This window comes from Lontra canadensis, unplaced genomic scaffold (assembly GCF_010015895.1).
Source record: "Lontra canadensis isolate GAN:19392208 unplaced genomic scaffold, GSC_riverotter_1.0 scaffold89, whole genome shotgun sequence".
Lineage (NCBI taxonomy): Eukaryota > Metazoa > Chordata > Mammalia > Carnivora > Mustelidae > Lontra > Lontra canadensis.
Genome location: NW_022631083.1, coordinates 6083150 through 6653572, shown reverse-complemented (window position 1 = coordinate 6653572; position 570423 = coordinate 6083150). Strand labels below are relative to the sequence as shown.

At 45.9% G+C, this 570423-nt stretch overlaps 3 protein-coding genes across 4 annotated transcripts; 1 reads left to right on the top strand and 2 right to left on the bottom strand.

The window, feature by feature from the left end:
• Positions 1–88156: 88156 nt before the first annotated feature.
• Positions 88157–171715, bottom strand: FAM169B (family with sequence similarity 169 member B). 2 transcript variants are annotated; one of them, XM_032836040.1, is made up of 9 exons: positions 171641–171715; positions 152368–152498; positions 148752–148851; positions 125571–125656; positions 119282–119459; positions 98653–98835; positions 94802–94933; positions 90029–90117; positions 88157–88737 (listed from the first exon to the last, which is right to left on the bottom strand). In XM_032836040.1, exons 1-9 carry the CDS (start codon positions 171669–171671, stop codon positions 88552–88554), a joined length of 1116 nt encoding a protein of 371 aa, XP_032691931.1. In that variant the 5' UTR covers positions 171672–171715; the 3' UTR covers positions 88157–88551. The 2 variants fall into 2 exon arrangements, with proteins under 2 accessions (XP_032691931.1, XP_032691932.1); XM_032836041.1 differs by lacking the exons at positions 94802–94933; positions 171641–171715 and adding an exon at positions 154207–154391.
• Positions 171716–214186: 42471 nt separating this feature from the next.
• PGPEP1L (pyroglutamyl-peptidase I like) lies at positions 214187–215824 on the top strand. The gene is made up of 2 exons (XM_032835935.1): positions 214187–214455; positions 215208–215824. Exons 1-2 carry the CDS (start codon positions 214223–214225, stop codon positions 215455–215457), a joined length of 483 nt encoding a protein of 160 aa, XP_032691826.1. The 5' UTR covers positions 214187–214222; the 3' UTR covers positions 215458–215824.
• A 9260-nt stretch (positions 215825–225084) lies between these two features.
• IGF1R (insulin like growth factor 1 receptor) lies at positions 225085–518363 on the bottom strand. The gene is made up of 21 exons (XM_032836038.1): positions 518219–518363; positions 464591–465136; positions 287569–287881; positions 283823–283971; positions 281046–281190; positions 271462–271676; positions 269101–269227; positions 267349–267587; positions 264566–264733; positions 264122–264326; positions 258628–258911; positions 257201–257337; positions 256535–256694; positions 252714–252816; positions 252091–252161; positions 248005–248234; positions 247624–247734; positions 243789–243948; positions 239687–239816; positions 234815–234949; positions 225085–226843 (listed from the first exon to the last, which is right to left on the bottom strand). Exons 1-21 carry the CDS (start codon positions 518310–518312, stop codon positions 226462–226464), a joined length of 4104 nt encoding a protein of 1367 aa, XP_032691929.1. The 5' UTR covers positions 518313–518363; the 3' UTR covers positions 225085–226461.
• Between the last annotated feature and the right edge of the window lie 52060 nt (positions 518364–570423).

Below are 570423 nucleotides of genomic sequence, written 5' to 3'. Positions count from 1 at the left end.
GATGGATGGATGGATGGATGGATGGATGGATGGATGGATGGATGGATTTAAGAAGATTTAAGAACAAGAGAGAGTGAGGACAGAAGAATTTCTTGCTGCTAAAATCTGCTCCAAAATCTTTTGTAAGCCCAGGCTCCAGATTTCAGCCATCTTCAGCAAGACTTACATCACCCCAAATGAACCCCAGTTTTGGGAGATACCATCTTTCTACCAGGACCAAAAGTCACTGAGGTTGTTTTGTGATTGTCTGCCTCGATTAAACCCTCCTTAGAGAAAATGACTGTTCAATTCTATAGGGGTCAAGCACATCGACTTTGCCAATCATTTTTAAGTGAAGAACAACACAGAGGGGAAAGAGTATGATACCCTGGAATTTGATTAAATTAGCATATGCTGAATGAGTTCAAGCATCCTTTTAAAGTAGCTCCATCTAAGGGATAAACTATAAATTGGCAAATGATGGCTGTTTGATAAGTCCCAGAGTCCCACATAAAAGATCACTACGTACCTACTGCCAGAGCCCAGCTGTGGCAACGTGTTGAAGCTGTGACATAAAATAACAGGAATATTTACTGAGCATTTCCTCTCCACACAAACAACTTACAATCTCACAAATCCCTGTAGTAGTAGTAGTAGTATTATTATTCCCATTTCTCAGATGAGGAAACTGAGGCCAGCAACGTTAATTGACTTGTCCAAGAACACACAGGCCAGTAAGAGATGGAGTCAGGATCCAAAGCTGTCACCTGGGTCCCCACCCCACCTCATGAACAAGAAAGCTGTGCACCAGAAGACACATAAGCAATCCACAGACAGACAAGGGGGCAACAAAGAGGGGCTTGGCAACATCCATGGAGCACTGACTCGGGGCAGCTCTCCTGGGCAAGGAAATACCCCTGGTGCCCCCAATTATTGCTGAAACGTTCAGTCATCAGCCACTTCCAGCCTCCTGGTTCCCCCTACACAAATCCACCCAAATCCCAACATACCTTCTCATCAAGTCACTCCCTTGTTCTGGAACTAAGAATGGGCCTAAAATGTACCAAACTCACCGTCCTCATCCTGATGCTTAAGGACCTGCAAGCTGTGCTCCCTCCCAGCACCTGCTGCCTCACCCCACTTGTTCTCCCCACTTCTACCTGCATGTCCGCCTCCCTCCCCTTGGCACAGCTGATACTCTGGGCCCCTCAGCCCTCCCAGCCTGCCTCAACTCCAACTCCCTCCTGGTGCCTTGCCCCTTTCTGATCTCTCCTGACGCTGACTTTGGTTTCTGGACACGTAGTTTCTCTTGTTACATTCCAACTGCTTCCTTTGTGTGTTTTCTCCTCCCAACAGATCCCAGGCTCCCTGAGGACACTTACCCACCGCTTCCTTGGCGGAATTTTCGGTATGCAATAACACCCTACAAATACTGTTTGGTTGAGTCTCTTCACTTACTTTGTTCAGTTTGACAATATTTACAGAGTGGAAAGCATCATGGGAAGAGTCGGAGATTTGGAAAATATTCCTCCTGCCTTGAGAGAGGTCACTTCAAGGACAGACAGATTGCTGCTCCATCTCTGTTGATTCAATAGTGAATGCCTTCTGACTGGAAAACTTCTAAGTCAGGTGGATTAAAGTTACAGGGGCTGTTTTGGCTCTTAGCACAGAGTAACAAGCTACCCCAGAACTTAGTAGCTTAAAACCACAACAATTACTTATTTTGCTCACAGATCTGCAATTTAGGAAGAACTCAGCTGAGCTATTTTGTCTCTGCTCCAGAAGGCAATCTGGACAATGCCTGAAGGGTGGACCTTCAAGATGGCTCACCCTCAGGGCTGGTATGTTAATACCGGAAATCACCTGAGGGCCCAGCTAGGGCTGCAGGCCAGGGGCCCCCATTTCCTCCTCACGTGGGCCTATTCATGGAGGTCCAGGCTTGGACTTCCTCACAGCGTGGAGACTGTATTGTGAGGTGTGTCACCATCTATGTCCCAGCCTCCGAAGTCACTTGGCATCACTCCCATTGTAGGTATGAGCCCACTTACCTTCAAAGGGAAGGAACATATGCTCCACCTCCCACTGGGAAGAGTGTCAGAGTCAGGTTGCAGCCATCTGGGGAGAATACAGTCTGCCCAGTAATCAAGAGTGACAACTAAGAAACAATTCTTGTCTTCAAGGTGCTCACAGATTTAGAGAGAAAGTTCTAAATAAAGCCAGAGTGAAGGTATATCTAACTTTTTGACCTATTAGTATGCCTCGGGTATTGTGCTAAAGCCTTTTTCCTACATTTTCTCATTGACCTTTCAACAACCATATCAAGTAAGGATTCTTAGAAGATTTGCTTTGTAGACTAGAAAACTGAGCCACGAGAGGCAAAGCAACTTGCATAAAGTTTCAGAGCCAGCCATCGAAAGAGAGAGAGAGAGAGCATACTGGGGTCTGGCAGAGCTCTGCGGGGAAGGCACACTTATGTTGTGCTGTGGAGAGCACCTGAGAGCTGGCCAAGAGGCAGGGAAGGTTCCAGAAGGGGGTGGAAACAGACTCTGCAGAGGATGGAAGTGAGAGGGAGAGGTCAGGCACACCCCTGGCAACACAGAGGGTTCCCAACAGCTGGAACGTTGGGTACAGTGACTGAGGGGACAGGAGGAAATGGCAGACAGCCGTGAGGAGGGTCAGCTCACCGAGCACAGTCACATGTGATGCAACAGAGAACGTGACACTAACACACACTAAAGAGGACGAGCAGTGTGTGTGAGCAGTGTACGAGCAGGGGACTCAGAAGGAACAATAAGCTGCTCATTTGAGAGAAAATATCACCAAGGATCCCTTTCCAGGAAGATTGTTTTACTGCCCAGGGGACCACACAAGACTCATGGAAGGGCCTCCCGATCTGAGAGTCCACGCCAGGGAGTTCTGGCCCCAGCTCTCCTAATCTCGTGACCAGATTAAACTTGTGTGTCCCCCAAGGCAGAGCTCTTGTCTGAAAACAGTCTCAGGACTCCCAACGTTGTCCTAGTTTTGTCTCCTGAACTAAGTCAAGACAGAGGAGAGTCCCAGAAGGTAGGGATAATAAAAAGTCTTGACATCGACAGATAACAAGAGGCAACATTATCCGCAGGGAACTAATTTATTGCCATGAGTGAGAAGGCAATTGTCAGGCAGGCTTCTGGCACCTTCGGGCTGGCTCAGCTCAGTCCTGGACAAGAGCAGCCATGAATCCTGTGCTCCTCCCCCCACCCTCACCACGACACCCAGCTCACTTCTTTCCTGCCTGGTCTGCACCAGTGTCCATCAAAGGCCATGCATGGGTGCAAAGAAGGATCAATTCAGACAATGTTTAAATCCTTCATTCCTAATTAAGAACTCCCCTGGCATTTTAAGGTTACCCTTGAAGGGAGTCTGGAGACTCTCCTGGCTCCTAGACACACAGTGATGCAGCTTCCAGGAGTCCTTCTCAGGTGAAAAAAAGACAGTTAAATCTCAACGGCTGGACTTTGTTTACATTTGCACAATGGAACTTTCTCTTTGTCCTCACCATTTCACAGAGCTCATTATCTGGTCTGGTCTCCCACACTTAACTGAGGAGAGATGTGGGTGTGGGCTGGAAAATGCTTGACTTGGGAGTCCCAGCTGTGCTCAGAAGTAGCTCTGACATGGCCAGCTTTTTGACTTTGTGGACCCCCCGGCCATCTAGCATTGACCCCTACCTGGAGCATTAGTGCAGGGTGCACACAATGTCCTGTATTAGCTTGCTCTTACTACGTAACAAATAGCGCATAATTTATTGCCTCACAGCTTCTATGGGTCAAGAAATCACATGGCTCAGTAGAGCCCTCCACACTGGGGCTGCAATCAAGGCTCAGGATGGGGTCCCATCTGAAACTCAGGGCCCCCTTCCAAGCTCACATGGTTGTTGGCAGAAGTCAATTCCTTGCAGTTGGAGGACTGAGCCCTCAGCTCCTAGAAACTACCCACAAGTCCCTGACACAGGAGGTTCTTCATGATCAGACCACAGCAGGGCCACTTGCGTCTTCCAGGCCAACAGGAGAGCTGCTCACTCCAGTCAGCTAACACAGTGTTATACAGCGTAATGCAGTCGCAGGAGATACATCCCATTACCTTTGCCATATTCTATTGATTAGAGGCAAAACGTTTGTCCTGCCCTCACTCACAGGGAGAAGATCACAGAGAAGCACAGATACCCGAGGCCAGAGTTCCTGGGATTCACACTAGGGTCTGTCTGCCACAATGCCTAACATGATGCCCAGTCTACTGAGTGTCCAAAAGCAGGTTTTACTTTTATGTGTGTGATGCTTGATTTCTACGAGTCACCTTGGCCAGGCTACAGAGTCCAGCTGTTTGGTCGAACACCATTATAGATGTTGCTGGGAAGCTTCGCTTTTTTTTTAATACAATGAGTCAACAATCAGCAGATTTTTAGTAAAGCAGATCATAATGCGGGCCACATTCAATCAGTTGAAGGCCCTAGGAACAAAGACTGAGGGACCATGAAGAAGAAGTTATTGTGTCTCAAGTCTGCAACACAGAAAGCCTGCATGGGTTCTCAGCCTGCTACCCTGAGGACTTCGGACTCAAGACGGCACATGAGTTCCTACCTACACTTCCAGCACGCAGGCCTGCCCTATAGACTTTGTCCTTGCCAGACCCCCAAATCGTGTGTTCCAACTCCTTCAAGATCTACATATAGATACATAGGTATAGACAATTGGTTCTGTTTCTCTGGAGAATCCTAACACAACGTCATTACTTTCTTATTTTCTACAAATCCAGTCAATGACTAAAGACTTATTCAGTCATTTCAAAGTATATGTACATATTACATATTACATATATATACATATTATATATATATGCACACATACATATCACATGTAATATACGTATACATATATCACATACATATACACATGTAATATTAAACCCCACTATGTTCTATGTGTTATGTCACGCTAGATGTTGTGTCAGTGGAAATTTATATAGAGATATATAGATGTAGATATAGATATAGATATAAAGATCACCCAAATAAAAGTAGAATTGCACTTGAGTGCAGTGAAGGGTGAAGTATTTGGTGGGACAGAGAATGTAATCGGGCATCAGCTGGGTGGTGAGATAAGGAGAGGGGCAAGGCAGGGAGCATCCTTCTAAGAAAATCAGGAGAATGAGCCACATCTCTAGTATTAATGACTAAGCAACTACCAATTACTGACTAGTTCATGTCAACAAGACCAGTCCAGGATAAATAGAAGAATGAAATCTTCCTACCAGTCCAGGATAAATAGAAGAATGAAATCCCCAAAAATCAAACAGGAAGAAAGGGCCCATGTGACAGTATTGTCCTCAAATGAGAGACATGATCCAGAAGTTGCAATGGATCTTGAAGGGCCTCCAGTCCAAGCCTCCAGCAGCTTCTCCCCTCCTCCCTACTTCTGGCCAAGTGACCCAAGGGTGTGTTTCAGCCCGATCCATGTTGATCGTTTCTCACTCTTGGAAAGCTCTTCATTAGCTGAACTGAGCTCTGCCTTCCTCCAACATGCTTCCTCATCCGTCCCAGCACAAACATCGGGGGCTATGCAGGGACTGTCTCCTCTGCTAGCAGTCCTTGCACATAGTAGAAGCTCAAAAGGAACTGTGTTGGATGAATGAGTGAGGGATGGAGAGACCAAATTAATTCAAAGTAAAATTAAAGGAGAGATTTCTGGAGAAAACTATTTTTAACACAGAAATTAAGCTAATAAAAGCAATGAGGGGAATTCTCTGACCATTTTCTGTCTAAATTGGGTTAGGTGTTGAGGTCGCCTGAAGGCAAGGAGCTGAACCAGAGGACCTCTCCAAGTCTTTTCTGCTTCATAATTCTATTCACACTAATTATATAACCTTTTTCTTGAACACCCACACGTTTCTTCAACACAGTTCCATAAGAATAGAGCTGACCTATACCAAAAATGGCTAGAATAAAAATCACAGTACAGACTCTATGAATGGAGAGATCCAAAGAAAGGAATTTATTCAATCATTTAACCTGCTCTGTGTAAATGAAGCTTCCAAATAAATCCTTCTTCTTTTGGGTTTTTGCTTAGCTAACAAACATTGCCAAGCAGAAGTCATACTTATAATGAACGATGATTCAGAATTCTTCTGTATGTGTATAATGCACCCCCATCTTTCTACCAGCAACTCTGACTAAAGGAACCAATTCTAGATACTTCAAGCTAACCAGTTGGCAAATGTGCCCCCATTCTCTTCATAGAAATGTGAGGAAATTCAAGAGATGGGAAAGGAATGGATACGAGGAGAGAGAAAGAGAACTCAAGTGAAGAAATGTTTTTTTTTTTTTTTTAAGCACTGTCAGAAATCAATCCCTCTCTGAGGGGATTTGTGCCCCGTGGAGAGCACTGAGAATGGACAGACGGTAGAGCTGCTGGGTCTGAGGTCCAGCCAGGAAAACAGAAACCACGCCAGTTCTATTTAACAGAGAGAATTGATGTAAAGAATTGGTTAAACACCAGTGGTACAGAACAAAGGTGCAGGTTTCCCAGAAGACAGGACATGGAGCCCACAGAAGCAAGCTAGCCTAGTCAGTCAAAAGGTTATTGCCCAAAACCTACTCAGTCAAAAAGGTTATTGCCCTCCAGTACCATGTGGAGGACACTGAGACCTCAGAAGAGCCCGGGGCTAAAATGGAACCCAAAGCAGTCAAAAGTAGTAAGACATGGTGTTTTTACTATTATTTGTAAAACCCGACAGCTGATAGGTATTTCTTCCATGTGTGTCTGCACTTTCTATATCAGTTATGAAATCAGGGGCACCTGGGTGGCTCGGTCAGTTAAGCATTTGCCTTTGGCTCAGGTCATGATCCCAGGGTCCTGGGATTGAGCCCCACATCAGGCTCCCTGCTCAATAGGGAGCCTGCTTCTCTCTCTCCTGCTGCTTCCCCCTGCTTGTGCTCTCTCTCTCTCTCTCTTTTAAAATCTTTTAAAAATCTTTTTAAAAAATCTTTTAAAATCCTTTTAAAAAATATAAAATATTTCTTAAAAAAATAAAGTGAAATCAAAATATCATAAACAAGTTTACACAATGTAAGGATTGCTTCATACTCCATAGCACTAACTTGAGAAATACTTTCATTCATGAATTAGCCAAGGGAAAGAGCATTCCAATTAAGAAATTTGACACTGTGGGGCACCTGGGTGGCTCAGTCGGTTAAGCGGCTGCCTTTGGCTTTGGTCATGATCCCAGGGTCCTGGGATTAAGCCCCACATTAGGCCCCCCACTTAGCGGATAGCCTGTTTCTCCCCCTTCCTCTGCCTGCTGCTCTGCCTACTTGTGCTCTCTCTCCATCTCTCAAATAAATAAAATCTTTAAAAAAAAAAAAAACTTTACACTGAGGTGCTTAATATGTACAAGTATATACCATTTCTATTATAAGCCTTGATCCATTACGGCCTTGAAAAACTTAACCCATAATATACAAATCATGTATTTTTTATCTTTTTAATTAAATTTAGTTGGCACAATGTTACATTAGTTTCAGGTGTACAATGTCATGATTCAACAAGTTTACACATTATACTGTGCTCACTGCAAGTGAACTACCATCTGTCACCAGACAAAGCTACGATAACACCATTGACCATACTGCCTATGCTGGAGCTTTTAGTCCCGTGATTTATTTAATCCATAATGGGATGCCTGTATCTCCCACTTCCCTTCACCCATTTTGCCCATCCCCTTGCTACTCTCCCCCTGGAAACCAACAGTTTGTTCTCTGTATTTATAGATCTGATTTTTCTTTTTATTTATTTGTTTTGTTTTTTAGTTCCACATGTAAGTGAAATCAAAGGGTATTTGTCTTTCTCTGTCTAAATTATTTCACTCGGCATAATACTCTCTAGGTCCATCCATGTTGTCACAAATGACATGGTCTCATCCTTTCTTGAGGCTACAGAATATTTCACATCTTCTTTATCCATTCATCTATCAGTGGATACTTGGATTGCTTCCATATTGGGCTATCATAAACAATGCTGCTTTAACAAACAGGGAGAGATGTCTCTTTTCAAATTACTGTTTTCATGTTCTTTAGGTAAATATCCAGTAGTGGAATTACTCAATCATGTCGTATTTCTTTTTTTTTTTTTTAAGATTTTATTTATTTGACAGAGAGAGACACAGCGAGAGAGGGAACACAAGCAGGGGCAGTGGGAGAGGGAGAAGTACGCTTCCCGCTGAGCAAGGAGCCCGATGTAGGGCTCGATCCCAGAACCCTGGGATCATGACCTGAGCCGAAGGCAGATACCCAATGACTGATCCATCCAGGCGCCCTCATGTCGTATTTCTGCTTTTAATTGAGAAACCTCCATACTGTTTACCATGCTGCTGCATCAGTTTTCATTCCTCCCAATGTGTATATTTTAAATTCCATCATTTAAAAAATAAACAGTTTTTTAGCAACTGACTAAATAAATCTCAAATGTATGCTGCCAGACAAACACATAACCTACCTAAAGACATATAAGTTGTAACAATAGACCAGTTCTTCAGAAAAGAACAATAAACTCATAGAAATTAGATGAAGAAAAAAAAAAAAAAAAAGCTGCTGAATTGCAGGTAGAGATCCCAGAGAGGACCCAGAGAAGGGTCAGCTCAGCTGGGGACACCAACATCAGCCGGTTCCCAGCTATTCCGGCTGCACTGGACCAGTCCACATTGCTGACTTGATGGGGCCAACATAGCCAGGAGAGGGGAAGCAGCCAGCCCACCAGCCTCCTCGGCCAAGAGCAGACTCCTCACCAAGACGCACAAGTGGCCTGAGGAGAAGGTGGAAGCCATGTGATTACCAGACTGAAGAGTGCTTCTTCTTTTCCAGATGCACCAAGAGTCATCCAGAGACAAGAAAGAATGCCCCCAGGAAGGAATTTGAATGGGGAAGAATTATGCATGTAACTACTTTACAAATCGCCCCCCTCTACATACGGCTTGTTCAATAAACCAGTCTATCAGATCTTACTTAAGGAAAACTGGAACACAAGGTCTAATAGGCATCCACACCAGGACCCATGATGGGGAGTGACAGAAGCGGTGGGGACAGGGACAAAAGGGCCAGAGGATGCCACGGCTAGTTCTAACGTGCCTGTGGAGTTCAGATGCATCTACATAGAATAATGTCATGCTCTCCAGGAGCCAGATGCCCCCGTGGGCTATTTTAGGGGCTGTCAGAAGGGTACCTCCCTGTCATTTAAAGGTATAAACCGCCCCAGTTCTGAGGTATTGTTGCCTCACAAGAATCACAGACTCAGTGTGGTCAAGTCTGCTGACTTTTCCCAAAAAAGCTGGAATTCTGGAAGATTATGTAAACTCCCTGAGTTTCCCAACACCGCCAACTACTTCAAAATATTTTAGGACACTGTGTGCGTCCCCAGTGTCTGCAGAGAGACTGGCCCACCAGGCTGCTGCTGAGATGTCGGGCCAGAATCGACTTCATGCCTTGGTCCAAGCAGAGGCCAAGCAGACCTCGATTCAAGTTCTGATTCTTATTTCTTACTTGTCTTGGGCTTCAGTTCCTTCCTCCATAACATGCGGATGGTGCCCCTTGTTTCCCAGGTAGTTCTGACAATTGAGATTATGCCTGTCACGTGTCCAGCATGGTGTCTGACCCTGACAATACACTTTGGAAAAGTTACCTCTGAAGCTGACACAAGTGGTCAGATCTAGAGGGAAGCTACAGCCCTGGAGGTTTTGCTGTGTTGTCTGCCCCGACAGTCCCCAGCCTGTAAGTGAGAAGGCTCTCGGGGTCCTCCAACTCGCCAAGCTCAGGTGAAGCAGAAACCTCTCTCCTTAGCCACTTTGCCCCCTGCCCTACCTTGCCCCTCAGTTCCCAGGCTCCACCCAACATCTCCTCCCAGGTTCAACATCCGGAGAAGTCACAAGCTGAACGGTGAGACCACCTGTTTCAAGATGTATGTCGGGGTCCAGTATGACTTCTCCCTCCCTCTCCAGGAGCCAGGACCTACACGAGCTATCGGGCCCTCATCCCTGCTCTTCTTAAGCTCTATCCAGTTTCAGTGCCTGAAAGTCCTTTGAAAATAACAGTGAGTTTTCACAGTGAAGCATACACTAAGGGTCGGGACCCCAGGAGCGCCCAAGTCAATGCCAAAGCAAAAAGTATTCTTCTGCCAGTAGAATTATCGTCCTTCCTTTCAAATTTTCTTTATTTGAGTTTTCAATTATCAAAAGACAGTAAGTGATTGAGGAAATGTCTGTCTCCATTCTACCTGAAACCCCATGGAAATTATAACGAAGGGGAGAAATGTGTAGCCCAGAAAGCAAGGCAACAATGTCAAGTACATCTGCAGAAGAGAGATTTTGACACCGTTTTAGGAAACAGAAGGCAGACGGGTCAGTGGTGCCTGATTCCACGGAGTGCAGGAAATGACAGCCCAGACGGTCTGCAGAGAGGCACACGGACAAGAAGAGCCCACTTGCCTCCCAAAATGCATCTGGAGTCCGAGGGTTGAATATAACGGTTAAAAGTCACATACAGAAAGGCTGGCCCCTATCCTCTCCAGGGCTCTACTCTAACGCAGCAGATGGCTTGCTCCATGCAGGAAAATGGAAGTCCACACCCTGGAGAAACTGAAAGGGAATGAAAGTTACAGGACCCAAGAAACCTTATGCCTGAACTTGGGATGGGGCAGTGTCACTGGGGAACCAACTATGGAGTGATCTTGACTCTCAGCTCCAATTTCACACCCCACATACAAAAAGCGAGAAGCCAAGGAAATATTCCTCCAGGAGAAAGATTCCAATATTCACTTGGGAAAACTGAACAAACCAGAGAAAAGGCCACCAGAGTCTCACATTTGGGAACCACACAGGGAACTGCCAGGCACCCACTGAAACCACCTAAAGTTAAGGAAACCATCAGATATTGCAGCAAGCAATCTGATGTGAAAAAGAGAGAAAAAACAAACAAACAAACAAACAAACAAACAAAAGAATGAACCCAGAGGAAAAGAGAAGTCTATTCAGGGAACAGAGAGAAAAAAGAACTTTTTTAATTCTATTTTGAGACAAGAATATATTTTGTTTTCGCCAAACTAAACATAAATTTTTATAAAATAATGCTCTTAGAAATTAAAAATATCTGGGGTGCCTGCGTGGCTCAGTGGGTTAAGCCGCTGCCTTCAGCTCAGGTCATGATCTCAGGGTCCTGGGGTCGAGCCCCGCATGGGGCTCTCTGCTCAGTGGGGAGCCTGCTTCTTCCTCTCTCTTTGCCTGCCTCTCTGCCTACTTGTGATCTCTCTCTGTCAAATAAATAAATAAAATCTTTAAAAAACAGAAATTAAAAATATCATTTCAAAGACAAAAAATTAATGTAAATGTTCATAAATAATATTGGGAAATTTTCCCAGGAAATTTTTTTGTTCTACAAAAAAACAAAAAAATTTTTGTTCTACAAATTTTGTTCCACAAAATAACATATAATTGAGACACAGAAGAAAAAGGTAAGAAATCTCAAGGATGGGGAGCACCTGGATGACTCAGTCCTTTAAGTGCCTGCCTTTGGCTCAGGTCATGATCTCAGGGGGATCAAGTCCCTCATCAGGCTCCCTGCTCAGTGGGGCGTCTGCCTGGTCCCTTTCCCTCTGCCTCTGCCCCCTACTCCTGCTCATTCTCTCTCTCTCTCAAATAAATAAATAAAATCTTTAGAAAATAAAAAATAAAACAGAAATTTCAAGGCTCATGCGGAGGGTCCAAAATCTAATGAACAGTACAGAGAGCAGAAGATTAAGGTGAAGAAACTCAAAAAATACAACAAGAAAATTTTGCCAGGACTGAAAAATACGGGTATCTACACTATGTGCTTAGTAAAATGAGAAAATACACATGCTCCTAAATAACACCACATTATCCTGACATTATAAAACTTCAGAAATAAAGAGAAAATCCTAAAAGCTTCCAGAGAGAAAACAGAGTCGCAAGCGAAGACTCAGGAACCGAAAATACATCAAGCTTCCAGCACCAGACACTAGAAGACGGCGGGGCCGTAAAATGCTGACAGAATAATTCTCCAGCTAGAATTGTATATCCCGTCTGACTAAGACTCAAACATAGGGAAAGAATGAGGGAATTTTTAGACACACAAAGACATGGAGTGTTTCCTTCTGGAGCGCTCTTAAAAAACTACGATGCGATGTGCTCCAAGCAGAGTTAAAGAGTAAACAGAAAAGCAAAGGAAAACAAGCAGAATAGAGAACAGGATCTAACAAAGGGGAGCTGGTCACCTTGCTCCCACCTGTGTGCTCTCCACAAAACAGCCAGAGTGACCCTTCGAAATACATATTCTCTCTGCGAAACCCTCCATTGGTTTCTCATCCCACAAGGAAGAAGGACCAAAGGGGGCCAGCGGGCATATGGGAAATCTCTGTACCTTCTGCTCAATTTTTCCTAAAACTACTCTACAAAATATTGCTCTTAAAAGAAGAAAAAGCAGTATGAAAGCCTACATCTAAAAACCTTCAGACTTTCTTTAAACAACCCTTGAGTCCGAGGAACACAACATTGTAACTGCAGAGTTAGAAAAAACAATATTACAAACAATATTACAAACTATATTACAGAACCCATGGGTTACAGCTAAAGTGGTCCCATGAGAAAAATCACAGCTTTAATACTAAGAGAAATAAATAACAAAGAATTAAAATAAATGATTTAATACTCCAACTCAAGAAATTAGAAATATAACCAGAAAATTAAATTAAGTAAATCAGAAGAAGGAATCAATAAAGAACAGAAATAAATGATTTGGGATATAGAAAGTGGTAGAAATCAATCTAGAGACTTTTTTTAGAAAACATAATCTTTAACAGTTGTCACTAACAAGCCAAGAAAAAAAAAAAAGAAAAAGCACACACATACACAAAAAACCTTTTTGAGTAACTATAGTTACAGAGGAAATTTAGAGAACCATAGATTAGCTTGGATAATATGGATATATTGGATAATATATGGATAATACATATATATTCTGATAAAATAGATGATTTTCTAGGAAAATACAAGTTACATAAACTCATCAACTTTGGATAGGAAAAATCTAAAGAGACAAATTTCCATTTAAAAAAATGGAGCAAGTAGGGGCACCTGGATGGCTCAGTGGGTTAAAGCCTTTGCCTTCAGCTCAGGTCATGATCCCAGAGTCCTGGGATCGAGCCCCGCATTGGGCTTTCTGCTCAGCAGGGAGCCTGCTTTCCTTCCTCTCTCTCTGCTTGCCTCTCTGCCTACTTGCGATCTCTGTCAAATAAGTAACTAAAATATTTTTTAAAAAATGGACCAAGTTGTGGGGCACCTAGGTGGTTCAGTCAGTTAAGCATCTGCCTTCGGCTCAGGTCATAATCTCAGGGTCCTGGGTTTGAGTCCCACATCGGGCTCCTTGCTCAGCAGGAAGCCTGCTTCTCCTCTCCCTCTGCCTGCCCCTCTGTCTGATGCTCTGCTGACTTGTGCGCTCTCTCTCTCTCAAATAAATACATAAATTCTTTTAAAAAATGGAACAAGTTGTCAAAAAGAGACATGCATGCATACAAAGGACCAGTTTACCAAATTTTACCAACCACTAAAGAAACTGGTAACATAAATGCTATTTAAACTGTTAGCACAGCACAAAAAAAAAAAAAAAAGAAGCATAGCTTTCAAATTCTTCTTATGAAGCCAGCATAATATTGACAGAAAATTAAACAGAGATAAAATACCCAAACTGTAGAATAATCTCCCCCATGAATATCAATGCAAAAATCCTAAATAAAATATGAGCAAACAGAATCCAGTAGCACAGTAAAAAAAAAAAATACAGTGACTCAGTTCTCATATCAGTACTGCAAAAATTATGCGACCATTGGATATGTATTAAAATATTTATTACCACCATATCATAAGGAAAAAAGTCATATAATCATTTCTTTAAATACCACAAGGCTCCTAATATAATATTCAACATCAATCTTGAATTTTGAAAAGATCTTCTTTATTTATTTATTTATTTATTTATTTATTTGAAAGAGAGAGAGAGAGAGAGAAAGAGAGCACAAGCAGAGGGAGGGGCAGAGGGAGAAGCAGACTCCCCACTGAGCAAGGAGCTCAACACAGGGCTCGATCCCAGGACCCTGGGATTATGACCTGACCCAAAGGTAGACGCTTAACTGAATGAGCCACCTAAGTGCCCCAGAATTTTTTTAATTAGAAAAAGAAACTGATGCTTACTTATTCATTATGGTTTCTTATACACATATACAGATGGATAAAACATACATATACACATACCTATATGTAGCTATGTAGCTATATACACATACATACATACATACATACATATATGCTTAATGGTACATACTAGAGGCTTTCCTCACTAACATCAGGAACGAGACAAGGATATCCCTGTACTCATTCTCTTTGCCCCTCCAGATCTACTCTATCCCTCCTGACCTTGACCTTGCTAGGGAAACTCACCTATGTAGAGCATCAAGAGGATATCTTATCTCTGGCTGGGTTCTACCACTGGGTTCTACTCACTGGGTTCTACCAACGGGGCGCACTAGCAGACAGGAGGACAGGTGATCGGTCATCTGTCTCCCATTCTCTTCTGTCATAGAAGGTTGGCTGTGATTCTCAACTAAAGGCCACCACTCCTGTCTGAGCACCCTCCCATACAGCTCTCTCCGGCTCCAGTCTCCAAGAGATTCTCCTGCCCTTCACCCCTTCAGGCCTAGAAGGATTTAGAGTTTCCCACTGTTACTGGCCAGAGTACTGCACCACACCCCATTTCCCCGCACTTTGTTCACACTTGGGAAGCAACTTGTTTATTAAACTTCTCTGCTATTACCCAATTTGAATGGGCCACCTGTGTTATAGTAGAACTCTGACTTCCTCCCCACTCTCAGACGCAATTAGACATGAGGACGAAATTTGAGTATAAAAAGAACGGAGTAAAAGGATCATTATAAGCAGGGTACACGATTATAGAGTGGAAAAACCTAAAAAGGAATCCACTGAAAACATTATGAAAATGTATTAAGTTGTCTAATTACAAATATACAAAATTATTATATTCCCTACATGCAACTTAGAAAACATAGTGAAAAACTCTCTTAAAATAACAGTGGGGGAAAAATGAATATGTGAGAAGAAAATTAAAAAGAAATGTGTAAGACCTATCTAAATAAAATGTCATAATGCTTCTAAAGAATATCCTTAAATAAATTGAAAGGCATATGGTATCTTTTGAGATAGGGAGACTCAATATTAAAAGGATATCACACTTCCCTAAATTAATACATAAACTTAATACAATCTCAATATAAATACCAACCAAAAAAGTTTAGAATACAATCTGATTCTGAAGTTTATATGGAAATACATAAAAAGAAAAAAAAAAAAAGGCACCTGACCAGCTCAGTAGGAGAGCATGGGACTCTTGGTCTCGATCTCAGGGCTGTGAGGGCAAGTCCCACACTGGAGGTAGAGTTCATTTTAAAAATAAATAAATTAGGGGTGCCTGGGTGGCTCAGTCAGTTAAGCATCTGCCTTCAGCTACCCAGGATCTTGGGGTCAAGCCCTGCATTGGGCTCCCTGCTCAGCAAGAAGCCTGCTTCTCCCTCTCCCACTCTCCCTGCTTGTGCTCTCTCTGTCTCTCTCTCAAATAAAATAAGTAAAATCTGAAGAAGAAATGAAAAGAACTAAAAATAAATTTAATTTTAAAAAAGAGCAAAAAATGTTTGAAAAAAAAGGAGACACTTGCCCTGATAAATATTAAAATATATTATAAAATTAGCATTAAGGTATTATGAAAGTGGCATATGAATAATTAGATCAAGGCAACCAGATAGAAATCCCAGAAATAGACCAAAATATCTATTAAAATCTAGTATATTATGAAAATGACATTGAGTATCAGGAGGGGGAAATTCAGTACATTAATGGTATTAGGCAACTAAGTAGGTATTTGGGGGAAAAATTAAGCTAGATCCCTCAATCCTCAGACCAAATGAAATTAATTCCAGATGGATGAACACTTTTAATATAAAAATGAAACCAAAGTCATACTAGAAGAAAACTGGAGTCTTTCTTTTTTTTTTTTAGGTTTTTGAAGTAAGAAAGGCCAGGAGCCATGCTGCTATCTGTTAAAAATTACATTCTAGGTATATAGAAACTGAATCACAAAAGGATAAACCATTGCTACTGATGGTTCAGGATATCCCTGATGCCAAGCATAAGGTCTCTGCAATTCTTTTGCTCCTTCCTTCATGAACCAAAGATGGCTGCTGAAGCTCCAGCCATGTTTTCTGCTTCCCAGGCAACTGGGAAGAGAAAGGCAAACTGGCATCACAGAAGCCCCACTTGACAAATTTGGCTTTCTTCTTATTGCCCACCCTTACCTGCAAAGAAGCAGGAACACTGCCCTGCATTTTGTTGATAAGGAAGGATGACAGGGGTCCCTGGGTGGCTCAGTCGATTAAGCATCTGCCTTTGGCTTAGGTCATGACCTCAGGGTCCAAGGGATCAAGCCCTGCATTGGGCTCCCTACTCAGTAGGGAGTCTGCTTCTCCCTCTATCCCTCCCCTGCCCATGATCTATCTCTCTCTCTCATGTACTCTCGCTCTCTCAAATAAATAAATAAAATCTTAAAAGGAAAAAAAAAAGGAAAGATGATAAATATTGGGTAGACAATTGGCACCTTCTGCCAAAACTGCAGACTTTTTGAACTTTTTTTTTTTAAGATTTTATTTACCCATTTGACAGACAGAGATCACAAGTAAGCAGAGAGGCAGGCAGAGAGAGAGGGAGAAGTAGGCTCCCTGCTGAGCAGAGAGCCCGATGTGGGACTCGATCCCAGGACCCTGGGATCATGACCTGAGCCGAAGGCAGAGGCTTTAACCCACTGAACCACTCAGGTGCCCCCATTTTGAACTTTTTAAAACCAATTTTGGACCTACAAAAAAGTGGTAAAATAGAACAGATAACTTTTACATACCACATACCACTACCCCACCCCACCAGCTTCCACTAATGTTAACATCTTACATAACCATAATATAATCATCAGAACTAAAAAAAAATCCATACTGGCATGATACTGAAGACTTTTTACTGTGATCTCATCAGTTTTCCACCCATGTCCTTTTTCAGTTCCAGGAGCCTATCCAGATACTATGTTGCACTTAGTTGTCATTTCTCCTTACTCTGCTGCAGTCTCTAACAGATCCTAACTCTTTGGTGACCTTGACATTTTTGAAAAGCATTAAGTTATTTTGTTGAATGCTCCTCAATCTGGATTTGTCTGATGTTTTCACAAAGGTGGACCAAGGTTACTACACAATCGCAAAATTTGGTTAGATAAAAACTGAAATTTTTGGCATGAAAGAAACATTATAAGCAAATTCAAAAGATAAACCCCAAATCGAAGAAACAATCCACAAGAAAGAACACAACAAAAAGCCAATCCCCTTAATATATAAATAGTTTCAACAAATCAAAAGGATGTAGAATCCAACTAAAAATTGGCAAAATACACTATTAATTCACATAAAAAGAATTATAAATGGTTCCAAAATTTATGAAAATACACTCAAACTTAATCATAATGACAGAAATGCAAAATAAAGCTGTAATTATATCTCATTGTAGTTCCCTGTCACTCTGGCAAAGAGGAAATTATTTAACGATATTCTCTGCTGGCGAAAGTCTAGAGAAACAAATTATGTTGGTGGAAATGTAAATTGATACCACCTCTCTGAAAAACAGCTTCACTGTGTCATCCAAACTTAAAATGGCTTTACTGTTTCACCAGAAATTCCTCATATAGGAACTCATCCGTTTAGGTAGATAATAAACACGCATATGAAATGATGTGTGTAAAGAATATTCATTGCAGAGCTGATGATAATCTAAATTTCCATCAATAGAGCCCCAGTTAAATAAATGTGGGTGTGTGCTTACAACAGAATACGATGCAACCACCTGCTATAAAGAATAAGGTATGCTTACATGCGTAAATAGAGAACAATACCTTGGACGCATTATTTAAAAAATAAAAAAGTTAGGGATATTGTGTATAGTGTGCTACTATTTCAGAGGGGAAGGAAATTGTATATATATGTATACGTATGTGTGTGTGTGTATATATGTATGTATGTGTACATGTGTACATTATATATACACACATACATATATATATAAAATGCTTGAATGTGCATAAATTTAACATAAAATAATGTCACATAAGAAAGGCCCACTGGGGTCTCAGTGGGTTAAGCCTCTGCCTTCGGCTCAGGTCATGGTCTCTGGGTCCTGGGATCCAGCCCCACATCAGGATCTCTGCTCAGCGGGGAGCCTGCTTCCCCCTCACTCTCTGCCTGCCTCTCTGCCTCCTTGTGGTCTCTCTCTGTCAAATAAATGAATAAAATTAAAAATAAATAAATAAATAAATAAATAAATAAATAAATATCTTAAAAAAAAAAAAAAAGAAAGAAAGGCACACTGCTCTGAAGAGGGATTCTGCCTCGCAGGACATATCAACGGTAGAGGAAAAATTTTTACTAGAAACACACAGAATACCCGATTAGTAAAAGAAACGCATTTATAGCAAGATACTGGGCTTCAGCTCTCCAGGAAACCACAGTCAGTGATGATACACTTCTCATTGATTTAACTAATGGTTGTTAAACAAGGAAAACAAAGGAGAAGAGGGGTCAGGTGGGATGGGGTGGTGCCAGGGAGATAAATTCTCCCCCATAACATCAGGAAGACAGGGACAAAGTCTAAATGGGAGAAATCAAGAAAGAGAGGCATGAGTGTATGATTTAGAAATATGGAAGTAACCATGGAAAGAGAGAGTGGAGATAATTAAAAGTGATTGCCTGTGGGAAAAAGCAGGGCAGGGTCTCTTCCACCAAAATTTTTGTTGGTACCATTAGATTTTTAACACTGAGCACATTTTACTTCAATAAAAAGTAAAATTTTAATGCACGAATAATTTGTTGCAACAGGTGTAACCGAAAGTTGTAGAAGAAAATAACTGATGTGCACAAAAACCCCTGCTTTGTTCTTTGCCTCTGAAATAACCACACTCTTATGTGTGTACTTACCTTCATGTACATTTCTCTAGACCTATACAAATAGAAATATTACCTATATACAAACAAACAATTTATAACATATATATGTCTCTATCTGGGTGTATATATATATTTTTTTGTATATGTATGTATGGGAAATATATTTGTGTATTTGTGTATGTACATATATTTATATATATCATACAAATATTATTATATATGCATATAAATATAAAAATTTTTTGATATTGAAAAGTTTTGGGGCACCTGGGCGGCTCAGTTGGTTAAGTCTGCCTCCAGCTCAGTTTATGATCCTGAAGTCATAGGATCAGGCCCTGAGTCAGGCTCCCTACTCAGCAGGGAGTCTGCTTCTCCCTCTCACTCTGCCCCTCCACCTGCTGCTTCTTTCTCTCTCTCTCTCTCTCAAATAAATAAATAAATTCTTTAAAGAAAAAGAAGATGAAGAAGAGGAGGAGGAGGGGCACCTGGGTGGCTCCATCTGTTAAGCATCTGCCTTCAGCTCAGATCATGATCTAGGGGTACTGGGATTGAGCCCCTCATTGGGTTCTGCACTCAGCAGGGAGCCTGCTTGAGATTCTCTCCCTCTGTCCCTCCAGCTTGTGCTTGCTCTCTCTCTCGCTCTCTTTCTCTCTCTCAGATAAGTAAATCTTTTTTAAAAAGAAGAAAAAAAGTTTTGTTTTAAATTCTAGAAAACCTCCTTCTGCTCTAGGGCATACCACTGAAGTTATCCATATAGATACAGATGTACATACAGATATGAGAGCAAAGATACGCAGAGATACAGCTAGAGATACAGATATAAATACAAAAATATTCTCCACATCTCTTTCTCTTTACCTCCAGTCTCCGTTCATGTGTTCAAGATTCTTCAGCAAGTATCTTCCACCAGGATCATAAATGGCTGACCGCCTTCAGCCACAACGCCTTTGGGACCTGCTGCGGAGCTCAAGCTGAGGCCATATGCTCCTCAGGCCACTCCCAGCCAGTGGCTAAACCCAGTGTGGGCACAAGGACTGGCCATTTTGTCCCATCCAGACACCACAGGCAGTCTCTGGGCTGAAGAGCCACAGGGGGATGGCTGACTCTCACAGCTGCGTCTCAATGCTTCTCCCCTGTCTTCTGGCACAGAAAGAAGACCCTCATCATGTCTGAAGGCTTTCCCTGACTAGTCCTGCTCCTTCTCTTTGTCTTTCACAAGCATTAATCCCAAATGCCTTGTACTTCTAAGTGTGTCTTGGCAACTGCCTCCTAGACGACCTATGTGACTCACTTTGCAGCTGAGGAACACCAAAGGAACCTCCCTACTCTTGGGTGTAGTCATTTGACCAACAGGTTGTCCCAACCCCAAAGCCCATAGATGGTTAGTTCTCCAGCCCCTGCATGGGGCCCCTCCCACTCTCTGGTATCAACACTATGGGCAGCCTCGGAGGAGAAGTTTCAGAAGGACTCCTCAGGAGAGCCCAAGCTTCTGCTGGCTGGAACTCCTCGGAAGCACAATGTCTGCAGTCTTCCCTCTGGGGTGCTGGGAGAGGTGGGTATTGTCCCCTGCACTGCTCCCTCCCAGTTAACCCAATGCCTTAGAGAATTCTGCCCCTCTCCCATGCCCTTTCCACTAGTCTTTCTCAGACAGCTCAAATTCACAGCCGTGCCTGTATTGGCCATTGGTCCTTACTGGTTGTTGTGTTCCTCCAAAGAGGAAGAGGGCCTCAGAGAGGCACATGTATGCTGCCATCTTCCCAGAGTTCGCTGGGAGTAATGACAGAAGTGAACTAGGAGGGTCCCAGATGCCAAATGGACAATGAGCAGGAAGGGGTATGAAGAGATGATCAGGGGCCACCCAGGACAAACGGGACCCACCACGCAACATGCCAACAGACTGGCTATCTGGACAGACCTCAAGCTGCCCTTCATGCCAAACAGTACAATGCAGACCTTGGTCTAACAAGATAAACCTCACTGACTGATTACTTTCACTTTGTGGATCTCTACATTTCCAAATCACCACAAGAGAATCAAGACTAGGCAGGATTTCCAAATTGGCCTCCACTCTCCCAGAAGTTCTGAGTCCTTCAAATTAGCATCTGTCAATGAGTCTTGTCAGATAATAGGGGGAAAAAAGAAGTGGAGAGGGAATAAAGAAATAAAAGAAGCCCAACAACACTTATGTTCCTTCTAGTCAGTATTGATTGTATGTCATTAACTGTTGGATTGTTTTCCACCTTTTCACTTCAAAATTATTCCAGGAAGAAATGAATATTTTTCAGCCGCTGACAGAGATCATCAAATGTACTTCTGAACTCTTCTAATGAAAGACAATTACTTTATGTTGCCTTAGGCTCTTTCCAACCAACAGAATGTCGATGTCAAATTCTCCAATTAAAAGGGACATTTATGAAGAGACTAATAAAAACTTTAAAGAATAAAGTTGCACTTGCAGCCGTGCTAGCAATCATAACTTTCTATCAAGTAGCACAGCAGCTCCTGCTGTGTGCTGGAAAATGAACCAGAAAGTCCCATGGCCCCGGATCTGAATCTGAAATCCACCACATAAGCTGTACCACTTGAGCAAAAAACGCACCAGGCCTTCATTTCCTCAGCTTTCATGTAATGGATTTGCAAAATATTTAACAATTGACTTCTTTTCCCAACAAATCTTCCCCAGAGCTTCAATCTACTATAAATATATGTGATGGGTTCAGCTCCCCCCAGCTCCTGACCAAAAAAATATGTGGAGTCCTAACCCCCAGTACCTCAGAGTGTGACCTTATTTAGAGACGGGGTCTTATAAAGATCATCAAGTTAAAATGAGGCCATTGAAGTGGGCCATCATCCAGTATGTCTGTTGTCCTTATATAAAGGGACATCTGGACACAGAGGGAAGGCGATGTGGAGAGACACAGGGAGAAGATGGCTGCCTACAAGGCTGAGGCTGCCAGAGGGACGGGGAGAAGCAGGAACAGGTCCTCCTCCTCTGACCCACACCTTCAGAGAGCCCGTGGCCCTCCCTACACCTTGATTTCAGTTGCTGGCCTCTGGAACGAGAAGACAGTAAATTTCTATTGTTCTAAGACATCCAACGGTGGTGTTTCACTATGGCAGCCCTAGCAGACTAATACACCATGAATGCCAGGTTTAAACCTTCCATTGTTTTTTGTTGGTTGGTTGGTTTTTATTATTATGTTCGGTTGGCCAACATATAGCACCACTAGTTTTTGATGTAGTGTTTGTGAGATGCCACAGAGCACAACCCAAACCCCCGAAACCACATGATGGTTAAGAGACTCTGTGACTCTTTTAGTCCACAGTAGCAAGTGTCCTTTCATGATCCTAAGGCACTAAAACTCCCGAGTCCTCATCCACAGAAGGGCATTTTGCTCTGTGATGCTGGAACGTGAAGTGTGTGCTCATGAGGCCCACGTCCGTAAGAACTAGTCAAGTGTGTATAGTTTATCTGCTACTCTTAATTGTAAAATTTAATTGACCTCAATATGCTATGCCCTACTCATGCCAGATAACAGAGAAACCAATTCGGATCCTTTTTCTTTTCCTAAATAATTGGCGACAGCGAGATAGATATTAAGATTGCATTTATAACCTCTTAGTTATGTGAGCCATGCCCAAAAGTGCTGGAGGGTACAACCCACTGCTGCCAGAAAGAAATCCTAGACTGAAAGAAACCACTAGGTGATGGTGGTCAGTCACAACGTTCAGTTCTTTGCCTTTCCAGTCCCTGGCCAGACGGGTGTCCTAGAGTCTCCTTATGTGGCCCTTTTCCCACCCCTTCCCTCCTGGCAGACCGCCAGCTTGCAATCCACTAGACTGGAAAGCCCCTGAGAGCTTCTTCAGAACCATCCTCTAGGTCCTCCGGAGTGAAACAGCTACAAGACCCGCAACCATATCCCCTGACAACTGCAGCTCTTACAACACAGCTTGGATAAACTATAGTGTTAATAGTCTCTTTTTAACTCTTACCAAAAATGTGTGTGTGTGTGTGTGTGTGTGTGTGTGTGTGTGTGTATATAATATAGAATATATATATATAGAGAGAGAATATTTTATTTATGTTTTATATATAACATGTTACATTATATATATATAGAATATTTTATTTATGTTTTATATATAACATGTTACATTATTATATATAACATAATATATAACTGATAACATATTTCATTTAAATTTTATGTATATTTTATTACATATATTATTTTAATTTGTAGTTACATGTTTAATTGTATCATATATTATACATATATATTTTTTAGGAGAGGACACAAGGCACAGAAAAGAAGGGGCATGGCTGGCAAAAAAAGCCCTCCTACCATCTATTTTATCTGCATTCTATCCACACAGATCTCAATCTAGATAAATAGTTTCACATTTACACTCATGTCAGTACGAAGATAGGATATAAGGGGTACCTGGGTGGCTCAGTCGGTTGAGCTTCCAACTTGGTTTTGGCTCAGGTCATGATCTCAGGGTGCTGGGATCAAACCCCATGTTGGGCTCTCTGCTCAGCTGGGAGTTTGCTTGAAGATTCTCTCTCTCTCTATCCCTTTCCCCCCAAGTGCAAGAGCATGTTCGCTTTCTCTCTTTCTCTCTAAAATAAATAAATAAATCTTTAAAAACAAGAACAACAACAACAGAACAAAGGATATAAAATCCCAAGTGGGGAAAAAAAGTTGCTCAGTTCAAAACCCAATTTAATTGACTAAAAGAGAGAGACCATTTCAGATGACAATACCTCCAAGTCATGGTTTCAAAACACACACAGGGACAGGAAATTTAAGCCATTGGACACTATCACAGAGACACCTCCCTTGCTCCCAGGTTCCTCTCTGGAAGAGCTTCTCCACTGAAATGAGGCCCAGGGGGCTACACGCTCTTGGCTCAGACTGAGAGCCACCAACTGAATGGACACACAGCCGGACCACCGCCCTGTTCTTATAGTCTCCATTTACGGGGCTTTGACATTCATCATTTTGTTCAGCCCCACAGCACCCCCAAGGAAGGCCCTGTTAATCCTCCTTTGTGGTCAGGAGGGAAACTGAGACCCAGATTAAACAAGTGTCCCAACTTGCCTCAGCAGAAGGACACTCCAGATCTTGGAGTGACAAGGGACAAAGGCCATCCTCTGTTTTCCTCGAGACACAGGACACCCCTCTGTGTGGCTGTATGTTCCTCAGGTCCAGGCCTGGCTCATTCTCAAACCCAGAGCCTCTGCCCTCAAGCTGCCCTCAGACTTCTCCCCTAAGAGGCCCTGGGAAAGTACAGCGCTCTGTGGGACGAGTTTCCCAGCCCTTCTGGAATCCCGTCAGCCACTTCCTTTCTGGGAAGTTTTCTGCACCCTTCTGAGCCTCAGTTCCCTCATCTGGAAGGCAAATGTAAGCCATGCTCACCGCGCAGCGCATTCTCAGAACACTAGGGGCTAACAGACTCAGCACACACAAGACAGCGGCACAGGCGACACAGCAAAGAGCAGTGGGTTTGGGTCTGTATTTCCTCCATGGGGATCTTTATCCAACTAAAAGGTCCATGTCCCACAGGTTCCACTTCAGTGTAGAGCCTTTCCAAGGAAGGACAGCCAGGGCCGTCTGCAAGATGCTCTTTGAAAACTGTGCAACCCCAGAACCTCCGAGTTCCTCTGAGTATCATGCAAACCTTGACTCTGGGCAGTATTATCCAATGAAAGAGGAGGCCCTCTCCTTCGTCAGTTACCAAGTTCAAATCCCTTAGTATCTATTGAGGCTTTATTCTTTCTTTCCTTTTTCTGGAATTTTCTGAACCTATTTTTTTTAATGAATTTTGTTTTTTAAAGATTTTTATTTATTTATTTATTTGAGAGAGAGAGAGAAGGAGAACACAAGCGGTGGGGAGGGACAGAAGGAGAGGAAGCAGACTCCCTGCTGATCTGGGAGCCCGATGTTCCTGGGGTTGGATCCCAGGATCCCGAGATTATGACCTGAGCCAAAGGCAGACCCTTAACTGATCAAGCCACCCAGGCGCCCCCTGAACCGAATTTGGTTTTGGCATCTTCCTGCCCAGCATCCTGACTCTAAAACAAAACAGAAATCCCACTTGGTATATATGACTTAGAAACTTATTTTAACCATGCGAAGAGATTGTCTGCAATTCTTTAGCGATGCCCTGTGGTATAGAACTAGAACAGAAAAATATAATACTTTGTTTTAAAGATTGATTGATTGATTGACTGATTTCTATATCTGAGAGACAGAGAGCGCAGGAACATTCTCAAACAGGCTCCCCACTGATGAAGTGCCTGATGCGGGGCTCAATCTTAGGATGCTGAGACCACGACCTAAGCTGAAACCAAAAGTCCCTCGCTTAACTGACTGCACCACTGGGGCGCCCCCAGAAAATTATAATTCTAAACTGTTCTCCTCTATCCCATCTTTCTTAAAGGACAGAGAGAGAGAGAGAGTGTGTGTGTGTGTGTGTGTGTGTGTGTGTGTGTCTGTGTATGTGTGTGTGCCTGGCTGTCTGTCTGTCTATGAAGTAAGAGGCTGTCAGTGCAGACAGGCAAGAAGATACAAGAGAGATGAAGTTACATTTTTACATTTGGAAACTGCCTGTTGAGCACAGACTTGTAGCCAGGGCAGCAGGGAAGAGAAAACAGTGGCACCTGTCTCTGCTAGCTCACAGTCTAGCTGCAGAAGCAGCTAAAGACAGAAGCTTCTAAAGAAAGAAGAGTGTGGGAGATACTAAGATGCAGGGAATCCCGAAAGGGTATGGGAAGTCAAGGGAAGCGCATTTAAATCTAAGGGTGAGGAGGGAAAGGCGCTTCCCATCCATCTGCAGCAGGGCTTACACACATAGCTTTGTATTTTGCATGCTTATTTCCTGCCTTGGGTTTGTGGTCAGTCTAATTACTTTAAAGATTTATTCTAAGCTCTAATTCCTCTGCAGACGCCATCAAAAAAGAGAACAGAGAGGGAACCTTCCGTGCTCAGAGAGCATTTCTCATGCAGGACAGTCTCCAACAGGCACTCTGATAATCCTCTTTGTTCCAGTTAATCTGGATGGTGTGTGACCTAGCGATCACACTACTGGGTATTTACCCTAAAGATACAAATGTAGTGATCTGAAGGGGCATGTGCTTCCCAATGTTTGTAGCAGCAATGTCCACAATAGCCAAACTATGGAAAGAGCCTAGATGTCCATCAACAGGTAAATGGATAAAGATGTGGAATATATATACCATGGAATACTATGCAACCATAAAAAAATGAAATCTTTCCATTTGCAACAACATGGATGGAACCAGAGGGTATTGTGCTGAGCCAAGTAAGTCAATCAGAGAAAGACAATTATCATATGATCTCTCTGATATGCGGAATTTGACAAGCAGGTCAGGGGATCTAGGGGGGAAGGGAGGGAAAAATGAATCAAGATGGGACCGGGGAGGGAGACAAACCATATGAGACTCTTAAACTCAGGAAACAAACTGACAGTTGCTGGTGGGTGGAGGGGTAGGGATAGGGTGCCGGGGTGATGTACATTGGGGAGGGTATGTGCTATGGTGAGTGCTGTGAATTGTGTAAGACTGATGATTCACAGACCTGTACCCCTGAAACAAATAATGCATTTTATGTTAACTTTTAAAAAGTTTAAAAAATAAAAATAAAGAAGTCTCAAAAAAAAAAAAAAAGGTATGCCACTGAGCCCTGCCTAACTATGAAAAGCTTTGACCAAGTGACCTGCAAGCTGAGACTTCCCAGGGTTGTTCTGGAATCGTGTGTCATAAAAAGAAGCCCCACACACCTGACTCCCGAGCACCCAGCACTGGGATGCTGTCTTGAGAAGCAACTTGATCTCGAACCAGAGCCTGGAATTCAGACGCGCTGTACGAGGCCCAATATGGAGAAGCACTGTTCCGTCTTACCACGTATGGTCCATGAACACACAGCTGTGCATATGTGCCTGCACTCAGCAGACTTCCCCGTACCTGGTGTTCAAAGCTGCCTACCTTAGTGGCCTGCCCCTGGTCCCTAAAGTAAATGTTGTGCCTTCTGTACCGCCCATCTCTGCCCTTCAGCCATCTCAAGGACGCCTTCTGATTCTGAAGAAAGTCTCTCCAGCCAGTTTCACATGATGCATTAACAACACAGAGAACTGTCATTTTGTTTACTCAGGTAAGAGCTGTATTCTTTTTATTTTTAATTTTTGAAGACTTCTCGTGAACTCTAAGCCACTGTGTCCATCAGGTGTAATCTGGCCCTGTCAGGTACACACGGGCATCTGACTGCCTTTGCAAACACATCCAGGGTAAAAGCAGACTTCTCTGGGCAAGAGCCACACTCAGCAGCAAGGACGGCGTCGATGGGCTCCAAAATAAAGATGCCACATCAGGGGCAATGGCTGCAACCGATATCAATAACTCGCTTAAGGACAGGATCGTTCACACTCCTCCAGGATCTACCCCCCCGCCCCGCCCCCTGCGCCAGCCACAAAGGTCAGCTACAGGGGACTGTAGCAAGTTCAGGGCCAGTACCACTTACCTCTTCTTATCTCTCTGTGGTGGCCCTTCTGTCCATTCAGAGCCAGGACTGTAGTAGAGCATCTGGGTTACTACTGAGGTGGGGGAAGAGAAGCTCCATGGACTTCCCACCATAAAGAACTCGGTTAGGAACTCTGCCCACTGCCAAGTACATATATCCTCATTTTATATCCCCTAACTAGAGAGATAACTGTAGGATGCGTTCACAGACATACTGAGACCCCTGAGGTTTGAGCTCAGCTCAGTTCCCCGTTTATAACCTGAGCACCAGAAGCTCCCATTTCAACAGATGTTCCCGGGGCATTTGGGGTCTCCAGGAATCCAGGAATTAGTATCAGTTCAGAGTCAGAAAATCCTGAAGAGTCTCTGGATATCTTCTTCCCCAGTGTGGCATCACCATCTTCCTTTGGGGAAGGCTTGGAGGAAGGTTGAGGGTCTGTACTTGTGACAGCCCAGCAGTCTGCAGGGGAACCCTGGCTTCCCAGTCAAGGGGTTCTAGATCTGAGAACCAGCCTGGGGCCTGGGATTGGAGCACAAGGCCAGACTCTCCACAGTGGAAAGTTTTCCATAATACAGATACATTTTTTTTTTTTTTAAGATTTCATTCATTCATTTGAGAGAGAGAGAACATGCATGAGTGGGGAGAGGGGCAGAGTAAGAGGAAGAGAGAAGCAGACTCCCCACTGAGCAGGGAGCCTGACATGGGGCTCGATCCCTGGACCCTGAGATCATGAACTGAGCTGAAGGCAGGAGCTTAACCAGCTGAGCCACCCAGGTGCCCCCAAAAAAATATGTTTTAGTAGGCTGCCCATCTATCTCATTCCTAAGGACACCATGATCATTAGCCACTGCCACAGATGCTGGTGGGCACAGCCCTCCATCCCCACCGAAGCCAGAGAGCCCAGCAGGGGCAGCGGCACCTCCAATCATTGGGGAAGAGCAACCAGTGGAGCTTTTCAAGAATGTTAGCATCCCCCCTCGCCCTTGCATTTCTTAGCTCCTTAACAAGGGGAAGGTGCTCTGGGCCCTCTTGAGGGATGTGGTGGGCAGAGGAGAGTAAAGGTTTCACAAAATAAATCCACTTCCCCATTCCCAATCCCCCCAACCCTTTGGATCCCTTTCTCCATATTATGCCAAAGATATTCTGGCATTTCACCATCATGAAGTGTGGGTCCCCACGGGGTCCTAGCTGTAGCCATCCAACCAAATAAACCAGTAGACCAATCTGCAGCTGCACATGACCACCTGGTTCTCTGGTAAGAGCAACCATACAGAGAAATATGGTCCCCCAGTGTAGTATCCTGTCTTCTCTGTCTAGCATCCTTAAAATACATGACTACACGTAGTTCCCAGGGTTCTGGTAATGTAAGTCATCAAAATCTTGCAATTATTTTGTAATCCAGGCTATTTTCTCCTGTGAAGACTTTGTACTTATTTCTTGGAGTGTGCTGAGCCATGAGAGGTGGTTGGTTGGGTTTTGGTTAAGGTAGGCCTACCTCGCAAGACCACTTCCCCGCGCGAGATTTCAGTGTCTTCACACAACAAAAGCCTGGTCTCCTCAGGCACTGAAGGAAAGCTGCTCCCACAGTCAAAAAGGATCAAAGTGTCTCCGGGCTTCCAAATTACCAGCTTCACCTGAGTCCATCCAGATGTCCCCATCCCAGGACTCAGGGTCCCACTCCTTCCCAAAGAACACCCTAAATTTCATGTTAGAGACTTGCCATAGCTCTGATTTCACTTTTTAATTCAAAAAAAGGCTTTAAGAGGCACCTGGGTGTCTCAGTTGGCTAAGTGTCTGACCTTGGCTCAGGTCATGATCCCAGGTTCCTGGGATCGAGCCCCGAGTCAGGCTCCACACTCAGCGGGGAGTCTGCTTGAGATTCTCTCCCTCTGCCTTTTTCCCTACTTTGCCCTCTCTTTCTCAAATAAATAAATAAATGGTTAAAAAGAAAAGAAACAAGGTGGACACATAGTTACTGTAGTGGTAGCATCTAAAATATCTCCCAAGTGAGCTTCCTAAGCAACTCCTCCAATCTACAATGTTTGGTAATAAAATGTTAATGACACTAAGAACCATAACGGGTCCTGATACCACTTAATAATCTTAGCTAATAGTAAGTTTTAAGTGTTTCCCACAGAAAGCAGTTATCTGTAGGCAGCAATGACTGACCCTGAGGCTACAGGAACAAAGGGAAGAGGGTGGAATCATTAAAATTTAGAGGCTTGAAGGAGAGATCCTGCAGCGCTGGAAATCAGACCTACCAGGACAGGCCGCCGCTCCATGTGGACTGGGTGCCATGCTGACTGGTAGTGTGTTTCCTGGAAAAGGGCAACCGGACTGGTTCTAAGAGCCTAAGAAGGCTGCAACAGGATCCATGGGGGTGAAAGAGAGCAGCTGCAGTGACATCAGAAGGACAACATCCCTCCATCATCTCCCAGACCTCCAGCCTCTCCCCAGATGCCCCGACTAGTAATGCATAACTGAGCCATTTGGCAAAAGAGAATGTGGCTTCCAGAGTGCCATCCCCCACATTGAGAAAGATGTAGGAAAGGGTAGGTTTGGAGCTCAAAGACAATAGGTTAATAACTAGCAGACCCACCAACAAAGAAATGCATAAAATCTCGGTATATACAAGTTAAACACTGATAATTCCAAGAAGCCCCTTCAAAACCTGTCCGCTCACAGTCCTCCCCACCCCATCCCACAAAGGCAATCACGGCCCTGTTAAGGTATCACCTCCATGTTTCTCTTTATATTTTTATCACCCATGTCTGCATTCCTAAACACTGTGGTTGATTTGTTTCCGGGTTGAAACTTACAAGATGTATTCTTTTGTGCCTGGGTTCTTGTACTCAACATGTAATTGTGCAGAGCTATAGTGCATTCTCTTTTTTTTTGCCATATAATAGTCCATTGTATAAATAGTGTATAAATATATCGTATAAATATATCATCATTTATTAGCCATGACAGTTGATGGGACATTTAGGGTGCTTCCAAACAACCAATAATTTTAAGGCACCAAAGATATTTTGAATACCTAAGATACTATTTTGGATAATTAGGATTTTTATTCTCAAACTTGCTAGTCTTGAGATCCCTTTATACACTTAAAACTTACTGAGGACACCAGAGGTTTATATAGGCCTTATTTATCTATCAATATTTACTGTATTATAAATTTAAAATGAAAAAGTGAATATATTTATTAACTAATAAAAATAACAATAATAAACTGTCACATGTTAACATAAATGACATATTTTTACTTTTAAAAACTGTATATCCTGGGGCACCTGTGTGGCTCAGTCGGTTAAGGGTCCAACTCTTGATTTCAGCTCAGGACATGATCTCAGGGTTATGAGATCGAGCCCTGAATCATGCTCTATGCTGAGTGAGGGGACCCCTTAAGATTCTCTCTCTCTTTACCTCTCTCTCTCTCTCTCTCTACCTCTGCCCCCTTCCCCAGCTCACATGCACTCTCACTCTCTCTCGGGGTAAAAAAAAAATGTATTTCCCAAAACAAAACAAAACTTAGTGATAAGAGTGGCATATTTTACATCTTGCAAGTCTCTTGAACATCTGGCTTGATGGAAGACAGCTGTATCACTGGATGTGCTGCTGCATTCAATCTGTTGTAATATCTGTTTGGTGGAAATACATGAAGAAAAACCAGCCTCACACAGATATGTGTTTGGAAAAAGGGGGATTTGCAGACTCTAAGAGTCTTGAGGACCCCCCCAGAACACCGTTCCCGAACTTGAGAAAGATGGTCTAGGAAAAGTAGATGCAATTCCTGAACAGAATTGTATGGAGAAAGGCCAGGTGGGTTTTGCCAGTTCTTGTGACCCAAATGCTCTGGTTTAAAGCATTCCCCCTCTGTGAGCCTCCTACTGTGCGCCGTGCAAAAAGAAAATTAACATTAAATTCATACAAATAGATGGGCAGAGGCACGGGCAGAGGGAGGCAGAACGGAGCTGGGGGAGGGAGGTATGTCATCCCACCTGTTGACCAGGCAGTGCCACATCTGAATTGCAGTTTAAACTCAGCTAGAGCTTGCCCTCCAAGAGCATTGTGAGCAATTTCTATAGGAAACACATAATGCATTCATGATAAGAAAATAAAACCAATTTCCTAGAAGAAAACCTAAAACAAGGGGGAGAGACAGAACATCTAGAAGCTTTCCCCCACTTCTCTTCTTGACAATGGGAGCCCCAGGGCAGAGAACAGGATGGTGGCTGAGAGGAAAGAGAGGAGGAAAAGGAATGTCCTGGTAGCTAAGAAGCCCAAGGTTCTGCTCACAGACAAGAAATTCACATGACACACATCAGAATGCAATTTCCTATTCTGCAAGAAAAGACAAAGGTATTTTTCTAAGTTCGTATATCCCCCTTGATGAGACTGAAATGCAAACCTTAAGAGTCAGGAACAGAAACAAGGAGCAAGGACAATATACCAAACCCCGTCCGCCAAGACCCCCGTACCCCCTCACCCCGGCACTCCCTCCCCCCTTATGCATTACTCAGTGTCTCTTGAGTTCCCACTTGAGCGAGTAGAGTAATAACCCCCAAGATCCCAAAGCAGACTGCTAAGTCAGATAAAGAAACTGTCCACAAAGTAGAACTGCATCAGAGCACACAAGGTGGGGCCTCACTAATGAACAGCAGCCTGGGTTGACAGCCCGGGCTGCTCGCCAGACTCATTTGTTTCCAGACCTTCCGCCTGCCAACTGAAGTGGTTGAGAATTAATAGGTCCCCAAAATATTTCTCCGGATGCACACTGTAAGAGCCACCAACTCTGGCCAGTCTCACTGATGTCAGAAGAGGCAGCAATGAAATTAAGTGAAAAGGGAGGGTGGAGATAGGGTAAATCTCACTCCAAAGGGAAGGCACCGGGGACGGACAGCTCAGGAGAGGCACGGCATTGGAGGGCACCGTCCCTCCTAAATTCAGCGTCTGCTCTCAGGTGTCGGCAGGCTAAGGGGAGAATGTGAGAAGGGAAGCCTGCCTCTGCTACCATAAATAAAAATAAGAGTTTAAATTTATGGGCATTTTTACTTAAAATAAGCCACGTAGTATACACTAATCTGCCTTGGGGGTAAACGACAGAAGGAGCTTTAACTGGAACAGAGAATAAAAGGTGAAGCGAAAGGACAGGAGAAGAGTTCTGGGGTCCTGATAAGGTTAAAATGTTAACCCTTTGATGCATATTAAAATCTCTTTTTTAAAAAGTAGGTGAATTGGAGCAGACCGTTGGCTGCAAAGTGTCTCAGAGTATATGTGTTCTCATCACACATGTTCTTATCAAACTGCTTTCAAGCCATTTCTGAATCTGGGGATTTGCCCCACCTTCTGCTTCAACCCTGGAGATGAGTCTACGTGGTCCACGAGCATCGGGTCTCCCACTGGTTAGCTTACTGGGCTCCCAGCACAGTGCTCAGTGTTCTCACCTACATTACCATACGTGAACCGTACATTCGGTTCTTGAGACAACCCAGATGGGTGGTCATATTTATCTCCATTTTCCACACGAAGAAACTGAATTTCAGAAGTGAAACAACTTGCTCTCTGATATTTAAACAGCCTTCAGTGCACCACTATTGGGATCAAAACCAAACAATAAGCAACTTTAAACTCTGTGTGTATATTTGTGTGTGTGTGTGTGTGTGTGCATGCATGCGTGCGTCTGTGCAGGAGATGGGGAGTGTGGCAGAAGGTGATAAAGTTGCCTAGAGCTATTTGCACAACTTGAGAATCATCTTCTATGAACTAGATTCCAGAAGTGGCTATAAGACATTCATCTTTATGTGTATGGAAAAACCCAAGGAGGAATTCAGTTTGGCATTTCAAGGTACCACTAAGGAAAAACTCTAAGAGACCGAAGACAGACAAAACTGACAACTAGGAGCTATGAGCTATTTTCAACCGTTAGTGGCCTCCTCAAAAGCACAGCCCATGTCAGCCATCTTCTAAGACATGTCACCAAAGGAATCTCTAACTGCAAGAGAATGTCTCCACAAAACAACTTATGCACCCATCTCAGACTACCCGGGACATGGTTTCTCCCCACTAGCCAGTCAAGACTTACAAGGTTCAATACACATGGTTGTCAACATCCCAAGCAGTCTGTATCAGTCAGGGCTATCAACACTAGCTGCTGTGACAAACATCCCCCAAATGTCCCACTGATAGAACAGACCAATGTGAGCTGCTTGACTTTATTCTAAGCATGTCTTAGACGTATCTCGTGGCTCTGCCACTGGGCCTTCTTAAAGTCCCTCTGAACCCTCCCCATTCAGAGTCTGCATCCCACGTGAAAAGTCATTTCTGTCCATATCCCTGGCCCGAGCTCACTATGCCATCTGATGTGAGGCCTGGAAAAAACAATTCGTTTGTGTGTCCAGGAAGGAGGGGGAAACCAGCTATTGTGAAGGCAAGTAGCTCAGTCAACAGTCCCTGTGATTCCCAGGGGGCCATCATATGAGGGAATGTCTATGGAGGAGGGGAGAGCAGTGTGGAGGCAGCGCGGGGAGAAGGCCTCACTGGATTCAGTCCCAGCTCTGCCAAGGACTAAGGCTGTATCTTGGCCCAGATACTGAACCTCATGTAGCCTCAGTTTCCCCTATATGTGATATGATGCTTAAAATAACTGGTTCCAGGGTTGTTATGAGGACTGATTAGAGCAATGCATAGAAGCGTGGACTTTAAATGATTAAAGACCAAATACGGGACCCTTTGCCAAGGAAGGGTCCTTCCAAGAGGAAGCAGGAGAGAGCTGCTGATTCCTGCTGGTGGGAGGTGTGCTGCTCAGGAAGTCCCCAGCCTGAAAGCTGTTCTTTGCCCCAATCCAGGAAAGCCTGCCCGGCACATGGCCCCTGCACTCCGGCCCCACCTTCTGATGCCACAGAGTCTGCCCTTCTCCCAGAGAGGCAAAGCAGAGGCGTGGTGCCCTGAGTAGGAAGCATGACCCCAAATAACAAGCAAGTAAAGCAAGTATGAAGAGGTTTTAGCAGAAGGTACCACAAAGGAGGGAAACATCCCCTGGCTCATCTTTGCCTGGATCCAATAGCATCATGTAGGATCAGAGAGAACCGCCAGTGTGTAAATCCACTCTGTCTTAGACAGTGACCTTTGGGCATTAGCAGGGAGAGGGACCGAAGGTTTTTTCCCAGTAGTCCTACCAGCCTTGATACAAGGATGTCCCTGTTCACTTCAGAACCAAGAGTGAAAGGAACTGATCAGGACCCTACAAGTGGACATGTGATACACCAAGGGGATTGAGAAGACCCAGTGAAGACCAAAAGAACCACATCCCTCAGCCACACACCAGAGGAAGCCAAAGGCACCTCCTCCTCCAGCCCCCCAAGCCCAGAGAACACACCACTGCTCACCTCTTGGGAAAGGCTTATGATGAGCCATCCCAAATGACATCATGCTGCCCATGATGGGATTTTCTTTTGGCTCTATGCCTGAAGTCAGGAAAAGGCTTTTATTCTAAATCTCAACTTCATGGCTTGGGGCTTGATCACTTAAGATGCCTAATGGCAGGGCTCTCTCTTTCCCACTTGTCCTCAGAAACCACAAAAGGGCCGAGCTCCTTCTAGCTGTCAACACTACAACCTGAGGACAGAAATTTCATCCCCGTGGTTACAAAATGGCTGCCTAACCTCCAGCCCTTCCACTGCTGTTCCAGACCTGAAAAAGAGCAGAAAGGGAAGGCAAAAGGCAAAGAACAAAGGGCAAAAGGCCCATGCCAACTGACCCTGCCCCTTTTAATCAGGAAAACCAAAAAATTCCTCAGAAGCTCCGCCTAGTAGACTTCCATGACTTTGGCCAACACTATATCCCATAGCCACCCCAACTGCAAGACTTCATGGGAAGTTACATTCTTTGGCCTATACATTGTTCCCCTAGGGGAAAAAAAAAATCTGTTCAAAAAGAAGAAGGGAAAACACGTATTAGGCAGACAGCCAGCAGTATTGGCCACAGAGTATATCCAAAAGGCCCAGAGAACTTCACTTTGGGACTAAAAATTAAATCTGGAATCGGGACTGTGGCAGGTAGAATGCCCTTTTTAGCATCCACTCTGACAGTTCATTTCCACCAAGGCCCAAATGCCTGGGACAAGACTATCAGTACATCATCCCCTTGACTCACTCAAACAGCTCAAAATGTGTGCATTTCCACATAATTACTGATTTCCTCAACAGATTTAATGTCTAAGTTTATCTTCACTTTAATCCAATTTCATGCTTGGAGCAGAGGGATTTCGGCAGAAGGTCTTCCTTAACCTTCTGATATCATTAATTATTGCTACACTGGGAGTTAGTGCATGGAACAAGCAGGTTTTTAAATAGAAATCATTTGTCTCTCAGCAGGGAGACTAACGGCTTTATTTCCGAACACTCAAACTGCTGTGCTTGAGTAATCGGTTCATGGTGATCTCCCTGTGCTCACCTCTGTGTGGGATCAGTCCTTCCTCCTTGGTTCCCAGATCGGCCCAATTTGCCACCTGTAGCGGGAGGAGTCCATTTCCTCCTTTAATTGTGAACAGGGTTTTCAAGAAGGAAAGGCCAGCCTTTCCCTGAGCTCTGGGCATTTGGTCATGGTTCCTGGTGATTTTCTGCTAAAGGAAATCCCCTAACTCATTAAAAAACAAAAAAGAAAAAAAATAGATTAATTGACCAGTTCAGTAACAAGTCGCTCCAGGACCCAATAAACTTTGCAAAAAGTACATTCCAATTACAACTGTGCTCAGCGGGAACCCAGTGGGTAGACCAGCACAGTCTTTCTCCAGCGTGCAGGAATTTTTACATTTTCGTTTAGATTCCTATCACTCGTTTCCTTCAGTGTGGGCCATGGGTCCGGTGACGGTTCCCCCACCCTGTCACTCTACCTGCTGCTATGGCCCACATGGTCAGCAAATGACTCTGTGACACCAGGGCGGGGGGTGGGGGTCTCAGAGAGGGTGGCTGCAGGCTTGAGTTGGCAGGAGCCCTTGCATGAGCCATTTTGGCCACGGACGGACCATCGTCCCTAGAGCACAAACATCTGGAAAGCTGTCGGAGCTCCCGGCTGCTGGTGCAGCTGCAGCCTGCCCTCCACAGCAGGAGAAGGTCAGCAGGAAGAAGGGATTTGGGTAACTAGCCTGATTGCAAAAGCAGGCCAAGGGAGTATGAGATAAGGCACTTGCTGAAAGCCTCAGTGGGGACACTTCTGAATGGCTCTGCTCCCTTTAGGGTGAGCTACACCAGCATATGGAAGCCTCAGACACCAAAAAACATCCCCCCTGAAAGGACACCAAGTAGAGAGAGTAGAAGAGATTTTGTGCAGGTACGGATTCCACATCAACTCCATAGATGTTCAAGCAGGACCCCGTGTGTCAGCTCTCATCTAGAACTCAGGGGTTGCAAAACCCGTTAAGTCAAGGTCTTTCCCTGCCTCTCAAATAAAACACAATTTAGAGGTAAAATTAAAGCTACTAAAGCGTTCTAAATTCAGCATCTCTTTTCTCAGCTGTCTTCCCCTCAACATTTTTTTCCCACCCCAACTTCCTTGCACCAGTGTCTCTTCCAATGCAGGCCAAAGGAGCTCCTGCCACCAAACATGGAAGGACAGGACTTGTGGCACAGGAGAAAAGGCCAAGTCAACACCTGGGTCTGTGTGGGGACTCAAGGGGAGGGGCTCTTGCTTCCAGAAACCCTCGGCTCCCAGCCCTTTGGTGACCTCTGGCTGCATGCCTCAAAGTGTGTCCTCGCCATAGCCGACAAGCTCAAGGTCACCAATCAAGGCTGATTTATCTCAACACTCCCAGTCATTGGCACAGTGTCCAGAAGCTAGTAGGTACTCAATCAGGGTTTCTCAACCTCGACACTATTAACATTTTGGACCAGGTAATTTGTCATGGCTGTCCTGTGCCCTGAAGGATGTTTAGCCCTGTCCCTGATTCCACCCTGTACATGCCATTCCAGTAGCATCCCCCACTCTGGTTATGACAACCAAAAATGTCTCCCGACATTTTGCCTCTTTGGAAAACCCTGAAAGACACAAATGTTTGCTAACACAGAGTTAGAAGGAGAAGCAGGCTCTCCGCTGAGCAGGGAGCCAGACGTGGGGCTCCATCCCCAGGACCCCAGGATCATGACCTGAGTGGCAGGCAGATGCTTAACAAACTGAGCCCCAGCCAATACTGCTTTTGAATTCTTATTTTTCATAGTGTTTCTCATGACCTTTGTGGAAGACCCCACGGTTGGGGAACAGGAGGATCACATAGATTCACCAGGCTCTTGGAGTTTGCGACGTTTTCCCTGAGTGTTGGTGCTCTTGGAGTTTGCGACGTTTTCCCTGAGTGTTGGTGCTGTTGCCCATGAGATGTTTATCTCAGAGATGGAGGAGTCGTGGTCATGGTCAGAGAGCATGGCCCCTGCTGAAAATCCCTCAGGCTAAAACATCCACAGCCCTTGGTGCAACTTGCAAGTTTTCCCATGATCTCAAATCCCCATGTCCTCACCAGCCTCATTCCCCACCACCTGCTATGGGCCCCTTACGTGCCAGACACCATGCCAACCTGCCAGCATTCTCCAAGCCTGCTCTGTCCTTCTTCCTTCTGCCTGGACCATCTTGGCCCCTTGGCACTCTCCAGGACGCCTCCCGATGGCTCAGCCCTGGGCTCTGAGCTCACCACCCCTCCTGGAGCAGAGGAAACACCTCCCCCAAACCCCCACCTGCCACATTGCTGCAAATGCCAGCAGGGCTCTGCTCTAACACAGGGCCAAATGCACATGTTCCAGGATGGGTACCATTACTGGGTTAAGGCCTGAAACACAGCTGCTGTGCCCTCATCCACACGACGTCATGCTGAGTGACCAACTCTGTCCATGCTCCGCCCAAAGCAGTAACACAATGGTAACTCAGTTTTGTTTTTTTTTTTTAACGTCATTTAGAAAAAATAAATAAATAAATAACAAGCAGTTGATTAACTAAATTTGGAGTTGGATTTTTTTTTTCCTACTGGTTATTTGGGCACTGTGAATATACAATCAGAATTCTTGGTTCGCCAGACCTTACAACAGTATTCTAAGCATGCTACAGATATTCAAAAATTACACACTGCGGTGGGAGGTGTTTTAAAAAACACATTAGTAAAATTGGATCTACAGCACCAAGTGTTAGCGACGGTTTAAAATATTAATGCATGTTGGATGCCAAGTTATTCTGAAGGCTCAACCAGACTTCTAATTTGGCAGGGATAATTTCATATAGGCAATTAGATACACGTGCAAATATTTAACTCTAAGTTGCTGCTTATACCATTGGAATACAGTGGTTTGTCAACTAGCTGCCTGGTTGGCAGGGCCAATTAAGGGTGTGCCCATATGACAACAAAATCCTCTCCACCTTTTAAAATTCTCCCACCTTTTCAGCATTCTGGGAATACATACAATTTGGGCCAGTTTTAGGCAGAAAGTAAGAAAGGTTCAAAGATACCTCTGAATTCTCAATTGTCAATGGAGTTGAAAGGGCTGGAAATATGCCAGCTATAGACAGTCACCCATACTTCCCATCACATGTCTCCTAGGAGATCATGAATCGCTGAGTTGGCTAAACACACTCAAACTCATCCTTCAGTTTGGATGGATTTTCAACAATTGCACATTTCATGTAAGAAATGAACATTTTCGAAAAATCAATTAGCATATGAAAGATCAAGTTTCACCCTATATATTAAATAGTAAGTGCTATATATTAAATAGTAAGTGCTAATAAACACATACACACCCGAATGGGAAAGATATGCCAATGGAAATGCGTAAGGAAGCCAGAATTTTCCAATGTCCAGCTTCACCACTTGTCCTGAAGAGCCAAATGACAGGAAATCCAGCATAACATACAGGAGCAAGAACCACACTTGGGATCAGAAGGTAGGATCCAGCCTGGCTTTTTGGTTCACACGTATGTGACCCTCGGGAGGCTAACCTCTTTGAGCCTCCATTTCCTCAATGGCAAAGTGGGAAAACTATTCCAACCTTGGAAGGATGTGGAAAGAATTGCAACCAAAGAAGTCAAATGATCACTTTCTTCCTTTCTTCCTTCCAGAATAAGGGAAGCCAGCCCTCCAAACCACCCTTGCCCAGGGCCCATGGTCTTCTGAGGGGCTTATGGTGCAGGGAGCTTTCTCAGTGCTCCTAGAGCACGCTGTGGGAGGGCTCCTTCAATAGCCACATGTCTCCTGAGACACATTTCTAAATTAATACAACACTGTATTCCAAATGAGCCTGACATTGGACAAGCGCTGTGGGGCTAGATTCAATAACATGAACTACCCCAGTGTTTAAGTTATAGGCTTTCCAACAATTCCAAGAAGCAACAATCTTTCAAGACAGCTATGGCACATTTTAGCCATGACACCAATATTTCAGGCTTCTGGCTTTTAAATATAGCAAGCCCTTCAAATTCCCTTAACAACTTAACTCACCAAGTCCATCCAAAATATTCCCAGATACACATATTCTTTCTTATGTAGCCCAAAGCAGAGAGCTTATATGGCATTTTGTCATTTATTGAAATGCTTCTGTGCCTTGCAAAGATTAATCCTAATAATAAATATATCTTATCTTTTTATCGGTTGGTCAGCCATTTTGCAAATGGCTGATCTGATCCTCAAAATTCTCAACAGGGACACCTATTAGTATCTTCAAGCTGAGAGCCCACAAGAGTTCACATCATTTTATGTCACAGTCAACAGCAGACCACGCAAACACTGTTCCCGTTCCTTACACCCTTGTTTCCGTAGGACAGCAGAGCAGCATGTGTGAAAGGACAGAGATGGAACCATCGGACAGAGAGGCCCTATCGGGCTTACTAACTGTGTGACTCTGGACTATTACCTACCCCTTTATAGCCTCAATGTCCTCATCCATAGAATGCAGTAAGAAGGACAGAGGACCAGAACAGATGTTGTCCCAAAGAAGACACACAGGTGTCCCACAGACACATGAGAAGGTGATCAATATCACTCATCATCATGGAAATGCAAATCAAATCCAACAATTGTTAGGATGCCGTGTATCAAAAAGACAAGAACAAACAAGCATGGGTGAGGGTGTGGAGGAAAGGTGAACCCTCGTGCACTGTTGGTGGAAATATAAATTGGTGTGGCCACTCTGGGAAACAGGAGGGAGGTTCCTCAAAAAACTAAAACTAGAACTACCATTTGATCCAGTAATTCCACTTCTGGGTATTTATCTGAAGAAAATGAAAGCACTTATTTGAGAAGAAATATACAGCCCCATGTATATTGCAGTGTTATTTACAATAACCAATTCATGGAGGCAGCCCAAGTGTCTGCTGATGGGTGAATGGACAAAGAAGATGTGGTACACAGGTACAATGGAGTATTACTCAGCCGTAAGAAAGAATGAAATCTTGCCATTTGCAGCAACATGGGTGGATCTAAGAAGGTATTATGCTAAGTAAAATAAGCCAGACATAAAAAGATGAACAGTGCATGATTTCACTTATATGTGGAATCTAAAAAACAAATGCTCAAACCAACAGCAACAACAACAACAACAACAACAAAAAGAGAGAGTCTCATAAATGTAGAGAACAAACTGGTGGTTGCTACATGGGAAGGGGCTGGGGATGGGCAAAATGGATGAAGGAGAGTAAAGGGAGTAAGAGGTACAAACTTCCAGTTATAAGATAAATAAGTGACAGAAATGAAAAGTACAGTAAAGGGAAAACAGTCAGTAATATTGTAATACACTTGTCACAGTGAGCATTTCATAATGTATATAATTGAAGAACTATGCTGTACCCCTGAAACTAACTTAATATTATATGTCAATTATAATTCAATTAAAGTAAAAAGGATGCAATAATTACACCAATGACTTGGTTTCACTGTGCGCCACTGTGTTCCAGGTGCTGTTGAACAGAGCCCGAGAAGGTCCAGTGCCTCAAAAGAACAAAGTGCTAAACCCTTCTTTCTGCACAAACAGAACACCACACTCCTGTGCTCACCTCACTGCCCTCAAAGCCATTACCGGTAATGGCACAGATTAGTGGTGAACAAAAATCCACTCTGGAATTTTCTCTTCAAAAAGTTATTTCTAGAACTTTTTTCTTTGGAAAAATAATATTGTTTTTCAGACAACAGACTTTATTCTGTTTTCATCAGTTTATACAGGCATTCAGCGTGTGTGTGTGTGTGTGTGTGTGTGTGTGTGTCCTGGCAGTCTGATCCCATGAACAGCTTCTTGTAGCCACCACTACCATCTGAACACGGGAATTCCTCTTGTAACCCCTTTACAGGTGTCTGTTACAGGTGACTGTTTTCCCTTTACTGTACTTTTCATTTCTGTCACTTATTTATCTTATAACTGGAAGTTTGTACCTCTTACTCCCTTTACTCTCCTTCATACCTTAATACCAACTTTTTAAAATGGATTGGGGTGCATAGCAGCATAAGTCACAACAGAGAAAAGGTGGAAGGCATCTAAATGTCCACTATGGATATACAAAATGTGGTCTATCCATACAACAGAGTATCATTCAATCCTTTTTTTTAAATTTTTTTTTCAGTGTTCCAAGATTCACTGTTTATGCACCACACCCAGTGCTCCATGCAATACGTGACCTCCCTAATACCCACAACCAGGCTCACCCATCCCTCCAACCCTCTCCCCTCCAAAACCCTCAGTTTGTTTCTCTGAGTCCACAGTCTCTCATGGTTTGTCTCCCTCCCATTTCCCCCAACTCACTTTCCCTCTTAAAAAGGAAGGAAATCCTGACACCTGCTACCACCTGGATGAGACTTGAGGACATTCTGCCAAGTGAAATACGCCAGTGACCAAAGGACAGATACTATATAACTCTGCGCATATGAGGCACCTAGAGTAGCCAAATTCATAGACACAGAAATTAGAACGATGGTGGCCGGGAATGGAGGAGGGGAAGAGTTGGTGTTTAATGGAAACAGAGTTTCCTTTTACAGGATGGAAAGAGTTCAGGAGGTTGCTGTCCAATAACGGGAACATACTTAGCATGACTGAACCATACCCCGAAAAATGGTCATGATGGCAAATGTTACGTTATGTATTTTACCATGATTAAAAATAAAAATAAACTAGAAATAAAACTGATTATGATTATGTGGACTTCCAGCACTTCCAGGCCAACTTCGGAGTCATCCTGAGGAGGAGAAAGCGTCACATTGCAGTTACACATGCCACCCCTGGAAGCAGGAGGCCCCAGGCTCAAATCCCAGCCTGGGATGTTTACTATCTACGTGGCTCCCTCCAGGAAGTTACCTATTCCAACCCCATTCCTACTCCTTCCCCATCTGAAAATGTCAATGGCAAGAGAACTTACTTCACAGGGTTCTGATGAAGATTAAATAAGGTATTGCTTCTGAAAGGTCCATGGCCTGTGTTTCATGCTCAGTGAATCCAAGACATGGGCCTAGAAGGCCACTACCCTCCTGATGGGTTTTCCAATCCTCTCCTGCAAGACGGGAGCTGGGGGCTGGTTCAGAAAGGAGCCTAGATAACAAAGTAGATCACCAAGCAGAGCAGGCCCCCTGTTCCCAGGTCGCCGTCTGCCCACGGAAGGACCTAGGAGCCCCAACTCACCCCAAGAGCGCTCCAACTCCTCGCACACCCCCTTTGCAGTTTTTATCACATTTCTATTGATCTTCAGTCACAACAGTTTTGTGGGTTTTTAAAATTTCAGTCCTAAATCCCACTTGCCCCGCATTGGTAGCTTAAAAATGTGAGAGGTCACAGAAAATATAGGCCAATGAAAATAACATTGCAGCAAGAAATTAATTGCTAAGCTTGTTTAATATGACAGGGGACTCCCTAAAATCCTATTATATCATTCCCTGCTTCCTTTCGTCGTGTGCACTGATTCTGTGCACAAAGGCCAGGGCAGGCTCCCCAGTGCATTGCTGCATTAATTTGACATTTCTGGCTCCAATTAACCTTACATTTAGCTATTTTCTAAAGATTGTTCTTTTAATTTGCGATAAGGTTATTTTTTTTTTTCTGTTGGTGCTCACTGGCTTGTGCACAAAGGCCTGTTGTAGAAAATCCAGCCCAGTTTCTGCATGCTTCAAGGTAACATACTGTTGTCTATACTGGTAAGCAGAAAGGTTGGGTCAAAGACCGTCTCACACCATGTGTGTTAGCATGGGACAGGCCCAATTCCAGAGCTGGGTGGAGTGACCTACACAGGTATAGTGGGCATGTTGAGCTAGCAGCCCTACTCAAGGCAAGATCAAGAAAATCAGATATAAAAAGAACACTGGATTCTGACTCAGTGGATATGGATTCAAGTCCAGTCCCACTGGCATCTCTTACCAGCTCTGTTATCACAGGCAACCTGGTTCATTCTGTGGAGCCTCAGTGTTCTCACCCACCAAATGGGGCAAAGCCATCTCCCTCCTTAGAATATTAAATGAGAGATCACTAGGACACTGCCCTTCTCAGAAGAAACCTTCGGGAATCGGTTCCCTACCTGCCTCTCCTAATGTCACACACAGTTCAAGAACAGCAGTCAACAAACACAGACTGTGTGCCAAACCCAGCCCACCACTTGATTTTGTAAATAAAGTTTTATTGGAACACAGCCATGCTCATTTATGTTTCTTATTATTAACAAAGGCAGAGTTGAGAAGTTGTGACAGAGACTTTATAGCCTCAAAACCTAAAATATTTACTATCTGGCCCTTCATAGACAAAGTGTGCCAACTTCTAGAGGAATGAAAGAAAGCAAGGAGGTCATGGGACTTGGCACCATGGTACGCCTCCTTTACTGCTGCCTGGCTTTGCCTCGCGGCTGGATCCTAGAGGCTAGGTGAAGGGAATCATCATCCTAGGGAAGATGCCAGTGAGTGTCCCCCACCTCCGCCAAGCACAGCCGCACAACAGAGCTTCAGCTGATACTGTGGGTGATGCCTGCCTCTCAACTGGGGACCCTGGGATTGAGAATTCTCAGTTTCAATCGTTTATCTCCAATCATCTTCGGAATTGAAGCCCACTGTGGGATCAGATTTGACCTCTGCAAACACAGAATCGATTTCCCGTAAGGTATTTTGAACAAGGGACCCTTCCCCAACTTCCTTCTCTAAACTGTCACCTTACAGCTCCTTCCATTGGAAGGGCACTGTGCTATGAATGACACTTGGAGGGGAACATAAATGAACCAGACAGCAGTCCTTATCGCCTTGATATCTATACTCCAATAAGTATAGAGTAATGGGTATATCTATACTCTAACAGGGAACATACACATAAAACGAAATGTGTGACACAAAGTGCCACCCAGGCAGCAAATGAATGTCTCACTCTTACTCAGTGTGTGGTCCAGGGACCAGCAACAACAGGGTCACCTGGAGCTGGTGAGAAACTGGGAGTCACAGGCAGGAGACTGATAAACATATGTGTCAACAGGGTCCGCTGGGCATTAGAAATACAAGAGATTATAAAGGGAAAGGGGTTCCGGAGCAGGAGGGGGAGCCTTCAGTTCCGATGTGATGGCTGGGAGAGCAGGCAGGCAGGCAGGCAGAAAACAGGCAGCCTCCCTGATAGATGCAGCCCCGAGAAAGCTCTGGCCAGACCAGGAGCAGGTGGCAAATGATCTGGAGTGGACAGTGACCATTTCAGTGACATAACCAACCCCCCTCTTTATCATCCTGCCCTTACTTCCCTTAGTCCTGTTTTTGTTTCTGTAAGCCTCAAAACCTATGCGTAAAATCACATAATTTAAAAAAAAAAATTCAGATAAACCTGTTTTTATTTCTTGAGTTTGAGTAACCTTTTCTCAAAAGATGACACTTCTCGTTGAATGTTGATATCACTTTTCTGCCAAACCAGTATTTAATGAAACTGTTTTATGGCTGAAATGTCAGGGATCATTTTTAAGTGCTTCGTGGACCATCAGATATATTCGCAGCCCCCCCCACCCCCGCAAGCCCCAACACGATCTTCCTCTGTCAAAGCTTTATGTTCTCCGGTAAGCTAAGAAAAAACTTTTCCAGCTTTCGGTATGCACAGAAAGGATTAGAAAGATATTTTTTCACACTTCAGGCATCAGATGCTGGGTTTTAAAATACCCTGCATGGTGTGAACTTAGCTTTCAACATCAAATGCAGCTTTAATCCAAGTATGAAACCAAGTGGCTGAGAAATGAAGATGTTGAGCAGCAAAACACACGCCGCAGAGCGAGTGTCGTGCCGTGAAATTGACATAAGTGTGGGCAAGTGTAGCCATTCACACCCAAATAGACATCTGGAGATCCAAACGTGATTCTGGATCCTCCACCTCCATCCCTGGTGGGAGGGTGGGGGGGGAGTGTGCATGCACAAACACACACACACACACGCACGCCAGTTACTAGACATGCCAACTGAAATGTCGTGTGTCCTTTGTATTAACGTCCATTCCATACGTGCACTCGACATCTGTACTAGGGGAAAGCTGGGGAGATGCCCAATGAAACACAGTTGCTACTCTTCCCATTTTATTTTATTTTTTTTAAAGATTTTATTTATTTGACAGAGAGAGATCACAAGTAGGCAGAGAGGCAAGCAGAGAGAGAGAGAGAGAGGAGGAAGCAGGCTCCCTGCCGAGCAGAGAGCCCGATGCAGGACTCGATCCCAGAACCCTGAGATCATGACCTGAGCTGAAGGCAGAGGCTTAACACACTGAGCCACCCAGGTGCCCCATCTACTCTTCCCATTTTAAAAAGAAATAGCCCCTCACACCCTGGAAATCACTGTGTTCTGTATCATCGAGATTTGCTCTGCTTCAACAACTCAGATGATTGAAGAACAGAAAATACTAGTTGAGCCTCTGTAGGACTGGGGGTTTGCTGCCTGCAGGTGCACCCAGGGGTGACACTGCTGGTGATATGCGCCCCTGGCCCCGGTGCTTGTCCCACATTTCCAAGTCTAGCCTTTGTGATGTGTGTTCTTGTGGCTGTTCTGTGGGCCGAACCTCAAAGGCAGGTGATCAGTGCAACAGGAGAAACCCAGCTTCAGATTGTAAGATCTGGCCCCAGTCCTAGCTCGACGGCCTGGCTCCCTCTGTTTAGCAAGTGAGCCTCGATATGCTCCTCTGGAAAATGGGCCCATGTTGTTTCCTTGCACAGCTTAAGTAAAGATTCAAGGAGTGGAGGTAAATGGGCTTCATATACAATACGGGGGCCCCCAAAGCAAGACCACCTTCCTGAGCACATGGCTGTCACCAAGGAAAGGGCAGACTGGGGCCTAGGTAGATCCAAGAAACTACAAGGTGTCAAAAAGCGTTTCCTATGCTCACCCTCCAAAGTGCTTCTTTCCAGGGAAAAGCCCCTTTAATATTTAACAAAGTATGACGAAATCCTTTCAACATTAGCACTTCTTCCAACCCAACCACGCCCCTGCGAGTCTCTTTGGAGAAGTCAGACTCTTAGTTTTTATTGCTTTGAAGCCTGATTAAAGTCATCCTTTTCAAGCATTTCATAAAAGCATCTTTAATAGCCACACTATGTACAAGAAAGCACTAATAATAAATGTTTTATCTTTAGCCCTCGTAGCAGTCCCTACTTCACAGATGAGGAAAATCGAGGCACATGAGGTGCAGTAAGTCGCCTTAGGCCACAGAGCTCGTAAGCCGCGATGCTAAGATCCAAACTGAGGGCTGTAACTGGCCAGCACGAGTTCCCTTCACCACCGAGCTCTCCTGCCTTTCCAGCACTCCTCAGAACACACCCCGCCCCCAACTGATACTTTAGGTATTTTAGGTCCACAGGAATATTTAGGGAGCACCTGAAGGGAACACTGGGAAGGTGAAGGTAGAAACAAAGAAAAGGCCGTGATGACATTGGTGTCTAGCTCCCAAAGGGACCACCCTGACTGTCCCGGCTGAAGCCTGTGTCCCTGCTTTATTTAGAGCTTCCTCCTTCATGCTCAGAAGTGGCCAGGCCAGGTCAATAAACTTTATGGTCACCGTAGGGTTAAATCTTTTGCAAAGATATATAGACAGTAAATGAATAATAAAAGGAATTTGCAAGAGGCTGTTCTTATGGAAAAACTAGCCACTGTTTCTCTGCAAAAATCCTGGGCAGACTTTATCTCATGCTTTACAATTTTTAGGACCAAGTCCTTAAAGCTAATCTGGATCACAGATTATAACATTGCTCTATAAATTAAATATCCAACACCTTAGTATGCAATACCACAAATCTAGGGGTCCTGGAGAATAAAGATCATTCCCAAACTCTGTTTTAAAACCTTGTCACTTCCTGTTTTAAAGTACGCATTTGTGTGTGTGGCTCTGTTTTTCTTTGCTTTGTGAATTACATTCCAACTTCAGTTTACCTTTTCTTTCTAATTTATTCCATGACTGTGGCTAGTAAATAAAGGAGACAATTATTTAAATCTTATTCTAATTACATAGTTTAAGACGATGTTTACCCGAAAATTGATAAATGTTTATGTTCAACTGAGTTAATAAAAAGTTCCATTTTATAGAAGTCTTTTTGGTTAGTTAACTCTAGACACCATAGCTAAGTCCATAAGGAAAGTTGAACAGAACCGTGTAATTCCCCAAATCTTAGCTATTTAAATGAGGTATTTGGGTTAATAATAATTAAGGCATACTGGCGCATCGGTGTGAAGATTTCTCTCTGTGCTGAAAGGTGTAATTTTGTGAGAAGAACCCGCTGCTGGTCCCCACCCCCACCACTGCAGGATCTCTGCTGGGGGATCAGAGTCCATGCTACCACCTGAGGGGTACCAGAGGAGGAATAAAGGATCTTCTGGATTCAAACCTGCCAACACCAACAGCTGGTGTCCCGAGAGGCCACAGTTCTCTCCAGGAACCCATGGGTTTGCTCCCTGAGACCTGGAAACCAAACCAATGCCCACCCACTACCGGCAATTAGCACAGGATACAGGGAAGCTCTCCGTGGCTCTGTAGGGTTCCTATGCCAGAATGTTCCCCTGACTAACTCGGGGAAACTGCAGACAGACAAAAGTTTGGGGGCAAGAGCTCCAACTTAATCAACCTTAAATAAAGCAACTATTTTCCAGGAACAAAGCTTCTTCTAAGCTGCCTTTTACATAATGCAATTACCCACATTTCCAATTCTTTTCTCAGAGCCCCAGAGCTGGAACATTCGTTTCCTGTAAAATTGGGACCTCTGACCCCCTTCAACGTTGAAGTGTATCCCAGGTTGGGGCTACTGATTATCTCCTTTTTATTTTAGCTGGTTTCACTCAAAGGACAAAACATAGGGTCCTTGAGCGTTTGACCCTCCTGAAAATATTTAACATCTGAATTAAACCGACAGGCTTTGCCGGAGTGCTCTTCACATTTTATGTCTGAGGCTATTTTCCCCCAGCACTGAATCACTAAAACATAAGTAGATAAAGACAGCCCTGATAAATTGTGTTCCCTGAACTAAACACCATCAAGCAAATTCTTGAATTTTCCCTTTTCTGCAGCAAGTGTTATAAACCGTTCTACACCCTCCGTGTCCCCGCTGGATTCAATTATTCTGGAAACAAACATTATTGTTCAAAATGAAGATCCAGGGGCTATTAGCATGATCCAACAGCTGTACTAGGGGTGAACCCAGAAGCAATGAGGCAGAGATGCGGATAGAGGCGAGAAAGGCTGCTTTGATGGAGGATGAGAGACAATAAAATTATACAGCCATCTTGTTTACTGCCCTTTCGGGATTAACGCCAAAAGACCCATTCCATGACAATGGACTGCAAAGAGGAATAATGGGGCTTATTGGACATTTCCAGAAGGCATGTCTGGACTACCTTTTTCCCAGTGAATCAGTCAACAATATTTATTAAGCACCTCTGTCACATAAAACATGCTGCAAGGTGCTACGGGGATATGGAAAAGAAAGCAAGCACGGTGCCTTTCTCAAGAAAGACAGGCATTCTTCTGCCTGGTAAACTAAGTACCTATTTCATGCAAAGTAATAGGCGAGACACGGGGACTAAGAGGAGAGACACACTCTAGCCCGAGGCTGTGCGTGCCCAGCAACCATGCAGCCTGTGGCTTCGGTGACCGTGTCAAGGCTAGTGGTCTTGTGGTCCTGGCCACAGCTGGACTCAACAGGGCAAAACCCCAGATCCTGGGTATGAAATGAACGCTCCTGATGTCTGATGGAAACCAGCGGGAGTCTTTTTTGAGAAGCTGAGCCACAAAACAGAGCAGGTAAATGCAGTGCCAAAAAGGCCACACAGACTTGGGCTTAGAGAAGGGGCCAGAACACAGGAGGAGATAGCAGCAGAGATGACCAAGGTCACATGCAGCCGATGTGGCCAGAGCTATAGGTGACTGTGTGACCCCTGAGAAAAGGGACAGGAACTCAGGCACTGACCTCTAGGCTTCAGCGTACACGGCTCTCTCAAAGTGGGGCTCCAAGCAGATCCCTGGAGTGGGGGGGAAGGTGGGTAGAGTGGCCTGTATCTGGCCCATCCTTGAGGGATCTAACGGAGAGGGGCAAAGGGTCTCACCTCTACAGATGAGCTGGGGACTCAGAGAGGAATCCACAGGTGGGAGCTTGTCCTGGAAACGTTTTTAAAGGGATGAGCCCATGGGGCATGTGGGTGGCTTGGTCAACTGAGCATCCGACTCTTTGATTTCCACTCAGGTCATGATCTCAGGGTGGTGAGACGGAGCCCCAGGTCAGGCTCCATGCTCCCTGGGATTCTCTTTCTCTCCCTCTGTCCTTCCCCCTGTTCATGCTCTCTTTCTCTCTCTCTCTCAAATAAATAAATTCTCTAAAGGGATCAGACCACAGAGAGGTATGTGCAGATAGACGGATGGAGAAGCTGAGCCTGAGGAGGGGGCAAGAGCTACCAGCTGGAGGCGAGCCCCACTCTCCTCCTGAGGGCCAGAACCTCTGAAGGACCGACAGACACAGATGCATGATAACAATGGAGAGGTGGCTCTGGAGATTAGCTAGGCCCAGAGTAATAATTGCATCAAACAGGGGCACTGATCAAGTGCTACCAAATGATTTGTGTCCCCACCCCCACCCCAGCCAGAATCCATGTGTTGAAGCCTTGACCCCATGGTGATGGTACTTGGGGGTGGGGCCTCTATGAGAGAATCAGGTTTAGATGAGATCATGATGGTGAAGCCCCATGATGGGATTAGTGCCCTTTAGAACAGACACCAAATGGCTTGCTTCCTTTCTCTCTTTCTGCCAAGTGAGGACACAGTGAGAAGGCAGCCAGCTGTCTACAAGTCAGGAAAGAGGGCCCTCACCAGAAACCAACCATGATGGCACCTTGAACTTGGACTTCCAGCCTCCAGAACTGAGGAAACAGATTTCTGATGTTTAAGCCCCCTAGTCTAGGTTTTTTGTTTTATAGCCCACACTAAGATATCCATGAAGTGGTCCTTACCTTCTCTTCCATTCTCCGTCCCCAGGCTCCAGTCTTGAGGGGTCAGTAGCCAGAACTACAAGCTGAGGGAAGGACAGCAATGGAGATGACCCCATACCCTCCCATGGGGGAGGCCGCCAACCCCCGGCCTAGATGTTTTAACTTCTTCTGAATCAGATACAGAGCATTAAATACTATGCAGGACTGGTATCTTCATTCCTGGAAGGAAACTCCATTTGCTGTAGATGCTACAGGACCTCCTATTCCTTTAGAGTGACAGGTAAGGTCATAGAGTCCAGGGGTGGCAGGAAAGTGGGGAGAAAATTGAGTTGCATTTTGATCACATCCCAAGATATGAATGTTTAAGAAAACAATAAGGAGTGACTGAAAAAACCCTCCACCATGGAGGTGGCTTCAAGTGAGGCATGTGGAATGGGCAAGTTCAAGTAAGTCAGGGCAGGGAAGGGAGAAGGTCAGGACAAGAAACTGGGAGGGTTACTGGTGACCAGAAATTTGACCTGGTCTAAGCAGGAAAAGTGGCATGAAGTAAGCCATGTTTGGGGATGATAGCAGAAGCAAGACCAGTTAGCAGCTTTATAAATTCCTTAGCCAAGAACATTATTAAGTCCTGCGGGTCAGACGCACAAACAGAAGAGAATGGGCACAGTGGAGGCATTCAAAGGTAGACTCCACGGGACCTGGTCACAGGCTGGCTACAGGTAGGAGGTGATGGATGAGAACAGTCCCAAGAGGATGGGATACCACTGACCTGGGAAGAGCAGAGCAGCTTCAGGAGAAAGATTTGCATTAGTCAGCGCTCTCCAGAGACACAGAACCAACGCGAGACATGTAGATACAGAGATTTATTCTAAGAAATTGGCTTAGTACCTGGATGGGAGAAATTGGCTCACACAATTATGGAGGCTGGGAAGTTCAAAGCTGCACCGTGGCTTGTAGGCTCAAGACCTAGGAGAGCCAGTGGTGCAGTTCCAGTTCAAAGGAAGTCAGCTAGAGAATCTTCTCTCGCTGGGGGAGGCCAGTCAATTTGTTCTATTCGGGCCTTCAACTATTGGATGAGGCCCACCCACATTGTGGAAGCCATCAATCTGCTTTACCCAAAAACCTACCAATTTAAATGTTCATCTCAACCTCAAACAACCTCCATGTTGACACATAAAATTAACCACCACAAAGAGCACTAAAACACCCATCTTGCTCAGTTGTCCACGAGCACAGTGGGAGCTGATTGCTCTCCTCAGTACAGAAATGTCAAAGTTCCCAGCCTCCAAGGATGGGTACACATCTCCTTGAAGAACCATGTGAGGACTTCTACTGATACCAACAGAAGCAAGTCCCCAGCCCTGCTGTGTCCAACCTGCAGCACAGAAGTCATGGCTGTTAGGTGGAGCCTTTGGAAACTTCCCAGCTGTGCCCATGAGCCAACCGGGGACATCATTACCAATTTAAGACAGAACTTTCCAGAGTTCACCCACATAGTCACTATGGTGAAGGAGGGGGAATATGAAAAGTTTTATCGATTTGTGCAGATGATAAGGATTTTCCCAAACAAGGAACAATGTCTTACCAAGCAAATATAGAATCTATTTTGTACTCTGTGTTCTCCAAGTTCTGGCTGGTCTAAAGACTACAGGGTGGGTACCCAGTATCACCTTGTATCTGTTGGATTTTTTTTTTTAAGATTTTATTTATTTATTTAACAGACAGAGATTACAAGTAGGCAGAGAGGCAGGCAGAGAGAGAGAGGAAGGGAAGCAGGCTCCCTGCTGAGCAGAGAGCCTGATGCGGGGCTCGATCCCAGGACCTGAGCTGAAGGCAGAGGCTTTAACCCGCTGAGCCACCCAGATGCCCTGTTGGATGTTTTATAATGTGTTCATGCAAATGTGTTCTTGCACCTCTCATTTAAACCTTAAGACAGCTTTGAAAGTTGGGTCATTATTCTCCATTTACAAGTTAGGAAAGAACACCAGGTGTCCTCACCAGCCTACAGCCTCTAACTCTGAGCCCAGTGCATCTCAGGCAACACAGCCTCTTCTAGAATGGAAGCCAGATGAATAACCAAACCGTGGGGCACTGGGATGGATCCTAGTGTAGATTGTTGCTGATCATGTTGCATTAACCCTTAAAAGGAGGAAGGGGTGATATAATCAACAGGGGGGAAAGGTGCTGGGAATAAAAAATGGAGACCCTGCTCCCAGTAGGTCAGCAGAAAGCACATAAAAATGACGCAAGAAAATAAACCCTTCTTCATGTCACTGCAGCCTCTGCACACGGGGACATATTCAGAGGCAAGCAAACCAGAGTGCCTTCAGGGAGGTGAGCTACCCAAGGAGATGCTGGAAGGATGTACTTTCAGTAACAAGAATTATTATGGTGTTCCCCCTCTCTCTCCACCTGCCTCTCTGCCTATTTGTGATCTCTGTCATATAAATAAATAAAATATTTAAAAAATGAAATAAAAAGAATTACTATGGCAGGCAAATTCTGAGATGGTCCCTGAGCTTCCCTCCGCCAGTATTCCCAGTATACCCCTACCTTCTCCCAAATAGTCCATCATCAAAAACAAATCTGTGTTCTGCCATGAAGGGATTTTACAGACACAACTAAGCTTCCAAGTCAGCTGACTTTAACTTAACAAAGGGAGAGTGTTCTGGGACTTCTGACACCGAACTAACTACCTGAGCCCTTAGATGGGACTGGGCTCCTCTTGGCCAAAGAGCCTCAAAGCATAAAAGGAATTTGATGTAGGGCACCTGGGTGGCTCCCTTGGTTAAGCATCTGACTCTTAATTTCGGTTCAGGTCATGATCTCACAGTGGTGAGGTCGAGCCCTGAGTTGGGCTCCCCACTCACTGGGGAATCTGTTTGAGAGTCTCTCTCTCCCTCTCTCCCTTTGCCCCTCCCCCTGCATGTGTGCCCACGTGCTCTCTCTCTCTCTAAATAAATAAATAAATCTTTCAAAAATAAAAAGTGATTCAAAGCAAGGGTGGAGCTCTGTGACTGACTTTGAAGATGGAGGAGACCATGTGGCGAGGCACATGGGTGTCCTCTAGGAACTGAGAGCAGTCCCCCACTGAAGGTCCGATTAAAGGAACAGGGACCTCATCCCCACAGTGGCAAAGAAATGAACCTGACCAGCTCCGTGACTGAGCTTGGGAGCAGATTCTTGCCCAGATCCCCCATGAAGGAACACAGCCCGACCCACACCCTGATTCAGCCTGTCAGACCCTGAGCAGAGAGTCCAGCCCTGCCACATCAGGACCTTTGACCTACAGAACTAGGAGCTAACACAGGGGCAACCCGTTAAGCCACTAAGTATGTGGTAAAATGTTACACAGCAGTAAAAAATAACTAATATAAATGCGAATACTCAGAGCTTCCTCTTTGCCAGACAGGACAAGTTTAATTAATTCAACTCATTCCCGGGACCCGGGAGGTACATACCAATCCCCATTTTACAGGTGAAAAAATCAGGGCCCAGAGCATTTAGCCAATTCTTAACCATTTATTTTTTTAAATAAAGATTGTGTATGTGTAAGACTTGCAACAGGTTTTGATATACAAACACGTAGTGGAAGGACTACAACAGTGCCCATCCCATACTTACCGCATCGTGGCTGCTGTTGTGACAGCACCTGAGGTCTCTCAGCAAACATCCAGGCCACAATTCAGTATTATTAACTCTAGTCACCACGGTGCACTTAGATCTCTAGAATGTATGCAGCCTACGTAACTGAAACTTTGTACACTCTGACCAGCATCTCCCCATTTCCCTGACCCTCCGGTAGCTGCTGTCCTTTGATTTTTCCAGATTCCACGTATAAATGAGATTCTACAGTATTTCCCTGTATCTGGCTTACTTCACTCGGCATAAGGTCCTCCAGGTTCAACCGCGTTGTTGAAATGGCAGGATTTGCTTTTTTAAGGCTGAATAATATTTTGTATTCAATATTTCATATATATATGACCCAGATATCATATTTTCTCTGTCCACTCATCCATCTATGGACACTTGGGTTGTTTCCATGTCTTGGCTATTATGAATAATGCTACAATGACACCAATAACGTTGCAAGATACCAATTGCAGGCACATAGGTGGCTAGCTTGGTCGAGCGACAGACTCAGTTTCGGTTCAGGTCATCATCTCAGGGTCTTCAGATCAAGCCCTGTGTCAGGCTCCATGCTCAGTGGAGAGTCTGCTTGTCCCTCTCCCTCCCCCTGCTTGCATTCTCTCTTTCTTAAATAAATAAATGAGTAAATAAATAAATTAAATAAATAATAAAATAAATAAAATATGTTTAAAAATAAAAGATATTAAAAAAAATAATAAAAATAAAAAATAAAAAGAAAAGATATTGATTTCATTTCCTTTAAATATATGCCTGGAAGTGAGATTCGTGGATCATACGAATTTTTTAAGACATTCCATATTGTTTTCTGCACTGGCTACACCAGTGCCCATCCCCATCAACAGTTCACAGGGTTACTTTTGCTCTACATCCTCACCAGGAATTATTAGCTCACACCTTCTTGACAACAGCCATTCTGACATGTGTGAGGTGATATCTCATTGTGGTTTTGATTTGCATTTCCCTGATAATGGGTGAGATTGAGCCCATTTTCGTGTACCACTAGTGTCTTATCTACTTCTTCTAACATTTAGTCAGCACTGAAATTCCACGTGGCTGCTGGCCTCCCCCACTTAGAGCCCTGGATCCCTTCCGCAAGCCCTCATCTTTCTACTCAGAATTAGTCTGAGGAGTACCTGCCTCCTGCCTCTGCCACTGGGGTTCTAGTCTTACCTTCTTCAAGGCTGAAGGGGTGCCTCCTTGAGGGAGGTGACTCGGGGGCCCCCAAAATGGTGCTGAGTAGCAAAGAGGTCACCAAATCCAGCAGAGGGTGAAAGGCAGTGTGTTGCTTTGGTAGGTTATCATAACAAAGTACCATCGATGGGGCGGCTTAGAAGACAGAAACTTAGGTCTCACAGTTCTGGAAGCCATGGGGCCAAGACTGTGGTGGTAGCAAGGTAGGTGTCTTCTGAGGCCTCTCTCCTTGTAGACGGCCGCCTTCTCCTCTCTGGGGCTTCACATGTCTTCCCCCCGCACATGTCTGTGTCCTAACCTCCTCTTCTTATAAGGACACCAGTCCAGTTGGGTTAGCTCCCACCCTCATGCCAACCTAATTATCTCTTAAAAGACCCTACCTGGGGCGCCTGGGTGGCTCAGTGGGTTGGGCCGCTGCCTTCGGCTCAGGTCACAATCTCAGGGTCCTGGGATCGAGTCCCGCATCGGGCTCTCTGCTCAGCGGGGAGCCTGCTTCCCTCTCTCTCTCTCTCTGCCTGCCTCTCTGCCTACTTGTGATCTCTGTCAAATACATGAATAAAATCTTAAAAAAATAAAATAAAATAAAAAAATAAAAGACCCTACCTATCTCCAAATCCAGTCACGTTCTGAGGTACTGGGTCAGGACTCCCGCATAGGAATTTGGGGGGTGAGGGGGCAGGGGAAAGGCTGGGAAGGAGACACAATTCACTCTATAAGAGGCACCACGTCCAAAACCAAAGGTTCGAACAAACTTTGTCAGAGCCCAGGTGAAAGGCTCCTCAGGGGTCCGTGCCAGCATTTCACGGTCTGATGCGCAGCAGAGTTGCTGTCCCCCTGATTCTATCTCCTCTGTCTCCCCAACCGTCCCTCCACCTGCACCCAGGACCCCCGGGCCTGGCACCCTTTCCTGCCCTGCCCCCCCACCCAGAGACACAGTCGGTGCCCCACAGAGCACCGGTACCACAGCACAATCAGCTCTTCTCAGAATTTCAAAGGCGAGCAATATTTTGCAGTTCAAGTGGGGCCAAGGGCTGACATTAAACAAATTTCAAGGGTTATTTGAAGTTAATTGAGTTTAATCATATAATGATTTTATAATTAGTCATAGTGCTCTTGTTTCTATGTGAGTGGACCCAGGCTCTGAAGAAACGACCGTAGCAGCCAGGGCAGCATTGGGGGAAGGCAGCAGGGCCAGGGAGAAGGGGGCAGCTTGTGGAAGAGATGCTTTCATGCCCCTGCTGGGTCCCCAACGGCAGCAGGCTCGAGCCGGGATATCCCAACTGGTGCTCTGACACCCCACCGGGCTTGCTGGTGGTTCCTGCATGTCTGTCCAGCTGACCTGGGGTGGAAACCTTCCCCCACCCTCATCTGGGCTGAAATGGAGCCTTAGCACCAGGAGCACAGCATAAGGGAAACTTCTGAGGTGAGCAGACTCGTCTCCGGCTCCACAAATATGGCGCCAGACCAGACCATGAAATTAGCAAGGCTTTCAGGCCAAAACACTGACTGAACGTAATCGAGCAATAGGCCTGAACTCCAGAGCAGGAATCAGCGATAGCTGGCGGCCAGGCTCCGATCGCTGCAGGTCTTCCAAGTGGCCGTGGCGTGGGTCCAGTGTCCCTCCCCGCGGCCACACTTGGGTTGCTGGTTGGCTTCCAATACCACAACATGCAGCGCTCAGGACCTCACCGTGCCCTTGACTGACTAGATTATGAGAGCCTGGCGGAGACTCCACGGACTGCTCCGGGAAGCTGGGCCTCTCGGAGACAACCTGACTATCTCGGGTGGGTCAGGGGGAGGCTGAACAGCCCCGCGGGACAGAGCACAAAGTATCCTCCTATGTGTGAGTTCCCGAACAATCAGGTAATATTTTCCTTATGGCCACAAAAGGAATGGAGAAGGAAACTCCCGTTTATGCAGCACTCGCTCATGGTCAGACCCTGCATTGTCTCATTTGTTTCTCGGGGCCACCTTCTGGAGTCCCAATGGAACAGAGGCTCAAACAGGTAAAGTCACCTGCAGAGGTCACACGTACAGGGCCAGGTCTATCTAACCACGGCACCTAGGACCACGCATCTATCACAACACACCAGCTGGTGGATGGAAAGAAGGCATGGTAGGAAATCTGGGTGGGTTAGGGCAGAAGCCCCCCCACATTGGGCAAGGGCACCAGGAAGTGGCTCCAGCCCACTGCCCTTGCCAAGGGAAGTCCTAGGTTCTGGCTTACAAGGAATGTCAACGAGAGGAACACTGAGGCTTATCTTTGCCTCCCCAATGCCTCCCCCACAGAGGTCACATCAACCATAAGGATAAGATTCCAGGGAAATGATTCAAGGAGAATAAGGCATGGGCAATTGAAAGTATAGACTTCAGCCTTGTGGTTTTATTTGATGACAGAAACACTTTTAAAAGACAGTGTATGGGGGCACCTGGGTGGCTCAGTGGGTTAAGCCTCTGCCTTTGGCTCAGGTCATGATCTCAGAGTCCTGGGATGGAGCCCCGCATCGGGCTCTCTGCTCAGTAGAGAGCCTGCTATCTCCTCGCTCTCTGCCTGCCTCTCTTCCTACTTGTTATATCTCTCTCTCTCTAATAAATAAAATCTTAAAAAAAATATATTTAGAAAAGAAAAGACAGTGTGCAGTCTACATGCCCATCGGCAGATGAGTGGACGAGCAAAATGTGGTCTATTCATACAACAGACCCGAAAAGGAAAGAGATTCTAACACACGCTACAGCATGCATGGACTTGGGAGTCCGTCATGCTAAGTGAAGCAAACATATCACGAAGAACCAAACCCACATGACTGCACTTCCCTGAGATCCCTGGAGTCATCAAGTTCATAGAGACGGAAAGTAGGATGGTGGTGGCCGGGGGCTGCGGGGGGAGGCAACGGGTGTTGGTGTTTAATGGGGGACAGAGATTTGATTTTGCAAGATGAGAAGAATTCTCGAGATGTGTAGTAGGGACAGGCAACAACGTGAATGCACTTAACACCATTGGACTGCGGACCTAAAAACTATTAAGATAGTACATTTAATGTTGCGTCTATTTTACCACAATAAAAAGAATTAGGAAAAAAGGTGCCATGAAGTCAGGGCCTGTGCTACTTCCCGGAGCTCCTGGGTGGGCACCCCCCACAAGCCACCTCTAGTGGAGCTTCCATTTCTAGAACAAGTAAGGTGAGGCTATAGAGGCGAAGCCGGAGCCCAGCCTGACTGAGCCTCTTCCTCACCCTATAGAACTTTGTCCCTAATAAATACTTGACTGGGGCTACACCTAGGATGGTTGACTTTATACAAGGTCAGGATCCAGACACATCCCCAGCTGGCGGTACCGCTGCACTTGGCTGCCCCGTGCTGGCATTGCCTCCCATCCCCCAGGCACCTGTGGCTGCGGCTCCTTAACCTTCCCCATTCACAGGCAACCCCAAGTTTGATGGAACTGTGACATGCAGTGCCACATTCTAGATGGTGCCGTGACGACACAGATCACATATGGATGACACACCATGGGTGACATATGCTGCCTCTCTTACACACGATCATGCACACAAATGCTACATGATCTGCAGGAGCCCACACCAACGGCACCGCAGGGAAGGGTATCTGCGTGCCTCCCCGGCTCCAGCCTACAATTCGCATGCTCAGCTCCTACTGACAAGGCCACCAGACAACAGTGACTGTTCTTCAGGATGTCGCCTCCTGAAAGGCCCAGCAGGAAAGGGAATGGCAATACAAGGCAATGGGGCAAGGACAGAGGGAAGCCCCGATGCTCCTGAGCACAGACGGAGGCCCCAACCTGGAGGTGGGATGGAGCAGAAAGGGGTTCCCCGAGGGAGCCACTGATTTGAGTCTTAAAGGACAAGGAAATCTGGTCACCAAAGGAGAAGAGTGGCCCAGAAGAGGGCCACAGCCCGTGTGGAGAAAGGTGGATGAGAAAGGCTAGCCTTGCTGTGCCCAGTCTCCCCTTCTCATCGCTCACTCGCTGACGGGACTTGCTCACTAAACTAGAAAATGGAAACTAGAAGTTTCCATTTTCTCGTCCCCAGAAGGGGAGCTAGTGCGTGGAGCTGTTAGGCTGCTTCTCCAGAGAAGGTCTTCTCCCTGGCCCAGCTGTCTGCCCACCTGAGGCTCTTTCTTCCTCAGCAGATAATGCTGTCCTCACTGCCCCTTCAACCTCCGGGCTCCTGTCGGTTTCTTCCTTAGGCCTGGCCTCCAGTCACTTCTCTCCCTCTCTCCCTCTCTCTCTCTCACACACTCTCACACACTCTCATACAAGCACATACACTCACACTCACACAGGCAATATACACTCACACACAGACACACACTCACACACCCTCACATCTTATACACTCACACTCTCACACACATTCATATATCACCCATACACACTCACTCACACATATGCTCTCACACCTTGTACACTCATACACTTACAATCACACCTGTTCTCACAACACTCACATATACTCTCACATTCACAACCTACAATCTTTCATACACATACCTCACACACATACTCTCCCAAAAGCATGTACATTCGCACACACTCACACAGGCATATACACTCACATACCGACCTTCATATTCCCACACATCTCACATACACACACTCATACATCTTGCACTCTCATACAGTCCACACACAGTGCTCTCACAACTCACATACTTTCACACACATATCCACACTCACACATCCCACACACATATATACCCACATACATGTTGTATGCGCATACATACTCTCATACTCACACTTCTCACACACTCACACATTCACACCAAGGCACACTCTTCCACACTCATCACTCACATGTTCTTGCACACACGCACACACCACCCTTCGACACACTATCATCCACACACTAATACACACTCTCTCACCTACATACACACTCCCACACACATTCACGCTCTCATATACATACTCTCACACACTCACAAATACACACACTCACACACACGCAGTTAATCTCTCAGTCAATTCCGTTCATCACTTCCTTCCCGAGGGGATCCTGTCACCTTCAGCTTCCCTGCTGCTCCTATCACTGCTGAGCCCTTAAAGCAAGTCTACAACTCTGGCTACCTCCCCAAAAAGTGTTTCCCAGAACATTTGTTGAAAATGCAGACGCCTGAACCCCATGCTGGGAGATTCTACTTTGGGTAGGCCTGGGCCCAGAATCTGTGATCTTAACTGGTGATTTGGAGGTGTGAGGATGAGCTGAACTGGTATAACCCCTTGCTTGCCCCCTGAGAGACTTCTCTTCTCTCCATGTGCTTCCAGGTCTGGAGTTCTCCTGGAGAGCTGAAGGCACGGGAAGGTTGGTCTCTGACCCTCTGAGGTTCAACTGTTCTTTAGGGAAAGCACCATTTTAAAGCAACACTAAATGCAATTTCCATCACTCATGGAAAGACAAACCATGAATGAGGGTCCCTACCATGGAACTGGTACTGTTGGTGACATCTGATCATCTTAACAACTCACCAGGCCAGGTCTGTGGCTTCCAACATCCATGCCTCCTCCATATGGGATACCACCACTAAGACCTTCCATCAAGAGATCTGTTATTAACCCCACTGACTTCCCATGCCATTTCTTTCAGACATTCTGAAATTCAAACCCTCTTTCCATACTCAGCAGCTCAAACTGTGGGTTTTTAGAAAGTTAACTAGCATTATTGAGCCAAAATTCAGGAACACAACTAAACCCACAATATCTGCCAGTTCCTGGTTTAGATGATTTCAATTCTAAGTGACACACCACCCAGATTGAAACTGGTTTTTAAAATATGGACTTTGGGGTGCCTGGGTGGCTCAGTTGGTTAAGCGACTGACTTTGGTTCAGGTCATGATCCCCGGGTCCCGGGATCAAGTCCTGCATCGGGCTCCCTGCTCAGTGGGGAGTCTGGGTCTCCCTTTCCCATTCCCCCTGCTTGTGTTCCTGCTCTGTCTCTCTCGTTGTCAAATAAGTAAATAAAATCTTACAAAATAAAATAAAATCAAATAAGGACTTTGATGACTTCCTATAACAGGGTGTCCAGGTGGGGCATTAATCTGTCCCTCAGTGGTGTCTTCAAGGATTGTACTCTGCTATTCCCAGTCAACTTCCTCTTAACACTGCTCCTTTCAAGGTTCAAAGTGGCTACCACCAGCAGCCCTCCATCCAAGCAGATGGGCTAGAAGGCAGATTGTTCTTATCCTGCACCAGAGAGAGCTCCCCCTCCACCAGTCCATCAGTAGGCTCTGGAACTTTTCTTATGGGGCTAAAATAGGTACAATGCGCACCCTTTGACTCAGCTCAGCTGCCAGAAGACTGCTACAGGCTGATTCCCGAGCCACATCTCCTGCTTCCTATAGCTATACTGAAAGAGGGGGGCCGAACAAAATTGGGGTCCCCTTAGGAAGGGGAATTGAATGCTAAGTAAATGGCCCCAAGAACCCCTACAGTCCCCATAATGTTAGCTCTTCTCACGGCAAGCCTGGATCAAACGCCCTTGGCCAATACATGTTCAGAAACCAGCAGACGCTCTGTGCAGCACATCTCTCCAGAAAGAAACTCATCCAAGTGGGAAGCTTCACGAGCCAGTCCTGGCAAAGCCAGACGCCTCCATCACAGAGCCCTTCGTTGCGCTTACGGATTTGAAGGAGTTCTTTCAGTGCTTTGCTGTAAGCCCGATTAAACATTAATAAAAGGTCAAGGTTATGGTCCTAGGGACCCCCTGACAAAAATCACTCTTTGTCTCTCTCCCCAGGAACCCTCCTTTTGCAACATTGGGCTCTTCTCTACCTCCCTGCATGTCCCGTGGCAGATTAAGGGCTGAGAGACCATGAGAACAAACTGTCTTTGGCACACACAGAGGGAGACATTTCCAAAGCTTTGGCATTTAGGAATGCTGCCCCGGATCCCGGGCCTTTGGGGCTCTGGCTGAAAGAGTTTGGGCTTCCCCACAAAGTACTTCCAGGCCATGAGGAACGGGTGGTCAGCATACTAGAATCTCTGCATTCAAGGCCACCTTTCCTGTAGGTTAGTGTTATTGATTACCTACACCTCAGGCCCTGACAGGTAATCAATAGGCCCTCTGACCCAGAGATGTGACTTGGCCTGTGGGGGCTTTAAAAACAAGAAGTGAACATGGCAAGTCTGGTTTGCACTTTTCATACACGGGAATTACATTTTTTTTTTCCCCCAGAGCTGCAAAGCTGTTTCTGCTCAAATTACCCCAGCCATCCGAGGAGAGCATAATCAGAAGGTTCTGTTCATTTTTCCTGCTGGTTAGTTCCACAACCAACTCAAGCCATTAAGAACAAGTGACAGGCCAAACTTTGGGAAAATCTGTGGATGCCCCCAAAGAGTCAGGGCTCTCTAACATCATTGTTTAGGGGGGCTCACCCAAGCTTCTCAGGAAGGGATGCGGGAAAGGAGGATGCCGAGGTGGAGGGAGGAGAGAACACGAAGGGGACTGAGCGTCTGCCAGGGAAAGAGGAGAGAATATAGAAGCCATCTGACATTGTGACCTTCAAAAATGGAAGGTTCATGGCCAGTGATAATGACACTGACCCTGAGAATACTGATGTAGTGGGATGGGGTGAGGAGTGGAGCTGCGAAAAGTAAAAGACTCTCAAAGAGAAACAGAAGCCCAGTACCTCTGGAATGATTTCTGATGTCACCTCCTCCAGGAAGGCAGTCCTAATACAACTCAACACCCTATATAGACCAGGAGCCATCTTCTCAGTGTGCCCCTATTCCCTGGGCACATCTGTCATGCTTTCTGTGGGTCTCTGTATGTATGTATATATTGCTGCCCCCTCAAGGGTAAGTGCACTGAGGTTGAGGGTAGGATCAAACCAGGTCACGTTGAAATCTCAGCCCCAAATAAAACCCAGCACCTAAAAGACTCCCAACAAAGCGGAATGAGTGAATGAATGAATGAGTAATTTACAAGTGAATGAATTTATGAATGAGTAAAATAATTTAGGAGGAAGTTAAGTGAGTGAATGAAAGTATAGCATCCAAAAAAACACAGCTGACAAGTTGCTAATATCCCCAAGGATTATAACCTGAAGGAAATGGGGCATCTTTCATCTCTGGCCCAGAAACTGGCAAAGAATTGGCTGGATGCCATATAAAGAACACAGACTTTCACATCAAGGTCCAAATCTTGGTTCCACAAGCAAAGGGAGTTTAGGCAAACTATTTCGCCTGTCCCTCAGTGCTATCGTCTAAGAAATGGGAACACTATAAGGCCCACCTTATCGAGGTGTACTGAGAATTAGAGATAGGGTACGCTCAGGGCCTGGTGCACGGTTGGCACTCAGTAAGTTGTAGTTACTTTGGGGCAAGAGAGCGGCGTGGGCAAAGCTGGGGTATCTGTTACCATACAGGAAAAGTTAACCTCACAATGAATGCCAGGGTCATTCTGAGATATCAGATGGCTGAGCTGAGTAACAAAAATATTAAGACCATGACTTCTTTCTCCCCAGTCTTAAAAATAATAACCAGGTCTAGACATCCAATAGGTCATCCGAGGAAACTTCCTCCAGGAATGTGAATGGCTGAACCAGGGAAGGCAGATGCACCGCCTCTGTGTAAATGAAGTTATGGCAAATATTAAGCTGTCAAGAACACCAACGCCACGTGTCAGCCAGGATATGCTAGGTCGTGCTGCTGTAACAAACGACAGCGAAATCTCAGTGGGTTACAAGTCATGTCATACGTCCTTTGCCAGTCTGCAGAGGGACTCGCTTTGGAGGTCTGAGCATACTGAACAATTACCATGAATGAGTGAATTAATTTAGGAGTGAGCGAGTGAAGGCAACCACAGATTCCAACCAAACCTGGCATTATCACGGTGCTCATATCCCCAAGGAAAATAACCTGAAGCACAGGGGCATCTCTCATCTCTTTCTCCCAGTGCCAGGGGGAGAGGGAGTTCTAGAGGGTCTCACATTGGCAATTAAATGTCCAGTTTGTGGGACACGGTCCATGTACAATCCCTGGGGCCCACCCAACCACAAAGGGCCCAGGAAGTATAATCACAGAAGTGCCTAGAGTAGAAGTTAAGGGATACGGTTGGTGAAGAGCAGTCCTGAGCCCCCCATACCACAAGAGAAGGAACATACAGTAAGCGCCATCCAAACCAGCCCCAGACAGCGGCCCATGAGGATGACTGGAAGGAAAAGGCATCAAACTCCTCCAGGAATCCAGCAACTCAGAGAAGGGGGTCGTGGCAGAAGATGGCTTTACTTTGCCTTTAGCAAAGGGTGGGGGGACTCAGAATTTCCTCGCTGCTCTCTTAAAAAAAAAAAAAAAAAGTCAGCTGTGTTCCTACCAACTGAGCATGCACGTCCTCTCACAATACTGCCTGTGTTGGGCAAGAACAAGACAGAATGCCTCCAAGAATTCAGATTCTTGCACAGGGTGAGAAAGGGCTTCTTTCCCTAATTTGGAAGTGAGTTTTAAAATGTGCAAAGCAGTAGAAATTCCTCTGGGCACATTACTCTGCCAGGTACGGCTGTGAGTTATTAGCAGCAGCTCCCCCTGGCTCTGCCAAGGCTTACAGGAGACTCAGAAAAGGACCTCATTTTCCAGGTCAAGATCATTAGGGAGTTTAATTAGCACCTTGGCTTCAGAATCTTTATGTAAGCCCGTCCTCTGAGGCGTATATAAAATCGACTGGGGATCCCCATTCCTTGCCAGATGGAAAGTTCAGTGCTCCCTAAGATATCTTTGGACTCTTGGGGCTTACATTCACAGGGTTCCTATGGTGCTGCTTCCCTTTTACCGCTGTCCGTCATCCCACCTGCGGAAGGGAACCATGAGCAAGATACAGACATGGGGAACTATCTTGTGTGACTCTACCAGCAAGGGCTCTGGTGCTGCGTGAACAAAAAGAGGACATGACAGCGGGCTGGCAGATGGGGCACCGGGGGGTCTTGGGTATCAGGGACAGAAGCTGGCCTCTAGCCAGCCCTAGGTTGAATGGCAGGGGAAGATTTTAAGCAAGGAGTGAACAGAGTCAGAGACGTACTTTGGATGGATCTCTGGCTATTGGTGAGCAAGTCAACAGAAACGGAGAGAGGGCAGAGGGGAGGCTCCCACAGGACTGCTGGTGCAAGGCCAGGTGTCTGAGCTGGGGTCGGGGAGGGGAGGGAGTGAGTGAGGCAGGGACCGGATTTTGAAACAGATTGAGAAAGCAAAGTCAGCAGTGCTTAATAACTGAAAACAGGGATGAGGGAGAAACAGAGATTTGGAGGGTGATGGGAATCAGTGGATGAAGAGGATGGGGAAGCCAGAATGTGTCCAGAAAAGAGCAAGTCATCCAGCCGAGCTGGCAGGTGTGATGTTCTTAGGAACAAGATATGGTGGGGGGCTTTGAAGCCCGGAATGGGGGGCGACTTTGTGCTGAATCTTGTAGGAAAAAGGCAGCCCCTGGAGAGTGTTAAGCAAAGAACTAGCAGGTCTGGCTACCTTTGCTGGCAGCTTGTCTGTCTTGGCTGGGATAAACCAACATGGAAGAGCCTTAGAGACTCACTTCCTTAGAAAAACAGAGAGCGACATTTCTATGAGGGATATGGTGATTCTGAAATAGCTCCCCAAATTCTTCAGAACTGCTCCCTTCAAAGGTGGGACCTAAGTCCCCTCCCTTAAAGTTGGGGCTGGCTTCTGACAAATAGAATTTGGGGGAAGAAACGGGATCTGACTCCAAGACTAGGTCTTAAGACGCATTGCATCCTACCCATTGCTCTCTCTCATGGACCTGTGCTCTGGGAGAAGGCAGCAGCCAGGTGGTGAGAACACTCAAGCAGCACCGTGGAGAGGCCCACCGGGTGAGAAACTGAGGCCTCCCGCCAACAGTCATGGGAGCGCACTATCCTGGAAGTCCATCCTCTGGCCCCAGTCAACCGGTCAGATGACTGGGACTCTGGCGTCTTGGTGCTGCCTCACCAGAGGCCCCGAGCCAGAACCACCTGGCTAAGACGCTGGCAAACTCCTGACTCTCAGAAGTGTGTGAGATAATAAATATTTGTTGGTTTTAACCACTACATGTGGGGGTGGGGTAATTTATCACACAGCAGTAGACGGCTATAGTGGGCTGCTCAGAATATCACTGGAAGCTGAGTGATAAAGTAAAGGGAGAAAGGAGACCCGTTAGACAGCTCTTGACAAAGTTTAGAAAAGACACGTGAGGGGCTGAAGGAGAGTGATGGGAACAGAAAGGACTGGACCACCCAGGACTGACGGAAGACAGAAACGCTAGGGATCTCAGTAACTGGCTGACCACGAGAGGTGTAAGACAGACAGATCGCAAAGATTACTGAAAGGTTTAGAGGCTGAGGGGTTTGAGAGGGACCTAAAAGCCTTTTGGAAATGGAAATTGCGTGCATATGTCCTTGTCATAAACATCATTCCCACCATTGTTAGTTTGAGTGCTTAGAACAGTTTTCCCCTCTTTTTTGAAAGACTTATGGACGTATTTATTTTAGAGTGGGGGAAGGGCAGAGGGAGAGAATCTTCAAGCAGGCCCGCTGCTGAGCGAGGAGCCCCAGGCAGGGGTCTCCATCTCACAACCCTGAGATCATGACCTGAGCCGAAACCAAGATTCGGACGCTCAGCCGACTGAGCCACGCAGGCGCCCCAAGAACAGTTTGCCTTTTAAAGAATACATTCCCAAAGATGGCTTCTTCGAAAACTATTTCACTTAGAGGGGTTTCCAACACACCAACTCAGTTCCTGAAATGACCAACGCGGGTCCTCTTCCACAAAAGAATCCCCATGTTGGTGTCGTGCTTTCTGAAATGTTTGTGATTGTCCTTGAGTATTTGAGGAACTTGGGAGCCGGCCGGGCCTCTTTCAGCGGTCAAGTGAGCAAGAGAAAAACCCTTTCCAGCAGCATCTCGGAGCACGTGGAATGCATGCGTGTGGACCACGGAGCTGGCTCGCATGCAAGTGTGTACACGGGCTCACGGCCGCCCCATCAGTCCCCAGGGGAGAGAACATCGCAGGCACCACGCTGATTGACCCATCAACACTCTGGAGCCGAGCGGGGAGCAAAGCGCTCAGCTGGCCCCCGGCCGAGCGTTGACAGCGTCTTCTGGAGAGGACTCGCGCATCAGACGGGACTCTTCTGTTGGACAGCACAGGCAGCAGATGTAGATATGCCTCTGCCAAGCGCCAGATACAGCCCAACATTTGGCAAAAGCTGAGGCTGGCCCCCTGGAAGCTGGCACATTTGCACGCTCCTAGCCGCGGCTCCCTGAAGGGGCCCCAGACACGCTGCGGGGATTCAAGGTTGAACGTGGAACGGGGAAGCAGCGCAGGTGCCCGCCTGCCACCAAATGAACTTACGCTCCTCCCCCGAGGTCATGCCAAGGTGAAGGGAAGGTCAAAGCAGAGTAACAGGGAAGGTCATTTTATTCTTTATCTTATTCACAGGCACCTCCACCTCCTTCATTCGGGCACCCAGCACGATCCTCCCATGATGGCCATACAGGCTGACCCTCCAGGCTGGGGTTTTAGGGGCCTGTGCTAGGGCACCTGCTCTACAGGCAGGTACTTCGAACTGACTGCCAGCTCCAGGGCCGGGCCTCTAGAAAGAGCCCCAGCGGAGGCCCTGCCCGCCTCCGCAGAGGCTCAGGGAGTGCTCTGTCTCTGCCATCGGATCAGCGGGTTTCAACCACTGTGTGCTCCGTGTCACCCAAGGGGGGCTGAGTGATGTCTGGAGATGCTGTTTGATCGTCCCAACTCTGGGGGGAAGGGAGGCGCTCCTGGCCTCAAGCGTGTGGAGAGATGCGGCTAAGGTCCTTACAGAGCCCAGGACAGCACCCACAGCACACAGTCCTCCAGCCCAAAGGCTAGTACTGCCCGGGGTGAGAAGCCCTGGTCTGGAGGGTCAACTCCACCCAGGCAGGTGTGGGGTCTTTTCTTGGTCACTGCTTTGTCCCCAGTGCCTAGGACACCGAGACTGGCTCACAGGAGGTCCGGGGGCGGGGAAGTTGGGAGCGGAGGCACACTGTCTGGAAAAAACTAAAGGCTGGATGAAGGAGCATTACTAATCTTGGCTTCACCTATGTATCAGAGTTTTAACACCCTCCAAAACCGCACCCATCCAAGCCCAGCTGTCGATGTGAAGCCAGATGTCCCTCCTGGCCCATCGGGCAGCATCACTCTTGGTCAGAACACTTACTGTGCACACTCTGGGACCCACACGTGGCCTTACGCATCGTCCTTCACCCTCATCCCTAGAACCCACAAAGTCTGAGCCTGTGCGCACACACGTGCACACGTGGGTATGCACACACGGGAAGTAACGTGCGGGGCCACGTGACTCTTGCCCAGTGCTGGAGCTCTTTGCCCAGAGCCCAAAGACGTTCCCATTCCCACTGCAGACAAAACCCTGAGTTCTAAACTCGGCCATTACAGAGTGGTCCGGACAACGTTTCCCTTCCCCTTCCAAGCTGCCCCCTAAAAGAGCAGGAACCCCAGTCAGCGTGCCAGCCTCTTCCAGAAGGGTCACTGCTCTCCTGGACACCTCCAGCCCACCCCAGGCCAGCGTCCCTGGTGACTGCCCTGGCTGACCGAGCAAGAAACAAAGTAAAGAGAAGCTGCTGACCCGGTGTCCGCACCTGGCCTGCCGGCCGAGCTTTACATAATATTGGTGGCAGCTTCATTTGAATGAAAAGTTCAGCCTTTCTGCAGCCACCTGGGAAGAAGTCATCTGCGACAGGGAACCATGCAGTCTAGAATACCAGAAAAACAAGCCGAGACCTTAAGGGACCCGAGCACAGCCTCGATGGGTGGAGTCCCTGAAGTTTGACCTACCTCCTTAGCGGGGACTGAAGGTGTCTCTACTGATCGCATCTCTTACGGTCTGTATGCTGCTGCTTTGACATCTGAGGCCTGGCGGACCCTGGAGGGACTGCCCCCTCCAGGGCTAGCCAACTCCTAAACAATTCCATGATGCGGAGTTTCATAGGCAAACCCGCCCCTCCAGCGCACCACCCCCAGTGCCTCCTCTCTCAGGCTGGTACACTCAGAGCAGCTAAGCCTCTGCCCCAATCACCTAGGACCAAAGCACCTGACAACTAGGGACAGACCCTATACCCCGGAGCCCTGAAGCTATTCAACCCAGCCAATCCCGAGCTGTGCAACCTGCCTCGCTCATCCCTCCCACGGAAACCACAAAAACACTCTTAACCCCCATTTTCCCTTGCTCCCTGTGCCTTCTGATTGGCTGGGGCAGGCCCCCCGCGGCCCCAGGGGGAGTCCTGGGCCCCTGGCCCTAGAGAACTGTGAATATGATAAACTTCTTTAGGACAATCATCATTTCTGCTTCTGGTCAAAACAAAACAAATCCCAGGGGCCCTGAAAACAATGCCAAACCAGCAGTCGTCCGGAATGCCCATGCTGTCAGCATTTCTAGATGCCGGGGCCCACCCAGGCCTGGGTCGTGGCAGCCTGTCCAACACCTTCTCCAGTCTCAGTGCTGGAGGAGTTAAGGGAAAAGGCAGCCAGGATGTGAGAGCAGGAGAAAGGACACCTCGTTTTGGAAGCACCAACTGTGTGCAAATATGATGCCCATTAGGGACATTCTGCCTTTTCTCATGGTTACAAACTCTGAACACAGGAGGGACCCTGAGGCACTTGGCCTCACACTCATCAGATCTGGAACCAAGAATTGAACCTGAGACTCAAATTCGGACACCCCATCCCCATGGACACTTTAAAGCATCAAAAACGATGTGTCGTTTTTCTTTGCTGGGACTGGTAAGGATCATGCAGACAAAGCCACCGACAGGGTGTCCTTGCTACGGTCATAGCACGTCCCCTGCGGTCTGGTTCTCCACCGTCCCCTCCCTGGTGACAACTGGTTGTCCGGTAGCCCATGGCCAATCACCACTTCCAGGGTCCCTTCTTCTTGGGACAGCAGCATTTTAAAGCTCCAAGGGGGAGGAAGCCTTCTAAGTGTTTTCTCAAAACCCCTACTGTTTGTACCCATAACATATGCTGAAGTGTTTTAAAAACTATGCAGCAACACTGCCAAAAAGGTAAAAGGTAGATTGTTCCCAGGCCAGAGCTGCTCCTTGGGGAGGACTGAACGGAGCAGCCCTGCCAGTAAGTCCAGAGAACGGGACGTCTGCAAAGCATGGGAACCTCTAGCATCGCTCATGCCTGAAGTCGGGACTTCCTGCCAGAAGCCAGGAGTCCCATTCAGCTCTTGCAACCACAGCAGAGAAGAAAGACATTTTTTTTTTTCCAGAACCCACATTGAAAAAGAGCCACCTTTTGACATGACAGCGTGTGCACAGATCCTGCAGAAGCAAAGAGAAACAGAACCAGCTCGAACTAGGAGGAGGCACTCGGGGAAGGTTCTGACTTTAAATCTGCCTCCAGATGTCACACTCAAGAAGGAACAACATCCCCTGCACTGTGTCTCCCAGCACGATCGTGCAGTAACACCAGACATGGGCAAAAGAAGGAATGTCCCACTTAAAAAAAAAAAAAAAAAAAAAAGGCAGAGGTACTGTATGCTTTAGAAATGTCAATGTCATAAAAGAAACAACTGTTGGGGCAACACTCCAGATGAAGGGGTCTAAAGAGACATGACTAATAAATGTAATCTCTGTTCCTCAACGGGATCTCATAGTACTGAGGGGGAGGGGGGAATGTGAAAAAGGACATTATTAGACCAAGTGACAGAACTAGAGTACAGATAGATTAGATGAAACTACCATATTGATAAAAATCGATAATCACTATGATCCCACAAGCGAGCATCTCCATTCTTAGGAAATGGAGACTACATTAAAAATTTAAAAAAAAAAGAGAGAGAAATATGCATTGAAATATTCAGGTTTGGGAGCACCTGGGTGGCTCAGTCATTAAGCATCTGCCTTCAGCTCAGGTCATGATCTTGGGGTGCTGGGATCTAGCCCTGCATTGGGCTCCCTGCTCAGCAGGAAGCCTGCTTCTCCCTTTCCCACTCTGCCTGCTTGTGTTCCCTCTGTGTGTGTGTGTGTGTCTCTCTCTGTCAAATAAATAAATAAAATCTTTTTAAAAAATTATGAAATATTCCAGTTTGTTAGGCCATGACAGACATAAAGACCGGGGCAGAAGAAAATATTACACACAGAGCAAATCCGGGTCAGGGGTGTGACGATGCCCCTTGTACTAGCTGCGATTTTACAGCTCCTGTCCATTTAAAATTAATTCCAAATAAAAACTTGGTTTTTAAATCTGATCTTGAGTGGCTACTGGCAGAGGGGAGAACGTTCCACCATCAGAGCATTAGCCGTTGACAAAGCAAGATCGGGCAGGGGCGGCACCAGCACAGGTCCAGGAGAGAACTGTTCTGATCTTCTCCAGTACCTGCTATGTTCCAGAAGCTTCCCTAGGTCTAGATATATAGTAGGGATTGAAACAGAAACTGACAGTCTTGTGGAGTTTATAGATCAGACAAGTAAATTCCTCCCCAGAAACTGCTGGAAACTCTAAGGGAGAAGTTTGAAAAGGTATCAAAAGTAGTAAAATGGTAACGCGAAATTACAGAGGAGTTAGCCCAGAACAGGAAGCAAAGGGGGGGGCCAGGCAGAGCAGTGAGGAGAAGGGGCCCCCTCCCTGACACGAGACCACCTCAAGGGCACCATTCACTCTGCTGTTTCTTGCACTTGGACATCTTGCTCCCTCCAAGTTCATCTCCCTTAGGCTCTCTTGGACGCACCTGGCTCTGGCTGGCTGGCTTCTCGCCCTCACCTGGTCTTGCCCCCTACACCTGGGGCCCGGCTTCTCTTCTCTAGAAGAGCCTCATTCTAAAACCAGAGCCTCGCCCATGCCTCCTGGGAGCCTTCTCAGACTGAGCACTTTCTTGTCAGCCTCTCCAATGGACTTAGAACTGTGCCCTGTGGGGGCTGCCCTGATTTTCTCAGGCAGCCCTGGGGCTTGGGGAGCTGATCTGGTGGGGAGGAGGTAGGGATGCCAGTGGAGCAATGTATTCTCAGAGCAGCAGAGCCACCTGCCTCCTCTAATGCCCAGGAGAAGAGACAGATCTCAAGACGTCCCAGCAGGGGCAGCCCCCTCAGTCCGGACATGGCTTCCAGGGATGGCTCCTAGAGACCACCCTTCTTCAGGTGTGGCCGCACTCAGACCTTTTGTGCCTCTGTTTCCTCACCTGTAAACTGCTACACCACAGGCCCTCCCTCGTGGGGTGTGGGAGGATCCCACCAGTTCCTTCTTCTAGAACAGTGCCCAGCACACAGAAGGCATCTTATTGTCTCTGCTGCTGTTGTGCTTAGGGCTGGGCCAGCCTCATCTTCCAAGAGACAGCCAAGTCCGGGGGTGTACCTAGACGTGGCCCTGTGCCACCCAGAACTCCACAGAGTCGCCACGCCATGGTGTCTAGCACACGGGGAGGCTCTTGGATTGGCCCTGCCTCGACCTTTGACTGGCCCTAAACCCAGGGCCCGCCCTGTGCCGCCTGCTGTCCTGCGGCCCCCAACACCCACAGGCCCCCTCCTTCATGTGCCCTGGCCTGAAAGCCTCAAACCCAGCAGAAAGCTCTGTCCCTCTGGAGGCCTTCTGCATGTCCCCTGCCAATCGGTGCTGCTTTTCCTTTTACTTCTGTCGCTGCTAAATTGATGCACAGATAGATACACGAAAGAACAAGGGGGATGCAACCACATTAGAGGCTTTTCCGGGGAAGAAAAGAGCTTGTGGCCACTTTCATGAGCACTCCTCCACCGACCGATATTAGGGCCTGTGACCTGACCTATGCCACCCCACAGGGATAGGGCAGGGAGCAGGAGGGAAGGCATGCAGTGTATGGGCAGGGAGACTTGCAAAGTCCTAAAGAGTTTTCCAGCTAGTCCCGCAGTCAGCGTTCCCCCTGGCCAAAGCCTCCTGGATGCATATCATTTCCTGAACATCTTAGTCAAACAGGCCTCGGCTCACAATGGCACGTTGTTATTTCACTTCGGGAAGCTGGTGGAACCCAGGGAAGCTGGGAGGCGGTGCCCGCGCCACGCACGGCCCGCAGGAAAGTGCAACAGCGCCATCTAATGGTCGCGTCTGGCAGCTGCGAGGTCCGCGCGCAGAGACCCAGCTTTCATTCTAGGGAAAACGTGATCCTGCCCCATCCATGCTCCCAGCGTGGTGACAGGGCCTCCCTAGCTGCGAAGATACAGCAAAATCGGCTACGCGGCCACATCATTAAGAGACGAAATAGCCAAAACGTGTACAGGAGGCTGACTTGTTTTGCTTGGGCGTTGATGAAGAACCCAAAAGGGCAACAGCGCAGGATTCCTGGAACTCCCAGTGCATGAAACCTGGTGCAGGGCCTCTGGGGTCTCAGGGCCTCTTGCCACAGTGAAAGCCAGCCAGCCCAGTGCCCATCTGCCTGGCCTGCCTGTTAGCAAAGCTGTCACGGAAAGGCCTCCTCCAAAGGGAGGAAGGCTGTGTTCTTTGGAAAAGAGAGACCTCAAAGGGGCACAGGTTCTCAGACCTGAGTGTGCATCCGTGTCACCTAGAGGTTTTGTTAAAATAAGGATTCCTGAGCCACAGCCAAGGCTCTCTGACTTGTGGGTCTGGGGTGGGGCCTGAGAATCTGCATTTCTATCACATTCTTGGTTACATTGATGATGCTTATCCAGGGCCCCACTCTGAGACCCCCTGCTTAAGCCTAACAGTTATTTAAAAAAAAAAAAAAAAGTCTCATAGTTATTTAGCTGGACCGCTTCTCCCTAAACATTGCTCCCGTGGTCGGCACTTATCTTACTCCAGTTACACTGGCAGAATTCCAGTACCTCGGTCTGGCAACTCTCTTAGGAAAAGCCGGGGAGGGACCTAGAGGACGGGTCTCTCCCATTTCACACCATCACAGGTTGGACTCCACCAGGAGACAAAGTCAGACCCAGTGCCAGGCCTGCTGACACTGCAAAGACCCTTGGTTCCAACCACAGCATCGAGCAGGACAATGAGCTCAGGATACCTACCATCCACATTCACAAGGGGACAGCTGTACATCATCTCTGCAAAGTTAATGCCTGTGTGCTTTCCACAACCTTCCCAAAAAGACTCGTACTGAGGTCATTCCATGCTTGAGATTTATGAATACAAATGGGAAACTTTTGCACTGGTACAACCAGCATTATTCCTTGACAGGATCGTATTCTTAGCCTACAATTTTGAGCTTGCAGGCTTTGCCTGACACCCTGACCAGTAAACCAGCACATGTGTTCAGCCAATCAGAAGTGTGCCGTGCTCTTAGTACTAACCTATCACATTCTGTCCGATCAGACCACAAGGGTATTTAGCCAATCAGAAGTAAGCATTGTCCAGCGCCCCATTCCCCCATTGTGTACAAGCCAATCACACCATAAATGTTTCCAACCAATCAGAAGTGAGAGCAATGCTTTGCGTCCACCATCACAGCCAGTCAGACCACAGATAAATTTACCCAATCAGAAGTGATTAATAGGTTGAACTCTGCCCACAGAAATCTACAACACCGTTTATACCCGTTCTGTTAAGAACTGTTTCTCAGTTGATATGGCTCTTAATTGCATCAAAGATCAATTGAAAAGGTGATTTGCTTTTGACTGGGAACTATGGATTCGTTACAAATGTTTGCCTGTGACAAAAATGTATAAAAGCTGGAGAAAAGCTAACCCCCTCAGAGTTGACTTAACCATTAGCACAGCAGGTACTCTGCCTAGGGCTCAAGGAAATTATTTTATTTTAAAATAAGAAACAAAGAAAAGAAAGGAATACACTTTGTCCTGGGTTAGATTCATCTTTATACTAACAGAGTAGCAAAATGTAATTTTTTCTTTAGTGGAGAAAGGGGCCCACAGAGGCAAAAGCGCAAAAGCCCATGGAAGTCACACATCAAGCAAATGGGCAGAATTAGATTGTCCTGAAGGCCAGTAACAGCTGTAACCATCTGTAGTTGTGTATAACTGCTTTGCCTTCTATAACCCTTTGCCTTCTTTCTCTTCTACGAAGACAGAGTAAACTGGAGTAAAAAGCATATCCGTCTGGACTCTCGGTTGCAAGTAAAAAATAAACCAAAAAAATTCAAACTGGCTTAAGCAAAAGAGAGACTACTATCTCTTGAAAAACCTAGAGGGATGCTGGTTTCAGGTGCAACTGGATCCAGGGACTCCATCAAAGCCACCAGGATTTGGCATGTCCCCATCTCTCTGCTCCAGTTCCATTTTCAGGCCCTCCCCTGTAGTCACAGGATGACACAGTCTCTCCATATTCACTTCCCACCAGCTTCTTCTTAGGCAGCTTAGACTCATTCTGTCTTGACTAATACATGCTCTGACTGGCCTCGGTCAGGGTCACCTGCCCCACTCAGACCTCAAGGCAGAAGAGCCACCATGACAACCCAATGGCACATGCCTAACAGGTTAGAAGTCTCTGCATACATCTCAGTACAGGATCACCCAACAATCCTGGGGCGGGGGGGGGGGGGGGGGGGGGGGGAGACAGGATCTTATTATCCCCATTTCACAGATGAGGAGACTGAGGCCCTGACAGGTTAAATGGCTCATCCAAGATCACCTGGCCAGAAAGTGGCAGAACCAGAACACTAAGCCAAATCTCCAGACTCCGGGTATGCACTTGGCCACTTCACTACTATCTCCTCGTAGTCTAAGAATCAAGGAGAGAAAAGTATCACAGACCCAAAAGAGGTACAGGGGGGAGAAAACAAGAAAACATGACAAACTTTTACCAACACCCTTGCTGGTCAGTTCACTGCTGTAAGTCCAAGAGACAGCCTTCCAGGTCAAGTCCTTGTGTTGTTTTCCAACCTCTGTCATACCCACATCACTCCTGCAATGTTGCCACATACACAACTGCATTGTTGCCAAGTACTATTCCTTGTTTTCCTTAAGACAACTTGCCTATTCTATTTACAAAAATGGTTTTTAAACATCCTGTCATAACAGTAAATCACAACAGTAGCCTCTTTCCTCAAACGAAGACTCCTTTCAAAATCAACCCAGAATGATTCAAAGTGGTCACCTGTACCCCATTCAACATCACCCCACATCCCAGGCAGGGTAGGGTCCATGGGCTCTGTTTGGGGAATCAGAGCTAGTTGGTCACACCAGAACACAGGCAATCACTATGCTGTCCCACTAAGGTCCTCTCCGGTGTGCCCACCACATCCCCCACACACTGGGGTCCAGGGGAAGAAAGTCAGAGCCCTCTGGAGCAGAAGGCGTAGATGGCAGGCCCCAAGTGTGGCCAAAGCACCGCTCGCTTAGGGCTCATAAGGGCTCATTCCTCCCTCATAAGGCAGCTGGGACTGCCACGGCATCCGTGATAGCTAATTTTATGTGTCAACTTGACTGGCTCACAGGGTGCCCAGATATTAGGCTATTATTTTGGGGTGTGTCTGTGAGGGTGTTTCCAGATGAGATCAGCAATCCAATCAGTAGAGTGAGTTAAGAAGATGGACGATGGCCCTCCCTAATTGTTGGGCATCATTCCAATCCACCAAGGGCCTGAATAGAACAAAAAGGTGGAGAAAGAGCTCTCATTCATTCACTCTCTCTCTCTCTCCTTCCCTCCCTCCCTGCCTGACTGCATGAGCTGAGACATCAGTCTTTTCCCCTTAGACGGGGACTGACATCCTCATCACCCCTGGTTCTCAACCCTTCAGACCCAGACTGCAATTCACACCAACTTTCCTGGACCTCCAGCTTGAACATGGCAGATCCTGGGACTTCTCGGCCTCTATAATTGCAGGAGCCAATCCTTATAATCAAGCTCTTCTTGGAGATGGACAAGTTGGCAGGTAGGTGGATGGAGAGGTAGATGAACACTTTAGTAGTTCTGTCTCTGGAGAGCCCTGACGAAAACAGCACCCTTGGCCTCCTACCCTCACTAAGGTAAGACGTTATTCAGGAGCCACAAGACCCTCGGTGGCTTCCAGAACATTCTTGGCTGGCCTGTTAGTCATCTCAGGTCCCCACCTTACTTCCTCCATGATTATTTCCGTGATTCTCTGGGTGGAGTTGTCCAAGGCAGCCCTGGAGTAAGCCGTGGCCATACCCACATCTTCACCTACAGTTACTCAGACCAGCTAGCCAGATGTATGGTAGTGTAAGTCTCTGCGGAGTTGAGAGAGAGCCTTCAGAGCACCCACAAGGAGCACCTCACTGTATGGAGATGGAAACCTGCCCAGGGGTCTGTGGCTTCCCACCCCAGGGTCAGGGGGCAGAGATGGGCTAGGTCACAGTCCCCTGACTCTTGATACAATTTTCTTTCTTACTCGATCAAGAATATTCCCATTCCCGGGGCGCCTGGGTGGCTCAGTGGGTTAAAGCCTCTGCCTTCAGCTCAGGTCATGATCCCAGGGTCCTGGGATCGAGCCCCACATCGGGCTCTCTGCTAGGCAGGGAGCCTGCTTCCCTTCCTCTCTCTCTGCCTATTTGTAATCTCTCTCTCTCTCTGTCAAATAAATAAATAAAATATTTATTTTAGAATACTTATATAGATAGAATATTTATATAGAATACTATATAGAATATTTATATAGAATACTATCACTTTCTTAAAAAAAAAAAAGAATATTCCCATTCCCAAATTAAACTGGGTCAATTGGGTTCCTAGCTCCAAATCCCCCAGAGGAACAATCTAGAAAATGGGCCAGAGTGATGAAAGAGAAGGAGAGAAGGGAATCCAAATCACAGCTGCATAGTGATCTGTCTCTAGGTACATGGTCCCCAGGGTTTTCTAAATCCCCTCTCCCAGGGGAGATTACGGAGGGGCTGGCAATGCTGAGAGGGAGCATGGGGTCTGGGGCAAGGATGGAGGAACCAGCCTGGACTTGTGTTCCTCCCCTGCAAGATTTGCTCCTTAGTCAGTCAGTCAACGCACCCTCCCTTGGGAAGCTGGGTTGGGGCCTCCTGGGACCCCCTGCAGTGGAGCGCAGAAGGGAGGAAATGTGCTGAGTAAGAAAAATAAAATGCCATCAAATGTCAAAAACGAGTCAAGCTTAAAGAGTCCTGCCCTGGGGTGGGTGGGGGGGCGCACCTTTAAAGAGACAGAATTGAAATCAGGATCCTGAAGAGGCATCTGCACCCCCTTGTTCACTGCAGCGTTATTGATAAGAACAATGACACGGAAACAAAGAGCCTGTCCACAGATGAACAGGGAAAGGACACAGGGAATATGCATGCCATGGAATATTATTCAGCCTTAAAAAGGGAAATCCTGTGACCAGCAGCAGCATGGCTAAAACGGGAGAACATTCTGCTGAGTGAAAGCAGCTGGACATGGATAAATACCGCAGGATTCCACGTATATGCGGCACCTAAAATAATCAGACCCCTAGAAGCAAAGAACTGAATGCTGTTTACCAGGGGCTGGGGGAGGGGCCGGTGACAGTCCGTGAGTGAGTTCTAGAGATCTAACGTACAGCAGAGCGCCTCCAGCGAGCCACACCAGGTATTATACACCTGAAACTGGTGAAGGGGTTGGATCTCATGTCAGGTGTTTTTACACCTTATGGGGCACAGGAAACTCCTGGAGGTGATAGGCCAGACCATTACCCTGATAATGTGGTGATGGTTGCACAGCTGTGTGCATATGGACAAACGCACCCAACTGTACGCACTAAATATGTGTAGTTTCATGTGTGTCAGTTACACCTCAATGAAGCGGTTTTTAAAAGAGAACTGGGGCGCCTGTGTGGCTCAGTGGATTAAGCATCTGCCTTCGGCTCAGATCATGATCCCGGGGTCCTGGGATCAAGCCCCACATCGGGCTCCTTGCTCAGCAGAACGTCAACTTCTCCCTCTCCCTCTCCCTCCCCACCCTTCGTGCTCTGTCTCTCTTGCAAATAAATAAAGTCTTTAATAAGAGAGAGAGGGAGAACCAAAGGGAACGACCTCCCCACTTCCCTGCATGGGAAGGATGTGGGCCACACGAACAGGTGTACGAAAACCAAGAAGGCAGGGTTCCCTTAACCAGCAGCACGCCCGCTTCCCTTTCGAGACCGCATCTTCAAAGCTCTCAACCCATGGGGGGTCTGGGGAGGAAGCAAGGGCTCCCACTTTCCCCAGCAGCAAAGGGAGGCAGGGTGCACTGCGGTGCATCTTTATTTTTGCATTGGAAAGCCCATAGGGTTAATGAGGAAATGGGGAAATCTGGAAACTGTCTGCAACCCCAGGACTCCCAATGAAAGCTAAACATCTTTTCCTTTAAAGCACATCAACGAAACAGATTCACAGAGGCAGGTATGTGCAGTCTACACTCCCGTTTCTTTCATTTACAAAGCTCAGTGTTCCCAATGACAACTAAAGACACCCCTCCCCACCAACAGCCAGGCCGGGCCTCTTTGGTTTCTGCAGGAAAGCCAGCGGGTGTCCACTGCCCTGGGACACCTCCTTGGGGCTGCAGTCCTTGGCGAAGCAGGCTTTGGTTTGTGCAAGGCTGCCATCGTGTGGCCGCCGCAGGTATTCTCCGAAAACTGCCCAGAGGGAGAGGGGGCGTGCTCTTTGCAAACCGAGATTGAGATCACCCTTGTTCTGCCACCAGCTGGAATGGGGGCTGCAGACATAGATTAAGAGGAAAATCAAGTTCTAATGTTGCCATCCAGGGCTGAGTCTTCCCCAGGGCACTCCCCGGGCCCTACGATGGAACTCAACTCTAGGCACACAGTGATTCCTCCAGTAAGTGCAGAAGAATGGTCTCACCAGTCAGGGCAGTAGGGAGGACCAAGATGTGAAGCAGCCCCAAGCACTGGCGTGGTCTCCGCTGGGTCGTCCTGCGAGCCCCACCCCAGCCTCAGAGCTATACACCCTCCCCGGGGCTCCTTGAACGCTCCTTGTGCAGTAACTGGGCCAGTACAAAACAAGCACTTGGTCAATAGCTCTTCAAGGTCTTCACCCATCTCCTCAAGGTCTGACCTCTTGGCTCCCTCCAAAGCCCCATCCCAGCGTGGAAGTTCCCAGAGAAGGAAAGGTCCCAAAGAGCAGCCTGAGTCCCGGGTTATGCAAGTGTCATGGGGACGCCTGAGCCTACCCCACATCAAAGCCACAATGTCCCCAGTGGAAAGCCAATGATTTCCCTTGTGGCCAGGAGCAGCAAGACATGGGTCGTGAGGCCATCGCAGGTGTTGGCATCACCCACCGGCTGGGACCAGGGGAAGCACCAGCGGATGCCAGTGGGACTGCAGGGCCAGAGTCCAGGTGTCCAGGTCCAATGAGGCCCTTCGTGGCCACGTGGTTGGGTCCCTGAGACCAGAGACACTGACAGGACAACTGAACACGTGAGCTGGTGCCAGTGTAAGCAGGACAGATCCAGGCCAAGAGGTGATGTCCCCTCCTTGCCAAGGCCCCTGTCCCAGGCAGCCCCAGAAATGAATACTCACTGAGGGAGGCCGCAAACGGCCCGAGTTCCACCTACAGGGTTACGTTTAAGCACGTTCCTTAAAGCGCTTCCTTGTGTAGTTTGTGTGGATTTAATTTATACAGATTTCTTTTTTTTTTTTTAAGATGTGATTTATTCAACAGAGAGAGACACAGCGAGAGAGGGAACACAAGCAAGGGGAGTGGGAGAGGGAGAAGCAGGCTTCCCACAGAGCAGGGAGCCCGATGCGGGGCTCGATCCCAGGAACCTGGGATCATGACCCGAGCCAAAGGCAGATGCTTAACAACTGAGCTACCCAGGAGCCCCCCAATTTTTTCTTTTTAAAAAAAGATCTTATTTATTTTAGAGAGAAATAGAGGACAAGCAGGGGGAAGGGCAGGAGGGGAGGGTGAAGAAGAGTCCCCGCTGAGCAGGGAGCCCTATGTGTGGCTGAATCCCAGGACCCTGGGATCATGACCTGAGCCAAAAGCAAGACTCTTAACCAACGGAGCCACCCAGGTGCCCTAATTTATACAAATTTTCTAAAGTTACTTTACAAATATAATATACACATTTATATGTGTATGTGTGTATATATTCAATGACATGCTTTTTACCTGCTGTTGGTACCCTGAGAATCCAGCAAACATTCCCCAAATCAAGCAAGTGTAGAACCAAGAAGGAATAATAACCATCCAAGCCTATTCCTGCAAATCACACTGAGCCAGGAAGACTGCACCACATTCCACCCAAGGACATGCCTTCTAATCCCATGAAGTTTGAACAGAGTCCGCTAAGACCAAAGGAGCCATCTGCTCAGTGCACACCTCACACAACCTCCATGAGCTGCCCACCAGTGAGCAGGTGCCACAAGTCGGGGGCAATGATGGCCCCGAGAGTCTGCAAGCTCTAGAGCTCATCTGCACACTGCCAAGGGTTACTGCTAGAGAGGTAATCTTCTAGAAAGCCTGAGGAACACATTCAGGGAAGTCTTTCAGTTGCTGGGCCATTTGTAGGATTTTTCTTACAGGAAATTCCGCTTTCTGAGACGGTCTCATCTGATGCTGCGAATGACAGAAAGTCCCATTGCCTGGATGCTTGGTTGGGTGCTGGACTTGCAGACCCTCCATGGGCATTGCTGCGGTTTCCAGGTCCTTTTTCTTGCTTGGCCACGGTGACATATTGTGCCCTGTGTAAAATGGTGGGAGGTGGAGGGGGAAGAGGAAGGTGGCCAAGGAATTTCATGGCTTCTCAACATGGAAACCTAGATACCTAACATCAAAACTTCCAGATGCTGACCATCTCTCCCTAGAAAGAGAACTAAATCAAAATCAACTTTTAGAATGTTTCTTGCAGAAAATGGGGGTGTTAGAAATTGTTTCATAATCTGTTGGGTCCCTAAGGTTTCTGCAAGTAGCTGACCAGTTGGATTTCTTTCTTCCTCATCCCAAAGGGCATGTTCTGAAAGCCTTCCTGAACAAAATATGATGCTAAGAATGCCTAAAACCCCAGTCCCTGAAAGGAAATCTGTCTGAGGCCCCAGTAGGAAACAGTGAAGTCCATCACTACTGCCAGACCCCAAATCCATAAGGCAAGCTTCTGCAGGACCACGGACTCCCAACATCCTCTGCCCGCCTTGTATCTGGTTTTTCCCACTTAGCATAATGTGTTTAAGGGTTTTCCATGGTATAGCGTATATCAGTACTTCATTCATTTTTATAGCTAAATACTATTCCACTGTACAGATATAGTACATTTTGTTTATCCCTTTTATCAGGCTTTGGGTCTGATTTCAGTTTGGCTGTTATCAATTATGCTGCTTTAAACACCTGTGTGTGAGTTTTTGTGGCCACAGTTCTTCGGTTCTCTTGCGTATGCATCCAGAAGTAAATTTCTGGGTCATATGGTAAGTTTGGGGTGCAGCGACGCACAAGGCACTGCACCTCTCACAGGACATGGGCCTGGGATCCAGAGATGGCTTTCTTCTAAGTATTGACTGCTTTGTAGATTTTTCTGTTATCATCGTATAATCAAACAACTTTCTCCCTAATAACACCCTTTAGATGGACGGCATTTACAAGACACAATCATTATTGCTTCCACACCAAATGCACAAGCCACCAAAGAAAAGTAGATACACTGTGCGTCAAGAATTCAAATGGCTGTGCACCTCAGAGGATGCCATCAAGAACGTGAAGACACAACCCGCAGAATTGGAGAAATTATGTGCGAACGATATATGCGATGAGAGACTTGGTTCTGAAATATACAAAGAACTGTTACAACTCAATAATACAACAACCCAATGAAGAATGAAAAGAGCCAGCAGACGTCATCAGCCGTCAGGGAAGTGCACGTGAAAACCACAGGGAGAAACGAGCTCTCTAGCACTGGGATGGCGGCTCGGCAAAAAGATAAAGAGCATCAAGCACTGGCTGGGGTCGGGAGACAGTGGAACCCTCGTGCACTGCTGGAGGGAACGGAAAACCGTGTCATCCCTTCAAAAGAGAATTCGGCAGTTCCTCAAAAAGTTAAACGCAGAGTCACCCTATGCCCCAGAAACTCCATCTCGGGTATGTACCCAAGAGAACTAAACATGTCCACATAAAGACTTGTGCACGAACGTTCACAGCAGCATTGCTGGTAATGCCAAATCTATCTAAAAGCCCACTAACAGGAGGTACCTGGGGGGGTTAGTCGGTGAAGCAACTGACTCTTGATTTTGGCTCAGGTCATGATCTCAGGGTCGTGAGACGGAGCCCCATGTCAGGCTCTGCGCTCGGCGGGGAGTCTGCTGGCGATTCTCTCTCCCTCTGCCTCGGCCCCTCGCCAAGCTCACTCACACACTCTCTCTCTAAAATACATAAATAAACCTTTTTAAAAAATAAAAAGTCCTCGGGGCGACTGGGTGGCTCAGTGAGTTAAAACCTCTGCCTTCAGCTCGGGTCATGATCCCGGGGTCCTTGGGTGGAGCCCCGCGTCAGGCTCTCTGCTTGGTGGGGAACCTGCTTACCCCTCTCTCTCTGCGCCTGCCTCTCTGCCTGCTTGTGATCTCTGTCTGTTAAATAAATAAATAAATATATTTAAAGAAAAAGAAAAAGAAATACAAAGTCCATTTAAATTAAATTTAAAAGTTCATTTAAAAAATGAAAGCCCATTAATTGATAAAAAGGTAAGTGAGCAAACGCGGTATATATCCCTACAATGGAGTATTATTCAGCTATAAAAAGAGGGAGGGGAAAATAAAATAAGATGAAATCAGAGATGGAAACAAACCATAAGAGACTTTTTTTTTTAAGATTTTATTTATTTATTTGACAGACAAAGATCACAAATAGGCAGAGAGGCAGGCAGAGTGAGAGGAGGAAGCAGGCTCCCTGCTGAGCAGAGAGCCCGATGCGGGGCTCGATCCCAGGACCCTGGGATCATGACCTGAGCCGAAGGCAGAGGCTTTAACCCACTAAGCCACCCAGGTGCCCCACCATAAGAGACTCTTAACTACAGGAAACAAACCCAGGGTTGCTGGAGGGAGGTGGGGGGGGAGGGTAACTGGGTGATGGGCGTTAAGGAGGGCACGTGATGGAATGAGCACTGGGAGTTACACACAACTGATGAATCACTAAACTGCACCACGGAAACTAATAATAGCCTGTATGTCAATTAATTGAATTTAAAGTTTAAAAAACGAACAAAGAACTGATACAAGCTATAAGGTGAATGAACCTTAAAAACATGACACCAGGTATGCGGGGGTGGCTCAGTCGGTTAAGCATCCAACTCTTGGTTTCGGCTCAGGTCATCATCTCAGGGTCCCGAGATCAAGCCCCATGTCGAGCTCCATGCTCAGTACAGAGTTGACCTGTCCCTCTGCTCCTCCCCCACTTTCTCCCTCTCATGAATAAAAAATGTTTTTTAAAAGAAAATTCTTAAAAGGGGCACCTGGGCGGCTCAGATGGTTAAAGCTTGCCTTTGGCTCAGGTCATGATCTCCAGGTCTTGGGATCAAGCCCCGTGGTTGGCTCCCAGCTCAGCAGGGAGTCTGCTTCTCCCTCTCCTTCTGCCTCTCCCCCTGTTTGTGCTCTATCTCTGTGTCTCTATCTCAAATAAATGAATGAATAAATTAAATAAATAAATACATCCTTAAAAAACATTATGCCAAGTGAAAGAACCCAGATGGAAATGACCACACACAGTATAATTCTACTTGTAGGACATGTCCAGAACAGACAAATCTATATATAGAGAAAGTAGGTTTGTGGTTGCCTTGGGCGGAGGGTGGGTGTAAAGGGAGAGACTACTAATAGGTACAGGGTTTCTTTTGCAGGTACGGATTGTGGTGTTGATTGTACAACTCTGTTAATATACTAAAAACCATGGAATTGTATACTTCAAATGAAATTAACTTTATGGTTTGTAAATTACTGATTTAACAAAAACAACACAACACACATGCATACACACGCTTTATGGGCATTCCCCACACAAGCTACATGGAAAAGAGCGCTGCACATGGCCCCAGACCCAACCCAACTGTGTCACTGGCTGGAGTGACACTCAGAGCTCCAGTGTTTCCTTCTAACTCTGCAGGGTTTGTCTTTACATCTTTAAATGAACTACACCAACGCCATCAGTTCTTCTCCCTTGGGAGGATGCTTTTATTGAACAGTGACTTCATCAAACCCCTGAGACATTTTCATCAGTTCATTTCCATATAAACACAAAGCACCAGCCATTCACCTGGAACAGTGCCAAGTTCACAGCAGACACCGAGTCACATATTGAAGATCGTGTCTGTCGTAGAGCGCCCCTTGGTTACAGAGTCCACTTTTGTGGTCTGTGCCTCCTTCACAAGGGGCCCACATGCACTGGGGGACTTCATGAGGTCTCCCTATGGAGCTCTAAACTCTACTTCTTTCCGCTGGACTCTTCCCTCTTTCTAATGGGTGAAAGACAGACAACAACTCCAGAAGAACACTCTAGAAGAGACCTTTCAGAGAGAAGAGTTTGAATCCAGTAAACACCTTTCACTTACCTATATAACCCCCATGCCCAGCACAGAGATCAATCCTGAGCAAGCATGCTGAATATTTATTATACATCAGGATGGATGGATGGAGAGAGGGATGGATGGAGAAATAAACGGGCCAATGTGGGCAGATGGATGGACAGACATGTAGGTAGGTGGATGTGATGGATGGACGGATGGATGGATAGATGTCAGGATGGATGAAAAGACAGGTGGGTAGATGGACAAATGAATGGAAGAACGAACCGATGATCAGAGGGGTGGATGGAGAGATGTGGAGAGATGGACAGTTGAGTCCATCAAATGAATGGATGGGCAGGTGAATGGACAAATGTGGACTGATGGATGGAGAGACAAGCAGGTAGATAGAAGGAGGGATGGCCTGACAGCTGGGTAGATGGGTGGATGGACAGATGGCTGGGTGGACAGATAGATGGAGGAGTGAATAAGTAACAGGTCCCATCCAATGTGCCCTCTGACCACTCAGGGAAACATCAGTACCTTGTCAGCACAGGGTGCTGGTGGTCTCCTCTCCATCCCCAGGCTCCAGGATGGGCTTTACTATACCCCCAAAGAGCTGAAACTGTTCTCCATCCATCTCTAGGGTCGAACCACAGAGGAACAGAAGTAAGGTGTCACCCCTGACCCCCGGGGTGATCTGTTATCATTCATTCCCCACAGTTACTGAGGACCGGCTCTACACTGGCACTGAGGACACGAGGGGCGACTGAGATGGCCCAGGGCGGACCCTGTGGGTGGCTCATGGAAATCAGAGCTGAGTGCCCAGTTCTTTGAGGTCACATGGGAAGGGGAGGAGGAGGTATTCAGGAAGGGACACCTAAGCTGAGACTAGATGTAGCCCGACTGACAAGCTGTGTGTGTGTCTGTGTGTGTGTGTGTGCAAGTGCACATTCAAAGGTGGGGTGGGGGAAGGAGGGAGAGACAGAGAAGGAGGACGGAAAGAAAAACAGGACAGGAGGAGGGAGGGAGGGAAAGGCACACACCCAGGGCAGAGCAAGTGTGTGAGTGCTGACCCCGAAGCAAGAGCACAGGTGTGTCTAAGACGGAAAGCCCAGGCAGCCAGAAGGCAAGGCAGGCACGCCAAGAGATGGGAGCAGTCGTCAGCGCCCCAGGTGCTCCAGACAGTGATCAAGCCTCAGAGGGGTGTGCCCAGTGAGGAGGTCAGACTTCCATTCACCCGCAAGTAGGGGCTGGGACTGGGCTGACCCAGTCTGGTTAGAAGGTTAAGAATCCTACTGAGCATCAGTGAGACTCGGCCAACATGCAGAGAACAGCAACTTCTGGGGAGCAGGCCCCAGGCCTCAGGAAGCAGCCCACACTGCGCCTGACCCTGTGGAAGGCCTACCTGTCCTGTCCTCACCAGGGCCTTACAGGCAGGGTCCTTGGCTCAGCTTCAAATCCCCAAGTGCATGCCTCGAGCAGGGGGCGCAGGCAGCTGAGGCCAATGTCACAGCGGGGGCGGCCACTAGCTGCACAGTCACCTTGACCTCACGGAACTGAATGCTGTCTAAAGGCCAGCAGCACAATATCTGCTCCAGTGGCTTCCCCTCTGAATGAGGTGATGGCTAAGATCCTGATGCCCGCCTGGAGCCAACTATGAGCGCCTCCTGTATCCTAGGCCAGACATGGGCGGGGCGCTAAGAAACGGTGTGCACCAGGCAGTCCCCACCACCGTCCTCGGGGAGCTTCCGCTCCAGCTGAAGCGTCTCTGGAAAAGAAACGAGTCTCCCTAGAAACCCGTCTGGTGTCTGTGGTCTCACAGTGACGTCTGGGGCAGGGCGGGTTGGGGGGAAGGGGGTAAACCTGAGACAGATTTCTGTAGCACAGATCAGAACAGGCTCAGCCCTTCTCAGAGCTTCACTGCGCTTAAGAAAGAGGCATATCCGCGTGGTTCTAGTACAGTCTCTACCAATTCACCCCAGGTAACAGAAACCATATTAGGTTTAACAAACACACTTCTGAGATCTGAGCCCAGGAAAACGGCTGCTTGTACCTGCTTATTAGATCTCTGTACTTGAGGAATAAAGCACTTTTATAGGCTTTCTATCACCTGAGCCCACAAAACAAGCCCCAGGTGGGCAGGGTCTGTGCCGTCCCTTTCTCCTCAAAGTACAATGCAGCAAGGGCAGAGGCCAGCTGCTGGGTGTGCGAGCACGGAGTGACGGAGGCAGCGCTCACGCCCGTGCCCCCCAGAGCCCAGACAGGCCCCTCGAGGAGGCTCGGGTTTGCCCCCAGGAGTCAGGAGCTGGGCCGCAGGTGCTTCTCCTGGGACTCCCAGGCCAGCCCCGCCTCCACCGCTGTCCTCTTGGCCGCCTTCCCCTCCGGCTGGGCCCCACAGGCTCCTCCAAGCCACCCCGCTGCTGTTTCTTCCACTCCGCAGTCTTGATCGCTCTTTCTCTCCTCCCATTCTCCACGGGTCCTCTCCTGAATCAGAAAACAATCAACACAGCTTTCCGATGCTGCCGTAAGGGGCCTGTCGGTGTCCTGGCTGGGCCCTTGCACACGCTGTGTGCGCAGATTCAGGCCAGATGAGCCGGGCTCCAGCGCCCCAGCCAGCCAGGGGGACCCCGTATTTTGTTCATCAGATGCTCTGAGGACCTTTTTACTGGTGGGAATATATTTCCTGGCAGGAACTGAAGAGCCCATCCATGGAGATCAGAGAAAGAGCAAAGCAAGGAAGCACTACTTTAAAAGGTGGCACTCTTACGCCTGAGTCTGTGGACCTCCCTGGACCCCTGGCCGTGGCTGTGACATCACACCGAACACCTCCTGCTTCCTCTAATGGCCTTCAAGGCTTACGAGAGAAGTTGGGGACCAACAAAGAGGTAAAGCACAATACTCTCACTTCAGTGGTCTGGAAAGGCCGTCAATGAGCCCCTTTCTCCATTGCAAACCAAGGGAAAGGAGAGCCCTCCTCTGCCAGTTTTTCTAAAGCAATCCAGCACTCACTGGGATAGCTTATGCCTTTGATGTTGAGTCCTCTATCCCTGTACCATCTACTTTCCAAAATAAGCAGTACTGCTCACAAGCTGCAACTGGAAGTTCTGGAGTTTGAAATTATTAACAACTTTTTCGGACTTCAAGAGCAAAGACCCTTCCGTAGCAGAAAATGGACGTTACCAGAATTGCCTTGTATGGGCAAAGGTCTGTCTCGGCTTCAGGAAAACACTTAATGGAATACATCGCTTCAAAGTCTTATAAAACACTGAACAACAGATAATGGGCCACGAATTAATACTTAGTCTCCGTCCTTATTCCCAGTTCTCTTCTCCTACCACTCTGTGTTCTACAATAATCTAATGCCATATTCCATTTTCTAGCATCGGGGCTCGAGGGACAGAGGAGGAAAGAGAGACATCTGTCCACACATCTGCTCTGCTTAAAAGATGCCGGTCCATGGCAGAATGTGAAATTCAGGTTTTTCAATATTTCCTTACCAATGCAAGGTTACAGCTGATTCCCCTGTGCTCTGTTCAGTTCTGGCTTCATGAGAGCTTGTCAAGCTTAGAGAAGAGGACCGTGAAAAGTCTAATTACAAAGGCCTCTCCTCCTACCACAGGACAGAGCCCTGAGTATGAATCAACAACCCACTGCCATGGAGAAGCCCAAAGCCAAGGTGATTAGGAAGGGGCCCTGCTGGTTTAGAGCTCCCCTGAACAAGCACGACATGATCGCTGGGAAAACCGTTCCTAGAATGACACATTCACAACCATACCTTCTTGCCTTCTTCGGACTGTCCGGGTCCCTCATCTGGAGTAGTCTGCCGTTGACTGCTCACACGGTCCTTGGCATCTCCTGGGTGAGCTGCCCTCCCCAAGCAAGAGAGCAGGATGAGCAAATGGGGGTGGTTCCAAAGGAGTAGACAATCAAAAGATTCATAATACACCGGGGAACCATCTAAAAGCACTGATCACCACGACCCAATTTCATCCTCTTGACTTACAATATGATACCTGCTACGGTGTCCTCCAGAGGACAGGGAAACCTGCCAGGTTTGGGGAGACGGGAATGGACAGTTCTACTCAATCACTTCTGAGCTGGAATATGATCTTTTCTTCCATTATTCAGACATTAAATGGAGTCCGTCTCTAGTGCTACTTTTGGTCCTTCTCCATGCTCACTGGCATTTTTATTCACAAGAGAGCCCATAATCACACTTTTTAATTCAGCTCCCCTAACCCTCTTACCAAATCAGTCCCAACTTAGAAAGGGATGACTTTCTTATCCCACTGTGTACTTTCCTATACCCCATAATCTCTATGTGGAGGTATGTGTGTGTTAAGACGGCATTCAGATCCTTTAGAAAAAAAAAATAATCGGTTCCCCATTTGAGCTGAAAATGCAAATGAAACACATTTTGCACAGCACCTGGGGGGATCAGTCAGTTAGGCATCTGACTCTTGATCTCAGCTCAGGACTTGATCTCAGGGTCGTGAGTTCAAGCCTCACACTGGGCTCCACGATGGGCATGGAACTGACTTAAAAAAAAAAAAGGCGGGGTGCCTCGGTGGCTCAGTCATTAAGCGTCTGCCTTCAGTTCAGGTCATGATCCCAGGGTCCTGGGATCCAGTCCCACATCCCGCTTGGCAGGAAACCTGCTTCTCCCTCTCTCACTGTCTCTCTCACTCTGTCAATTAAATAAATAAATAAAATCTTTAAATTAAAAAAAAAAAACACTTTTCAAATAAGAATATATTGTTTAGTTGTTACCTATATACATAAATTATAAAGTTTATTTACAGACTTTATGAATTAGCCAACTTTGGTTTGGCAAAACTGAGTAAGAAGTATTTAAAAATACCCACATACTTTAGTGCTGTCTTGGAGTTTCTATATAATGCAGTAATGGATGCCCACGTACTTCTCTTTGCAAAAATGTAAGCTCATAAATGAGTTCAGAGACTCAGCCAGCCTTATTCACCACTGTATCCTTATTACCTCTACCAGTGGCCTGTCATTGATAGGTCCTCCATCACAGTAATCCACGGAATGAATGAGAAAATACATGAACGAATGAATGAGGCAATGAAGTAGACAATCCATTATTTTCTACACTTTCTGGTGTGTGAAACTACATTTTTATGTGGTAAGGACTAAAGCATGCTAGAAACTACAAAATGTTAACTTGTATTTTATCCCTAACCAATAAAGGTCCGATAATCTTTAAAAATGAATGCTCTAACTTGGAAGCGTCAGGATGAGAATCTGAGAAGCAACCACACAGGTAGGTCAAGGTAAGGTACCACCCATGAATGACCACACAGGACGCAATAGATGAAAATGGCCACTAGAGGGAGCCACATGACCTTTCAAAGAGCAGCATTAGGAAAAACCCATCCAGTATGGTGGTTCTGCTCTCAGCACTTCCCACCATAGTTCACCACCATAACATTGCACTATATAATGTCCGACTCACCAGAACAAGCTGAGATAAAGTTAGAGTTGCAGTTTGCTAGGATTCAGACTTTTAGAAAAATGCCTCCAACTCCCAGCTCAAATATTTCACATCCTTTTGTGTACACTCCAGTATTAAAAATTAAATATAAATAGAGGAAAACTATTTCCCCTGTGGATGACAATTGAATCTATTAAAAAATGCACCTGGAAAGAAGGCAAAACTATAATCTAAAGAATGAAAAAATTTATTTTTAAAGCTGTGTGCAATTACTTCCTGTCTCCAGCCACATTTTTGTAAAGCAACTTTCAACTGCTGGAGCATTCAATTTCATCTCCTCCAGTAAAGAAACTTAAGGCATGTGCAAGCTGAGAAGTCATACCAGATAGAATTATGATCCTATTGGTCAAGTTTCAAAGGCTTCAAATGTCACTGAGTGTAGGAAGAAAAACATTTCCCACAAACGCCTTCTCTCAAAAGTTCTGAAAACCCTGTAAATATTTTCAGGGCCATTAAAAGCCACAGATGTTATCAACAGGCAAGATCCATGCAAACTTTAAAAGACCTAGTCCATAAAGGTCGTTGCTTCAAAAATAGATTTTGAAACATTTAAAAGGAGCACAAGTTAACTTCCCTTTGGAACCATGTAAAATGTCCATGCCTTACTTAGAACGTAAAAAGCAATTGGCTCCACTGGGCTTTTTGCTTATAGTTCCATCTACACCACATGAAATTGTAGGAAACCTCCAAAATAACAGCCAGAAATAAAGGAAGATAGAACTTGAAAAACAGAACAATTTAAGAAAGCGACTCTGAGAATCACTGATTAAAAACTAAAATTATATTAAATGGCTCTGTGAGATTTCCAAGGCAAGAGAAGATTCCAGAACCTGCATTGTTTGGTGACCTGTGGGAAAACCTAATGGGCTAACACTCACAGAGTTCCATGAAGGCAGATAGACTAGAAACTGAGAAACTGCAGAGCATCTGGGCTAGTCTGTGATTGCATATGCAGCCCCCACTCACCAACCCGGAAAAAAACCTGAAATGTCAGTGCTGACAAAATTGTTACAAGATGAAGCTGGCTGGCTGAAAACCCTCTTGAGTGAATTAAAATCCTGACTGCTGGCCCTGGGGGAGACAGAAGTTGTGGGTGAAACTGGGAACTAGCCATGATTTATACAGCCAATGAAAAGATCGTAATTTTGAATTTTATAAAAATTATAGTTTTAAGTAATCTAATTATATCCCAATTATAATGATGACCCTTCTTCCTTCAAAGAACTCAAAGCATGCTTCTGGAACATTCTCTGTGAAAGTTCCCTCATTTGCTGTTTTAAAGAGAGAGTTGGCAAATCTCACAGTGAGTTAAAGTGACAAGTCTGGCATCTGACTTCCAGCTCAGTTTCCTGTGACCAGACCACACCAACTCTCAGCTCTGGAAACAACCCCCAGAGGAATTCTCTTCGGAGGAAAGCGATCTCCCCAATTATGAGAAAACGTCCTCCCCCTGCCTAGCCCCCTCTGGCCTGTGCAATTTCCACATTATTTCCACATTCTGATATGCAAACTTTTTTTTCATTCCCAGCCAAGGAACGTCCAAGATACAAAGGCCTCATCCACGTGGGAGCTGCAGACTCATTTGTGAAGCTCCTCGATAAACCCGCTTGGCTGTTCAGCTTAGTGCATGGGGATCCTGGCCAGCTCCCCCTTCATTTCTAGCTGTGGATGCCACAGGGCAAGTCACTTAACCGCCTCATTAGGATCCCAGTCACTGTCCTGCCATGGCCTTCTTCCCAGGTGCCTGGTCACCCCATTAATATCTGTAAAGATCCATTAAGCCTCCTAGCTGAAAGGCACCATAAAAGCAAAACCTATCGGGGCGCCTGGGTGGCTCAGTGGGTTAAGCCGCTGCCTTCGGCACAGGTCATGATCTCGGAGTCCTGGGATCGAGCCCCGCGTCGGGCTCTCTGCTCAGCGGGGAGCCTACTTCCTCCTCTCTCTCTGCCTGCCTCTCTGCCTGCTTGTGATCTCTCTGTCGAATAAATAAATAAAATCTTAAAAAAAAAAAAACATTAAAAAAAAGCAAAACCTATCACTGTTATCATCAATAAACTCTAAGACGCTCTTCCCTGTCACCTCCTAGGGTAAATCAGTTACCCACTGCCCCCTAATGAGCTACCTGCAGCCTGGTATATGGCATTTGATACTGACAAGAGCTTTCTTTCCCAGGAGGGAAGAAAAGCCAGTACTTTCACTTTGGCCAGTGAACTTAAAACTGTGAGAACCTCCAGCAACTCCCAACCATACGTTGCACCTGTAGCCTAATGCGCTCTGCGTGGATCCAGCCCTGCCCCCAGGGACCCTCACCTTGAGCACTGAGCTAAGAACCACCAGCAGTGTGCAATCCATGCTCGACGTGGGAGAGGTGTTAGACGCGCTGTTAAAAAGCACCTCGGAGAACCAGACACCAGTATGTCTGGTATTCCCATCCGCTGCCTCCCTTTGCCTCTTCTCATTGCTCGGAAACACCCTCCATCAAAACCCCGCCGGCAACACACCGTGGAGCTCTAACACACCAAACGGAGGGCAGTGTCTGTCTGTACGGGGCTGCCCAAATAAACAACATCGCCACCCAGCACCCTACTATGCTGCCAGTAAGAAGGACAGGAAGGACAAGGTACTCCTTTGCAGAATGCGGTCTATGCAACACTACCACTTACACACGCGTGTCATCTCCCACAAGGGGAAAGGGGAAGGGGCATGGAAGGCTGGCTCCTCACAGCAAACCCTCGTGTGGCTTTCCAGATGGTCGAACCGGGTGCGCACACTCATCTTCTAGGTTTCTGGGATCCCTTCTAGTTATAAACGGGGATCCCCTCCGTCCCAGGGAGCTTCTGATTTAGCTAAATTGGGGGAGATCTCGCACGAGGTTTAGAAGCTGTCACTCATTCGGGAAAGGAAGGTGGGCCAAGGGCAAGAAGCCACCACTCTGGTCTCCCTCTCTCCTCTGTTCTTGCAACCTGGACGGGCCTGACTTCATGGGTAGCATTAACCTGTGCTTCCAAGCGCACAGCGCTCACTGCGACTCACAGTCTGGAGGTCTTGACTGCTGCAGTCGAACCTTCAACCAGATGCTGCCTCGCTGGCCCCAGGCTCCTGGGGGTTCCACCTCCCACAGGCGTCCGCGCTCCTCGGGATGGGCCAACAGGAACTTCCTGCAGACTGAGGATGCGCACGTGTGAGCCAGGAAGGCCCGCCCCCTCTGTCCACATGGGAAGACACTTCCGGTTCCTGTTGAGGCCCCACCCACCCTGTTCTGGCTCTGTTCTCTGATCGCGCTCTGCGCAAGCTACCGTTTTATCGTCTCACCTCGTGCTCCCACTTGCACCCACCCCATCTTAGCTTGGGGCCGCCATAACAAAGGTTCACGCACTGAGTGGGGACTTCAACAACAGACTGGCTGTCTCCTAGTCGGGGAAGGAAGTCCCACATCCAGAGTTGGGAAGACGCTTGCAGTGGGCCTCCGTGTCGCTGTGCCTTTACGAGGTCTTCCCTCTGTACCTGTGACCCAGGCCCCTCTCATAAATAAGAACCTCTTCCTACCACTCCACTGAATCAGGGCCTCACGCACATGACCTCACTTAATCACCTCTTCAATGGCTCCTCCTCCTAGTACAGTCACTTGGGGAGCTAAAGCTTCAACATAAGACTTGGGGGTACCCAGTTGAGCCCGTAACATAACCCCACACTGTCCTCTCCTTAGGCACTGTCCTTCCTCCGCCCGAAACCTCCCCAGCTCTCCTCTCCCACAGAACCTTCCAGTGCATCCTCCACGAATGCCTTGATTCCAGAGTCACCTCAAGGCTTCTATGTCCACGTTCACAGGGCGAGCACTTTCCATGGGGCAGTGCCCCAATCCTGCCAAATGGGAAGCTGCTCCTGGTCCTTCGGGTGCCCATGGGGACACCTTCAGGCCCTCTCCTAATATTTCCCGGCCCAGGGCAACAGCACAGATGGAAACCTCCAGAACCTGACACTAAGTATTCAGAAAGTGTAAGCCGAGCTAGCAGAGTGCTAGATAGAATGTTCTGCTCTCCTATCTTGACAAATATAGCTTCGTAACAACAGGGAAAGCCAGTTTCAATTTTAGAATTTCTTGGACTCCTTGGAGTTCTGAACCAGAATGTGGCAACACCAAGAGAGCTGGCCCCCAGCAGTCAGCCCACTTGCTTCTCCTCCTACCTCTGCCCCACACACATACACCACAGGGGGCCTGTGCATACAAATGTGGACAGCACGCCCACACTCCATCCACATCCCACCAATGGCTGCCCCTGGGATGTAAAGATATGCAAATTGGTGGCATGGTCCACCCTGAGATGCACAGATCCAGGGATGGAGTCTACTTGGGCCCTGAGCACCACTGGTAGGAATCCTAGGGTCCTAGTACCTTGAGCTGGCTTAGAAGGAGTGATCTGGACCCAGATAGGGTCCAGATAGGAATATTCTCTTGGGCCCACAGATTCCTCACACCATGGAGAGAGACAGAGCTGCCAAGGGGCTCTAAAGCATAGGGCTGTGGACAGGAGTCCCTCTTGTCCATTCAAAGGGCAGGACTGTACTCAATAAAGGCCAGTCAGTGAAGGATGTGGTCAGTGCACCTGGACCCGGCCTTGAGCGTCCAGCAGCTTCTTTCTCCACATTCTACCTGGTTTCCCTACATGCCCATATACAGCCAGGGGTGCTGTAAAAGACTGAGGCCCCAGCATCCTTGGCTAGGCAGCTGAAACTCCTAAGACAAGTAGCATGCTTCAGAATAAGAGCCTTCATATCTTCTTTCTCTAAAAGGCAGAGACAGAGAAGGGAGAACAGAGATCTGCAGAACGCTGCAAGGGTCTTAGTAGCACTGTCCCTGGGGCAGCCTCCCCCCTGGAAGCTTCTATTACCCTGGGAAACCTGAGGTGGCTGCCCTGGGAGGCCAGTGCACTCAAGCAAAAGTCTCAGAGGCATAGCAAAATTAGGGCTGGGGGAGGAGCCCCTGGGTGGCTCTATCAGTTAAGCAGACACCTTCAGCTCAGGTCATGATCTCGGGGTCCTGAGATCAAGTCCCACGTCTGACTCCCTGCTCAGCAGAGTCCACTTCTCCCTCTCCCTCTGCCTGCCACTCCTCCTACTTGTGCTCTCTCTCTCAAATAAATAAAATCTTAATAAATAAATAAGGAGAGGGACAAAAAGGACAGGTATGTGGACAGAGAACCAGTTGCCTAGGTTCTGAAACTTTCCAGCACCTCAAAGTGAGCAACACGGTGCAGAAAGCCTGGAATGCTCTTTGCAGAAATTTAAGGATCTTCAGAGTTTAATTATAGACAACTACTTTGGAAATACAAAGAAATGACTAAACCTACTTGAAATACGTTTCACCTGCTTTTCTTAGGACTTCAGAGTAACGGAAATGTCCTTATCTTTCCTGCCTTTTCTCTTATTTGTTGTCCCCATATGATAGCGGCACTGGAAACTCAATACTAAGGGCTCAAAATCACCTGTGGTTTTGACAATAAGTGAAACAGAACCCAATGTGGGGTGGGTGGGGTGCAAAGGGACCCTGAGTAAATACCCATCAGAATCTGCTGCCCTTACTGACTTGGAATGTGATGTTTAGCATCAGAGCTTTTTTCATTTCCTCTGACGAATATATATAAAGCTTTCTCTTCCAGAATGTGGAAAGGAACTAAAACAGTTCATTTTAAGTCTCAGCTTGACTGAGCCAAGGGTGACCAGATATTTGGTCTAACATTATTCTGGGTGTGTCTGTGAAGGTGTTTTGGATGAGATCAGCATTTGAATCAGTAGACTGTATAAAGCAGATTGCTATCCCTCATGTGGGTGGGCCTCACCCAATCAGTTGAAGCCCTGAGTATGGAACAAAAAGGCTGACATCCCACAAGTAAGAGGGAATTCCTCCTGTCTGTTGAGCTGAGACATCAATTTTTTTAATGTAGATTTTATTTATTTATTTATTTATTTATTTATTTATTTGAGAGAACATGAGAGGGGAAAAGTTCAGAGGGAGAAGCAAACTCCCCATGGAGCTAGGAGCCCAATGCGGGACTTGATCCTGGGACTCCGGGACCATGACCCGAGCTGAAAGCAGTGGCTTAACCAACTGAGCCACCCAGGCACCCCAAGGACATCGATCTTCTATTGCCTTTGGATTTGAACCAAAATCTTGTTTGCTTTTCTTGGGTCTGGCACCTGTAGGCATTTGGACCCTTAGGACACCATTGGCTCTCCTGAGTCTCCAATTTGCTAACAGCTACAGATCTTGGGAATCTCAGTCTCTACACCATGTGAGTCAATTCCTCATAATAAATCTCTTCTCTCTATATATCTACATCCTACTGGTTCTGTTTCTCTGGAGAACCCTGATCAACAGAGGGACTCAGTAGGTCAAGAATGGAAGATGGGACTGTCTTCTGCAATAGGAGCTACAGAGGCACTTGGGGGCTCATGCTGTCAGAGCTCGCTTTTTGTACTCCAGCTGCCCTCCCAGCTGAAGCTCCTGGGGATCCCTTGCAGCTTCTAGTGGAAAGGACAAAGTCATGGGCTCTAAGCTTCAAGTTTAGGAGCAAAGGCTCTCTGAGAGCCAGCAGCAGTTAGCAGCACAGGTGCACTTCTCTGGATTCTGCCTCTCTCTGAGGTCATGCAACTTCTTTTTTATTATCTCTAAATCCAATTATTTCTCAGGCTGGGAAGGGCTCGCCCCCTGTAATGCAGCATAAAGCCTCATCTATGCAGAAGCAATGGGAGAGTTCTAAGGAAGAAGAGAAAACCCAGACACCGAAAGTGCCAAGGAACCTCCCTACCCCACAATCACCTAGAACGCACATGCATTATCCATCACCATTACCTCAACACTTCCTCCTGATACAAAGTGGGTTTACCTTGGTACATAGCAGGAGAAATCGGCCAACTGACGCCCAGGGCTTCATCCTCTCGGAACGTCTCACAGAAGTCCTGCAGCATGGCCATGCCCAGGCCTTGGCGACGGTACTTCCTCCTGACAAACACGGTGTCGAAGACAGGTAGCAGGTAGCATGCACCCATACCATCACCACACAGGCTGCCTGTAGGGAAAGGAAGTGATATGGACTGGCCGCAGACTTGCACCAAGCCACCAGGACCCTAACGAATGTTTGCACAGCCAGGTCATTGGCACCACCTGGAAGAAGGGCTCACATCACTAACTAAACAACCTGCGACAAAACAGCAGTTCCTCCCAAACCACCAGTGCTCCAGCTGGCCGATCAGCCCATATGTGATTGATCACTGGGAGTACAGCCACCAGACTATTGTACTGAAATGAAAAACAAACCCAGATGAATGCACCATTCATGCGCCCAAGACCCTCAGATGCTGCCCTCTCCGCACGCAGGTCACGGAGACACTCAAAGCCAATGATGAGCATCTGGGTGACATCAAAGTTCCCCATGAACCCAGGGAATCCGGGCTAGGAGACCCACCCCACACATCTCTAGGACATGGACTTGTTTTGGTAACTCTAGCAAGCAGTCATCGCATCTTATTAAGGTGACGTACCTTTACCCTGAGTAGACTAAGCTGTATTTCTCCTACAACATCAATGACCTTGCTATAGCAGAGCAAGAGAAGAAACAGCTGACATCCTTCCCACGTTTCCACCCTGAATTGAACTTCACTTCACTGCAACCAGCCCCGGTTACCAGCACGGTTGCTGTTTCTGCAGCGGGAACTTAAGAGTCACAACCAGTCACCTCTGTCATCACCCTAACCAGAAAATCAATGCTACATGGAGCCTACTACAGCATCTTTCTCACTTCCAAACTGCACAGGTGCCTGTGCCCTAAATGCACTAGAGTCCAGGAAAAGAAGTATGTAGCATATTCAGTTCCTATCAGAAAAAGAGACATTCATCCCTGCCAAGATTCAGAAGGTGGGTAATTTCCCAAACAAAAAAACTGATTCCAGTTCTAATTGGCCAGACTGAGTTGCAGAGACATATGCTGCTGTAGTTAACTGCAAAAATGGCCACAGTTATCTCCCTTCCTGTATCCACATCCCTTCACATGTGGTTCTGAAGCACCTGCCATCAAGAGAAGGGGTCTGGCCTCATAGGGTCCAGTGCCCATCTGTTCCCTCTCATATCTCTGCCACTCGCCCCAAGAACAAACCTGGACTAGCCTGTCACCATGAGAGAAACATGACCTGGGCACCCCTGTGGTCTCAGCAGACATCAAGCCACCCCCAAATAGCAGTCACCTACTGAACAGGTTAAAACCCCATGGAAACTGTCAATCAAAAGAATGGGGAACTAAATGGTTGGTTTTGTGGAAAAATGAATGAATGAATAAATAATCTGTGGCCAGCGATCAATACCACCTAATTCACTTAAGATGGTAACAACAGAGTATTTGAATTTCACCTTCAGTGTTCTTGAAATGATAGTACAAACTTGGGCTGGAATTTTATAACTACCAACTTTTATAGATGATGACAACAACATTCCCCAAATGATAAAGACTTCCAAAGCTGAAAAGGTTTAAAATTAAATAAAAATATAATTCCATTCACAATAATCTTTTAAAAGAGTCAGTATTTAGCAATACAGTTAACAAAAGAAACACAAGCTGTGAATACTGAAAAACTACAAAACAATGTTGAAGGAAATTAAAGAAAATCTAAATAAATAGAGACATTCCATGTTCATGGATTGGATGGTTCAATACTGTTGAGATGGCAATTCTTCTCAAACTGGTCTGTAATTTCAATGCCAGCCCTACCAAATCCTAGCAGGCATTTTCTCTTTTTAAAAGAGAGAGTGAGAGAGAGGACAGAATGGGGGCAGGTGGAGGTGGCGGGGGGGAAGAAACTTAAGCAGGCTCCATGCCCAGCACAGAGTCCAATATGGGGCTTGATCTCAACACCCTGAGATCATGACCTGAGCTGAAATCAAGAGTCAGACACTTAACCAACTGAGCCACCCAGGCACCCCACCAGCAGGCATTTTTGTAGACAATGAGAAGCGGATACTAAAATTGATATGAAATGCAAAATCTTTATAATAAGCAACCCAGTTCTGAAAAAGAAGAGTACAACTGGAAGTTTTACACTACCCAATTTCAAGGTTTCTTGTAAAATCAAGGCAGGCAAGTCAGTGGGATACTGGTGCAAGGATAGGCATGCATATCAGTGAAACAGAAATGAGTCCAGAAATAAACTTATACTTTGAACTTCAAAACAGTGCCCTTTTCAAATGAGGAAAAGACAATCTTTTCAAGAAATGGTGGTAGGATGACTAGATATTGAAAAATTAAAAAAAAAAGTTTTAAGGAAAGAAGCTGGAACAGAACAGAAAGCCCAGAATTAGACCCGCACCGATACAGTCAAATGATCTTTGACAAATGAGCAAAGTCAAGTCAGTGGAGAAAGGACCGTCCCCATAAGTAATACGGGACAACTGGATATCCACATGAAAAATAATAATAATAATAATCATCTAGACCTTAAACCCTTCAAAAACCTTACATTAAAATGAGTCACAGGCATAATAATTAAATTATATAAATAATAATTAAGAAACATTAATTTTGCATAAAAACTTTACCTTAAAATGAGTCACAGGCATAATAATTAAATTATATAAATAATAATTAAAAAAATTAATTTTGCATAAAATGCAAAACTACAAAACTCCTAGAAAATAGCATGAGAGAATATCTAGATGACCTTGGTTTTAGCAATAAATTTTTTACATACAATACCAAAGGCATGACCCATGGAAGGAAAAAATGACAGGCTGAATTTCATTAACATTAAAATTTGCTGCTCTGTGAAAGACCATGTCAAAAGAATGAAAAGGCAAGGCATGAACTGGGAAAAAACAGTTGAAAAAGACACATTTGTCTGATAAAGGACTGTTATCTGAAATATGCAAAGAACTTTTAAAACTCAATGGTAAGAAAACAAACAACTTGATTAAAAAGCGGACCAAAAGGGGCATCTGGGTGGCTCAGTGGGTTAAGTAAGCCTCTGCCTTCAGCTTGGGTCATGATCCCAGGGCCCTAGAATCGAGCCCCACATCGGGCTCTCTGCTCAGCGGGGAGCCTTCTTCCCCCTCTCTCTCTGCCTGCTTCTCTGCCTACTTGTGATCTCTCTCTCTGTCAAATAAATAAAAATCCTTAAAAAAAAAGTGGACCAAAGATTTTAATAGAAACCTCATCCAAGAAGCTATACATACAACAGATGAGCATATCAAAAGATGCTCCACATCATATGTCATCAGGGAAATGCCAATTTAACCAAGAAGATATCACTGCCCACCTAAAACAGTGGCCAAATTCCAGAACACTGTCAACACCAAATGCTGGTGAGGATGTGGAGCAACATTCCTTGTTGGGGGAAATGCAAAATGGTACAGCAACTCTGGATGACAGCTTGGTGGTTTTTACAAAAGTAAACATACTCATACCATATGATTCATCAATTGTGCTCCTTGATATTTATCAAAAGGAGTTGAGAACTTATGTCTACACAAATGTTCATGGCACCTGTATTCATAATTGTTACAACCTAGAAGCAACCAAGATACCCTTCCATACCTGAAAGGATGAATAAACTACAGTACACCCAGATAACAGAATATTTAGTGCCAAAAAGAAATAAGTTATCAAGCCACAAAGACATAGAGAAATGTTAAGGCATATTGCTTAGTGAAAAAAGTCAATCTGAAAAGTCTACAATTACACCCATGATAAAACATTCTGGAAAAGGCAAAACTAGGAAGGCAGCGAAAAGATCAGTGGTTGTCAAGGGGTCATGAGGAGGGAGGGACGCATGGGTGGGGTCCAGGAATTTTTAGGGCAGTGAAGCTATTGTGTATGATGCTACAAGGGTAGCTACATGTCATTATACATTTGTTAAAATCCATAGAATATACAACACAAAGAATAGACCCTGATGTAAACTATGGGATTTAGTTAATAAAAATGTATCCTTCTGGAATGAATTGTGTCTCCCCAAAGTCTTACATTGAAGCCCAACTGCCAGTACCTTGGATTGCGACTATATTTGGAGACAGGCACTTTAAGTGGTGATGGAGTTAAATAGAAGTCTTTTGAATAAGCTCTCATCCAATCTGATGGGTGTCTTTATGAGAAAAGGAAATTTGGACACACAGAGAGATGTGCACACACAGAAGAAAGACTGTATCAGGACACAGTGAGAAGCGGCCATCTACAAGTTAAGGAGAGAGACCTCGGAAGAAACCAAACCTGCCAACACCTTGATCTTGGACTTCCAGCCTCAGGAACTGTGAGAAAATTACTTTCTGTTGTTTGAGCCACCCAGTCTGTTGTATTTTGTTATGGCAGTCCCAACTGATTAATAGGTGTATCAATTTTGGTTTACAAATAGTAACAAATGTGTCACACTACTGTAATGCATTAATAATACAGGAAAGTGTGTATGCATGGAGGAGGGTGGGGGGATGTTGGGGAACTCTCTGTACTTTGTCCTCAAATTTTCTATAACCTAAAACTGCTCTAAAAAACAAAGCCTACTAATTTTTTAATGTACTAGGTGTTTTTAAAAATTAAGTTGAACACTCACCTCACGTCATATATAAAAACTTAATTCAAAGATGGATCTAGGCATAAATAAAAGCTAAAACTACAAAGCTTTTGGGAGAAAACATAGAGGAAAATCTTCACAACCTTGGATTAGTCAGAGAGTTCTTAAATTCAATACCAGAAGCATAATCAATTGACAAATCTGACTTCATTAAAGTTAACTTCTGTACTTCGAAGTTAGACTATAAGAAAATGTTTATGAATCACATTTCTGATAAAGGACATATCCAGACTATATGAAGAACTCTTATAATACAATAAAAAGAAAACAAACAACCAATTAAAAATGGACAGATGATCTAAATAGAAACTTCTTCAAAGAAAACATACAGGGGCACCTGGGTGGCTCAGTGGGTTAAAGCCTCTGCCTTCGGCTTGGGTCATGATCTCAGGGTCCTGGGATTGAGCCCCACATCGGGCTCTCTGCTCAGCGGAGAGCCTACTTACCCCTCTCTCTCAGCCTACGTCTCTGCCTACCTGTGATCTCTGTCTGTCAAATAAATAAATAAAATCTTAAAAAAAAAAGAAGACATACAAATTGTTAATCAATGAAAAGATACTCAACATCATTAGGAAAATGAAAATCAAAACCACAGTGCAAAGCTACTTTTGACCTACTAAAAAATGGCTATAGTCAAGGCAACCAGCAGTCATAAGTGTTGACAAGATATGGAGAAATTGAAACCATCACATAGTGCTGATGGGAATTTGTAATGGTAAAGCTACTTTGTCAAATAATTTGACAGTTTCTTAAAGTTAAACATGTGTTTATCCGATGATCCACCAATTCTATTCCTAGGAAACTAATATTTGCTACAATTGGGATGAACCTCAAAAAATATTAAGAAAAACAATTCAGGCACAAAAGACCACATATTGTATCATTCCATTTAGATGAGCTGTCCCAGAAAGGCAAATTGATAGGGACAGAGAGCAGACTGGGGTTGCCTAGAGCTGGGGTGGAAACAGATTGATAGCCAACAGGCATCTTTTTCAGGTGATGAAAATATCCAAAATCTATATAGTGGTGATGGTTACACACTCTAAATTTTTCAGAAATCACTTACCCTTGGCAAATTTTATGCAGTGTAAAATTATACCTCAACAAAATCGATTTTTAAAAGATTCAGTGGGGGCACCTGGGTGGCTCAGTGGGTTAAGCCTCTGCCTTCAGCTCAGGTCATGAACTTAGGGTCCTGGGATTGAGCCCCGAATCAGGCTCTCTGCTCAGCAGGGAGCCTGCTTCTCTCTCTCTCTCTCTGCCTGCCTCTCTGCCTACTTGTGATCTCTGTCTGTCAAATAAATAAATAAATAAATAAAATCTTTAAAAGATTCAATGAATTATATTATATTGGGGTGCCTGGGTGACTCAATGGGTTAGGCATACAACTTTTGGTTTCAGCTCAGGTCATATGAGATCTTTCAGTCATGAGATTGAGCCCCACGTCCAGCCCCCCACTCATGTTCTACTTCATGTTCTTTCTCCCTCTCTCTCCCCTTTTGCCCCTGTCTACTCACATGTTCTCTCTCTCCCTCTCTCTCAAATAAATAAATAACATCTTTAAATAAATAATAAAAATAAAATTATTATATTGAAATTATATGAAAAAAATACAATCAAGAGTAAAAGAGGGGAAACAGTAACTTTAGGGTGGAGAAACCTGTCAGACACCCCCGTGAGTGATCAGGGTGAGCATGGCTAATAGTAGTGCTGGGATCATGTACTTTCACGTGTGATGGAAGCATGTGAGGACCAGGACATTTACTTCCCTTTCCCCCAAACCCATATCCCAGTCTAATCATGAGAAAATATCAGACAGACCTAAATTAAGTGACAGTCCGCAAATCTCCTGACCAGTACTCTTCAAAAGTATCCAGGTCATGAAGGACAAGGAGAACAAAGAAATGGTCACAGATCAGGCAAGGGAACTAAAAAGATCTGAAATATGTGCAAGGTGGTATCCTGGATCAAACCCTATAAGAGAAAAAGGACAATGCTGAAAAATTAACCAATGTTAATTTCTTAGGTTTGATCCTCATACCATGATCCTGTCCTATGTTACCAGTGGAGGGAGGGAGGTGAAGGGTATAACAGGAACTCTGAACTATTTTGCAGCTGTTCTGTAAATCTAAAATTATTTCAAAATAAAAAGCTGGGGAAGGGGAAGAGGCAGAAGAAACAAAAGCACTCCACCAGCCCTTTCTAATGGCTAATCATACTATCAGGTTGGTCAAATAAAATCTGTCCTCTAAAATCAATTCCTGGGGCACTTGGGTGGCTCAATGGATTAAGCATCTGCCTTCCACTCAGGTCATGATCCCAGGGTCCTGGAACTGATCCACCAATCAATGGGGGATCCATTGATCCCCTGCTCAACGGGGAGTCTGCTTCTCCCTCTCCGTCTACCCCACCCCCAGCTCCTGCTTTCTCTCTCTCTCTCTCTCAAAAAAAAAAAAAAAAAAAACCTTTAAAATCAATTCCCAAAACCAAAGAATTGCCTTTTTAAGAAGGATACTAATTAACTGTAATAAGAATATTATGTGATTATGAACAGGGGCAGAGATAATGAGCTGGCTGCATGCCAATGGACTCTCCACTCATAATCAGAACCTCAAGTCCAAGGAATTCGTATCACATGGCATGAAATGGTTGGGAAGAACCTCAGCGATGATCTCAGTCATTCTACCCATTATACAGACATGACAGCTGACAGTGTCAAGAAAGGTTCAAGAACAAACAACACAAAACACACAGAGAATAAAGGGCTTGGCTCTCTTCTGTCAGTAACATCTGCCCAACGGGGTCTCATCAGCTCACAGAGAGTCTGGTGAACCCAGAGCAAACTCAGACCAGCCATGCCACCAAGGTAGCTGCGGGCAGAACTAAGCCAAGAACCAAGACCTCCTGGTGCCCTTTCTTCTTTCTGGCTGCTTCATGTCCAAAATTACCTTCAGTGATTACATAGGTTGTCTCTGCCTAACAACACTTAGAAGATTAAAGCATATTCCAGATGGGCACTGTTCAAAATCAGAACAAAGATGCTGTCTCTCAGGCAAATTTAAATATCCAGAAAGGTTTTTTACCTGAGGACAATGGATCATGGAAAGAAAGTTCATGGGAACAGATCCATATAGATCACAATTCATAGTAAATGGTGGGGATAAAACAAAATAAAACAAACAAACAAAAGTCTGGTAAAGCACAAACCAGTCAGAACTGGCTAAATGAGCAGCAGGATGAGATCATTTTTACCATAAATGCTGGTAGGAAATAAACAAGTAAAACTGAAAATTAACAAACCAAGCATCAGAATTCAAAAGACTGAAAAAGAATAGAAAAGAGACCTGAAGAAAATAAAGGGAAGGAGACAAGGACAATAGAAATTAATAAAATAGGGGTGCCTGGGTGGCTCAGTGGGATAAAGCCTCTGACATCGGCTCAGGTCATGGTCTCAGGGTCCTGGGATCAAGCTCCGCATTGGGCTCTCTGCTCAGCGGGGAGCCTGCTTCCTCCTCTCTCTGCCTGCCTTTCTGCCTACTTGTGATCTCTGTCAAATAAATAAATAAAATCCTTTTTTTTTAAAAAAGAACTTAATAAAATAGAAAACAAAAATACAATATAAAGGATTTTTTTTAATTTCAAGAGTTATTAAAGGAAGATTGAATACACCATACATAAAGCACATTGGGAATTAAAATAAAGATATCACTATAGACATGCAGAAATTTCAAAGGTAAGAGAATATAATAAATATCTCTACACCAATAAACTGGAAAAACAGATGAAAAGGACAAATTCCTAGGACAATACAAACCACCAAAACTGACTTATAAAAAAAACAGAAAGACCAGCCTGTCCTATGAGCATCAAAACATGAACTCCGTAGTTTAAACCTCTCCCACACTGAACACAATCAGGCCAGGGGGGGTTTAAGTTCTACCAACCTTCCAAGGAAAGCCTTCCAGAGTACAGAAAAAGGGAGAATATTCTCCAACTTAGTCTCTGAGTCTCACCTTTTAAGGAAAAAGAAAAAGAAATAGCCAAGGAGGGGCACCTGGGTGGCTCAGTGGGTTAAGGTCTCTGCCTTCAGCTCAGGTCATGATCCCAGGGTCCTGGGATCGAGCCCCAAGTCGGGCTCTCTGCCCAGTGGGGAGCTTGCTTCCCTCTCTCTCTGCCTGCCTCTCTGCCTACTTGTGATCTGTCTGTCAAATAAATAAAATCTTAAAAAAAAAAGGAAAAGAAATAGCTAAGGATCAGAAAAATAGGTAAATAACAGTAATTCATAAGCATAAGACAAAAAATTTACACCCATATTAACAAACTGCATTCAACAGGGTGTACAAAGTTAACTTCAATCACGGTAAGGGGCTGGTTTTCTGCTCACCACTCTGGCTCTTCTGGGGGAGACGCAGAATCAGTAAGGGGCATGAGCTAAGACTACACATAATGAAGACTTTTCCTTCAACAGCCTGGAAGGACCTGAAGAAGGAACTTCTGAAAGAAGGAAACAAAACTTACCAAAGAGTAGGCAGGCAACATGGTACCAACAGGCTGTCCATTAAAAATAGGCACCCCAACAAAACACAGAAAAAGACAAGGAGGGTTACTTCACGAAGACATTGAGTGAATTCTTGGAATACCTAAGACAGCATTCACAGATGGTGCACCATGGGGGAAATGATAGCAACAGGCAGCCAGAAAGTAAGGGAAGAAATGGAATCTGCTTCAAAGAGAGAGATTTGCTGGGAGGAAGATAAAACAGGCAGGGGGCGAGACGATGGTCACAGTGTGTTCCCCCCGCCGGCTGCTTTTGAGAACTAAGACCTGGGCACCAGGGAAGTTTTTGGTGGGAGGCCCCAAGGCACAAAACAGCCAAGCGCCTGGCGAAACGTAGCCCAGCTCTTGGTACGTTTCCTTTTGCAAAGTAGCATTTGTGTGGGCTGGGAAGCACCTGTCCAGGTTTGTCCAGCTGATCCCAAAGACAGTTTGCTGTCCGTGGCTGCTGTAGAAACTTGGCCCTGCGAAGCATTTTAAGCATAACTGCTCTAAAAATCCAAATTCAGGCCACAGTTGCTAGTCCAAGAGATTCAGTTCAGCATGGGATACTCTTAACCCATGGACATAGAAATAGCTGAAAGCGTTAACTTTCGCTAGCCATTAGCACTATCCTTTTGTTACAATCATATTAGATTTGGGTGGTGAACCCACTGTACAAGGTCAGAGCCAAACATCCCTCAGAACCGGGGTCAGAGTCAGACTTCCTGGGTACCCACTGCACAAGGTCAGAGCCAGACTGCCTTGGAACCTGGGGTAGCTAAGGATGTACTGACGATTCTAGTAAATGACCTGGATGTTTCTGAATTCTTCCCACCAAAGAGCGTTGCTAACACCTAGCCACATAAAATCTTTTTTTTTTTTTTAAGTATGAGACATTTAAGTTGTATTTGCTGTACTAGGCACTGGCAAACTTTTTCTGTAAATTCCAAACAGAAAATACGTTTAGGCTTTAGGGGAAACTGTTTATCTCTGCAGTTGTGCAAAATCAGCTGTGGACATTATAAACGGGCATGGCTATGTTCCAATCGATTTCTATTTACAAAAAGAGGCGATGAGCAGAACTGGGCCAACAGGCCATAGTTGTTAATGCCTGCTCCAGAAAAAAACATCACCTTTACAGGTAGGACTAAGTGTTTATAATACCTATTTGTAATAATCATCTTTTCTCAAGAACAACTGAAAACAATGCATTAATGTCAACCACTCCTAAACAAGATACATTTATTTTTAATTTTTTCTTAAGACTTTATTTATTTATCTGACAGAGAGAGAGACAGTGAGAGCAGGAACACAAGCAGGGGGAGTGGGAGAGGGAGAAGCAGGGTTCCTGACGAACAGGGAGCCCGATGTGGGGCTCAATCCCAGGACCCCAGGATCATGACCCGAGCTGAAGGTAGACACTTAATAATTGAGCCACCCAGGTGCTCCAAAACAAGATACATTTAGAGATAAGAATTAATTATATCATTTTTTTCTTCTAACATTTCTTTGTATGTATTTTACTATTATAAGAGGAATTTATTTATTTACTAAGATGCCATGAAATTCTCTCTTAAATATTGGGAGAAGAAAGTTTATCTGCTTAAAGAAATAACTTTGGCCAAGTTGACTTTATCTCAGATTGTTAGATGAAAATCTGTGTCAGTAAGTCATCTCCTTTTCAGATTACAGGAGAAAGAACTGTCCCAGTTCAACTCTGTGCTAGAGGACCCTGCATGAAATCCAGTCCATGTGGCATAGAACAAAGGAAAATTATAAAAGCAGGTGGTGGGTATTGGAGAGGGCATGGATTGCATGGAGCACTGGGTGTGGTGCAAAAACAATGAATACTGTTATGCTGAAAATAAATTTAAAAATAAAAAAAAGGGAAAAAAAGCCAAAAAAACTACCAGTTCCTCCTTTTTTTTCCTTTTTTTTCTTTTTTTAAAGATTTTATTTATTTATTTGAGAGAGAGAGCGAGAAAACAAGAGCAGGGTGAAGGGCAGAGGGAGAGTCAGGCTCCTTGCTGAACAGAGAGCCCAATGCGGGACTCCATCCCAGGACTCTGGGATCATGACTTGAGCTAAAGGCAGACGCTTCACAGACTGAGCCAGCAGGCACCCCTAGCACTTCCTCTTCTAAGTATACACTAAAGTGGTGTTGCCCAAATTTTTTCTCATTATCACCAACCTAAGGAGCCATTTTTTCCTAATCGTGCACCCCCCCGACTAGATACTAAGGAATAAGGCTTTGTTGGATAGGGCTGACATTTGGAGAGCCAGAGGCCATTGTATTATCTATGATTCCTTTGCTCCCCAAAGGTTTGACTATCAGGGGCAACGCCACCCCACTGAGAATGCATGCCTTGGGTGAGTGGGTCTCCAACTTCAGAGTTCTCGGGAGTCACCTGGAGTGCTAAGACAGATCACAGGGGCCTAATCCACTGCCAGGGTTTTGGAAGCAGCGGGTCTTGGATGGAGCTTGAGAACTCCTGTAGCCCATAATACGTGAGCAGCACGAACTGCCTGCTGAGCACTCCATCCATTACACACCAGCCACTGTGCAACCAAGGAAGGGCTGCCTGGTGGTGGTGACCACAAGTATTCCAGGCCAGACTGAGACTACTTTATGAACAGGATTCTTCCATGGATTATGATGGGCTGTCTATCCAGCCCACAGTCCTTTAAAATTGCCCCTACCACAGCCAAGAATGAAGGCTAGGTGGCCATACCTGGACCACAAAAGCCAGCCCCCCCCCCAATCCACAGTCAGTTGAGATCAAAGTGAACCCATCATGCACAAGAAAACCAATCCACGAGCCAGCTGGACCAATCTGATTCTTTCAAGAGACTTTAAATGATGTGAAAAAGGAATCACAAATGATCTTGGCCCTTTAAGGCAGGTACAAGGAGAGGCCAGGGGACATGACGGCAAATGAAAGTCAAGGTTACAAGGAGGCAGGAGATACAAGTGGGTAATGTTAGCAGCTTTGCAAAGCTGAGAATGTAACAGCTGCTGGTGCACATCCCAACAGAAGAAGACTGGCTGCATCCCGTGCATTTCCCCCTGCACCTTCCAATGCCGCATCTCCACGGGGACCTCCATTCCTTGTCAACAGCAACCCCTTTCTCAACAGACAGCACAGTAGGTACCTGAACCAACACCGCACTCCCCACTCACGCCACCTTTGCTACTGATGTTTCTGCTGAAGTCCAGAAGATGGCCTGAGGGGGGCCTTCCTGATGAGACAACCCAGCAGGAGGGACCTGTGGCACTGGACTTCTGGGGGAGGGGAGAGCAGAAAACCCTCCCCACCCCCCACTTCAAAGAGCAGGACCGCCAAGGCCACTTCGAAACATCACTGCTGTCCCGAAGGTCCCGTGCTTGTCTGAATGGCAGGTCACCTAATTTAATACTTTTCAGTGCCACTCCTGTTTTTATGATTTGCATTAGTGTTGGAGCTTTCAGGCAGCTGAAACAGGAAGCTGTTCTTTCTAGATTTTTATACAAAAGCAACATACGTCTTAGCTCTGCCTCACATTGGCCAAACTCGCCACTTACCAGTCCAGTATTTTCTTCCCTTGAAAGCTAACCGTCAGTGGACTAGTGCTCTGAGAACAAAAGGTCAAGTAAAACCTCATTAGTTTTGATTATCTAGGGAGAATTTCAACACAAAATAGTGATCTGGCTGAAGTGTCAATCAGTATTACTGAGCAGTCAAATGAAGGCAGAAATTCAAACCAGCCCATTAAGAATATGTCCCCAAAGAGAGGTCTACCTGAAGAGCTCTCATTCAGCCCATACAAAAGCACCCACTTGTTGTAAACTGAATGTGCACATCAGCAATGAAGAGGCACAAACTACTAATCTACACATTGACTTGGATGAATAAAGGCATTATACTGAGTGAAAAGAGTCAGTCTGTTGGGGCGCCTGGGTGGCTCAGTTGTTTGAGCGGCTGAGTCTCAATTTCGGCGCACGTCACAATCTTGGAGTCCTGGGATCGAGCCCCGAGTCAGGCTCCATACTCAGCCTGCAATTGCTTGAGAGTCTTTCCCTGTCCCTCTGCCCCTGCCCTCTGCTCATGTTCTCTCAATATATATAACATAAATATACAAAATCTTTAAAAAAAAAAAAAAAGAAAGAAAGAAAAGAGTCAGTCTCAAAGGGTTATAAACTATATGATTCCATTACACGACACTTTAGAAAAGACAAAACGATAGTGATGGAAAACAAATCAGTGGTTTCCAGGGCTTTCAGGTGGCAGGAAGGGGGCAAGGAATGACAAAGGATAACATGAAGGAGGTTTTGGGGGTGGTGGATTTTATTCCTTATTTTAATTATGGTTGTAGTTACATGAATGTATACATAGGTCAAAATCCACAGAAGTGTAAAGCAAAAAAAAAAAAAGGTCAATTTTACTGTCTAATAAATTTTTAAAATACTTAAAAGTATATGCCAAGGAAGTGTTTAGAAACAATGTGTACTCTTTTTTTTTAAGATTTTATTTATTTATTTGACAGAGAGAGATCACAGGTAGGCAGAGAGAGAGAGGAGGAAGCAGGCTCCCTGTGGAGCAGAGAGCCAGATGCGGGGCTTGATCCCAGGACCCTGGGATCATGACCTGAGCCAAAGGCAGAGGCTTTAACCCACTGAGCCACCCAGGTGCCCCAACAATGTATACTCTTAAATAGGTGGCCCCTGACCCCTGTGATCCAATTTATGCAATGAATCTGCACATTTTCTTTTCCTCTCAGAATGAAATTATACACTGCAGCCCAGCTTAGGCTAAATTAAGATATTTTAAATCAAAAGGACCTAATCTCATGAAGAAAAATCGTAATGCTGCAAAGTTGAGAAGCATGCCATGTGCTACACCAGTATCCTCAGCATCAACACAAAAACACTACATAATGTCATGACAAACACTGAGGACAGAGCCGAGACTAAAGAAATGTTAACTGTTCTGAACTTGTGAACTACAAACTCCTGCTGTAGGCCATTAAATTATATGTATCCACCAGTGATTTTTTTGGTAAATTCTGTGTGCAAATAATGAAACATAATAAAACATATTTATCCACTAACTAAATTATGTTTTGTTTAATCTACTTATATGCTGCTCTATCAACCATTTCCTTTTTTCATTTTTAGATTTCATTTATTTATTTGACACAGAGAGAGAGCACAAGCAGGGGAAGCTGCAGGCAGAGGGAGAGGGAGAAACAGGCCTCCCACCAAGCAGGGAGCTCCATGTGGGACTCAACCCCAAGATCCCAGGATCATGACCCAAGCTGAAGGCAGACATCTAACAACTGAGCCACCTATGTGCCCTGCTATATCAACCATTTCTTAATTCATCAACATAAATATCTTTCTCTGATTATAGAAAAAGATGAGAAGGAAAGGAATAAAATTCTCTGATCCACACCTAACAGGATCCCTATCAGAAAATGGTGGTGGAAGGAAATGTTTGGTTTTGGTTCCTGCTGTTTAGGGGTTCTGTACTTGCATTATGCAAATCATATTGTGCAAATCCCACATATAATAACTACTTAATAAATAAATAAAGGTGAGAAATCATTTAAAGTTACCACTGGGTAGAGGAAAATTTAATTTCAGAAATTTGCAACTGGAAATGGTGCCTCAGTGGCCTCAGTGGTTACACATCCAACTCTTGATGTCAGCCCAGGTCTTGATCTTGTCATGAGTTGAAGCCTGGCAGTGGTCTCCACATTGGGCATGGAGCCTACAAGGAAGGAAAGAAGGAAGGGAGGGAGGGAGGGAGAGAGGGGAGGAAGGGAGGAAAGAAAGAAAGAGAGAGAGAGAGAACGAAGATAAAATTGCAACTGGACCAGGTAAAACCTATGAGTTTGCAGCTTACTGGCCATAGGGTATAATTCAACCCCCAAAGCTACAGAAAACACTCATGGGAAAAACTGAAACATTACCCATTAAATGTGTCACAGATCAGATTTACAATTAGGAAAGCAGCTAGAAATGTAAAGCAGCATGAGATCCACAGAATGAACCAAACTCAAATGCAAAGCAACTGCCACAGCTAGCCAACACATGAGTGAAGGAGACCCCATGGAACCCAACAAGAAAAAAGTCAAAGACCAGAGAGACAATTTGAAAAATGGCACCACACAGGATCAAATGTGACAGTTTGATGCTTTTCTCAAAAATAGACCTTCCTCAAAGATGTCAGCCGCTATAGATCACAAAGGAGACAGAGTCTACCCTTTGAAGCTAGGCAGGTTGAACAGCTACTAGATCAAAAATCTAAAAATCCTCAGAAAACACACACCAAAAAAAAAAAAAAAATTGAGCTGTTACACTCTATCTGCAATATCTAATTTTCAACCAAAAATTATTCAACACACACACACACACACACACACACACACACAAAGCCAGGCATGTGTGACCCATACTCAGGGGGGGAAAAAAGTTGCCAATATAACGGATTTTAAACAGACCCAGATGTTGGACTTTGCAAAGGCCTCAAAACAACTTTACAAATATATTCGAAATATTAAAATAATTCAAAAAATTAAAGGGAAATACATGGAAAATCTCAACTGAGAAATAGCAACTACAAAAAATAATATAAATTCTAGAGCTAAAAAGTACAATAACTAAAAATTTTCAATGAGCTCAACAACAGATTGGAGACGGCAGATGAACTTGAATAGGTGCCAGTAGAAATTACCCAACAAAGAGAGAAAAACATTTGAAGAAAAATGAATAAAACCTCCGAGACAAAACTTAAAGACATTATGAAGCACCCCAGCACACACACAACTGGAATCCCAGATAGAGAACAATGAAGGCAGCATTTTTTTTTAAGATTTTATTTATTTATTTGAGGGAGAGAGAGAGAGAGAGAGAGAGAGTGAGAGAGAATATGAGAGGGGAGAAGGTCAGAGGGAAAAGCAGACTCCCCACAGAGCTCGGAACCCAATGCAAGACTCAATCCCAGAACTCTGGGATCATGACCTGAGCCGAAACAGTGGCTTAACCAACTGAGCCATTCAGGTGCCCTGAAAGCAGCATTTTTAAAAAACTGAAGAAATAATGGCCCAAAACTTCCAAAATATGGCAGAAAACATAAAGATTCAAGAAGTTCACCAAAGCCCAAGAAAGATAAACAGAACTAAAATCATTTCTAGACACACTATAGTCAAACACAAAAAAAGCTAAAGTTAAAGGGAAAACTTTGAAAGCAATCAGAGAAACCTATGTGTTATGTATGAGGGAATAGCAATAAATAACTGGTTAACTTCTCACCAGAAACTATGAAAGACAGAAGCCTGGAAAAACATATTCAAAGCACCGAAGGAAGTGGGAGAATTATCAGTAATAATTCTATAGCCAGCTAAACTATCCTTCAAATATGACTATAAAGTAAATACATTTCAGTAAACAAAACCTGAGATATTTGTCGCCAGCAGAACCACACTACAGCAAATTCTAAAGGAAGTATTTTAGCCTAAAGGAAAAATGACACTGGATGGCAAGTGGGACCTATATTAAAATTTTTTTAAAGGTAAGTATGTGAGAAAGATTTTAGCTATATTTATTTTATTTATTTTAAAAGATATGACTACTAAATTAAAAATTATAAATCAATAAAGATAGGTGTATAACATGAACAGATATAATATATAACAATAGCACTATGTAAATAAGGGATAAACAAAAATACACTGTTAAAAGATTTCTATATTTCACCTGAGGTAATTCAATATTAACTGTAAGTAAATCAGGAAAAGTTTAAGAAGCATACATGATCCGCAGAGTAAAAACTAAAAATGCAAAAATATAGAACTAGAAAGCCAATAGAGAAATTAAAATGAAATACTAAAAAATATCTGATTCAAATAAAAGAAGATATGAAGGAGGGACAGAGGAACAAAAAAAAACAGAAGACACAAAACAAATTGCAAATGAGAAGACCTCAATGTAATCATATCAATAATTAAATGTAAGTGGACTAACACTCCATTCAAAAGACAGACATCTTTAAGACTAGGTTTAAAATCCAAGACCCAGGGATGCTTGTATGGTTCAGTCAGTTAAGTGTCTGTCTTCGGCTCAGGTCCCAGATTCCTGGGATTGAGTCCTGCATCGGGCTCCTTGTTCAGTGGGGAGCCTGATTCTCTCACTCCCTGCACTTCCCCTGCTTGTGTGCACACTCTTTCTCTTTCTCTCTCTGACAAATAAATAAATAAAATCCAAAAGTAAATAAATAAATAAATAAATAGGATCCCATACCCAGTTGTATGCTGTCAACAAAATATATGCTTCAGATAATAAAGAAATGAACAGACTAAAAGTAAAAGGCTACAAGCTACAATACAAGAATGTATTCCATACAAATCATAAGCATAAGAAAGATGATGGGTCTATATATATTAATATCAAACAAAACAGACCTCATAATAAGAAATATTACTGAAGACAACTGGGGACTTCATAATGATAAAATGACCAATATATCAGGTAGGTATAACAATCATAAATATAGATGTGACTGATAACAAAGCTTCAAAACACATAAAGTAAAAACTAACAAAACTAAAATGAGAGATGAATGCACAATCATAGACTTTCACAAACTCTCAGAAATTGATAGAACTAGACAAAAATAATCAGTAAGAATGTAGAAAATCTAAACAACATTATTAATTACCTTATCCCAAATGATATTTCCAGAACACTAAACACAATACCTGCAGAATATACACATTCCTTCAAGTCTACAGGGAATGTCTATCAATACAGACCATATAATGGGCCATCAACAATTCTCAATAATTCTTAAAATATTAAAAAATTCAAAATATTTTAAACTGTTAAACTTATATTTATATTAATTATATTTATATAAATATAAATTTAAATTGATATTATAAATTATAATATCTATTTATATATGAAATAATTATTTATATTATAAATATTAATTAACCTTATAATAATAAAATTAATGTTTAGAATATTTAACAATTTAAATATTAATATTTAAAATAGTAAAACAGACTACATTCTTTTACTGCAAAGGAATTAAGTTAGAAATAAAAAATAAGGGGCACCTGGGTGGCTCACTGGGTTGAGCCTCTGCCTTCAGCTCAGGTCATGATCCTAGGGTCCTGGGATCAAGCCCCACATCAGGCTCTCTGCTCAGCAGGGAACCTGCTTCCCCCTCTCTCTGCCTGCCTCTCTGCCTACGTGTAATCTCTCTCTGTCAAATAAATAAATACAATCTTAAAAAAAAAAAGAAATCAAAGGTAAATCAATAAGTAAAACATCTGGAATACCTGGAAATTTAAAACTCACTTTAAAACACTCATAAAAATCACAAAGTAAATTTAGAAAATATTCTGACAAAATAATAATGAAAATTGGTAAACTGATAAAATAGATTCCATCAAAATTTCAAATGTTTGCTCTCTGAAAAATACTGTCATGCCAACATGAAAATGTTTTCCAAATATATATCTGATAAAGAACTGACACCTAGGGGTGCCTGGGTGGCTCAGTGGGTTAAAGCCTCTGCCTTTGGCTCAGGTCATGATCCCAGGATCCTGGGATGAAGCCCTGCATCTCATAGGGCTCTCTGCTCAGCAGGGAGCCTGCTTTTCCCCTCTCTCTGTCTCTGCCTGCCTCTCTGCCTACTTGTGATCTCTGTCAAATAAATAAATAAAATCTTAAAAAAAAAAAAAAAAGAACTGACACCTATAACATATGAAGAAAATGCAATAAGCAAAAACCCAATAAAATATGGGCCAAAATATTTAAGTGTTAACACTTAAGTGTTAAGAAATAAGTGACCATCAACAAAGCACGCGAAAACATAATCAATATCATTTGCAATTAGGGAAATGCAAATTAAAACCAAAATTAAATACTACTTCCCACCTTGTAGAATAAGTAAACTTAAAAAGACTCACAATACCAAGTACTGGCAAGGATGTAGAGTGGCTACAACTCTCACACTTTCCTGGTGGCAATATGTATGCAATTATTCTAACAGAAATATTTTTATTCTGTCTCTCCAAAAATAAGCTAATCCAGCAAAAGGCAGTAAAAAAAAAAATTTCATTGGCAACATATACCTGAAGCATATATTTTCAATAATTTTATACTGGTTTGGTACTTCTTAAATGAAATAAACTGTTGAGTAACAAAAAGTCAATTGCCCCTTAAAAAAAAAAATCAGTTCATGGATGAAACGACGTAACCCAATAAGCAGCTTCAGAGAACTTTCCACCACGTTCGTGGAATTCATCAAAAATGAAGAAGAAACAGAAATCCAAGCACCAAGTCTGGTCTACCTTAGCTTGACAATCTTTTAAGGTCCTCCTTCCACTTTGAGTTCTGGGTCAGCCTCGGGAAAAAGAAGGAGGCCGCAACCAACCTCTCTACTTGAGTGTCCAGACTGACCTTGGCAAGTAGTTAACTAATGGAGTTACTTGCATGGGAAACTGGTCATCTCACATGGCAGGGGACGGGGCGGCGGGGGGGGGGGTTGACCAGGAGTGGGGAGGGAGAGAAGTGGATTTGTTCCATCCTGGACAGGTGGAACAAACACATAGTATGAACAACGTTCAACAGTGCAATCAGCCTTCTGAGCCCCAAGAAAAACACGTAACCCAGGAGAAGGCATGTCCATGGTGGTTCGCTGGGAGACTATTCTTGCTAAAATTTAGGACTTCGTAAGAACTGAAGGACAGGGCTGGGTCCGCTTGGCGTACAGATGTTGACAGCCTTTAAAAAATTCAATAAAGCATTAAAGAAAACGACTTTAAAGAAACAGACCAATCCCCGAGGGAAAATGGTCCTAGGATCACACTCACTTCTCCTCAGAGGCCCTAAAAATAAGTCCCAGTGTTTCACCCCGACCTCGTTATCATGGCCGACCTCCCCCTCCTCTGAGGTAATGTCTATAAATCTTGGCATCCCATGTGCTTTTGCGCCACATGTCAGCTATTAGCGATGGTATTTTTCCTGACAGCTAATGGGTAGCCTTAAAGAAAAGAAATGAAGAGTGTCGTGCTTTGCAGAGTCACTTTACACCATTAGCAGAAATAAGCCTTTATGAGGGACATGGCTCTGCCTGGGAATCAAAAGGACACGTTTTTCACCCTATTTGCCAGTACAATGAGAAACGAGAAAATGAAATCCATACCTTGGGTTTACTTGGGTTTATTTACAGGACGGCTGAATTAGTGACACTTTCTGTGCTAGAAGACTCTCTCCAAGGAACACATGTGCTGAGGGAGTCCTCCGACGCAGGCAGACATCTACGGGGCCTCCCCACCCCATCCTCTGCCTCCTCCCCAGGGCTGTGTGTCCCTTACCTTTCCTTTTGGTCGTGTAAAATCCAACTGCTGACCCATCCCGCCACAGAATCTTTGCTTGCTCCTTCACAGAGTGAGGTAAAAAAAACATGTCTCGGTCATCCAAATTTCTCTCCAGTCTTCCAAAAATAACAACATTTAGAATGAAAAGCACAATCCTTTCCCCAAATGACTGAACCTTTGAAGGGGGGAAAAAAAAGAAGAAGAAGAAACAAAGGAAGAACAAGCAAGTGAGAGAGGAAAATCACACACGATAAATTTTGCACTTGGAATCAACCCACACATCAGGGCCAGGTGTGTGTGCCACCATCACACAATTCCCCTTGTGCTCAAGAGCCAAAATGTGACTCATAGTTTCTCACCAAGGTTTTCACAACCCTGACCTTTCACACCCATCGGCCTCCAGGAGTGAGGGGCAGTTCCAGAGGGGCATCCCTGGTCCCCAAGGCTACCTATGTGTAATGAATATAAGTAGACAGAAAAAAGTCCTTTGCAGGTCAACAAAACAGGAAGTAACCTCCAGGGGGCTCAGGCAAGACATTTCAGCGGATCCCCTGAATGTGTCTAGAAATAAACCCAATCCACCTTTTTTTTTTAAGATTTTATTTATTTATTTGAGAGACAGAGATCACAAGAAGGCAGAGAGGCAGACAGAGAGGGGGGGAAACAGGCCCCTGCTGACCAGAGAGCCCCATGAGGGGCTCGATCCCAGGACCCTGGGATCATGACCTGAGCCAAAGGCAGAGGCTTAACCCACTGAGCCACCCAGGCGCCCCCGTCATTTTTAATAACAGACCCAGAATTCTGGCCTTCAGAAGGAGGGCAAGGAATTGTGGGGAATTTAAAAAAAAAAAAAAAAAAAAGAACTGGAGGATCAATGGCTACATCAGAAACATGATTTTTCGGTGGCTTGTGACACAGTAGATTTGGAGCACATGCTACAGTCCCAATCCCAGAGAACTACCAAGAATCAAGGGCCATCTTGTTCTAAGGCCATCAAATGAAACCACTTCTTGCCCACCACAATGTCATGGCAGGTGAAGAAAGAATGTGGTCAAGGTCAGGCCCACACAGAGTTTTAGCATTAACAAGTCGAAATGAGGGGCGCCTAGGTGGCTCAGTGGGTTAAAGTTTCTGCCTTCGGCTCCAGTCATGATCCCAGAGTCCCGGGATTGAGCCCCGCATTGGGCTCTCTGCTCAGCAGGGAGCCTGCTTCCTCCTCCGTCTCTCTCTGCCTGCCTCTCTGCCTGCTTGTGATCTTTATCTGTCAAATAAATAAGTAAATAATCTTAAAAAAAAAAAAAAGTCGAAATGACATCATGGTCCTGTCTGTTAAGATTTTCTGCATTTGGGGGCACCTGGATGGCTCAGTGGGTTAAAGCCTCTGCCTTCAGCTCAGGTCATGATCCCAGGGTCCTGGGATCAAGCCCCGCATTGGGCTCTCTGCCCAGCGGGGAGCCTGCTTCCCTTCCTCTCTCTCTGCCTGTCTCTCTGCCTACTTGTGATCTCTGACTATCAAATAAATAAATAAAATCTTTAAAAAAAAAAAAATTCTGCATTTGGAGAGCCCCCGGGTGGCAAATACATAGCAAAAACGGAGGCCTCCAGCTTCTGCACCCACAGCAGACATAACTAATCAATCCCACTCTATGTGGCTCAGCTTGGATAAGGTCACAGAGTCCTTCTACATGCACTCCTCTGGACAACCACAAGCCAGCACTAAATGTGATTCTTGACATGAACCCAATCAGCTATTGATCAAGGGACAGCATTGTTTAGTTAGATTTTACTCTGGCAAGACATGTGTGACATGACAAGATTTTACTCTGACAAGACTACGTGACAGCCTACGTGTGGGGGTGTTTGTCCCCCATCCTATGCAGCACCATGGGATCAGCAATGCCATTGAATGGGCTGTGACTCCCACCCACAAGCTAGCATTCAATTCTCCCACCTGCGGGAGGTCCTGATTTATAGGTAAGGAAAGAGAAACCCAAGGAGGGTAAGTGATCGCATTTATTGATTTCCCTGTCTCATTCCAAAGAGGACTTAGGACACCTGGACAAGGGCTCTGTCTGAGGCATCAGGCTCAAAACAACAGACCAGGGCTTTCCCAGGTCCCAGGCTGGTCCCAACCCATGGTTGCCGCAAGCATCTTTATCCATTACAACTAAGGCTTTGGAAAAGGGAACCTTAATATAAATATCTACACTTCGTTTTATATTGAATACTTAATTCTTACATTTTTATCATCATCATCGTCATCATTTGTGACCGTGACTTCTCAGCCTAGCTTTGCTGGGAGATCTTTAGCAATGCCCAACTTTCTGAGCCTCCGTTTCTCCCACTGATCAAGGGAGATGATTGTCTGAAGCATCCTTAAACCACTTGTTTTGGGGAAGGATGGGTTAAAAAAAAAATAGATTTGTTTTCAAATGCTCCAATAACAAAAAATAAGGCAGCTTGTTGCCCCCCCCCTACAAATGGCACAAAGTGTTCAGTGCCAATAAATCTATTAATTGGTCCACAATGTAAAATAGTTCACCTTCATCTGGAGCCAAATCTTAAATGAGGAAAAGATTTGTGAAAACCACACCAGCTCAGCTCTGAGAAGCTGCCTCAATTTTGCATCTCAGACAGTAGCAGCCAAATCCAGTTCAGACTTTGAAGAATCACTAGCTGGTCACAAAACCTGAGTGGGGTGATGTGGGAGGTTATATTTTTCAACTTATAAAACCAAAAAGTTCAGAGGAAAGCCAGAAGAGAAAAGCAGATTGCATCTGGCAGAAGGGAAATATCCAATCAAAAACTGGCAGGAGAAAAAGGAGAAAAGAAAATGCACTGAATTTATCCAATTTCATTATGGGGGGCGGGGGGAGAAATGTGTGTGATTCTGACTTAGAAACATTTCTGGAAACACAAAGCCGAGATCCAGTTCTAATCCCTCAATTAGGACCACTAATTATGTTAACAGAAAGAACATTAAGCATTTTTTTTGGTAATTTATGAAGAATAGTTGGCTAAGAAACAAAATATAATTAAAAGGAAAAAAAAAGTCAAGACCCCAAAATCTTGGGGGATGGTTGGGGTAGATCGATCATTACACACGGTTCATTAAGAGCAGGTAACATCCAAGTTTCTTTCTGTTCACAACATAGGCCACATTTTTTCAGAAAATGTGGGGTTTCCCTCATCTAAACACAGAGGAATTGAAACATGAAACAAGTGAATACTCTTGTTCTGCAAAAAAATAAAATAAATAAAATAAAATATGAAAGAATTATTTAAAGAGCACGTTAGACTTCTCCTGGCATTCAAAACACCCAACCAGTAAATATCTCTGGCCCACCTGTGGGAAGGGTCCAGCACAGCAAGACAAATGGGCCAGGCCACCCCACTGGGTACCTCACACTCATTGGCTGAATCTCAAGCCATAGTTAAATCCCCTGGCGTCGGGGTGGGGAGGGGGAAACTTTTCAAAACAGTATCTACCGAGTCAATTAAAACCAGACCTGAAAATATCCTGCTGTTTGCAACAATATGGATGTAACTAGAGGGCATTATACAAAGTGAAGTAAGTCAAAGACAAATCCTGCGTGATCTCACGTGCACGTGAAATCTTAACAAAGCCCAATTCATCGCAACAGAGAATAGAATGGTGGTTACCAGGGGCTGTGGGTGGGAGAAGAGAGATGTCGGTCAAAAGGTACAAACTTCCAATTAAAAGATGAATAAGTTCTGGGAATCTAATATACAGCAGGGTAATTATAGCTAATAATACTGTATTATATTAAAGTTGCTAAGACAGTAGATCTTAAATGTTCTCATCACACACACAAAAAATGGTATTTATGTAATACAAAGCTGGTGTCAGCCAACACCACAGTGTCCATCATTTGGCAATATGTAAGTATACCAGATCAACACCTCCTGTGCCTCAAATTCACACAATGTTTATGTCAGATATATCTCAGTAAAGCTGGGGAGCGGGAACAGGCATGCAAAATACAACCCACAGATGGGAAAACAATATTTGCCAATCAAAAAAGGCAATGTGCTCAATAAGGACTTGCATCCAGAATATATGAAAAATGTTTGTAACTCAATGGTCAGACATCAAGTAACCCAATTAAAAAGTGGGCCAAGGATTTTAATAGATATTTTCCCAAAGGGGATGTGTGAATGGCCAATAAGTACATGGAAAAATGTGTCACAGCTTTGGCCATCAGAGCAATGCGGCTCAAGACTGCAGTGAGATACCACTTCCCACCCAGTCAGATGGAGAGCATACAAAAACAGACAATAAACAAGTGACAGGATGGACATGGAGAGATGGAAGCCATCAGAGGTTACCAATGGGACTATCTGTAGTACACCTGCCGTGGAAAATAGTTCAGTGGTTCCTCAACAAGTTATATAGAGAATTACCACGTGACCAGCAACTCCGCTCCTGGGTATATACCCAAGAGAACTGAAAATACATGTGCTCCCAAAAACTTGTACACAAATGTTCATGGTGCCGTTATTCGTAATGGCCAAAAGGTAGAAACAACACGTGTCCATCAACAGATACACGGATAAACACACATGCTCGAGCCATGCAGTGGGAAATGATCCAGCCATAGGAAGGAATGTGGCTCTAACACACACTACAGTGTGGGTGAACGTGGAAGACATTACACTCAGTGAGAGAAGCTGGACACAAAAGGCTACATATTATATGATTCTAGAGATCTCAATGTCCAGGAGAAACAAATCCACAGAGGCAGACTCCTTGCCAGGGGCTGGGGAAAAAGAGAAATGAAGGGTGACTGCTGATGGGTAAGGGGTTTCTTTTGGGGGCAATGAAAACATTCTAGAATTCAAGAGCGGTGACTGGGGCACAACTCTGTGCAAATACTGAAAATCACTGAACTGTACACTTTGAAAGGGTGAAATTTATAGGACATGAATCGTATCTCAATGAAGTTGTTGTTTGAAGGAAAATAAAACTGAATTTTGTTTTTCTTTTTTAATTCATTCAAGCGAGGGGGAAAAAACTGTATTATCAATTCCTTCTCTAAACCAGACCCAAAAGAATACTGGTCATTCATTATTTGTAGGTCCCAATGAGGGAGGTCAAGTGGAATTCCAGACCACTACAGACAGATCCACCATTTTAAGACTGCCAAGAAGCACCTATGGAATTAAGGTAAATATGCCAATCAAATGAAAATGGGCAGACATGAGGCAAATAGTCTAAATTCTACACTAGTTACTGCCTTTCTCATCAGATCTCCAGTGGAGCAGATGCCACAGGGACACTGAGGAGCTGCTGGGGCACCTGTCCTCACCCCTACCATCCTAGGTTTTGGCTTTACAACTGCTCCATAAAGCCACAGCCCAACCAAGACCTTCAGGCCTGACATCACAGAGACTGGAGTTTGTGTCCAACCCAATCACTCACTAGCTGTGTGGTTGAGCCTCAATTTCTTCTGCAAAACAGTACCTTGAGGATTCTAAAATTAGATAATCCCTGTAAAGAGTCTGAGGACATAGGCAAGTACCTAACACAATGTCTGACTCAGAGTGAGTACCAAAAAAATAATATTTGGACACAATAAGCAAAAATTTTCCTATACACTAGAGAGACGACAGGGATTTAAGTTTTAAAATGAAGACACAAGAGGCCACTCAGGAAGGTAAGAGAGATCTGCCAATAGCCAGATGTCTGCAGCATACAGCCTTTTATTACTATTTTCCTTACTGGCAGGGCATTCTAGATTGAATCGCATCCCCTGGAAAGATGTTCCAAGACCTAATATCCAGTACTTGGGGATCTGACTTATTTAGAAATAGTCTCTACAGACAATCAAGTGAAGATGAGGTCATGGGGGGTTCCTAATCCAAAATGACTGGTGTCCATATAGAAAGGGGGGGATCTGGACAGAGGGAGACCCACACTGAGGGAAGATGATGTGAAGACACGGGGAGAAGGCCATCTCCAGGCCAAGGAACTCCTGAGGACACCAGCAGCCAGGAGAGAGGCCTGGAACAGAGTCTCCCTCGTGGCCCTCAGAAGGAACCCTGATTTCAGGCTTATAGTCTCAGAGGCTGGGAGACAACACCTTTCTGTTGTTTCAGCGCTGCTCCCCCCCACCGCGCCCCACCCCATCTGTGAAAGTTTGTTTCTTGCAACCCTGGAAGATGAGTCCACAAAGGCCAAGTGCTTTCGATCATTAACATGATAATCAACACACTGACTTTAAAACCTGTTTCGCAATATCTGTTCTGGTCTATACCACCTCACCTTCATGAGACCTTCTCTGGCAGGATCAGAGGTTCGTAGGACGTCTTCGGTGGGCCACCAGGACTCCTTTATGTAAACAGCCACCACTAGAGAGAAAACCAAGTGAAAATGAAGAGGAGCGCATAGCCAGCCGGCCACAGCCACCGCAGGGGTGGGTTCAATGGAGCACAGCCGCTGTCAAGGTGCAAAGGACAAGTACATGTGGGCAAAGAAGGTGATGTTTCTAGAGCTTAGTTCTCTGAGAGCACCGACCAGGACCGAGTGGCCACTCTCACCCAAAGAGGACTTCACTGAGGTCTTCACAGATGGCCTGCTGCCACCTCCAAAACTACAAGTGCGTCTCCGGATGAGAATGGGCAAAAAGTGCTACACACCAACACGGACAAATTCGATGGAAAAGAGGGATGCCTGCAGGGCTCAGTCGTTAAGCGTGTCTGTCTTTGGCTTGGGTCATGGTCCCAGGGTCCTGGGATTAAGCCCCCATCAGGCTCCTTGCTCAGTGGGAAGCTTGCTTCTCCCTCTCCCCCTCCCCCCACTTGTGTTCCTGCCCTCGCTGTCTCTCTATCAAATAAATAAACAAAATCTTTTTTAAAAAATTGATGGAAAAGAATCACATTTTCTTTTCAAAGTCCAGTTACATGCCACAACTCAGAACTCCCCATGCAGTCAAATCCAACATTATCAAAGGGCATTGAGCACAGAATCTTCTAATTTTTTTTAAGATTTTATTTATTTGATTGAGAGAAAGCATGAGCAGGGGGAGGGGCAGAGGGAGAGAGAGAAGCAGACTCCCCTGCTGAGCAGGGAGCCTGACATGGGGCTCGATCCCACGACCCTGAAATCATAAGAGGAGCTGAAGGCAGACTCTTAACCAACCGAGCCACCCAGGCGCCCCGTGAGCACAAAATCTTATCGCTCTCCGCATTAGGCCTGGCACTGTCTTCTTTTCCATGATTTTTTTTTCCTTTTCACAGTGAAACTGCCACCTGTGTTTTTCTGAGGAGGACACTGACACTCTGAGCAGTAAGTAGCTTGAAGGCAGCCAGCAAGGGGGGCCTGAGATGGGTCCACCCCCAAGCCATGGACTCCAAGTGCAGTGCTCTCTCACAGAGGCCAGAAATGAGTCAGGGGTTAGGAAATGGGGTGAACCATGCAGGAGTTGGGGGTGCCTTTGAATAAGGAGGCTCTCCTGCAGAAGGAAGAGAGATACCTTCTCCTCCCACTCCTGCCCCATCCCAGTCTAGACAGTCCCTGAAGCTTCTGGATTCTGCCCATTCCATGTTTGGGCGTCAGTCCTGCTATGGTAGAGGGGACCTTGGAAAAACCACAACCTCACAAAGCCCCAGGCTCCTCCTCAGAGTTGCCCAAACTGATCACCCAAGATGGCTGACAAGTTCCGATGAAGATGGGGTGTGAAACACCCGCCACAGAGCCCGGTGTGCCAAACGCGCTCGGTGACAGCTGATAAATGTCAGCTCTCCCCTCTTTCCCCCAGCCCCACCCACACCGCTGCCACCAAATCAACCAGCTCCACCTGCCGCCTCATGATGAGCTCTGTCCCCTCCTCCCCAGCCCCAGATGCCAGCAGGGTCCTGCCACCATCCACAGAAGACTGGGATAGTACCTCACCTGGTCCCCTGCCTCAGTCTCCCCTCTCTGATCCATCCTTACCGAGTGGTCGCTGCAAAGGCAAATCCAGTCATAGCCTCTGCCTCTTGCCTCTCAGCTGAGCAGCCTTCCTTTCCTTGCTTAGGGATTCCATTTAAACAGCAAAGTTATTTTGGTTGTTTTCTTGTATGTTTGTTTTTATTTAATTAAGATCATTTTTTACAGCAGTTTTAGGTTCACTGAAAGGAAGGTACAGAGACTTCCCACGTGCCCGTACATATCGCGTTCCCCAGTGTCAGCATCTGCCCCAGAGTGGGGACATTTGTTACAAGATGAACCTACACGGACACATCAGAGTCAAAGCCCATAATCTGCATTGCAGTCCACTCTTGTTCTACATTCTATGGGTTTGGGCAAATATGTAATGACATGCATCTATCATTATGGATAGATTATCATATGCATCATAATTTTCACTGCCCTAAAAGTCCTCTGGTCTTTATCTATTAAACCCCTGCTCTCACCCCCCACTCCACCCCTGGGAACCACTGACTTTTTTTTTTTTTTTGGTCTCTATACTTTTGCCTTTTCCAAAATGTCATTTAATTGGAATCATACAGTCTGTAGCCCTTTTCAGATTGTCTTCTTTCACTTAGTAATATACCATTAAGTTTCCTCCCTGTCTTTGCCTGGCTAGAGATCTCAAAAATCTTTTTAGCACTGAAAAATATTCCATTGTCTGGATGTACCACAATTTCTCTTCTGGTATCTTTTTTCCACCCGCTCTTATAAAAATTGCCATTTTTACACCAACTTCTCAAGCCACTCGTCTGTGCCTGATCCACGTGATGAAAAGATGCACCTTCCCAGTCAAATCATTTTAGCTGAGGATGTGTAGGAAAACAACATGGAACAGAAAACAAGAGTTACTTGAATACTTATATAAGGCTCAAGACTTTTCAACTAATTTTGTGGGCCAATGAGGCAAAGTTTGCTACCACTTTCTTCCCTATTTCTGTCTGCTCCTTGAGGAACTTTAGTAGAAAATTCTGTGAAGACCAGGTTACAACGACATCAGTCAGTGATTAAGCGTGAACTCTGCCCAGCCAGCCTCTCTTCCCCAAAGACATGTCAGTTTCATCTCACTGGTAAATTACATCATCAACAATAGTTCCAAAGCTGATTGAGCTGGCTGAGAGAGAAGGGCCAATTAAATGCTTGACACCTGCCTTCATTTATTCAATTAAATTCATGTTCGAAATGGCACCTACTAGAACTTACAGAAGGTTTATAAAGCCATAAGGATTATTTTCCTGCTTAACAAGGTGAATCAATAAAAGATGGTCCATTTACTAATAAAGTCTATTACTATAATACAGATGTTCAATTTGCTAAGACAGTTTCAAACAGGACACGTGTTACGATTTGGCATTTGTGCGGTGCCTTGCAAGTTTCATGGTGTTCTGCAGAGCATTAATTAGTCACACAAGTTGTCACAAAATAGATTGAACTGGTTTTTGGGTTTTTTTTGTTGTTTTTTTTTTTTTTTTTCAAAACGTATCTGAAGCTGTTAAGGATATATAACAGCAAAGGGGAAGTCAAATCAAATTTAACAGGCCTAAAATAAATTGTCCTCCAAACCAAGTCTTAAAAAAAAAAAAAAAAAAAACCAGAATCAGCCTTCTGGAAACCAGCAGCTTTTGATTGGAGAAGCATAATACCCAGTCAAGAGGAAATGGTAGGAAAGAACGGTGGCAGAGTCCTGGGAGAGAGGCTGTATCCAGCTCAGTGAGGACAAAGGACAGATTCTGGGGACTCTGACAGGCACTGTAGGACCAGCCTCAGGGCACCACTGAGACCCTGAAGTCAGCTAGTTCCAAGAGTTAGAAAGTAGAAGCCACGCATCTGTGGTTTTAAAAGAAAAAAAAAAAAATGATCAGTCTCCTCTAGGCTCTCTCCCATCTAGGGCCAGAGCAGAGATTGGATGCTCACAGAAGGCTGTCCAGTGGTAACAACAGTCAACAGGGCACTAAGAGTTAAAAGCCAGCCTCGCCGCATGAATTTAATTTCCCTACCCCCCTGAGTGACAGGCGATGTGGATGACAGAGAAATGTCAGTGATGGAGTCTCTTCTGTGACACTCCAATGTTTCCCAAACAAGTTAAGACAGTGAGGTTGCCTAAGGCTAAGTCCCAGTGGTCTGGCTTCTCTGAAGCTCAGTATGATCAACTCTATCCAGCTACCCGTGGCCGAGTCCCTGAACGTGTGAACAGTGCTATCTGTCCCAGGGCCCCAGCAGCGGATGAGTCAGTCCCCATCCTTGCCCCTGAGGGGTGGCGAGCTGCAGAGGAAGAGAACAAGCAACACTCAGGTTGCTCCAGTACAGTCTGGGGACATGAAAGGTGATGAACTCGAGATGGGAACCAATGTGTCACCAGGACCCAGAGGACACGCAATTCTGTGGAAGGGTATTGGAAAAGCATCCCCAGGGATTTCAGACAGCTTGGGTTCTAGATCGATGGGTAAGGTTTCAACAGGCAGAGACAACAGACAAGGGTGATACCAGCAGGGTAACCTGTGAGCAGAGGCACAGAGCCCTACAAGTCCAAGGCCACACTCAGGACATCGCAACAACGGGGATAGCTAGAATGAGGCCTACACAATGGAAAGATGGGGTTGCAAACTTTGATTACAAGGAGGTTTCAGAGTACAAAGCTAATATACAAAAGCCAACTGCTTTCTTATATACCAGTCATGAACAAGCGTAATTTGAAATTAACACACACAACACTATTCACATTAGCACCCCCCAAAATGAAATACTTTGGTATAAATCTAACAAAATGTGTGCAAGATCTACAAGAAAAATTACAAAACACTGAAAAACAAAGTCAAAGAACAAATAAAGAGATAGCCTATGTTCATGGATATGATGACTCAATATTGTCAAGATGTCAGTTCTTTCCAATTGGTTCTATGGATTCAATGCCATCCCAATCAAAATCCCAGCAAGTTATTTTGTGGATATCAACACACTGATCCTAAAGTTTATATGGAGAGGCAAAAGACCCAGGATAGCCAACATGAGATTGAAAGAGAACAAATTTGGCAGAATGACACTACCCAACTTCAAGACTTACTATAAAGCTACAATAATCAAGACAGTGTGGTTTGGTGAAAGAAGAGACAAAAAGATCAATGGAACAGAATGAAGAGCCCACGAAAATGAACTATTGGGACTTCATCAAGATCAAAAGCTTTTGCACAGCAAAGGAAACAGTTAACAAAACCAAAAGAAAACTGACAGAATGGGAGAAGATATTTGCAAATGACATATCAGATAAAGGGCTGGTATCCAAAATCTATAAAGAACTTATCAGACTCATCACCCAAAGAACAAATAATCCAATCAAGAAATGGGCAGAGGACATGAACAGACATTTCTGCAAAGAAGACATCCAGATGACCAACAGACACATGAAAAAGTGCTCCACATCACTCGGCATCAGGGAAATACAAATCAAAACCACAATGAGATACCACCTCACACCCAGTCAAGAATGGCTAAAATTAACAAGTCAGGGAATGACAGATGCCAGCCAGGATGCAGAGAAAGGGGAACCCTTCTACACTGTTGGTGGGAATGCAAGTTGGTGCAACCACTCTGGAAAACAGCATGGAGGTTCCTCAAAAAGTTGAAAATATGACCCAGCAATCACACTACTGAGCATTTACCCTAAAGATGCAAATGTAGTGATCCAAAGGGGCACGTGCACCCAAATGTTTATAGCAGCAATGTCCACAATAGCCAAACTATGGAAAGAACCTAGATGTCCATCAACAGATGAATGGATAAAGAAGATGTGGTATATATACAATGGAATACAATGCAGCCATCAAAAGAAATGAAATCTTGCCATTTGCGACGTTGTGGATGGAACTAGAGGGTATTATGCTGAGCGAAATAAGTCAATCAGGGAAAGACAATTATCATATGATCTCCCTGATATGAGGAAGTTGAGAGGCAACATTAGGGGTTTGGGGGGTAGGAAAGGAATAAAGAAAACACGATGGGATCAGGAGGGAAACAAACCGTAAGAGACTCGTAATCTCACAAAACAAACTGAGCGTTGCCTCGGGGAGGGGGTAGGGAGAGGGTGATTGAGTTATGGACATTAGGGAAGGTATGTGCTATGGTGAGTGCTGTGAAGTGTAAACCTGGCGATTCACAGACCTGTACCCATGGGGCTAATAATACATTATATATTAACAAAAAATAAATATTGTAAACTGACTTTTATATAGTCAGTTTTATATAGTAAATATTGTCAACTGACTTTTGACAAAGGAGCAAAGGCAATACAATGGAACAAAGAAAGTCTTTCCAACCTATGGTGCTGGAACAACTGGATACCCACACACATAAAAATGAAGCTAGACACAGACCTCTTACCCTTCACAAACACCACCTCAAAAAATGTAATCATCATGCATTCCCTGATCTCTAATGGACTTCACTGCCAGCAAATAAGATGACACAAAGCATTTAGATGTGGCCCCATCCACCTGTGTAGGGAAAAGATTACAGACTTCAGAACCAGATGGGGCTCAAATTCCAGCTTCTTCCACTACTGATTATGTGACCTTGACCCCCTCCCTAAGCCTAAATTCCCCCACCTGTCAAGTGGAGACCAGAACATCCTCTCAGCTGGTCATTATACAGGTTAGGTGAAAGAGCTCACTTCCTCAAACTGCTTTTCCTAACGTGTCTGAAGCTTGTCAGTGGTTTCCAGAAACTTCCTCCACTTGCTTCAAGTGCTGCTCTGGGGTTTGGAAGAAGGATGAAAAGCCTTTTGTTATTTGTTGGCTTTTGTCAGCGAGACAATGGAAACTTGCTTCATAACATTCCCATCTCTTCCTGGGAACTCCCATTCCAAACTTTCTGTTCTGGTTTGCACAGAAATGTCTGTCTTTCTCCCCTCCAGCTTGACTACTGTGGTCCTGCCTCCTCCTTCAAGAGGATATAGGTTTTTACCCACCACATCTTCTCATGCCAGCTCCTTTTTCTGTTAGGGAGTGTGAAGCTGACAGCAGCATCCTTCCCCTTCCATCATGCTTAAGACATACACTTAAACCCACTGGGTACCTCCCAACAAAACTTTTAAACCTTTCATCTTGCCTACTAAGAATTCTTAAAAGACCTATCAGAAGAGACCCCGAATTGCTAAGGAAATGTTGGAAAAGAAAAACAAAACTGCCTGATTTCAAGCTTTACTACAAAGCTGTGATCACCAAGACAGCATGGTACTGGCATGAAAACAGACACATAGATCAGTGGAACAGAGTAGAGAGCCCAGATATGGACCCTCAACTCTATGGTCAAATAATCTTCAACAAAGCAGGAAAAAATATACAGTGGAAAAAAGACAGTCTCTTCAATAAATGGTGCTGGGAAAATTGGACAGCTATATGTAGAGGAATGAAACTTGACCATTCTCTTAAACTGTACACAAAGATAAACTCGAAATGGATAAAAGACCTCAATGTGAGACAGGAATCCATCAGAATCCTAGAGGAGAACAGAGGCAATAACCTCTTCGATATCAGCCACAGCCACTTCTTTCAAGATATGTCTCCAAAGGCAAAGGAAACAAAAGCGAAAGTGAACTTTTGGTACTTCATCAAGATCAAAAGCTTTGGGGTGCCTGGGTGGCTCAGTGGGTTAAGCCTCTGCCTTCGGCTCAGGAAATGATCCCAGGGTCCTGGGATCGAGCCCTACATCAGGCTCTCTGCTCAGCAGGGAGCCTGTTTCCTCCTCTCTCTCTGCCTATCTCTCTGCCTACTTGTGATCTCTGTCAAATAAATAAATAAAATCTTTTAAAAAAAAAAGATCAAAAGCTTCTGCACAGCAAAGGAAACAGTCAACAAAACAAAGAGGCAACCCACGGAATGGGTGAAGATATTTGCAAATGACAGTACAGACACAAGGCTGATATCCAGGATCTATAAAGAACTTCTCAAACTCAACACACACAAAACAGATAATCATATCAAAAAGTGGGCAGAAGATATGAACAGACACTTCTCCAATGAAGACATACAAATGGTTATCACACACATGAAAAAATGTTCATCATCACTAGCGATCAGGGAGATTCAAATTAAAACCACATTGAGATATCACCTTACACCAGTTAGAATGGCCAAAATTAGTAGGACAGTAAACAACAAGTGTTGGAGAGGATGTGGAGAAAAGGGAACCCTCTTCCACTATTGGTGGGAATGCAAGCTGGTGCAGTCACTTTGGAGAACAGTGTGGAGATTCCTTAAGAAACTAAAAATAGAACTTCCCTATGACCCTGCAATTGCACTACTGGGTATTTACTCCAAAGATACGGGTGTAGTGAAAAGAAGGGCCATCTGTACCCCAATGTTCATAGCAGCCATGGCCACGGTCGCCAAACTGTGGAAAGAACCAAGATGCCCTTCAATGGACGAATGGATAAGGAAGATGTGGTCCATATACACTATGGAGTGTTATGTCTCCATCAGAAAGGATGAATACCCAACTTTTGTAGCAACACGGACGGGACTGGAGGAGATTATGCTGAGTGAAATAAGTCAAGCAGAAAGAGTCAATTATCATATGGTTTCACTTATTTGTAGAGCATAAGGAATAACATGGAGGACATGGGGAGATGGGAGAGGAGAAGGGAGTTGAGGAAAATTGGAAGGGGAGATGAACCATGAGAGACTATGGACTCTGAAAAACAATCTGAGGGTTTTGAAGGGGCTGGGGGTGGGAGGTTGGGGGAGCTAGGTGGTGGGTATTAAGGAGGGCACGGATTGCATGGAGCACTGGGTGTGGTCCATAAACAATGAATTCTGTTACACTGAAAAGAAATTAAATAAATTAAAAAAGAGCTAACTCCTTTTTTTATCTAAACATGCTCTTCATAATGAATCAATAAACAAAGAAATCGTTGTTGGGAGGCTGATATGATGTTTCCATAGCACGGGGCAAGGAGAGCTGATTGTCACCTGTCTCCTTGAAGGATGGGCCATGTCAGAGGGGAGCTTTCCTGAGGAAGATTCTGAGGCCACATTCCAAGTCGGCAAGGAGGAAGGAGCACTGGGACGGATTAGCAATGTCCGGGAGGACAACTGAGGCACCCTGTGGTTATGGGTGTCATCCCTCCTCATCTGCTCCAGCACAGGGGACAGCGGTAGGTGGCACCCTAGTTGTACACAGACCCTGCGAAGGTCACAACTCTGAAGCATTTGTTCCCCATTGAACCCACATGTTGAGTCACTAGGATGTGCAAAGGACATAATAAACCCACTCGAGGAATTAAATTCAGACTCAGGCTTAAGACACTGACAGCTCAGAGGAGGACGCAGTGCCTGGGACATGAAGCAGAAAGAAACCAAAATCCGCTCAGGACCTCAGAGAGGAAGAAGCAGGCATCCCCACCGAGGGGCCGGGAGTCCTTGGTGGAAGGTGCCTGTAGCAGACCTCAAGAAGGAGACAGGAAAGGGGGCTCCGGCTGGGGTAGGGGAGAGAGCCTCAGACATATGAGGCACACAGCATGCCCGGTAAGGACAGGAAGGCGCAGGGAGGAGGCCAGTCAGGGAAGACTCCAAGACCCTACTCTAGAGACCACCGCCACCGGTGGAGGAAATAAAGGGACATGACCCAGCTGCAGGTTTAAAACAGTAATGCGTCCCACAACCACAGGTGCAGGTCCTCACCACATGTCTGGCACGATGCCAAGGGTGGGAATCTCAGTTCCTGCTTGCCACAGCTGATTCTTGTGTTCTAGGTGAGGCTCAGAGGGGCTAGGAAACCGGCTCAAGGTCATGTGCCTACAAACAGCAGCACTAGGACCAGATGCAAACGGGGTCTGCTGGTTCCAGAGCCCCCGTGCTCCAGGTAAAGGAATGGACAGACAGCCAAGAGGACCCCATGAAAGCTCACAGAGTCGGAAAGAGAGAAATGAAGGCTGAGGAAGAGCCAAGCCAAGACAAGTGACAAGAAAGGAGAGATCAGCACGGAAAGACCTTACCTGGATGGATGCCTGAGGATTTCATTTTGCACTTCCGGAGGGGGCAGGGTCTGCCATTTACTTAGCACTAACAAGTGTCAGGCACTGTACTTGGCACCAGGGGCGGGGTAAGATAGGTGACCAGGCCATGACCACGAATACACCATGACCTCCGAGACATGAGCGGCAGTCACGCCCCCTCCCAAGGGCTATATGTTCATCCATTTCAGCTGCCACGAGAAAATACCATAGACATTTATAGGTTTATCAACAGCAGAAACATAGTTCTCACATTTCTGGAAGTCTGAGATCGGGACGCCAGCATGAGCAGGTTCTGGCGGGAACCCACCCTCCTCCAGGTTCCAGGCTGCTAAACTCTGGCAGGGTTCTTGCATGATGGAAGGGGAAGGGGAGCCCTCTGGGGTCTCCTGGGTAAGGACATGATTCCCATTCATGAGGGTGGGGCACCTCCCCAAAACCCCTCATCCTAACGCCATCACCAGGGTTTGGATTTCAACATATGAATTTGTGGGGAGACGCAAACCTTCGGACCACAGCAGTCTTTCTGGAGGGCGGGGGGAGAGAGCCAGTATGGGCCAGAGCCAGAATGGGCTTCACACCTGGGGGCTGCAGGGACCAGGCTGAGGGAGGACCTTCATAGGAAGCCTCTGGAAGGGTCTGACCAATGAAAGACATAATCAGAGTGATGTTTTTGAAAAAGAAGACTTGGATTATGCCCTGGTCGGAGGAATTAGCCCTTTGGGGGTTTTTTTGTTTTGTTTTTTGTTTTGTTTTAAGATTTTATTTATTCATTTGTCAGTAAGAGAGAGACAGCACAGGCAGGCAGAGGGGGAAGGAGGCTCCCTGCTGAACAATGAGCCCGATGCGGGACTCGATCCTATGACGCTGGGGTCATGACTTGAGCAGAAGGCAGACGCTTAACGACTGAGCCACCCGGGCGTCCCGGAAGTAGCCCTTTTGAAGTTTAAAAAAAAGGGGGGGAGCGCCTGGGTGGCTCGGTGGGTTAAGGCCTCTGACAGGGTTGCCAGGGAAGAGTACACATTCCCTGGGAATCGGACTGGTCTAAGGCAGAAAAGAGGAAGGCTGGGGTGGCAGGTGGCTCTGGAGCCTGAGTGAAAGACACAGGTGCCTTGACCAGGAAAAAGGCAAGACAAAAAGATGGAGACATGAATTTTCAGGTTTGAAATGCCTGTTAGAGAGAGGTCAGGGCAGCCAGGAGGCAGCTGGATACACAGCCCAGAGCCGAGCAGGGCCACAGAGAAGGTCCCTGCCCCTGTACCATCCTGGGAACCAAAGACAGAAGGGTTGACACAAAATATATCTCACCTCCTCACACTAACTTCAAGTTCACATACTGGTCCCTCATCTATACGTGTTTGATCACAACCGAAAGGCCTTTAAGTCCCCTGCTGCCCATCCCTCACCCCACCTTGAGGGCTCCCTCGTTACAAATCGAAGAAATATGTAGTTGGACCAAAAAAAAAAAAAAAAGAGCACAGTTAAACCAAAGTGACAGGCCATCTTCTCAAAAGCAAAATACACGTGGGGGGGGGGGGGAAACACTGAAAAGTTCTGGCAGAGGACAGCACATAAACACATTCCAAGGCATTGCATGACTTTTATGCAACATTGAGCGAGCAGGTCAATAATTTAAGGGGAGGGGAAAAATACGCAAGTTGACATAGCAACTGTCACATCGCATTACTCGGGCAACCGTTTCCATACAGATGTCTTCCTTAAAGGAAAACACTTCCCCAGATGCCCCGTGAACTCGGGCGCCTCTCTGCCACGGAGGAAGAAACATCTGGTTTGCGGTATGTTTGCAACAGGCTTCCCTGTGGTTCTCGGGCCTTTCTTGCCTTAAGCAATTTTTGTTTTCATGAGTCTAGATTTTAACTCAGGGAAGAAGGACAAGAAGGGGTGCCTGGACCCTGAGCGTCAGCTGGGCTGCAAGGTGTTGGAGCAGAGAGAAGCCCACGCCAAAGCTAGCGCATCGAGGAAAGGAATCTTAAAATCACCAAGCTGGACCGAGGCAAGGGGAGGCAGAGAGAGAGGGCAGACAGCTCAAAGTGCACTGGTAAAACCGTCAGATGCCTCCCAGACGCACCCCCCAGATGCACCCCCAGCCCCAGACAATGGCTCCATCCCTGGCACTAGAAATATTTTCCTTGGACCTTCCCTGTTTTGCAAATACCATTAGTCCCTTGGTAAGAATGACATGTCTTTGTTTGCGGGATGCTGTTTTCCCCTACGTTGAAATCCAACTCACAGTAAGTGCTATAAATTAACAGGGAATCAAGAAGAAAATCCCAAACAATAGCCAACATGTGTTCCCAAAACACGATGCTGTCACTGCGCATAGTTCTTCAATCTGCATCCGTCACTGCCCAAGGGAAACAAAGCCCTCCATTTCAGGCACGGAGCTCCTCTGTCTCAAGTGAACTCGGGTCCTCCCAAACCTGGGGGGTCGCCTTCGTGGCAAGAAAGAGCAGGTTTCTAAACTGAAGCTGCCTCCCTGGCCAGAACTCTTTTCCCCCTCACTGTCAAACCCACTTAAGTGGGACTCTACCAGTGTGGAAGATGGGACGAGGGACCCGTCCTGGGCTGACGTTGATCTTTGCTTTACCCAAAAGGCAGGCACAGACTCCAAACACACCGATCCAGGGCCCCTGGGTGGCTCAGTTGGTTAAGCGTCTGCCTTTGGCTCAGGTCATGATCCCAAGGTCCTGGGATGGAGCCCCATGTCGGGTTCCCTGCTCAGAGGGGAGTCTGCTTCTCCCTCTCCCTCTGCTGCTCCCCCATTTGTACTCTCTCTGTGTGTGTGTCAAATAAATAACTAAAACCATTAGGGAAAAAAAAAAAAAGATCCAATGTCCACACGGCCATGGGAAGCTACCCCAGTGGAGTGTCAAATAACCGGGTGGTCCCTGGACACTAGGATTCGTGAATGTGTGGGGTCCTCATGCTTCAAAGCAGAAAAAGTGAAATTACTTCTCATGCTAAAAATCAGATTTCGCCAGGCCTGCAAGCCTCGCCTCCATCCAACCCCCATAGTAGCTTGCTTCTTACCGCACATACAGAAGCCCCCATTTCATTGGGTCAGATTGACAGGCCCATCCTGCTAAGCAGAGCTGTGTTTAAGCCCCATCCGTGCCCCCCGTCAGGAAGCCAGGCCTCTCTCTCTAAGGCACACTCAGGACAAGGAGCTGCCCTAGTGGTTCCCCTTCTGGGTGTCAGAAGTTCACGGAACCCTTCTACCGCCACCTTCGGACCTTCCATCCTTGCCCCGCCCCCCAAAGTCTGGACAGCACACTCAAAAGTGAGGAGCGTCCCAGGCAGGGTTCCCCAATTCTGAAGGCCCCTGGGCAGCTCAGGGACACAACTCCCATCCCCGACCCCTCACCCCCAACCCACCACCCACCTGCCCTAAACGCAGCCCCAAGTCGGCCTGGACTCGGGCCCAGCGTGTCGCAATCTCACCAGGCCCATGACAGCCACTGGGAAGGCAGGCTCCGCAACGTTTCCAGTTTCCTTTGAATGTTTGCCTTGGCTCTTGCTGTCACTGAAGGCCTAGCATGGGCATGCTTTTCCAGGAAAAAATCATCATTTTTTGATTCCCTGCTTGTTTTTCTCAGGGTGCGCATGACATGCAATCACCAAAAACTGTAAATAAATTAGCAGCAATTTGAAGGATGAGTGTTATGCTTGGTCACAAAACGTCCTGGAAGCAAGCTAGGGGGAGAGATGTTCTAATCAGAGAAGTCAACATGTGGTAAAGACAGCAAACAGTCGCTCCCCCGGCTGCCTTCTCCGGAAGGATCCTGCTTTCTGTTTGTCAGCCTCGCCGCCTCCCCGGCTCACGTCTGTCTGCCCTGCACTGGGACTGATGAGAATTTAGCCAACACCCTCTGGGAAGAGCACCCCCCGCTCATAGAACTGACCGTCCACCTAAGAAGATCAGCCACAGGAAATGACCAGAGACATGAACAGCCACCGACGACCAACTCCAAAGTGATGGGTCCCACCCCGATGGTGCACCCAGGGCACAGGGCCCCACCCAGAACCCTCCCTCCAATCTGAGGTCCCACAGGCCTTTCGGACTGAGCTCAACTTACCCTCACCCCAAATTTTTCCTTCCAAATCACCTAGCACTGTTGACAGCACCACCAAGCCCAGCTACAATCCAAGCTACTCCCAGCCCTTTGTCCCCTCACCTGCCATCCACCCCCAATCCTGTGATCCCCACTGTTTCTCCAACCCGGGCCCTGCCCGCCAGGCAAGGCCTCAGCATTGGACGCTAAGCACCTCCAGAGGATCTATTGGCTTCTCCTCCCATCTGGTCATGCATGGCGCATTCTGCTCAGGGTTGAAGATCCAAACAGGACCCATGTCTCAAGCCCCAGAAGCCCCCCCGTCCTCCAGAGCATCACCTGGCATCGCCTTCCGTGCCCTCAGCATGGCCTCCCTGCAGCCAAGGGCTGGGAACATAAGGAGAAGGTTCTGCGAAAGGAAACCTCAAAATATTCAAAGAAGGAACTGATGTGAGTCATGGCCAGACCCTCCAAGATGGAGAGATGCTGGGAGGGGGGAGGGGGCACCTTCCGGGTCCCCTGTGCCTCTGCAGGCACTCCTTCAGGTCCAGAAGCCCCAGCCCTGGCAGAGGAAAAGCCTCTGTGACCATCATGTGACCACCGGTGAGCTCAAATGCCCGGAGAGAGAACCAGAGGTCCCAGGAGATAGACAGTGGACAATTCCTGCCCCTTATTTTGACCAGATCACCACTTCCCTACCAAGAACTAAGGTTGGCCCCTCCCTACACCCAGCAAGACCCAAATGACCCTTTATTCTGGAAACTTCTGTAGCACTGTGGCATTAGTTCTCCTTTATTTGGCTTAATTATAAATTATAATTTTTTAAGACTTTATTTATTTGACAGAGAGAGATCACAAGCAGGCAGAGAGGCAGGCAAAGAGAGAGGGGGAAGCAGGCTCCCTGCTGAGCAGAGACCCTGATGCAGGACTTGATCCCAGGACTCTGGGATCATGACCTGAGCCGAAGGCAGAGGCTTTAACCCACCGATCCACCCAGGTGCCCCTAAATTGCCATTTTTAATCAGCCTCTGGACATTCTTCGTCATCCCCTCCAATCATCTGACTACTAGGTTTTATATGAAAAACAAACAAACACACACACAAAAAAATGCTGAACAGATACTTGTCAGAAACATGCTGGAGGTAAAAAAAAATCTGGCAAGTTTCCTAACAAGGAAAACAGGTAGGGATCATCTAGGAAAATGATACATGTGGCCCAGAACCTTGCAGAAAGACCTTCCAACAGAAAGGGTCAGAGGTTAAAAGAGTAAGTATAGAGGATGGGCGGCCCCTCATAACCAAGGACAGGTCCCCAGGCCTGGCACAATCCTTTGAGATCACAGGGGAAAGGCTGGAGCACTGAGTAAGTCTAGGCAGGCTGGGAAAATACTCAGGAAAATAGAGTGCGCAGCCTGGGGAGGCTGGCTCGAGTCTGAGGGGAGAACGCGGAGGGAGGAATGTACCCTAGCCAGATGCGTTAATGATCACAGAGGACCAGCTTCACTGGGAAGGTGGAGGGTCTCCAAATGAGGAGCAAGGTTGGCAACTGGAAATAGTGGAAAGGCAAGAGGGCTGCATTGGCTGCTTTCAGAGCTCAAGTCTCTAGACACAGTGAACTGATGTCCCAGGGGCCAAAAAAATCCTACAAATGTGATCCTAGAGCTGTAACCCTTAATCTCAGGGAGCATGGGAGGCCAGAGAACCCCAGAATGAACCAGTGCTTATCCTAGTGGGTCAGGGAAGATAGAGATCTTGGAACCAATGCCTGGTTCCCTGAACATCTCCTCCTGATGACAGTCTAGAGTGAATGATAAAAGATGGTCCGTAATGACCCCAGAAAAAGGAAGACAGGATTTAAACTCAGCAGGAATTCACCACGACCAAAGAAGACACACTGGCCTCACTCTCTCTTCTGACAAGTGTTCCAGGCTAGCATTAGGAAAATAATTAAACATAAGTAATCTTAATTTCACTGGCCAGATTTCTCGCCATTCTTAACTTCAGACATACATTTCATAAAAGCTCCTTAAATGTCCTTGTGGATGAACGAGAGATGTATGTTAAATAATGGCTTGTGTGTGTAATAACTGCATGAATTAAAAAAAAAAAAAAAGCATTTTCGGGGAGTGCCTGGATGGCTCAGTCGTTAAGCCGCTGACTCTTGATCTCAACTCCTATCTTGATCTCAAGATTTTGAGTTCAAGCCCTATGAGGGGTTCTACGCTGGGTGTGAAGCCTACTTAAAAAAATAAAATAAAATAAAAACCAGCATTTAAAAAAAATTACTTGGATTTAGAAATAAAGAATGCACACCTTCAGGGGCACCTGGCCGGCTCAGGCAGTGGAGCACAAGATTCTTGATCTCAGGATCATGATTTCGAGCGCCACGTGGGGTGTAGAGATTATTCAAAAATAAAATAAATAAATAAACCTAAAATTTAAAAAAAAAAGAACGCACACCTTCAGAAGGTTAAATGACATTAACTAAATGGCCAGAAGGAGGAGTTCATCTAACTGGATAGAGGGACTTACTCTTCTAACAAGCAAGGTATTCTTAGATATGACACCAAAAGTATAAGCCACCAAACACAGATAAACTGAGCCTAATGAAAATTTTAAACTTTTGTGCTTCTAAGGACACTATCAAGAAAGTAAAAAGACAACCCACAGAACAGGAGAAAATTTTTGCAAATCATATATACAGTAAGGATCTTATATCCAGAATACATAAAGAACTCCTACAACTGAAAAACAAGAACACAAAGAATCCAATGTAAAAAGAGGCAAAGAGGGGCACCTGGGTGGCTCAGTCATTAAGCCTCTCCCTTCGACTCAGGTCATGATCCCAGGGTCCTGGGATCGAGCCCCACATCGAGCTCCCTGCTCAGAGGGAAGCCTACTTCTCCCTCACCCACTCCCCCTGCTTGTGTTCCCTCTCTCGCTGTGTCTCTCTCACTGTCAAATAAATAAATAAAATCTTAAAAAAAAAAAAAAGCAAAAGCAGGCACAGAGTCTGAATAGATAGTTCTCCAGAGAAGATATAAAAATGTTCAGTAAACACTTGAAAAGATGTTCAACATCACTAGTCATGAGGGAAATGCAAATCAAAACCACAGTGACTCTAAAAAATAAAAATAAACATAAAATAAATAAAATTTTTTAAAAACCACAATGACTCCTTGACATTGGTCTTGGCAATGACCTTTTTGGATCTGACACCAAAAGCAAAGGCAACAAAAACAAAATAAACAAGTGGGACTACATCATACTGAAAAGCCTCTACACAGCAAAGAAAACCATCAGCAAAATGAAAAGGCAACCCACCAAATAGGAGAAAACATTTGCAAATCATGTATGTGACCAAGGGTTAGCATTCAAAATATATAAAGAACTCCTACAATTCCACAGCCAAAAAAAAAAAAAAAAAAAAAAAAAAAAAAAATCCGATTACAAAATGGGCAGAGGATCTATGGGATACCGTAATTTACAATTTATATACATAGTTGATCTTCATCCCCGGTTTCTGGCAGAGCTCCTAAAACTCTTGTAATTTCTTAAGGGACAAAAGTGTCTGTTGTTATGTTAACAAGGCGACTTTTGGAGCTCCTAAGAATAGAGGCTGGTTGTCAGGAGAACCAAACATGTGATTTGTCCTGCGGACTTTCAATCCCATCAACTTGACCTCTGAGAAGAGGGGGCTAGAGGTCGAATCAACTGCCAGTGGCCAATGATTTAATCTCTCATGTCCATACCATGAAGGAGAGGGTTCAGAGAGCCTCCAGGCTGGTGAAAATGAGGAGCCCCTCACCCTCTCTCCATACTTTGCCCTACGCGATTCTTCCATCTGGCTGTTCTGAGTTGTATCCCTTGGTATAAACCAGTAATGTCGTACGTCAAATGTTTCTCTGAGTTCTGTGAGCTTCATTAGCAAACAAATCAAACTAAAGAAGTGGGAAACTCTGATTTCTGAAGCACAGCTAACAACCTAGTTGTTCAACTGGGATCTGAAGTTCAAAGAGAAGGTTGTGGGAACCTCCAATTTGTAGCCAGTTGGTCAGAAATCAAAGGAGCAATCTGGGCTTGCAACTCGTGTCTGAAGGGGGTGGGAAAGTCTTGTAGGACTAAACCCTTACCCCATGGGATCTGATGCAAGGAAGAGTTCATCTAACTGGTTAGAAAGACTTACTCTTCCAACAAGCAAAGTTTTCTTAGATAGGACACCAGAAGCATATGCAACCAAACATAGATAAACTGAGTGTAATAAAAATTTTAAACTTTTATGCTTCTAAGGACACATCTACCTCTACCCTGTCCCATCTACCTGTGGGTAGACAGCATCAGAATTGAGTTGAATGGTGTAACCCCATTCACCATTACAACTGAATTACACCATTCAACTCAATTCTGAATGGGTGGATAGTGTCAGAATTGAGTTGAATAGTGTTAACACCCAGCTGGTATAAAGAGAATTACATGGTGTTGTGTGGGAAAACACCCCCTCCACCCATTGGAAACGGAGTCTCAGAACACACATAACATGAATAGACATTTTTCCAAAGAAGACACACACACGGCCAACAGGTGCATGACAAAGTGTTCAGTATCACCAACCATCAGGGCACTGCAGACCAAAATAATGAGACATCACCTCCTTATCTGTTAGAATGGCTAGTATCAAAAAGACAAGAAATATCAGCTACTGGTGAGGATGTAGAGAAAAGGAACACTTGTGCCCAATTGGTGGGAACATACATTGGGGCAGCCACTGTGGAAAACAAGTCTGGGGGGTCCTCACTAAATTTAAAATAGAACTGTCATGTCATCCAGCAGCAGCACTTTCTGAACAAAATAAAAACACCGACTAAAAAAGAGAGAGGCACATTTACCCACCTAAAACCTTGCACATGAATTTCCACAGCTGTCTCATTCGTAAGAGCCAAAAGGCAGAAATGACCCAAATGCCCATGCACAGTAATGAGCTAACTGTAAGCTGCACGCAAGTCAACCTTGGGTTGGTTCTACTGAAATGCCAAGGCACACTGAGGCTAAGTTGGCAGAAGAAGAATGTCCGAGGAGAGTGGGGAAAGCTCTCCGCCACCACGAGCGTCTTGCTGCTCCTGAGCAAGCATTTCTTAGGTGGTAATAATGTGTACCAGTTACCCGGGGATCTTGTTAAAGTATAAATTCTAACTCAGCAGGTCTGAGTGGGACCCAAGCTCCTGCATTTCTTTTTTTTTTTTTAAAGATTTTATTTATTTATGTGACAGACAGAGATCACAAGTAGGCAGAGAGGCAGGCAGAGAGAGAGGAGGAAGCAGGCTCCCCACTGAGCAGAGAGCCCGATGTGGGGCTCGATCCCAGGAACCTGGGATCAAGATCTGAGCTGAAGGCAGAAGCTTTAATCCACTGAGCCACCCAGGCGCCCCAAGCTCCTGCATTTCTAACAGGCTTCCTGGTGATGCCTTGCTGCTGGGCCACGGGCCAGACCACTGAGTAAAAAGACAGCATCTCTGAAGCTCAGAGATGCTCAGTAACTGAACCCAGGGCCACCCCTCTCACCAGGCACAGAGGACTTGAAGTCCAGTCTAACTGACTCCAAAAACCCAGGCTCTTTCCACAGCAGCACCCATGACGTGGGTCCTGGATGCCATGTTCCGGGAGAAGCCCAGATCTGAGTGAAGGAAGAATCCAGGATAAAATGAGCTCTGGAGCCCACGTGATGGGAGGAACAGTGGAAGAATGAGAAATGTGTGACAGCCTCAGCAGTTGGTCCAAGCCTGGGGAGGAGTCATACCTAAAGGCTGGGATGGCCCCAGGGTGGGCACCAAGCCAGGGAGGAGACATACGGGCATATCAGTTTGGACTCCTTAAGAATGTTCTCCTAGAGCTGTCCCAGAATAAAACGAGCCATCCCAGACTAGAAGCCAGCGCTCCCCAGACACCACCTTCCTCATTCCAACAGAATCATACACCGACCCTATTAGCCCTACCACAAAGGAGGCATCATTAGCTGTGACAAAAATAAATCTTAGACAAATCTTTCAATTCTAGCCACGGGCTCTCAGCTGGGAGACCTATTTTCTTTTTTGCCTTTGTTTTTAAGATGAACAAGGGTTAGAGAAGCATCAAGCATGTTCGTGGGAAAGGAAAACTTTTTCCTTGATACATTTAGGATTGAACTGAAACTCAAAAGATCACCTATCCTTTTTCTCCTTCTGGAATTCAATCGCACCGAAAATCATCTTGGAAAATACTGAACCTAATGATTGAAACAGCCTTTTGATCATGAGTCTCCGGACCCCCGCATCCCTCCTCCAAAGCCGAACAGCCCTGGGTTCCGCAAACCTTGTTCAAATGGTCTTCAAGCCCTCTCATCACCTGGGTCTTCTCCATGGATAAGAGCCAATCTGTTTCCTGGGGGGCCTGACCAGCACCAAAGAGAACGGAGCTGTAATTGCACTGGGGGTTCATCCTTCCATCAATGCAGTCCCAGGTCATGTCTGATTTCCAGCAGCCCCCCCTTTAGTGCCAGGGCTCACTGTGCTTTCTGAGGATGAGAACTGCCATCAGTGCCTTTCTCTATGTAGAGACACAGCCTCCTTGATCATTGGTTGTTTGTGGAGGGACTGCATGACCTTCATCCAATGAGGCAGTCTGGGATCAGTAGAAGGAACAACCCTTTTACAGTTAGGGTTGTTCAAAAACAGACTAACCCGGCCTATCGTGGTACTGTCTTCCTACCCATAAGGTATGCAAGCAGAATTCACCAGAGAGGGAATTCAGCGGCCAACGTTTGGCCCGCAGTGGACAAGAAGGCCTCGCACACTAAAATCCCAGGCTTCTATCACACAACACCGTAAGATGGAGGAAAAGCAACCAGAGGCACGCCACGATGGAAGAATTCTGCTAGGGTCATGCCTGCTCTCTGCCCGGGGCCGGGGCGGGGGGAGGTCTGGATTATCACACATCACTTCATTCCCCCAAGCACCCTATAAGCAGGATGTCCCATTTTGCAAATGACAAAATTGGCTCGGACCAAATCACTCCTCTGGGTCCCCTGTCAGGTGGCAGAGCCAGGACACCAAGTTTGTTGTCTCTGACACCGCCGCCCAGGTTCATCTGATTCTAGTCTGCAAATCGCAGGAAATGAGAAAGGCAAAAGGCCATCGGCTGATGGGACTCTGGCATGCTAGGGTAAGCAGTTTTGATTTAATGCAGGAAATAGGAAAAAGACCACAGCTTTTTTTGATAAGGAGTCTTTTTTTTTTTTTTCATCTCTGTAAACAGTTGACATCAGTTAATAATTTAAAAATAGGAGGAATAACAAAACAAGGGGAAGATGTGAAAGAAAAGGCCCTTGAGAGATACAGAGGTAACTAAACAATGTGGGGGGTCCTCAGCAGCCTTGGTGACAGACCAGCCTCTGACCGAGAAACAGTCCAGACTGAACCCCACGGGGACGAAGGCACATGCTTCCCAAACCACCTTTCTGGAACATGCCTCCCCAGCTTCTTCAACGGGGGAGCTAGAGACTTATTACTTACATCCTAACAACAGCGGGTCATGAGCATTAACTGCTTGTCCCCCCGCCCAGGAATTCAGAACTCCAGGGTGGTTTTCCTTTGCTTGCGGGCTTGTCCCAAATGGCTGTGATGGCTTCAATCAACTTCTCCATAGTTAACGCATGCACAGACAGGGCTTATCAAACAGCGCGAGATCCATCTAACCGCACGCACACACACACACACACACACACACACACACACCCGGTCTTTCCAGACACAACCCTTCCAACAGAATTACAAAGGAACCAAGGACCATAGGACCAATGGTCACCCTTGAGCCCAGGAGGGAAATGGCAAACAGGTCAAAGCTGGGAAGAGGGTCTAGGGATACCATCGGCTGCTTTGAGTCCGTTTGCTTCAAGCTATAGGAAGTGCATTTATGCAATCGTGCTGGCTTCTCAATACTAGATTGAAGAGCATGAGGTATGGATTACACCTGTACGGTTTTTGGAACTCGTGCAAAATTTCAGCGAGCGCCATAGAGACCCAGCCAGTGGGAAGACATTAGAAAACGTTGTTTCAGGCACTATGATATATAAGGAAAGGTCCGGAGTGAGATTGCTCGGAGCTTATGAATATTTATTATAATGCATTCTTGAAAACAACCAAAATATTAAGTACAGTATAAATAGAAAACAGATTTAGGAGTCAGTCATAGGTTTACATTATGCAAATGATCGTTAAAGACCTACAACCAGGATGTTGTTAAATGCTGGAAAAAAGGGGGGGGGGCTGCTGCTATTTGGACATTTTCTTAGAATCGACAAATGATATTTTGAGTTTTTTGACAATCTGTTTGCCGAGGAGTGCCTGTGGGCACATCTTGTCACTTTCGCTAACCTGGTGGGGGAGTCCCAAATTCAGAGCAAAGGCGCAGGCCTGGGGTTTTCACAGCCCCCCTTGTTCATGGCAGGCAAGGCTTTGGGGGACAGAAGGGGTCCTGAACCTCAACCCAAAAGCTCTCACACACAGCTCAGCCAACCCTCAGCCTCGGAGCAATGAAGAGGCTTTGCCAACATTCAAAAACTCCCAGACAGCTAGCTGAGCGCATTTGCCCACAGCCAACAGCCCCAGCTCCCTGCCTCATACCCAACTCAGCACTCACTCCAAGGAGCTGAAACCAGTCACCAATGGTCTCTTCATGATGCAGAGGGAGAATAAATGAGTTATAGATTCCATAAACTTCCCCACCAGAAATACAACCCCACCCGACCATCACCTGGCAAAAATTCCCTCCCAGGCCCCGGCTGCATGGCCCCAGGCAACTCACTAGACCATCAGATGCCTCCCAAGGCCCAGGGCAGTGAGACAGGCGCACAAACGGGCGCCACCCTGTGCATGCACCCCTGCATGTTACTAAGGAGACCAGCAAGGGCTCCCCTCCAAAGCAGCTCGGAATATAGTCATCGTGGCTGAGAGGGAGTCCAGTGTCAATACAAAAATCCACATGAGCGTCAGTAAACACGAATAATGCGCCAGCTGTCAGCGGTCTAAACGCCGAGAACCCAGCCCTCGGGCTTTGATACTCCTCTAGGTCCAGCCTCGGAGTCCAGCCCTTATTTCCGACATAGTTCCTCCCGTCAGTTGTAAACGATAAAATCAGAATCCCCGTGTTTGGTTTTGTTTTTTTAAGATTTTATTTATTTATTTGATAGGCAGAGATCACAAGTAGGCAGAGAGGCAGGCAGAGAGAGAGGAGGAAGCAGACTCCCTGCTGAGCAGAGAGCCCGATGCGGGACTCGATCCTAGTACCCTGAGATCATGACCTGAGCTGAAGGCAAAGGCTTTAACCCACTGAGCCCCCCGGGCGCCCCAGAAACCCCGTGTTTTAAATCCATTAGTAACTACCAACCTGTCTTCGTGTCCTGGGGATTAACCAAGACTAATATTTTATGTTGAGGTTCGTCACGGTGCACAGTGCAAAAGCAAACAGACGAGGCTTCAAGTTTAACCTGAAAAAAAAATAACAAAATCGCCATTTTGTTCTGTCATCAAAGTAAGGGCACGGGAAATTACTTACCAATTAATTAGCACCGTATTCACTGAAAGAACACTGCTGCACAGAGGTTAATTTGACAGGATGGAAGCAAGGTAAAAATGGAAACCTTACCCACTCTGAGCTAAACACAAGTGGGATGTGACAAAGGCCCTTCCTCCGTCTCCCACCAGCCAGCCCTCCCCATGCCTCATGTACCTGTCCATCCATCCCAGCACTGATTAAACACCCACTCAGCGGATACCCTCCAGCATCTCCCTTCCAAATGCTTTGGGCCCCAATGCCTTCCCCACCCTGGTCCCCTTCCGGCCTCAGCCCACAAAAGCTGGTGACCACACCCCCACCTCAGGCTTCTACCTGCCATGCCAGCCTCAACGTTCCTCCTGGGGCCACTCCACAGAAACAGCCCGAACAAGCCTGTGTCCACCCCCGCTGCCTCTCAGGCTGCCGGCTGCACAGCCTCGGATCCCGGCAAGGAGTCTCAGCAAACCCTTACCCCTTCCGGGCCCTGCAGGCTCGGCTCTGACTTTGAGGCACTCCAAGGGCAGAGAAACTCTGCTGTGAGAGACAGAGAACAGTGCTGGTGCCTGTTTGCTTATGAGCAAGGGCAACACCAAGCAGCGTCTGGGGGCCTCCAACACTGGGACCCTCCCACCCAGAGCCTTCTCGCAAGGGCTGGTAGCCTCTCTGTGGCCATCAGACGTAATTCCCAGCTCCAAAGCAAAAGGTCAACACGTTCAATTGCCAAGTCTGTTTGGAAAACGGAGGAGAGCAGAAGAAAATGAAAAGAGGATGTGTCGTCTAAGCTAGGCGGGCAGGTCGCCTGTATAAGTTTATAGCAGGCCTCCGTGGTTTGAGAGAAACGTTTCCTGACAAATTCTGAGAGCCGCAAACATCTGGGTGGCTCCCTGTCTTCAAGTCCCCTGCGGAGAGCGTCCCCGAGCCGGCTGTCTCACGAGGGGGCTATTAGAGGCCATTAAAAATACGCACAGGGGTGCCCGGCTGGCTCAGCGGTGGGGGGAGCATGGAACACTTAATCTCAGGGTTGTGAGTTCGAGCCGTATGTTGGGTACAGAGATTCCTAAAAAATAAAATCCTTTAAAAAAATGTACAAAGCATTATATCGACATGGAAATTTATTTCCATTATATTGACATGGTATTTATTACACCTGGGAGTGTATTCTGAGAGTGACCTAAATGTTTAAAAAGTATATGCAGAAATAAAAGTCAAATGGAAACATATCAAAATGTTCACAGCATCAACTGTGATGCTTTTTTCATTTTCTCTGTCTCTGGAGATAGTTCCCAAATATTATACAAGGAGCATACACCGGCTTATTACCAGAAAAATCAGTAAGTATTACTGTATTGTATTTTTTTTATTGTATTTTTAAATGTGATAGGGCAGTTTCAAGACTGGAAACAGTTAACTGGGACTTTCCGGAGAACCAGAGCAATGTGGCATGATGTATCCTCAAATCATTTTCTCATCTTTCTCTCCGTTTGGAAAAATTTCTCTGGACTCCAAAAGAAAAACTAAATTTGCTAAAAGCCATGAGGAAGTCTGATACCACCCCAAATGAGACTATTTCAACTGCTAAGTGATAGGGAATGCCTACTATTTCTTAAGTAACTGTTAAAATGGTAGGAAAACAACTGAAAAATCTTCTCATGAAAATTTATTTTCCTCTAAAGGGGGGAGAAGCAGATAGCTATAAAGTCCTTTCAGCATTTCTATCACATAAAAACAACTTAATTTTAAGAGCTGTCTTATTTTATTATGTTTTTGCTAATCACACTAAAATTATTCACTCGCTGCACAGACTCACATAATAGGTTTATGTAATGCAGTCTCGTAAGTAAGGGTGAAATGAAAGCTGAGGACTGAAACTGCTTTGTAGAGCCTTCCAGAGCTAGCTTTCAGATTTCACCCGCTTCTCAGGTTGCCCTCCCCACACTCCAGCCCACCCTGCAGCCCACAGCCAGTGTCTCCCCAGAGAATTAGCAACCCTAACCCCAATGGAGAGCGGGCTTCCGTTTTCGGCTTCACTGCCACTAGGGGGCGCTGAAAGCGTGCGCGTGCAGGGACCTCGGTCCGCAGCTCAGCACTGTAGAATCAATCCGGGGATTCTCGTAGCACTTGATCTTGAACTAGCATGATCTCCAAGATCTCAAGAAAGCCACAACTGTGTAAGCTGCGCAAGCCACTGTTCTAATGAACTCTGGAACAGCTTCAGTACAGTGAACTAAAACTCGGCAGTACTGGATACAAGCCAACGGTATCAGTAGGTACGAGCAAAGTCTACGTATAACCAAGAAAATCTCGTCTCTTGGAACAGATCGGACTTAACTCTGAAAGAAGTGTTACAGACTGAGGTACAGCCCAAGATTCACATTTCTTTTCTTTTCTTTTCTTTTCTTTTTTTACTTACTGCATGGGAAAAAATTTTATTCACAGTAACACAATTTAAAAGTTTTACCCACAGTCCCTCCATCCTAACGAACAAAAGGTTTTCATTTCTCTCTGTTCTCTCCCAGCCCTAATCCAAAAGGCTATCTTATCAGTGCCTAAAATCATATGGATATAACTAAATTTTAAATATAACTATTTTAAATAGTTTGAAATTTTAAATATATCTAAATTTTAAAGCTGAGCCAGACCACAGAGACCAAAGAGCAACCAAGCCCCTCATTTGACACATGGGGAAACTGAGGCCCAACCAGGCCTTATGTAAACACAGTCTCAATTAGTTCTCCTTAAGGACAATTCAAGGTAAGTTCCAGCAGGAGAAGGGGTTGGTTTTTTTGCTTGTTTGTTTGCTTTTTTTTGTTTGTTTGTTTTCCAAATAGGCTCCACGCCCAATGTGGGGCTTGAACACAGGACCCTGAGATCAAGAGTCTGATGCTCTACTGAAGAAGCCACCCAGGCACCCCAGTAAGCTCTGTTATTGTCCCAATTTTTTTTTAAAGATTTTATTTATTTATTTGACAGAGAGAGACACTGCAAGAGAGGGAACACAAGCAAGGGGAGTGGGAGAGGGAGAAGCGGGCTTCCCGCCGAGCAGGGAGCCTGATGCAGGGCTCGATCCCAGGACCCTGGCATCATGACCTGAGCTGAAGGCAGATGCTTAACTGACTGATCAGCCAGGAGGTCCCCTTTCTTTTTAAAGATTTTTATTGTCCCAATTTTAGATATGAGAACATCAAAACCAGAAAAGTTAAGACACTTGCTCAAGGTCACACAGCTAGTAAGCAGTAGGTGTGGGATGCACAGCAGGCATATCCTGCACAGCAGGATAACCGGACTCATCCTCAAGACTCCAGAATCCCATTCTAGAATTCCTCTGCTTCTCAAAGTGGAATTATTCTAGTATTCACTCCAGAAGTTGTTGTTGTTTTTAAATCTATAATACTCTCTCTAGTACTAACATGCTACTCTCTAGTAAGTTAGATTTTACAATCACACGTACCTGCTCCCCCGTGGGAAGACAGAAAAGCTCTTTTGAGGGCTGCATCCCTTCCTTAAGCATGGCGTAGTAAGCCAGGGCTGCTTCCAGATGCCTTTCAGGGTCATCTTCCAAAATATCCACGGGGTAAACACCTTCCAGGAGAAAAAAGACAGTAAGAAATGACATTAGTTTTATTCTTTTGTTAAAGGGGAGGTCCCTTATTTCTTGAAGATTTTGTTTTTTGTAAGCAAACAAGTAACATTTGCCATAAAAATTATGTTCCCATATTTTTTTAAATTTTTTTTAAAGATTTTAATTATTTATTTGGGAAAGAGAGAGACAGTGAGTGAGAGACGAGCCCGGGGAGTGGGGGTAGAGAGAGAGGGAGAAGCAGACTCCCCTGCCGAGCAGGTAGCCCCATGTGGGGTCTCCATCCCTGGTCTCTGGGATCATGACTTGAGCCGAAGGCAGACACTTAACCAAATGAGCTACCCAGCTACCCCGTTTCGTTAATTTTTCTTTTAATGAAAAAATAGTTCCATATCAGGTGCTAAAAGAAAATAGAAGACATTCCCAATGGCGGGGTTGGCAGGGACACGGGGGAGATAGGAAATTCTACCTGGGGGAGTCTGGGTGGCTCAGTCCTTAAGCAGCTGCCTTCGGCTCAGGTCATGATCCCAGGGTCCTGGGATCAAGCCCCCATCAGGCTCCCTGTTTGGCGGGAAGCCTGCTTCTCCCTCTCCCACTCCCCTTGCTTGTGTTCCTTTTCTCGCTGGGTCTCTCTCTGTCAAACAAATAAATAAAACCTTAAAAATAAAAAAAAAAAAAAAAAAGGAAGCTGCACCTGACCTCCGCCTTAGAATGCTACAGAAACTTCCTTGCATACACCCAAACCACCAAATTGTTTCCCAAGGAGGGAAGCCACAGCAGCCACAGGACAAGCAGGAACATGGAGAGCCCACACTAGCTGGTGAGAACCTTGATAATGGACAAAATTGAGCTCGAGTTACTATTTTGCCGGCCTCCGTATTCGCTGAGCGGTTGATGAGATTTGCCAGCCCGTCTCCTTGCGCTCGGCCACTGTTACGTAGAGAGTTGAAATGTACAAGTTGGTGGGAACTGCAAACGTGTCCATACACAAGGAGACTCCTGCATACATTCCTGTGCAAGTTTCCCACAGGATCCTCCTCAGCATCTCTTTCTTGTCCTCACACTTTCGAGGAAACTTATACCCTTGAAGAATTATCCAAATTGATAGCATCCAATTCAGCTCGGAAGCAGTGGTCAGTTTTCCCGGGATGCTGGCCAGCCTCGGCTGGTCATGTCCCCAAGTGGGAGGGGGCTCTGCAATCCCCTCCCCTCTGTGAATCCTGGATTCGGCTCTGAGCATCCTATGTGGAGGGGAGGATGTCCAGAGCACCTGTGGACCAGACCACCACCTATGCGGAAGCCCACCTCCTGCCCTGGGCTTGACATGCTGAACGTGTCCTGGGCACACGCAAAGAGTGGCAAATACGTTCTCCCACTATTCAATTTTTTTAAAATATTTGAGGAGAACATGGGTCCCAAGAAATTACAACTGTAAATGCACGGATACAAATGTTTCAAATAAAGACAAAGAATTAACAGTCCTCTTGGTGACAATGAGTAAGTCAGTGAGGAACTCTGGGATCTCACCCTCTCTAAAAAGGGCTGTACCCCCCAGCCAACCTATTCTGCTGTGAAAGGCACATGCTTGTGGACACACATATACGTGCAAAAAGCCAAGGAGCCCAGACTCCCCACCATGAGCCCCAAAGCCCCCCGCAACTGACAAGACAGAGCGCTGGGGCTGAACCTGTAGGCGCCCCTACTCCTTACTGGGCCTTTCAAGCCTAGAGCCCAGGAGCCGGATGGATCCAGGCTGGAATCCCGGCTTCACCCCCATTTACAGACGAAGAAACCGAGGCCAAGAGGAGAATGCTTGGCTAGTCAGCAGCAGGTCTGACTGTGCTCAGGATCTGCACAAAACACTCAGATTACGTTAGTGACCCAGCCCAGAAGGCCCTTTAGAATTCCACACCCCCGCCAAGAGCACCCAACAGGTTCCTAGGCCCCCGTTCCCCACTCCTTCTAACTTGACATCCTTAAGGCCCATCTCAGACACCAGCACGCCCAGAAGCCTTCCTGGAACCCCAAACAGCAAAAGCCCAGGGGGGCCCTGAGTCCTATGTTCCAATCCCAGCTCAGCTTAGGATGGGAATGAATCCACCTTTGTCGCCTCCCTGGTCCCTCAGGACACCACACACATACACACACACACACACACACACACACACACAGGAACTCGGTGGGCAAGACAGAGTGCGTAGCCTCTCCTGACCTGGGAACACAGAGCACTCCTTGGAGCACCCTGTGTGCACCCCTCTCCTCTCCCGCCCTGCACAAAGACACCCCCATCCCCCAAGGCCTTTCTCACACTGAGCACTTGGGAAATTCGGGTAGGCAGTCGGCTGCGCTCTTCCTTCAAACTGCTGGCCATCCTTCTAGAAAGTCAGGTGGCTTCCCACAGGGATGAAAAAAGACTGTGCACATTGAAATAAATCAAGAAGATCAAACAGGACAGAGGGTTGTTTCGACCCTGAAGTAGCCATCTCAGGCGGCACGTTGCCCCATGAAAGCAGCTTGAACAACCACATTTCCCTATAACTGCCCCCAGGAGGGAGTAAAGATCCGCCTCCCTCCACCTCCCTGCTGCCTGGGGCTTCTCAGGAGAGACGCTTATCAGCCCCAGGCCTCGAGAGCTCTCCAATGAGGTCTGAGGCTCCCAGGACAGTGGCATCCCCCAACTACACTGAGAAGCCCAACTGGGCCCCTTGGGTCAGGGGTCAGGGAGGACACTGTGGTCTTCCGGGCTTTGGGAGAGGGGCGCCTCACCATGGCCACAAGGCGCAGAAGCCTGGGTGCTCCCGGGAGGGCCTGGGGAGCCTCCTGCCTCACTCCCTCACAGGCTGTCAAGGGTTACCTGGCCTCAGTTCTGGTCGCCTGTGGTCAGGAGAAATGCAATGAATGTGTTTTGCTCCTCACACACCATGAAATCATTTCCCCTGCTGGTTCTGCCGGCTGACGCTGTGAGACCCCCCTCAGAGAACTCCGTGGGCAGTAACCCCAGGCCACCCTTGGCTCTCCTTGTTGGGGGGAATGTTGGGGGGGGGAAGCTCACAAGAAGAATCAGGCCTGCCTCTGTGGAGCAGGGCCCTGAAAGGCAGAGATTAACCCTCTGGGAAGTGGAGGGCAGCTGCAAACACCTCAACACTCACAGAAGAACCCGGCAGCCATGCTCTGTTCCCGCCTTTAAATCCTCCAAGCTGAGCACAGACCCCAAACTCCTAAGAAGTGTCCTGGGGCGGGCAAACCAGCCTAGGGGAGGGAAGCTCAATTTTCAGCCCTTTGGGTTTTAATTAGTTCTCCTCTGTCTGGGTGTGGGGGGTGTAGGGGTGGAGATGGGCAGGGAAATCCCCCATTAGAAAAGCTCCAGCAGCTGAGCTCTGACACACAAAATGTTTGGGTTTGTTTTCTGGAAATCTGGGTGGGAATGAAAAAAGGAGATGCTTACAGCAGGAGGGGAAGCATTCAGTGCTCAATGGGAAAGGGAACCCCTGCCCTTCTGGAGGAAGAAAGACCCCTCCCCAAATCGGTGGGAAGACAGACTCCCTCGCCAGCCCAGGAGGCATACACACACACACACACACACACACACACACACACACACACATGACCCCCAGAGGAAGGAAGCCTCCCACCCACCCAAACCGCAAGGGCACACTTGGGCAGTGCCCAGGGGCCTCCAGGAAGTAAACAAGTCTGGGGTGTTTCACACATGCGCCCTGGAGCCAAGCTGGGCGGCCACGGCTGACTCTGGGCAGGGGCTTCCAGATGTGAAATGCTAACAGGCTTTAATGGCTTGAACTGAACAGGAAATATTTTTCCAAAGCCAAAAAATGTAATCTTTTCAGTACAACGTAAAATGCTTTTATGAAAAAGGCACACAGTTGAAATGATAATTCATTGCAGACCATAAAGAAAATGAAATCCCCAAACGAGCCCCCAATTTAAGAATTCACTTTAAGCATATGTTTGCTGTAGTCACCAGAACAACAACAAAGTGGAACCTCTTAAAGCATACTTCTGGGGAAAATACTTGAATCTTTCAGGATCTTTGTCCCAAAGCTCCAGTTCCCAGGGCGGGATGAATGCTGTCCCACTGAGCCACTACCTGTCACCCACTGCCCATCAGCCACAGCCACTACTGGGTCAACACTGCTGTTCAGGCCAGCAAAGCCTAATGCTCTAGGGCATTCCCAGCACTTTTGGGTCCTCGTGATATAAACAGCAATGCCAATTAATGAAAAACCTGAAAGAGGTCAATGCTCTGCACTTAACCATTTATTCAGTATCACTTGAAGAATATTCTTCCAAGTACTACCTCACCACAATGATGAGAAAAGTTCTTTCATTTTAGCAAAGTGAGATTTTTCTCATATGGGACTATTATTATGAGAAACATTAACAGATATTTTAAGTTTTACTAGCCCTGCTCTTGAGAATTTTGACCTCCGTGAAAGCCTCTATCCATCCATCATTTAACTATAAGGCATTATGTCACTGGAAAAGCTGACTGTAATCACTTGATTTTTTTGTAGTCATGTGGGTTGTCATTCTTGAATTAAAGTTAAGAACAACTCTTGCTCATAACATGTGAAAAAAATTTCAGGGACACAAAATTATAAGGTAGTAATCTACTTTTATTTTTCAAAAATGGTTTAAGTGTGGATATTCCTGATACAGAATTTTTTTTTTTGCCTTTCTTTATTTTTCTCACCAGTGTCCTGCTTTTCCCTCACAAATCAATTTTCTTCTGAAAAGAACTTATAAGAAGGAATCTTTATTATAGAAGAAATTGCCAATGGGGATTAAACGACTAATTTGGGACTTAGCAGGAAATATGGAGACTAGTTTGTAACAGAGAGAGGAGGGCACCAAGAGATCCCAAGGCATGTTGCAAGAAGGGACTGTGGAGTTCTGAATGCAGGTGTTCTGCACACCCAAGGCTGTGAGGGCAGCACCTAAGGGAGAAGAGGTTCCCCAGTGCTGCCTCAGGAGCTCAGAATTCAGGACCAGGAATTCATCAGTTTCCCCGATTTCTAGTGAAACGTGTGTTACCACACAGCGCAATCCCAGAGCTGTGTGTCGAACTGTATGCTTTAAATCTCCATAGGCACGGGGCACCTGGGTGGCTCAGGTGGTTGGACATCTGCCTTCAGCTCAGGTCATGATTTCGGGGTCCTGGGATCGAGCCCCGAGTCGGGCTCCCTGCTCGGTAAGGAGTCTGCTTCTCCCTCTCCCTCTGCCCCTCCCACCCCTTTTGGTGTGCCCTCCCCCTCTCTTTCAAATAAATAAATAAAATCATTAAAAAATAAAGATTTTATTTATTTATTTGACAGAGGGAGAGAGAGATCACAATAGGCAGAGAGGCAGGCAGAGAGAGAGGGGGAAGCAGGATCCCTGCTGAGCAGAGCGCCCGATGTGGAGCTCGATCCCACTGAGCCATGAGACCATGACCTGAGCCAAAGGCAGAGGCTTAACCCACTGAGCCACCCAGGTGCCCCAATAAATAAAATCTATTTTAAAAATTCCATATTCACAAACTTCATCTTGGGTCTCCAAAGCTTTCACCACAGGATGCCTTCAAACTGAGAACTACTTTTAACTTAAACGATGATTACATTTAAGCAAAAAATTTTTAAAATACGGGGAGGGGGGTGCTGTTGCATATACAGGTATCCCCGGCTTTCCCAAACTTCACATGACGCTACTTTGCTTTTATGAAAGAGCTCCCTTTTTTCACTAACTGAAGAAATCCAAAGAGGACTTCTGCTTTAATGATCAAAAGTGAAAAGCAAAAATAGTGTTCAGCATCCCTTCTGCAGTGAGCCCTTACAGACACACCACACTGAGCCGTGACCATGGTCCTGACAAGCTCCTTCCCCAGGAACAACATCATGTATCAAGCTAAGCTCCCAGAACTCCACACAGTGTCCGTGTGCCTCTGTCCTTTATCTCGATTTATTTTATGTATCCTTTAGCAAGATGCATCCTAAGGAATCAGAAAAGTCCCAGACAGGTCAGTTGTGGGTCTAGGCATGCTAAACCTTTTGCATATACGTTAATGGTAACTGATTCTTCTCTTTACCCGGTTCCAGCTTACGAGAGGTTTCATGGGAACGCTCCACTTCCAAACAGTCTGGGAAGCCGGTGCTGAGAAAACCCACAGTTGTGCAAATCGTGGCCTGGCATTTACTTTCTATCAAAGAATCCCAGTCCCTCCAGCCAGCACGATGACTCTCCTCGGGCCATTCCAGCCTTTTCCCAGGCATAGCCTGCGGAGCTCCCTAAGATAGACTGTGAATGGGGCTCCCACGGCCAGCACGTTTCAAAAAAGGAGGTCTGCCGTGGCTCTTAGGGGCGCCTGGGTGGCTCCATCAGTTAAGCACCCAACTCTGATTCTGCTTCAGGTCATGATCTCAGAGTTTTGGGATCGAGCCCCGTATCAGGCTCCGCAGTCAAGCAGGGAGCCTGCTTGAGACTGTCTCCCTCTCCCTCTGTCCCACCCCGGCCCCGCACGTTCGCACTCTCTCCCTAAAATAAATAAAATCTTAAAAACAAAGGAAAAAGAAAAACGGAGGTCTGTTGTGGCATCTAGAACTCACTGCTGGGAGTTCCATAGGCCTATCAGCAAATGGAACATTTAGAAATCCTAAAGCAAAAAGAAGAAGGAGGAGGAGGAGGAGGGGGAGGAGGGGGAGGGGGAGGGGGAGGGAAAGAAAGAAATTCTGAAGTAGTGGAATTTGCTTAATCCAGCATTTATTTCCCAGATTTATTGAACCAAGGACCTCTTGTCCCAAAACACTAACCGAGAGATGACAAGCATACCTTAGAGAAGAGTGTTTTGTTGTTGTTGTTGTTGTTGTTGTGATTTTATTTATTTGACAGAGAAAGACACAGCAAGAAAGGGAACACAAGCAAGGGGAGTGGGAGAGGGAGAAGCAGGCTTCCTGCTGAGCAGGGAGCCTGATCCGGGGTTCGATCCCAGGACCCTGGGATCATGATCTGAGCCCAAGGCAGATGCTTAACGACTGAGCCTCCCAGGCACCCAAGAACAGTGTTTCGAAATAGCATCAGGGCAGAAGCAAGCATCACTCTCAGACAGGCAGGAAAGGTGCAAATGCCTGGGGCCAATGGCCCGCCGGGCAAGAGGCCACCCTGTCAGCAGAGTGCCTATCTACAGAAAGGAGCAGAAAACAGAAGGTGAAGCAAACACACACTTGGATATTTTTGTTGGTTTTGAAGAGCATCTGATTGCCAAAATAGTCTTAGCAAAGAATTGAAAAAAAAAAAGTTGGAAGACAAAATGTAGAATCTGTTAGAATTTTTCAAGCAGATGAGCAAAATTGTCAGGGAACGGAGGCACGCTGGGGAAAGGTCTGCAGGTGGTGGCGGGAAGGTTCCGTTCCCCAGTAATTGACAGGGTGCCTGTCGCTGTGTTATCACATATTTAGTACTGGCCCACTTGCAGCTTGTCATTGCCTTGGCTGAGAATAAATCACTTGTCCCAAATCTAAGATAGTAAAATATGCAGATGACTTTATGTACCTCCCCCACAAAGGTTTATGTAATCCTAATTGCTTCTAATATGAAGGTCTCGTAATCTGAGCATTGGTGCATCTTACTTTCAGGCAAAGGATACAAAGATAAAACTATCTTTTCCCCCTGCATCATTCAAAAGGATTTGAGGTGGGAATGAAAAGACTCTTCCTTTTACATATAAAGGAGGACAAATGTGAAGCCCTGTTTGGGGTAGACGGGACGAAACAGCATCTCACATATATGCTTCCTGATGAATGGTAACAAAAGAGGGGCCCTTGCTCCCACAATTGCAGGAAGCTCAGCCTTCCCTCACCCCCGAACCAAGCCGCTCTACGCCATGTGGTCATCAGCATGGTGCCAGATTTGTTTAACCTTTACTGAGAAGGAAGAAGCCTTTTGCACATGCCCAGGAGAACACAGAAAGCCTGACTCTTTGTATCCTGCGTGTAATTGACCAAGAACTTGAAGAAAAGCAAAAATGGTACCCAGCCCCAGTGTCAATAACACCACCATTAACACATGCTGGCTCTAGAGCTGGTGGGGTAATGATGTGGGGAGCCACCATCCAGAGTGGAACTAGAGCCCTAAACCACATAGCACGCGACGAGAGGAAGAAAAATAACTCTTTGCCAACGTAATGCTTTTACCCATTACTCACAGAATAACATTTCTCAGAACTTACCCCAAAATCATGGCTATTAATGGATTTCACAAACCTTCATCCAGAAATCAGATCTCTATATGTTCATCTATTACACTGCAAACGATAATACCTCTGAAGAGGGGGGGAAAAAATCACTTCTATTTGACATGCCCAGCCCCATGCCAAGAAACAAAGGGAGCTGAAAATAGACCAGTGCTTAGTCTCCGGAACCCAGTCCTAGACGAAGTTGTGCACACGTAATAGTACTTACAGTCATCACCCAGAGTACCACGCAAGGAGAATGGATGGAAAAGAATTGGTTTACCTTAAACCTCAAAAGTTACTTACTTAGGAAGAAGGCTGTTACTCTGCAGTAACTGGAAATGTATTGAGATAGCTACTTTTTTATAAGGGCACTGGACTCTTGTGTAAAACTAAAAAGTAGATGAAGAAATACACCTCAAGTAACAATTACTTGCATCAAAGTTAATACCAGCACAGTTTTAAATGGAAGAAATTAAAAAAAAAAAAAAAAGAACATTCTGCCTTCTGTGGATAAAGTTTCTAAAGTACTGGCAAAGTGGGGCACGCTGGCTCAATCGCAAGGACATGCAACTCTTGACCTTGGGATCGTGAGTTCGAGCCCCACATTGGGCATAGAGATACTTAAAGGAATAAAAAATAGAATTTTTTTAAGTGTTAGCAGGGAGAAAAAGTATTAGGAGATTGATGATAAGTTCTCACATTAGAGTGAACCCTTTTACATCTTATATTCGTAGAGTGTTTTTGCAATTTACAAAGAGCTCTTGCAATTTACAAAGAGCTCCCACACAAGTCCTTGCTGGTTTGAAACTTACATCAACCCCTCCAAGTCAACAAAGCGCTCACCCCTATTTTTCAGCTGTGGAGGCAGAAGTTCAAAAACAGAAAATCAGTAGTAGGGCTGGACTCAAACTCAGATCTGAAGATTTCCAGCACAGCCTTTACCAACGCCCCTGCTTACTAATTTATATCATGTCAAGAGCCACACATTATCTACCAGCACCAAATGACAGCTAGTCCTCAGCACAGCACTGCTTAAAATACCTTTTTAAGGCTGAATAATATTACATTATATAATACGTGTATGTGTGTGTGGGTATGCATGTGCGTGTGTGTAAAAATACCATTTTGTTTACCCATTCGCCCGTTGTTGGACACTTGGGCTGTTATCATCTTTTGGTTATTGCAAAGAATGCTGCAATGAACATGGATTTAAAATATTTCTTTCAGTCCCTGCTTTCCCCTCTTTTGGGAACTAGAACTGTTGGATCTTATGGTAATTCTATGCTTAATTGTTTAAGGAAATACCATACTGTTTTCCACGATGGCTGAACCATTTTACATCCCCACCAAAAGTGTGCAAGAGTTCTAATTTCCCCACATTCTCACCAATACTTGTTATTTTCTGGGTTTTGTGGGGGTTTGGGTTGTTTTTGTTTTGTTTTGTTTTTTTCCCTATAACAGCCATTCTAATGGGTGCAAAGTGGTATTTGTTATGGTTTTAATTTGCATTTCCCTAATAATTAGTGATATTTAGCATCTTTTAAAGGGTTGCTGGCATCTGTATGTCTTCTTTGGAGAAAGGTCTATTTGAGTCTTTAGAAAATTATGGTCATACTTTCAACATGTGCTTTGAAAACCTTGTGAGAAGTAAAGGGACATGAATTCACAAGGGGTCAAATGACAAGGCTGATGTGTCCTAAGTGGGCTACCTGCAGAGGATACGTTCACACGACCTGCATCACAGGGCAATGATGCCCACCTCTGCCCCCTGTCCAGCTCAGACGCACTCCAAACAAAGATAGCAGTGGCTGGGAGGTGGCTAAAGTCAAGAGTGTACAGACTGAGTGTGCACTGTCATTTGATAAGTCATTTTAAAGCTTGGAAGGGGGGAGCGCCTGGGTGGCTCAGTCAGTTAGGCGTCTGCCTTTGGCTTGGGTCATGATCTCAGAGTCCCGGGATCGAGCCCTGGGACTCCCTACTCAGTGGGGAGTCTGCTTCTCCTTCTCCCACTCTCCCTGCTCGTGATTGCTCACTCTCTGTCTCTCTCTCTCAATAAATGAAATTTAAATTTAAAAAAAGAACTTCTACCAGTTTAAATAATAATAATAGTAATATAGTAATGCCCTAAAGCTTCTATGATACCCGCTCCTAGGGTCCCTACCCAAGGGTGACACCAGCTTAGATCAAGGTCTTCGTGATACCCCAGGGTCCTAGGAAGAGTTCTAATCAGACCCTGGTCACATTCAATACTAACCCCACAGCCAAGGTTTGCAAAATTTTCTTCTATAAGGCTATGTTAAAATGTGCAACATAAAACATCATGGCCATCATTTAGGGTGCCAGACATTATTACACTGGCGAAAAAAGCAGAAACAGTCTCTACACTTATAGGACTTAGAGGCTGGTCAGGGAGACACAAAAACAGTTGAACACCCCCATGGTATGGCAGGAGAAGGGAAGGGGAGAGAGGAGACAGGATGACTAAGGAAGTCTGATGTGGAGGCAACCATTCAGCAGAGGGCCGAAGAATAAAATGTCAGCCCTGTGCAGAGCAGGGGCAAGGGCCCCCCAGACATACAGGAGGAAGAAAGGAGCGGAGGGACTTCAAGAGCTACAGGTCAGCCAGTGTGGCTGCAGCATGGCTGGCCTAGGGAAGAAGGGCAGGAATCATGGGAAGCAGGTGGGTAGAAGCCAAAGTTACAGGACCCTGGCCTTGTTCCTGACTTCAAGGTTCAAGGACAATGCAAGAGAAGGCTGCTGAAAGGTCCCCGACAGGGCGTGATAGCTGGAAGGCATGTTTACTGCTTCTTCCAGAACACAGCGCAGCAGGAAACCAAAGAGACGATACAGGTTAAGGCAGCCAACGACAATGGCTTGGATCAGTGATGGCAGTGGAGTTGACAAGAAAGAGATGGCAGGCATGAGCCAGATGTGCGGTAGACATGCCAGAACTGACTGCTACTTAGACGTGTGGGGTGAGGGGCCAAGGTGACCTTCTACTCTAACCCTCCCCTCCACATAAGTCAATGAAATTCTACGGGGAGCTTTCAACTTGTGACAGATTTATAAACTAACATTGGAAGCAGTCTCAGTCTGCTAAGATCCTAGTTCTTTCCGAAGGGGAAAATCGATGAACCTGCCAACAGAAAGAATAAGATGTACATTATTCTAAAATATTAAGAATTTTCCTTAAGGTATTATGAAATGAGCCCATCTTGAAAGATAGATGAAGCAGCCATAAAAGGAGCTCCCCAATACTGAGCCACACAGGTCATGATGTTTGAGCACAAGCACTGGGGTCATTCAGACCTGATTTCAAAAACCTCTGAACATGGGCAACACTCTCAGATCCCCTCCCTCTTTGGGAGATTTGTGCTATCACTCAAAAAACTTTATTGTCTCTCAAAAAAAAAAAAAAAAAATCTCTGAACATATGATGAAATAAACAGCCACAACAGGGGCAGCACAAATCCGACCCACAGAGACTATAGATGTTGAAATTATCCAGTATAGAAGATAAGGAGAGTAAATACGGCTAAAGAAATTTAAATTTAAATTTAGGATATGTAAAGAGCCAAAATTATTGTTTGAGCAGTAAGATTCTAGGGGAAAAGAAAGTAGATCTAGATATGAACGTCTTAAGTAGCCGATGAACTGGAAAATATGTCTGGAGAAATTACCCAGAATGCAGCCCAGAAAGACACTGATGTCAGACATGATAGGCAGGTTAAGAAAGAAGGTAAATAGGATAACCACGTCCAGTAACAATCTTTTTTCTTTTTTAAAAGATTTTATTTATGTGACAGATAGAGATCACAAGTAGGAGGAGAGGCAGACGGCGGGGGGGGAGGGACAGGCTCCCTGCCAAGCAGAAAGCCCAATGTGGGGCTCGATCCCAGGACCCTGGGATCATGACCTGAGCCAAAGGCAGAGGCTTTAACCCACTGAGCCACCCAGGCGCCCCTGGTCCAGTAACAATCTTAACTGAGGTTCTAGAAAGAGAAAATAGGATGAACAAGAGTCAGGATTTGAAGAAATGATTGAAATTTTTCCATAATTGATGAAAAATACCTATCCTCAGATATTAGAATCCCAACCAATCCCCAAAGCAGGAAAAAGAGAAATCCTCACCTAGACACACTGTGGTCAATCTGCAAAACAAAAAACACAAAAATAGGACCATAAAAGCAGCCAGAAGACAAAGAGCCTCCAAGGCCAAGTAGACTGACAGCGGCCTTCTCCACCACAACTATGGCAGCCAGAGGACAATAGAAGAACATTTTTAAAGGACTTTTGTCCTCTCCCTAGCAAAAGTAACTTCCAAGAACATGGGCTAATAAAGACATGTTTAGAAAAGCAAACTCTGTGGGAGTTTGCTACCAGAAAATCCTCACTAAAGTTATTTCTAAAGGATATACATCAGGAGAAAGGAAAATAACTTCAAGAGAAAGTTAATCAAGAAGGCATGAGAGACAGCCCCTGGCTGGCTCGGTAGGTTGAGCGTCTGCCTTCGGCTCAGGTCATGATCTTACTGTCCTGAGATCAAGCCTCTGTGGGGCTCCCTGCTCATCAGGAAGTCTGCTTCTCCGTCTCCCTCTGCCCCCTCCCCGCAACCCCCCACCTCATGCTTGCTCTCTTTCTCTCTCTCAAATAAATAAAATCTTAAAGCGGGGCGGGGGGGGGAGGAACGGGAGCAAAGAAAATAATAAACACATGATAAAATCCAAGCCTGTGCAGACCATACGAAACAAAACATCTAACTGGAGGAAATTAAAAATCATCATAGAACAAGTTGCTATGTAACAACAGCACAAAAACTGGGAAGGGGATCTGTGGAATGAAAGTACTATAAGGCTTTTTAGATGCCTCCAGAGAAGGTTTAAAATTCATTAATTTCAGAATTAGAATTAACATGCATATTAAAATTTCTAAGTTAGCCCCCCAAAGAATAGAAACATAGGTATCCTCTTTCAAAGTAGGAGAGAAAAAAAAATAGAATTAAGGCAAGGATTGGTTGGGGTGGGGGATCTCAATATAAAAGGCATAAAAACAAGATGATTTGTTTACATTCACATTTTATTGTTATGATTAACAACAGATATTCCTCAACAAGTAACTAGACGATCCTTTAGCAGGAGGACATATTTTATTACCCCAAATATTTCTAAGTATTTTAGTATTTCTATTCAGTGTTCATGTAGTACGGGAAAACACAAAGCCATACCTTTCTTTCTGGATAGCTTAAAATACTTTTTTCCCCAAGATGTTCTAAGAGCCCAAATGTAGGCAATACACTCACCTTACAGAAATCACTTGTTGAAAAAAAAAAAAAAAAGGTCAAAACGAACACCAACTATAATTCACTGTTTGGGCATTATACCACTCTACCTGCTACATACACTGGGTAAAAATAATTCACGAAGTTGGGGCACCTGAGTGGCTCAGTTGGCTAAGTGTCTGCCTTTGGCTCAGGTTGTGATCCCAGGGTCCTGGCATGGAGCCCCACATAGGGCTCCCAGCTCAAGAGGGAGTGTTCTCCTCCCTCTCCTTCTCTCCAACCCCCCTGCTGCTTGTGTGATCTCTCTCTCCCTCTCTCTAGAACATAAATAAAATCTTTAAAAATAATAATAATAATAGTCCATGAAGTAGCAGTCTAAGAGAAGAGATCTGGACAGGGACAGTACCACAAGAAGAAGGTTTATGCAATGGGGAAGTCTCCATAACATCGACTTCTCAAGCTCTTACCACTGAGTGAAATATTCAGGGACTCTGATTAGGGTTTATTTCAGCAAAATGCAACGAAGACATGAACACAGCTTTCTCCCTCTCTTAATGGAATTCAAGAGTAGTGGTTAGAAACTTGGTTTCCAGGAAAAACACATTTATCTTAATTTCTACAAGTCTAGGAAACCGAGCAGTCTAGAAGAGATTTTGGGCCTTGGGAGCCCCCAAAACATGCAGGGGTGGGAGCTCCCCCTCGGCCCTCCCTTTGGTCCCCCAGCCCTCTCCTCAGCTGGGTCCCAGTGGTCCTGTAGCTGCCCTGGTTTGGAGGAGCAAAGAAGCACAGGGAAAGGTTTCTATGGCTGGACAGACAATAGGTACTGGGTTAAGTAGGAAATGGGGCCACAGCCCGGGCCTGGGGAATGCAAAGGGTCTGATGGGAGAGAGCTCCCAGGGGGCCAGAGTCAGGTGGGAACAGCATGCCTGGATGTCAACAGACATGCCTTTGGGGTCACACACGCTATGTGTCCCACCCTCCGACCCAAGCTTGCTGATCGCAGGCCTTGGGGAAGAAAACCCACAACAGAAGGTGAGCTAAAAGGCATGGAATTTCCAAGCCAAAGCTGTTACATCCTAATGAGCCTTATTCAAAGGCCCCAACCCTCCGCTGCTACTGACAGTCTTAACTGCCACCCCCCCAAATCCCCCTCACCCCCCTGCAACCCAGCAACCCTGACTTTAAAAGTCACAGGACACCGGGGGCATCTGACCAACAAATATGCCTGAATTTTGTCCTGACTTATCTTTCTGTATCACACGACACAGCAGAAAACATGGTCGTTTTCTACAGTCCTCTGTTTGGAATTTCCCAATGCTGAGCTACAAATAAGAATGTCATCAGAGAGGCCAGGAGCCAACTGCCATCAGGAGCCCAGTGAAGGCCAGTCAGCAGGTCAGCAGACTAGGGTTTCAAAGGTCAGAAAGACAACACCTCAGTGCCCACTGCCCTCCCACCATCCAGCCTGAGTCTTGGCCCCTCGATCACTCACTCCATCCTGCCAGACATGGCAGGAGGTCAGAACACCAGCCATTTCTGGTCTGGCTTCATGCAATGGAGATCACCACTGATCAAGGACATAATACAGCCCTTGTTTAGAATTGGAGGCGAGCGAGAACCATCTCTAGCATGGAGAGCATTCTAGGGCAGGGAATCACAGCCAAGGGGTAGGGAGGTAACATGAAATGCCCAAGCCTGTAGGAGGGCCTGCTCAGGACCGGATCTCCCAGGACAAGAAGGACCCTGGAAAGATATTCCAAGGGGTGCACAGACCTCAGTACTGTTCAGGGGCCCCTCTGCCCCAGGGATGGCAGGCCAGCCTGTATCATCACCCCATATCCTGATACTCCCAATCTGCAGAAAATTTCCCAGTAATCCTACAACCACACAACCCACAAAAGCTTTCACCAGCTCCTAGGGGAAATGATTTCTCCATTCAAAGCCCAGGTAGCTCTTGCTATGTGCCAGGTAAGGGCAAGGTACTCAAGAAGAAAGATCACTGGAGGTCCTACCCTCAGTCTGGTTGGGTGGGAAGTAACTGACCAACCTCACAGCCAAAAGGATTTTTAGAGACCATCCCACCCAGCCTTTCCCTTCCTCCCTGATGAAGGGACAGAGACTCGCCAAGGGTCATCAATGCTCTTTGTGACAATGACACGAGTCCCAGTGGCCAGCCCAGCCCACTGCTCCCAGTGACACCCTGCTTCCAGAAACTCACTTGGCCACATGCGTCTATGGGAAGGCTTCTATACCTTGAACTAGAGAAGATCCAAAACATCTGATTGATATTTGATTTTTTTTTTTTAAGTTTTATGATCATAAGAAGTCCTCCCTGAGGAGGGAGGCCTCTTCGGGACTGGCTCATGGAGTGCTTCCTTCCAGAGCCTACACTCTTTTGGGGTGGGGTGGGGGGCGGTGGCAGTGTCACCATAACAACAGGCTCCTTTCTGTGGGGACTCAGACCACTACCACCCCGGCCATGTGACTCCCAACCCTGCCACTTCCTAGCAAGTGACCTTAGGGTAAGTTACTTCTCCCTTGCCCTGACCCACTTCCAAACAGACCCCACTCTGCACCCGCCTCAGCCTCTCTCGGTACCAGGCCCTGCCAAGGGCTTCTTTGCTTCCTGGTCTCTCCTCCTCTGGGTGTAGGTCTCATAATCTCAGAACTCCATCCTCTCTGAGCCCTCGGGCTGTGCCCTCACTCCTCTCCTCCTCCCACATCCCAGGGCACACCTCAGCAGGCCTTCCGGGGTCCCCAACAGGGCTCACGGCAGGCACTACTGGCCTTTCTAGATTCTTCCCACACACCGGCGTTAGTGTTTCTGACTAACTCTTCAGTTATCTCCAACGAAAGCCATGTTCTGGAACATTCTGAAATCACTGTGTCTAGATTGCTTCATGTTTGCCCCCTCCAAAAGTTGGTTCCTTCCCTGGCATCACCACTCTCCCTGTTCCCCTGACACAAGCTTCGGAGTCAACCCATCTTTTACAGTCTTCCTTGCTCGCTAGCTTTCCTATAAAGCTCGGCTTGATAACTAGTGCAAATTGTCCAACACCAAACTTTTCTTAACCGGAACACTAAGCTGACTTTCTAAATGGAGATCATCAAACCAGCAAGTCTCACAAATGCTTCAATTTGGGTATAAACAGAAGGGATGAGGGCAAACCAAACGGCCCTCTCAGAAGGGACCCCAAATTTTACTCTGGGCCCAGCCCTCGGCTGTGATGAGCACAGGGTCTTATGGAACCCTTCCGAGGTAGATCAAGTCCTTATCTCACCGAGGAGGGAAATTCAAGGTGAAGGATGAGGGGAGTACAGAACTAGAACACGTGTGACTTTCCTTCTCTTCTCCAGGATGCTCTAAGCTAAAATGACAGCAGCAGAAGGGCTGCTGGAACCTAAGAAGGTCTTCAGCATCAGAGAAATAAAAAACACATACAAACTCTGAGAGAGAGAAAGAGAAAGAGAGAGAGTATGTGTGTGCATGTGTATGTGTATGTGTGTGTGTGTGTGTGTGTGTGTGTATGTCTCCCTGGGGCATGTCTTGAATTACTGGGGGTAGCTCCAGAGCCCCACTAGATAGTGCCCCCCAACTGGACACCCCAATATTGAGAAAATTTATCTAGATATAGAACATGACTCCCACAGAAATGTCACCTGCCCTTTCCCTATATGTTAGGGCTAAAGTAGTGACCGAGACACAGCCTTGTCTGAAAGCGTGTCTTAGTTTAATGCTTTCTTGTGAAAGGAAAATGGACTCCGACATAGACACAATTTGTTCAAGCCCTTTTTGGAAACGGGCTATCAAAGTTCAGGCATTGGTTCGGCTAACGTAAAAAGTCCAACCCATTAAGCTCTAACACACATGGAAATGATTAACGTGGAACCGCCATGGGTCCTCTGGTCCATCAGCAACCATGAAAGCCAGAGCCAACGCTGAAAGAAATACAGAAAAACCCTGAAACCAGTTAGGCCAACTATACTTTTCCAGAAGGTGAAGTTACCATGACTTTTCCCATGAAACACAGAAAGACTGGGTAGGATAAGCACAACATCAAGGCCATAGCTGGGAGAACTCTTGGACCCATGGGACCACTCAGAGGAGGAGGGGAAGGGAGAAGGTATGGATTGAGCAACTCTGTGCCCACCAAGTGTTGAGGGTAAGGGAGATAGCTCTGAACAGTAAGTCCCTAAGTGGCCAAATCCTCTCCATCTAGCAGAGGTGTTGGATGAGATCAGAACAGCCAGTCAGTCACTTGTGTTTCTTGACTCAGTTCTCAAGCAAACCGGCAGCACCACTCCCACAACTATGGCGACCAACTTTCCAAAAAGAACGAGGGAGTTGGTGGGGGGGGATTAAAAAAATGAAACAGTATCCTCTCCCTCTCTAAAAACAGAGAGAAACCATGTCTCAATCTCTAGACCAATGAAAACTTTCCCAATGAATGGAAAATTCATACAATTGGCTAGTGGCCCCTTTCTCTTAACTCACTGGAAATCTGGGGAAAACAACTCAAAGTCACAGCTTTTAAAGGCAGGCCATAAAAATCAGTTATCTGTCGCTGTTGGCTTCCAATAAAAGGCAGAGGAGCTTCCATAAGATTGATTTTTTTTTTTTTTTTCCTTACACAAATGTGTGGCGGGAGAAAGCGCCCAGTCTGGGGTTGGAGTGCACTTGGGGGCAGGGCTGGTCAACCGTGGCTGTGCGCCTCCTGGCTGGCCTGATGTGCAGGGGACCAGAGGTCAAGAGGTACTGGCCCCGGGGGGCCCTTCCAGCCGCCTGTCCCCGAAGGAGGAAGAAGATGCAGGGTTGCCAAGGAGGCATTTCCACAGCACTTAGTACCCAGCATCCAGTACCAGGACGCCAGCTCCCTTGCAAACACTCCTTTGGCGGAACTGGCAGCCACCCCGCTAGGGATTTGTTCCACGTGCTTTCAAAGTCAGAAGTGGCACTGTTTTTGCCTGATTCTCCGGAGACAAAACGGGCAGGGCCCCTCCCGGGGCTAGCGAGAGGAGGGGGTTGGGGGAAAGGAAGGGGCGCGCCCTCAAATCCAGAGTCTCCAGCTGGCCTGCTGGGCTGGGGGCCGGGTGTCCTTCGCCCAAGGTGCCTGGGGGCACAACAGGCTGTCCCAGAGGCCCGGAAGGGGGTGGCGCGGGGGCAGAAGTGCCCGCTGTAACCCGAGCTTTGTACTGATTTCTCCCCCACCGAGCGGTTCCCATTTCACAGACAGGGCCACCAAGGCTATGGGAAGGCGGGAAGCTCGCCAAGCCCGGGTCAGCGGTCAGGACGCCGGGTGTCCCCGGAGACGCGCTGGAGAGCCGTGGCCGTGGCCGTGACCCTTCCAGGACTGCCCCTCCTGGGGGTGAGCGCCGCAGCCCCCCGCAGCCGACGTCCGGGGTCTCCGCGTCCTCCTCGTTCCCCGGCGGCGACAGGTGCGCGGCCTGTGGCGCCCTGGCGCCGACTCCGGGGAAAGTTTCCTGGCCGCCGCGCGCTGTTTACGGTCTCGTTTTGCAGCGCTGGGGCCCCGAGCTCTCGGGCCAGCCCAGCCATTGAAACCCGACACGCGGGGAGGGGCCATCGCGGCGGCCAGCGGGGAGGCGAGCGGGCTCGGGGCCCGGCCGGCCGCGGCTCCCCTTACCTGCAGCTCTGCGAGCGGCCTCTGCCTCCATGCTCGGCTCCCGCGGCGCTGTGTCCCTCCCCGGGGGCTGCCCCATTTCCCCTCTCCGCCTCCGCCCCTCCCCGCTCCAGGGCTGCCCCCGCCCCCCCCCTCCCCCGGGGCTGCCCTGGCTCCTGGCTCCTGGCTCCTGGCTCCCTAACCCCGAGCTGGCCCTGCCCCCGGTCCCCACCCCCTGCCTGGGGCCTTCGCAGCCAGCCAGCGACCTTGACTCCCCAGTTTGCAAAGCCAGTCCTAAACCTCCGAGGAGTTTCTTAATTCTTTGGACGAGAAAACTATTAGCACCGCACCCCATAGCCAGTGGCCCTCTTCGGAGCTCCTTCTCAGTTCCTTCTGCTATTTCTGTTTCCAGGAACAAGAATCATTTGCGTTATCCCTTTTAGAAAATGTACACAGTTTGAAAATAACAGAAAGACCATGAGTGGCACACTTCGGGCAGAAGAGCCAATAACCTGTTCTGTCCCTTTCCAGATTTTTTCTGATGACTGTAACGTGCCTGGTTTTGCTGATAACTAATACTTTCATCGATTAAATGTTCAGGCTTGTGAGCAACTTGAGCTAGCGTGATTCAATGACAGCCAGCTGTTTCTCCAGTATTTCAAAGTGTTTTTTACAGGAAAGGTATGGAGTAGGGCTGCTTTTGAAAATGCTGATGGCCTTGGAACCCAAGGTCTGTGGTCAGTCAACTAGTGCTTGTTCTCCTGTTGGCAGCTCTGAAATTGGCCCTTGTGGACAGCCACCCAAGCTGCATCCTGGGTCCTTATGGACTCAAGGGTCTAGCCTTCATCTGCCTCCCTATCCCTCCACCCCACAACCAGCTGCTCAGAGAATTCCCCCCAACTGCTCCCCACTGTGCGCCCCCAACTTCAGACCAATGGACTTGCCATAGCCCAGGGTATCTTCATGCATGGGATGAAAAATGGCCCCAGTTCCACTTCCACTGCTCGTTGTAGCAGTGTGCAGTTTAATAGAGACTAAAGCTGGGGACCCTCCTTAGATCCAGCCTGAGTCACTTCCTGAAGTCTGAGATTTCATTTTTCTACAGCAATAAAATGCAGAGCTCCTGGGCAATAACTTTAACTTCTCCAATCACCTGTTCTCATTAAACACAGGTTTATTAGGCTCCTACTATGTGCCCTATCCTGTTCCAGATTCTAGTGATTCAGCAGTGAACAAAATTAATAAAACCTTGCCTTTGGAGGCTAATTTCTAGTGGGTAAAAGTGAGCAGGAGATAGAACATAATAGTATGGTAAATAAGGGCTAGAGGGAAAAAATAATATAACAAAGAAAGGGAAGCAAAAACATGAAGGGAGGGAGATAAGTATGTGGGAAGAGGAAATGGCGAAGGTGGCAACAAGTGCAAAGGCCCTGAGGTTAGGGTTAGGAACAAGTCTCATTTTGGGAGCCATGCACCTTTGTTGAACCCCTCATATTTGTGGGTGTTACTTAAGCTATTGACACACACAGCTAAAGGCTTATTAATCTCTTCTCTAAAGTATACTTCTTCAAGGCCTTGTACATTTTTTTAAGTTTTTGCATTGTTTTTTTTCAATTACTCAGAGTTCCAGGGCTGAAGAGTGAGGTTCTTTTCTCATAGAGTCCAAGAATGAATCTCGAGGACAATGGAGAGTGAGTAAAGCCACAGAGTTTTATTGAAAAAGGATCCAGAAAAAGCTCTCACGAGAGAGAGGGCTCCCAATAGGGTGGCCAGTGGGGACCTCCACGGACAGTCTCTTATTTAGAAGTAACAAGGGAGCCTGTGGCCTTATCATTCTTGTGATGTCTTGGTTTCAGTAAGGCCTGGTGAAAACATCTTTAATGCCTTACTTCTTCTTTGGAGTCTGGTTATTGTTTGTTGGACACCATATGACTGCCATTAAAAAAAAAAACCACCACCGCCACCAAAAACAAACCCACCCTCTACCCTCCTACTCCCCCACCCTCCCATCCCTCACCCCACTCTGCTCCCCAGGGCAGGGTGGTCTGGTTTGTTCCCTTGTCTCTGATGTCCTTATACCTCAGCATTTCTGGGATTTCCTTGAGCCTGATCCATAGCCCCCTACCTATCCCTGCCTAACTAGCTTGGCCTGTCCCTTACTCAGTTACCTGAATACACGTTCCTTCAGAAAAAAAATTTTTTTTTAGATGGAAAAGTTCCCTGTTTCTCATTAAACACCTGTTCCCGAAGTTGGTATTTAGTCAAATACTCCCTCTTTTCCGTAATAGTTTCCGGGTTTTCTGTCTCACTTGGGTAGGCTAAAACTACCCCAAAATTAGAAAACAAATTCTTCTACATTTGCTTCCAATATTTTTATTGTTTTGGTCTTTAGATCTGATCCCACACCATCAAATGGGCCATTCTTTGCCCCATTACTATAAATTACTTCCTAAATCATATATTAAATTCCTATATACATTATAGCTCTTCTTTTTTTTTTAAGATTTTATTTATTTATTTGACAGATAGAGATCAAAAGTAGGCAGAGAGGCAGGCAGAGAGAGAGAGAGAGAGGAGAAAGCAGGCTCCCTGCTGAGCAGAGAGCCCGACGTGGGGCTCAATCCCAGGACCCTGAGACCATAACCCGAGCCAGAGGCAGAGGCTAAACCCACTGAGGCACCCAAGCGCACCCCATTATGGCTCTTTTTTTATTGACCATCTTTCCTATTTCTACTACAATACCACACCATCTTAATGACCACAGCTTTATCATGTGTTTGGACATCCAGGAGGACAAGCCCTTCTTAATCAAATATTCAAACAAGGTAGTTCAGGATACTGAGAGTTGGCATAGATTACTTCTTACCTTGAACATTAATCTGCATAGCATTCATATCTTTAAAGTTTTGAGTGTTCCAATCAAAGAACAGAAGCACACCTAGGTTTATTTGGGTGTTTTTGGGGGGCAGGGGATGGCTGAAGCCCCATTCTTACAGACGGACCTCAGACATTTCTTTTTTTTTTTTTTAAGATTTTATTTATTTATGTGACAGAGAGAGAGAAATCACAAGCAAGCAGAGAGGCCGGCAGAGAGAGAGAGGGGGAAGCAGGCTCCCCGCTGAGTAGAGAGCTCAATCCAGGGACCCTGAGATCATGACCTGAGCAGAAGGCCAGAGGCTTAACCCACTGAGCCACCCCAGCGCCCCCGGATCTCAGACATTTCTTATTCTGGGTTTATTCCTATACATTTCTGATACTTGTTGGCCATTATGAATGGGCTTTTTCTTTTTTCTGGTTATACTTGCTAATTGGGTATTGAGGGTACATAAGAAAACTATTGGCTTGAATATATGCCTGTCGTATCCTGCCACTCTTTTGAGGTCTAATAGTTTTTAAAGTCAATTATCATAGATTTTCTAAGTAGCCCCTCAGATTGTCTATAAATTAAGTTGTTGGGTGTCTAAACCTTCCTCAAACCTCAGTGACTCAGCATTCACTACTGACACTAAAATTGCCCTTAATCCTAACCAAGAACAGAGAAAAATATTATTTATATACATACACCAGAAAATAGGGGCCCCATAAAGTCCTAGAGCATGTTTTCAGTATGGCTCTGTCTAATATCCGGGAGGTAGTCTTGTCTCCCTCATTTATCTACGTGGGAATTTCTTCAGTGTTAAGAACACAACTATTCTGGGGTGGCTCAGTCAGTTAAGTCTCTGCCTTTGGCTCTGGTCATGATCCCAGGGTCCTGGGATCAAGCCCCACACCGGGCTCCCTGCTCAGCAGGGTGTCTGCCTGTCCCTCTTCCTCTGCCTCTTCCCCTTCTCTATCTCTCCAATAAATAAAAATCTTTACATTAAAACACACACACACACACACACACACAAACACACACACACACACACAACTCTTCTAGCCATTCCCAAGGTATTTGTGAAATTTGAAAGAAAAATTCAGTATTTAAACAAAAGGGCTAGCAAGCTACTAGATTTTGTTTAATAAGTAAACAAATTCCTCTTGTAGCTGTTGTTACTTTTTGGCCAAGGAGCCGTAGTCCTGAACAAAGGAGAAAGAAAAAGCCAGATCAAGGCTTTTAGCAAAATGGGAGGAAAGATATATAAGACAGAAGAAAAATATAGACAAACCTTTCTCCTATAAAATTCAGGGGAAATAGTACTTTGTGATGTATCAGAGCAAATTGCTTGAAATTTTAAAACACGAATCTTCTATTAATTCACAATTCTTCAGTGACATTATACAGACTAGTATCTTTCTATACCAGCTTCCCATGGAATATGGAACATAATCCCAACATTGTCATATGGTTTCTAACATATCAATTCTGATTGTTTTAAAACAGTTTCAAATGGTTATTTCTGAATACTGTAAGTCTAAAGCTTTCCTTTTTTAAACACTTTTTTAATATTTTATTTATTTATTTAACAGACAGAGATCACAAGTAGGCAGAGAGGCAGGCAGAGAGAGAAGGAAGCAGGTTTCCCCATGCAGCAGAGAGTCTGACGTGGGGCTCAATCCCAGGACCCTGGGATCATGACCCGAGCCAAAGGCAAAGGCTTTAACCCACTGAGCCACCCAGGCACCCCTAAAGTTTTCCTTTTTTAAGAAAAGTTTTTTTTTTTTTTTTAAATTTGAGAGAGAACACAAGCAGGGAGAGTGGCAGAGAGAAGGAGAAACAGACTCCCCGCTGAGCCGGGAGCCCAATGCGGGGCTCCATCCCAGTACCCCAGAATCATGACCTGGACCAAAGGCACTTAAACAACTGAGCCACCCAGGCACCCCTAAAATTTTCTACTTTTAAATCAGTAAATGTCGTGAGCATTTGAAAGCTATTCTTTTTTAAAAAGATTTTATTTATTTACTTGACACGGAGAGAGAGCACACAAGTAGGCAGGGCAGCAGGCAGAGAGAGAGGAGGAAGCAGGCATCCCAGTGAGCAGGGAGCCAGATGCGGGACTCGATTCCAGGACACTGGGATCATGACCTGAGCCGAAGGCAGTTACTTAACCAACTGAGCCACCCAGGCGCCCTTGAAAGTTGTTCTTTAGTGGGAAAGTTAAAAGCATGAACACGTGGTGTCAGAAACCTGCAAAAAGGTGAAGTACAGCTTTAGGTCCTTCCTCACATGGGTGTTGGAGCCAAATCTCACCTAGGAAACCAGCAATAGCACGAGGAAAAAATATGTTGCTAATTCCTTCAGTGAGCAATTCCACAGTAGTAAAAACCATAAATATTATAATTTTGAACACAAAACTGTTTGCAACATTCATTCAGAATGCTCTTCCAATTTAACGTGGTTAGGAATTAGTTGGACAGTTAGGTAGTGAGGGAGTCAGAACCACGGTCCCCAATAAGAAAATACGGAGCCAGGACAGCTAAGATACAACGGCCCGGCCGTCCTGTTTTGCAGCTCAGACGGGACCGCACTGACATTCTGCTTTGCAGCCTTTGCAGAAATGACTTCTGCAAAATGTCCCAAAATAAAACAATGAACCACAAAGCGTTTGTCAATATCGGGGGCAAGGGGCAGTGAAGACCTAAGCCTCCAGATGTCAGCCAAAAAAGAAAAAAAGACCATCAGCACATGGACATTAACCTAATAGGTAGACAGATACATGACCAAAGCCCTGATTGGCAGGACACAGCACACCCTGATTGCTTAAGAAAGTTCTGCAAAAGGGCTCATAAAAACCCCCAACTTAGAAAGGGGGGGCAACCCATTTGGGTACCCCCTCCCTCTCCAGGAGCTTTATACTTTTGCTCAATAAACTTTGCTTTGCTGTCCACCACTCTTCGTTTGGTCTACCTCTTCTTTCTTCAAAGCAGCATCACCAAGAACCATGGGCGCTAAGGGAACACAAAATCCTGGAACACCAGCCCAATCTAACACAAAAGGGAAAGCCAAAAAAAAAAAAAAAAAAAAAAAAAGCAGAGGCGGTTGTGTGGAATATGGAATATTCTGAATCGCTCAAACCTCACTTTGTTTTTAACTAAATCTAGTACTCCTTTAACTGCAAATTTGTTCGTGTATCCCATAAGGTCACTTTATCATCAACCATATCCCTTCCCTACAGAAGAAACATAGTATCCTAGCGCGCAGGGTCTGGCAAATGACTGTCCACAGCCCCAGCCCAGCCCTCCGTCTATTTTTTGTACAGCCTGTGAGCTAAAAATAGTTTTTACATTTGTAAATAGTTAAAAAAAAAAATCAAAAGAGGAATAATGGTTTGTGACACATGGGCATTGTATGTACTCAAAATTCATAGTTGTTGGAACAACCACGCCCCCTCGTTTGCATGTTATCTGCGCTGCTTTGAAAGCTACAAGTTGGAGTGGAACGGTTGCAACAGAGACCCGGTGGCCCAGGGTCTTTACAGAGACTGTGTTTTGGCCCATTTTGAGCTATTAAGCTGGAAAAGCAAAGGAATTGGGTGAGGGAGTCCCAAAGGCTATCTTGGAAGAGTGACATTTTTCAAGATTCAGTCAAGGCTTTGACAAGAGACAGTTTGGGTGTGAGTTTATATATATATACATATCTATATGTATATATATTTTTTTTCTTTTTTTTGAGTTTTGTATTTTATTGTAGACATTAATAGCTGAGCTGGAAGCAGAGATGTGAAGTAGGTATGGAAGAAGATGTGAAGTAGGAGAGACCTATTACTATTATTATTATTTAATTGCAAGTGCATCTTGATGATTGATTTATTCTCCCCACCTCCCAAGAGGAATTTGACCAGGTTGATTAAATTTCATTTATGTCAAGTGTACAAAATGTGTTGTAAGAGCTGTTCATGGTCAGAGACAAATAAACAAACCCTTTTAATCCTTTTTCTTGCTTAAGCAGGAAGTCACAACCTGCCAATGAGAAATTTAAAACAAATCCCACAAAGTTGTATGTTTGGTTCAAAACTCGAAATATTTAGGTCTTGGGATATCACAGTCTTGGCAGCCAGCATCTGTCGTCCCTGGTGAGAACATATGTGTCCTGTTGCTTGCTTTTCAGTTCACTGGGAGAGGGTCGCACCTTGCCCTCTTAATCCCAGAGTCAAACACAATTACAAATATTTTCCTCTCGGGAAACTAACTCATAAGGAAGATCACTGTGCTTGTTTGTTAAATAAAACATCTCTCTTTAGTTGCCTTATTCGTTCTCAGGCTTACTGTGTTTCATGGGCCTAAAGATTGTGTTTGACATCAACAATTGTTAGAGACCATTTGTTTTTACAATGGAAAAAGAAATGAAAGTGCAGATGTCAGACTTCAAAATCCATACTTCTCTGAATTGTTTTCATTTTAGAGAATGAGAATGTGTGGAGTTTTTTGTCTTTTTTTTTTTCTGGGTGGGGATGGATGCAATCAGAGACAGGTCACTGCTGCTACGTAAAAATATTTTACATCTCTCCCTTTCTTTTTTATTAATTGCAAAGTGAAAGGAAAGTTTAGAACATAAGAAAAAATAAGTGAATTATGGGAACGTGAAACTTCCAGGACACATTCCAGTTTAAGTTAAAATAAGAAAGGTTTACATCAAACCCTGAAAAAAATAAAGATAAAAATTGCGATGTCATTATCAGAAAAGTAGCATCGATAACAACTGGCAGTCTTAAAAACAGTTGAGTCTGTTTTGAGGTATGATAGGTTAACAACACTCTAAGCTACCCAGATCTCATTAGTGTTGATATCAGAGCTTGACCACTGGCATTTCTGGTAGCCTAATTTGTTTATGACTGTGATGGGCAAGCAAAACCCTCCGGACACAAGAAGTAGGTAAATGACAAGAACTTGAACCAGGGGAGCCATTCACCAAGGTAGGGAGTTGACGTTACATCCACAATGCCCGAGGGAGTATGAGAAACTGGGTAATTACTTTCAAACTTGGATTTCTGTATTATCTACTCTAATCTCAAAAGAAGGTGTAAAGCAACGCCTTCTGTGTCCCTGAAAAAACAAGGTGGCCCCAGCCTCCCAGAGCTGGTAGGGGAAGGCCACTCGGGGGAAAATACCACTTCCCACCTGCTCTCTGCTGTAAATAAGCCTGCAGTCCACACCAGGGGCCAATTAAAAGGAATGGCCTTTGGTTCAGCATCCCAGGAAGGCATCAGGTGAAATCGAGTCCTTGGCAGTGATCCCAGTTAAAGGGGGTGGTATAGTTTTTCTATCGGGGGCCCAATTAAGAAGATGGAACCACATGGTCACACCCTCTAATACAGGGCACTCTGAACTTGGGAAAGCACTATGACCCTAGAGGAGCTCTGGCCGTCTCCCTGGGATGGAGCTTCACATGGCCATGCCTAGATGGGGAAAGAGAATGTTTTTTTGTATCTCCTATTAGACAGCTTTCTTTCCTTTTCTTTTTTTTTTTTTTAAGATTTTATTTACTTATTTGAGAGAGAGAGCAGCAGAAGAGGTAGAGAGGGAGAGAGAGAATCTCAAGCAGACTCCCCACTGAGTGGGGAACCCCACATGGGGGCTCGATTCCAGGACCGTGAGATCATGACCTGAGCCAAAATTAAGAGTCAGATGCTTAGGGATGCCTAGGTGAACTCAGTCTGCCTTCAGCTCAGATCTGGACCATGTTCCCTGCTCAATGGGCCAACTGCTTCTCCCTCTACCCCTCCCCACTGCTTGTGTGCACTCTCTCCCTCTCTCTCTCTCTCAAATAAATTAATTAATTAAAAAACGAAAAAGGAGTTGAATGCTTAACCAATGGAGCCACCCAGGCTCCCCACCTCCTAGTAGACGGCTTTCTAAAAAAAAGTATTTTTAGCTAAAAAACTATATACATATACAAATATATATAAAACTTGTATATAGTCATAGATATATAAAAGTTATAAAAGTTACGTAAAATATAGAAGTTTTATATACATAAAAGTTTAAATATAAAAAGACATAAAACTTTATATACAAAGCTGTATAAACATATATATAAAAAAGTGTATAGCTGTAATATATATAATATATTCTGAAAGGTCAAGATGTTGCATAACATGGCTTCTTCCCTAGAAAAACTAGCCCCAAATGTGAGCTTCAGTGACTCTGACACAATTAAGAAGGCGGAGGCATGTGAACAGAGCCAGGTGGAAGGTCACCACGGGGTGGCGGCTGACATTCCGTGTAGTTAGTCCAGCACTGCGTTACCGGCTGGTGGCAGGCGGGATGCGGTGTGGGGAGGGCACAGTCCGAGAAGCCAGCGAAGACTTTGCTGGCGGGGTGAGCCTCTGCCCCTGCCAGGCTGGGCTTCCGGGACTGAGGACAATGCCCCTAGGGGTCCCCCATTTAGGAAGAGGGTGTTGTGATCCTCTCCATTTCACACAAAGAGGAGACAGGGCACAGAAAGGTGAACTTGTCTGAGGACCCACAGCTTTATAGGTGACTGGTGCTTTCAACTAATACTTTTTTTTTTTTTTGAGATTTTATTTATTTATTTGACAGACAGAGATCAAAAGTAGGCAGAGAAGCAGTCAGAGAGAGGGGGAGGCAGGCCCCCCGCCGAGCAGAGAGCACGACGACGTTGGGCTCAATCTCAGGACCCCGGGACCACGACGGGAGCCGAATGCAGAGGCTTTAACCCACTGAGCCACCCAGGTGCCCCTCAATCAACACTTTTACCATAAGCTTTATCCCTGGGTTTGGTTTTCTTCTTCCCTTTTTTTTTTTTAACATATTTTGCATAGTCAGTTTCAAGAGCAACCAAATTTCACAAAGCCATCATGGCCAAACATAACTCAGGACTGCAGGGTAGGGAAGGGGGGGAACATTACTGAAGAGAGGAAACAAGATCTAAACAGATGGTAAGGGAACCCATCAACCTGATTTGCCTGGGACTCTACGGGTTACAGCACATTTCAGTACCTCCCCCCGCCAGCCCCTACCAACCTCCCCAGTCCCAGAAAACCCTTAGTCCCAGGCAGACAGGGACAGTGGGTCACCAAACTCATGGTTCACCTTTGACTCATACCCAGCAACAAACGGAAACAAACTGACCCAGACCCCAAGGGTCCAGAAAGTCCCTGATAGTGCTCCGACCCTTTATTTGTCTGATATCCAAAGCCTCTGAGCCCTGAACTGGCTGCTTCTGCTTTCAAGGGGTGTCATCTTACCACCCTACCCCCACCCCAGAGTCCTCAGCCTTTCACAGGGGTGCCTCCTGGCCAGACAAGGCTGGGCACCACCCCCCCACGCCCACACACACACACGCCAGGAGCCTGAGGCTGCCAGCAGCCAGGCGGGAGGGGTGCCCGGTGTTCTGAGTGCCCAGTGCCCTGGGCGGAGCCTTGGCCGCCTGACCCCCAGAGACACAGAGACACAGAGACACGATCCCCACTTGGGTTTCATGGATTCCCAGCCCAGCTGCGTGGTGGTGACTGGTAAGACTGTTCTTCTGCTTTCCCATTTGCTGCTGCTTTTAGCCTGATCATGGAATGTGCACTTGCCTGATCTGCTCATAAACAGCTCCCTCTCGGAGGAAAAAAGAGTGGCAACCGGTGGGTGCCAATAATTCCAGATGGAAGCTCGCGTCTTGCCATGCCTTAATTGAAAAACAGTCCAGGGGACAGAGTGGCTTTCGGCTCTTGTCCTATCCTTCATTTCAAAGGTGCCTACGGGTGGCTCGGGCTCAGACCTTGTCCATTCGCCCACCAGGGAGGAATCGAGGTTGGCACCTGCTGTCCCTGAACCGTATGGCACCCACTGGGGAGTCAGCTCCATAGCAAGGCAGTGGGAGCTGGGGATCCAGAAAGGATGGGATCAGCTGGGACAGCGGTCCTTCTACAAGAACCTCCCCCAGAGGAGCACACAGCCCCCAACACCCAGACTGAAGAGCTTTCAGCCACTCAGAAAACCCTGAACACCACCTGAGAACCTTCAAGGGGAGACTCTGAACCCCAAAAGATCAACTTGGAGAGAACAGTAGCCACGTACCCCTACCTTCCGCCAGCTCATCCCAAATCCCCCGCAGCCACCCTCAATCATTGTCAAAACTGGTCCCCGAAAGGCTCGATTTCTTCACAAAGTTCCTTCTTTCTAGTTAGACACTTTTGACATATTTAAAGTTTTTCGACTCATGTGTGATGAAGGGAACGGGACACAAGGATTCCTATGAACATGGACAACCGAAACTTAACTATCTTAATATTTTCAGACTATAATCAAACTCCTGTTAACCTTCCGAGGAAAAGAACATTCTTTGGAAAAACTTTTCTCTCCTCTGTTCTCATTTGTGTTATTTGGGGGTAGAGAGACTGAGTGGTTCAAAATATTCTGGAATTGCTAAGGAAACTGTATCCCTGATAAATGCAATGCTTGTCACAAATGAATTATGAATATTGAGGCCCAGTTGGCATGTCTTTGACTCACACTGACCCCTGCCTCTGGCCTGTCAGCTTGTGGTTTGCTGGCAAACACTAGGTTTTTTGATGAAATACCTGATTATCCGCCACGATGTGGGAATGCCCACTGGCTTCTATGAGTGTGGCCTGCCTTTATTAAAAGTGCTTTGGACTGCCAAGGGTAGTCTCTTCTTGTAATTGGATTTGCGTGGAAATCTGGCCAAGACAGTTGGCACAGAGATTGATGCGGGTGGGAGAGAACAGGGCTCTGACTAACAGGCCTCAAGTTCAAGGCATTCTGACTGGCACCAGGAAGAACAGGGGGGAGTGGAGAAAACCTGCATCCCTCCCTCGAGAGGGCCTCCCGTGATTTCAAGAGAAGATTCCCCAGCCTTATGCAAATTTCACCCCCCCCAAGAGCCTGCCAAGTTTAAAGTGTAAGGTTTGACCCTATAGAACAAGAACTTCAAACCTGTACTTGCTGAGTTGTTTTTCCTAATTAAAAACAGACAAGAGATGATCTGACCATGCTGATCTGAATATGATTCTAAAGCCGAATGTGATTTTTTTTGGGGGGGGGGTGCTCTGCATTTTTATAATGTCTGCAATCATCCCAGGAGGTACCTGGTTTCTCAGTGATTTTTTTTCTGAATCTCAATATTTTCTAAAACTTTTTTTGTTTGTTTTTCCAGGCTGCCTCCAGTGGCAGCCACAGTCTTATTTACTGCCTAGGAGTCAGTCCGTGTCAAGAGGACGCACCATGGTCTTCCTGGGGTCAGGACATCCTATCCAGAATTTTTGCATTGCCTGAGAAAGAGGGAGGGATCCCTTGTGAGCCACGCTTGTTAGCGGTTCTCGACTCAGAGGCTTGGGAACTTCAAAGGCACCATCCTCTCCGGGACTGGCTCCTATTCTGAAAGCCTGAGTTCTGTGCAGCCACTGGCCTCCCCTGCAGGGGCAGGGGTGGGGTGTGACCCAGGAGCTCTGAGCAAGGGCCACTCTGAAGGAGAGAGAAAATAAGCGAGCGGTCTCCTGGGTGTGGTCACTCCTGCATCATCTTTTAGACCCTGTGATGGTTAATTTTAGGTCTCAACTTGACTTGGCCGCAGGGTATCTAGATACTTGGGCTGAAAACTGCTTCCCCCACCTCTAGCTCCTCACTGCCATTAAGCTGTTCTGCATCTGTACAATTATGTTATTTTACAAATATTGTATAAATGCATCGTGAAGTATGTATCCTTTTGAGATTGGCTTGTTTTCACTCAGCATATTTCCTTTGAGGTTCATCCAAGCTGTTGTCAGTATCAGTGGTTCCTTTTTTTTTTTTTTTTAATGGCTTTATGGAGATGAAATTCAAATGCTATACAATTCACTTAAAATGAACAGTTGTCATGTGCAGCTCAGTCAGTGGAATGTGTGACTCTTGATCTCGGGTTTGTGAGCTTGAGCTGCATGTTGGGTACAGAGATTATTTAAAAATAAAATCTTTAAGGGTGCCTGGGTTGCTCAGTGGGTTAAAGCCTCTGCTTCCGGCTCAGGTCATGATCTCAGGGTCCTGGGATAGAGCCCCACATCAGATTCTCTGCTCAGCAGTGAGCCTGTTTCCCCCTCTCTCTCTCTGCCTGCCTCTCTGCCTACTTGTGATCTCTGTCAAATAAATAAATAAAATATTTTAAAAACAATAATAAAAATATAATAAAAAATAAAGTCTTTAAAAAAATAAAAATAAATAAAATAGACAGTTCGATGGTTTTTAGTATTCATAGTTATGTATTCATCACACAACCAATTTTAGAACATTTGAATTACCCCGAAGGCAAATCCCAAACCCCTTAGCTATCACTCCCTAATCCTCCCTGATGTAGGAAAGATGTTAGGGTTCAAAGCTGAAGGCCAAGAAAGAATTCTTGAGACATCTTTGGTGCAAAAAGATGGTTGGTTTTGTTAAAGCAGGGCATCTGTGGGCAGAAAGAGCTGGAATGGGGCATGAGGAGTAGCCCATCATATACTTTCAAGTTGAGAGAGGCTTAGGGATAACATAATTCTCTAAGGAATTTTGGTAGCAAGGTTTCCAGGACCTTGAGGGAACTAGCTAGTTGGGAAAAGGTTGTTTTATTACTGTCCAAGAAAATCTTAGTCCTGAAACCCTTCTGATGTATATCGGTGAGCCATATGCTTGAGGGATGACTGCCATCATGTATCTTGGGGAGCAAAGATAAATGAAATTTCTAAAGGAATTTTTATGTTAAAGACTTACAGGCTAAGATTGCCTTTCACCCTTAGCAAAGTGTTCACATTGAGGCAGCTGAGCTCCTAGAGGAATATCACTCTGCCTGTTTTAAGGACTGGTCAGTGGGCTGTAAGTAGGGAGAAATTTTAATTTTTCTTTTGTCTTTTCTTCCCCGCGCCACCCCCCAGCCCACCCCCCACTCCAAATCTACTAACCACTAACCTATTTTCTGTCTCTCTAGATCGCCAATTCTGGATGTATCATATAAACGCGGCCATATGCTGTGTGGTCCTTTGTGGCAGGCTTCTTTTACTTGGCATAATATTTTCAAGGTTAAGCCATGCTGTACCATGCATTAGTACTTCATTTCCTCTTCTATGAATCCCACATTTTATTTACCCATTCGTCAGTGGATGCACACATTTGTGTGGTTTCAACTTTTTTCTTTTCACTGCTGAGTCATATTCCACGATCCGGAATTCTTGCTTTATTGTCACCTCTTGAGGGACATTTGAGTAGTTTCGAGCTTTGGGTTATTACAAATAAAGCTGCTATGAACATGTGTGTACAAGTTTCTGTGTGAAAACAAGTCTTCACGTCTCTGAGATAAACATCCGGGAGTGCGTACGCTGGGAAGTCCATTTTCAGTTTTAAAAGTATCTGGCAAACTATTTCCCAGAGTGGCAGTACCATGTTGCATTCCCACTAAGCAAGGTGTATGGGCCAGTTTCTCCTCAGCTCTGTCAGCTTTTGGTGTTATCAGCATTTCTATTTTAGCTGCTCTTCTAGAAATGTGATAATATCTCATTGTGGTTTTAGTTCGTGTCTCCCTGATGGCAAGTGAGTCAGACAGTCCCCATTCTGCTTGTTTGTTTGTACATAGATCTTCTTCAGTGAAATATCCCTCTGTGTATTTTGCCAACCTTTTAATTGGGTTGTTTCTTTAACATTATGTTTTGAGAGTTCTTTATATAGTCTACCTACAAGGCCTTCCTCAGATGTGTGATCTGCAGCTGTTTTTTTGTTTTTGTTTTTCCTGTCCATGCCTTTCTTTTCATTCTCTCAAAAGGCGTTTCATACAGCAGAAGTTTTCATTTGGTTGCGGTCCAGTTTATTAATGTTTACTTTCATAGATCATGGTGTGCTCTTGGCGTCAAGAATTTGCCTAAGCCTAGGGCTCAAGACTTTCTCCCTTTTTCCCCCATAAAAGTTTTATAGTTTTCCCTTTTTTGTTGAAGGCCATGATCCACTTTGAGTTAATTTTTGTGCAAGGTGCCAGACTGAGGTTGGGGATTCGTGTTTTTGCCTCCGGGTATCCTGTTGTTCCAGCCCCGTTTGTTGGAAAGGCCATCCTCCCCCACTTCCCCCGAACTGACTCCACACTTCTCCTAGCAAACAACGGGGCATATTCCCATGGGTGTGCTTCTAGGCTCTTAACAAAACATGCATTTTAACTGGACACTTGTGCACTTTCTCAAGCCTTGCTAGCTTGGGGGTGGGCCGGCAGCACGTTCCTTTTTGGCTCCCCCACAATGCCTGACACAGAGAACTCTGAAAATGCTCCCAGACTGGCAAGGTGGCAGGCCTCCTGAAGAGGGGGGTGTATGGAGTACCCCAGGCCCACCATGGCCCTGGGAGCAGCAGGAAGCTCCCCTGGGAATTTGGGGAGCAGCCCAGGTGTAGAGGCCTAATAAACCCGACCTGAGCTAACCAGGGTCTCTTTGGCTTCAGGTTTTGGGCCCTTCCGGCAGCACCTGGTGAATTCCAGCTGGGAAGCAGTGAAGGTAAACAAACGCCCACCAGGCCCGGACCTCACAGCTCAGGGCCCCACTGATTCCTTTTGTGGCCAAGAAACCCCATGTACAAGGCCCCTTGGTAGCCAGATCCACATCAGAGGGGAGAAGACAAATCCTCAGGACCCTGACAGAAGGACTAACCTTTGGTCCTTGGATTGAGATTCACCTGCCCCCAGCTGGCCCTTCTGGCTAATGTGGTAAAGAAGAGACGTGGGGACACTCCTGGGAGGGACAGGGAGTGCCCAAAAGCAGGCTCTGCTGCCCCGAGAGCTAGGTTCTCATGACCCCTGCCCCCTTTTGGCCCTGGGGCCGCGGGAAAGTCACTTCCCCCAGGCTTAGTTTCCTTATGCATGAAATGAGTGGGTAATAGTGCAGGTCTTACAGAGGAGGAGGAAAAGGGACAAGCACGTAAAGCAAGTAAGCATGAAAGTCTGTAAAAACAGCTTTTTATAGTGCCTGGCACAAGGTAAGTAAGTGCTTAACAGTTGTCCTTATTATAAAGGACACACATTTTTTATTATTTAAATTCAATTTAATTAACATATCGTGTATTATTAGCTTCAGAGATGGAATCCAGTGATTCATCAGTTGCATGTAACATCCAGTGCTCATTCCATTAAGGACCCTCCTTAATGCCCGTCCCCCTGTTACCCCATCCATCCCCCACACACATCCCCTTCCTTGAACCCTCCCTTTGTTCCCTAGAGTTAAGAGTCTCTTATGGTTTGTCTCCCTCTCTGTTCTCATCTTATTTTCTTTTTCCTTCCCTTCCCCTATGTTCATTTGTTTTGTTTCTTAAAGTCTACATATGAGTAATAAAGGTGTGTCCTAATAGTGTATGATTTCACTCATAGGAGAACACACCTTTATTTTGAAGGAGGTAGCCAACCAGTGGAAAGCACGTCCTGGGACAGGGTGAGGGGCGGGTCAGGGTCTCATCACTAGAGGGGACCACCTCTACTCCTTGAAGCAAATGCCTCCTATCAGTCCCACGTGGGTGTCACTTAGCGACTTGGAACACAGCTGGCTTTTGACTCATACTTGACCGTCAATTTCATGCCTCTGTTGGATCAAGTCAAAGGTATGGGCTTGAGTCTATTCTCAGGTCTTCCCAGTGGAGCTGAAAATGTCACAAAGCTACGTGCATCACGAGTTCTAAGCCACTGTACCATTGCTTTTCTAGACTATCCACACAGATGCAGTCACGGAGCTCTTGAGTGAGAATTTATGTTGTTTTATTGTTGCTGCGTTGTTTGTCGTTGTTGTTGTTTTTCCCAGCCAGAAAAAAAGCCCAGAGAACCCCAGACCCACTGCCAAACCTCACTGCTATTCACATTGTACCAGAAAGGCCAGGTCACGGCTTTCATGAGCAACCGGGTGTCTGTAGCCTTTTCCTCAAAAAACAGGGCTTTTTCTGCTGAACGCTGGATGGCCCTGAGCCCTGGTATTTCTTTTTGCCCATCATGAAAAAAGAAAAAAAAGAAAAAAGAAAAGATGGATCTGCCTGCGTTTGCCCCCCAGCTCCAACAACTGCAATCTCTGGGACCCAAAACAAGTCCCCTAGCTTTTCTCTGCTTCAGTTTCCTTATCTGCAAAGTGGGATGGTTGTCATGACTATGGGAGTTAACACATGTAAAACCCTTGGAACAGGGGTAGCTGGGTGGCTCAGTCGGTTAAGCATCTGCCTTCATCTCAGGTCCTGATCTCAGGGTCCTGGGGTCGAGCCCCACATTGGACTCCCCACTCAGTGGGGAGTCTGCTACTCTCTCTTTCTCCCTCTGCACCTCTCCCCCACTCATGCTCTGTTTCTCAAATAAATAAAATCTTAAAAAAAAAAAACGATACCCAAAACAAAAACCAAACCCTTGGAATGGGGCAGGGAGTACTGCTGGTGTTCACAGATATTATCCTTATTACTAGGAAGCTATTCTGTTGGTCGGTTTTCTCAGCTGCGGGTCAACAGATTCTGAGTTTGAAAAGTCACGCAGGAAATGGAAGGATGGAGAGGGTTCCTTGAGAGACTCAAGATTGACTGATAAAGCCAGAGAAGCAGGGCAGAAACAGAAGCAGGCTAGTGGCTTCCAGGCAGCGGAATAGGATGGCAAATTAGGTGCTCTGAGGGGCCCTTCCACTGTAGATATACTAGAAAGGACAGAACTTCTGTGTATTGTTGGACATGATGTATGATGTTTTCCAGGAAAGCTTGTATACATGACTTCGTGTGCCTATACCCATCACACATAGGAAGGGCTGTCACCTGAAGGAGAGATGTAAGAGGCACGTGTGGGCAAACACCATTATCGGTAGTCAGCAGCGAAGGGGCTCGAGATGAAACCAAGACTTGAACTGTAAACTAGACCCTTGGAAGGGGGTCCTGTGGTTTCTAGGGCCCCAGTTCCCAGCAGAAGCCTATGCAACTTCTCTGGAATATTTAAAACCCCAGATTCTCCACAAACCAAGACCAACTAAACAGTAGTTTCCATTCAGATATCACCAAATACCTAAAGAAACAAACAGCTTTGAGGAAAAACCAGCAGACTTAGAATCTCAAGAATGTGAGATGCTTAATCATTCTCCTAGACATCATCATAAAATAGCATAAGTGTGAAATATTTAGAGAAGTAAAGATGGGATGACAGAAATGAGACCATCAGGGGGGAAAAAGACTATTAAAAGATCAGGTAACTTGAAAAAGGAAGTAAAAGAACTTACAGAAATTTTAAAAAATCATTGAGGTGAAGAATTTAACAGATGGCTTATAAGGCAGTTTAGCATTATGCTAAGTGAAAGATACCAGTTGCAAAAGGTGACAGGGTAGGATTCCATTTAGATGAATGTCGAGATGAGGCAAATCTGTTGAGACAAAAGTAGGTTTGCAGTTGCCGAAGGCAGGGCAGGGAAAATAGGAGGAAATAGGGAATGACTGTTGATGGGTACAGTGTTACTTTAGGGGTGATGAAAAGATTCTAAGTTTGATCGTTGCACCATTCTGTGAATATACTAAAAATCACTGAATTATAGGCTTCATTTTTTAAAATATAGACCTTAAATGGGTGAATTGTGAAATATACACACAAATTTACATACATATGGCAGTTTAGAGAGTGATGAAGAGAAAATTAGTGAACTAGAAGATGGATCTGAAGATATTATTAAAAGGGCAGATTTTAAAAAGGTGGACAAAGAAGCGACAAAAGAAATTAAAAGGTATGGATAATAAAATGAGATATTCTAACATATGGCTAATAAGAGTTCCATGAGGAGAGACTAATGAGAATGGAAGAGAAGCAATATTCAAAGACAATGAGATGATTCCAGAAGTGACGAAAGACATGAATTCACAGAGATAAGAGGTACAAAATGTACCAAGCAAAGACTAACAAAATCCACACTTAGGCACACAATAAAACCACACAAAACCAAAGACAAAGAGATCTAAAAACTTGCCCGAGAGAAAAGATAGCCAGTTGCAGAAATTTGTCATATAGTGAGACCAAGAGTAAATTTCTCTAAAACAATAGTAAAAGCCAGAAAACAGTGGAGTAATATCTTCAAAGGGCTGGGGGTGAAAATATCAACCTGAAACTGTTTTTCAAAAAATTATTTTTCAAGAACAAGAATGAAATGAAGACATTTTATAAAAATAAGCACCAGGAGGGGCACCCAGCATCCTGCAGGGTGGAGCCCTACCCAACCTGGTCGCCTCATTAGCATAACAAAGACACTCCAGTCCCTCAGGAAATCCAAGGGTTTTAAAGCTCTGTGCCTGGAACTAGGGGCAAAAACCAGATCCACTCTTTCTTATACCACAGTTCCTTCCATGGGTTTTCGGTCTAGGAAGAGGAGGTGACCTTTAAGTAAAATCATTATAACTCAAAGCATATTCTGAGAAGCATGATGCTGTGAGATACTCTGAAGAGGAAGAGATTCACTTCATTCTGGAGAACATATAGAGGAAAGGAACCTAAAGCAAAATGAGAGGAAACTGCTCCCCAACCCCACTCCAGAGGTCCACTGGGATGGCCATCTAGTGGATGCAGGATGAAGTACAGGCTGATTTCTGCCAAGTGGGAACAAATTCTCAAACCACCGTGTGCTGGGTACCACACGGGACACTTCAAGCAGAAGAGCTTATGGAGTTCTTCCTGCAGTCCAGAGAAATTGATATTTATTCCCATTGTGGAGATGGGGAAATGGATGCACGGGGAGGTTGAGTATCTGGCCCAAAGACATATGCCGTCGAGATTTCAGTCTTAGATGGTCCTGGTGAGCGAAGTCCAGGTTCATCCCACTTGCTTCTGTCTTCCCTTGCAGGAAAATAACATCAATAATGGCTTATAAATTTCCTAGAACTCAAGAAACATCCAAAACCGCACTATCCAATGACCCTCAGGTGAGCAAAGTAAGGAGACTCACCCAAATGCCTTAGCCCTATGGCCATGTCAACATGACTGACCGTCCACTGTGATCTGATCTCCGAGCCCTTCCCAGCTCTCCCGCCAGCATCCGAGACACGGACAAGGCAACAGGCTGCTCAGTCTCCTAGCTCACGAGGAACCACGGTGGTGATGACCAGAACAGAAGCCACCCTAAAAGCCAATGAAGAAGGGACCCCAAGTCCTGCCACCCCCCATATGCCTCCTCTACTGGTCCCTGCTCTGGGTCTCTGGTTTCTGCTCTGCTCTTCTTTCTGGCTTTTTTTCTCCAGGGCACAGTCGCCTGTGATGAATTTAGAGGCTCTTTTCACTCTGAATCCGCAGGACCGTTCTCACTTCCTGGGCCACCCTGGGTCATTCTGTGGCCTCCACTAACATGTCTGCAGACTATACTCAGTGTTAGACTTCCCCCTTCGGGCTTGGGACCACACTGGGAGCATCCACTGAAAGTTGCCAGCAGACTGTCAACAGAACATCCTTTGCAAGGCTAATCGTCTAAGTGGCCGTACTAAGGCAAAAGTCCAACCTAGTTTGACCCATTATGCAAATATGGAGACTCAGATGGGCAAAATAATGCAAAAAGAACCCCACAGAGGGCCTAGCCTGAAGCATGTGTTCCAATGGCTAGATGCATGAATGAATGCTTTGCCTTGCTTTCTCTTTCTTTCTTCCTTCCTTCCTTTCTTTTCTTCTTTTCCCTTCTTTTCTTTTTTCTTTTCTTCCTTCCTCCCTCTCCCTCCTTCCCTTCCTTCCTTTCTTTTAAAAAATATTTCATTTATATAGTTGAGAGAGAGTGAGAGAGCACAAGCCAGGGGAAGAGGCAGAGGGAGAAGGAGAAGCAGGCTTCCCACTGAGCAGGGAGTCTGATGCGGGGCTTGATCCCAGGACCCTGGGATCATGACCTGAGCCAAAGGCAGACGCTTAACCAACTGAGCCACCCAGGCGCCCCAGTGCCATTCTTTTCTATCCCCACGTTCTCTCCTAGCAACGTCAGCCTTGTCAATATCATGGGCAATGTTTAATGAGCACTTACTCCATGGCAGTCCTCATAAGTGGGCATTATGGAATCAAAAGGAAGAAAAGAGTCTTATTGCACACTTACAGCATCTCACCTCTAAGAAAGGTGAGCTATTAATAAATAGTAACTTGAATGCGGTTCTGGTGGAGTTGCCCTTAAAAGTTTTTATTCACGTAATCTCTACACCCCATGGGGCTTGAGCTCATGAGGTCAAGTGTCGCACGCTCCTCAGACAGAGCCAGCCAGGCGCTCCTTGTCATAGCTGTTCTTGAAGGGGAGAAGAATGTTTTTAAAAAGAAGGAAAATACAGAAGAATAATATAAATGCTAGAAGTCCACAAGGAAAAGAGGCATTTGCTACAAGCTCCCAGAAGGGTGATTTAATGCTGTTTACCACTAGCATGTGCCAAAGTATTTAACATTGCGCTGGCCCTTGGTGGGCGCCCCTCCCTCCCTGCCCATAAGCTTTATCTAGTGACTTATGAATGCAACGGCTGCATCATTATCTCCTGGGCTTTGGACACTTTAATTTTGGAGCCTGGACCACTTCACATTCTTTCAAAAGGAATGATGTCCTTAGCTCTTCTACAAGTGCCTGAGCCTGGAAAGGCAGCAAATAAAACAAAAGTTTGTAAATCACACCATGGATCAGTTGGGCCAAGACATTATGTAACCGCATAGAAGATAAACCCAGCCTGGGTGGCCAGAGGGTCAAGGCTCTTGCCAGATTTCATAAACTTGATACAGAATAATTTCTCTTTACTCCAACGATGAAAGGGCATCGTGCCTTTATTACATGTTGCTTTAAAAAATCATCATAATAAAAAGTAAAGGGCAGTGCATCAGAAGATCTCAAAAAGCACCTTGCCTAAGGGCACTTTACAGCAAAGGGTGAGTCTTGGGGACAAGCAGGGCACTGTCCGCCTTTCTGAGTAGAAGTGAATTGCTTCTTTGATTCATCTTTATCTTCTCTTGTAGGAAGGCCTCAATTCACTTGTTAGACTGCTGCTTCATGGATTACTATTATTATTATTTTTAAATATTTTATTTTTTTATTTGAGAGAGAGAGAGCAAGTGTGCAAGTGAGGGGGAGGGGCAGAAGGAGAGGGAGAAGCAGGCTCCCTGCAGAGCAGGGAGCCTAATGCGGGGCTCCATCCCAGGAGCCTGATGTGGGGCTCCATCCCAGGATCCTGGGATCATGACCCGAGCCAAAGGCAGCTGCTTAACCGACTGAGCCACCCAGGTGCCCCTTTTCTCATTATTTCTTACACCTCCTCTCTCCAGTCTGATGACTAGAGTGTGAGCCCATTTTATTGGTAGGAAGAGTAGTAGCTGTGTTCCTCCACGCACTGGCCCCAGGACCTCATGGAACAGGTTGTCCCCACCATCCCATTTTGCAGTGGCACAAGAAGTCACCCGAATAGGGGGCATATGTGAGCACCTGGCAAGGAGCCTGGGTCCTGGACAGAAGGCTTATGGCAGTGAGAGCCTCCACAGGAAGCTGGGCTGCAGAGAATCGGCTAGATAAAGGCGAGTAGAGAGAAACCCCAACTGTTGGTGGGTTTTCCATGTTCATGAAGAGTGTCTTCTGTGGTTTCACACATACCTCCCCCCCTCCATAAAAACCAGCTTTTATTAAACATCCAGGGAAATGCATTTAGTTGGCTTACTTGGGGGAGAACTTGCCATTTGCAGGCAAGCGAGTCAAAGGTTTAGTTCTTGCTAAACCCTAAATCTCTTCCCACGTGGACGGGAAGACAAACCCGAGGAACCAGAGTAAGATCTTTCCAAATCACAGCAGCATTTTCCCAGGGCCTGTCTAAGGGGTTCCCGCCCCTGCCCTCCAGCCAATGCAGAGTCTTCAACCGTCTCCCAGGACTAAAGCAGGGCAGATTTTCCGACTTCTCACCTGTTTAAATAAACTTTTTACTTAAAAACACATTGAGATGAGGGGTACCCGGGTGGCTCTGTCAGTTAAGCATCTGACTTGATCTCAACTCAGGTCTTGATCTCAGGGTCGTGAGTTCAAGCCCCGGGATGAGCTCCATGCTAGGCATGGAGCTGATTTAAAAAAAAAAAAAAAAAGAAAGAAAGAAAAAAAAGGCTGCCTGGGTGGCTCAGTAGCTTAAGCCTCTGCCTTCTGATCAGGTCATGACCCCAGGGTCCCAGGATTGGGTGCCCTGTTGGGCTCCCTTCTTAGTGGGGAGCCTGTTTCTTCCTCTCCTTCTGCCTCCTGCTCGTGCTCTCTCTTGTTCTCTATCCCAAATAAATAAATAAAATCTTAAAAAATAAAATGAGAGAGGAAAAAACAGTTTCCATATATTCCACACCTACTTCCCCTCTTTTTTTTTTTTTTTTAATTTATATATTTGACAGACAGAGATCACAAGTAGGCAGAGCGGCAAAGAGAGAAAGAGGAGGAAGCAGGCTCTCTGCCGAGCAGAGAGCCCGACTTGGGGCTGGATCCCAGCACCCTGGGACCATGACCCAAGCCAAAGGCAGAGGCCCTAACCCACTGAGCCACCCAGGCGCCCCCTACTTTCCCGTCTTATTAACGTCTAACATCTATATGGTACTTTTGTCACAAGGAATGAACCAACATTAATAACATACCAAGGGCCCATCAATATGGCAGATCACCACTGATGACCTGGCTTGTCAGGTTTCTCACTGTAAAGTTGCTCCCTGCCCCATCACCCCCTTTCCCTATCATGCTCTTGGGAAGGACAGCACTAAGCCCCGCCCACCAGTGGGGAGTAGGAGTGACGCCCCCTTGAGGGCAGAGTATCTGCAGAAATTACTCGGAAGGCACCTGCAAGAAAAGATTTGGTTCTTCCACCCCCCCCCCCCCCACTTAAGTACACATTTACTTCATCACGTCTTCACATCGGTACGGACTCCTGGATATTTATTTTATACTTTGGATTATGGCCTGTATTCACCTCCCTTACAATCCCTGGTCGCAGAGGCCCCTTTCCTCCAAAGGAAACGCATGGCTCCATATTTCGTTTTCCACCGTGTGCTCGGCTGTACTGGGTTCCACTCAGGCGGACGCTTTTGAAATAACTGCGCTTGTTTTCTGCAGAAGTCCGAGCGTGTTCTCCTGTCCCCTTTCACATGCACCCATCATCTTTTATTGATGCAAAAAGCCACTTAAAAAAAAAAAAAAAAAAAGCACTGGGGCATCCTCAAATTAGATGAATCTTCCAGTCATTTGCATCTCATGCTTTGCCATAGTTGAGCAGAACTTTTTGCTTTCGTGGTGCTTCACCCAATAATGCTTGGCGTTCCGTCTCTGAGGCTGAGATTGGATGAAATTCATCATGTCCTTTCTGGATTACACATTCTCTCGGCATGGAAAGCACTCTGGCCTGTTTATCTTGCTTCGTAGAGTCTAGACCAGAACTTTGAGGGGATTAACGCTGTATTTGTGCTGCCTTAGATACGGTGAAACTGTATCCTGCAACACACACAGTCCAACACCAGGGGAAAGTGCGCAAACAAGCCTGACCTTGGAATCATGCCGCTTACTCAGCACTCCCCACCACCCCCACCTCACCCGGCCTCGGATTTGAGGCGCCTTTTCATTCTGGGGAGGGACAGAATTTGGGGAAAAACTAACAAAAAGCTCTTGGACCTACTTTTTTTCTTTTCCATCCTCACAGCCAGTCACATTAGAAAGCACATTACAATTTTTTTTTTAAGATTGTATTTATTTATTTGAGAGAAAAAGAGAGGGCACGAGGGGCATAGGGAGAAACAGCCTCCTCCTTGAGCAGGGAGCCCGATGTGGGACTCGATCCCAGGACTCTGGGATCATGACCTGAGCCAAAAGCAGACGCATAGCGTCTTAGTCACCCAGGCGTCCGGCACACTCCAAATCTTAAAAGTAATGTCAGCATTACCCGGGATTCCAAAACCCATCCAAACTTTGTGGGCTTGCAGGCTGAGAGGCAGCTTGAGACGCCCTTAGATCCCGGCTTCTGCACTGACGTTCATAATCATGGAGAAATATACCCTTCCCCTTCCAGCCTCAGTAAGGCTCATACCTCTCCAGGGTGCTCCCCGCTCTCCCACCCTTGGCCTGGGTGCTCACGTGCACACTGCACCTTCTCTCTGGGCAGGAAGCTGTGCTCGGGCCGTGTTTCTTCTCTTGGAGGCACTTGCAAACCAGACAGAGACTAATGAATCCAAAGGCTCTATGGCAGTCAAATTTCAGGCACTGGGTCCCCCCAACAGTGGGGAAATGTTTGGGGAGCCACAAGATGCATTTTGGGTGTCGGTCCTCAGGCTGCTGGGATCACATTCTTTTTGGCCACTTGTAAAATTATTCCTATCCTTTAGCTGTCTTGGTGACTGTGTTCCAAGACGTCAAATTTGGAGTCAGAGAGCCAGTGAGCAATTATGGAAGAAGCAGCCATTTAATGGAGGTCAGGTAATCCAGAAGACATAACAGCCCTAAACATTGATGTCCTTAATGACAGCACTTCCAAAATATATGAAGCAAAAATGAATGAAAGTATAAGGAAAATAGAAAACCCCACAATTTTGTCAGTGCTTTTATTTATTTTAAAGATTCTATTTATTTACTTGACAAAGAGACAGAGCACAAATAGGGCAAACGGCAGGCAGAGGGAGAGGGAGATCAGGACACCTGACTGAATCGATCCCAGGACCCCGGTCTCATGACCTGAGCTATAGGCAGACGCTTAACTGACTGAGCCACCCAGGCACCCCTTAGTCAGAGATTTTATTACCCCTCTCTCAATAAGTGATAGAACACAGAAAATCATCAAATGTATATAAGACTTGAACAGACCATCAACCAACTTGACCTAAGTGACATTTATAGAACACTCCACCAGGATCAGCAGAATACACACTCTTTCAAGTGTGTATAGAACATTTTTCATATGTTTAAGATAGACCGTATCCTGGGCCACAAAACAAGTCTGAACAAATTCAAAAGGATCCAAGTCATGCAAAGTATGTTCCCTGGGCACAGTGGATTTAAATTAGAAATCAACAACAGAGTGATGTCTGGAAAATCCCCAAATATTTGGAAACTAAATGCATATCTAAATGAGCCATGGCCCAAATAAATCAAAAACGATGTTAGAAAGTCTTTGGAAATGAATGAGAATTAAAAGAGAGCATATTAAAATGCGTGGTGTGCTGCTAACGCAGAACTCAGGAGGAAATGTGTAGCACTGAACAATACTAGTAAAGAAGAAAGGTCTCAAATCAGTGACCACAGTTTCTACTGTAAGAAATTAGAAGAAGAGCACATTAACCCCTAACTAAAGAGAAGAAAGGAAATAATAAGATCAGAGTAGAAATCAGTGAAACAGAGAACAGAATCCTAACAATGAAAATCAAAGAAACCAAAAACTGGTTCTTTGAGAAAAATCAATAAAACTGATAAATCTGTAGAGAGACTGACCACGGAAAAAGAGAGTAAAGAGAGAAGGAGGGAGGAAGAGACAGATAATGATTTCTATATTAATTTTCAAGTTCATTTATCACTGCCAGGAGCATCAGTCACCAAGGCCTTTTTTTTTTTTTTCTTTTGCCAGTTTGCTTGAGCATTCTGGGATCCTAATAATCTTTGTGGTGGATACCATATGGCTATTATTCCCATTGTCAGGTCGAAGACTGAGGCCCAGGTTGACCAGGTCCTTTTGTCTCCCTGTCTTGGCTTGAAAGACAGCCGTGAGCATTCAACCAAATACAATAATAACCTGTAAAGTCTTAGTTCAGTTCACATACATCAAATAAACATTGAATCATGAGCTTTCCTTAGCAAGACCCTCTTCCAACTGGCTCGCCATCCTCCAACCTCCAACTCCAGATAAACCCAGGAGTCACCCTTGTCCCTGCCTCTTCCCTTGTTCCTGGGGAGACATCCAGATTTTGATGGCCCTGGGTTTGCAATACAGCCTTTATATGGGAATAATTGCCGTCCATAATGACTCCTCTTTAGGATCCCTCAAATTCTGAGACACTTTCAGTAAGCAAACAGCTCAGACACTGTTCCCTTTCGGACTCTCCTGCCCTCATTTGAGAAGATGACTTCTAGATCTTGATGCCATAAAACTCTAGAAGACTTTCAGATGTGGAAAAGAGTAGGCTTTGTTAAAATCCCCACATAACAGGGGCACCTGGGTGGCTCAGTTGGCTGAGTGGCTGTCTGTTGATTTGGGCTTAGGTCATGATCTTAGGGTGCTGGGATCAAACCCCATGTTGGGCTCAATGCTCAGCTGGGAGTCTGCTTGAGGATTCTCTCTCTCTCTCTCTCCTTCTACCCTTCATCTCACTTGCTCACAGTCTCTCTCCCTCAGATAAATAAATATTTTTTTAAAGCCCCACATAATTGGGGCGCCTGGGTGGCTCAGTGGGTTAAAGCCTCTGCCTTCAGCTCAGGTCATGATCCCAGGGTCCTGGAATTGAGCCCTGCATTGGCTCTCTGCCCAGCAGGGAGCCTGCTTCCTCTTCTCACTGCCTGCCTCTCTGCCTACTTGTGATCTGTCTGTCAAATAAATAAATAAAATCTTAAAAAAAAAAAAGCCCCACATAATTATTAGCCCTGTCTAAAAGATGGAGGCATCAACCTGAGCCTAGTCACTGGCAATTCAGTCTTTCTTCGCATCACACTTCTATCCAGGCTAAACAATGTTGGTGGCCAAGCATGACGGTGAGGTCCATAAATTTTTTTTATTAAACTATGACAAAATACACATAATAGTAGATTTATCATTTACTCCTTTGAAGTGTACAGGTTGATGGCATTAAATAATTCACATCATTATGCGACCATCACCAGCGTCCGTCTCCAGAACTTTCCATCATCCTAAACAGAAACTCTGTCACCGTTAAACTGTAACTCCCCATCTCCCCCTGGTAACCATCATTCCATTTCCCTTCTCTATGAATTTGACTATTCTGGTTTACCTCATATAAGTAGAATCATACAGTATCTGTTCATTTGTGTCTGGCTTCTTTCTCTATAAATCTTTATTTCTGCTCACATTTGCTACTAGACTTGGCCACTCCTCCCACCCCCATTACACTGTTCTCGGTATTTGCCTGTCTTCTCCCTTGTCCATCCTGGTCTCCAGTTTGTCATGAGTACCTAGCACAGGCCTAGAACATGGTAGAAGCAAAATTAATATATTTGGAGGAATATCATTTTTAAAGAAATGCTACTTCCTCAAGGAAACAAGAAACATACACTTAACTTTTAACACATGTTGTTCTTTTTTCCAATTCCAAATGAGTGGTTAGGTAAGACCTTCAAAGACCACCAGGAAGCACGAAGGAAAACAGATTGTAACACACCAACACCACCTAACAAACTAGTATAGTGTGTGCCCTCCTAATCTTTATTGTCATGCTCTGTGTTGGGTACATATAGCTGGGACTTACTGGTGTCAAACAACCAGCCCTGTGATCTCTCCCCGCACTGTGGGACCACTGGGCTCAGCTGGGCAGTTCTTCTGCTGATCTTGCTTGAGTCTCTCATTGGTTGTGTTGAGATGGAGCCTAGGGCAGGATCAGGAAGTGTGACCGGGGAGCTGGGACAACAAAGCCTTTGTCCTCCCTACATGAGGTCTCCTCAGACTCCGAAGGTGTAGGTCAGGCCCTGACCCAGCTGAATTCTCAGTTAAAATGAGTCACAAGTCAATTCAGACTCAGCAGCGGGGCAGGGGGTGGAACACAGAATTACACCAGCGTGTGAATATTAGAAAATGTGTTTCATTAGAAACCGTTTTTAGTTGGCTCAGGCTACTATGATGAGATACCATGGACTGGGAGCTTAAACAATACACATTTATTCATCATGGTTCTGGAGGCTGGAAGTGTGAGATCAGGGTGCCAGCAAGGTTGGGTTTTTGATGGAGCCCCGCCTCCTGGTTATAACCTCACACAGACTTTCTTTCTTGCCCTCAGAGAGTTCTAGTTTCATCCTGCCTTTTTAAGGGCCACTAGTCCCATCATGGGGGTCCCACCATCATGACCTTGTCTAAACCTAATTGTCTCCCCAAGGCCCCACCTCTAAATATTGTCACATTGGGGATTAGGGTTTCAACATATGCATTTTGAGGGACACAAACATTCAGTCCATAGTGGGGGCCTTTCTAGAGCTACTGTGTCACATGAAACAATATTCCCCCTCAGAAGAGATGTACCAGTTCCCCCTTCCAGCAACAGGGAATGTGAGTGTGGTTGTTCCATACATACCCCAACCCAGGGGGCGGGGAGGGGGGAGATTTTAAAACTTTTGCAAGTCTGATTAGTGTCTCATTGTTCATATAAATCCTGTTAAACCAGCACTCTTAAATGAAGAGTCAAGCATCAAGGTCAATGAAAGAAGTGAAGAGGTATCATGAACTCAATCCCTATGAGTTTCTTGACTGGTCAGTTTGTAGATGCTGAAAATAATCCCGATAATAATAAATAGCATCTGTATGTTTGGAAAAATGTCCCAAGTTTTTTACAGTTGTGGATCTCAAGTGGTATGGCTTGTCGCTCGTCATGACCAGTAGATGGGCACAGGTCAAAATATCTCCCACATTGGATTTAGGAAAATAAACTGAAAATAAAATTAAATGTAAACACCCTCCTTGCTCATCGAGATGACAGAAACTTCTGGTTCCTTCTTCAGGGTGTGTCCCACAAGGGGCTGGTCATTCAAACCTTCAGATTTCCATGATTAGAAACATTGCTTGATAAAATTCTAGAAGTGTTAAGTAGGCAGAATTATTATCATGTTTTTTTGGATTAATCCTAGAATCCCAGTGAAGAACCCCACCATGGGGATCTGTGGGGAAACTATTCAGGGACAGGCCAGTCACTCCCTTCTTGATTCCAGGACACGTGGGACACACCTGCATGCCAGGTGTTTAGAGCCTCAGCCTCCGTCCCTGTGGCGCTGGCCTTCTGCGGCAGGAAACAGCCTTGAAAGAACTCAGATCTAAGCAAGACGACGTCAGTGAATGTGAAGGACCAGCAAGCATGAAGCCAAGGTGACCCAGTGGGTGGTGTCCAGTGAGCTCCCTCGCAGACATGAGCCAGAAGAGCTCTCTGAGTAGGTGACATTTCATCCGGGTCCTGAGTGATGAGGAGAAGCCACTCGGGGACATGTTCCAGGCAGAGGGGCACCTGCTGGAAATCCAGGGGGCATCATCATGGAACCACAGTACCAGAGCCGGGAAAAGAGGCGGAGGGGAAGTCAAGTCAGCCTTCTCTTCACGGACCCAAGTTCCTTTGACTACGAGCTTCCAGCTAAGTAGAAACCAGATGTGCCAGAGGAACGTTCTTCTGAGATGAGATTACTTGGAGTTAGTTGTTAAGTGAGGGTGCGTTTCCATTCTCTTGCTGAGACAAAGTTCCCATTGAGCAGCCTCAGGGAGTCTGAAAGCCGACTGATACTCAGGGAGCAATTCGTCCTGTAAAATGGCTCTCTTGCCCGGACTATGTGACTGAAGAAGTACACCCCTCCCGGCTCTGGCCCCCACAGCGCCCCCCACGGGCATCTAGAGTGGGAACTGCTGCCCTTCCAGCCTGAACAGCTTTCTCAAACACCCTTGAGTTTACTGTTATGAGGCATGTTGATGGTCTGGGTAAGCCTTGCCTCCTGGTTACTGAGAACACCTGGAGTCTCCATGTCCCCAGAGGGGGTGGTACCCAGAAGCCTCAATCTACCCAGACTCCAGGATGGGGACTGAGACCTCCCAGGAGCTGAGGGGCACGGTTGACAGACCAGGAAGGTGTGGCGTTATTCTTGGTACCAAACCACTGGAGATGCATTCAGCCAAGTCTAATGGCAGTCTCCACTGACCTTCCCTTCTGGCCAACTTCCCACTGCTATTCTTCGGCTAGACGGAGGGGATGATTGCCTCTTGTCCTTTCTCTTCCCCATTCAGTCCTGTCTGGTCATCATGGGCCAAATGTAGCTGAGAAACTTGTAATTTCAAATGCATTATCCCTAATATGTAAAGAGCTTCTATGAATAGAAAAAAAAAATTGGTGAATAACGCTATAGAAAAATGGGCCAGAGATGTGAAAGGATGCTTTACAGAGAAAGGAATACAAATGCCTCTCCCCCATGTGATATTATGTTCCAACTTGTTCATATGAGAAACGCAAATTAAAACTATACTAAGATCAGATTGGCAAAAATCCAAATGTGTGACAACTTCTCTGCAAGGCTGTGAGGCTGATGGGTATTGTCAAGCCTTGCCAGTGGGAATGCAACATGGTACAATCTCAATGGAAGGGAATTTGGCAATACATGACAAAGGGGCATATGCTTATAGCCTAGAATCGAGCAAATTCCTAGGAAGCTCTCCCAAAGATACTCTGGCAAATATAAGAAAAGACATATGCACAATGATGGAGAAATTATATAATAAGAATGGAGGGGTACTGAATAAATGTTCCATATTTGTTTATGATAATAAAAAGATGGAAGGATAAATCATAAAACTGAAAAATGATTTCCTATGGAGGGGAAGGGAAGAGACTAGATTTCCCTGAGTCAAGCTTGTTTTGTGGATTTAACTTTGGACCCATGTGGGGTATTTTGCATACTAATAAAACAAAATTACATTTTTAAAAAAAAAAGCAATCCATAGAAATTAAAAGTAAATTGAGTTAATAAGCCTCAAAGTGTATCCCATTCATGACATAATCACACGTGGTTTTGAAACATAACAATTTCATTTAAGGATAGAAACAAAAACAAAACAGGGACACCTCGGTGGCTCAGTGGGTTAAGCTGCTGCCTTTGGCTCAGGTCATGATCCCGGGATCTTGGGATCCAGTCCCTCATCAGGCTCCTTGCTCAGTGGGGAGCCTGCTTCTCTCCCTGCCTCTGCCTGCCACTCTGCCTGCTTGTGCTCTCTCTCTCTCTGACAAATAAATAAATACAATCTTTAAAAAATAAATAAAACAAAATAAAAATATCTTCAACTTTATCAGTATTTATATTGTTGGAAGTGGAGTTAGTATTATTACTCTGAGATCACTGTAGATAGACTGTGGGATAAAGTAAAATATGCATTCGGGGATATTCGAGCTGTTGACCTCCTAGACATGGCCAGCCAGTAGGTTTCCCCAAAATACCGAAAATACCCCACATAAGTCAAATACCCCCTCAGGGACAGCATCACTATGAAGAGCCAATGCAAAGACAGAAGTCATGTCTCAGGTTTACAGGTAAGGCCTGTGAAGCTCCTAGAGCCTAAGTCATTTGTCCAAGGTCAAGAGCCTGAGCTGGTGTCCTAGGGTGCACGTCTGGAATTGAACCTGCCTCCACCAGGCTCCAAGCCGCTTCTCTCAAATCCTACAATGTACAATGTCCTCCAATTTGTACCTACCTGGTCTCTCCTGGCCCACCCTCTACTTGCTCTGAGGACATTTACCCTCCGTGGGCATTTCCCATTCATGGTAGAAAAAGGGCAGCACAATGGTTAGTGGAAGGAAGGGCTCAAAAAATACTGAAAAAGTGAATGAATGAATGAATGAATGAATGAATACAGAGAAAATTGTCTTCTTTCCTACTTGAACCAAAAGCTAGAAGGAAAAAAGACAAGAGAAATGATTTTTTTTTTTTGAGATTTTTAAAAATTTATTTGACAGAGAAAACGAGAGAGCACAAACAGGAGTTGTGGCAGAGGCAGAGGGAGAATCAGGCTCCGCACTGAGCAGGGAGCCTGATGTGGGGCTCGATCCCCAGACCCCGGGACCATGACCTGAGCCGAAAGCAGACGCTTACTTAACCGACTGAGCCCCGAGATGCCCCAGGAGAAATGATTCTAAAGGAAGAACCAGGACCCAAGAGATGCTGAGAGGCCTGTGTCAGCTGGTCCCAAGACCATCCTCAGACTCTACAATACACCTGACTCAAGACTCCAAAAATCTGCTGAAAGACTAAAACTGACAAAGGGAAAAGGGCATGAGCAAAGACTAGGAGAGACCAGGCACGAGCTTCTGAACATCATTTCCCAGGGGAGTTCTGGGGGTCCATGTTACTCTCCCAGCAGTGACCTATGACAACAAGTGTGCAGTGGTTTCAATCCGGGAAACATCTGAGTCTTGGTTTTTATTGAGGGTCGGGCCTATACGCAGGCAGTGCCCTCCTGGTTGGCCTCAGCTACTCAGACTCCAGAGCAGAAACAAATCACCCTGTTAGCAGAAACTAATCAAGTTAATATGATGTGACCCACAGCCTCAAAGATACAAAACCACTCCTACCGGGGGGAACATCCCAAGGGCTCAGAGATTTTCTCCCAGGAGCTAGCCCAGGGCCAGTCCCGAGGACAGGTCTTTCTTGGGAATGTGTAGGGTTTGAGCAGTCCGGACCTCCTGAGGCAACCCTTTCCTTTACTTTCCAGTCCCACAGAGGTGTGTGGCCCCCCACCCCTCATCCTGAGGTCTTTCCAATACTTCCTGCATCAGCACCAACTCAAGGATCCAAACTCATTTCCACAGTGGGGTTCACTGGGCTATGAATGAAGACGTTAGGCTCTCCATTTCTACGTTTTTTAAAAAATTGTGATGGAAAACATGAAATTTACCATCTGTGCCATTTTTAAGCGTACGGTTCAATAGTTTTAAGTATATTCATATTGTTTTGCAACAGAGCTCAAGTCCTCTTGCAAGAGTGAAACTCAATACCTGCTGAAAACAACTGCCCATTGCCTCTACCCCCCGCCCCAGGGGACCGCCATCTTCCTTTCTGTCTCTACCAGTTTGGCTACTTTGGGTCCCATGTATAAGTGGAGTCACACAAGATTTGTCCTTTTTTTTTTTTTAAGAGATTTTTAAAATTTATTTGACGCAGAGAGAGATCACAAGCAGGCAGAGCAGTAGGCAGAGAGAGAGCGGGAAGCAGGCTCCCCAGTGAGCAGAAAGCCCAATGCGGGGCTCGATCCCAGGACCCTGAGATCATGACCTGAGCCAAAGGCAGAGGCCCAACCCACTGAGCCACCCAGGCGCCCCGAGATTTGTCTTTTTGTGACCGGTTTATTTCACAGAGCATCGTGCCTTCAAGGTTCATCTAGGTTTGTGGCACGTGTCAGAAGTTTCTTCCTTCTTAAGGCCAATTAATATTCCATTGCTGGTATAGGCCATACTTTTGTTCATCCGTTCACCCATTGATGGACATCTGAGTTACTTCCGCCTCTCAGCCCTGGTGAAAATGCTGCATTGAACCTGGGTGTGCCAATATCTCTTCGAGATCACACTTTCCGTTCTTTTGGATGTATACCCAGAAATAGGATTGCTGGAGCTTAATGCTGACTCTATTTTTCAAATATGGAGGGACCGCCATACTGTTGTCCACAGCGGCCACACCATTTTGCATGCCGACCAGCAGTGCAAAGGGTTACAGTTTCTGCACACATTCACCGACACCTGTTTTTTTCTTCCCTTTCTTCTTTTTTTCCCCCACAGTGGCCATCCTAACAGGTGTGAATTTTTATGTTTTTAGTCTATGAAAATAATCAAGAAATTAACCTTGACCGATATCTCATAGTTGGACTGCTGCTGGCCTTGGTGGGTATGTGCGCAGGGACGTGAATTGTAACACTGCACGACACTGTATAAAATGTAAAACAACACGTTTTTCAGAGGGCTAAAGGAACCTGTCACTCTTGGGGTGAGGGATGCTTTTGGTGCTGGAGAAGCCCTCCTTCTCTGATTCACTTTAATTTATTACAATTATTTCAGCCAAGTTAATGGGTTTCAGGATGATATTATCCAGTTTTAATTAAACTAATCTTTAAATTATGATCAAAGAACCTTCACAAATATAATCTGCAAAAACCCACAGATAAAAGATAATATGATTCATGCGAACCCAAGCAACAATGTGAAAGTAACTGGTACTCCTGCTAGGCACTCCAAGGAGCTCTGTGCCTGCCAAGGTGTTTACATAAAAACAATGACCAGCTGATAAGAAGTTGCCCTTTCCCCCAAAAGAGGAGGAATTAAGAACCATTGAAATTATAGATTTATATCTGCTTAGGAATAATGAAGCCTATTGAAGGGTTTATCATCTCTTGAGATATCAAGACATCAACGAAAGGGAGTGTGTGTGTGTGTGTGTGTGTGTGTGTGCATGTACACATCTGTGTACACACTAAAATCTTTTATTAATAGGGGCACATGATCAAAATGTTTGGAAACAACTGCTCCATAGAGAGGTTTGGGAATTACGGGGGTCTCTGTTTTTTATTAGTGGCTTTTTCACACCATGACCCGCAAGTGTGAAGGAATGAGTTGGAGGAGTATGCTAGGACAGTCATCACATATGGAGAAGGGAATGTGGCATTGTTAAGGAAGAGAGAGTGACCTTTTTTTAAAAATTTAAATATTTTTTAAAAATTTATTTGAAAGAGAGAGTGTAGGAGAATAGGGGAGCGGCAGAGGGAGAAGGAGAATCAGGCTCCCTACTCAGCAGGGAGTGGGACACAGGGCTTCAGCCCAGGACCCTGATATCATGACCCGAGCTGAAGACAGACATTTAACTGCTTAACCCACTGAGCCACCCCGGTGCCCGGAGAGTGACCTTTAAACAGAATCCCAAGATTTCCCAAATCACTTATGATTTCCCAAATTAGTTAAACAGTTGACCCCACTGTTGTGCTAACATCACCTTGGTGGCTTCTTCCTGGAATACCTCCCTTCTTGTAATCAGATCCTCTCTGGGCCTCAGTTCCTTCATCTGTAAAATGGGTGCATTGTTAGCATTTCATCAGGAAGGTTCTGAAGAGGTGGGCATTGTACACTACACAGCAAGCATTCTCCAGGAGCAGCTAGTCTGATTAGTGAGCCATTTTTGTTTTCAAGATTTTAGAACCAGAAAAATAGTATATGCATACCCATTGTAAAAGTCCTAAGCAGACTATACAAAGTCTAACTCTCCCCTCAAGGGATACTCATTTTAGTACGTTTCCATTTCCATTAATGGCTACAGGAAATAGCCCGAGATCTGGCTTTGTTTTGTTTTTTTTTTTTTACTTATTTCTTCTCAGGGGTTTTCCGGTGTCAATAAATTCATTGTAAAGGGAGGGAAAGAGGGAAGAAGAAAGGGAGGGAGAGAGAGAAAGAAAAAGAGAGAGAGAGAGGGGAGTGTCTGCATACATCTCCAAGCTTCACTCTTGCTTTCCCTAGCAATATCCTGCTAAGCCTCCAAGTCCTGCTCAAAGCCCCCTCCTCCCTGCAGCCCTCTCAGACTGCAACTCCGCGTGTACAGCTTAAACTTTACAGCAACCCATATGAAGTTGGTGCCGTTTTACTGTGGTTTACAGATGTGGAAACTGAGGCTCAGCAAGTTTCAATGACTTGCCCAAACTCACACAATTGGGAGTGGGAGAGGCAAGGTGTGGGCTCCTTCTCTCTTACCTCCCCCCACCCCCCGAGGCTTCTGCAGCTCAGGGAGGGCCCAACCCAGCCGTTCCTGCCAGGATCCTGTCATCACCTCCTGTTTCTAGTCTGTGTCTCCTCTAAGAATGTGACCCACCAGGACGCACTAAGCCTGGAGCTGAGGACAGCCCTGGAGGCTCCCGGGAGTTTTGCTCGAATGATTGAATGAAGAGACGCATCCTTGCTTGCCGGTCCTAGCCGGGAACTCACATCTGATAGGGGAAGCAATCACATTTTGGAAAAAACAGCAACTGTTTTTCCAACACCAGTTGGTGTCCCAGCCTCGGTGGATTTGAAAAAATTCGGAGAGCAACTGGTGTCTTTTTCCCTCTTTTCGGTTCCCTTTGTTAAACTACCATGTGTTCCTGGTGACCAGATTTCTGGCGACACAGAGACAGGAAGAAGTGGGAGAAGGAGGCAGAAGGCAGTCTCCCTGCTTCCCCAGGACCTTAGCACCTGGTGGGGTTTGGGCTTCTTTGAGGGACTATGGGCCCTGCGTGGGCACTCGGCGTCCTGCTGGGCCTTGTCATTCCTCTGGCTGGCACAGCCCTCAGGATTCCGCTGTGGCAAACGTGGTTATGCCAGGCTCGCTCTCTCCCCCCTCCTTGAGCACGAAGCATTGTGCCAATCCGGGAAGCACAAACCCCTGGTTCCCTCCAGGTCTGCACAGAACCTACATTCTCGTTGCTAAAACAACCAGCCCTGCTCAGCAGAGGGAAGGCCTACCTTCTGCTTAGGCAGAATGTTCGACTCACTGCTTCTGACAGGCCCCAGGCTCATCAAATTCTACTAAATGTCACTTTCAATAAATCCTTGCCTGACTTTCCCAATTATAATGATTAATTATAAGCACTGATCCCTTATATAAATCCCTGTGTGCCAGGCACTGTGCTAGGCACTTTTTCTGGTGAATCCTCTTATTTAATATTCGTGAAAACTGTTCAGACCTTTCATTCTCCCCATTTCACAGATGAGAAAATGGAGTCACACCCAGGCTTGTAACATGCCTGAGTTCGCCTGCTGGAAGGTGGCAGAGACAAGTCTCAAACCAGCGTCTTCCTGACCCCAAAGCCCACGCCTTTCGCTGTGGCCCTATAGCTGGGGTCTGGCCCTGTCCGTGTCCCCCTTCTGCCCTGCGCCCTCCTCGTTCTAGACTGAGGCTGGTGAGGAGCACTAGCTTGCCCTTCTTTTTTGTAAAATGCCTTTGTCTGCCATGGGCCCTGGTAGGTGGCCCAGGACACCAAGTGTGTGTGTGTGAGTGGGAGAGAGAGAATGAGAGAACGAGCAGACTGTCCCCATGAGGTAGTGCCTGGAGACTCTCTTCATAATGTCAAGTTAGAAAAGTTTCCTCAATATCCCGAGTCAGGACTACAGTCGCAGGCTGAGTGTGAGACGAAGGCCCAGCAGGTTCCGTTTCTGGTGAGAACCCTCTCCCTAGCTGGCAGAGGGCCACCTTCTGGCTGTGTCCTCATGTAGCAAGGAAAGAAAGGCTCTGGTTGTCTCCTCCTCTTCTTATCAGACTCTAATTCCATCCTGGGGCCCCCACCCTCCTGACCTCATCTGTCACCTCCCAAGGGCCTCGTCTGCAAATACCATCACACTGGGAGGGGTAGGGCCTTAGTCTATGAATGTTGGGGGGGGGACATATTTCAGTTCATAGGACCCTCTCTTATACCTCTACGGTCCCTTACCAGTCCTGGTGACCTTGGGATGGCCGCAGACTTCCCATGGTCGCCCAGGCGGCTTGGCCAGGGTCCAGGCGAGGCCTGCAGCCTATGAAGGTATGGACGCTCTCCCGGCTGTCCTTGAGTTGTCATCCACACCCCCCGCCCCCGCCCCCGCCCCCAGGTCGAAAGGCTCCAGGGGACCCAGCTCAGGCCCCCGGACTTGCAGCCGTACAGTGTGGGTGGCCGCAGTCACCTCCTCCCTGGGGAGGCTCTGCAGCTTGAGAAGAGTCTGGTGACCGGGCAGACCCACCAAGCTGCAGGCTCTTCCCTTGTCAGAACAACAGTGGAGAGAGAGAGAAGAAGAGGGTGACATTCTTGTTAGAAAGAGCATACACCAGGAAGACACTGAAGGCAACGCCTGAACAAGTTCAAGTCGACACAGGTCCACAAGCCCTTATGTGCAAATCTCATATCCAAGGGTCTCTAGACACGAAGCTTTTCGCCATTGACTGGATGGCCACACACGGCCAAGCTGATGGAACGCAGCATGTGGCACCTGTCCTTATCCAACCCGGAGTCCGTGACCACATGACCTCTACCGCAGTTTCCATGGGGCTGGCCATGGGGCTGGGCCGTGGCCGCGGACTTCTGCTGGAACCCACGGGGAGGGGGGTACACGAGCACCAGCCTGCGGTCAAGTGCATCTGGGCATCAGGTTGGCCGCTTAAAAGGAAATGCGTGATGAGCAGAAGCAGGATGCTTTAATCTCCTGGGAATTATTTCCTAGATACAGAAAAAAAACACAAAGCGGTCAAATTGGACGTCGAACACCGTCCATCCCACAGCGACTCTGTGGATTCCCGGGACGGCGACAGTTCAGCGTCCTGGCACTTCCTACTTTGGCGAGGGTGATGCCATCGCCTTCTGGGAAGCACAGCCTCAGACGGAGCCAGGGACTGGGCGTCCTTATAAAACGGGGGGACCTGGACTCGAGGCAGCTGTGCACGGAGGGAAGATGGGAAGCCCGCAGAGATGGGGCCCATCATCCCAGGGCTGCCTGGGACTCCCGGAAGCTGGAGGAAGCAGGCGGGGTCCCCCTCCTACAGGTTCATGGTCCTGCCGACACCTGGATTTGGGGCTCCTTTCTTACAGGTTTGGGTGATAAAATTTGCGACTGAGCCACCCACTTTGTCATGACACCACAGGAAACTCATGCAAAGAGCTCCCCAAAGCCAGCCAACAGAACCCCAGCTGCAGCTGTGGGACCTGCAACATGTCCAGGGGCTTGCTTCCTCTCTCCTCTCCCCTCAGCTGGCGTGGCGTGGGGTGGCAAGAAAAAGCAGAGGTAGGGAAAAAAGAAAAAGGGAGGGGGGCTCCTTCCGCAGCCTGTTTTGGTCTGGGCTTCTGTGTGCCAACCCAGAACCAGAGCCTCATTCCTCTGCGAAGAGGGGGCGCTGACCAGTCACCACTGGACAGCTGGTGCTGGGCCTGACTGGGCCTGCCTGGCTCAGTGTGGATGTCCCTATCCCTGGGGCACCGCGTCTTTATAGGCTTAGTGAGCGTAATTACTTGACATTTCCACTGACGGCTGGGCTACAGCAGCTTCTTGGGGGGTCAGCTTTGAGGGCAGATTCCCTGGTAATTCTCTCTGGTTCTGGGGCTCCCCTGCAGGCTTTGCTCAGAGCCAGACCCCGTAAGAATGCCACCGAGTAGAAGAAACTAGTTCTTCACAGATGACTAGGGTCTGAGAAGCAGCCGGGAGCCAAGCCACGGCCTCTTCACCCTCCTCACATCAAAGGCAAAGGCCTGAGTGTTGCCTGTCTCCCATGAGAGCTTCTAGAGGGGTCCAGCCTCCCTGTTCTTGTCTCACTCACGCCCCACAGGACAGGTCAAGACAGGGACACAGGAGTTGGAACCCCCTTGGTCTGTCTGGCCCTTGGAATGTCCATCTGGAAGCTCAGCCTCCAGGCCCCCGTCCCAGGTGACCCGGCCCTCCTTCCTGCCTCCCCCCACCGGAGTCAGGCAAATGAAGTCCCCCTTCAGGTCCCAAATGGGAATGTGATCTTGGCACTTACTTTTGGAAGAGGAAAAAGCTTGAGCCGGCGGGAGGAACTGGGCTTCTGAGTGGGTGTCTGGTGGGCCAAGCTGAGCCCTTCAGGACCGCCGAGCTTGTCAAGGCCAGACCTGAGACATCGAAAGTCAGCCAGAAGTGCTCTCCTCCATGAGAGCAGCAGAGGCCGATCTGCACTGGGGCCCATCATCCCAGCCTGTCTCCTCTGAAGCCCAGGGCAGGGCCCCAGAATGTCCCGTCGCTGAACTTTGGGCAGGCCTGACAAGCCCAACAGCAACCTCTCTCCAAGAAGACACGCTCCTGGATATCCTAAATTGCCAGCGAAGGGAGGCAGGAAAAAAGAGAGGTGCTAATCCGAAACCATCCTGGTGACAAGCCCAGCTCCTGGAGTGGGGAAAGGATACCGGCCTGCAGGTTTCTGATTTAACGTTTCCCAACAGTGCACAGCACAGGCCTAAGATCTCACTCCCTGACTTTCTTCCTTCCAAACTCCTGCCTGTGAAGGAGGGTGCTCCCTGACCTTGGGTTTTTCTCCACAGGACTTCTTTCCTATCTCTGCCCCCCGCCCCACCCCATCCAGATCTCATCTAAACCCATGTTTTTGCAGCCTTGACATGCTACTGTCTTCCCAGAATCCTCTCTGTGAGCTCCAAACGCACAGAGCCAAGAAGCCAGCTCCCTCCCCTTCAAACTCAGCAGGTCCAAAGCCAACCTCATGATCCCCACCCCCACCCCCAACCCCCTTCTACCGCCATCCTCTTAGGAAGAGGCTCTGACCCATTAGCTCCTTGCACACAATCCTTGAATGGCTCTCTTTTGCTCTAGCTAAAGTCCAAACTCTAATGGAGCACCCAGTCTGGATTCCATAGACTTTTCTAGCTTCTGTTCCCACCCTTACCCACGTGCAGTGCCTCCTGTTACACCATTGATGGTGCTGGCTTATTTGTCAGAATGCCCAGGGGTGCCACAGGCAGTTAATGCTCAGCTCAGAGTCCAGGGGTGCTAAACATCCTGTCCTTGGAGATGCAGGACACCCAGAGGAAGGCTTTCCCTGCCCCACACCCTCTGCCCAGCGCCAAGTCCCACTAGCTTTCCCAGCGGCTCTGGTCCTCATTCTTCCCCATGCCTCTGAAGCCCCCTGCCTGGCCCGCTCGTCCCCAGTTTCTTCATCTGGTTCGGTCCCATTTGTTCTCGACATCTACCCTCCATCGCTTTTGCGGACCATCGTTCTAACCGGCAGGCTGGGTCAGATATGCCGTGGGGGTACCCCTTTTTTGGGGCCTTGAGGGGCAGGAACTGTGACTCTCCTGCTGGCCCCTCACCAGCACATGAGCTCCTTGAGGGCAGGGTCCAGGCCCACAGAAGACCCTGGGAATAGAGTGAGTGACCCAAGTGTTAGCTTTTCAGGGTCGTCCCATTAGGGTGAGTCTACCTGCTTCTTCCTGCAGGAGCTGTCCAAGCTGGGCCTGAACGGTGACAAGGACGTAGAGCTGCGGATTCTCCAGCTGCCTGTAGATTACAGGGAGGTGAAGCAGAAGGTCACCAGAATCTGGGAAGATCTTAAACCGCAAGTAAACGATGGCTGGGGAGGCAGTGAAGCTGGGGGAATGGGGTCAGAGATGATGACGTGGTGGAGTCCCAGAGCCTGTAAACACCTGGACCCTGGTTCTAGGGTTGTCCCACCAGTAAGGTCCCAGCCAATTTTCTAAGGTTCTGAGTCTGTTCATAAAAGTTTAAGCTGAAATAAAGAGTGGATCTTGGAAGAAGATTCTGGAGACAGGGAAGGAGGAAAATAAATGGAATCTTTATTCTTTGCCGGGACTCAGAGATAGTTTCCACCCAACCAATAAGCCCTTGGGTTAGGTCCCAGCCATGGCCATGCAGGGCAGGTTGGCTGTGAGGTGAAGCGAGAGACAAGGACCTCTTACGCCTGGAAGGGAGGTTGGCAGGTGGCTCATCTGGGGAGGTCCCATCTTCATCACACCCAGCCTTTTTTTATCTGAACAGTCATTATATAAAAAAAATTGGTACAAATGTCCAAAAAATAGAAAGTCCTGATGATGAGGTTAACACAACACACACCACCAAACCATTAAGACAACTGCCCCAGGTGTTTTGATAAAACACAACACGGCTATTTTTTCAAAGAGGAAAAATAATCAGCTCAAAAAATCCCAACAGTATTTTATCACACTGTTACTTCCTTTATTAGAGTTTCATAAAAGAGAGGGGAGAGGGGAGTTTCCCCGGAAATGGTAAGCTTCCCCTGTGCTAGTCTTAGCTACGGGGGGGGGACCCCTCCCCGGGGAGGGACCCCTCCCCAGGGAAAAGAAGGGGAAATACATCACCCGTCAAGAATATTTGCCCCATAAAAGTAGTTAAATTAAATGTCACATGGGTTTCTATCCAGTTGTTTTGCATTCCCGCACATTCATGGTGGGGGGAGGGGAGGGAAGAGTCAGCGGGGAAGCCCGGAGGTGAGTCCAGATCTGGGCTTTGTGATGCTTTGCACCCTGTGCTCTTGCTGGGCTTGGCCCTTCAGCCATAACCGGGGAGCAGAGCAGGTCTCAGTTTCCCTAATCTCTTGGCCGCCGCATGTATGCATGCAGCTCGTTGTGCACATCGGCATGGACACCTCCGCCCAGGCCATCATTCTGGAGCAGTGCGCCAAGAACCGGAGCTACCAGGACGCCGACATCCGGGGCTTCCGGCCGGCGCGCGGCGAGTGCCTTCCGGATGGCCCGGAAGTGATCGCTTCGGAGGTCAGCATGAAGGCGGTGTGCAAGCGCTTCGCAGTGGAGGGTGTGGAGGTGATCTTTTCTCGAGATGCCGGCAGGTACCTACTGGGGGTGTTGGGTCCCTGAAGGGGTAGAGGAGGGGAAATGACCGCAGCGCGTCCTCCGACCAGGGTCTCTCCCCGGGAAGGCCATCCTGCGGGGTCCGGCTGGGCACTTGCTCACGCGGTGCCACCCCGGGACGGGCTGGGGGGGCTCCTGCAGACCACCAAGTTGTCGTCCCCGCCCCGGGTCTCGGGTCCAAAGCCCCCGACCCCAACCCCGGCCTTTGTTGCTTGGATAGAGAAGAGCTGGGAAGGCATATTTTGAGAGCCACTGACGTTTGTGGGTGCTTTTTCTCTATGGCCGCCCAGGTTGTGAGTTAACTGTTGTGATTTAGCCCCACATAGAGATGAATTTACCTTGGTTCCTCCAAACTCTGACCCACCGGTAGATAGTTTCTCCCCTCCCCTCCCCCACCGCTCCCCAAGAATGAATAAACAAATGACTCAGTAGACATGAATGAGAGGGGTTCGGGTGTAAAAGTGTTTTGAACTAGTTGCTTGAAAATCTGGTCCCTTCCCAGGCTCTGCTGCTTGCTGACTGTGGGACCGTGAGACCAAGAATCAGTCTCTCCCGGGTTCATTTCCAGCAACTCTTCTTTCTAAGGCAGAAGAACAAATCCTAAAACTCCCTAGGTGGCAGTCCGAGGTCTTCGTGCTTTGGGGATGCTGCACTGTCCCTTATGCTTACACTTCGCTGGGATTAGAGGCTGGCTCAGGGAGTAGTAACACAGCATTTCATGTGGTTGCAGATACGTCTGTGATTACACCTACTACCTGTCTTTGCATCATGGAAATGGGTACGCGGCCCTCATCCACGTGCCTCGGTTATCCCGTTGGTTCCCAGCCAGGCTGCTGGGCAAAGCCCTGCAAGTCATCATCCAGGACATGCTGGAGGAGCTGAGAAAGCCTGAGCTTGAAGCCTCGTTCGCAGAAAACTCAACCGCGGCGATTCCAGCCCAGGGGAACCAATTGGGGGACTGCTCCTTTAGAGAAAATTAAATGTTTCAATCCTCTGTGCAGAGTTCAGCTGTGCTTTGAGAGACTTTTAAAAAATGGCTTGTAAAACAGTTTACACGAGGAAAAAAAGCTCTGAATTAGCCCAACGAAATCACAAAGGGTTATTTTATTGTCAGAAGAAAGAAGAACACTCTGAAAGGCAGACATTTCACAAGGGATTAACTAGCTTCAGTTATGGTTTTCATGACAATAAAATGAAATCCTAGTAATTTTTTTTTCTCTTAAAAAGACTGCGCAGGGGCCTGTGGAATCCTGCCCAGATTGCTAAAACCGCAGACCTGTTGGGCAGAGCTGCATGTGGTGGGTTGATCTGTGACCAGCTGGCCAGGGGGAAACACGGGGGTGGGGAGCAGCCACTTGTTACCCCTCCCTGGCTTCCACCCTCATGCATCAGGTGCCGTGTGCTGCTTCTGACCCTCGAATCTCTACTGTTTGGTTTTTCTTTTTCTACTCTTTTTAGTAGTAAAATTGTATTTAATATACAACATAAAATTTACCCTTTTAACCGTTTTTCAGTGTTTATGGATATTCACTTGCACAGACATCACCACTGTCTATCTCTAGAACTTTCTCAGCATCCCAAACTGAAACTATCTCTATTAAACAACATCCCTCCCACTCCCCCTGGCCGTTGGCAACCATTATTCCATCCTCCATCTCTGAATTTGGCTACTCCAAGGACCTTGTATACATGAATCATACTCTTTTGTGACTGGTTTAGTTCACGGAGCACAGCGTCTTTGAGGTTCATCCATGTTGTAGCATGTGTCAGAGTTTCCTTTTTTTTTTTTAATATTTTATTTATTTATTTGACAGAGAGATCTCAAGTAGGCAGAGAGGCAGGCAGAGAGAGAGGAGGAAGCAGGCTCCCCGCCAAGCAGAGAGCCCAATGTGGGGCTCAATCCCAGAATCCCGGGATCATGACCTGAGCCGAAGGCAGAGGCTTTAACCCACTGAGCCACCCAGGCGCCCCCCAGAATTTCCTTTTTTAGACTGAGTAATATTTCATTTTTGTGCAGACCACATTTTGTTTATCCAGTCATCCTTTGGTGGACACTGGGTTGCTTCCACCTTTTGGTTATTATGAGTACTACTACTGTGTACACTGGTGTGCAAAAAAAAAATATGTTAGAGTCCCTAATTTCGGTTGTTTTGTTTATATACTTAGAAGGGGAATTGCTGGATCATAAGGTGTTCCTATATTTACGGTTTTGAGGGTCCGCCATGTTGTTTCCCATGGTGGCTGCGCTATTTTATATTCCTAGCAGTCGTGTTTGGTCTTAAAGCAAAGGATAATAGCCAGGTTTGGCTTCTCTGCCAGGTTGGGTGTTATCCTTACCTTTTAGAACCAGAATCTCTCCTTTCCAGCCACCATGTTGCCTTTGGGCAACGCTGCCCTGGCTCTGAGTGCCAAGCTGCTCAAAGCAAGGTTTTGCTTGTCTAAGGTTTTCTGGGGGCAAATATCCATTGAGATACATTGGTTTTTGGAGGAAGGGGTTGATGATGAGGTTGATGCCACCCTTTGGAGGAAGGTGGCAGTGGCTAAGCTCTGGGAAATTTCTTACGGTGTTGTGCTCACAACTATCACTTTCACTTCATTACTTTTTTTTTTTTAAAGCATTGTTTATTCTGTGTCCAGATTTTTTCACTATAAGGAAAAGCATGTGCCGGTTAACAACAAAGGAACTAGGCAGACTGTGCTTGTTTTATCATTAGCTCTCTAGCATACTTGAGCCTTTGGTACAGACTATACAGGACCCCTTTTGCAAATGAAACTGGCTTAGTTGACATGAAACAGATCAGAGTCCCCTGGAGCAGATCAGAGCCGGCCAAGTGGGCTGGGATGGCATGGCCAGCACGTGCAGGTCCGGCTGCATGGTTTTAAATGCAGAGATGCTTCTAGATTTGGAGGCAAACACCTGGCACCGAGAGCCCTGTTCCCCTTCCCCACTGTAGCTTCCCTCTCAGGCCAGGGGCAAGCAGGGGGCCTCAGGACCCTGCTTCGGAGTTATTTCAGATTGCTTGGCACCAAACCATACACATTTTATAGACTTTTAGATGTCATCTGGTGAGGAGGCCCAGAGCTCCCTCTTGATGCACGTCTCCGTCGTCTCTCCCTGTGTGACCTCCGGTGTTCATGAGGAAGATTCCCAGAGGGCCCGGGTCCCTCTGAGGCTCAGCGGCCGTCCATCCACCCCTGTGGATATGTCCTGGGGCCTGTTTACCTGTGGCTGGGCTGCGGTCGCTCAGAGTCCCTTTGAAAGCTGACCCCGTGTAAACAGGTTGAACTCTGGGTTGGTCACATACTAGTTGGTGGGTCTTGGGCAGGTCTGTGTGTTTGCTCATCTATTTAAAAAAAAAAAAAAAACCCTTTCTTTGCCAAGTTGTGAGCATCTGCTGAGAGAAGGGATGTGCGAGGCGGCCAGCGATGAGTGCATGCTCTACACACACGCGCCATACCGAGTATGGGCTCCTAGCCGGATTACGGAAACGGCCCTGGGGGCTCTGTGGTCTCGGAGCGGCACGCTGGGGGGAGGCGCTGCGCTGCTCCCGGCAGAGCACGGGTGCAGAGCGCACCGCGGCTGGCAGGAAGCACAGCGTGTACCCACACAGGACACTCCTAGTGCCCACCTCCCCAGCAGCCCACATGCCCATCGGAAAGGAGCCTGGAGACTGCCTGGAGCCACCTGTCACCTAGGGCCAGTCGGTCGAGGTCGAGGGCCAGACACTCTGTGACAAGCAGAAACCCCGGGGCCACCCCGAGAACTTGAGAGAGTCCTTGCTCTTAGAAAGGCCTTTTGTTTTTAGGTCCAAATATGTGTGTGACTGACCAGATCTGAAATAACTATGGCCTTTGATTTACTTTAACTGCCTACACCTTGCTGTTTAGCCCTTTATACAGTGGCCTGACTTTGTTTCTGGAGTTTCCTGCGATCAAAATTCAGTGAAATGGTCAGCTTGCATCCTCCCCGCTCCCCCATGTGTCTGTGTGTCTCTGGTCTGATTCCAGAACACTTCCAGCCTGTTTCCTTTGAATATACATTCATACTTCTTACTGTGGCCATTTCTCCCAGCAGTAAAACAATGCCTGGATTGTAGAGGCCTTGGGACAGGCCAAGATCCTCAGTTAGAAAGGAACGTTCCGAACACCTCCCGTGAGCCACAGCCTGTGCACGCTTGCTTGCTTCTGACCTGCATCCCGAGCAGGTGTGCTGGCTGCAAGGTACCAACAAGGACAGGGAAATGGGAAGTGTGAGTCCTTTGTCCCAGAGTCACCTACAGCAAACCTGCCCGGGCCTGACTCCTGTCAGTGGAAGATATAGCAGAAGTCTACAGATCAGTCAAAAATGAAGTACAGATTTCTGTATCTTATGTATTCAAATTTTCTTCGAGCTGATTTAATGGAGTGAGAAAGCGAATAGCTTCCCTGTCTTCACCAGCAATTTGCATGCTGAGAAGGTTCAGCTGTCAGAAAGCAAGCAAAGCCTTTCCGCAGAACACCTCCGAGCGACATGTGTGAACACACGGGCCACACGTGGCTCGGCTTCCCTGCCTCAGAAGCCTCCGATTCTTCCAGAAGGGAGGGGAACCAAATCAGACAGCAAAAATGCATACAGAATTCTTTTATTTAACTTAAACCATGTAGTACTTTAACTACTAGAAAAAAGCAGAGTAAGAGAAACTAAAGTTGCCTTAGCTTCAGCCATTCAAAATAGACAAAGTATTTTTTTTTCATAATGTAAAGAATCCAGAGTATATCGCAGTAACAGGAATAAATTCTTACAACAGAATATACAAAAACATTTTGAAATTTTTTTCATCTACTGATTTTTTTTATAAACAGAAGAATTTTTTTTTTTAGGAATAATTTGTACACAGAAAGTCATTTATGTAACAAATTGGCCATGTTATTACCTTTTTTTTTTTTACTTTTTTAAAAAACTTTTTTTTAAACAAGGAAACTCAGAAAATGCATTATTTGTGATGCATCCATTCCATTGCGCCTTCTGGTTTAATTCTCTTTTTTTGTCCCAGAGGTAGACATACTCTGGCAAACCTCTCACCTCAACCTCACTGGCTTAGAAAGCAGACAGGTGTTTTTGCCAAGCATCTGTCCCACCTGTGGATGCGTATATGCAACGCCAAACATCTCAATGAACAGTTGAACAAAAAAAAACCCCTAATTGTTTCTGGACCTTTCTCCCATGTAGTGCAAAACATCCAGATGTTTCTACTGATGGAGATTTTGTGGAGAAGTGTAGACATGGCCAATAACCCACTGGGGGCTAGAGGAAATGGAGCCCGACTGAAACACATTTGTGTGTGTGTGTGTCGTTTTTACTTAAATGGACTTGGTTTGGACTGGAAAAATGTGTCTTCAATGTTCTGCCTTAAATAAAATAAATAGGGTCTCTTCCTTGTTATAACAAAGCACAAATCACGGTATGAGGCATGTAAGCAAAGGGCCTGTGTGCACCAGAATTGCCATCGTTCGCATGCTAAGTCTGTATGCTGTGATCACTGTGAAACCATCAGCTGTGCCATCCGGGCTTTCCCTCCCCAGGCACTGCCGGACAATGGTTGACAACCAGCCCCACCCGCCAGCTGCTCACGAGCGCCATGGCTGCTGCCGGGCTGCAACACCTCTGCTGTGTCCTTGGCCAATGAGGTTCTTTCAGTCTGTTAAAGTAGCTACACTCCAAAGGGAAATGACCAGTAAAAGATGATCCCCTTCCCAACCAGAGGGTTCTGGAAGACCAAGATACTGAAGATACAGAACTACTTCTTAAGTCATCATCTTTCCTTTGTTACAAGCTAGGGCACAAAGCATGGAGGAAAAGAGGGTGAACCATGGCCTGGGTCAGGGAGAATCTTTTTTTTTTTTTTTTTTTTTTTTGGCATATTGTAAAGCTAGCTAGGAAACAGGTGTCCTAAAAAAAATGATCACAAACACACATTTGCACACACAGAGGAAAAAAGTGTCTTTAAATTATTTTCGGCAATTATAAACTACAAACATTTTATAAAATTATTCTATGTTCTTACAAAAATGCAATGAAACATTTAATTAGTTCTTGTAAACCAGATCTTCGTCAACTGACTACCCGTAATCTACTGGACTTGAGAGCCCTATTGAGAACGCTAATGAGTGACTAATTAGAACAATGTTTACCAGAAGGATGTGGACACACACAAACGTGGACATACAGATGAGCGATCATTATGTTCTTGCATAAACAAAATAAAACAAACCCTAAAGTCATGCCCCAGAACTGACAACTGACGGATGCGGTGCAGTTCCATTCTGGACCGATTTCACTGAACTCTGCGACAACAGTGTCCAAAGGAGGATGTTCGGTTTCTTTGCCAAAACCCAATGCCCACGGGGGACTGTTGAGCCTTGATGTGGTCTGATACCTTCAGAAACCATCAGGTTCAAAACATGGCCCATCCTTCTTCCCAGCCCCATACCCTTCTGCTCGCCAGTCTTTGCTTGGCTTCACATCACGTCCCCATTACAGTGGTTCCTTACTGCCCCATCATCCCACCGTCAAGGATTGTCCAGTCTGCTTTTTCTCTAAGTGATCAACGAGTCATCTAAGCTGGAGGCCCGAGATGAAACCCTCTGGCCTGTCCAAGGTCTGTATCTTCAGCATCTCTGGCAACAGAGGTTCAATCTAGACAACATCCTCTCTTGAAATTCTCATTTGTACCACCGACTAGTCAGAGGGGAGTAAAAAAGGTTGACTTTCATCACAGGTGCTTAGAGGTTGGATCTGGTCCATATCTCCCAATGCTGCTTAGCCCAGGAAATTAAAAAAAAAAAACAAAAAAAACAAAAACAAAACCAGCTGACAAACACAAAAGTAATAGTAACAAAAGAACAAACCCCAAACCTTAAATGTACTAGTGGGACTGTTGGGATGGGCCAGGGTGTACGGTGGAGCATTACTGCCAACTGAAGGGTGCCTATGTTTTGGAAGGGAGTTGCTTTTGACACAGGCCTCCCTAGGGGGACCCAGCAGTGACAGCCGTGGACCTTGGACCAAGCACCCTAGGCTCCTCACCCATCTGAGCTCATGTGACCTTGCCACGACAGCAGCCTGCATCACGCCCCGCCACCTGCCAGCAGAGGTGAGCTGCTGACAAGAGGCTTTGGTGGAACAAACTGGCCTAGAGTCCGGCATCATACTTGGCTCGTACATATGTTATCCCAACCGGAGCTCATCACCTCCTGCCAAGCATTTTGCCGTCGGGTAGTTCCACAATAAGCACTTATTTATTTATTTATTATTATTTTTTTTTTTTTCAGATTTTACCAAGCCACGTTTCCTCCCATCGAAATGTCCCAAGTCCTAAGGAACAGGCTGGAAGGAGAGGCCAGCGTTGGCCACGAACACGTCTTCTGTCTTCCACGGAGGAAGCGCATTCCAATTGTGTGTCAAACATCATGACATCCCATAAAGGAGAGCTGGGTGGTCTGGGTCTTGCACAGCTGAAGTTCCACAGTGTCTCCAGAATGCACCAGCTCCTGCTGCCTCGGGGAAGGGCTGTGTGTGCTAATGTTTTAATGCTCACATCAATTCAATGATGTGCCTCAGTGGTTCACGTCACTTCAAGCAGTGTGAGCTGCTGTCAGAAGGAGGTTGCATGGAAAATGCCACAACTCAGCTTGATTAGATTATTTGGAGCATACAAAAGAGAAAAATCAAGAAGAGGCGGGAAAATCAGCATAAAATTAGGCGAGAACTGTGGATAGATGATGCCTTGGGATAGTCAAGGTGGGTGGTTTGGTCCAGTAAAATGACTGCACCATCACACAAGCAAAATTTTCTTTTATTTAAGTGTTTCTGAAGCATTTGTTATGATGGGCACTACACTATTAGTGTTTTCTTTCTACTTAAAGAAAAACCACCTACGTAAAACAAAAACAAAAGGACACCAACAACTCGGACAGTTGAAACAAAACCCTTATAACCAGTTGAATGATCTGTAGAAATCCAGTTGTGGAAACCGGTAGGTATGTGCAAAAGAGGAGCGGCCACTATTCCAAGGGGTCACCTACAGTGTGGAAGAAGAAAACCCTGATCCAACAGTATTTCTCAGTGACCTTACGATGCCAGGGGCCTTGGGAAAAGAGGGTAGTGTTCTCGCAGTGGAAAGAGCGCTCCCGAGCCTAGCCACAGCGCTAGAACTGAAAGGAACCATCCCTGCTTCGGGAAAACCCCCACCACCTTTCCCAGATCGAGTCACCAGTGCCTGTGAGAGCAGCTGCTGGAATCGGGACACGCGCCCTCCACCCGTGTGAGCAGCAGGAGGACGGGATGAAGGCGCAGCCCTGGCAGGAGGTGCGCCACCCCAGAAGGAGGCTGGGCGCTGACCACCGGCCCTTTCCAGCCCGAAGGTTTGGTCTCTGTTTTCGCCTGGGGGCAGAGGAGATGAGGGCGAAGCTGCGCAACAGTCTGGGGTGGGGCGGGGGGACTCCCGTCCTCTGTACTTCCTGAATGGGACTGGCTGGCAGGTCAGGAACCTCTGCATTCCCGCACAGCTGGCACACCGAGCTCTCAATAGGGCTGTTGTGGCTGCACCACTGAACTTGACCCAGCGCCGTGAGAGCACGTCCCCACCTCGGGCAGGCCTGCCCATGGCGGCCGGAGCCGTGACCCAAATCCAAACATCACACCTTTCTGGGTGGGACTCTAACCCAGAGACTGCCGGCCTGCCCTCCCCACCACCCCACTCCCTGGGTCCTGCCTGCCCTTCAAACCTAGAAGACGGGCGCTCTCCCAATGACAGAATCTGTCTGTTGCTGGAGCTGCGCGAAGTCCCTTTCAAAGCCAGAGAGCCAGGGGCAGCCCAGGGGCCTCCCCGCGGCTCGGTGTGCTCGCCTCCCAGCAGAGTGCGGGCGCCGTGGGCCGGCAGGAAGGAAATCCTAACACCTCACAACCTCTTAGGAAACCAAGCTGGGAGAAGAAGAACGAAGGCAACACAAAACGAGACATCTCAGGAAAAGGCAAGCTGTCTGACATGGGAGGAGAGGTGTATTAGTGTTGCTTTGACCCCGGGATACAGCCTGACCTCCCCCTGCCTCGCCTGGTATGTGCGGCCTGTGGTGTGGATAGAGGTTACTGGTATCAACGGCATATTGTCAGGTGCTGAGAAATGTGAGATGTATTGTTTTGTATATATACACATATAAAAAATAAGAGTGAGGTAGATAAATGTTTGAAAACCAAAACCAAGAAAAAAAAAAAAAACAACAAAAGCAAAAAAAAAAAAAAAACCCAAAAACTGTCCTGTCTTACACACACACACACACACACACACACACACACACACACAACCATTTTCTCAGTATTTAAATTCATAATGGGGCTTCTCTACAGTGATTGAAACTGGTATCACAAAATAAATTAAAACTCCTACATATAATACCTTCTTAATTAACTTTTTTCTTTTTTCTCATTTTTTTTTTTAAGGGAAAAAACTATGGGACAGAGGCTAGAGAAAATTGTAGGACTGAAGCTACCGACAAGCAGGAAAGCACTACACACTTGCTTTCTCGTGTTTAATCTCCAGTCACAACTAGCAATCATCATATTCGAGCTTTGTTCCTACTCATAATTTAAACATTTCCATCCCAGAAGCAACTCGTATGCTGTCATCACTCTGGTGAGAAGTGCTAAAAACTAAACAAAACAAGACCCCCCGGGCCCCGAGGATTTGGATTCCCGGCCAAGGAAAAGCATGCCAGTGCCAGGGCTCCCGTCCCCCGGGAGCGAGCATGGGGCTCCCCGGCCACCGTGGCGGTGCTCGCCCCGACCGGGCCCTCCAGCTGCCAGACCTGGTAGAGGGCTCACCGCCAACCCGAGGAGGCTGACCCTGTGGCCCCTTCCCCGCCGGTGCCAAGGAGGGACCTGGGGATTTTCGGGTTCTAGAGACAGGGAGGTCAGTCTGGAGGGTGGCGGCGGGAGCCGCAGAGGGGCCCACTGGACCACGCCCGCTGCACCCTGGGACTCAGCAGCTGTTTCTCGTGGGATGGAAGGATTAAATATCCATTAAAAAAGATAGTAATCCAAATGCCTAGTGTCTGCAGTTAAAACTGCTGTTGTACCCAAGAATTAAAAAAATAGATATATGTGTGTCACAACCAAAACAAAGGTGCGGGGAAAGAGAAGGTGAGACTTTCCAACAAGGGCGACTAGAAACACTGAACAAGGATGTGTGAAGTATTTAACCTCTTTTTTTTTTTTTTTTCTGACCTGAGTTTGTATCGTGTCTTGCACTGAAACAGACCCCAGCGCCGTGTGGGAGCAGGCCGAGGAGTGGGGTGCCGCCCGCTGCCCGCCTGCGTCCCTCGCCAGCCTCGTGCCCACAGAGCCTCCGGGTTAGAACATAACTAACGGGTGGGGGGGAGCGGGGAGGGGAGGGTGTATTTATAAAAAGGCATCAAACAGTTCATGGCAAATTATGTTATAGAAGTATCAGTTACTGGGAAGAGAGGAAGAAAGTCACGCACGCTAGTACAAAGCATAAGAAGTTTCTTGGAGTGAGCAGAAAGGGAAGAAGGGTAGACCTGAAGGTTTTCATAGATTAAATCCACAAAGATAAAGGACAAAAAAAATAGCAGCTTTTTTTTTTCTGTACAGACGTATAGATGAATATCTGAACCGTAAAAAAGTTATAAAAGTGACATTAAAGACGATGTGTATGCAAATGTTTCATGGTCTAACATAGAACTGTAAGACCCATGAAGAAGTCCTAGTAACAGAGAAAATGTCAACAAAGCTTAGAATGCTTGAATCCATTTACTGCTTTTCTTCTTACTGTTGTGGTGGTGTTTGAATTCCTTTCCTTGCAAACCTGCATAACAGTTGGGCTGAGTCCCTGGAAACCCCTTCCCATCTGCATCCTGGGGGGCCGGGAACCGGTGGGGGGTGGTGGCCGAGGTGGGGGGACAGGAGACTGGCACGTGGACGACCTTTCCTCAAAGCCTGCCAGGCTCTCGACAGGGCCTATTTTCTCCAGAATTCCTGGGGGCTAGCAAGTGGGGTGGGGGGGTGGGGAAGAGGGGTTTCAACCTCTCCCAGTCTCCACTGAGAGAAAAATCCCATTCTGTCCACTTCCCCCAAATAATAACCTAGTCAAAAAGCAACTGGACCTGTGTGAACGTAGGACTGGAAAAGAACACCAGGGGCGATCAGATGGAGTGTGTCCTCAACGTGGCTCCTAAATGGTGTGACTAGCTACCGTGCTCGCCCCATGCCTCTGGAAACAAGGAAACAGGTGCCGGGATCGGGAGGGAGGAAGTCGAGGGTTTTGGCAGAATTTGGCAGCATTAAAATGGTAACAACCTTGAACGCATGATGGCCCTTTGTCAATTTCGTATGTCCCTAAAAAGGTGAAAGATACAGTTAAAAAAATTCTGTCTCAACGTGTTTTTTGTTTTTGTTTTTTTATAAAGACCTACGGTGACAGGCAGGTGTGTAGGGGGGGGCAATGTGGGGCCACAGGGAGGGACGGCCAGTTCCTCAATCTGATCGAAAGGGCGTCCCAGCTGGGCTTGTGGCAAAGGTTTTTCCATTATGAAGCAGAGAGAAAGAGAAAGGGGAGAGAGAGAGAAGGGAGAGAGGGAGGGAGGAAGGGCGGGAGACAGGTCTGAGAGAAGTGAGGAGTGACCGGGAAAGCGTGAGGAGACTCGATTCTCGAGTGTTCTGTTGCTATTAAGTGTTGTCATTAAGGTTCTTAAAGGCCCATGTCAGTTAAGGGTTTGGGTAGGGAAATAAAAAGCTGCTTGCATATTGAAAAAAGGAACATCCCAAACGTGTTTACTGCAGAGAAGCCGTCTCCCGTGGGCAGCACTGGCAGTTCTGAAGATCCACTGAGGTACAAGAGGCTGTGAATAGATTGTTCGAACTCTCTCCCCCCACCCGCCGCCCGGCGTGCGCACACGTTACTGTTTGCACGGGATCCGGGATCCCAGGATCAGCAGGTCGAAGACTGGGGCAGAGGCAAGGCCCTCTCGTTCTTGCGTCCCCCGTTCATGTGCGCGTAAGGCTGTCTCTCGTCGAAGCTGGCTCGGAGCACCAGCACGCCAGGGCCTGGGCCGTTCTCGGCCTTGTGTCCTGAGTGTCTGTCAGGCAGCGGCAGGGAGGACGAGGAGGCGGAGGGGTCCAGGGGGACGCTCTCCATGTTCTCGGGCTCCAGGTCCAGCTCCTCCGGCTCGGGCGGCTTGTTGTCCTCGCTGTAGTAGAAGGACACCTCCCGGAAGCCGGGCTCCATCTCGTCCTTGACGCTGCTGATGATCTCCAGGAAGGAGGGCCTCATCTTGGGGTTGTACTGCCAGCACATGCGCATCAGCTCGAACCTGAGGTGAGGACACACGGCACATGGGCCCCGCCGCCTCCCCGGGCCCCTCGCCATAGTCCCCCGGCCACACGCAGAGACCCCAGGGCGCTGCCGCCTCTCTGAGCCTCTGCTTTTCTCTCTCGATGGCCCGAGGAGCCTTCAGCTTCCCCTGTCCCATGTCCTACCATGGCTTTCGCTTCACCCAGGACCCAGGACCCTTCTTGGGGCAAAACCTAAGAGCTCATTCCCCGAGGAGGACAGATCTAGGTGTTATGGTGACAGTGCTAAGACATAAAAACAGGGGCGCCTGGGTGGCACAGCGTGTGAAGCGTGTAAGACTCGGTTTCAGCTCAGGTCATGATCTCAGGGCCAGGGGCTAGAGCCCCGAGTCGGGCTCTACTGTTAGCAGGGAGTGGGCCTCAGATTCTCTTTCCCTCTGGCCCTCCCCCACTCCCTCTCTAAAATAAACAAATATTTAAGAAAGAAATAAAAATAAAAAACCTATACAGGATTCTGTTTAAAGCATCTCTTATAGCCACGGATGGAACATTATTTCTGGAATCAGGGTGCAGGAAACCTCTGGTGTCTCGGTAACAAGGGTTAGAAGCGATCGCAACTATCCCGACAGTGAGCTCTCTCTTAATCCCACCTCTGCTATTTCTAGGTTTCCCTCAGGGGCTGGGACAGCCAGCAGGGGGCCTGCAGAACAGGCAGCGGGGCGGTGCGGCGACAAAACGGAAGGAGCACGTGTTCCAAGTCGCCCGGGGGTCCTGTCCAGCGCCGCCCAGGCTGCCTGCGGCGCGCCCCACCACGCAGAGCCTGCTCTCGGATCCAGGCTGCTCCAAACTGAGTGACAGTCCCAGCAAAGACCTGCATCCAGAGCCCAACAAGGCAGGAGGTGCCGGTAGAGGCAGGCAGCAGACACAGCGTGACGCCCGTGTGGGGCCTCACCAGCTGGACCACGACGGCGTTTGGGTCGCAAACCTCTGCAAAACCCTCAGCACCACGTGACCACCGGGAGTCATCCTGGCAATGGGACGGGGCGCCCGGAGAGCCAGAGCCTGCGCCCGGAAGGAGATAGGAGGAACGGGGTGGTGGGGCCAGCCGACCTAGGGGAGGCCTGGGCTTTGACGGTTCAGGATGGCCGGGGGAGGAGGGAATGCTTCTGATGAACCCACAACCCAGACAGACCCAGCTTAGTAGACCTTGGGAGTGGAAAGGAAGGTGACGGAGCAAACAACCAGGCCGGCCCCAGAGCCGGAGGAGGCCACGGTTCCGAGAAGGGATTGTCCAGTGGCCCTTTCTGGCATGAGCTGGAAGCAAAAGAACCTTCCCTTCCCACTGTTGTTCTTGCCAGAAAATTCTATTCTCTGTAAAACTTCTAGCTAAAGAGATGCTTTTCAATAAAGATGGCACCATGGAACTCCCCATATCTGGGAAGCACAGAGGCTCCCAGATTGGCTTCTGGCCTTCCTTCGGGCTGACCATTTGACAGAGCACTTGCTTGTGTCTGGTCCCAGGGGAAGAAGCCGGGGGAGAAGCCCGTGGGACCCAGAACCCAGTCTGCCAAGAGAACGATCCTAAGCTAATGGCCCCAGCTACCTTGAAAGAACTGGGGAAAAGATGTCAAGTAGTTGGGAGGGAAAAGGATGTGACTTTGAGGGTGGACATAGGAGAGAGGCTTTCCACCCATGTTGCTACCTGTTTTTGTAAACCATGTTTTATTGGACCAGCCACACCCATTTGTTTACATGTGTCTGTGGCTGCTTTCAAGGGACAACTTCTAGTTGAGTAGCTGGAAGAGAGACTGGCCTAGAAGCCCAAAATATTCACCGTGTGGCCCTATACAGAAAATGTCTGCCACCCGTCCTCCGGCAGAAAAAGATCTGGACAAAATGTGAAGCCTGACCTGATTGCTCCCCTCCTCACACTACCCCTGACCCCTTGGCCATGCCACTCACCGCATGGCAGGACCGACCCCCCAGTTCATGCGCTCAGTGACACACAGGGTGGCAGGCAGGGTTTGACACACGTGAGCTGCCTTCCTCCTCCCGAGCCTGGGAAGCAGGCGCCTTAGAATATGTGCCCATTTCGTAGCTGAAGAAGTGGAGGCACCAAGAGATTCCATGATCTGTGTGAGCAGTGAGGGTGAGCGGGGTGGGGCGCTCCCCTGGAGAGGAGGGCTGGGCTTTGAGCAACACCTACCTCAGGAAAAGGGGCATTTTCTCAGCCTCAACAAAAGCAACCCTGGTCCTCCGAGGAGACCGGGTGCCTTTCCTCTGGTCACAAGTGCTCTGGGGGATTTGCACTGATAAACAGGGAGCTCCTGCCTTGGGTCCCCTGGCAAGCACGCCCACCTTCCCTGACCGGAGGAAAAGGACTCCCCTCCCCCCTAACCCCCCAAATAAGTCAGGCCATAAATACACAGGACCCCTCTCTGTGGCCCGGCTGCAATTTCCTCTCTGGCTGACTGACTTGTCCCTGAATAGAAGCGTGGCCGGCCAGGAACACGTGATGAGCGCTGGCTCAGGGCTGCTGGGGTAGGGGCTGGGGGGGGGGGGGTGAGGAGGTGCCACTGGCAGGGGAGTGACTGGAGTGACATCAGCACAAACAAGCCATGTGATGCCTCTCTTAACCCATCCCCGAGTCACAGCCCTTCCAGGGCTGCCCATAAAAGGAAGTCTTTTTCACTCTGTAGGATCCAAGACCTTGTTTACACTATCTCCACAAGAAAACTTTCCAGTAGGCTCTAGAAGGATTTATGGGCTGATAAACCTCTTCTTTAAAAAAGCACATGTTTTACAACTAGTCGGCTCTGGTGAGGCCGAGCTGTCCTCTCCCGGATGCCCTCTTCTGGGGGCCGGGGAGGGGTACGCCCGACCCTTCACCCGGGGCGGGAGGAGATCAAACGGGGCTGAACACCACACACCCTGCCTGGCAGTGAAGGGTAAAGCCGCTTGCAGGAGCCCAGTGTGGCCCCGGGGTGGGGGGGCAGTGTGAGGGAAGAGCGACGACTGGCCCGCTCCCTCCCATCCCGCACACTGAGGGCCCCTGGGTCGCACCCTACTCTCGGCCCTGCTGTGCGCGCACGCAGCTTGTGAGCATAAGCCAAGAAGTGAGGTGCGGCGTGGCCTCTGTACATGCGGCCACTGTCGCAACAAAGACCAGATTCCAGAGGGGCGCCTGAGTGGCTCAGTGGGTTAAAGCCGCTGCCTTCGGCTCGGGTCATGATCCCAGGTCCTGGGATCGAGCCCCGCATCGGGCTCTCTGCTCAGCAGGGAGCCTGCTTCCTCCTCTCTCCCTGCCTGCCTCTCTGTCTACTTGTGATCTCTGTCAAATAAATAAATAAAATCTTAAAAAAAAAAAAAAAAAAAAGACCAGATTCCAGAAAGGCCCGGAAGGGCTTGGTGTGCCCCTCCTTCACCTCCTCCTGGCAGCCTGGAACAGCCAGGATTGTCTCGTGAGCCTCTTCTCAGCTGGGGCCAGCAGTGGGACAGCAGGACCGCTGGACTCCCCCACCCCACACACCACTCTGTCTTCAGGCCGAGATCAGATGCAGGGCCCCGGTACCATGAGACAGCCCACGGTCGGAAGGCTGCGCAGGCGAGGACGGCCATTCCTCACTGTCCTGATTCTACTCCAGTGCCCGAGTCCCACCAAACCAGCATGGCTCACCGGCGCCGAGGGTGCCTTAATCAGCAAAGCCTACTGAACCGGTTTCAGATGGGCTCAAAAGTTCAAATTCTGTCCCGTGTGCTGTAGACCGTCCCTGACAACTGTCCGGACGTGTGACACTGCGGAAGTTTTACCGAAGATCAAACAGCTTCTTGGCCCAGGGCTTATGACTCCAAGCGCCCCTCTGCTCGAGCTCTAGCCTGCGGCGTGAGAACCCGGTCCCGCCGCCCCGCTTCTGAGAGCTAGGACCCGGCCTTGCCACCGTCTCTGGGGTGTCAGCAGTCAGCATGTAGCCAGCGGGACGCAAGGACATTCGTGGTGTAAGTACAGAGCCGTGAGATGGGCTGTGGCATCGATTTAAAATGCGAACCACCAGCGAACCATGAGCCAGAGCTGATCTCGTGCCCCTTTTGAAATTAATTCAAACCAAGTCTCGGCATTAAGACTCCCAAGCTTGGATGGGACTCTGTGTGGCTTGGACCACTCCGCCTTTCCTCGAAGCTGCGGGGCACCTGGCCACCGGGGTACTGGCGTACCGGCCACTGCGGAGGAGTCCACCTCACCTGCCTGCGTGGACGCTGAGCTGAGGGCCCCCGGGAGCCTCTGCTCCTTCCCCCCACCCCACGTTATCACACTGGGGCCCGTTCAGACCCCTGGAGCCACATCATCGAAGGGTTCCTCTCCCACATGGAGGCCCAGAGGGGCTTTGGGGCAATTCCCAAGAGCTCAGTGACTCGACTCTCCTCTCCTCTGGGAGAAACAGGAGTCTGTTCTTGCCGTGCCGGTAACCAAAGATGTCCTCTCCCAGGACCCTCCTTCACCCAGGCTCATCGATATGTTCAAGCCAACCCAGATGTTCCCTATACAACCAACTCGCCTCCTTTCCTTTTGTTATTTTCTTAGAAGGGAGAACAATTGGCCAAGGGGGGGTTCTGGATGGCAAAGCCGGAAATGCCTCATGAATTAAACATCTAATATCCACCGGTAACCTCTCCGTGCGAGTTTCCTGGTCACTCTGTGCTGGGAACAGGAAGTGCGCTCCCTTTCCCGTGGCAGGTGGGCTGCTTCCCATGCCTATTAAATTAGTATCAAAACTCCAGTCACCGGGAGGTAGCTCAACTCTAGGAGTCCTACAAGTTTCTCAGCGGCCAACATTTATCCCGAAGAGGAAGCTCGAAAACAATACCTCTCCTCCCACCACCTCCAAACCACATGAATGCAATGCACACGTGCTTTCCTGGACTGCCTCCAAGCTTGCAACCATGCCGCGGGTTCTAGCCACCGCCTCTGCTCTGCACCAGACACCCGGATGCGAATTCAGTGCACATCACTCCTTGTGCTCCATGACTTAGATTTCCGCTCTGAAGGAAGACCTTTCTTATAATGCGCTGACAAGAATACGGCAGCCACACTGTTCGGAGAGAACAGCCCCCAGTGACAGCCCCCCACCCCCCGGCCGAGCAGGCCCTCTGTAATCTCTAGCCACGTCACGGAGGGCTGCCCCCCGATGTTAGGCGGGAAAGGCCACCATGGTTTCTGCTCTGCTCTGGGGCAGGGGAGGCAAGCTACAGGCGCTTGTGGCCAGGCGGCCGATTTTGTAAGGCCTAGGAGCTAAGAATGGTTTTTTATACTTTTAAGTGGTTAAAAAAAATCAAAATAAGAATAATATTTTGTGATGTGAGGAGTACGGGAAATTCAAACTTCAGTATCCCCAAACCAAGCTGTCCGGGAGCATAGCCGTGCCCTGTCACGTGGCACGTGTGACGGCTTTGGCTCTGTGACAGAGGTGACTGGCTGTCACTGCAACCGTGTGGGCCCCTGGAGCTGGAAAATACTTCCTCTCTGTCCTTCCAGAGGAAGCGTTTGCTGAGCCTGCTCGGGGAGAAGCCAGCTGCCTGGCACCTGGCCCCATGGGCATGCCACCTTGCAAGTGGGTCCCAGCCCTGGTCAAGCCCACTGCGGACAGCGGCCCTGGGCGGGAGACTCAGGCTGCAGCCGGCAGGCTTCCGCCTTCAGACACTCTGTGGGATGGCAAATGCTGATCGTTGTTTTCAACTCTTAAGTTTGGGATACTGTCCTGCAGTGGAAAACTGGTACAGGTACAGGTTGGGAGAGGGAGTGTTTCTATGCTAGGCAAGAAAATGCACTAAGTGATTTTTTTTTTTTTTTTAAACTAAATGACCTTTGAGTCTCTTCTAACTTTGGGTCCTGAAGTCTAAGAGGCTAATTGGGAAGGTTCTTGAGGGACCTGGGAAACCCCGTTGCCTCCCACTCTGTCTCTGCCACACTTTCCCCACCCTCCACCATTCACACTGCCCACTGAAGAGAGGAGCCTCCCGTCACTGGTGGGCCTACTCTGTGCCCCACGTCGAGGACCATGCAAAGTTCCCATGCTGGGCCCAGGCTCAGATGATCAGTGGGTTCCGCCGTCCCACCACACACACACATACACACACACACACACACACAAGAGCAATGCAAGGATGCTGCTTTCCCTATGGCAGTGGTAGGTCCTCTCTCATACTTCCATGCAAACTGTCCATGGGCTAGAATGGGCTTCAGCTGAACAAACATTCACAAACAGCAGCTACAGGGCCCAGGGCCCAGCTAATGTGCTCCCCAGCACAGGGGTGCCACACTGAGTCACCCCCCAGCCCACAGGCGCTGCAGCTGCGCAGTCAGGGCCATGGGAACAAGGCTTCCCACATCTCCATGGAGCTGGGGAGTCAGTCTTGGTAGCAACCCAGTCCTTCAGAAAAAAACACAAAAGCTTGGTTTGTTGATGGACAATGGTTTCTGTTTCCCAAGCCGTGGCAGCCGGACCCTAAGACGCTCCCCGAGATTTCTGCCCCTGTAACCCCTCACCTGAATGCGGGTCAGACCGCGGATGATGACAGGACTTCCCTTGGCTATTTTAGTTTTCTCATCAGCTGACTCGGAGTTAACCACAAGGGAGATTATCTGGGGTAGATGTGGCTTAATCAGGTAAAACAAAAGGTAAAAGCAGTGGAGAGAGGGTCTTTCTGGGTCTGAAGAAGTAAGCTGCTCAGGTAGGAGAAGACCCAGTCTCTGGGAGGGCGACAGTCCCGCAGCCACAGGACTGAATCCTGTGGACAACCTGAGGGGCGTGGAAGAGGGAGGCCCAGAGCCTGGGACGAAGGTGGCCCCAGATTTCAGTCTGCTGAGACTGAGCAGAGGGGCCAGCCCACCTGCATCTGGATTCCTGCCCCAAGGAAACTGCTGAGAGACTCAAATGACTCAAACGACTCATGGCTGTTGAGGCCAGTTTCCCTGGTATCCGCCTGACAGGGTATCTGCCTCATGTTTGTAAACCATCCCGCCGCTCGGAGGTGGCCTGAGGCAGTGCTCGCATGAGGCAGATCTAGCGGGTCTTCCACATAGACACAGACGTAGCCCCACAGTCCCTCTGGGATCTTTCCTCACGAGAAGCCAAACAGGTCCTGAAAAGCATTTCTGGAAAATTCCTGAATTGGTCCCCAGGTCCGAGGTCCTAGTGGTGGTAGCCTACCTTCCACCCATTGGGATCCAGAAGAATCTCTGGACCCCACCTTCACGTGCGTGTTGAAACCAAGTGCACCACTCTCTACCTGTCCCTGTCCTGCACCCGACGACCCCGCCCCAGGCCACCTTCACACCCTCCTCTGACTTGTTCCTCCTCCGCCAGACAGTGAGGCCCAGCCACCTTCCGCAGCCCTGGCCTCCGGCAGCTTCTCCTAAGGGCCGAGCAGCGAGGCCCAGGAGGCTCGCGGACACTCTGCGTTAGGCTCCCCGGGGGTCACTGCCTGAAGCTCCAGGGAGCACGTCCCTTGCATGGTTTACGACTTCTGTCCACGCTCAGCAGGGAGGACACTTGAGGGCAGCCCCGCGGCGGAGGCAAGTGCAGGTGCCAGTTCTTGCAGGCCTGCCCACCGCTGCGGGAGGCTCTGGAACGGGGTCAAGAGCGCTCACCGTCATGCAGGTGTCCCCCACGACCCCCCCCTTTTAACTTTGCAGGGAGAAGATGGGTAAGGATTGCTTCGGGCAAATACTCCACAGAGACGTGTGGCCTGAGAAGACCAGTGCAAACCGGTCCATCAGAACCCTAAGGGAGACGGAGCGAAACTGAGGCAGCCCCACGAAGGCGCGGGTTCCCACCATCAAGAAGACCCTCTTTGAAACTGCAACCACCCCCCCCCCCCGGCCATCATGGTGTCCCGCCGGCCTGAGAGACTGGCTCCCAGAACCGCGCCGCCCACCCCAGGTCACGGGTCAGGGAACGTGGAGGGGGCGCGGCGGGGGCCCAGGGAGGACGTACAGCATGTCGGGACAGTTGTCCGGCTTGTCCAGAAGGCCGCCTTCCATAACGAAGCGAAGGACCTGCTCGTTGGACAAGCCCTGGTAGGGCTGCTCAGCCAGCGTGGCGATCTCCCAGAGCACGACCCCGAAGGACCTGTGGGAGAGAGGGGGCAACATGAGGGCTCAGAAAGGGGACCGCTGACCGCGCTGGCCCTGCCCGCCCCGGGGGGCAGCCACCCACGCGTCCTGCTGTGGGCCCGGCACTGGCGGGCTGTGCACGTCCACCTCCCTCGGTTGCTACTCATGTCTCCTGCACAGGAGACACGGCCCTGGGGCCCAGTGGAGGAAGCCAAAGTGGACGGGGTTTGCAGGGGCCCCCGAAGGACTGGGAAGTGCCGGAGCACCCCCGCGAAGCCTGGACAACCAGAGGTCAGGGCCCCAGCTGTGCAGCGGGCAGGACAGTCTCCCAAATGCACGGTATCCTGTAATCAAAAGCAGATCCCCGGGCCCTGCCAGGACCGCGGTGCAGCGGGTTCGAATGCAGCCTAGGACAGCCACGCCGGTGAACGAGCTCCCCCAATTTGGGAAGCTGTACCCAAGTAGCTCTCAAGCCTGCCTGCAGAGCAGAGTCTCCTGGCGAGTTTTTAAAACACACGATGCCTCGGGTCCCTGCCCACAGTTCGGATCCCATCGGTACGGAGTGTTGGAAAGCTCACTGGGGATCTCCCAGGGCCAGTGGGGGCAGTGGGGAGAGAAGCCCTGGGGGGCTGCGGGAGCTGCCGGCCTGTGGGGGGCTCAGTCTCATGGCAGGGGTCGGGGGAGGGAGCAAGGAGGGCGGGACTGGCTGGTTTTGGGGCTCCCTGGGCGTCCTTAGGCAGACTTCAGCCAAGTGGCAAAGGGGCCGAGAAGTCAATTCAGCAAGGGGAGCAGTGAGCGACTGTGCCAAGCCGTCTGTCTGTTGGTTTAGAAGATCCAACAACCGGGAAACAAATTAAAATACATAGACACGCACACCGAAAGGTCAGGTGGGTAGTGTTTAAAGAGGCGACGCTGTAGTCTGCAGAGTAAAGGTGCCTTCCCAACACACACGGCCGGCTTGCACAGCTTTTCCTCTGTTTGCCTTTACATCCGGTTCATTTCGGTGGAATAAAGCAGGCTCGCCAGCAGCCCATGGCCCGAGGGGCTTCCGATGGGACTCTGCGAGGCCAGGGGTGCCGGCAGAGCCGCATGGAACATTCTGGGGCCCGGCGCTTCCCGCCGAGAGCTCTTGGGATCCTGAGCCAGGAGGGGCTCGGACTCTACCACCATCGTGAGCGGAAGGCTTCTGGGCAAATTGCTGCTGAGAGCAGACGTGGGACACAAAGACAGAATCTTAGCAGAGGACGCACCCACCCAAGGTCCTTTTTAATTTCCAGTGGCCAAGAAAGAGTCTTTAATGTTGCGTAAGAGACCTAGAAAAGCCAGAGACCGCAGAGGCCCCGGTGCGGTGTTCAGAGGCTCAGGCTGGGGCGGCCAGCTTCTCCATCAGCTCCGGCGGTGCGATCTCCTACCGCAGGGCGCCTGGTCCCAGCAGCACATGCCCCAGAGGCCACCGCTGCCACACAGGGCAGCCCAAGAAATGGCCAGCTTGCCGTGTTTACTGACTGCAGGCCAGGGAAGGATTGGGAGCTCGGCTCCCTCCCGAGCCACCTGTGCTCCGCAGGCCGAAGCAGCCGGGCTCACTTACCAGCTCCCGCCTGGACCCTTCCAGCTGCTCTGGCTCAAGCTCCCGGTCACAGTCACCTGGCCGTCCGTAAACTTCACGTGTCGCAACCACAGTCTATCCCACAGCCCTGCTCTTCTGGCCTCACTGGGGCAGTCCACCCTGGGTCCCCTGTCCCTACACCTCCTTGGAGCCCAGCACCGTGCCCCAGGATCCCGTTGGAGCGCCAGCACCTGACTCCACGCAGCCTCAGGCTTCAGCTGATGGGAACATCTTAAACCACAGCGCCGGGTCCCACTCCTGGGTCCCTCTGCCTTCAGCGGCTCTGCGGGTCTTTGCAGAACCTGAAGGATCAGGCCCAAGCCCCTGACACAGCGCTGGTCTCTCTCCCCTAACCCCCTCAGGGGAGTCCCACCGTCCTCCAGAAGCAGCAAGCGTGTCCTGCCACCATGGCTTCCCCTGCATTCCCGCTGCCAGGAACCCACACCCTCATGGCTCCGGCTGGGACAATTTATACTTTAGGGTGCCGCACAACCCCATCTCTCCTGGCCAGGCTTCCATGACTCTAGTCCCTCAGGACTGCTTCCTCTTCTCCATAAGACTTCACCCCTCAAGGACAGGAGACCTCCCCGCCACCGAGCCTTTCCTGGGCCTCACCAGGCCCTCGTGATCACACGCGTGAAGTAACACGGCAGGTAAGAGGCCCGGCTCTCCCCCGGAGGCCTCCCCCGAGTAACTCCTGTGTGATGTCAGTGTCGCTCGTCAGGGAGGGCCACTTAATCCTGGAGTCTGGTCATCCTTCGTGGGACGTGACCAGCTGCAGGGAGTCTATGGATGGAGGCTGAACCGACTCTACCCAACACTGAGACGCCTCCCTGGCATCCCGGGTTGTCACAGGAGCCATTTAAACATCAGTCAAGCTCCTGCAGGCCTCACAGGGCGCGTAGACATTCCCAAACAGACCTCACCCACAGACGGAGCAACCAAAGCCCCACGATGTCCCACGGTTTGACCAAAGCCACACAGCCAGTCAGGGAAGCTGAGAAAGAGGCAAAACCCATGTGTTTCTCGAAGCAGGTACTTAGCAATGTGGCACATTTTATGTGAACATAAAACCAAGTCATGAATTCCGTGGACACGGCTCTTCCTGAAACATCGGATAAATGCCTTTGTGTGCTGTCTTTTTGAATTATGAGCACTGCTTTCCCCAGAGACGGTGCAGCTTGCTGTGAATCTCGCAGGTCAGTGCTGGCGCTGCCTGGGGTCAGCGTTCAGGGACCGCGCCTCTGCATACCAAGATGGGATTGTGTCGCTGTCCCACCCGCCAGCAGCTCAAGACCTACAGAGAGATCCATGTTCCCCTCTCTCATATTTGAGCCACTAGAGAAGCAGATGATTGTAAGTGGGTGCAACCAGCCCTGGATATTTGTGGCTGTTTGGAAACCTTAGTGAGTCAAGAAATGAAGACTATTGGAGACCAGTCTGCATACCCAGGGAGGGAACACACTTGTGTCTCCTGACCCGAAGGAAATGCTGGCAGGGACACAGGGCTAGAGAGGAGCCAACACCAGGTCCAAGGGCCTGGGAATAAAATCTCAAAGGGGCACAGAAAAATGTGGAAATGTCCAAACTGCAGAAAAGAGACCCCTTCCTGTGACTCCGAGGCCCGTCTTATCAGAAACACAGCACGGTATGCAGCTCTGCCTCAGAGGAGGGCCAACAGGTATCACCAAGGGACCGATGTGAGCCCTACCTACCTGTGTTACTCTCAAAGACTGTGTTTAAAAAAAAAAAAAATCTAATGCCTGGACATTGAATGGAACAAATACCAAATACCCACTCTTGTTTATATAAATATATTGGTTCATGATCAATGCCATCAAGTGGGAGAACACTAGCATCAAACACTCTCTATGTCCCTCTGTTGCAGTTTGTCCCAATCATTGCTAACCTGAGTTTGGGCAAAATTAGCCTGGAGATATTAATAACTCCAGTTTTATCGTCCTATTCTGCCCCTTGTTTTCCCTGGCTCTCACAGTTTTCTCTATTTTATCGTACTGTAAGCTGACCTTGGAGCTTTTGGAGGCACAGGGGCTAGAATAATGAGATGCGTGAACAGACCCAGGCCTGTCCCCTCCCCATCATCTCTACATCTAAAAATGACGGTGAGCACTTTGATTTGACAGCAAAGAGATAACTACCCTGGACAGGCTGATTGCAAAACAGATCTCCTATGTGAACTCGAGAAGCAACTGCGCTTTGCCGGGTCATATTCAAATGCTATTTCCAATTTGCACCTGTCTTCAAAGGAAGATCCAAGGCCCTTGAACTGTGAAAGGTTCATGAGGTTAAAAAAAAAAAAATGATGTTGGTAACTATTTAAATAGCTCTTGTGTGTGGTCGTCCAGACAAGTGGAGCGAACAACTACCATTTCTATAACACATCAGCATTGGGATCTCCGGAGGGGACAGCCAAGAAACGAGCTGACGTGCTAGAAGGCAGATGTGCCAGGACCTCAGCCTGCCAAGGACCCCAGTTGTATTTTAGAACATGACCTCCTCTCTACAAGGTTGCTGATGAATCACAATAGTACAACTAAGAGTCCTCCGCACTCCGCAGGTGGTAAGCTTTCTACCCCGAGACACATTTATCTTTAAGGGAGACATTCTGCTTTCCACACCATCCCTGGGTCAACGATGATGGTGCCCATGGAAAAAGGACAGATAGCAGACAGGACCAACAAGAAAACACATCCGGACTCATAAGCTTTTCGTCTGAATAAAGTAATGTCTGCAATCTCAAGTTTGAATCAGGTAAGGCAGTCACGCACATGCAAAGTATCTGTTGGGAAAGATAAAATGAGAGCAGGCAGACAGGGGAGAGGGTGAAGTTTTCTGACTCCTGGTGTTCTGTCACTAGGGCTCCTGGCCGCTTAGCGAGCAGCTACAGATCGGAAGAAAGGTTGGTCCTATAAATTTTTCAAATCCCACAAATGCCCTTAGCGAGGCTGCCCACAACAGAAACCTTAAACGCAGGAGTGTGGCCCACATGACACTTCTGGGCTGAAGCTGGAAATGGGGTAAGAGTGAACAGAAAACAGAAGAAAATAAAGCCCTTGAGACTGAGCCAATGGGATCTGTGGAGGCTGGAGGATGCCGGGCTTGTGTTATAGGAAAAGTCTCTCATACCAGACGTCAGAGTGAGTGGTGAAGACTCCATCCTTGAGAGACTCGGGGGACATCCAGCGCACAGGCAGCAGCCCCTTTCCTCCTTTCCGGTAATAGTCTGTCTCGTAGATGTCTCTCGTCATACCAAAATCTGTAAGGTGGAGAGAAGGTGCCAGAGTGATGTGCTTTGAGCAGCTCTCGGGACAGTAGCAAAGATGTCCCATCCCTGCTGCAGGTGAGGGTCCCATACCCACATCCAAGGGGGAGTGCACTTTAAGGAGGCTGAACCTCAGTGTTCACAATTGTATAAGGCAGACTCGGCAAGGGATAATTGATTAATCACATGACATGGAAATACCAAGAAATCTCGGCTTTCAAATAGGTTTCTAGTTGGAGTCTCCAAAAAAGTTAATTCCAGAAGTGCCGTGGTGGCTGAGTCGGTTAAGCGACTGACTTGATTTCAGCTCAGGTCGTGATCTCAGGGTTGTGAGATCGAGCCCCGAGTTGGGCTCCACACTCAGCCGGAAGTCTGCTTGAGATTCTCTCTCTCTCCTTTTGCCCCTCCCCCTGTTCTCTCTCCTTCTCTTTCAAATAATCATTTTTAAAAAGTTAATTCCAAATAAATAAATAGTTAATTTCTTCATTTACTTAAAAATGAGAAGCATTTACAAATTATCGAGCCATACAATTTATTAAGAAAATACATACTGTGTAGACCCAAAGGTCACTTTTATGTGTTTTTAAAACCTGGTGAAATAAACAAGGGCATGTTGATCTTATTGCCTTGGTAGCACTGCCCACTGCCAGAGGAAATAGGGTAGTTTTGCTGCTTAATATGGGGGAAAATATTGAAAGTACAAATTCACGGGGGAAAAAAGTACCCTAAGATGCCGGGGAGAGGCTATTTACTAGGCCCCTGGAGCTATTACTCAATAATGTTTTTCAACATAATACTCCACTCATTTTTGAAAACTTCTTCCATTTTCCAGTCTCCAGAAGATGTCACGTAATTATGTTTGATGGCAGGCTTGCTTTATAATCCTAAATTATTGCTTCTTTGTCAGATTTTGATTTTCCACTCAATCGTACAACCTTTTCTTACAGGGACTCTTCCGTTCTCCTTCCCAGGAGAAAGGGCTGCTCTCCTTTCTAAAATGTTCATTCATGTTTCTAACTATGCCACAAAGCCATCAGGCTACAAAGCAAACAACACGGGGAATAAAGTTCCTTGGACGTTAACCAACACAATTTACTTGTACGGAGCTGAGGGCCATCAAATTGCCTCTGGTGAAATTACTTGTCATGTTTGTAATCCAGGAGACACTGGGCATTGGGGTTTTGAACCCTAGTGAAGAATAAAAATGAATGCTGAAGTCTTATCTTGGAATTAATCCAGTGACATGCAAATGAGAGGACTTGCCTTTATTTGCACAGAAAGGGGAAAAAAAAATAAAGGAAATCCCAGAAAAAGAACACAAACTATTTTTTAACACAAAAGAAAAATTTCAAATTTTAGTGAGAAAAACCACAAGTACCAAGAAAATGTCACTATAAATGTGCCACCTAGTTAAACGGCAAATATGGTCCTTGCTGATTTGGACTTCCAACGGCAAGAGGCACAATACTAGCTCTCCCACCGTGATGTGAAGCCAGGAAGAAAGGAGTGTGAACCGAGCTCCTGCATGTGCCGGGAAGGGGGTGGGACGCACGATGCCAAAGGCTGGAGGACATAACATCTACAGAGGCCCAGGCATGTGCTTATAGCCTCCCTGAACCCACTTCTTCCCACCATCTCATCTGCTGTATCAGCATGCCCATTTCAGAGGGACAGATACTGAGGCTCACAGAACTTAAGGCACTTGCCCCAAGTCTTATCTGTTACTGGCAGAACCAGGATTTAAGCTCAGGCCTTCTACGTTCCCTGGTGCTGGGGAAGGGGAGCTGGTTGGCATCTCTGTGGGAACAATCTGAGTCCTCATGGAGAAGGGAGGGCAATGCAAAAGCAAGGGCAAGTGAGCAGGAAGCGCAAAGAAAGCCCAGACAGCAGCCAGAGAGGCTCTTCCTTGGAAACCCAGGAGCATGACAGCCTCTCAAGCTTCAAGGCACACCAGATATGCGGAAGCTTCAAAGGGCCAAATCCAGGGACCGGTGGCTCCTGAATGAGTAATTCTGAGGACCAAGGGATGTTTATTCTATGATACCGTTCCACTCATCACCTCTGTCTCCTACAGAGGGAAAATCTCATTTGGTAACTATTCTAGAGTCGATACTCACTGTTCACAATTGAAGGGCCCAAACAGTTCATTCAAAATCATTGCTAAAGAAAAAAATTATTGCTAAGAGTACATTTCCAGAATAGACAGTTCAAGAGCTAGACAAAGAGGTTAGTTTTATTTCACTTTATTATCTTTTCGGTACTTTGAATGCATCATGCCATTCCCTTTGGGCCTGCAAAGTTTCTGCCGAAAAATCAGCTTATAGTTTTATGCGGTTTCCCTTGTATATAACAGTTTTCTTTTTTCTTGCTGCTTTTAAAATTCTCTTCATCACTACTTTTAGCCATTTTAATTATTATGTATCTTGGCGTGGACCTCCTTGGGTTGATTTTACTGGGGGCTCACTCTGCTTCCTGGGTCTGTTTCCTTCCCCAGATTGGGGACGTTTTCAGCTATTATTTCTTTATTTTATAAATTTTCTTTCTCTTCTCTTTCTGGCATCCCTAAAATGTGAATGCTATTATGTTTGATGGTGTCGGTGACTTCCTTTAACTTATCATCTAACTTCCTTTAACCTATCTTTTGTTCCCGTTCCCTTTGGTTGCTTTTCATGACTCTCCCTTCCAGCTCATGGATCTGCTCTTCTGTCTCCTCTACTACTTATTCCCTCTAGTGTATTTTTAATTTCAGTTACTGAGTTCTTCATCTCTGATTGATTCTTTGGTATATTTTCTATCGCTTTGTTGAAGGTCTCAAATGAGGTCCTCCAATCTTTTCTCAAGTCCAGTGAGTATCATTATGACCATTACTTTGCATTCTCTATCAGGCATATTGCTTTTCTCTGATTTGTTTAGCTCTGTTGTTGTGATTTTGCCCAGTGCTTTCATTTGGGACATATTCCTCTGTCCCCTCACTCTCTGTGTCTGTTTTTATGTGTTGGGACAGTCAGCAAAATCAAAGAGGTTAATTTTAAATAGATTTTGGATGTAAAGTGTCCTCTGCAGTTTCTCAGGATAAATATTTGATGTTTTTCTGAACCATCATCATCTCATAGTAGGAAGATAAGGGTCCTGGTAAGAGCAGGTGTCTTCCTGGGCAGCCCTGAGGTTGTATGTGGTTTTTGTTTTGTTTTGTTTAGTTTTGTTTTTAGATCAGGATTAAGAGATCAAGGCAGAGCCTACACCTAAAGGTTGAAATAAATTTCTAACTTACACCAGAAATGCAATCCAATCCAATTCCCACCCCCCTTTTTTTTTGGTGTTTGAGTGGGTGGTGGCAACAAGAGGTCTAACCAGCAGGTTGGTTAGCTAAGTATTACAACAGGTCACAAGTTTAGAAGTTGATCAACCTGGGCATGAACCCCAATGAGCAGTGATCTTCCCTTACCTGAGGGTTTGCCACTGTCCTGCCACTGCTCCTATTCTATGTAGGGCCTTCACCATCAGGCGATCTCACCTCTTAGAAAACTCCATGGACCACTGGAAGACAAAGCTCCTTTCGAGCTTGGAATATTAGGGGAAATACTGATAGTTTGGATGGCAACTTTTATTCCCAAGTCAAAATCACCAGAGGATGTCACCTCAATTATTTCTGTAACTAATGCTTAGAACTGTTCTGCCAAGAAATGCCTCAAGTGTCAGGAGAGGCTACCTCAGGGACCACGGCCTCAGTCCATCCTTGCCCACTACTTGTTCTGCTGTGTCCACATGTGCGGTAGGGATCTGAGCCAACCCGGCCAGATTTTCGATCGACTATCAACTGGAGACAACCACGTTAGTCCCAAGAGCAAGACTCTGTACTCATGGGATGCGTTGGAAAACCTCTTTGCACACAGGCTAATGCCAGCTCAGTTCCTAAAACATGAGTGAGTTTAGTTCTTGCTCGGCTCTGGAGAGCTAAGAACACACCTCCGATTTTGACCGTGAAATCTTCGGCCACCATGCAGTTCCGGGCAGCCAGGTCTCTGTGGACAAACTTGTTGGCGTTGAGGTATGCCATGCCATCTGCAATCTCCCCAGCCATCTGGATCATCTTGCTTAGGCTTGGAGGTGCTAGGACTGGATTATTCTGTTGGAGATTAGGAAAAAAAAATTTCACATGAGAATTTAGGAGTTCTTCCCACCCTACATTCTTTCAGGGTGTGCAAATCCATCTTGGTTCAATCTGAGCGTCACAGGTCATTCTGCTAAGAAACAGGACTTGCTCAGAAGGAACATATTATTATGGAGACCAGAGCATCTGCTTCGTGGTAAAGTCATGCGCTTGCTCACTGACCACATCACACAAAGCTGCAGCGAGAAACACCAATTAGCACAACTTGGGACCAGCATTTTCTATTTTGGGTAGCACAAAAATTATTTAAAGTGAAACTAACAATTTCTGATATTATGAATTCTTGGTTATTCAATTTTTTTAAATCTTTTTTTTTTAGATTTTATTTATTTATGTGAGAGAGAGAGACACAGTGAGAGAGAGAACACAAGCAGGGGGAGAGGGAGAGGGGAGAAGCAGGCTTCCCGCTTAGCAGGGAGCCTGATGTGGGGCTTGATCCCAGGACCCTGGGATCACGACCTGAGCCGAAGGCAGACACTTAACGACTGAGCCACCCAGGCGCCCCTTGGTTACTCAATTTTTATCAGTTCCTCTGTTCCTTTATTTCTATAATGAAAGTCCAGGTAAAAGGATGGAGAAGATATTAAAAAGGCTATGCAGAAATAAGCAGGTGTTGTGTTACCCAAATGGACACCATATGCTTTATTTCCCCATAAGCACTGTTATAAATTACTCGATCTTTTTCTTTCTCTTCAACTTTCTTCTAAAGTACAAAAATATCGAGATTAATGTTTTCACCTTACAATATGGCATTCCTTGGCTTATCATTTTCCGTGGGCACCAAGGAAAACAGGCACTTGCCAATTCATTTAAGTCCAGGTGAAGCTTATTTCAGAGGGGATGAATACAAAACAGTGACAAGCAAATGGATAAGAATTTCCTTTTTGCAGAGGAGGGGAACACTGGCTTTAGAGTTCAAGAGCAAATAATAATAATAATAAATCCATTTGGAACAAAAGTTTATATTAAAGACATGTGGCCAAATCTCTCCATCCTCAAAAACAAAATACAAAGCCAATCAGCTTGCGACAGTTTAGAAGCTAACCACCTCTTGCTCATGCTGGTACAGTAGATTTTACCTCGGTTTCCCTGACTACAGAGAATCTGTTACAACACTGCAAAGCCACATTGCTCCGACAGGTCCCACACGTCACCTCCCCAGCTCAAACCCTGTGGAGCGTGGGCACAGCATGCCTGGCTGGGGTCACTGCTGGGAGGACGAGCTGGGACCATGCATGGAAAGTGCCTGACAGTGCCTGGACCCTGGACAGGGTCCATGCTTGGCAGCAGTGGGCTTCGTCAGGGACGTGCTAGTTTCTGTTGAAATGTGCCTTCTAGAAGCAGGGTGACAACCCTCCAAGTACTTCCCCGTGAGTTCCCTACGCTTGACGTACATTTACCTCCTGAAGAGACTATCAACACGGTCTCTGGTGATTTAAAATACTTATCACTGAGTTTCCCGGGGAAGTGACATGATGTCCCCACGGGTAACCCCGAGCCACCACTTTCTTTTATACAGGAACCTCGTTTAGACAAGCTGTTTTTCCCCCTGGACCCAACAGTGCCTTTTTAACCTTTTCGGGGCTCTAGAAATGCATGGTATGCTAGAAAATGTGAAGCTTATGTTCACGATCCTTCAGCTGAGGAGTATTAAGTATGTGTGTTTACTAGACGTGGTCATTCATAATTAATCCGAAGAACAGACTCAATGAAAGGAAGCTGGTTGTAAGTATCAGAAGAGAGGGCTGACACTTTGTCGGCTCATGGTGCCGCAGTGCCGTTCGTTCAGACGTTTTAGAGAGCGGAAATCTTTCATTTGCTTGGAGCTACTGAAGACATGTATACACAAACACCCACATTTAGCTAAGTAAATGAGCAAATCTTCGCTTGGGGAGAAGATGCCAAGGAAAATATAATGAGCTTGCAGGACAAACAGACGTATTTTTATACTTGACATGACTTAGGAAGAACAAGTTTAAATCCGACAAATCTTAGAGTGAATTCTAGATCTGAAAAGGACTCGGGTAATCATCTTGTCCAACCCTCTTATTTTACACGTGCGGACGCCGCGGTGCAGGGGCCCGGAGAGGCTGCCTGAGGACGGCAGACAGCTAAGCAGCCGAGCTGGGACTGAGACAACGTGTTCCAAATGTTGATTCTGGGCCTGAAGCCGGGGAGGCAGGGAGTGAGGCTTCTGCACTTTTCAGAGGTGCCTCGAAATGAATCTGGTAAGAACTCTGGTGCCGGGCCTCCCTAGCCGCCCATCCCAGGAAGTGGTTCTCATTCATGCCGGCTTGTGAATGAGCAAAGTGAGCCGGGGAAAGGCATTAAGATCCAGGGAGCTGGGGACCCACATCAGCAGAGCGGGGGAGGATGGGGTGTGCTGTCCATCCCTCAGCCTGCGGGGCCCCGGGCCACACTCGGCCTCGTGACTCTCCCAGAACCACAAGCATCATCTGCTGTGGATAAAGGAAGCCACACGTGAACAGGTGTTCAGAGCTCAAATTAAAGAAGTACTACGACGTGGGGGATAATGAAGCTTCAGATTAAAAGAAAACAGATTAAACTCAGGCAGAGAAAGGATGTAGGCATTCAAAAGGGGTAGAGAAAGGGAAGGACCCTGGCAGAGGCAAGCAGGCGCAAAGCCTACCCGACACTGAGAAAAGTCAGGGTGAAGGTTAGGACTTTAAACCCACGGAGGCAGCCCAATGAAAGGCGGATGTTGTCAGTATTATTTGTAAGTGTTTATCTACCGGGTTACTCTCAGAATTCCTCCCTTTACAGGTCATGCTTCCATATGCTAAAAAGATGGCCTGTGGGTTCCTGCCATAGAAGAGGTGACTAATGAAAAATTGCCCAGGATTTCTGCCAGTGTAGACTATGAAGCTCGTAATGCAAATGGATCTTTTTGCCTAGACGAAGAGATGGTCCCGCTGAGGCGATTATCACTCTGCCTCAGGATCCGGCCTGACCTGCGGGTGCAGTGTGAGAAACAGGGCTTCCCAGCCTGGAAGGCGCAGACCAGGCTGGCATCGGAGGGGGCTCGTCAATGAGCCGACCGCTTGGGCACGGAGCTGAGTGGGAAACCATCCTGGCAGGAGAATCGCATCCACCTGACACAGAACTCTGATAAGCGTTGACTCAGACACTGCTTGCCACCACCACTGACCCTGAACCAGGCGTGGCTGGACCCGGGGTGGACGGCCAACGCCAGGGTGGAAGGGGGATCCACTCAAAGGACCGGTGAGCAGAGAGGTCAGGGGAGGAGACGGTTCCTCCTAGCCAAGGTCAGGGGGACAGGAAAGGCTTCAGGGAGGCAGCAGCCCTGACATGGGTCTGCGGGGTGGGAATCAGGGGGCGCCGGCGGTGCGGGGGGTAACAAGCGGTGGAAGGAAAGCAGGAGCAGATACACAGAGGGGTTAGGTAAGGTGGTATCTGAGGAAGTCCAAGTGCCTCCCACCAAAGCTCACGGTCTCCCTCTAGTCAGGGAAATCGTTCTCACTAAGGACCAAGCGTGCAGCAAGAAACATTGGATGCTGAAAGTCAGTAGATCTAAAGACACCGTGTCTCCTGGGGGAAGGTGTTCAAGAGAGGACGGGTAATGTCGAAGTCGGTAAAACCAAAACTGACCTCTATTTCTGGCCTCAGAGACCTGAGATAGCTTTTGAGATCCCCCCGCGTCATCAGTTCCATGATGACCAGCGTCGGCTGGCCCTGGGACACCACGCCCAGCAACCGCACCTGGGAGGAAGGACAAAAGAGAAGGGCTCAGAGGGTGAGGGTGGCCCACCACGGTCCCCACCCATGCCGCCGGCACTGCAGAGCCCAGATGAGCAGGCCCCGGGGTCCGCCTCCCATGCACAGACGTCTAAGGGCCACCGTGAGGTGATGGGGGACTCTGGAAGGTGGTGGGGGAGGAGACACCAAACCCCCTAAGGGAGTCCAGGGGCAGGGGACTCTCGGGGAGGTTTTCCCTGTGTCAGGTTCTGGCTCCTCAGGGCTGTCTCTTACCACGTGGTGACAGTTGAACTCCTTCATCACTGAAGCCTCATTGAGAAATTCAATCCTTTCGCGCATGCTGGCGGCCTCGTTCACTGTTTTAATGGCCACCCTGGTTTCGGGCTCATCTTTAACCACGCCTTTGGCGACTCCTTCGTACACCATCCCAAAGGAGCCCTGCCCCAGCTCGCGGCTCATGGTGATCTTCTCTCGAGCGACCTCCCACTCGTCAGGCACATACACTAGAGAAGAAGAAACCAGAACCGAGCCAGGTCAGGCGAGGGGCCCCGGAGCAGAACGTGCTTTTGGGGGGAAACCGAAGGACGCCAGATGCCATTCCCTAAAGCCCACAGAGGACATCAGGGAACCACGACGCGGCTCATCCTGAAATCTCTGTGAGGCAGCTATATGGTCAAATACAGGTATTTCAAGTCTTCAAGGAGCCCAGAAGAACCACAGAGGAGTCCAATTTGAGATGTGCCAACTGCGGGATTCACAACAGGTACAAAGACTTGGGGGTGCCCCGCGGGCTTAGCGGGGGGAGCGTGTGACTCCTGATCTCGGGGTCGTGAATGTGAGCCCCGCGTTGGGTGGAGAGATGACTTAAATAAGTAAAACTTGAAAAAAACAGAAAAGCCCACAAAGACTTAGCACAAAAAATCATGTAAATATTTCAATAGTTTTGGGGCTGATTACATATTAAAATTGATAATATTTTGCATACATTGGGTTAAAGAAAGCCTATTGTTAATACTTATTTCATCTGTTTCTTTTACATTTTTTAAATTAATTAATTAATTTTTTTTAAAAAGATTTTATTTATTTGACAGACAGAGATCACAAGTAGGCAGAGGCAGGCGGGGGCGGGGGGAGTGGGCTCCATGCTGAGCAGAGAAACCCCATGTGGGGCTTGATCCCAGGACCCTGAGATCATAACCTGAGCTGAAGGCAGAGGCTTAACCCACTGAGTCACCCAGGTGCCCCTACTTTTTATTTTAAATGGCCATTAGAAAAACTTGAGGTTACACGTGGGACTGACATTATATTTCCACTGGTAGCACTGTTCTTGTCTAGGTAAGTGTGTCCAGCCTCACCAAAGACCCTGGGGGCTCTGTCTATAGGGGTACAGAAGTGGCTGAGCTCTGGCACCAGGGAGTCATGAGTGGTGAGTTGGGGGGCAGTGGTGAGTTGGGAGAGCAGCTGATGAGCAGTGGGGTCTCATCAGGGCTCTGGCCTGAGCTCCGTGAACTCAGGGACCTCCCGTAACTGGAGAGGGGGTGGTGAAGGGCTGGGAGGTGGGACATGCTAAGACTGAGCCCGACTAGGACTTCTCCAGCCCAGGCTTTCGGTCAGTCTGGTGTAAGGAATTAAATAAGTAATTCCAGGCAGGCAGCAAGGAAGGAGAAAGAAAGAGGAGAAGGGAGGTAAGACAGAAAAGAAAACAAAACAGAAGCTCCATCCTGCAACTGGAATGGGCAGGATAAAAACTAAATTGGACACCTCGGAGGAGGGTCCCACTGAGCCTATGTTAGTCTAGAATTTTCTCTCATACACACTTTTGGTGAATTTCATACTACATGTGCGTTCTGGAATTTCAGAAGCTGAAGTCTACCCTCTGTACGGCTTCGGTGCCACACAGACCCCAGAAGGGGCTGATGCCTCCTTAGGAGAGTAAGTCCGCCAGACGAGCAGGTAGGGAAGACTCGTCACAACATCCCTCCAGAAGTATAAAGAGACACTTTGTCCTAAGCCCCGCCAGCCCCCCAACCTGCCAGCCGCTGGTTCTGTGCACAATGTTATCAGCATTTCCCTTGAGGGGATTTTCGGTGTCCTCAGGAGAACGGTGACATGCAGATTAGCTTTTGGAGAAAGGAGTTTTGAAAGCCCTTGCGAAGGGCAATGTCCTTTTGTCGCCCCTTGAGGAAAGGAGCTATGAGGTGCTTGGGAAAGGCCAAAGAAATTAAGTTCAAATGAGGTGACGGTGTTCCTACCTGTTGGCCAGGGCGACAGGGAGTTTGGGTTTTGTTTATTTTTAAAGAAGAATCAAGGCCTATTATGAAAGTAGTTGTGGGAAGACACACATTTTGAATTCCAATCACCGGTACTGTCTGATATTGATGTATTAATGCTCTTTCCAAACTTCCCGAATGCTTTGTAGTCAAAGCTACAAATGCCAGTCTCCTGAGCTTTATTTCAAAGCAGAGCAAAGTCTCTGGAAGAGTCTTAGTCCACCTTTACAGAGAGGGAAAATGGCTTCCCCCATCAATTCCATTAAGGGTGTGATGACAATTCCATTAAGGGTGTGATGACAATTCCATTAAGGGTATGATTAAGGGTGTGATGACTCCTTATCTGATATATTTTTTATAAAGCTATCATTCATACAAAAACAAACAATGCATAAAAATCCTTTTTTTTTTTAATGAAGAAAAAGATCCTCTCCACAAGTAACTACTATTTTAAGTTTGGTGCGTATCCTTCCAGAATGTTCTCTATGCATTATATACATGAGTACAGAGGTGTGTGTATGAATATGTACACACAAATATACATATATATGCCTATTAAAAATAAAACTTTGTGAGATCTTTATAGATTCAGGAATTATTCAGCACTTAATTCCTACTCTGGGAGGCTGCTTGTTTTTTGTTTTTCGTTTTTTTTTTTTTTAAGATTTTATTTATTTATTTATTTGACAGAGATCACAAGTGGGCAGAGAGGCAGGCAGAGAAAGAGGGGGAAGCAGTCTCCCTGCTGAGCAGAGAGCCCGATGTGGGGTTCGATTCCGGGACCCTGAGATCATGACCTGAGCCGAAGGCAGAGGCTTAGTCCACTGAGCCATCCAGGTGCCCCTGGGAAGGCTGCTTTTGACTGGCTTTACTATAAGCAGAACTGAATTAGAAGTTATTAAAGAAATCACAGTGAGACTTTATATAGTGCTTTAGAGTGTCTAAGTGTTTTTCTTATGTTTTCCATTTGATCAGGACAATCAATCAGCATAACCATGAATCTGTGTCCTATCTCCCCCACATCTACATCTGCTTTCACTTCAACTGAAGCCAAGAGGCAAATGGTTTTTCGAAATGCATCTACCTGGTTTCACGCACTTACTCCATAAACCCAACCCGGCTTCTCCTGCTGGTCAGCTTCCCCGCCCGCCCCGAGGACCTCACTGTCCTTTTCCACGGTGACTGCATCACGCTGTTGACAAGACCCCAGGGGCTGCGTCACCCTGACTTCTCAACTGCCTCTCGACGTGACCCGGGCAAGCCTCTGCCCCGAACCTCTCTGCCTCACCTCCACACAGGTGGGCCCAAGAACAGCCACCTAACGCAGATGTAGGGACCAAATGGGGCGGCATTCATAAAAGCCCCCTGCAAAGTGCCAGGTCACGGTGCTACTGTCGCTGGACCCCCGGACCAATGCCCCGCACTGACTGACTTTGAAAGGTCTGGGTTCAAGCCCCCGAGGGAGAAGAGAGAGCAAACAAGGAAGAGAAATACGCATGGGGGACAACCCAGCTTCCAAGTCAAACCTTCTCACTCGCTGGACTAAATGGCCCTCATGATCTATGACCCGGGGGTCTGTAAAGGGGCCGTGAGGATAGAAATCCTGCGATTCCAGTCAGGAGGGGGTGAACAGAAAAACTCAGAAAAATGCAGGGAGGCCGTGAGTGATCAAAGACAGTCCCAGCGATATGAAACTCAAGCTGAAACCAGTTTAAGAGGACTGTTTGGTCAGCTGCGGCATACCCTCCGACTAGATGTCAACAATTAAAAAAAAATGGCTTTTGTCATTCTAGCATAAAATTTCAGGCAATTAAGTAAAAGGACTACCTCGCTGACCAGTCATCTCTGAAGCCTGTTTTTCTTTGGGGCATTCTGCACGGTCCCAGAATTTTTGACATACTCAGTGAACTTGCTAGAAACTTTGATTAAAAAAACAAACAACAACAAAAAAAAAGTGTTAACCAAGATGTATTCTGAGGCCAAAGTTACCTCAAAATAATGCGAACCTCTTTGCCCTACGTTAGCCACACTCCCGAAAGCTCCCCGATCTGGGACGTCCCCAGGCAGGGACCCTGGCTTAGCCGCTTACCGTCGGCGGCGCTGAAGTACTCTGGGTTCACAGAAGCGTACAGCACTCCATTGCCCAGCCTGCTGTTATTCCTGTCAAAGGGATAAAATTCAGGTTAAAAAACCCCATCTCTGCGCGTGTCATCTTGGCACTCTCAGTTCTCGCTGTCCTGTTTCGTGAGGGGCATCCAGAGGAAGGGGGTGCGGGTAATTCCTGCCTGCTGCTCTCACCTACGCTCTGCCATTGGGCCCCAAAGCCATCTTGCCACCCCGTCCTTGGGCTTCTTCAAGGCCCTCGGGTTAAAGCTTTTAAGGAAACACTGGTTTCTTCACTTCATCAGAAACGGGAAGGCCTACTGGCCAGAAGAGGCTGGACACTGGGTTTGGAAAAATCTCTGCATATGTGAGCAGCGGGATATGTGAGTGAAGGGATGAACCATACTGGCCCCAAATACATTTTCTGTTGTTGCTGAATCCTTAGAAAATGTTTTCTTTTTCCTGTGAGGAACCTCTGACGGGAAAATCGGGTCACCCATTCCATAAAATATTCCCTCGAGATCCTTAAGACGTTTCCCAGCCCTTGGGGTCCCCTCACCAGAACACGCAGCCACCGAAGGTGTCCGAGCTTCCCCCGGAGTCACTCACCTTTTCCTGTGGAAGACGTACAGCATTATAACAAGTCCCCCCACTATCAGCAGGACAGCGACGGGCAGAGCGATGATCAGGTGGATGAAGTTTTCGTACGTTACTACAGAGACAAGGGAAATAAAAATATCACGGGGTGCACAGGCTGGGTCGTTTTTTGTTTGCTTTCTTTTGTTTTAGCAGCAAGTCTGAGAAAAAAATCCCCGAAAATTTCTTTACTGCCCTATCGCAGACTAGGAATTCTGAAGGTAAACAGTATCAGATAGAACAGCAAAACACTCTTGAGTTATTCAGGGGGAAGGAAAAAAAAAAAGATAAAATGAGTACACACAGAGGAGTAACTCATTTTTAAAGTACAGTGTACCCTGACATAATAGTTCACGTGGTGGGCTCAGGTAAAGTCATCTTTGTGTGCAATTTAATGACTACTAGTGGATACACATACACCCACACGCACACATACACACACACTCATGCACATTTGCAAAAATAAAAGGAATGGATTCTTACATATTTAGAGCCCAAGTGATACTGACCCTTGTATTTAGATCATAAATGTATTATTTAATCTGTTTGGTATGAAACTGGTGTCCTAGTAAGCTCTGTTGACCTTTATCTGTCTTAAGAAAGCTCCAGAGATGATTTAAAAACACGTAACCGTATGGCACCCCTGGCCAAAGTTGTTCTGAATTCTCCCCAAACATTCAGGTATAGTTACAAGCCTGACCGCCACACCTGCTCATCCCTGTCACCAGCACTCAGGTGACAGATGGGCACCTGGGACGCTGCTGCGCACCCTTGAAGGCTCTGCTGGATGCGGGAAGTCACTGTGTTCCCAGGGAGCACCAATACCGAAAAGGTGGACTGCCCACATTTTGCAAGGATGCCCATGTTGCAAGGACATTGAAAGCAAGGCAGAGGAGAGAAGGGAGTCGGGGAAGCTTTCCAAGCACAGAGGAATGGTTGGAGATGATACTGGGTAGAAGCAGGGTTGGCTCCCAATGGGTCTGTTCAACCCAAGCAGTTTGAACCTCATTCTGCAGATGAAAGGGAGCCGGTGTGAGCTCTTGGGCCCCACAGTGAACCCAGCACATTTGTGTATGTTGGGACAGCGGTGCTGGAGGACAGTCTGCGGGGGTGCTGGTGGCATGGAGGAGGCACGGCCACATCTCGGAGGGTGCCAGAGGGCAGGAGGGGACCTGGCTGTGTTCTGCATTATCTAGCCCAGACCTCACAAAGAGACCAGTGCTCCTTGGCTACCAAGGAAGAAGACTCACAGAGATGGACCGTCCTCCCCAGGGTCACACGGGCAGCTGGGAAGCCATGGTCCCGGGACCGTTCCTGCCCCCACGGCTCAGACCTGCCCCCCGCGGCAAGCACTCTGCAGGCTGTGAGAGGAGGCAGTGGTGGTGGCAGAAGGGGCTGGATTTCAGGGACACAGAAGAGGTAGAATCAATGGGACTGGGGGTTGAATGGGAAATGGGTGGCTGGAGAGAGAGAGAGAGAGAGAGAGGAGGATGTAAGGTTCCAGGCTTGCATGGGGCGTGGATCATGGTGCCACTGACTGACCTTGGGAACAAAAGGACAGAGAGATACTTGGAGGGCAGCAACCATGATTTCGGTTCTGGTACTTATGGGAGTGGGAGGCACTTACGGGACCACCCAAGTAGAGATGTCTATGTGGAAACGATGGAACGCACTGGGGACCCAGGGACACCTAGTAAAAGTCACACATCAGTGATTATTTTGTCACTAAAAATCATCATCACCATTATGACTCTTTATGGATTATTAATGCTATTTTGATTTTTTAAATTAAGGACATTTTCATCAGATCGCTCTCAACATGGATGGATCTCCTGTACTTTCTAATTCTCAAAAACACTCTCAAATTATCACTGCTGTTGGGAAACCAGCCAAGTTTTAGTTTTTCCTCCCGAGGACGACTTCTTACATTCGTATCACTTAGCCTACTGGTCAGGTTGTACTGTGTTCTGAGTTTCACATTTCAGTGGGGACATGGAGAAACTGGAACACAGCCGGAGAGGAGCACAATGATGAAATGGCTAGAAAATTGGTCTCTGCGACTGGGCAACAAGAAAAGGCCAAGAGACTGGAGATTATTTAGTCTGGAGAAGGAAAGTCTGAAGAGTCATTTAATAGCATTCAAGCACATGAAGGGTTCCTAAAAGGACAGTGGTTGCCAGAAAGCTTGCAAAGCTTCTGTCTCCTCTGAGGATTAAACAAGAAGAAAAGAGACTGTGTGGTAGCAGGAGAGTCTTGTCTGACATAAGGACAAACAGCAAAGCAGGCATGCAGATTTCATTTTCCTGCAGTACGTGCCAACTTCTGCTGGAAGGAGTCCATCAGAGGGGCTCTCAGGGTTCCCAGTGGCATCCTAGTACTGCCAGGGTTAAAGACAGGGTAGGAATGGCAGAGGGGAACGTATCCTCTCCAAAGAGAAGCCAAGTCAGCTATTTCAAAGACTGCGGCCTGATGCTACGCCCCTAAGCCTAGGCTCTGTTCCTAAGGGATCGATGCAGAGAAGAGAGAAAAGGGGAGAAGAGAAAGCCAGCCACAGCTCTGGAGAGGGTTCTAGGCATCACTGGGAAGGTTCTAGCCCTGGACTGGGAGGCAGAGGCTTGCTGGGGAGAGCAGGTTAGTGGGCCCCATGGAGAATTCAGACTCTTTGAGCCGATGGAATCATCTGCCGAAGCTGTCAGTTTACCCCTAAAACCAGAACTCAGGCACAGTGCCAGGCTCATCAAATGCTACTTCAAGGTCTGTGGTCCTATGTACGCTGTTCTTCTTTGGATATCTGTACTATTAAGATTTTCAAACACCTGTCTCTGACTCTTAGGTACTAACCAGGTGGACAGCTGGATTTGTTGAATCCTGAATTTAAAAACGGAGAGGCTAGATCAGGGCAGCCCAGATGCGGACACCGGGAGGGACCACAGATGTGAGGACCACCCACTGAACCCAAAAGTAGCACCAGTCAGCATGGTGGGCTGCTCTTTCAAGTGGGACAGTGAGGAACAGTGTCCGGCCAAACTAGATCCCATAATCTGAACATGAAATCATCTGAAAAACTGGGTTCCTAATAAGACATGGAAACTCAACGTGGAAATAACAAGGAATATTTGTGTCACCAAATAAAATACTGTGTTTTCTCGGCCCAGCAAGCACAAGGCCATGGTGTACTGACACATGTTACAAAACTCAGTTTTCAAATCTGAAAGCCTTGCCTAGTACGGCCTTCTAAAAATTCTGTCTTGTCAATGGCTTGAGCATAAAATCACGCTGTGTGCTTTCTATGCGTGCAGGTGCTTTAAAAGTACATCTGTATTTTTACTGACAGACAGTGAAGGGGATAAGGCCTTAGTCTGAGAGGCTGTCACAAAGACTCTTACCCTGGAACAGGCTGGACCGGATGGCCCCCAGGTTTTGGTCACCCCTTGGGATTCTAAGCCCCAAGCCTGAGCCTTAACCAGCAGCCCAAATTGGACAAGAGTCGGACTGGTCAATTCAGGGCTTTGTAAAACATTTCGAGAGCAAAGGCCTCTTGCTGATCCCCTGACCCTCAAAAGGGGCTCAGACCCTCTCCCGGCCCATCAAATGAGCTGGGAACTCCAAGCAGCAGCTCCCCGTGCTCGAGCTCCCAAAGGAGGAGCTGGCAGAAGTGTGACCCTTCTGAAATCCAGCCAACTCCATTCCACTGGAAAATCAGAAAGGCAGAGAGTGCCCCGACAGCCCAGGCTTTCCCAATCCTGGCCCAACCCGCTTTCGTGTTTTCCAGTTACTGCTTCTCCAAGCCTTACTTTTGGCTGGGACGTAGAAGAACACCGGGTCTGTCCAGGACCCATTCCCGGAGAGAGAGGTGGCCTGGATCCGGGCCGTGTAGTTCCCCGGGTTGAGCCGGTTAAGCTTGGCGCCCCCATACTTCCTGTACTCCTGTCTTGATACGCACTCCCGCTGGTCCTGGGGGAAACAGAACACCAGTGCCAATTCCCCACAAGCCTGTGAGAAATGGGTGCCTCTTGCTGCTCCCCCCTCCGTCTCGCGCCCCACCTGACACTGATCCCGATTTGCATTAATACAGGGAAGGAAGTGAATGTTGAATGGCTGTCTTCCAGTAACTATAAACGCACCCAAATTCTAACCAAACAGATCTCTGTTTTTTTGGTAATCAAAAAGAGCCCCACAAAGGTGAAAAGTTCTTAAGGGCAATCTAGCTTATGCAGAAAGATCATTTTCTGTAACAAAGTCATTTCTTATGGGGGAGAACCAGCACCCCTCCTCATATACTCTGAGTACTGCCCTCAGAGACTGTGGGGCTCGTGGAAAGACTTAAGTCTTTACTGACTCAGTTCCTCATTTTCTGGGGTTAAGTCCTCCACTAACCAGGAGGCGGTCTGTCCTGTCCCGCCAGTGCATGCCATCAGTTGGAATGGGGGACCCAGATGCGGACACTGAGCCAGTCTTACCTCGACTTGTGATCCGTATTTTATTTCATACATGAGAATCAGTCCGTTGGGATTCTCAGGTTCTGGCCACTTGAGAAAGATAGAGTTTTCAGGCCTCGACTCCCAGGTCACCGGCCCAGGAATGTCATCTGCCCCTTCTGCATGACAATTTAAACAAGGGAGAAAGTCAGATTCGGGTCCTCCCCCGCTGTGGTGGGCTACCCTGAGCACACCCTCCCCAGTCCGTGTGTGCAGGGCTGAGGACGGGGACCGCACAGACTCCCCCACAACCGGCTGCTCACACGTAGCACGGGGTTTGGAAGCCAAGCTCTATTGATGGGTCTCAGGACATCCTTGCTCCCCCTCAGCAACCTAACCTCCCCTGCAAAAAAGCCTGCTCTGTCAAGTACAGTTGGAAACCCCGGCAGCCTGAGTAACTTATTTCTGGTTTTTGGCTTCTACCCCTCGAGAAGGGAAACTGTGTGATGCCTCAAGCACAAGCAGCATCGAAAAGGCTCCTTGTGAGCGGAGACGGCGGCCACAAGCCTCCAGGCGGCGACACAGAGCTTTCCAGGTCTGTATCTACATGCGGCAAACACAACCTTGATGCGGGCGTGAAGGACAGCTCCCGAGCTGGGCCTCCGTCCACCCTTCCTCCAGCCGCGGCTAGCTGAGGCCAGGGGCTCATGCTCTTGCTGCTGCTTAAAGCAGTAAGCCGGGCAGTGAGCTGGAGTTTCTGCAAGTTACAGCCGGGGAAGGCTCTTCTGTCTCTCCCAGAAGGTGGGGAAACTGAGGCCAGGGAGCTGACAGCGGCCCTGAGACATGCCATGCGTCAGTGCCGGAATGGGGTCCTGGAGGGCCCTTCTCCTAGACTCCACTTCTGGGCTCCTCTGTTAGCCGCTAACCCCGGGCAGGAAAGAGAATGGGCAGTTCCCCCATCCTTAAACATGGATGGTTGGCAATGTGAACAACAGACAGCTTTTAACTTCCGAGGGGAAGGTGAAGACCCAAGAGGCAGGACCAACAGCTACTCCAGCAGTTGACCTTGAGGAGCAAAGGTCACCCTGAGTCAAGGCAGCTAACGGATTCCACGGAACCTGATGACTCAGGAGGGACCGGGCAAATTTATGTGTGCACAAATGGGACTAGGGCCATGGGAATGTACAATGTGACCGAAGTGGGAGGAAGGGAGTTGACCCTGAAGGGCAGTCCCTGCTCTTGTAGGACTTTGTGCCAAGAATGGGTTGGAAATGATGTCACTATGAAGGGACTCCATTCCCTGGGCTGCTGGTTTACCATGCTGCCACGAATAACCATGCGTTCTCTAATAAGCAGGACAGAGACTAAGGGTCATTGCCCTGGGTGACAGATTCTGTGTCCATAAAACACAAGCTTCTCCACTGGGCTGTGAGTGAGTCAGGAGTGGGGTTCGCTGGATCACACCCTACCTGCAGGCATGGTTCTCGCAAAAACAAAGTTGGAGGCGCTGCAGCCCAGCTTCTCAGCCTCGTGGTTACAGCTGTGGATGTCAATGCGGTACAAAGTGAAAGGCCGCAGGTTGGAGATTACAGTTCTTTCCTTGTTATCCACTCTGCTCTCAAAGAAAGGGTATTCTGTCTCGAGCTCTTCTGGGTCTGTGATATTATAGGTGTCCACCACTGTGGTGTTCCTGCCTCGGCTGGACAGGGTGGTGTTGGTGACTTGTGTGACGTCTCTCCGCTTCCTTTCAGGTCTGCAAGGAAGAGAAAAAACTTGGCTTGTAAGTGCCTCTACCTCTTTTGTCCTTTCTATGACTTGGGTGAGAGTAATGGAAAGAAAAGAAATAATCCTAAGTTTGGATGAAAGGAGCTATTCAGCCCTTTTGGATAAGAACCAACAAATAATACGGGGATTTCCTTCTTCGTTATTTTGCTTTCTCTACCCTGCAAGCCTCAGAATCGTCACACAAACTGCCCCCGGCCCCCAGAGTGGTGACTCGATTGTATCTAGAGGCAAAGAAATGCCTCAGTCACTTCTGGCTCTGCAGCCTCCTGGCCCTTTGGTCAGAAAGTCCATGCTACCCGGTCCACCAGCCTTATGGTTGAGCGTTGAATGTGACCAACCTGCTGGCCACACGAAGATTTATTAGGGGGTGAGTTGAGAGCTGAGCTGTGTGGTACAGGTCCCAGAGGATGGCTTCGCTGACCCCCTTTTGTGGAAAGAAAGATACCAAGCAGCAAGCACCTACGTGGACCCCCACACCCTTCCCTTTGGGGCTTCCTCTGACCCTGTCTTTCTCTGAGACCCCAGTGTCTGGATTTTTCACACTCCTGGAGGTCTTTCCAGTCTGGCTTGCCTCCCACTCAGCAGCGACCTCCTGTGGCCTCTCCCAGGCCCTGCTGTTGACAGGGGTAGAGCCGCTCAAGGCCTGGATTAGGGCTCAGAACAACAGCTACAAAAGCAATAGGACAGCAGAAGAGAAATCAAAAGAGAATGTTCGCACCCAAAGGGCAGAAGAGGTGATCCACACAGCCGGTGAGGGTGACTGTTCCAATGGCTGCTGTTGTGGGATATGGAAACAAGGGCTTTGGGCTTCCCTCAGAAACCTTAAAAATAAGCCCCTCGCATTTATAGGAAGCAACAGCAACAGAACATGAGAGTAAGTACCCAGACAAGGAATAGTCAGTCACCCGCAGACCATCCGCCAGCAACAGCGGGAAGCAGGCTGCTGTCGGTTCTACACTGAGGCTGTCTGTGGGCCTCACTCCTCCCATGCATAAGCGAAGGGTCCCAGAACAAAGCTGCTCTGGGAAAGAAAACCAAGGGCCCAAGGCAAGGAGAAAGATCTGAAAGTGGGAATGCTCCTCAGTTCTCACGCAGGGGAGAGGGAGAAGTCCCATGGGGAATCAGGGCACCTGAGAAGCCACTTGGGGCTCAGCTGACACTCAGCGGGTTTCTAGTGGGTCCTGATCTGCGTTGAAGTGAAAAACTTGGAAGGGAAAAGTGGGGAGCTTGGGGGAAAGGGCCTCTGGCTCCCCAGTCTGCCTGGCCCATGGATTCCCCTGCAGAAAATGCTAACACTGCTTTTGTGCAGTGACCCAGTGGGTCCTAACCTAAAACATCAACCCAGATATGCTCATCCCACCAGATAGAGAACTGCAGGGTCAGGCCGTGTGCTGATGGCCTCACTGCATTTGCTTTCATGATATCGGGGAAGGAAAGATTAGGAGAGGAGGCTGACCATTTCCCATCCTCACACTCTACACACCAACCAATCTTCCCGAAAGGGAAGGACACAAAGAACTACATTTATCGCTAGGAAACCCTTTTCTGAAATCTACCAGAACGAATGTCCTGCCTTCTCTTCAAAACCAACGCCACCCATAAAACCAACACAACACATCCTCGTGTCCATGAGAGAGAAGTGGCTTGAGTTTAATCCACTGAAAATTAATACTCTGCCCAAACCCCTCCCACAGCCCATCCCCATTTACCTGGGATTACAGCTGTTACTAGCGACACCAAGTTAGGGACTAGGGGGAGGGAAGCCACACGGGACATTATCGGGAAGACAAGGTATGAGGCAAGCAGAATGGCACACCCATGATTCTTTGTAAACAGCCACATTTCCAAATGGTGTGACTGACAGCAAGGATCACTGTCAGCTTTCCCCACTCCCACTCCATGACCCAACTTACCCTATTGGAAAACCCTGCGGTCTTCAACATCTGTCAACATTTCAGTTACTTAAACCCAACTATGTGATTTAAAAAATAAAGGCCGTGGTCAAATGCATTCACCACCAGATATGGACTCCAGAAAGCAACTTAACAAACTCTACTTTAAACCATATGGGACACGCTGGACAACATATAACATACCAAACCTGACTTGACTGGCTTATTCTTAGAATCAAGGGAAAGAGGGGCGCCTGGGTGGCTCAGTCAGTTAAGCGTCTGCTTTCGTCTCAGGTCATGATCTCAGGGTCCTGGGACCGACCCCTGCTGCTTCTCCCTTTCCCTCTCCTCCCCACTCAAGTTCTCTCATTTGAAATCTCTGACACTGTCTTTCTCTCTCTGAGAAAAATTAAATTCTTAAAAAAAAAAAAGAATGAATTGAAAGAAAGAAAAGTTGTCTTTGGATAGTTTAGTTGTAAAACAGAAAACCTTCCTTTATGATTCAATCATTCTGCCAACTAGACATTCCTTTGATCAAAATTTTTGCAAATTGTGTGGACATGAGATTTATATCCTTGGTAGGAGGCATTTAAAAAAAAAACAATTCAAAGTGTGTATACATCGTGGCCTCTTACTGTGGGAAAATACAGTATTTGTGGTCATCCTATGAAAAGACAAAATAGCAGGTCAAACTTGTCTTAGGAGAGACAGTGTCAGGGCCAAATGGGCGGAGGAGAGCATCCGTCAGGGGGAGTTTGGCATAGAGGAAACTTATTTTGAATTCGGCAACACGAACACGGGCATTACTAATATCTGTGTCGACAGTTCTGCCTTCGCATTGCCCGATCTTGCGTTCCCCACTGACGGGAAAGAAAGGCACTGCTTTGTGGCTGCAGACTGAAAGCTCGGGGCCCTTTGGCAAAACTTCTCTAAAGCCGGGGCTCACAACCTGAACTTCTAGCGGGCCAGTGGGATGGGACAGAAATGGGACCGATGGCTTCTGCTAGGGAATAAACAGACAACTCCTGCCCATCTGCTTTGCGTTCGCTGGAAGTGCCAGTAGCTGTGCTTCTGCCGGCACAGGGGGGAGGCGGCCCACGTTGAGCAGCCATGCCACCAAAGGGAAAGGGCCCTAATGTGTCAAAATGTAAGGCTAAGTGCCAAATGGATCGCTCAGTAATTAAACTGTTGGAGAAGTCACGAAGCCTGAATTCTAGCTTTTAAACCTCTTTGAGCTCCTCCAACATTCTTGGAAGTACACATGACCTGCAGACAATCGGGACTGCACTTGAACGCAGCCGCGGGGGGAGAGGTCTTGGGCGGAGCAAGTCAGGGGGACCCACAGAAGGCTCTCCTACCTTCACAGGCCAGGGGTTTCAACTTCTAGAGAGGAGAGGAGGGGCAGAAAGGCATGAAGCAATGAGAAACTTAGTTCTGAAAAGAATGCCTGCCACTCTAAGTCGTCTTTCTTAACGATTTTTCAAAGTCAAATGGGTATCTTGGAATATTACACAAATATCAGGAAAGTCACTCGACGGGGAAAAAAAAAAATCACATTAAAAGCCATTTGTTGTTACAACCCAAGTAAGCCTTTAAGGGCCAGGGCATTACAGAATAAACTGAAGTTACAGGCTTCTGGTGCCTCTCATGATCGGGGGCATGAGGAATAGCGATCACAGAACACGCTGGGCAGTGGGCTGGTGGCGGGGCTGCCCTGAGGACCGGAAGTGCGTAGGTGCAAGTGGATCCAGGTCCTCTGCTCACATCTCAGGCAAGGGGCGGTCTGTAAACACTGCACTGTGATCTCTCAGGAGGAAAAGGGATACGAGAACCACCACTCTCTTTCCATCTCCTTCCCCAGACATGGCGGGCCTACCCTGCTGGACTCCCCCCCATGTTTTTGTTTTGTGTGTGTGTGTGTGTGTGTGTGTGTTTCAAGATTTTATTTATTTATTTGACAGAGAGAGAGAGAGAGAGAGATCACAAGTAGGCAGAGAGGCAGGCAGAGGGGGAGGGAGAAGCAGGCTCCCCACCAAGCAGAGTCTCCAATGCGGGACTCAATCCCAGGACCCTGAGATCATGACCTGAGCTGAAGGCAGAGGCTTAACCCACTGAGCTACCCAGGCACCCCACATGCTTTTGTCTTTTAAACCATTTCTTATTGTGGTAAGATAAAATTTTTGAACAAAAAAATACCCAAATCTTGCCATTTTAGCCATTTTTAAGTATACTGTTCAGACACTGATTGCATTCATGATTCTGTACAATCATTATTACCACTGTTCCCAGAAGTTTCCATCACCTCAAACAGAAACTCTTAGACCCATTAAAGCCCAACTCCCCATCCCCCCTTCTCCCTGGGCCCCCTGGAAACCCGAATGCACTTTCCGTCACCATGAATTTGCCTCCGGTGAGGCTTCTACAGGTAAGGAATTCTACCGTATCTGTTCCTTTCACATCTGGCTTCTTTCACTTAGTGTAATGTTTTCAAGGTCAATCCCAGCCGTGCCCTTCGTCAGAATCGTATTCCTTTTTATGGCTGGGTAATATGCCATTGTGAGGCTGGACCGTATTTTGCTTATCTGTTCATCCACTCCTGGGCACGTGGGTTGTTACCAACCTCGGCTGCTGTGACAAGTGCAGCTTTGCACCTCTACCTCCCTCCATTGTTGTCCCCACTTGGCAGACCCGGGGACTGAAGCAGGGCAGCAGAGATTCCTGGGGACAGGGGCTGCATTGCCTCGAAAGGCCGTCCTCTCCGCTGCTTCGCAAACCTGCTTGTCACAGATGTCTGTGGCATCTGGTTGTGTCTGGGGGCTGGGCCACTTTCAAAACTCACTCTGGTTTTCTCCCTCTTGCTTCGCGTCTCCTCCGCCGGACTTTGAGAGGCCGCAGGGAGAAGTGGGATGTGCCAGAAGGGCCCTCCCGGCTCTCCATGGTCCGTTTGCTGGTCTCCATGGGTGGGGGTCTCTCTGAGCTTCACTTCCTGTCCCCGCAGCTGAGAACCCACCTGCCCTCCACAGGAGGCCTTGTGGCTGAGGCAGTGGCATTGACGTGCCCGTGGCCCCCAGTGGCACAATCCCCTGGTCCCCCTTTCCTTCGGCGCTAACTGCCTTCCCCAGGCACCCACTCACCCAAGCTGATGGATTGTTCTTGTTGTTCTGTTGTTCCCCACCTCGATGGCTACAGGGTTCTGCCCCGGGGCTGCTGACCTCACAGACCCCCTGCGTGGGGAGCGTGCCACAGAGCCTGCCTGAGGGAGACATTTTCAAACGACACCAGGTACCTGGGCACAAAGATGGAGTTGTGCAGGAAGTTCTCAAAGACTTTGCGGTACTCGGCCTCCTCCTTCTCGGCCTGCTTCTCGGCCTCCGTTTTGGGGCAGGCGCAGCAAGGCCCCTTCTCTCCTCCACACACCTCAGTCTTGGGATTCTCCGTCACCTCCTCGACGTCGATGGTGCCGTCGGCGTACTTCCTGATGGGGATTTTGTCTGCTCGGGAAAGAGAAGCCCGACAAGGGCAGACGTGAAGGCTAAGTCTGGTGGGCCAGTGGGCCGGTGGGCAGAAGGGGGCAGCCGTCAGCACGCTTAACCCAGAACGTGGCCGGTCTCTGAGGACGGGCTCCAACTGTCAGGGGCTATGTGGTACGTTGGAGCACGGATACTCCAGACTGTGGGAGTTCGGTTCCAGGTCCACACCCTCCCCCCGCCATGCGCCACCCCCACCTTACCTTTGGAGCAGTAATTGTGCCGGTAAAGGTAGCTGTCCTGGGGCTGCCGTTGCCACCTCACGATGTAGTAACTGAGGTTGCCGTTGGGCAGGGACGGCGGGTTCCACTTCACGATGAGCTGGGAAGAGGAGTTGGACGCAGAGAGAACGTCCAGGGGAATGGAAGGAACTGGAAAGGGGAACACAGGCCATTTCAGAAAATGGAGCGCACCCTGAATCCAGGTGGTCACTAGATCACTGAACCACTATAAGCCTACAAGAAGCCACGGGTTTGACCCGGACACGCAAATCGAGAAGGAAACCTTCTTTTGAAACTGCATTAATTTAAGCGCCCGCATTTCTCTTTGTACTATCTACTCTCAGATCATCTCTATGAAAACAGGACGGAGAGGCCCGTGGAGAAAAGTTGGGGGTGGGGGACCTGCCAGGGTTACAGGTGGGTGACTTAAAAACTTACAGCTAATTCCAACACCAGTCCAACCACCAGTCTCCAAATCGCCGGACTCCAGCAGTTCTAGCAAGTGGTGGAAAGGACTGATTTGGGTTTCATTTGAGGTTCTGGAACTCTGATAAAAGTGGCAAGATGCCAAAATGAAAGGGGGGCAGTGAGAAAGGGTGAGAGTGTGTGTGCACACGTGCGTGTGTGCATGGGGTGTGTAAGAGGCGTGGAAGACGAGGACCTGCAAGTCTCTCTCTCTTTTTTTTTAATTTATTCATTTGACAGACACAGATCACAAGTAGGCAGAGAGGTAGGCAAAGAGAGAGGGGGAAGCAGGCTCCCCACTGAGCAGAGAGCCTGACTCGGGCCTCGATCCCAGGACCCTAAGATCATGACCTGAGCTGAAGGCAGAGGCTTTAACCCACTGAGCCACGCATGTGCCCCAGAGTCTCTCAGTTCAATAACCTCACTTCCGTGGGATAAATGAGATAGGACAAGGGAAAGCAGTCCAAAACCCAAACACACAGCAATGGCTTCTGTTACCAGCCAAAGAATATTCACTTATAGGCAAAGCATAATCATCTGGTCAAGCTTTATGTGCTACTGCCTCTCAAACCGAAACCCAGAGCCACCTCATGTATAAAGGGCAAACACACCCCAGGGCTGCTGAAATCCTATTTTCCTCGGGTTCCCAAGAAAACACTGATTTTCGGGGGTTTTCCAAAGTGCAAGAGACCTCTTTACTGTCTATCACTTAAACAACATTATCATCCAAGCCACTTTTTAAAATTTCAAAGGGGCGAGGAGCTTAAGGGTACTTTAAGGCCCATAATATCATAGACAAGGTTCTGAACACCTATACGGAGTGCTGCTTTAGGGAAAAGCTGTGACTAACACCAGCTTTTTCAGGAAAAACATAACCACTGGATGCTCGACCACTTTCAGGTTTCCAAAGTCAAGTATTTCAAGAATAAACAGCACACCCCAGATGTTTCAACTGTAAGTGTCACAAAAAAAGCAGAGGCAGAGGACCAAGTCTTCCTCTGTCTCTACCACTTGTAAGGACAGGGGTCAAGATGTAGGGAACTGGCCCAGTTCCTATGGTGCTTAGTTTCCCATCTTTGGGGAAAGGAAATTGGTTTCTTAAGAATTTGACATATAATAAGGGGCGTATGGGTGGCTTAGTCGGTTGGGTGGCTGACTCTGGATTTTGGCTCAGGTCATGGTCTTGGGGTCCTGGGATCAAACCCCACATTGGGTTCTGTGTTTGGTGGGGAGTCTGCGTGAGGATCTTCTCTCTCCTCTCTCTCTGTCCCTCCCCCTACTCACTCACTCTCTAAAGTAAGTGAATGGATTTAAAAAAAAAAAAAAGAACTTGTCATAATAAGAAAAAATGTTGTTTTTCCTGAGCTGGGTACAATAAATTACTTCCAAACCTAGAAGAATAACTTGTTTTGTTGCCTTTGAGCCTCTGTTACAGCATCCCACACCCAGAATCAGAAATCTGTGCCAGATTTATTTCTATAAACACTTCAGGGCCCGTGACATGATTGTGACCACTTATGGGATCCTTCAGATGGGGCAGGGGAGGAGGGAGGGGGAATGAGGCACGTGTGAGCCAAGGGTTTTCCCCATCAACACTTCTTCCTCACCCTCTCTGCTATTTAAATTTATTTCGTGCTACCTTATGGGTGTTTTATAAAACAGCCACCGTCCAAGGATATTTATCATTGCATTTAGAAATGATGTCCATTTTCCTACCTCTAAGCTGGTTTTCATATACTTGGCTAATAGACACAAACATTTGCTTTCATTAGTTCCAGATTCTGGAGTTGAGAAAAATGAGGTGGTTTAGAAAATGAAGACAGAGACAGAAGGAGGAACATTTTCACCAGCAAATTTCTGGAATGTCCACAGTATACTCTGTCTGACGCTTTCCAAATTCCGTCTACCTCCTTGGAACCCTTGCCTCTACAGAATGTAGATGGAAAACCCACGAGCTGCGTGAGGTAACTGGAACACCAAATCAGCATGTGTTCAGTTTCTGGAGGTTCAACTATGAAAATAAAACAGTGGGTTGAATCCTGGCTGGGTCCTCCAAACAAACCACCCCAGCCCAGTAGGAGGACCTGGGCTCACTGGCACAGAGCAGGCAGATGACGGAAGATGGGCCAGGAAGATGGCCCAGAAGAGCTTAGGGTATTGGGACTGGGAAAAAAAATAATATGATAGAGCACTAGATATTGATAAGAAACACATACAAGACAGACTCGTCCAGGATCGAGACATCTTATAGTAAGCACGGTGAGCTCATGAAAAGTACGGGATGGGTGCTGTGTGGCTACCTGAAGCATTGGTGCGAATGTACAAGATTTCACTCTTGGCCCCGCGGATGTGGTCGTTCTCCACCATGGTGAGGGTCACCGCCTTGACATACACCGCATACTGCGTCCAGGGCTTTAGTCCTTGCAGTAAAATGCCAGGCTCGACATCCTTGTTGGGAGGGAGGTCCACATCTACCATGTTCCAGCTGTTGGAGCCACAGGCATCTTGCCCGTCATACTCCGTGACGTTTTTAAAAGGTCTAGGAAGACAGTAGATGAAGCTCAGAGGAAGGTTTAGGTCTCTGACATCAAAGCTCACTGAAATCTTCCCCAGAGGCCTAGCATGTCACACTTTCTATAACAGGAATTCTAAATAAAACAGAAAGTCCATTGGATTTGTTTCGAAGAATAAAATAAAATGGACCCCAGATTCCACATTTACAAACGCACCATAGAATGGCATACCCTGCCCCAGGAAGGGTAAATTCTGATTGTTACTGGGATGGAAAACACTGCTCCTTAAGCATGCAGGCAAAGGCTCATTTTCTCTCTTCCAATCATGGCATTTTTCACCATTAAGAAAAAACAAGCATAATCATTTCATGCAAACATCAGCTACCGATGAAGAATAAAACTTTGGGGGGGAAAGGACTTTTGCTACAGAAAAAAGAGCTTCTAAAATAGAGATTCAAAAATCTCATTTGCTTACAAACAATTGTGATTGTTTAGTATCTGATAATATTCAAATATTTAGTTTCCGGATTGTCTCGGAAACTAGCACCAGCTCCTTGGTGAGATTATCAGCCGACACTGCCAAAGCACTGGGGGAACTATCAAAGAGAAGAGAGTACTTTGCACACATGCTTGGGTGGGGAGGGGTTCTCCAGCTATCAGATGAAAGGGCTGGACAGCCCCTGCGCCCTGGCTTCTGAAACAGAGGTTAACCTACCCCTCCCTGTCCTCACGACGGAAGACCATGAATGACTCCCATCCATAAACACACTGAACACCTAATAATCCGGAGACCCGCTTTTTTCACAGCTATCACCCTGGGGGAAAGAGGACCAGATACTGTCCTTGGCAGCTCTGGTTCCAGCGCTGAGGAAGCCAGTCACTGGGGAAGGAGACCTACGATATCACAGTGGGAGCTGGATAAGGAGGGTGACTACGGAGGCTGGTGGTACCACCTGGCTAAGGAGGCAAAGGAAGGAAGAGGGAGACCAAAAGAGCTGCCATCTAGAGGAATAAGTCACAGCTACCGAGGCAGGTAAATATAACCGGAAGGCACGAGAAAAGCCCCCAGCAGATTTTGGGATAGATCATGAAATGTTCAGAACACAGAGGTCAGTCTCTCTCCCTTTTCCCTCCCTAGTTCATGACCTAGAGCAGAGGACCAGGTCTTGGGAAGGGCTCATGGAATAACGTGATATATCTGTCTGGGGGTCCCCTCCAGGGAGCTGAGCATCCCACAGGGTGTTCCTGGAGTATGGGTCAGTGGACACATCCTCTATCCCACTTCATGAATGTTGGGACTTAACCTAATTCTCTAAAACACAAGCTTTTCTCTTTGCAATTATTTTATTCAAACCCCTCTAAATTACCCACTGAAAAAACGGGAGGCCTCAGGCTAACACCGTGATGGTGTGGTCGTCACCATGGTGATGGATATCCTGTGACAGCTGAGAGGGACGGTGAGGATGAAGCTCCGCCTTCCCCGCCCACAGCCACGCCCACGGCCACGCCCACAGGACCCCACCGAGCGCAGAAACTCACGCTTCCTTGTAGTAGACGGTGAAGCTGATGAGGTCCCTGTAGTCAGGGGGCCGGTAACGGTGCCACGTTATGATGATGCGGTTCTTCCACGTGGTCGTAGAGGTGAAGTGCAGGACGTCGCTTTCACCTGGGGCACAAAGGTACATCTGGGACAGATATCAACACCCTTTTCCTCCACCCGTCAGACAAGTCACCTGCCCCGCCCTGTCTCCCCCTTCTCCAAAGTTGGCTGTGCACGCCAAGCCCTTTCCCGGACTTCTCAGTGGCTCTCATTTCTACTGAGAACCCAGACATTTTACCACACGGAGCTGCAACAAAGCTCGCGCCTTTGTTTCAGCACAACTGGTCGCATTTGGACGTGAATCTGTGATTCCTAACCTGACAGGGAGGAACTGCTTGATTGAGCAAGTCACCTGGTCTTCCAGTGGACCCCTAAGGCCCCGGGCTCCTGGGGGACCAAGGAAGATGAGGATAAGCCTTGCTCTTCTGTGATATGCTGGCACCCATCCAGGGGTTCTGTGATCCCCCTCGTTCTGTGCAACTGGCAAAGTCACGCCAATGGCCCAGGTGTGCCATCGATGGGGGGGGACGCTTTTCTGTGTCTAAACTTGGCATTAACCTGGAAGAATACAGACACCCCTGGAAGACCTCCGGCTGGGGCTGACACGCTGACAAGAATAATGTCATTGGCCAAGCTGCCCGTGCGCCAGGGGAAGTCGCTGGAGAGCTACAGCGGGGATCTTGCCCTGAGCCCCGACTTGTTCTTCCGTCCAGATTCAAATGACCCTCAAGAACCAGGGCAGAGTTGCTGACTGCTTCCCCTCACGGAGACCAGAAGCTTCCCTGACCGACTGTCCTTGTCCGCCGCTATTTGCCTGAATCCCGACGCGTACTCAGCGGGTGAAGCAGAGGCTAACGGCGGTCAAAACTAAGAAGTCAGCGGGGCAAAACATGCTGGTCTGAGGTTAGAACTAAGCTGTAGCTCCTGCTAATGTGTTATTTGAGGAGAAAACATGATTTTGTTTTCAAAGGAAAGTAACGGCTACTGTATTCACAGTCCTACAGATGAGACTGGCTGACGGGGCCGAGAAAATGCTTGGGAAATGCTCAGCCACATCAGCCCTGCCCTGGTCCGAACAGGGGGACTGGTGGGGGCTGCTGCGGGCGGGTGAGGGAGAAGGTGCCAGCTGCCAACACACCAGGCAGCTTCGTGTCAGGCCTCTTCCCTCTTCCTCCAGAGCAATCTGCGTGTCTACCAGGTAAATCCAGACACCAGCAAAACGAATCAGTCAAATGTTAATGGTTTCACAACGCCTCCCCTCCCGTGTGTGTGTGTGTGTGTGTGTGTGTACATGTGAGCAAATCGCCTCTGATCATGTAAATTACTCTATTTTTTTTTCCTAGTACCCTTCCCTTATTAAAAGCTGATGGAAGAGAGACAATTTAGTTTTATAACCCTCTCCAGCCGAACAGAACCACAACATTTTAAAAAGCGGCTTGATAAACAGGGTTAGAGGAGAGATGTGCTGTTAGATCTCAGATACAAGAGCTGAACGTATATATAACCACGGCAAGGTTATAATTATGTGGTTCTCAATTTAAAAGCGGCATCCGTTCATCGAGGTGGGCGCTCTCTATCCTTTCCGTGTTGGGGTGGGAGTGAGGAGGAGGCCAAGAGAGAGACAGGGAACCCATGGCCACCATGCTGGGCTTGGAGCTCAGTCCCCTCTGCCCTGAGGCTTCCTCTATACTGGGGGAGACTGAGCCGAGTGTGCTCCCCAGCAATGGAGAGGACTAGCTCTTCCTTGAAAAATGATCTCACTGTCTACCTATGCCTTAAAAGACATTTAACCCTACATTCTGTAAGCACTTCTTCTTCTTTTTTTTTTTTTTTTATCAGAGAGAGAGAGAGAGAGAGAGCACGCATGAGCAGCGGAAGGGGCAGAGGCAGAGGGAGAAACAGGCTCCCCGTTGAGCAGGGAGCCCGATGCGGGATTCAATCCCAGGACCCTGGGATCATGACCTGAGCCAAAGGCAGCCGCTAAACCGACGGAGCCACCCAGGGGTCCATGTAAGGCACTTCCGTAAAATACTCCCTTTGAGCAGGAGCCCATTTCTAAATGTTCAGCACACTCCTAGAGATGCTAAGGGACACTGACAAGTAAGAATCTATCATGAATTGGCCCCACTACTGACTCTGAAGATACACACACATCGGAGCAAAGTGCTGGCTCATGAGGCCCCGTGTCTTCCCCCTGCCCCCAGCCCCGAGTGAGGCAAGGGGGGTGCCACCCACAGAGCTAGCCATTGCTGCAGATCAGCAGAGGGGATGACTTTGTCACAGCTGCTGGGGCCACTCACAGGACGCTCGCTCTCCGTTGTTCCTGGTGTTTATGTCCCCTTTGCTCTGGCGTCCTTTCGTCCCCGTCACCTCCTCCATGCGGTAAATCTCGGACACACACAATTTGGGATTGAAAGCAAAGTACATCTTCCCAGCTTTGATGGTCAGGTTGCGATGGTCCCAGTCCCACAGCTGCTGCAAGTTCTGGTTGTCGAGGACATAGAAGGAGTAGTTCCTGGAAGCACAGAAATGCCCGTGAGTGCTCCGGCCCTTTCCCAGTGCCCCCGCCCGCCTGCCGGTCATCCCACGCCGGTCCTCCTCGGCACAGGGCTCCAGAACACGCTGCCTTTGCCAAAAAGAGATTCAGTTCTTAACAGTGTGTGAGAGTGGACAGTTACTGTTAACAATAGCAACAGCATGATTCAAGGACAGCATATTGAAATCGATAAGACACTAATTAATTTTAGGACCTCTATTACCAACAAATAATGCCTCTCACACCAGAGGATATTACTGGAATCATTCCGGAGAAATGCCTTTGGGTATTTTTCTCGGAGCAGAGTATGTATAACGAACTTGAAATCAGTCCATGGGAGAACAGATATGCTCGGCTAGTCAACCTGAACGGCTTACATATTTGCTGGAGAGTTTGCTGTTACCCTTGGGGGTAAATCCCATCTGTGCCATCCGCGGCCTATGGTGGGCTAGGAGAGGGAACGGGGCAGGGACACAGCCCCGGTGGTGGACCAGCCCTGGGCCAGCTCCCTCCTGCAAATTCACCCCATCCTAAAAAGCTTCAACCACAGTCCCTAGAGAAGGTGGGGGAAGAGAGCCCCCTTTGGGCAGTGCCCTTACCGCCCCCCCTCACCCAATCCAGGCAGCAGTGACTCAGTGACCAACACTCCCAGGTTAGTGTGCACAAGGCTTGTTTTTGGATAGCTGGGCCCCCTTCCCAGAGTTTCTCATTAGTAGGGCTGGCTGGGCCAGGAATCTGCATTGCCAACCTGCAGCCAGGTGATGCTAGTACTGCTGGTACTGGGATCACACTTGGAGGGGCACTGGGCTAACAGGTGCTTGGCACCAACAAGGGGGGGGCTGTTGGTCAGCAACAAGCTGACCAAGTGAGATACGGTCCTGCCCCTAGGTGGGGAGGACGCAGAAGCAGAAGCTCCACCTGTTGACTGAAGGAAAGACGGAAGCATGGCCAGAATTAGCAACAGCGATCTCCGGCTGCCCAGAGAGAAATCCATCATCTGGGGGTGGGAGCATAGACAGCTACAGCTGGGGGGTCTGGAGAAAGATCCAGGCTGTATACCTCTTTCTCTAGGTAGGCAGGACCATCCTGCCCATCCAAGTCCTCCGTGATGAAAGGTCTACTCCCCACGGACCTTTCCCGTCCCCCTCCTGGTCCCCAGCGTCAGGCTTTCCGGAGCTCACTCAAGCACTTCATGCAGAATGGAGTCTAGGAATGGGTGTAGCACTCTGAGCTACTGTTAACATCCACTGAACGATTCAACACACAAGCTGCAGAGAAGAGAGGATGGCCTGCTTTCCAAAGCCAGGAGAGCCGGGGCAGAAGTCCAGAGCACTCCTCTGTCCCAGAGGCTGTGTCCATGGGGCCTGATGGGTTTCCTTGCACATATCACACCAGCACCTCTACCCACTCGGTCAACCCCAGCCTGAGTCTCATTAAGAAGAAAGCAGAAGTTATGGTTCTAATAAGGCCTAGTGGACTCGTGACACCTGCCTGGGAACTCACCAGGGAGTTCAAAGACGAGGGTCCAGGACTGCAAAGGTCATTAATGAGCCACGTAGCCATAGGCAGTTCCCTTAGTGCTCTCTGTAGCCATGCAGCCAGTTTTCTTGGAGGGACAGGGGCACGAACACACACTCACAGGACAACAAGGTTTATGAGCACCTGAGCTCCCTGTTTGTCTTACAAGTCTAAAACCCTAATGCCCGAGAGGAGTCACAGAGCTGAGGGGGACTCTGTCCCATCAGCCTGAGCCCAAGCCCTCCAGAGGCACTGGGCCCCATGCACAGACGTGCAGGGGGTGGGAGTGGGAGCCCTGCCTGCACATGGTTCAGTGGGCAGAGGGAGTCCAAGGGCAGCACCTCTGAAACCACATGAGTCTTCTCACTGACCCACCCTGGTTGGACACATTCAAGGCCACCAAGCAGGTGGCAAAAACTTGAGTTGACAGATACTTTCCTCTCAGGAAGAGCTCACTCCCTGACACATACATCCACTGGAAAAGGAGCCTCAGACACTGTCGACATGAATCTACTTGGGATATGCAACACAAGCCCAGGTATGCAGGCGGGAAGCGCTGGGACATGGCAAGGTGAGACCTGCCATCCCTTGGGGACAGTCGCCACCCACATCTCCTTGCTCCCCCAGTGCCAGGCTGTCGCTGATGCTGGGTGATTGGGTCGTCAGACGACCGAAGGTGGGGTTTGCAGGTAGAAACCAGAGGCCTCCTAGGCAGGCCCATTCTTGTCCACGAATACGTCCAGCTCTCAAGGACACTCTGTAGTGCCAGCACCAAGGTCTGGCTGCTCCCAGCTTCCTCAGCTGGCTCCCGTGGGATGAAACCTCCTTGTCAGTGCAGAAACCTCTAGGCCAGAAGGAAAGGCATTAACCTGGTCAAACCTCTGTCTCAACACAGAATGAGGCTTCTTTTTAGTAGACGGATCTCGCGGGCAGGGAACAGAAACTGCACTGAAAATACCTCCTGAACAAAACATGCTTCTTCCCATGGGAGGAAGCATGAATTATAAATCAGGAATTTGACAAATGAATGGCAGGCCCACTGAAATTCTCTGTGTGTGATTAATCACTTTGAAAAGGAAGATTATCTTTTTACAGTAAACACAAACATTTTTTTTTTACAACACTGAGAAGGTCTGGAGCCAGGATACCAGTATCAATAAAACCCAGGCGTTATGGAGCCTCTGTGAGCAACAGAAAAACAAAAATAAAAATCTCATCAGAATAATAACCAAACCATTCATGAGCTGCCTGTCAATACTGTTTTGTTTTTCCAACCCTGGGCTGGGGCCTAGCTCCCCCCAAATTCCCCATCTATGATCAGGTGACAGTTAAGAGATGGCAAAAGGCAGAGACCTGTCTGAACATTTTACACACACACACACACACACACACACACACACACACACACCCCTTCTCATTGTCTCCTAAAGGGAATGACTATACAAGTCATTTGCTCAGTAAATGTGATTTCCTAATTGTTCCTAGACTTCCTGCCTTTACATTCAGAAAATATTTTAAAAATTAACTTGTTTATTTTTTCTGTAGCTTACACAGATGGCTGGGTTTTACAGATCTTGGTATTGACTCCCAGCCTTCTTAGTGAGGCAAAAGATGTTTGTTTCTGTACTTGGGTTGGGGGAGGGGGCGTCTGATAGGAGGTAGACCGACTGAGGTAAGTTGAAAGCGGTTGGTCATTTCCGTGAGGATATCTGTGTGTTATCTGTGTGGATCTTCTGGATGCCTACTGTACACTATACGCAGAGGTGTTTTATGGATGGCTCCAGGCTTGGGGTTGTCTTACCTCTGATTTGTCAACAACCACCGACCTCCCCACCTGCTCTGATGAAGGGCAGGAAGGATGTGGAAGCAGAGGAAAGCGAAAGTGCTGGGGACTGGCACGGTGCATAGAAGACGACCCCAGAGCTGGGGTTTGGAGCATCGTTTTTGAGAATCCAAAGATCAAAGGGTCTGAGTGACATCTCCACCACTTACTAAAGCAACAACACTAGACAACACATTTATTTGGCTTCTCCCAGCCCAGGAGCAGTGGTAGTGGAAGGCTGGGAGTCCAGAAGATGGGGGTAGGAAGGGATATCCCAACCCCCTCACCTCACTCCCCTTCAGTCCTTACTAACAAACCGGGAAAAAAAAAAAAATCTGCAAATAACACAACTGATGATTCCCTTTCGCTTCTCAGAGGAAAAAGCATGGACTCTTTCCGGCTGTCTCTAGGGGGCATCAGAACCCAGCACACAGGGCTGTCTCCAGCATCCCAGCAATCTGCAACAGATCCAGGATTTGGCTTTTTCACAGATGCTCACACCACGTCCAATCTCCTTCAAATCCAATGTTTACACCAACCTTGGGGGTTCCGCAAGGCTGGGGATTTATATTCAAGTGGCACCGGGTACCAAAGAGAAACTCAGAAAATGCTTCCTCTTCGAGGGTTTTCCAAATAGCTTAACCGAGGTATAATTTACCTACCTGAGGATACAGAGCCACGAGTTTCAGTAAATACATCCAGCTGTCCCACCAGCACCACTATGCAGTTTCTGAACACTTCCACGATGTCAAGGTTCCCTCGCTGCAATGGTGGTCAGGCTCTACTCCTGCCCCCAGCCCTTGCCAATCTGCTTTCTGTCTCCATAGTCCTGCTTTCGCTAGAAACTAATGGAATCATACTATGTGTAGCCCTTTGTGTTGGCTTTTTTTTTTTTTCACTTAGCTTAACCTTTCTGAGGTTCACCTGTGTTGTTATATCATTGTCGCAGTACTATTCCATCGCACCCCATTTCGTTTATCCATTCATCTGTTAATGGATATCTGGATTGTTTCCCGTGGGGGTTTTTTTTGGGGGGGGGAAGCAGGAGGGGGCTCAAGTGAATAATATTGTTATGAACATTCACATTCAAGTCTTGCGTGGGCATGTTTTCATTTCTCTTGGGAAGAGATTGGGTAGAGCCTGGAAATGCTGAGTCACATGGTTGAGTCTTTTTAAAAGTCCCAGGGAAGTATTAACATGCAGCTGCGTTGCAACATAATCTTAGAGTTGTAGGAAGGTAGAATGAAGCACTAAGTGTTGCAAAGTCAAGGGCTGGGGTCATGAGCATAGAGATGCCCAAATGTACCCAAGAATTTCTAGTCTTAGAACCCTATTACCTCCATCTGCTTTTAGGTTTTTTGGGGCAATGATCCTTGGTGGTACCAAAGAATCCGAAATTTTACCTCTTTCTTTGTCTCATGCCCTAAGAAGGGTTCACTTCGAGGTCGTTCACCTCAGGGAACAGTCCAGATAACATAAATATCCGGTTTTCTATTCAAGGGCTTAAAAATGAGTCATTTTCTAGAAATCTTATACATGTGTATTACAAAATCCACTTCCTTCTTAAACAGCAGAAAAACCTGGATTTTCTTAATGTCTAAGGTTATTACTCTAGAAACACATCACATTACACAGACTGAGTGACATCCTCTAGGGAACCCAGATGTCTTAGTTCTTAGGGACAAACTGATGACTGCCTGATGCCGTCTGGGGCTCATTCTCCAGCCACTGGAACGTTGGAACGTGATTCCGCCTACCTCTTTCACCACCCTGGAAATCCGATTACGAAGTCGGCTTGCTCTGGATATAGACTAGAGATCTACTCTAGCTATAGTGCTTAAATGTCATGTTCTGGACGTGACTCAGGGGTCTGGGCTGCTCAGGGGACTTGGAGGCAGGTCCCAGTTCCAGTTTGGAAAGCCAAGGTGGTCAGATGCCAAGGAACCCAGCACTTTGAATTCCCCATCAAAACAAAATGCTCGGGACGCCTGGGTGGCTCAGTGGGTTAAGCCGCTGCCTTCAGCTCAGGTCATGATCCCGGGGTCCTGGGATCGAGTCACGCATTGGGCTCCTTGCTCAGCAGGAGCCTGCCTCTCTCTCTGCCTGCCTCTCTTCCTGCTTGTGTGCTTTCTCTCTCTCTCTCTTTCTGACAAATAAATAAATAAAATCTTTAAAAAAACACAAAAACCAAAATGCTCTAAGAATCCCATCCTACTGAACCAAACGGAGGCACTAACTTATGTTTTCACTGCCTGTAGAAGATCAAGAAAAATAGTACTTAAAGGCAATGGTGTGACAAATATCTAGGAAAAAAGGCAAAGAGCTTTGGGGATTCACATATGAGAAGAAGAAATAACGGGACACAGCAGTGGTATTTAATCTCAGCTACACAGTGAAACTACTTTGGATTTTTAAGAAAAATCAGTGATGCCTGGATCCTGCCCCCAGACATTCTGACTGAACTGGGAGTGCATTTTGGGTTATTGGGACTTTTTTTTTTTTTTTTAACCTAGCCCCACCCAAGATGGTTCTAACGTCAAAGTCTGGGAACCACTGGGATAAAAGTTATTTTGGCTTAAACCAAAGACTCACAGAAATGAAATGTCCAGGTGGCTTTGTTAACACTCCTGCAGCTCAAAAGCCTTGACTGCATTCCATTGCCTACCTAAATTATAACCTCCACACCCGGGTGCATAACACCTTACGTAATTCTAATACCACTTACCTCTCCAGCATTATTTGCCAAACAGGTCCCAGGATGCCCCAACTCGCTGCCTTTGCTCTGACTGCCCTATCCTGAACTGCCTTCTCCACCCTCCGCTTTCTGAGTGTTTCTGGAAACCCTTCAAGGCCCATCTCAAATGCTACCTCTTCTTGAAAGCCTGTGGGATTTTTTTTTTTAAAGATTTTATTTATTTGACAGAGAGAGCGGGAGAGATCACAAGTAGGCAGAGAGGCAGGCAGAGAGAAGAGGAAGCAGGCTCCCCGCTGAACAGAGAGCCCGATGCGATGCGGGGCTCAATCCCAGAACCCTGAGATCATGACCTGAGCCAAAGGCAGATGCTTAACCCACTAAGCCACCCAGGCGCACCCTGTGGGATCTTCTTAATCAGATTCTCTGCCTCTTCTTCATGCCCATGGCACATTCCTTTTCTTTCCCTCTTAGCTCCCTGCAAGTTCTGCTTTGCATTGTTGTTGGCATGAATCTGTCTTATTCCTTTCTTCTGTGCTTCTCTCTGACTCTTCCCTCCTTGCAGGAGTGAGGAGAGCTGGTCAAGGGCTGGGACTTAGTGTCTTTCCTGAGTCTGAGGATGCACAATAAAGAACGGATTGTTGCTACTGGTCACCTCCGATCCAAAGAACTGTGGGGGCGTTCGTCACAAGTGAGAATGGCCTTTACCTCTTTTAATCCTGGGTAAGTTAGGGAGGTGAGAGTACCCAACTCCCATCCAAACAAGCAAGATTCTCCAGCACCCCAGCTAAACATAGAGCATGTAGGAGGGATAGGCTGGCAGGACAGTATCCTCAGTGCTGCAGGGCCCCTGATCAGCAGCAGGGTATGAAAACCTAAGGCCCATTTGCCCTCCCTGGTCATCTAAAATGTTCACGGCATGGCAGGAGCTTGGAGTGTACTTGAGCTTGGAGAAGTTCCAAACACCTGAGCAATGGCAGGCATCCTTAAAGTGTTCCCAATTGGGACATCCGGTGTTATACAAGTTTCAGATGATGAGAAATGTACGTTAAATTATCCATGCAAATAAAAGTCCCGTCTTAGTTCTCAGCTCCATAGAAGGGCGTAATACTTTCAGTTAACACATGGCTAAAAGATAATCCCATCATGTAATAATTCTTCATAAAAATTAAATTCTTGGGGTGCCTGGGTGGCTCAGTCGAAGCATGGGATTCTTGGTTTCAGCTCCGGTTATGATCTCAGGGTTGAGAGATCGAGCCCTGATGTGGGCTCTGGGTTCAATTCGGAGCCTGCTGGAGAGTCTTTCCCTTTTTCTCTCCCTCCCCCTCTATTGCTCTCAAATAAATAAATAAAATCTTTAAAAAAAATTTTAAATTCTCCTTCCAGTTTTCCCCTCTATGTCTATCACTTGTTCAGCCTGGAAAAAGAAAAAGTGTATCATTAAGCAGCAGGAAAAGTTGCAGATCCTGACCTGCTCCCCCCCCCCAGCCCAAAAAAGGTGTTTTCCAACACGAGGGATTCCAGAAACAAACCTACCTGGAGAGAGGGGAAAAAAAAAACATGCTAACATCCACTTTAAGATTTTAATACAACAAACGAGAACCAGCACCTCAAAAGGCAGAACCCCAGCATGCCATCCATGTTAAGTGATTTGCGATACTCGGGGGCTGGGCATGGTAGCAGCCTCCCCAGAGATGCAAGGAGAAAGAAATTTTCTTCCTAGAGAATCAGTGTTCCCAGTGGGGAGGACAGTGTGCTTTTCAAGGAGGGAATGAAGAGCTGTCCTCACTCTTTAGCTGTATCAGAGGATGAAATTTTAAGAATTTGAGACTGACCAAGAGTTAGTCTGAGAAAAGTAGGGAGACTATAAAGAAACCCTTATGGGGTAACTTTACCAAGTCGGGGAAGATAAATCAGCATGGACAACCTTTCCCATGACCTTCCCACCTGTTTCTTTCCTAAATTATTTCCCCAAATTCTCTTTGGAAGGAATTCGCTCATTAATGGATGTCTGCTTTTATTTGAAAGCTTAAAGCCAGGCAAGAGCTGTATTTAAAGGGAGCATGAAGAGAAAGGTGTATACGCGAGGTACCCAGAGGACAACTGCTGGACAGAAACTATAGCAACAAGCACCAGCTCTTATCTGTCCTGTGCTGAAAAGCCTCTGGTTAGTTTAAAACCCCTATCATGAAGCTCATCTCTGCAGAAGGCGAAAATTCTACCAGTGTGCAAATCTGACAGGCTCATCAGTTAAACAGTTTTGTCCATTAGGATTTCTTTTATAACAAAATGAGCTATCCATACTCCTCCAAATCTCTTCCGTGCCAATATACAGTTTACCCCATAACGTGGGGGTTTGGGTGGGGACACTGCACAATCGCCAACTGACATAGAATTGTTGACATCCTCCAGACTTAACTACTAAGAGTCTACTGCTAACCAGAAGTCTTACAGTAACAGCTGACTAACGTGTATTTTGTATGTTATATGCATGATATACCACTTATAGTGAAGTCAGCTGGAGAAAATATTATTTAAAAAAAATAAGGAAAATACATTTACAGTCCTATACTGTATTTATCCAAACCAAACCAAACCAAATTATGTCTAAGTAGACCTGCACAATTCAAACCATGTTGTTCAAGGGTCAACTGTATTTTCTTCTCTTTTCTTTTTTTTTTTAAAGATTTTATTTATTTACTTATTTGAGAGAGAAGAGGGATGGGGAAGAGCAGAGGGAGAGGGACAAGCAGAACCCGTGTTCAGTGAGGAGCCTGATGTGGGGCTCGATCCTATGACCCTGAGATCACGACCTGAGCTGAAATTAAGAGTCAGATGCTCAACTGACTGAGTCACCCAGGCGCTCCTGTACTTTAAAAGATGGAATGATTTTACATAGTATAGCATTCTGGGGATAATGATGATTTATATCTGGGGTCAGTGATGAATTCACAGAGGGCTAAGCATCTGAGCCCCATTCCTGTTGTTCCTGTTTAAAGTTTCTTTAAACTTGCTCTGGTCCCCCAGAGCACCCCTTTCTGCTCTTTCCACAGTCACATCAAATACACAGCCCTTGACTGACAGGTCACAATGCCATTTTCCAGAACAGCAATATCCCAAGGATGGAGAATCATGGCTGCATGGGACTCTGCCCGAGGGGACGGGCCATCACGCAGGGGACACTGGCCTTCCCTTGGCTTCCTCCTTCCATCTTTGTAATAAGAAAGAGTCCTCACCTTAGTAACGTGGAGTTTTGAAATCATGCGACTTAGTTTGTAATAGGAGCACATCAGCCCATGAAATCTGGAGCACTTACCCCTCGAGCTGCTCCTCTCCTAAGATCTGGCGAAGGTTTTTTAGGAAGGACAAGGAGACCAAGGCGTGAGAATGGCGGATCTTCACGTAGCCTGTCACCACCTCAATGAGCCCCATGAAGTTCTCCAGTTCTGAGGCAATGTTATCTGTGAGAGGAGGGGGTCATGTTAGTGAGCGTTCATGTCCTGCGAGGATGACCCACTCAGTTTCTCACCAACACGTCAGGAGAACGATTCCATGCCGATTCTTGGTGCCTCTGAGAGACTCAGGTTGCTGGCACAGGGCCCGCCATCCTTATCAAAAATGTACCTCCCTGGCCTTGACTTTCAACGACCTCTCCTGGGACAGGGCCCCCCTCCAAGGCAGGGGAAGGAGACTTTCTAGAAGGCCGGGTACTGTAGCTCCCAGGCTGATTAACCAAATGTAAAATCATAAATACCAGACTGCCAATTAGCTAAGGCTGACAAATCTAGGGAACGTCTTTTAATACGCTCTGTCAACAGACAGCACTGCCTCCACAGTACAAGGGCATGACTGAATAAACAACATTTTCTCAGTCTCATTAGGAACTGCCTTTGCTGCATTTCCAGTTCCTAAGATACAGGGATCTATATTTAAAGAGTCTGTCTTACTAAGACCGGGAGAAAACACACCAAAATATTAACACACCAGGTTATCTGCTGGTGATTTTTCAAAATTCGTTTCTGGGTTTCTGAGTTTTCTATAATGCGCACATCTGATTCTCATAACGAGAGGACAGTTTGAGAAATAGTTGCTGCTACTATGTGTGTGAAAACAATGTAATCTATACACACTGTATTTCCCATCATCCTGTTTAGCCTGTCTTTTCCTCATAGTTTAAAAAAAAAAAAAAAGGAACATCAACTTTGGTTCAACTTATGCCAAAATTACAATAAATACTATAATCAGTTGGGTATGGTCCAACTAATGGGATTTTATTGCACATGATTTGTTGAAGGCTTAATGAGAGTTTCTATTTTGCTTTGAATTGATAAAAATAAAACAATAAGGATCTTGTCTTGGAGGGCTGGGGGCTATGCTCACTGTAGAGTTTAATGGTTTTCTAGGAGAAATTCAAGTTACAAACACCAGAAGTTGCCTGTGGTGGATATTTCAAGAAAAAGACCCTGAACTTTAAATGCCCGGTAGGATGGATGCCTGTCTTGAGTCGAGGTTAGGGATGCCCTTTCCAGTGAGATGTCTTATTCCCCTGTATCCAGGTGATTTCTTCCATTGGACATACACCAGAAGACACATTTCATCACCATGCATGAATATGTACTTATTCTTTCTTAAATTCCACTCCTTCATGGATTTAATTCACGGATTAAATTCTTACCTTCAGGATATGAAAATTTAAAAGAAAAAAAAAGGAGGTTTAGGTGCTTAAAGGGTATGTTCTAGGAATGAGGTCATCTTTTAAAAAATTAAGAAATCTAGTAAGAACAAAAGGAATAAAACCTCATCATGTATGTATGTATGTATGTATGTATGTATTTATTAAGTAGGCCCCACACCCAGTGTGGACCCTAACGCCAGGCTCAAACTCATGACCTTGAGATCCAGACATGAGCTGGGATCGAGAGTCAGGACACTTAACCCACTGAGCCACCCAGGTGCCCCAGGAACAAAACTTTAGAACACCATGAGGGTAAGAGAATTCTAGCCACGTGGAAGCAAAGTTATTTCTGTGGTGGAACGCTGAAAGGGGTTCTGGAAAATGACAAGAACCAAATGATCCAAAAGGACTGAGCGCAAACATGTTTCTGCCATCTCTAAGCCGTAAGAGCTCAGCTCACTCACCAAACAAACAGTATTAAGGAGAAGTAAATCCACAGAATAAATAAGTCAGCCATTTCCCACCCCACCCGAATCAACCTGCAAAAATCTCTCCACAAAAGGATTTAGGGGGAAAAAAAAAATCCTTTCAACCTCAAGGTCTTCTTATGATTTTTATTCTAGATTATGAAACTATCATAGATACCTTGACTGAGTGGTCCTAGTGCTGGAGAATTTAAATCTAGGAAGCCATTGTCAGTTAAAGATCAGAAGTGAAAAGATCACAGAATAAGTCCACGAGTAATGTTTTTGCACACACGCAATCACCAGGAACGCCGTCTACTACAAATGCCGGCGATCCTACAGGGGTGAGGATCGAAGCTTTAAATACGGGATGACACACCCTAGTATTTTATTTTTATTTTATTTTATTTTTGCTCTCCAAAGTAAATTTGGAGATTAACCACTCTTTGGACTTAATAAAATTTTAAAGGGGTATCATTAACTTCTTCCCTTTGCACAGTCTCCTCAACACCTCCCAGGTAACCAGACCTCTTTGGGCTTGAAGCCGTGTGGCTCTGGCTCCAGTTGGCGGCTGCTGAATGACACTTTTGATCCCCCAGCCTCTTCTGGGGCTGGTGTGTGCTGGGAGGTGCATCTCCTGCGTGAGACGGGCCTCACAGAAAGATGAGCCATGATCCTGGGCGTGAATAAATACCGAGCCAAGAGCTGCAAAATAGACTGCCTTTCAATCTGGTTTTTTCTTTCTTTTTTTAATCTTTGAGGGAATCTCGAAAAAACACACATTGAGCACGAGGCTTATGCCCCATGCTGTTTTTTCCAGGCCCAGGTTTCAGGTGTGAGTCATGGAGGGGAAGGAACAGCAAGTCAACCAAAGAAAACCAAGCGGTCCCGCCACCTCTTTGGGGTGGGGGGAACGGTCACCTGTTTCCGAGGTGGGGTGGACGGGATACTTACTGCCTCGGCGAATATTAATGAGCAAATTGCCCTTGAAGATGGTGCATCCTTGGAGCATCTGAGCAGAGGTAACAGAATCAATGGTCTTTGTCTTCTTTTCTTCCTCGCAGACCTTGGGGCAAGGACCTTCACAAGGGATGCAGTACATGCTGGTGAAGATAAAAAAATCAACCAAAAACACAGAAAACTGAGTCAGGCTTCTTGAGTTAAGAAAAAAAAAAAAAAATCATGAAGACACGCTTTTATTCTAAGTTGTTTGTGTGGTACACATTACCAAAAACAAATGTTGGGAAGGGTTCAAGTGGGCACACCGTATCTCATCCCAAAGCCACCCCGCCAGGATCAGCCATTCAAACTGCAACCAAAAGAAGAAAGTGCCTACAAAGGAAAAGCGTGCCTCTTGTTTCCAGACAAAATATGTGATGCATCCTTGAGGCATGTGTGTATCAGAGGCTGTCGGCTGGGGAGCCAGCTGGTTCCATGTGGGAGAAACAGCCTTGAAGAAAGGACACAGTGGTGGCTCCCGAGGAAAAATGGGGCCGCTCTCTAATGCCGCCTTGCCCGGCACACCCTGGGGGAGAAGCTGGGAAACTGGACAAGGACCAGGAAAGAGACCGTGATGTCTCTGCCACTAACGGGAGTCTCACTCTCGCAGTCAAGGCATCCCAGCAAAACCCAGCAAGGAATTCCAAAATGCATGGGGAAGAACACACAGCCCTTATTTTCTTGCTAATGTACAACTGAAATTATTTCTTGACAGTGTTTTGCAGAAACTCGTAAATTGATCGGAATGTTGTTTTCGCGGCACGTGCGCTGAAAGCAAGGAACTTCCGTTACTTTGTAATAAACTCCCATTTCCAGTGCTATCCCACACATGCTGCAGGACCGCCAGGAGTCAGGGATCAGGGAGCAAGATTGGCACTTCTCCTGCTTATCTACCATTCATTTATAAAACTGCAGACAGAACGCTACTCTGACTGCTGAACCACAGACCGAGGATCAAAGTTGGGTTGATTTCCAAACAAAGGCTACCACCTTATTGGGTGTGTGTGTGTGTGTGTGTGTGTGTGCGTGTAAAATAAATAGGATGGCGAATTGGAGAGCCAGGTGTATCGTCATTATTGTTCTTAAATGATCTTTTAAACTTTGTGAAGATAAATAAAAAACATTGAAGGAAACAGTGTGAGTGTTACCTTACTTGAAAGCTTTTGTGTTGTTTTGTTTTAAAAACCTTACTTCCTATCTAAGGCAGAGATGCAGGGATTTGTTTTGTTTACAAACTTACAGGTAAACAAAATTTTCTTGCTCTTTTCCTATTTCTTATGGGGAGAATGCTAGGCAAGGTTTCCCAAGGAACTGGGCCAAGCACAGAAGGGGAGATTTCTCTTTTCTAGAACATCATACGCAACCTTCTTATTTCCACTATGGGTAACAGCTTCCTGTCTCCACTTTTGTTGTTGTTTTTTTGGTCTTTTATTCTAATTTATCTACACACTATGTAATGCCTCCACCCTCCTTCTTTAAAAAAAAAAAAACTTTCTATCCTGAAACACAGACTCACAAAAAGTTACAAAGCATACTTTCCCCCTGCATCCCAGATGGCAACATCTTATATTACTATAAATGGAATATCAAAACCAGGAAATGAACACTGGTACAATGAATGCATAATTCTGTGTCACCTTATATCCCTTTTGTGATCTTCACCCCGGCAAGATACAGAGTACTTTAGGAAGATCTCCCACAGAGCTACCTCCTATCCTCACATCCCTAACTCCGTCCTCCTGACTACTAATCTATCCTCCATCCAGGCAATGTTGTCATTTTGAGCCTGTTATATAAATGGAGTTCTATAGTATGGGACCTTTTGAGATCACCTTCTCCCCCCGCCCCACCACACACAGCATAATGTCCTTGAGATCTGCCCCCAGTCATTGTGTATTTCAACAGTTTGCTCTTTTTTTTTCTGGCTGAATAATAGTCCATGGCATGGATGTACCACAGTCTGTCTAACCATTTCCCTACGGTAGAACATCTGAGTTGTCTTTTGTCTTTGGCTATTACACACGGAGCTGCCGTGAACACTTGTGTACGTGTTGTTACGTGGACATACATTTTCATTTCTCTGGGAGGAGTGTCCACGAGTGTGACTTCTGGGTCGTAATGTCAAGTGTATGTTTAGCTTTCCCCAATGTTTTATGCAAACAGCAATTTCTGAACCAAACACCTTTGCTAAAATGTCTAGGAATCATCTAGCCCTTTAAAAATGTTTTCCTAAGGAAGTGCTCTGATTACATGTTTACAGAGCAGGCTTCCTTGAATCCATTCGGGTACAGCGAGGGTACAAACGGTATTAAAAAATATTTTAAACTCAATGTCAAATAGGTCTTAAAGGTTGAGAGTGGTATTTATTCTTTCTTCAGGGTGCTTTATTTTAAAACAGAAGAGATATATCTAGCTTTAACAGACTATAAGAATGGGTAGGGAAAAAAACAGCTCAGTTCTTTGAAAATGCACTGCCATGGGAGAAACACCGCTGAAATGCACAGCAGTCCCCTCTTGCTGGCCCCCACTACATCACAGGATAGTGTATCCCCAGGACAAAGATGGTACCACCCCCCGTTCATGCACCAGCTGTCCCATCTCTGCTCCCACCCCCAGGAGGAGCCATGGCTGAGCCTCATCTGGGTTCCAGGCATGGCCCAGGGTACTGGGAAAGCCCTCGTAAGTTCTAAGGCTACCAATATACTGTGAGTAAAATGCGGTAGACTTATTCTGGGTGGCATTTGCATACTTTACAGTCCTTTGGGAGTCCTTGGACACTTCGCTTTTAAAAAGTATTCAGAATAATTTTTACTATTATAACAGTAGAGACGAGACAACAGATGGAAAGTTGCTCTGTGTCTAATGTTAGGAAAGAATGGGAGTTTCATCTTTGGTTTGAAGATGAAGGAAGCATTTGGCCCACGGCAACTGAACTGTTCTTTCCTAAATGTTCTCTGCTCTACCTAGAGGAGGGAAGAACGACCCCAAACCTCTGGTCTTTCGATTCCAGGGCTACAGTTCCATATTTTTAAAAAATGCCACTACTGCCTTCTCAAAAACATAAACCAACAACAAATTTACAGGAGTCCAGCCCACATACACCAGAGGGATGCTTTTTGCTGTAAAGAATACCTTTGCGTCCCAAGCAAAGTCTCAATGTTCAGAAAAGAAAACGAGAGAGGCAGAGAAAACTGAGAGAAGGGCACAGTTGAGGAAAAGAGAGAGAGAGAGGAACAGGTGCTAATGGAAAACAGGTTACTGTAAGCTCCTGGTTACTCTTCATGGCAGCTAGGGCAGGCACAGGATAGAGTTTGTGCTAACAGACCGTCTGGCCTGCTGGCTGCCTCAAGGATGCTGTTTGGGGCTGGGCTTGTCCTCTCTCCACCACTCTCCAAGACTTCACAGAGCTAGTGCTGGGTGGTACCAGGGAAAGGACAACCTAAATGTATGGCCCTCCCGCGTTTACCCCACACCCGCTTAGCAGGCAACCTGGTGAGTGCAGGGAGGGGAGACTGTGACCTCCACGTACCTAGACCAGCACAGCAAGCCACGTACTTAACTTCAAGTGGCTTGGCAGTACACTTCTAAGACACAATATAAAACAAATGCATTTTATTTTGTGGTTGCGGGGGAAGGAGGTAGTTGTTGGGCGGGGCTGGGGGTATTGGGGTCCATCGGGGGCGGGGGGCTGCACGACTGACCTCTGACTGCCGTTCCGGATGAAGCCAGAGGGGCACTCCTGCATGCACTCGCCGTCGTGGATGACGAACCCCTCAGAGTCGTTGCTTTCGGCATTGGGAATGTTGGCACAGAAGTCGCGGTCCACGCAGCGCCAGCCCTCGAAGCGGTAGGTGTTGGGCGGGCAGGTGGGCACGCACACGCCGGCGTAATAGTAATGCCTGCAGGCCACGCAGGCCGTGTCGTTGTCGGGCGCGCTGCAGCTGCCCAGACACTCGGGGTGACAGCACTCATTGTTCTCGGTGCACGCGCGCTTCCCGCACGCGCTCGGGCACACTGTGGGGGCAGAGGGGACAGCAGGTGAGACTGGGAGGTCGGGTTTGGACTACCTCGTCCAGGCCTGGCCTGCTTTGTCCTGGGTCACTGGCCACCCTGGACCATATCGCCCCGGTGACAGTCAACCACCCACTCGCCGCCCGCCCAAACACCCATGATATCCCCAAACGGAGCTTCCCAGGGCTCTGTAGCCCGCGGCAGACTTGCAATGACAGTATTACAGACCCTAGTCACAGTTTCATTAAGGCGGGGAGAAAATACTCTGCATTTTGAGTTCGGCCTCTCTTATTTACTGTCTGTGTACTCCTCAGGAGTCATTAGCTTCTCTGACCTTGACCCTCTCTTTTCACATCTATACAATGGGGGTAGTAATATCCACATGAGAGCTTTGCCTGAGGCCAACATGATAATGCAGTAGCTCAATGGGAACATAAGGCGTATTATTCCTTTTAAAGGCATGATGTATTGTTCCTCTGCATTATGACCATGTTCCATGAAATACCTTGAAAAGCCTTAGTGTGAAGAAATGATTACTTAAAAAAATTATTTTATTATATATATTATTACAAGTATTTTTAAATCATTCAAAAATCGTTTATTTTAAGAATGATGAACTGGAATATTAAAGGTGATACTATTTGGGTTTACAAAATGGCTTTAGAAAAAATTTGTGTCCGTTTCTATGTCAAAGTTCTTGCTCCCAAAAAATGATGGTATTAACTTATTCCCAGAGCCTAACCTATTATAACACCAAGTCCCTGCGTCTGTTATTCTCAAATAAGAAAAAAAAGGGGGGCAGTGGAGAGTGTCTCTGAGCCCAGAGGAGTCACTCAGAGCATATTAGAAACCATCTCCTTTGAGCCACTCTGCCAAACTTTACTGGAAGCAGTGTCTAAAAAGCAGAGATCCACAATTCATGTCCCAAGTAGATGAGCTGGCATTTATTTCCATAACAACGATGTAATGATCACACTCTGTGGGGCTGTTAGCCTCACTAGCAAATAAAGTATAAATCAACCAAATATGAAATCTGGTTTATATTATATGTTTCCTACTTTTTCTTGAGCTGGGAAACAACACAAAATTATTTAAATATGTATATTATTGAATCTGACATATATTATTTAGTGAAGATTCTATTACTGTTTTCCTTATAAGCAAAATATGTGCTAAAAAAAAACAGAGATCACAGATAAATGAAAATATATAGGACGTCTAGTCCATCTGCCCCAAATACCCCCTTTATCAATAACTTCATGTGGGTCCCCCCAGGTCCCCCCCCTTTTTTTTTTTTTAAGATTTTAAGATTTTATTTATTTATTTGACAGACAGAGATCACAAGTGGGTAGAGAGGCAGGCAGAGAGAGAGGAGGAAGCAGGCTCCCCACCGAGCAGAGAGCCTGATGTTTGGTCTCGATCCCAGAACCTGATGACCTGAGCTGAAGGCAGAGGCTTAACCCACTGAACCGTCCAGGCGCCCGGCCCCAGGTCCCTTTCTATGCATGAGCATGTACATATAAATATCTAAAAAAAAAAGGAACAAGCCATCCTGAAACCTTTTTTTTTTTTTTTTTTTGGTATAATATACTGTGAATTCCATAATCACTTAACAGCTACATTTCATCTCACAGTATAGTGTAAGTTATAACCTGTCTCCTACTATGAGACATTTCCTTTACTCCTGACATTTTATTATTACAATGAACACTGCGATCTTCATGAGAAATCTTAATTATTTCCTTAGGATCAATTTCCAGAATTGACCTCACCAGGTCAAACTATCTTCTGGAAAGTTTTTACCAATTTACACCCCACTAACTGCACCCAAGAGTTCCTATTTTACTGTGGAAAGGTGAATTTAAAAACGAACATCAGAATTTGGCCATTCAAATGAACACTGTCACCTCTGAAGAAAACAGATACATTCTCATGATACTGTCAAGCTTCTTAAAATAATTTTGCAAGTTTCTCCTTTGAAATTATCCTTTTGCAGAGACCGTAGGTTGCTTTCCATTATTTGTTCTTTTTATCTACTTTGATAATAGAACCTTGATTTTTAATTGGGCATTTGGCTACCCAGCTAGATATTATATCTCCTAGCCTCTCTTGTAGCTAGAAGTGATGTATGTCCTAGCCAGTGAGATATAAGAAAACTTTTTTGGTTAGTAGTTACTGGAAGATGCCTTAAAAACAGTGAGTGTGCCCTTCCTCCTTGCTGGCTGGAATGCAAGAGCAATGCATCATGCTCCAGCAGCCATCTTGGTCATGAGGTATCCCACTAAGAAGATGGAGTAAATTAAAAGGATCTTGGTCTGCCAAAAGGCTAACACTGTACTGTTTACCTCTAGACCTGGCTTTTTCTAGAGAGAGAAATAAATTTTTTTCCTATATATGTGCCTGCTGTTCATTACACCCAACTGAGACAGACTTTCAGTGCTACTTACAAGCAAAGAAGAAAACCATTCCCATTGGTCTGTATCACTTCTGTTTACCAGAATTCCCTCAATGACTTCTGGCTATTTCCAGAAACTAAGCTACCCAATAAATAACAAGGAGTAAGTATCTCTAAGCACCCCGAAAAAGTAGGTGTTATGGATAGGAGTTGCAAAAATGTGGCGATACATATATTGTCCACCCGGGTGATCATCTTGAGGAGGGTGACACTAATTTGAATTTACAAGTCTAGCGTATTTGTAGTAAAGGTACACAAACACAGACACACACACATACACACAAGCACATTCTCTCCCATCAGATCTCATACCTGAACACATCTAATATTTCAAATAGATTCCGTGACTATTTAATTTCAAATCTATCCCGTATGGAGGTTAACTTCAAGGCTCAAGATCTAAGGAAACCAATACATTGTGTGTCTTTTAGTTCAGGTTTTTAAAGTAGTAACGGGAACAGAAGTCCATTGACCCGCCAGTTGTCGATGCATTTAGCAAGTGTTTATTCAGGAACGTCCCGCACCTGCGTGTCAGACCCCGCCCTCAAGGAATGGGCGATATGCCAGGGAAGTACAGGGTCGAGTGCAGGTTCATGGCATGCCCTGGGCATCAGGGATGGTTTTGAAGAGATGCTCAGGCTGGAGATGAAAGGTGAAAGATGAGGAGGAGAAGAATAAAGAAGAACACGGAGGAAATCACACGTCAATGTGCGTAAAGGCAATCCAGTCGTGGCAGGAGGACTGAGTGCATGTGAAGATAGCGGGAGGCTAGTCGCCAACTGGTGGGTGATGGGTGTCACCAGAGATTTTAGGCAGGGGAAGAGCAACAAAGGCAGCTTTTCATATTGGAAAGGTTGTCTGGGAGCTGCACAGAGGGCACCATGACCTGAGGGGGCTAGGCTGACAGAAGAGGGACCAGGTAAGGGGAGAGGAGACACACAGCCTTGTTATGTGGCCCTGACAAGGTTTCTGTAATATTAACAGACCCATAGGTTCGCGTGGTTAACATGAAACTGGCCGAAGAAACCTGTGTTCACAGTCTCGAATGCTGGCATGAGCAACCCCTCACTCAGAGCCCTGAAGTCCCCACCATCGGCCACCACCGAGCTTTGTGATTGGAGGAAGGGAAAACTGATGAAAAATCTCATGATCATCAACAGAAATTAACGGGGGCCACTATCTGGTCACCAAGCCCCCTTTCCCTCACTTATAATTTAAATAACATGCTATATAAAATCGTTAAGTGGCAGGCATTAATATTAAAGAGTACTAAAAACTCAAAAAAAAAAAAAATCCCTGTGCTCTTGTTGGGAATCAGCTATGTCCACATGCAAATGTTTCTTTCTCCAGTAGGAGAAAGAAAAAGAAATCCCCCAAACCTGACAAAGTATTTTCCCATTCCGATGGCAACGGCATCTCTGGGCAGCGGTCCCCCCGAGACCCTTTCCAAGGCGTGTGTTACATGGAAAACACGGTCCGTCAGTTCTTGCCACAAGCAGCACACAGGCTGGGGAATTAGCATTTTGTTTCAGCAAGGAGAGCTCCTTCAGAAGGAATTTCAGCAAAGCTTAAATTAGGTGAAATCTTGTTATTTATAAGCAGAACAATTCTTCTTAAAGGGATCACAAATCAAGGGGTTCCTTTATGGTATGGGATCCAAACAGCAAGACATGTATCAACGACTCGAGGGGAGTAAGAGTTGGGTGTGATGGGGAGGGGGGAGAAAGGAGAGGTGACTTGTTTGCTGGAGGACAAACTCTGTAAATAAGAGACTGCTCCAGGGACAGAAGACCCCCTGGCCACAGCAGAACCCAAGTATTCTGGGAGGCAGGAGAACACGCAGGAAATTCAGGGTTAGAGAGTCCCGGAGTCAGCCCCAGAAGCCTGCTGTAAATTTGTCTCATCTCAATGTATATAAATATTATTAGTGTTTAGGACTATTAAGGGATTTCTCAAAAAGCCCCGGGCAGTGCGTCTCGCCAGCAGATGGATGGCTGTTCCATACAAATGCCAAAACTTAAAATTTAGTACAGTTACCAAATTTCCAATTACGGAGCTATGGGAGAAAGGAAGGGAGCCTCTTCCCCGGCGTCCGTGGAGAAGGAACACACCTAATGTGATTAAAGGCATTTGTACTTTTCAAAATAAAGGGAAAATGGAGGCTGCTATGAACTACAAACATAAAGGGGGGAAAGCAAATTTACTGTACCCACGAGAGCTTTCTCCTCATTGGAATTCTGAGAACAACCAACAATAAAAATCAAACCCGATCTAAGCTGTTGGAAAAGCTAACAGCATGTCCCATATCTACCGCTAAAAGGACTGATTAGGGGTCACCAGCACATAAAAATGAAGGTGCTGGATGTAAAAGCTCATTCTCTTCATTTTGGGGGATAGGAAATGAACCGCACATCAGCCTTGAACTCCCTCCCTCCCCAGTGTCCTTATATTCACTAAGTTTTTTCTGTTTTTTTTTTTTTTTTTTACATTTATTTTTGTTCTTCCCAGGGAGTTCCTTAACCATCTTTACTTAAGAGCAACCATTTTTAAAAGCATACAATTATAAAGTGTTCTCACTGGAAGAGAAGGTGGAGAACTCAACCTCTTTTCAAGAAACAAAAAATGGAAAGGGGGCCACTTAAGTCACCATTGTATCCCGAATAATTTTGAAAGAATGGAAATAAGTTCATGGATGTTCGAATGAGGTCAAGCTTCTGACTCAAACACAGGCTGGTTTAGAGACATCTTAGTTATTTCTGGGCTACCCTAAGTGACACAGCACTGTTCCATATAAAGAAAGGGACGTCTTTCCTATTTGACACGCATCGTTATGCATGAAGGTGAGTCGCTACTAACTCCAGAAAAGTGTACTTCAGCTCCAAAGTGCGTTGGGGACATAGAGGGGCAGAGAAATTTTATAGTTTTCTTGTCCTGCCAAGGGAGGAGGTGACTCCATCAGATACCATGGAGGGTGGACCCCAGCCGGGTCAGCTGAATGCCCAGGTCCACTCAAGGCTGTAGGCATGGTCCTGCAGGGAGTACTTAGCCACAGGTGAGGGGATGAGAAAGGCTCCTTTTGACTGTTAAAATATCAGCCTTATGAGCCAGGCCCCAGGCTAGGTCCTACAGACAGGCAAGCATAAGACAGGCAGCACTCCTTCCCACTGGGCGACTCTCCACCCTGAAGGAAGGCAATGGGAGTACCAAGAGAGGGAAGCAAGGGACCGGCGAGGAGGGCTTTCCAGGAGAAGGGACAACCAGGCCCAAGCTTGAAAAGCCAGCAGGAGCTAGCAGGTGCATGGGGGTGTTGGCAGGGCTGATGGGGAGCACGGGCCAAGCGAACCAGACTCAGGATGAATGGGTGACCGACTGGACCGGAAGAGGTGCGGGAGACAGGAAAGATGGTGAGACCAGAGGCAGGGAGAGGTGAGAAGGGCCTTTTAACCCACAAGTGGGAGTTTGGACCACTCTTAAAGAGGAAAGGGATGCTGCTATTGAAGGATTCTAAGCAGGGCGTCCCATGAGCACATACACATTTTAGAAGGATCACTCTGGCTGCTGAGTGGAACACAGAATGGAAGGGTGACCCACAGAGTCATGGCAGCTGTTTCCATGAGCCACGACGCTGGTCTAGATCAGGGAGATCTAGAGATCAGAGATGCAGGAGATGAATGATCTCTCTGGAGATGGCCACTGGGAAGAGTGGCCAGCTTTTGTTTTTGGAGGGAGAAAGATTAGTTTAGTTTCAGATGTGCTGCTTGGTGGACAGCGGATGCTCTCACCCTCTAAAATTGTCTTCGGTCTCTCCTCCCTTTTATCCACACGCACATCCTCCTCCCCATACGTCCCCCCGAGCAAAGACCTCTATCAGTGGGAGCGGAGTGGTGGGGAATATCAAGGTTTCTCCGGCTCAGAGAGAACAGCTATATTTTATCCTAGCGTATTTGTCTGTAGTTCCCTAAACAAGTCAGCTAGCCTGGAAAAGCAGGCTTTTGTGAAAATGCTTAGAAGCCGTGAAATAAAACTAAAATGATCCTCATACAACCACGTGTGAGCTACATGCTTACGTGTGTGTGTGTGTGCACATGTGTAGCGTATGTATATATAGCAAAGCGCAATTTTCTCAAAGGGAGGACTGCCTTCCTTTGAGAAGAATCAACTATCAAGTCTCCTGACATCCTGAGAACCGACTAATGGAAAACTCCAGAGAACCACTACCTAGAAATCCCAGGTGGAGCTTGAAACAACTCCCAGACAAGCTTCTGCCTGAGAAACTGTAGGCTGGTGGTAAACCGAATCGGTTACCCATGGCAAAAGAAAGTTCAAGTGGGAATCCGGGTGTCTTAAATGTTCTCAAGAGAAAGTCACATTTGCAACAATGTTTCTCCTCTCCATGCCAAAAGAAACCTCCTCCTTGTGCTGGAGAAAATCGCACCACAGTCGCTGCAAGCCAGAGAGACGTTTTCATGGTTAGAATCCTGAAGATCTTCGCCTTCTCTTTTTGGAACCAAAAGTATTCAGTGTGCCCACTGGGAGGTTATAGTGAGAACTGGGGCTCTGGGAATCCGCAGAGACAGAGAGAGGCAGAAAGGCTGGTGGGCAAAAGAGGTGAGCCACAGTTTTTTGAACATAAGGTACCCGAAAGTTCTCATTTTCTCCCAAGCGTGTACGAAGGAGTTCTTCTTTTGCAATGTGAAGTGGTTTTCAAGACCCAGTTCCCAGTCTGCTGCTTTCCTAACAGGAAGGCCCCTGGACAAAGCATCCTTGAGTTGACTAACATCTGAACGTTCTGAAACACTGAGGTTTGTAGAGGGGGGGCAAGAAGTTACGTCCTTCTGCTCCTCACCACTCCCCCCTCCCACGCCTGCAGCTCCCCAGTCAACTGTCTTCTTTAACCTTCCACTCTCTCCCAAGTGTGCCAGCAGAAGCTCCGAGGGCCATTAGATCTGTCCTCAGTTTAGAAGCAACAAGCACTTACAGAGTCATGTTCTGTTATCCAAGCACAGGGTCTTAGAGCGGAAAGGTAATTTCAAGGTCATGCATATCTCATGCCTGTCTCAGATATTTCTCTGCAAAAATCTAGGTGGGCCTTCAAGCAATGTCTAGGGGGTCGGTTACCTTAGAGAAAGTGCTACTCCAACTGTCAGGCAGCACCAAGTGTGACCAAGTTGTTCCTTCTACCCAACAAGAATGCATTTTCCTCCCTGACATGCTCCCCAGGCCTCATTCAGCTTGTCTGATACTCAGGGGAAGCAGAGGCTTTCTTCTTTATAGGTCAGACTTTCAAACACGCAGACTCAAAATTCTGAGACAGTTATCCTGGCCTCCCTCTGAGGGCCTTACTCAGTCATAGCTCATGCAATACCCATGAATACCATTGCTTCTTAACACCTGCTCCCAAACCTGCTCTTAACATAGCAGAAAGTTGGGGCAGTGTGGCATACGAGAGGACTAGGAGACCCATGGTGGCCGTCCATGACCAAGGCAGTATGCTTGGAGTGATCTCTGCATGGTCTTTAAAAGAACTATCATCATCATGCCAAGAAGGCTCATTCTGAGCTTCTCATTGTCGAAGACTCCTCTCTTCTTTTTCACAATAACGGTTTGAGTCTCTCCTGTCTGGATACAACTCTGATCTGAATACAGGTCTCCCTGTTAACATAAAGTCAGCGTTCCTGGGGACATTTTCCACGTGCCCGACAGCCTATTCAGTACCTTATATACGTTAATGCAATCTTCCTAACAATCACACGGGGTATCACCATTCTCATTTGTAAGTGACCGAACGGAGACACAGAGATTTAATCACTGTCCAGGGCTATTAACAGTCTAGTTTAATCATTGTTAAGCTATAAATGTGGGCTAGATCTGCCAGATGGGGGCGGACAGCCTTTTCACCCACTCTGTCCCGCGGTGGCACAATGTTTCAGCTGGTCTGTGTGGTCTAAAAGAAAGGGGCTAAGGTGTCCTTCTTATGCCCCTTTTCTTTTTAAGCATGCCCCATCAGGAAAAAAAAAATGAATCAATCTCAAGTCCTAGTGCCCTTTTTTCCTCCCTGAGGTGTAACAGTCAGAAGGAAGGACAAACCCATGAAACATGACACGGTGGCAAGGAGGCAAGCATCCAGGTGATATTAAGGAGATAATGTGTGCCCACTAAGCCTTCTTTGTTTACTGAGTCATAGCAAGTAGAACCCTCAAGGACATTTCTTCTAGCACAAATTTGTAAGGCTGAGCCCTGTCGGGTTTATCATTAAATGTCACTGCTCAAGTCAGAACATGAAAGCTGCAGCTCCCATCGTGGAAGGCACGGCGTTAGCACACATTCTGGGGGGCCAATGCAATTCCATATACACGACCGTGCTATCGGGAGGCCAGACCAGCAAGACCCTGGGAGACTCCGTGGCTTGCAGGACCCAGGGAGACTCCGTGGCTTGCAGAACCCATGTCATCCGAGTAAGTCTTACTCATGAGAGTAGATAACCAGAGTTCATATTCTTCACCAATTCATCCGTCTCCGCAAGACTGAAAATCTGGTGTAGTGATCCAAAGGGGCACGTGCACCTGAATGTTTATAGCAGCAATGTCCACAATAGCTAAACTATGGAAAGAACCTAGATGTCCATCAACAGATGAATGGAAAAAGAAGATGTGGGATTATATATATAATGGAATACTATACAGCCATCAAAAGAAATGGAATCTTGACATTTGTGATGACGTGGATGGAACTAGAGGGTATTATGCTTGGCAAAATAAGTTAATCAGAGAAAGAAGACTATCGTATGATCTCCCTGATATGAGGAAGTGGAGATGCAACATGGGGGCTTGGGGATAGGAAAAGAATAAATGAAACAAGATGGGATCGGGAGACATACCATAAGAGACTCTTAATCTCACAAAACAAACTAAGGGTTGCCAGGGGGAGAGGGGTAGGGAGAGGGTGGTGGGGTTATGGACATTGCAGAAGGTATGTGCTATGGTGAGTGCTGTGAAGTATGTAAACCTGGTGATTCACAGGCCTGTACCCCTGGGGCTAATAATACATTATATGTTTATAAAAAAATTTAAATTTTTTAAATTAAAAAAAGATTAAAAGACTATGGACTCTGAAAAACAATCCGAGGGGTTTGAAGCAGCGGGAGGTGGGAGGTTGGGGGAACCAGGTGGTGGGTATTAGAGAGGGCACGGATTGCATGGAGCACTGGGTGTGGTACAAAAACAAGGAATACTGTTATGCTGAAAAAAAAAAAAAAGAATGTTAGAAGGTCATTCTGTCATTGATTTACTTATAAAGAATACCATTTGCACAAGCTTATTTAAAAAAAAAGATTAAAAGAAAAGACTGAAAATTTGGTCAGGGAGGAGGAAAAAACAAAACAAAAAAACCCAGTTCTGTGCCTTTCTCTCAGGCACATAAACACGCAAAATCAAGGCTTACAGAAATAAGAAATAGTCGAGCTCTGAGATTAGACCTCACCTGTCTAGTACGCAAGGTAAGCCAGGAGGTCTGGGAAAACCCTTCACACCGGCAACTGAATGCATCTGTAACTATTTCATTAATAAGCAAAAGAAATAATAACCTACAGACAGTGCTCGTTGAAACAATGAAGTCTCCAAGATCCAAGAAGTAGTACTGGGCAGAGCATGGGGATAAATGGGGGGGGGGGGGGGGGGAGGAAAGAATAAAAAAGAAAAAGAAAAAAAGCAAGCAAGAAACCCAAAAGGGGTAAAGTTACAGACAGCACTATTCAGTAAAAATTTCATGTGCTAAATAGTAAGAGTAAAGAAAGGGCAGCCATCAGTTGAAAGATACAGTGTGGAATCACAAGAAATAGCAAAGCTAAGCGAGAAGCAGAAGGCAGATCAGGAACCCTCCTCTGACTGAGCTGGTTTTGGTTACTGTGGGTGGGCTATGTGACTTTTTTCTTCCTTTACACATTTTTTATAACAGCTTTATTGAGATAGAATTTATACCCAATTCACAAATTGAGGGGTGCCTGGATGGCTCAGTCCACTAAGGGTCTGACTTGTGACTTTGGCTCAGGTCGTGATCTCAGGGTCATGAGCTCGAGGCCCAGCAGCAGGCTCTGTGCTCACTGGGGAATCTGCTAGAGAGTCTCTCTGCCCCCCCCCCCTAAAATAAATAAATCTTTAAAAAGATAAACTCCTATTCAAAGCCTACATACAAATTTGGGAGACACAGGTAAGTTCCAATGGGGGAAAATTTGAGGAAAGAGGGGTAGACTTCAGGGGGCCAGAAAGTCTGTGGCGAGGGCAGCCAGTACCTGCTTCTTCCCGTGGGAACACCGAGCGTCTGCCTCATACACAACCCGCACCCCCAACCTCCATCTTTTTTTTTTTTTTTTTTGAGTCTTTCACTGTCAAATGGGTGATTCCTTAGAGACTCTCCCCAGTGCTGCACCCGCCAGGCGTGAGCCCATAAAGACACCCATCACTTACTACTGCCTGTCACAGATGCTTAAATGGACAGGGTGGAAAAAAAATATTCTTTTCACACACTTAAAAATTACTCCAAGTTATTTTAAATTTGGAACTGTTTGTATATTCCTTATAAGTTTATAAAACTCACACTGTCCCTCCATGACTAACTAAAGTGGAATTGAGCGAGTATTCTATATTTATAACTTGTCTGGTTGCTCGTGCTTACAGCCCTATTTCCACTCTGTGTTACTGTACACAGAGTTATGTGAGGTATTGTGGGCTCCTAAACTTTGCTGATTTCCTAACAAGGCAGGCCTGTGTCCCGTAGGGACAAATTGGGGGCTGTTTTGTCCAAGTGGAGGCCGAGCTCGAAGGGAGAGGCCTCCAGCTCTGTGGTTTTGGCTACAGCTCTTAAAACCGGTGTGAGGGCCCATTTCTGGGCAATGGTGTGCCTCACTCGTGTTGACCAAGTATCAATGCTCCTGATAGACTGTTTGTTGCACAAACCTGTGAGGAGCTCCGTGCTAACAGCTTTGGCTACACACACCCCTCCTTCCTACTTATTTTGGTGGGCACTGGCGGTCCACAAGGTACACTGCTCCAACCCCCCATGCAAAAGCCCCTTTCCACATACATAACCATTTACATCAACATCATTTAAATGAATTCACTGAGTTCAACCCCTTGCAGGGAACAACACTGCAGAGACCAACAGGCCACGTTTTGGGTAAAACTCATCAACAAGTGAACCTTTTAATCAGGACACGGTGATAAACGCACCTGTGGAAGTAGAGGTCTCCAGTATGTGTGGAACTGACATGTGTGCAATGCACACCTGCAAGCACACACACACACACACACACACACACACACACACACGTGCGCATCACAGTGCAGACTCCTCACGGGTGTGGAGCAAATAAATATGAACGGCTCCTCCCAAGCTGCCCCCTTGGGGGGACACACACCTAGCTGATGACCTCAGAATTTTGCAAAGCCCTCTCAGCATCCTCTTTTGGAAAATGCTTCTAGAGACCCTAGCACATTCTCTGAGACAGCCTTGAAAGTGCCCCGCTTTGTAAAAGGAAAGGAAGAATGGCCCCTAAACCCATTTTCTTTCTTTCCTCATGTCAGAAGGGGTAATAGGTTTCTTGTCTCAGGTCTGGGGCTGCCAGTGAGGTTGGGTGTTTTTTTTTTTTTTTCCTCCCTCCTCTCCCATCCCATTTTGTGGTCATTTGCATAACCGCCTATATTAACTTTCAATGTCTTTGGTCCATTTTCTTGGGAGATTAAGCTTTTACTAATTATTTGAATTTGAGCCCTTTAAGATGTATATGCTTCTCATTTTATTTTTTTTTATTTTTACTTTTCTGAGAGAGTGCAGGGGGCAGGGATAGGAGGAAAGGGACAGAGAGAGAGAGAAAGAGAGAGAATCCCAAGCAGGCCTGATGCCCCGCTGGATCCTACAAGCCTGAGACCATGACCTGAGCTGGAATCGAGAGTTGGATACCTAACCGACTGAGCCACCCAGGTGCCGCTAAGATGTATATGCTTTCTATTTATTTATTTATTTATTAAAATTTTATTCATTTATTTGACAGAGAGACAGTGAGAGAGGGAACACAAGCAGAGGGAGTGGGAGAGGGAGAAGCAGGCTTCCCGCCAGCAGGAAACCCGACATGGGGTTCGATACCAGGACTCTGGGATCATGACCTGAGCCGAAGGCAGATGCCTAATGACTGAGCCACCGAGGCATCTCTGTATATGTTTTTTTAAACACAGTATTGTGCCTTGACAAACATTTTTAGGGGTGCCTGGGTGGCTCAGTTGGTTGTCTGCCTTTGGCTCGGGCTGTAATCCCAGGGTCCTGAAATGGAGCCCTGTGTCAGGCTCCCTGCTGGGCAGAGAGCCTGCTTCTCCCTCTCTTTCTGCCTGCTGCTCTGCTCTCTATCTCTCTGTCAAATAAATAAATAAAATCTTAAAAAAAAATGGGGGTGGCTTGAGAGAAAAATGCTCCCTTTTTCTGGAACGGAATCTACCTGAGAAGCATGGGTAATAGCAGTAGGCTTTTAATCATTCTACCTCTCCAGCTTCTCTGCTCCTTTCTCCTTTGATCCTTTTACTTCCTGATGGCACACTTTCGGACTTATAAACTTCTCTTTCAGATCATATGTTATGCTACAACCACGTCATTCTTTTCCATTATCTAATCTGATTGCTGGCCCCGCTTCCCAAAGTTAAAGTACTTTTACTACTGTGGAAAAACCACAGAAGAGTCACTAGACTTCCCAAGTACAGTAAGCTCTGTTATCGGGAAAGAAGGGAACAGGGTGTCCCAGACGAGCATACATTCTGGATCACAGAATTACCACACAAACCTTCTGAGGACCAGTCCTGGAGAGCTGGCCTACAGAACACCTACATCCACAAAAATATACCCAACTTTTATTTCATCTAGTCGACGATTCAGAAGTGCCCTGGAAAAACATACAAATGTAGAATGTTGGCATGTCCTTGCAAAGATTATTACACACGCACAAAATCTAAAAAAACAAAAATAAAAACAAAAACAGCCAAACCAAAAATACCTTGTCATTCCTGCAGAATTCAGTTGGTTTATATTTGATTTTGTTTAGTTTTTTATGGTTGTGGGTGGTGGAGGTGGTGGTGGTTGGCGGAAACAGCAGTATTGATCAAAATGTTATTGATCAAAATGTTATTGCCTTTCGGCCCCTGGGTGGCTCACTTGGTTAAGCCACTGCCTTCAGCTCAAGTCATGATCCTGGAGTCTTGGGATCGAGTCCTGCATTGGGCTCCCTGCTCAGCGGAGAGTATGCTTTTCCCTCTGACCCTCCTCCATCTCATGCTCTCTCTCGCAAATAAATAAATAAAATCTTAAAAATAAAAATGTTATTGGCCTTCCCGGAAAGCGTTAAAAGTGCTACAATCCCATCTTAGCGATACAAATCCAGTCTTGTTGGAAATTATCATTTTGTCAGTTTCCTGTGGGGAAAAATCTTTTTCCTTTCTTTTCCTTTTTTTTTTTTTCCAAAGATTTATTTATTTGACAGTGAGAGAGGGAACACAAGCAGGAGGAGTGGGAGAGGGAGAAACAGGCTTCCCGCCCAGCAGGGAGCCCGATGCGATGTGGGGTTCTATCCTAGTCATGACCTGAGCCAAAGGCAGATGGTTAACCAAGCCACCCAGGTGCCCTTCTTTGAAAGAAAAAAAAAAAAAAGGTTTTATGTATTTGTTTGAAAGAGACAAGGAGAGAGAGCAGGAGCGGGGGACGGGGGTGGACAGAGGGAGAGGGAGAAGCAGAATCCCCACTGATCTCAGAGCCTGAATGTGGGGCTTAATCCCAGGACCCAGAGACCACGACATGAGCCAAAGGCAGATGCTTAACCCACTGAGCCACCCAGGCCCCCCCCCCCCTAGTGTGGGGGAAAAGAATCTTGACTCTGTACTTTGGGAAGGTTGATTCCAAGTTTAAGATTCCCCTTCCCCCAATGTAAAAAAAAAAAAAAAAATTTAACCCTCGTAGTTGAATTTCTTGATCCTGGTTTTTTAATAAGTGGTCAATAAAATTGGGTTGAACTGAACTGCCCACATAGGCATCTCATGTATAAAAAGCTAGTTGAAAGAGTATGTTTCAGTTGTAACTACCCCATGGAGAAGGGCTCCCAGGTACCTTCTGCTTTTTCCAATTAAATAGGAAACCTCAGAGAGCATATTTTTATTTGATCTCTGAGCCATTGCATATCTAGTATCATTTCTGATTTTAGATATTCAGCTTTTTCTCAGAGTACTATCCAAATTGTAAAGTGAATTGTAGCGCTGCAGGCCTAACATCACTTAGGGTTCTAAGAAAACTGGAATGTGAAGCAAAATATGGTAAGGCCTACGGTTAGCTCTGTAAAGCAGGGAGCAAAGTTCAGGGGCTCTCCTTTTCCAACACTGCCCATCATGGGCCTTGAAGCGCAGGAAATGACCTGACCACTGCAGGCCAGGCTGAAAGGATGATGGGCTGCAAACCCAGCAAGTGCTGGGGGACAGGTGGGTCTCTCTCCCCTTCCTGTCTGAGCAACCTTCCCCCTACCGCACATCTTTTATCTCTTTACTGCCTCCCAAACACTATCTGTTACATACCACAGTCTGACTTTTCAGGCTTCAAAAGGAATTTTCTTCAAGCGATGGAAGAACTTAACACTTAGGGCTAATTTTATATAAAAACGAAACAAAACAAAAAAAACAAGCAGGGCAGCTCTGTCGTGTAAAACAGAAATGAGGCTCCAAACTTGGAAACCACGTCCAAGAATCATTCTTTCTTTCCATCCTTGGCCTTAAGACTGAGGCGATTTGCACAAGAAGTTCATAAACATAAAGGGGTCCAATTGCTCCCCAGCCCCGGCGAGGATGACTGTGCCCACGAGGCCACATGTTCGGCATACCCCGAGAGGGTATAAGGTTTACTCGTGAAAATGAAGGGATCGAGAAGATCGGGAAGGATTTAGAACACGTGACTGTGCTGCACAAGTCAACTTTTTAACCCTTTCCCGAAACACTGAAAACCCCAAACTGGCTAAGTTGCTTTAAAAAGAGAAAGAAATAGAGAAAAGAAAAGGAAGTTTCTCAAGCACAAAGCTCTTCTTCAAAAATCTATCCCAAGCCCTGGACTTGAATAAACTGAAGACAGGGATCTGAAAATGTTAAAGAGGTCCCTCGTCTTTGTCCTTCAAAGGAATGAGCGCTGCGGCAACTTCCATGAACTTGAGGTTCCAACAACTGCTGTCTACTGAATTCCCCAGGCATCCTCGTCCCGGGCATCCTCATCCCGAGCAGACGGCCTGGGAGGCCAGGGTGGGGAGGCCCCAGCGCCCTGCCGCTAACTGAATCTGGATCCCTCCTCATGGGATCCCTCAGGACCTGTTTGTGGCTTACTCACAGAGAGAACAAGTACTGGCAAGGGACAAAAAAAAAAAAAAAAAAAAAAAAAAAAAAAAAAAAACACATGTTTTGCAAACAATCAGAGTGACCTGAAGCCCAGGGTAAAGACTGAAGTAAGCATTCGTTTGCTGCAGCTAGAGCCAGGCTCTGTGCAATGCTTGCTAAGTGGAGTGCCCAGCAGGAGGAAAAGGCTTCTTGGTTTCCCATTCACCCGGGAGGACCTCTCACCTAAGGCCACACTCCACCCCCAGGCCGAGCTGCCTGCCTTTGTTTTGCTTCATTGCCTGGCTGGGAGCATCTCTAAAGGGAGGTGAATGCCCCAAGGAGAGAGAGAGTCCTCCCTGGTCTGGAGCTGAAAGCAAACCACAACGGGGCATCTAGTCCAAAGTTTGTCTTCACTTGGACCCCGGGAAGAAAAGGAAATGCAGACAGCTGAAACTCTGTCGGTCACTGGACACAGGAGAGCTGGGCTCAGTATCCGGGTCTCCGAAGCCCTGAGCCCAGGGCCCCCACCACACAGTAATGTGCTGTCCCCAGGCCTTCTACTCACCTGCAAAGAGAGGCATCTCTCGGACCTCTAAAAACCATAAGACCCCTTTCAGGACAATCCACTTACACATCCTCTTTGACACAGCTGGCAATTTTTGTTTGTTTGCTTGTTTTAGACTTTTTTTTTTTTTAAAGTCATATCTACACCCAATGTGGGGCTCGAACTCACAACCCCGAGACCAAGAGGCACACCCTTCACCTACTGAGCCAGCCGGATGCACCGCGGTTGGGAAATTTGGGAATGGATTATTTTCCCCCATTTTCCAATTCTGAACTCCCTATTCAAAAGGTATTTTCCTTCCAAGTGCACCTGTCCCCCACTCCACAAACTTACCTCTCCGGGTCTAAGTAAAGCCTATTAAATGCACATCTGCCTCAGTTGCACCCCTCTGCCCCCCATCTAAAGAAAGGTGCCTACATCTCCCCCGGAGTCTACTCTTTCCTGCCGCAGATGGGCAGACCCGAGCTTCCGAAATTTCCATTCCCAGCCCACCTCAAGCTCCGAAGGCACACAGCAGACACATTTGGGACCTGTTGCTTCCCTCCTCCTGCCCTCTCCAGAGTGCCTGCCATAATTCCTCCTCCCCAACCCCCATCCTTTGAAATTTCTAAACCCCAGTAGAGGAAGTGCCTCCGGCTCTTAATAAGCTCAGTCATGCTCAAAATATCCGCTTCACCCATGAGGCATTGTAGCCGGCAATTCTGACCGGGGTACACATTTAGGGCAAAGATGATCTTTCTGCAAGACTCAAGATTTAGAATTCCTGAAAAGACCACTCTGACTTCTTTTCGCTAGTGTGCCTGCGAACTCGCAACAGGCCAGGGGTTGAACGCAATACCCACCGTTCACCTACACATGTAACAATAGGGGATTAAGAAATCGCCCTTCACGAGGCTGTGACTGCAGAGGGTACATATTGTAACTCTCCTCCCTTGGGACTTGCAAAACTTACAGGAAATCTTCCACCACCTACAGATTTCATCCACTGCCAGCAAAATGAAGTATAAACACTCTATATCAAATTAGCCAGGTGTCTAAAAAATATAACATTATCCCAACCCAATATTTTCAGATTTTGGCTCACTTTCAAGTTTCACAGTGCATTCGGGAGCAGAGGTACAGCAGACACGTGTCTGTGTCCTTTGGTGAGGGGCATGTTTTGCTTTTTTGATTAATCCAGACAATCTGCAATTTGGCACCCATGTTAAACAAGCCAGGGAAAGAAGACAGGGATCCTATTTCCTTTATCTGGGATTGTCCTCCACATCTTTACGCTGGACAACGATGGTCATCATGGATAGGGATTGATTTATCTAGAGATAAGTCTTTAATTGGGTCTTAGGCTTTACTAGAGATCATTTTGAAAGAAGTGTCAAGGAGAATGAAGAAACAGAATCAACAGGAAAACGTGGAAAACGGTAATGAGTTTTAGTTTCCGGGCGAACACAGGAATACATGTTTTTGAGATATGCAAAAAATCAACAAGCCCTCTAAGCCTATCATTTACCTCCATCCCTCCCACCGCCTTCTGGGTGTGCGTTCCCTGATGCGGCCCCAGGACACCCCTGGCTTACAGTCAAGGAGGAGGGATTCAATGCAAAGCAGTGGCATTCCTCAGCACATAAATAGTCTCAGAACTACATTCACAAGCAAACAAAACGACCAGCCTAGAAGTTATGCTGGCAAAATTTAAAGCAACATTTTAGAAATAGCCTATGCCCATTTATGCGCCAGCTTGGCCACATTTTTAAGGGCCCAAGTCATGTCTGCCTGTCTACTTCAAAAAAAAAAAAAAAAGTGGTTTTAGGGAGAATCAAGTGTTTAAAATCTTGAGATGCTTAAGTTCATCCTTTGTTTTGGGGATATGGCATGAGAGAGCAGGTAGTGTTCACATTAGAGGACACTCCGGGGTGAGACAGAAGTAAGTTGAAGTCCCAGCTCTGCTGTTTATTGACTGCTGTGTGACAAAGGGAGTCCGTCTCCTCTGTGTACGTCTAAGATAATACCACCTCCCACCATCAGCGCAAGATGAAATGTGATCAACCATGTAACTATACGGAATATTTTTCCTGGCATGTCACGGACCCTCTATAAATATTAGCTATTACAGGGGTGCCTGGGTGGCTCAATGGGTTAAGCCTCTGCCTTGGGCTCAGGTCATGATCTCAGGGTCCTGGGATCGAGCCCCTCATCCGGTTCTCTGCTCAGCGGGGAGCCCGATTCCCCTTCTCTCTCTCTGCCTGCCTCTCTGCCTACTTGTGATCTCTCCCTCTGTCAAATAAATAAAAAAAGTCTTAGAAAAGATTACTATTATTATTATTATTTGATCTTTAGACTGGATTTTAAGGTCCTAGGGCTCCAGTCCTGGTTCTGCCAACTGTCTGCCTGCTCAGCAGACATGTGTGTGGGATAAGAGAGATAACTAGTCTCTCTCTGTGACCAGTGGCCTCTATCTAATGCCCCTGGAGGTACCCTGTGGGCCATCACATGCTGGGAAGGGCAATGAGGGAGACCAAGAGTCATGTTCCTGATTGGTTTTGCAAATCAGGACACACACAAGACTTCGCTTCAGGGGGAGATTTACGTGGCTAAAAAAGAAAAAGAAAAGAAAACTAACAGACAGGATCCTAAAATATTTCAGATTTCCTCTCTGCCTAAACAAATAAAAGATTATAAATTTCAGATTGGCTTGGCATTTTTTTAAAAAGATTTTATTTATTTATTTGACAGAGAGACAACGAGAGAGGGAACACAAGCCAGGGGAGAGAGAGAGTGGGAGGGAGAAGCAGGTTTCCTGCTGAGCAGGGAGCTGGATGCGGGGCTCCATCTCGGGACCCTGGGATCATGACATGAGCTGAAAGCAGATGCTTAACGACTGAGCTACCCAGATGCGCCTTGGTTTTGCATTCTAATTCCACTTTTTTAGTGCTGTTCGTAAATACATTTGCTCCAAAATCATCCTCACTTTGTGCAAGATGGACAGTAACTTCCCCAAGACATCATCAGCTGAAGACTGGTGGTAGTTTTGGTTACTATGGAAGGGCCCTCAAGCTACAGGTCGGGGGCTGGGGAGGTTTGGGGAAGTTTGGGGAGGTTTGGGGACAGCCAGAGGCAGATTACTTTCTAAAGCCTGCCAAGAAAGGCTTCACGGCATGGAAGTTAAACCTTCAACTTCCATCAGGCAGTAAGCTCTTTCTAGACAAGAAAAAGAATTTTCTATGTTTCAAAAGACTTCACTTGGCTCTTCAAAAAGACGTAAAAATTCCCAATACAATTTTCTCCTAAATAACTTTATTCACCTTTTACACGGCTGAGACGAAGATCATCTGCAGCAAAGATAGACACAAGCCTCCTTCCTCTACGGTCCTGAGACAACTCCCTGCAAACTGCACAGAGGTAAAGAAGCACCTGCCTTGTTCGCTACTGGGCTAAGGGGTCGGGGAGACCAACACGGTGCTGCCAACATTTGGAACAGGTATCACCAGCTGTCATCAATGTTCAGATAACTGGACAGTGCTCCAACAATTCCCAAGGGCTCTGCCACTAGTGTCTGCTGTCAAGTTCATAGGCTACTCAAATTTAGGAGTTTGCAGGAACCACTCAGAGGCCGACTTGAGAGCGAAGGAAGACTAATTGCCATTATGACTTTTCAGGTCGAAGGAAGCTCTTGCAGGATCCACGGGTTAGACCTGTGAGCTGCAACCAAGAACATGTGCAAAGCTGCTTGAAAAAGACATTGGCTTTGTGCACAGGCACCCCAGGCTGGCTCCTCCGCGTGGAGAGGGGAAGGACAGCCAGCTGGCTAGAGCGGCCGTCAGACTCTCCAGTTCCCACGCCGCCTGCACCTCCCTATCTAGAACCCACTGCTCTTGCTTCACCAAACAATGAGCCCAGGTGCCAGGGCCACAGGGACGGCCCCTCACCCTGGCCCCGCCACTCCAGGCCCCCTGGGGTGGGAGGAGGATGCTGACCACCTGCTCCTCTCACACCTCCCCCGCTCTGAGCCTGTATCAAGGAAGATGCACTTGTTCAGCCAGCCAGGAAGGATTGTTGTGAATTCCTGCTGCAGGCACTGCCTGGAGTTCGGAGAAGCCGCTGTGACTCTAAATGCCAGGTTACTAAAAAGCTTCAGACGTACCGTGTTAGTTTAGGACACGGTGAGGACAATTTTCCCGAATCATCATGAGGATACGCAAACATCCGTACAGGTGCTAAACTGAAACTTTTCATCCTCCTGGCCCCTGAGCCAACCACACTGGCTCCTTTTTCTTTCTGGAAGAAGGTGGACCCTGCCATGACGCCGAGCCATCACACATGCTGTTCCTTCTGCCTGGCTTATGTTCCTTCCCACTCTCGATCTGTCTCCCTAGCTCCTACAGCTGGGTGATTGTCTTCAATCCCCCAAAGGCCTCTCCTCACCACCGTCTTTGGGTGGGAGCCCTACCTGCTGTCCCATCATTTTATGTCACAGCGTCCTCTTCATCTCCCTCAAAGCACTGACCACATTCACAGTCAGACTCTTTTTTTTTTTTTTTTTTTTCTGGAGGGAAGGAGGGGGTTAGGGGAGTTACTGTTTCATGGATACAAAGTTTCAGTTGTGCAACATGAAAAGAGTTCGGGAGATGATGTTGATAAGGTTGCAACAATGGGAATGTAAGTAGTGCCAATGAACCCTATATTTAAAAATGGTTAAGATGTTAAATTTTATGATATATGCATTGTACCACAATTTTAAAAAGTAAGACTTGGGGAGCCCGAGTGGCTCAGTCAGTTAAGTGTCTGAGTCTTGATCTCAGCTCAGGTCTTGATCTCAGGATTTTGGGTTCAAGCCCTGCGTTGGGCTCCCCCCAAAAAATCGTTTAATGCCTCTTTCTCTTTCTTCCACTGCTGCACAATGCACCAAGGCAGGAATCCTCTGTTTTTTCCCTCACTGTGTTCCCAGGGCCATGCCCAGAACCTGGTCCATTGTGGTTCCACAACTCATGGTTTCTCACACAACTGTAAACTCTTCAAGGACAGGGGTACCATTCCTTATTTTCATTTGCCTCACAGCTCCTTCCAGAACGTCTTACGAATTCCGGTGGCATCAGATGCTACTTTAACCCAGGACTACTACTTCTGCAAACTTTGCAAAAGCCAAGACTTTGTATATCTACATAGGCAGATTTTACTGTCTTTCCTCTTTGTCTTGAGGAAATTCTTGGTGCCAAGAATGCCAGAGGGACCAGATTCCAAGACTCATCATCCTTCTAGCATGGTGTGGTTATCTTGCTGACTTGGCTATTCAGGTCCCATGTCATCCAGGGTTTTTTTGTTTTGTTTTGTTTTGTTCTTTTGTTTTTAATTGGACTCTGCCTCAGATTCTCTTTGGCATTAGACAAAGTATAAATTGAAAGCAAATAAGTGAGTAACAGAAGGGAGTTTCCTGTACGATAAGTACTTTCTATGTTCCGATAGTGAATTGTTATTAGATAAATAACAGCGATGACAAGAGTAATATGAAAAACTATTCTCCTTGCCCCGTCCTAAAAAGGAGGGGGAAAAAAAAAGAGAGAGAAAAATCAGAGAAGCTACTTTTGGGTGATATGGAATGAAATGAACCATAGTCCTCTGACTTCATTGCATGGCTGGTTTTCCCCAAGAATACCCAAAGAAATCATCTGACCCTAATGTCAAGCCCCAGCTTTCTTTCAGGTCATACTTGCTTTTGGGGAGACTAAAACTTTTTTAATGTAACAATTCTCTCTCAAGGCTTGGAAAGAAGTAAAAGCTGAAGGTACTAGATGGGAAGAAAAACAATGAATGTGTGTTATCGCTATATTAAGGCATCCACCATATATGGGGCACTCACTGCTACGTGTAGTTGGCATGCACCGTCTGATTTAATCTCCACAACTCCAAAGAGGAGAGCCTATTTTCCCATCCTCTGAACCAGAGCCTGAGGCACAGAGAGAAGGGCTTGCCCTGAGTCACACGGCTTGAAGGAGGCAGAGGTAGAAATTCCAACCAAGTGAGAGGACTCCAGGGTCCATGTTTCCATCCAGTATTGTACCATGCCTACGCATCTGCCACAGACTTTTCTACCATAATTCTTGTAACCTACCCTTGTAAGTCAGAGAAAGGAATCAGCAGTATTTCACTGATAAGGAGATGGAGGACCAAAGAGGCTGTGACTCACCAGGTGGACAGAGGACAAACAGAATACAAGTACTGGACGCCAGTAGCTCGATTTTAAGACTCTGCATGAGGTTCATTTCTGTGCCTTAAAGATTGGTCAGGGTCATTCGGCGCCATCCCAAAGGACCGTAAAGCAATGAATTTGACTATGTAGAAAAGTGGGAACTTCAGTCCTGTGCTTAACCTAACACTAAAATATTTCTCAATTATTTCTACTTTAAATGGCATAATTCACACAAATGAAGAGAGCACAAAACTCATTCTGCTCCAAACAGAGTGTTTAATAACAATGGCTAGTTAAAAAACACAAAGAGCTCCTCTTTTTGTAAATTTTTCTGGATTAAATAGTTGTTTACTTAACACCTAGGTGCACCTGTCTGGAAGACACGCCAGGTATTGTACATACAGATAATAATTCAAGGTAAAGATTCATGCCCTAAGAGACACACAACAGGAAGACAAGAATACTGAGTGAACCACGGAATGGGAGGACGTGTGCAAGGCAGGAGTGCCTGAAAAGGGACTCTTAGAATAGGTAAGGGAGCCCTGGTGTTTCAGGGACTAGGGATGAAGGATAGGTTTGCCACATATTTCAACAGAAAACTATAAATTCCCATCTTTATTAGCACATAACTGAAAAATTTTTTTTAAATGACATCCGTGCATTTTTGCCTTTAAGGAAGATTTTAATTAAACAAGATCAAATTTGTTTAAAACATCACAGGATGAGGTCCAGAAAGAGGCTTCTGTTGCTGTTGAAAGTTAATGCCTATGGATCATCTATTGCTAAAGTTGCTTAGAATGGGCTAATTATTCTCCCACCCCCGCCTCCCTTCTCCGTCCTGGCACAAGGAAATTTTAAGCCATCTACAATCCCTCCATTAAATTAAAAAAATAAACAAACAAACCTCCATTGTGAGAGGCGCCATTGGTGAGTGCCTCCTTGTCTTCCCATCACAAAAGGAGAGGAGTGCTAAAGAACAGACTCACTGGTCAGTTTTTCATGAATTTAAAAAAGTGTAGCAATGCTGCTTGGCCAGACACAGCGAAACACAAAAACCTCAGTCATTTGTTTAAACAAACTCACAAAAACAAAACCACTTCCTCAACATACTCCGTGAATTCTAAAAAGGATCACAGGTTTAGTATGGTTTTTAAAACCTTAACTTTCACAAATTAAAAGCAGGATAATAGGATCGAACAAATGGACATCACCCATCGGTCTTGCTTATCTATTTCTGGCTTCATTCAGCTGCCAAAACCAAACAGCACTTCCTCTCATCCCAACAGGAAAATTTCATGGCTCCTGAAGGTCTGAGTCAGACCAGAAAGCTCATGAATATTCTGATTTTCTGGAGCTGATGCAAGGAAATCACTATAATTGATGACCAGACACAGAGTTACCTACCCAGTGTCTGGTCCCCAAAACTACGCTGAAATAATTTGTCGAAAGTTGGATTTCCATTTTCAAAGTTATTAATCATAACGAGGGTCTGTTTCTGAGCTTTAAAATGAGGTTTTATCTTTCCAGCCCTCCTTCTTTTCCATAAATTCTCTCCATACCCTGGGATCTCCAGCAATAAACTCCTTTCGCTTTACCGCATCTTAATGAAGGTGAACAGAAAGTAAACCGAGGAGAACCTTAACTTCTCACGCGAAATGGGAAGAAATGAGAGTGCCGAAGATTTAAATTAGGATCTGCATTTATCGGGTGCCAGGAAATTAAGAGGGTGCGTGTGTCTGCGGGGCGGCGGCGGGGGACCGCGGCACCTTCCAGCGGAAGGCGAGAGCATCCTGGGCGGTTTCCATGTGGTCCGGGATCCGACAGGAGCACGTAATTGGGCGTTAGCTGGGAACAATAAGATCCAAGTTCAATTTGAGAACGCACGCCCTTCTTCCATATTAGTTTTTCTTTCTTGCAAACCTATTTCGATCTTTTCTTTTCCTTTTCCTCTTCCATTACGCACGGCTCCCAAGCACAGGAGCAACGAACGGGGAGGGACCCACGCAAGTTGTCTACTCCCGGGGCCTCCCGCTGCGGGAAAGCGGCAACAATGCCGCGGAAGTCGGAGGCTGGAGCACCCTCTTCCTACAACTTTAGGACAGCTGGTTTTTCAGCGGAACTGAACGATCGCTAAGAAGAAACGAGGGTTTGTAGCGAAACGATTTAGAACGGTTTCCTTTCCTGCCGTGAAACGGTTCATCGACATTCGGGAAACGCCAGCCATCCGCGTCCCGAGGGAGGCAGCGTGGCTCCGGCACTGTGGGATCGACTCCCTGAGATGGAAACCACGTTCCCATAAAGAAACTTGAGCCACCAAGGGGGAGTAGATGACATGATCGGAAATACATGAGAACTGCTTTTTTGCATTTTTACGTATGGAGATTAAAGAATTAGAAAGGGGTTTAAAAAAAAAAAAAAAAAAAAAAAAAACACCACCAAACCAGGAAGCTCATGTCTTCCAAAACCCGAACGCCACACCCGGCCGCTCCCTTTTCCATCCACGCTTGCACATGGTGTCCGGAGACCACGTGAGGCGGCGGCGGGCGTGGCCGGAGCGCGGTCACGTGGCCGGCCAACCCTCCCCGCGCGGGCACGCGCCTGCCGAGCCCCGCCTTCCGCCAGGCTGGGCTGGAGCGGGCGCCACGAGGCTCGGCGGCGGCGGCGGCGGCGGCAGCGGTGGCGCCGCTCCGGAATCCGGTCCGCGCGAGCACGTGCTCTAACTTTAACGGATGCGCTGGAACTTTTTCCAGCGCTGGGCTTGGGGGCTAGAAATAACACTCAAAGAAATGTTACCTAGCTCGCTCGGCTCTGCCGCCAGCCCTAAAACGTTCACCAAGGCACTGCCAACACGAAAGCAGCTCGGTACTCGGAATCCCGGGTTCTGGGCAGCCACACCTTTTAAAAGCCGTTAGTATCGCGCACCCGACCTACTTCGGAACCATCAGTTCTACCGCCAGAATTCCTACGTGGTCTGGTAAATGTCCGTGTCCTGGCCGCCTCTGATGAGCATCGACGTAGCGTTTGGGGTGTGTGAGGTTCTTTTTCCTTTTCCTAATGTAACAGTTACATTGCGAGCTCCTAAAATTTGATTCGTGAGGAGTTAGAAACGGCCATGAGGCAGACAAGAGGGCCGCAGGAATTTAGCGTACCGAGTGGAGTGTGATCTTGCCTGAGTGTGAGGATAAAATTACAGACTGGGGTGAACTGTAGGGGTATTTAAAAACGTAACCATTCACCGTTCTTTCACAAAGATGTGTGAGCTTTGATGAAATATTATAGTTGAGGAATATAAATACTTTTTCATCCTTTTAAGGTATAAGGATAAAGGATTTTTTTTTTTTTAAATCACATTGGTAGGATCACAAAGAATAAAATAGCTCAATTAAAAAAAAAAAAAAAACCCTAGCAGTAAAGAGTAAGTTTAATCTTTTGGTGATAAAGAATTCAAAATAATGGTTTCTTCACACGACTCTGATTTTGGGCTGCTGAAATTTAATTAAATTGGGGGGGGGTCCTCCAAACTGTTTGCCATATCGGTAACAGTGAAAATTCTAAAAGAAGGAAACAGTATCTTGAGCACTCCTTTCAATTACAGCTTAAAAAGCTCAGAGATAAAATTTCATACTCTTAATTAAAGTTCTTATGGTGGTGTAAGCCTTCTTAACCTATCCAAAACATTCAGGGCTGTGCTCCCGAGAGTCTTCCAACTGCATTCTCTCTCTCAGTCTTCAAAAGCAAGAGACATTTGCAGCCAGGACCAAAACTAATGGGACTTTTTTTATGGGGGGGGGGGCAGTTGAGCTCTCCTTCCCTATACTTCACCTCCTCTGAGGGGAAATATGGCACGACATCTTGAATAACATTCATATTTGAGATTTCTCAGGCTTCTACATATTTTTCTGCTTCATGTCATTCATAATTGTCCTCCCAGAAAATGTGGAGCTGCCACTGCTATTTAAAAAAGTTTTATGTCCCTCATTTTAAAAATACACAGAATCCTCCGAGTAGAATTCCAATTACTAAGTGTAGAAAACAGAAATAGAAAAATCGCCATTTGGCAAACACCGCAGTAATGGATGTTAAAATTAGGAGGTGAAAGAATAATGAGGAACAGTATGAACAATGTAGTCTCAAGCGTCTACCCCTGAAAGATGCTTCCTAATTACCAAGGTTAAGAGCTGTAACAACAGAGGTATCTGCGGAGACCACCTTAGCCAAGTGATCAAAATTCACATCATCAGAAGCGAAACACCTGGGCATCGTGTGTCTCCTGATGGGATGCCCTGAGAAGGGTAGGGGGGCACTTCTGTGATGGTCTTGCTAAAACTGTAAGTCTTGCTATAATTAATCACAAGCAAACACAAAGCGAAGGGACGTTCTACAAAATAACTGGTCTGTGCTCTTCAAAAAATGTGAAGGTGGTAAAAGCTACCAAGGAAGACTGAAGAAAACATCCTAGATTCAAGGGAACTGAGGAGATCGGACAACGAATGTGAGATGGGATCCCCTCCTGGACCTAGGACCAGAAAAAGCACATCAGTGGAATTTGCATCCACTCTGGAAATTCATAGTACTGCGTCAGTGTTAACGTGACCGTTTTGATAGACCTATGATGGTTAAACAAGCTGCTGACATTTGGGGTGTTCAGAAACTTGTGGTATTTTCTGTAACTTTTTTTTTTTTTAAGTCTGAAATGATTTCAAGAGGTAAAGTTAAAAACTGAAAGTCACTAGAAAGTTCATAAAGGAAAAGAAAGGAAGCATAGCATAGCCATCAAGTGAACGGACCCCTAAACTGCCAGGATACACGCCAATCAGTTGTTGGTAATTCCCAAATCTCACTCTGAATGAGGGACTTAACTTTGCGTGCTTCCCACTTGAACCAGTTACTATCAACCCTGTCCTCCCGGACTTTGTCCCTGACAGAATTTCATAAATAAGGTAAACCCCTAATTTGGAGGCAAGGCAAGTCTCTATTTTTTATAGCTGATTCCCAGAGCAGTGTTGTTGCCAGAGGGTAAATGAGGCTGGTGGAGGACCGGGCGTGCATGCTGAGGGCCTTATCCATTCTGACACACCGCCTAATGTTTCCTTTATCTTTGAAATATCCTCCGAAGGGGTTGAAGTAGGAAGGAAGATGGTTGAGGAATGCAAAGAGAAACAACAAAATGGACACCAGGATACTACGTACGACTCTCCCAGAGCCTTGTAACAACTCTGCCTTGTTGCTTGAAACTGGAGTGAGAAATGTCTTTTTCTGGACTGAACCTATACTCTGTCATCTGCTACAGATAATACGGGCTTCGGCTTTCTTTGTGTTATGCAGAAAAGGGATCAGATTCCTCCAAGAGCAAAAGCTTCACTCCATTGGCCGCAACTTCCCAGCACTGCAAGGTACAGTTTCCCGAACCGCCACTATGTGGTAGCGAAAGCAATAGAAAGAGTTTGTCAGGATTGCACTAAAATCTCATCGGAAAAGCTTGATCTACTTTTTTTTTTTTTTTTCCCCATATACTGGTCTCAAATGAAATGATCCTCATTGGGGAATAATAGAAAATTGAGGCCAAAAATGAATGTGCGAAAGCCACCATTTTTGCTCGGGTATTTCCAATATTGCAGGGTGTGCAAGAGAAGATGAGAAATTTGCTGTCAGCCCTTTGTAACGACCTGGGCCACAGAGAAGTAATAATACGGAAAATACTGAAAGGCAGGGAAGAAGCTTTCGTGGAGTTAACACCCCCCACCCACCTTTGCACTGAGAATCCGCGGACTGAATCCGTACAAACTCCTTTCCGCAGACAGGGCATTTAGGCTCCGTGTTGGGTCTGACTCGGCCAAGGTCAGGGGGCCAAGGGAACACTTGGATGCCAGTGGGCTTCACTCCAAGATCCAGGTTCTATTTTATCTTGTGGCCTCCCAAATCAAATTAAAGTTGGCTTGCAGAGCCCGTGACAATGGAGAGGTGTCCAGAGGAGTGGACGGTGGAAAGCTGGTATTCCCTAGAAGGAGGGACTGCTGGAAAGGCCCAAGAGAACTCTTAAAGGGACAACAGAGAGGTACAGAAGCACTGGAAGTAGAAGGTACGGAGGAGTCTTCCTATCACGGTCAGCGTGGGCCAAGGAGAAAGACCACAGTGGGAGCTTACAACAGGGGACAGAAGAACCATACCAAGCTGACTGCGAAAGCCTCTTTGAGCATATTTAGCTCAAAACAGGGGACCCTTCTAAAATTCCACGTCATTACACTTAGGTGCTGACGACTGGCCTAGGACACGGAAGGGGGGATTGCATGCCTTTTGAAAAAAAAATTTTGTTTAAAGATATTTTATTTATTTGACAGACAGAGATCATAAGTAGGCAGAGAGGCAGGCAGAGGAGGGCTGGGGGAAGCAGGCTCCCCGTCGAGCAGAGAGCCCGATGCGGGGCTCCATCCCAGGACCCTAGGATCATGACCTGAGCCGAAGGCAGAAGTTTTAACCCATTGAGCCACCCAGGTGCCCCTTGAAAATGTTTTTTGACCATGACAAGGAGCTCCCATGTGGATAAATGGGTTCTACTCATTTTAATTCTTCCAGCAACTGTCCTGCTATGAGAGAGAGAGAGAAACAGAGACAGAGACATAGATGCGGAAAGAGAGAGAGAGGTAAAAGGGAAAAAAAAAATGATCACAAGAAGGAGAAACACTTCTCACAGATGGACACCGCTCCCTTCCAGAACTCAACTGTCCAGTGATAAGTGTTTCTGGGGGTACACGGCTGAGGACCGGAAAGAAGCTAGATCTCACAGCCTATTTTCTCTTACGTACCATCCCAACAAGCTTGGAAATCCATTTTCAGAGGACCCACAGCAAAGAGGAAGCAGCAAATGACCACCTACAGAAAGGGCTGATAGAGCTTTCCTGTCTTACTGCAGTAAGTCTATTAAACAGAAATGGGGACATAAAAATGATAAAACTAAACCATCAGAACACAATAAATACAAGAAATCTTCAGTATAGGGCAAACCGCCTCCCACTACGCCTTGAGGCTATCACCATATTATGCATAATACAACAATATATGTTCACTGATGTCCCCAAGTTGGCCAGAAATGATTAAATTATCTTCACCAGAGTAAGAAGCCAAGAAGTACATAATTTATATTGGAAAGATTTCCAGCATGACAGTGTGCGTGACTGTGGGAATCTCAGCCATCCCTATGGCTTTTACGGTACTTCTTGTCTATTCATTCTTTCAGTTGACAGATTATTGACTGAGCACGCTGGAGAGAGCGCTGTGAGTGGCAGGGTTCCTACTCTCATGGGGTTCACCATCTAGGTTGTACCTTTCATGCTCACATGCACATTCCTACCAGGAAAGCTTGCACAAGTGTTTGGACTTCTTGCGGTCAGTGCTACATACTGAGTCTCGAAGAAGTTTTATTTTTGGATCTGAGTGACCGAAACTGGCCAAAGTCTTGGATCAGGCAGCAATCAAACAGCAGTCACTACTTGAAGAAACAAGACCCGTGACCAAGGCAGGCAGCTTTGCCTGCACAAAAATCTAACAATACCGAAGGCCAACAGAACTACAATCCTGAGTTGGTCAGCTCTTTCTCCTTGTTGAGGCAATTAATCTGGACACACATGCCCTCTTATATTTAGGCTGTTAATATCTTATACCTGAATCACTCTACAGTTAATGCATTTGAGAATGGGACATGCATATTTTAAGTAGGGATACTTTTTTTTTTTTTTTTTAAAGAAAATTCCTAGATAGCTTTGAAAAATTTACAGGGTCACAAAGGCCGTAACTGAATCGGATAACCTAGATACAATAAAATTACTTGTCATTTTCTTATTGTTTTAAGGACCCATGAGTTTCTTTCCCCTTTTGAGGGCAAATCTTAAAAACTGGAAAACTTTTGTTTGTTGCTCTGTTTAAAGATTTTTATTTGAGAGAGAGAGAGAGAGAGAGAGGGAGAGGGAGAGAAAGAGTGCCAGGGAGAGGGGCAAAGGGAGAGGGATAGACAGTCCCAAGCAGATTCTGCACTCAGTGGGGAAACTGATAAGGGGCTGGATCTCAGGACCTTGAGATGATGGCCCAAGCCAAAACCAGGAGTTGGACATCTAACGGACCAGCCCAGTGCCCCTTGAAATTTTTGTCTTAACAAGCTCTTTCTTGGAGGAAAACATGAGACTGAAAATTTTCTCTAATGTCTGGGTGCAAAGGTCGTAGACGCACTAGAGAGTCGGAAAGCACACATTTTAGAATTGCGGGTATCTCGGTTCCCGTCTCTCCTACCTCCCAGGTGTGTGTCAACGCACAGTTTATTTTCTCCGGGCTTCCACTGGCTCAACAGTAAAACGACGCTGGTAGAATCGACCCCACCGGCTATGGCCAAAACGAAATGAAATGCCAGCATGTAGTAAATTCTTAAGAGGGGAACGTGCTGAATTTTCAAATGGACTCCGATATCCCTGCGCTTTGTAACCAGAATAATCGCACAAGGCAGCTCAAACCGGATGTGTTTCCGTATCAGCCCTGAGCTTTCCTTTCTCCTTGGAAGAGAGGTTCACCTTCCCCTGAGGCTGGGCTTCCTAGTAAGCTGAAGTTACTAAGGAACAGCAACAAAATAAAAGGGCAGCGCGAAGGCAGGAGTCTGCTCCGGAGACCAGGGGCCAGCTTGCCATTATTTCCTGAAGAAGGGGGCTGAGCCTTCTCCGTGGCGTGTTCAAACACCTTCTAGCATAGCTGGTCCCAGATGTCAGATGGGGTTTGGAAAGAGGAAGTTTCAACATCTATGGCCTTGGCAGACACTCACGAGTTGTTCAAAATAAAGCTCTACGAGGAGGATGGGTTAAGATGGAGTGAGCGATTTCGAGTGCTTGTTGCACTGGTCGGCCGCGTGGCGGTGTGGGGAAGCCAGGGCCCCGAGAAGGCCTCGCCCGTGTTTATGAGCATCCCGGGAGCAAGGCAGTCTGTGCCTCGGAAGCTCACCATGCGCAGAGTCTTTATATCTCCATTAAATGGCTGCGTACTTGGGCGGATTGATGTTATTTCTAAAGTATGCAGTTCATTTCAAGAGGGGAGAGGGAGGATTAAGTTGGAAATATTTTTCTATTGAGAAGAAAAATTAAATGTAAGTGGAAATGTTTTCATGAAAATGTTTTTATATTTCAACATTTCCCCGAAGCACTCTCATCTCAGTATAACACAGGACTGTGCTAGACTAGAAGGAACGAAGACAAAATGAATTTAAATAAAATTGAAACTGACCAGCGGGGCTGTATTCTCCCAACCTGAGGAAACAATAAGGCTGGGTTGGGGGGGGGGCAGGGAGAGGGGAGAGGACCATGGAGGAACCAAAAGAAGAAATAAAAATAAACTCCACTAAAATTTTAAACTCAGAGGAGAGTTTCAGTTTTGTTTCAAAATTTCTAAAATCTAGCTTATTTTTACAAAAGCTTTTTGAATGTCCATGAATCAACAGTCACTTGATAGAACCATAAAGACCTTCTTGATTATTTTCTCTCGACCAAGAAACCCACTGGTATTCAGTCATAGAAGATGACTTGCTTGTTTTATAGTTCCTACGTTATTGGGAGTAGTTGGTACTGGCCAGTTATCAAGGCTAACAGCTCAGATGATGTGTGCAATTACATAGCTGGTCTGATTGTGTTGCCTCTTTTAAAATTTGCACGCCCCCCCTCCTTATTAGCTGTAAATAGGACAGGGAAAATTAAACGTACAGGTCTTAGTTACCCTTATCAAAATAAACACATCCTTCAGGAGGAAAGAGTTTTGTCGGTTAATCTTCTGTCTAGATCTGTAGTGTCTAGTAACCACAAGCCGCAAGTGGCTATTCAAATGTAAACTAATTGAAAATGAAATAAAACCTGAAATTCACCTCCTTGTCCCACTAGCCCCATTTCAGGTGCTCCCCTGCCACACATGGCTAAACAACTACTTTCCTGGGAAGGGAAGATACAGAACATTTCCACCATTGCATAAAGTTCTACAGGACAGCTCTGGTTTAGATGAAAGGACAGATCTGTGAGCTTTGGGTATTTACACTGAGTTTTAAAGACATACACAACATGGTTTACCTGAACTTGAAGGTCACTTTGGGACAGCGTCTTTAAAACACTTTTCCAAAGGCACACAACCATTTTCCCTAAACCACCTCAATGCAAACCAGCCAAGGAAAACCCAGTTCATAGGGCCTCTTCTCCATCATCTCCAGCTTGATTTTTCTTTTAAGTAGGCTCCACGCCCAGCGTGGGGCTTGAACTCATGACCCTGAGATCAAGAGTCCGCAAGCTCCACCAACCCTCTCTACCACCTCTCCACCAACTGAGCCAGCCAGGCATCCCCTCCAAGTAATTGAAAGCTTACTTTCGATTGTAAAAAGGCTCTCTTCCCAAATAACAGAAGCTCTCACTCAAAACATGAACAGGATTCCTACTGCCTATAGAGAAAGGAGTTATTTGCAGGCAAAAGGACAAATCATTATTTTTAGATGGAAAAACCTTCCCAAGATACATTTAAATATTAACACACATAGCAGGTGTTAAACATTAAAACACACAGCAGGCTTCCCCCTATATGGCCATCATCACACTTCTATTTATTTAACGTCTACATTCCCTGTCCAAGTGTCAGCCTGATATGAGCAGAAAGCAAGTGTTCTGTTTGCTGTTGTACACCCATTACAAGCACAGTGCCTGGGACAAAACAGATGCTCAGATTTTTGTGGAATGATTGAATGAAACTTAAGAAGAATGGTATTTTGCTAAAGAACAGCAAACATCCTTTTAGAGCCTGGATCCAATTCTTTTATATTTGGACAGCAATCCACCCTTTATTTTCAGATGCAAACTTAAAATAACTCAGCAGACTGATTCATGCAAGCATACGAGCTACGGTTCAATATCTTCCATACTCAGCCATGGCTCCTTCTAAAAGGCGCAGCAAAAGGCACAGCACTAAGCATTTCACATATGCCATCTATCTCATCGGCCCTTCACTCTGGTATCTTCTCTGCTGTGAGAAGGAGGAAATCCAGGCTTAGGGAAATTAAAGTGACCTGTCCAAGGTCACAAGAGCTATAGACATAGAGTTGGAACAGCTTCCCTGGTAACCATTATGGATTGCCCCCATTGTCATGCCTGGTTGTACAATCAGCTCCTGCTTGGGTCAGGAGATCTACAAGGGTCCCGGGCACTCTTTCAAAGGAAGGGGGGTGGGGAACTCTGTATCATTGGACCCCCAGAGTTTAGCAGAACATCTACAACCACGAATCCTTGCTGCTAAAGCTCAGTAGTCCTAATGATTCCAGAAGACCCAGTACCAGGGAAGGTGTGTACTAGGGTCAGAGGAGAGGGGCAGAGCTCCGCCCACCCCATCCCTCTCCCACAGTGGCGGTGGGGAATCACAGTGACCCTGCACCCCCACACCGCAGTGCCATGCTTTGGCCCCTCCATGCTTGCTTCTGCACGCGGACCAGCTACATGGCCCTGGGAGAAGCTGGCAGCACTTCAAATGCTACCATTTTTCTCGCTACTCAGAACTTCTGTCCCCGAACCCTGTTACTTTAAAAACACACTTGACGAAGATTCGGTAAGGATCTGCTGCGCCCCAGGTGTTGGTCCCATAACTCAGGGGCTCAGACTTCCTTGTTTGGCCCCGATTCCCTCAGGTTAGAGGTTCTAGAAGTCTGACCTGTAAGCGTTCGTTTTCATTAAAAAAAAAAAAAAAGTCACTATCAATAAAGAGCAGGTTCTGAAATTTACACATAGAAAGAGCAATTTTATTTTTAATATTTACAAAGGGCCTGCCGAATGGGGCCCAAAAGGGGCCAAGTAGAATAAAAGACGCCTGTCCTTATGGAAGAAAGGTAAATGGACATTAATGGGATTCCCTACTAAGGGACTGTGCATAATTCTCAGTTATCCTCTCACGGGTCCTGTGAAGTGGGTAAAATGTCAATCTATGGCTGATTAAAAAAAACAACCGTTACAATAACTCACACTTACTGAGCGCCTGCTCAGCGCAGACTCGGGAAGACTCAGCGCCAAGCACAGTTAAGCCTCCCAGCTCCCCCAAGGGAGAGGTATTATCACCCCCTCCTACCGATGAGGAAAGACGGGCTCTGAGGGTCAGTCATGTGTCCGAGGTGCCAGTGTGTCTGTCGTCCGGGCTGCCATTATACAACACAGCTTCTCCCCAGGACTGGGGCGCACACGGGAAGTAAAGGGTGAACCTAGGACCACGGAGGACACATCCCGAGAATGCATGTTTCCCACTGGGTCAGGGAGAACAGGGCTCACAAGAAAAGGAGGAGCAGTGCTAGTGGGGGGGGGAGCAGCAGAGCGTAGGCTCAGGAGGGCCAGTATGAAGTTGGTTCTAGAAGATAGGGCCCATCTGGCACTGGGGAGGCCAGGGAAGTTAAGGCCATGTGAGGACCCCACATAGTCACAGGAGCACAGAGTGGTCTGATAGATGGCAGACTCAGAGGCACATGCTGGGGGCGGGGTGGGGACTGGAGGCAAAGGCAGGCGGAAGTCAGATGCCAAGAGCTCAAAGCTCAGTCCTATGGGGCCAAAAGTGGGGAACCCGACGAGAGGGTGGGGGGATGAGAGGCATGGTTTCAGGAGACTGGCCGGGTGATTAAAAAACATGTCTCGAGGCACCGAGGAGCTGACCAGGCGGGGCTCTTCTGCTCCCCCCACGTAGTTGAACCAGAGAAAGCCACTTGGCTCCTGGACCGGTCTGCCCTGGCATTCTCCAACAGGGAAACATGCTTTGGTTATTCAGACGTGACTTACTGGCACAGAGAGGCTGTTGGCATGGAAAAATGAGCCGGCTGACCTGGCCAGAAAGGAGCAGGTGACGCAGAAACCCAGCAAAAGATGAGCTCAACATGCTGTGCTGAGAAGGAGGAGGCCTCTGTGAAAGGCCACCGTAGAGCGAGCTGGGAGACAGAGGGCAAGCTGGGGCCCAGCACAGAGGCAGGCACACTTCTTAAGGTTTTCTCCTTGAATCCTTACAATATCACATAGACACCACTGTTGCTATCTCGTGCAGGAGGCACTGAGGCTCACAGAGGTGAAACCCCCATCACTACCCCTCCCACTGAGCTAACTGGGGGGTGGTGTGCGGGAGCCAGAGCGTTGGTCAGTCTAGCACACTTCCTTGTAGTGTGGTTCTGCCTGCAATCAAGTGCTTAGCTGATAACTTCACAAGCTGTTAGGATGATGCTGCAGGGAACTTGACGGCCCTGGGGCCCTCTCCCTCACCTGCTGTCACCTCTTGACTCAGAAGGGCCATTTCTCTCGACTCAAGAAGCGACAGTGGAACCCATTCAAATAAGACCATGATTTACATTGATCTGATCATCTTGGAAAAAAATATTCCTAGCCAGGGAGGGAATATAAATGGACAACTGGAGGAGGAAAAGGAGAGATGGAAAGGGAGAGAGAAAGAAAGACGAAGAGACAGGGAGAGAGAAACCCAAATCACACGCGGTAGCTAACTTGAAATAGGACATGTTTCCTGGGGCTTAAGTAGGTCTAGAAGCTGCTCTTGCAAATCCTGGCCACCACGTGCCATTCCTTACATTTATGCTTGCAATGGATCTTTCCCCCTTTTCATTTCCCAGAAGCATCTCCAAAGCCCCAGGGCCGAAAAAGTACACAGGCTGCAGGGCTGAGATGGGCCCAAACTCCCTCTCCTCCCCATAGCTGCAGCTCCCAGGAATATTCCTGTAATTCCTATAAATCAAGAAATGGTTCTTGCTCTCTCTCTGTGATTCAGAACACGAAGGAGGTCTAACCTCCGCTCAGCAAACCCAAACCTCAAAATCACCATTTTTTTGTTGACAAGGCTTCTCACAAAATACCCCAAACAAGCCACCTTCACAGCTAACTTTTCCCTTCTTTTAAAAAGAAAAGCGAAAGAAGACTGGATGTCACATGCACTAGCAGCTCCTAGAAAAGGGCATTTTCGAACCGAATACCACATGCCGTATTTTGCCATTTTGCCTGCGCTTCCTGCTTGGAGCCTGTGCAACATAACAGAAGAGCCTCAGACACTGGAGCTGCTCCAGGCCACGCAAACTCCGCTCCGCATCTTCCAGGCAGCCCTGTCGCAAATAATTCATGTCCACTACGCCCCTATCACACTGAATACAACCACATTGTGCAGCTGGAAATGGGAAACCTGATTCAGATCACAGAAGAAGGTACAAAAACATTTAGTCCAACACAATGCTGCCTTTTTTTTTTTTTTTGGCAGTGTGTGTGTGTGTGTGTGTGTGTGTACATATCTCAAATCTACCAGTGGGTAAAGGATTCAAGACCCATCTTGGAAGAAAACACAGAATTAAAATAGCATATCATGTGTCCAAAAACAGCAACAACAACAAAAAACCACCCAGTGCTTCCCGAGCTGCGCCTGTTTCGGCTGCAGCGTTCCTAACCATAATCAATGCAGCCCATGCACGCAATTTAAAAAGGCAGCAGGATCTCCGCAGAAAATGGTGCATGTTGACAAAGCATGACTTGTCCCACATGGACGAGAATAAAAGGAAAACAAGTCTGACCACAACCCAGCCTCCTTTACTCTGTGGACCAGAGGGTGGAAAAGAAAAAGGCCGGAATAAGGGCAGGGAGGCGCAGGCAATGGAGGACGGGGTCCAGGAAGATGCTTCTGCCCTACGGGATTTTGGTAAACAGCAGCCTGTAATGGCCACTGTTAGAAGAGAAAACAGACATGGAGGGAAACGTGTTTACAACTGCAGCGGCGGTGGGAGGGAGGCGGAGGGAGGGAGGGATTCCCCGACTCTGCGCTCAGCCCGCTCCGCTCCAGTGGGGCCCCAGGGCTGGGTAGTGCTTCGAAGCCCCCCCGCCTTGCTTTATTGGGGGGGGGGGGCACCGCTTGTTTATGGGGAAGGTTACTCCTCCTCCGCTCTGGTGATCGAGTCCTTAATACTCCTGCTGCATCCTTGCGGGATGCCCGCTTGACTGACAGCTGCCCCAGCCAGTCGCCGCCCAGGCCCCGCAGAAAGGTGGACTTTCCCAACGAGCCGATTGGACGGCGGGGAGGGCGGGCCCTCGTGATTGGCGTGCTACTCGGAGTAGAAAGTAGTAAACAACCTTGGTCCACCGCGGCGGGGAGGGCTCGGGATGCCAGCTCCCTCGCCCTCAGCCCGAGCTGCGGGCAGCGCCCGAGACAAAAGGATCCCGCAGTGGGGAGGCAGACGAAAAGGGGCCGCCCAGAAAAGCAAACGCGAGTGGGCGTCCTTTAGAGCCCCTGGGCGAGAACTGCTGACTTGCAGCTTCGCATCATTTTTGTTCTGTGCAAAACCGTTAAGGGTCTGTTGCCGCGGTTCTTACTCCCCTTCTTCTTTGGGTTGAAAACCCTCATCGGAAGAGAGCGAGCGCCAATTTAGTTGACCCTCCTTCCTGCCAGTCTCCTCCTCCCCCCTCCCCCCACATTAGATTTTTAGTTCTGGCTCTTTAGAAGTTGATTTAAATACCTGCACTAAAAATTGTTTCCTCACGCAATACGACGCGGTTAATGGCACAGAGGTCAATCAGATGCCCTGTTAGACCCAGTCATTGCAAGTTTCTGGAGCTGGCTCACCGGAAGGTGCCTGTGTTCTGCGGCATGTATAAAAAGAAACTTGAGACGGCGGCATTAAGCTCACTTGACAAGAAATAGGCGGTTAACTTGCATTTTCCATAGAGGGTGTAGTTCACCCAGGATACTGCAATCGAAGGTAATTCCCCATCTGGTCTGACTTGAATCACAATCCACTCCTCATTCTGGCCTCACCATCCTCGGGACCATAGCGTGAAAATCCGCGGCACCCAGCATGGAGGCACTGCTCTCAAGTGTGGCAGCTCCTGGGGCTGCCTCCAGGAGGTGCCTCGTGGCCTCCTCCGAGGTCCACACAAACAGCCTCCCCCAGACAGATTCTAGAGAGGCCCCTCCCTGTGCCGGTGGAGGACAGGGGAGGCCAGAGAAGGGCACCAGGGAGCTGGACCCAGGAGGGATCTCCACCTCCCTTGTTTTCCCCAGGGACTACACTGATGATAAGCCATGCTGTCATTGCTGGCCAGATATCCAGATGAGCCAAGTTTAAAACATTAAAGAAAGGTACAAAAGAATCCTTGTGGGATGGAGCTTAGGGCAAACTGGCATCAGGGGCGGGGGGTGGGGGGATCCTTTTCTTCACCCCAAAACCCACCCTCTTCTCCAGGCTATGGTGTCTGTGTGCTCCAATCATGCCTCACCCCAAACGGTCCCCAGGGAAACCTCTCAGCCCTTCAAGTCACCACTCCTGTAAAAAGCCTACAGAATGGAGTTAGTCCCCTTTGGACCTTCCAGCCTGGCCCCCAACCCCATGCGTGCAGCCTCCTTCCTTCCAAGCACCCCTCCCTCCAGCCAATCTGTTCCTGTCCCAGGTCCCTGCACCAGCCACACACACACCCTTCACTCTTGACTGTTCCCTCTGCTTTCTAGGCCTTACCCCTGCCTGCCCGGGAGAGGCCACTGTTCTCCATTGCTTCCCCTGTCCCTGCAGAGCTCCTGCAGCACGCCTGTCAACACCACTGAGCTTCCAGCATGCTGTTCGGACTCTGCTTGCGGCCCAGTCCACGTCAGTAGACCCTGAACTTCCTGAGGTCAAGGGCTGTCTGTGTTGTATTTTGACTCGTGTCTCTATTGGAGATACAGGCCCACCATCAACACACCCCAGACATGCCAAACATTTGCATGCGGTCCCCATCCTCTCCCTGTCTCCTCCCTCCCTCCAGCCCCCACCCCTGGACAGTTCCTCATGTTCTCCCACTGGCTCCTTGCTAACATGCTCCCCCAAATCCCCAGATCAGAGACCCGGGCTCTACCCCTGCCCATCCCTCAGAGGCTCTTTCTGCAGACACAGCTGCTCTGAGCCCAGGCTGCTTGCCTTGCCAGTTAGATCCTTTTCTGCCTTTTCTGCTCAGCAAATTCCTCGTCTGCCTAAAAATCACCTCCTACCTTGGGCAGACCTTCCACAAGCTCCACCCCACTCCCTGTTCCGCCAGAGCATTTTGCAAGATGAGGATATGGGCATCCTCTCCTCCCTAACTAGGGGACTACAACCGGCAAGACCCAGGAGCAGAAAAGCAGATTCACAAATTGGTCCCCCCAGGCAGCTGCAGAGCCACTGTGGTGCGCTCTGGTCTCCAGACAGGACACGTGCCGTGTTTCAGGCTTATCTACGCCACAGGGCCCCTCCCTGCTCTTTCTTCCTGAAGGTTCCTCTGTGTCTGAGAGTGGCTGGCTGCTTCTCAACCTTCAGGTCCCTGCTCAGATGTCGCCCCACCGTGCCCACCTGCTGACCACTATCACACAGATCTGTTTAATTTCTTCATGAGATTTAACTATCATCCTTCTTATGTGATTATCCACTTGTTGGCTTTGTAGACGGTCTTCTCCCGCCCCGGCATACGAGCTCCGGTTAGGACGGGACATTTTCATCTGCTGTGCTCACCACATCTTCAGTACCCCTACGGAAATGCCTTACCCCTACCAGAAGTTCCAAATTAACTTTCAGCACAATAAAGGTCAACTGAGAACAAATCACTCAGCACTGTAACCAGGTAAAGGGAAGACAAACTTTTGGGGAAGGTTTGCTTTAGTAAATATCCTAAGGCTGACAGTCTGTAAACAGACAAGAGAAAGACAGGATGAAGCTCTGTGGCCTCACTTGACCCAAGGAGTTCCAGGTGCTCTGAGCACCCCAGGGTCCCCCACCTGGGACTCCAGGCCCTGTCTGTGCCCAATATAACATGTTATGTGCACCGTCCCTTATATACTCCCGAATGGATGCAGATTAATGGTGGGAAAGGGTACATTGGTACTGACAAACTTAGTACTTTCAATAATAAGAATTAGTCTTGCACTAAGCCTCTTACCATCAATTAAAACTTTTTGGTATAAGTAATAACTACATGGCTCAGAAATGAAAAAAGAAGTGTAGCTACAAGACAGAGCACTGGTTCGTCCTTCTCAGGATTCTTTGCTTTCAGTATTTGCCAAATATGAGTATTTTTATTTCTCTATTTTACACAAATAATAGTTTTAATTTCCATTTCCTTTACAAGTGAGATTAAACATTTTTCCACATGTTTAATATATATGTGTATTTCCTTCTCTGTGAATTATCTATTCAATGCTTCACCCCCAAATCTGTTGGAATTGTGAGTCCTTTCCTTATCAATTTCTAGGAGCTATGGTGTGTGTGTGTGTGTGTGTGTGTGTGTGTGTGTTAAGTAGGAAGATTTGCTCTTTGTCAGTGACAGAAGTTGCGTATACGTTCCCAGTTTGGCATTTATCTTTGTTTATGATTTTTGGCTATGCAGAAATTCTTTGTTTTTTAAATACTGTATTCAATTCTTATGAATATTCTCTTTTTTGGTTTCTGGATTATATGCTGCAACCAAAAAGGCCTTCCCCACCCCAGGGTTATAAAGGAATTCCCTCATATGTTCTTTTAGGATTTTAATGGTTTTGTTGTTTACATTTTTACCTTGGATCCATTTGGAGTTTAACCCGGTATATGGTATGATGGATGGACCCACCTTGATTTCTTTTCCAAATGATTACCCATGCCCCAATGCCAGAAAATGAAGCATTCATCTTTATCCCACTGCTTTCAGAGGTTACCTTTATCAAATACTAAATTTCCAAACATACTTGTCTCTGTATTTGGACTGTGTGCTCTGTTCCTTTGGCCTGTCTCTTCATGCACCGACCTCACTATTTTAATTAAGACTCTATGGACTAGTTTAATATCTGATAAGGCTAGGGCTCCCCATTGTTCTTCTACAGTTTTCTTGCCTACCTTGTTTTTTACATAATAACTTTAGAATTGGTCTAATTGGAAAAAGAGAAAATCCTGATGGCATTTGGATCACATTAAATTAACTTATGAAGAACCGACATCTTGATAATGTTGACTATTTCTGTTTAAAAATATGGTATCTCTTTCCATTTACTCAAGTCGTCCTTTGTATTTTTTAATAGAAGTACATTTTCTTATTAATTCTTAGATATCTTCTCTTTTTGTTTTCAATAGAAATAAAGTCTTTTCTTCTATAATATCTTCTAACAAGTCACTTGCATACTGTAGGATTGTATTACGGCCAAACGATTTATTTCTAGCAGAGTACATTCTATTCTGTGCCTTTAGAAAAATACAGTGGGATGGGAAACAAAAATCAAAGGTTGAATATTCTTAACAATAAACAGAGGATAAATTCTTAATCAACCATCAAAGAAACCCATTTTGAGTTGGCATTGACGATGATGAGCAAGTCAACTAGTGTGGGGCATACTACTGGAATGGTCGATGCATTGGCAAGGAAAAGATGATATTCCTTAAGCTGTGGACCCTGCAGATTCAGAAGGGTTAGGGAAAATACAGAAAAAACAAATTAAGGGCTGACCTCACAATCACAAATAGCTGATTCCACGCCTTCCTGAAGGCGCGATGATACCTTGGCTAGACTGTCATAGCGTAGCAGTGCATATATTGAAACTAAAAGCCAAGGAGATTGGCACTTGGGTGGGAGCAGGAAAATTGTGGGTAAAGGGGCTCTACCTCCCGTAAGGTGATTGCCGCAAGGCCGTTGGTATTTTCCAAATCAAGAAATAGTTTCCTGTCCCATAGCTAGATGTTTTAAAGAGACGTCCCTTTCAAAATAACCAGAATATCTACTTTTCAAATCTAGGAGTCCCAACTGGAAACGTCGGGGCTGTGTGGGCACGGGGGTGCACGGCTTGGCTCCCTTTCAGACACAATCCACTGTCCAGCTGTGCTGGGTCCCTAGCTGACAGCCTCCAGCTGTTGACTCTTTCAGAGTCCACTTCAGCTTTTGGCCAGGGTCACACTCTTTTCAGGGCAGCCCCCGGCCAGTCACTGAGCATGACGATGGTCCTAGGGCCCAGTTATATCCATCCAACAATGGTCTCCTCAATGGGTCCTCTTTGTTCTGAGCTCCTTGAGGGCTGGCAGAACTTCTGTCGGATCAGAATCCTGGACAGATGTCCCCTGACCTCCGATGCACACCCACCACGTCCTCCTCCTGTCTTCTTTCTGCAAGTGTTGCTCTTTAGTAAATCCTTTGGATTCCCAACATCACCTCCAAGTCTGCAGGAAAATCCAATCTGCAATGGCAGTGCTTAGACTGTCGCGGGCAGGGACGGGGAGGAGGGCATAAAAATCCCCACATGATGTAGAACCAGATAATTCTAGGCCCAGAAATAGTAAGGCCTCCAATCCCATGTCTCAAATAAATGCACCTCCAAGGTTAGCGTCATCAAATTTTAGAAACCCTCCAACCTTCTTTGGCTATATGTCAGCATTTACTGCATGCTGGGCAGTGACCGAGTTTGTCTGGCTTAATTCACCCTCGCATCCATCTAGGACAGCAGGTATGATCGCTTCCATTTAACAGACAAAGAGCACCTGATGCAAATAATTGGTAGAACTCGGGTTCAAATGCAGAATGTTTGGCTCCAATGCTTCTCTCTTCCTGATGGTGGTCTGCTGTCCAACACTCCTAGTTTATCAGCACAGCGTCATGGAGCTGATGAAGTCTGGGGCTAGCATGGCACCTCTGGGTGCTTCTGTGCCTATCCTCAGATATTCCCTGCATACAACAGGCTGTTGCATCTTTGTTTTATGGGCAGATATAATAACGGGTAGTCTAGGGGCATACTCCTGGGTCAAGGCTGCCCTTCATTTCTGCCAAGGCGAAGCCAGAGCATTCACACATTTAGTTAAACATCTCCTGAGAAAGTGTTGGTATCATTTCCTTGGATTGCACTGATGGATTAAACTGTTAAAATTAAGCTTGGATGGGGGGAGCCAAGGTGGCTCTCCAGTGGCTTTCAGACCCCGTTTTCAGGCAGCAGGAGAGGAGCAGAGCAGTGCTGCTCTTGTTGGACTGGGTCTCTGAGTCCAGCAGTCAAGACCACCCTCTTCTCTGCACAGGGACTTCTAGAAACCCTGGCTGTGTGACCTAGAGACTAGACAGCACCTCTGGTGTTCCCCCATGGTAGCGCTGAAGAAACCAACCAGCAGGCCAGCCCAAAGTCAGCCAACTTGTTAGAGGCGCTACTGGGAACAGATCCTAATTTTCGTGTCCTGGAGTTCCTCCTACTGCGGTTTGTTATAAGCACAAAGGTAAAGATTATGCTTAACTACATTACCCTTCAATTTTCTCCAACTTCATTTATTACTTAGCCAAGCGGCACGGTTGTGCCTCCACACTGGCCACTGCCCAGGGAAGCATGAACGCATCAGTGATGCCTTGACAACTTTATCAGTTCGCAGAACCCAGGAATCAGCGGAGGACGTTAAAGAAGCTGAACAACATAAATTACAAATGGGTCGTCAGCACGTGGGCTCGTGCTGCTTTGTACGCATGGCTTAGGGGACTGGTGTAATATTAAATTTTTATAAGCCGCTAGAAAGAGCACACTTTGATATTAATGGCAATGAGATGGTGGTGGTGGGGGGGGGGATATACATCACCAAAGGAAGTTTCTTTGGTTGCTATCAGAGAAGCTACAGAAAAATGAGCAACACATCTTTTAGAAAAAAACAAGATTAAAAGGAAACAGCCACTGATGATAGTCCCATGACAATAGAAGAAAACTACGGGAAGAAAGAAGGAAGGAAGTGGGGGAGGGAGGGAAGAGAGGGAAGGAGAGAGGAAAGAAGGAAAGAAGGAAAGAAGGAAGGAAGGAAGGAAAAAAGAGAAACCGGAAAGCAACCCAATGACGTTGCAATTGTGAGCCTTAATCTAGCTCATACCTCTAAACTTTTATTTTGTAAAGCCGCCAACTCAATTTTATAGTACAGAAATTTTATCGGTTAGGGGACATTTAATATTCACTGTATCTAGTAGGAGAGAAAAAAAATATCTTAGGAGAGCTTTTAAAAATACTACTTTGGAACACTTATGGGCAAACAAGAGTTGGAGCATTAATCACTGTTATTTCCCCACCAAGATCACTAGGTGAGGTATTCAAAAACTGATGGAGGTAAGTGATGATTCAGCTGCCGTAGAAGTACAGTGAGCCTGCCAATCAATTGCAAATAGAGTGCGTCACAGGCTTATCTCAACTGGCAGGAAAGGCTGCACATCAGAAAGACGGAGAAAGGGAAGTAGGGAGAGAGAATATATACGGATGGGGAGGTGGACAGAAAGACTGACTCAATTTCCACGTTGCACAAACACACAAAGGTCCTTAAGGCTTATCATGCCAGCCCGGATCCTGAATTTGGGTGAATGAAAAGTAAAGTCCGAGGCACAGGTCACAGGGAAAGTCAGAATGGGCACTCTGTTCATAACACACGTTGACAAAGCAATAGAAGGGCTTGTATGATGCCTCTTCCTACTCTCAGAGCCCCTTCCGTACAGAAGATACCAGGAGCATTTGCAAAGTGTTGGGCAAGGCTCAGATAATTCCCAGGTGAACTAGGCAAAAATATTCATGGTAACTTCATCTTCCATGAGGTGATGGATATGTTAACGAGCTTAATTGTGGATCCCTCCCCAATGTATACGCACATCCAAACATCAACTCGTACCCCTTGGGAAGGTGGTCAATTATTTTCATTTGTCAATTATACCTCAATAAAGCTGGGGGGGGGGGGACCCCAGCCCTCCCGTGAAATCCTTTGATGAACGAGTATATGGTGTGTGGACCGGGTTGGCAGGGGGCCGGCTGATGCCCTCAAGTTTCTTTGCTTATCTCAAAGGGCTGGCTGTAGAATTACTAATATTTTAAACAATGCAAATGTAATTATAGCTGGAGTACATTCTCTACAGAAGGAAGAAAAGACTGACATTTAGAAGTTTCATTAAACTTTTGGCCTTTTCAAGGCTAAATGAATCTTAGGGAAGAAATAAAACGTTCCCATTGATTGATTTAAAAGCAGATTTCTTGCAATTAACAGATCTAGATCTATGAAAAGGGGAGCATTTAATAGTAATTTCAATAATCTCTCACTTTCTCTAGATACTTGAAAAAGAGTGTGTACCTCTTTCTTTGTAGAATATGTGTATGTGTGTGTATATATATACAGATATATATACTTATTGCTCAGCAAAACTTAATTTTTTATTTTCTAATATCAAGGAAACGTTAGTTACATGTGCACAGGTGTGACTAGATGAAGGCAACATATTTACAGAGAGGCATGCCTGCAGGAAGATTTGGTAAAAAAAAAAAAATGTGTTCGTCTATAATGCCTTGCCTTCCCACTGCAATTACTCTTTTGGTCAGCAGAAGAGTTATAAGAGTACCTTTGGAGAACATTAAAATGTTCAGCACTTAGAATATCCCTTTTCTTCTGCCCCTTATCCCAACATACAAATTGGGATGATTTGTTAAAAAGATGTAACTAAATTATCATATTCTCTTCATCTTCCAAATTTATTTAGACTTGCTATCCTGCTCTATCTCTGGAATTTCCTTTGCTTTTTCTTTTGTCAGTAAACTAAATTACTTCTCCTCCCACATGCATAAAAGCATTAATTTATAAAACACATAGCCATATGTCATATCTCATGTAATTCTATTCTACATTTCACTGCCACCCAGACTTATCTAACATGAACAAATAGATATTATTTACTGTAGTCAGTATGAGAATTATCTAATGCCACTTACATAGACATAAATTGATTTTTGATTAATGTTTAAGCAAAAAGCAAACAAGCCCATCTGCTCTGAAAACAAACAAACAAAAGGAAGCAGCAGAGAACACAGTTCACAGGAATTTCTTCGATATTAGTATGTTTCAGCTGCTGGTGAGAATCTTTTTTTCCTCCCCCATTGCTATTATGAAAATGTACTGCTGACAAGAATATAATTCTATATCTAGATGTAGTTTCTCCTCTAGCAACTGCTCATTTAATAGACTATTACTTATGGTAAAATAAAAACCAATCCCACTCTGCAGAAAAGCCCAGAAGACCTGTAACCAGCAGAGAATGTCTTCTGGACCACTCAGTGGGAGCAAAAGAAATCTCACGCAAATACATTTCTCTTCTGTAGGGGCTGCTCTCCATGGTCAAGTTGAGAATGAAGACGAGCGAGGTATCCTGTCTACACAGGGAAAGCGAGGGCCGGAGGAGGAAGACTTAAAAATATTTTAAACTGTCGACTGGGTATATGAAATTTCCTTTTCAATGCAACCCAGAATTGGCAAGCCTCTAAAACCGAGAAATAAAGAAAAACAAGAAAAAAAAAAAAAAAGCCTCCATCCTCTTTATTTCTGGAATCTCCGGGGCACGCTGGCACACAGCACAGCATACCAAAGAATGGGCTGATGGGCAGCTCTACTCCACTTGGAATTTACCCTACTTCCTGCCACACTGGGTGGGAGTTGCGCAAATACCGATGAAATTCCAATATTCAGACTTTTGGGGGAGGGGGAAGATGTGCAAAAAAGACTAAAAAGACTCTAATGATTAAATTTTGAACTCAAATGAAGAGCAGGTATGTGTCTGGAAATGTGGCTCAGCCAGTTAAAGGATGAAGGGTTGGCTAGAAGCTTTTTCAGCAACCAAAATGACACAAGAACACATAAACACGGGGAGCCCCTGGAAGATACACCTTCTGCAAGAAGGAGAAATCCAACTCGCAACTTTCCCAACTGAATCCTAAATCTAGCTATGAGAAGAAAACTTTAAATCCTATTTGCCACGCTATGTATACAACACACTGCTCTTTGTCGGTAGGACATAGACAAAAGAGCACAACTGTGTGTCCGTAGGTTTTCTACAAATGTTTACTCCCAGATGAAGAGAGATACCAGTAAGGCGAACAAATCATTTTATGACTGCATTTCAGCTTTGGAAATCTTGGGCTCCCACTTGAATGCTTGCACAAATCCTATCACACCTCCATAAAAATGACTCTGTTACAGGGTTTTATTGTAAGAGTTCATTTCAAAATTGTTCTTTAAAGCATTACACACACACACACACACACACACACACACACACACACACACACACACACTGGCCTACGGAACAAGGTTCTTTGTCTTTCTTTGCCAAAAGACAGTGTTTCTTGAGGCCTGTTTTTGCCTTCGATGGACAGTTCTGATTTTGGCTTCAGAGAAATAAGTACAGGACTGCCCTGAACTGGAGAGAGAAAAACCTCAAACAAACAATGTTAACATATCAATTACATCAACCTTTTTAAATTACAACTCTGCGTTTCATTATTCTCCAGGCAAAACGAGTACCTTAAGTTTAGAGTGCCAGGTAAACAAAACCTTTCACTGTCCCTGCTTCCAAAGTTTGTTTTTATAAACATTCCCCCTGTCCCCCAAACCAAACTACAGCAGCACAATGGTCCCATTGTTGAGCACAGCCTTGACCTCTACAGGACAATAGATTGTTTTTTCTCTTAGCCCACTCAGAGAGAAATTAGTTTTAAGAAGGAAGCCTCTTCCTTATTAAAGTTTGCAAAAGAGTAAAAACAAAATTTAAAAAATGAACATACATAATAGCATAGATTTCTAAGCTTAGATTGTTCAAAAGTGGTGGGTACTCGGGTTGCCAGGAAAGCACGTCACCTGCTTCTGCTTCTCTCTAGGGATAGAGATTAAGGAGTCTGTTCTGGAATTTTCCAAGGAGGCCATTTTGGGTATCATAACAGGGAACTTTCTAGTCAGGGTGGAGAACAACAACAACAACAAAAGCAAAACCAAACACACAGAAAATTGTTTCTAAAGGAGTCACAGGAAGGAGTTTATCTAGAAAGAAGATGCCCAGAGTCACCCCTTTTTAGGAAAACAGAAAGGACAAAAGTTCTTCTCAGAAAGCCAACAGTAGTATAGAAGCTAATAAGCTAGGAAGTCGGTGGAGAAGCCCCTTTAACAGAACCTTGGGAGGAGTGGGTGAACTTTTTTTTTTTAAGATTTTATTTATTTGACAGAGATCACAAGTAGACAGAGAGGCGGGGTTGTGGGGGGAGTAGGCTCCCTGCTGAGCAGAGAGCATGATGAGGGGCTCAGTCCCAGGACCCTGAGATCAGGACCTAAGCTGAAGGCAGGTGCTTAACCCACTGAGCCACCCAGGCACCCCTGAACTTCTTTTTAAATGTACAAGCCCAGAGAGGAGTGGTCCCATGTGTTGAGGAAGAGAAGCACCCAGCACCCGAGCCCTGCAGCAGGTGACCAGAATGAACAAGGCAGCCTGTTTCCCAAATGCACCTCTCAAAGGCTTCCACAGGTTTGTCTGTGTCTCTATTTCAAAGACTCTCGACGTGCAGAGGATTGGCTAACACAGGCCATGCGACCAGTCACGACCTACCAACCCGAGCTCCCCCTAGATGGTGACGTGGGTAAACACCAAGACTAGAGAAATGGCTTTCTTGGTGGCCTGCAGAAATGCACGTGGTAACTTCATTGTGATGGTAAGGCTGATTTTACTCACACATACACACACACACACACAGGCACAAACTTTCTCTTAAAAAAAAAAAAAACAAAAAACCTACTGGTAAAGCCAGGCCCCTTCAGTATGTCTTCTTCTTCTACCTTCTTCTTCTTTTTTTTTTCTAAACGTTATGAGTTACTCACTTTTTTCACTGGTTTAGATAATACCAGAAGAAATAGGACACTATAAAAAGCTTATTTTGCTGCCACAGAAAGCAACATTTTAAGACATTTGGGCTTCCTAACAGCACATACTGTGTCTTTCATCAACGGTGGCTCTCACAGTGTGCTTTGGGCTCACTGGACACTCCCTTCTGGAATGCCCCAGCTCAGGGGGCTGCGGGGAATTCCCAACAGCTTGCCTGCCCCAACTGCGCTAGTGAAAATGTCCAGGAAGGACAGAAAAGGAGGCAATGTGCAATTAACACTCCAAGGGGAGTGATTTACATGGGGAGAGTTAATGACAAGGGCCATGTCGAAACGGAGCGGAAAAACTGCGATTTCAGGAGGGAACTGAAAAACAGACTTACCTGCAAGACAAATAATATGGTAAAAAGTCTGGGTTATGCTTTTTAAAAAATAATACAGATAAAATGACAAAAGGCCAATGATTTTCTGTCCAAAATGAAATGACCCGGGGACCCTTTGAGCCAAGACATCCACTCACTTGAGGATGTGACAAACAGCCCAGCCAAGGAGGAGTGGGGAGCATGGTGAGAGAGGGGAGCACCACCCCGCAGGGTGGAGAATGGCTCTGCAGAAGCGGGATTTGTGGAGATACTCTTCTGAATGCTTCTTCCGGCTACCCAGCAGCACCTCGGGGCTGGTCGAGAGACAGCTATTTATTTAGAGAATGGAGGAGGCTGGAGGTCCTCCCACCTGTCACTGATGGGGCAAAGGAGACTCAGGGGCTGATGCAGCCCACCTGCCCCCACCATCCCCACCATCCAGGGTACAGCTGTCAATCTATAAAGGGTGGGGGGACACAGTCTCACAACCAAAAAGGGCTGCTTGCGTCGCCGAACATTTCTCCTCCTTCCTCTACATAAAGCTAGTAGGTTATCTGAAATCTGAGTAGCGTCTGACCCTCACATTTTCCTGTCTGAGGCATCTCAGGGCTGTGAAACCACTTCCAGTTGTCTGAGCCATCCAGCCAGATTCAGTGTGGGGGTTGGGGGTGGAGAACTTCTAATAAGAGGCAGTAGAGAACGGCATCTAAGAGTGTAGACTCAGGAGCCAGACTGCTTGGGTTCAAATCCCCGGTCAGCTACTTAGTGGCTGTGCTTCCTTGCTCAAGTTCCTTACCTTCTCTGTGCCTCTGTTTTCTCACCTCTAAAGTGGGGATAATAAGTGTAGCTATGTGAAGACAGAGTGGGCATGTGTAAAGCGCTTAGAATAGTACCAGGCACACAGGGCGTGCTGTATAAGTGTGAGCTATTGTTGACATTGAAGTGTAAGCTTGCCAGCAGCAGGGATGAGAATCTGGGAAGACTAGCAAGCAGCGGCTTGGCTGGCAGTGCTATCTGTGAAGCCCACTGGCCTTTTCACCCCTGAATCGTCCTCTAGTCCTCCTGCCCTTGGTGGCCTTGGCAGGAGTTGGAGGTTGGGTGGGGATCGAGACACCTGAAACTCGCCCAGCAAAAGCAGGAGCCCCATCTCTCCAAAAGACGCTATGGGCCAGATTCTTGTATTTTTCCAAGATCAGCTGAGTGGTCACAAGAGGAAAGCGAAGGGGCAGGAGAACAGAGCCTCGGGCAAGGACAAGGGAGACTGAGCTTCTCCCCCAGGACTGCAGCCAGCCAGAGGCTTATTCGAGTTGTCCTAAGTCCCATTTTAAAGGGATACTCTGGGCACTGAGGCCTACAGATGAAAAGAGCTGAGTGAGGCAAGGGTAACACCATGTTCAGATCAGCATGGTCCACTACCCTTTGGCCTCAGAGTGCTGGAAAGGTCTTGATGGGCAAGCGCAGAAGAAGACCACAAAAGCATAGGCTTCAAACAGCCAGTCAGGAGCCCTGCCCAGCTGTACATAGGCTGCCATCTACCTTCTAAATAGCAAGTTTGGAATTCAAGAAAGCAAACTTAGGCATCCTTACCATTCCCATCCCCTAAATATGCATATTCCAATAAGTCTTAGAATAGATTTAGTTCTTAACACTCCATTTTCAACTGCAAAACCCAGAGTGAGAGGCAGAGAATTTTCAGGGTCATGTACGAGTTTGCATTGTTTTACAGGCAAGATGCATGGGGCATTTTTAACGTCCATCCTTCTAAATATGGTTTGGCCACCATCCCTACTGAGGACTCTATTTTGATCCCACGATTTTAGTAGCTGTGCATCAATAATACATCATTATCATCACTTGGGAGAACTGAAGCCAACCTATCTCTCTGATCTCCTTGCAGATATCCAGCTTTTGATAATCTGCGGTAAGCGTGGCCGGACAGCATGGTTAATTGAAATCTACAGATAATCTTGGAAATTCCTTTTAGCCAATAATGTCAATTTCTTCTCTTCTTCTAGTCTTTACCATAGACTTCTGATACAACTCCAGAGGTATATTTCATTCCATTCATTGATCTTAAAACCTTTGGTGAAGACGCTGACATGAACGGAGATGGTCAAATGTGGACAGATGGGAAAGAAAGAGGTCTGGATGATAGCCTAAGTTGGTAGCAATAGAAAGCAAAAAAGGCTGAAATCAGAAAATTTAAATTCTTGGGATGTCTGGGTGGCACAGTCGGTTAAGTGTCTCACTCTTGGTTTTGGCTCAGGTCGTGATCTCAGGGTAATGAGCTCAAGCTCCATGCTGGGCCCCATGATCAGCACAGAGTCTGCTTGGGATTCTCTTTCCCTCTGCCTCTCCACCCCTCTCTTTCTTTCTCTATCTCTCTCAAATAAATAAATCTTTTTAAAAAAATCTAAATTCTAATAAAGGTGGACCCAAAACATGTTCTATAATATCCTATGAAATAAAGCCTGTTTGTAAAGAAATCGTTTTTAAAAATCAGTATCAGAAAGACTCTCAAGCTCTGAGAACTATTTTGTAAATGGTCTAATAGGTTTGACAGTTGAGTGGATCTAAATCAGAACTGTGGTCAAGGCAGTTTGTGGAGTCTCAGTGTCAGGTGAAAAAAAGTATTTCTGGCACCCATTTCATTGGTATCTTTTCAACATTTAAAAGATAGCACCACCCATTCCTTGTAAATCACCTTCAGCCATCCAGAAAGTTATCAAGAGGAAAACTATGGCTAAAGAGTCTATTCAGGGGAGAAGGGCAACTCTTTCTTATAGAAAAATTCCAATGAGTAAATAGAAGGAAATAGAAAATTGCCATGAAAATATCATAGCAATAATTATCCCAGGTAAGCAACACCAGTGGATGCCAAAATTAGTGAGTGATGAGAAACAGGACATTTGCATAGTCTCCTACCTGAGGTTTTAGTTACAGAGGGGAAAGTAGTGACTACAGTGGACAAACTTGTTAAGGCAGACACCACCTTGACCAAGTGATCAAGGTTACCGTCACTAGTAGGAAACACATTAACATCGCCCTGATACGAGGCACTGAGGAGGACATAACATCACTTCTGTGGTATCCTTCCCCCAAACACAGACATTGAATCTAATTAGAAGAAAACATCAGAGAAGCTCAAGTTGAAGAGCATTCTATAAAATAACTGATCAAAAATCTTCAAAAGTGTCAAGGTCATGAAAAACAAGGAAAGGTAGAGAAAACTGTCACAACTGGAAGAGACCATTAAGATATAGTAAATAAATGAAGGAAATGAAGGATTCTGGGGCTGGAAAAGGATATTCGTACCCAAACTGGTGAGATCTGAATACACTCTGTAGTTAATAATATTGTGCCAATATTAATTTCTTGGTTTTGACAATTGCATTATGGTTATGTACGGTGTTAACATTAGGGATAACTGGGCGATGTTTCAGATACACTCTGTGCTGATGTGCAACTTTTGTGTAAGTCTAAAACTAATAAAAAGTTAAGGAAAAAAAAAAAAGAAAGGAAAGGGGAGCTCTTGAGTTTTCCCCTGGAGAGTGGGGGCATCCTCTGGTTTTGGTTCTAGCTCTCCAGATTTTCCTCACTTGATGGATTTTATAATCTTTGGTAGCAGTAATATTACACAACTGAAATTCAAATTGAGGAGAATGAAGAAAGAACATGAACAAAGAAGTCACACTAATATTAAGGAAAGAGGAATAACTGAGAAATTTCTAAATTCTGAGTACTTTACACCACCCTCACAATTCACATAACCCTCAGCCCCAGCCCTCACGCTTTCCATGGGCAAATCTCCCTCAACAACCGTGTAGTAATTTGGCAAATGTCCAAAACAAACACTCCTTATTCAGAGCTTGGTTTTGTAGGAAATACAGTTCTGACAAACTTCTGTGTATTACTAAAAGATACAGAGGCTCCATTAAACAGAAAGAACTGGGAGCCAGTGTTCTTCCCAGACCTCACAGGCATGGAAGGCTGCTGGGATGGCTCTCGTTTTTCACTCCTTCTTGACTTCCTTACAGACTAAGTCAATATCACTTGTTACCAGGAACTTCAACTTTGCCCCACTCTTTGACCTAGTGTGCCTAAAATTTAACTAACATTAAGCTTAACTAAAACCTTTGCATGAAGAAAAACAGCTTTAAACAATTATGGAAAAACCTACCCTTGTGGAGAGGAACAATTACACCTGAAGGAAATCTCCACTTTAAAGCCATGGTTACAATCACTCCATACCACAACTGTTTCTGAAGGTGTAAAATGAAAAAGGATGATGGAAGACTAGTGCTGTCACTTTGCTGATAAGAGTTAATGGCAGGTGGTCCTACCTGTACAGTTGTATCCTCTCAGTGAAGCCTTTAAATCGTGTGTGTGTGTGTGTGTGTGTGTGTGTGTGTGTGTGTGTGTATGGCATTGTTGTGTTCATCTCTTGCCCTGGCCACCTAAAAACCCTGAGTTACTTCTGACATGGGATCACATTACTTTTGCTTCAGTATAAGCCCATAAGCCAGAGCTCAACATGCTCTCTCTCTCTTTCAAATATTTTACTTATTTATTTGAGAGAGAGAGAGAGAGAGAGAGCATGAGCAGAGGGAGGAGCAGGAGAGGGACAAGCAGACTCCACACTGAGTGCAGAGCCTGATGTGGGCGTCATCTCACGACTCTGAGATCACAACCTAAGCCAAAGTCAAGAGTGGATACTTAATTGACTGAGTACCCACGGGCCCCAATACTCTCTCCCTTAAAAACACAGGCAAACATTGATGTGGTCCCCACCGGTTCCCCCTTAAAATTCCCAGCCAAAACTGTTGATAACAGTGACAACAGTCTAAGTGCAAGTAAGAGTATGCATCCTAGACACAGAGGTTTGATTTGTATTGCTAGGTTTATATCTGCTACCCTTTTGGGTGTTTTGTTTTGTTTTGTTTTTTAAAGGATTTTATTTACTTGTTTGACAGAGATCACAAGTAGGCAGAGAGGCAGGCAGAGAGAGAGAGAGAGGAGGAAGCAGGCTCCCTGCTGAGCAGAGAGCCCAATGTGGGGCTCGATCCCAGGACCCTGAGATCATGACCTGAGCCAAAGGCAGAGGCTTAACCCACTGAGCCACCCAGGCGCCCCTGTATCTGCTATTTTTTGACAATGCCCAGAATGTCTTTCTCAATTAAAACCCTTCCAAGTCCAAGAATGTCCTTGATTCTAATGCTTGAGCCAGCAGAACCATCCAGAATGGCTTTCCCTGGCTCTTCTAGTGAAACTCTGCCTTTCAGAGCTGTTACAAGGATCTACAAAAGTAAGGATGCTTAGAAATACCCACTTATCAGTACCTGCTACTTTCAGGTATGTCTGATAACCCCCAGTTCCAATTCAGTCTTTTCAGCTCAACTTGTCCCAACTGGAGCCTTACTGACCCAGGTATCAATTCCGGTGGAGCTAAATAGTGAATAAGAAAGAATGAGGCAGAATTAAGTTTGAAGGCAAGGGTTTTCATGGGAATCTGATCTTTAGTGACATAACTCACACAATAAAAGTACAGATTATAGTGTTGAAGCTGGAGTGTTTAACGCCTTCCACTTTCTCAAGAATATCTCCTCTCCAAACAGATGACAATGACCCATGGCTAGAGGGATTGATTGCTCCTGATGTTTCTACCATAAACATAGTATGTTTCTATCATAAATGTAATTCCTACTGTGCGCCAGGCACCACAGTAATGCCAGGGGTACCAACATATGTCAGAATGAAACTTCAAAGTCTTAAAAATCCTTTAAAAAGCCTCAGTCTAGTCAAAGATCAAGCTGTAAACATATAACTACAACATAAATTGTGACATGCTACAGAGATAAAATGATCGATCTCTGGGGGGTGGTAGAGAAGGATCATAAGGGTAAAGAAGGGTTTTAATTAGGAGGTGGCATTTAGCAAGACTTCATAAACCCAGCAGAGTAGACATCTGGCCATAATAAATCAAACCCCTGTACTCAGGGTCCACACGATTACTCAACAAGGATAATTCATGCAGTTACTAGAGTTATCATGATCCAACACATAAGTTCACTTGAGGACCCCAACTATGTAAGCCTGAATAGTTTTTGGCTGCCTCTATCTAGCACGTTTATGAAAAACAGGTTAAGTTACTGGCTCCAAATTACTTTTTAATGAAAAAAGCAAACAACAACAACAACAAAAAAAGCCGAAGCTTTTAAGATTTTCTTTTTTAAAAACTGGAAAATAATCTCCCTGTCAAGAGCGTGCATGATTAATGATTTATGTGATATAAGCTGCATATCTGTGTTCCTGTTATATGCATTTCCTAACACTGTATAATCGCCCTAAAGAGTCTTCTGGAACTTATACGCCCCCTCCCCACTCCTACCTCCTTTGAAAAAAAAAAAAAATGCTTGTGTAATTTCTGGAAAATTTTAGACTACCACTATCGATGGGCCAATCAAAAATGGTAAGTATTGTCAAGTCATTCACATGAAACTCTGAAGGTATTACCTTCAAGAGAATAACTCATCTCCACAAAATGGCTGATACAAACACTACTTCGGCTGAACACTTGGAAGAAACGCTACAAAGCTATCTTTGAACCCATTCTGGGGCTAGACCAAATCAGGCTGACCAGGTCAGAAAGTAGGACCGAATCAACCAGTCAAGTCAACATAACACTCAGAACTGTTGTTGCCATCATGGCATGGGATTCTTTGAGAGACTACATGCAAGAGGGAGCATCATACAATCAGAACAGGGAGCATCACACAATCAGATACTCTCCAAAGATGGTGTTTCTTAAATTTTCCAGATGGGGAGCAGAGGGGTTAACTGTTCAAAACTCTTTGTTTGACAGATGAAGAAAGTGATGTTGATGTAGATTAAATGAGTTAATGTAAGAGCCTGGGTCTGTTTGTTTTCCCAGGATGGTCTACCACATCCTGATAGTCTACTGAGTTTCGGGAGAGGGGACCAGTGGACACCTCAACCCAAAGTGACTTCTCTTTGACAGAGAGAAGGTCTAGAAGTGGTTCCTGCCATCTCCTATCAAAAATGGCTAGCATCAGACCCAACCCAAACCTACAGCATGGGTTCAACATTCAGGTCCCCAAGTCAAGGCCACAAATGAATGAAGTCATTACTACAGATGCGGACTGTTTAGGATGTGAAGCAATTAAATTGATAACAGTACTACTTGCAATAAGAAATTGGTTTCACAAATCTGTGAATAACAGGGACCAGGTGAATGTGCCTAAAATTTTATAAACCATGGATTATGTTTTATGTCATATATATGTAATATATATACACACACATATACTGTATGTATATATAATAGACACAGCAAGCAATATATATATAGATAGATAGATAGATATCCATATATATATATATATATGGTGTAGACAAAGCAAGTAAACAGAGTTTAGGAAGCCAGTTTCCATTTAGCATAAGGTAATTAACTGTGTCTTAAAAAAAGAGAAGAGAAAGGTACTTCAAGATGCTTTAGGAGGCATCCCACCTAACTCGAGTTTGCTTTTCTGAAGAAAACTCTGCGGCCAAGAAAGGCAACCAAGATTTACATAGTTAATTCACATTAATGGAGACATGTCAACATATATCTGTAAAAGGATTATGCTTAATCTTTCAGGTTCTTTGAACAGGAATAAAATGCCCAGACCATGGCTTAAGGAAATCTAACTTGTGACGAGGTTAAACATCTCAGAGGTAACCCAATAATACGAAGTTTTATAAACTTACCTTCCTCTCTTCTCTCCCTCATTCAGGCATGCATTTAAATATGTGATGAGCTTCTAGAATGAGCATGGGCCTGTGCCATGTGCCATGCCTGATTGCTGACCCACAAATGAAGCTGGGGTTGGAGTGTTTTAAGATATCTGACCACACTCTTGTATTTTAGGACATAATCCCTGCCCTCCAGGAGTTTACAATTACCTTGAGTGAACAGAAGCGGCACAAAATGATTAAATTAAAGAGAGGTAGAGTACTAGAAAGCAAAAGAAATGTGACTTCTGGGGGTGGAGAGGAAGAGGTATTCCTTGGGGGAAGAAAAGAATCAAGGACCCGGAAACATGGAAAAGAGGGTGAACACTATTTCTAGCATATAAAAGACAGTGAGATGCCCAGATAGGAACGTGGACGGCATACATGGTCAGGACAAACAGGTAAAGATTCCATGCAAGATAGGAAGCAGGGTGTGGGGTTCTACAGCTGGTCAGGGTGAGCTACATTCATTCATGCCTGAGCAAGGTCCATGCAAAGGAGTATTAAGCTGGCAGGTGGCAAGGCAAGACGGATTTAGGTGGGGAGAAAGTGGACGCAAGAAATTCATGTGGGATACTAGAAATCCTGGGATAGGATGAGGGTGGGACAAATGGAAAAGGGAACTTAGAAAGAACTGGTAGAAGCTGATCATGGATGGCAGAGTTCAAGGTTTTGAGCTTGGGCCAATACATCAGTAGTAGAGTCCAGGAGGGAGGTTGGCTTTGAAAAACCAATGCATTTGGTGTTTCACAGGATGAGTTTGAAACAATTTTGGGGGGGGGGGGGCTTCCAAACACATGAGTCTGGTGGACCATAGAGACATGGGGAGAACAAAAAGAGAAGGTCCAAGAACCCACCTGTATGGCCATGACACAGCCATGAAGGTGATGAGCTCCTGCCACATGCAACAAGGAGCAAGGAAGGCAAGAACACTGCTCCAGAAACTTGGAAGAGGACCCAGGTGCACAGGAAAGAGTCTCTATGGAACCAAGGCTGGGGCTGAGCTCAAAGAGTCCTTCAGCTTTGCTGAAGGGATGGGGAAAGGGCATTCCAGGCCAGGACACAGTGGGGAAAATGGAACAAGACTTCGAATGACAGGCTACCCTCCTCCTGTTGTCTCCACATCAGAAAACCACGTTTAACATATTTGGTTATTTGATAAGCAATTAGTTACAACTATATGGAACTGCCCCCATACACTCAATTTTACTTTGCTTTTTCTCTCTTGGTTATTTTCATAAATAAATTATTTTCCAATAAAAAACAAGGTACACGGAGAAAAAGTGAGGGCATTGGATTTCACCAAAACACTGTGCTCCAAACACAGCAGTGGTCAATTCTGGTCCATCTGAGACAATCTGGTCTCTGGCATTTGTGCATTAAAAAATTTTTCAAGTCGACGAATGCTAATATTAGAGTGGCCCATTATTCAAGGCCATAATTGCTGCATATAAAAAGATGTAGAGTCACAGACTGTCCGCAAACAGCAGGAGCCCTTGTGGCCTGCCTCTCCCAGGATCCAAGAGGTACAGTGTTCTCCTGTTCTATTTAGAGCATCATGAATGCTAAATAGAAATATTTAAAAATTTATTCCACAAAACAAAGCAAAGAAGGCATCATCCCCCCGTAGACCCATACCCTGAAGCGGTTCGCCACTCAATTTTGGCTTGTGAACTTATGCTTAAAAGTGGACTCCTTGTTTGCCAGCTATAGCCCCCAAACTGCCTAATTACATATTTGTGTAACATCCACATACAGGGAGGGGGAATAAAAAAAAACAACCCTCAAGTTATTTTTTAAAGTAATAGGCACTATTACTGCAGGAAAATCACAGAGCAATTCTGTCAAATCAGTACTTTGGTTACTTAGCATCGTGTTATCTCAGACATGGATAATGCTAAAGGCGTGCAGGGAAAAGGGCATCAGAACTGATCACAGTAACAACAGGGAGTCTCGCAAAAATGTTCCTCTCTCACGAAGCACATCAAATGTGGTGGAAAAAAAGGCTCTCTGAGTGGGACTTCTTGGTAAAAATGGCTTGTTTGAATGAAGTCTGAACTGGAGATTATTTTTAAATTAATGAAGTTTCTCTACTGGTAAGGACTTATAATAACAAGAAGGACTTATAATAACAAGGAGCAGTATCCTAAGAAGCCCTCGGGGACTTCTTTTAATGAATAAGAATAATGTGCAATTAGGCCAACAATTGTAACTAAGTGTTTCTGAGGGCTGGAAAGTAGTTGTTCTCAAGTAGTTCAAATATCATCAAGTTCATAGAAAAGATTCTATGGCATTTAACTGAATCGGTCAACTCTGTCATGCGGTGGGATATTAACATGAAGAAATGCCATAAGGAGTACATGTCAGGCACTCCCAGGGTTAAAAAAGAAAAACAAACTACAAAAATAGTTGGGGGAAAAGCCGAAAACAAACAAACAAACAAACAAACAAACACATGCTGAGTCAATATCTTAGGATAAATATGAATTAGAAAAATATTCAATTCAGGATTCCTTTAACTAGTAGGTCCTAGCCATGCCTGTAAGTATTTCTTCACAGATCCTTAATTACTTGGTGCAGCCAATGGGGTACAGAGCCTGCGTGGCCAGAGCACAGGAAGTGAAGATCAATGGGATTTTGAAAAGTGTGCATCCTCTTTTCAAATCTTACCAACTCCCCCTTCTCTCTCCACGGTTTCCAGAGGCCACCTCATCACCCCGTTTGAATCCAATTAGTCAGAAGGATAAGACATCAGATGCACAAATGAGTCATTTCGCTATGGCCTGCCTGCCCAGGTGGCCGAATGCCAGCCTGCTCTGTGATCAGTGCTAGTGACCCGACCAAGGTGCTGTGTCTCCCATGGCCATGCCAGAGGGCTCTGGGAGGCTCCTGTTAGCATTCTGGCCAGGCCAGAACAACCTCGGGAGTCAAAGAAATGTTCCTAAGAGCCTCTCCTGAGGCTAAAGGTCTGATGGTAAAAAGTTTAGTTGGTGCAAGTGCATGTTTCATACACCTGAATATTTTAAAACCAACCAAACCATAGCACTCCCTCCAGGGATTTAGCTAAATGTAGAAGACTGAATGATAGAACATGTACACTGTATTTTTCTTGGGATTCCACACACTGTCCATGTTGCAACTTAAATTAAAGATTTTTGGAAAGCAACATAAAAATGATTTACTTTTCTATAATTGGTTTCCTGAAAGCAAAAGGATATTTATGTGAGCTGCAATGGAAGATACAACTTCTCTAGGTTATCGTCGAGGAGCATTTTCAAAGTATATGGAATGACTACAGCTTAAGTGTATTAAATATTCTAGAGGAAGACATAGTTAGGCTATAAATCCACAGACTCCTCTGGAATCTGTCTTCCTTCTTCTCTCCCAGGTGTAAGGAGATTTTAAGTTCTTAGACCTTAGTGGGAGGAAGATTTAAGGTTCCGGGAATACATGTGTATCTCTTTTAAATTTTCTATTGTTTATCAACGACATACATAAATGTTTTAGGGAAGTGTTCGCTGTAACAGTACCCATTTTAGCTCTGTGCACCTGTCTGGCAACCAGTGTGATAAAGACAGAAGGAAGTGCTGTATTTTGTTGCTGACAAGGATAGCTCGAAAGTGCCAGAGTACCTGGATAGGCAGTAAAATACCAAGAGCAGCTCCTGGAGCGGCTTCCTCTAAGTGACACATCTGAGAGGTTTATAATCAGAAGAGCCATACACCTGCCTAGGCTCGTACTCTCTTCCCATCACACTCAACACTCTTCTTAGAAAAAAAGAACAAAGAGATAGTTTATTTTAAAATGCAATCGCTGGGTTACTAAGATTTGAATTTAGGATTGAGAACAAACCATTATCTGTTAGAGAAATGGACTGGTTGAACATTTTTAATCTAACCTTCCCCCCCGCCCCCGCCCAAAATCAGAGAGGAAATAAAGAATGAACGTGACAGAGAGGGTCTTACTGTTGGCATTGTCGTTCCTGTGTTCAGGAGCTTCAGAGTGAAGGGCTCTTGGAAAAAATGCAGAATACAATGTAACGGCGTCTGTGGCCACCCTCAGAATCTGTGCCCCGTGACTGCTGTGCACATGGGATTTGAATATATATACCTCAAGACACAATCCATTAAGACCCCCTTAGTCCAGATCGCTTTGTTGCATTTAAGTGATGTTAACATTCTTAATGAACCGAAAAGGAAGCAGTTATGGAAGAAGAGCCTGGGCTAGATTTCCTTCTAATGTTTATAAGGAGAGTCTGAGGAAACCCTCCGACTTGGTGCACTGAGGCACTTGCAGACAGTGTGAATTAGTTTAAAAGGCCATTTGCCCCTTCTTTGGTAAATGGGCTTTTAAGCCAACTCTAACTTAGCTGATTTAAATGTGGTCATTTCAGCCGCTAGTAACAATCAGAAGGGAATACATTCCCATTGTGGTATTCTGCAATGGGGATGGGGGGCTACACAGACATTTTTCTCTCCTACTTTCCTCTTACCTGCTAAAAGCTGAATGACCGGTCAGGTATTGATTTTTCCCTATTGGTAATAAACTAGATTCCGGCATTCAGGGGAAGGAGGGTGGGGGATGAGGGTTGGAGATGTGATCGGAGGGGAAAAAAAATTAAAAACAGCCGGGAGATGCATCACCTGGAAATTCAGCACTCCACATGCTTGAGCTAATATTTACTATTTACTGAACTGCAACATTCAGGCATCCAGACTTGGGGAAGGGATTTGGGGACCTCTGATTTCAAGGAGTCAAGTACTACCACTGTGGGCAGCTGTTCTGTGGGCACTGAGGGCGTGCCGGGCACACACAGGCCATCCTACCTCACCCTGCCACATTTCTGGAGGGAATTCATCCCATTGGAAAGATACGGAAGGTGACACCGAGGGCCATAAAGGTCAGATGGCTGGTAATACTGGAGGAGCCGTCCAACTCCCAAACCCACGGAGCTGACCCAACGAGGGCACTAGACAATGCCTTCCAGGCTACACCAAGCTTGTGAAAGTAAAGAACAGAGCAGCCCAGTGCAGGATCACGTCTTGGTGGAGAAACTGAAGACTACAATGACAACAAAGGGCTTAGAAACAAACAAACAAACAAACAAACAAACCAAAAATATACCTTAGCTAGGGAGTGATGGTTAAGGAAAGAGGGAAGGAAGAAATTCTGATCCAGTGGGAGAGAGCATGAGTGAAGGCATGAGGGGGAGACAGCATCTTAGCAGAAGCTTCAAGGAAGCTAGTTCAGCGGCTCATGCCTCTGGGGAGCAGCCAAAGACAAGCCTAGGTATGGACAGGGGAGCTAGGTCTAACAGGACTTCACATCATAGACAATAGCAAGCCCTGGTGAATTATTCTGTGCAGGGGAGTATCTTAACCAGAGCAGCAGTTCAAATAGGACAGTCTGGACGTCTGTTACAGGAGGGACGGGAGAGGTGGAGTGGGGTAAGTGAGGACTCTAACTAGGGAGCCCAGCCCCGGTTAGGGTCTCGGCGTTGGGACTGAAAGAGGAAGGGGAATGGGAAGCACTTGTGTAGAAGAGGGAAGGATGTGAAGGATGCAGGCTGGGAGGAAGATTTCTTCCACACTCTGCCTGAAGACGACGAGCCACATGACACGCGTGGGGACGTGAGAATAGAAGCAGGTGGGCGTGCACACGGGCCCGTGCATTTGTTCTCTTCTACAGCAGAGATGCGGGGCTACCTGGGGCTAACTACCCAGCCTGTCCTCTCCTGCCTGCATGGGCTGAGTCAGCCCCAAGCATCGCCACCACACTCTCCCGCGACCGTCGCTGGTTCGGAATGCGGCACATACATGTTTCTGCTGAGAAAGACTCTTCCCACTTCAGTTTTGTTGGAACCCTATCCTTCACAAATGACTGAGTGATAAAAGATCACCGCAGTTCTGGTGCTCGGTTTTAGGATGTCTCGTCTCTTCTCTCTCTTTCTCTCAGAACATGCCCAAGAGTAATCATTAACCAAGTTGTTTTTGTTTGTTTGTTTGTTTGCAGTGGCTGGTTTTTTGTTTTTAAAACCGGGGTGGTCCAGAGCAAGAAGCCTTTGCTGGGAGAGTTTCAACTATTATATCACAAACTGAAAACGTGGGGAGGCTGTGCAAAGACCTCCATGATAATCAAACCAAACAATTATTGCCACTAAAGCTCAGGAAACATAACATTAAGCTTCAAAAACCACACGTCTGTCTCTCCCCGCTCCCCCCGCCCCGGAAAAGTGCCATAGGGCTCACGGCCTCACAACCCTGACTGGCATCAAACCTGACCCTACCCCAATTTCTCACACAAAAGGAATGTTTCTGGCCATCTCGGTAGGGCAAAAACAGAAAATAAGGTCTGACTCAGCCTGAATGCTTTGCAAAAAGCTACTAACTTAAGATGTATCCTCCACGAACACCTCGGGGCTGCTGGCCGTTCTCTGCCTCTGTTCTCTGGAAGTCTGCTGTGGGTGACGGGAGCAGGGGTGGCAGGGGTGGCGGGGGTGGCGGAGGGGGCTTCAGACATTAATTTTGCTCTGTGGGCATTTGAAGTAGTTGCCAGCCATGTGATGCCAACTGTCCCCATTGGTTCTGGATGACATCACTTTGTTATCCAACTTTGTTTGCATTTCAGCTTCCCCCCTTGCGGGGGACCTCAAGACCTCACCAAGCCAAGTCATTTCGAAGAGAGAGAGAGAGAAGCAGCACTTCTTCGGTAGGCATCAAGTGCCAGACGACCTTTGTTTTCCTTCACCCAGTTTATAACAGAACTGGTGAAATAAAGGTTTCAATCAACACCACAACAGTGCGAAACTTTCTTCAAAGCACGAGGAGGGAGACGGGCAGAGGAGTAAAGGTTGCTGCTGATCTCGGAGTATGCTAAATCTGATCAGCTTAAATAAAAATCCTGACAGTTTGTTTTCAAGCAGGAGAGCTATAAAATGGAAACCACACTCAATTCTACGCCAGAACCTCATTTAAATCATTCACACTTTGGAAACTCAGAGAACATTCCTAATTTAGTCAACTACTACCTCTCTTTCTCTATAGGTCCTCTTAATTTATTTCACCTAGCCCTGTTATTTTTACATTAACAATGTGACCACCAGAAGTTGGAGCAACTCCTTTCTGATTTTGTAAATTAAAGCAGTTTACTCTGAATTTTTCCCGTCCTCCATACTAGTGAGTTACCACAGAAGTCACCAAGCAGCAGAGAAAGTTCAAGCACCCCAGCATAATATTATTAACTTTTTGTGTCCGACGCAAAGAAAAAGCCTCCTTGTAGGATAACGTGTTTAAAAAATTAATGGGCTTTACAAACCCATCCCAATACCAATGAAAAGCCCGATGATTCACCGGTTACACCAGCTTCCAAGACCAATGGGTTAAATGCATTTTATTTATTTACTGTTAAAGATTTATTTATTTATTCCAGAGAGAGAGAGAGAGAGAGAGGAAGAGTGCGTGCATGAGTGAGCAGAGGGGAGGGGCAGTGGGAGAGGAAGTCCTAAGTGGACTCTGCTCTGAGTGCAGAGCTCTCTGGGCATGGACCCCAACACGGGGCTTGATCCCACGACCCCAGGGAGATCACAACCCAAGCCAAAACCAAGACTTGGCTGCTCAACCAACTGCGCCACCCCTGGTTAAATGCATTTTAAATTCTAAGTAAGGCTCACTGGGATTTGTAAGACAGGAATTTCTATCACTCCAGAACTTTACTATCTCATGGGAAAGGAAGTAACAGTAACCAGGCATACAAAGCCATCTCAAAGCTAAAACATGCCTCTGACTCCAATCTTTTACTTACTTGCTCCCTGCCAGAAACATAACCGAGACAGCTGAACACGCTCCGGAGAACTCCACCTTGGCCTCTGGGTCATGGGCAGGACCCAGAACTGCACACAATCACTGCTCTTGGTAAAAATCTCAGGGAGGGGCACTCTCTCTCTCTCTCTCAGGGCTCCCTTTATGTGGAACAGTTAGTAGATAACTACCAAAGGGGGCCTAAATGTTTTATAACAGTCCTTGCAGGGATGAAGGGAATCTCTACTTTCTGAATGCCTAATATCTTTTTTTCTTGAATTTTCACCGATTCTTCCCTGCCCAAACTTGCCGGTCAATTATTATTTATCATTTACAGAGTAATTCTTATTTGCAACATACTTTGTAAATATTTTTAGCACTTCATAAGCCCTTTCTTTGTAAGTACATAATGACCTGTTGAGGGGAAGGGAACTTGGTTGGAATTCAGAATCCACATGTATACATGTTTGTATTCATGTTGTATTCATATCATGTTGTATACATGTGTGTCTCTCCACATGCTGCTGGGCCAGTTACTAATTCCCTCCCGATCTATGATATTTGAAATCTTGGCCCCTTGGGAATGTAAATCGGTGCAATCACTGTGGAAAACGGGAAGGAGTTTCCTTTAAAAATTAAAAATAAAAATACCACACAATCCAGTCATTCCACTACTGGGTATTTATCCAAATAAAATGAAAACACTAATTGGAAAAGATACATGCCCCGCTATGTTTAATGCAGCATTATTTACAATAGCCAAGATATGGAAGGAACCCAAGCGACCATCGACAGAGGAATGGATAAAGAAGATGTGGTATATATACAACAGGGCGTTACTTCGCCATAAAAACAGATGTGCTCTTGACATTTGTGACAATATGAATGGACCTAGAGGCTATTATGCTAAGTGAAATAAGACAGACAGAGAAAGGCAAGTACCATACGATTTCACAATATGCGGAATCTAAAAAAACAAAGCAAATGAACAAACAAAACCAACAGACTCTTAAATACAGAGAATAAACTGGTGGTTACCAAGGAAAAGGTAGGTGGGGGGAGGGGATAGATAAAATAGATAAAGGGGATGAAGAGGTATAAACTTTCAGTTATAAAAGAATTAAGTCACAAAGATGAAACGTAGAGTATAGGGGATATAGTCAATGATACTGTAATGCTGGGGCATCTGGGTGGCTCAGTCAGTTAAGAGTCTGCCTTTGGCTCAGACCATGATCTCAGGGTCCTGGGATTGAGTCCCACATCAGACTCTCTGCTCACAGGAAACCTGCTTCTCACTCTCTTCCCTTCTTGTGCCTTCTCTCTCACTCTCTCTCACTAATAAATAAAATCTTAAAAATTAAAAAAATAAAGGGCTCACCTTTAAAAAATAGTATTATAATGTTAACTATACCAGAATTAAAATTCAAAAATAATGTTGTAATAACATTGTATGGTGACAGATAATGACCACTTACTGTGACAAGCACTGTGTAGAGAATCACTGCCAATCACTGTGCTGTACATCTAAAACTACTATGATACTGTATGTTTACTATGTTTCAATTGAAAAAAAAAAAATAAATCTTGGCCCCTTAGCCCCAGGCATCCTACTCCTGAAGTTCCTTGCAGAGATCAAACCAAGCAAATTTGGTTATTCCAAGTAGTTTCAGGTCTAGTTTCATGAATAGATCAGTTGTACTCCCACCCCTAACCAAGGTCAGAGAACGACATCTCATTTCTCTGCCTTGGTTTTATTATCTGTGAAAAAGAAACTACAGTGGATATAAAAATATCTGAAACATTTTAGAGTATTAGGCACATTCAACATCTCTCTTACCCATAACTCAACTAGTTAGCAAGTCTCCCCTCCCCTTCCACTCCCTCCCAACATGGTTACAAGCCCAACATCTTGCAAGGAAGGGACTGCAGTGACTATAGATTCATGATTCTGTCTTAGTCATCTAAATTCATTCATAGTCTACTGAATATTAACTTGTGTAACTTGTAGCAAGATTAAATATTTAAGTTCTAAGCCCAAAGTAGATCAGAAACAGCCAACTCTAGAGAGTAGGGCTAGAAACAGTGATGATAAAAGCGGTAAAAAGGAAACAAAACAAAACAAAAACCATGAGGAATGCAAACAAAACAAACAAACAAACAAAAAAACCAACCAACAACAACTATAAAAAGCCAACACAGTATCTTAAACATCAGGCATTCAACACCCATTTCACACATTGCTGCCCATACCAAAAGCTCTTCTGCATGCTCTTGAGGGCTCGAGAGTTCTTAATAATTTTTATTTTGTTTGTTTTCATTGTAAGTATTATCTACTTTTCTTTTTATTTAAAAAATATTTTTTTATTAAGGTATTATCTACTTTTCTATCTTCCAGTTCATTATTTAACCTTCTTAGAATTTCACACACCAAGTGATTTTAGCATCAGCCATTATATCAGAAAACACGGGAAACAAACTATTACTCTAGCTGTTGTACCCCAAAAAGAAGGGAAAAGGTGCACTGAACATCTAAACATGTGTTTACATACCAGGTAAAGACCAAACTAGGTTGTGGTGCTCTGTGTGAATGGAGGCTTTACAATACTTAAAGAGAAAAGCCAAGTGATGTGTCAAAAATAAGCATTCCATAACTCAAAGGTACTCAGGTCTTTGAGGTCTGTAATTTATTCACATTTTGAGTGGAGATCTAGTGTCAGCAAAATATCACCCAGGTCATTAAATTGATGTTTGGGTCTGAATTATTTTTTTTAAAGATTTTATTTATTTATTTGACAGAGAGGGAGATCACAAGGAGGCAGAGAGGCAAGCAGAGAGAGAGAGAGAGGAGGAAGCAGGTTCCCTGCTGAGCAGAGAGCCTAATGCAGGGCTCAATCCCAGGACCCTGAGATCATGACCTGAACCAAAGGTAGAGGCTTAACCCACTGAGCCACCCAGGCACCTCTGGGTCTGAATTTTTTTTTTATCTGCATTTAATATGTACATTTTATTTATTTATTTTTTTAAAGATTCATTTATTCACTTGAGAGAGAGAGCATGCAAGCAGGAGGAGAGGGAGAGAATCCTCAACACCACTCTCCCCCCCACTGGAGCCACCCTCTGAGCCCCACTCCTATCTCCAGACTCCCTGCTGAGCAGGGCTTTATCCCAGGTTCCTAAGATCAGGACCTGAGCCAAAACCAAGAGTCAGATGTTCACCCAGGTGCCCCTGTACATTTATTTAATTAAGAGTTAATAAAAATGTCTAGAATTGTAAGAAGTTTACACATAGTGTTATAGTTGTAGGTATTTAAGTATCTTTATACCAATGGCACTGAGGGGCAGTGATTATCTTTGTCGTTTCAAAGGGGTCTCAATTACCACAAAGAAAAACACTGCTCTGGGAGCGTCACTGTATTATCTCGTCATAGAATAAAGCTACTTTCAGAGTGCTGACCTTGGGTATTCAGAAGAAGAGATTATGTTCCCTATATTGTCTTTAATGCAAACAATGCGAAAGGTCCTTTAGAAATATTTCCTCTAAAAATGATTTTAATTGTGCTTTAAAAAGCTGACTCCTAGAGCAGCCAGGTAGCTTGGCTGTCATTTACATAATTAAAGTTCTTCCTCGTATTCTTAGAATGTTCTGCTGTTTTGGACATACTTCTGTGATGCGAAAGCACCTATGTATGTCTTCTACTGACCAGAGAGGAAAGTTAAAATTACACATAGATGCAAGCGGCTTTAGTTGAAGAGGGCCAGACTATGAAATAGCAGCTTGGGGTATGGAACTCGTTATCCGTGAAGAGCTTCAGAAACACTCCAAACAGCATAAAAATCAGGGGATTGACTCTCCAGCTCAATGGTTCTCGTAGTGTGGTCTGTGCGGCCCGTTGGGCGGGTCTCTGAGAGCAAATTATTTTCATCCCACTATGAAGACACTATTTGCCTTTTCACTCTCATTGTCTCACAAGGGTATGTGTAGTGGGTTTTGCAAGTCCCTAAGTATCCCTAGATCTACCCACTACCAAATGCTATCACTCAGATTCTAAGGTTCTCCACAAGGGACAGTTTTGCACCCTTTCCTTCAAGGGCACATCTGGCAACTTCTGGATAAATTTTTGATTGGCATGACTGGGGGGGAGGAGTAGGGCAGGTGGGCTACTGGTGTCTAGTAAGTAGAGGCTAGCTAGCCATGTTGCGTGGGACAGCCTCAAACCCCACCCCACCCCCTGCCCCAAAAACACACCCAGGGCTTATCTGAGCCCAAATGTCAATAGTCCTAACATTGAGGACCCAGCTCTGGCCCAAGCCACAGATCTCTCTGTCCACTGGATTATCCCAACGCATCGTAACTGTCCCCCTGCTCTTCTATTACTATCCTTTCCCAACTCTGCTCCATTCTCCACATAGCAGCCAGAATAATTGCTACAAAACATAAAAATCAGAGCACACCACTCTTCTGGTTCACATTGAGTAAATTCTCACTCTTGCCATGGCCTAGAGGCTCTCCCTGCTCTGGTTCCAGATCTGTCTTATAATTCAGTGCTGTGGACTGAATTGGGCACTGTCCCCTCAACTTCTTTTGTTGAAGACCTAACCCATGTGTGATTGTATTGGAGACAGGGCCTTTGAGAAGGTAATCAGGATCAAATGGGGGCATAAAGGGAAGGCCCTGATGCACTAGGATTTGTGTCCTTACAAGAAATGCCCGAGCTTGCCAGCTCACTCTGCCACATGTCAACACAGTAAGAACGTGGCCGTCCACAAGTCAGAAACAGAGTCCTTATCAGAACCCAACCTTGCTGGCACCTGATCGTAGACTCTCAGCCTCCAGAACTGTAAGAAAATAAATGTACACTGTTTAAAGCCACCCATGCTGTGGTATTTTGTTATGAAAGCCCAAACTGATGGATACACCCAATTTCCCTAACCTGCCGAATCCCAGCCTCCTGGTCATCAGTCTGTGCTGACCTCACTGTGTTTTGTCCTTGCTCTTCTCCCTGAACTTCCCCTAGCTGACCCCTCACCAACCATCCTTAGTTCAAAGGCCACCTCCTCAGAGAGACCTCCCCTGACTGCTCAGCCTAATACAGAGTCCCCAACCATGCACACCCCTGCCCAGCACTCCTGCGTTTCAATTACAATAGTGATGGGTAACCATCACTAGCCTATTATTCCCTTTGTTTATTGTCTGACCACCACCCCCCCTTCCAGTAGGGAAGGCAGAAACCTTTTCTGTCTTCTTCACTGCTGTATGGAGACAGGACACAGAGGAAAGTCTTCCTATTTGCCAAATCAGTAAGTGAGTGAATGGATGTGTCTTTGCTGGTCTTCATTGTAAAGCATGGGGCTTTCTAGCCACTCTCTGAGCTAGTCCGCTTTCAGAAGTCATGAGGCCAAGCAAACGGGCCTTGCCCTGTGACTCATCTCCGCGCCACCTCCCCACCACCTCTCCAAAGAAAGTCATCATGTATGTGCCAATCTCAGATTCCTCTGGGGATCAAGTGGGACAGGAGAGAATAATTAACTGCAATACCCATAGTGAGGAGTTATTCATACTCTCTCACTCAAGGGAGCATCGAGTCTCAATTTCATGTTGAAACATGGGCCTGGGGGAAAAAAAATCATCCAGGCACGGAAGAAGCATGAGGGTAGACCGTGATAGTATCTGCAGCTAGAGAGAGGTTGTCACATCGATTAGACAACTTCTCAAGGGCCCTACTTCGAACCACCTGAAGAGACGGAAGGCAAGTCATGGGAGAAGAGGAGGGAAGGAAGGGTGAGTCCACAGGGACAGCCCCACCAGCTGGGACTGAAGGGGCTTTTTTCTACCACAATCTCATGCAGGCAGGTGCTTCTGAATTATCAGATCATTGAAAAGGGAGGTCGGGACACAATGGGCAGGGTGAGGAATGATTCTGTGAAGGAAAATGTAAAAGGGAAACAGTAAATTCACAAATTCCTGAAGGCCGACTGTGTGCAAGGATTGAGCAGCTCCCGGACTCATTGATGGGAATTTCGTGCAGAGTCTTAAGGAGGGACGAGTTGCTCAGATCACAGACAGGCAGGGTGATAGCCCTGATTAGGGCCACCAGGAAAGACCAGGAAGAAGAGAATGGGATGAAAGCCATTTCAAAGGAAATGCTGTGGGCACAGGCGAGGGGGCTATAATTGTTAGAGCGTGAGGCCCCCCCAGCGGGGAGTGACACTGGACTGCAGGAGGAGCAGACCTTGAACTACTCGGTGTGCAAGGGGGAAGGGGGGGCGTGTGCCTGAAGTCTGGAAGAGCACGCAATGTTAAAAGTGGACATCCACGGGGAGAGGGGTGGCTACGAGTATTTTTCTCATTTTCCCCTAATAATTAATTAAGAATCAACATAGCACGTCCAGACTTCAATCACAGTGGAGGCAGGGTGCGGGAAAAAGTACAAGGAAAGCGTCCAGAAGTAAGAGGGGACAGGAAGGCTCAAACTCAGGACAAGCTCCCTCATATCAGCCTTGGTCCAAGTAAGGCCATCCCTTCTCCCATTCCTGGGACCAATGCTGGGGATGTTTCAAATTTCTCTGCCCTGAACACCCAGACACAAGGAGTCACATAACATTGTCCCCTACACCCTACGGGCTCTGGAGTAGATGGGACAAGAGGTGAGCCTCCTGCCCTCCCTCCTACGTCCCCCCAACACCCAACCTCTTCCAAAAACATCAAATATTTTCTTCCATAAATAATTGCAATAGGATGCCGTAGCTTTCCCCAAACAAACAATAGCCTGATTGTGCCCTGTTTGCCAGGGGCCCAGCCCAGCACAGACAAAGGCCTGCTTTCAGAAGCCGGACCCGTTCTCTGTTACAGAAGGATGGATAGGTTACTCCCCTCCCCATTTCTTCAACAACTTCACTGATTCCATTAGGAAAGGAGCAACAGGAAGAGGCTGTTACCACAAGAAAAAGGAACAACACCCATGAAAGAGAAAAGCCATTGTTCCCCACATTTTCTGTTGCCTTTGACCTTACCCAGAAAGTTCTCCTTTCACCAGAAGAGGGCTGTTTGTTCTAAAATCCAAATGCCACCGTTTTAGGCTGGCGATTTCCTTTCCACTTTTTATGAAATGTCAACTATGATTTTACATTGTAGTAAGTTTCAACTTTAAAATGTTCCTGTTTTTGTGGTTTTTTTTTTTGTATTTTACCAGTTACCAATTTTGGAATTAAACAGAGTTTAAGCCTGTATTTTTGTACTCCTGAGTACTTTTCCTGTTTTGTTTTGTTTTGTTTTTAAGTGGGAAATAAAGAATAAAACATACAGATTCCTAGCTGCCACTTGAAAAAATGCATCCTTTGTCTTTAAAAATTCAAAGCATATATATCCTTTCAGAGTTTAAGTTCGATTTTTGCCCCTCAGGTACAAGGAAGCCTCTGAGTCATAAATGCCCATATTTGCCAGTTACAACATTTCCACAAAGGAAATGTAAAGATCTTCTTTGTATTTCCAATAATTCAGATTGACCACTCTCCCAGTGTGAGCCACAGACTTTGGACACCAAAGGGTTACTTCTCTTTTACTCTTCCAGTTTAAATGAAATGGGACTTCCAAATGGCTAAGACACTAATAAACTCTCCAAAGGCACCTGGAGAGCATACACATTTTTGTTTTTCCAACCAGGTAAACAGACCCTATGAGCCCAAAGTGATCAATGCCACATCGGGGCATAAAAGGGACCTTTAGCTGCCCAGGAAAAATGAGCTTCTTATATGATTTTCATTCATGCCAGTAAGAGTAACTCAAACTAAAATGTGTCTTAAAGTTTAATCTTGGGGGGCGCCTGGGTGGCTCAGTAGGTTAAAGCCTCTGCCTTTGGCTCGGGTCATGATCCCAGGGTCCTGGGATCGAGCCCCACATCGGGCTCTCTGCTCAGCAGGGAGCCTGCTTCCCCCCCCCCCCCCGCCTGCCTCTCTGCCTACTTGTGATCTCTGTCTGTCAAATAAATAAATAAATCTTGAAAAAAAAAAAAAAGTTTAATCTTGGTTTCTCGACAGGATCTAGTGAGGCAAGCGTCCACCATCATGTGTTTTGTGTGTTCTGAAGCCCCAGCAGGGGTCCCTGGCTTTCTCACCATCTCATACACCTCAGTTACCTCAAATACCCAAGAGGTGCTTTCCTATCTGCTCAGGTTTCAGCACTAGAAGTAAAAAACATTAATTATGGTTGACCAGAATCCGTTCCGGATCTTTTTTCCAATGAACTGAGTTACGCTGTCAAAAGTCACTATGATTTTCAGCATGTGGACCCATGATGACGGAGGGGGTTCGGGTATCTTCGACCCAATTCATCAGAGAAGGCAAATAGTGGTACTCAGGCTCCTCTGTACCTTTTCTAAAATCTCAGAGCTCAGACAAGAGGAAAAGAGTTGGGGCCACTCTGCACCCAGTAAGATTGCCCTTACCCCCCTACATTTCTCATTGTGTGACAATCTCAAAGTGTTTTATGATGTAGGCTCTATTGTTATTTAGGTAGGGGGAAGCCAAGAGATCAGGGGATGATGGCCACTGGAAAGACAGTTTGTTACCATTTCCAGATGGAGGTTTGGACCTGGCCACACACCAGGCAGGACCCATGGAGAAGAAGCAGGGTCCATGAGGAGGCAGAGGGAATGGAGGAAAATGGGAGCAAGAGATTTGTTGTAGGTTCTGCAGGAAGAAACAGGGTAAGCAGGCTTAGGATTGGGCAGAGTTGAGTATTTTCCATGGGCTATGGGAGCTAGCTCTTATTGTTTGGTCCCTGACCCAGGGGTGATTAGGGAAGAGGAACCCCGGAGTGTGAGAGCCCCATCCCAGAAGTGGTGGGACCATGTGTTTATATACAAAAGGTATACTCATTTGCTAACTCTAGAAGGGGGCTACTCCTGAGAGGGTCAGTCCAGAATCAGTACGGCCCCCAAGATGTCAAAGCACCAGAATTACAAAAGTAAAAAGGCATGATTAATACACAAAGGTAGCACACATCAGGTCAAAATGTCCATGGCCCCAGGTAGTAACCCTCACTCAAGTCAAGGAGCCCGATAAGATCATCTCAATAGAAACTCTCAATTCACCAGCATGGCTAGAAACGCCACTTAAGCCACTGAAGAAGCTGAAGGTTAGAGCGGCCTAAAAGAAGCGAAGTGGGCCTAGGGACTTAAGGTAATGGAACGATGGTCACTTGTCAACAAGAGTCCATCCTATGATAACATGGGAAGGCAGCTCATTTGGGGTCAACCTGGAGTTGAGCAGTGGAAAGGCCAAGGACAATGCTTCAAAGAGGGACCTAGACAATATACATATGAAATTTGGAGACAAGTTATTTAGAAAAAAATAGGATATAAAAAGATGAAATTTGGAAAGAGGGTCCAAATCTTACACAACCAAGTTTTGAAACGCTTTAGTAAGAACAACAACAATGTAAGCATGATGAGCGGTGGTGACAGGGCTAACAGCTGAAAGGGTCAGAGAGTCCAGAATGCTCCACTGGCTCATGTCGACAACTCAGCAGCGCAGGAGGCCTCCAAGAAAGATGACACAGTCTCCAGCTACATCACAGGGGCCATGGCATCCAAAATAAGGGCCGTATGCAGTCCTAGTCTGATTTCTACTGGTTATGACCCTCAAAAGTGACTTTTTAAATTCTCACAGACATGGTTTAGAGAGTTGTGAGACTAAATTTATCCAATGGAGACTACAAATTCTGAAATTTAAAAAAAAAGATAAAATAACAAGAAACGTTTAATCTAGAGGGCTTAATTCAGAAAGTACTAAAAAGATGTCCCCACATTCAAAAGCGCAATTATCTTGAAAATATATGTAACTTATTTTTTTATGGCTCATAAAATACAAATAGAACCAACATATATGAATTTATAAGGGAGTAAGATTTTGTTTGTTTCTGTAAGGGAATTTTCCAGCCCACTTAAGTTGTCTGAAAATGGAATGAGTTCCCTTTTAAGATGAGGAGTTTCTTGGGTATAGAGGTGTATGAGGAGAATCTAGCTTTTCTTTTGCCAAATACACCAGTGTTCAGCAAACTTTTTCTGTAAAAAGATTTGCAAACCATGCTGTCTCTGTCAAACTACTCAGCTCTGCTATTATAATGTGAAACAGCAGCCATAGACAGTATGTAAGCTAATGAATGTGATCATGTTTCAATAAAACTTTATTTAGAAAGACAGGTGTGGTGGACCAGATTTAGCAGTGTGGGCCATAGTCTGCCAACCCTTGAATTACATTTCAGAAAATCACTTATAATCTTTGATTTTGCAAGGGTTGCTCACCTATAAGTAGGATATAAAGGGATGCCTATATAGATAACTGGATATACATGGAAATGTATTGTTTTCCCCAAGATAATTTAGCCAGAGGCTAAAATAAAAATTTTTGTGTTTTCCCCTTAAAATAGCAAGGTTTTGCTTTGGGGGTGGGATGAGGAACCTCACCAAAAACATGTCAGTACTAGCTTACAAACAAGGCACAGTAATTGTAGTCAGGTTCTAAGATGGGATTGATATTAATGCAGACATTAAGCAAACCACCAGCATGTTACTAATCCCAGAATGCAAAGAGCAGTGCCCCAGTCAGGTTCCCCAGAGATGTAAAGAAAACAACAGCCCCCACCCACGGCATCTAAGGTTGGATATCCTGGACCCCATCTTCCAAGGCTGGGATGTGCATTAGCCTTTACTCAAACCATAAAAGTGGCTCTTGTGACCTCTCTTCACTTAGTTCATCCAAAATGCCCCAAAGGAAGGCTTTGTTTTGGGTCAGTTTGTTGTCCCTCAGGCTGAAGCACCCCTACCAAGCTCACGCCAAGCCCTGTGCAGCTGTCCTTCTCCCGCCTAAGATGCCATGGTAGGGGTGGTGGGTTTTCATTACACTAACAAAATACACGGGGAACATGATTTTAGCAACTAGGATGGAGAGCAGGAAACCCACTGGAACCACTTCCCTCCAAAGCCGTTGTGCCCACTGCAGGCGCTCACTGGGGCTGTGCGGACATTCCGACGTCTTGGGTAGCACTTTACGTTGGAGAATGGAACCAAACAAACATTTTCTTTAAGTATTCCTCAAAACCCAAACTGGTCTCCTCTGGGGTCGAATCCAGAAACTCTAAGACTATTTGCACAGGATTTATAATCTGGTGTCTACTCAGTGGTGTTATAAAAACACGGAATGGGGGAAAAAATGTCAGTTAAAGAGTCTGCTAATTCACTGCCAGTTCACTGCGGTGGTTCACGTTTCTTGCCCGGCAGGCCAGGCATTGCTCCCAATGCCCAAAGCCTTGGCACCAGGCAAGCCTCTCCAGCCGGCAGGAGTGGGGAAGTAGCAGAGCTCACACTGACCTCATGGCTCCTCTCCCAGATTTACCTTAGCAGAAGCTATTCCTTCCAGCACTTAAGACCCTGAGCTAATAGAGTCTAATCTCAATTGCCCTGGAAAAGGCGAATCCAAGCTTACAACAGGAGGTCCTCAGGCCTCCCAGCACCCTGACTTGCTGCTGGCCAGGCCACGGATCCCCGTGCCACCCTGAAGCTTGCTCCACCCCCAGTACATGCTGGGGAGTCGGGTGCCATGGAATGTCAAAGGGCCTCAGCCAGAGTTCCAGAACATGTGTCCTCTTCCAAGTCTTATTTCTCACAACAGAACAGCACTGAAGCCACCCAGCACCTAAAGGAACGGCAACATGCAACACAGGTGAACATCCGGACAGCCTCTTCCCTTAACTGCCTAAAAGGAATCGTTCAAGATTCTATCTCCCCTATCCTTGCAAAGACTGTAGGTGAAATTCATGTCATAGTCATCACCATGATCTCCAGCACCAAAAACCATCATGGCCTAGGGTGTGTTCTCAATGGATGGATATTAAACTCATCTGCTTTCTAGGCACCCATGTGTTGTTGGTGACACAGGTATATACAGCAATCCCAGGGGGCTTCTTTAATCATTCTTTTTTTAAGTTTTTTTTTTTTTAATTTATTTGGCAGAGAGTGTGTGCACAAGCAGGGGAGCAGCAGAGGGAGAGGGAGAAGCAGGCTCCCTGCTGAGCAAGGAGTCTGATGCGGGGCTCGATCCCAGGATCCCGGGATCATGATGTGAGCCGAAGGCAGATGCTTAACCAACTGAGCCACCCCAAGCAGCTGCCCCTTCTTTAATAGTCACTGATCTTTTGATGCAAGATTGCTGTATTAGCAATATTAAAAATCAAAACGCAATGATTACTCACAAATTACTCCAGAGGTAGAAACGTATTTTTAAGGGAGGTAAACCTATTGACAAGAAAAGTGGAAGTCTTTCAACTTCAGGTTTCAGAATCAGTGAAAGGCTATTTACTTGTAGGCATTTATTTTGGTAGCTACCCAATAGCCTGATATCTTATTATCACTTTAAAATCATTTTTAATATTAATAGATCTAATACCAACAAATGCGACTTTACCTTTTAAGCTCCTCAAAGGAATATTCCAACATCATTCTTTCTTTCCCGTCATGCCAAGCTGCCCTGAATACTTTTAAGATTTTATTTATTTATTTGAAAGAGAGAGAGAGAGCACACAAGCAGAAGGAGCAGCAGGCAGAGGGAGAAGCAGGCTTCCTCCGAGCAGGGAGCCCGATGTGGGACTCATCCCAGGATCCTGGGATCATGACCTGAGCTGAAGGCAGACATTTAACAGACTGTGCCGCCCAGGCGTCCCTGCCCTGAATACTTTTTACTGAACTACTGAACAACAGATATCTGGTATCTTTGTATCACAATTTCTTTACCATGCAGACATGATACCTCAACTATCCAAAGTAGTGTCCATGGGAGCTGTTTGCAAAGAGTTTTCCAATTAGAAGGTAATGGCTATAGTGAGAGATTGTGAATAAAATACACTGACGAAATTTACAAATATCAGTTTGCAAGGAAAGTTACTGTTTCCCTACAGCTGCTACTGTTTCCTCTAGAAAAACAGTGTGTGAAACATAGGGGCTTTCTTTTGTTTGACAGGAAGGTCCACTGCTAGGATGAAAGGGAAAAAAAAAAAAGAAGAAAAAAGCAAGGAGAGTGCATGCATTAATTACTGATAATGTTGACAAAAGCAAAGATGGTTTACATGTACCCATGTGGCATTTTACATGGTCCTGGCACCATGAAACCCCTCATGTGAATTAGTTCATTCAGACAAACCATCCCTTAAGGTGCGCCCCCCAGTACTGATGCCATCTTACACAAGGGGAAACAGAGGCACAAGTCTGAGCCAGTAAGTGGTTGAATCCGGGCAGGATCCCATCTGGCAGTAGGCTGATGCTTTCTGCCCCTACCTGATCTCAGAGAACACATTCACATCTGAAACTATGCTGGGAATCTAAATTTAACTCAAATAAACTCCACATAACCATTACGCCTCAGATATCACGAAGGAGTACATTTATTGCACGATGCTGTGCAAGGAAAGTCTCCAGAAAGTCTGCCCGGGTTTTGGACGGTTCACGCAGCCAAAGGAAAGTTTTCTGAGATTAAATAAATAAATAAATAAATAAATAGCTAATAAATAAATAAATAAATCTATCACATGATGTTGTTCATCTGTTAATATGTCCTGCACTCATTGCCCTACTTTGAAGAGTTTATGCTTTATGATTAGTATGTGTTCTGCTGCTAAAAATGTGAAAACTAGGGCACCTGGGTGGCTCAGTTGGTTAAGCGACTGCCTTCGGCTCAGGTCATGATCCTGGAGTCCTGGGATCGAGTCCCACATTGGGCTCCCTGCTCAGCAGGGTGTCTGCTTCTCCCTCTGACCTCCTCCCCTCTCATGCTCTCTCTCACTGTCTCTCTCTCTCAAATAAGTAAATAAAATCTTGGGAAAAAAATGTGACAACTACCTCCAAGTTACTTAGATTTATAAAAATCCCATCAATGCTACAATGAACGGAGCATTTACTGAGCAATGGTGAGCCAGGCACAGGGCAGTGAGGGGAGGAAGGCGGGGTTGGGGATGGTGGCGAATAAGGCAGATCTGACATCAGTCCTAGAGGACACAGAACATTAGACGTTATACAATCTGCAACCTGCGCAATATTAACTACAATGTCAGGTCTAGGGTTGGCTGTGCTCTAAAAATACTTAGGTCAGTATCCTGCAGATGTCTGGGCTATGCAGGTAAATATACATGCGTGCCTATCTCTTACGAGTGCCAGAGAAGGGCTTTTTCTGGGCGAAGTACCATTCCTGACTTTCATATCCAGAACAAGGACCAGGAAAAGGGATATCCCTGGGAGTCAGCCTTTCTGTTCACAGTGCAGAATCACTGTGAGAGAAGGCCCCTAGGAGTTCTGGTAACACCTACTAGCAGGTGTTTAACCCCATACAGGCCAATTATATAGAAAGGCTCCTCTCACTTATCCAGAACTTTTCATTTTTTTGGAAGTTCTTCTCAAGAAACAGCTGGAGAATGAGGGAGGTGAGCCACTTCAAGCCAAAGGCACCATCAGAGGGGGCACACGGTGAGCAAGGCTGGGGGCGTGGGTGGGGTCCTGGCCCCAGGCTGATGTCCCTGAGTGGTCCTGGACGTCGCACAGACCTTAGCCCACCCCAAGTAGGTTAGCAGATGGGACAAGGTATTGCGGCTAAGTTCTCAGCTTCTTAGACACTTCTGTACATCACAGCTGGAAAACTTCGTTTTTTGCTTCTCGCTCTTCCTGCTGCCTCCCCTTCTCCTGCTGTCATCCCAAACTAGCCTCCAACTTTCTCAATACAAGAAGGCAGAGGAAGGGGAGAGACTGTGTTCTATCCTGCAGTGCTCTGGTACTAGCTAGAAAAGCGGTGTGGCCGCCACAGGAAAGGAGTCTCCTTGGGGAGTTCCCTGAACCACGTGCCCCACACCGGGAGAGCTGGCCGGAGTCAGAGGGAATGCATGCTTCCCTGGAACCTGGGGGTCTGGGGGCAGTGGGGTGGGAAGGGCCAATGGAGGACACAGGACACTTTCTGCACCTTCCTCTGTCACACGAGACACATCTAGACAGTTGGCCCCACTAAACCACCAGGCTAACCCATCCCAGCCTTCCCTACACTGTTCCCAATTAGTTCACCAGAAGCAGAGAACGTTTAAGACAAAGACTCACACAGAAACTTGAAACAGATAGGATGCAGAGGCTGGGTGGGAACATGTGTGGGTCCACGTTCATGCCAGCTCCTAACAGATGCCCACGCATGCCCTGCATCCCACCTGGTCCCCCTGCGTGGTCTCCACATCTAACAAATTCTGTCCCACGTCTACTGGCAGAAGGGCTGCGGGAAGCTCATGCTGGGTGCTCTTCTGGTTTAAAGGAACAAAATCCATTTGTCTTTCCTACTAAGCTGACATGACTCTTAGAAATGGTTTCGGTGACAAAGCCCACCCACCAGAAAGAAAAGGGTATGGTGAGTCCTTTATGTTAATTCACACACAAAAAATAATAATTTATAGTAACTACATATCAGAGCTACTTTAGTATTTTAGAGTTTCTTTTAAGGACTAAGATTAAAGGTTTAATTGGTTAAAATAAGTCAACCAAAATAAACACTTCCTTCTGACTCTCCTGGAATTATCATAGGTTGCTACCTAACAGGACAACTAAAACAGACAAGAAAAGCTGTATCTCGAGGCTGCTGGAGGTGATGGGGGCAGATACAGAGTGCCTTGAATCACACACACATATACACACACACACACACACACACACACCATATAAATACACCAGCACCTTCTGGAAAGGGCAAGTATAAAAGTACATTAAAATGCAGCGTGCCATTTGGAAGTCCGGTCTTGTTGCTATGCCCAGTCGCAGGGGTGAATGAGTACATGCTTCAGGGGAAACAATCCTAGAGAAACATTACCTCTGTGAAAAATGAGGAACATTTCATCCAAAGTGAAAACCCGCTTTTGGCAGGGGGTGGGGGGGGCGGAGAAAGACCTATCTGAATTTCTTTTAACTTTTCACTTTGCTTGCCAACTCTGGCAGCATTAAGTTAAAATGTGGGGATATCTTCGAATGAAAATTTAACCTGTCTGTGAGAGGCCTGTCCCTATGAGGCTCCACAAATATGTCAAGATTTAAAATCATGAATCATCTCAATTCAAACCATAAACAAAAAACCATCCAGAAAGAAAACATCCTTGAATATAATGATTATTTCAAATTCCGGTGAGGGGCACCTGGGTGGCTCAGTGGGTTAAAGCCTCTGCCTTTGCCTTGGGTCATGATCCCAGGGTCCTGGGATCAAGCCCCACATCGGGCTCTCTGCTCAGTGGGGAGCCTGCTTCCCTTCCTCTCTGTCTGCCTCTCTACCTGCTTGTGATCTCTCTCTGTCAAATAAATAAATAAAATGTTTAAAAAAAAAAAGAAACTATCAAATTCTGGTGAATAATTATTCTATATTCCCTGTATTTATCATTTCTTGTAAAAATCCTCTCCAGTTCCCTGTGTCTTCCAACAAACAGATTCGTAAGAATTTTTGGAGTATCTAGAATGGCCTTACTACTCTTCTTCCTAACTCGCTATCACATCTGCATACACTGCACACCACACCACACCCTCCCCCAACACACACAAGCTTTGCTTCTTCAGGGTCATTCCCCTTCTACTGACCCTGGAGCGTATCCCTTGTTCTCCATACTCTTCAAGTTAAATCAACAAGCAAACTACTATCCTTCCTTTAAAAGAAGAAGCATGTGTTTACTTCTTCCCTTTCACTAGTGTCCCTTAAATTCAGTCCTGACCAGCCCTCAGAAAACTGGCTGTATGTAACATTATTCCAAAAATGGAAGATTACCTTGCAAAATGGCATGATAATGCCTCACTCTAGACATTTCACGGCATTTTAGAACTACAGAGAAAACTTTTTTTAAGCCCTCTAAATAAATAATAATGTAATGAATATATAAAACAGACTATTCATTAGTTCTTCCATCCCATCTAGCTATTACACAAGAGCACTGCTTGGTTAACCCACGGCTATGGAATATAAATACGATACTGAGATCTAGACACTTCTAATTAATTTCAAGTTACTGAATCCAGCTTTAACAGTAACAAAACAAAACAGCAGGAAACCACTTTTTTTCACTGTCTCAAGTCAGCTACAATTAAAAAATCATTAGTTCAGTGACAACCCAAAATGGAAACAATTACCAATAAAATGTTACATATTACATTTACTTTTCACTTCTAGGTGGCACAGTTCTTGTCTAGGAAACAGAATCATGTGTAAGAAAAGTAAGAAAAAGAAACCAAAATTCTTAGGGGGTCTGACCACAAATATGAGGGAGAAAAATATGATGATATAAACAGAAGTGGCTCAAAATTTAAAAGCATAACGGAGAAATCTTTCCCATTTGGAATTCACGTCCAAGTATAGAGTTTAGAGTAAAGCTATGTCTCTGACAGACAGGAATCTAGCATCTCAACCATGAAATTCTTAGAACCTGATATCAACATAAAAGCAATCTCAAAAGCCCTTTGAGCTTCATGGAAAATCATTTACAAAAATTCAGAGTTATCTATTTTACTGAAAGATAGTTAACCGAAGATCAGAATTCACAGTCCCTGAATACAGGGAGAATACACAAAATGAACCAAATATAAACCTGCACAGATGTCCAAGGCCATTTAGTTTAAGGAAAATCAGAGCCCCACGTGGCAACGGATTCTGCGGTAACAGGTTTCATAATACTGCCTGGGTTACCAAGAAAATGATCCACCATTAAAGCCAGCAAAGGGATGTTAACCAATAACAACTCAGAAAACAATGTAAATATCTTGCACTCTGAGAAAGTAAGCTTCAGTTACTTGGGAAATCAACTCAGGCTAAAAACTTCTGTTTCGATGATGTTAGCTGTACAAAATGCACACACAGGTGTCTGCATGTACAGAAAGACTGCAGCTATAATGGATGCATTCTTTAAATGTGAATTTGCACATACCTGTAACTCCTCTTTTTAGGAGCCAAGGTCAAAGCCTGCATACCTTGCTCCACAGAGTTGCTGTTGGTCAAAGCACCTCTGAAACTCTCCTTGACCTTGACAGTGCTGGCTCTCTTGAGCTCCGTCTTGCAGTCCCCTAGCCCCAAGCCAAACAAAACAAAGCCAACACCTTCAGCCCTGCTCCATCTTCCCTCTTCCATCTTCTAGCCATCTTTCAGAAAGAGGCATCCAGCCCTCCTGCCGCTGCTGAAAGCTTGACCCTTGGGCTCCCAGCTCCTTCTACGGAAATGGTTTTGGACCCAATCACCCAACAACATTTCAACTGCCTAACATAAGGAAATAACTCTTTGAGAATTGATTTGCTCCCTCTTTTAGAGCAGTTCTCTCCTGTTCCTTCTCTTATTTCTTACCGTGATCTTCTCCATTCCTTTTCCCTCCTTAAGTCTTGAAGACCTCCATGGGACTAGACTATGGGCTTAAGTGACCCACCATCATGAGCAATCAGATCAGGGCCAGAATCCCATCTTGGAACCTGCCAGCCCCACCCAGCTGCAGCTCAGGAGGACTTTTTTCTAATTAGGGTCCCAGCGGGACTCCAAGGCAGAGGCCATCTCTGCCCTTGGTGTTGGCACAGGCAGTGTGCCTTTACTTCGGACCCTGAGGATGCTGGGCACAGTGACTTCATGGTGGCTACTTGCTAAAACGAGAAACCTGACAATGAAGAACCCAAGACTAGCTCTTTATATCCAGTCCTCAACACAGTCCCTCTTAAACCTTCCTTTGGTGTAATTGCAATGAAATGACCAACAACCCACCCTGCCTTTCCCTTCACAGTGAGAACACCAAGCTCCTATTGCCCACGCCTAATACAGCCCAGGCAGGCACGCGGTTTGGGGAGAAGCTACATGGTGCTCACAGGACACGCAACACCCAAACAGGAGGGAAACCAAGGGACCGGGAAGGTGATTTTGGTTTGCAGAGGTGCATACCCACCAGCACCGGGAAATGGTGCTTTGGGGTCATGGCTGGTTGTGTTTCTACAACATCCACACATCGAGAGCAAAAGAAAGATGTTCAGTGCATCTGGACAATGTGTGTCTGTGGAATCAGGCCACGAGGTATCTTAAGGTACCTGGTTGCTGCTAGCAACAGAGGGAGGGGTCCTATGTAAAAGCTGGAGCAAAAAACAAAACAAAACAAAAACAGTTTAATCCTCTCGAAGTCTATTCTCAGGGTCCACCTTGGAGGAGCGTTTAACCCCATCAACAGTACAGCTTTCAAACAGAATTATGCTCTCTCTACACAGCCCTGAGGCCTCTGGGGTAATTCTCTTCCCCCAAACGTGCTCAGGAACATACACCCAGCATTTCCGATTTGGGGAGTCATTCTGAGGGTGGCTTTGGGGTTTAAGTGGGGTGTGGTTTGCTCTCTGGGCACAGGATGGTCACCAAGGAAGGGCCTCACCCAGGCCTTAAAGCCCTCTTTGTGAGGAATAAGGCCCTCTGACCAGGCTCACACAGGCAGCTGTAACCATGCCGCCGCTTCTCTGGGTGTTTGTTTTGATAGAACTTTGTTTATGCCCAAGACAATGCCAACTCTCTTGGTTCTGCCCCCAGCAGGAAGCGGTGGGGTGGGGGTGGGGGGGCAGGCAGGGCTCTCACACAGCTTCCAATTCAGGTTTTGGTACATGGACAATGGGGGCCCAAGAGCCACCAGCTGGGAGCGGGACGGAGGGGCAGGCACAGGGAGACCTGGGCAGACCCCAGGTGAAAGTAACCCCATCAACCAATCAATCGATCAATCAATCAGCACTACACTATGATGGCCCCCAAGGCTGAACAGAGGGACCCCACTGGCCTCCTCATAGCAGGGTACAGGCACAGAGACCTAACTAAGGCTTGCAGGGAAGACAACGCCTTCTCTTCCCTTCTCTCTGTCCGCCTCTACTGCCATTTCCCCCAACTAAATGAGCGAACACTCAAAAAAAAAAAAAAAACCCAAAACCAAAAACAATAAAAAACCCAAAAAACAAAACACACACACACATACACAAACATTCACACACACACACACACACATGCTTAATGTTCTAATTTACAGACAGTTGTGCAGCCGGGGGAAATAGTCTAATTTGAATCACCCAAAGTGAACAATATCCTTTAAAATAACAGCCTGGGCTAGATGGCTGGGAGTGAATGAAATCATTACCCAACTGCTGGTGTAACTCAAGCCCTCTCCTCCCCCTCTTGGACCTCATTCATAAAAAGCCTGCTTTGCCCCAGCAGCTGCAGGAATCGGGACTGGATCTGTGTCTATGTTTTCCAAGACAGAGGCAAAACAACAGAGACAAAGAGAATCCCTTGGTTAAGACCATGGAGTTTGCCTTCTCTTGGGAAGACTGCTGCTGCTTCTCTCAGTCTCCAGATCTGCTACCCAGACAGGCAGAGGGCATTCTGCGCAGCTCTGTCGGTAGCCGCTCTAATGCTAACACACCCAGCGTGTTATTAAAGGAATTCCCATCTGCTGAGTCATACTCCGTATTTTTCACCTCCCTATCATTTTTTACAAAACGATAAAAAGTGAGAATCAGAAGTTCTTCCTTGTTGGTAAAATGGGGGCTGCCCATTTATCTAGAGATCGCCAAATTCAGGCGGAGGTGGCAACCAGTTTCTTACAGAGTGGGCATTTCTCAATTGTCCTCTTTTAATTTGGTACCACCAGCCTCAAACTTTTTACAGCCACACTAGGAACCCTAGGAGCGAAGACACAACTTTGATTCTTAATATTACTTCGCAAACAAGCCAACGACCAAGATGCTGCATCCGTGGCTGAGTCCCCCCACGAGTCCAGTCCCTTTTCTGTGCCCTCCCCCCACCCCACACAGCGGCACCTCGCACCTCCCAGGCCCACAGAGGCCAGTGCTTGCAAATGAACCAGCTTCGCTCAAGCACACCCTCCCTTAGGAAAGTCAGACCCCACCATGAAAAACGAGAGGCTAGCAATCAGTTTATACTTAACGCCCTTCTTAAAAACAAGGCCGAACACAAGAGCAGGGTCTAATTTACCAGGAATGGTTTTAATGCAAAGAACTAAATAGGAACAGAGTGCAGGAAGGTTAGACAGAGATCAGACCATTCTTGCTGCCCTAATACCAGAGCTGTCTTCTGGAGAATTGAGAGAGAAATTCACTCCAGACAAGATGATCGCAGCTATTATCTGGTCCCCTCCCAACTCTGGCAAACAAATAGGGCTTCGAAATCTCCTATGACCAGGGGTCTGGGGAGTCTGCTACATTTCCAGAAAATACAAATGCTAATATCGCCATCCCTCCCTAATCCCACCCTGCTCCTCAGGCCCGGGGACCAGGATTTCGTGTTCCTACATGCTCTCCAGCCAGGTGCCCGGAGTGTAACAGAAGCCATGGGCGCTCTCCTTAGGTAAACATTCATTTCCACCAAAGTCTCTCCCTGCAAGGCAACCCCTCCCCCAACCTTCGCCCAGGGACTGACAGCCAGAAAAAACAAGAAAATAATTTGGAGATAGCAAATGAATCTTGTGAAATACCTGGTCTGTGATTAAATCACAATAATTCTATAACCTCTTCAAAGGCAAAAATGTCAAGATAACAAGCTGAGAGCAAAATAAACAAGTCTTAGAGAAATTATGCCAAGCTTTATAAAGAGATTACCCACACCTTCTGGAGGCTACAGCCCAGAATCCACAATAATCTTCATCTTTTTTTTTTTAATTGGTCTCAGACCTTCTGGCCACTATGTGAGAACTTCTAGTAGAGATCAACAAGTCTGTGGTTCTCTGCAGGTTTTCTGTGACCACAAACATGCTTTACGTGTACCCATGATCATTTGGGGGGGGGTCTATGGGAGGGGGTGGGTACTTGAGTCATAGAAGAGAAACAGATTTACTGAGATTTTATTTATTTATTTATTTATTTATTTTAAAGATTTTATTTATTTATTTGACAGACAGAGATCACAAGTAGACAGAGAGGCAGGCAGAGAGAGAGAGGGAAGCAGGCTCCCTGCCGAGCAGAGAGCCCGATGCGGGACTCGATCCCAAGACCCTGAGATCATGACCTGAGCCGAAGGCAGAGGCTTAACCCACTGAGCCACCCAGGTGCCCGATTTACTGAGATTTTAATACCTAAATTGCCTCTGGCCCAAAATGCTTCTTACACCCTTAGGGTTATCCAAAGATGTGTAACTTCCCGAAAGGAACATTAAAATACATACTAGGACACCCTCATTTAATGAAGTTTATACCTAACTAAATGTGTGATATTGGGCAAGTTATCTAATCTCGACGTACCTCTGTGTTCTCATGTATGAAATGGGTGTTTAACAACAAAACTGGCCCTTGCAGTGTTGTTGCAAAGGACTAGTCCACAATAAGCACCCCGTAAATGTTAGTCATTGTTCCTAATATGGTCACTCGGCCATTCCACCACCTGTCTCATGCCTCTACTGCCTTCCCAACACACAGAGCACAATCTGAATTCTTCGCCGTGGCTCCATTGCCCGTGTGATCTGGCTGGGCCCGTGCTCTGCCTTGCCCCACGACTGGTCTCTTCCTCCTTCCCTGCCACCCCACAGATCGCTGCCCATTCTGTTGGCACTTCCAGATTCTGAATGCCTCCCCCACCACTGCCCTGGTCTAAGACGCATCTTCTCTGCCCTGGACTGTGGCCACCGACTCCTCCTACTAGTCTACTTCTATCTGAGCCTTATGGTCTATTCTCAACTCAGCAGCTGGCATGCCATGGCTCAAGTCGCTCTTCTGCTCAGAACCCAGCCAGCTCCTGCCAGAGTCAAAGCCAAAGTCCTTACCAAGCTTGGCCTCCGGCCCCCAACTGACCTGCTGCACCATGGCCTTCCGGCCTCCTTGCTTTCCTGTGCTCCTAGTTTTAGGTCTCTGTCCAAATGCCATCACCTCTGAGCACACTATATAAAGGAGCACTCCAGCCCCAGAAGAGCACCCACCCCCCCCCTCCATCCACCATCTCTGCTTTAACAAAAATGCCAAGAAGGAGGGACCCTGTTGTGTCCACCACTCTAGTCTCACACCAGCACTGGCATGGGCAAGTGCTCAGGAAAGGTACTTGTGGAGTGAATAAATGGCTTTTGCTCCCCGAACCCCAAAATCTTTCCCACCTCAGGACCCTTCCATCTCACGCTCATCTTCTGTGGCTTCGCTTCCCCACATCGTCTGGCTCACTCCTGGTCTCAGAGCACCTGCCCCCTCTTCAGGGATGCCTTCTCTAAGAGCCCGAACCAAAGTCCCTGCCCCCACCACTTATTCCCTCACTGTCCGTCGTCCTCACTGGTACGCTTGCTTGCTGTCTGTTTCTGCCACAAGGTTGCTTCTAGCCAAGCAGGGATCTGCGGCTACCTCGGTGCCCTCGATCTGTCTTTCTGAATGGATGGTGGTGTATATACCCACACTCTTCGAAAACGAAAAGCACAGATGCAGGAAAGGGGCTGGGGTACATCGACGCTGCAGCTTCTTCTTCAGCGAAGCACCCTGGGCCCCTGAAAACACCCCCCACACCCCGATCCGCTTTCCGTGGTGGCTGGTGGGAGCGCTCAGGACCTCGAGGCGGCTTCTGCACATGGAAAACAAATCAAAGTTACTAAATAACAGCCCGACATCTGTCACCGCAGATGCGCGACTCTGTGCACAGCTACCAGCGGCTGCGTGGCGCTACCTGTCCAAATACCGGGTGACAGGTGTACCTTCTCACTGAGTGGGCTTTACAGCGGTCCTCACAGCTGCCTGGGAGACAGCCACTCAGAAACAGGCGACAATCACAGCCCTGGGGGGGGGGGGGGGGCGCCAAGCTCCTAAAGCCTCAGACACATTTCTTACGCAGTCGGGATGTCAGATGACTTCCCTGAAGAGGAAAAATTACCCTCAAGGCCACTGAGAATGCAGGTGCGAGGCTTAATGGTGCTGCTGTCGTGACTGTGGGGAAGCCGGGAACCGTAAAACGTGACTGTGGGCACAGGGCTCTGCCCCAGCACAGGGGAGGGGACAGCGCTATGAGGAATGCCAGGGACCAACTCAATCAGCCGGGAGAAAAGGTGGAAGCAAGTTCACCCACCCCCAAGACACCCCGGGACTGTGGCTCTGAGAGACAGATACCCTCTCAGGGACTTGTAAGTGAGAGTGTTCAAACAAATCCAGTGTGAACGCACATTCAGCAAACATTGACTGAAGCTTTGGTGACTCAGGCTCTGTCTAGGTGCTTAGGAGACAGGTGTAAGGAAAACAAAAAAGATAAGATACCTGCCTTTGCAAAGCTCATCAGTAGGAGGGAGGGGGAGGAGGAAGGGGAGACACAGAGAGAAAATATACAAAAGACTTAAATTATTAAGCAAGTTGGGCACCTGGGTGGCTCAGTGGGTTAAAGCATCTGCCTCGGGCTCAGGTCATGATCTCAGGGTCCTCCGATCGAGCCCAGCATCCAGCTCTCTGCTCAGCAGGGAGCCTGCTTCCCTTCCTCTCTCTCTGCCTGCCTCTCTGCCTACTTGTGATCTCTCTCTCTCTCTGTCAAATAAAATTTTTTTTAAATTATTAAGCAAGTTAAATCATACATTAGAACACAAGTGGAGAAATCCAGATTAAAATCTGGATTTTAGGGGGGCCTGGGTGGCTCAGTGGGTTAAAGCTTCTGCCTTTGGCTCAGGTCATGATCCCAGGGTCCTGGGATCGAGCCCCACATCGGTCTCTCTGCTCAGCAGGGAGCCTGCTTCCCTTCCTCTCTCTCTGCCTGCCTCTCTGCCTACTTGTGAGCTCTGTCAAATAAATAAATAAAATCTTTTTTAAAAAAAATCTGGATTTTACCAGTCATGAGATCACAGCAGCTGAGACCATGTTCGTGGAGTACCGAGAAACCAGAGAAGTTTCTGGTATTGGGTGGACCAAAGTGTTCCCATCAGCATGCAAACAGCAGGACCACGCTATCCTTGTCACTTCTGCTCTCTGAAGGTTTCTCAGCTCAACAAGGGTGCCTGGCACAGGGCAGATGTTCAGCAGGCATTTCTCGAGAAACAAAACGCTTGCCCACCAAGCTCTCACTTCTGCACCACCCCCGGCAGGTGACTCTCTCAATGGCACTGGAATTTTTCCAAAGGTGAGAAGGTGGGCTTGAACAGCAAACCCCAGATAAATCTCTCCCCCCAGCCCCCCCATACACGCTCCCGCAGGCACCTCTGCTGGGCCCCCCCTCCTGACTCCCCTGTGGCACACAGAGGTCTACACTGGGGAATGCCCATGCTCACAAGCATAGGACCCACCACGACGCCTGGCCCACAGAGGTCACGCCTCTTATCGGCCTCTCTCCTCCAACAGAGATGCCTCTTCCTCTGCTCGTGGAGCAGGGCCATGCCTGAGCACCGGGCCACCTGCTGGGATAGGCAACAGCACGGTCGTCTGTCCATCGGGCAGAGAAGCGTGCAAACCACACGGGACAGGCACAGCATCGCCAGTATCATCGGTATTCTAAAGGGACGTTATAAACCTCAATGCTGATCTGGTTATTTTACTTGTCAAAGGTAATTGAAAGAGCTGCTTCACGTTACTGGGAAGAAAACATGGGGAACACAAAGGGGTTGCCCCAAATATTTGGCACACTCCAGCTAAAGCAACAAGTACAAGAGATGGCGCAGGTAAAATGGGCTTCTTGAAGTGAGACTGTTTCTTTATATTATGCTAGATCGATTCTAACACAGTAATCTGTGTATCATTAAATGTTTTACTTATTAATACAGATGGTTATGCTTTTTTAAGACATAAAATACATGACTATTTAACCAGGCTTAGAGGGCAAAGGAAGACTATTGCAGCATATGAGTTAAAGGGAGTTTCTATGATTCTTTTTCTCCCCCTTTAAACGTAAACTTACCTTTTAGCTATTTCCTAAATAATTTACAACTGCTATCATATTCAATTCTTTTCCCACTTAACTTTATCTGTGGACCTGAGGGTTCAGTGTTAGTACTTTTCACATAATTCAGTGCTGACCCATCAGCAGACCCAGCTTCCTCCTTAAGGGGACCCCCGGTGAGGTTAAGGTCAAGGAAGTCTCCTGAGTTCCGGCCCAAACTGAGAGCAACACTAACATATAAACAATCAGGTCATGGCTTGGAAGTGAAGGGAGAAGGTCAAAGATTACATAGTACAAATGCTGACGTTCACCAAAAAAGGTTGAAGATTCAGGCCAAAGACGGTGAGGGTCAAGAGGCAGGGGAGTCTTGCTTCGAGGAGATACTGAGAACATCTCGCAGTTCAAGAGTCTGTAATCAATCAAGACCGCTTGGTATTTTAAGTGTCTCCCCCCCAACTACTATAAATGAAGGGCTCTGAAATTTTTCCATTTGGAAACTCGAGACTGATTTTGTCACAACCCAACGGCAGCCAACATCACTACAGAAGTTTGCGGTCATTGTACGTAAAGCGCTGTGGAGGACATCCCTTGGGAGATGGAACCTCTCATAGACACCTCAGAGTGCCGCTTGCCTGATGGAGACGGTCTGTTTACGGACTGATTTCCAAGGCCATTTGGCAAATAAAAACAGGAACAGGCCCATCCTGGAGAAGCACGAGGCTCTTCACAGAGCTGTGTGGGGGAGGTATGGCCTTGGTCCTCTGTCTCTGCTCTTTTCCTTCTTACACATAATCCATCTGAACACCAGCATGGCTAACATCGCCTCTCTGATTCTGAATGTATCTTACAGACCCATCCACTTTTAGGGAAAATCACTTCAGATGACGTCCACCTGAAAAGTACCTCCAAGAGCCATCTAATAACATCCAAAACCACGGCCATGATGCCCAAACATCAGAAGTCCAGACCGTTTTCTCTAAATATGCCAGAGAGAAGCATTCAGTATGCGGCATCTGGTAAACCCACAGCTGTTGAACAATGTCTCAACAGAGCTGAACCCAGAGGAGACTCATTCTCACAACAGCATTTCCTTTCTGGACCAGAACACACAGGATGCTTGTCTCGGCCATTTCGTAAACACTGAGATCAGGCAGCTAACTGACCGTTGTCCACCTCGCTTGGTTTTTGAAATTCTGAAAACCAAAATTTCACACCTGAAATCCCCTTCCTTTTTTGCCTTTTTGCAAAAGCAAAGCTATTAAAGTCCTAGCAAAAAAATAAACACATGTATGTCAGGGACACTCCACCTGAAGTGTCCCAAAGATTCAAGGGTGTTTCCTCTTAGAATAGAGCTATATCTTTGTTGAAATAAATGGTCTTAATATAGTCAGGGGCTCCTGGATGGCTCAGTCAGTTAAGCATCTGCCTTTGGCTCAGGTCATGATCCCAGGGTCATGGGATTGAGTCCCACATCGGGATCCCTGCTCAGTGGGGAGACTGCTTCTCCCTTTCCCTCCTCAGCTCCCCCTGCTTGTGCTCTCTCTGTCAAATAAATAAAATCTTTTTTTTTTTTAAGAAAAAAGTCTTAATATAGTCTTTTGCCTACAGACCTCTGGATGTAAATTACAGATTGCTATTAATGCAGTGGAAGAGATTTAAGGCAAAGGATATTTCTTTCATAAGAATCTCATGCATCAGGATATACAATCTAGGCTATAAATATTTACCAAAGGACAATATGACATATTTACTAATACTTCCATCAAAATCACCACATCTAAACTGTCATTTTAACAGTCTAGCTTCTTGTGTTTCAGCACAGAGGAGCACAGGATACAGCCTCTTTTCTTTCTAAAGAGAAATGTATCGTGATGGCGCCGAAACCAGGAGTAGCTTAAGTCTGTAGAGCTAAGCCTTATGCCTACGGTGATAAGAGTAACAGAAGCATTTGATTACACATAAGCTGGCTTTCCATAAGCCCTGAAAAATGATGAGGCCTCCATTCTCATGACGAATGTTTGAAAATGCTTTTAAGGTGGATTCGTTTATTGACAATACGAGATTTTTTTTTTTTTAAAGTACTTGTTTTCCCCTCCTAAGAGGAAGATGTTCGGCCGTGTTAATTTTCACATCTGTCAGTGACTGACAACCAGATCTGCTGGGTAAACATTTATTCTTTTTTTGACAAAGAAACTTCATGTAACATTTAGCTGTTAATGGAATTTTAGGATCGAGGGCAAGAGAATTTGGAGAGACTTCGCAAACAGTAGTAACTAAGAGTGTGCACACCTTAGAGGTTCTCTTGCAGTGGCCCCTGGGGAACAGGCCAGCCTTTGTATCAGCACAGAAGAGAAAGGCCAGAGTTTTTCAGGAAGAAAAGGGAAAAAAAAAAATCAATACAGCGATATACAATGGTAGACAAAGCTACACGTGTTTACAGAGTTTTAGCACATAGAAACATCCGGTTCAATAGCCTGTTGGACTTAAATCTGTAAAGGGACTCTCACAGGAAGCAACCCCCAACAAAATATCAACTCCTATTGAAAAACAACAAATTCTTTTGTTTAGACACAGAATATCAGTTCAAAACATCCAGAAACTAAAGCAAACTTTTCTTAAAGAAAAACACAGTAAATCCAAGGAAAAATATCTAATTGTTAAGAGGAATGAGGATTGTTTAAAAATTGGGCCTTTGGAGTTTGGCCTCATACCTGTCTCCACCTAAGGAGGTTAAAATATATATATTTATTTTTTCATATGTATGTGTATATATACATATATATATATGCATATATACACATGAATAAATATGAAAGAACCTAGGATTTGCACAAGCCATAATGATCTTAATACGGTAACCTGCATACTAAGCACCCACCAGAATTTAGCCTCTGATGAAAATGGCCACACACTGATAGCTTTTACTTTAAAAGCCTCTTTCCAAAGAGAACTCAAATCAGAAGACACATTCTGAAATTAGAAAGATTTTGCCAATTTGTCTTTCATGTTTCCAAAGATTGACTCTCGCTCAGAAATCTCACTTGTGGGTGTCCTGTCTCTCAAGATACATGAAAATGTCTCATAAATGCTAAGTTCATATGACGATGGGTATCTGTGTGGGTGCCAGGCATCTTCGCTCCTTCCTGGCATTGAATGGCTACCATTTGAAGGCTTCAATTTCACCTCCAATACATTTAGACTTTCTTTCTTTTTTTTTTTTAAGATTTTATTTATTTATTTGATAGACAGAGATCACAAGTAGGCAGAGAGGCAGGCAGAGAGAGAGGAGGAAGCAGGCTCCCTGCTGAGCAGAGAGCCTGATGTGGGGCTCGATCCCAGAACCCTGGGATCATGACCTGAGCTGAAGGCAGAGGCTTTAACCCACTGAGCCACCCAGGTGCCCCACATTCAGACTTTCTGGAGTCTGCCAGTTAAACACTCATTTGAATCAGCAGATAAATGGGGGTCAGGCACTGAGCGAAGAGAGAGGCCAGCCATTTGTACCTTAAACCTTAATGTTAGGAAGGCAATCTGATTCAAGTCGTCCACAGGAAGGGCATGTGGGGGGTTTTAAGGTAATAGGGAGGACAAAGAGAGGTGTTTCTCATAACTGGTTGGTTGGCCCTATAAAGGGGACAAAAAAACTGTATAAACCCTGAGCTGCCCTATCTAACACCTTCTACTTCACCCCCTGCTAGACGAGGATCTATGTCTCTATCATGTACGAGAAGTAATTCGATCAGTTTTCACTCTGCCAACTTCCCTCTTCCGTCTTCCGCTTCTCCTCCTCCAAACCATACCACTGAAACTCTCCATTTGTGTTTGTGTAAAGTAACAAGGACCTTCACTGTGCTACCCTCTCTTAATGCATCACTGCCATGCAACACCATAAATGTGCCTAGCATCAACTGCATCACATGTGCCTTGAATCCGAACTCATTCTAGCACTGTAACTCTATTTACTAAAATACCCCCAACCGTTACTGGTCACACAGCGTTTTCACCAACTTAGAAATTAAAATGGAATCAGATATAATGCGTGGTCTTTTGTAACTTGGCTTCTTTGGCCTGGCATACTGTTTCCAAGATGCATCCATACGTTTTACCCTTCATCAGATGGTGAAAGGATTTGCCCATCTGTGATATCAAGGCCTTGGGTTGGAAAACTGTCCTTGTTTCAGACCACAAGTGGTTACATGGTAGGTGGTCAGGGACACGGATATAAATCTGTTTGAACAGTTCACCAATCTTCTAGGCTTTATCCTTTTACAAGTACAATACTAACAAAAAAGGTGAACCCCCTAGTACGTATAATAGTAAGTAAAAAATAATAAATTAAATTATTAGAGAAAAAATGCAAAACAAGTGAGTTGTTGCTTCTGTAAGTCTTTCAAGATACCGAAGTAATATTTGTTGCATTTGATGAACAGCATTACAGCTTAAAACAAAAGCAACCACACCCACAAGGCCTTCCTGGCACCCTAAGAATATGATTTAGGGATGAAAATAATGTGCTGTAACATTTATTAGTCAATAGTTCGTTGGGCATCGTTAAGTAATTTCTAATCATGAATCCATCACCACTGAACCATTTGAACATGAACTCGCTGCTACAAAACTTTCACGAAAGTTTTGGGACAAGCTTCAGCCTAATGAAGGCTTAGGAATGGTTTTAGTTTGTACAAGATGAGAGTTTATCTGGCTGGGGGCATCAAGAAGATTAAAAAGAAAATGAGGGGTGCCTGGCTGGCTCAGTCGGTAGACCACGTGTGACTCTTAATCTCAGGGCCATGAGATTAAGTTAATAATCTCACTCTTAATCTCAAGTTCAAGCCCCACGTCAGCACATGAAGCCTAGTTAAAAAAAAAAACAAAAACCTTTTTTTAAGTTGCAACAAAAAAAAAAAGAAGAAGAAGAAGAAGAAGAGCATGATCTTTGCTTCACATTTACCAATATCATTTTCTGTTTTTGTTTTAAGCAATATAAAGTAAGTGAGTTTAATACCCATACTTAGGGTAGTAAGTGAGAACTCCATCATTTGATTTAGCTTGACTACATGATTCAACAAGAAATGGAAAAAAAAAATGGGTTTTATAAGACGGCAGAAGTTTTAAACTTGATTTTAATGCTGATAACTATTTTTTCTTCTTAGCTCTGAGAGGGGAAGAAGTTAACCCCTTCCCTGCTTCTATATATGCCCTCAGGACAGAAGACTAAAAGGTCTTAAAGTAGGAAGAGCCCAGGGAGGCCAGAGGCTTTGCTGGGCCCATAAAAACAGCAAGGCCCAGGGGCTCCAGACTCCAGGAGATGCCTTCTTCCCAGGTCCCTGGGCTCTGGGGCTCCCTCCACCCACAGCACCACAGCCCCTTTGCGACGTGCAAAATGAATTTGAGATAAGCTTCTCAGATGTGCCTCCACGTGGCGGTTCTGACGTCTTCTGTCCTGGTCGGTCACACCCCTATGGAGGGGTGTCACTGGGAAGGACAGGAAGGGAGAAATGATCCCTGAGGCTCCTTCACATGCTTCTTTTATTCAGTTATTTTTTTAAGACTTTATTTATTTATCTGAGAGATCGAGTGGGGGCAGGGACAGAGGGAGAGGGACAGGCTTCAGGCTTGACAAGCTCAAGCTGAGTGTGAGCCCATTGCAGGGTTCAACCTTATGACCGATAGGATCATGGCCTGAGCTGAAATAAAGAGTCAGTCGCTTAAACGACTGAGCCACTCAGGCGCCCCCTCACCTGCTTCTTTAATAAAAAAAACGATGACCTTTCTAGGCAAGGACACAGGTCACCCAAGTGCCCTCTTCGTGTTCTGTTGCACCCCCTGGTACTCAGACCCACAGCATCACAGCACCTCCAGCACCCCAAAATGCCAGATAATGCTGGGCCACCTGGAACAGCACCAAGCACCACGCCCACAGCATTCCCACTACTCCCTGTTCCAGCCACTTCCCCAACCCGAGTGGAATAGAGCCACTGGTTCCTTCACAGAGCACCCTCAGGTTGGGGGTGGGGGGGGCAAAGCCTTAGAACACAAGCCACTGAAACTCAACGGTTAATGTGACTTATCCTCTGGCTAAGTCACAGATATTAAATGTTGGCAGATGGAGTATACCCAAAGCAAATCTGGTCTATTTTCAGTGTCTGAACTTTCTTTTTTCCCTCTGAGCCCCAGGAGCCCCTTCTCTGACCGTCTCCCTCCGGGAACTCCACCTCATAAAGCAGACAACCCTCTTAAGGCCGTGAAAGAACCCCCCAGGGTTATCTACCCTGGTCATAGGATCTAAGAACACAGGCCCTGTATAGCCTGGTTTATTTTTTCCTTATTAAACTGTAAGATCATCATCTAATTTGTGAGGCCCCTCCCGCATAGAGAAAGATCAATGGCCTCATTGTAAAGGTCCACTTCGAAAGTCACAGATGTATGTAATTACATTTAAGAAATGGCACGTCGCCTTCTTTGTAAGGCATGGAATTTTTAGTATTCAAATGGAAGAAAACCACCTCCTCCAAGGAAAGGACCAGAAGTCAGGAGTAGGGACATGGTGGGCAGAGGAAGGGAGAACATGAGACATCAATCACAAAATCTGGAATTGTGACATTTGAGTTTTCTGAGAAACACACTATATACGCAATGAAAATGATCATGGTATAAATTAAGACTATGGTTTTTTGCCTTTAAAAAAAAAAAAAAAAAAAAGGCTAGCCAGCTGACATCAACCTTATCGCCCCCATGGTTCCAAGTGGAAGAAAGCGTCACAGACGCAATCATACAGGCCTAGAACAATGCGTTCCTGTAAACACTGAGAGGGCTTTTTTTTCCTTTCAAAGATAAATAAAGAAGGCATAACCTAGAAATAATATAACTACTTACGCACAAAGAAAGAAGTTGGCAGTCGTGATCTGAGTTAGCCTTAAGGGTTTGCTTGTTTGTCTTTCCATTTTACAGAAAGGTAAATGAACAGGAAAGGGAGCTGGAAAAAGTAAGCCAGAGCTCACGTGTTCTCTTCTGTTATCACCGTGGTCTACCTTCAGAGACTTGGAGAGCAAGCAAGCCAGAAAGCAAGCAAGCAAGCAGGCAAGAAGCCATGGTAAAACTAGTTTCTAAGTTAAAAGTTAGAAAAAAATAACATGTAACTGATTACCGAGCACAAAAATTCTTCAACTGCTTTCATTAACTGAAATAGATGCTAGAAGTCCCGGCTGAGAAACCACAGAGAATAAGCAGGAAGCCTAGCGCCTTGCCCCAAACCATGAAGCTATCAGGCCGGAAAGGGAGAAGAAGGAGAGAGAAAATGTGTCTTATGCAAAGATTATGGGAGCTGGTCCTGCACAGCCTCCACCCAGAGCTGAATCACCCACTGGAGTGAAGGAGAGAGGACAGTCCCCCACTCCCCTCCCCGAGCTGTTCAGAGCTCAGTGCCAACCGGGGGCATCCTCAGGGAGCCCGAGCAAGGCAGAGCGGTAAACACACAGTTGGAAGAATTACCCAAACTGCAGAGCTGCCATCACTCTGTACGTGCAGGCAGGCAACAGACGCCCCTGCGTGGGGAGACCTGCATGCGAGAAGCACCTGAGAAATCCTTCCACAGAAGGGATGTTCGTTATATGTAAACAGACAATGGCATCTCTCAGTGGGAGCACGTAGGGTGTGATGGGGCCCAGAGGACAGGAAGAGGGTTCATGATGTAGAAGACAACAGAACTTCCCTCCGACCTTTCACTGCCCCAGCTCCTGATGCTGGGACTGTCTCCTTCCTCCCCCACCCCAGAGAAATGCCTGCATTTCCCAGTCTAACATCTTCCACGTCCCAGACACTCCTCTCCTCGGAGCTCTGGGATCACAGCAACCACAGCATCCGTGCCTACGAGCAGGTAAGTGGCACGGGGCGCCTGGGTGGCTCAGTGGGTTAAGCATCTGCCTTCGGCTCAGGTTATGATCCAGGGTCCTAGGATATAGCCCCATGTTGGGTTCCCTGTCAGCGGGGTTGTGCTGCTCCCTCTGCCTCTGCCCCAATGTGTACTCTTTCTTTCTCCCTCTGTCTCTCTCTCTCTCTGTCTCTCTCTCTCTCTGAAATAAAGAAAATCATAATAAAATAAGTAACTCGGGGGCGCCTGGGTGGTTTGCTTGTTAAGCAAAACTGCAGCTCAAGTCATGATCCCAGGGTCTAGGGATCGAGTCTCTTCTCATTGCACCCTTTCCTCCTGTTCTTGCTTTCTCTCTCTCTCTCTCTCTCTCTCTCTCAAATAAATAAATAAAATCTTTAAAACAAATAAATCTACAAGTGGTGCCCAATCTGATGCTTTCAGATGAATGAATGCCTGTTGGGAAGGCATATCGGACATTTGCTCTGTGTGAAGCCCCTCAGGACAGCACGGGCAGGTACAGGTCACCCCAGCATTCTTCCCTGACACACAGCAATCCTTAATCTAGTTACCAAAAGGAAAACACCAGAGAAGGGGGGAAAAAATCCCCTGGCCATGGCTGGACTGAGGACCCAGAGGTAAATCTCTTATGAAGCCCGGTGTGCAAACTGAGACCCCTACCCACCCCCGCCCCAGAAAGATGCGGGCCTAAGAATCATTTCCATTTCTCCTTTGCCTCCCTTAGGCCTCCTCAAGTGACACATTCTCAAGCCACAGATGGCCTTTGGGCACTTGCAAAAAAGAACGTCTCCCCCTACCCATTCAAAAACCAGAGATAGACCCTGACCAGAAACTACCAGCTGGGTATTCCAATTCCTTCCTTCAGAACTGAGGCTTCTGGAAGTTTCCACAGAGTGCTTCTAATGCAGAATTATTCTAGTCAGAAGTACCTGGAGTGAGTGTGTGTGGTCATCTTTCTCAGGATCAATCAGTAAAGGATCCTTGGTACGTTCTTTCTAAGGGTTCAAGGGCTCTAGAAAAGGCGTGCATGTTGCAGGGAGGGCTACATAACTTTTCATTTGGATTGGGAAAGGCAAACCACTCTAGCTACATGTTGCACTGGCTTATACTCCTGTGCCTTCTCCTGGATTTAGCCAACCTGAAAGTCTCACCATCTTGAGGTGGGTGGTTTGGGGAGTCACAGTGTTTGTATTTGTCTAAACGTGTTTTATTGCGGAGAGCCACGGGGGCTCTTTCTATCCAAGCCCTGAAGACAGCCACCCCAAAAAGTCAGGTTAGCAAGGAGATGTGAGGATGGTGACTTATTCTGCTCTGCAGGCCAGACAGACTCAGGAGGCGGCAGAAAACAGGGAGACCTGTGTACCCACATCATGTAGGAGTCTCCCAGGACAGGGATGACTTCCCCAGCAACCTCCACCCCCAGGTCCCATGACCAAGTCCGAATGGGTGCTGATGGAACCCGGGCACCCCGGTGGGTATTTCAACTACACTGCAGGCTTAGGGGATGTCATCAACAGCCAGAAATAGTGTCATTTCAATCTGGAACCTGGTCTCTGAGCAATCCTCAAGTGGGTGAGAGAGGGAAGGAATGCCCAAGTCCAGATCAACTCCCCATGACTTAGGAAAAGATTAGGATGGCAACATAGCAAGACAGAGTGTTCTCATTTCAAAAGTGGCTCAAACTTCCCAGCTCCCTAACCTCTGATGGTGTGGGTACTTGCTTGATGGTCTTGGGACCGGGGACATGGCCTGAGAACAATGTCCTCCCCAGACCATTCTAAATAAGCCCTGTGAGGGACAATATAACACACAGAAAGCCTGAATTTTTTTTGCCCCAACACAAATAAAAGAGAGGGTTTCTCACTGTATTCAAGAGTCAACATGGAGATCACCCATGTTTACAGGTCCCACACGCTAACACCCGGGTCCTTTCCTGCACTGAGGTGGCTTTCTTTCAAGTGGGTGATCTGTTCAGAATGGTTGACAGGCTTTTTTTTCCCCCCTTTTTCATTGTAAAAGGAAAAAAAAAATTAACTCAATGGCTAACAAACCGCAGAGTGAGAACTCTTTGCAACAATGATAATTATCCTAGGTCTCTTCAGATGAGCCAAAGAAACCATATGACACCTCCAAGATTCCTTCATGGTGTTTTACTTCTCCTGGCCTTCAACAGGTGCGACCCCCAGGTGGCTGCGATGAGCACAACCTATACTGGGGGGTGGTGCGGGGGGGTCACTTGCCGAAAAGTCTAACACTCAGCCACAGTCCTCTCCAGCTTGCTTTGGCACATACAGCCAAAGCCTACAAACGCTTGGGATTTCCAGGGCAACCACAGACCAGGCACAGAAAGGGAAGAGTGAGAGAAGCCGGGTCTGCAGGGGAGGTGGCAGCAGCTGGAAGGCTGGGGACACTGAGAAACCACCCATAATTAGATTAGGCAGCCACTGCCAAGCCACACTTTCAGTACAGCCAGCCCAGCTAGTGGTCATGTAGGTACACTTTATTTTAGGGATCCTCAACATCCACGTTCCAGATTTACAATAAAGATCCATTATTGGGGGGCATCTGGGAAGCTCAGTCATTTAAGAGTCTGCCTTCGGCTTAGGTCACAATCCCAGGGTCCTGGGATCGAGCCCCTCATCGGGCTCCCTGCTCAGCGGGGAGCCTGCTTCTCTCTCTCTCATTGCCCCTGTTGTGCTCTCTCTCTGTCAAATAAATAAAATCTTAAAAAAAAAAAAAAAAAAGACCAATTATTGGGCATCTCACATGGTCAGACCTTCCACCTCTTTCCCCCTCGTGCCTGGGGCACAAATTGTGCCAGAAAGAGCTCCAAGGGAAATCAGCCTGGGTTACTGATTAACATTAATCGTATAATGTAGCAGGCTGCTTTACCTGCATTATCTAATTCATGACTCAAAGTACCTCTAAAGGCACTTATTTATTTCCACTGCACTACTGATCAGGACACCGTGTAAGTTCTATAAAACTCCTCAGAGCTACAAGATCTCTTGGATCCCAAGGCCCATTCCCCTAACGGGCTGATCAACACCCCCTCCTGTAATCAGTATCCAAACATAAAATTCACCACCCTGCCCCATGAGAACATTATTTTAAACTCTGGATTACCTAAAACTGAAATCAGTGAATATAGTCTAGTGGCGATATTACCTGATGTTCCCAAATTCAGTGCAAACACACACACACACACACACACACACCCCTTTCATGTGCTATGGTGGCTTAACATCTGACAGAAAGAAAGAAGAAGAAACTCACACTTCAAAAAGAATCTCCAAGTACCTGCCTAGGTACATTCGATTCTTGCTACAAAGTAGATATACAGTGTACTGTTTCTAAAAACAGCCTGGATATAAGAAAATTAGATTCAGTTCCTTGTAACAAGATGTCATGTCGACGAGCTAGAGGTTAATTACCAGAAGACACTAACCAATCAAGGCAAATTTCAGTTGTAAAACTGGGCTTTAAAACTGTAATCATAAAATTACAAGCTAGTAGGAACTAGACACTACTTCCCACGTTTAACCGTTTGCCCTCTTCTAAACACACACACGCACGTGTGTGTTCATATCGTTCCAGTTGGACCCACGTCGTCAAAAAACTAGACATGTTATAAATTTGCAGTTTGAAATGATAAATGATCAGAATTATAAGAACTCGGGTAAGGGATGTCCATAAATTAGACACGGGACATGTCTAGTCACATGCCTTAACTGGGGCATTTGATCAAGTATGAGTTACTCTGGCCTAAACTGCTGAGCAGGGTCCTCTGTATTTGAGCCAACTCTTACACCTAGGCTGGCACCTCATCCTGACAGAGTAAGAGAAAAAAAGGTGGTCACATACTCTGTACTTCCACATGGGACAGGATTCCCCTAGTCTCCTCTGTTTACTGCCCTGAGAAGAATGCCAGATCTCTGTACCATGTATAAACTAATCCCCAAGGTAGAGAAAAACTTCCTACAGTTTAAAAATTGAATTTAACTGCCATATTATCTGGACAGACCAATCAGAAACTGTATGTGCACGCAGTATATAAATAACTTCTACATAGGAGTTTTATACAGAGAGAGGTTTTGAATATATATAAACTCACTTTGTGACAAAAAGTGCTTTCTGGGAAATAGCAGCAGTATGCTCCCCAAAGTTTATCAAGTGGTCCCTAATAAAAACGATAGGAGTTTACATGTACTGAATATGGACTAACGCCTCTAGACTAGATTAAAATTAAATGCCATAGCATGGTGATAAGACAGTTGTTAGTACTATCCACTACTACCCAGTACAGGAAAAAGTTTTGAAATAGAAAAGCATTTTACTTTATCTTTAAGAAATAGAAGAATGTATCTCAGCTTTAAGTTAAAAAAAAAAACAAAAACAACCACACATGAAAACCCTTCTAACATCATGAGCAAAGCAAGGAAGTCTCCTATCACAACCCTTATTCAGCTGCTGCAATAAGGCAAGAAAAGGGATTAAAAGGCATACAGATGGGAAAGAAAGAAGTGAAACTGTCTTTACTTGCAGAGGGCATGTTGTTTATGTAGAAAATCATAAGAAATTCTACCCCCCCAAAAAACCCTCTTAAAACTAATAAGTGAGTTCAACAAGCTGCATCTTCATATGCCAGCAATGAACAAAAAAATTAAATACTTAGATACAACTTCAGGGCTTGCATTTTGAAAACTAAAAAATGAGGGGCACCTGGGTGGCTCAGTCAGTTGAGCGGCTGCCTTCAGCTCAGATCATGGTCCCAGGGGCCTGGAATCAAGTCCTGCAACAGGCTCCTTGCTGAGGGGGGAGCCTGCTTCTCTCTCTGTCTCTGCCTGCCATTCTGCCTGCTTCTACTCTCTCTCTCTCTCTGACAAATAAAATAAAATCTTTTTTAAAAAATGAAAGGAAAAAAATGAAAGCTACAAAATGATCATGAAAGAAATAAAAAGGAAACTAAAATAAATGGAGAGACACCATATTCAAAGAATAAGACTCAATGTCATAAAGATATCAATTCTCCTCCCCCAACTGATCCACAGATTTATTGCCATTCCTAGCAAAATGCCAGTATGATATTTTAATATGGAGACATGTTTATTCCATTATCAAAAGGAAAAGGACTGTAATAGTTAAAACAATTTTGAAAAAGAAGAATGAAGTGAGACGAATCAGTTTATCTGTTTTCAAAATTTACTATACAGCTACATTAATCAAAACTGTGTGATATGGCATATCAATGGAGTAGACCCACACATATATGCATGACCAATTTTTGACAAAGGTGCAAAAGCAATTCAAGGGGGAATGGTAGCTTTTACGAAAAATGATGTTGGAGTAAGTAGACATCCCCAGGCAAAAAACAAAAACAAAAAAACTTCAACCTAAATCTCATACCTTATAAAAAAAAAAAAATTAACTCAAAATGGATCATGGACTTAAATGTAAAACATAACATTATAAATCTTTTAGAAAAAAAAAAAAAACACAGGAAAATCTTGGGATCTAGTGCTAGGCCAAGTTGTTAGACTGGACGTTGGAAGTGAAACCATAAAAGGAAAATTGGTAAATTTTCTGACTTAAATAAATACAATTTAAATAAAATTCAATAAAAAATTAAAACTTCTGCTCAGCAAAAGACCTCGTTAAGAAGATGAAAAAACAAGCTACAGCCTGGAAGAAGATGCTTATAAACCAAGTGTCCAACAAGGGACTAGTCTCTGGAATATTGAAAGAACACTGAAAACTCAACATTTAAAAAAAATCCATCTAGAAAATCAGCAAAAGACATGAACACATGCTTCACCAATGAGGATATATAGATACACAGATAGCAAATAAACACATGCAAAGGCATTCCACATCATCAGCCACCACGTAAAGGCAAATTAAAACCACAATGAGGTATCATTTACATCTATCAAAATAGGCTAAAATAAAACATAGTGATGACACCAAATGCTGGCAAGGATGTGGAGAAGCTGGGTCATTCATACATTGCTGGGGGTTATATAAAATAGAACAGCCCATCTGAAAAGCAGTTTGGCAGTTTCTCAAAAAATGAAACATGTATCTAGTATTTTACCTAGCAACTGCACTCCTGAACAGTTTTCCCAGAGAAATAAAAACACAGTCGCACAAAAACCTGTACATGAATATTTATAGCAACTTTCTAATAGCCAAAAACTGGAAACAATCCAGACCTTCTTCGTGCGGCGAGTGGTTAAATAAACAGTGGTACATCCCCACCACGGGATATTACTCAGGAATAAAAAGGAACATGGGATGAATCCAGGGGGAACTTAGATGAATCTATGGGGAATTAGTCTGAGGGGAAAAAAGCCAATCCCCAAAGGTTACATACTGGATAATTCCATTTAAAGAACATTCTTAAAACGACAATGTTTTAGAGATGGAGAGATTATTTGTAACTAGGATGAAGGAGAGGGCAGAAGTAAGGGAAGTAGGTATGGCTATAAAAGGGCAATAGGAGAGTCCCTTGTGTGATGAAAATGTTCCATATCTTGACTGTAACCATGTCAATATCCTACTTTTGATACTGTAACACAGTTTCACAGAATGTTACCATTGGGAGAAATGTGCACAGTGGTCTATTATTTCTTCTAACCACATGTGAATCTATAATTATCTCAAATCTTTAAAAAGGTTTGATGGAAAAAGGCCTTTCAACAACAGATAAGTTAACTCGCCCTTCTCCAGCAGCCTAGGCGGACAAACAGCTTCTCGCAAATCCCGATGTCGGCCATCCAGATGCAGAACATACTCTGCCCGTGCCTTACCACTTCATCAAGAAGTCACAACTCCAAAGAGGTGAAATTTTAAGTCTCTATTTAGAAATCCCATCTTTAAGCGAAACTGCATTTGTAGCAAAAGGTCTGTTTCTGTTATAATCCCATTTCTGGGATTATATGCTGTGAAAACAATAAAGGAAGAACTCAAAAAAATAAGCAATCATAGTAATTAGCACCGAAGAATTTCTAAGCCGATTACTGAGCAACTCTATGAAGAAACGAGACTGTTTTAAACTAAAAGAATGCACACCCAAGACATGTTTATGGCAGGGTTATTTGTAATGCTAAAAAACTGTGAACAACAAGGTGCCTAATTTCGAGTGATTAAAGAAATTCTGCCCATCATTCTAGCATGATGCAATGGTTAAAAATAAAGGGTAAAGGGGCGCCTGGGTGGCTCAGTGGGTTAAGCCTCTGCCTTCAGCTCAGGTCATGATCTCAGGGTCCTGGGATCGAGCCCCGCATCAGGCTCTCTGCTCAGCAGGGAGCCTGCTTCCCCCTCTCTCTCTCTGTCTGCCTCTCTGCCTGCTTATGATCTCTATCTGTCAAATAAATAAATAAAATCTTAAAAAAAAAAGGAGGATGGATTTAAAAAAAATAATAAAGGGTAGATCCACACCCACTGACAGTGAGTAATAATCAAGGTACATTATTAAGCTGAAAAAAGGTAAAGATTAATGCAAAGAATGACCCCATTAAAACTGTATAATTTAAAACAATAGAATATGTTATATGTGATGTAAATGAGAGAATATTTTAAAAGTTATTTGTGAATAAAGACTTGAGGGGGAGAGGGATGGTGAACCAGGTGGGTGAAGGAGGAATGGCTTTATGCTACACATTTAAAAATGTATTCTCGGGGTGCCTGGGTGGCTCAGTCATTACGCATCTGCCTTCGGGTCAGGTCATGATCCCAGGGTCCTGGGTTCGAGCCCCACATCAGGCTCTCTGCTCAGCAGGGGGCCTCCTTCTCCTTCTCCCACTCTTGCTGCTTATGTTCCCTTTCTCGCTGTGTCCCTCTCTGTCAAATCCATAAAATCTTAAAAAAAAAATGTATTCTCATTATAAAAAAAAAATCAATCACAACACACAAATTTAGATATCTCCCAACTGTTTTTAAAATGGGGTGTGTTTTCCACATAATTCAACAGGGTTAAAAAAAAATAGTTATTTCCTCTAATATCCTCCCCAAATTCACAGATTCCAGTTTTTATCCAAATCTATCACTGAATTGTTCCTTCTTTAAAAGGTGAGTAGATCAGGGACTCCAAAAACTCAAGTCTTTCAAGGAATCGTGTATAGTAACAAGAAACGTATTTGCTAAAGGAGTTCTGAAAAATGCTGGTTAAAACAGACACAGGAAGGGAATATAGTAAACAGCCTTTGACTAGGCCAGTGCAGGAAAAGATGCTCTGTGAATCTCAAGAGTTTGAGAAATGCTGACCTTGTCCCCCATGCCTTTGCCATATCACAAAGTTGTCCGTATCATACATCAAGCCGACAAAGATAAGAAATGGACCCAATACAGTGGCACAGTGATAGTGTGGGGCGCTCTCCCACATACAAGGCACACATGATATGCGTATGCAAATAGGAGTTAAAATCTGCAAGGTATGCAAAGTTCCAAGTGGTTTAAATATTTGCTCTACCATCTGGTTTATTCTATTAATTTACCGAGGCAGATTAAATGGGATAACTCATTATTTCTCTTCAAAAAGGAGTTGATAAACAGTAAAAATACAGCCAAGTATACTTTACAAAAGTCCAGTTAAGTAATCTAAGCTGAAAACAGAGAAACTGGGTTCTACATGTTCTAACCACAGTCTTCACCAGTTTTTCGGTAGCACTCCTTAGAAATCTGGGGTACCTGGGTGGCTTGATCTGTTAAGCGTCCAACTCTTGATTTTGGCTCAGGTCATGATCTCAGGGTCCTGGGAATGAGCTCGGTATCTGCTTGGGATTCATTCTCTCTCTCTCTCTCTCTCTCTCTCTCTCTTCCCCTTGGTCTCTCCCCCCTGCTCATGGGCTCTCTCTCTCTCAAGTAAATAAACCTTTTTCTTTTTAAAGTTAAAAATCTTCTAATGGCTTTAAATGTAACCTGAAGTGCAACATTAGTAATTTTGAGGGGACATTTAATTCTAACAAAAGCCATCAGGCAAACCCCCTCCATGCCCGAACCCCCATTTTCTCATTTTTCCCCAAAATTTTAAAAATGTGCCTCCCCTACTGAAGCTTCAAGATAAACTTTAGAATCCCTTTATCAAGGTCCAACAAATTGCAGACGCAAGAAAGTGGTTTTTAAATTACAAATCCAATTGGGAAAGAGTGACATTGGTAATAGTCTAGCTTCCCATCTAGGAAAAAAGACATTTCGTTTTATTTCAATCTACTTTTTCTGTGTTTCTCAGTAAGATTACGCAGATTTTCCATAAATACGTCCTGCACGTTTCGTATTAGAGCTATTCCTTGTAATCTAGATTATATAATTAAAAAGAAACGCACTGTTATTAATTTCAAAGGTATTAAGCAATTCAATTAAGTCATCCATCTAAACCTTAAGGGGATCCTTCAGGAGCTAACTTGCTCCTGAGTGAATAGTGAGGGACGATTTGTAATTAGCATGTTAATTTCACCTGTAAATAGGAAATTATGAAACTCTTCAAGGTACTTAAAAGAGTTCTATCAAGTAGGTGACATATTCACCTTATAGTCTTATTTACTGTATTAATTTACATTGTCCAGAGTTATTAAATCAAGAGAATACATTGCAAACACCTAGAATAGCATCTGACACGCAGAGATAGGTATTCAATGAACACGAATGCCTGTTGTTGTTACACCGAGGAAAACATCCACTGGCTCCATTCTTGGCCACTAACTTTGAACAGATGGTATTGAAGTGGATGAGGTATATCTTTTGCTTCGAGCCCTCCGCACCTCCCGTCTAGAGGCTGTCCTCTGGCCCAGGACTCCCCAGATGACAGCCCCATAAAGGTGCCTGCAGGTCTCTACGACACCAGGACCTCCCCAAACCAAAGAGCTCGGTGAAGGTTTTAATGATCACAACAGAACAGCGAACTCCAGGTCCCCACGCAGACTTGCCCACAGAGGCCTGGCAGGAAAATTCCACTGCTCATTAACTCATCTCCAACCTTCCTTCCTTTGCTTGGGTTCGCTCTGTCCATCTTCACCTCTGTTCTGCCCACACATCCAGGACAGACAGCCCGCTCACGTGTTCCCTCTACTGGAGGGAAGGCTGTGGTCCCAGAGTTGCTGCAGCCCTAGCCCCCCGCTCCCATGAAGGTCATCCTCGTCCATAAACAAGGCCACCTCATTTGCCGCTATGTCATCACCAAGTCTGACTTCCAGAGAAAGGGCTGGTGTTTTTTAATGAGAGTTCTGCCTCAGGAAAGATTCTGAGATGTGTCACTGGAGAGGATAGAACTTCACACTGGTTATCCCGAGCTTAAAAAGCAGTCAAGACTTCTAACGAGCTGTGCCCCTTGAGCAACTTACTTTAACCTCTCTGTGGCTCGGTTTCCTCACCTGTAAAATGGGCACAGAGGTAATTTACCTAACGAGGTTGAGTATTTTGGAAGCACTGGGACCTAGCAAACAGCAGTCCTTTGTAACTACTTCTTGAGGGGCTGAAATAAAATAAGCAAAAGTCTACCCTAAACCTTAAGAGGTTTTTTTTTTTTAAATCAGTCCAAATTCTAAAAAGCAAAATTTTAGAATCAATTTCGTTTTACAAGTCATTACTAAACGGGGGTGCTTCCACACATTCACTTGTGCTGGATTACATAACAGACAAAAAACTTATTCTCCTGGGAATTTCCAGAACCCTGTAGCACAGCCAAAATACACTGACCTTGAATACATTGTTCTTGAACAAAGTGGATGTACTGAACACTGAATTGATGTTACTACTTCGTACCTAGCACACGGCGCTGAACGCTGTCGTGCTCAATTATCTGACAGTGATGCCAGTACGTAAGAATAATACATAATTTTTAATCTTATTTGAAATGTATTATGCACTCCCGGAGCACTTACACGACACTACTCTTCTGCTCCTCATGGTTCGCTATCTATTCATCAGCAGAAAGACAGCTGGTTTGGGGCTGCTGGTGGGTTTTTCCATTGTTTTCTAAAGACAGAGAGCTGCCCACATGGTAGCTTAGAGAGATGCTAGTCACTGGACGATCAGTCACCGGAAATCACGCAGAAAAGGTCACCACCAGGGATCTAACACAGGGCTCTGGGAGCTCCCACCGTGGAGCCACTACAAGGCTGTTGCTCGGTCCCAGGAAGGTGGCTCCATGCAGGACAGATGTGCGAGGAGGTAGTTATTCAGAAGGGAACAGCCTCACTTGCTTGCGCTGTCGAAAGGAGCAGATTCAGGGTCCAGGGGAGCTGGCCAGAGTCACATGGCCAGAGACCAGTGCGTGTCCATTCAGCCCGGGGCTATCACCACTCTCCTCCCTTGGAAGGTGTCCATCCTGTTGTCAAGGAGCCTACTGACTAGAGAGTCTGAAAGCCTCTGTGCCCACTGGGCTTCTGCACTGTCTGGCTCAGCAAAAATCCCAGCCCCTGTCTGGGTCTCAGTCTTCTCACCTCTGAGGCGGAGGGGTGGGACCCGATGACTGCCAATAGGAATGCCGGTCACAAATCATGCATAATAAAACGAGGGACTGTAGATTAAGAAACCAAGTCCATAGCTGAGTGTCAAGGATTGTGAGAAAGGAACAGAAGGTATCCAGCCACTCTCGGTCTTCCAAATAATAAAAGTAAAATCAAATCAGCATCACCAAGTCTTACGGCTTCTCCATTTCCCACGGGAGCTAAGATAACTCAAGGTCATGCAGCACGGCTAGGGGAGCAAGGGCCACCGGCGGACGCCTTTCTTCAAGGGCCTGCAGGCAGAGCTGGTCGTGCTGGCCCCTGGTCCCTGCTTGTGTTCACAGTTCAGGGGTATAATCGCCCGTTTCTGCTCCGTCTGCCTCCCACAGACCAGTCCAGATCCTGATCTTCTTAAGCTCTGCTTTGTCTCTGCGGAACTCCACCTGCCACATAGCGGGTGCTCAATAAACGAAAGTAGCCCTCCCATCCCCAGCCCACGCACAGACCGAAATGAGGATAATAGCATCTACAGGTCTTTATACTACAAGGGTCTGTTCTCCTCTCCCCTATTTCCCAGTCCGTCCATTTAGACCCTACTGTAACAACCTCCACGTGGGACCCTAACAGCAAACTTAACGCTACTTTTCAGAAAAATAATGCAACGGCTCCAAGCGATGTCCCTCCACCTTCAGGGAGATTTCCTGCAGCTCTGTCTCCCATCTATGTTCTTCTCTTTTCGTTAGGCTAAAATGCCATTCTCTCCATGAGCTGTCAGGATGTTCTTGCCCTTGCCTCACCACTGGGATGGCCACGGTGTCTGCCATGACTTTGGCCAACCCCCTCAGTGGATATCACTCCTTAGCTGCTTTACCACTGATGTCAGTCTGGGAGGCTGGAGCAACCTGCGCCCTTGAGATTCCCCTTTCATCACCATTCCTTCCTCCGACAGGACACTAGCTTCCTGATATAGGCCAGAAGGCTAGGTCCTGGGCCAACACTTTATTTCTTTTTTTTTTTCTTTTTTTTTTTTTAATTTATTTATTTGACACAGAGAGAGAGAGAGAGATCACAAACAGGCAGAGAGGCAGGCAGAGAGAGAGGGGGAAGCAGGCTCCCCGCCGAGCAGAAAGTCCAATGTGGGGCTCGATCCCAGGACTCTGGGATCATGACCTGAGTCGAAGGCAGAGGCTTAACCCACTGAGCCACCCAGGCGCCCCCAACACTTTATTTCTTAACGCTGTCCCCTGTGCCCCACCTTCCTGCCACTCCCCCAAACTCCTAGACCCTGAAATGAATTCAAGGCAAGTTCTTCCCACTTTGGGAGGTTATACCTAACAGTGCCTATGCTTTAAACCTGCAAAGCACACGCATCTCCTCTACCAAGTGCCAGGGTCATGTGAATTAAGGGACGGCCCATGAAAACAAACCACACCAAGCAGCTCGAAGGAACGGCCACACTTGGGACAAGTGCAAAATTCAAAATGCAGGCTGTGATTAAGCCTTGACTTTGCTTCCGAAACCCCTGCCGCCCCCCCCACCCCCCGCCCGCTGCGGTGACACACGTGGGCTGACACGGCATCTAAGCATACCCCAGGAAGCAGACCACAGCCCTCCCTGGCGCCCGGGGATTACAGGGCAGGGCTGAACGCAGCGGCAAGAACGGAGAAACAAAGCCTTCTGTGAAACCAGAAACCACACAAGGTCACAGAAACAGCAAGAACTTGTAAATCCCAAAAGCCCTTCAGTAAGGAATTTTCCTAAGCACCTGTATCCAGTGTGGAACTGACGGCAGGCCTGACACATACCTGAGGGGACACGAGCACAAGTCCAGCCACCCCACCAGAAAGACCATTCAAGGTCACGGGCGATCGAGATGTGCTTCCCATTGCAGGGTTATCAGTGGAGTGACCCCCCAGGAACTGAACACACCACTGCTTGGAAAACTTGCCTATGAGGAGACAGACAGGGTCCTGGCTCATGAATGTGGCCTCAGGTGAGTGGAGGGAGGTCAGGGCGGATGAGACCTGATAACAGGTGACCAGACCATACCTGTTCAAAGCCCCAGACTCGACTCAACCCAACCCCGGGCAAGGGGCTTGGGGGTGGGTGAGGGCAGCTGAAGAGGTATTTACAGTCACACTTGCGGAGTCAAATAGTTAGCAGCTTTGCTAATAACTAATAAGCCTAAAAAAAAAAAAAGAAAGAAAGAAAGAAAGAAAGAAAGACATAAAGAAATACAATCTCTCCTGTCCCTCCTGCCCCTCCTGCCCTCTCTTGAGGAGTTTAAGGAAAATCACCGCAAAGAGAAAACCCAAGTCGGTCAAAAGTTGCTTAAAGGAAGTGCAATTACGTGTGATTGAGAAAGCCTACGTATGATTAAAGCCAGAAAGAAGGCTGTGTACTTGGCAAATGGTTGGCAATGTATTTAAGCAAATACTCTCTCAACCCTCCAGGGCATCCTTCCCTCCACAACACACCTCCCTAATTTGCAGATCTGTTCAACAGGCCAGCGATTCTCAAAGTGCGCTCCAGGACCCGTGGCGGAGGGGTCATGGGAGAACTTGTTAGAAGACCTGCTGAGTCAGAAGCCGTGAAGGTAGGGCCAGTCAGGTGAGTTTTAACAAGCCCCCCGGGGGTTCCGGTCCCACAACCACGTGTAGGGCAAGGATCCTTCAGCTGCTGACCCCTGGCCCAGCCTCCACTCACAGCCTCGGAGCAGAAGACCCTACCCTAAGGGCTCGTCTGCAAGTGGGGCCTTGGGACAGGCCATAGATGGCGTGACCATGATGGCAGCCATGACAGGAGTCCCACACCCGTTGAGGTCAGCGGTCTCTGAACTTGTTTGCACATGGTACTCTCCTGGGAGCTTTAAAAATACGGATGCCCTCCCTGCTGGCTGACCGTCAGGGCCATGCAAATCAAAGCCACAAGGAGACATCATCACCTCACACATGTCCAAATGGCTAGGATCCAAAGGAGAGAGGACAGTAAGTGTTGTGAGGATGTGGGGAAAAGGAAAACCACATGCACAGTGGGTGGGAATGCAAATCGGTGCAGCCACCTGGAAAACAGTACCCAGACTCCTCAAAAATTAACAACAGAACCACCTCTGCTTTAGCAATCCCCCTTCTGGGTATACACCCCAAAGAAATGAAATCATTATCAGGAAGAGATAGCTGCACTCTTGTGTTCGCGGCAGCATTGTCCGCAATAGACAGTGGCAGGAACAACCTAAGTGTCCACTAATGAATGAATGGATAAAGAAAATATGGTATGTGTGTGTGTGTGTATGCACACACACACGTGTGCATACACACACACACGTGTGCATACACACACACACACATAATAATGGAATATTATTCAGCCATAAAAAAAGAAGGAAATCCTGCCATTCATGGCAACATGGATGAATCTGGAGGTCATCATGTTAAGTAAGCCAGACAAAGACTGCACGGTGTCACTTACACATAGAATCTCAAATAAAATGTCAAACTCAAGAAACAGTAGAATGGTCTATTTTCCTTATAGGGAATCTGGGGCTAAGACAGGTTAATATTGCACTCAGAGTTATATAGCCCCCAAATGGAGCCAGGCCTCACACCCAGGGCTGCCTGACTGGTGTGTGAGCTTGGCCCCAAGTTCCCTGAGCTACAAAGTAAGCAAGTGAGACCCCACTTCCTACCCCCGACCTAAGACCCAATGACCAGCTAGTACATTTCTTCCTGTTTAAAAAAAAAAAAAATAACTTGTGTTAATTGTGATGAAATATACATGAAATTTACCATCTCAACCATTTTTAAGTGTACAGTTTACCAGCATGAAGTGCATTCACATAGTTGAGCAACCATCATCAATCTTCATTCATTCATCTCCAGAACTCTTTTCATCACCTTGTAAAACCGAACCTCTGTGTCTATTAAACAGGAGCTCTCCACTCCCCTCCCCCAGATCACCACCCTCCTTTCTGTCTATGAATCTGATTACCCTAGGTGCCTCATATAAATGGAATCAAACACTATTTGTCCTTTGGTGACTTGCTTACTTCCCTTAGCATAATGTCCTCCAGGTTCACCTATGTCCTAGCAGGTGTTGGAATTCTCTTCCTGTTTTAGGCTGAAAAATAGTCTATGTTTCTTCTTAAAGAAACAATTATCAATTTAAAAACTAAAGTCTATCATCAAGCTCTCCAATTCCCATTCCTGGGACTACATGCACCAGTTCTGTGATCTGTGGTAAAGGAATCCCTCAACCCTTTGTGGGGAAATGTGCAAGATGTTCTCAATTTTCTTTTTTTTTTTTTTTTTTTTTTTTTTAAAGATTTTATTCATTTATTTGAAACAGAGAGAGAGAGATCACAAGTATGCAGAGAGGCAGGCATAGAGAGAGAGAGGAGAAAGCAGGCTCCCCGCTGATCAGAGAGCCCGATGCGGGCCTCGATCCCAGGACCCTGAGATCATGACCTGAGCCGAAGGCAGAGGCTTTAACCCACTGAGCCACCCAGGCGCCCAAGATGTTCTCAATTTTCAATCGCTGCATTGTATCTTGGACCAGGGGAATGCACTTTTGCAGCCTGAATCATGAGGGATTCAAGATGGTATTATAGCCAATCTAACTTAATATGCAACATTTCTAAGCACAGAAGAACTTAATCTGATTTGAGAGGGCTGAAGAAGGGCTCAGAAAACAGGAGTGAGTGGCCCTCCACTTTTAAGATCCTCTCCTTTTTATCATAGTATTACATCTAACCCATAGCCTAGTTCCTCACCTATTTCCAAATTGTGGCAGTTGACCAGCAATCAACTCCAAAGAATAAAAAGAATTGATTAAAACTGATTATAAAATAAAGGGGATTTGCTCAAAATTGAAACATAAAGAAACAGGGTGGGTTTCAGGCACAGTTTGCTCTGAGTTTCTACTCGTGTTTCCGTGATTCTCTCTGTCCTGTCTCCTCACTGGCTTTGTCTTCAGGCTGGCATCCTTCATGATCATAAGATGGCTTTCACACCAACTGGAAAGATGTGCAACCTTACACTTTCTTTCAGAACTTCTCTTAGGGTACTGACTTTATCCCTTATGATCAAGTAAGAGTTCACAGGTGCTTTGATCTTCCCTAACTATGTGTATTTTTATAACACTGAACTTCCAAGCCAACAGCAGCCATATTTATCTTTTAACAAATGACAATCAGTCTGAGCCCTGAGTTTTGTACAGTCCCCAACATTCTCTGGATGGGAATGCATCTGGGGGAGGGCGTGGAGACATTCTGAAACAGGAACTGCTTATCTAGCATGGCAACGACAACAATGAGAAGAAGTATTTGGCCACTGTAGCCAGGGAAGAAGACGCTCAAAATTCCCCACTGGAAATGATTTTCTAACTTTCTTATCTATACTCGGCCAGCAGTGGCCTGAGGTAAGGATCATAACCGGGATTCAACTTCAGAAAGATACATGTAAATGGTCTCTATAACTTAAATGTTTGGGGCACCTGCGTGGTGCAATCGGTTGAATGTCTAACTCTTGGTTTTGGCTCAGGTCTTGATCTCAGGGTCCTGGGATCAAACCCCATATGGGGCTCTGTGTTCAGCATGGAGTCTGCTTGAGATTCTCTCTCTCCCTCTCCATCTGCCCTTCCTACTCTTGCTCTCTCTCTCTTTCTCTAAAATAAATAAATTATTTTTTTAGAAATGTTAACCAGTGATTTGAATCAGGGAGTAGTAACAATGACCTCAAACTGAGGAGAAGGGGAATGACTCTCCCCACTGGCCTTCCATATCCCCCTAGCTCAAAAGCAAACATAGTCCTGTGATCGAAAGGTAGTATAGGTAAGATCTTTACTTATCTGCCCTGAAGAAGTGACTACAGATCATGGCTGCTACTCCCGTTCCACACTCCTCCTCCCGTTTGGACCAGTTAAAAAAAAAAAAAAAAAAAAAAAAGTATAACAAAAATATCAGTCATTTCCAAAAAGTTCCTTTTTCCAGGGACAAGAAAGTATTAATAAATCGACAAAGAAATATTCACAAATCCACATTAGGAATTTTTAATGCAATGGGTATAATATTTATCTCATACATTTTTTAAGTCAGAAAACTTATCATCCAACACCTGTTTCATGTTTTCAGAAATTTTCAAATTATTCCACAAATGTCATAGGGGTCCTATCTTAAAGGAAAAAAATCATGCTTTTGGTTCAATGGAAATTCTGTTTATTCACAGTTTGGGGATCTCACTGGAGAAGCCCTCAGTGCATGTGTATAAAGAACATAAGCAACGTACTCATTTTAAGGACTCAGCTGTGCAAGGGTCTTTCTTCACCTAAGTAGCTATGAACGCACCACTAGAGGGGAGAAATTTAAGTTATTCCCAGACTGTTGAAATACTAAAAGCCTTCCTGCCTACTTAACCAAAAAATTGCAAGGGGACCTGGCGGGCTTAGTTGGTGGCGCATATGACTCTTGATCTCAGGGTGGTGAGTTCGAGCCCCACAGTGGGGGTGGAGTTTACTTTAAAAAAATAAGTTAAATTTAAAATTGTAGGCAGGGTGGGGGAAAAAGGAGGAGGAAGGGAGAGAGGAAGGAAGCAAGGGAGGGAGGGAAAGTAAGCTTGAGTCTCTGTAACCTCATAAGCAGGCTGCTGGTAAATGGCAAACAAGGGATACTTCGGGCTTTGTAAACAATTGCCAATAACCAAATAATGCCAACTTAAGCCTGCCCTTAAGTTTTTTCCTCTCCCTTATCACTGAAAATGTTCACTCTGAAACAAAAACCTTATCTCTTCCACACTGCCTGTTCACAGATGAGCTGCTGCAGGGAAACCCAAGCCCCACTGGGAGATCTGTTCTCTCCAAGATGCCTGTGGGGCTCACCAGAGATCTCTGCTCTGAGGACAGATTCTGACGTAATCAACGGCCTCACCTTCCACAACACTGTCTCCTGGGTATCACTCCATATGAAACGTAGCTTACTGGTCAAAGCCGTGGCCCTGCCCCTCCTCCTTGGTGAACACACACGCCTGTGGAAGCACATACACCTGCACAAGAGTTCACTCCCCTCAGAGGAATCAGGGAACCCCTAGGAAACCAGATAGTAAGGAAAAGGAGGAAGAGGGAAAGATGGGCAAACAGAGGGGAGGGGGATTGGAAGCAGCGTGCAGGAAAAGGAACCCACAAATCCTAATTCACATTGTTCTCCAGAAAACTGCATGTCGGCTGCCCCACCACGTGTTAGAAAGAGAAGAGGATGATCTAGATGCGAGTGAGCTTTCTGGTCTCCATCCCGGGCATGTGGATTAAGGATGTATAGATGGTTGGAGTACACAGAAATAGCAAGGCGACCACCAATTCCCCCACTCAGAGGGTCCCACCAGGTCCAAGCCCAACCCCCACCAACAGTCCCCACTCAGAGCTTCATCCATGGATTGAAGTCATTCTCCAACTTGAGCAGCTCAAACACTCTCCCGTTGCAACTAGTAAGACAGCACCAGGACCCTCTTGTTGACTGGGGATTTCTACACATTTAGGGGGCAGAAAGCTCTTTGAGAGTTTAGTGATGACTTAGAGACCCTCTTGCCCAGAAAAATGCATATCGGTTTTGATGCCTATTGAGGGGCTCATGGGCTCCCCATACTCAGAAGCTGTGCCTCACCTCCCCAGTTCAAAGGTACTCAGGGTAAAAATGAATGCCCAACCCATCTCTTTCCCCAACTTGTGACTCCTAACAGAGGGTCACTGGGTCAGCCTGAGGGCTCTCATTACCACCTCCAGATTTGGAAGTCACAGTGACATGGTGGCGATCCAGGATTCCACATCATAGACGAATTCCAATTTAGATGCTCACCAGGGTGCAGAACCAGGGGAGCTCTTGGAGGCCAGGGGCTTGAGAGGCATCTAATGGCCACTTAACAGAGATCTCCAGAGAACAAGGAATGAACCCAAAGACCCCAGCAAAGCTGAGACAACACACAGGCATAACCTGCGACGGAAGAAGGACAACCTCAGCTCCCACGGTACAGAAATTTTGCCTAGAAACCCCTTGGCTCATGTGCTATGACGTGTAAGTTAAAAACAAACAAACAAACAAAACAACAACAACAAAAACCCACAGCAATGGCTTCTGAGCATCAAAGTCGTGCTGCTGGCTACTTGCAGGAACGTGGGAGAGAATCATAAACTCCCAAGCAAAATAAGACCGAGAAAATAACCATGTCGACAATGTCTAATGAAAGTGCCATAAGCCCCCTTCGTCTCCTGATCTAATTAAACCTTTTCCACAAATGCCAGCAATCAATAAAGAATTATTTCTTATTCAATTTGGACTTCAGTATTAATTCCTAGTAGCGCTACACTCTGGGATCCTGAGAGCATCTGAGAAGTTCTGATCTATTTCTTCCAAGTGCAGAAGGAAGGGCTGACGCCAGGGCGTCTTCCTACCCTCCCCGCTCGTTTATGCAGTGCCTATTGCTAGAGGGAGGGCTTCAAAGGCCCCCAGAGCACGCCTGGGCATACGGCTCCCGGACTCTTCCCAGAAAAAGAACAGAAGGAAGTCAGCAGAAAAGGTGAGAATAAGAGTTTGCTTCCATTCATTTTTCTGACACCTTGTACTTGTCAGAGCAAAAATAGGCAGATCTGGCAACACTTTTAAAAGCCTGAAGTGATTTAAACAACACGACGCACAGCGCGTCCCTTCATGGACCAGTCAGGAGATGCGCGCCGTGAGCGCAGAGATGGGCTACTTCTGGACACTGCTCACTCCCGACGAAAATAGGAATTCTTTGTTTCACATTTTTCACAAAACTAAGCCGAATATGTATTTACACACTTAAAACTGTGGCTGATTCTTTTGATAGAGAAATCTGTGTCAAAGGAGCTAAAACAACGGGTGACATCAAATAAACTATTTTTTTGCAACAGATATCAAAGCAGATTCACATTTTCCACTAAATTTATTAATAGGTAAGCTCTGAGGGGCCAGAGTTGTGGCACTCTTTCCTTTTAAATCTGAGACCTCTGAGGGTGCCTGGGGGGCTCAGTTGGTTGAGCATCCGACTCTCAAATCTCAGCTCAGGTCTTGATCTCAGAGTCATGAGTTCAAGCCCCACGTTGGGCTCCACGCTGGACGTGTAGCCTACTTAAAAAAAAAAAAAAAAAATCTGATACCTCTGGAACAATGCCACAATGTAGAAAGGGCATCTGATGAATATTTTCTTTGGAGAGACTATCTATTGACTGAAATCAGTTACAAAAAAAAAAAAAAAGAAATCATCATCTCAGTGCAGCTGAAGGTATCAGGAGACATCGTAGCCCCAAGGTTGGTATGTATGAGAAGAGAAGCTGTGGGTTTTCACTGGGCAACCAGGGGGACAAAGAGGCCACCATCTCCTCCAACAGTTTCGTTTCTCTAACAAAAGTTTGTCTTTTCCATCAACCTGAATTTCTACCTCATTGCTAAAAGGCACACGCCACTCGGCTACAGTCTGCAGACAGAGGAACTCCGGGAATTCTATGATTTAGCAACATTCTCAGGAAAACATCACCCCCACACAAACACACAAATATTCAAACAATGCTAAGGATCTGACTTGGGAGATAGGACGGGCACAGTGCTTGCCTCTTCCCGATCAACCGCGCCTGCCCGGAGGTGGCTTCCCCAACCAGCCAGGGACGCCGGCTGCCTAGGCAAAACCAAATGGTTTCAGATGGAAAGTTCCGTTCGCGTTCACTACCCCTCTTCATCCTATTTTAAGTAAGAACCATATGTTTTAATCCATTAAATTCCATCATGTCTAAAAACATTTATCTTGGTAAAAACCTACCTCCAAGATCCTTGCACTTGCAAACTGTTGAATACCGACAACAAACACTATTTCCTGGGTTATGTGAAACATTTATAAAACTTTTCCACTACATGTTTATCTTCAAACAGCTTTTAGAGGGGAAAAATGACCTTACTTTTGGTCCCATTTTTTTCTAAATTCTGTGGAGAGGTAGGAGACAACACAAACCCAACCAACCAGATAATGGTGGTTCTATCTCATGGACCAAGGCACCCTTTCCTACTGCATGGCTATAGCAATCCTGGCCGCGGCATGGAATTATAGTCTACCTGGAAGAGAAAAATGGAACAGAAAAATCTATGCTCAGCAAAGATTCCATCCATGGAAGCTATTCAAAATAACACTATTAAGATCATTCACCCCCAGTACGCTTATCAAGAGATTACATGAAGCACCTAATGCATGCATGTAAAAATGAGCTATTTCCAAAGAATGATCCAGAGAACACAAAACAAATACAGATGGGAAAATTAATGATCCCCAGTGACCACTCGAAAACACATATCTGGGTTTCTAAGAGCTCAGAGAGCACCACTGGGAGGGTAGCCAACTAAGTGGGGAGGGTTCAGGGTTGAGGGCATCCCTGGGGGAAGCCCATTCCGACATCACACAATGCCAGATGATGTGGCTGGCTGGATGTGTTAGAGTTCTTCTACAAACAGAATTATCCATTTGTTACTTGCTTAAGTAATCTCCTACTGCTATTTTCACAGAAATTTTAATAAACTAATTAATTCAATACAGAATTATAGGTATAAGATGATCATGACAAAATAACTTAGAATAAATCAGTAGGTTTGTTTCCTACCACCCACCCACAGGAACTGTATTAACTTTGGCAAAGGTTAACATTGTGAAATTTTTAAAAAGTGGACTAAAAAGTGGACACGGGCATATCAAGACAGGTCCTTGAGGACCCACAGAGAGTCATATGATCAAGAAATGAGTAAGTCAGTCACCAACTACTCAAATCCTACAGATGTATTAAGAGTATATCTTAAGATAGGGTGCCTGCCTGGCTCAGTCGGTAGAGCATCTAACCTGATCTCGGGGTTGTGAGTTCGAGTCCCACATTGGGTATAGAGATCACGTAAATAAATAAAACTTAAAAAAAAAAAAAGAATATACCTTAAGCTGTCTTAAGAATGACACTTTAAAAAAAAAAAACCACCACCACAAAAAGAATGATCCTTGAAGTACAGAATATAATGATTCATTATCTTTCAACAGATTAGAGATCCCATATTAACCATTCAGAATACTGAAATTTTCAGAACACCCACTTTGTCCTTATTTTGCTGAAGCACATAAGCGCACTATGCAGAAAAGTGAGGAAAAGTGGGTGTGGGAATCGAAAGAAGTGTGGTTTCACAATCTGCACAGTTTGGTGGGAGGGTACAAAGATTTCCAGGGATTTGGAAAGCCTAGTGGAATTCAGCTCCTCACTTGGGTGCCGGTCAGTCTAATAGTACTGAGTTTATTTAAGCCTCAGAAGTAATGAACTGGAGAAATTCTGGTTCAGTGGAAAATGCTTCTGGGGTACCCATAGGACCAAAGAATGAAGGACGCTTGCATGACCCTGTGCCCACCTGTGGTCCAGCCTCACTCCCTCTACGTGCAGCTCACAGACCTGTACGCTACCCGGGGCTCTGCTCTTCCCCCTGCCCCAGCCCAGTCCCCCAGCTCTGCCAATGCCACCCCAGACAATTGAAAGCCTTCTCCATGTGCATGCCACCACGACATCCACCACGAGCAGCTCAGCACCAGCCCAGAAGTCTGTCCCAAGTCTGACAGACTTGTTCCAAAAGTCATCTCCCCCGACTAGACTGTGAACTAGAAGATGGTCTCTGGGGGTGATGCCAGGTGCATGGCTGGTCCCCAATACGTGTTGGCTGAGAACCGAGCTGTGAGATCCTGGGGAAATTTTTCTGCAATGCTACACTATTGTAAAGAATGTGGCCGTTCTAAATTAACGTAAGGTTAGCTTGAACTATAGAAATATAAGTTACCTCGTAACTGTTAGACATCATCTGTTTAAAGTGCTCTCACTTCTACTGTTCAGATGCATTCTAACTAACCATCTCTAACTAACCAACTAAGAAGTGTTGGCATGACTGTTCGGTTTCTGAGAGGGAGAAAGACAGAGAGAGATAATGCACTCACTGTGTGTCCAGCCCAGGATAAAGACTGAGATGTTGAGTCCTGGGATTATGGAATAAAGAGCAACCCTTGTGGATAAACACAAACGTGGTATATCCATACAATGGAATATTATTTGACTGTAGAAAAGAATGAAGGGCTGATACATGCTTCACCATGAATGAGTCAACTCGTATGAAGTGTCTGGAATGAGTGTATCCATAGAGACAGAAAGCAGACTGGTGGTTGCCAGGGGCTGGGAAGAATGGGCAACACGGAGCGGGGAGCAACTACTGAATGGAAACAGGGTTTCCTTTTGGAGGGATGACAATGTTTGAGAGAGAAATGTCGGTTGCACAGCACTGTGAATGCACCAAGTGTTGCTGCATTGTTCACTTCATGTCATTAACAATATGTTATGTGAATTTTATCTCAATAAAAAAATAATAAACTTGCTTTTTTTAAAAAAAGCAAATCTTTCATCATATACATCAGAAAAAAAGTCTTCCAACACACTCTCAGTGGCTCTGAAAACACTCAGGCACCTCCTCGGTGGAGCTCTGGATTTGTAAAGAGCATAAGAAATTATCATTCAAACAGTGTTGTTAAGACATATACTGGAAATTGTTTCAATTAAGTTCAGTATCCTCTGTTATTCTATTATCTCTAAAAACTCTTCACAATATTTATAAAGTGCCCCCTTTCCTGTGCTGAAAGCCTCTATCTGGAATGAGATCTAATTTCCCTTATTTGGTAAAAGTCCCCGGAATTCTCCTGTATGTAATGCCTTTGCAGCAAACACCACACCAACATTCTATGTGTTACTCATAAAGGCTGATGATTTCAGCATCCAAATAATTTATTTTTTGCTTGCAAAATTTCTCTTTTTTCTTCTGTGATGATAAAGGTAGTGTAACAGAAATTTTTTCAAAGAGAGAAAGCTTATTTGTGACTATTCCTCCATTCTGTTATAAATTATAACACTCTTGGTGGTTTTTTCTGATTAATAAGGAGAAAAGTTACATACCAGTTCAGACACAAAAGCCTCATGCGATTAAAAGCTCTACTACGTCACGAAAGGCTGATTCTGTAGTGAAGTAGACCGAAGGAAGAAAAGTTGGTAAATATGCAAACTGAGCATCTATTTAGTGCTAATACAGCAGCCACGAGAGCAAATCAGATGCAATGGCCAAGGGTTCCCATCAACAGTATTTTCTCCAGGGGCGCCTGGGTGGCTCAGTCAGCTGGGTGGCCAAGTTGATTTTGGCTCAGGTCACAGTGTGGGAGTCGGGGGGTTGAACCCCATATGTCTTCGGGTTCGTGCTCCATGTGGAGTCTGCTTGTCCCTCCCTCAGATCACATGCTCTCTCCCTCCCTCCCTCCCTCTCTCTCTCTCTAATAAATAAATAAATTATCCTAAAAACAAAAACAAAACAGCATTTTCCCCAGGATAATCAAAAAGCTGAAACACGCACCCTACCCGGCACACACACAAGGCCAGGCGCGCTCCTGAGCACCCAGGATGGGAACGAATGCTCTAGAACAACATATACTCTCGCTGAGAACCACTCGCCTTAACAGGGTCATACTCGGCATCACAGCTGCAGGGCCCTGATAGAAGGGTACGGCCAGCCCACATGCATCCCATTACTGAAAGCGTCTCCCACATTCGCTGTAATGTTATTCACAACAGCCAAGATATGGACAACTGAAATGCCTGTTGATGGATGAATGGATCAATGCCACACGTGTGCACACACACACACACACAGAAACCCCCCAAGATATTATTCGGTCATAAAAATGAAGAAAATCCTGCCATTTATGACAACCTGGATGAACCTGGAAAACAAGAAGCTAAGTGAAATAAGCCAGACAGAAAAAGATAAATACTGCATGATCTCACTTATTTTTTTTTTAAATTAAAGATTTTATTTATTTGAGAGAGAGAGGAAGACAGCACAGCAGTGGGGAGAGGGGAGGCAGAAGGAGAGGGAGAAGCAGGCTCCCCGCTGAGCAAGGAGCCCCACGCGGAGCTCGATCCCAGGACCCTGGGATCATGACCGGAGCCGAAGGCAGAGGCTTTAACCCACTGAGCCACCCAGGCGCCCTGTGAACTCCCTTATATGTGGAATCTAAAAAGTCGAACCTGTACAACCAGAGGGTAGAAAGGTGGTTGCCAGGGGCTGGGAGTCAGGAAAAGGGGAAATTCTGCTCAAAAGGTACAAACTTTCAATTATAAGGTGAACACACTATTTGGGCCTAATGTACGGCATGGTGACTATAGTTAATACTCTATCATATACTTGAAATTTGCTTAAAAGGTAGATGGGAAGTGTTCTCAATATACACACGAGAACGGCGACAATGTGCGGTGATGGATGCGTTCATTAATTCAACCGTGGCCATCACGTCACCATGTATACGTGTATTAAATCATCACATTGGGCACCCTAAAAAACTTGGTTGTGCTGACCGTTGCATGATTCTGAATATACTAACAGCCACCGAATTGTACACTTTAAATGGGTGAATTGTATGGTATGTGAATAGTATCTTGATAAAGCTGTTACCAAAAATAATAATAATAATAATAAAGGCACTCTGTATGCCATTTACAGGTACACAGGCCTGACCAACCACCTGCAGAGGAAGGTCAACAGTCCTTACCTAGTCAGGTGGCCTCTAAGGGACTCTTTGGCCCAAGCATTCAAAACAAAGGCATAAAAGAGGTTAAACCACTCACCCCAGTTTTAACAAGAGAATCTGTGCCAGGATTTAAGGTTACGACTCGGATGAGACTAAGATCCAGAGGTTTCTAAAGGGAACCCATACCGGTCCCAGGGTCAAGACCATTAACAAGCTTTAGAATGCTTCACACATAGGGGAAAGGTGGGTGGGGGTCAGGGGCAGACCACCTGCTTCACACCAGGATGACAAAGGACATAAGGCTTTGTTCTTTAAAAAAAAAATAATCCCAAACAAGAATCCCAACCATGTTAGTTACACAATGTCAACTGTGCTAAAAACAAGAAAACAAACATGGCCTGGGTATGGCTTCCTTGCTTTCCAAGATTTATTTGTGACCCCTAATTCACAGGCTAGAGCACAATACTCCAAATTAACAAAACAGCAGAGGGAAGAATCTAAATGCATTGAAAAAACGAACTTAGAATGAAAAAATCTCTCCCTGGCTAGACTATGTAAGCTGAACACCATAGAAGATGTTCACAGTAAATAAGAAAAGCGTCTCCACACCCCATTTTGCACATTACAATGGGTTTTATTTCCTCACAAGTGTTTACTTTTTCTTTTAAATTTAGCTTTAAATTTAAACTTTAAATTTAAAAATATCTGAATGCATGTGATCTCCCAAACAGAGAAATTAACCTTCGGATGGGAATGCATTTTTGAAAGACGCTTTTTTTTTTAATTTATAACTTTTTTTTTTTTACTAGGTATTCACACAGTTTGAAAACCAAAATGCTATCAATAGGTACATATTTAGGAAGTAATCCTTTTCAGTAGTTTCTTATATGTGCTTCCATTTCTTGACGCCAGTGTCATAGTCACTGCACACGTATAAGAGTGACTGCCGTCATTGGACCAAGCCAGCTGCATCATCGCTAGAGGTGAGGAAAGGCACTGTGGTCCCCATATTTAAAGTCAGCCATACACATCACCCATGCTCCGAAACTGGGAATAAATGTCAGGAAGGCGAGACTGGCTGATAAAACAGGTAAAGAATAAAACTGTATGCAGTGAAGGCGTAAGTGTTGTCTGTTTCTCTCCCTAGACGATTAGCTCCCTGAAAGCAGGAACTAGGGTGAGTTCATCATGGTACCACCCCCCCCCAACCCCTGCCCACGCAGAGCATGGGGACTGGCATATGACAGGTGTCCTATAAATGTTACAGGAGTGGATCTACCAATATATATTCCATCCTAAGGAGTTAGGGATTGAAGGGGACCTGAAAGAAAGGAAGGATATGGAGATACCCATAGAAGGCTTTTCTGGCAAGAACAATGGCTCATGCTTGGGTCAGAGGGGTGAGGGACTATTGGGTGGAAAGGCCACTCGAGCGTCTGCCTCAAAGCCCAGCAGAAAGGACAAGTCCCCACAAAGCTGTGTGCAGGACAAGGGCATGTCTGGCCTCCGTATCCTTGGCTCTGGCCAACACACCCTGGCTGGTCTCAGATAAGCTCTGGAATCAAGTCCTGAGGGCTTCACCCCTGGCTGAGTCCCTCTCTGTGAAATGTTAGAGGAAGTCATTTCCTTACCTGCTCTGCATGTCCTACCCTCCATATCCATTCCCCGTCCTGCCTCTTTAAGACTTCGTAGCCGCCCCCCACCCCATGGCTCTGGAATGTGCTCTTCCTCCCTCCTGACTCTGTCCCTGAAACTGATCTGGGACCCAGCAGAAACTGGAAAGCCACTCGGTGACAGAGCACCCTGATTCCCGTGGTGACAGTGGCATGTCTCCATGAGACCAAGCCATCTGAGCCAAGGACAGTCCATAACAGATGTGCAAACACCCAAGTATTCTGCTGCGCCCTTGCAGACAAGCCCGTGGGAGAACATTCTGGAACTCAGAGCTAGGGCTGCCTTGAACACAGAGCTTCTGAATCCCCACAGCAGAGCTTGTCCCCCAGCCACTGGCCAGATGGCACCTGGACCTAGACTTCACCAAGAGGATAGCTTGACTCTATGCTAAACTTGTCTCTAGTTTATTTGACATTTGGCACGAAGAGGCTGTTCAGAGTATAAGTCACTTTAAAGTACTTTAATTAATTAGAAATCAAAAAGCCAATGATACCAGCCAAGAGAAGAGTTGAGCAACAGTCTCCTCCCGCTTTTCATCACTTGCGATGCTCTGTTTGGCCTGTCTCAAATGGTGGGTCATCACCGGGAAACCAAAGAAACATAACTTCTTACATAACACCCTCCAAGCCAGGCAGAGACTGGGAGTTCCCAAAAACAGAATCTCCCATCTTGCCCAAAAAAAGAAGAGATCCTAAAACCTCCTGCATGGCAGTGGTGAGCTGGAGAAGACACACTGCAGGCATCACGAGCTGGAGACGGGCTGGCCTCCCCACTTGTCCAAGGGTGACCCAGCAGACGCCCACTGCAGAAGCCGGCTTGCACACGTCCAGGCTGACGTGCGCTCAGCTCGGCTGGAGGCGCACAAGGACCCGTGTAAATGGTCAAAGTGTTCGCGTCTCACAGTAAATAATGGCACTTGTATTACAGCTATCGTTATAAAAATCTGTAACACTTCAAGAGACCATTATGGGGCTATTAAAAAGATATTGCATTCAGTTTTCAAGATGACTTAGGCAGAATGCCATTGCTGTAGTAATTACTTTATTTATCACTATGTAAACGGACCTTACTGCTTCATTAAAAAAGAGAAAAATGATGGTGTTCTCTTGCACTAACCAGGCAAAAGTGGCAGCGAAGGCAGCGGCCCCATTGGCAAACACTGGTGGACAGAGATAGGAAGAGAGTCTCGAGGAGCAGTGCGACAGGCGGCTGACCCATCTGAGATGTGAAAAGCTTAGCAGCTTTAAGGAACCTCACAAGTGATACCGTGGTTGAGCCTCACACAGCGAGTGCAGACACCTGTGTTCACAAACTTGAATGCATAGGCCTGATACGCAAGAATATTCTAAACAGAATACGTACCCAAGGAATGCAAAAAAAGATACCTTGGAAATATTCAACTTGACCTGACATATTGCCCCAGACCCCTACCAGACATAAAGATAATAAAAAGTTAAAAAAAAATTCAGTATGGAAGGGGTTAAGTAATCTGAGCTACATGCATAGCAACAATTTCCAGGTTCTTGTTTGTGTTGCCAATTTTGCAAGGACGTGTAACTCTTTCTGTAGCACCTCTGCAGTAACAGGAGTTCATCCAACAGACCACAGAGGAGGCCCTTCTTCTGGGATGTGAGGGAAGGTATTTTCCACGTCATCCCACCAATGTCGGACCAAACCGTGCCGGTACTTGGGCGCTTAAATCCTAAGATACTGAAAAATGGGGAAACACACTTAATTCCAAAGACAAGACTGGCATGAAGATGAAGAATAAGCACACATAGTTTTAACCTAATGCTGCAGTCCTTTCTGGGGCGCCCAATGCCACTATCTATAAATAGCCCATGCATATAAGCCATAAACACCTGCATCTCTGTGCACATCACTCTCAAATTTGGGCCAAGCTGGTTAGGCATTTTGCCTCAAGGTTTTCAGCTGTGAAGAGAAGCAATGCCACCTTTCCCTGCGTGTGTGTGTGTGTGTGTGTGTGTGTGTCTACACGCTTCAGCCATATAATTAATGTTATTAACAAAGATTATTCCATTGCTAGGATGTATTATTCTCTGAATCGAGTGATGCAGGGGAGAAGATGCTGGGGGTGGGGAAGAAGGGGAAGTAGAGTCCTTTCGGTAACAGAATCGTACTCTGCATTGTGTTTCCTTTAAGGAATTATCCTAATTTCCACAATTAAATTAAGGGCAATCCCGCTCCACGGATGCATCCTTGTTCTCAGAGGTGTTTCCGAGTGCACATCTGTTTCCTACTTCCATCCCAAAACACAGCAAGTAAAAATCTACTCTAACACGTTCTTTGTGGGGAAGATGGTGGCCTGAGTGAACGCTCCTGATCCTACCTCCCTTCCCAGTCCGTTCTTGGAAGGAGCAAGGACAACTATCTAAAAAGCTTGCAGGTGTCAGGGGCTTTGGAGGCCCTGGGATCCCTAGTGTCTGCAGGAGAGACAGCAGGCATGGTTCTCCATGGTCTTTGTAGCTGAGGGCCCACAGGAAGAGAAGAAGCCTGGCGATCCTGCTCATGCCACTGACCCAGCTGAAACCCGAGGGAGGGGGCTTCAAGGGAAGGTGGCGCTGTTCCAAGCTGGTGGCCAGGGCTGGCTGGGGACAGAGCACCGGAGCAGCGGGGGATCTCTTTTCTCACTGCTGTCATCTACCACCTGCCACTACCTTTGAGACACCAAGCTGGAAGCTGTACGGCTCCTGAGGGTAGCCATAAGCAAGCAAAGAAAAACCATGACCCACTGAGAAGGACATAGGAGCCCCAGGGAGGGTGACCAAGCCGAACTTCAAGCAGCACCTACAGAAGTAAAACCAATCAGGCAGAGGAGAATGTTAACAGAAAAGTAATGAGAACATAGGTGGAGATGCAAATGAAGCATAACAACTTTGTGATTCAAAATAAAAAACAATTTAAAAAACCTAAAAAAAAAAAAACCAGGAAAGCATAAAGTCTCCGTTAACCGAGGTGAATAAATTGTGAAGATCTGCTATATAACACTGTCCTTATAGTCAACCATACTGTATGATACACTTAAAAATTTGCTAAGAGGGTAGATCTCATGGAAAGTGTTAGCACAACAAAATAAAATTTTAAAAATAAAAAAATCCACAGAAAGTATCTATTGCTCTAGAGTATGAAATTAATATTTTGGAGGATGAAGGAGAAGAAATGCACGGGTGCCTGGGTGGAGCAGCTGGAAGAACACGTGACTTCTTTTTTTAAGATTTTATTTATTTATTTGACAGAGATCACAAGTGGGCAGAGAGGCAGGCAAGGGGTGGGGGACGGGGGGAAGCAGGCTCCCTGCTTAGCAGAAGGTCTGATTCGGGGCTTGATCCCAGGACCCTGAGATCACGACCTGAGCCGAAGGCAGAGGCTTAACCCACTGAGCCACCCAGGTGCCCCAGCATGTGACTCCTGATTTCAGGGTCATGAGTTCGAGCCTCACGTTGGATGTAAAGATTACTCAACTATAAAATCTTAAGAAGAAGGAAAAGGAGAAGAAGAAATGCACGTAATTCAAGAGTAAGGAATAGGAACATGGAATTCATGAGTCCGAAGATACGAAGCTTGGAGGACAGATCAAGGAGATACAGAGAGCTACACGCAGTACAGAAGCTGGGCAAATGGGTATCCTGGTGGATGAACCAGTGATTGGATACTGATGTGCTAGGAGAGAAAGTGTTACTTGCAACACTTAGTCACTGCTGGAACTGAAAAGAACGTAACTTTCAAGTTAACAAGGGAACTGTTCAATCAACACGGGGATTGAGAAACACAAAACAAAGTAATAATATAAGGGACAACCACTGAGTAAGGTGAAAGCAATTAAGCAACATGTCTCAGTGATTACAATCGAAACGGACAAGGCAACATGTTTTCATGAAAAGACAAAACTATAATACTGGATTTTAAAAGTCCAGCTCTATTTAACGACAACAACAAAAAGGGACCTATCCAAAACAAAGTGACAAGGTTTACAAATGAAGAGCTGAACAAAGGTATATCAAGCCAAGTATAAATAAAAAGCCAGTAAGGGTGGCAATACTGAGATCAAAGGAAAATTCAAGGCCATCAGCCGGATAGAGAAGTATTATATAAGGACAAATATGCAACCTGAGGCAAATGTAAGAATTATAGATCTGTATGTCTCAAACAAAATGGCAGGTGAACTCATTAAGCAAAAGCTGTAAGAAACAGTCAAGTTAAAAAATTATAAAAGATAGTTGAACCTACCATTCAAGTTGACAGTTAATGACAAACAAGGATTTGGAGGCTCTAGTTGAATAGAATATAATCAGGAAGTTTGATTCACTCAATATAAAAAAATGGAGCTCTGTGCTCTACGGAGGATATGGTTTCTCAATGTCCAAGGAACAATTAAAAATTGATCATGTACTTAGACACAAGTAAACTTTAATGAATCCCTTCAGACAGAGATTTCAGAGCTACATCACAGATCATAACAAAATATCAAAAGAAGCACAAGATTTAGGGATGTGCTTCGAAATAATCGCAGAATCAAAAGGTAAATATTTTAATTACAAGCCATCTAGAAAATAACAAAATGATTAATTCGCCAAAACCAAAGGTACACAGCTAAAGCTGTTCCCAAAGAAAAGTGGTAGCCTGAAATGCTCTTACCTTAAGACTAAATGGAAAATGAGATAGGCATTCAACTTAATAAAAACTAAGTCAAAAAGAACAGTAAAAGTGAATTAATGAAGATTAATACTGAAATTAAAGTTAAAAGATGAATATGAAATTGATACACCCAGTTCTTTAACTGGGTGTTCTTTTCTTATTTAAGAAAATAAAATATATAAGCTTCTAACAAGCTTGATTAAGGAAAAAAAGGACAAAAGCAAAAATATGCATGAGTAATGAGGAATAAGTTATTACAAGGAATACCAAAAAAAATTTATAACAATCTTATGTATAACTCTATGCACTAAACTTCAATTTGAGGTAAACCAATTCCCCCAGCAATTAGAAAATATCAAAATCCAGAGAAAAGGTAAAATAACTGAACAGAACAATTTTAATTTATCCTGGAAAACTAAAGAATGTGCTTTAAAAGATTTCGGGGTAGAGTAGGGGAAGATACAAAACTCAGGTGGTTTTCCAGTTGATTTTTCATTAATATTTAAGAAATAGTTATTTCTTATATTGTGTTAAATGCTTCCAGACTCTAGAAAATGATGAGGTATCTCTTAAATCATTTTCAAAACATAATCGTAATATCAATATGGGATAGAACTCAAATAAGGAAAAACATCCAGACCCATCTCAAAACTGTAGTCATAGAAATTAAATAAAATATTAGTGAATCAAATTTAGCAACATATCAAAAGAATACCACATTGTAACAAATTCGGGTTTCTTCCAGGAATGCAAAGATGATTCAGTATTGGGAAATCTAATCAATGTAATTTATTACACCACAAAATAAAGGCAAAAGCTTTCAATTACATCATGCCCCAAAGGCATTTAATAAAATCCATCAGCCCCTTTCAATAAAAATTAAAACAAGAAAAAAGATGAATTATATTTTCCAAACCCTAACAAGCATATTCAATACTTACAACACTGTAATATTTTTATTAAAATCGGAAGAAAGATAGCAATGTTCTTTTCCACAGAAACAAACATACCAGCAAACAAACAAGGATGGGTATCTATATATATATATACACAAGTGAATTTACTGTAATCCTGTTTTAGTAGCAAAACAAAGCACAGGAAAACAAACAAACCCAAAGCAACAGGACTGTTCGTCAACACAAGATGACTGGCTCAATCATGACACATCCATATTGTAAACTGTTAAAACTTAAACTCTTATTGCCATATATGCATATATATGCAATAAAATGATATCCATACTTGAACAAAATGCTACATACAGAACACTCCATACAGAATATTCCATGTTAACAGCATGATCCCGTTTTTAGGAACACCCCAAATTATATGTATGTACATAGGTTTATGCTCTAAGAGAAAGAACACAGTAGAGATTTTTCTATATGTATCTTTTATTTTTTATTTACATCACTGTTTAATTGTTTACATTTTGTGAGAGAAACTTTTAAAGGGGTCTAGAAATATATATCCATTTTGACAGTACAAAGCACCTGCCAGGCACACAGAATTTAGAAAAGAGATCTGCATATTGCAGCTTCTCGGAAGGTCAGAAGGGCATACGTTTCAGCGGGTGGCCTCAGATCAAGCTAGGTTTGAGTCCCAGCTTCACTTAGTAGCAAGTTTCTAAGTTTGAGTCTCTACTTCATCATCTGTAAAATGGGTACAGTTTTCCCCCACCCTTCATTGGCTTGTCAAGAGGATTAAACTGTAGGTACATGACCTGCAAAGCTAGTCATTACTAGTGTCCTTTTATTACTTCTATCCTCTCAAAAACGAAGACAGAACGAAGGAACAAAACTTGCCTCCCCGTGGGTTTCCCAGGGCTGCCTGGCAGTCTCTAAGTCCATGGCTTCTGCTACTTCCAACTACAGCCAAACGTGTGTGGATTCCTTTCCAGTGTTACAAGTGCTGACAGCGTAAGTGAGTCAAAGGTGACTGAAAATGTCGGCCGTCCTCACCTGTCACATTGGGAGTCGGTAACAACCACGACATCAGCCTTGAACTTCTCAACTGGTATTTAAAAAGCTGCAACTTCTCTCCAATATTCACAGGCAGACTCCTGGCAGAGGCCAGGGATTTCCTGGACAAGAGCACGTAAGATTCTTCTGGACAAAAAGAAAAGGACAAAGGAGGCAGTGGTCGAGCCTTCTCCTTCCAACTCGCAGGGGGTGCTGCCGTTGGCTGGGAGAGGGGTGAGTGGAGCTGCCTTCAAAATTCCAGGGGGAAACGGAGAAGGAAAACATCAAGGAGGGTCAAAGCTATGGCTTCCAAGCTGCCTGGATTAATGAAGGGCCATGAAAGGCAGAAAAGAAAAAAAAAAAAAACAGAAAAAGGGAATTCGGAGACCTGGTCACCTCCCTGTGCTGACACGGATCCCCTTTTGTAAGATAGTCCTGGTTAAGTACAAAATACAGAAAAGAGGGCAACAAGGCAGGGACTTAAATGGTGTGTTGAAAATACATTTAGATTTTCTAAAAAAGAAAGATGGGGCTTCTCTGAAAAATAAGGTGGCCGGGAGGGTGGCAGGAGCACTACAAAGTCGAGGAGCAGATAGGGTCCCAACACAGAACGGAGAATGGCACAGAAGCTTTTTGCAACACAGTCACAGCCAAGAGTGAAAAGGAAAAACATCTCAGCTAAAACTGAAAGTATCTGTTCTCTATTACAGAAAGAAACTCACATCTTTGTATCTCAGATTCTCCGAGACACTTGTTCCATGATCCAAGTAATACGAAAAGGAAAACCATCTGTAAGAAACACCAATTCAACATGGTTTTACCAACGTGGAATTCTCCACAACCTCTTCCCAGATGATAAGTTAAAAACTAAACAAAATGATTCAAAAGACACAATCTCATTAACTTTATAAATACACTTCGCAAAAAAGTCTCCCTGTCCCTTTAAGAATTTATATCAAACTTTATCTGATTCTCGAGCCCCAAACATAGTCCTCATCTCATCTGAGTAACTGTTTTACTACCATTTTAGGTTTTTCTTCTTGAGTACTTGATACGAACTGAAATGATACATTTTCATTAAAAGTTAATTATGTATTATTTATAATAACTCAAAGTACCTTTAGTATTACATATATCAAAAGGTTGAGCTATATCACTCACATGTAAAATACAGCTAGAGGATGAAACTTAGATATCATTAAATTAATAAATACTCCATTCCTTAAAAATGGGTTTACATCAAAACAACTCCACAGGCAGCAGGACCCCTTAGCTACGATGGCCATATGTCCTGAGTTTTCAGTTATATATCCTGATTTTTATTAAAAATGACCTAGTTTGGGGTTCAGAAAACAGTCATAAGTGGAGGCGCCTGGGTGGCTCAGTGGGTTAAAGCCTCTGCCTTCGGCTCCAGTCATGATCCCAGGGTCCTGGGATCAAGCCCCGCATAGGGCTCTCTGCTCAGTAGGGAACCTGCTTCCCCCCCCCCCCCCACCCCCATGCCTGCCTCTCCGCCTGCTTGTGATCTCTTTCTGTCAAATAAATCAAATCTGTGGGAAAAAAAAAAGTCACAAATGTCAAAAGTCCACAAGTGAGTGTTTCGTTGAGAGTGTCTTCTTGTTACGAGCTAATATAAAGGGGAGGGAGATCTGGAAGGGCAAATACTCAGGCCACGTGTCTGGACAGTTGTCTCAATGGGTTTCGAAACCACCTCAATTCAGGACCCAAAGAACTAAGTCAGTACAAACTGTGTATGTTGGACTCCTGAGAAGACCTAGCCCGATGCTCTAATTCCCATGTAAACAAACACTAACATGGGCTGACAAAATAAATGTATAATATAAGTAGTAAGGAGTTTATATTATACACATTGATTATCAAGAGGATTGACTTGGGCTGGGGAGGGGATGGGGATAAGAGACACCCACCCAAATCACAGCATATATCAGAACAGTAGCGTTATTCTCTCTCCTTGTGGTTTTCTTATTCGTGGCGAATTTCTCACAAAGTGATCATGAAGATCTCACACACAGGACTTAGGAGCTCCAGCCCAAGTATGAATGGGAATAAGTTGCCCAGGAAGCAATGTGGCCATATGGGTCAAGAGCCTCAAATTCATACCTTTCCTCAGAAATCCTATTTCAGGGGAATACATCCTAAGAATTAATTTGAAGTAAAGGACAAAACTTAAGGCACAACAACATTCATTGCAGCCTTACCTACAATCTTGAAAAATTATGAAGAATTGGAACCAACGCAAATGCCCAGCACGGGGGAATGTGTACCATAGCATCTCCATCCCATGTAACTTTATGTAACCTTTAAAAATAAGGCTGAGAATGGGTTTGTGGCCATTCAAAATGCCAGGAAATAAACATATTACTGTAAGAGGTTGGATTACACTAACATATACTTTAAAGTCTAGCAGAAAAGGGGTTCTGGGGTAGCTAAGGAAGTTAAGTGTCTGCCTTCAGCTCAGGTCATGATCTCAGGTCCTGGGATTGAGTCCTGCATCAGGCTCCTTGCTCAGCAGGCAGTCTGCTTCTCCCTCTCCCTCTGCCCCTCCACCCCACCTCACACCCCCCAACCTGCTCATGCTAGCTCTCTCTCTCTCAAAAATAAATAAAATCTTTTAAAAAAAAAACCTAGCATAAAGTACACTCAGCTACTCTTAGTGATGGACTTATAGGAGATTTGACTTTTCTGAGTCTTGGGTTTGTTTTTTTTTTTTCAAACTCTTTAGCTCAGGGACAAACTTTTGTTCCTAGAGGCTGAGTAGATTTAGGCAATTAAAAAAACAAAACAAAACAAAACAAAAACAGAACAAAATAAAAAGATATGTTAAAAAGAATACCAGAGTAAGCTCAAAAAGACTTGTATTGTAGTCCCAGCTTTACCCTTGGACAAACTGTTCAACACCTCGGAACACCAAGCTTTTATACCTGGAAGATGATTGGATTAGATAGTTCCAGCGTCCTTCTCAAGCAAAGTACGACTGGTCAGGAAGGCCAGCCCCCTGCCTGCAACCCTCAAAGCCTCAGCGCACAGGGACACAGTGAGACCTGTAGAGCTGGCCTCCCAGGGGAGGCACAGGTGCTCCAGCATCCCCAGATGTGGCTTCCTCTCCCCAGCCTGCCCAGTCCCAGCCTGCACAGCAGCAAGATGGGTGCCTCAGGTCAAAGGCTGAGAAATGCCAAAAGGGAAGGATGAAGACTTCTGCTGGAATCCAAGTGGTATTACTGTAGGCGAGCAATTCATTTTCACTGCTTCTTATCTCTTAAGGGTAAGGAATGGGGAGGAGAAAGGATGGCCCTTCTTGGTTGATATCCAGCAAGTATCTTTATTCACTAAGAAACTAGAAAAATAAAATATCCAAATGAGAAGAGTTTTTCTCTCTCTTTTAAGCAGAAAATCAAAAGCTTGAAAATATCTATTTACTGTTTTAAAGATTTTATTTATTTATTTGACAGAGAGAGAGAGATCACAAGTAGACATAGAGGCAGGCAGAAGGAGAGGGGGAAGCAGCCTCCCTGCCAGGCAGAGAGCCCGATGCGGGGCTCGATCCCAGGACCTTGAGATCATGACCTGAGCCGAAGGCAGAGGCTTAACCCACTACTGAGCCACCCAGGCACTCCTAAAAATAACTATTTTAAAAATCTAAAATAATCAAAATGATTTTTCCCAGGTGACACGGTGAACATTACGGTGAACCAGTCTATCCAGAAAAATGAGAAGAGTTGCCCCACTCTGTCACTTGCCTGGGCCAGGCTAGTAACAGCCAAATCTAATCTCGTAGGCAAAATACGGTATGATAGGATTACATAATTAATTTTCCTGTTAGGCATAATTGTTACTGACTTTATGTCATTACAGTGTCAGCTCATCTGGTAGATGATTGCGATCACATTCTAATTACAAAAACACACAAACAATTTGTAACCGTTCATTATGAAATAACGAGAGAGGCCACAGTTGCTGATGGAACTTCGAGAACTGAGAAGACCAAGCCAAACTGGGAAAGAGGTGCTTAAGAAATTAATAAATTAATCCTGATGAAATTTCTCCCTTGTTTTACTAGGAATCTAGCTCTCAGATTACCTGCTAGACATATTTTCCAAGTGCTACATTGTTTAACTTGATTAAATGTCAGAGTGACCCAAATCACTTTGTATCACCAAGAACAAACAGAAATATAAATAATGAAGATACAGTTTAAACTTCTGCCTCTGCACACACCCAAAGACAGCAGTCCCCATTGGCTAACTCCAACAAAGCAAGGACAAAAACCCGGGGTTTTAAAAAATAGGTGAATTAAAAGGTATTTACATAATAAAAGGATTTATTCTGTGGCTCCCACTAGTAGGTACTAGTAAAAGTTTATAAAGCTTGAACAAGGGGAGTGGTCACAAGAAGAAAGACCCTTACGCTCAAGGGTCAGGACCTCACGTGGGTGGGTTGTAAAGCAACCTAAAAATCAAACAGAAGCATCTCTGAAATCAGCTTTTAGGTTGCTGGCTCCCAGAGTGAATCACTTGTTACTCCAAAAAAAGTGAGCCTGGAGTATCTGAGCCAGTTAGACAAGTGGTGTCAGTCCCATCTCATGGGTGAAGGAGAGTTTCAGAGAGGCAGTAAATAATCCATTAAATTATACTGCCTCGACCCTAATCTTACCTAAACTCAATTTTTTAAAGCTAAGAGAGTGAGAGAAAGAGAGAAATAAGCAATGGTATCTTCAGAAACAACAAATACTGTTTGAATAATGGACCAACCGGAACCACTTAACGAATGCACATCTGGGGTCTCACTGGGAAAAAAAAGAAAGAGATGCATCCAAAAGGTTTTCTCCCACCCCACCTGGCAGCAGAAAGCCCTTCTAGACAATCCGACCCCCCACCACACGCAATATGTGAGTGCACCAGCCCAGCCTAAAATGTGACATAAACAGCATCTCTCTCTGGTTCTTAATTCTAATAACTCCCGGAATAACTGTTGTAGCTGCTGAAAATCAAGTCTTAGGAGTAAAGCAAGGAGGGCTTCAAGAATAAAAGCACTTAACGAAATGTCTGCAGTAAAGAGGCCAAAATAGGGATTGCCAATGGACTAATCTACTTACACAGCAAAAAGTTTTAAAACACTCTGAATGCTGAAAAAAGGCAAGCAAGTCCTACAAGTGAGTATTAGGAGTCATAAATGGGATTTGTTTTAGATCCCACAGCTTTTTCAGGTTTTACAATGAAAGTCAATAGAAAAAGGCGTTTGTCCACACATTTTCCTTTTACGATAATCCTGAGGCGTGTACCTGACGGGTAAAGAAAGGACAAATTATACATGCAAAAGTATAAATGTAAAAGCATGCTCTGGCCATATAGGAATTATTCCCTGTCAGCAGTAAGCAAAATCAGAAATAAAAAAATAAGGGAGGGGGTATTTTTAGTTTTAGAACGATTCAACAGACAAACATTTATCTCCTCCAGAGGGATTTCAAAAATCTTTGACCTAACTAATCCCCTTTCCACCCCACACAGGAATACATATACGGGCACACACGTGCATACACACACACACACAGTGAACCATTCTGCTACTAAAGCTAGTATTAGGGGTCATATTTTTAAGAGTCCGTAATGAGCCATTTTTCCAAAAAACTAGCGATACTCACTTGTGTGTGCTACAATGCAGCTGACCCAAATTTGATATTACTGTCTCTCTCTTGCTTTTGAGAGAGACAACAGAACCTTACAGACTTTCCCAAAAGTCCCAACCACAGAGTGATAACCCACCAGTCAATTCACTATCCAGAAGGTACGGTTCCGGGTAGCTTTTTCTTTTTTTTTTTTTTTTTTTTAATTTTGAAACCTCTTCTAATCATTACCAACCCCCCTCCAGGACTACACAACACAGCTCTCATGCTCACAGGTCTCTTCTTCTAATATTTCGTCGTCAGAAAGAATCTGAGATGCAAAATCACCCAGACTCAACTAACTGACATAGCACCCAAAATTGCTTACTCTGTTTACAACCTAATAGGAAAAGGGTCCCAATAAATGGGATTATATCCAATTATAAACAGCTATAATTTGAAAGGTAGATTGCCGGAGTCATCAGCATGAATTTACTTTATTTCCTGAACATTTGGCTTTAGACAGTTAAATAGCGGATAGCTTGAGAAATTAATCAGAGTGATCCAGGACCCTGGTGAATTACAAGTTCATCTATCAAGACAGCGTAGGATCAATGCACGAGTGGATAAGACAGCAGGTAAGAACACTGCCACTCCAAAGGCATGTTTAAAGGGTTTCCTCACCAGTCCTAATTAGGGAAAAATCAAAACCATTCAAGTGCCAAAAGAGGTTCAAAGAACTAACAAGACACACCCATTTGGCCCTTTGAATTCATTACTGCATGCACCTAAGGGCCTCTGCTCTCAAAAACATCTTTAAAATAAGGGAGAGTATCTGATCAGCAGAACTTGTGACTTAATAATGACAAGGACGAGGAGACCAAAAGAGAAAGACAGGCATGCTGTGTGGAGATACCCCTTTCTACAGACCAAGACACTACACAGGCATCTCCTCTACTGATGAGTGGGATGTTAGAAAGACAGAGAGTGTGGGAGAAATCCACGCAACTGCCAGGGTGATTTCTGTGAAGCACCCTAGGGCAGCTGCCTGAATGGCCTGCATGTTACATAAAAAGATCTACGCAAGGGGGACGGACTTGCACCTGCCACTTGGTCTTCCTACAAGAGGGAATGCCATCCTAGATTAACCTAGAGGGAGATCCAAAGCACAACCGGAGAGAGCCCAGCAGTGCTGCTTTTTGCTTTCAAGTTTTAATCTGTAGGGGCATCTGGGTGGTTCAGTCATTAAGCATCTGCCCTCGGCTCAGGTCATGGTCCTGGGGTCCTGGGATCGAGCTCCGTGTCTGGCTCCCCGCTCTGCGGAAAGCCTGCTTCTCCTCTCCCACTCTCTCTGCTTGTGTTCCCTCTCTCACCGTCTCTCTCTCTGTCAAATAAATAAATAAAAATCTTTAAAAGTTTTGATCTGTAATATAAGCCCAAGACTTAAGATAAAAAATGATGCAAAAATGTAAACCATAGGCATGGCCCTCCTATCCCCGTCCCCACCCAGTTTGTTCTCCACCTGCCCCGGTATGTCATCACGCTAACCAGTTTCTTGGTTTTCCTTCTGGGGCGACTCTACACGGACATCAACGAAAGCAAAGATACCGTCTTGTTTACTTTTCTTAATTTCACAAAAAAGAAGCATTTCTTACCTTTTCCACTTCTATCCTGGAGACCTTCACACAGAACATGGAGCACCCTCACACTTCAGGAGCTAAGGTACTCCATTTTGTGTGTAACTCTTCCTTTACCAACCAGTCCCCCCACTGAAGGACACCAGGGTTGTTCCTATCACTATCACAAACAGTGCTGCAGTCAGTATGAGCACAGGTGTTCTCCAACGACAAATTCCCAGAAGTGACTTCGAGGGCAAGGGTTACTCGGATTTACACGACTGTCATGGATACCCCCAAGCTGCCTTCCACAAAGGCGGCGCCATTTTGCCCTCTCCACAGCAATGCCTGAAGAGTTCTAGTTTCTCCACAGCCTTGACAATGGAGATGGCTGGACTCACTTGTCAATTTCAGAACAGCTTTCACCCTCAAACCAGGAAAGGAAGGGAAAACAAGTTTCTCCAAAGAGGAATTTGATCAGGCGCCCGATCAGTTGCAGCCTGACATCTTCCTCAGAAGCATCTGCGATTCCTCAAAGATGTTTCTTTTTCTCCCCCTCTTTTATCCTCAGGATATTGTCACAAAACCAGAGAGGAGCACGGCGCTCCTGCCCTACCAAGGGCCCCCACGCAGGCCAGTTTCCGAAGTCTGCTCTCATTTCAAGTGAGATGAGAGAGAAGGGAGTGAGGACCCAGGAGGGAGGAAAGGACAGGTCCAGCTCTGCCACTGAGGAGTTCCCCGAAAGGCCCCTGCCTGGGGGGTCTCTGCCTCTCCCAGCTCCCTCCCTGGTAACTGGATATGTCACTGGTCATTCCAGGGACCCCTAGGGCAGCCAACTTGGGGGGAAGGGTGTAAAAGCTTAGTGCCACAAGTGGCCCTCCAAGAAAGAATAAGCAGTACCATTTTAGAACAAATGTGTGGCCATCATTTTGTGATGCCCAGAGTGTAACAAGGTGTAAATTAACCCTGTAATTTAGCAGAAAGCTCAATGCACTGAATCAATACGCAGAATCTGTTTTACTTGAAGAGTGCTTAGCTTTCCCCTCCCTACACTAGTTAATATTTCTAGAAAAAGAGCTAATCATTAAAATAAATGCAACCATCCCCGAAAGCAGTGAGTCCATGTTAAATTTTACTGGGTAAAAAAGTCCTTACACAGCTACATCCCGGCCTCTGGGTCAGAGTACAAACTGAGCTCAGGGAAGGGGACTGCCTGGGCCATCGCCCTGTGCTAGCCGTCTCCGCTGGGGGCCTGGGGGCTGTTTCTTACCCCTCCAGGGTTTCGTGTCCTCCTCTACAAGAAGGTAATGGCAGTGTATACACACAGGATTTTGCAAGGATGAAATGAGGAAACATACACAAAGCCCATAGTGAATACCATAATAGGACATAAAATGGGGAGCAGTTTACATTATCATCCCCTTTAAGGGACCCTCTGTCCTTTCTCTTAATTACAGGGAACACCTTCATCTGCACTTGGGAGCCACCGCAGGTCTCTGGAGCAGTACTGGGCTTTCCCCCTCCACTCCCCACTCCACCCTCCCCTCCTGGCAGAATTCCTCCGATGGCCCCTATTGTCTGTGACAGAAAACAGTCTGCACTGGAAGCCTCCCCCTCCCCAGCTGCCATCCTCTCCTCCCAGGCACAGCCACACTTCTCTGTGTCCTCACAGTCCTCCCCCGCAGTCCTGCCCGCTCTCCAAAGCTGCGGCTGGCCTCACCCCTGCACTGACTTAGCTCTCAGGTGCGGTCCTCAAGGGCCTCCCCGTTGCAAGACCCGATAGACGTCTTCGTTTCCCTTCCTCATTTGCTCTTAGCGTCCACTGGCTCCCCTGACCAGCCGCCTTCTCCTAAAACCCGATCCCCTGGAATCTTGAATGCCACATTCCCTGGCTTTCCTCCTTGCACTCGGACCACTTGGGTCTTTGGAGACCCCTGCGTTCCTAGAGACCCCTGATTCCTCCACTGGCCCTTGAATGCTGCCATTCCTGGATCTGTCCCTGGCCTAACCTTCTTGCCCTGAACCCCCTGGGTTGCTGGACTGTTTCTGCCTTCAAGGACCACCTCCACACAGACAACCTCCCAAGTCAGCTGCCTGCCCAGACCTCCCTCTGAGCACCAGTTCTCACTTCCAAAGGCCTCTATGACTCAGAGGCGCCCAGACTCACCATCTCTAAAAAAACACTTTCGGGCTCACCGTCTTTGTCTCTGGTTTCCCTCCAGCATTCCCTCACCCCAGCACAAGAAGCCCAGATATGACCTTGGACATCTTGCCCACCTGCTCCTCAACACAAATCTGGGCAATGTGGCCTCCTCGTCTCTCTGCAGTCAACTTGTCAGTACGTCTACTAGTCCAAGTGGGCTTCATGCTTGACCTTGCTCACTTCGACCTTGCCCACTTCGACAGAGGCGTAACCGGCCTCCTTTCTTATCTATCTTCACGTTGTGGCCATAGTGATTTTTTTTTATGCCAACATGACATTCTCATTCTCTGTCTCTGTCTCTGTCTCTCTCTCTCTCTCTCTCTCACACACACACACACACACACACACACACCCTATCCATTCAATATTCTACACTGATTTTCCATTGCTCTTATTAAAACCCAACCCTCAAGATGGCTTCTGGGCCCTGCCATGGCCTAGCCCCTCACTCCTTGCTTCCCCCTCACTCCCACCACAGGCCCTTTACACATCATTTCCTTTCCCGCCTGGTCTCATAGCATTACGCCTGGCCCTTGTGGCAGGCATCAAGGATGCAATGTTCCGTTTGTTTGTGGCTGGTGTGATTCAAGTGTCTCCTGATAGTCCATCCACGGGGGCAAGCGCCAGTGTATGCAAACGACTCCCTGGTGCCCAGTGAGCACTTAATATGTATTTATATAATGAATGAACCAATGAAAGAAGACATGAATGAGTCACTGGCCTGCCCTCCTCCAGATGACATGAAAATCCCACTTACCTCAAAGGTTATCTTGTAAGAACTTGATGTATCTGTGTCATGGAAACACAGTTTACTGTGTTTGTGCTTCTAAATCTTATCAACAACAAATTATAAAAACAGCCATGCATTTCCATCTTACCTCCTTTGTGTTAACATCCATCTAATTAGTACTTTATTTTCAAAAGGCAGACACAGAAGCGCTAGTCTCTTGAAAGAAGGGGCAATAAAAAAAAATCTGAAAATGACCTATTTACTATGAAATCATGATTAACTTAACACATGTCTCCTTAAGGGATTTCTTATGAGGGCAATTATTATACCGGTGAGCCAATTTTTATAACAAGTGAAAATAATATTATTTAGAAACAAACCCAAATGATCAGTGTCTGTAGTTTTAAAATAAGGGGAAAAAATACATTTTTTTTTTTTTTCAATTTGAACTTCAGAAAACCTGATGCTAATATCATAACGCAGGAGTTCTGGCTGGGAGTAGCTCAGATCAAGCCTCGTCAGCCTGGAGTTAACTCTAGAAAATTATTTGAATCCCTTCAGAAATTGTTGCAAACACCTTCACGGTGTCAGAACTCCCCAGCCCACACAGATTCCCACGAGATGGTCCCACGTGTTCCCTCAAGCATTTTTACAGCTCAGCCAGACCAAACTATTCACCACTCCTGCCTGCTTTCACGGTGACCAAGAGCAGCACGAGCTCTGTTGGGTTTATTTTCAAAATTTCACCGAATTCCTCATTTATCCACAAACGGATCTGTTTTTAGACCTGGCTCCCTGATGTCCATTCTCCAGGCCCAGGCTAATTTTAAACTGATATTTAACAGGATATGCATGTGGGAGGTCTGGATACACTCCTCGGAAGAAACTCTGATCTTGAAAGAGACTTTTTCCCACCCAGCTGAATGGGGGGTACACCATTTCAGGAACCAGCTAAGGAAGGAGGTGCTGTAGCCTGGCTTACCAGGAACAGAATGATTCTGAAACGGCTGAGTTCCCTCCCTCATACCAGCTCAGCTATTGTCTCCCCCGTCCCCACCACCGTCACTGGATACTCTTCAGAGCCTACCATAAACTAAGTAAGCCTCTCAATCCTTTCAAAGGTACTAGAAGTCTTTCGTGAATATGCATACATACACACACACATACATACATGTGCATATATAACATATATATTATAAACATAAACAATGGAAATTAAATGAATAAGTATATACAATTATATTATTAACCACATAAAAATTCACATGTAGGAAGAGAACAAAAGAGATATGCCTTTTTTTTTAAAGATCTTATTTATTTGAGAGAAAGAGAGCACAGGAGCAGAGGGAGGGGCAGAGGGTGAGGGAGAAGCAGGCGCCCCGCTGAGCAGGGAGTCCGATGCGGGGCTCGATCCCAGGACCCCGAGATCATGACTGAGCTAAAGGCATACAGCAAACCGACAGAGCCACCCAGGTGCCCCAGAGAGATGCCTTTTAACCTACTTATTGAAAGTTTCACACCAAGACCTGGTTTTATTTCTTGAAGACAACCCTTCACAACATCTCCTGGGAAAATCCAACAATTCTGAGGGATCCTCTCGATTAAGCAGAACGACTCCCCAGAAAGGGGAGAGAGAGAGTACCAGAAGGCAGTGAGGGGCTAGCAGTGGCCAGCAGGTATGCAAGCACACGTCTGCTCTCCAACACGTGGAAATGTGACCCGTGAAGCCCCCTTCATTGGCCTGGAAAGGACTTGGCCATTTGTTCTCATGTGGGGAGGTTTTTGCTAAGAGTCTGCTGTTTTCTGACATGGCCCTCAGGGTGCCTAGTGAAAGGCAATGCAGAGTCTCCCTCTGGTGCAGAAGAAAATGAGCAAGACCGGAGTGCGAACCTCACCCAGGAAGGAAGGATTTTACCTAACCCTGGAGGAAAGTCCCATCTCCACGTAGCATCTACAAGTTTTAGGAAATGATATAAACTTAAAAGCCAACAGTTTGTCATAGTGCACTGATTTCTGTTGACCCCGGAATGCTCAGGAAAAAGAACACGTTTGAGCCATATCAAAAGACTTCCAGGGGAGACAGCCTTGAAGGAAAGGGATATGGACATGTCAACACAGCAGTTTCTACGAACAACTTTCCCGAGATTTATTCTCCAAAAGGAAATCCAGAAATGTGACGTCAGGCTGATATACAGAACATAAGACTCTTCAGAAAAAAAAAAAAAATCTCAAAGCATTATTAAATACCATTCTTTGCTATTTCTATTCAGTAGAAGGATTTTTTTGGACCACAGATACATTTGACTGAGATCTGCTGACCAGAAAGACCTCTTCTTGTAGGCTACGAAGTGGGGTTTCTCGAGACCATTAAATTTCACTCAGTTGCTTTAAAGAGCCAATCCAGATTCATACCAGGGAATGGTGGGGCAGAGGGGAGAAAGAGGCACATGGGGATGCCAAGGGATGGAGAGAGGACTCCCTAAATCAACCACTTTTTATTTTTTTTCTTTTAAAAGATTTTATTTATTTATTTGGCAGACAGACATCACAAGTAGGCGGGGGGGGGGGGTGTGGGGGGAGGAAGAAAGCTCCCCACTGAACAGGGAGCCCAATACAGGGCTCAATGCCAGGACCCTGGGATCATGACCTGAGCCAAAGGCAGAGGCTTAACCCACTGAGCCACCCAGGTGCCCCTTTTGTTTCTTCTTCTTAAAAGCTTCAGATTCTTGACCTGTTAAATGCTTTTTTAGCCTTCATTTAGTCTCGGCCCCATTTATCATCTTGTCAACCACAGCAACGGTGTTCTCTGAGGGGGTGAAAAAAACTGGAAAGGGGAGTTCAAAAAGCCACAGGCATCCCATGGTGAATTAACGGCATGCACCAGGTGTGGTAAATCAGGGCCAAACATCACACGTGCAACAAACGGAGGAATGGGAAGACATTTTGGAGCATCAAGGACTAATCAAACTTAACAGAACATTTAGCCCTCATGCTTTCATTTTGCAAAGCAAAGAAAGGGGGCAAAATATTTTAAGTTGAAAGTGACTCTATGCGAGGGTGCTCTCAGGTTCCTTCCCTAGGCTTGAGTATCTCATAGAGCCCTTAAACCTTGTCCCTTATAAACACACATGGCAGGGGGACCAGGACACATGCTGGACCCAGTCACGAGATTCCCATCCTCTCCTTCAGAGCAAGTCTCCAGCCATAAGGTTAATATTTTCTTTGAGCAAAGGGGCCATTTTTCACAGACTATTTTTCTACTTTCATAACAAGTTCATGCAGGTAGCATACGTTCAAAGGCAAATTTTTAAGGCAGGCTCTGATGAAGCCAAAAAAGTGCCACTTGGTATCAGAAGACAGAAGGTCACAAATCAATGTGTAATTCTGTTGATGATAAAATATCCACGGTTATACTCTGACGCGGAAAAAGCGCCAAAGTGCCACTTTGAGGAAAGGGGTGAAAAACTACCATGAGAGCTGCTGGAAAGGATGAGAGGAGCACAAAGGCAGAAGATTCTCTCTCACACTAGACCTTCAACAGGTTCCCAGACGCTCGGCACACGAGCCATCCTTTCACAAAACCAAGAACAGCCAAGATCAGCCACCACCCTTTCCTGGCTGTTCTGCAGTTCCTGAGTCAAGCATGAATCAGGTCGATTTTGTCTAAAATGCACAAAGAGTACAGCTCCCCAATGTACAGTGACCGCATGCAAACAGTGAGCATGCTGTTCCCACAAAGTTAGAACTCCTTTTTTTTTTTTTCAAGCAATGTAAACTTTGAAGTTTTTAAGTAGGACAAAAGGTCATCTGAACCTTGTTCTTATTATGTTTTGTGTTTCAAGGATATAAGAGTATACATCCTAGGTGGGGGAGAAGGGTGTGAGGGTTCACATTTAACCACCATTTATCCATTTAACCATGGATACTTTTTTATCAACTTAAGAAGCTTCAGCAAAAGCACTCGATGTTCAGTTGTCTGGAATGTAAACCAGAGTTCATTATGCTGACCTAAATGGCAATTGGGTGGTTCAAGTGAGTATGCCTGGCAAATTGTCACATGGGATGGTAGGCGTCATTAGGTATTCACGTACAAGTCCGAATTTCCAGTAACTCTGGCCATTTATAACCTTAATAGGGAAATTCACCTGAAAATACAACGAGGATTATCCATCCAAATCTTCAAAATCACTGGGGGTTGGGCGGGGGGATGGCTTGGTCTCAAAAGGACACAAGTGCCTGGTAATATACAAGTCAGGACTAAAATGCTATGGTATGGCATTCTAGCTTGGATATCAACACTGGAACTTAAAGCCAATGACCGTACACATTCATCAATACCTCCTCTCTGGTATTTATCAGGCCTGAGTCATGTACAAGGCAAGGAGGTTCAGCTGTATGGTGTCCAGGAGCAAAGGTGGGCCCTCACCCACATCAAGCAAGGACACCCACCCCAGACACACAGCATCTGAGACAACGGCTCAGGTGTGAGCAGTACAAAAGCCTAATTCTGAATAGGATACAACATCCTACTGGTCTTTCTAAATCCTACTCATTTAGAAGAAAGCTCTTCCTCAGCTGGCTTCCCAACTGGACCAAACTGAGGAATAAATTTTTTTGCTCAAGTAAAGGCTGCCTCTCATTTTTCATCGTAGGGCTCCTGCGAACAAACGCAGATATGCGCTAGGGGGCCGTCCCAGGATTTTAATCCAGGCACACCATGAGCATGACCAACCAGCACGGGAAAACCCGCAAGGACAACTGCAACCAGAGGAAGCAGCCTGCCTGGAGGTGTCATCCAAATCGGAGTGACAGACATTCGTAAACAAGGCTGTAGGAGCGTAGCTCAGGATGGGGAAACACTTGTGCTCCTACGACAGCCATCCAGAGCCTGAGTGGGTCTTTGCTTGGTGATGCAGCACAAACAGCACAAATCCTCAAGGGCTGACTGAGGGCCAGAGAAAAGGCTAGAGAAGGTTCCAGAATCTCCCACTCTTTCCCCACCCACACTCTCCCTCTCTTCCTCCGACTCCATCCTGCTGCTCTTGGATCAACAGTGATCGACCTGGATCTTGACAGGCTCAGACTGCTTTAAAAGTATACGATGACAGGGGTGCCTGGGTGGCTCAGTCCGTAAAGTGCTGACTCTGGATTTCAGCTCACGTCATGATCTCAGGGCTGTGGGATCAAGCCCCACGTTGGGCTCTGCACTCAGGGAGGAGTCTGCTTGTCCCTCCCCATCTTGTTCTCTCTCACTAAAATAAATAAATAAAATAAATAAAATCTTAAGATATATATATTCATATACATATATATGAATATATATATCTTAAGATTATTCATATACATATATATGAATATATATCTTAAGATTTTATTTATTTATATATTATATCATATATATCATATATACCATATACACCATATCATATATATTCATATATATATGAATATATATATATATGATATATATGATGGCAAAAAGTTTTTCTAAAACCTACTTTTCTTCCTCCTAGGATACTGGTGAGGACAGAGAAGAGGAAGGAAGGAGAAAAGATGAACCCTTCAAATTCTTCTTTTAAATGACTTGTTTTTGAAAAATTCCTGTTGAAAAATTTACCAGAGGACAATCTGGAATTTGCCAGATCACAACGTCAGAAGTTCTGTGCCTCAGCCCACCCTTTTGGATGAGTCCCTCCAGAAAGAGTATTTCTAGGTCCTCTCACTCACTCCCTACTCCTCCCAGGAGAGAGAGAGAAAGAGAGAGAAAGAGACAGGTCATGTTCTTGGCAGGACAGATCCTCCCTGGGTTCCTAATCTCTGTGCTGAAAGACACTAAGGAACCAACTGGTGGCCAAATGTCACCAGCCCAAAGCTGCCACACTGTGTCCCAGAGAGAATGCCACACAGCGGCTCCCAAGATGATGGACGGGCCCCAGCGGCTTGCAGGCTGTGCCCACTCCCACCGTTGACCACTGAGCAAGTCACAGGAAAGCCAGAGACAATTAAAGAGAAGGGATCATGGCAGGTACCACACGTGCGGGCAAGTGGCTGAGCCAACCATGTCCCCATAGACAAGGTGCCCCTCCCAGAACACCCCCTCTCCAAAATGCTGTCTTCAGCAGCAGCTGGTTGGTTCTAGCAAAGTGACTGACCTTCAAAGTGTCTGGTGCTATAGGTCTTGGTAATTCCTAGATGCTTTTACAACAGGAGGGAAGGCTTTACTATTTAGGAAGGTGAGGTGACTTGTTTTTCCCTTTAAAACTAGCCCCCACTGATTAGGAAAACATATGCAGCCCCGTTGCAGATTTTTAAAAGAGGGAGCACTTTTGTCGTGTGCTCTATGTCACCAACAGTGACCAGACAGCCCCGCGAACAGAGAGCACCCAACACTGACTGCCACTGCCCGGTCAGATTTAAAGAGAAGAAAGTATTAAGTGTTTCTCACCAAAAGCTGTTTATCTGGGGGGCTATAAAAGAACCCACTGGGTTTTTATTATCCAAGCTTTCAGGACAGTTTGAGTTCAACACACACAATGTTTCATTCATGCTGTTAAATGGATAATATTAACCTTTCTTGCTGAGACGCATTAAAAATGCTGGCTTTTCAGAGCAAATGTAATTAGTTCACATTAGTAACTTCACCAGTGGCAGTGACAGGAGCAAAGTGAACTAACAGGATATAGATTAATGCAATCAAAATATCATCTCCTATCATCTCCACTCGTTAGGCAGCTGGCTGCACTTCCTCTGTTGGTTGGATTTTTTTTTCTTTTTAATAAAAACGATAGATCAATGAAATGGATGAGTAACTAACTACTTGCAATCCCCCCTCAGGGAAGTGCTGTACAGGAAACCATTTTGGTGAGCGATCCCAAAAGTTTTTAATTTGATGTTCCTGTTCGATACAATTGTGACAACAGAGCACTGGCGCAGGGTTCTTTTTCCGGGCAGAGATAAGTAACTCTCTGAGAGAAAAACCCAGAAGTGGTGTGTTTGCCCTCTGAAGCACCTCCATGCTATTCACATGCTGAACTGTATGTCTGCAAACATCCTACTGGCCATCCACGGTCAGCGAGTGCTGTCTCTCAACCCTCCTCCTTCTGAGCAGAATATCCACATTTTCCTCGGGTGGACCGCCCTGTCCTCTTCCTCCTTGAGGTTTGGGGACCTGTGGTCCGGGCTGGCTCATAGAAGCATCCTTTCTTTGGAAGCTACTGGTGGAGGGAAGGCATGGTTTATAGCGCACAAAGACATAAGGAAACAAAGCTGTGGCATTAGACCAGACACGGTCTCTTCCGGTCTGAATCCAAAGCTGGGGAATGCAGGGTTGAAGCTGCTGAGAACCCTTCCACTGTCCCCAAAGACCCCAAGAATGAGGCCCAGGAGCTGCCAGCTGAGTTGTGAAATTACCCCCCACCCCCGCCCCCAACCAGTGGGACTCTCGAAGCCTGCCCCAGCCCAAGACTTTTCCATTAAGTAAGATGGGTTGTTGTTTGGCTTACTTTGTCTTGTTTTGCATTAAACCAGTTGAAATGGTTCCCTACCCCCAGTCCTACCCCCAATCCCACCCCCGGCCTTTGGAAATATAAGTGAAGATACAGCACACAACTCATTTCCCTTAAGGCCCACAAGGCCCCTCCTGGATTTGAAGGAATGGGGTATGGCTGGGCCAGAGTGGTCATCTCCCTTCATGCTGGGTGACAGCACTGCAGGGAACAGCCCCTCTGAGCTCCCAAAGTTGGGAACCCACAGTGCCTACAGTTGTAATCCGATCAGCACTGTCACTAGAACATTCCAAGGTCTCATGCATCACTAGGAAGCAGAGATGAGAAGAAAGGATATTGCTACCGATACTTTTCTTTTTTTTAAATGCAGGAAATTGAAAGTAGAATTAAACAGCCCTTCCTCAGGGCCAGGTTCTAGATTTAGGCTGTAGAGAATTTTTTTTTTTTTTTAAGTCTAACCTGCAAATGCGTCCCCGCATGGATGGGAAATACCAAATTCAGAACAACATCATAAAAAGTAAACAATACAAAAATTGCATTTCAAAGAAAGTGATTCATAGCGTCCCAAAAGTCCTTTTTAAGTGGGAAGGCACTATCTTCATTTAGTTCTTCTCCAAACTCAGGGAGGCATTCAAAGGTTACACAATCAGCCTCCTGGCATCATTAAAGTATAAAGTGCAGTTAATGTTTAGAAGGGTGATCACCAATTAGTCCAAAACATGCACTGATTTATCAAGCTCACACCTCCGTTTAAGTTTTAAGTTGCTTTGTTAGCACCTAAGCTGGAAGTAACACAGGTCTGGGATCAGTTACTTTACTGCAAAGTTAATGCCACTCTTATGAAGGCTCCCCGGATGCAAATTCCACAAGCCATTCCAGGTACAGTGAGAGAACTCGCTACTTTTTTCTCCATGTGTTTCCATTTCAAGGGGCGGGGGGGGGGGGGGGGAGAAAAGCATGATAAGAAATATTGAGATATGACTGAGGCTGACCTACTTGGAAATAAAAAAGGATGCATTTATAGCTGAGTATTTTAAAAATTTTTTAAAAAAAGGTTGAATACAAAAATGGCATGTCCTATAACTTTAGGTTAATGCATCTGAGTGCAAGGACTAGGGGAGAACACCTGTTATGCCCAGTTGCCAAGCCTGCATGATCTTTACATCAAGTAAGGCCATTATGGAGAATTTCCAAAGAAATTACAGGACAACAAAAACTTGGAAATAGTAGTACAGTTTATAGGCATTGGACGCACATGCCTTTGCGCCTAAGGGTTGCAACACACAAGGCCAGCATCTGAGGGTCCCACGAGGCGGGCTGATGTTCCCTGCTGCTCGGGGAAACTATTCTACCACCATTGTGCCGTGTTTGTAAAGGACTTACAAAATATGTAATATCAGCCCCCATTATGGTCTTGCCTATTAGCAGGTCAAGTGTACTAAATTATCTAGGCATAAGACTTGCAAGAATGGCAAAGGAAGAGATGATTAGAGGTAAACTGACAAATCCCTAGGCTTTGCCTCCCCCAGGTACCTCTCAGAGCATTGTTTGAGGCTCCTATCATGGTGATTTGGGAAACAGAAATAGCTTGTCAGGATTTTATTACGACAATCCGTCCGATTTTATTAAGATGTGATGATGTGGGGTGGAGGGGGTTGTCCATCACTTCTCATCTTTATCAGGTGCTTATGCTGCAAATGGCTTATACTGAGAATAAGGGTAGAGATTTTGGAGAATTCTTCTTTCAAATGATAGTGCTGGGGGAAGGCAATGGCAGTGCAGGCCTGACTTCTCCAAGGGCCGAGTGGCCTTGGGCCAGTTTGCTTACTCGCGATCCTCTGGCCTCCTCTAGACCACACGCTGGTAAAACAGACCTTCTCTGATGAAGACTCTGAGCCTCTCAAGACAGCCTCCTTCCCTGGGGCCTCAGAGGTGCCTGTGGACCCAGTCCTCTGTGCAAGGAAGCTTCACACAGAAGCTCTCCTCCATGCGATACACCAGGTGCTCGATGACACACATACCCTTCCGTGAGGCAGCTACTCCTTATCTAAAGTGTTCAAAAAGACAAAGATTTATCCAAAAAATTGGGCCCCAGAACCTCTCTTCTTCCCACCCCCCACAACCCCTCCAAAGTACTGGGAGGACTCCCAAAAGAGGTATCCAGTGCTGTTTCCAGCCGGGTCAGTGTTTCCAGAAACCTCCTAGACCAGCTCCACGTGCTCAGGCCACAAGCACCTCAAGTTCAACATGTTGAATCTATAAACATTTTCTTTCCTCCCCCCACCAAATTCCTGTCCTGTTTTTTTTTCCATCCTAGTTAACAGCACTGATGATCGATCAGCATCTCCGATGGATCCTCAGTGATCCTTAAAGTCTTTGCTTCTCTTCTACCTCCTCCCTCACCTTCTTCCGTCGCCATGCCCTACTAACCCTATCTCCGAAAGGTCTCTGGCACCTTTTTCTATACTCACTCTCCACCTACCAGTGCCGCCAGCTTCTCTCTCTCCCTCCCCAAATGACTGTCAGAGAATCTTTATGGAGCACAGATCTGCTTATAGCTAGCCCCTGCTTCACGGCCACTGCCTGCCTGTGAAGTCAGGTCCAGTCTCCAGAGGCAGGCAGCCCCACTGGCCCCACACAACTGGGTTTTTGTCAGCCTCTCTCCCTTACTTGTTGAGGCAATCTGCTCATCCTGATTTATTTTTATACTGCCTTTATTGACCCCAGACCCCAAGCTCTGCTGCCTGGAGAGCTTCTCTGCATCTGCTGAGGTCCTGCTCCACAGTAAGCCTTTCCCTGACGCCCTCCACACCAACATGCCCCCTTCCAGACACCCATGACGCTGTAACCACAGCCCGAATACAACCCACTCCACACTCCTGTGTAGCTTATTCGCCTGTTCATGTCCCCCAAACCCAACCCAGGCGAGGTTCCTCCTGGACAGCTGCTGCGGTTCCCTTGTCTTCAGATCCCCCCACAGGAGCTGAGCATGGTGCCTGGCAGAGGGCGGCAACCTGCAAATGTCTGCTGAGCCTGGCTGACTGGGTCCAGAACCAAGAAGGAGCTCCAAGAGGAACACGATGCCTATGAGATAAACACAGCAGGTCTAACACTACGCACTTGGCCAAGGGAAGCTGGACCTCCCCCAGTGCCAGTGACCCCAGTCAACAAGTAGAACCAAACAACACAACCGTGCAGAAACACACTGTCCACTGTCGGTGCTGACCACGTTTTCCAATGGGCTGCTCCGCATCCCCGCCCAAATGGTTAATGGCTATTCGTGAGTCTCTGACCTGCATGCCTCTAAAGACAGAAGGAACCAACACAGACTCTTTTAATTACTACCCTGGTGCTCAGAAGATAAAGGGGAGGCACAAAACTGAACGGTCCACAGTACCTTACGGGAAATGGGACATGATTTGTGCCTACTCCTGGTCCCCACTCCCTGAAGAGGCGCCCTACCCACCCCCGACCCCGGGGAAATTCCAGCCCCAGAACCCAAGGTCACTGGATGCAGCTTAAACAAACAAATCTATGGAAATGGTTACCAGTGATGATTAATCTTTCATCATGACCCAGCTTTTGAAAAATTCACTGGGAGCAACAAACAATAGGCAAAATAACAAGTCAAATGAGGGGAGAAAAAAAAAATCGAACCTTTTTAAATGCCGTTCATTCTTAAGGGTTAATGATTACGCAGATACATGACTTGTGTAGAAAACAAAGAGGCAGCCAAGCAGCTAGCCCCTAATAAGTATTCAGGCCTCGACTAAAATATTCCTTCAGTTGGTATAAACTATAATGTGGAGGAAAGGATTCACACATCCCATGACATCTATTTTTACAACATGCAGCCCAGAGTTAGCCATATCACTTTTAATGACTTGAGATTCCAGAAGAATTATCACTATGGTAACATTTCAAAATGGCTGTCAAAGTTACCAGGCACCGGTCCACAACAGTTTGGATCTAGTAGGGCGTTTAGAACAGACCAAGTTGTTTTCAAAATTCATCTAATGATTCCACATGCCCAACAATGCCTGCCTAGAACTTGGCTAATGGGGTTATTTACGAGTGTGACTTAATAGGAAGAATGCCCCACAGATAATAAGCACTCAAATATTATCTGCTGTCACTCCCTCCGATGCCTTTCATACAAAATAATTCACTGGTGATTGTGCCGATGTGATCAAACTCTTTAAATTTTTTTGTGTGGATCAAAGTATGAGGAGGAACAGGGAGGTAGAAAATTTGCCATTATTTCTGTTACTTTAGTCACCGGCCTTTTGTAAATTATTTTACAGAATAGGAACTGACATAAATTATACAAGATAAAATAGATTCCAAATATTCAAAAGTGCTTGTAATTAGACAACAAAATACATCCTACGATTAGCAACATATATTTAAACTCTTAAAATCCTCCCATCCTCAAGGGGTAGCCTTAAAAGAAACAAGTAATACCCTTTACTTCTCATTTTCGTAAGAAAACGGAAGGCTAAGCTCAAAGGCCCCATTCCACCTGTACTGGCTGCAAGCTTCTCCACTCAGAGTGAACAAACTCAAAGCCAGAACCAGAAAAGACCTTAATAATATGCTTTTAAAACTACTAGTCACCTTCCGTCGGTTCTCAAAATCTGTTTGAATGAATCTCCTAGTGTTTGAATAAAAGACAGTCTGAGGGTACTAGGAAGGAAGGTTAGGAAGGAGTAAGTGAGCACTATGTTACAGGTCATACAAAAAGTATCCTAAGAACATTTATTTTAGTCATACACTTATTTTGTCCTGGGGTCCTGATGTAGATCTATGTCTTACTGTGGGTCTGGTCAAAGCATTCGGAAACCCCTGATAGGGTGTACCTTTATTTCCAAGAGAGATGAGTTAACCTGCCCCAGGTTAATGCCTAGGAAGTGGTGGTATGCTGATATTAGAACTGGAGTCCTCATTTTTAAACATTCTCTCCCTTATGTAATCTTGCCTCTTTTCATCAATAAAACATTCAACACAAGAAGCCAGTAGAATGAATTTACAAATAACCATATTTGAGAAATTAAGGGAGCCGCTGAGAGAAATTCTGTTTTTAACTGGGCTGTTCAGACCAGATACCCTTTAAATGGGCCCTGTGATCCCATAAACTTCTAATTACAGAATCATGGACCTGCAGAAACAGGGTGTTACAAGTGAGAACTGTTCTTTCCAAGGGTTACGCAGGGAAAACCTTATCCAAGTTTGCCAGAAGCACACACGACACTTCCAAGGCCATTTACCAAGGACACACACACACACACTGTCCCAAGGGCATTCTAAACCAAGGCCCTTGCCAGGGCCTACTGTTCGAGTTCTCATGGAGGTGGAGAATCCCAGGCTTCAATCCCTAAGTGAGCCCATTTCTCACTGGGAAAGGCAAGGAGGCCCCCAGCTAATGTCTCCAGGGGCCTGCGGAGGTCACCGAGACCTCACACAGAACCCATTTTCACAGAAGGACAATCAGATGTAGAAAAGTCTGTCTTATGAAAACACATTAGAGGTTTTTTTGTTTGTTTTTAACACAAAGGAGTGTAATAAATATACTACCCTATTGTCTATATAATACCAGTTGATCTCCGAAAAGAATAAAAGCAAAGCAAGCACGTGGTTAGAAAATCCAAACAGGGCAAAAAATGTACAAGACGAGCAGTGAGGGTCACCCAGAATCTCCAGTCACTTTCCACGGAAAAATACGTGTTTCTCACATTCTGGGATTCCCTTCTGGAAAACTCTTTAATGACTGTACCAGCATTTACCAGAATATATTTACCACCAAAAAAAAAAAAAAAAAAAAAATGCTCTTTTTAAAGTCAGACCTAAAGGATTTTGCTACGCACAGGGGTCTGCGTGTTTTTCCACTTAATTTCTATAAGCATATGTAGATTTATTTTTTTTCTCCAGGAGGAACTGCTCTGTGAGTCAGCGTAGATTGGGCGGGTTCAAGGACGAGGTGAGTTCCGGGTCTTCCTCCAGCGCCATCTTGGACCGGAACTCTTCTGAAGATCTGACTTTTTTCAGAACAACTGTTCTGAAAGTGAGAATTCTACTCTTTAGAAACGTATGAATCAGAAGCCAGTTCCATGTGCGATATTCTTTGGGCCTACTTTGCCATCCTATAAGGACTGTTTAACAATTATACCCTTGGGAACAAAAATATTAAAATGCCTCAGTCTCTCGCCTGAAGAGCTGTCCTGCGTCAGGCCCTGTGTTGAGTCCTTTCCTTTCCTCCTCAGGACAGCCCTGGAAGGGAGCTAGCCCGGTCTTACAGAAGAAGTGCCTTAGAAAGATAAGCTCCTGAGCAAGGTGTCAGAGGCAGGAAGTGACAGAGCCAAGACTTTAAGCCAGATCTGATTCTCAGATCTCCTACTAGAAGGAACTTTCTTGACATAGGGTGAAGGTGCTGGCTTCCCCACCAGAGAAAAGGAAGCCACCTAAAAAGCTGTACAAAGAAAGGGCCATTACCCACTCCCTGGGGTCTCAGTCAGCAGTTGGCTTTGGGAGAGAGGACAGAATGGGCTCAACCAAGTTAGCATGGGAAGAGCTAGGAGCCACGGCCCACCTCTGCTCTGTTGTCCCCTAACAGGGGTCTGGAGCAAAGGAGTGGAGGAGCTGCTCCGGCCTCTCCAGGAGAAGGAAGACTGCCCAGGCTGAAGCCAGCTGACCTCACCCTTTGCTCCCGACCCCACCAAGTCCAGCCAGCCTTTCCCAGACAGACAAAAGGACTGGTAATCAACAGAGGCAACCATAGGCAGGCTTTCTCCCCGGAAACGTCACTTTTCACTAAAACGTCTATCTTGAATAACTGTGGGTATGTCTACAGATCCGGGAATGTGCAAAAACAAAAATACTTAAGAAGTATTTAAAAAGTGAGTAGAAACAGTCATCTTCAGTGAGTGCAGTGGCTACCTCCTGTTCCTTTTTTCTATGACGGGAAAAGAAGAGGGGGCTTTATTTTGCCTCAGCAGGGCCTCCAGGAGACCTTTTCCGGCCCAGCCGGCATTCCTTTGGGGTGACAGAGTGCCCGGCTGCGGTTTCCCCATCCTCCCGCAGCCCCGCAAGCGTGGTGACTAAGCCCACAGGAATCTGGCCCGTGCCCGACCCACCCAGAGGACAGCGAGGACAGGCAGCCGGAGGAAGCCCCGTGGCTGCCCGGGGCCCTTCCCCGGAAAGAAAACCCCAGCTCTGCCCTTAAGCCCCAGGTGCAACTTGGAGGGCCTCTTCTGCTGCTACTGTGGAAGGAAAAGAGGCCACCTGAGCACAGGTGACAGCCCTCTGCCTTCCACAGGCTTTGCAGAACACCCCAGACGTACCCCAGCCTGACTTAGCTAAGGGATGGCAAAGCCAGGTGGCAGGCTACACCTTTCTCTCTGAGAAAAACTCCACGTAAATGCTGGTTGTTTGCCTGAGGGAGGCAGCATTAAACTCTGGGCAGGCAACCCCAAGTTCAGTTTGCCCAATAAATAAAAGAAAACAAGAAAAAAATAAATGTAAGGTTGCATGGCCAACTGATTTTTCAGGAGCCTCATTCATGGTCAAATCAGCATTCTGAGATCTGATTTCGATAAATCATTTCCTGACACTTTATATTTTACTCTCCATATGACTGTTATTTTGTGCGTGTGTGTGTGTGTATATATATAGAATAAAAAGTTTCCTGTAAACCGCATCCCTTTCTTCCTTTACCACAATCTGCCATTCATCAGAGCTGAAGCACCGCGCACCCCTCCCCCGCCCTTTAAAGATATTTTTGTAAGTTTAAAGAAGGATTTTTAAAAGAAAAAAAAATCTGGTTAAAAATCAGTTTTAAAAAAAGGTGCTTGATCACTGATCAGCATCCAGGTTGGGTTCCCCAAATGAAAATAATCCATCAATGTAAAAATGAATCCTGCCTAAGAGACAGGGGCTCTTAAAGACGGAGACAAAGGCACCACAACTCAGAAGCAAGTTGTTTCATAATTAAGCATCCGTAATTTGACCACCATTATGTCACTCCACTTTCATCTTTCCTTTATCAGAGGAGTCGTAAATTTTCTGATCATGTATTTGAGAGAAAGAGAGCATGAGCTGGGGGAGCAGCTGGCAGAGGGAGAGGGAGAAGCAGGCTCCCTGCTGAACTGAGAGCCCCATGCAGGACTCGATTCCAGGACCCTGAGCCAAAGGGAAACACTCAATCGACTGAGCCACTCAAATTTTCTGATCATGTAAAGAAGGGGGGTGGTCTAGGGAGGAAGAGGGGAGGAGAGGGGCCGGGGGCCACACTACAGAACCCTAGTCACTAGGCAGACAGGCACAAAAGCCCCTGGGCTATCAAGAACTCATCACACATGGTGCCTGGCCTTGGCCAGCTCATGGCAGGCCATGCAGTCATTGTTGGGGGAGTGTTCGCTGGATGGTTCAGGAATAGGGAGCTTGGAGGGCGGGGGGCGCTCCCTGGGAAATGGCAGAGGGGCAGGGGGCAACGGGGAGAGTTAGGAAGGAGCTACGGAATCAAAGAAAAGCAAGTCTGGATTCAGGTTGGCTGCTTAGCTTTGCACGACATCTTATCACGTTACATCGGGTTTGCTGGTGGCCTCAGTTTCTCCACCCACAAAACAAGGAATGGCAGTATCCGCCCTCTGGGCAGACGCAGATTAAATGAGAATACTCATAAGGTGTCTGGGACATGCTAATTGCTCATCACGAATGCCATTCACGACGGCAAACACACTGCTGCCTAAGAGACTGTTAATTGCCACAGGGATCCAGAGGGCAACCAAAGTCCATTCCTCCGCGTAGAGATCTCGTACCTGACTCCTCTCCACCCAGAGCCCACATCCCGATGTCCAAAAGGGGCCTGGCACGCACGGGTTAGCTCAACAGCAACCTCAGAAGTGCAGCTCGCTGGGGGCGGCACCGAAGGACCGTCCGGGAAAAGGGCTCTCATCCGCGAAACCTCCAAATGCATGGGAATCTTCTCAAAGGTTCTGAAGAGCTTTAACACCGATTAGCAAAATCGCCCTTTTGTCAACATGGTTACTATGGCCTAGGATTGCTATTCAGAGAACACTGAGTCACGTAAAGACACCGGACAAGAAGACAAAGATTCTGGCCTAATAAGATGCTGTAACCCCGGTTCTACTGTCAGATGAATAGGTTTGTTTTGGTGTGGTTCACGGTGTCACCAGTGTGGCTTAACGCACTCACCCCCTCTCTCCAAGAGTCCTGGAGGGTAGAAGAGGGAGCAGAACAAAGGGGATGGTGGCAGGGGAAGGAGAGAGTGTGCCTAGGTGGAGACATGGATGGGACATGTCCCAGGTTCTGATGTGGCTGGACCCTCAGAGTCCTGGGCGTGGCCTTGGCTCAGTGTTCCTATCCTTTTCCAAGTTAGCTTCCCTCTAACTCACTGTGACTTTTCGGGGGGTTGGGGGGAGGCAGTTAACAGAGTGTGTGAAGTTATTTTCTAGAAAGTGCTCATGGAATGAAAAATTCTAATTGAACTTGTATATATTCCAGGGCCTAAGCCTTTTCTTATGTTTTAAGGGCAGCACACTCCTGGATAACCAATCCGTAGATATGGGACAGCTCCAAAGAACTCTGCTCTGAGTGACATGGCATGAGACCAGGTCACTCAGCCTCCTGCAGCTTTCTTTGTCCACTGCAGGAAAAAACCCTCTTCTCACTTGCTAAGCCGGAGCCTGTTCCACGAGGGGGCAAAGCACCCCAGGGTCATCGCAGTCCTGTCTGCTCTCCCTGCCAGCCCCCTCCCACCTAGAAGACCCACCCTCGGTCAAGGATACCTTTCGATACACAAGACCATGGCAAGGCTGTGTCGATTACAGAGTTCTCGGCTTAACTGGAATACAAATACAGGGACTATTAACTGAAATATGTGGGCCCAGGAGTAGTTCACAGTGATTCCCGTAACTTCGGTAAAATAGCAGGTGCATGAAAGCACCTGCTGGAGATCCCGGAAGAAGGGATTCCTGAACTCATTCAGGAAGCCAGCTAAATGATTTTTCTTCCCTTTCCAAGAGCCATGGACACAGCGCATTTCCCCGAACTGGCTTCCTCATCCCCAAGAGCAGTCCCTGGAAGCCATATGTGGACGCCAAGCCAAGTGCATGATTGCCCCTCACTGACCCACCTGGACAGATGACCCCTCTCCTCCAGGAAACTCATGTCTGGGGCCCACACAGAAAATGGCCATAACACAGAAATCCAGACAGTTGAGTCTCCTTAAAAAAAAATCGGTCTTATAAGCTCAGATTTTGGCTCACAGGTGTTACAAATGGAATCATTTAGTTGGGGAAGCGGGGAGATGACCCAGGACACAAAAAGTTAATGGTTACCTGCTGTGGTCTGCTTTGGTCTGTTAGTTCAAACATTAACTCATTTGCAATAGCCATAAATAACTAAATAAAATCCTAGAAGAAATGGAAATTTGTTTCTTTCCATTTTCTTAAAATATTAATCACCGCTACAATTAACTGTGGATTGGCCTCAACTGCTCCAAGGCTCTTTCAACCTGCTAATTAAATTTGCCCTCGCTACCATCATAAAAAGTCTAGGAAACTTTGGTCTTCTGAGCATACTACATAGGATGAGAGAATCGCGGCCACTGACTTCCAATCGCCCACTCCACTTAATAAACAAAAAACGTTAACAACATACTAATTTTAAAAAATCTAAGTGGCTTTCGAAGGTAGACATTGCGAGTCTCCCCAGAACGCACAACGGAGGCTTCAGACAAGAGTTTAATGAGCTGTTAACCGCTATCTTCTAGGCCTGGCGAGTTTAGCTTCTCCCCCTCCTACGGAGGCTGTGCAAAAAGCAGTAAGCATCACAATCCGTGCTAAACAGAGCTGCACACTTAAGCATCTTCCCCTTTACAGTCTGTAATCCAAGCCGCTCTATTAGCAAGCAGAAGAATCCTGGCTAGCGTCAAAACTCCCTCATCTTTCCATTACTCCAAATGACAACCCTTCCCCACTACTGTCTTTGCATTAAGTACCAGGAGCTGAAAGATGCAATCAATTTAATACTTCTTTCTGCCCATGTACATTACTGATTCGTTGCAGCGGTTCCTCTTTGCCACAAATCCTTCCTTTGCCCATTCATGTCTGCATACTTAACATAGATCTAATATTTCTTTAGGCCAAAGATCACACACTGAGTTCTTCTTTGACTGTAAGACAGAAGAGACATGGAAAGAGGGAGGATGTCTGGAATCCCTTCATTCTCATGGACAGCCCCAGAGAACAATTCTCAATAAATTGTCAAAAGCTTGGATTGGCATCCCCTACGTTTCAGATCCAAAGTGGGGGGGAAGACAGGAGAAGCCATCAAAATGTACCGATTCCATCCTGGTTTCAGACACTGTCAGTCCCTTTCCTGACTTTATATCATAAAATTTGCTCAGGGGCCCTGTGATGGAGCAGGGGGTCTAAACCAGACACAACCCCAAGACCACATTTCAAAAAATTCATGACATGAGTAATGAACCAAAAGTCCACCACACAGAAACCAACTCAAGTCCTCTGAGAGCAAGAATCACATCTTCTACTTGTTACCTCCTATGGCACTTGGTAGACATGTTCCAAACTCCACTTAGAATCTCCCCAACCAGACAGGCTGGCAGAAACCCAGGAGTGCTGACTCTTAGTTCCTATCCTGTTCCCCCAAGCCTGAACACTTGGGAAATGCTAAGCCCTCAGAGAGAGAATCTTTCCCCCACCCCCTTTTAAAAAAATCAGATATAAAGTGGAAACCACCAGCTTCCCACCACCACCCCTGCCTCACCCATCAGAAACTTAAGGGATAGAGCTTCTGGATAGAGCTCCAAGGGTCCCCCCCGCCCCAGAACCATAGCTATGGGCACTCACTGGATAGAAAGGACACCGAAAACAAACAGGCTTTGGGCAGATTGGGGGTGCAGAAGAGGGGCTGCTGGCTGGGACCTCAACTACCACTCTAATTTCTGTTTTTATGACATAATATGCTCTACCAAATGCCTTGCAAAGTTTTGGAGTGCAACCCATTCGCAAGGTGAGGGCCCTATATACAATGCCAGGCAAATAGTACTGAGCAAGTATAGACATCCTTAAGGAAAAGTCTCGATTTCATATAAGGCAAATATTCTTTCCATGCAAAGCCCCAAATATGGAACTCTCCCCCTTCTCTGCTCTTAGCACTCTTTGCCTCTCCTCCTCTTTTGGCCAAAATTCTGGAGTACCTCATTACACGGCATAAATTGTCTCCTTCCTGGGGAATGTCATGTGCTTTATCTTATCTCATAACAAAATCACAAGTTTCTTTCATACTGCCTAGCATGGAACTTGCACTAAATAGACCCATCAACAGAGACAATGGAAACTTTGGTCAAGAAACAAGCGAAACCTGCACAGACACATCAAGACCTAACTCAGATGTCACTCACGGGTCAAGCCTCTTTGCCACCATCCCTTGTCACGGGAACAATATGTACGTAATATATTCCCTTTCCCTTCATTAAGGACCCCGGATTTCTTTTTTCTTTTTCTTTTTTTTTTTTTTTTTTTTTTTTAATTTACTTGACAGAGAGAGAAATCACAGGTAGGCAGAGAGGCAGGCAGAGAGAGAGAGGGGGAAGCGGGCTCCCTGCCAAGCACAGAGCCCGATGTGGGGCTCGATCCCAGGACCCCGAGACCATGACCTGAGCCGGAGGCAGAGGCTTTAACCCACTGAGCCACCCAGGTGCCCCAGGACCCCGGATTTCTATTAACGAGAATGGTGAAGGAGGAACAGGAGACCCCAGGTAATTCACAGCTCAGCAGAGGTTGCGGACTCACGCAAACCATGTGCGTGCACACACACTCTCCCACCGCCACTCCCTCGATTGCTCTTAAACTCTATGGATAGTTGGTTTTTTCATTCCAGGCAGAACTGCTTTGGCCACCCAAAAATATTTTATCGATCCCTTTATAAAATTCCTGGACTAGAATGATACAAGCTCAGTGCCCAAAGTGCAAGACTAAACAGACACTCACTCTCACACCTGCACTGCCCCAACCTGACTCCCCAGTTTATGCTGCCCTCACAACCCAGCCTCCCTACCTTTACGAGAGCCAAACTACTCCGGTACCACCCAGGGTCAAAACTCCATGGGAGATGGACTTGTACAGAGTATCTTTTCCATGGGACTCCCTCTGGCTATGAGGGTAGCGAACAGAAACTTACATACAGGGCTCAAGTCCTAACCTACAAGTTGTTTATCATCTATTTGCAGAAAGACACAAATGGCGAGTAAGCAAGGTTTTCTAAAACAATGGTTAGAATACAGAGGGAAGCGATCGCTGACCAAAAGACATGGCAATGGCCCGATACCAGCCCACGAATGAGCTTGCAGGTACCCGAGCCCTCCATAAGGGGGATATGGGGAGGTCTCATGGAAGAGCGGTCTTGAGCAGAGCTTCGAGGAGCAGGAGGACAATGGTTAGGGAGAAACCACGAAGAGCATGGCAACATTTGCTCCAGCTGAAACTCCCCATGTAGACGCTCCAAAGCCAGAGTGCCCAGAACCAAAATGCTCAGCAAGATACACCCAACTCTCCAACTACTGAGAAAGTATTTTAATTTCACTTAGATCATTCCAGAAGAGCTTGTGAGTCCAAAGCAAGTCAGCAGTATCATGGTAGACATCAGTCACTTGCCATGATAGCAGGAAACTCTTGCTGGGCTATCAGTTTGCTCAGATTCTGGAAAAGGGAAGGCTTACTTTAGTTGAAAAGAATGATTTAGATGAATTTAAATTCATTCAACTTAATCGTGTTACATCGGTATTTCTCAAAGTACTTATGAATAATTCACTTTGGTAACAGCAAAAGCCAGACCAGAATAAGTCACTTCAAAGATACAAGACTTAACATAAATCCTACTGATTTTCCTACCCTCAACGCCTTCTCTAACCACTTTTATTTCTTTCTACCCTATCGCGGAGATGCTTCGCCAGCCTCCTATCCTACATCTGCTACCAGCTCATCAGAGCTCGTGAATCACAGCCACCTCCTGGGACCCCACAGTCTTCCAGTCTCTAGTCCTGTCCCTAGGGGTGGGGTCCATTCAAAGACCAGGTCAACTGCTTTATGCCTTTGCAAGTCAAGACTGTCTGTTTCCATCTCTCTAGCAGTGGTGATTGGCAACCAGGGCCAATGGACCCACCCTAGGTTCCCAACACCCTACTCTGCAACAATGAATCTCAGAGCTGGAAGGAAACTCAGGGCGCACTTGGTTCAACAGATAAGGAGACCAAGGAACAGGGCGGCTAAGTGCCTGGCTTTCAGGCTCTGGGCTAAGGTGTAATACTTTCTACATGCTTTCTGCAAATCCATGCTTTCTGCAATAAATGATGATGCTCGTGTGTACGCAATTTTCCTGCAAACTCCACTTGATCGTGAGGCTAGGCTGTCCTCTTCGCCTTCTCGTCACTCAATTGGCCAGTCACCTGCCTCTCCAGCCTGACTTCAGAGAGAAGGCACTGACCAGAGCTTTGCATTTATTTTGATACGGTGGTGGCATCGGAGACCAGAGTTACAGGAGTTTGAAGAGCTGATGTAGGAGAGAGAGTTCATGCCTCACACCTTTGGAAAACGCATAACGTACAGGGGCTTGTTTACCCACACAGAGTCTGAGCTAGCTCATACGCAACGAGTCAAAAAAACCACGCACCTTTTATCGCAGAGCTGGAGTGGGGTCTGAACACCATCGCGATCACCATTTCTCTCTAATAACCACTGAAATGCCTTCTCTAGCGTCTCTTCATCCGTACTCTGAGGCCTTCCAGGAACGTGGTGCCTGGCCAGATAAAGCTGCCTTGCAAGATTCGGAAGAACGGCAGAAACCTCCCTGTGGGACCAGACCAAGTTGAGGGTCTGAAGTCCCCCAACCCTGCAGGGCTAACCTGAAATTCAGGGCATCTTCCTGGGGCATGGGAACGGGCAGGAGGTACAGTGAGGCATGGGGAGCGATCACAGCGTGGCTGTCCGTAAATCCACCTCCACATCAATCTCACACAACAACTCTCTCTTGAAACAGTAGTGTGTTAAGTTGGCTTTGCCTGTTTTAGCAATTGTCCAGCAATAAAATCCTCCTGACTTAAGCACCCCCAAGACGTTCACCCTCCTAATCACCATCTCTGGCATCCAGTGATTTTTCCAAGGAGAGTTTTTTTTTTTTCCCCACAACAAACAAGAAATATTGTTGAGCTAAAGAAGCATTCTTCCAAGAAAATTATACATTCTCAGAATTCCATTCATAAACGACTACGATGTCAAGGTCCTTCAAGTCTTGACTACCTGTGAGGCTAAAAAGAGGGCCAGAGAGGAGATGGCAATTGGAGAAGAAGGGGGCAAGAAACCCAATGATCTCCGAGGACGACACCATGCCACCTAGGCCACACCACCTTGTTGCTGTGACCAGGACCATGCATGAAATTACAAAGAGGAAGTAAAGGGTATTCGATGCTGCATCCGGGCTTCTCTGTCTTTCCTTGTAGGTGGGAGAGAGGACAAGGTACATTTTCCATGACCTTGCTTAAAACCCATTCCAGGGGTGCCTGGGTGGCTCAGTGGGTTAAAGCCTCTGCCTTCAGCTCAGGTCATAATCTCAGGGTCCTGGGATTGAGCCCTGCATCAGGCTTTTTGCTCGGTGGCGAGCCGGCTTCCCCCTCTCTCCCTCTCTGCCTGCCTGTGATCTCTGTCAAATAAATAAAATCTTAAAAAACAACAACAACAACATTCCAAAGCTTCTTTGACACAGTTACTTAAAACCCTTTAATGGAAGGGCCTATGTATTATCAAAGAATCCAATCATGTCAAGTTCACTAAGGAAGAGAACAAGAAAACTTATCCCTACATCCTATTTGAGGGATAGTCTAGGAACCTACTAATATCATCTACTCGGCAAAGCCTAAGGGGCCATTCAGAGGTTAAGGAATCAGAATGGAATCGTCATACACCTCCAGGAACAAAACTCCTCTCTTCTGGACCTAGGGATCTGCCTAGTTTCCATTTGTCTCCATCATTACCACGAATACCTTCTGTGGGGGCCATGGGGGTTCCTAACTCAAACACTACGGCTCCCCAGGAAGTGTTTCTAATAATATCAGCCTCCATCTTGCCCTTTTTTGTATCATAGGCTATTTGCTCCCCAATCTTCCTTTATTGTTTTCCCATTCCTTTTTGCAACTCAGCCCAACTCCCTGGTCTCGGCAACCGCTAAAAACCATCCAAGCACTTTGCATCCACCTGGAAATCCAGAATGGCGGCCTCAGTTCATAGATGTGCTGCCAACGGCAGATGTACGTGCATCGCAGCTGGACCGTCCTCCCCACGGGCCCCTGGGCACAGCGGGCTTGGGCCCGGGGGCCGCAGAGCTGGTCCGGCACGCAGGACGGCGGGCCTGCCTGCACGGGCTCCGGCGGCGACAACCTCACACGCCTCACCCAAGTCCCCTCTTTAGAATTTGCAAAAACAAAAGTGGAGGCCGCTACACGCTGGGTCAGTCTGCACAGCCTTTGTACGCAAGGCTATGAGTAGCAAGTGACACAGAGTCCCCAAACACGCCGCCTCTGTTCCCATCCCACATGGATTCCGCGAAAAATGGCATGGAGAAAGGAGAAAGGACCGGGTGGATGTTTGTGACCGAGGCAAAGAAACAAAAAGTGACTTCTGTCCAATAATGAGATGAAACAGAAGCCGGGCTTCCGGGAGAGGGCCTGACATTCCTGCACAGCATTTTCCCACCCACCTGATCCCCTCGAACGGAAGGAAGATCTAAGGGAGGACAGAGAGAGCCAGTGTTTGTTTCCTGCACCGGGGGCGAGAGCAGGGAAATGAAACAAAACAAAACAGTTGAAACGGGGGAGAGGCTGGGAGGCTGGGTGGGAGCATAAAGTGGTACGCACACGCAAGTACACACACACGCACGCACACACACGCACATGCGCACACACACACACACACCCTCGGCTAGCATTACCCACCAGAAGACAATAAACAGGCACATGCTTCAGCCTGGAGCAGACACTTGGCTACCTTTACTACGTGAGCCCAGAGGTTGCCCCAAATAAAAATGTACATCCTTGTTATTGTTACCAAAAACTGAGCCCACTGTATAACCACCTTACTGCTCTCTGCAAAAAACACATTAAAAAAAAAAAAAAAAAAAAAGATAAGGACGTCTGGGTGGCTCAGTTGGTTAAGCCGTGCTTCAGCTCAGGTCATGATTCCAGGGTCCTGGGATCGAGTCCCACATAGGGCTCCTTGCTCAGCAGGGAACCTGCTTCTCTCTCTGCTTCTGTCTGCCACTCTGCTTGTGCGCGCGTGCGTTCCCTCTCTGATAAATAAATAAAATCTTTAAAAAATAAGATAATATTTAATGGTAGTATCAAACAAGAATCTTATTGTTGACATTTCTTAAATTCTTCCCAACACCAAGCTTGCAAGCAGAATCAATTCACGGGGTTTGATAACCGAATAAATAGCGTTTACATGTAACTACAGAGGCCCCACAGGCATCCTGATAGAGACATATGGACCTCACTGAATGTTCTTTAAAGATACGGCTTATCTGGACAGACACAAGAATTTGAACAATTTGGATTAAATTAGCAAGAACCACTCCTACACTATGCCATGCTATTTATGATAATTGAATTTTTGCAATTTAGAAAAAGCAATAAAGACCATATAAGATATGGCAGTAAACATACGTGGTCAATCCAGTTTAACGCTCAGAATTCTAGATAGTCTCCGAAGGCAGCTCTGAAGATACTTTAATTTTCAAAAGACTAGCAATGCCTATCATTTCACAAAAAACTACTATGTGCTAGGCAGTCTGTCTGGGGCGGTCTGTCAAGTTCTGTATCTGCCCATCCCTGTTTCACAGATGGAAGATGAGGTCTGGCAGCCCCGTTCCAGCACCTGGGAACACAGGAGGCTGATGAATGGAATCCTCTTGATTCATCGACTGTTCTTAAACCTTTGTCATATGATGGCACCTGTCTATATGTGTAGTGTGTATGCACGTGTCTGCATGTATCTATGTATGTATACATATAAATAAGATAAGTACCCATGGGTGGCTCAGTCGGTTAAGCGTCTGCCTTTAGCTCAGGTCATGATCCCGGGGTCCTGGGATCGAGTCCCACATCAGTCTCCTTGCTCAGCAAGAAGCCTGCTTCTCCCTCTGCCTGCCGCTCCCCCTGCTTGGGTTCTCTCTCATACACACAAATAGATAAAAATCTTTACAAAAATAAAATAAAATAAAATAAAATAGATCCCGTTTTGTACAAAATTAGATCTTCTTGCAAATATCAATGTTCATATGCCACAGTGGTCCACAGGGGGACAATCACAGGTGCAAGGCCAACTAACCGTGCCCAAAGACGAGTCACACAGAGGGTGGCAGGCATCTGATGGCAGCTGCGGTCTCCACGGAATCCACACCACTGTCAAGGGTAGATACCCTGGGACTCTCAGGAGTGAGGCCCCAGCCAGCCCCGTGACATCCTAAGAACTGAGGCCAAGATGATACCGCAGGAGCACACTCTTCCCTGGAGGGCCACACTTCCTGCCCGTGACTCTCCCTACACCACCGGCCCCAGAAGCCCTCATCACTCCCTGACCCGAGATGACAACTGTCTCCACCAAGCTCTGGGACGTGCTGGTCTCCCGTGCCCGCTCCTGTGTGGTTCAGGTGGTTTCAGGGCTCGGAGGGGAGCTACGTTTCCAAAGACAGAGAAGACAGGCCAGACACAGAATAGAACCCAGAATGGTCTAGATTTTGGGTTTTGACCAGGTGCTGGCTCCTTCTCCCACAAGGAAGATTTCTAAATTGCTTCAACTCGGATTCCCAAGTTATGCACGGTGATAAAGAGATGCCCGCTCTGCTTAATATCCTTACCGTGACCGTCGGGAAGATTACATCTCCTGCTACCAGCATTCCTAGAACACTGTGGCCATCTCTCACTTGCTCCTTTTCAGGGGAGCATTCTATCATGGGATGGTGCTCGGGGACCCCGCTTCCCACAGCCTGAGTCCTAGGAGTCACACTATAGACTAAAAGGAGGTATGTTTCCAATTCATGGCTTCCCACTTACCGGGGGCCAAACCTAACTTTTGAACCACCCCGTGCACTCGAGTTGAGCAATGCAATCTAGGACACGGTTAGCCACGGGCCCACACAATCCACGTCATTCCCACTCTAATCAAGAATACACACAAGACAGGGTGTCTGGGTGGCTCAGTCCGTTAGGCATCTGCCTTCAGCTCAGGTCATGATCCCAGGGTCCGGGGATCGAGCCCCACATCGGGCTCCTTACTCAGTAGGGAGCCTGCTTCTCCCTCTCCCTCTGCCTGCTGCTCCTCCTGCTTGTGTGCACTCTCTCTCTCTCTCTCTCTGTCAAATAGATAAGTAAAATATTTTTTAAAAAGAAAATACACAAGAAAAGCAACGTAGAAATATTAATGTAACAGAAGAGGTATTTCAGGAGTAGGAAGAAATCAGGACAATCTTAAAAGTGGGCTCAACTGGTGAGATCTGAAGGGACTCCAGATAGTTCCCGATATAGAGAATTGCAAAAAATCACCCAAGGAGAGTTATTCAGAAAAGGCTTTTGCTCTCGAAGCTCAGATCCTTATTTAAAAAAAAAAAAAAACAAAAAACAAACTTCTGAAGGGAGCCCAGGAAAGTGACACCTTAATTAGGGTATGGTTAGCCAAGAGCAAAGCCTTTCCGTAACCAGGCCCAAGAGCTAGGAGATGGGGATGGGCTACGAGGGGTTGCAGAGAGCCATGGACACAAACTGCTTCACCATCTTGGTAAAAAGGGTCGACAGTCAGGGAGAACAGAATGTGATCTCCATGCCTGACTATAAAAGGCAGAGAAATGAGGCCCAGGGGCATGTGACCCCCTTCTAAATAAAGATCACCCCCACACTGGGAGCAGCTGACCAGAGCAGGGGCCTTCCAGGGGAAGAGACAAGCTCCTACAGACAACACAACCCCAGAGCCTGCTCAACAGAATGCCTTCCCGTCCACGATCCACGGGGCTGTCTCGGCTCCGATGGGCAATGCAGGCCCCTCCTCATTCACAGGGGACAGTCTGGAGGGCCGTAGCATGCAAGAACCCTGTGGCCGACCACACAGCATTTCACAGAAAGAAATACCCATCACAGGAAGCTTAAAACTTGAAGGGGGGTGGGGGGAGAGGAGGAGGAACAATTAGGAAGAAATAATGCACATCGCACGCATGAGGGCTCAGGGCAGAGAGACTGTGCCCCTCACCTCACTCCAATCCAGCAGGTGATTTACAAACACATAAACCAGCCCCCCACCTGGACCTGGCAGGCCAGAGGTACCCATCTGTAAGAAAATGAGGAAGAAACCCAGAAGAAAATGAAGAAGGGGAACCCCTCCACAGCACACACCAATACCACCCTGTGAGATGTATCTGATAAACAGGAACACGAGAACCCGTAAAGAGGGGGGAAAACGTAGAATTGTCTTTTTTATGCTCCCTGCCTTCATTTGAAGTCCCCGATCTCATCCGTGAGATGGCCGTGAAATGTTTTCCTTTTGTCAAAAAAGGCAGCCACTTACTGCCTTCTCATGCAAGGGCTCTGATCTGCTATTTTCCTGGTTTCTCCTCTGGAAGGCGGTGGGAAATGCAGCCAGACTCTGGGACCGCTGTTGCCAGTCAATGCCCTTTTAACTGAAATAAGGCTGCACCACCAGCAAAGCCAGTCTGCACCACAGCCAGGCTTGCCACCTTCATGCATTTTCTGCCAAAGACCAGGCCTTCCCATGGGCAACACAGTGATCTGAGCAGACCCTAAACTGTCCGTTCTGTTGGGTTAAGAAGTATTTGGAGACCTTAAATTTAGGAGGAAGTTTTAGATTTTTGTGTGTGTTTCTTTGCTTTGGTGAGGGGATCTCTAGATCTGCAAACAAGTACCAGAAAGCCCCAAGGGCAAGCAAACAGCAGACACCACCGAGGCAATTCACGGGGCAGGAAGAGAACCACATCTTACGAGAGGATCTGCCCCCTCTTCCCTCCTTGCACAGGTAGGCTTTCAGCATATGACTGCCGTCCAAAGTAACGGACGGCGCCACAGGCCAAGCCTTGACTTTGAAGATGATTCCCATATTTCTCCACCATCTTTGGCCTTGAATCATTCTGACAAGGGCAGGCGAGAAAGGAGCTACGACCGTCCATGGCTGACCCTCCCTGCTGGTGAAGAGCTGGAGAAGAGTTTTGGTGACCTCGCTCCTAGGGAGCAAGGACCGACCAGGAAAATGACACAAAAAACATCCGCATTTCGCAATCCCTGAATCTTTTGGCTTGCCAGGGACTGTCATCACCCACTGATGTCCGCTCAAGGTGGGAAACAGATCTTCCCGAGCATAAATCTTTCACAAAGCAGGTGTCACGCTCGCCCCTGGGGTGACAGCCATGCTCTCCATGACTGGGAGGACACGCCCAGAATTTATTCGGCGATGGAGAAAGGGCTGCTGCTAGGCTTCTCTGTGGTGAGACGGCCCACCGGAGCCTGCAGAGTCCCAAAGTCCTCCGCCAACGGGCACGGAGTCTGCCAGAAGCACACCGTCACGGGCCAAGGATACTGCTGGCAGAAGGCAGGGAGGTGGCTTATCAGGGGCATGGCCCAGTTTCACAAGCACTCACGGGCTCCTACTACAGGATTTCAGGTGGGGGTGCGGTGGGCTATTGGTCAGAGTGTCGGTTAGGGAGCTCCCTGGGCCCAGGCACCAGCATGGGGAGGCTGGAGCAAGGCCGGGTCACGGAAGGGCAGGGGATAGCAGATTTGGGAAACATGTATGATGGACAGGGCTTGTCCCTCAACTGGAGGAGGGAGCATCCAGAGGACACCCACGTTTCTGACATGGGAACGGGGAGCCCAAGAATGCTGCCCGTGCAGAAGGGGGAGTCCAAGAAAGACAACGGGTAGAGGTGAGGAGACAGAGAAGCCCAGGAGACACGGAGGCGCCTGCAGCTGTCTGGACAGGAATGGATCTGTGGGTCCAGGGCTCACAAAGAGGTCTAGGCTACAGATGGTATTTGCAAACGAGGTGCAGACGGAGGGTGCTGAAGCATCAGATGGGACATCCTGGGGAAACAAGGACAGTGAAAAGGGGCCTAGGATGGAAGTCTGGAGACCACTAGTCACCAGAGCCTCAACCAAGGGAAAGGAGCCCACCAAGAAACAGCTGTAGAGACGGAAGAGAAGCGCTGTCAGAAGGCAGGGGAGGAGGACTCACCAGTGCCGAACATTAAAGGCACGGTCCCATTTCTACTGAAAGGAAAATGCCATACATAACTTTTTTAAGGGTTGGTCACTTTTTAGGAGTAACTCAAGCCTCAATAAAACCACCCCTCCAGGGGCCCCTGGGTGGCTCAGTGGGTGAACCATCTGCCTTTGGCTCACGTCATAATCCCGGAGGGATTCCTGGCATCGAGCCCCACGTCGGGGTCCTGGCTCCGGAGGGAGTCTGCTTCTCCCTCTCTCTCTGTCCCTCCACCCTGCTCATGCTCTCTATCTCAAAGAAATAAATAAAACCACCCCTCCAAATCATAAGACAACAGAGAAATACAGAAGTGTGCCGGGAACCCATAAAGTCATCATTTCCTTAATGGGGCTGTCCATGAAGCTGCCACAGTCATGAGAGAAAAGAAGGAGTTTAAGGGAGAGCGTCAAGTAGAAACCGCGGATCGGCACTCCATAATTGAGTGTTTCTCCGTGATGTCAAAAATTTCACACACATCCTTGATTCGACGTAGCTCTCCAGATGCTCTCCCTCCCTCCGTAGACAACCCTGTGAAGAACAGCTCAATGGGATTCTGCCACACTTCAACGTTTTCAATGGCCACCTTAACACTCATGTTGACTTCCTGGCAGATGACACGCTGTCCAGACTCAATGCCCTTCACCTGGCTCCTTGAACGGTTCGTCAGCATCCTGCTGGAGAGGGGTAGGAATACCACAGCACGGCAGTGCTCAGCCACAGACAAGATGGGGAGGGGTGGGGGTGGGGGAGAACGCATGGCCATAGGGGGAGTACTCTGAAGAGAATGGAAGCCCCACCTGTCAGTTCAAATGCTCTAGTAACCATGTGAAAAGCTACAGAAACAGGTGAAATTAATTTAACAACATAGCTCACTTAACCTACAGGTCCAAAATATTATCATTTCGACACAGAGTCAATACATTACAAACTACTAAGGCGATAACCTTACTTCTTCTCCCTCATACTACGTCTTTGAAAACCAGTGTATTTTATACTTCAAGCGAGTCTCTGTTCATACCAGAGGACATTCAAGCATGCAGTCAGCCACATGTGGCTAGTGGCTGTCACACCGCACAGCACAGGTCTCAAGGGACTCTATGCAAAGGGAGAGTTCCAGTTCAATGGGAAAATCTCGGGGAAACCTGCCTATGCTGGAGTTTTCTTCAAAGCCCAAAATGGAGGGAAGACAGTTTCCTCGAATGCTGTTCATGATTCTCAATAAATACACCCTCCTAAAATCTCAGAAACCCATCAGCTGTACTGAGACAACTGGCAGGGGAGAAGGCTGCAGGGTGTGGCCTTGGGCAAGCAGGGGTCCAGCCAACAGGCCTGTCAGCACCAGCCATACCAGCACCAAGGCCCAGTTTCTAACCCCATTGTTTTTTTTTTGGTATTTTTCCTTTTTTTTTTTAAATACTTTTTTTTTTTTTTTAATAATCCCTATGAGAAAGGCAGGATCTCTCCAGATTGAAAAACAAAAACAAAAACAAAAACACAAAAACAGAGGGCCAGGCCACTTAAATTACTTGCTACCAGACCTGGACCCAGAACCCACCCCTGCTCCCGGCTTCTTCAACAACCTGCTGGTCAGAAACAGCCAAAGTCCACAGCAACCCCAGAGTAGATACCAAATGGGTCACTGAACAAGCGCCCACCTAATGACTTTTTAAATAACATCTCCCTTTTGTACAGAGCCGATGAGCTTCCAAAGCAGTTTTGTGCACATGTTTGGTTGTCACTAAGGAATAACATGGGACTGCCCTAAGAAATGTTCTGACGATGCCCAACTACAGCCCAGAAGGACTGGCTGGACCAAGGTCACCTGGGTCCCTTAGATGGCATCCAACCCCTTCCCAGCACACAGGATGCCTCCCCTGATGACGCCGTTTTCTTTTAAAACAAAATTTTAAAAGGTCAAGACTCCTTAAAAAGGTGTTTTTGCTGTTTTCTCAAAACCAGTGGGTAACCTAAGGGTCGGGCACAGTTTTAATCAATCACAAATGGGACGTCAGCGCCATCCCTTCCTCCAACCCCAGCCGACAGGGACTCTTCAAGAAGCCTGATGGCGTCCTCGACCATCCAACGTCCTGGTTACAGCCAACGAGACCCCCTCCCTTATTTATCAGATGTTCACGGACACATGGGTGGATTGATAGCGTAAACGTGTGTGCTGGGCCAAAGAAACCTTCCCTTTCCCGGCTCCCACCCTGGCTGGACTGGGAACAAAAAGAACAGCTACCTGTGGGGTCTGGCCTTTGATTTGTTTATTTTATACACTTCATGGTTTAGGCAAGCCTACCAGTTTGGGATTCCTTGGCTCTTCATGACCAGCTAGAACACATGAGCTCCTCGGTCGTTAACTGGGCCAACCATTAAATAATAGCTATTTATAGCTACCACACTGACTTCCACACCAGGGAGAGGAACCTTCCCAGCCAACATACCTGAACATTGCTGAAAGCAACGCGGCAAAGGCCCAGACTTGCCTTCTAATAGCAAACAACCTGGGTCTCCACGTAATTGATCACAATAACTCAAGAGTCCGGTTATACTCGAGAGAAGAATAAAGCATGTTCCTGATAAAGAAGCAGTTTCAAAGTATCACCCCCGGAACCTGGAGCGCCAGGAACACATTTCAAAATTCTTTCAGTAGGCAATTTCAGAAGATCTACACAACTCTTTGGGGAGGAAAAGGTGGGGAAAAAAGGAAATAGAAGCCCAGGGCGTAGGAGGGCACCCACTACACAGCTCCTTGCAAGTACGACCTGAATCTGGGATTCCCGGGGACCGGTCCAGGGCTCTCCCACGTCGGCGAGGTGCTCTGCCATAAACAGGCACACCTAAGCCTCGTGACCATCCCTGGGGACCAAGCATGGGGCGCAAGTCCCCACTTTCACAAGATGTGAATTGAATTTTGACTTTCCCTTTATTCAACCATTATTCCAAGTACAGTCCTCCTAAGGAAGTCCCGCCACAACCAAATCTGTCTTTTCCGACAAAGGATGAACCCAGTTGATGCATAAGCAGTCCCTGACTGCTGGGGCCTGGGGACCTCCGAAGCACACCGGGTCACCTTTCTCACTAGAATCCAAAGCTCAAGGTCAGCACGCTTCTGGTCCCGAAGGTGCTGGATTATTTCTAGGACACGACTGGGATGCTCTTGACGGCAGCCATGACGGGGTCCTGCATTCCCCAAGTTCTCGAGTTCTCGGATGCAAAAGGAAGCCAGCCAAGACCCCTGCCTGAACCCAGCAGGCGGCCTCCTCCTCAGTGTGACATAACCACGCCCTCCGCCCTCCCTGCAGAACCCCCAGCGGAAGCCACCAGCGCTCAGAAGAGGAGGGAGGCGAGGGAGAGCAGGAGGGGGAAAGACAAGCAGAGGGATAGCCGCAACCGCGTCTCCTTACTTTTCTGGCAGCGGCTGGTGGTCCAGCAGCGATAGTTGTACTCGTTGTTGATGGTCGTCTTCTCGCACAAGGGCTTCTCCTCCATCGTCCCCGGACACAGGTCCCCGCACTCCTTCGGGGGCTTGTTCCCCACGATGTAGTTATTGGACACCGCATCCAGGATCAGGGACCAGTCCACCGTGGAGAGGTAACAGAGGTCAGCATTCTTCTCAATCCTGATGGCCCCCCGGGTGATGTTCCTCAGATTGTACAGTCCGATATCCTTGAGATTGGTCATCTCAAAGATGACCAGGGCATAGTTGTAGAAGAGTTTCCAGCCGCGGATGACCGTGAGGTTGGGGAAGAGGTCCCCGAGGCTCTCGAGGCCGGCCACGCGGAACAGCAGCAGGTACTCAGTGATGACCGTGAGCTTGGGGAAGCGGTAGCTGCGGTAGTCCTCTGCCTTGGAGATGAGCAGGATGTGGAGGTAGCCTTCGATCACCGTGCAGTTCTCCAGGCGCTTTAGCTGCTGATAGTCATTGCGGATGTCGATGCCCGGCCCGCAGACTGAGGGGAGACAAGAGGGCAAGGGCGGGACATGTCTGAGTTACAAGGAAATCGTTTTCTGAACTATTTCCCAACCCACGATATGGCCCGTTTTTCAGGACACCTGCATTAGGACGATTAAAGTCCCCATTCTTCACCGGGGACTAACATTAGGTATGGGCTATCTTCGGCCATTCACGGCGCATCTGCACCGGGCCAGATGTCGTGCAACATCCTCAGGGACCGTGGGGAGGGTCATCCCCACCCTGCTTATGTACAAACCACAGCTTAGAGCCCAGGGTCACACAGGAGCACAGATGGGAGTCCAGGTCGCACAGTCAAAGCTCTGCACCTGCCAGGCTGCCCAGCCCCGCCCCTCGTGCCTCCTGCACAGCCCCGGTGCCCAAAGTCTGAACCAACAGTTCAGCAGCCACAGAATAACCTACTCCTGCAGCCGGCCACAAGGACCCCAAGCAATGAAGTCTGCATGCGAGAACAGTCACCGTGACCTACAAAGCAAGGATCGAAAGCAGCAAGTTCTCACATTTCTTGCTACCATCTGACACGGGCCAGGTGGCCTTGTGTTCTTCCCCAATACTGTATGAATACAGATACAAAGTCTAACTCAACAGAGAGGCAAGACCGTGTGATTTCTATGGATAAAAGAGGTAAGCTGTCCCAATTTCAAAAAAATTATTTTATTAAGCAAGAAAACAAGCTTCCTAGAGAGAGGTTTGGTAAAAGATGGCAGAAAGACAGTAAAAATCATCCATATCTCCACATCCAAAGATAATCACTATTACCAAGTGCCTATACCAGTGATCCTTTCTCCAGAAGTAATTTAATTAAGGTAAAGGAAATCAGAAAAGATTTCCTTCCTGCACTTAATATGAACATTTCACCAAGTCAATAGATGTACTTCTATGTTACTATTTGAAGGAGACAGTAAATAGGGTACAAATATGCACCATGAGTTATTTTATTTTTTTTTTAATTTATTCATTTGAGAGAGAGAGAGAAAGAGCATGAGCAGAGGGAGAAGCAGAGGGAGAGGGGAAAGCAGATCATCTCCAGCTGATTTCACACAGAGCCCAGAGTCTGATGTGGAGCTCGATCCCAAGACCCCAAGATCATGACCCGAGCCGAGACCAAGAGTCAGATGCTCAACAACTGAGCCACCAAGGCACCCCTGGTTCTTTTATTTTTCTTAAACCAATCCCCTATCTTTGGATATTTAGTTTATCTCCAGTTTTTCACAACATAAACACCACTCGAGTGAGTATTCTCGGCAAATGTCCAAGACTATTTTCTTGGGATAAATCCCTAGGCATAGAATTGCTGGACCAAGACATCTGCAGATCTGAAGAGCTTTTGATACAACAGGCTCGATACTGGAGACTTTATTTTTAAAATACTAGACACGTACACAGACCCACAGACACAAACCTTGGTTAATATCCTTTCTTACGATTTAATAATCCCAAGCCTTCCATTAAAGCTTCTCAGACGGAGTCAAGTTTTCTGATGGATGTAATTCATTAATTTTTGGAGCACTCAACACGTAGGATGCTATAAGAGAGTCAAGGAAGCCGTGTCTGCCCTCTGAGGAGGCTCACGGTGAAGGACACAAGCTAAGACCCATGACAAACAATTGTCATATGAGGCAGAAGGTGGTCAGTGGTATACAGTGGTGTAAATCCACTGTAGATGGGAATGGAACTAAGCAGGACAGATGGGGTAGCCTTGGAGCTTCCTGTAGAGAAGGTCCTTTCTACTGGAGTAACCAGGAAAGCTCTGGCTCCTATAGGATTTAAAACTGAGTATTAAGGGGCACCTGGGTGGCTCAGTCAATTAAGTGTCTGCCTTTGGCTCAGGTCATGGTCCCAGGGTCCTAGGATCGAGCCCCACATCGGGTTCCCTGGTTGGTAGGGAGTCTGCTTCTCTCTCTGACCCTCCCCCATCTCATGCTTGCTCTCTCTCTCAATTAAATAAATAAAAATCATTAAAAAAAATAAAACTGGGTATCAACATTCCAGAGGCCAGAGAAAAGGGAGAACAAGATACACTCAAGGGCCAGTGAGGCTGATGGCTAGGAGTGTAGAGAAGAGCAGAGGAAATGAGTTCGGTAGAGTCCAAGTCATAAAAGGTCACAGGTGGGGATGGAAAATTTCATCTCAGGAATGAGGCCCCTCTCAAGACTCCTGAGTGAAAGAGAAGTCCAAAGGAGGCCTTTTTGGGGAAGAATATTCTGGTATAAGACAGAATCGAAGTGGAGCAGGTGAGGGAAAAGGGGAGAGACATCCAGCGGGGCTTAGAGCCACAGACACAAATTGGACAGAGAATGGCAGGCAGGGGATGGGGTCCAGGGGACCCCAGAGCTGAGGAGCAGGCAAGGCTTGAGAACCTAGAACCTGACACCTCACTTGGTCCAACTGCCTTCTTTCACTGATGAGAAAATGAAGCCTCTACAACAGAGAAGAGAATGGAGAAACCAGCGCTCTGAGAACATTCCATGCCGGACAAAGGCTGTGAAGGAAGCTTTGTTTCATTTTGTTTCACCTCATGGGAGCCTTTCAGTAGCATCCCACACTACGTATTATCATCGCTACTTTGAAGATGAGGAAGCAGATCTGGAGAAGTGGAACTTGACACATGGTTTCTGGAGTGCCCCAGCTCTCAGCATCCTCATCAACGGGTCACCCCAAACCACTCTGACGAAGCTTCTGCCCCAGTCATGATACTGAAGCACTCTTTGCGGAGCCCCTGATGGCGTTATCAAAGCCAATGACCGGTCCCTGTTCTCCTGTGACTCGACCCTTTTAGCTACTTGACATCGCCTCCATCCCAAGGCCTCTCTGATTTCACTCGCCCCTTCACCCCTCTTCTCCCACCTGACCTCTAAATGCTGCCCTCTGGCCTCAGCCTCCCCCTCTCTGTCCTCTCACGTGGACGAGTGCCCACCCACACACTGCATGATTGTCAACTGCATATCCTTGGGGCGGCTCCGGAGTTCACACCCATCTGCCTACTCAACGCCTCCATTTAGGTGTCTAATAACTCATTCCCTTCCCCCCTACAAAATCCGCCTCCGGCGCTCCCACAGCTCAGTGGGTGGCATTCCCATTCTCTGAATTGCACGTGTCGAAAATCAAAGGGTCATTCCTGATGCTTGTCTCCCCTTACGCTGCACATGCCCAGTCCTCTTGGGCTTTGTGCTAACTGCAGTGTCAGACACAGAGACACACACGTCATGTTCTCACATACACGTAGAATCGAAAAAAGCCAAATGCATAGAAAAGATGAGCTAGAATGGTAGTTTGTCAGGGGCTGGGAGGTGGGGGGAATGGGGAGCTGCTGGTCAAAGGGTACAGACTCTTCGCTCAAAGATAAATAAGATCTAGGGATCGCCGGCACAGTGTGGAGACTAGAACTGACAATACGGTATTCTTGGAAGTTGTTAGAGGAGTCGATCTTAAATGTTATCTCCACACGCACACACAAATTACACTGATGTAAGAGGATGGAGGTGTTTACTAACTTTATCGTGGTAATCATTTTGCAATGTATACATGTATCTAATTATCACATTGTACACCTTAAACTTACATTAATGCCAGTAATATCTCAGAGAAGCAGAAAAAAACAGCCCTCTTGGCACCAGTTCCCAAGCCTATGGGGAACTGGGGCATTCTGCCCACCATGACACCCTACTTCTTCAGGCCACTGTTCCTCGACCGCCCTGTTCACTTCCCTCCTAATGCATGTCTACCTTCCTTGGGCCCTCTTCTCACCCCGGGGTCTCTCCCTCTAATCTCTCCCCCTGCAGCGGCGGCTCCAGGAGGAGGGAGAATTACTGTCCATCTCCCCCCCACCCCAGTGATGCCCCCAGGGCCTGAAGCAGTAATTGGTGACTGGTGTTCACACCATTAATTCACATGTGGAATGAATGGATGTTCCACATCTGCCTCTCCCCACTGTTCTAACCTTGATCTGAGTCACTGTCATCTCCAGCCTCGTCTAGAGCAACACCTTCCCCATGGTATAGCCTCCATCCCCCAGTTCATCGCTGATCCAGCACCACTGCACAGGGGCTCATCCCTGTCGACTTCTACCTCAGCTGCTGGAATGTTCTTGCTTCACACGCTGTGGCACCAAGCTCCTTCCTCCTCATCCCCTGCTGACTGGGGTGCTTCTCCAGTCACACGGATGCCCCCCACCCCATTCTCATCCTGTGGCTCTCCATTCTCACGTCATCTCATCAGAGCTTTGAGGGTCCCCCTCGACTGCCTCCCCCCCCCATTTCCCTATATTTACCATTTTTATAGCACTTTTCATGTGTGACAAGAGTTGGGACCTGAAAGGACGTATTAGGTTGAGTGATCACTGTCTAGGACCCTCACTGAAATTAGAGGCTCTGTATTGTTTGCGATCTGCCTGTCTCCCTGTCTCCCAACATCCGGGCATACAGCAGCTTCCGGGAAGACGGGCTGCCCGACTGGGGCCACAGGGAACCTAAAGTGGAACAGAGAGAACAAAGCCTCTCAGGTATTTGCCTGCAGAGTACTCTCAAAACCAGGGAATACCACCCAACGATACAATGATAGCTTCAGGTCAGGGACTCATCATGGAAGTCTTTTTTTTTTTTTTTTTTTTTTTTTTTTGCTTTTATGCTATTTGTGTTTTCCTAAGTCTAGCCTAAAGTTCTGTAGTCCTTCTGTGTCATCATCAATTAAGTGTATTAGTTAGCTCTTAAATGATGAACGTACGTACATGTAAAGGAGTGCTTGGAGGGCATCTAGCATTGCCTCCAGTGTGTGTCTGATCATACTGTAAGGTGTTAGGCAACTGTCTGTTTGCTATCCTTTCCCATGGACCAGAAAATTCAGTACCCAGCGAAAGAGCATGAAGACTCCTAACCAAAGTTTGCCAACCTTTCATACTGTCATCAAAGCACACCCTAGGAAAGAATCGGCTTCCCTCTGCCTCCCGTTCCCCGCCTGTGTAGACCACTCAGCTAACAAGCTGCATGACAGAGCTGGAATGGACAGATTCTTCAAGTGAAAGAACCGTCTCCCCATGGGACACTCTCCCCTCACTGGCAGAAGAAAAGAAGAAAAAAAAAAAGGAGGAAGAAATAACCACTTGCTCCTGAAGAGAAGACAAGCCCAAGCCACAATGTGTGAGGCAGGACCCGGCCACCAGCTGTTTTGGATTCTGTTCGTGATACTGTCGGCCTTTGGGGTATTTTGTGATAGGAACAGAAAAAGGAAAACCCAGCTGGACCAGGAATGATAACACAGCCTTCACAATGCACAAGCCACAAACAGGAAAGAGAATACAACATGCTTCATTGGTGCCGTGAAATGATACAAGCACCAAGGGAGTAAATATTCCACGCAGCACATGAGAGAGAGACACACCCTTGCTACTACTCACTGATGATTAAAAGGAAATTGCAAAACACTGTTTCTCCCTTTTCAAAGCAACAGATAACCCAAAACTCGACTTGAAGGAAGGCACTGGAATGGGAGCTCTCAGGCCAGCCCTCAAAAAATTATCGAAGCTTATGGAGATGAAGGCAAACAGGAAGCAGAGGGAAAGAACACACTGGAAGGTAGGGCCAGTGGGCCTGGGCAGCAGGCCCAAAGCCAGCGAACAGGAATGGCAGAACAAAACAGATGGAGGACCGCCAGTGCGGGAGCAGAGGGCCCGGGAAGGGATGCGGATGGGAGGCGCAGGGTGGCCTGGTACTCAAGCCAGGCCCCCTTGGAGGCGGGCAGGCAGGGAGGCAGGCAGGTGAGGGCCTGGGAAATAGAAATCACTTCCCCCAAAATAAGATCTTTTTTTTAAGATTTTATTTATTTATTTGACAGACAGAGATCACAGTAGGCAGAGAGGCAGGCAGAGAGAGAGGGAGGGAAGCAGGCTCCCTGCTGAGCAGAGAGCCTGATGTAGGGCTCCACCCCAGGACCCTGAGATCATGACCCAAGCCGAAGGCAGAGGCTTTAACCCACTGAGCCACCCAGGCGCCCCTAAAATAAGATTTTTTTAATTAAGTCTTTCAGTTGAAAGGACACTGCTCCCAATAAATTCCTACATATTTTTTAAAACATCAAAAGGTAGAATTTCTGCTCTAGGGACTTCAGTGAATGGAAAAAACAAACTATACATATTTGGGAAATAAATTCCTAAGATCTGCTACTATGAGAAGGGTTAATAACAAGCAGTTGCCTGAGAAAACCCCCAAAAGAAAAGCCACGTATCTAAGGATATGGAAAAGCTATAGAAGGAATTCAGTAACGGCTTTAGTACATGTTCTACGCTAAATACAGTCTTGTGCCCTGAAAAGGAGAAACGGGGTGGGTCCGAGTCCTCAGTGCCATTTACGGGCTCCTGCCCCCAAGAAGTGAGTTACCCTTCCGAAGCCTGAAAAACGGGCTGTTCACGCAGGTACCCTAAGGAAGATGTCCTAAAGATCAGAGGTGTGCTTTTGTGTTCCTGTGTCCAGCACTGAGCTTTAAGCAATGTTACTACATAAATTAAACATTCCTCAAAAACATTCAACCATTCCGTTACCCCAAACTAAATATTAACAACACACAACAAAGGGGTAAATGAACAAATTTGTTGATTAGCCTTCTGACACCCAATTCCATGAAAGATGATCAGAGGTAGTTACCTAATAAAAAATGTTTTTAAATCTAATCAACTCTTCTTGAAAATATGGGGCAGTCTTAACTCACAGATGGAAATAAAAGACATCGGGAAGCATCATTAGCATTTTACTACAGGTCTGTAGGCAGAATGAGTAAAACGTTAGTCAACTAGTTGTCACCTCTGGCTCTTGGTGGTAAAGTTCAATACAACATAACCATTCCCTCCCCCACCCCGACACTGGCCCTCTATACAAGTTCTTTACGTCCCATAAAATGAATTCTTTGGAACCAGTAAGTTAGTACTCTAAAAACTCTGGACTCTGTGAAAGCCACACTCATTTAAGAGGTTAGGAGAGGATTCATGTGTATTCATGTGAATCCAAAATTCATGTGAATTTTGGACAAGCAGACAGAGCAACCACCTCTCTCCTCAGCTAGGGCCAAATGAAGTGAAGTAAAAGTTTTAACAGGTCAATGAGCAGGGCTGTGGCACCACGAAGACGGGGGCCCATGACTCCCCATCTCTAGGGAGGTCAGGAAGCCATCTCAGAGGAGGGGATCACTGAGGATGGTCTGAACGAATGAGCAGGGTCTCGCCAGGAAAGGCAAGGGGGCAGGGTGTCAGGCGGAGGGAGGGGCTGTCCACCTCTGGCTGCTGGATCCCCAGCCCCTAGCCCCAGGGCAGGCAGGGAAGGGGAGGCATGGCTTTGTCACTGCCCACTCCTTCCCTGCCGGCAAGGAACCAAAAAATCAGAAATGGGGGAGGGGGGTAGAAAGACAATGTTGTGATAACAAACACTATGAATATTCCAGAGTTTGTTAGAGTAGAATTTTCTATGTAAGTGTAAATAGACACAATTCATGTTGAGCCTTTTTTATCTTCATGCGTCAAGGAGAATGTTTATATTGTATATGTAATTGATATGTTACTAGCCAGGCAAGCAGTCCCTACCACCTGACAAACGCTCCACAGCTAAGGACAGTCCTAAGAATGCAAGGGATTGCATGGTGCAGGTGACTTTCCAAACAGAAATTAAAAATTAAGTGTATTTTTCAAGGCGCAAATTGTCCTCCACTGTCCCGCGGAAGAGCCATCTCTATCACACATATAAACACCATCTAAAAACCCATTCACACGTAAGATGTAGCCCTGAAGGCTCCAGAGCGTTAACAGAGCGTGCTACAATGTGGCAAAGAATTCATAAAGCGGGCTGAGATGTTTATATCCCGCCTCTCCAATGAAGAAATGGAAACTTCACTGGGAAATACTTCAAAAGACTGGAGGGAACATAAGCCCCAGTGTCCCCATCACATAAAGCACCTAGAACTTCAGAGATGGGTACAGAACGAAGCCGTCTTTGCTCCGATGGAAGAACAACACCTATTTTCCTGGGTCTTCATGAAAACAACTTTGCTCTCATGGGGATTCCAAACTCCTTTCTGATCTTAAAATATCGAAAGTCCAATATTCTAAGTCCCTATATTTTAAATCATCTTTATTTATAAGAGCCCTGAATCCTTTGTAACTATTCCCAGTCCCAATGGTTGGTTCCTTTTAAAAAAATATTTTACTTAGGGGCGCCTGGGTGGCTCAGAGGGTTAAGTCTCTGCCTTCAGCTCAGGTCATGATCTCAGGGTCCTGGAATCGAGCCCCGCATTGGGCCCTCTGCTCACCAGGGGGCCTACTTCCCCACCCCCCGCCCCAACCCTGCCTGCCTCTCTACCTGCTTGTAATCTCTCTGTGTTAAATAAATAAAATCTTTAAAAATATATTTATTTATTTGAGAAAGAGAGAGAGAGAGAGAGTGGAGGGGTGAAGGGGTGTAGGGAGAGGGAGAAGCAGACTACCCGCTGAGCAGGGAGCCTGGAGCCTGACACGGGGCTCGATGCCAGGACTCTGAGATCATGATCTAAGCAGAAGGCAGATGCTTAACCAACTGAGCCCCCCAGGCACCCCAGCTGGTTGCCTTTTTGATGAAAGGGCACACGAGGACTAGACTCCCTTGGTTATATCCCCCACCCACTACCAGCCACTCAGCCCCCCATGGGCGCAGTGGGAGCTGCATCAGGCTTCGCTGCCAGGCCTCCCAGGGAAGCACCACCACCAGGTAGGCAAGTGCAGACCAGAAAGCACCCTGAACCACCAAACAGGGAATCTGTGCAGCCAGCGGATGGCGCTGTGGGTCCCCGTGGGCTAGAGGAGGGGAGCTACAGAGCCAGGAGGAGGCAAGCCCAGAAGCTGCAGCCTGACCTGGAAAATACAGGCTCCTCCCGCCGCCTTCTCCCCTCTCTCTTGACTTTGGGTTTTCTGCTCAGAACCAGGCTAACCTTCCAAATAAAAGTCAGCCCTGTGGCCCCCATCCTATCTCACCGGCTTTTATAGAACGCGTTACATCATTCCAGTTCACATCCTCATTTCAAAAATATTATAAAATGTTCCAGTTACCTCGAGTGACCCGTACTCTTGCAATTAGCCCGTTATCTACACAAACTCATTACTGGGGTATGAGTCCCCCTCCTCTGCTCCCCCTGCACCAGGCTGCACGTCTTCACGGATCTGGTGTGAAAGGTCAGTCTCTGGAATTGTTGAGGCCTTTTAGTTGACTTGGGGCCTTTGTCAGAGGGGAGGGGACGCCCTGCCACTTGACCTGAGGTCAGCCGCTTCCCTGCTCTGTGCCTCAGTTTCCCCACAATTCAGATGCCTGTTTGGGACTACATTTATTTAGTCCTCCCACAAATACGGATAAAACACCTACAGCGTGCAGATATATACTTCCCCGGGGCTCGGAAGTCAGCAGGGAACAAAATCAACATATTATTCCTGCCCTCCTGGAGCGGCTTGTCCTGGCGGGGCCCTAAAACCAGCACACCCCGCGTCCCTAACGCAGACTCCCAGGTTCACCTGCCACCACACGAATGGAGTCAGCACCACGGGCCTGATGCACACTCAGCTGCCCTTGCTGCATGTCCCCAGAGTCAACACATACCTACAGCAAAGAGCCGTCACACGAAACATGACAGGACACCGGATCTCTGATGCCCAGAAACAGCTGTCCTGGGACAAGCAAGTCTCACCAAAAGGAACACACACCAGGAGCTGCTGATGGCAGCTGGGGCCACGTGGAGCTGGGGGAGGGGGGCGGCAGGGACTGAAGCAGCGAGAAGAAAGGGGAGGGAGAGGTCCAAGGAGAGCAGGAAGAGAACCAAAGCATGGCCACTGGAGAAGGGCAAAGGGAACAGCGCCTGGAACAGAAGGTGCTAAAGAAACCAACGGGGAAAACCCCAGACAGATGCATGGCCTCAGCCCTCACAAAGGGACAAAACGACCATGGAGGAGCCTGGGCATGAATACCATAAAAATAAGGACTTTGGGAGTGGTCATCCTGGCAGTGGTCAGTAACTAAACAAAAACAGAGAGGACTGCACACCCATGTCCATAGCGGCATCATTCCCAAGGGCCGAAAGGAGAAAGCAACTCAAGTGTCCACTGATGGACGGACGGACACACAAAATGTGGTCTATTCGTACACTGGAATATTATTTGGCCTTAAAAAGGAAGGGACTTCAGACACCTGCTACAGCACAAAGGAACCTTGAGGACCCCCTGCTGAGTGAAATTAGCCAGGACCGAAGTACAAATACTGTATGATTCCACTAGCTACAGTGGTCCAATTCACAGAGATGGAAAGCAGAATGGCACGTGCAGGGCGTGAGAAGCAGGGAGGGGGAGTTGTTGGTTAACGGGTGCAGGGTCTCCTCTTTTCCAGATGAAGAGACTTCTGGAGATTGGCTGTGCCACAATGTGAATGTACTTAACAGGACTGTACACTGAAAACTGGTTAAGATGTGAATTTCATGTAATGTGTATTTGACCACACTTTTTTTTCTTTCAAGAAGAAGGGAAAACTTTCACTGCATTTTATTCTGCCCCTCCTGTGGGTCACACAACTGTAAACGGACAGCTAAAGACAGGCCGTGCTGCCCATATACTAGTGAGGCCCAAGGAGAGCCCAGCAGGAAGGAAAGCAGGCTCCCCGACAGGCGGGGCATTCAGAACTCTGCCTCCAGGCCAGGCATGGCTGTGGGGTGGCACCCAGCACAGCCAGACCTCGGGGCACAAAGAGCAGGTCTCAGCAAGAGTCCCGCACAGACTCCCCAGGGAAAAGGGCTCTGAGCACGTCCGGCAAGTGTAAGTGGTCACACAGACAGACGCCCGTGTGCCCCTCCCTAGGGAGTGGGCAGAAGCTAAAACCCCCATGCAAGTCACGACCTCTGCAAATGAGCCTGTGGCTGACCCTCATGATCTGATACAACCCAAAGGCAGAATCCTCCTTGCTCCATTTGCTCAATCTTCTAGCTCTGGGTGTCGGCAAGTTGTATCTTATGGCCAGATACAGCTATAGGTCCACACAGCTCTTTACCTTGTAAGATGCGGTAGAGGAAGCATGACAAGAGGGACTCACACTCCAGCCTGTCCACGCCACCCCCTCCCATTATCACTCCCACTCTTGTGAAGGTCTTTGTACCCTCTATCATATCTGCATTTATTATTCAGCTCCAACACCTCCAGAGAGGTATTTTTTTCACTCTGTTCTTACCCAGGCATCTGGAGGCCGATGCATCCCTGACTCCTTCACTGAGGTATGCTGCAATTTCTACCAAGACCATGTACCCTCTGCATTTGGGATTTCTCCATCCATGCCTCGGGGGCGTCCACCCACCAGCCTGGTCAGTGGCCCATTGAGGCCACTCTCGCTGCTCTGGCAGGAGAGGATATCCTGAACCATGCCCTCCCAGACCTCCCCCAAAAAGATCAGTTAAACACCTCTCACTCAGTCCCAACCCTGCTCTAGCTAATAGCCCAAAACCCAAGCGACCCAGTAGCAACATTCCCTACTGCACTCCAGCAGTCTTATCAACGAAAGTCAGAATAAAAGAAACACACTGCTGTAGCGGGAAACCATGGGTCATAAGCCTTAAGCCATCCTAACCCACAAGGACTTGTGATTTTTTTGGATTTTTTTTTTCTTTAGGATTTTTTTTTTAATTGGTAGATTGTGGGGACACTAGACTTGATCTACAGTGCCTTGTTAAAATCTTATCACACCCTTGATGAGCTACATTAGACAAGCTGGGTAAACGTGCAATTCACCCTCCAAAGCGCTGATGAATGAATGGCCCAAAGAAGGTCTCTAGTGGAAGGTCGCAGGGCTCTTTCTGTGTCCTGTATGTTTAACATTTTTATCAATTACTTGAACAACAGCACAGATAAAATGTTTATCTAATTCAAGGATGCCAAGTTTCTAGGAGAGATGGCAAATACATTGGATGACAGAGTCAAGAGCTAAAAAGATCAACAGATTGGAATTGCAATCGAGAGGAAATAATGTTATTTGGACACTTGGGTGCAAAAAAAAGAAATGCACAAATGTAGGAGGTGTGAAAAAGACTCGGGAGATTTAATTGGATATAATTTCTGCATGTGATGATGGGGCGTTGTAACTGCCAAAAAAAAAAAAGAAAGAAAGAAAGAAAAAGTCAGGTGGTCTTAGACTGTACTAAGGGAGACTTAGCACAGAGTAAGGGGCCAGAGGAGAGCTCCCCCAAACTGGGTTTCTGTCTCCATAGTTGAAAAGAGATGAGACCAAAGCGGAGAATATCCACGTGACACCAGGAAGGAGCAGGCACCAGAAATCCCTCTCCTGGCTGCAGGGTCCTATGTGACCCTGATGGGGGAGGGGAGCACAGAACTCAGAGCCCCATAGGGGAACAGATGTGGGCTCCACAGGAGAAGGAAGGGAGATCTCATAAGCCTGACTGCATTTACTGCTAACTCTGCAGCTGTACTGCCTGCCCTGTTTACAGCTGAGGACACCAAGACTAAACAACCAAATGACCCACGAGGGTCACTCTGTTACGGGAGGAGCAGGGCAGAACTGGGGCTTAAATCTTGATTTCCTCCCACCACCCTGGAGCAGAGAATTCCTCTTCGGAGGTCCTTCGAGGTGGCAAGGATGCCACCATGGCCATGTGCATGGGTGTGGGAGAGCCCCTCTCCACACGCGCGTACCCCAGGACCCTCTGACCATCATCGGCACCCCTTTAACGGCTCTCAGGGTAGACACTCCTGTCAAGCCCGAAGCTCTGACCCGTCCCAGGAAAAGAGCCTTACAAGTATCCCCATCCACATACCAAGGGACAAGACGGTGACTGAGGAGGTTAACTGTTCGTGTTTCCGACCTCATGTTCCACCGAAAAGCATAGACTATCGCCATAAGCTAACTCCACTGCAGAATGTCAAATTCTTTTTTGGTTGTTGTTCACAAACCACGCGGAAAAAATAGACCAAAGACACAATCTCACCCAAGTACAAGAACTCTTCCTGTCCATGTGATAGTGTCCTCGGTGGACGGAGACAGAGCTCGCAAATCTGGAACACGGGATTTCAACTCGACCAGACAACTGCCCCTCATCGCTCTCTGTGCCCCCACGAAATCACAGACCCACCTTTATCTCGACACTCAAATAGTCTTCCTTCCACGCATTGCTCTTTGTAACAATTCTACTCAGAAACGGGTCAACTTTCCTCCGCAAGTCACAGAGAAGCCAGCCCCCTCGACCTTAGCACACCCGTTCTTTATTTGATGCTGAAATCCAGATCACACAACGTTAAGAGAGCTACCAGCCCAACCGAAAAATCTCTGCTCTTCCAGAGCCATTGAGAAGTTTTTTTTGTTTTTTTTTTTTTCCTTTACACATTCAGGTAGGGAACAATGGAACTCTCGACTATATGGAGAATTTGGACAAGCATGAGCAACTCTTGCCTTTAAACCACGCAGTGAGCAGTGAGAGGCAACGTCTCCCTCCATCAGCATCAGCATCGGCATCCCCCTCTCCTCCCGGCCTTCCATTCAAGCAGGCTCAGGGGTGCCGGGGCCAGGGCCCTGCAACCGGAGGCCCTGAGGCAAGGGGGTGAAGCCATGCAGCCGTCCCCACTCACTCCAGCAAGGTGGCAGGTGCTCGCAAAGCCACCCAGTGGTACAGCTAGGGCCCTGGAGCCTGCCCAAGGCTCCTTCTCATTAGTGAAGGGGTGACACGCACGCCTACTTGACGAACTGTCATAGAGGATGAATGAGCCCCGCATGGAATGACACTCCTCTGAGTAGTCCATGATACCCAGTTCGGTTTCCCTGCACCCTCACACCCCAGCCTGTTAGTGGGCTAATTTGCTTAAAAGGTACATCCATGGAGACAAGGACAATTATGAATTTTAGCTTGCAGAATTAAACTAATAGAAGTGAGGCAGTTCAGCACGACGGCGTAAATGCCAGAGCTCCTCGGTACAGGGTAGCAGACACAATTCGGATGGGAGCCGGAGAGAACACAGGTGCGGTGGAGAAGCCCCGCCCCCAGCACCTTCCCTTAGAGAGTCCAGAGTTTCTCCCATCTTCCCTCTTTAGGATAACATGGGGTGCAGCCTTTACGATTTCTACCACAGACAGCCGGGAAACGCAGAAAACAGATGACCATCTTTGCAGGAACAAACAGGCCCTGGGGAGGCAGAGCCAGCCCCACACGTGGCACTTGGACAAGGCCAGCCTCTGTGATCCACACGTGGGGGAAGAAGCCAGCCCCAGAGAGCCCCCCGACCAGGTCGGCAACATCCTTCGTGTTCTGCAGCTGGAGGCAAGGGCCACTGGATAGTAGCTGTGCTCGGGAGCCTGGGAGACCAGCCTTCCCGGGGCCCTGCCGAGTACATGATTCCAGTGGAGCTGTTTGCAAAGGAGGAAAAAAATCTGAACCAAAGCCTCAAGTCCCTGCAGAAGAGTGATAAAGCCTGTCCCCCCACATGCAGGGTGACACTACTAACAGGCAGGGATAATGCTCTCCAGCCCGGGCCCAGCACCTCTCATGCCAGCTGCCTTCTGCTCCTTCTGGACCTGGCCTCATGGGGTTCCCAGTCCCAGCCCTGCTGGGATCGAGGGGCACTGAGGAGCAGGTGCTCACGTGGCATCAAGCGACTTGGCTGGAGGGGAGGGAGTGGGCTTGCACACGCTCCACTGCCCCTCCCTTCTCGCTATGGAGGTGGGTGCCTTGGGCAAAGGAGACAGGAGCCAAACCCCTAGCAAAGTGTAATGACCCTGGAGACGAAGGACCCCAGGTTCTCATGTGGCTTGACCACTCCCGCATCCCACCCAGGCTAGCATCTAATGAGCGCTTCTGTATTTAAATCCTGGCGCCTATGCCCAAGGAGAATTTTTTTAAGATTTTATTTATTCAATTGAGACAGACACATAGAGAGAGAGAGAGAGAGAGCTTGAGCAGGGGGAGAGGTGAAGGGAGAGGGAGAAGCAGACTCCCTGCTGAGCCAGGAGCCCACCGCAGGGCTGGATCCCAGGACCTGGAGATCATGACCTGCACCAAAGGCAGACGCTTAACCAACTAACACCCAGAGCCCCTAGGAGACTATCTTAGGTGGATGTCGTGGGGAAAAGAGATTTTTAAATGAAGGCTCTGATTCCTCGAGAACAGATCACAATTTTTTTTCCCCTCTCAGTTTTGTACTAAATAAATGCTCAGCAAATGTTACTGCGGGGTCTAGTCCTTGTGCACACCAACATTCTGGTTTTCCAGGGCATCATCAACACGTGAACTAAAACATTTTTAAATTCTCAGATTAGCAAAAAGTTGCAAATCTAATAACACCAAGCCTGGGGGAGACATGAGGCAATGTGTCAATGGCACATTTACGACCATTCCGGGAAGGCAACGTCAACACAAAAATCCGAATGTCCAAAGCCTGGGACCCAGTTCCTAGCTTCTCAGGACCACCCCTCCCACAGCTGAGGCAAACAGACAGAAAGTATTCCCTGGAATCTTATTTATAAAATCAAAAACGGGGACATACAACCTGTATGTCCATCTTTCACAGAAACTACAAGTCCCCCTTACAGCGATCAATCCAGAGCAAGCGGAAAGAACAGAGAGTATCGATACATAGCTGATTTTTAAAAAGCCCTTTGTAGGAGTGAAGCCCGGTGAACACCACATCAGCCGGGGTGGGGGGGCGCGCGGTGTCAGAGATAACATCCCTGGGGATCAGACATGCTGACAGGGTGTTCCCTGGACAGGCTGGAGCAGAAAAGCTCTTTACTTCCAGGGTCTTCCCACTCCAAACCCATGATCCCAGTCTCACCACAGGAAAACCATCAGAAAAACCCAAATGAAGGGACACTCCCCATACACCTGCCCAGTGCTCCTCAGAGCGGTCACAGCCACCAAGGAAAGTCTGAGAAACCGTCACAGACCAGAGGAGCTGATGGAGACACAGAGACTAAATGCAATGCAGGGTCCTGCGTGGGATGCCGGGACAAGAGAAGAATTACTGGGCAAACCCTGGCGAGATCCAAGTCAGCACTGAGTGTAGGTAATGAACAGTAATGGAATGATGCTGGCCATGCACGACGTTAGAGGGGAAGCTGTGAAGGGGTGGGCAGGAACTCCGTACTGTCGCAGCAGCTCATCTGTAAATCTAAAACTATTCTAATAGAAAAGAGTATTTAAAAGGAACAGGGCTCAGGACAATTAGGGATCATATTTATGTTTTTGTTTTTGCCTTTTTTTTTTTTTTTAAACTATCTAGGGGCACCTGGGTGGCTGAGTCTGTTAAGCGTCTCACTTGATTTCAGCTCAGGTCATGATCTCAAAGTTGTGAGATCAAGCCCCACATCTGGCTCTACACTGAGCATGGAGTCTGCTTGGGATTCTCTCTCTCTCCTCTCCCTCTGCACCTTCCCCCGACCCCCAAAACCACAGCTGTCTGTATCACTCTGCAGGTGCTTCCCGTTCTCACCTACCAACCCCCTCCCCAGTTTATACTGGTGTCTACATACACACGCAGGAGAAAACACCTGGAGGGCCACTCGCTGAGCGGTCAGGCATGGTTACCTCCGGGGGCAGGGAGAGGACAGACAGGTTACAGCCATCACCTTCCCCTCTGCGATGTGTCATTTTCATTTTTGCAAGGAGCATATATTCATGGATTACTTCTACACCCAAAGCCATTTTAAAAACAAAGTACCACTCCGCTACAGGAAGACGTCCAAGACACAGTGAATCGAAAAATCACAAATTGCACAATGATGTGTTAAAAGGACCAAGGACACGACATTTTGCTGTGCGTGGTGAGTATCTGCAAAGCTCACCTGTGGGAAGTAGATGGAAGGAACAAGAGTCCGAAGAGAGAGGAGCAGGGGGGGACTCGGGAGCTTGCACCTTCCCTTCTGGTTAAGGGTTTTACAGAAAGCATGTTATTTTTGTTATAATCATCATCAAAATGACAATAAACGCTCACAGGTTATTCCTTCCTTGCCGCATCTCCTTGGCCCTAAACCACACCCAAAGGAGCGAACAAGCGTTTTGTCGTCCTGCTTCCAGGGCCATGAGCCCCTAACCCCCCACCATGACCCACAGCTCCCCCCCCAAACACACTCACAGGTCCGCTAGACCACTGGAAACAAAATCCTTCTCTCCAACAGGGTCTGCAGGGTACCGATGCTGCTCTCCACGACAGCGCCGGCAGAGCTCCAGGAACATGGGAACAGATTCCCACGATGGCAGGCAAGTACGGCAGGATCCTACCGTGTCTTCTGAACCATCTTTAAACTATGCAAGGTCTCCTCCAGCAGTCAGCAGCCTGTCACACTTTGGATTAATACTTTCTATGACAAACCCCTGGGTCCCCAGCCAGGCAACTAACTACCTCCTACTAACGCCCAGAGCTGCTGCTTCTCGAAAAGGACCTCAAAAACAAACCAACGGCAAGAACTGGAAGCTACCTAGAGGGAGGGCGTGGCACGATGAATATGAGAAACTGACATTCTATGATGCTTTTAAAGATCAAGTGACTTAATTTCACTAACATCGACCCTTCTCGGCATGATTTAATTTCGTTAACCCTCGCTGAGTTTCTGCTTCCTCGATTGGAACCTCTGGGCAGGCCCAAGTTACCCACCAGCACTCAGAGGAGGGAGAGGGGAGTGTTAGGCCAGGGAGGGGCGGTCCGGAAGCCCGCGCTGATTCATGCAAGTGTGGAGCCTCTGACATTGATCACAGCGCTTTTCAGGCCCTGCATCTCTCAGGAGGTCGGATAAAGCCTGGGCCCTTTCTCCAAAGACCTGTACTTACAAAGAGTTTGGGTGCAGTTGCAAGAGGTCTTCTGAACCCCACCTACATGTAGGCCTCCGGAGTTACAGATCACTAATCAGGAACTCTTGAGCCTTCAACCTCTATAATACCAGCTTACAGATGAATAAACGGAGCTCTAGAGAGAGTCCGTGGCTTTCCCCAAATTCCCCCACTCGTTGGCGGCAGGGTGGAAACAAAGCCCTGGTCTCATGCGACAAAGCAGAGATGTTTCCAAAGACACACCGCACAGGGTGCCGGGATGGCTCAGTCGGTGAAGCACCCACCCAGCTCTTGATTTTGGCTCGGGTTGTGATCTCAGGGTCATGAGGTCAAGCCCCGCATCGAGCTCTCCATTCAGCGTGGAGTCTAACTAAGAGTCTCTCTCTCACCCTCTCCTTCTGCCCCCTCCCCCTGCTCGCTCTGTTTCAAATAAAATCAACCAATCAATCAAAATATGCAACACACCCAGCAGAAATTGGCCTGGAATCCCCCCCCCGCCCAGAAAAGAGATGATAACATCATTCCCACACCTACTGATGCCGCACAATGGGACACAGACGGCACAACACGGTCGTAACGCACCCAGGTACCACTGTGTGTAGTGAGCAAGAGCATCGTGATGCACACGGGCCAGGGCTGGGATCCACAAGCCCAACCCCTCACCCACGCCTGAAACATGAGTCCAGGTTCAGCTTGCCGGAGAACACCCAGGGAAGCCTGGTGGGCAGCGACCTACTCCTTTAAATATCAAGCAGGCAGGCAGGCAGAGACCTTCGACCACTGGGCCCTGTGCCCTCCCTAACAGCCTCTGTCTCTCGCCACAAGCCACAGAACACGTGGCCTCTGCTGCAGTCCTACGAGCAAAAACCCCCACGTCATCTGTCTCTACAGACACTCCTGTCACTGCACAGGGGCCGGCGGTCTTGAGTTTTACTTTCAGCTGAGCGATCAGTGACTTCCACCTTCCGCTGGAGGCCACGGTTGGCAAAGCTAAAGTCTGAAGGCCAAACGAGACTGAGAGCTGTCCTTTGAACTTTCTTTCGTCTGAATTTAACCTTTATGCAACGGCCACTTCGGGATGCGGTGGCATCTATACCAAGCCCTCACTGCCACTGCCACCACTCCTTCCCTGGTTACTACACAGCACACACCTGGCTGGGGGCTCAACCCCCAAGTCTAACCCTTTATAATCTACTCTCTACCCTGATTCCAAGGCAGTCTTCCTAAAATACAAATCTGATGGTGCCCATTTCCTCACTTCAAGTTCTCCAAAGGCTCCCTGCACCTTCCAGAATGGCCTGTAAGACCCTTTGTAATCTGACTCATGCCAACACCACCAGTCTCAGTTTCTGGTATGAACCCACCTTAATTTCCCAGTATCTAAGACACCAGGCGCACAGGCTTCTCAGTAGCTCCTTCTACCAAAACACCCATCTTCTCTATGCCAGTCAGCCTTCAGCTCAGGTTGTGATCTCAGGGTTCTGGGATTGAGCCCCGTGTCAGGCTTCCTGCTCAGCGGTGAGTCTGCTTGTTCCTCTCCCTCTGCCCCTCCCCCCGCCCCATAACTAAATAAAACCTTTAAAAAAATCAACTTGGTGCCATCTCCATCCTCTACTCTCTGCTCTGCACCAGGCGGCACTTATCTTCCCCCTTGTGTCTGGGCCCCCACTACCTAACCTACTGGACTGTGAGCCCTTGGGCAGCAAGGACCGCATTGCATCTGTCCTTGGTCTTTCACAGGGCCTCCCGAGCACAGGCCTGCAGAATAGCAGGTGCCTAGTAAACACATTTGCAGAATAGCAGGTGCCTAGTAAACACGGGGCAAATGAATGACTGGTACCAAATCAGCTACTAACAGTCATTCAGACCTTCTCGCTCCTTTCCTCCACCAAAAACCTTCAGGTTTTCAGTCCACGTGTGCCCATGAAAAGTCCAACACTTCACTGAAATTGGCTCAAACTCTAAAATGCCCTCCATAGAAAATAAGTTCCCTTCTCATACCCAGTAGGATGGCTATTACCAATCCACCGCACAAACAGAACAAACATCGGCGAGGATGTGGCGAAGCTGGACCCCGTGCGCAATGCTGGTGGGGACGTAAAACAGCGCCACAGTGGTAGAAAACAGTATCGCGGTTCCTCGAAAAGCCTACACAGAATTACCACGTGATGCAGCAATTCCCCATCTGGTACACACCCGAAGAACAGAGAGCAGGGACTCACAAAGACAGCGGCACACCCATGTGCATACCAGCATTTTGCACAGTCGCCAAAAGATGGAAGCGACCACGTGCCCACGGACAGATGAATGGATATACAAAGTGCTGTTTATCCAAATAATGGAATATGACTCAGCCTTGAAAAGAAAGGAAATTCTGACATAGGCTACAACGTGGGTGGGCCTTGCAAACGTCGTCTAAGTGAATGAGCCAGACACAAAAGGACAAATGGTGTTCGATGCCACTTCCATCAGGTCCCCAGAGCAGTCAAATTCGTAGAGACGGAGGGTCAAATGGTGGTTAGCAAGGACTGGGAGCAGGAAAAGGGTGCAGAGATGGGAAGATGCTGTTTGTTAAACTGGGACGGTTTTAGTTTTGCGATATTAAAAGAGTTCTGGAAATAGACGGTAGGGATGGATGCACAACAGGGTGAAAATATTGAATGTCGCTGAACTATACACTTAAAAATGGTTACGATGGTCAATTTTATGTATATTTTATGTTATGGATATATAAATTTTACATTATGTGCACAATCAAAACTGGGGATGGGAGGAGTGCATTTGCTCCTGTCTGACACTGTTCCAAGCAAAGTTCAAAGTAGCTTCGGGTACTGAATGCTGATCCACGATCTGAAGAAGCTATAGCCCAAAGGCTCAGTGATGAGGCTGCACAGGGTACAGGAAAGGGACCCTGCTTGCCAGCCCCGAACCAGATCTGCAACATCAGGAACACACTGGTCTCTTGCACACCCTTCTCCCACCTTCAACAGTCATTTGGGGGTACCCTTTGGGGGCTCAGCTCTCAAAAGGCATCTCACAGAAACCCCAGGCAGGCAATCGGCAAATACACAGGAGGTCTGAGGCAGTCAGGGCTGCCTCTGGAGGTCCAGGAAAGAGCCTGTGTCTGAGCCACTGGAACGATGCCAGAGGGCAAAGAGTTGGAAGAAGAAGACCTTCCCAGAAGGGCATGCAGGAGGAGAACACTGCAGGAAGCTGCAGATGGGAAACCCTGGCAAAGCTGGTGCCCCATATGCCTGAGCCCCCTGCGCTAACCGACTCAAGCAGGAATTAGGGTCTGTGCTCTTGTAAGTTGCGGCCCCAGTGAGGACCCACAGTGGGCCGTTCCCAGGGATCTGCGGAACACAACACACCACTGTTGGGCTCTCTTATTCCCGCCATCCACCATTTCCATTCAGTTCCCAGAAATCACAGTGATGTTGACGAAGAATCCAAACACAGCATCATTCTTCTTACAAGCAGAGAGCTCCAACTGCAAAGTTAAATGGAATTCTGAAATGGCTAAGAACCGATCTTCAGATTTTCAATCTAGTGAAATTCGACCGTCCAGTATCCATCGGATGGAATGGCAAAGAAACAGATAAATTAAAATAACCTAAACTGGTTTCCTTTTAACTTTGTAATATGATTTGGGACTGTATAACTGACTTCCTCATTACACTTGGCCTAAGATAGTATTAAAATGAATTTGCAATTTCCAGATTATGTTAACAAATAGCACCCAATTATGGGCAGAGTGGCAGGGCAAAATCAAAGCTATGAATGATGAATGCAGGGACAATCTCTGGTTTAGAGGATAAGAAGAGGAAGAAAAAGTGTAGAGCGTAGAGTAGGGGACCCAACTCTTCATGAGGTCTCCCAAACATCCTGAAGCCCAGGGAGACTCCATAATTTACCTGAAATTGATCACTAAATATTAATGCGGGGGGAAATGCAAGACCAGATTTACCAAGCCCAAACCCTATGCAAGCCCTCCCAGAACACAGAGGGTCTCCCCATAGGCACAAGTCTCTCTCTGCTCTCTAAAATGCAGCATCCCAAGAGCCGAATTTTGCTCCTTTAAAAAAAAAAAAAAAAGAAAGCTCCCTGCTTTCATCTGGATAAGCTTTAGTTATGTTTGTAAAACATTCAGAAAAGGCCATAAAAAGATCTTCACCAAGGGCTGTGCTAAGTATTAAATATTATTCAATAAACCACAGCTTGGAGGCTGCCAGCTGACGTCTAGCTATAACCTGGAAAGAACACTGGCTGAATACATCTTTTTTTTTTTTTCCTGTTTAAATTTCTAGGTATCGTTTACATTCATCTGCATCTCCCTCTCCCCCATTAAAAAGCATAAAACAAAACAGCAGACTTACAGTGGATACAACCAGAGTAGGTGGTATATTATGATAAACAAGGATGACAATAAAGCATTTTTCCAGCTGTGATAAACATATTTAAGATCTATCATAGAGGCTGCTGGAGTTACAACTGAAAACGATCAAAATTACAAGTTGCTTATAACACAGAATTTATGTCTTCAAAGCTTTTATATTTTAGGCAGAACTTGTCTCACTAGGAGATCATTCCCTTACCTTTTTTTTTTTTTTCCAAATTTGAACTTTCCCCCCAGCCCCTAAGTTGTGACTTTCTAAGGTTGTCAACACATCCAAAGTGATTTAACGACTAAAGACGCGGCTCGGAGTGGCCACATCTGCCTCAGGACCGGTCCCAGGGACCCACACCGGCCTGGTGGTCACAACACTCGCATTTCATTACATCTCAGTATTTTGAACTAGAAGTTCAATGAACAGCTATCTCAAGTCCCAGAGATCAGAAGTAACAGAGTAAGAGGAAACGGGAATTACGTCCAGATTCCTAAATATCGATGCCTTCGTGCCATTCTTGGCCTCTGAAACCATTTGGTGTCTACACAGAGGCGTCCTTTCCTTACTTTAAACACACACACACACACACACACATTAAACAATAAACCTTGCCATCCAACTGTGACTGATGAAATGTGCTTATGAAATGGGCTTGTCAGATGCACTTCTGTATGAGGCTACCCACTAGACTGCAATTCATAACGTCTCTAACATCCTAAAAACTTCAAGAGACAACGATTTCCTCCACAAACAAAACGGCTGTGTATAAAACTAAGCTGAGCTAAGATTACCTCATCCCTTGAAAACCAACGGCAGTAAACAAGTTGTAACCCAGCTGGGCAGTGCCCACACAAGGACACATCCTTTGCAGAGCCCAGGGACTTGCCAGCAACCTCCTTGCCTTCTGAGCAGGAACAGCCCCCAAATCTGGGGCTCTGGGGGAGAGTCAACAGAAGTGGGTAGCATCGGATTGTGAAAGGCGTGGTCTCCTAAATGAACACTTTACTTTCTGAATCTTAAAATAAACAGCCTGACTGCTTGAAGAATCATGGAGGTGCAGACTTGAAAAGGCACTTCGTCTCCTTGGAGCACACAAACTAGTCAGATGTCCTCTAAAACCCTTGGAATGTCAACCTAATTCCACCTGTTTTAATGAACACCTACTGTGTGCCAAATACTTCGTCAGACTCTAGGGAGACAGAAAACATATCCCCATATAGGATCCCTGTAACAATGGGGGAAGAGAAAGATAAACCAGTCATCTTAGTACCAAGAGGTCAGTATAGCTTGCAATGCATACTGGGTATACTGGTGGGTAAGGAGATCACGGAGATGAAAGGGTGACCAGCTCTTGGGACAGAAGTGCTACCCAGAGACTACTCTGAGTAAAATGCACAGGAAGAAAAGCTAAGTATAACCACTTACTTCATCTGAGACCCAAATAAGACATTAAATATAAATTTTAAAAGCAACCCAGAGAAAAATATTAGTTTCTGTGTCCCTAAGGAAAATGTAAAAATGTAGACAAGGTCTCCAATTAAACTTCCAACATCTCTGAATCAACTGTTTAAAGGAAAAGACTTCTCTTACAATTACATTTGACACTTTTCCCCATGAAGAGCACAGAGAGGCTTCTTCAATGTGAAGGCTGGTCTTTCCGGGCCCTGAAGGGAACACTAGCTCACCCAATAGGAAGACCCTGGGAAAACCTAAGGGAGGCATTTCTCCTGGAATGCTCCCAGTCCCTTCTGGAAAACAGTTCAGGTCACCTTTGTAGAGGAAAAAGCCCTAGCATTATTATTTGGGAGATGAAGTTTCCTCAAAAGTATGCTATATCAGATCACCACAAACACTTTCTAGAACCAAATGACAGTGGCAAGGCCTCACAGGTTTCCAGGTGCGGGCCTGGTCCCATGTCCACCCCGTGGCTCCCCTTACCCCTGGACAAAGACTCTGGGCCCAAGGACCTCCTTATGGGCAGCCAACTCTTTCCTTGTCTCTAACTTATGTGGAAAATCACCCAGCTCCAAGGAAAAAATACAAGGATGCCATCAGAATTCTGAATTGATTTTACATGATGCAATATAAATCGTGGCATTTCTCCTCCCTCACTCCACTCCTGCTGAATAATGACAATCTCCTCGTGGTCACGTATAACACCCACTAACTCAGATGATGTCAGAGAAAGACCCTAAATTCAAGGATTGGCTTGACAGAGGTCTAAATCAAGAGACATGAACAGAATTTCAAATTGAACCGAGCCAGTCTGAGCTTTACTGATACACAGGGTGAGACTCCACTGAGCCAAAGGCTGTGTCACAGCATCTCCAAGAAGAGCCCTAAGGTTGGAGCAAGAGACCTTGAGGAGACCCAAGCCACCCCTCCCACAGGACATCACCCCGCTGATGCTCTCCCAACTCTGCTTCCCCCTCTGCGACCAGGAACCCCCTGAAGGCCATCCAAGCCACCTTCCGGGGTCTTCCAAATAGCCAGCCAATTACAATACTACCTCGACATGGAGGTCGATGCAAGGGCTACCCTTCAGGATGAACCCAAGAGAGCAAGCGTCTTCCTCTCCGTAAAGCCCTGAAGGTCTATGCAATACCCACCGCACAGACTGCCATCAAATGGAAACCTCCCTGTAACTCTATTAAGTGTGCAAAGTCACAGGCAGAGAAGCAAAAAGTAAAGAACTGGGTATGCGTCATGTGCTGGGTTCATGTGCCGGGAAGATACGTGAAAACAAGAGAGGCTCGGCACCTGCCCTTGAGGAACTCCTGAGCTATCAGCAAAGCCCACGGGTCAGGAGACAGAATCCTAACAGAAGCAAAGTGCCAGTAAAGCTTAAAGAAGGAAGTAATTAATTCTGGTTCTTTGGAGGGGAAGGGAGGTGGGAAGCACAAAACAAAGAAAATTCTGGCAGGTCTAATCAAGAATAAAAGGGGAAAGCAACTAAAAATAGAAATAAGGAAACAAATACAAGGGGAAAACATAGGAGGAAATAACACCATCAAGAAAACTCCAGATAAGTGAGCTACAATTTTTAAATGTGATGAAAGTGATTTGTTAGAAACGTGTAACTTCCCAAAACTGACTCAAAAGACCAGAAACCCGAGAAACGCCAATACCCACAGGAGAATTTCTTTTTTTTTAATTCTCACGGAACTATCCATTTTTAAAAGCGTCAGCCTCCAACTGCTTAGCAAGTGAGCTCTTTCAAACCTTCAAAGACAGCGTATTGCCACACTATATAATCTGTTACAGAGAAGAAAGTTAAGTCATTAATTCGTTTCACCAAGTTAACATAAACCTGATAGCGAAATCGGGAAAAGACAGTATATAAAGTGAACCATAAAAGTATCTCACTTAAATTTAGAGATGAAAAATTCTAAATGTAATGTTAGCAAACCAGATTTAATTAGAAACCTAAACGGTCACCCAAAACCACCAAAAAAACGATCTATCCCAGGAACTAAGGAATTACCTCCAGGTAAACTATTCCCGCATCACATGACTAAGTATAACACCAACATCTGAACCTGAATGGATGCTAAAATGACATCTAATGACATGCAACACCCGTCCCTCAGGCGTCCCCCATGCAAACCAGACAGATAATTCTTCAACATGATGAAACCCTCTCTTAAACCAGAAGAGATCATACGTATTGGGGAGTATCAGAGGCATTACCATTATTATAAGCCAAAACACACACATACACCCCCTAATCATCATTTAATACTATTCTGGATGTACCAGTCAAAACAGGACCTTGCAGTCAGTGCTGCCTGGCTGACCCAAGCCCCATGCCAGGCCCACCAGCCACCTCCCACCTTCTACTCAGGGGGCAGCCAGCTGACTCAGTTCTGGCCATGAGAGGGAGGGGCGGTTGGCTCAGCAGGGCTTGCCGACAAGTCATTCTGGCCCTTGGCCCTTTGCCCTTCACCTTCCTCTTTCTTCCTGCCTGAAACAGGATGTGATGCCTGGAGGCACTAGGGCCATCTTGTGACATGAAGACAAATCCATGTGGATGGACGGAGAAACAAAAGCCAGGAGTCTGGTCTTCCATGCTCTCTTTGAGCACACTGCAATGGCCACAAATTGCTTCCCTGTAAAGTTCCCGAACTGGAGAAAAATAAGTCCAGCTCTGACTGCTTCCATTTTTATTAGGCAGGTTTCCTATTATTTGCATTCATTTGTATTCCTAGAGGACTCATATCTGAAACAGAGTTACAAGGCATAAGTACTAGGAAAATGTTAACAAAATTATCCTCGTTGGGTATCAGCCATTCTCTACATCAAAAAATCAGGAGAATTAACTGAAAAAAATAACCAGTAAGAGCAATCAATGAATTGCATAGATACAGGATAAATATACAAAATAGCAAAGATTTCCTCAAACACAAGCAATAATCAGTTGAAAGGTATAATGGTGAGTAAAGAATCCTTCCACATTAGGAACAAAAGTGTTAATTACCTAGGGATAACCCAAAAGGAAAAGTAGAAGTCTTCTAGGACCTTCTATAATTTCTTAATTTTATAAATAGGAGTTGAGTAAATGGAGAGCCATGAAATGTCCTTGAATGAGAAGTTCAAATGTTTGGAAATGTTATTTTCCCCAAACTGATTTATCATCACAACCAAAATCTAACGAATTTCTCCTTTTTTAGGAGGGTGGTAGAGACGATGCTTGCAAAAACAAAACAAAGCAACACACACACACATACACACACACACACACACACACACACAATGCTTCATCTGGAAGAAAGTATCTTCAAAAATTTTTAAGTTATTGAGTATTCTTCCTGGAAGATATGTGTAATTAAGCTGTCACATATAAGATGACCACAACCAGCAGACAGATTACTGGGGAAAGACAGCTTTAAAACAGATCCAGTAACATAAAATATAGTCCAATGAGGAAAAAATAAAATATTACCATGTTGGGAAAACTGAATAATCAACAGGGGAAGGTAGTTCACCTTATTTAAATACAAAATAAGTCCTTGAAGTATTAAACAATTAAATGAAAAAAAATTAAAAGAAAATTTTTTCCTTTTTTTTGAACATAAAGTAGAACAGGCATGATTAAATCTGACTGTTTTGACATGAATGTGAACTATCACAACAAAAGGGTTAAAGATCATAATGAAGAGGCTGCTATTCCATATTAAAATGAGACACTGGGGATCTCAACAAGTAAATAAACAAACAACAAACCAGCGGGACGATCCACCATAGAAGAACATATGGGCGGCGGGAGGGCAGAGAGACACACATCTTTATAACAGAAGGGTCTACACAAATCTAGACAAATACATTGATAATTAGCCCAAGTGGAAAAAAATGGGGAAAAAAGGAAAATGAAGAGCCCATCAATAATTTTTTTAAAAAGGAAATTAAAACAGTGAGACAAAAATTTTTAAATGCTAAATCTGCAAGACTCAATTTAGCATCCAACATTGGTGAAGAGTATGGGCGGCAGACATTCCTGCCAGGAGCTTAAACTGGAGTTTTCTGGAAAGCGATTTGGCAATATTTACTTAGGATCGAACGTATGCACACTTTAAAAATTCCTAGTATTCCATACTTTCAACTTTTAAGAAATTAACCTAAAGAAATAGAATAGCAACAGTACACAATGATTTCATCACATCACTTTTAATGGCAAAAAAATTGTAAAAATGCTTAAATTTAGCCATTATATATTAATCATTTCATTAAAGACCATATTCCAGATGATAAAAATATAAAGTGGGGAAAATGAAGATAAAAAACTGTGCATATAGTATAATATAATATAATATCCATTTTATTTTTAAAAATATATAGATATACACATAAGTTTAAGGTAAAAGACTTCGGGAAATTACAACAAAATATTAACAACGATTACCTGTGGATTGATCGACTAAAGATGATTGTTATTTTCCTCTTTACCTCAAGATAGTTTCAGATTTTCCCCTAATAACCATGTATTTTTATTATAATTTGAAGAAAGCAATGAGGGCAATAATTATAAGATAAGGCAGCAGGCAAATTTGCCCCTAATAAAAGGTTCATTTTTCATCAAAGTGACAGGTTATCTCTGAACAGGTCAAATATGTGAAATGGTTATATCGCCATATAGACACATGATAGTTGAATCAAATTCTCAGAACTACCTGAACCCTCTCTTAGAGGACCCATATGTGGGAGGCAGTGGGCTCTCCTGGGAGCATAATCACTGGAAGGAGGCAGGAAAGCTTTGCTTGGATTAGAATCTTTACCAAGACCTTAAAACTCTCTGAACTTTCATTTCTTTAATGTACATCTATAGAAAACCCATTAAGTGCCAGGCACCGTGGACCTACATGAACATATCTCTTGCATTCATGGAATTTCCGGCTTCCCTTTCCAAAATTTTACATTAAAGCAAGAACGACCCCTGCTTTGCCCTTTTGGCATGGGTGAGTATGATTTGATAACCAATGCTGTTCTAGTACAAGAATCAGATTCGTTTTACAGCAATTTTTTAAAAGTGTGTCCAAGATCCACTCCCCCAAAATCTAAGAACTTAATGACTTTTAAACATACAGACTTGCTAGAACCAATCAAAAGCATTAATATTTTGACCCTCAGGGACCACCACAGACTCATTCTGCCAATTAAACATGTCAAAGCTCCCAAGGTAGCCTTCATGAGATAAGAGAAACATGCTCGACAGTTTTCACAAATATTTTTGGAGGAACAGCAACCACAACGGAAAGCTCACTGCATGAGGAGAAAAGGGAGCTCGCTGACTGCCGGAGAGGAAAAGATGGTGGCTTCAAACACACAAAATTCAAAACCAATCAGCAGAGCCCGATGCAAAGGGGGTGCTTATCAGGAACGTGCACATCACCTATTTCACAGAATGAACACGGGCCTCAAACAGCAGTTGCCCATTTGCTAACTTAGAGCACCCAGCTCCCAAGCACTCTGCACCATCAGCAGGAATTGGAAAGATTTCTTCAACAGCCCAACGTGACGCAGGAGGGTCCGACTGTGATTGCAGAGCCATGAACCCCGCCTGGAAGAATCCAGTGGTCACCATCTAGTTCGTTACAAACACAGGTATTCCCAAAGATGATATGTAAGGTCCTTCTGCTAGGAAAGAAAGAAGGAAGGAAGGAAGGAAGGAAGGAAGGAAGGAAGGAAGGAAAGGAGGAAGGAAGGGAGGAGGAAGGAAGGGAGGGAGGGAGAGAGACAGGAAGGAAGGAAAGAAGGAAGGGAGGGAGGGAGGGACGGAGAGAGAGACAGGAAGGAAGGAAAGAAGGAAGGAAGGGAGGGAGAGAAAGACAGGAAGGAAGGGAGAGAGGGTGGGAGGGAGGGAAGGAAGAAAGGACGGAAAGAGAGAGAGAGAAAGAAAGAAAAGAAGGAGGGAGGGAGGGAGGAAAGAAGGAAGGAAGGAAGGAAGGAAGGAAAAGGAAAGAAAAGGAAAGAAAAAAGAGAAAGAAAAGAAAAAAAAAACCTAAAAAGTTACACCCAGGAATTTGAGGTTTCCCCCCAATTTTTAACATTAAGAGAACCCCCACAAAACTATAGCTAAGAGAGCTGTTGTTCCCCCACTGGATGGGCAGTTAAGGAAAGACAAAACAAAAAGCTGTGTTTCCTATTTATGACTCCTAGAAAGAATGTCCCTGGAAGACAGGCTGTTCCACCAGTATATCAATTAGCCACACTGGGTAAAACCATGTGTCCTCCAAATGGGCCCAAAAGAACCCGGGAGAAGGTAAGCAATAGTAGGTAGGAATAGGTAGCAACAGGTAGAATAAGTAGCAATAGAGGTAGGCAATAGTGCCTTAATGCACCCCTAGCTGACAACACAGCCCAGCATCTCCAAAGAACGATTACTAGGCTATACGGTAGAAGCTGGACATTAGGATTTCCACCCAGAAATATTTGTGTTAATCCTCATGAAGCCCCAAACCAAGTATCACTAGATATCCTGCTGCAACTTCTTAGGCACCTGGACTGGGGAGGGGGGGCCCGAGGGAGGTGGAGAGAATCTGTTCACCACAGATGAAATGATTCTGAGACCAGAATTCGTCAACTCAATCAGGACCACGTCAGTGGCCAAAACATCATCCCTTAAAGCTGAAAGGTTTTTGCATTTCTGAAAATGTTTTGACTTTTATGACAAAATAGACCAGATTTTTCAAATTTTCAAATTTATTCAAAGGAGGAATAAAAGTCAGAGCCCAGGAGCATTTGGACTTGAGACACTTGTGCTGATTTACACTTTCATTTAACGGGAAGGGTTTGTTGGGGAAACGTGAAGTCTGACATTCCATCATTTTCTTGATGACTTTGGATCTTTCTCCCTTGTTGCAGGAACCCTAAATGGTCCCACTTCTTTTAGAGTCAAAAGGTGTAATCTGTACCTGAGTAGGTTTTTCAAAAAGAAATAAATAAATAAACATTACCGTGAAGGAAACAATTGGTGTTATTGAAAATGCGTATGGGCCCAGGCTAAGTCACTGTTCTGTGGATTACATTCATAGACATGCCAGAAAGCTAAGAAAGAACCCAAAATTTAGCCTGTGCCCTCCTGTGCTGATTAAACTGAAGTTCTTTTAACTTATCGCCTTCATACAGATACAGCCCTGTCCAAACAAAAGAGCTCAAGAATTCTTTTGAAAGAGCCCAAACAAGAGCTTAAACTTGCAAAGCTATTTTTCAGAGCTCCATAGTACAACAACAGGAAGTAGAACTTCTGGGATGGGGATTTTGCTATTTATTTTTTCTTTCAATGGCTGCTTTTAGCTGAGAGAGAGAAAGTCTACAAGGCATTACAAATCCTGGAAGCTATGAATCAGGAAGTGGGAACTGGTTGGTGCTAAAATGGCCAGTCTGAAAATCCTGGCTCTTTTATGTAGTCGAGTCTCCAAGGCCAGGAATTTCAGAAATCTTAGGCATTTTTGCATTATTTTCTGAATCTTGAAAGAGCTGAGACTTGAGAGAGAAAGGCCAGAGAAAATTAACCAGTAAGTAAGCCCCTAGCCTCTGGCTTCATGCCCCAACCACCACGCATACCTTGCCCCCATAATTAAAGGCTCAGTGGGAACGCGCTTTCTATAAATGGGGTTTTGTTTAAGATGCTGCTAAGGGATGGGGGGGTGAGAGACTCATGGTTTTGCACAGACAGAGCCTGCCCCCACGCCTCAGCCTCCTCATTCCTGCCCCGTGGTGAACCTTCAGAAGGCTCGGGATGGTAAATGGCTCTCATCTCAGAACAGCCGCTAGATGATTAAAAATAATGGTCACTTTTGTTTTCGGGGGAGAGACACCACCGGATGGATCCTGCTACATCTCAGTAAAATCCAGAGGTCCGTGGAACAAAACTACATGAGTGTGTTCAGCCCTGAAGATTGGAGGGGATGCTGCTCTCATTTTAGATCACCTGTTTCTAACGGGAGCTCAAGGAACAGCATGGAGCTCGCTTTCTACAAAGGCTGCATTTGCATCAACCTGAGACACTCGGCGAATGTCCGCGCGGGAGTTTTATTACGCTGATCAAGGGAGACGTGAGCACCACTGTCCTTCTTCCAAAAGTAATAACAACTCAATCAGAAACTCATTCCTGTTCCAAAGTCCTAACAATCTGAACAGCAGAAAGCTACCAGAGCTTGTAAAATATTCCCAATTATTTTCTATAGATATCAAACATAGCACCTCTACCAGCAAATTATATTAGATGACAGGTTTTTAAAAATGTTCATCTAGGTGGAAAGCAATGGGAAAAAAAGAAGGAAATAAAGTCGTTTCCACTTGCTCCTGTCAGATACTATCATTTGGGAGGGCTTATTATTTTTTTTTTCTCCCAGACATCCCCATAAGTAAACGTGACACAATCAAGCCAAAAAAATACAAACTGGAATGTGCAGAATGAGGACCTGCACGGATACACCAGGAAGGGACCACGGAGGACCCGCGGACCCCTCATGTCCTCCACCCAACGTTCACCACAACCTCCCCAAAAAGACTCTGGGTTATTTCACGAAGACCACTAGCCTTCAGTTTATAGGATTTTAATATAGCATCAGTAAGAGAACCAATCTTTAATAAGCTGTTTTTGCCCTCAGGGAACAAGCATATTCCTTAACCTGGCCCCTGAGGACCCCCCAAATCGCTCCCAATTTACCAGCCCCACCCCCTTCCCCACTACTACTTCCATAAACCTTCGTCTTCCTCTTCTGCCTTCTTCAAGCCCTGACCTCAAGTCCTGACCTCAGCCCACCCCCACAGGCAGGAAAATCCTTCTGGTCCTCCAGCCACCTCCTCCGTGAAGCCCCCAAGATCCCTTCAGCATTGGGATCTCTTCCCCACCTTCCACAGCCCTTCCCCAGCGCGCTCATTCTGTTCTCATCCATAAAAGGGTCCTCACCCCAGCAGGCATGCGCTCCTTACCTTCCCAACTAAACCAGCTCTTTTTAAGGCGGGGGCTGCACTGTATGCCCATGGCTACCTCCAGCAGGTCCCTGAACATCCAGGCTCTCCAACCTGTCTCTCTCTTCAGCTCCAACAAAACCAGATTCTCCCTACCTAGCTCAGCTCGGCCTCTCTTGGGCCCCTGACCTGCGCCTCTACCTCGTCTGCTCTGCGGCACAAGCAACTCCAAATCCTCCTCCTCTCTTGCTCATGGCAGCCGAGTCCCAGTGGTATCATCAGCCCGTGCTCCCACGGGCACCCTGGGCAGTACCAGTGGACATGACCCACCACCCCTGCCGGGAGCCAGAGCACCCCTCTCTGCCCAGGGCAGCTTATTCCCCAGGCGGCCAACCTCCACGGCCACGGACACCCCCATGGCTGTCCCCTGCAGTCTGCACGCCTCCCTGGCAAGGCTGCTGAGGGGGCTAAGGAAAGGTGGGTGTGAGTGCCTTCCCGCTGCCCTCCAGAGAGTCGGGGTGGAGTTCCTGGACCTAAGAAAAAGGAGGGGGTCCCAGAGTTCCTGCTGCTATCCGGCGCCCGTCACACTCCACCCACACACCTCCCCCTCAAACTTTCTCAGCTGAGAAGAATCCACAGGACCAGCCACGCACATGTGACCCTCAGGACAACTTGGGGACCCAGACTAGGAAAAGGTGGCAAATCAGACACTCTATTCAGAGCCCAGGGAGGTAAAAAATAAATGCGTAAATAAAGGATCATGACTTCCTCGTAGTTAATTGACACACATTCACCGAATATTCAGATGGTAGTGGAGATGAAGTTCAGGGAGGAAAGAAGCAGGGAAAACGTCCTGTGGGCTTAGGGCCCCTTTATTCCATCCGGCCCGTTTTCAGGCAGAGGAGGCTCCCAGAAGCGCATTCAAAACGCTCCTTGCAGGTCTCAGGCAAGTGGGTAAAAGGGGCTAACGCTGCCCTAAGGAAACCCAGCCTGTGAGTGGCAACCCACACGCAGGGATCCTCGTGGGTAGAAGCCTTAAGATGGTCTTTATCTGTCTCTAAACTGCTTGCGGGATTTACAAGAAGGCTCGATCGATACTGATTTTACTGTCATGGGAGTGACTCACCATTAAATCCTACCCAGCTTAAAACTCAGCTGTGAACAGATACAAAACAACATAATAGCAGGGTCTGATTTAAAATAGCAAGTATAACTTGTAAACAGTTAATGCTTATAAACAATTAACAATCACCTCCCCAGCCTTCTGCATTTGCCGCCAAAGGAAGCTCCCACCAAGCTCGCTGAAGTGGGTGACTGTCCTCCTCGGACCCCCTCCCGCCCCCCCCAACCCACAGACCCTGGGGGCATTGAGAGGAGCGCCTCTGAGCCGGATTCCATACATCCAACATGCGTGTGCGCACTAAGGAACAGAGCTTTCCAAAACCCAAAGCTAAGCTCTTCTGCAGTATCGTTCTCCTCCGTGCGGCTACTGCGGAGTTTAAAAGCAGCAACTTCTTTGTCCAAAAGTGGGGGAAATGGGGTCATTTCCTGTGAGATTTCCCAGTAATTGTATTCCTCTCCAGCGGTATTCACTTGAAGAAAAGCACCAGGCTACACAGAAGACAAACCACACATTTCAAGCACTTGACCGGAGCCTCGGAAGGCCAATGTGCTTAGTGCCATTCCGAAAACACGCGCTCTCAGGTACCAGACTCCGCAGAATTGTTCAAAATTGATCTGTAACCAATGCTCAAAATTGGCAGAGAATTTATAGGTAAACAGAGTCCTGGTCTTGAGAAGTCTCAGCCACAGCTCATTCCTCCGCCATTATACCAAAGCCCCAACCCCCAGTGGGATGGGAGTAGAAGGTGGGGGTCTTGGTGAGGAGATTAGGATTAGATGAGGTCCTGAGGATGGGCCCCTATGATGAGGTGAGTGTCCTCAGAAGAAGAGAAAGACACTAGAACTCTCCATCTCCCTACCCCCACCACCTCTACCTCTCTCCCCCTTAACCACATGACCCTACAATGAAACGGCCATCTGTACAACAGGAAGGGGGCCCTCATCAGACACAGCATCTGCCTACACCTTGGTCTTGGACTTCCAGCCTCCAGACCTGGGAGGAATAAATGTCTGTTCTTTAAGCCATCTAGTCTGTGGTAATTTATTATGGCAGCCCAAGCTGACACAGACCTTCCCACAGCTCTGGAAGGGGATGTGCCGCCAACCTGGGGTAAAGGCACCCCCTTGTCATGTGACAGTACTGCCCATTGAGGGAAAGAGCGGTCACAGGGGCTTCTCAGGCTTGTTTCCGAGATGCAGGGAAAATGCCAGTCCAATGTCCAGACCCGGATGAGCCGTGGTGGCCAGCGTCCTCCCTCCCACAGGGCCCAGACCAAGAGGCTGCTCCACTGAGTGGAGGGAGAGAACTCCTCTTGTAGCCAGACAAGCTCAGCGACCTCCCAGTCTTGCTGGAATGGAGCAGGTCCAGGCCTGAGCCCTGACTCCTGGTTAAAGCAGAGGGTGACAGATAACTCAGTACAAAGAACAAGCCCCAAGAGCATCTGCTGGAATGGCGGGTGGCCAGACAGACCTCACCTTCGACACGCACCACATGCCCTGTGCAGTTCAGCAACATGCCCCTTGGAGCCTCAGTTTCTCCCTCCGCAAGGCGAAGGCTCTGGCTCTTCTCTTTTGAGATGCTCCCATTTTTGCCCAAGGAGGTCAATCCCTGTTCTTGGGGGCTGCCTATGCAATGGGAGAGTCAGTGCCCAATTAAAAAATGGAGCTGTCAAAACAAATGAAAAACTTCCAGTGTAATCAGTGAGGGAACCATATATCTAAACAAATCTCTCTTCTGGAAAAAATAAGGAAATGAAAAGCAATTACGCATCACATGGCTGATTAGCAATAAATTTCACTTGTGACTTGACGGCACCAAAATCTGACTCCTGACTTACTTTCCCTGAAAGGAAAACATTATCTGCGATACTCTCTTATTATGAAAAACAAACCCATCCCTGGTGACTCAGCCCAAGTAGACTTTTTTTTTTTTTTTTGGATGAAGCCTTCCCTGACCTCACACATTCTCTACTGTGCTCCCATAACACCTGCAACAGCCCCAGCTTGCCCCCTCCCCCAGGGCCATTCAGGGCAGGAGCTGGTCTTCTCAAATCCGTCCCCTCTGCCCCACACTATCCCACATGGTGTATGCCCACAACGGAATCAATCAAGAAATAAGGTGTTTTTCTATTGTAGTAAAATAAATGCAACATAAAATTTACCATTTTGACCATTTTTAAATGCACGAGTCAGTGCCTAAAAGTACATTCACACCATTGCATGACAACTACCACCACCCCCATCCACCACAGAACTCTTCAACAAAATTAAAACTCTTGGAGTGCCTGAGTGGATCAGTGGGTTCAAGCCTCTGCCTTCAGCTCAAGTCATGGTCTCAGGGTCTCGGGATCGGGCCCCACATCGGGCTCTCTGCTCAGCAGGGAGCCTGCTTCCTCCTCTCTCCTGCCTGCCTTTCTGCCTACTTGTGATCTCTGTCAAATAAATAAATAAAAAATCTTAAAAAAAAAAAAGTTTAAAAAAAAAACAAAAACTAAAACTCTAAACCCATCAGAAACTAAGTTCCCATTTGCCGCTCCCCTCGGTCCCTGGCAACGGCCATTCTATTGTCTGTCTCTATAAATCCCACGACCCTAGGCACCTCATATGAGTGGAATGATATGGTACTTGATTTTTCATGACTAGCTCATTTCACTTAGCAGGATGTCCTCAAACTTCATCCAAGCTATAGCCTATGTCTGAAGCTCCTTCCTTTTTAAGGCTGCATAATATTCCATTGTGTGTACACACCACATTCTGTTTAACCAGTCAAGCACTGACAGACACTCGGGTCCCTTCCACCTTTTGGCCACTGCAAATTGTTATCTGCTGCTGTGAACATGGCTACGCAACCATCTGTTCAGCTCTATGCTTTCAATTCTTCGGGGTATATACTAAAGTAAGGTTGCTGGATAAGACTACAATTCCACATTTAATTTTTTGAGGAACCACCATAAGGTTTTCCGGTGACTACAGCCTTTCCATGCCCAGCAGCAAGGCACAAGGGTTCCCATTTCTTCACATCCCTGCCAACACTTGCTATTTTCAATTTTTTGGGAATCGTTGCCCTAATGGGTGTGAAGTGGTCTTTCATTGCGGCTTTGATTTGCATTTCCCTAATGATGAAGTAATGTTGAGCATCTTTTCATGCGCTTATAAGAAGTAAGTTTTAAACCAAAGGAATTAACTGCTCCTCCCCAGAGAGCTCTTCTCACAAAAGAAAAGCACCGTCACTTACCTTGAGTTCATAAGGTTGATTAAGTGGTTTGGATTCACAATACATTTCCCTTGGAAATATCACCATTAGGTGATGCCCCCCTAGCAAGACCACCCAAGCCCACCTAATGAACTCTTGAAAGAAGACTATGCCTTAATCCCAATCCTGGGAAGTGGAGACCCTTATGACCCAAGGATGTGGAGCAAGAGGGCAGTTCCTTCTCACTGTCCCAGAGGAAGGTTCTCCAGCAAAACATTTACTAGCCGGGGGCCATTTCTTCTCTTTATTCTTTTTCTTTTTCTTGTTCTTTTTTTTTTTTAAGAGAGAGAGAGCACATGAGCAAGTGAGCAGGAGGAGGGACAAAGGGAGAGAGAGAATCTTAAGCAGACTCCATGCTCAACATGGAGCCCGACACAGGGCTCGATCTGAGACCTGAGATTATGACCTGAGCTGAAATCAAGAGCTGGATGCTTAACCGACTGAGCCACCCAGGCACCCCACCAGGTGCCATTTCTGCAGCTGGCTTCCCACCCCATGACTAAAGCTTCCTCTGGAAGTCCCCCGCCCCAGACTCTGGGGACTCCCATCTCTGCAAGCAGCCTTCGACCAATAAGGAGCACAGATTCTCAATTTTCTCCACTTTCAATCTAAAATATTTCAATCTAAAAATTTCAATCTAAAAATTCTCCAATTTCAATCTAAAATAATTCACTTTTCTGGATATGTATAATCATGCTTTTCAGACCCCGTGCCCTAAATTTTGCCTGGGGATGGCACTCCTGGCCCCAACTACTCATGCCCTTGACCAGGCAGATCTGGTTCTTTCCTAGAAGGCCACTGGCCCCCTAGTTACCTGGCTCTTCCTGAGGCAGGGAGAGTGCTGGGAAGTATACCATTCACACTACCATGTGAATGACTCGTTTCTGTCATTAGGCCCAACACATGGGCTTTTGGGGGATCCAAATTATCCCTCTCCTAAAGAAGAATGTTTCATGACCTTCCACAGAAGCAGAGGGGTACCAGGAAGAGCGAGAAACTCAAGGGAGGGAGGCACATTTCCCAGAGACAGAGAGGCTAGACAGCATACTTCTGAAATGCCTCTAGATGTAACAAAACTAATGTGAAGGTCAGAAAAGGCAAACATAGTTAAGAGTAAAACACAGAAATCAGACACACCCAGGACATTTTGAGTAAACAACATCTAATGTGTAAATCCTCCATCCTTAATGACAGTAACTCCTAATGGTCATGGTAGACATGCCATTCTAAGGGACTGATGTGTATTCATTTATGAACACATGTAACCATCCTCTGAGATGGGCCTCCTTATCATCTCCCATTTTACAGATGAGAAAGCTGAGGCAGAGATGGCAAACCAGGTGTCCCAGGAACAGCACAGCTGTAGACTCCTTTGGAGAGGTTCCGGGCTCTAATTCAAAACTCAAAATGGAACCTGGACTATCCAGCATGACTGGGGCAGACAGCATCTGGGAGATGGCAGAAGGCCCGCTTTCCAGATGAAGAAAACACAGACCAGTTGAGATACTTGGCTCTACTTGCTCAAACAGGCAGATGATTTAAAATTCAGAATTCACTATCCTGATAGCAGAAAAGTAACGCACAATCCCCCGGGCCACATGATGTCACCCTCCCAGGAAGCCTCTTGCTTTACTGCGTTTTGCCATGTTATTTGTCCGGTGAAAACAGTTTCGGCTGTAGAACAAGCAGCACGAGTCTCCACGCACCAAGTGCGGGCTAAGGGCTGGCGGTTGCTTCTCATCGAGAACTACAATGTGCCCAGTCGAGTTAAAAACATAAATCAATAGGAGTTAAAAAGCACCAGTAGCAAAGCCCAGACCTGGACGCAAAGTTGGCATCCTCCTTCAAACAAATCATTCCTCATTCCTCTCAGCCTGGGCGGTGGGGGTTGGAAACAGACCTGCAAGATCTGCCAGCACTGCGGGGGGTCGGGGTGAGGGCAGGTCGGGGGGTAGAGGCCCCTCCCCATCTCAGGTCTACCCGACCCAGCACAGATGGGGACGAGGGCCCTCTCTCACCTGGCTTCCCTTAGAAAGTCAGAAAGCAAGGCCCTTGGTGGTGAACGTGAGAGGGCTAACCTGGAAAGGTTTCCCTTTGAGAGGAGTCTGGTAGGACTCTCACAGTTGCAGCACTGGTCCTTGACCTTACCAGGTACCCCTGAGGCCCCTGATGAAGGTAAGGGCTCCTCCACGGGAGCTTTTCTGAAGTCCAGGGAGGCAGTTTCCAAAGGGCTCAGCTGTGTCAACTGCCTCACTGGAGGCTGCTCCTCTGGGGGTCTCCCTCACTGGAGGCTGCTCCTCCTGGGGTCTCCCTCATCTACACCTTCACTGGTCCCCACCAACCCTGACCCCATCAAGAGGCCAGAGCAGCCTCCCCAGCACCCTTCCACCAGTCCGCTCCACTGCTCAAAAGGTTTCAAAGTTCCCCACTCTCTACCCATCACTGAGTCCCTTCTCAGGTGCCCATGGTTCTAAGGACCGGGTCCACCCCCTCAGCGTGCACCGCCACCACAGCCCCCACAGGCCCTACCCTCCTAGGGTGCTATCCCCTGGAACCCTGAGTCAGACTCCCTGAAGCCCTCTCAGGTTCCTCAGCAGCTCAACGACCCCACCCCTACAGCTCACACACACTCTCCACGGCCTTCATCAGCTGCCATAATTAAGCAGTGAACACATGTGCCTGGGACCGTTCACCAGAATCTGATGGTCCCTAACTGGAGAGTAAGCCCTTGAGGAGAGAGAAAGTAGTACACATTTTCCGTATGCTCTCAGAGAAGCTGAGGTCATTGGAGGCCTTGATGTCAAAAAACAGGGCTTTGTAACCTCCCCACGGCCCACCTTGTACCTCTCTTCTTCTTCTTTGTTAAAGATTTGAGAGCACGTGCAAGCGGGTGCAGGGGGAGGAACAGAGGGAGAGGGACAGAGTCCGCACTGAGAGTGGAGCCCAGTGCAGGGCTCAGTCCCACGACCCTGAGATCATGACCTGAGCTGAAGCCAAGAACCACGTGCTTAACCCACTGAGCCATATCGGAGCCCCCCCCACCCCCGCCGCCGCCCTCCTCTTTAGATGGAACATAACCTTGAATGTAAGGATCCATGGGAGCCAGTTGGATTGACTTAAAGACAACTTCTCTTGTGGCTCAGAGATGCAGCCTGTTAGTGGTTACAGAGGATGAGCTGAGGCTCAAACTTAATGAGTTAAAACTGCACAGGGGGGCGCCTGGGTAGCTCAGTGGGTTAAGCCTCTGCCTTCGGCTCAGGTCATGATCTCAGGGTCCTGGGATCGAGCCCCGCATCAGGCTCTCTGCTCAGCAGGGAGTCTGCTTCCCCTTCCTCTCTGCCTACTTGTAATCTCTGTTTCTCTCTGTCAAATAAATAAATAAAATCTTAAAATAAAACAAAAAACTGACGGGACAGAAGGGAAAGGAGGTCCAGCCTTGAGTAACGGTGCCTGGGGCACTCGGGAGCCCCGGAGAAAGGCCAGCAGGGGCCGCCATGGCATATGGAAATGACAGATAAAAACATGCCTTTGTTGGGTGTTTTCGACCTGCTGGTTCTGCTGGGCATCTCAGCTACGTTAGTGCTAATCCTCATAGCATCCCAAACGTCCCAAGCTACAGAGGCGAACACAGACGCCCGTAGCTCCCTTCCCCAGATACCTCCCTGCATCAGAGAGAGAGAAGCAGAGAGGTGTGTCAGGAGACAGGGCTTCAAAGGCAGTGCTCCGGACACACAAACCCCACTGACACGGGCAGATGAAAGGCAGGCGCTGTACCAGCTTGTCCAGCTGAGCTCACATTCACGCTGTTGAACATTCTCATGGCAATTTTACAAGACACTTTTTTTTTTTTACAAGGTATGCTCGAAATTAACATGCCAGGTTCAAATGATTATGTTTACATTTTCCGTAAGAAATATCCCGCCTCACCGGTCTCCTCAGGAGCATGAAGCTGTTAAGGATAATTTCTTAAGTGTTAATTAGTTTCAGGAGTCCTCTTCATGCCATCCTAGACAAGGAAACTTCCGGGGCTGGGGGTCAGGGAGCTGACTGCACCTTCACTGGTCCCACAGTGGGGTCAATCAAAGGCCTTGGCCAAAAGCCCAAAAGGAGAGGGGGCCCTCGAGGGATGAGGGCCTTTACGATCAGCTGCCGTCCCTATCAGGATCCAGGCAAAAGCTTACTGGCCTCACCAAGAAATCGATGTAAGAAACAGAAGCAAATATCTGTTCACAGTATTTCTGCTGGTTCCAACCAGACCTTCCAAAGAACTCCAGCTCTTTCTCCCTTGTGTCTTGGGATCTGAAGGCTAGAAAGTTCATGAGAATTGCCCCCGGCCTGCCCTGTGATTCAGGAGAGCGAGAGCAAGCAGGTGCAGAGGTGGCCCAAGACTCCACCCAGGTCCTCCACATCAGGCCAGGCCCAGACCACAACACCGCGGAGCCCAGCTGGACTGCCTGCCCTCAGTCAGGCACCCGGCACCACCAGGGTGTCCCACTATCAGCAACTGGTGGCGATGAATGATTCACTAAATCCTATGTTCAGGGAACTCAGGGAACAAGGCCTCCCTCCACAGGGATGGGGCAGCCTTGCCACAGGGCTGGACTCGCAAATAGCCTTTCCAAGAGTTTTAAGATTTTTGTTCACCTCAGTGTGCAAAAAGCCTGATGAGAGAAAGATTTTATTTTTTTAAGATTTAGTTATTTTTATTTGAGAGAGAAAGTGGGTGAGCAGGAGGGAGAGGGAGAGCCAATCTCAAGCAGACTCTGTGCTGAGTGCAGAACCTGATGTGGGGCTCGATCTCACCCCCCTGAGATCATGACCTGAGCCGAAACCAAGAGTTGGATGCTCAACTGACTGAGCCAGCCAGGTGCCCTGAAAGAATGATTTTAAAGATAATTTCATTGCTTTCAAGTTCTACATAGTAGGGACTAGCACGATAAAATGTTTCTGCTGGCAGAGCTATAATGAAAAGATGACGATGAATTTGTTGTAAAAGAGTCCTTCCAAGTGAATGAGAAGGGGAGGTGGGCGGGGGTTTACCCTCCTAAGAAGTCTTCTGTTTGAGGTCTTCCTATGTGCCAGGCACTGGGCCATTTCCAGGAATTCAAAGATGACCAAGATACCATCTTTCCCATCCCCAGCCACTGGGAGAAACAGTATGGGGGCCATGTGCTAACAGAGCTACAGTCTCACGGGACCCCCTGGCATGCACAATCCAGGCCATCAGAGAAGGTGAAATTGTAGCTAGTGCTTCACAAAGTTTTCCAGAGGGCAAATTGGTAACATAGTTGTTTTAAGCAAAGGGGATTCCACCTGCCAAGGCAAAGAGACCTCAATGTGTACAGCCTGTTTGAAAAAGAGCTGAAGGAGTGGTTGGAAACATGAAACTTCTGAGACAATGGCACATGGCAGTCCTGAGAGCCCAGGAAATGATTTCCAAATTAAAAATAATAAAAAGGAATCATGGGGAAACACATCTAAAACGTTCAAGGTGTAAAGGGGGAATAACCACGTATATACTAAGTGTCGTCTCAACTAAAGAAGTGAGAAAGTGGATTCTCAAAATACCCCAAAAAGCATGAAACCAAATACAGAAAAATACCTAACAAACTATATATAATGTAAGACCTAACACCAGTGACCAAGTGCCTGTTCTCCATTAGGAATTCTGACTGGTAAACATCCTAACAGACTTAAAATTGCCCAAGGCAACACCTGTAAGAATGATAATTAAAGTGTTACCACATATTTCAATAGCGCACTGGGAAGTAAATCTTGCTTTATTTTTCCAAACCCATTAGTAGGGTTTTTTTTTTTAACCCTCTAATCGCGAAAGAAATATTTTAGAACTTTTTATTAAAGTCCTGTAGAAACATCTTCAATCCTGAATTGTGAAACGTACGCTAGATACAACAATTCTGCCAAAATTGTTTCCATCACTTAGGAAGGCCCTAATTGTAGCTCATTCTTAAAGGAGTCAGCGGACACCATTCGGCAATCTTAGTCCAAAACCAGATCCCAGTGGTTTCTAGAGAAGCCTGCAGTCCCCACATTTTCCTGCAATCGGTTCCCAGGAACCAAGCCAGAAGGCGAAATATAAGGGATGGGGGATGATGGGGGTGGTGTCCGGAGGGAGGAGGCGATTGCTATCTCCATCCTTGGGGCCACAGCTGCTTAAATCAGCCACCAAACAGGCTGAATTTCCTTTCTGACCACTAGGTGTCGCCTACGCATTAGTGAGGTGGGCAAAACGCACATGGGACACTTCAAAGGCACTGGTAGAAATGGACAACTGGTAGAATGACTCGGGAAAGCATAATGAAAAGATCCTTGAAGTCAAAGGTGAACTACAGCGGTTTAGCACCGTTTGCTGAAAAAAGATAAAATCGTACCACTGAGCTTTAATGAGCCAAATGCATCTTGTCAAGCATTTTAACAAAATTAAGTTTTATTGTAGAACATTAAGCCCCTACTCTAGGTCAGGCTTTATATCCATCACATATAAATGACAAGGGCAGTCCAGTATCTAGTGTGCCCTATATTTCCGGCACTATCCAAACAACACCCGTGTTTAAGAATGTCCCATCCAAAAGAGCAGTAACAAGCTGAAGTTTGAGGGACTGAGTACATGTCAGCCTCTGTTCTAAGTCCTTGACGCAGGTCACTTAACTTTTATAAAAAATGAAGTAAGTAGGTTCTACTAAAATGACCGTTTCACAGACAAGGAAACTGAGACACAGGAAAATTAAGGAATTGGCCTGGGATCTTAGCTACTGAGGAGCTGAGATTTCATGCAGGCTCACTGGCTCCCCTGCTCCCTACAGCCTCATACAATGACCACAGCTCAGGTACAAGACAAAACAAATCACCACTGTTAACCAGCATGGTAGTGGTTACGAACTCAAAAGGAGTAAGGGGAGAGTTAGGTCTACAGAAGTGACAGTAATCTGGAAAGCTTCATGAAAGAAGTGGACTCTGAGTTAGAAATGAAAAGACATCATCTCAGATCTATCAAAACCACAGAAAGGTATTAGGGGAAATTAATTCCACCTTTAGATAGCTAACACCCATGGGGCGCCTGGGTGGCTCAGTTGGTTAAGTGTCTGCCTTCGGCTCAAATCATGATCCCGGGGTCCTGGGATCAAGCCCCATGTTGGGCTCCCTGCTCCGTGGGGAGTCTGCTTCTCCCTCTCCCTACACCACCCCCCCCACATGCTCACAAGCTCTTTAGATTGCTACCATCCTGTCCCTACTTTAGAGATCTAAAACCTAGAGGTTTCTAAAAATAAAAAACTCCATCCCCCCAATTTTTCTGACTTTAGGTTTCCATATATATTAGAAAATGTTTTTATGTTGTTGTTTAATGAGAAAAGGAGAAAACCTCCCCAATTATTTTAAGTGTCTACATTTCTGTTGAGACTCATAAAAAACTTAAATAACTTGTTCAGGGCCAAACACCTAACTGGCAGCAAAGGAGAAACCAGGACCAGGTGACTCTGCTGTGCTCTAAAGCCCCTCCCACTCTTCAGTATGGGGAGGAGGGGGGATAGCAGAGCAATAAAAAAGGAAAAACATTCCAGACCATGAACACAGCAGGAACAAAACCACCAAGAGGGGAATGGCACTGTTCATTAACCACAGAGCTGAAGCGTGGGTGCTGGGGAGTGCTGGGAATTAACATAGGATCCCTACAGCAGAGTCTATGAGGAGCCCTGCACTTGATTCTTGAACTACAATGCAGCACCACAAAAGGCACATGCAGAAGATTTGAGCTTGGCCAATCCATCAAACCAGGAAGAGAGCCCAGGAGTCAAAGTGGCCAAAGCAGCTCAGAGGCCCCCTGAGCATCTCCTCAGAGAGATGATGCAGGCCTGGCCTGGACCAGAGTGGAGCCAGAATCAGGAGCAAATCTGAATGATTTCAAGGACTCAGTGAGGCAGAAAGGAAACAGTCAATTAACCAGTCTCCCCAGAAAAGAATGGGTTGTTGAACTAAAATTTAACTAGACATTCCATCCCGATCTGACATCCGTTGTTGGAAATCTTACTGAGGTGCATGTTAGAAAGCAAATCCCAAATCTATCTCCCAACCATGTAAAGCGATGATATCAAATGAATTTCCTGTAACCAAACGATACCACATTGCCACCTAACATATGCCGTTTACTCATTATCCACAGAAATCAGACAACAGAGCAAAGGAACGCTGAACAGAGGCTCTTCCTCTGTCACTGGTCTCTTTGTTCATTTGTTTTCATGGCCCTCTGTGCTTCTCTTTCAAATCCTGCGTGTGTGAGCTTGTATATTATCCCACAATTACGAGACCCAGGAAAAAAAGAGGCAGAGAATAAATTCAAGACAACACAGATAAATCTGAGCCCATCTGATGATTTTACAATCTAAATAAAGCTAATGATTTAGAGACCTGTTTGCCAGGTGGCTTATGGACCTCACACCTTGGCTTTCTCTAGGCTTCCTACTTTTTTCCAGGAAGTTATTAAAAGTCACTCAGATACTTCAAATTTGGGGAAAACGGTTGTGCAGAAACTCATCTCTCCCTAATTACCATCAGACTTCTGTTCCTTAACTATTAACTAGAGCTATTAACTAAAATTTGCCTAACCCAAATTGGTGCTATCTCATTTACTTAGTCAAATATGTATTTCCAATAATCAGTTTGAGAGAGACAAACCACGCACTGACTGTATTTTTACAGGAGAGGACAAGCTGAAAGTATGCATCCAAAATATCTCAGGAAAATTTAAAAGTTCTGCTCTATAAAACATTTATGCTTTAAGACTGTCAAAATATATTTGTGCTTCCATGTCAAGAGTAATTTAAACAGTAGTATGCATACACCTGAATTACCAAACTGACAAATAATCCCAAAGCCGGTTTAAAGAAAGTTAGTGCCAGGTTAAAATGATAGTAGGCATACAGAGTATACAAGACAGAAACAATAACATATTTAAAACTGTCAGAATCTGAATGGATGGATGGAAACACACGCACACACACAATTTTGAACAGCATTTTTATTATATAATTATTACTGAAGTAGATGCCTGTCTTGTTAAGGGGGCTAAGAGAGTGAGGAGTGAGATAAAAGAATAAAGTTTCGAGGCACCTGGGTGGCTTAGTGGGTTAAGCCGCTGCCTTCAGCTCAGGTCATGATCTCAGGGTCCTGGGATGGAGCCCGCATTGGGCTCTCTGCTCAGCAGGGGGCCTGTTTCTCCCTCCCCCCTGCCTTCCTCTCTGCCTACTTGTGCTCTCTCTGTCAAATAAATAAATAAAATCTTAAAAAATAATAATAATAATAATAAAGTCTCAACCATCCCCCCCCACCCCTGCCCACCACCAAGAACCTTCTGGACCAGGAATAGAATACTTCTAAAGTCTTTAAATATATAAATATATATATATATATATTTTAAATCCAGACTATTATAATGTAAGCAATTTAAGAAAAGCATGGCTCTCAGAGCAGTATTTGGTGGCACCAGTCACATGCATCCCCATGAGGCTAAGCCACCAAACTATTTCAAATAAGAAAGTATGAGCACCAAGACCATCAGCCACCCTACGCGGGCAAAGTCACTCAGCTCCACAGATGTATCCACAGCAACTTACACAGTAAGCCAGCACCAGCACTACCCAAAGAGAGGATAAAGAGAATAAAGTCAGTCCCCACGTCCCTACTTACTTTTCCCAGGCATAAATAACAGCAACAGTACACTTTAAAAGTTACTATAATCATAGGCATCCATCCCTCATCATAAAAGAAAACTACTTTGTTATGTTCCAGTAAGATCCGAATAGCAACCTGTAAGTTAAAAAATTCTTTTAGTCAGGGCAAAAAAAAAAAAAAGAAAATGAAAGCCTTGCTTACTAGTTTCTTCAGGGTTCTAAATAAACATAGCGAGTGATTTCTATGGTTTGACTCTACCTTGAAAAGCGTATGTAAAATATTTTATGGTATCAGAATGAATTTCTAAACTTAAAGACCTGAGTCCCATAAGTGTTGTATGTTTTTACTGAAAAAGCTGAGGGAGGGGAATAAAAACTATTTCTCAATTCAAGAAATAATCAATATTTCCTTAAGATTTTGAAATGAATCAATTTCATAAGCCATAAGTGAAATTGGCATAACTGGAAAACAAAAAAGTAAGGAAATCTTCAAAACTGATAGCTGGGATTTCACAACATGAGTAAAACGGATGCTTTCAAAGTTGAAAACAATCTAGTCTTCGGAAGTTCAAAAGTCTCAGAATCAAAGATATTGTTACTATTTTGAGTCCAGAAAAGGCCATCGCAATTTAACAAAAGAAACAAACTTCATCTTGCCAAGGGAATATGCATCTATCGCCATAACAACTTAACTTGTTTTTCAAGATCCTTTGTTTACTAATCATTTTATACCAAACCTATACCCTTTTCTCAGAACAAATCAGTTTTTTACCAGTCCTTGGAGGTGGGAGGGGGAGGGTAACACATATCTCAGAGTTTTAATCTTTCCAAATACTGAAAATTAGTTATGCTCCCCAAATGTCAACAAGTCTCAATGTGCACAAACATCAGGACTGTTGCACGTACCACACCCCGCCCACCTCAAGTTTAAGCCAGATTATATCTTTACAAGTAACAGGAAAACCTCCTCTTGATAATCTGAGGCCAAACACCATATTTTCAAGGGTTGGTGGCGGCGGGGGTGGGGGGCGGTCAGAGGGCTTCATTCATTATTCACTTTGTTGTTTTTAGGGTGTTCAAAATTTTCCTGCCGAACATCTCAGAGAAATCTAGAAACAATATCCCAAGAGTGTGCGCAACCATTATTTATTTAGCACAATCGAGAGGAGGGCATCTCTTGGACTCAGATAGCACCGGTCACAGGTCGGCTAAGAAAAGCTATTCAAAACAAGTTGGCCGGCAGGCACAGACGCCCCTTCGTGGATTTTTTTTTTTAATAAGTTTTGAAAACAAATCGCAATAAATCACAACCCAGAAAGAAACATGGCTTCTACTTTTTAGGATTAAAAAATTTTTTTTTCAAGATTTAATTGCCTCCTCGATCTTCTTCTCACCCCTTCACACCCTTAAAAACAGCGAGTTCTTTTAAATCATAAAGCCTTACAATTTAGAAAGTGTCCTGATAATTTCCAGAAAGCTAAGCAATGTGTAAATCCAAAGCGGTTTTGAAATAAGTTTCATCTTCCTTACAACTCAAAACGTGCTGTGCAACATTCATGTACACACCTGTAACTCCTAAAGTTTTGGCAAAAGGTGAAGGCAACACTCCATACTTTTAATCACAATTGTCATAACCAATGTTCTGGAAAAGCAGAGAGGCTGAGCAAAGATGGGTGAATGTGTCCTGTGTCATGGCCCGCTGTGCCACTGCAGTAGGGGGTAGTACGGTAAGGTGGCAAAAATGGTACAATACAGGCCTTGAGAAGATGCAGCAACACTGGTTAACTTCCTATTTGAAGCCTATAGAAATGTTTTTAAAGAGCCTTTAAAATGCTGTTTGCTGTCCATTTGATTTGAAAACAGCCTATCCTGTGTCGTGTCTAAAAAAGATCTGAATATCCAAAGCAACTTTGTTTCATGCAGGAGCTTATAAAATGCCCCAAGGACAAAAGCAAAGTCCTCTTTACTTAACACACTGCCTAGCACAGGGTCCAGCTTTCATACATAAGGTGCCCAATAAGTGCTGGCTGGATTCAGCTGCTTCTCGCAGCACACTCTCACGAAACAAATGAAGCCAGACTTAAAAGGAAGCTACTGTCCCTTGGGGTCTCCCCTTGGCAAAACTCTAAGGCAACAAGTGAAAATGATACAGCTGATTTTCATTAGGGCCCTGATCTTGCAACAATAAGGACAGGAAACATTTTTATTAGTAAACTAAGCCTTAGACAAAGACCAAAAACAAATGTAAACAACAATTATTCTCTATGCCTTTTCCTGTTAAAAGGCCAAGGTAAACCTGGAAAAAGGCATAACAGTTAAAAAACAAAAATGCCTCTGCTATATTTGTAAACCTTTTGTTCCATGAGAAATCTGAAATTTAAAAAAAATTGCTGTATGCCTGCAACCACCGCTATCTCTTACAAAGATGGTGTTTCTGCTCAGATTCTAGAGCTCTTTAAAAAAAAAATAAAATGAGCATCAAAGAAAAAAACCACCACATTCATCCTCAGTCTTTACCACCAGAGTAATCTGGGATGTCCAAAAAAGAAAGTGGAAAGTCTTTCCCACCTTAAAACATACATTATTTCTTTGTTAGAAAACACATGTAAGAAAACTGGAAATAACAAAAACCCATCCAGACTCGGCTCCTAAACTTTGATCTTGGAAAAACCAACTTCACTTCAGATGCAGTGAAGGATTTTACTGTCACAAATCTGACTTTCACTAGCATTGGTGTTTTTGTTTTTTGTTGTTGTTGTTTTAATCCAGCCCCTAATCCTTAATTTGAGCTATGTGGAACCAAGATTTTTTTTTCCCCCTTGTCCTTTTCTCCTGTGACGTTGAATCCCTGCTGCTCAACACAGAACCTCAACCTTGAATTTGTTGTACGGCTTGCTTATAGGCATGGATCTGAAGAACTCCACAAATAAAAAAGAGACAGACACCAACCTGCCGGACAAATTTACTAATTTTAATCTAATCTCTACGTTCAAAGGAACAGAATGCATTCTTGTCAACCTTCACATAGCTCTTACCAAAAAACACAACAGATTTACTGGGATGTAATTCACATGCCATAGAAGTCACTAATTTAAAGCGTACAATTCAATGGTTTTTAGTACCTTCGGAGTCTTACGGCCATCACCACAATCTAATTTTAGAACATTTTCATCACCCCCAAAAGAAACCCCATACCCATTAACAGTCACTCCCTGTTCCCTCCTCCCCACTCCCCTTCACAACCACTAATCTGCTTTCAGTCTCTACGGATTTGCTTATTCTGGACCTCATATAAATGTAATCATACAATATGTGGTCTTTTGTGACTGACTCCTTTCACTCAGAACTTTGTTTTTAAGGTTCTTCCAGTCAACATTAGCATACTTCTTACGGATGGATTTTTCTAATCCTTCTGACAAATCAAACATATAACCTTTTAAGCTTCAAATCCTGACCCACACCCCATCCCTCCTCAAAAGTACCATTTACTTGCTAGTTCCCTCTAGAGAGTCTAAACTATAATTTGCTATTTAGGTTCTTTCCCAACTTCTTATTCTGGGCTCTTCCTCTGGTAATAAAACGCCAACTTCTTTAAACACCAACCTTTCACATACCTATATTTCTCTGACAATAGGACATGGCTGTGCCTGGGGCAGAAAGATGACTGAGTCCTTTTAAGGAGATGGCTACAGTATGTTTGTAGTGCTATGGGTTTTGAAAAAGAAGAGGAAGGAAAAACCCTCAGATGATCTATCACTCATAACTTCCATAAGCCCCTTATTTAGATGCTCTGTTCACATACTGATACAAACACATGTGAAGGAGTTCATCTGCCTCAACAGCTTCTAAATAGTCTAAGATTTAAAAGAAAATCACCCTACTGCTGTAGGTTTCAGTATTCAAAGAGTAAACACTAATCCTTAAATATGCCAACACAAGAGGAACCAACCCATCCCAATTTTTATCGCTATACTAAAGAGCCAAAAGAATTACCCATCTCTGATTGGATTCAGTAGTTTATTTCTATCAGAATTAAGTTTTCTAGCACTTTTCTAACAAAGAAAAAACACATGTTAACACTGAGGTTTATCGTTTTCTCCTGAAAACTTCAGAGCTGTGGGAAGGAGCGGACAGGGAGTGAGGACTTCCACAAACCAAATCAGGAGTCAGGGTGCCTTCTGGCCATCCGTCAGTTTTTCAGGAACCAACAATTTTGGAGGGATCCCTGAGAAAAACTTTGGTCTCTCGGTATCATGAAAAATGTCCCTTCTCCTCCTGTTTTCTCAAGAAAGAGCTGCCTTTCAGAAAGAGTATTTTTCATGAAGATCGCTCCAAACAACAAGCCATCCTATTTTAAAATACCCGACTCCTTCCTCAAGAAGCAAGGCCATCACCGCCGCGGTGAATTTCAGAACTTACTAACGTTAAATAATAAAACTAGAGGCATAACACACTTCAGTAGCATGCCATAAAAAATGGATTGGCTCTCCTGTGTCTTCTAAACTGCATTTTAACTTTTAGAGGCTAGGAAACCCTCTTCTGTCGTCCCCCCTCCCTCCCCATACCATCTGTAATCCTTAGAAGGGAGCCGAAAACCTTTCGTCCAATCCAGTGAGCTGGAAGTTTGGAAAACAAAGAGCAGGAGAGCTCAGATTTGTGGAAGGTCCGGCCTCAATCTGCGACTTACTCCGTGTAGTAAACACTAATTCTTTAAAAATCTGCTCTTACTCCATCATGAACTCATTTCTTACAAGACACTTAAGAAGGGTTTGTTTACACAGTCTTTCCGAATCGCCCCTGTGATGGGGCCAGACCGCCCCCCCCGCGCCGCCTCCCGATTCTCCCCCCGACTCCTCAAGGCTCAGTCGTGATATTTTTTTTCAAAGTTAATTGGCACCACCTGCATACCCTCGGCAAACATTACTCACCAACACGCCCTCACCGTTCCCAGCCCCAGTTCTCCGACTGCATTTAAACTTTAATCGTGTTCAAATTACCCTACCATCGTGAATGTGCCAGTAAAGCATGCTTCGGTTTTTTGAGGATGTGAACCCCCTCCCTCGCCTCCCTCCATACACCGTGGGGCCCTAAATCCTCCCGCCCGCCCCCCTAGCGCTTCCCTACCCCTACCCGACGCTACCAAAACAAAAGCTATCAGATTGCAAGCGATAGCGAGCGCGGAGCGATATTGCTTATTAACTTTGTACAAAGGGAGTGCGGGATGTGGGGAAGGTAGAGTCACACAACTCCGGCCACAAACCCAAGGCCAGGGCTCTGCGCTCGCAAAACAAAACACCCTCCCGCCCACCGCCCCCGCTGCCGCAGACCCTGGCGCTCCTCAAACCGCGGCGCACGACACCTCTCGCCAGGGCCAGGCGCCTAGGTGTCCCTGAGCGGCCGTGTGGCGACAGCTAGCGCCCGCGTTGCGAGCACGTGTGTGGACATGCACGTCGACTCGGACCACACACCTACTCCTGCACAGTCGGACGCTGCCCGACCACCCCCTAGCCCCGCCAGGAGGAGAGGCATCTACAGGCGGATTGCAACTGGGTTGAAGAAAGTCCCAGAACCCTCTAAACTAGTGGCCCAGACGCGTTCCCGGGAAAAGCCTGACTGATGTAGAGCCCCCGACCTTGCAGTTTTCCAGGGGCGGGGGCTGCTAAACTGGAAGGCTCCCCTAACCCCAGAGCAGAGCAGCCGCGGGAAGCCCAAGCTGGGGGGCGGAGGGGGCCAGGTAACCCGCCGAAGATCGGGCGAAAGTGACGGGAAGGGAAAGGCCAGGATCCCTAAACGCCCGAGGGGCCAAGCGCGCTGCCGACACGAGGCCGCGCCGGGAGGTTTGGAAACGTGTCCTGAGGCTACGGGGCCTCTCCCCGGGCTCCTCACCCTGGAACGCCACGGCCGGTGGGCTCCCCGATCCCCGCCCCCCGGGCACCGTATCTGCCCCAGCAGCCCCAGGGCCCCGCGCGGCCGCGGGAGCTGTCACCGCCGTCTGCGCGCCGCGCGGGGGCCAGCTTTCTGTGCGGAGTGGCCCGCGCGCCGTGAGGGGGGTGAGGTGTGGGTGGCGGGGCCCGGCCCGGCGCTAACTTCCCCGACGGATCCCAGAGCGGGCACGGCCGCGGGGGAACGAGCGCTGCCCGAGACAACCGGCCCGCGGGGCAGGACTCTCGGGACAGCGAAAGAGAAAGCCCCCGGGGCCCTTCCCGCACGAGGGTGAGCCGAGCCGGGGCGCCGGGGCCGCTCCACCTTCCGGCCGAGCCCCTCCGCACCCCGCCCCGCCGCTCCCGAGCCTGGGGGCCCGACAGCTGCGGCGATGGCAACTCGGGTTTCGCAAACAGGGCGCAGCCCCTCGGAGGAAAAGTTCCCGCAGTGGCCGCGGGCGGCGGGCACATACTCACTTTCTCCACTCGTCGGCCAGAGCGAGAGCGCGGCGGAGAAAAACAGGAGCCCCCACAGCGAGGTCGGGGACCCTCCTCCGGAGCCAGACTTCATTCCTTTTATTTGGGACGAAATTCCCTTCTCTCAAAAAAAAAAAAAAAAAAAAAAAAAAAAGGAAAAAGGAAAAAGGGGGGGAAAAAAGGAAACAAGAAAGAAAAAGAAAACGGGAAAGAAAAAGTCTCAAACTGAGTCTTCGCCGCCTCCGAAAACAGGGCGACGGAAACAATACTCCAAAGGCGGCGCCGGCCGGGGACCCTCCGGGTGCGCGGGGCAGGCGGGCGGCGGCGCGGGGCGGCCCCTCAGCGCCGGCAGCCTCGGCCCAGGGCTCGGCGGAGTCGGGAACCCGAGGCGCGCCGGGGCGGGCTGTCGGCGTCGTCGGCCTCCATTTTCAAACCCAGAGAGGCAGGAGGGGGGGAAAACTGCACAGAAAGGGGGCAAAGCCCAAATTCGTCTCGGCGAAGAAAAACAAACGCGACCCCAGGCAGAGGGGGAGGCTGTCCGACACCCGAGCCTCCGCGGCTGGAGGGCGCGACGCAGTTCGCAAGATTGCCCCGAAGTCCGGGTCTCGGGCGAGGCCGGCCAGGGGCAGAAATGCGGAGTAAAAATGAATGAGCGGCTCCCCCTCCTCCTCCTCCGGGCTCCGCTCGCCGCCGCCTCCTCCCTCAGCAGCGCCGCCGCCGCCGCCGCCGCCGCCGCCGCCGCCGCCGCCGCCGCGAGCTCCTTCCCAAATCCAGAACACACACAAAGCGGCGGGCCGGCCGCGCCGCGCTCAGCACTCCCGCCGCGCCGCCCGGGCTCCGCGCCGGCCCCCGCCCGGCCCCCGCCCGCCGCCGCCGGCTCCGCGCGCGGGGGCTCCGGCTCGCTGAAGGTCAAAGCCGAGGCGCGCAACGCGCCGTGGAGCTCCCCTCGCGCGGGAGGGGCGTGGAGGGCCCGGGGAGCGGGGCCGAGGGTCTGCAAGCGCCGGGCACGGGCGCGCCGGGGGCAGGCTCGCTGGCGGCGTCCCTCTCGCTCGCTCGCCTCTCTTGAGTTCGCCTGGTGCGCTCGCTCCTCCTCGGGTTTTTTTCCCCCTTTTTTTTTTTTTTTTTTTTTTTCCGCTCAGCAGAGTTAATGCTGGTAAACAAGAGCCTCAGCCTCGCCGCGCCGCTGCCGCCGCCGCTGCCACACACTGGGGGCTCGCGCGCGCGCGAGCTCTCGGAGCCGCGCACACGCGCCCGCGCGCACACTGGAGCGGCCACAGCCGCAGCCGCGGCGCGCCGAGGGCCCGGCCCAGGCCGGCGCGCGCCAAGAGACGGAGCCCGGGATTCCAGGGACGTGCGGAGCGGAGCCCGGGCGTGGGGTGCGAGGCTGCGAGGCACCGCCCCCGCCCCCCGCCCGCGCCGGTACACGCGCGCGCGCGCCCACACGCTCTCGCCCCCACCCGCACTGCGCCGGCCACCCTGCACGCGCCCTCCCCTCCCGCAAGACTCCAAAAACAATGCCCCCGGCGCCGGCCCGGGGCTCGGCGGAGGGGCAGGCTGGGGAGGAGAGGGGAGGAGAGGGGAAGAGCGGGGAGGGGGGGTGAGGGCGGAGGGGGCGGGGTGAGCGGGCAGTGCGGGGCCGGAGAGGTTCATTGAAAAACAACAGCAAGGCTGGAAAGCGCGTTTCCTCGGTTCTTGAAAAGCTTCATTGTTTCTTGCAGCTGTTGCAAAATAAATAAATAAGTGCGTGCATGCGGCATTTTTTTCTCAGCGTGCTGGAAAACCCGAATGTGGCGGGAGGGGCACACCTGGGAGAAAGGAGACCCCCAAGCTACTAAGGCAGGCACTTTCACGCAAGGCTGGGACGGCCGCGGCCTCGCGACCAGGGAGCCCGGAGTTCTGGGGCTTGCGGGGAGCTGAAGGGGAAGGGCGCGGCCCGCGTGGCTTGGCTCAGGGGCGCGAGGGGGAGACCGCCCGCCGCCCGCCGAGGGCCCCGAGCCGGGGAAGGGGGGCCCAGACAGGCTGCCCCGCGTGCCCAGGGCGCGTCCCCGCGGCGGCCGCCAGGGGGCGCGGCTGGCGCCGGGGAAGGCCGGCCGACGGAGTGTCGCCTCCCTCCGGGAGAGGAAATGTGGGGGCCCGGGCAGGGGGCTTGCCAGGCTGGGTCGCTCTGACCGGGCCTCCACGACCCGAGGCCCGCCCTGGGCGCTCCTCGCGGCCTCACGAGGCTCGGTGCCCCACCACGTGGGCGGCTGCGGGGAGCGGCCGAAGCGCGTGCACTGTGCTGGGCTGCGGGGCACGGGAGGCTGGGGCTGGGGGGTGAGGGGGGGCGTGTCCGAAAGGCTCCTAAGGATTGGGTGGGGGGCCGGGGCCCGGTCTCGTACGGGTCTGCAGGCTGGTATCTGCATCCCTGAACGTGCCGCACACACCCGCGACCAGTGGTCACTGCGGAAACCCATCCGCACCTGCCCGGTGTCCTCCCGAGCACGTCTCTCTAGTTTCGTTTGCTACGTAAGTGACTAGAAACCAGCACCAATTCCAAGTCTCCTTGGTGGTTTTCTTGAATGTGACCGAGGAGCGGTTTCCCCAAAGCGAGACTGCCCTAGGACTGCCATCTAATGAGTAAATGCTGCGGAGACCAGGTTCTCAAAGAAGAAACAGCCCAGCAATGGCTGGAGAAAGGAGTTTTAAATACGTGGACTTTTAAAAATAGTGATTGGACCACGTGTCGTCTGTAATGTGGTCCGGTTTCATGACTCAGGCTAATTGATGTCAATAATAAATAAAAAAGAAGATAGCTAATAAAAGAGTTGTGAATGTCTAGATCGAGTGCAAGTGTTTGTCTCATAAACAATCAGGCTGTCTGGTAAGAGGGGAACTGATCTAAAGGAAAGGTAGGTTTCTTTTTTTACTCTAATTGTAAAAGATTTCCGCGTTACATTATGCATCCCACCGTTCGTAAATAATTTTTTTATTTAAGAACTGAAAACAAGTCAGAAGCTATCACGATGGAAACCCAGCCCTTTCCCTCCCTATATTTATTTCCTAGATCATTTTTCCCCCTTGGAAATTTTTAGCTCAATTCAGTGAGTCAGTGTATAGAAGGGAAATAAATCTTTTTTTTTTTTTTCCTTTTTAGTTAAGAGAGTCATTCATATGGGATTTGTTTGTGTTTAACTGGAATTCAGCTTAATTTTCAAATACAATGTTCCAGTTGTAGATGTTTCTGGACATTAGCAAAGGAAGAAACATATTAGAATCTTTGAAAAGAAACTCAATTTAGCATGTATCATTTAAAAATAAGGTACTGTATGTGAATAATTAAAATTTAGGTTACTAATTTTTAAAATATTTCTTCAGAGAGTTCCCTGCATGAGCTTGATCTTGATGCCTACAGATCCCTTTTGCAGCTAAATGTAAAGGAATATCAAAATTACATTCTCATCATATTTAGTGTTCAGAATTTTTAATACATACTTGTAAATTAAGACAAAAGTTTAGAGCCGATTTTTAAAAGGTGAATGCTAATATAAGCAGCTTTACTACAGAATATATTCCAAGGTTAGTAATAAAAATGCCCATCAAGTTGTCCCTGAGAACATAAGGAGATTTATGGAATAAAGAGAAATGTATAGTTATTTATATTGTAGATTATTTTTAACCAAAATGATTTTTCATTTGTGAATTTTTTAAATGTTTGTGTTTTCCTAAACTAATAAGAAATAAATAAGATTAAGTTATTTTAGACAGTGAAGTTAGATGCTTACTATTATAGGGCTTAATATTGAAAAGAGAATGAAAATTTAGATCGCGTTTCAGCTCTAACTTGCTCACCTAGACAAACAAAGTGATTTGTGTTTTCTTCAAGGATTACATCCTGCATATCAAAGTCAAACTTATTTTTTCAACCTTGGAAATAAAATCATGTAGTAAAACATTAATTGGAGTCTTTGCTTTATAATAGCACCAACAATGCATTGCACATTTTGTTTTATGCAATTTTCCCCAGGTGTCTTATAAATTTCCCTTCATTTAGAAATGAAACTGGTTGCTCACTTTCACTTTTTAAAAACTGTTTACTTGAAAAGTTTTATTTCAAAATATTCAGCTCAATGTACCAGATGCCCCCAAAATGCAGTATGTACCAAGTCAAAATGTGAGAAACAGCACAGATGACAATTGATAAGTATTCTAAGTATACAATACTGTGTGGTACATTTCCAGAAAGGAAAGTCATTCAAAGCAAAAGTGAATAAACCACAGCCACACACACGGGCAAAACTTTGAAACACTATTTTTAATTAAAAAAAGAATGCAAGTTTTGAAAAAAGCACATGACACCATTTTGATAAAGCTCTTAAAAGGACAACAAAAAACATGCGGCAATTTTTTAAGTAGGATAATTACACAATAAAGTATTTTTGTTTTGTTTTACTTTTATTTTGGCAAGAGGATTAATAAAGAACACAAAATATAGGATCCTGGTTACCTCTGGGATGGAGTGGGGGAAACCTCATAGGCACATGCAAATGTTCTCAGAACTATGTTCATTCTCAGGTTGGGTGGTAAATTTGCAAATTTCCACTTTATAATTATGCTTTATAACTAACACATATTACACATATTTTTGTATGTATAAAATGCAAAAGAAGATGATAAAAATATGGGAGTCACAAAAGAGATCATCCCAGTTTTCCAATATGACTCTTTCAAATTCCAAGTTGTTTGTAAAAACAACTGAGAAGAATTAAAGAACCATTAAAATGATCTAGTTAATCAAGGTCTTATCCTTAAGTATATTTTTCAAAAGAATGTTTACCTATAACCTATCAGTGCAATTCAGGACAAAAACAAGTCATGAAATAAAAAATGTAAAAGAACTCACAGGTAACTAGGTTTATTAATTAAGAGTACATTTGTGCAATACATAAACTGTCCGGCAGTTTCCTGTAGGGTTAAACACACACCTAACTTATGATCCAGCAATTCTACCCCTAGCTATTGAACCAAGAGATGTGAAAATAGATCCTCAAAAGACCTCTATGGCAATGGTGGTGGCTACTTTATTCATAATAGCAACAAACTGGAAACAACCCAAATGTACATCAAAGGAGAATGGATAAACATATCATGATACATCCATTCAATCCAATATTGCTTAACAATTAAAAGGAACAAATTCTTAATACATACAAAAACATGGATGAGCTTCAAAAGCATAATCATAAGCCAGGCACAGAAGACTACCTACTGCACTAGTTCAGATGAAGTTCAACTGATCTATGAGATAAAAAATCAGAATCATAGTTGCCTTCAGTGGGAGGCAGCAGGGTTGCAGATGATAAGGAAGATACATAAAGAACTTTGGAAGGTTCTGGCAATGCCATGTGTCTTGATTGGGATATTGGCCATGACAGAGCATGCGTTCATCAAAAAGACACCAAACTATAACCTTAAGATGGTTGCATTTCATTGTGTGCAATTATATCAGAATTTTAAAAGTTTTAAGGAGTATATTGTACAATTTAGAAATTTTGTAGCTGTTCTAAAAAAATTTTGCACAATGATTTCCATTTTTGCTATTATGTGAGTTAGCAGAGATGCTCATCTCCAGCCTTCATGCCCACAGCTGTCTCTACAGAAATACACTTTTCAGAGGTCCATCTGTGTAAGGTCCCTATGTAGGCAAAAAAAGGGTCTCCACAAAGCAATTCAGGGGCAGGAAAGATACTAGTGATCTCTACTTGCTTCTACTTGCCCTGCACGGCCAAGGCAATGTGAGTCCCAATCCCTTTGAAATCTGTCTACACTCAACTTGAGGTTTTCTATTTTAAATTTGCACAGATAGTCAGCTCACAGGGCCATAAATGCTACACTCCTCCATGATACTTTAAAAGCAATGTGGAGGTTTCGGAGAGAATTTGGGCAGAGACAGCTGGGACATCTTTTTCTGACAACGTCCAGAAACACATTTCGGTAAAATATCAATAAGGGAAGTTCCTACGCCAGGATTGATAGGCACCCTTGGAATCACCATAGATTCAAGGTAGGAGCTCGAAGGTTTCTGTCCCTGCACCAGCACCCCAAGCATACCCTTCTACAGACTGGCACTGACCTATCCCCAAGCTGACGGTAGACATGTTCAATTCCCCACGTGGTAGTCTCAGAAAAATGTTTTCCAGCAGCACCAGGAGCACTGTAATGGCCCCATCTTTTTCACCTGTCATTTGCTGTGGTTGGTCTCTGAAATGGATGCACCATCTTTACTCCTCCAGTTAATTAACACATACCAATAGTAAGACTTCGTGCCTGGCAGAGAACATAAAAGATGCTTCTTTGGTTTTGAAACGCATCATGGAAGTACCTGAAAAGTAGGACTAAATCAAAATTTCTGTTCCTTCTGATTAATGCCATGAGCTCTGAGATGTTTTATCAGTAGCACACCAGGAGGAGAAAAGCTTCTCTGTCTACCCGGCCCTACTCTCTAGTGCTCTGTGACTGTACCTATCGCTTAGCCTCTGTGTTTTCTCCTCTGTGAAATGATCATGTTGGAATAGATCTTTTGCTTCTGCAGTGCCATGATATCTCCCTTTGGCTTTTAATTGAGAGTATATCTTGGTATCACTCTACTTTAACTGCGTGGTATCTTATACTTTAACTTTGTGTCGCCTACCCTTGCTTTCTCTGCCAGACTCAGGGAATAATTGCTTCCTAATTTGTTTTATTAATGCATATTTTTCACACATTAGAGTTTCTTTCTTTCTTTTTGGGGGGTAAAGATTTTATTCATTTATTTATAAGAGGAGGGGGGAGCAGAGGGAGAGAGAATCTCAAGCAGACTCCATACACTGAGCACAGAGCCTGGTGCCAAGGATGTCAGGACCCTGAGATCATGACCTGAGCTGAAATCGAGAGTCCTCTGTTCTGAGCCATCCAGGTGCCCCCACACACGTTAGAGTTTCTTAGAATAAAACACACTTTTTAGCACTTCAAAATTCTCATAAATATTCTTCTAAGAATATGGTATGGAGAGACAAACAGGTACATCACCATGGCAGGTACAAGTGGCCAGAGGTGATTCACAAAAGGAATATTTCCCAGATGATAATAGGAAATGTTGCTGCAGAATGTCCTTTTTGGGATATTAGGGTCCAGTGAAAACCTCATTCTATAAGATATATTTGTACATTTCTTCAGGTTTTTGTTTTGTTTTGTTTTTGTTCATTTGTTTCGGGGTTTTGGGTGGGATTTGTTGTTGTTATTGTTGTTGTGGGTTTTTTTGTGTGTTTTTTGTTTGTTTTTGTAAATAACATCAAAGTTATCTGGCTCCTTACTTAGCAGCAAACTGTTTCTGGCCTCAAGGACACACTGCAAAGAAGTAAGATCTTAAAGTTATGCAGATGACTGTGCTCCGCAGTGTGGGGACCATCTCAGGAGAAATCAAGTTGTTTACATTTGTCTTTGGAAGACCACTGATTAACAATAGACCTGAAGACTGACACAGGGGCAGGAGTAAGAAAGGGCTAGTTGCTCTATCCCATGAGAGATGATTAAGACATATAAACATTAAGAGAAGTCTTATATGACTTCTGGTTTTATATAACAGGAAAATGATTATTAGACTGGACCCAGGTAAATCCAATGTGCAGACCTAGACTACTGGGAAGGAAAACAGATTTCAGTTCTTTTGGAGAATGATTCTTCCTTTTCAACAGAAACAAACCACCAGCATTTTCTTGCAACTTCCCTCTGCTTGGAGCACTGCCTTGTATGGGAAAGAACTCTATATTATCAGGATGTTCATATAGAGACTGGATCCACGCCTACTGGGGAAATTGTCCAAAGAAGTACTAGACGAGGATGACAGGTGACCTCTGAGGTCTCTGGATATTTAAATTATGTTTGTATGCTTGGATCATTGTGTCTGGTGACCACTGAAGGAGCCTAGCTTTGCTTTAAATGAATAGGGTTGAGCTTCAAAGTTGAAGGTGTAATAATTTAATATGACACTGAATTTATCTTATATTACAGAAACCCTGTTGCAATAGCTCCCGAAAGAGGTCCAAGGCCCAGGTTCAACACACTAAAAAGTCAAGTTAGGAGGTTGGGGATTGCTTTCAAACCAGCCAGATTGTGGGAGATGGCCAAGCCAGGTATGGCCCAGAAGGAGGTTAAGATAGTGGTGTGCTAGCATGCTATTGTCAGATGTTTAACATAAGGTTGGGGGAGGGGGAGCCTGTTTTGTAGAGTTTGTCAATTTCCTCTGTGCAATTCTTCCCCCTTGGCTGATTTAAGCTACGGATATGAGGTCACTGAGTGCAGAGCTGGGAGGACATGTGCACCTGGATTTTGTGAGACTCTATGATCCTGCTCCAGTAATCACTGCGTTAAGATACCTGAGAACCTTGTGCTATCTTTGTAACAAGTTAACTATGTGTTCAGTAAGAAACTTATAAGCAACACAATACAAAAATGGCAATAGCTATAAACAGGAAATTCACAGAATAAACCAGAACAGCCAATAAGCATGAAAAATATATTCTGTAACCTGGTTGGCTGAATTAAGAATTGAATAATACCAACTGTTCACAGGGATGAATGGGGGAATTGGATTTTTATTCACTGTTCCTTGGAAAATAAATTAGTGAATCCATTTTGGAGAGCAATGTGGCAATATCCATAAGGTTAAAGATGTACCTATCCCACAACCCAGCAATTCTACTGATAAGAAGTAGACCCTAAAATCTCTTGACATTTGCACCAGAAGACACATATGAGAATGTTAATTGGAACATTGTTTTCAATCATAAAAAACTAGAAACAATCTAATTGTCCCTCAGTGAAAGGATGAATAAGGGTGTATTATTCATACAATAGGATACTATACAGAGGTTAAGATCAATGATCTAAATCTAAGTGAATCAACAGAGATACATTTAACAACTAATATAGTGTAAAAGAGCAACTTACAAAAGTTACATAACTCCATGTTACTGTTTATGTAACTATTAATACAAAACAATAGTATACACTGTTAATAGAAATATAAATATGTAGTGTAAATATAAAATATGCATGGAATTAATAAACAACAACTTTAGACAGTATCTCTGAGAATGAGAGGAGAAGAAAGGAATAGAATTCTTTTAACTGTATTGGTAATACTTTGCTTCTTGAAAAGATGAAAGAAATTTGAAACAGCAAAATATTAGTATCTTTTCAACTTGGAAAATGGGTACTGCACTTTTTCTGTACTTTTCTGTATGTTTGAGCTATTTTATAACTTTTTGTCCTTTTTTTAAAAGATTTTATTTATTTATTTGACAGACAGAGATCACAAGTAGGCAGAAAGGCAGGCAGAGAGAGAGGAGGAAGCAGGCTCCCCGCTGAGCAGAGCCCAATGTGGGGCTTGATACCAGGACCCTGAGATCATGACCTGAGCCGAAGACAGAGGCTTAACCCAGTGAGCCACCAAGTTGCCCCAATTTTTTGTCTTTTTTAAAATAATTATTTTTATTTTAGAACAGTTTTAGATATAAAGATTAATGCAGAGATAGCACAGAGATTTCCTGTATACCCCAAGCCCAGTTTCCTCTATTATTAACATCTTATGTTAATAAGACACATTTGTCACAATTAATGAGCCAATATTGACATATTATTATGATTCACTGAAGTCTATACTTTATTTAGATTTTCTCAGTTTTCCCCTAATGTTTATTTCCTGTTCAGCATTCCATTGAGGGTCCCACATCCCATTTAGGTATCATATGTCCTTGGACTTCTCTTGGCCTTGATAGCTTCTTAGACTTCCCTTGTTTCTGATGACCTTGATAGCTTTGAGAAGTATGGCTCAGATATTCTATAGAATGTCTCTCAACTGGAATTTGGTGGTTTTTTTCTCATGATTAGACTGGACTCATGTGTTTTGGGGATGAAAACCATGTAGGGAAAGAGCTATTCTCCTCATATCTTATCAAGGATACATACTGACTTATCACTGGTGATGTTGGCCATGACTACCTGGCTGCGGTCATGTCTATGAGATTGTTCCACTGACTCTCTACTGAAAAGAGAAAAGAAAATCTACTTCCCCCCTCTCCTTCCATAATATCCTCTTTTTTTTTTTTTTGCTTTTTCTAGCATTTTATTATGAAAATGTTCAAATATAGAAAAACTTGAAAGAAATTGTAGAGATCTCACGTGCAACAATATACAACCTAGATTCTACAATTAATATTTTTAGTGTACTTGTTTCATTAGGTTATTCATGTATCCATCCTTTATATTATCAAACCATCATATATTTTTAAAGTAACATATAATGTTATTATTAGCTCCAGGGGTACAGGTCTGTGAATCATCAGGCTTACACACTTCACAGCACTCACCATAGCACATACCCTCCCAAATGTCCATCACCCCATAGTTTCATGAGATTAAGAGTCTCTTACTGGTTGTCTCCCTGCCCCGATCCCATCTTGTTTCATTTTTTCCTTCCCTACCCTCCACAACTCCCCACCCTGCCTCTCAAATTCCTCATATCAGAGAGATCATATGATAATTGTCTTTCTCTGATTGACTTATTTTGCTCAGCATAATACCCTCTAGTTCCATCCAAGTCGTTGCAAATGGCAAGATTTCAGTTTTTGATGGCTGCATAGTATTCCATGGTAGATATATACCACATCTTCTTTATCCACTCATCTGTCAGTGGACATCTTGACTCTTTCCATAGTTTGGCTATTGTGGACATTGCTGCTATAAACATTCGGGTGCACGTGCCCCTTCAGATCACTACATTTGCATCTTTAGGTAAATACCCAGTAATGTGATTGCTGGGTCATAAGGTAACTCTATTTTCAACTTTTTGAGGAACCTCCATACTGTTTTCCAGAGTGGCTGCACCAGCTTGCATTCCCACCAACAGTGTAGGAGGGTCTCCCTTTCTCCGCATCCTCGCCAACATCTGTCATTTCCCGACTTGTTAATTTTAGCCATTCTGACTGGTGTGAGGTATCTCATTGGTTTTGATTTGTGTTTCCCTGATGCTCAGTGATGTGGAGCACTTTTTCATGGGTCTGTTGGCCATCTGGATGTCTTCTTTGCAGCAATGTCTGTTCATGTCTTCTGTCCATTTCTTGATTGGATTATTTGTTCCTTGGGTGTTGAGTTTGATAAGTTTTTTATAGATTTTGGATACTAGCTCCACACTATCCTCTTTGAAAGAAAATCACTATGCTTAAGGAGGAAGGAGTTACCCTCCCCCTTCAGGATGAAGTATCTGCATAAGTTGTTGGGAGTTCTACTGCCTGGGGGGATTTTTCTGGTTTTTGTCCCCATTTATTTATGGATGGATTTATTATGGATTTGTCCCCATTTATTTATTTCCTGAATCATTATTTCTTTCAGTATAGACTCATATATGTTTTTCATATTTGGGGTTATAATCCAATACCACTTGGTTTTGTTCAACTTGTTCCAGCTTTGGCTATTGGGAACTCCTTTGATATATCCCCTCGGTCCCTTTGACATATCCCCCATCATTCAGTTTTTTTGGTTTTCAGGGGTCTTTCCCCGCAGTCTTCCTTATTTTCTGGCACTGTGAGATATTCCAGGTTTATCTTATGTATCTCCTGCCCCAATCCTAGAATCAGTCATTTTCCCAAGAGCTCTCATTCCTTCTAAAGGAGAATCCTATTAGAAACCAAAATCTGGGTGCTAGACATGCTTGTTGCCTCTAAGATTTCTTAGCTGGCAGAACAAGGAAACGTGTGTATACTAATGTGTATTTACACATATCTGTCTCTACATTAAAGTAAATATAAACTCAGGCCAGAGGCTCATACCCAGCCCCCAGCTCTAACCCATTAGCACATGGGCCATTCTAACCTTCTCCCCTTATTCCCACTCCAACAGTGAGAAACCCTACTCTCACCATCCACCATCCATTGACTTATTGAGCCATTTATAATTTTTTTAAAGAAAAAGGGGGACTATAGGGAAGTGCTCCAACTTATTACATGATGCAGACCAAAGGTACAGACTATTCACAGAGCAGCCGTTTGCCAGGAGAGGGTATTTCATGTCGTGATCCATTTATAGCCCAGATCTCCCTTTGGTGCTTTGTACCCTTCCAGGGGGCTCTCATGGAAACATGGGCAAAATGTCCTTTCAGAATAAGTCCTGAAGCCCATATGGGAAAAATGAATACCACACCTGAAAGGGCTTTTGGAGAAATTAGCCAAAAGGGAGAGTCAGGGGGTATAAGCTATGGAGAAAATCAAGATCGGAAGCATTCAGTTTCAGCAGCAGTTCCTAATCTTCTTTGCGTAATGGACCCTTTCAAGACTCAGAAGAGGGCCTTGGACCCTCAACCCGGGAAAGCGTTCATATAGATCAAGCAGCATGAAAAGAAGCGTCCCATGGTGGGGGAAACCTCACCTCTAAGTCCGTTCTTGGACCTTAGGTTAGGAAAACCTTGTGTATATAACATGAAGGTCAAGATTGCCTGTTTGCTTGTCTGTCAGTGGGGGGCTATGGAGGGAGCAAGTAGGCTCAGGATAAAGGCTGCGTTGTTAGAGGGCGGCTGTTTTCAGGATGGCCAAAGCTCCTGCCTTCCCGGTGTGGCCCCAGGATCTGTCACTGACAGCTGCCAGTTCACTTTTATAATTACCTCCCACTTACAGCGAGTAGCAAGCAACGCTGGTTTTCTATTTATGGAAATAACAAATATTTGTTTCTTTTAAAGTCAATCTAAGTGTTTTCTTTCTTTAAATCAGGTTAAAGAAATATATGAAGTGATGTTTTGGGACAGTAGGGAGCTGAGGTCCTGAAAATAGGTGCAAAGAGAGCTGTTTTGAATATAATGAAAAGTTAATGTGCTTTGGAGCCCAAAGGGTCTGGATTCAACAAACCAACTGCCAGCTCCATGATCTTGGGTAAGTGAAACTTTTCCCATCTGTAGAATGGCAATGACAGGAGCTCCTGGGTGGTGCAGTCTGAGTGTCTGACTCTTGCTTTCAGCCTGGGCCATGATCTCAGGGTTCGAGCTCCATATCATGCTCCATGCTGACTGGGGAGTCTGCTTGGGATTCTCTCTCTCCCTCTTCCTCTGTCCCTCCCCACCCTTGCTTTTTCTTTCTCTCAATGAACAAATAAATAAATAATCTTTTAAAAAAAGAAAAAGAAAGAAAGAAAGAAAGAAAGAAAGAAAGAAAGAAAGAAAGAAAAAGAAAGAATAGCAATAATAAATTTGGCATGCCGAGTGGTTTCTTGTACTACTCATATCACAATCAGGGGAGGTACTTGTAAAACAGAACTTTCCAGCCTGCCACCTTAAACTTTTTTATCATATGCAATCCTAAGGGGGTGAAAGCCTAGAAATCTGCATTTTAACAAGGGCTCCCCCCATGATTTTTATGATGTTTGGGGGCTTTGGAGAGAGTAAAATGAACTAAAATAGGTTTTATAGCTGTTGGTTCTCTGGAACAGGAAGGACACTTTTGCTTTGGAGAGCCCAGCATCTGAACATCATCTCTTTTAGAAGAGAATTCCAAGGGTCCTGCCTAGGAATGTCATGGATGGCTGTGCAGGTTGTACACTGCACATAAGTCTAGTGATCAGCACCTCGGAATTGTGTGGAGCAAAAACTGCATGGTCATACATGCCCTCCTTCTTCGAAGGAGCTCAGCTGATCTAGATGCCCTTGGTTCTTTCTCCATTTTTGAGCCTGTTCTCCCAGCCGTCCTTATAATCCTCAGCTACACAGCAGCCTTCCAGTGAATTCCTTCACTGATCAGTGGGCCTGGAATTGGATTTTGTTTTTTGCAATCAAGACACTTGACAGGGTGAGTGACCAATGACTGATTCGTTTCCTTCCATCAGGAAGGGTTCCTCAGTAGCATTCCTGGGATTTGGGAAGAGTGTCCTAGTGCCCCTCCCTGGTGCAGAAGTTAAGTAGGTAAAGATATGACCAGTTCCCCCATCCAAGCTCTGTTCTGCTTCAGGCTGTTTTGCAGATTGGATTTTGGTTCAATAGTTCATTTGGAAAGAGTAATTCTACTACTTAAAAAAAAAAAAAGTTTGAAAACCATTGCCTGATAGGAGATGGTATGGTGCAGACAGCAAAGAGGCTGAGAGTGAGGGCAAAAGAGGTAGGAGCCTGAGGGACTCCTGGGGTCTCTAGGTCTCCCTAAAGGCAGAGCAGCCAAGGCCCCCATTTCAGAAGTAAAAAAATTGCTGGTAGGTGCTAAGTCCCACAACCTGAGTAGGAGAAATTTTAGAGGTCTCTCAGAATTGTCCTCCCCCACCCATGGGAAGATGAACAGTGTCCACTTATGAGAAGAAAAAGGGGGTGCTGGTGTGACAGAATCACCACATCACCACATCACCCCTGACCTCAGGTGGAGAGACTAGGAGAAACTCCTGAAGAATCTCCAAAGACCACAGCCAAGAAAAAGGCACCAAGGTCAAAGGCACCAAAGGGAAAAGAGTGCATGGTACTTTCCTTTGCCATGAGGTCACTGGAGGATGGGTGTGAGGGTGAAGAAAGATAAAGGGGTTTGGACATTTCCCAAAGGAACCGGAGCTCTTCCCCCAAATCTGCAGCACTTGGAACATTAAAAATAGAGATGTTTCCTTGCTCTCCTAAAATTTGACATTTGCAACAGAGGTATTAAATTTTCATTGCACATTTCCTCTGGTTCACAACTAAGACAGTAGCAAAAATTTCTCCAACAAAAGATGATATGTTGAATATTCTTACAAATATCATCCCATTCACCTGCTTATCACGGATCAGCTGCCACTGGGCTGCCGCTGGCTTTTTGCTTTTCAACAGGGCATAGACACAGAGGGCTATGTTTGACTCACTTTTATGGATGTATGTCAGGCTCTTCTCTTATTTTACTAATTTGTTCTCTTTTATCCCCATTCTCCACTCCTGACCCCCTCCTTAACCTCATTATTATCATAAAGGTAGGCAGGTAGTTTTAAAATTTTGTATGTAATGTAAAAGCCAGATTACAGAGAAAGGACACACAACAATATAAGTGTACAGCCCCTTTGAGGGGATCATCTGTTGAAAGTTGTGGCCCCTCTCCCTGGAAAAATCTGCCTCTATTCAACCATATAACTTTTGCAACTTCATGGTTCAGGGACCCCTAAGGCCCTTCATGGATATTTTTTGAACCCCAAGTTTATTACCCTTGTGTTATAAGAACATCGTGAGAAAGAACAAAGTGCCTGGAATGCAGAACCTTTACAATAGACTGTACCTTTTATTATTTTCAAAATTATAGAAAAAAGTTGTAGTGGGATAAACATATTGCAATAAAATAGAAATGCTATGTTAACAAACGGACAATGTTTATTTCTTTTTATGTTCCAAGCAACATAACTATTGCTTGGATATAGATTCTTCTGGAAGAGGAAGAAAAGAACTTACCTTTGTTGGGTGCTTACTTTTGGTCGGGTGTCGTGTCTGATGTACTAATTCCTTCCCCTAACCCACAGAGGTGGTCATTATTTTCATGGTCATTTTCACAGATGGAGAAACTTGAAGTGTAAGGAGAGGACAAAGGAGGGGACAGTGTGGTACAACTTGTAATGTTAAGTATTAAAAATTCTGCCTTAAATACAGACACGGAGAACATTTTTTAAAATACAATACTTACAGGGGCTCCTGGATGACTCAGTCAGTTGGGTGACCAACTCTTTTTTTTTTTTCTTTAAGATTTTATTTATTTATTTGACACAAAGAGACACAGTGAGAGAGGGAACACCAGCAGGGGGACTGGGAGAGGGAGAAGCAGGCTTTCCGCCCAGCAGGGAGCCCAATGCGGGGTTCAAACCTAGGACCCTGGGATCATGACCTGAACCGTAGGCAGACACTTAATGACTGAGCCACTGAGGCACCCCTGAGTGACCAACTCTTGATTTCAGCTCAGATCATGGGACCAAGCCCCACCTGGGGCTCTGCACTGACTGTAGAGCCTGCTTAAGATTTTCCCTCTCCCTCCCCCCGCCCCTCCTCTCACCCTGCTCCCTGTCTTTCTCTCTTTCTCTCTCTAAAAAAGTCAGTTAAGTGTCTGACTCTTGGTTTTGGCTCAGGTCATGATTTTGGGGTCGTGAGATGGAGCCCCACAATGGGCTCCGCGCTTATCTTAGAATCTGCTTGAAATTCTCTCTTCCTCTGCCCCTCCCCATCCCCCCTCAAATAAATAAACAAATAAAACTTTTTTTAAAAAGTCAAATACAGTATTTACAAAAATGAATTTATTGAGCAAAATGGAATTAATTTCCACAGAGGAACTCAAATTCTGTCTTACTAAAGTAACATTTAAAATCAGTGGCTTGAGTGTTTCCTGTGCCACATATGATTATACCATTGGGTTCCTTTGTCTCATTTTCTTGGGTTTTCATTTGGAAAGGTACTTTTAAAAAAGTCCTAGTGTATCTACAATATGTCATACCTTAAAGGAACATGGCCCCCCACCCCCCACGTCTTGAACACTACTCACTCATTCACTCCACAAAACCTGCATCTCTCAGGAAGGAGCTGCCCTGGTTCGCAGACGTGGAATCAGCTTTTCCTTCTCCATGCCCTCCCACCCTTTCTTTGCCATCTGCGCCATTGCAAATGATTTGTAGGCAGTTTGTGTCACTTTTTTTTTTTTTTAAACCAGTGTTACTTAGGGGTATGTATGCACACAGGAAACATTCAGTACATGTTTGCTAAACTGAGTTGAACTCCTACCTTTTTATTGGGAACCTTTTTATTTTTATTTAAAGATTTTTATTTATTTATTTATTTATTTGAGAGTGAGAGAGTGAAAGAGACAGAGCATGAGCAAGAGGAGGGGTAGAGGGAGAAGCAGCTCCTCACTGAGCAGGGAGCCCAATGCAGGACTTGATCTCAGGACCCTGAAATCATGACCTGAGCTGGAGGCCAACACTTAATTGACTAAGCCACCCAGGCATCCCTAATTGGGAACATTTTTAATCCAGAGATGTAAGAAGAAAAGTTTTGAAGAGACACATTATCCCTGTGCCAGAATTTGCAGCAAATAATAACATTTTCTCATTTTTGCTTTAGATCTTTGTTTGCTTTAAAGAAATAAAATTTACAGATGGTTTTACTCTGGTTTCATTTGCCTCCGGCCCACTGCAGAGAAAACTATGATCATTATTTTGGCATGTATCCATATCCTGATCTATATTTTTATACTTTTACTGCACATACTTCTTAGTATTAGTTTACATGACTTAACAACTTTACATATTCTGAATCTCACTGGTTAAACTTAATATGTGTTTTTGAGATCTATTCATGTGGATGCTATAGATCTTGTGTATTTCTTCATTATGTAATATTCCATAATTTGAATATACCATGTTTTACTTACGCATTCCCAAGTGAGAAGTTTTCAGAGGCTTCCTGTCCATCTCTTCGCTATGACAAACAATGCTGTAATGAGTATCTTTTTTGCAACCTGGGTAACTTTTTGTACAAATGACCTAATACACCATTGGTAGATGGGGGAACAATGTTGGAAGAACAATGGAAGTCATTTTGGCTCATGTGTGATTTTTCCCAATATGTTACTGTTTTGAAGTAATTAGAAGAGAAAGTCTTAGCAATGAATACAAACCTGAGCTGAAAATCTACAAATGCATCTTTCTTCAGAGCAAACAGCACCTGGTTTAAATGGTTTAAAAGACCATTATGCTTTCCACGGCTACACATAGCCAGGTAACGCTTCAGAGTGCAGATGAAGAAAAGGAAGAAATTGGATCCCTTCCCCCTGTATTAAAACAATGGAAAAAGGAGACAACTATCTTGAGGGATATATTTTTAATTTTATGAAAATTTATACGAAAGTCTACATCTACCTGTCCAGGAAGGAGCCCCCAAAAATAGGCATTTGGGGCTTTCAGGTTGAATGTTAACAGTGGATTCACTGTACTCGGTTTTTGTCTTGATTTTAAAAACATTTTTGTTATGGTTACTTCTTGGGTGACAAAAATTCCACAGGTTTTGAGCGATCTTCCGCAGCCCTATTTTCCCCATAAGACTGGCTATTTTTAGTTGGAGGGATTTGCATTTATTTCCTTCAGTGCATGTTTAAGAGTTTCTCCAGAGTAATAACCTAGCAGCGGAATTGCTGGGTCACAGTACATTTTCAAACTATTCTAGATTTTTCCAAATTACTTTTCAAAGTGGCTTCACCCATTTACACTCCCATCAGGAGAGTCCTTATTTTCTTCGCCTCCATGCTATTATTACCTGATGTTGTTAGACTTTATTTTTACCAATATCATGAGTGTAAAATGCCTTTTCACGGTTGTTTTCATTTGCATCCCCCCAGCTGCTAGTGGAACTGAGCATATTTTTATTTGCTTATTGGCCATCCCAGTTTCCTCTTCTGGGCATTACCAGTTCAACACTTTGTCAATTTTGAAGCTGAATTGTTTGTCTTTTTCTTATTGATTTACAGGAATTCTTTATGCATTCTTGACATAAATCCTTTGCCTATTGCCTACTTTTATGTTCTGCTCCTGATGTCCCCATTCTCTGTATAAGTCTTTTTTATATGTCTGATCCACTATAAAATACACTGGATTGGATTTTTTTTTTCTGAATATATCCTAGGTACCTGTGGTTTTGGATTATACAATCAGGTTGTACAACCGGAAATGTTAGAAACTCAAATGTTTATAAAGATGTTTGTTTTCCTGTCCATACTTTATCCCTTCTCCTATCCCTTTTCTTTGCATGAATGAGTTTTCAAAGCAGACCAGAAGAGATATCCCCTGTCCTGTAAACTGTTGGTGAGATTTCTTTCTTTTGCCAGGTTAATACGAAAAGATTTTTGTGGAAAAAACTCAGGAAGGTTAAACTTCATATTTGAATTGGATCCTTTGTAGATGTCTTAAGCCCATGAGAAAATAATATGCTTTATTAAGTCCCATGATTCTATTTTTCAAAATATTCAAGTCATACACAATGATGCTTTTCTGACAAGTTACCTAAGAAAAATTTTCCTTAAACTAAACAGAACTGAATTTCATACTAAATTTTTAAAAGTGACATTCTGATAAAAAAAAAAGAAAGGAAGAAAGAAAGAAAGAAAGAGAGAGAGAAAGAAAGAAAGAAAGAAAGAAGAAAGGAAGAAAGAAAGAAAGAAAGAAAGGAACCTAACTCCTAAAAAAAAAATATATATATATATATACAGGGAGTTTGCCTGGAATTGAAAATTCAGTGTGTGGAAATGTGAGGAAAAGATCTAAGTGTTGGCAAAAGATTGCAATAAAGTAAATGATGTGGTTTTCTCAGGGGTGATTTTGCAACTTGAAACATTCCAAAAAGAGTTACTGATCACAAAGTTTCTTTTAGCTTCTAGCCTCCAAATACTTGGCATACATGGAGCTCTTACGGATATTTGGATAAATTAAATTTATATTGACATTTTCTAAGAGTTGGCCTAGGTTTCTAGCTGGTGTGGGCACATGTCAAACATGAAACATTTGGAGGTGTTCAATTTTATAGCAGGTCCCTATCAATATCACAGTGTCCCTTCTTGCTCTATATTCCTTAAAGCTAAATCACACCGAGGTTGAAAACATGTCATTATTTTCTAACAACAACAACAAAAATCAGCAGATTCCTCAAAAATTAATCAGAGGGTTACCAAATGACCTAGCAACTTCATTCCTGGGTATATATACCCAAAGAATTGAGAACAGGGACTTAAACAGATATTTGTACCCCAGTACTCATAGAAACACTATTCTCAACAGCCAAAAGGTGAAAACAATCCAAGAGTCCATCAACAGATGAATGGATAAGCAAAATGTGGTATATTCATACAATGAATTATTATTTAACCTTTAAAGGCAAAGAAAGTCTGACATAGGCAACAATATGGATGACCCTTGGAAACGCTGTGTTAAATGAAATAAATCAGATACAAAAGGAAACTTATTATATAATTTTACTTATACAAAATATCTAGAATAGACAAATTCGTAGAGACAGAAAATAAATCAGAGGTAACCAGAGGGTGGGAGGAGACGGGGTGGGAAGTTATTGCCTTACGGATGCTGAGTTTCTGTTTGGGGAAGATGAAAAAGTTTTGAGAATAGTGGTCATGGTTGCACAACATTGTGGATGTAATTGACATTTCTGAAATATACTCTTAAAATTATTAAAATGGTAAAATTTGTGTTATTTGTATTTTAACCATAATTTAAAAAAAAAACTTTAAAAAGGAAGTTTCTTCAAGCCCTTTCCCCACTAAAGCAACCAATGCTTAATAATGAAGGCTCGGAAAACCTATAAGGTAAAATATAACTAAAGCCACCCTTTTTCTCACGGTGCAGTGATGATACGTAACTAATGAGCCGTGCTTTTTGTTTCTTTCTGGTCATGGGTCCGTAAATATGCAAATACACACCCAGGATCATCCTATAGGGTAGCCCGCTCTTCTCACCAAATGTTCTAACAATTGGTAGAATCCAGCATCATCTGTGAACCTAGCTAAATCAATCAACAATGGTTAGATACCTAAACTGTTTTCAATATTTTCACAGTTTTCAATAACTTTGTCATGGGCCTCCTCCTATCTACCTTTTGCAGACATTTCATTATTTCTTAGGATACATTCCTCAAAGCACAATGACTGGGTCTGAGAATACGAACTTTTAAAAAACCGTCCTTATGGCACTTGTATTCTTTTCTTTTATTTATTTACTTTCTTTTCACTGTAACAGAATTCATTGTTTATGCACCACACCCAGTGCTCCATGCAATCTGTGCCCTCCATAATACCCACCACCAGGCTCACCCAACCTCCCACCCCCTGCCCCTTCAAAACCCTCAGATTGTTTTTCAGAGTCCATAGTCTCTCATGGTACATCTCCCCCTCCAACTTCCCTCAACTCCCTTCTCCTCTCCATCTCCCATCACATGGGGAGATGGAGAGGAGATGGCACTTGTATTCTTGACTTGCCTTGCAGGAGATTTGGGGAATTTATATCTGCCACAGCCCAAGTCGGAGAAGATTTTGTCACATGGTCGCCAACACTGAGTGTTACATTTTAACGAAAGTCTCTTCAAAATGAATGAGAATAGCTTCCATAGAAATGTAATGATATGGCCCTAATGGTGGCATTGGTGTAGAATTTCTATAGATTAAACAGGGACGGAAGCAACCGATAGAGGACTGCACATTAGAATGATTGGCCATTCTCTGACACTTGGAGGTGGCTGGAGACATCCTTAGGGTTCTCCTTGCCTGGGGACTTAGATCTTCCTGCCTGCCCCCTTTTCAGGCCCCTCCAATCATGCCTAGGAGCTCAAGGTCTAGCTAGCTACTTGTCTTTGCTGCTGCCATTACCCTTATCAGGAAAGACTTCTCTCACCCATTTCCTCGAGAACGGACCCACTCATTCTTTGAGACCCATCTCTAACAAACCTCCGAGGGCCAGAGGTGGAACAGTCTCCGGACTGAGGAAGGGAGAAGGGGAAAAAACCATAGGAGCAAACGCAACCCACAGAAAGACGGGAAGTGGTGAGGTGGCTTTGAGGGGAAGGCCACTGAACTCTAGCAGAAACAAATGGCAGGGAGCGAGGGGGCAGGATTCTGGGATCTGGGTGGGAGGCAAGCAGGGAGCAAAGCGGGAGAGGGCTGCTGCAAGTTGGCATTTTGTGCCTACTGTCTTGGGAGTGGGGGCACGAGAGGCAGGGCAGGATGGACAGACAACCCTGATGCCTGGAACATGGTACCTTTTATACTGAGAGTTCAATTCTTGAACAGCACTCAGATTCTAAAATATAAGAAATATTGCCTTCGGGTACAGGAAAGTAATAACTTGAATTTGTGTCGCACCGTAACCTTTATGTATGTTACCTAATTTTAAAAATTGGGTTGAGTCTCAGAACTAGCGTGTAGCATTGGTAGTGCATCCACTGTCATTGTTCGTAGCTGGTTATTTATGTGCCAACTCTGAGGTTCAGGAAAGCTGGACAAAGCAGCAACTTACACCCAAGACTTCTGGCCCCACATCCTGAGCACTCTCCAAGACACCCCAGCTGCTCTTTCAAAAATATGGCTATCTTCCCTCATTCTGCAACTTTTCTAATGTAAAAATGTCATGTCAGTTTGCAAAGTATCCAAAGTCCTAACTACAAGAGGGCGTACATTCAAATGACCCTTTCAAAAGGAATGTAAGAAAGGAATTTGTTTTCCCTTTCTGAAAGTAAGGGGTTAAAAAGCACAGAGATGCTGGATGAAAAGTGTCAATGGCATCTTAATAATAAATGGTTTAAGAGATATTTGAATAGCAAAGGTTTAGGATAAATTTTCCTAAAGAGTACATATACTTCATTTATATACATTCCTTTATTTTTTATCTTCCCTATTTTTTATCTTACCTTATTAATTAATAAGCAATTAATTCCATTGCTTTCTAGTTATCTTGGTATTTTTGTTTGGTTTGATTATTTTCATCAATAGAGGTTTATATGGGAATAACACATCATAGAGAAATGAAATTCACATGGTCTTTTTCCTCTAAAAATTCCTTTGAGCAAGCAAGAATTACAGACCAAAGACCCCTACCCTTTCCCATGTGTTCCTGAAATAAAACACGCGCGCGCGCGCACACACATACACGCACACACACACACACACACACACACACACACAATCAGTAAAAGAAGGAGGAATGGTGCTGGTTTTGATTGAAATATTTCTATTTGTTTTACTTCTTAAACAAAGTATCATAAAGATATTTAACTAAAAATCATATTAATTGATACCAGAAGCAACAATAGGGTCACGGGCACATTATAAGCACCGATAAGTTGAAAGAGACTTGGTTTCAGATTGCTCAAATAACCCACAATTCTTTGAGCACTTTTGCTCAGGGAAAAAGATCCTTGGGAAATGAATGAGAAAAGTGGCAGAGATCCCAGATCTGAAATAATTTTCTTTTGCTCTGTCCCCCCCCACCAAATGGGGTGAATGTACTTTTGAGTTCAGTAGGTGGTCTTGCTAAGGTATGATTTGAGAAATGCATACCAACAGCACATGATTCCTACACTAGTTAGAGTTTAAGGAGACATCCTTACCTTTTCTAATTTCCACCTAGATTTTACTTTTATTTATTAATGAAACAACTTAAAAACAATATTCACATTCTTCGGTTAAATCATTTCACTATTTATATTATGTTAAGCTTTTCTCTGATTTTTATCTGTATGTTAATGGATTTCACATCAGCTTTATTCATAGTTTTATACATTTTCATATACTTTTATATTCCACTTTTTTCACCTTTTTTTAAGATTTTATTTATTTGACAGAGATCACAAATAGGCAGATAGGCAGAGACAGAGGGGGAAGCAGGCTCCCCGCCATGCAGAGAGCCCCATGCAGGGCTCGATCCCAGGATCCCAGGACCCCAGGAACACGACCTGAGCCGAAAGCAGAGGCTTTAACCCACTAAGCCACCCAGGCGCCCGTCACTTTTTTCACTTTTAATTGTCTTGTACACATTTCTCAATGTATCAGCAGTCACCATTACACTTCTCTTTTTTTTTTTTTCCTAGAAAGGAATAGCCTTCAAATATTCTTTAGTGAAATAATTCTCCTATCAAAGAAAATCCTTTATGTTTTGGTGGGATACCCTCCTAACCTAGGACTAACCGCTTGCGTAGGAAAGGGGATTGTAAATGTTGAAATGAACAATCCCCTTTCCTATGCAATTAAATTGTCTCCAGTGTTTGAAAATTTAAACAACGCTATGGTAAGTATCTTCATATATAATGTCTTTAAAAATTCATTGTATTAGGAAAACTTCTAGGAGGCACATTTTTCTGAGTGACACATTCTTTTGTTTGTGATGTGCCTTCTCCGATTACTTTCCAGAAGAAACTAACCAATTTTTATTGCCACTGACAAACAAATGTCCTCTGTCTTCCCAAAGTGCAGCTAGCGATGGATATTGTCATTTGCTTTACTTTCACTTAATTTACTGGGTGTGAAATGATAACACATTGATTCAACTTGAATTTCTTTAAACTTTAGAATAGGTGGTTCGTTCATCACGTTTTATTTTGTTTAGACCATTTCCTTTTAACATTTGTCTCTTGAGCACTGGCATTGGGTTCTGTTCTAAGGAGTTTATATAAATCTTACATCTATTTTAGATAATAAGCGTTTGCCTATCGTTTGGTTCAAATATTTTTCGTCATCGCATATGACTTTTAGAAATTGAATTTTAGAAATCCACTTTTTTGGTTGCTTAAATAGTCAAAGTTATTTTCATACATAGTTCTATTCTGCTTTCTCCTACTTTTCCTGTAATAATAATAATTATTATTAATTTACCATTGAATGCACTTACTATTTATTATGGTAGTAGATTTGAGGTCTGGGTCTAACTTAATTTTTTCTTCATTTTGATTTCTAATTATCCCCAAAGTGTTCATTAAATAATTACTACCTCTTCATTTGTTTTGTTAATATTTTTCATTTACCAGGTTCGTATATAAGATGGGCTACTTCTGCATTTGCTGTTATGTTTACATTTGTTTCTGTTTTTTAACCACAACCGTAATGATCTTTATTTTCTTATTTACACTATTCTGTGTGTTCTGAAATTTTTAATAAGCATGTATTTTATTTTACTTGAATTAGGTATTTTTTGATGATGAAACAGCTCTAACAATTATATTTATCATTCATACATATTTATTTTTGAGTCACAGCATTGGAACAATTTTTCTCAGATTTTTATAAGTATTTTTAGAATTTTAATTGAAAGTAAATCAGATACAACAATTAAAATGCATTCTTTTTTTATATTCAATCACCTAATGTAGTACAGTTATCTTTTTACATCTCCTTTTAAAATTAAGCATTTTCTAGTTTTCTTTGCACATCCTGAATTAAATTAATTTTGGAATATTATATATTTTTGTTAGTATTATGAATGGAACTCTCTCAAACTACTTGCTATTTGCTGATTTTTACTAGAAGTGCTCTGGCATTGTGTGGATTTACCCTTAGCTGGATACTTTCATGAATTTTATTTTTATTTCTAAACTTTTAGTTGGAATCTTTAATTTCTTCAGGTTCAATTTAAAATAATAATATTTTTTAGAATTTTATAATATTGATTCTCTAGTGCATTTTTGAAGCATCGTTAGGAGGACAAGAGTCTCCAAAGATTTGCTAAATAATTTTAACAAAAATCATCTTTGTTCTTTGTTTTTAAATAGAATGCTTTAGAAGTTTCTCTGTTACAGACTGGTAGGTTTTGTCATGTTAAAGAAGTATTTTCTATTTTTGGTTTTAAGTTTTTACCAGAAAAGAGCATTGAATTTTATTGAATATTTTAATCCTGTATTAAGGCCATATATGTTTTATTCCTGAAGTTTTTTAAATTGTGTATTTTATTCATAACTTTATTGTATTAAACTAGACATATTTCTATAATACAGCCTATCTGTTCCTAGTAAAACTACTCTAGAAATAGGGTCAGGTTCTATTTACAGATATTCTCACATTTATAAGAGCTTCGTTTAGAAATAGATTTCCTTTGTAATGTTACCAGGTTGAAGAACAGAATCGGTTTTTTGTTTTTGTTTTGTTTCTGTCTGCTAAAAGAAACTAATAAATATTTAACCAAAAAATGTATGCATTGTAATTAGTTTTTAATTTGAAATTTTTGAAAATTTTTTCAGTTAACTCATTGTGTCTTTGTAGGAAGAAAAGCAGTTTCTTGGCTAACCTTAATTTCTTCCTTAGTTATTGATCTATTCACATTCTCAGTCTTTTATTATAACATTTAAAATTCTGTAACTCTGGTGAAATCATTCATTTTACTTGAATGTCCAAATGCATCATTATTATAAATGGGCAACATATTCCCTAATGAATATTACCCTCTTTATAGTGTTTAAAATTTTTTTCTGATTTCTAAAAATTGTTTTCGCTGAATTTAGTAGTGAATTTATTGTTTTTCTGTCTTTTCAAAGAAAGAGATCTCGGCTTTAGCATTTCAGAGAATACTTCTTGTCTTATTTGTTTAATTCTGCATGTATTTTTTTTTTCTGGGAGGTTTTTCTTGGTTGTTTTTCTAGAAATATATTTCTAGTTTTTGAAAATTTGCTTTTCTTATTAATAAAGACACATGAAACAGTAAGTTTTCTTGAAACATATCTTTGCTTTAAGCTCAAGAATGTGATGGACATTTCATTTGTTTTCCATATTTTAGAATGATTTGTTATTACATTTCAAATTTCTTCCCCGATGAGGTGATAGACTCTGTTTTTCATTGGTATTTGGTTGTTTTTCTTTTATTGAAATTTTCTGTTAATTTTTATTGAAATTTTTGTTAATTTTTTTCATGAAAGCTTTCTATAGTCGATGTTTTTTCCCTTTAAAGTCACACCATAAAATTGCTCATTCAACTTTATTAATTGTGATTTTATAAGTTCTTGTTTCTTTTTCCCTACTTCATTTCATTGTTGTAGTGGAATAAGAATTTGTTTCTCCCAATTTCTTCTTATAATTCTAAATTTCTTTCAGGTACGTTGTTGCAATGCATTTTAGTTCATGTATATCTAACACTTTTGGTTTCACTGATCATTTTGCTTTTGATTCTCACATTATAAACCCACTTTTATTACTTCATGCTTTTTGTTTTCTGCTTTAATATCATAAATATGTTTGATTGATATTTTCTGACCCAATCAATTATTTTTACTCTTTCTTCATCTTCTTTTTAAAGGAGAATCTTCTTGAATTTTTTTTTTTAAGTACAACCTGAAACTTTTTTTTCTGCATGGGAAAATGTAAATCCATTGGTGTATACTCTTAGAATTGTCATATTTAGACCATCGTGACCATATTTTATTTTTAATACTCTCCAGTTTGTGTTATAGTTCTTTATCGTTTGTTTCTTCACTTGGGAGTCATATTTAAACTGCTTTTACCTCACTTGATCCTAAAAAGAAACAGAAAATAAATATTTATATTTTTATAAATATACAGTAGTAACTGTTGAGAACAATGTGATACTTAGAATTTTGCCCCCTTGATTTTAAAAACCTTCGCTCTCCTCTTCTTCTCCCATTCCTCATAGCTCGTATGTTTGAGAGAAATCATTTATAATTTTTTATGGTATTTTTCCGTCACTGATCCAATTGTTTATTGCCATACCTCCAGAAGTGCTGTTTGGAAGCAAAGTGTTCACTCAAGGAGTTTATGTAGGGTTTTCTGCTATTGAATCTGGTGGATAATCTCTGAGGCTCTCCTTTTTCTTTCTTCCTTCTTTTAAAGAATACTTTAGACAGTTTTCCACTGCCTTTGGGAAGCTTCCAGTCTCAACTGCTTCGTTTGATCCTAATCTAAAGCACTTTTTAAAAGAAGAAAAAGCACCACTCTTCATTACATCTTAAATGAGAACATGAATAGAACAGACAAAGTCATGTCCGCATCTTGGATCCGCCTCACACTGGACACTGAGAAAACGTGGTTGCATTCTCTGTTCTCGACTGGGGAATGAATGTTCGAGTCACTAGCTGGCTGCCTTGCTGGGCTTGTCAGACTCCGTGGGCCCTTGCTGGGAGGAGCGTGGAGTTTAGAATTCAAAATTTAGCTCTGCTCCCAAGTTGCAACATCTTCTAAAAATTGAGATGCTCTGAAGATTCCTGAGATAGTCAAAGGGCCCAGTCTCTGGCTCTCTGGCAATCGCTCTGTTGTCCCAGAGCCCCGTTCGTTTATTTATATATTGATTGAACTAATTCTTTCTTTATTTATAGCTTCTCTGTTATGTAACTGCCCCACACAGCTGAGATTCTTTTTTGGAGTGAGATGTGGAATAGTTTAAATACCTATGAAATCAAGTGTATACTCAGCACTGTTTCCGTTTCCACCCTGAGCTCTTCAATCAGTTCTGGAAATTCTATGCGCTCACAGTTTAAATGAGCGTCTGGGGGCACTCACTAATTTTTTTTTCCCCGAGGAGGAATACTATCAGCAATGGCTAATGTTTATCGACCTTTTGCCACACGCTGCCTCACTGTCCGTTTTAGAAAACCCTCATTTCAGCTGGGAGTCCGGGGAGGACTGAATCTTTTTTCTTTTTTTAATTTTACACTTGACTTTCCAGTTTATCCTTTATCTTAAGGACTCAAGATTCTGCAGTGTTGTCTCTCCCGTTCCCCCCTCACCTGCTTCTATTTTTTTCTAGATTGTTCTGTTTAAAGAAGTCACTAGATGTCAGTTTTTAAAGCTGCAACAGATTAGGTGGTTGTTCTCTCCCATCCTTCTTTATTTGAGAGAGAAATATTATCTATATTCCAATTGTGATTCTTGTACTTGTTCTTTTTAGGAGAAGGCACAGGAGTTTTAATGGTTTTCTTGCTACGAATGGTGTATAGTGAATAGGGCTTTTTACTTTTAAAAATGTTTATTCTTCTTTTTACCTAGCTTCTTCTTTTTTTTTTCTTTTTAAAGATTTTCTTTCTTTCTTTCTTTCTTTTTTTCTTTCTTTGACAGAGAGAGAGCAAGAATGGAGAGAGGGGCAGAGGGAGAGGGAAAAGCAGTCTCCCCACTAAACAGGGTACAGGGCTCCATCCCAGGACTCCGGGATAATGATGTGACCTGAAGGCGACACTTCACTTACTGAGCGACCGAGGTACCCCTCTTTTATGTAGTTTCTAGGAAGGCTCATTTCTTTCTCTCTCAAGCTTTTACCTGTTTGCTAAAAAGGTTCTATATTTCTGATGTTTTCATGGGTATCTCAATAGTCTTAACAGAGAGGAGTTACTTTGCAGAAACCCTCTCTCCATCATTTATTCAGAACATCGTTCTTACCCCGTGACTTGGCTTTACCAAACATCCTGGGGGGAATGCAAGTTATCTTGTGAAACAAACAAACATACTGTCCACTACCATCATTGGCTTTAATAACAAAACAGAACTAACTATTCTTAACTATTGGAAAAGGAGACAAACATGAGAACTTATCTCATTCTTTGACTCCTGTGATCTCACAGTTAAAAACCTTCCTTGTCTTAGACATCTTTTGATTCCTGCAGTTTGACCTTTTATTGCTAATCACTTACATACAAGCCTGCTTCTCAACGACCTCCTGCCATCTGGGTATATAATTCCCTTTCTCACAGAGCTTCTTGGAATTTGGCAATACAGGTATGTTTTCTATGGGATCAGGGGAGATCATTCTTTAAAAAGAAAAAAATTATTTATTCATTTGACAGAGAGAGATCATGAGCAAAGTTTGCTGCAGGCAGAGGGAGAAGCAGACTCCCTGCTGAGCAGGAAGCCAGAGGCAGGACTCTATCACCAGGACCCTGGGATCATGACCTGAGCTAAAGGTAGACGCTTCACCGACTGAGCCACACAGGTAGCCCTGGAAAGATTGTTCTTCAATAGAGACTGGAACGGCTTCAACACCACCACCACCACCATGACCACCAGCCTCTTGCCCAGACCTTTGACCTTCAGCTGCTTAAACTTCCCAGGAGCACATCTTGAAGTCAACTCTTAACACGCACACAGCGTGCAACAGATGCCCACGCTTTGTGTTACCGTTTGCTCTTACAGAACCACACCCACCATCGCCCCAACCCCCAGAGTGCCCACAAATCTGAGTAATTTATCTCTGTACACTTTTCTTTTAAAAGCCTAAGATGAAACTGCTGGGACAGGCATGGAGAGGAAGGGCTTCTCTCATTCTTGCACACAGAAAGGAAGCTGGCCCCCTTCAGGAGAACTGTAATTGATAATTTGCAGTTGACACACAAAACACCGCGTTAGCTCGCGCTGGAGACGGGAAGCTGGATGCCACGGCTAAATATTGCTAGCATTACTATTTGTATCCCGGCAATAAATAGTGTTATTACTGTAAAGCTGAGCAAGCATGACATTTCTGACTGCCTCTCCTTTTAAAGGGAGAATCTATAAATAGTGCCTGTGTAGCATTTAAACATTTCAAAGCATCACGTTTTTGTTAATACAAATGTGTGATCAGAGCCATTTGCTCCCATAAATATTTTTCCACACAATCTGAGCATCAACAACCACACACTTTTCCCATCACCCACTGAATGTAAGACACTTTGTAGAATGCTGGATATTCTGGGTGGAAACACAGTTACTAGTTAAGAAGACGGGAAGGCACAATGCACCATTTAGACATCTCCCTCCATATCTTCCCAAAGATTCAGCAAAAAACAAATCGGTATTGCCCCAAGCGGATGGCCTTTGTACCAAAAGATGTTTCATTAAAAAAGCATTTTTTTTTTTCAGTAAATAAGTTCATTGAGTGTGACCAAGGCACAGCATGAGTTGGGGGCTGGGCGTTCAACAGGGAACAAATCAGACAGAGTCCCAAACCTTAAGGAAACTTGTAGTTTTTCGTCTTAATTGAACACACAGTATGCGTTTCCTAGGGCTGTTGTCACGAATCACTGCAGACGTGGTGACTTCAAACAACAAAAATGTATTCTCTTACAGTTCCGGAAGCACCAAGTCTGAAGCCAGGATCTCTGGGTCACGACCAAGGTGTCCATAGGGCCGCGCTCTCTTTGGAGAGTCTTTGGAGACAACTATTCCTTGCCTCTCCCGGCTTCTGGTGACCGCCACCTCCTGAACCTGTGGCCGCACCCCCAGTCCCTTCCTCCCAGGTCGCATTGTTTCCTCCTCTTTCATCTGTGTCACATCTCCCTCAGCCTGCTGTGTCTACGGACTCTTGCGATTGCTTTTAGGACCCACCCAGATAATCTCCCATTTCAAACATCCTCGGTTTAGTTGCATCTACAGAGAACTTTTTACTATACAGGTTACCAGCCGTTAGGACAGGATAGCTTGGGGCGGGGGGCATTATTCAGCCTACTGCAGATACAGACAAGCTCTGAGATATCCTATGGTAATAACAGATTTTCTGCCTTGACCGTGAAACCCTTTGAGAGACACCTGCCACACCCCAGAGAACCCTGCTCATCAGAACCCACTGAGGAGAAATGCTGGTCGAGGGGCTGTCTGTTTGCAAAGGAAGGGGACTGCTGTCCTGGTGGGTTCTTTCTGAATTTTCCCTCCCCAGTGATGTTCTAGAAACTCTCTCCAGCTGACTTGACTAGGTATCAAGTGTGTTGTCAAGGGAAAAGAGAGCATTTTCTGAACATGGAAAGGCCATGGCTCCGCATGCAGGGTTTCCATTCTCCTTTGTCTCTGGGTTGTGACAGCTTCCAGAATGTTCCCCCATCTTCCCTTCGAAAAGCAGGGCAAGATGGAGGCATTTCACAAAGAACTTTCTTAGAAATTAAGAGAAAACAAAGGCGGCGCAGACAAGAGACACAAAAAAAGCTGATTCACAAAGCACTGGCCCTTAGTTAGCTGACTCTCATGTGGCCCTGTCCCCAGATGCTTGCTGTCGCTGGTGATTTCCAGCAGGTAGCCTCCTGGCTTTTTCTGTCCCATTCCCAACCTCACCTTCATTTTTCCTATTTTAAGTTTCTGACATTCTGTATAGTCTTCCTACAGAAGAACCTCCACTCCAGGTCTGGAAAGAAGAAATCTCATTTTCTGTGTTTTTAGTCATCCCGCTAAAATGTGACTGGCACGGACTGTATGTCAGGCAGGCAAAGCGACTCCCCAGTTTCACACCTGGTGCCTCAAACCTGGCTTCCAGACCTTCCAACAGAAAGAAGGAAACCCTGAGTTAACACTTTCTTCACAAGCCTGAACTAAAGGACTGCTTTCTGGAATTCCCAGCCCTCACAAGTTTCACCAGCCAAGAATTCATCTGACAACATAACTGGGATCAAGAACTGTAGAATTTTTTAAAATAAGGCTTTGGACATTCCACGTGGAATCAAAAGTTTCTGTGGAGTTCATCAAAGACTTATTAAGAAAGAAGGAAAGTCTCCTTGGGGTGCTATGGAGGCTTCAAGGAGATTTCCACAAGAACATACGTAAAGGGTGGCATTCTAGCTTGAAGCCTGAAGTCTGAATGTTCCAGTGACAGGTCTCAAAGGGGTGTGACCCTTTCAGCATAGCTGATGTAAATTCCTCTTATGTCTGCAAGCTCCTCCTTAGTGGTTATAATCTATAACCAATGGTTATAATCTATAACCAATAATATGTCAATTACAGCTCAGTGATGATATTGATACAATACTGATAATTTGTAATATTGGTAAAAGGGTCCAGGCACCATCCAGAGTTACAGCAGCAGACAGTGAATTCCTGTCTTTGTGAAGCTGACATGTGAAAATGAGAGACCAACAGCAACCATATAAATAAACAATTTGACACCTTCTTCCTCCTCCTCCAAGCCCAATAAATTCTCACTCTAGGTCCCCCTGAGCCAGGAGGAGTACCATGAACGTGGCAACTAGGGAGAGGAGAAGCTGGGATGGCAGCTTCTGCATTTTGCTTTGTCCCAGCTCATGGAACCCTCCCACTGACCCCGAGAGAAAACTACACCCATATGTGTTATCTGCATTTCACAGGTAAAGACTCAAGGCCAAAGCTTGCTCCACATTGCACAGAACTTGCACCTGAACTTGGATCCTGGTGCTGTCCCCACTGCATTTGGCTAGAAGGAAAGAGATGGCACGATCCTGGCGGGATTGAGACTCAGCCACAGGAACTAAATGCCTATATCAAAAGAAAATGATTCTGCACATAATTCATTTTCCTGAAGTGCTTTTTGCTGGGGTGGGAGCTGGGGATCTCATCCTATAGGCTCTGCGCTCTGCCCTCTGTGTACGACCTTTAGAGTAGGTTCTCGGTAAAAATGGGTGCTCAGACCCCCTGATCTGATTGTGACTCTGCAGGAGTCAAGAGAGAGCCATAGCCATTCTCAGAATGGATAGCGGAGATTTTTCCATTCATGTCTCAAGATGCCTTGGGCAGTCACACTGGTGGGCAGGGAGCATGTTAACCTCCATTGACCCAGCTAGGTGTAATTCTCCTTGAAATGGGGACCTGGTCATTGTTAACAGGGCAACAGTCAAAGCGTACTTAAAACAATTTTTTTTTTAGTTTATAGGAAATATTGACAGATAAAAAGCTCCCACACTTTCTTTCTCCTTCATCAATCAATCAATCAATAACAAAAGAGTCGATGATAGTAGTCAATACAGTGATTTCAGGCCACTTTCTCCATAACTCAAGGATCATTGCTAAATTTTTCATGCTATCAGATTAAATGGGTGTGTTTTTGGCCCTTGCTCCTTCCCCCATACCTCCTGGTCTAGCATGGGAAATTTTGAGGAGGCATTAAGTATGAAAGGGGAAGTGAATTTTGGATTTCTGAGTCCAGCCAGGTGAATTTTGGGAAGTTCAAGCATATGTTCAGTAGGAACCTCTGTCCAACAAAGAGGAGCATGTCCCCTGACATCCACTGCCCCTCTCTTATGCCCTGGAGAGACCCCTGGACAGAAGCCCATGCGAGCATGCTTATGATTCCACTTAGCCTGGACCAAGGGTCTGGTCTCACCCAGGTTCAAAAAAGGTCTAGGTAAGCAGCCTGAGCAGGCTGGGAGCTGAGATTAGGGTCCCAGGACTTGGAGGGGACACTGAAGACAAAGATTACCAGGAACTGGGCAGGACTCCTTGCTAGGGAACTGAGTTGCCATAAGAAACAATCAAATAATTTCTGTTTGCTCTATAATCAATATGACACACCCGCAGAACTATCCTGATCAATGACAAAATGTCTCTCCCCCCTTCTTGCTGTGCCCTTTCTTCTCCACTGATTTGTTTTTAAAAATTTATTATTTTTGTAAAATGATACTGGCTCACAGTAAAATATTCAAACAACGCATTAAAGTGCAAAGGAAAAAAAAAAACCTTGAAGTGTTCAACATGTAACCACCTGAGAGTTTGTAACTGTTAACCTTTTTGTAGCAATGTGTGTAAGAGAGAGATTTCTAAGGCTTTCATTGGAGGGGAGTATCAAGCATTGCACTTGGAGTAAAGTGCACAGATCCTTGGGGAACGGCAAACTGAACACCCCTGGGTAACTTAGCTAGTCCCCCTTCCAGACATACTCACCCCCACGCAGGAGGGCTGCCTGATTTCCCACCTCTGAGAACACTTTGACTGATATCCTTGCAGCCTTTTATTAAAGAGCACTGATCCTAAACACAAACCTTAGGACTACCATATCCCCCTAAATCTGAATTGCAAAAACAGCCCCGCATACCACGACTTAATTGACATCCCCCATCTGTGCTGATGCATTCTGCAAACTCACCCAGGCCCACGGGCTGCTTTATTAGATGGGACACCTGGACTCCTGCTCCGGTGAGGTTGATTTAATTGGTCCAGGTGGCGCCTGGGCATTGGGAAATATACATATATTTATTTTATCTCCCCAGGTGATCCTAACGTGTCACCAAAGGGAGTACCTCTGTTTTAGGACCCCCTTTCACTATACCGTGCACAGCAAGTAGGGCTCTGTGGGACTGTCCCAACCCACCTGACCCCACTGGCCTTTGTGAGAGCAGTCATAGAGCGTCATGCCTCCATTGCCAATAAGAAGACTGAGGGCACATGGGTGGCTCAGTCAGTTGGGCATCTGTCTTCAGCTTGGGTTGTGATCTCAGTCTCCAGGGATCGAGCCCCACATCAGGCTCCCTGCTCAGCGGGGAGTCTGCTTCTCCCTCTGCTCCTTCCATCCATGCTCATGCTCTCTCTCTCTCTCTCTCTCTCAAATAAATAAATAAATAAATAAAATCTTAAAAAGAAGAAGTAGACTGGGGTTCAAAGAGGTTCTGTGCCCAGATTGCATGACAGGGACAGAGGTATTCAGGCTGGATAGAACCCAGGTCATGGGCATGAGCTAAGTTCTCACAGAGCAGGGGCAGTCCCAGCCCTGAGGAAGTGTCCCCCTTGCCCCCTTACCCCAAGTCATCTGGAATGGAGAGGGGCTCAGCTGACAGGTCAGGTCATGTCTGGGAGTCCCAACTTCTCAAGATTCACAGATAGGGATCCAAGGAGGCTTGTCCATCCACAGATACATTCTGGAAGAACTGGCAGGAGGCTGGAAGGGAAATCCATTTTCCTCAGGAGGGCAGACGCAGGTGGAGAGGGCACCGTGACCATATTTCCTAATTTAAAAAAAAAAATGTTATCTTTAAAATTTTCAAATAAACAGAAAAAGAGAATGGAATATATTGCTTTTTTTTTTAAATAATTAAGATTTTAAACTGAAGACAGTTTTTAAAAGGTGCCAGAAGGGTATTTCTAAACCATTAGTGACTGAAATTAAGGGTGATGTTTCCATTTCCCCCCTGAATTTTATCTTCCATAACTAGAGACTTCTAGAATGAAAGCTCAGCAAAGGCAAGGATTTCTGTCTGTGTAGTTCTCTGCTGCTTCCCCGGGGCCTGGAACGGTGTTTGGCACACAGTGGACACAGCCGAAGCTGCCTTGAGTAGACGTATGAACTGAACATGCGTGCTTTTGGGTTGGGGGGTGGGGGGAACTGTTATAAATAGTTATATAAAAATAGATTCATGGAGAACAGTGTCCTCCTTTTGTTCTGCCAGTGGGATGCTGAGCGAGGGACGAAATGGCAACCAGTATTCTCTGTGGTCATGTCTAATTTTTTCCATGATGTAAAATTAAAGAGCAAATGAGTCAAAAAAAGGAAACTGTAAGAACACTTGAAGGATAGGTGATACACCCAGAAAAAGCACCATATATTTCCACCACTGCACCTCTTAATTTACAAATGATGTGTACTTGGAAATAACATGCAGCTGATTCATGACGGAGAATAGAAAATCTAATGCCAAGGGGCAGGGGCTGGGTTCTGTGAGTTTATATATTCTACAAACAGGGGGAAGAGTGGGGGTAGAAAGCCCTCCTGGGACTATGGCCACAAAATCAGTTTTGTTTGCTCAACTGTTTGTCACCCATGGTGGCAACAGAGGGGTGATCTTTCCAGCAGAGTAGAAAATGTGGGTCAACCAGGTGTGAATGGGAGACACGAATGACATGAGCCCCAGACATTTGACCTAGCCTGTGCTTGTCCTGGAGAGAAGAGCTGGACTAGATCGCAGATTCACCCCAAGGACCCGACATTTCTGGAAAGAGTCACTTGTGCAGGCTTCTGAGGCACTCTAAACTTGCTTGACTTTCTTGCAGGCAATCCTGACTTGTAGAATTCATTCCTGGAACACTTCTGCAAGTAGTCAAGAACCTAGGAAAATGATGTCCCATGCTCTCTGAGGGTATAAACGCCCCCAAGTTACATTCTTGTGGGCAGACGCGAGACATGGATGCGTCCTCCTCTTCTGGGTGAGGCAGAGTCTGAACCCAGGCCGAGAGGGTTGTGCTCCGGATCACACAGGGTGACCCCCATATTTCAGAATCCTTGCTTTGGGCTCTTATGCAACCAGATCAGCCAACACCTGGCAACTTCCAAGTGCATGTGACACCAGACACACTCCTAGGAGGTCTTTACAAATCAAATATCCTAGACATCCTCAGCTTTCCCATCCATATAATTTTTCAGCATTTACAAAAGTCACTGCCAAACCATAAGATATATCCTCCCTTCTCAGAGAGCCTTGGGCTTATTACAAATAAGAACAATAACACCAATAACTAACATTTATAAGATGTGTACATATTTCAAAAAGCCTTCAATAGAATGTTTCACATAGCCCTGCGATGGGAAAAAAATGATAATAATTTCTGTTCCTTTTTCGGATGAGTATATTGGGGCTTGAAATTTGCTCTCCTGCCTCCAGAGCTGATCATTGGGCGGTTGTAGGAATCCATCCCAATCTAGCATCTTACCTACTCCAGTACATAATAGGATCTCACTAAGAGCATTGGGCAGGAATCAGGCCATGGGTTAAATCGGGGTCACTTTGGGAGAGTCCTGTTTTCTCATTCACAGAATTAGGTTAGATCAGATGATCTCTGGATCCCCTAAGTCCTAGCACATTTTTATTTTGTGCTCATCTCAAAGGCTGCACCAAGAGGTCAGGCCCATGGTCAGGGACCAGGCTCTTTTGCAGAGGTAGATCCCAGAGAAGGCAAAGAGGGGGAAGAGGCCAGGGAAGTCTCTAGAGGAGAAGAGATCTAAACAGGGCATAGGAATGGGGGTCAGAGACATGTTTTCAGTCTCCCATGTTTTCAGTCTCAATCTGCCTCTACCTCTTCATTCAACTTTGTCTCAGTGGTGATGAGAAAACCCTTAGGCCACCACTCTGAAAATCCAGAGAGTTCCCTCAATTACAGAAGGAAGCAGTTCTTTCCTCTGGTAATGAATGAATGAAGAAGAAAGATTCTCCTGTTGAAAGCTTTGGCACTTCAAAAGGGGTCATTCCCCACCCCAGCTAGCTCACCCTTCTGCTCCAGGGTGGAAGGGTGGCCTTTCCTGATACTAACATTGAGGGAAGTAGAAAGGTTTCATTCCTAACTATTGTCATTTTTTTTTCAAATGGTAACGTCAAAACACACATATATTTTTAATAGGGATAGAAATAGCCCACAGGTGTACTAAGATGTGTTATAAACAAAATGACAAATTAAGGTGTTCAGCACAGAGTTACAGAATGTGACCGTGGAATTTTATATGTTAAATGTATTTTTTGAACTATAATTCACATGCTGTCAAATTCACCCATTTTAAGTGTGCAGTTCAACGGGGTCAGTATATTGAGAGAGTTGAGTAAGCATACACCATCTTCTAATTTCAAACATGACCATCACCATCAAAGACATCTTGTACCTCTTAGCAGTCACTCCCACATCCTCTCCCCTAGCCCTAGTTATACACTAATCTACTGACCATCTTTTTAGATTTGCCTGTTCCAGACATTTTATATAAATGGAATCATATAACAAATGTTCTTTTGTGAATGGCTCCTTTCACTTGGCAAAATGTTTTCAAGGTTTATCCATGTTGTAGCATAGATCAGTATTTCATTCCTTTTATGGCTGAATAATATTCCATTGTACGGATATACTGCATTTAATTATCCATTCATGAGTTTGTAAAACATCGGGTTGTTTCCACTTTTTTGGCTTTTATGAATAATACCACCATGAACATTCATGTATAAACTTTTTGTGTGGATGTAGATTTCAATTCTCTTGAGTAGATACCTAGGAGTGGAATTGCCTGGTATTTTGGTAGATCTGTGTTTGACATTTTGAGGAATTGCCAAACTGTTTTGCAAAATGGCTGGACCATTCTACACTCCCACCATCAATGTATTATTGCTCCAATTTCTCTACCCCCTCACTGTGAGTTGCTACTGTCTGTCTTTTTAATTATAGTCATCCAGGAGAACATGACGGGGCACCTCGTGGTGGTTTTGATTTGCTTTTCCCTCACAGCTAATTATGTTGATCATCTTGTCATGCACTTATCAACCATTGTATCTCCTGGGTTCTTTGGAGAACTATCTCCTCAAACCCTTTGGCCATTTTAAAACTGGGTTGGGGTGCCTGGGTGGCTCAGTCAGCTAAGTATCTGACTCTTGATTTCAGCTCACGTCTTGATCTTAGGGTCTTGAGATGAACAGACCTGGCTGTGGAGTCTGCTTAGGATTATCTCTCCCTCTTTGCCCCTCCCCCAATCACTCATTGGCACACGTGTATGCTCTCTCTAAAAATAAAATTAAATAAAAATAAATAAAATTGGGTCATATGTCTTTTTGTTATTGCATTATAAGAATTCTTTATGTATTCTGGATATCAGTCCCATAGAAAACACAGGATTTGCAAATATTTTCTCCCATTCTGTTAGCTGTCTTTCAACTTTCTTAACAACACAGTATTTGAAATGAAGGGAAATGCAAGACTGAAACCATTCAGATTATCTAGACCTGCCTGTAATGTCTGCATGGCTCACTTGCTACTTCAGGGTGATTTCTGGCTGCTGTTTTCAGTGTGCTGCTGTGATAGTTATGAAGGCGAAGGTTTTTGTAAGGAAGCTAAAATATATATGAAAGGACTAATTTGTATGCTCCCCTGAGTGTTTACTGAGGTTTTCCTTGGCCCCTGTGCTATTTCCCATTGCAAAATGTAGCCATGTTCCTGAGACAATTGTTTTCAAGGAAATCTTGTTGCAGTTTGAAAAGAAATTAAATAATGGAGTATATGTTTACTATAGACACACCGTGGAGCCTTGCCATAAGCAAGATTTCAGGCTATGGGCATATCAGGAAAGGGCTTCAATGGGGAGAAAGTGAGAGTGAGAACGATTAACCGATTAACCGAAAGCAGGCTGGAGGCCAGGAGGGAAGACTGGAGGCCTCCTTACAGGGGAGCCCAAAAAGCACATTCTTTGGGGAGTGACCACCCACAGAAGCAAGTCAGCAGCCTTGAGGATGGAATACTTGATGATACGGTGTATGTGCGCGCGCACGCGCGTGCATGTGTTTGCGCGCACGCCTGCGCACGGATGAGCAGAGAAAGGGGAGAGAGAGGAGAGGGAGAGAAAGAGGGAGAGCAGGAGGAAGAGGAGGAGGAAAAGGAAGGGAAAGAGAAGAAGAGGAGGTATTATTCCCCACTGAAAAAATTTTGCAGCCTTTTAAAACCTCTTCAGTGAGCCTAGTCTTGGTAAACATACCTGTATGCCCAATTCTTTCCAGCTCAAGGAATATAGGGCCCCGCTTGTTCTCGGAATTGTAGTTAACATTTTTTTTTTTTTTTTTAAACAGGAGGTCTCAGCTCTGCCCTCCTACTTAAAGCTCTCTCCTGCACGTGTGTGTGAATTGTATGCACCCTAGGTACTCAGTTACTTGTAAAAGGTCCTGATCCCTCTGGAAATTAAATTCCATTCCAGTTTTTTGAACTTCACATATTTAGTTCATGACATAGGGGCCCTCAAAATGTTAAATCTAAAACTTGGTGTGGATTGTCATTAAAAACTCGGTACTTGGTCGGAAAGCCTCATTCCTGCGGAGCAGCAAGAGGAGAATGCAGTTGCAATGCCTGCGGGCTGTCCATCCCTAGCTATAAATAGGAATGGTTTGTTTTATGGTGCTCTAGCTGCTAGGCACAAAAGATTTGCCAGAGTCTATGCGATCTGTATTTATGCCAATCATGTACCCCACACTCTTCTCTTGATAGCCTGCTGGTAAGTGCAATCATTTTAATTAATTATTATTATAAATGTCTTTGATCTCAATGACATGGACATAAAATCCGTACTCCTCTCCCAGTGTGGATGAAGGGAGAGGCCCTACCAGAAGCCACCAGCTTTGCCCAATGCTGCTACTGGCCCAAGAGTTTCCACACATCCCCTTTAGAAGGCGGGTGGTTTTTCAAAGAGTGAAGCTGTTTGCTTTATGTTCTGAGCTGGGATTTGAAGCCAGTAGATCCTGATTCAGAAGCCAAGTAGCTTTTGGTTTTAAATTAAAAGTATACAATTCTGGGAAACAGATGATTTGTCTTTGTCATCCAAAGCTAAAGTCTTCTTTCCCAGGGATGGGTTTGCAGGGATGTAGAACCAGATACACTGGGCTTGAGCTCTGGTTCTACTTCCTGGTTCTGTGACCTTGGGCAATGATTTAACCTCACTGTCCCCATCTGTAAAATGGGCATGGTGATGATGAAGACACAAAGTGTGGTTGTCAGGATCCAATAAAATAAGCACAGTAAGTCCTTAATTAATATTAGCCACTATCGCTAAGATTTGTATATTCAACCATAGCTGGGAAGTCAAGTTAAAGGAATGCTTCTCCTGGAGTAGAATAAAATAAATCAATTTGGAAAGCAATGTCCCCCCCCCACACACATATTTTTTTAATGTAATGGGTGGACTTATCTCGCAGTCAGGAATAGCAGTCAGCATCAACAAATGATTCTAGAGCCCTACTGTGGTGCCAAGTTCTGAACTGGATTCTGGGGATTTAATAGTGAACAGAACAGGGACACCTGGGTGGCACCGTCAGTTAAGCATCTGTCTTTGGCTCAGGTCATGATCCCAGGGTCCTGGGATCAAGCCCTATGTCTGGCTCCCTGGTCACTAGGGAGTCTGCTTGTCAATCTCCCTTTGCTCCTCCCCCCTCATGCTCATTCTTTCTCAAACAAATAAATAAAATCTTAAGAAAAGAGTATAATGGTGGGCGCCTGGGTGGCTCAGTGGATTGAGCCTCTGTCTTCAGCTAGGGTCATGATCTCAGGGTCCTGGGATCGAGTCCTGCATTGGGCTTTCTGCTGAGCAGGAAGCCTGTACCCCCTGCCCCCCCCACCTACTTGTGATCTCTCTCTGGAAAATAAATAAATAAAATCTTTTTTTTTTTTTAAGAGTATAATGGTGAATATAACAGGCACACTTCCACACTCTTCATACCATGGAACTCATCATATTCTGGTGGGAAAGACTAATTATGGAATGTACAACCATGTTGGGGACATGCAGGGGACTCTGGGCAATACAACAGAAGCCAATGCTTTTTCATAAAACCAATCTTGTCTAAAGTTTTTTTAAAGTCTAAACTTTACCCTGCAGTATGGTTTCTCTTTTACCTGAGAAATTCATGCTTTATGGCATGATGTTGCATATTTTAATAAATCTCTTCATCCAACCCATGCTATTACATGTATGCTAAAAACCTGTATGTTTCCATACATTTCTACAAAAACCTTGTTGACAAATCCTGCCTAATGTTAGTTCCAGTTACAAATGGTAAATTCGATTCAGTATTTTTCACACATCAGATATTTAAGTAGTTTTTAAAAAGAAATATCTTAAAACGCCAACTGGAATCTTGTTGGAGAAAAATGTCATCTTTGTGAGAAGGTAGAATATAGCAGGGGATAGAAAATGTTAGGATTTTCTTTAAATGTTTGTTTGGTTTTTAATAGGGCTCTTAGAGAGTCCAGAGGGCTCTAACTTCTTTGGGTTGCGATTAGATTCCTAGAAGGCATCCTGGAGCATTTCTCTGGATGCTTATGGTCTCTCTGTCCTTCATGATTTGACCCCAGAGGGCTCAGAACAGTGGGCTCTTGGACCACATGAGTCAGGGGTTCTAGGCTCCAGGATACTTTTTTGGGGATGAAAGCTGCTAAGAAAGTGAAACTGATCAAACTGGGTGTGGCTAAGGGGCCCCTCAGCCAAGCACAGTGGCTCAGGACTTGAGCTGACAGCTCCCGAAAGGAAGGATCCCTTGTCCAGAAGATGGGTGATGGTTTGGTTAGGGGAAAGACGTGGGACAGGAGACCATGAGCCAGGTGACAGCAGTGCCAGAGGCATAAAACTGCAGGTCCATCCCTAATATCTTGCTAACAACAAAGACTTTAGGAACCTTCCAAGTAGCAGGGAAAAAAACAGCAGAAACAACAGACAGACAAACAAAGGAACAAACAGATCACTTATAGCTTAACCTTCTGGAGAGGGAAGACTCCTTCTTACCCAGGTCTGGACTTTTTTAAGACCTGGAGAAAGTTTTGGAGCAAAAGGGGTATGCAGTGCCTTGCGTCCTGTGGTCCCTCTGAGACGTATTTAGTCACGTTGAACTTCAGTGTTCACTTTTACTAAGTTTAACAGCCCAAGCATCATGGCAAAAAATGCCCTAAGTGTGTGAACCAGCTCCGGACAGAATTCAACAAAGTGAAAAGAAATACTGTATTGTCTTTATTACCTTTAAATATCTCCCTCTCACCATCAAAAGCTCCCTTTCAAATATGCCTAATGCACACTTGCGCCCATGCACGTGTACACACACACACACACACATCCCTCTGGAAGTGGCAGGAGATGAATACTTCAAGTTCTCCAGCATCTGAGCTGGGTCTCACTAGCCCTCAAACAGATACACAGCTCTTCACATCCACTTTGAAGTTTAACTGCACAGCTCCCTTCTTTACCCAGATACCGTTGTGATAAACATCTTGCATTCCCTGCCACGCCTCCTCTACCCCAGCCTTATGTAATCCACTGGCACACAGGCTTTCTCAATGTGTCTGTTTGTATCATTTAGATTTTAGGTCCATCTGGTAATGACTGTATCTTTTCTGTACACAATGTATTCAGTTACTGTTAAACAATAATAGTTATTTAATAACAGCTATGTGTGTGCCTCCTGGACGCAGGACTAATTTGAGGGCAGTGGGAGCTGAAGGAAGAGGGTTGGAACACTTCTCAAAGGGCTTTGGGTTTCTTCCAGGCACCAGCGTGGAGGATATCTGTGCCTTTCCCAGTGGTACTGATCCTGGAGCTCCAGAAGAAAACAAAATGACCTCAGGCTCCTTTTTGGAAAGGAGATTTGTCACTGAAGTGCCAGAAAAGACGGAGTTTCTTCAGTGCTGGGTACTGCTGGGCAAGCCCTTGGGTTGGTGATGGATGCTCCAACAGCATGGAGAAGGACTAAGGAGGGTGTCTGGAGGTGATTTTCGTTTTCATTCCTAGCTGTCGAGCTGGCATCTCCATGGCTCAAAATGATGAAAGATTTGCTTTTCTTTCCTCGATGCACGAGGGAGGGAGGCAGCCAGTATGGCACTCTGCCTATGAGCGAATTTTCAAGGATCTCCTGCAGTACCAGCCCCTTCAAAACCATCCCCAAATAGTCACCTTAACTGCCCCTCAAAGTATGGTCCATGACCACTGGCATCGGCTTCTCCTGGAAGTCTATTAGAACCTTTATACAGACTCTTCAGTGCCAGATCAGAACTGGCATTCTAACAAGATCCCAGGCATGCATGTCCACATGAAAATCAGAGAAGTGGTCCTCTGAGTCAGGTTTTGTCCCTTGGCCGCATGTCTGCGTTACCTGGGAACTTTTCAGAATGTCCCAGGCCCCCCGCCCAGCTCTGGTGTCTCCGTGTAGTTTATAGACCATTGATTCGGACAGGTAAGGGCTCTAGAGAGAGATTGCCTCCATTATACTTCCGCAAACCTCTTCGTAGATGTGTGAGATTCGGGACAGCTCTGTGCTGGCTTCTTGGTCTGTGAAATTGGGGTAATTATAATTGTAGCTATTTCATGAGATTATTGTGACGATTAGAAGAGGTGGTGTTCATAGACTGTGAATTACAGTGAGTCCTCAATAAACAATACCTATTGTGATCTGAACAGGATTTCAGACAAATTCCCTGGAGCCCTCTTCCCTCCAGAGTGCTGGCCTCAACCCTTTCCGTGTGGAGGCTACAGAAATTTTAGATGATTCACTGGATTTGCAGATATCCTTGAGCTTACCAGCCACTATCTCTAAGTCTTCCTTGGTAAGCTCAGTGAATTCTGATTGCCTGATGGCTGATGCCAGGGATGCACTTCTTAAAATAAATCCACTTAAAAAGGACCCAAATTTTATAGCAAATCATAGGAGGAACAAGTTCAATTGGAACTTAATATCAAGGACAGGAACCGAAATGTAACCCAAATTAATCAGCTAGGTAATACTGACAATCAAGGGCAGATTTTCAGAACAAAACATGACTCAGCTATCATTTTCGGTGGTCGGGGTTTGCCGACACTGTTCCAAAATGAGAGGTTAATGCGATTTTTTTCCCCCTCACATTCATACTTTTCATTCCACGGCCAATTTGTTTTTGTGTGCCTTGTATTGTTAGGTATTTGCAGCATTGTCATCGCTGCAGAGAGACTGACCTGAAACAAAATTGATGTGATAGGCGTAGGTCAGTGCTCTTCTTACACCTGGAAGGATGCTCAATTGAGAAAAAATATCTGTGATTGACTCATGAGTCAGTCTTCCGTGTTGTGACGACTTTTACTTCTCTGTGCAACCTTGTAACAGTTAGTCCTTGGATATAAATATTCAGATAGAAGGACCCTTAATCTCTGAATCTGAGTTTTTTTTTAATATACAAATTTGCTATATCTTTTAAAATGACATTGCATTTCTCGGAAACGTCACCTTCACCTCCTTCCAAAGAATTCATTTATATTTTCTAAGAATGTGAGCTCTGAAAGCAACCTTGAACATCATGTGTTTCAATTTCCTTCTGTTCCAAAAAGGAAGAACTAAGACCTGGAGAGGGGGACACTTTCCCAAGACCACTGGATTGATATGACCAGAAGCCAATGTTTTGTTCCACATGGATGGATGGATTTAATTAGGTCTCCATAGCCTGAGATGACTGAATGTTTGTGTTTTCTGTGTCACCAAAATGCTTAGCCCCAAATGCCCAAAATCTTATTGGAATTAACTTCTCTCTCTCTCTCTCTCTCTCTTTGTTTTGTTTTCTTGCACAATTTTGTGAATATGAAGAACTGAAAACAGGACGGGGAAATAAAACATAACTTTCAATGGTCTGGCCCCTTTCTTGTGAAGCCCAAGGGTGTTGGCAGGGAGACCTGGGGTAGGGGAGGAGGGGGATAATCAAATCAGAGTGACATTAAGGAGGAGCTGACAATAAGATGACCGCGGTGGAATCCAAGGCTAGAGAAGGCAGAGCCTGGATCTGGTGTTGGATTGGAAAGTCCACGGATGGACTTTCCATCCTGGATGGATGCAACCGGTTATGGAAAACTCCTCTGCTGTCTAGCTCATTGGGCCTGCGTCTCTCCGCATCTGCTGCACACAGGAGGGGTGGGCAAGCGAGGGAAACTGGAAGAGACTTTTTAATGAAATAGAGGAACCAGTGGTGGGTCTTGCCCCACAGGGAGGTGTGCCTATTACTACTGGTTGACCCACATTGACTACCACATTTTTTTTTTAGATTTTATTTATTTATTTGACAGAGAGAGAGAGAAAGAGAGAGATCACAAGTAGGCAGTGAGGCAGGTGGCGGGGGAGGGAAGCAGGATCCCTGCTGAGCAGAGAGCCTGACTCGGGCTTTGATCCCAGGACCCTGAGATCATGACCTGAGCTGAAAGCAGCGGCTTAACACAATGAGCCACCCAGGTGCCCCAACCACCACATTTCTCCTGGAACCTGGGGACCTACAAACGTGCCAGGAGGTAACAGAGCCTGGGGAATAGAAAACATCTTCAGCTCTGATCTCTAGGCAGTGCTGGGTGGGAATCACCAACAGAGTAGAGCGTGAACCTCCCCCCACCCCATTTTAAATAGCATCAGGAAGAGTTTCTTTTAAATAGTTATTTTTTACCTCCCCCAAACTCTGATTGCAGGCAATCCGAATAAGGGAAAGCTTCAAAGTTATTTTTTATAATGTGTGCCAAATTCCCCCTGGAACTATTCAGTAGCTTAAAGATCTTGATTCACCCTGGCTTTCTCGGGGGGCCACTCTGCTAAGTCTGCCTATCAAGGTGTATACAGTGCCTTCTCTCAACGGATAAGAGCATTATGATTTCTTGTATCAACCCGTCCGCAGGATCTTGGCGACTCTCTCACTCAGTAGCTCAGCCCCAACAACAAAAGGCAGTCCTGTTTCCTAGGCTTCATCTCTGACAAGGTAGAGAAGGTGGCATCTTCCCTGAAGAAACCTGTTGCATTAGTGGCTATGGAGATGTGTGGGCTAAACAGATTTGAAGGGGAAAAGATAAAGGGAAGCCGGCATGCCTTCTGTGAGATCCAAGCAGGGGAAAGTAGGAACAAACATGAGTAAATGACAGGGAAAACCAATCCAGAGCCAAGAGTAGGACAGGTTCTGGCATAAGAAGAGATGAATTAGAAAAACTATTCCGTGTGTTAATGGCCAAAGTATTTGACTTTAGAAACGGCAAGAGTTCTTTTCTTCCTAGAGCAGTTGTTAACAGCTTCCCTTGTGGGAACAGCTGGTTTGGAGAATCCCAACATTGTTGTAAAGCATAGCAAGAAGGAACTAAGGGCTTCACAGCTAAGGCTGCCCAGAGCCCTTCCAAACGATTGTTCTCTTGCACCCATTCCACAGCTTGGGACAAAGGCAAGAGGAAAGAGCTACTTAAGTTGGGCACAGAGGTGCACAGCCATTCATGGACCATACTGGAAGGACACAGAGCTGAAACACAAATTTCCGGCACTCACAACCCCCCAAGGATGGGAAGAGAGTGCCATGCATGCAACGGCGGGGGCAGGGTGGGGGAGGATTTTTCTTCTGGGCCTATCGAAACACAAAACACCTGCTGTGGAGAGAGGAAAGTCTACAGTGGAGACAAATATTTTAGATAATGTGTATTTTTCAAAGTTTCATCTTTTTATACATGGTAACATATAGAATGGAGTGAGAACTCCATTCTGGAGCACCTGAAAAGGTTTCTCTGAACATCAGTTGGGACCAAGGGAAGTGTAGCATCACCTGAAGCTTCCGAACATTTGGTAGGTTTTCCGAGTTTGGGTTTGTTGGACTTGTTTTGTTCCCTAAGTTAAAGGCTTATTTGGTCCCATCGAGTGTGTCTTCCAGACGCATGAAAAGTGCAGGACATGTGGGAATTGTGTGTTCTCCCAGCACATATGTCCTGCAGATATTTTATTTTATTTTTTTTAAATGATTTTACTTCTTTATTTGAGGGGGAGAAAGACAGTGAGAGAGAGTGAGAGAGCACAAGCAGGTGGAGCGGGAGAGGAAAAGCAAGCCTCCCACTGAGCAGGGAGCCTGATGCAGGGCTGGATCCCAGCACCCTGGGATCATGACCGGAGCTGAAAGCAGACGCTTACCGACTCAGCCACCCAGGCGCCCCACGTCTTGCAGATATTTTTATAAAGGGAGGTGGCACATTGTTTTCGTTCAGGTGAGAGAGCACAATCCTAAACTGGTAAAACTTCTTAAATTAACGTTTTTATTTTGAAATAACTGTAGACTTATATGCATTTGTAAGAAATAGTACAGCGAAATTTTAGGTACCCTTTGCCCTGTTCCTCCTATGGCAACATCTTGCAAACCTCTAGTGCAATTTGCAACCAAGATATTGACATTGATTGAATGCACGCATCTTGTGCAGATTTCCCCCATTTTACTTGGACTCACCTATATGTGTGTGTGTTTAATTCTATATAATTTTATCATATGCATAGGTTCAAGTACCCATCACCTCAGTCAAGATACAGAACATTTCCATCCCTCTAAGGATCTCTCAATTGCCCTGCTATAGCTGTATTCATTTCTCTCCTGCCCTTCCCTTCTGCTCAGCCCCTGGGAACTACCCATCTCTTCTCCATCTCCATAATTTTGCCATTTCAAGAATATGACAGGAATGGAATGAGAGAAAATATAAGCTTTTGAGATTGGCTTTCCCACTAAGCGCAATTTCCTCGAGCTCCAACCAAGTTATTGTATGTACCCATAGTTCCTTCCTTTTTATTTCTGAGTACATGCTATAGATATGTCCTGGTTTGAAATTCCATTTATACATAAGTTGAGCAATTGAATGTAAAAGAAAATTTTTGCTGGGGCACCTGGGTGGTGAACTCAGTTGAACATCCAGCTCTTAGTTTCAGCTCAGGTCGTGATCTCGTGGTGGTAAGAATGAGCCCCACCTTGGGCTCCACGCTCAGCGAGGAATCTGCTTGGGATTCTCTCTCCTTCTCCCTCTGCCCTCGCCGCCTCACCCCCTGGCTCTCCCTCTGTCCCCGTCTCTCCCTCTCTCTAAAAGTAAATAAATAGATCTTTTAAAAAAAATACTTTGCCTTTAAGATTTGTGTGTGTGTGTGTGTGTGTGTGTGTGTGTGTGTGTGTTTTCAAATTTATGGTTTGGAGGAAGATTTTCTGAATCATGGCTGGGTGGTACTCTTCCTGATCACAAACTAAAACTAGTATCAGGTATCATGTGAAAAAGAGATTGTCTTTGTGCCAGATGAATATTGATTGTGCAGTATTTACACGGGTACTTAACACGAACATTTTTTTTTTTGCCTTTGAAAATATTTTATATTTTATATGTACTCTTTCTTTTTAATATCTAAGGTTTTTTTAAAGATTTTATTTATTTATTTGACAGACAGAGATCACAAGTAGGCAGAGAAGCAGGCAGAGAGAGAGGAGGAACCAGGCTCTCTACGGAGCAGAGAGCCGGATGCGGGGCTCGATCCCAGGACTCTGGGATCACGACCCGAGCCAAAGGCAGAGGCTTTAACCCACTGAGCCACCCAGGCGCCCCTTTATATGTACTCTTGATTTTGGAGGTTTCTTTCCGGTCAGGAAGTAGGATATCCTAACCCTAATTCTTTAGTCGCCCTGTGCAGTCAGCCTTCCAACAGAGTTTTAAATGATTATGCTTAATAATTATCCTAAAAGAATATAGCTTTTTAAATCAACAGAACACCTCTTTTTTTAAGTGGTGTAGGCTTTTTCAGCTAGTATGCAAATGGAATAAATGAACTAAATAATTTGTTTTAATGGGGACAACATTCTTTCCTTTCATTAAAAAGAATTCTAAATAATCAAGAGTCATTTACATAATATAATCCTACCTCAAGTTTTCCTATTTTCACTAATCTGAAATGACATAATTATCCATTTTTGGACAATTGCAACCATATTTTTTTTGTACTAGATCTAAAAGAGAGGCTATGGGAATAAAAAAATAATTCTGATTTTAATTCCTCTTAATACTTCTGGACAGAATTCTTAAAAATTCAGAACATTTTATACAGCCCTTTGGTAACTTCTTTTATTCTTCTTCAGAGATTAATTTTAAAATTTTTCTTTAAGTTTTCAAACTTGACTGAAACATTTCATAATGTGAAGTGTGGTATACATTCCAGCTGTCTTAATATCTTCTGTAGTTAAAAATCGCTAGGAATTCTATCACTTTTGTTTTTTGAAGCAGAAAGTTCAGGAGTTAAGTTTTTAGAGGCTGTGTCCACTATCTTCCAGGAGCCAATTAGAACTTCCTGTTGAGAAAAGAAGGTCAATGGTAAAGCTTATCCAAAGCAGCCTTTGGAAAGCACTGTTTCTCATCACACGTCTGAATATCAAGACAGAAAATCCATCCTCCCAGACAAAAAGACAAAATCAATACAAAACATAAACACACAACAACCAGACACAGAAACAATTGAATGCTACCCCCTATGTTTCTGCAAGGGTTTCCTCTGAATTTGCAAATCAAAGCAGCTCAGAATCTTCGAGAAGAGTTTGAATAAGTATCTGGATGTGGGTAATTTCTTAATCTATATGTAAAATATTTCATCTGCCACACAGAACATAATTCTTCTATCTTCGGGGAACCCACCTAAACCTTAGTCTGCCCTACCTGTGTGGAGTGGTTGGCAATCACACATACCTGGGTGTCACAGTCAATTTTTAAAAAGTATTAACTTCAAGTTTAACATATCCAGACTACATTGAACTCTGAGTTAAAAAAAAAAAAACAAGTGTTTCGATGTTAATTTTTTCAGAAACAAATAAGTTTGTCTAGAGATATGAAAAAATATACTCCAAACTGGGTTACATCGTGGGGAGCAGAACTGGGTGGAGGGACACTTTGATTTTCTCATGTTCTATTCATTTAAGATGATTTGCATCTATATTAAAAAACATTAGCATGTTCTGTTTTTATAACAAAATACTTTCCTTTGTTAGTTTACTTTCCATTTCTGTACCAACCTGTTTCTGAGAAAGCTTCAAGATGAAACATCAAAGCATTAAAACCACAGGACACAGATAACCTGAAGGAAACAGAAGGTTGAGATGTTCAATGCTGATTATAGACAAATAGGCAATGACTGGCTAGGAGCTCCAGGAGAACTCCAGGATAACAGAAAAAGGAATTCATGTTCGTGCTGTGGGACTACAGAATGGTGTTTTTCTGTTTTGTTTTGCTGTGTTTTGTTTTTCTCAAGAAGAGAGTTTACACATTAATCCACTTCTATAAAAAAAATTTTCCTACAACTAAATTCAAGCAGGAATTGATCACTTGGGTATTGGTGAAAGGGTGAGTGGGTGGTCCAGAGAATATTTTCGGGTATCATTTTATGAGAGAAATTCTGTTCAAATAGATCATTCTCAGAATCTCCTTCTATGGAAATCTTTAAATGGTAATTGAATAAAGGTATTTCTTTCTCTCTCTCTCTCTTTTTGAGATTTATTTATTTGAGAGAGAGCATGAGCAGGGCAGAGGGAGAGAGAATCTTAAGTAGACTTGCAGACTCCCCACTGAGCACAGAGCCCGCCTCGGGTCTTAATTCCAGGACCCTGAGATCATGACCTGAGCCGAAATCGAGAGTCAGATGTTTAATGCACTGAGCTACCCAGGCACCATGAATGAGATTCTATGGTCGTGATGATAAGGACACAGAGAAAAGGGCATCAATCTGTATAAAACCATTGCAAGTCCTTGTTGTTTCATACAGTTGGAATTTATACAATTTTAAACCCTAAGAGAGATACCGATTTGCCTTCCATCGTATTTCAGGTGTAGCTGCCCCATGCTCTGTGTTCCAGATGGATGGTCCATGGCTCCATTTTTTTTTTTTTTCCATGAAAGCGTGGAGAAGAGAAAGGGATGGAAATAACAAAAATCGAAAAAGAAAAAAATCCCCATGGTCATTATTTGTAAAAAGAGAGTAAAAAGAATAAAAACCCCCAACCAGTTTTCAGGGTTTTTTTTTTTTTCCCTCCCATCATTTTCCCGTATTTATTTTGAAGTCATTATAATCCCAGGGTACATGCAATTTTGTTTTCCTTCTTCCACTGACTTTATCAGGAGTATTTTTCTATGTTGTTAAGAGTCCTTTTACACTTTGCAGATGTCTTCTTATGTTTTCTTATGTTTTCCATATATGTCATTGTTGCCTTAAAACTGGAATGATGCAATAATTTAAGGGCTCTTCATACATACTGACAGGTTGATTTTCGAAATGGATCTTCTCCAAAATTAAGTATACGGATTTTGTATTTTGAAATGTTTGTTCTGGAAAGTGCCCCACTCCAACTTGGTTTAAACTAAATTTCTTTGGTTATTAGAGGGATGAGCAAAAATGCAATGTTTGCACAGACATTTCTATATTTTCAACTAGAAATGTATCTTTTCTTTGTCAAAGAAAATACATAAAGTAGTGCCCATTTTATCTGTTGGGGATTCATGCCGCTGTTAACAATTTGTCTATGCTCATTATACAGTGACGATATTAACTCTTGCCACACTGCTTGGTCCCATGCCCCAAATGTTTCCCCCAGTTTATTTGTTTGTTTTTAAAAAGTGGCCAAGTTTATGGGGTGCCTGGGTGGCTCAGTGGGTTAAAGCCTCTGCTTTCGGCTCAGGTCATGATCCCAGAGTTCTGGGATGGAGCCCCGCATCTGGCTCTCTGCTCAGCAGGGAGCCTGCTCCCCCCCCCCCCCCCCCCC

What these genes read in the sequence shown, in the direction of transcription:
- FAM169B (XM_032836040.1), bottom strand. Translation starts at nt 171,671, where the DNA reads ATGGAGGCAGAGGCCGCTCGCAGAGCTGCAG. An exon ending in GTCTTCCCACGGGGGAGCAG is followed by an intron (nt 148,852 to 152,367) that starts GTACGTGTGATT and finishes TTTTTTTTTCAG; the next exon opens with GTTAAACTTGAAGCCTCGTC. An exon ending in CCAGAGAAGGTCTCATGAAG is followed by an intron (nt 119,460 to 125,570) that starts GTGAGGTGGTAT and finishes CCCCCTTCAAAG; the next exon opens with GTTCAGTCATTTGGGGAAAG.
- PGPEP1L (XM_032835935.1), top strand. Translation starts at nt 214,223, where the DNA reads ATGCAGCTCGTTGTGCACATCGGCATGGACACCTCCGCCCAGGCCATC. An exon ending in TTTTCTCGAGATGCCGGCAG is followed by an intron (nt 214,456 to 215,207) that starts GTACCTACTGGG and finishes ATGTGGTTGCAG; the next exon opens with ATACGTCTGTGATTACACCT.
- IGF1R (XM_032836038.1), bottom strand. Translation starts at nt 518,312, where the DNA reads ATGAAGTCTGGCTCCGGAGGAGGGTCCCCGACCTCGCTGTGGGGGCTC. An exon ending in TGCGAGAACCATGCCTGCAG is followed by an intron (nt 257,338 to 258,627) that starts GTAGGGTGTGAT and finishes ATTGTCATGCAG; the next exon opens with AAGGGGCAGATGACATTCCT. An exon ending in AGTTCAACTGTCACCACGTG is followed by an intron (nt 247,735 to 248,004) that starts GTAAGAGACAGC and finishes CCTTCCTCCCAG; the next exon opens with GTGCGGTTGCTGGGCGTGGT.